The sequence below is a fragment of the Lynx rufus genome, unplaced genomic scaffold (assembly GCF_022079265.1).
Source record: "Lynx rufus isolate CCGP_SWC_20201006 ecotype Redwood Valley unplaced genomic scaffold, mLynRuf1.p SCAF_4, whole genome shotgun sequence".
Taxonomy (NCBI): Eukaryota; Metazoa; Chordata; class Mammalia; order Carnivora; family Felidae; genus Lynx; species Lynx rufus.
In genome coordinates this window covers 99,413,375-99,849,970 of record NW_025814856.1, presented here as the reverse complement: position 1 = coordinate 99,849,970, position 436,596 = coordinate 99,413,375, and the positions used below count along the sequence as shown (strand labels likewise).

Below are 436,596 nucleotides of genomic sequence, written 5' to 3'. Positions count from 1 at the left end.
TGACATTGGGTGTTATCTGGCCAACCCTATCATTTGGAGAATGAAGCTGGTCTTGAACAGAATCTAGGGCTTTCAGACTACTGAGTGACCTAAGAGCAGTCACTTTGAACTTTCTGAGACTCCCGAACTTCCCTCCATGAGTCAGTCTCAGTCTTTAGGTCAATAGGTTGAAATTAAAAGATATTATTCAAAATTGGGGAACATCAACACCATCCACAAGTCTGGTTTTTTATTCTAAATGAACAAAAGCTTTGTTCTCCTCACCAGAAACAGGACAAATACATATGTGGCTCCCCTCCCTACCACTCCCTCTGTCTACCCATCCTTCCCCCCAATCCCTACTCACTGTGACCAGTGATATTTATATTTTAATCTCAAAGACCAGGCACAGAACTCCAAATACGTCTTAGAAATGTGGGTGGTGTTGCGATACCAAATCAACTCGAGCTATATGGCATTCTGAATGCAGACAAAAGTCCCTGAGTGTAAGTAAATCTTGGCATTCCTTTTCCTGCACTTGCTGGAATTTTGTAGAAGATCACATTCTCACGGTATAAACGGTGACCCAAATCTCAGAAAAGGTGTACTGCGCTGCCCGCTTCTTTAAGAGCTGTTGCTCTATTTACCTGTGGCTGAGGGCGATTCTCTGCAGTAGAGGAGAAACCAGAGGAACCAGGAAGTCAAAGGAAGGAGATGGGGCCAGGGGACTGTGTTTCTTTAAAATCCTGGGCTTCTTCTGTCCAGGATAGGCAGTGACTGGAGACACTTTGAAGGAGGCCTCATTTCCATCTGAGTTCTGCTCAGTGGGTGGCGTGACTGTGACATCCTTGAATAGGCCTGCAATCACCATGTGGTGAAAACCACGTCAAATTTGTTCTGGGTTTTCCTTCTTCCTGAAGTGACAGCACAATGCATCGGCAGTGCTGCGGCTGCCGCTGCCTTTCGTGCAGCCGGTCGTTTCCCTCCTTAACGCTGAGGAACTGAGGAACTGAACGAACGATGTGTGACTCCCACACGCTGCCTGCCCACCCAAGGGGGCCAGCCTCCCCCTGCTGTGCCAGCCTCGGAGTCTTTCAGCTTGCCCTAGGCCTGCCTCCTGGTTGCTTTGGGGGTGGGGGAGAGGCCTGATTTTTGTAGCAGCTTTTTTTTTTTTTTTTCAAGGAGGGGAAAAAATGTGAAGCTGACCACAAAGTGAACACACTGATTCTTGGGTTCCAGTCGTGGCTGGGTTTCTTGAGGCTGGGTGGCATCCTGTCGCCAAGCTCATGCTGCACCTCATAACCCACAACCATTTGCTGAGCTCCCTGGGGTCGCCTTAATCCCAGCAGCCAGGGTTGCACAGGGGAAAATAAGAATTCTGGCACAGAAAGGAGTCATTTAAGTGCTTATTGCATTTCAAGCTTCAGTTTTTACTTAGCTAAAATATTTACCATTGCTGGAAAACAATGTTGAAAATTTTGTGCTTATATGTTATTTAATGGTGTGGCCTATGTAAACCTCAGGATGCTTACATTTTGACAGTCTTCTGGAAATGTTTAACAGCACATAACTCAGTGAGCAGGGAATAAAAACGGGAAGAAATTGTGCTTGAAACTGTTCGTAACCTCGTCCGGCTATATGTCTTCAGCAAGTCACAGTGGAATTCTTCAGGTAGAGGGAGCGAGGGTTCCCGTAATGGAATTTGAGGAGTCCGCTGCCTTGCAGGCCCTGTTTATCAGCCTTGTAGATAACCCTCTCTAAAAGTCATCCTGTGCCTTTTTTAACCGCAGAAGCCATTCTTTTGGGGATGCATTTGTATCTCTGCCACTGAGCAAAAGCCCACTTTAAATTCAGGGTAATCAAATGCTTTCAGGATGTGGATTTTTCCAAAGATGTTTAAAAGACACGTTCATTGGTAAGAGCAGTGAAATGTTCTTTCCCCAAATGGTCCTGCCCACAGAGGGGGTGTGCCTTTTGTTTCCCCTTTGGGGAATAACCCAACCCTCACCAGAGAGAGTTCTATTTTCAATGTTAGGGAGGCCGCAGGGGGTCCACTGCTTCATTTTAAAGGCCAAGGCAGCTAAAAAGCATTGCACCCCTGTCTTTTAAAACCATGCAGTCTTTACTTCAAAATCCAAGACTGGGCTTGAACAAGGGTGGAGACCGAGGCTTTTGTTCAGTTTCCACACTACCTGGAACTTAGTAGGCTCTTGGTTATTATTTTCAAGGATGGATGGATGGAGTTTTGGGACATATGTATTTTTTTTTTTTCCAATGAGTAATCTCTGTTACTTTCCTACTTTACAAGCCTTTTCCGCTGCTGGAGTTAAAACCATGACTGAAAACAATCACAGTCTTCTGTATTGATCACATCCTTTAGAAGTCATAAATAGGTCTTTTATTAAAGTTACAGCTATTTAAAATTGGTTTTAATTACTTATGTTGACTTAGGAACTGTCATACAAACGAGAAGATATTTAAATTTCCTGATCGTTGTTAAAAATAACAGCCTTTAAAAAATCATATCTTTTGAGATTAGTGTTACATTAGGGTTGAGATATGTCACTGTGTCGTATGTTTTCCTTATCGGTGAATATTAATTATTTACAACTCATTCTCTCTGTTTCTCTCACTGCCTGATGTTTGTGTCCGTAGGAGCACGGTGGCAAGCTTTCCTTTAGAAGCTGCTGGGACAACGGGAACTCTCTTTCAAAAGGGTTTGTTTTTAGCTAATGCATTAATTGACTCCAAAAAAGAGTCCAAATGGAACACTCCGCTTTCATCTGCTGGGGTAACCTAATAAAATAATGTTTGTTTTTAGATTCCCGGCTGTTAAGGGGGTTTTGCTCAAGGCAAAACCACAGTCCCCTCGAATAACTTCAGAAGGAAAGCTAAGAAGACACACTAATTGTGCCTGTCTGAGGCTTGCTTCTCCCTGGTCCCAGGCACACCCCTAACACACTGGGCTGGCCACCCGGGCCTCAGTGCCCACCACCACTTTGATTCCATTAGGCAGGGCTCCTGCCCCTTTGCAGGACGCTTGGTTTGGCAGTGGAGCTGTTCTAAGGTGATCTTAAAATAGACGCACGCTCTCAGAACAGACTTGTGCAAGCATACCATAGTCTGTCCTGTATGGCGGGGAAAGGGAAATTCGGGGCTTAAGGCAAAAAGACCGATTAAAACACCATTCCCTGTCTCTTATCACTCCCCTCCACCTTCTTTGCTACCTATCCCAGCTCTTGCTCTGGTCTTACTGGGCTGCTTTCAGATGAGAGAGGGACAAGTCATTCTGCCTCCACCCTGGAGTATTTTGGCCACTAAGAACTCACTCATTAAATATGAGGCTTGACATGCCAGTCATGATCTCATTCAGTCCTCTCCACAACCCTTAAAGTAGGTACTGTGCTTTTTCCTATGCTACAAATGAGGAAACCCAAGACTCACAGAGGTGTGAAGTGTCTTGTGCACGGTCTCTGCTAGCAATGAGGGGGCTGGAATTGGAATCTGGGTCTGATGGCAGCCCAAGCCCTGTCCTTTACCTACAAGGGTTGCTCAACAAAACTCAGCCCCTGTAATTCTTATGATGGTCTTTGCCCAGATTTCTTATTGGCCCCAGTTCTCAGAATCAGACGTATCACTCCTTAGCATAGAAGGGAAGGGTGATCACTGATTATTTACCATAGTAAGTACATTTGCTGATTCAGAGAATTGCAGAGCCTGAGGACCAGGTGAATCCTAACAAGCCTTTTGAGGTCCATCTTAAACTATTTTATGGCCTATTAAAGTCAGTAAAGAGAGCATTAAGGTAAACTCAAAGCATCTGCCCCATGGTAAACGTCTAAGATGGAAAGGTAATGTGGAAAAAGCAGAGATAAATTTACAGACTGTTACTGTGCAACGCGATATGATGTGAACTGAATTGGACCATCTTAAAAATCTCTACTATAATTAGAAAATGCCATTGTTCTACAGAAGTTGGAAATAATGGAAAACCAAGTTAAAAGTAAATATCTATGGGTACTTGGCCTCAAATTGTGTCTGGAGACAGTTTACAGAATGTGGGATTTGCTGGAATTACTTTGGGTTGTAAAATCTCCGTCACCACTAATGGTGGAAAAGTCTTACTGTATTCCCAACAAGTTCCCTGCACTCCCTTAAGCCAAAGGAGAGGACATGTCCCACTGCACTCTGCTGTCCCCTCCACCGTTCTTATGTAAACCAAAGCAGACTAGTGACTGACCCACACTAAAAATTAACTGAAAACATATATATATCTTACAGTGTGAATTTCTGTTTTGAGGCAAGATTTACCTACATAAGTTCTGAATATACAGGTGTGCTCTATCAATTTGAGAATTTAGATCTGACAGCCACTCGTGTAAGAAACTACTTTTTCTGATAACTTTGTCATTTGAATTAGCTCCAGAGTTATAAAAGGCTTACCCTCTTGTTAAAGTAAAATCAGAAAAATGAAAAGTTGGGGCTGAGAAAAATTGAAACGGGGTTCTTTTTTTTTCTCTTAAGACAGAGGTGAAGTGATTGCTGATGCCTGTTGAATTTTATTGCAGAAAGTAGAGATTTCTCCACATGTACGGTCTCAGCCTTTGTCCTGCCTCACTACGCAATGTATGCATTTCCTTCTTTCCAACTAAAGAAGCAGTTCATAGGCTAATATGCTGTAGTCTGAGGTAATAAATAGTAGGGCAAACAGTAGAATAACCAAAAACTTTAGAGGATCATCTGGGGCATGAGATATCCATGGGGCTTTGAATAGTTCTAGCGCATTCCTGAGCATCTGGAAGGACACACAAACATACTCAGAATAGTGCATATGCTCAGGAGAGACCCAAGAAGGCCCTAAGCTCTCAACTTCCTGCTAGCCTTGAGGCTCTCCAGAAAAAGGAAGTGAAGACTAATGCAGAGTTGTAAACGGCCTAGCTGAGTGTTAAAAGTGCACCTCAACACACACGAGCCCTTTGGCAAACACTGGAAGAGTCTTTTGGTTTTAGGCATTTACAGAAACCTCTGTCCACTTGTTGGCTAAATATCAAGTTAACAGAGATTTCTTTAACAAAGGGCCACACATGGCACAGAATACATATTGTATGGAATTCAGAGAATTTGCTAAACAGTGATTACAATAAGCAACAACAACAAATCCTGGGGAGGGGAGGAAATCTGATTTCCAGAGTTGTACATTATAAATATTCAAAACATCTAGTGTTCGACGAAAAAGTATAAGACATGTAAAGAAGCAGAGTATGGCATATACCCAAGAAAAAAAAAATCAAGAAGAACTCTGAGGAAGCCCAGATACTGGATTTTTCTTTCTAGACAAAGGTTTTAAACCAGCTATTTAAAGTCTACTCACTGAATGGAAACCAAGTCTAAAGAACTAATGGGAAGTATAGAATGTAGTAGGCAGAAGAAAGAAGAAGCAAATGCATGGAAGGAGCGTTTGAAATATGCAATCTAAAGAACAAAAAGGAGAAACAAGAAATTGAACACAGACCTGTGGGGCACCATCATGTATGCCGACGTTGCACATAAAGGGAGTTCCACAAGGAGACAGAGGAAGGGCAGAATTGTTGAAGAGAGAAAAGTTGAAAACTTCCCAAAGTTGATGAAAAACAATCTGTCATTCCAGAAGCTCCATGAAATCCAAGTAGGACAGACTCAGAGATCCAACATAAATACATCATAATCAAACTGTCAAAAGTCAAAACCTGGGAGGCCATCTTGAAGCTACAAGAAAGAAGCAACTCCTCATATACGAAGGAGCCTAAATAAGATTAGCAGCTGATATCTTATCTGAAGCCATAGAAGCCAGAAGGCAGTGGGGTGAAATATTCAACATGTTAAAAAAAATCTGTCAATGAAGATTTCTACTTCTGATAAAATTATTCCTCAAAGATGAGGGAGAAATAATATTCCCAGATAAGCAAAACCTGACAGTTTGTCACCAGCAGCCCTGCCTTATAGCAGGCTCCAAAGAGTTCAGGCTAAAATGAAAGGACACTAGAGGGAGATTTCAAAATAATAAAAGGGTCAGTTATCGAGAGGATATAATAAACGAAATATTTAAGTATCTAGTAACAGAGCTTCAAAGTGCATGAGTAAAAACAGAACTGAAGGGTAAATAGACAAATCACAACCATATTTGCATATTTTAACATTCCCTTCTCAGAAATTGATAGAACAGAAAATAATCAGTAAGATTACAGAAGATTGAAACCATACTCTCAGGCAATTTAATCTATTTGACATTTTTAGAACCACAGGCCCAGTATCTGAAGAATTCACATTCTTTTTAAGTGCACGTGGAACATTGACCGAGCTAGACCATATGCTGGCCCATAAAATAAATCTTAATAAATTTTGGAGGATTTGAAATATAGAGTATTTCTTACTCTGTATGTTTTCTTACCAAGCAGAATCAAACTAGAAATAAAAACAAAGATACCTGGAAAGCTTTCCAAATATTTTGAAGTTAAACACACTTCTATAAAGCCCATGGGTCAAATAATACATTACAACGGAAATTAGAAAATATTTTGAACAGAATGATAACAAAAACACAACACATCAAAATTGGTGGGATACATACTGTAAAGGCAGTACTTAGAGAGATTTTTATAACTTTAAAGGCCTAAATTAGAAGAAAACAAGTGTTTTACAACCAATGATCTAATTTCCACTTTAGGAAGTAAGAAAAAAGGGCAAATTAAATCCAAAGTAGAAAGAAGAAAAAAATGGACAAACTAAATAGAGAAAAATAGGCAATTCCAAAAGCCAATTCTTTAACAGATTAACAACATTGATAATTAACAAGACTTTTTTTAAAAAGACAAATTACCAATATATCAAGAATTAAAAAGAAGACATCACTATGATCATATATATATGTGTATAATGATGGAATAGAAGATGAATGTTAATGAATTTGACAAATGGACACTTCTTGAAGAAACACAACTTACCAAAATGGAACGAAAAAGAAATAGAAAATCTGAATAGCTCTATTTCTATTAAATAAATGAATTTGTTATGGAAAAACTTCCTTCTAAATAAAACTCCAGGGCCACATGTCTTCACCAGTTAATTCTATCAAAAATTTAAAGAAGAATTAATACCATTATTACACTCTTGCACAAAATAGAGGATGTGGGAACATTTCTCAGGTCTCATGTAAACATAATCATATAATTAAGACTGACAAAAACATTACAAGAATAGAAAATTAAAGACCAATATCCTTAAGGAAAAATTATGGGAAATTTCTTAAGTTTTCAGCAAATAGGGGACACCTGGGTGGCTCAGTCAGTTAAGCATCCGACTTTGGCTCGGTTCATGATCTTGTGGTTCATGAGTTCAAGCCCTATATTGGGCTCTGTGCTGACAACTCAGAGCCTGGAGCCTGCTTCGGATTCTGTGTCTTCCTTGCTCTCTGCCCCTCCATGACTCGTGCTCTGTCTCTCTCTCAAAAATAAACATTTTAAAAAAATTATTAGCAAATAGAATCTAGTAATGTATTTTGATCAAATGATATTTATGCCAGGATGGCAAGGTTGGATTAACATTCAAAAAAAACAATCACCCAGTGTAATTCATCACATAAATAGAGTAGATGGAAAAATTCTATGACTGTATCAGTAGATGAAGAACAGAAGTATAACCTATTCATAATAAAGCCTTTCAATAAGCTAAGAATAAAATGTAATTTCCTCATGATAAAAGTGAAACATTGCAACTCTTATAGTAAGATCAGGAAAAAGGTAAGGATGTCTTCCTTTACCTCTTCAGGACAACATTGAGCTAGAAGCGCTAGCTAGTGTTGTAAGGCAAGAAAAAAAAAGGCTGGAAAGGAAGAAATACAGTTTTCATTATTCTCAGTACAATTTTATATGTAATAATAGAATCTATGAAATCTAGAAATAATATACTTAGTAAATTTGCAAAATATAAGGTCAATATACAAAAAACATTTTATTTCTGAAAACTGGCAAAAACTATTTGAAAAATAAAATCTAAATTACAACACTTACAATAGAATAAAGAAATTAAGTACCTAGGAATAAATCCTAAAGATGTGCACAACCTACATACTAAAAACTGTTGTGAGGTAAAGAAGACTCAATGAATGGAAAAACATAACCTGTTAATGGGTTGGAAGATGCAAAATTGTTAGTATGTTCATTCTTCCAAAATAGCATATAGATTAAATGAAAGCCAACAACACGGTTTTCTTTTTTACATTTTTCAATGATTCTAAAATTACATAGAAACACAAAAGATCTAGCATAGCTAAAACAGTCTTTCAAAATGAATAACAAATTTGGAGAACTTACACTACCTGATTTCAAGACTTAGTAAAGGCTATAGCAATAAGACAATGTATTATATAAAAACAAATAATGAAATAGGATAGCAGTTCCATAAAAATACCTGTATGTAGGGGCACCTGAGTGGCTCAGTCGGTTAAGCGTCTTGATTTTGGCTCAGGTCCGGATTTCGTTGTTCATGGGAACAAGTGCAGAGCCTGCTTGGGATTCTATCTCTCCCTTGTGGCTGCCCCCCGACACCCCGCCATTCTCATGCACACACACATGCTCTCTCTCAAAAATAAACATTAAAAAAAATTACCTGTATGTAATCATCAATTGACTTTTTACCAAGGATGCTAATTCAATTTAATGATCAAAAAGAAAATGATTTGTTAGTATATATTGCCAGACTAGCTAAATATCCACAAACTTAAAAAAATAATCAGTTTCGACCACTGCCTCATTCCATACGCAAACATTAAGATTCATCATAGAGCTAAATGTAAAGCCTAAAATAGTAAAATGTTCAGAAAAAAACAAGATAGTATCTTTGTGATCTGAGGCAAGCAAAGAGTTGCTAGGAAGAACCATAAAATACTAATTGGAGAGGATAAAAATGGGCAAATTGGATTGCAACAAAACTTGACATTTTTGCATATCACAGTATTTTAAGGGAATGAAATTCTAAGTCACAGATTGGGAAAAATATTTGTAACACATATATCTGACAAAGGGGTTCTATAGGGATTATATAAAGAACTTCCTTTAATAATAAAATACAGTGTTTAAAAATGGCCAAAATATTTGAGGAGCTGTTTCACAGAAAAAGATGTAATACGACACGTAAGAATGGCCAATAAGCACATACAGAGGTGCTCAAAACCCCCAGTCATCACATATATGCAAACTAAAACCACAGCCTGATAGTGTTTCATACCCACCCAAATGGCCAAAATGAAAAGGACCAACAATACTAGATACTGGAGCAGTTTGGTACAGCTGGAACTCTGATGCTTTGTTGGTGGGAATGGGAAATGGTACAGCCACCTTGGAGAGCGCTTACCAAGTTTCCTGGAAAGTTAAACAAAGATCCACATATGACCTAGAAATTCCACTCCCAGTTTACCTAAGAAAACATGTTGCCTACAAAAAGAACTGTACTAGAATATTCATAGCAATGCTAGACAAAAAGTCTTCCAACTCGAAATACTAATGTTCAATAGCTGGTGAGCGAATAGATGAATTGCAGACTAGCTGTAAAATGGAATACCAGTCAGCAATTAAAAGGAACATATTACTCAAATATTCAGCACATGGACGAATTTCAAAGGAATTCTGTCAAGCAAAATAATCTAGTCATAAAAGTAAGACATGCTGTGTTATTTCACTTACATGAAGTTTAACAACGTAACAGGCAAAACTAATCTGTGTCGACAGAAATCAAAACAATGATTGCAAGAAAGGGCCATGAGAGAATTTCTGTCCTTATTAAAATGTTCTGTATCTTGTTTTGTCTGCTGGTTACGTGAATGTACACAGTTGTTAAAACTTGTTGACCCAAACACTCCACATCTGTGTATTTTATTGTATGTGAATTACACCTCAATAAAAATAGAAAAACACTTTTTCTCATTTTAATTTGACTTATAATTTTTAATTCTCCCTCTCTTTCAGTACTCTAATTGGGAGCATCAGACGCTTTTAAACTCATCTTCAGGTGTTTGTTGTTACTTTAAACTATGACTTCTTATTGATGTTGATGTTAAGCTGTTAGGGAACCTATTACTTTCACAGATAAACGGTTAGTTGAAAAATCAGAGGAATGACCTTAATTATATTAAAGGGTGAAATTTTGAAATATGTGCATGGAGGTTTGTAAACTCAGGGCTTTCAGCCTTCTGGACAGAAGAAACAATGAGTACAAAGGCCCTATGACTAGAAGTGCTTGATGTGTCAAAGAGTGAGGTCAGAGAAACGGGAGTGGTTTAGAAAAGATTAAGTAACAGGATGTAAGTAAGATCAGATAACAAGTAAGAGTCAAATCTTATGGGGGCCTGTGGGCCGCTATCAGGATTTTGACTTTTACTCCAAGTGATGTGAAAGCCATTTTTGTGTTTTGTTTTGGTTTGTTTTTTATTGAACTAGAGTTGACATCTCATGTTATATTGGTTTCAGGTGTTCAACATAGTGATTTGACATTTAATACATTACAAAATGCTTAGCACGGTAAGTGTAGTCACCATCTGTCACCATACAAGTTATTAAAATATCATTGACTATATTCCCTAAGCTGTTCTTTACATCCCTGTGATTTATGCCATTGGTATGCTTTGCCTGAGGAGTTAAGTGTTGTAACAGTATCATTCAAGTGACTATATTGAGAAGAGGCTGAAGAGGTCACAGGTGGAAGCCAGGAGGTCAGTTAGGAGATCACTTCAAGAATTCATGAGTGAGGTGATGGGGGCTTGGCCTAGGGCAGTGATGCGTGTATGTACTTACTTCTGGCCACTTGTCCTTCCACACAAAGTATGTGACTGTGTGTATAACTCACAGCTCCATCGATTGGAAAGTTTTTCCCTCTTTACTGTCTTCCAAGGTCACCCTTGAAAATGGTTATAATATAGCTGTCATCCATTCTTTTTTCCTTTTCTTTTCTTTCTTTCTTTCTTTTTCTTTCTTTTCTTTCTTTCTTTTTCTTTCTTTTCTTTCTTCCCTCCCTCCCTCCTGCCTTCCTTTCTTTTCCTTCCTCTCTCTCTCTCCCTCTCTCCCTCTCTTATTTTTGAGAGAGAGAGAGAGCCTGAGCAGGGGAAGGGCAGAGAGAAGGGGGTGCAGAGGATCTGAAGCAGGCTCCGCCCTGACTGCAGAGAGCCCACTACAGGGCTCAAACTCATGAACCATGAGATTATGATCTGAGCTGAAGTCAGATGCTCAAACAACTGAGCCACCCAGGTGCCCCAGCTGTCATCCATAGGTAAACCAGGCTCTGACCTTTCCTCTTTTTTCAGCCAGTCCTACCAAACCCATAATCCCCACATATGACCATGTACACAAGCATGGCCTTCCTTCTGTGTAGCATGGGAAAGAGGTGCTGGTGAAATCCTGTTGGGTGACATTGGACTTCTGGGTTCCTTGCTCATGCAGCGTCCTCATGCCCTCTTGTTCTGCTCAGATGTACATCCTGAATGCACAATTTCCTTCTTATGGAAGAGGTTTCAGGTGGATCTTCCTGACTTTATGACATGGTGAGGCTGACAGGAGTCGACTTATAATGGGCTGTTTGGATGTCTGGTATCTTCATATTCCATGGTGAAGAGCTCTACCTCTTCCATCACCCAGTCACATGCCAGGAGCTATTTCTCAAAAGTCACCTAATTCTTTGCTTCAGATAGCATGACTTTCCTTTGGAACCCATGGGCCACTGTTTTAATTTCCCTACTGGGGCCTGCCATAAGTTGCCATATTTTTTTCCCACCATTGACATTTCTAATACCATGGCATCAGCTGGTTGAATGGCTGAGTAGAGCTCCTTGCACTGCAGTTTAGATCTGCTGCAAGGTCATTTCTTATTCTGAGCCCTACCCAAAACCTTGGAAGCCACCTGGTATAACAACAGACCAGAGCAGTATTCTTAGACATGGAGTGTGTTGTCTTGAGAACCCACAGAAGCCTACCAGGTGCTGTGCCTCCCTCTTGTGTTGGGAGTTCTAAGGGATATCCCAGCATAGACCTATCCATTGGATTTCTAAAAACTCCCCTGAAGTAGCGAGTTCCCACATCTTCCTTGAAATTATCTCCCACCCTCTGGAGTATATATACCTTATTGGACTTCTGGTGCATTAGTCAACCCTTGTTTATCCTGCCCAATCAGCGTGATGCCATTGATGTGATGGATTAGTGTAATGTTCTCTGGGTGTTCAGTCAAGTCCAGACCTACATAGAATATGGTGTAGGATAAGAAGTGAACAGAGACAAAAGTGTAAATGAATATTGTTCTTATTCCCGCATAAGTATAAACTCTTTCTGATCTTATTATATAGTTGGAATAGAAAGTAATGCATTCATCAGTCAGCCACATACCATGTACCAGAGGCCTTATTAATCTGTTCCAAGAAAGATTTCACATATGACACAGCAGCTATGATCAGAGCTCCTACTTGGTTTAGCTTGCACTACTCCAGTTATTCTCCAAGATCCATCTAGTTTATGAAGGGGCCAGACTGGTGTATTAAATGAATAAATGTCAGGGACCACCACTCTGCATCTTCTAGGGCTTTAAAAACATCACTAATGTTTGCCATGCTCTCAGCCCTACCCTGAGATGTAATGTTTTTCATTTACTGTCTTGGCAGGAGGAGGCGGAGTGTGGCAGTTTCAGAGATCTCCACTTGGCCTTCCTTCTGTGTAGCTCTTACTCCAGAGGCCAGGGACCCAATGCCAAATATGTTAGTTCCAGTTGAACACGTAGGGATTGGGGAAATGGTCACTGTGTGGGTCACAGACCTAATAATCCCATTGTGACCTAGAAATGAGTGAGGACTTTATATACTGCCTAGTCACCATAAATTACCGGTCTAACTGGGGACTGTGACACAGATTTGGGTTTCAGTCTGAACTGAGACCCTGTATCCAATAGTTGTCGAGGTATCTGATTTTTCTTTCTGCGTTGTGCATTGCTCTGAATCAATGGCCATAGGTCCCTTCAGGGAAGGACTGAGGAAGTCGTCAGAATACATGTTTGCCATGATGTCCTTCCTGCTAGCAAGCTAGACACGTCTTCAGTCGGTGAGTTCTAGATCAAAAAAATTCGCTCAGGTCTGGGTAATGAGCAAAGGATTGTGATTTTCTATTGAGGTAACTGCCTTCAGCTTCTTGCTCCTCCATTCTTGCTTTTATGTTTTTGGTGATAGATGTTAAGCGCCATTTGAGCTGACCTGTCTTTCTCTTAGGATGCCTTGTTCTTTGGATGGGTAAAGCCTCCTTAGCTGTTCCTCTGATCTAGCTGGCCATTACAGTCATTGTGGCTTCCTGGCTTCTGGGGGTTGACTACCACCAGTTAACTAGCCACTGTTATTCTAGGGTCTTATCATCCCCATAGATACTAAGAAGTCCTGCTCTGTGACTGCCTCTCAGCCTTGGTGTACAGAGGAGGTCACCACTAAAATTCCTAGAGATGCTTATGCTTTTCTCACTGGCTCGTTGCTGATGGCGTTGGTGAAGAGTGTGTGCTCTGGGCCTCCCTATGGAATATAATTCTTGGATGTGTCTTCTAGCCTTACATAATATATCCATTCTAACCTATGTACTTCCTTCAACCTCTTTGTTCCTTTCTGTACTATCCGTCAGGGCAACTCAGACATTTTCACTTCATGAAGTGAAGGCTTTTCAAGACTTCTAAGAACTACTGTATCAACCATCCTCCTCTGGGGTCGTTGCCAGAGTATAAAATCACATATCCTGAAAAAGTATCTCAAAGTCAGTGGATTCTTGCCTATCCAGTCTTACATTCTGGTTCCCTTAAACTCCTCAAAATCCAATTTCAGTGCTACTCCCCTGGCCCCTAATGGTATATGTTAATTCTTGCAACTCTTTTGGCGAATAGTCAATCTCTTTACTCTCTTATCAGGCCCAGCATGTCGTCCCCACCTAGATCATGTTGGGCAAGCCATCAGACAGTGATATTGGTCTGACCCTGAGAGAGAGAAGATAGGAGGGAGGGAGAGGAGGAAAGAAGATTAGTTTTAGATTGCAGTACAGTTCTATAAAGTTTCAGTAGTGCTTACGGGGAGTCCCTGAGCAAGTTACCTCTCAGGGAAGTTTTACATCTCCTAGGAATAGGCCTGCCTCAGTATCCCTGCCATGCTCTAGTCAGATGAGAGAAACCTGTGGAAAGCATGACCTTCAGCAAACATGGGGGTGGATTTCAAAGCAAAGCATCTGGAGCTGTCAGTTACACTCTCTGCAGTAGGAGATCAGAGAGGCAAATTTTCATGGCCGCCACATCCCTTCCAGGACACAAGCCGGGATGACTTGAATAGTTGCGGGCTGGCTGGGAGTCTGTCTATCCTCATGGCCTCTACATGGTCACCTCAGGCCTGTGTGTGGCCCAGAGGTCTCAGGATAGTTGTGCTTCTTTTACAGATACTTGTACTTCTTGGCTTAGGGACCAAGAATGAGTATGCCCAGAGACCTAGAAGGAAGCTATAAGTCTTCTCACAACCGTGTCCTGGACCCCACACAGCATCACTTCCTCCATATTCCATCATTTATACCAGGTCAGCCCAGATTCCCCATGGAACAGCACTATGCAAGACTATTTTGGAGACTAGCTACCACAGTGGGATGCATATGTATATAAACTCATGTAATGTTTCACGTGCTTACTACAAGGGGTTCTGGCCTTTGTACTTTTCAGTCTTTACTCATGGAATCAGAGTTTGGTCTGTAATAGCTACATATGGGTTATTGCTTTATTCTTGGTCGTGTAGTATAAGCTTGAGAGACTTTTTTTTCCCCCTGATGCTTTTATTGGGTTGTTTTTAAACCTATTTAAGACGCTCATATTTTATTTTTAAAAATTTAATTCCTGCCTTCAAAGAATTTCAATATCTATATACCATATGGCACTTCAAGAAAAAGCATATCATTATTTTTAAAAGAAATCTCACAGTTCAAGGAGTCCCTACCACCAAAGCACCGTGGAGATTCTCTCCCTGAAAAACTGAAAGTCTGTCTTAAGATGTTTTAATTCTCTCTAGGCATGAAATGATTTTTGAGAAAATTTTCTGTTAAAATTGTTTACAGACATATTTCCAAGTCCAATAGCAAGAAACATAAATTTACGGTGTAAATTTTTTAAAAAGAAATATGTAGACCATTTGGTATATCTCCATCTTAACCTGTTTTTCTTATTTTAACATTTGAGACCGTCTTGGGGCAAGAGTGGCTCGGGTAAAGGAGATAAGGGAAAGCTTTCCAGAAAACCACACACATTCCCTCGTAAAAATAAAACCAGTGTCTTGGTTTAAGTCCAACCAGGCTGGTTGCCTATAAGTTCATTATCAATCTTTAACATGGCCCTAACGTATCTCCCCCACCCCCTTGTCATAGCAACATTCGAATCAGTCTTTCCCCAAGCACAGGATTTATCCACGCTGGTGCAGACCTGGTTTGGAACGTTTTATTGGCAATACTGGTGTCATATTCAGGAACCACAGACTCTTGTTGGACTGTGTTAGCTTGAATGACAAGTATCAATGGTCAACTATATTTGAAATATTGTCAAAGTACCTAGAAATAATAGGCATTAAAATTCATTCCGTTCATTGCAACGAACCTCTAAAGATTTCTTGTCCTCCGTGGAACTGGCATACTGTAATTGTTCTTTGGAACTTAATGTAACCTCAACAGCAGCAGAGAGACAATACAGTCCTCTCATTATGCACATGCTCTAGGATCGTTTATTTTAATGCTTTCAAATCAATATGTTCCATGCAGCACACCACAATAAATAAGGAGCAGCAATGTTCTTCTAGTAAATCCGTTCATAATGTGAGTCACCATGTAAAACACCACATCTCAAGTCTTTGGCCCTGTGCCATATCATGAAGCACGCCACATCTGCACCTGATCATATCTGGCTTCATATGGATTTAATAGGACTATGCCAGAAGTGCATGTAAGAACAAATTTAACCAGAGGTTTCCAGCTATTAAATACAGCTACTAAGTAGTTAAAAGGCAACAACTAAACCCGTAAAGCCTTCCCCTCCCCTCCCCCCCATTTTTGAGACAAATAGAAAGATAGAAATGATCTGGTGAATTTCAGGTCAGGGGAAAGCAGGGTGGGATACATTTGGAATACTTGGAGCAAAGCTGGCACAATATGACACCCAAAATGTCACACAACACTGTTACTGAATGGACACTGCATACAAGTGGAATCGATGACTGCAGAGCTGAGTTCTAGAAGGCGAAGGTGGGGCTAGGGTGGGGATGGTTGGTTTCCATTAGGCAGATAACTCAACGGTGCCTTCCTCCTCGCTATCAGCTCTGTTGGCACGAATCTCCACGAGGGTCCTGGCAAATCGGGTCCATTCATCATTGTGGGGAACTGCAAGCTGCAAAGCGATTAATGGAAAATGGTGAACAAGGGATCTTAAAGGACTGAAAGCTTGACGCCCACAGGACTGTTCCTCCTGAAGCAGCCATTTCCCTTGGAATATAAAGGAAACCAGATCTTCGTCTTCCTTGAATTGGCCCTGAAGTGTTGCTCTTAAACTGACAACTTAAGAGAATAAAGTGACTCATGGAATTTATGAAACTTAAAAAAAAAAAAAAAAAACTTTTGTAAACTATACAATTACAGTAGCCAGTTAAAGAACTTTCAGTAATGAAAATTCATCATAAGACCAGAGTTAAAGTGAACATAGCAGATAAAAATTGCATATAATTGTCTAGGATTTTGAAATAACTGTGGTGTTGCCTTTCTAAGTCAATGCTATTGATCCTTTCTTAAAAGTGTTGCTAATGTGCTAATATGCATGGCAAAAGTATAGCTTACATATACAAAGAAATCTTACTATGAAATAATGATACGGCTTTTTCAGCAAGATCTTACATGGTGATAAGTAGCTAACATTTGCCAAGAGTTCTGTTCTAAGTGCTTTACATGTATTAACCCATACCTCACAGCCCTAGGTAGGGTAATCTTGGTATTTCCTTTTTACAGAAGAAGAAATCGAGGCACAGAAAGATTAAATCATCTAAGGTTGTGTAGCTAGCAAATATCAATGCCAGTGCCATCTAACTCCAGTATCTGCATCTCTAGACAGTATCCTATACTGGTTTGCCAAAAAAGGGAGGTTTATAAGATTTCCCAAAGCATATCTTCTTCTATGCACAATTCAGTGAGGAGAAAATTAATCCCACCGGATACAAGCTACATGTATAAATTCTGTTAGCTGATTTAAAGGATAGTGATTTCTCTACACAGCATCCAGAAATGAACTGCTTAAAGATACATTGCGAATGTTTGGAATAGAATAGAGAAGTATTTGATGATGAGAAGCATGATCAAGTAGAAGTCTGAATGGTTTTTATATAGAATAAAATTGATGCAGAATGTAGAGTGATTTTCTTAGAGGATTGCCCTGTAAGAGGGTATAATCCATCTATAGGTACTAGGTTCTATAAACATTAATAACACATTCGTCTCAATATACATTTTTGAAAATAAAAAACAGGAAGCAAATAAAGCTAAGCTTTGAGATCATTTTTATAGCTGAAAAGTTACCCACTATATACAGCTAAATGATTAGAACTTAACATCAAAACCACACTCAGGTATCACCTCACGCCAGTCAGAGTGGCCAAAATGAACAAATCAGGAGACTATAGATGCTGGAGAGGATGTGGAGAAACGGGAACCCTCTTGCACTGTTGGTGGGAATGCAAATTGGTGCAGCCGCTCTGGAAAGCAGTGTGGAGGTTCCTCAGAAAATTAAAAATAGACCTACCCTATGACCCAGCAATAGCACTGCTAGGAATCTACCCAAGGGATACAGGAGTACTGATGCATAGGGGCACTTGTACCCCAATGTTCATAGCAGCACTCTCAACAATAGCCAAATTATGGAAAGAGCCTAAATGTCCATCAACTGATGAATGGATAAAGAAATTGTGGTTTATATACACAATGGAATACTACGTGGCAATGAGAAAAAATGAAATATGGCCTTTTGTAGCAACGTGGATGGAACTGGAGAGTGTGATGCTAAGTGAAATAAGCCATACAGAGAAAGACAGATACCATATGGTTTCACTCTTATGTGGATCCTGAGAAACTTAACAGGAACCCATGGGGGAGGGGAAGGAAAAAAAAAAAAAGAGAGGTTAGAGTGGGAGAGAGCCAAAGCATAAGAGACTGTTAAAAACTGAGAACAAACTGAGGGTTGATGGGGGGTGGGAGGGAGGGGCGGGTGGGTGATGGGTATTGAGGAGGGCACCTTTTGGGATGAGCACTGGGTGTTGTATGGAAACCAATTTGTCAATAAACTTCATATAAAAAAAAAAAAGAACTTAACATTTTTATTACAGGGGATGATAATGTCAGATGCTAAGACAACTTTTTGGGGGATGTCATCAGCAGTCTACAGAGTATATCTTGCAATTAGTGTTGTAGTACTGAGGTTTAAATGTTTCAGTAATATAATTCCGGAAATGATATACAGGTAGGGGAATAAGTTCTACTGATTTTGAGAAATGCAGTACCAATAAGAATTCTCATTTAGTCATATGAATGAGTTTTGAATGGTTACTTCCCTAGTTATTGAAATGAATTCAAATTTCTTCTTAGGCAATGACATAAGTTCACAATAGTATCGAATGACACTGTTACCCCCTTTGCTCAGTCCATTTTCCCTACTTTGAGCTCTTTTCCTAGGTTCCACCGATCTTCATTTTTCTCTTCAATTTTAGAAAATACCGTTCTGGGGAAATGAGGCCTTCAAACTTCAAATGCTACTACAAAAGAGCTAACAAAAAGCCTGAGCAGCAAAGGGTTGGTATCATATTTATATGAAAGAATAGGTTCACTACTTCCTTTCTCTCCTCCAACTCCTAACAAGTCCTCCCAAAAAGAACCACAAAACTAAAGCCTAGGAAGAGACAAAGCCAATCATGATAACATGATTATGACTTTTTCCAATACATAAGGGATAATGAAACTCTAGCTAAGGCACCTCATAATTTCATATAACTTTAAGTCCTGGAAAAAAGCAGTCCTCACTAATAATACATTATACAATATATAATAGAGTACATTGCTCTAGGAGTTTGGCTCCTTAACGTAACAGTATATTCTTGGTTGAAACGGTACAAGTTAACATATGATGCCATGCATAATGTTTTATTGATAGCAATATATAGAAACTATATGCTAAAATAAGAAAACAGGTAAATATGTTTCACATAGTTTCATTCAGTAGTAATGGCAAGGCCATTAAGAAACGATACTAATTAAGACTGTGAGCCATTAAGGTTTGAATATATGCCTAGATACAGTTTGAGACAGAACTGAGTATCATTTATGACGTTTAAGTTGCACATCTAACTGGTTGAAAGTGAATTTTATCTACAATGGAACTACATTTGAGCTTTTCCCCAGGGGTGGGAATAATAGTACTAGAATACCAACACCTGTCCTTAAAAGTACAGGTTTGCCCTCACAAAAGCGTTAATAGTATTCTAACATATCTTGTCCTCTCTTTGATCTGTGAAAGTTCCATTTAGGTTGGAAATATTAGAAGTTTAAAGAAAAAAATCCTGCCAAGTATTTTTCTGTCTAGAATACCATAAACTTCACAAAAATGTTAGTTTGCTTTGGTTCACAAAACACAAAACCACAACAAAAAACATTCCAGAGTCACACACAGTGCAAACACAACAGCTTCTAGAAACTTAAATTTACCTACCTCATCCTATTACACTTTCTCATTTAGTTGACTATAAAAATAAGCCACGATGACTGTAATGTTAGATTTAGAAGGTGAACTGCACACTGCCCCGTTTTTAGAATTAAGTATCACTGTCAGGAAGCACTTTAAGAATAATCTTAGCTTGAATGTGTGAACGTGCATTCACAGGCTGTTTCCACACCCAAAGTAACAATTTTTGGCATTTGAATTACTTGTAGGTAAGATCAAACAGTGGTCCTAACAAACAAGAAGACCAATCCTTTCATTTTACATCTGCGGCTGTAACCAGCATCCATTTGGACAGAACTGTCCCTCTTATCCTTGGCGGTTCCTGGCTTTTCTAACCTGGTTCTCTCTGATTAGAAATGGCTGGAAAGGGGGCACCTGGGTGGCTCAGTCGGTTAAGCGTCCAACTCTTGGTTTCAGCTCGAGTCATGATCTCATGGTTCGTGAGATCGAGACCTGTGTCAGGCTTTGTGCGGACAGTATGGAGCCTGCTTGGGATTCTCTCTCTCCCTCTCCCTCTCCAAATAAATAAATAAACTTAAACAAACAAACAAAAAACAAATAGCTGGAGGCTCAAGAGCAAAAATTCATTTCAGACTTTCTCTAGGATATCTTTAATCCAGTAATACCCTAATCATTAAGTAGGAAAATTCTTTGTTCATGTTTCTTAGTTAAAGAGTAAGACTGCTCTCATGTTCTTCTAACCAGAACACAAACGCATTCAATCAGCATGGACTGAAGACCAACTCTATGCCTGGCACTGTGCTAGGGATTAAAGATACAGCAGTGAATAATATTTTCTTAGGTCAAAATGTGTGAATACTGGCACAGGTGGGTTTTTTTTTGTTTTTTTTTTTTTGTTTTTTTAACTTCACTGACATTCAAAACATGCATAGCCTAAAATTTATTTTCTTACAGTGACAACCGTAACATGTCCCAGTGTGTGTTGTGTGTCAAGTAAGTAGCAGGAAAGCAAATGGCATGTTAATGACAAGGCTTCAGCATCTCTTTAAGTTTCCATCAAGGCATTAAAGGCTAAACCTAGAGCATCACTGTGGGTTTGTTTTCCACTTGAAAAAAACAGTATAGAATAATTTTTGAACAATCTCTATTTCATGATAGGAAAAATAGTCACAAGTTTTTCATCATGATGAATAATTTTAATTAAAAGAAAAAAAGCACTGTGAAGGAAATGGCCCATTGTTATATCAAGGGAATACCATAAAGAAGGATTTGTAAAAATTCTTCCAGTATTGTACTGAACCACAGTGGATCTGGAAACATTTTCTGCCTTCAGATTCATCTGCCAAAGTCCACATCCTAGGTCAGGGATGATTCAGATTTTCCCAGTGCTTCATGTACAAGGTGCACCCAACAAGCCCATTCACACCCCCTACTAGAAGACTTTTCTAATTTTTTTGTGAAATGTATAAAGCATTTTTATGCCACAAGCACTCATGGCTCTAATTCCAGAGATGATAAAATCTTCCCTCTAAGGGTGATGACCTTGTATAGATATGATATGAGCCTATTTTTACAACCGAGGGAACTAAGAACATAGATAGTTTCTGAGGTAGCAATTTGGCCATAAGGAGGAGGTAAAATGGAGCTCAGATTTGGACAGGAGACTTAAGTCCCGTTCTCATCTTGGTTACTGGCAATGGTCAGGCACTTAACCTCTCATTGCCTCAATTGTAAAATGGGGATGATAGTGTCTGACCCATTTATCAACAGAGATGTGAAGAGGATGAGGGAGGTAATCTAAGTGAAGAAAATACCATGAGTTCTTCATGGAATAGTCATGCATTCTTTCTCTTTAAACTGTCACTCAGATTGAACACGTTCTTCCAAATGATATATGTAAATGGCATGCATATCGATTCAATAGCATTTTTGTGGTTTTGTTTTTATTTTCTTAAAATAATTCTGATGTTTACTATGTGAGGACATTAAGGAACAAGGCATGGACCTCTTTTAACAGGTAGGAAATAGAAGACCGGGGAGCTAAATGATTTGCTAAGATCGCCTAACTTTCACACGGTAGAATGGGCCAATCAGGAGCCTCGCCCCTTTAGGAAATGCCAGCTTCCTGGCAGAATGGCAGGCAAGTAAGTGTTTTGAATCACCTGCTAAAAGAGTCTAAAGACTGTATTTAATCTTCTAAGATTCTTAGAAGATAAAAGGTCAAAAATAAAAAGCAAAAGTGTAAAAGCTGTGGAAATTTTATGGAAGTTGATCATTTTAGTCCCCTCGACTCCCTACTTCTGAAGCTGTTTCATGGATCTGCCCCTCCTGTCTGCCTGAACGGAAGAGAGGGCACCTCTGGATGCTGCCCCAGCCCGTCCCCCCAAAAACTAGGTGTCTGGCCTGGGTTTCTGGTGCACTTAAAGACAGGCAAAGATTGCAGAATAACTACATTTTGAGAATGGAGCCAAGGTTGACTTTTTCCACCTCCAGTATCAGCCAGATCAGTTTCTTTCCCTGCTTTGCCACTTACTTGCAGTGTGTCCGTATGAAGACTGTTTTAACGTCTCCGATCTTAACTTCCTCATTTGTGAGAAAGGAATTTTGAGACCCATCTCCTAGGAGTGTTGCGAATATTAAATAAGACACATGCACACCGCCTCCACTGCCAGATATAATGGGTTTAGCACAGTGCTTGGCACATTATGAAACTGGAGGAAATGATGTTTTTTTCCCTATTTTTCCTTCATGCTTATTCTCTTTTCCATTTGGGGGAGGTAATTTTTGCTCCTTTCCTTTTCTTTCTTCCATTTCCTTCTTCTCACCTGCATAGAGCTGCATTTCTTTTTAGAAATATACCTTATTTTTATTACATTTGATTTCTTGAAAACCCACACAAATACTTTCCTAAATAGTCATACTTTTAATAATACCTAAAGTTCATGAGCTGGATATGAGGAAAGGGTTCTTTCAGATCACAAGAAAAATTCTGTCAGAGTACTTTTTATTGCTCATTTAAAAAATCAAACTTAAAGTATAATTACTCCTTGTAAATATACACATCCACAGATATGTCTACATATACATGCATATTTTTAATTTCTCAGGTATGCCAATCCAGCTTCCCCTAGCTCTGTCCTTGTTATGGCACTTTCTACAGTGGGATTCTACATTTTTAGCTCAAGTTATAAAGCTTTGTAACCACTGAACACGCTGTTATAAAAATCAAATGGCTTTTTATGACCAGGGTTAAATATCATTCATGTGTCCCTTTTTATAAGCACATGGCTAACAATTTTGAACAGTCCACAGTCAAGCCTCCCTCATTTGTTAGTAATTTTAAGGGGTTTATAGTACCTGGCAGCTGATTTGAAAAAGCTGCATTATCTGCAGTAACTCCTACCAGCTCAATGCTGAATTTTTTATGGTAAAAATATGTCTCGAGCATTGCTTATATAAAAGTAGGTTAATTTTTAAAAATCTTGGACAATTAAGACAGAAAGCTATTTCATAATTTCAGTTTGGTTTCTCAGACACATTAAGCATGGCAAACAAATGAAAATGAGTAGGCCTCCAAGTTTGGGGACAAGTATTCCATCGATGTGTGGTTCATCAGCATCTTTGTAATCTTTTAATTAAATGGAGTCACTATAAAAAAGCCTGGGACGATTATGTTAGCCATCGATTCTGAACAGATAAATGACAACTTCTGTATGAACCCCAAAATTAAAGTTTTCTGTTAAAAAGATATCTTGCAAATTACCTTTCACTTTAATATGCATTGGTTTTTTGTTGTTTTTAATGCATTTACAGAGACCGTGGAAGCGAATGTGGGTTTCCACAGAGACTAAACCCCTCTAAGCTTTAAAAGGTTTTTTAAAAGTGCAATTATTAACGGCACCCCAATTCAGGAGATTGTGGATTTACTGGTAACACGTTTGTGTTCAGAGGAAGCCGATATTTCTTAGGACAATTCCCTTTGCCACACACACAGAGGGAAGCAAAGTGGGAGGTAATATGCAATGAAACAGCCGCTGGAAAGACCAAGCTTACTCGCTTCACATAAATACAAGCTCCACTGTATTTAACTCTTGGGGGAGTCTAGCATCACTGGTAACAACGGATGAAACCACGGACCAAAATTCCAAGCCAGAATGCAGTATACAGAAGGGGTAAATACACTGCAGTATTCCACCACAAAAAGATAGTCTGTGTGGTAACTTAGTATTTACAGCACTTTTAGGGAAGGCCAGAAAGTAGAAGTTACATTAGTCTCCATTCTGTAGCATCTGCTGTTCCCGGTCAGTAGGTTAAAATTTCTGTGAAATTTAGCAGCATGCAAACCTAGAGTAATCTGATGATTATTTGGCTATTTTTGGTGAAGAAAGAAAGAATTTATTTTATCATAAAATCCTATTCTAAGGGACCCCTCATCCACCCGTGAAGCTTGAGATCTCTCTGCCAAAGTTCTCTTCTCTAGTATCTTTAAATGGGTGGTTGATTTTTATAGCAGGTTAGAACACTACTTTAAAAAAAAATCCATTACCACCCAATTAAGGAAAGAAGGACAAGACATAAAATCAAAGGTAAATAGTAATAAATATGGGTCTTTATCAATTTCAATAAGTCAGCAACCATGGAAGGAAATTATTTTAAACACTATTCTTAAAAAATAAACACTTCTTCATGTTAAAATTTCACATTATAGGAAGCATGACAAAATTCTGGAGTTTTTACCTGCGGAGAGGGAAAAGAATCACACAGCTGAAGAAGAAAGAGTTAATTTACTAAGGTCTACGGACGACCTTGTTCACATTTGTATTAAAATCTCACCCTTTTTTCTTGAGAAATCTCTTAAGCATTATTTTTTTCTATTATTTGGAACAATCTATTCCTCTGTCCAAAAGATGGAAAAAGTGCTAAAAACATTGGCTGATGGGCAATAATGGAAAATCAACTTTTAAAACTTCAATTACCACTCTTTTTCTAGAACAGAAAAGATCAAGAAAATGACAGGGAAATGAAAAAAGCATGGGCTACTCAAGCTAGTCTGTCATATTAGCTGACTAAACATATATCCTTTCTCTTCCTGATATTATTAACTATAGGTTTTCTAGTAAATTCCTAGCAACCACTGCATCTAAGCAGTTTTGACAAAAAGAAAGCTTATTGCTAAACACCTTAGAAACATTTACCGAGGTAATAAAAGAAATGTCATTCCCTCCTACTGAATGTTTGGGCATAAAAGAGGTATTTTTATAATGTAGTTCATGATTTACCATATCTATAGTGTCCAAAAAAAGCACAATGAAAAGGAAGCGTTTTTCCAGTGGTTTGACAACTATTTGAATCAGCTGTTAGGCTTTCATTACACTAGTGGCCAATCGCTCACTTTTAAAAGCACAAGAGGGCGGGGGAGTGGGATAGAGACTGGGGAAGAAGGACAAGCCCTCTTTTTAAAATGTTTTCTATATATCCTTCTCAGTGCAAACATAGTTAAATGGATTATTTTTCCTGTCCATCAGTCGATAGCCAACTTGGAGGCTGCATTCTGAATGCTTCACACAATTAAGCTTTCCCTTAACCTTCAACTTTCACGTGTGAAACATTCACCCAAATATTTATAGAGTGCCTGTTATGTGCCAGGCACTGTGCAAGGCTGGGCTATCCCACTCAAATAGACAATTAATTGTTAAGTATCTACTTTGTGTATGTTTCTGTGGACATGCCACTCTAAACATTAGAAAAACCTTACTGAGGAATGTGATTAACCTAAGGAGGGCTGCCAAACTGAAAAAAAAAGAAAAATCTAAATCAAAAGGGTGGCTGGTTTTGAGGCTACTAGAACACGTTCACTTTTTTACCAAAGGTTCCTTAATGTTAAGATAAATAAAAATGAAATATTTCATCTACATATTGAGAAACTATTAGCTGGCCATGAGGGAGAAAGATCTTAGGGAATGGACCACTGATCAGTTTTATCTGCCACCCTAAAAAGGAAGGGTGCAAAATTTCTTCAACAATGTTAAGCTTTGATATTTCCTAAATGATAAATAATTCATGTTTTAAAATGGAGAAGATGTTCTGATAGCTGACATTCTCAGAAATCCATGCAAACCTTCTTTGAAATTAGAATAGAATGATTCACTCCCTCACTTTGCAAGTCCCACCTATATAACATATAAATATTTACACATAAACACGCATAGGCAGGTACTTGATTTCCTAACGTATCTTAGATGCACCAATAGTAACACCTGTACTCCTGTAAGAAACAAACAACTCTCCATTTCCATCCAGGCCAGTGTTAATCTAGCCTCACAGATGATTGGAGCCGCTTCATGCTCGGCTGGTCTAAGCTGTGATTTGAGGCTACTGTTCTAAGCAGTAATTTTTCAAGATAAAATTTAGCAGTTTTGAAATTCTAAAACTAAACAATTTTGTCAGCCATGAAAAAATTTAACACTATAATTAATGACTGCTTCAAGATCCAAACTGCTATTGAAGATGACAGTTTGAAATCACAGAAGAATCATAAAGATGATTAATTATACAAACTGGTACTTGTTGCAGAAGGTTTATATTCATAGGCCATTTATCACCAAAATGGGAATATATGAGTTTCATTGAATATTGCAAATTAGTATGCACACATTAATTTGGTTTTTATAAAGTTAGATATTAGGGTTTTCTTTTCATCAAATCAACTTCTCCATAATACATAAAAGTCATTAAGTGTTTTCTTATCAATCCAGAGAAAAAGTAGATTGAAAAGATATTAATCCTATAAATTCATTTTTATAAACTAATGTACCTGAATAAGCATACTATTTATATAATAATTAGTTTAATTACAGTCTTTTACATATATAATTATCAAAATGAAAACCATGACTACTACATTCACTATAAGATGAGTAATTATAACATTAATTGGAATTAATAGTGCTTTTTCTTTTTCCTTTTTCAATTAAGCACTTTTCCTAGAAGAAATCAAGTTAATATTAAAATTACAATCTTACATTTTAACCAAATTATTTTATTTCAAATACATGTAATTTATTATGACAAGAAAATGAATTAACATATTACTTCAAAGTAGCTTATTTTATGTAATTATATTTATTAGCACCCCAAATCTGCTCATACGGATATGCCTTGGTGTTTTTTGACTTAACTGCACAGCGTTGTGGCTATGGCAATTAAAAATTCAGGTAAAAACTGAAAAGTCCCATTGAAAATCCCAATGCTTTGTTTCTATGTCATCGAATATCTAGATATTGTCGACAGAACTAAGTATTTGGATTTTCAGTTTTTATCTGGAGGTTTGGCACCACAGAATAACTTACGCCAAAGTCCTTTCTTCTCCGTGGAGGGATATCAGAAGAAGTGTTTGGCATCAGCTAAAGAAAATAATATTGTTTATTCACTGAAGAATAAGCCAGGACTTGCAAAGACCTTCAAGAATCTAGCAACTTGTGGCCACACTCACGTAATGAGAAACACAAGTGTTTGGGGTGATTATAACTGGACCTTCGTAACCCGAGCCCAGCTCCCTCTCCCTTCTGGAGGCTCAGCCATGCTCTCAGCTTCGTCATCAGCGGGGGATAATAGCCTTCATAAAGCACCATCATTAAATGAACTGATTTCAAATCCAGTTCTTTTTCATTATGGGACTCTTATTTGAATTAACCCCGAAATCTCAGTTAAACTTCGTATTTCGTGTTCTGCACACCCCTTCCTCACGGAGCGGGGATTATTTATATTCAGGGCACACACTTCTTGTGGAAAATTGACCTAGGCCCTGTCCTACTGGCAAACACAAAGTAGTTCCACAAAGCAAACAATTATCGACTAAGTGTAATCCACTTACAAACCAGAAACGTATTGTATTTATTTTGCGTCACTCAAATTCTTTTGCACTCTCAGCACTTCCAGTTTCTCAGATGCCTCTATAACTGAACTGATATTTTAGGTGCAAGAGAGATGGCTGATCGAATCGCTTTCTTTTATCCCTGTGCTAGCGGGCTACGGAAACTGTTTGAGGCACTTTTTAATAGTCCCTGGACATTACACCTGGACTACCATTCTGAAGTGTATTTCACAGGCCATTTTTCCTGTCGGGATCCCAAATAAACTGTCATCCCAATTTTTCATTTGAGCTTTAAAATGCACTCAGATGAAGATTTAAATCGTGCAGGTACATTTAATCTCTCCTATTCACCTGCAGTTTTCCTTTCCAAGAATTTTGTAAGACCCTTGTAATATATTAACAAATGTCCAATTTACTGTATTTATTGAAATCTGTAATAAAATGACTGCTATTCTTTTAGCCCCCAAAGAGTCGTATGAAACAAGCGATTTGAAATGCCGTCAAAGTTCAGGGTTAAAATGCAAAGATGAATTCATGTTTCCTTAGGTAATTAGTGCGTGGGATACCAAACCAATAATAGCTAAGGGTGCACAGATTTATTCGTCTCCAAGTTTGTTTTTAAGTTGCCGTTTTATTTTTCAAGTTCTGCTGTAAGCTGAAAATGACTTTGGAATCTTATCATTTGGCTATTGTAGAAATATAATCAGGGATTTGAAACTTATGTGTGTTTACCACAACTGAAAACAAAATCTTCCCTGGAAGAGGTTAATGGAAAAAGAAATAACAGGAGGTGGAGAATAAACTGCTTTTTTTAAAACTGGAGCTGCAAACAGCATTCTAACTAATTCAGATAAGCAGCAAACATAGTTGTTAGGGGATATTTATGACAGCCCATCTATGTGACAGCACTGAAGCATTAACAATAGCAACGGGCTTTCTATAAAACACATCTGCAAGACAGACAGGTAGATAGGCTGACTATCAATCATCAGGACACGTGAATAATTCTATACTCACTGGCCCATGTACTATTAAAATCAGCTTCATATATATATGTATATATATATATATATATATATACACACACACACACACATACATACATAAAAGCTTGCTCTTCAGTAAAGGAGCCATGGTGGTGGGTAATTCTTATTTTTAATTCTTTAGAATATGTGTGTTCACACATCATTTAAAAAATCCAACAATGATTAACAGTCTTCTTTGGGTGTATTCTGAAGTGGCATACACACAGTGTTTTCAGGTTATATTTGGAGTTAACTTATGACTTGTTATCTTCTCCGCGTTTCAGTTAATTGAATGGGATCATACAGCTTCACAACAAACAGACTGCATCCCACAGTTTGAAGAGAAAGATCCTCAAAACTTATTCAAGAGCGAGGCTCATCTTTAACTTTACATTTTAGAAAATTTAAATGGTGCATGCAAGCACTGTCTATTTTAATACCTTTTAAGATGCACAAACAGAATAAAAATTATAGCCAAATAATAAAAGGGATCTTCTCTGTCTTTCACTGAATTCACATAACTTCCATTTATGCTAATGGGAGTTGAGCACCTGCTCCGCAAAGAAAATAGACCCCTGTCTGTGAAAATAAATGTGTGCAGTATATTTTCCAGCTACAATGCTAAAATCAAACAACCAAAAATGTGTGCTATATAAACAAAGCATCATGTGGCCTACCTGAAAACACTGCTGTTTTATACTTTACCTCATTAGTCATATATCCCAAGATATTACTCATACCTTAGCCATTTAAATGCAACAAAAAGGAAAAAAGGGGGTAGGGGGCAGATGGACATACTCAATCTGCTGATTTCAGTGAGCTCATACACAATCCTCTGTTTACCCCTTCAGAAGTTCATAATAAATTGCATCAGCAAATCTGGATTCGGGCCATTTCTCTCTGCCATCATCTTAAAAGTCATGGAAGATAATTGTACATAATAGAAGAGGGCATGATCATGTGCTGAGACTCCCGGTGGCAGCTGCAGCCTCAGCTGGGACAGGAGATGAGGCAGACGGTTGTTAACCACCGGTGGCACCCAAGTCCCTTTCTGCATGGCTCTTCTGGTTGGGCATCAGGTCTCAGAGGAAGCAGGTCTACCTAGACTTGAATGGGGACATCTCCACTGGTAGTCACAGAAGTCTCTTATCAGGCAGTACTTGATGATGGTGTGACAAGTGACAGAGAAAGGCTGTCCCTCTCCACTCCAAATCATAGTAGGCATCATAGAGATCTTTTCCCCAAACTCTATTATACTTTCGGTTAAAATTACGGTATGATCAAAACAAGGGTATGGGGAGTGAATGAGAATATCCATACGGTTTCAGCTCTGTTCTTCTGGGCCTCATGATGTTTATAATCTACAGCCTTTGCTATTCCATTCAACATTTTTATTTTTTTTTATTTTTTTTATTTTATTTATTTTTTTATATATATATGAAATTTATTGACAAATTGGTTTCCATACAACACCCAGTGCTCATCCCAAAAGACAGATACCATATGGTTTCACTCTTATGTGGATCCTGAGAAACCATTCAACATTTTTAAATAGTCTTAAGACATAAGTAATAATAAGATCATAGAACATGTGCTATAAATGACCACCTTTCTAAAGACTTCTCCTTTTTCCTGACAGTCTAGGTCAAGGCCATAATTTTTCATTTCTGATTTGCATCATGAGTAGAATTAAGAACAATACTCTTGTGGCAAGACTGGCTACATAATTTTGCAGGGGGGTGCAAACATGAAAATGTGGGGTGCCTTGTTGAAAAATTTCTGAACGGTTGCAAGACGGTGACAGCCAAGCATGAAGCCAAGCTGAAGGAACCTCTATGCACAGCACCTGTGAGACTGCACAGGTAACCCAAGCAGGAAGCAGGAAGCCAGCCTCACTCTCGGAATAGGACCTTGGTGAGAGGGAGCCTGCTGCCCCCTCCCCTCTCCTCAAATCAACCAGGGAGAAATGGACGTGAGGTGTCTTCCTGCAGACAGACACCTATTCAGTGTACTGAGGTCTCAAAGAAAATGGATCAACAAAGCATACTCTAGAAACTACCATTTACTTTCTTGTGCAGATTGTATTATAAGGCTTATTTAAAAGTGTTTCATCTTCTTTCTGAGAGGGTTCCATAAAGCAAGATTTTCCATCCAAAGGCCAGCATGACCCTGGTGAGGGGTTCAGTTTTAATGGGGACCAGAGGACCAATTCTGAATACAGATAATGGTAGCACAGTCTACTAGCAATTTGATCCTCAATGCCATATGTTTTCTTTCTCTCTATATTTTCCCCTTTTTAAATCACTTCCTGCTCAAACCCCTTCCCTCTTGTCACCCATGCACGAGCCTTAGATTTGACCTCAAATTCTAAATGGGCCAGTTTGCTGTGAAGACACTCTGTCTGGCTTTCTGCAGTTTAGGTGATTTGGAAGGCTGAGGACACACTGTTTAGAGGGTGCCCTTCTCTAGTAAGTACAGCTAAGCTCTGTCAGTTCTAGACTGGTGAACGAGACAGCGGTAATTACAATAATGGCGGCATTTGCCCATGAAGTGATCTACCGTCTCTCAGAAGTGGACTTCAGCTAAGGTCCGCTTCCCTTTCAGTACATGGAGACTCTGTATATAGAGTTGGACTTCAGAGATTTAGAATAGGCATTAGAGATGAGCAAAGAGAAAAGGACCTCTCCCCTTTATCTTTCCAAAGAAACAAATATGAGCTACATTTGTAAATACCTTTCAAAAATACTTAGGAAAAAAAACTACAGTGAAGACAAAATTATCTTAAGTCTGAGTTTTTCTGAGCTATAGATTGCTTTGTGTATTGACTAAACAATACAGAAAAAAAAAACTGTTCAAATGTATAAGCCTATCCTTATTTTTTTTGGTCATTCAGGGAAGGACTAGAAGATTATATAATATTACCTACTCTCAATAAAATAGTATATCCTTTTTTTTCCGGGTAGTGAATTTGTAGGGATAAACAACCCTACAAATTGTTTGGCCTATTATGTGTCACAGAGATTTTTCTATAGCCTGTCTAGACTCCAGACAATAGACGAGACTGGTCTATAGTTGCAGACATTTCTATAGTCTGTAATATCACTTAGGAAAGTAAGAGCAATAATACAAAAATGAAAACCAGGCTGACCTGCCACTACGATAGTAGAAATATGAGTATAACAACACTTTACAATTTCAAAATGATGATAGCAACCTAGAAGGAAGTTTTAGCAGCCACATATCAGCCAAGGCAACTTTTGCAAAATCATTTTTTGCTCCTAAAATATGAGTCATATTTGAGTAATTCTGTCCACAGGCTATAAAATCACTTTATTACAGAACATTCTGTATATATGTCATATTGTGTTTTCTTATTGCATGGGGATTGTGTGTATGTATATATGTATGTATGTGCATATACATTATACATATATGTTACATATAGATAACAACAAATACATATATGTGTGTGTATATATATATATATATATATATATAAAATATCTGTGGTCAACGTAAAGATTTTTCAAAAACTTTTCTTGAAACAGACCAGATTGTTAAACTATTCTACTTTCCATCCCTCTTGGACAAAACATTACTGTTGCATATGATCTTAAGAGGATTAAGTGACATTATGTATAACAAGCAAGGGAGGTAGAGAAAAGAGTTTAAATTTCATCTACTTTCTGCCATTTCATCTCTGAGCATGCCTCCACATCTATTTCTCTCCCCAATTACACTTGTTATAAACAAAAGAGAGAGAGAGAAAAAAAACCCTTGTTTTTTAATGTTCTTCTTTGCTAGCTTTTTAATTTTTTAATAAATGAACTAATGAAGAAGGTTTTTGTTGTTGCTTAGTTTTATTTTGATGAAGACAGTGCAAAAGATGCATTGAATATAAAGAATAATCATTGAAGAAAACATTGCTATAAAACCATTGGCAGTGTTTTTGATTCAGAAGGTATTCTCTTTCCCAAAGACTCCAAACTACGTCAATAGTCACCAGACCATTTGTATCTTCACCACTGGGGATGAATATTAACAGAGTCTTTGTTGCTGTTGGGATGACTCAGCTTGTGGCATCAGGAGTGGTTAAGGAGGTGTCTAATGAAATAGATAACATGCAGTAAAGCTGAGAGGTTTCTGAATGTTTTACTTAGCAGTGCACATCCCCAAATAGAAAATTCCCATCTCAAGAGTCCTTCAGTTTCTCTTTCTGGCTGAATTAAAAGCAGCAGCAGCAACAACGACAACAACACCTAGTTCGTTTCAACATAATCAACCCCACATACAGTAGTGTATAATAAATCGTTGCAGTGTAGGACAAACCATCCGGGACTCTGCCAAATGTACAGAATGCCGACTGATGAAACCATACGGAACCTTGTCAGTGTGATCAGCTAAACCCATCCACCAGGCAGGCACAGGGTACTTCCTAGATCCAGGGTGTTATACATACAAATGTGGTACATTTTCCCCCTGGAATGCAAATTCTAGATTCATATTACACCAGAATAGCATTACACAGCACTCTTGTTTTGTTTTGCTTGAAAGTTCAATATTTTCTTTGTCTTTAAGGAAAAAATTCTTTAACCTCATTGCAAATGAAAGCTTTTGTCAACACTTTCCCATTTAGTAAAAATAGATACGTTTAAGTACAATTGATTGATAATGTAATATTTAAATAAAGATAGCATAAAAATTTAAAGAGATTTATCTGAAATACAAGATATAGATTTTTGCTCTTTGATATGTGCCATGATGTTCAGGAATACTTCATATATAATGTAACATATTATGTATGTAATACAATGTAGCTATACCAGAGATATATATCTGGTAGAATAACTTTGAATATCATGAAAATAGTACAAATTCGGATTCACTTCAGCTTCTTTAATATATATACTGTGAAGGGAGCACAACCTCAGCCTCTTTAATTGGCTACATTTTAACTAAAGAGTAATAGTATACACTTTAAGTGAACAAAATGAAAGCTGGACTTTTTGTTTGTTTAACAAATTCCAAATTCATTGCTAGCATGATGCATTGGACAAACTTTCCATTCTCGTGAAATTGGTGGGAAGTGCCATGCTTTATCACAGGATGGGTGGGAATTCTGTAGCTCTCTGAAAGAGCCTGGATCATTAACTAAAGCGGCCCATGTGTGGAGACAGAAGACCAAATTAGGCCCTAAGGAAGTCTTACCAAACTCCCAGTGAAGTCAATGGAAATTTGCAAACGCACTTGAGAGGACTCTTGTCGCCCACAGGTCATGTCAATAATTTCACTAGATCTTTAGACACACAAGTCAAAAAAAAAAAAAAAAAAAAAAGAAAAGAAAAAAAAGAAAGAAAGAAAAAGGAAAAGAAAAGAAGGAAAAAGAAAAAAAAAAAAAAACCAAAACACCCAAACCTGTAAACCAAAAAATATGTACCTCTCCAACATCGTAGATCCAAATTCGGCCTTCTGAGTCTCCAACGGCAACTTCTTTCCCGGCTTGAGCCCAACGAACACGGTTTAGGGCAGAAGCCCCTTCAATGGCCACACTTGCTGTCGGGACCTGTCAAAGAGGTTACAACAGCAATAAAGAATCTCTGAATATGAATTTAGATACACAAATTTACCATGATACGTTTAACTGGGTGAGTCACCACTGCCTTCATGTGCATGAAGTAATATACGTCCCTGTGCAGGGGTAAAAGGATTCATTGTTCTTAAATCATATGCTCCACTGAATTAAGGGGTAGAGAGGAGACACTTTAACAAAAAAGGAAAAGAGGGAGAGTCTTTTTCCACAGTCAATGGGCAATGAGTGACAAATATTTCTCCGGATTATGCAGGGTGTACATCCAACATACAAACACAGCAGCTAAATGTGATACTTCACGATCAGGTCATGATTTATGGATCGATGGAGAGAGAGATTTCAGGATTTACCAAGATTAAGGATACTATAAAAGGCAGGAAGGGGGTTTATGGTGGAATAAAGGTCATATTAATGTGTGTCTTCAGGGAAAAAACCTCATCAGGGAAGGGATGATCAGAAGAAGACAAAAAGTGCAGGTGGAAAAGCTTCAAAACCTCAAATTCTCCTCTTTCTTTTTTTCTTTTCCTTTTTCCTATTTCCCCCCTTCCTGTCAGTACCAGGATGGACGAAGCACTCTATAAGTTTGGAGATGTCCCCAGGCTGATACCCTGATGGACTGCAGCCCCTGTTTGTAGAAGAGGCCTTCCATGTCCTTTAACAAACACTGAAACCTGCCAATGCTGATAATTACTATCATACTAATTATTGAAATACACTGAGGTGCTGAAATGGAACTGCAGCATTTATGACAAGAGCCGTAGTATTAGGAAGACGTTTTAGGGGGCCCACCCCTCTGTATCAACAGTTGTGTAAACTCTTGTCTTTAAGTTTGGAACTTTATACCTGATGTAAAGATCGCATCTCTGCTTCTTCTCCAAGAACGTGGAATGGGAAATGACAACAGGCCATTAAAAAGCAAAAGAGTAAATGTTGAAACAAAAAGAAAAAAATAGAGTGACAGGAGGGCCCTAGAGATCATCTCATGCCACTGTTTAAGACCTGTGTCTCCTAAACAGGTCGTTTTAGGATGGAAACTCGATGTACTGTGCCTCAGCTCTCCCGGCGTTCTGCTATTCAAGGAATTGAAACCATCTGTTTATGTGAGATTATTGACCCAATACCTATCTTTAAAATAGCAATAAAAACTCCATCATATGTAAGAATCTATGTTTAAACTTAATCTTGAAATCAATAAAAATTCTTTTACCTGCTTAAATCACTGTATGTCAATTGTGAGCAAAAATGTAAAACGAAAGTCCCCAACTCATTTATTTTTTTAAAAAATACACAATTTCTACAATAAAGGTGCCTGCTGTGCTGGCAGGAGGTTGAATTTTTAACCAAACCTTTCAAAGGCCAAAACAATGTGAATTTAGATGGGCCATAATTCTGTCAATATGCTTTATTATTAGTGCGCTGCTCAGAAAACAAATCTGAGATTCAGCCATACAGTTTTCAGAGTTAGTTTTTAACACCATAATTTAGGGAGATCGTACAGGATCATACTTTATAAACCTAACTCTGTTCAACATCAGATTTTATCAATGAACAATCTTGAAAATTGAATAAAAATGTTGAATCTCAATATGAATGTTAAAAATTAATCATTCAAAATAAACTGATTTCTGATACACTTTAAATTATGCCTAATACATTTGAAAGAATCGTATTTATTAGGAATTAAGTAATATAGCAAACTGGGACAAATACTATTTTAGCCATTTAAAAATACCTTCAGTTCAAATATTATAAATGGTTAAAAAAAGACTATCACAGCCTATTATATGTGCTAAAAAAGTATCAAATGCATGAAGGAAATGATAAAATATATTTTATTAGTTTTACTCATAATGACCCTTCAACAGCTGATCAATCTATAACAAAACTAATCCATATATTGAACTCTATCTCTCTTACTTCTGTACTTTGCTTTCACAGTTATATTCACACTTTTTAAGGCCCAATCATTTTAATTGCAAAGACAGGATATCTACTGCCTAAATTACTACATTGTGTGGAGTGATACTCAGGTAGGTGAATATGAACTATCCTTGCATAGGAGCAATTGGAATAACTTGGTCTAAAGGTACAGTAATTTCAACAACAGCAACAAAACCCACTGGGAATTCAGGTTCTCTCTCTTTTTTACACAAATTTACATCCTAATCCAACAAACACTTGAAAAATCTTGTTCAACTTGATAGGAGGTAAAAGTCATTCGAGAGTTTAAAAAAGTGTTCAGTTCATTACCGGATTTGAATCAGACTCGACATTTCTACTAGTATTCTGAAAGCAGAATTATGGTTACCACAAAACTAAGCAATTTGCATGGCCCATAATGATTTTTAAAAAATATTTATCTACAAAACTCTTATGTGGTTGTCCCTTGATACCTAGAGAAAGAGAAGGGAAAAATTATATTTGGCAATTAATTTCTTTTTTGACAATTTCATTGTGGACACGTTAAGTTCATTTTACCTAGAAAGCAGACTACAAACAAAACAAGAACAGCTACATAGGAAGTATTAAGGCATGTGTAGAACTCACTCCACTGCATCGTAGTTGGGCATCACCTAAGCATCATTTCTACTAAATCTGATTTCTGATATAAGGGGTCTCCTAAGCCAACCTGGAAAACGTGTGTCTTTTGGTTGATTTAAGTGAATGAGTTTATTCTAGCAGATAGAAGCAATATGATTTTAATCAACAGTGATGAAAGACTTTGGGAAACCATCACAATGTGGAATAACAGCATCTTTCTATGAAGAGCAATAATGTTATGAACATTTCAACATCCAAAAATGATGGGCATTGCACACATTTATGCCTTTTGCTTATTTTCAAAGATACTTCATCACATAACTCTTATCTTTGTCACACAGTTCTTGTAGCCAAAAGAAAATAAAAAAGACTCAAACTGCAATATTTGAAAATGTAACTATTTGGCAGTGGTCAGAGATGCATATAATTTTGCAAGTTACAGAGGCCCCATAATAACACCTGAGGGATATTTCCCTGCCCCCTCCCACAGAAAATACTAGGGGGCCTGCTCCTCCTCAGATCCTCCAGCTATAGGCTTCCTAATTAAAAAGGCTGAGCTGCTTCCTGCTCAAAACACTTCAAAAGACCTTTCTCTTGTTCTCCACTTGACATACAGTTTACATGCTTGTTCCCCTTACCTGTCCCTTCTTATTTACGGAGAGGTGCCCTGAATCAGAAGCCGGGAAGTGCTGAAGAGAACGTTTTATTTTTCTAAATCGATGCACATTTAATATTCATGTTAAAAAAGACACAAGCCTTCTCCCCAGTAGCTGAGTTAGCACCTCATTACTGTTGAGGGTGTGGGCAAAAGGAAAAATGCACATGGCAGAATTTTTTAAAACATAAATGTATATAGCATAATTTTTAAAAAGAATATTTCCTTATTATTAATTCCCCCCTTTTAAAAAAAAAGGGGGGGAGGCCATTTTTCACTTCTCTAAATGTGACATGTTGATATCCAGCTTTTTTTTCAAACACTAAGTTTAACATGTTCAGAGTTGCAAACTATTGTAAAAGTCTGCCTGTAAGTTCAGCATTTTAGATAAAGATGATTTTACCTTGTAAAAATCAAATGGAGGATGGATCTAAACATAAAGGGTCAACAGAATCATCTTTTATGAATTTAAAATAGAAAGTGTACCAATAGCAAACACTGACAAATAACCCTTTTTAAAAGCTCAATCTCGAGTCAGCGTCCACAAAAGCTTACTTTTCCAAGTGCTTGCCAATGGAGTTATTTCAACACTGCTCTGAAATATCGCTGTGTATCCTTTCCCGCAGGGAAAGGCGTGAACACACAGCGTTTTGCTTTTTGCAAAGAAGGGTCGTCCATTGTCCAGGATCGGCCACGGTTTGGGGATGACGTGAGATGAAATGATTTGGGGCCAGTGCATCTGCCAGTTCCCTTCAGAGCAGTCAAGAAAGGGGGTCGGCAGCCCAGCTGCAGTTGAAGGGTCAGTCCAAAAAAGGCCGTTGGGGAGAGAGAGGGGGAGACGGAGAGAGGCCGGCTGCGCCCTCCTCCCAGCCCTCCCCCCCCAACTCGGGCGCCTGCGCCGCCGCTCACCTCGGTGTCATTGTTGAGGTTCCAGAGGTCCAGGCGCCCCATCCCGTCCACGCAGGCAAAGAGCGCGGGATGCACGGGGGACCACATGACATCGTACACATAGTCTGCATTGTCTTCAAAGGAGTAGAGCGGCTTGTTGTGCTGTAAAGCAGAGAGACCGTGAAGACTTTGTGGCGCTGCCGCTGCCTCGGGCTGTCTAGCGAGCCTAATTAAAAACTTTGCACATTCACAAAGTGTCATAAAACTTCCCGAGATGAAAGTCCTCGAAAAGGTGAACCGCAGCTTTAATGTGACTAGAACTGTCCAGTGGCATAAATAAATACCGGGGGGCGAGGGGGTGGGTGGGAAGGGGGGACTCTTAGGGGACTGGGGGCTGGGACCGGCGGGGGAGGCGGTTTCAGACACAGGCGTACGAGACATTCCATGCAGGTGGACGGGGCTGCCCATTAGCTCGGAATTCTCGCCAGGCTACGCTCCGCGAGTCGCTCGGAGCCCAGACCCAACCGCGCTCGGCCTGCGGGGATCAGACCCGCGGGGATGCTCTGGAAGCCCCCGCTTGGCCCGGCGGCCCCGGACCTCTTGCATGGAAGGCAACGCCTGCCACCTCGTGGTCTTTTTCTGTAGCTGCATGTCTGCTTCCAGGCCAACTCCAGGCCAAATTCATACTTTAATGGTTCCTTTGCGGCGGGAATGGGAACACATATTTTGAAGGGATTTGTGTAGCTCTTTGGGGAGGTTAAAAATCTCGCGGTTCTAAGACCCTAGTTTCTCTGCCTCGTCAGGTGGACTGGCGTGGCTCAACGTAGAATCCCTGAACCTTCACAGAAGATGAACCGCATTTTCTAGATCACCCAGTATTTCCAACAGCCCTGAAATTGGTGTTTTGGGGGAAAGCATTAGCACACCCCCCACTGCATACAAATGCTTCTACTCCAGAGGGATACAATAAATTAAAATGGCACTCTTGATTTCCAGTGAATATTGTCACATCAAAATAGCACAGAAGTCAGAGGCAAGTTTGAAAGTACACCAGAAATAAAACGTAATTGGACTTCATGAATTATTCATTCCATCTGGCTTGTCTTATTCTAATTTCTGCATAATGGCTTTACTAATCCCTGATCAATTAATGTAAAATGAAATTTAAATGATAATGAAAGCCCTAGAGATAAAAGAAATTAAGTATTCTTATATCCTCTGACAGAAATCTAAACAATGGGAGTTTTTTTCCACAATGTCTTCTTCATCCAGTCAGCTGTCTGTATTCTCTTCCTGGGTTCGGCTAAATGCCTGTGCAGGCCAGAGGAATAAGATCAAAAAATATAACACACAATATGAACAATCAAATCCTTTATGCATACAATGTGCAAAGAACGTTTCTGTAGGTAACAGCTCCAAATGTTCGAGTGAACTCCCAATGTGTATGGTTAGCAAAGGTAAAATGCATAGAATGCACTTGCTGATGTGAAAGTGAGAAAAATCGGCGAGAGACAAAAACCTAGAGCAAAGATTTGTTAGGTTAGTAACTGTAAGTGATTTCTCTTTCCATGAATTATATCGCTTTGACATTGCTCAGAAATGAACACAATTCTAATACTATTGTAGCAACACAGAAGATTTTAGATGGGCCATTGTGCATGCAGGGGGTAGGGAGTAGATGTGTGAGATGTGCTGTATTTGCAAGAAGTGTCTAATGGGGGAGTGATTTGAAAAAGAACATATGATATTGAGACCTCAGAAAGAATTAAATGGACATCAGCCTTACATTTTTGTATTTTAATTTCTATAAGTCTTTTATGCCAGAATGTTTATCGTATACCATGCTTGCAGTGTGATTTTGAGGTAAAGTTAATTGTCAACTTGCTATTTACGAATAACTTCTTTCTTCCTCTCGAGCTTTGGACTAGGTGATTCAAACTTCCTTCTCCAGAGAATCTGAATATCCAGTGACACCTTAAAGTGGCATGATTGTATCATTTTTCCTTACTGAGATGGAGTAGCTGGTCCTTCACTGACCACTTGTAAACATTAAATTCTAACTCTTAGTAAAAAGACTATTCCCACCCCAAATTCTTGATTTTGTAGCTAGCCAGTCACTATTTGTTAAACAACATGAGTGACACAATTTTCTCAAAGTCAAAGCGTGGAAAAGACATACTGAAAAAAGTCGATTCTCAGTATCCTCTCTCAATAACCCAGCTGATAGCAGAACTGAGTATACAGAGGTCTAGATATAGACTTACACATACAGACAGACATTAAACACAGATCATATTTACGATCCTTGTTTTGATCAATTATAAAACCACCCAACCTTCAACAGCCATTTTCTGGAAAGCTGATATTATTTGATACATTAGTTCTCCCAATAAATTACCCCGTTAATCTCTACTTTACTTCTTTCCTTTTTTTCTTTTAGTTGCTGCTTCTGTGAGAAACCCAATCAAAATTGTAATACATCCTGGAGACTTCACTTTTTAAATATCTGGAAATAACAGCCATTGTTCATGCTACCAAAATCCAATTGTCTCATGTTTAATAGTATTGTATTGAAATGCTAGTACTGTCTAGGTTTTTCTCCAATTTCCTTACTACCCCAGCCTCTAAGACTGAAGCTTGAATCGCAAAAACCACTGCCACGTTATTCTAGGCTACAGTGTGTGCAAGTTTAGGGGAAGGAAGAAGGGCATATGTTTTCAAGGGCTTTGTTTTAACCTTGATAGATTCACAGGTTGGGAACGTCTTGGTCAAGATTGAACCCACTGTCAGGGGACCAAGTGGACTGACAGCTAGGAACCCCTAGCTCCTGAGTACGGCATTGTGTGAGCTGTAGGCATGAGCTAACACCCCTCTTACATCCTTAGGCAGTGCTATTTTGAATATTAGCTGTACTTTTTTTGATCAAGGAATTCTTCATTCTCTTTTCTTTGGGGCTCAAAAGGTAATCTGAAAACCTCATTAAAAGTTTGGTGATGAGTGCACTTGTCGTGTTGAGCACCTGGTGATGTATGGAAGTGTGAATCACTATATTGTACACCTGAAACTAATATAGCCCTGTATGTTAACTAACTGGGATTAGACTAGAAACTTAAATTTTTTTTGCCTCAAATGCTTACTGTAAAACATTTTAGAATAGATAAATAAATCATGAAATATCAACTTTTTCATCAAATGTATCAAAAGCATCAGGATCTAAAGATTCTGTTTTTAAAGTTTGAAACATAAATGTCTGCATCTACAAAACTGCTGTAGCTTTATCACCGGTATTAGAATACTACAAGTTTTGAAAAGGTGCAGAGTGTGGGGACAGATCTGACCAACGATTTTTGAGGAGGATCCAGTCATATCATTTGTGTATATTAAAGCTACAGAAGCTTGGGGATTTTAAATATTCACTCCGTAAAATACTCAAGGCCATCTAATAAGCTAAATATGGCTTCACAGCACATTACTGTAGAAAGTGTTTTTCAAAACCTTCAAATTTCACGAGACAAAAACCTCTTCACCCATGTATCTCCATTCCCAGTGCCGTGTTTAGTATCAGCACACTGTTAAAGAAGAGAGACAAGGACGCTGCACTGTTACCTGACGTATTGCATGTGTGACAGACACATGCCAGTGAAATAAAGCCACGACACCCTGTGCTTTAGACAACTTTCCGGGGCTGTGCCAAAAATCCAAAAATATCCAGACACAGATCAGCTTGACTTTAACATCCTGCCTCGCAGAGCAGAGAAGCAGGCGACCAGTCACCTCCCAGACAGACATGAAGGGCAGGGAAGGGTAAATTGTTGGGTGTTTGTTCTGCATGACTCTACACACACATTGTCTAATTTAATCCGCATAAAATCTCTGTAAGGTAGACGGTATTTACAGAAAAGAAAATTATAGTTCGGGAAAGTTAGTAGCTTTCTCAAGGCCACGAAGATTGTAAGCGGTGGAGGTGGATTTGGTTCTCTGGTTTTCCTAGCTGTTTAAGCACATCCTTTATTTGAGGGAACCGTGTGGTCCTCTGTAAGACATAGCAATGGTCTTCGGTCTTCAGAGCAAATACAGCAGCTCTGTTACCTGTCGTTCTAGTCAGTTCAACCAATATTTACTAACCACATGCTGTATAACTTGTAGAAAGGGTTAAAAAAAAAACCACCCTCACAGAATGTCGGTTGCATTTCCCGAGTTGATTATTAATAGTCGTGAAGATGTTACCCGTACAATTCCAAGCATCCTTAGCACCTTTTGACACCAGCAGAAATCTTTTTCTTCAAAAAACTGGGAATAGGATGGAATGGCCCTTTTGCCAGCAGGGATAAACAGGAGGCCACGCGATAGAGGGTCTAATAAAACGATGTCAGGAGGCAGAGCTCCGGGTTCCAGCTCACCAAATGTCTATATAGCTTCGAGTGAGGGGTTACAATTACACGATCTGAAAGCTGAGGATAACATGGGGAGAGTGGGCCGGAGAAGGTAGTAGGAGAAAGTGGACACAAACTACAGACCATGGAAAATTTCACTGAATAGCCTTGGACCTTAGTGTTTTCATCTATAAGATGGAAGGTGGGAGCTACTGACCTCGAGAGTTGCTGCTGGCTTTCTACGACTCTGTTCTGCACTAAGGATTGACTGGAATAAAGTTTGCAAAAGTTTTTTAGAAAGAGCTATTCAGAGATAAGTATTATAATCAAAGCCATCTTACTTGATGCTCTGTGAAATCCGTTTCAGTGATTTTTAGAAATTTTTTATTTCATAAAAATATACATATAAAAACGTACCAGTGTGGTTTTTGGTGAAACACCAGACATTATGAAAGTAATAATAGGTCTCTTATTTGACCAAGTAAAGAAGGCATAATGGATATTATGTTTACACGAGAGAAGGAAGCAAGGAGTGAACTCTGTTCCAGAGTGAAACTGTACAACATCCATGAACGTTTTACAATAAAGACTTGATCTCTAGATTTGAGCTTTGATTTTATAAGTATACTTCTGGAAATGACCGGAGCTGCATGTTTTTCCAATCAGTTAACTATAAAATCATTTCATGAAAGATTAATTTCTATTTCTGATGTCAGATATTTATATATACTGAAGTCACATTTAGAGAATATAATGTTTGTTTTATTTTCTCTGTGTTATTTATTTTCCTCTCATCAGAATCTCTAGGCATCCCAATAGGGTTTAGAATTTTGAAGGTTGGTGAATAGGAAGATTTGTGTTAAAATGCCTCCTAACGCCTCCAAACACTGTGGTTCTTGAGGTTGTATTTGCCTCTAAATGATTAGCTTTCAAAGCAGATTTAGTAGAAATGTTTACCCAAACCATGAAAATTTCTTTTGGAGTAGAGGGGAAGTGGGGTGGGTGGTGGGGGGTAATGCATGGGTCGGTGGGGAAGGGGCCAGAAAACTAAATGTAGAATTTCTGTATCTTTATTCTGAAATAAAAAGAAAACAAATGGAATCTTACCTTGAAACTGTATCCTGTTGGGAAAAAATGATGACCAAAATACTAAACAATGAGTAATAAGAAAATGTCCTTCAAAAATTGTCATGTGGGTTCCTGTGAAGTAATTAAAATAAATAGCCAGCCAGTTCTTCCAGGAAACATTAAAATGTGAGACCACAATATCACTTTAAAAAAACCACCAAAGGACCCCAAAACTTCAGGCTCACACAAAAATGGATGCCTCTACCATAAAAAGAAAGTGCTTAAACAAACAAACAAACCAAAACTCACAAACCAAACCAAACCCAAAAAAAACCAACTCTCTTGGCCAAAAAGAGGTGTTGTGAATTTGGTACTATCATTAGAAAACATTATTTGCAACTTAATTTGGAGTCCTTGTAAAGCATGAAGTATCCTGTATTTAATCGTAATTTCTATGGCTAAATATTAAAACAGTACAGACCATACCTAAATGGCATCTTTGCCTGTTTCTATCATGATCAGAAATTCGAAAGTAGCCATAAACACTTTGGGTGAGTTGAGCTTAACAGCATATGGATAGTGCGTCGGTTTGCCGTTTACATGTATTTACCAAAAATATATTAGGACTTTAATTTGAATTAGTAAATTTACAGTAATTGCAAAGAAATTTATAGAAATCCAGGAATGTAGCATTTGTCTCTCAACAAATGTAGAAGTTTTGCTAAATAAGTACTGAAGCCACATAAAAGGTGTTCTTTGTTGCACTGCCTTCCTCGACTGCTTATTTGCATGGAAGAATCCTCCTAATCCAGGAGGCGCCACCAATAAAGAGGATAATTATCCATATAAAAGAATGTATACATATTCACAGGTTTTGACTAGTATTTGAGTGTTTAAAGCCACGATAAAAACTACAAGCTTTGCCTAATTCATAACAGGAATATTTCCCGCACTGGCATGATTTTTATGAATATCAGGTCTACCTAATGGTTTTTTAAATGGGCATTTTCGGGGCACCTGGGCAGCTCAGTAGGTTAAGCGTCTGACCCTTGATTGCAGCCCAGGTCACGATCTCATGGTTCGTGAGACAGAGCCCTGCGTCGGGCTCTGTGCTGACAGTGCCACAGAGCCTTCTTGGCTCTCTCCCTCTCTCCCTCTCTCTGCCCGGCTCCTGCTCATGCTGTGTCTCTGTCTCTCAAAATAAATAAATACACTTAAAAAATAAAAAATAAAAAAATAATATGGGCATTTTCATAGCACGAATCTGTACAGAATCCATTCAAAAACACTAAAGAAACTGGGATGCTCTCTTAAATTGCTGTTTGTATCCATCTCAGCTGCTCTGGCTCTTTTGGTATGTTCTGCCTTCTTGCTTGAGTAGAGGGAGGGCAGAGAGGGACACTGTATTGCCAAAACCAGGGGCAGCAGAATTGCCTCCTGAGTGCCATGGAGGTGGCTGGTCTCTAGACTGATTCTCTCCGGACTGATAATTCTAAGGACCACTTGGCTGTAGGAGGCAAGGCATACAACAGAACCACTTTGGTTGCTGCTGCCCCAATTCTGTTTCTCCTATGGCTGAGCGGTTTCATATCCAACGTGGTATCAGAGAAAGAAGCATTCAGTATATGTACATAAAGATCAGGTTGTTTAGAGGCTGTATTACAGGTGGGAGGGAAGGATGTTGGTATTAAGGATGAGGGGGTGTAGAAGATGATAACGGATTGGACCTAGAAGCAACCAGAATTGTGGTTGCATTATTGTCTTGGAGACTTGAAAAGTTAGAAGAATGAATACATAAGGCAGCACAGTTTTGTTTAATCATTTATTATTTAATGTCAAATTGTTTAGCTGCATTTTACTAGTGGGTAGATAAAGTGGCAGAACATTTCGCTCTTTTTTTTTCAATGTTTATTTATTTTTGAGAGAGAGACAGAGCGCGAGTAGGAGAGCGGCAGAGAGCGAGAGGATGAGAGAGAATCCCAAGCAGGCTCTCACTTCAGCATGGAGTTGATGTGGGGCTCAAACCCATGAACTGTGAGATCATGACCTGAGCCAAAACCAAGAGTTGGACACTCAACTGACTGAACCACCCAGACGCTCCCAGATATGTATAATTCTTAAAGAAAGATTTAAAATATATAAAATTATAAACCTAGATACATGCATTATATCTTGATTCATATTTATTTCTAAAGTGCCAGGTAAACATTTGCTATTCTCCAGAGCTAATCTGACATTAGTGGTCTCACTACACTTAGTAAATATGACATTTAGACAAATTTCGTTTTTGCTCAAGAAGTCCCATAAACCAGATTTGTCTCATCAAATGGGTTTAAAATCTAATGGTAAAATTATTTAAATTAAAAAAAAATTTTTTTAAACATTTATTCATTTTTGAGAGATGGAGGGAGACAGAGCGTGAGTGGAGGAGGGGCAGAGAGAGAGGGAGACACAGAATCCGAAGCAGGCTCCAGGCTCCTAGCTGTCAGCACAGAGTCCGACGCGGGGCTCGAAGTCACGAACTGTGAGATCATGACCTGAGCTGAAGTCGGAGGCCTAACCTGACTGAGCTACCCAGACACCCCAAATTATTTAAATTTTTGATTCTACTTCCTGCATCAGCAATTGATTTTATATATATATATATATATATATATATATATATGTGTGTGTGTGTATGTGTGTGTAGGTTTGCACTCCTGTGTCTTCTGGTGTTAAATGTAATATATCTTTTATATTATATCTAGGGGTCCCTGGGTGGCTCAGTCGGTTGAGCGCCCGACTTCTGCTTGGGTCACGATCTCATGGTTTGTGAGTTCGAGCCCGCGTTGGGCTCTGTGCTGACAGTGCAGAGCCTGGAGCCTGTTTCAGATTCTGTGTCTCCCTCTCCCTCTCTGCCCTCCCTCCCTTGCTCGTGCTCTGTCTCTCTCTCTCTCTCTCAAAAATAAATAAACATTAAAAAAATCTATCTATCTATCTATCTATCTAATCTAATATTAGTATAGCTGATACTTGTATTTATTTCAATCATGGCATGGAAAAAACCAGTAAGGAGAATCCCACAAAGCAAAAGTTCAAAATATTCTGTTTAAGTGTTTATTTTTTTTTTATTTTTGAGAGAGAGAGAGAAAGAGTGTGCATGTGCACAAAAGTGGGCAGGTGGGGGTGTGCAGAAAGACAGGAGACCAGAGGATGTGAAGCCTGACATGAGGCTTGAACTCACGAACCATGAGATTATGACCTGAGCTGAAGTCAGATGCTCAACTGCCTGAGCCACCTAGGTGTCCCTAAAATATTCTGTTTATCTGTAGAACATATACTTCCTATTTTGCAACAGATTTTCTTACCTCATTCTGTTTCACCTAAGCCAAATTGAAATTAATTTCTTTAAAAAAATTTTTTTAATGTTTATTCATTTTTGAGAGACAGAGAGAGCACAAGAGGGGGTGGGGCAGAGAGACAGAGGGAAACACAGAATCTGAAGCAGGCTCCAGGCTCTGAGTTATCAGCACAGAGCCCCATGCAGGGCTCGAACTCACAAACCATGAGATCATGACCCGAGCCGAAGTCAGACACTTAACCAACTGAGCCACCCAGGTGCCCCTGAAATTAATTTCTATTCAAAAAGCAAACAGAAGCTAAATGTGACGTAAAGAGATTCAGGACATTGTAAATGGCCATGGGAAAATAAACTACATTAATTATGAGCCCTGAACAAACTGCAAGTTTAAGAGGTCACATGAGGCTGGCCAAGAGGGACCCACACTAGGGTTTGGTCCCAAAACAATTACTTCGGGTGGTAAAGATGAGTTTTAATTTATCTTCCAACATCAGACATACAATGTAGTTTAGATCAGGAGGTGGGGGTGGAGACATCTTAGAATCTCATAATCATGAAGATAGTGTGTCTGTTATTTGTTATTCTCATTCTCTCTTCAGTATTGTTGCTTGGAAGGAAAAGGGTAGGGAAGGCAACTCATGAAATAAAAAGGCAAATGTTTCCACTCAGGTTAAAAGAGCAAAAGAAAGGATTCACAGCCCTGCTTGCACATTGGGAAAGCCCAGTCAGTTGAGTGAATCTTAAGTCTCAAAAGTGTTTGTACTTATATGGATTATTCACACCTTCTGTATAAATAACAGCTACAGGTACGTGTTGGTGGGTGAATATGGGGGTGTGTGGGTAGGGGTAAAAGGACAGGAAGTATGAACACAGGCTAAGTCTGGCTATGACTTGATGATCACATTCTTGTGGTTTCTTTCAACGTTAAAGTCTTCTCCCCGAGTGAGCTTAATAAAGGAACCCCTCATCCCCCTCAACCCCCACTCCCTCCCCCTAAAAAAGAAAAGAATTTGATGACTGGCACATGTAGTTTTATCGAAAGCCAATTTTAATGTTTGCTATTTGGTGCTTGGAAGGGAGGGTAAGGGGGACTGAAAATAAGGATGAGGGGAGAAAAAAGTCAGACGCCACCTGAACGTCGTGTTTATCAGAAAGGCAGCCAGCAGGGCTTTGGGGTTGTGGGGGAAAAAATGCATTCTGTCATCCGGTAAGTGTTACTGGCAGTGAACTATTGATTTTGTTAATCTTCTTTCCTATTTTAAGTGTTATGCTTAGATACTGGAATAGCAAAAACTTTAACTTGTGATTTTTATTGTGTTCTGGTATTTTAAACATTTTACAAAATGTTAGCAGAAGGAAATACGCTCAAGGCCCTCTGTTAGAATTATGTAATTTTTAGATGTTTTCATCTCAGTTTAAAATAATCTAACCCATTTTAACAAAGTAGGTTGTTTTACTTAGGATACCCACATGTATTAATCCATCAACAGTGGATTATTAAGGACCTACCATATGCTTTCCACTTTGGGCAGTCAATAGAAGAAATATAAGATCTACCCCTGTTCTTAGGGACTCACAATCCAGGTAGGAAAATGAAAATTGTGAAATAAAAGGAGAAGGATATTATTTATTTGGAGGTCTATTTTCTCAGTTTGTTACAAAAGGATTTATGGTGTCTTACAAATTAAGTGTTCTATAAAGTTAAGAATAAACACACGACAGAGGCAGGTAGAATAGATAACTTTTACTAGGATTGTGAGATAAGCTGATCATTACAATCTGGTACTGAAACAGTCCTAAATGTCCTGATAACTAAGACAAAACACGTCGTAACACAAGAAGGTATGTAAATTTCACCATCTGAAGAAAGAAAGATTACAAATTCCTCCTCCCAGACACATTTTTTGGGAAAAACTCAAGGAGGAATTTACCATGTCTGTGAATCCCTGGAAAAGAGACTGGCTTTCTGTCTTGTTTATACCAAAGAAAGAGAACAAGGATGTAGCCAGGTGCTAAATTCTGTGGTACAGATGTTCGGTGCCAGAGGAATTCGGAGATTCGGGGTGGGTGGGGTGGGGGAGTGGGTGTTGGTGGTTACCACGGTCTGATGTGGTCAAGGAAGGGATTATCTAGGACAGGTGATGGAACCCGCCTTGAAAGATGCCTAGGCTTTGACAGATGGTAAGGAAGCCCGTCAAGGAGGGGAAAGCAAAACATGCAAAGACCTGGCTGTGTAAATCGGCACAGAATTCCCAGATGAATGGAAAGGTGAAAAGTGGGGACAGCCTGGTGGACTCTGAGAATTTGTCCTAAGGAATAACAGGAAATAATTTGGGTTTGTTTAGGGCGGGATTGGGGCCATGTTACGAATAGTCTTGAGTACAGCGTTCACACTTTTTGATGCAACGAGCTACTAAGCTATTAAACATGTATTGGTAAATGGGCAGAGCATTGTAGTTTGTGCTGAACAGATGCAGAGATGTCTATATTCAAGTGTTTTCAGCTTTTCCAGTGTGGGCAACTGAATGATGAATATCATTAATTGAGTAGAAAGAAGAACAAACCGAATAGAGGAGGAAGATCTAGTTTGTAATATTTTAAACATGGTGCATTTGAGTCTCTGGAGATGACACTCAGGTGAAGTTGGCAGTGGGAATGTAGGTCTGGGATTGAAAGAGAGGACAGGCTTGAAGTCCATGACAAGGAATCATTCACAAGAAATGCTGAGGGACAGGAGAGAGCAGGGAGGAAGGAGAAAAAGAAGACTGTGACAGAAATTTTGAAAAACTGGGCCAAGAAAGTGAAGAGGAAAGAACCAGTGGAGAGGTCTAAGGCAAATCAAGAGACATAACTAGGGCTGGAGAGGGCTACAGGAATGAGAGGTAGAGAATATGAGTACTAAAAAGAAGCCACTGCACTTAGCAGTTAGGGGCTCATCTTGGTCTCGGAGCAAGAAGTGTCTGAAGATTAATAAGGTTTGTTGAGGAGTGGTTGGGAAATGTGGCAGAGGTCAGTATGGATGCTCACTGACTCTTCAAGTGGTTTGGCAAGCTAAACCAAATTTTAGGACATGGTCGTGATATTTTAAGTTAACCCATCCATTAGATGTAATATCTTTGACATTTTAGACCATTTCTTATGAGGGTTTATATCTCTTTTTAAATCTTTTAAAAAATTTATTTATTTATTTATTTACTTATTTATTTATTTTAATATGAAATTTATTGTCAAATTGGTTTCCATACAACCCCCAGTGCTAATCCCAACAGGTGCCCTCCTCAATGCTCATCACCCACTTTCCCCACCCTCCCACCCCCCATCAACCCTCAGTTTATTCTCAATTAAAAAAAAATTTTTTTTAATGTTTTATTTTTGAGACAGAGAGAGCGTGAGGAGGGGAGGGGCAGAGAGAGAGTGAGACAAAGAATCCGAAGCAGGCTCCAGGCTCTGAGCTGTCAGCACAGAGCCTGACGCGGGGCTCGAACTCACAAACTGCGAGATCATGACCTGAGATGAAGTCGGATGCTTAACCGACTGAGCCACCCAGGTGCCCCTATTCTCAATTCTTAAGAGTCTCTTATGGTTTGCCTCCTTCCCTCTCTGTAACTTTTTTTCCCCTTCCCCTCCCCCACGGTCTTCTGTTAAGTTTCTCAGGATCCACATAAGAGTGAAAACATATGGTATCTGTCTTTCTCTGTAGGACTTATTTCACTTAGCATAACACTCTCCAGTTCCATCCGCGTTGCAACAAAAGTCCATATTTCATTCTTTCTCATTGCCAAGTGGTATTCCATTGTATATATAAACCACAACTTCTTTATCCATTCATCAGTTGATGGACATTTAGGCTCTTTTCATAATTTGGCTATTGTTGAAAGTGCTGCTATAAACATTGGGGTACAAGTGCTCCTATGCATCAGTACTCCTTGTACCCCTTGGGTAAATTCCTAGCAGTGCTATTGCTGGGTCATAGGGTAGGTCTATTTTTAATTTTTTGAGGAACCTCCACACTGTTTTCCAGAGCAGCTGCACCAGTTTGCATTCCCACCAATAGTGCAAGAGGGAGATTTATATCTTGAACACTTGGCATCAAGCCTTGCAAGTAGGAGACAGACAAGATGTATTGAAAGTGGGTGATGAAGCAGGAAGCATCTAGGTGCAGTCCCATTTCTGCCTGACACTCATGAGAAGAGCCTTGAACTTTCCTCTAACTCTTTGGACCTGCAATTCTTTCTTAGTCTCCTCAGGGTTAAAACTCTGCCTTCCCTGATTAAGTTTTGATTCAGCATCCTCCTTGGCCTACTTCTTGTTCTTCTGGTGTGCTACTTTGGTTTCAGAACCTTTCCCCTCACTCTGGTACCTTGAAACCTAATCTCTGATGAAGGTCATGGTTGTTGCTCAGTCATGGCCAAGATTTCAGCAGGCTTGTCCACTATAGGCAAGGAGCCAGGAGCAGGGTACTGTTTTGAAGAGGAAAAGTGATATGAAAAATAGTAATAGAAACTAGCCTACTAGAAACGTGGACAGCAGGAAATCTAGGCAGGAATTTCCTGTGTACTATAGGAAAATGTATGTCCTAAAAAACAAACAAAACTTATCCTTGGATTGAAAGCATCAGTATGTACCTGAGATGTTTTGTAAGATATACATGTCAATTGGTGTGTGAGTGTTTGTATGTGTGTGTGTGTGAGACAGACAGACAGACACACACACATACATACACACTTTTCCATGGAATATTCTTATTCTTATATACTTATTTGTCTGGAGAAGAGCAGTGATGTCCAGGAAGAGGAGAATGGTGGACTATGAAAAACCTGAATCCAAATAGCACCACACAGCAGCCTGATTACCCTGCACCAGTTAGTAAATGTATTCTGAACATGGTGACAACCGTGAAATGGGTCTTTGGATTCAGCGACCACAAAGTCACTTCTTACATTAACACCATTGCACCGACCATTCTTGCTACTGTCCCTCAACATCCACAGGTCCCTCAGGATTCTGCTGCCCCTGGGAGTCAGCCTTGGGTGGACTGGAGCTCTTCAGGCACTAGGAATGAGGTGTGTGTATGTGAAAGAAACTCATGGGGAATTTATTACTGTTAACTTTTTTGTCCCTAACCAAGGGTCAATTGTGATAATGAAATAATTCTTAGCTCTTGTTATGGGCTAAATTATGTCAGCCCCAAAATTCATATATTGAAGGTCTAGCCCCCCAGTACCTCCAAATGCAACTGTATTTGAAGACAGGATCTTTAAAGAGGTAATTACGGTTATGGCGGGCCCTAATCCACTCTGACTCGTGTCTTTCTAAGAAGAGGAGATTAAGACACAAACATGTACAGAAGGAAGAGCATGAGAAGACACAGGAAGACCCCCCACCTGCAGGCCAAGGAGAGATGCCTCAGAAGAAATCAACTCTGCCCATACCTTGATCTTGGACTTCTAACCTCCAGAACTATGAGGAGATAAATTTCTGTTGCTTTAGCCCCTCTTCTGTGGTACTTTGTCATGGAGGCCCTAGCAAACCAATACAGTTCTCAAATGAAAAGGAGCCTCTCTTTCTTCTTGGCCTCTAAGGCACACCCACACGGGCACATTCACCCTACAGTTCTGCACAGATGGAATTGCCCCAAGAGTGCAAGACACATACTGCTTCTGAGCAGCTATTTTCTCCTTCCTGAACGCGTCTCCTTGTGATCAGTGATGGCACTATCTTGCATTTTACTCCACCTTCCACTAAGGGGGCCTCTGGCGAATATAAAAATATCCCCCTTTTGGAGACGGCAGAGCCTCTTTTAAATTTCTCACTTAGCTTTAAATCATACCTGTAGTTCTGCAGTGTTGTTGAGACATTGGGGACAGGTGAGGACGGTGTGGGGGTGGGGGCGGTGAGAGGTGGGGTGGAAAACTGTGGAATTCAATGCGATCTCAATACAAATGGGCCAAACCATCGCAGGGATGGAACTAAACAGGAACCAGAAATTACAGTTCTGTTCAATTCAGTCACTTTAGCATGAAGACAGAACTATTTTTTTCCGTGCTTGAGATTCGAGTTTATTTTGATTTAATCTTGTCACCCTCTGCAGGCTCAGTCTTGGCTCCCGTTTCTTTTAGGAAAGGTAGTTGGAGGGTGAGATGGGGGATGGGGTCAGAGGGCAGGAAAAGGCAAGGCAAGCAGGCAGGGCAGACTGAGAATGACTAGGGTCCTAAAGCTGAACACTCTCATCCAGGGGTTGGGCTTAACCTTTAAACTCGAGCAGGCAGGCCCCTGCCCAGCTTTCCTTATCAGCCTCCTTAAAGGCTAATTACTGCTGAATGGGTTCGTGAGGTTGGAAAAATTTCAAAGAATTTTTGAATACATCTCTACAGTTCTCTTCTCTTTAACAATAGGATCTATCAAACAGCGAGGGGAAGGCTCTGTTTAAAAGCACCGACAGGGGATCAGAAGAATGTGTTTGATTGCTAAAGTGACTAATTTATTTTTACACAGTGTTAATGATGCTACAATAACCAATATCTATAGCCTGGTTTTGACAGTTTACTGCACGGGTTCTCATTGTTTAAAAAAAGAAGAAAAGGGGGAAAAAAAAAGAAAGTACGAAAGAAAGAGAGTGTTTTATTTTGCTACATTTCCATTTGTTAACAAAACTCCTCATAAGCAAAACCAGAGGTCATTAGCAAACAACCAAAACATGCCTGTCTCCAGAAGAATACAACTCCCTTCATCATTTAAAATAGAGCTCTGCCGAAAACCCAAATCATGACAAATCCTTAACATGAAAAATTCAGTGCAGACTTGAAACCACCTGACTTTACTTTGGGTTTGTGTTCCTTAAAATTACCTAGAAAATACCATAATCTTCTCTTCGTGGGGCTGGATGGGGGCCAGGGCCCTGGCTCCAGAGGCAAAGGGCAAAACTAAAAATCATGTCTGAACAGACAGCTCCACCCTCTCTCCCAAGTCCACTTGGCCCCGTGACAAAAAGCGAGGTCTAAAGCACATTCATCCACGGCCTGGGTTTTTGGCCAAAACTCAAGACTCTTATGGGACAAACAAAAATGAAATCCAAAATGTTATCACCCTCGCCTTTAGAAGTCAAATGGGCTTAAATGATCACACAGCATACGGTGAGTAGTTCACATCTGCAGGGTGATAGGGAACAACAGAGCCATATTAACATGTAGCTTTGTTTAGAAGGATCCTTAGCTGAGAGTTTAAATTCCAAATAAGTTTGATATTGTGTGTGTGTACATATGTGTGCATGCGTGTGTGTGTGTGAGAGAGAGAGAGAGAGAGATTTCCACACCAAACGAAACGCTCTGAGAGTGAAAGGTAGAAGGTGGGCACTGGGGACTCCACTGTGGGGGCCTGTTTGCTTGGCGCCCCCAGACCATGGCTAAGCCTCTCTATGCCCTTCATTCTCCTTCACCGAAAGCTTCAGTTCTGAAGAACTCCCTCTCCCCAGTGCCCACCCACTCTGCCAGCCTGACTCTCTCTCACGCTTCAGATGGGTGAGAGCCAAGAGAGACTGTCAAGTAATTTTTACCTCCTGCTGAGCTAGTGACAGACTCAGTACAAATAGCTACATTGAGAAAGCACCTCCACGCCACAGATCGCAGGGCCAGCTCTCTAACAAGGCAGTCCCGGACTATGATACCGCCATCTGGTCCCACTGGGGCAGATCAGTGCTGAAATGGTAAGGCCAGGCTTTCCAAATATGCTTTCCCCTCGTCCCCTAATCAAAACCCTGTGCTCTAGCCAGCCGTCTGCGTTCACAATCTCCTCTGCACTCTGAAAACCTTCTGGCCTTCAAGCCTTTGTTCGTGCTGCTTTCTACCCTTGGAGAATATACTACCCTCTCTCCTCACACATTGTCCAATCCTGTGGTCTCAATCAAGCCCTGCCTAACCCACATTTCCCCCTCAAATACCCACACAGGCACAGAGATGTCTCTGTCCCCCAGGCCCCAGACGTTGTTTTCTGACTTCTTTTTAGGCACTGCGTCTGGGGCTGCCTTGGAGTCTGTCTTACGCAGTTATATTTAAATATATTCTTACTTCATTCCTAAATTGTTGTTTAGTTTTCCATGTAGAGTAAGGTTTTTTTTTTTTCCTTAAGACTTCATTATTCAGAGCTGTTTTATATTCATAGCAAAATTCAGCAGAAAGTACAGAGGTTCATTTCCCACATATCCACACCCTTCACCACAGTGGTATATTTTTACAAGTGCCGAATCTATATTGATACATCATTATCACTCAAAGCCCATAGATTACATTAGGGCTCACTCTTGGTCAGATACATTGTATGGGTTGGGACAAAGGTGTAATGACATATATTTATCACTGTACAAGGCAGTTTCATGGCCCTAAAATGCCTCTGTTAGGGCAAGGTTTTTCAAACAATTCTGGAGGGCTGGGGGTTTAATTCTTGGGGGGAGGGAGATTCTAGGAGTTCTCTGGGAGAAATATTAATTTTATATTTTCCTTTAGGGAAGAGCCAAGAGATTAGGTTAACCTGCTTCAGATCAGCCAGATGCCGCTGCCTTGTAGATGTGCGTGTCAGGGTCAGGCCTGCGGGAGTGTTTCGGTTCAGTCATGGCAGCCTCGGGAGGGGAAACACTGAGGAACCGTGAATAGAAAATGACCCATTCGTCACTCTTGGAGTCATCTCACAGCAGTGAAGACACAGTCACTGTATCACCACTTCACTTTCAGAGGAACCTGATGTGTCACACAAAGTTAATGTAGTTCATGTAAGTGGTTATTTTGGGGGGTAAATTTAATTTGTAATTTTGGGGGAGCCGTAAAATTATTTAAAAGTTATAAGCTATGGCTGATATATATTTTAAAACACTGGGTGTCTTCTCATTTCTCTTTAGAATAGAATCCAAGCTCCTCCTTAGGCCGCAAGGCCATGTGTTACTTGACCTCTGATTGCCGTCTCAACCTCCTCTCCTGCCATTCTAGTTTTGCTGAAAACATGGAGGCCTTTGTCTCGCTCCTCATACAAAACAGGTCAAGCTTTCTCCTTGCTTCTCAGCCATTTACATTTGTTCCCTTCACCTACACTAGCCTCCTTCCCCTCACCTTCACAGAGCAAACTCTTTTTCATCACTCATGTCTCTCAGGTGTCCCCTCCTTGGAGAAGACTGCCTCAGTCATCCATCTAAAGTAGCTGTCCCTGGGGCACCTGTGTGGCTCAGTTGGTTAAGCAGACAACTCCTGATATTGGCTCAGGTCCCGATCTCACGGTCGTGAGATTGAGACCTGCATCAGGCTCTGTGCTGAGTGTGAAGCTGCTTGGGATTCTCTGTCTCCTCTCTCTCTTTGCCTGTTCCCCACTCGTACTCTCTCTCTCTCTCTGTCTCTCAAAATAAAGAAATAAGCATTTAAAATAGCTGTCCCTAATGTTCTGTCACTCTCTATCCCAACCCTGCTTCATCAGCTTCCTAACGCCTACCACTATCTGAAATTTATTACGTGTAGATAGTCCTTATTTATTCATGGATTCTGTATTTTTGGATTCGCCTACTCTCTAGGATTTATTTGTAAGCCCCAAATCAGTGTTTTGCAGTCATTCATGGACAAGAGCAGAGAGGAGAAAAATTTGAGTCACCTGACATGCACATTCTCAGCTAAGGCTGAATAAAACAATGCTCTGCCTTGTTTCAATTCCCATACCATAAACGAATGTCCTTTGTGTAGTTTATTTGGTGCCATGATTTTTTATTTTTGTAGTGTTGTTGTTGTTGTTGTTGATTTCACTGTTTAAAATGGCCCCCAAGCCGGTGCTAAGTATTGTCCAGTGCTCCTAAGCACAAGAAGATTGATGTGCCTTACTGACAAAATATGTATTAGATAAGTTTCCCTTAGACATGAGCCCTTGGCTAGAATTCATCGCTAACGAATCAACAATACATATTTCATAAGGTGTCTTTAAACAAAAATACACTTAAAACAAGATCATGTATTGATTGGCTGATGAAAATGTGGTGACCAGAGGCTCTCAGGAACCTAATCCTGTATTTCCCCTAGAAGCAATGGTTATGTGATTATCAATTCATTATGGCAACTTTACAGAACACAACTGCCGTGAATAACAATCGGTTATGTTTGTTTCTTTCAATGTGCACGTTTTTTCTTCCCATCCAGAATGAACATGCCTGTGAAGTCAAGCACTTTGTCTATCTTTGTTACTTTGTTATTTTGTTCATTGCCTGGGCCACAGTAAGTCCTCAGTAGTTATGTATTAAATGAATAAATACAAGGTGTGTATACCTTATTCTCTGTTTATATGCATTTGAATTGTTAGAAAAAAAATTTATATAATAATAATAAGGTAATGCTGGAAGTTTTTTCTTTAAAGAAATTCTATTCTTTACTCAAGTTCGAGTAACAAAATGTATACTATGCATCCATTCGTAGCAGGAAACATCTCTTTGCTACTCTTGTGGAAGTCCTTGGCAGGAGGTTGAACACACATTAAGTCCTTCTTGACTGTTGGTTTAATGAATGAATAATCAATCAAATATACTATTCTTTTGATTAGAAGGATAGAGAAGGCAAAATTTGCCTTTACTTAATGGCAGAATCTTAATTGTTATCATGGGAGTGAGAACACAAGCCACAGACTGAGAGAGGATATTTACAAAAGACACATTTGATAAAGGACGGTTATCCAAAATATACAAAGAACTCTCAAAACTCAACAATAAAAAACAACTTGATTTAAAAGTGGGTCAAGACTTAACAGACGCCTCACCAAAGAAGATACACAGATGACAAATAAGCATATGAAAAAATGTTCCATATCATGTCACCAGGGAAACACAAATAAAAATGTCAATGACATACCACTTACACACCTATCAGAAGGGCCCAAATCCAGAACACTGGCAACACTACATGCTGGTGTGGATATGGAGCAACAGGAACTCTCATTCACTGCTGGTAATAATGCAAAACACTACAGCCATTTGGGAAGACAGCTTGGCAGTTTCTTACGAAACTAAACATACTCTTACCGTAGAATCCAGCAATCCTACTCATCAATATTTACCCAAACAAGTTGAAAACTTATGTCCACACAAAATCCTGCACCCAGATATTTATAGCAGATTTATTCATAATTGTCAAAATTTGGAAGCAACTAAGGTGTCTTTCAGTAGTAAAAAAAAAAAATCCTATGGCATATGAAGACAATGGAATATTACTCAGCACTAAAAAGAAATGAGCTATCAAGCCATGGAAAGACACGGAAGAACCTTAAATGCATATCACTAAGTGAAAAAACCCAATTTAAAAAGGCTATCTACTCTAGAATTTCAATTATATAACATTCTGGAAAAGGCAAAACTTATAGAGACAGTAAAAAGGTCAGTGGTTGCCAAAGGGCAGGGATAAGGATGAATAGGCAGAGCACAGAGGATTTTTAGGGCAGTGAAAATATTCTGTGTGATAATATAAGGATGAATATATGTCAACCTACATTTGTCCAAACCCACAGAATCTACAACACTAAGAGCAAACCTTAATGTAAACTATGAACTGCAGGTGATTGTTAAAAAAAATTGCACTGTTATTATATTCTTACATGTTTTGCAGTGACAATGTGTAGATCGGTATGTATACATTTATGTGTTCATATGGCTGTACAGTTGGTTGGACAGAAGGGGGAAAAGATCAGTGGAGTAGAACGATACATGGAGAATGCAGTTTTCAGAAATATCAATAAAGAAGGAACAGTGGTGTCTTTGTAGGTCTGTAGGATGCAATTGTGTTTCAGTCACGGGGGAGCCTGAATGAGGATTGAAATAAATTTGCAATAAATATAAAACTTCAGAGTTTATTCTATTGTTAATCAGCAATATAACTGTTACTGGATTAATTTAATTTGTATGTAATTGGTTAAGGAGATAATCAGCCTAAATTAGATGTTAACCATTTCCTACTCTGACTGAAAGCAATGGAGAATACAGAATAGGTATGAAATATGGCCACCGACCTCCAGAAAGCTCATAGTTCAGTGGAAAGAGGGAAACAATTAACAAATAAATACAACAAAAGACATTTACATTGTATTTGAGTGCTCAGGTTTTTGGTGTTGATTAAAGTTATAATAAGAATAGTTTCATGACCATAGAGTGATGCATTATTAAACCAGATAAAATGGTTAAAGTTATTCAAGCATCTGAGTCCACTACTAAATGGCAAATAAAAATATTAAATGTTAAAACTGTTTTTTGTTTGTTTGTTTTTTAAAACACTGATTTCTGACTGACTTGATTATGATCCATATGAGACAGAAAGAGAATGGGACTAAAAGGATATCTGAATCACTCCTCTCAGGACATTAGTTTTCTTTTTGAGAAAATTTGGGAATTAAACAGGGGATCTGTAGACTTCTCGTCAGGTCTGATATCTATGACTTAAACCAGATTTTCTCATTGCCTTTCTTTCTGATTTCCACACATGGACTTTGATTCTATGAAGGACATAAAGTCTGTTTATTTTTTTAAAGTGGTGTATTTATTTAATCATGATTCCATGTGGTACTGGCATCGGACCTGACTTCACAGAAAGCTCTCTTTCCATGGCTTTCAGAGTCTCGTCACACACCTCCATCTCCAAATACTGTTTCTAAACACTTAATTCTTCCTATACTTCAGTCTCTCTCTATTTTCTCTCTAGATATATTCAAATTCATTAATCACTTCTGTCCTTACTAGATTTGTTTTTATTTTTGTTATTTTTTTGTGTTTTTTGCTTACTTGTTTGACATTATTACTGGAAACACAAATTGGAAAGATTGTATTTAGAACTTTTGAGACTAATGGTTAGATGTTTGTCCAAAAGGGTAGAAAACCATGAAATGCAGGTTGAGGTGTTTGAAATGATTAGGAAAGCAAGTAGGGCCATGTCAGTCAGAGTTTCCAGAGCTATGTTCCAAGGAATACTGTTCTCTCAGTATGCTTGGGCAAAAATGAGTCCCATATCCAGATAAATTTGGGGATCTCTGCATGCCATATATCCAGCCCATTTCTGAAGAATAAGTTAAAAAGACCTCCCTGCTAAAGATATTCGTTCACTTTAACTCTTTCAGTATCTTTTGAAATCAAGGAACTCTTTCTCCCACCATTAAAAAAAATTCCTGTTTATGTTCCACAAAATACAAACACTGTTTCATGTTGTACTAAAAGGAGATGGTAGAATGAAAGGTTATAGGAAGATTACCTAGGAGGATTATGTAGGAAGAATGAACATGGAGAGACACCAACCTCAGAGACATTGGTATTAATTTTGTCACAACCTTGACATGGTCATTCCCTGCTCTTAAGGAACTATTTTTCCAAACAGACAGACTTTTTGAAGGGATGGTGGGGGGCATTGTTAGAAAAGAGCATGGCTGTTCTAATTCATTACAGATGTAGATTAATACAAAATATGGTAGAAAGAAGAAACAAGATCATACACACACACATACTCAATAGATATTTCACATTTCATTTTGATGGTGCATTTTGATGGATTGCTATATTAAAGAAATTGTCTTAATAGCAAAAGAATTAAAATCTCAGTTCATTTACAGATCTTTGTTAAAGGAGGGCAATTAAAGGAGAGAAAAATCAAACCAATCAGGCATAAATTAAATTTCGTAAGTGGGTAGAAGCCAAGAGCCTCAAGCATAACCTTCCTGGATTGGTGACCCATTACACCTCTTAATGTAGCTGGGTCTGGCAGAGTTGTAAAGGGGAAATCTGGTTTAAAAGTTAAGTTTTTAATCATTAAGGAAGGTCCTAAGTGAGGAGGAAACTGACAACTTATAAGAGACTTCTTCTTACTTTTGACTTGGGCTTAGTTCAAGCCAATGAACCAGGGGACAGGAGAGAACACTATTTCACTCTACCGCCAATTCCACAACATTCCTCTCCAGAAACTTCCACAGAGCTGGTGAGTTTCCAGTAGTAAACACTGAGGTCTGTTTCCCCAGAATTTATGGGAGGGCCTTTTACTCTCCTTTGGAAGAGAAAATAAGAGTTTTCAAAGATTAAGTATATTTATTTTTCCTCTACAAAACTTTTATTTATTCTTTACAAAGTACTAGAAGAATGAGAACATTCTCCCAATTTTTATTGTCCTAAATTGATAAAGTAGTAATTTGTCCTAATGGTCCAATTCTACTCGTTCCATACTGAGTATAACCTTGGCAAACTAAAACATATCAGACACAGGATAGAGATGGACAAAGTAATATCCTCTCCAAAAAAAAAAAAAGTGTGCAAATTGTACTAAACAGTCAACAAAGTTAAAGAAATAAGTAGAAATTGTAAAAGTAATTGGCATTAGAATATGCTAAGAAAAAATCCTTACACGTACTTTCTTTAGACCTGGGACAAATGACAGTTTCTCCATCTTCTTGTCCTGCCATATTTAAATCCTCTTTGAGAAGTCAGGACATGATGGGGCAGGGACAGGTATGTAAAAACTAACGGGCTCCGGGTGAGAATTAGAAGCACCAGTGACACAAGTTTCTTGAAACTGGGAAAGATGAGGAAGAGAATATACCTTTGGCTCAAAAACATAAAAATAATTATAAGTTGATAAAAAGAAAAGCCCAATTGCAGATACACTGTAAGAATAAGTAGGGGCGCCTGGATGGCTCAGTCGGTTAAGCGCTGACTTGGGCTCAGGTCATGATCTCACAGTTTGTAGGTTCAAGTCCTGAATAGGACTCTGTGCTGACGGCTCAGAGCCTGGAGCCTGCTTCCTATCCTGTGTCTCCTCTTTCTGCCCCTCCCCCACTCACGCTCTGTCTGTCTCTCAAAAATAAAATAAACATTTAAAAAATTTTTTAAAAACAATGGAAGAACAAGTAAACATAAAGCTGGCAGAAAGTTCAGATGAGACAATTTTGCAGCAATCCATTCAAGATGGGGTCCCAGGGCAGCGTATTTACAAAAATACACCTAAAATTATGTGACAGCACTAGTACAATGCCAGTCATGTGGAAGTGTTCAGTTGAATGCAGCTTCTATTATTATGATTATTATCATCATTATAATCTTTATCATCATGATTGGGCTTCATCTGCATATTTACTTTATTTATTTATTTATTTACTTATTTATTTTTGAGAGAGAAAGAGCATGAGTGGGAGAGGGGCAGAGAGAGAGAGGGAGACAGAGCCTTCTGAAGCGGGCTCTGTGCTGACAGCAGACAGCCCGATATAAGGCTCGAACTCATGAACCGTGAGATCATGACCTGAGCCGAAGTTGGATGTTCAAGGAACTAAGCCACCCAGATGCCTATCATCTGCATATTTAAGTGTAGTGGTGAATTGGGAAGGAAGCCTCATGAAGGGTTGCAAAAGTAAACATTCTGGTCAATCAAGATGCTCCTATTGAATATGGTAGAATTGGAAGAGTGTTCATTAATGCTCCAATCAAGCACTGTTGGGATAGGAGGGGCTAATGGATGTGTGGAGGAGTTAAGGTGGAACCTACATATTGCTGGTAATCTGATGAAGCAGTCATCACATGTAGCACATTATGCTAATGTTGTGGGTCAGAGTCCTGAGGGGAAGGTGACATGTCTTCAGTGCTTAGTCTCATTCTACATGACATTATGCAACAGGCGATGAGGCCCCATTTACCATGAGTTATGGTTCTTATCATCTTCAGAGCAAAGTCTATACTCCAGCATGGCATCACAGACTGTCTTTCATCATCTGGTCCCTTTTTGTCCCCAGAGGCACCCTTTTATTATTCCCTTCTAGTCACCTTGCACCACTGCTCCAGCCCAACTAAACCAGTTTAATATCTAAATATCAACAAAAACTATATTTAGTAGTAATAACTATATTGCTACTTCTTTCATAGTACTTACTACTCTCTGCCTGGCATTGTTTTGAGAGCTTTATATAGACTTAACTCATTCAAGCTTCCCAAGTCCCCTATGAGACAGGCAGTATTGTAATTGCCATTGTATAGATGAATAAACAGCAGCACACAGAGGCAGAGTAACTTTCCTAAAGTCACACAAGTAGGGTGTCAATTATCCCATGCTTTGGTTTTTGGATATTCAATTCCTTTTACTTGAATGTCTTTCCCTGTTCTCCCTTGACCTAAATCCTTCAAACCTCAGTTTGGATATCACCTACTTTGAGAAGGTTCTTTAGCACATTTCCTTCTCTATCCTTTCCCCACCAGCTTCAGTTTGAGTTAGGAATTTTTCTTATAAGCCATGATTTAGAGAGAGTCGAGCCCCCTTTTTTCGGGGGAGGGGGAGTCATATTCCACAAAGGACAGACTTTCCCAGGGGTATCTTTAGAAAGCATTCCTGCATGCACCTGGGCACCTGCATGCACTAAAAGGGGATTGTCAGCCTGTTGAGGAACCTCTTCCCTTGCTCACTTGGGTAAATACCCTCTTGAGTGCAAGACATGGCTAAGGACACATATTCTGGTTGCCCAGCTCTTCAGATCATTCTCACAAATTAATTGGAATCCTACTCATCTACTTTGTAAGAAAAATATTTAAGAGGCCACTCTGCTCCTGGATGGTTGCCTTAGATTTTTTTCCCCCAAAATTATATTTCTTGAATATTTCCTAGTAGGATTTTTAAAGCGTAACCTCAGTTTTCTAATTATTATATTTCTAAATTATGACTATGAATTTTACTGCTCAAAACCACTGCTAACTAAATATTTGTTACAGTATGTCTTTAATATACATCTCTTAAAAACCCAGGGATTATTCATCCATGTATTAATCCAATGATTTATTAAGTGCTTACCAGGTGCCAAGCAGTATGCCAGGTACTGGGGATACAGACAAAATAATATGAGCCTACTGTCAGGGAGCTCATGGTCTTACAGGGAGAGGATAGAAATTCTCATACACCAAATGTGATTCAGTGACAAGACAAATCTATTTTTATTATTTCAATATGTGTAATAACATTTTGTGTATTTAACATTTATTATAATACATAATCATCTTTGGTGAATTCATTTTAAAGGGAAAAAACAATGTTTTTCTTTAAAAACAAAATTTTTCCAATTTCTTTTATTCATAAAAAATTGAAATTATCATTCCTTCCTAGTAGCTAAGATGGAAAAAAAAATCAGGTAAGATTGTCATCTTGTATTTAAACTCTGGCAGAGGATGTCATTGTGAAATAGGTAATATTTATTGATTTCACAGTAGTTGCTTGGCAATTGAAGATTATCTTTCTAATTTGTGCAAAGTCATCATCCTTCAGGCACTTGGAAAATCTGGTTCTTAGATACTCCGTTTCATTAAAAGATTAGAGAGAGGACTGAGATGTAGGTTAATTGTACAGTGTCAAGACACATTTGAGAGAAGTCCATGATTTCCATCAGTCAAATGTGTGACGTGAAAGGTTCTTGGATAACAGCATCCCAGGGTGCTGTCCAGAAGCCACATCCAATGCCAACACATGGGTTAAGTCAGACTGTATACCTGACCAGTCAACAGAAAAGAATTGAATTTTAGGCCCCAAAGTTTTAACACAGAAAGGATTCAGAAGCTATGATCCATACAAGCAGAAGAAATTCAAATTCTTTGAAGACTAAAGGAATAGACTGAGCTGGCCAATACACAAACAGTATCAAGAACCTAAATCCTTACGAAGCTGTACCAGCACCAAAATAAATATTAACTCAATATTTAATTGGAGCCCAATGAAACTTTCCAAACTGGATGCAATGATAAAAAGTCCAAAGACTCATAACTTGTCTAGCCACTAAGCTAAACTACAGTACAGGAAAAAAATTACCCAAAACCTCAGCAAACAGAAAAGCTGAGTGGAATAATGAATGTTTTAATCCAGCCAAGAGTTCATACTTCATTTCTAAGTATCAACTCCAGTATTTCTTGATGGATGGGAAATGTAATGGGCTAAGATATAGTAAAAGGTAAGAGTTGGTACTCAATTGAATTTATTCAGGCAATGCATTTCTTTTTATTATTTTTTAAAAGAATCATCAAAGATAGACTTTTAAGTATGCAGCTTTTTACTACTCTCTTAAAAACACCCTCACTGATATATTAAAGAAGGATGCTCCAAGGGACTATTCAACATTACTGAAACAGCAAAGTCATGAAAGGAAATGAAAATGGCAAAATGCCCACGGATCAGGCAAGAAGGAGGTCAGGGCAATTTTTGAAGGAGGAGGTTTAGTGGTGATTATGGAGATAAAGAGGTTGTAGGAGGTAAAACTGCAGTTTGGTGGGAAAAGGCAGAAGATAAACAGGATGGGAAAGAGGCAGCAAGGTCAAGAGTGGGTGTCTGTGCTTTGTTGTGTTTTCAAAAAGTTAGAGGGAAGGGCAAGTTGGGCATATGGGGAAGAGAGACAGATGATGCTTATTGTGGGACTTCACATGGGAAGATCTCCCACGAGAAACTTCCATGTGGACAGGTAGAGAATTCACACTCTCTAACTTCCATGCTCTACCTGCACACACCCAGGTAGGACACGTCTGATTGTTTGCTCCACCTATTGAGGTTCATTTGGACCCTCTCATATGCTGCCTCTATGATAACCAACCATAACAATACTATTTTTTTTAAGTTGATTTATTTATTTTGAGATAGAAAGAAAAAAATAGAGTGTAAATAGGGGAGGGACAGAGAAAGAAGGTGAGAGAGAATCCCAAGCAGGCTCTGCAATGACAGCGCAGAGCCCGTCTTGGGGCTCGATCCCAGGAGATCATGACCTGAGCCTAAATCAAGAGTTGGAAGCTTAACCGACTGAACCACTCAGGCATCCCAACAGCACTATTTTCTACACATGGTTATATTTTTACTCTTTATCCACTACGGCAAGGGTCATTCTTTCTTTCCCTTGCATGGAGTTAAAATACAGTATGTTGATAATCAAAGTGATGAACAAAGCTCTCTCACTATCAAAAATGGTTGTGCTACTATGCTTAAAAAAAAAAAAGTACACCATTAATTATTTTGCCTTAGTTTCTGACCAAAAAAAAAAAAAAAAGAAAAGAAAGAAAGAGCGAGCCTCTGTCACTACTTATTCTTTCTTACTAAGTTAACTCTGATAATGAAACCAGAAAGAATCGTGTTAAAATTTTAAGGTTCTGTAACACCGTTAGGTAGGTTAATTTTCCACCTACAGCCAATGCAGTTAGTTAGTGTTCACGGACTAAACCACTCTTTTGGGAACTGCTCAGAAGCCCAAATGCCCCCAAAATATACAGTATTATGTCTTTCCTTTAGCCTTTCTCAGTTCATAAATTCAACCTGTACGATCTTCATGGGAAATTTAAATGAAACCATATATAAAGTTCACAGTAATATTAATTTTTCAAATCACAAAGAGGATTGGCAATGACTAGCATTTTCTCCAAATAAGCTTTTCCATTAAACTACAGTATTTCTGAAATCCTATGTACAGAAATTTTATGTTTTGGTCTTGATCTTTGAAGTCATAGCTTCTCTCTGTCTAAAAATGTGTGAAGTGCTACTGTCTCTTTGGCAATCACATTACTTATGCAGAGTGAGTGGATATGGACTTTGCTGCAAGCCTCAAGATTGCATGCATTTTGCTCAGTGTGCTAATTGCAGTGTGACGTTCTCCCCTGGAATACAGATGTTCTGTCCTAATATTTTATATTTGTGTTAGAAATGTGAATTCTTGGTAGTAGAATATATGAAATGCATGTGTGGGGGTGCCTGGGTGGCTCAGTCGGTTAGGTGTCTGACTCTTGACTTTGGCTCAGGTCATGATTTTGCAGTTTTATGAGTTCAAGCCTCGTGTCAGGCTCTGCACCAGGAGCACAGAGCCTGCTTGGGATTCTCTCTCTCTCTCTCTCTCTCTCTCTCTCTCTCTCTCCCTCCCTCCCTCCCCAGCTCATTCTCTTTCTCTCTGTCAAATTAAATAAATAAACTTAAAAAAAGCTTTTTGGGGGGTTAACTTTGAGCTATGCTTATTTTTATACACAAAGTATTATATTGCAGATACTTTTAAAATTTCACTCCTGACTAGTTCAAAGTCTTATTTCTTAGCATCAACTCTTTCTACCATCTGAAGGATTCTTTTTTATGTTATTTAATTGGCAACTTGCTATGTTCTGAATGTTTGTGTTCTCTCCAAAATTCATATGTTGAAATCCTAATCTCCAATGTGATGGTATTAGAAGGTAGGGAACTTTGGGATATACTGAAGCCATAAGGGTGGTACCTCATGAGCAGGATTGGTGCCCTTATAAAAGAGACCCCACCGTGCTCCCTAGCCCCTCTGCCATTTGAGGATACACAAGGAAGTGCTGTCCATGAACCAGGAAGAGGGACTTCACTAGAACATGACCATGCTGGCATCTTGATCCGGGATTCCCAGCCTCCAGAACTGACTGAAATATATTCCTGTTGTTCAGAAACTGCCCAGCCTGGGTATTTGGTTATAGCTGTCCAAAAGGACTGGGACATAATTTTAAGTGTGAGGGGATCACTAACTTGATTATCAAGTGACCAAAACCTTCTTCACCTTTGTTTAAATGATCAAATGACTCCAAGTTGCACAATGAGTTTAAAATAAAGATTACCAAGTTAACCATTATTGTCAGAAGCATCCCAGAAATAATTACCCATCCGATTTTTGTCTCTGTTCTCCACCTATCTGAAAATTCTCATTGTCAATAAGAATGGAAAAAAAAAACCCTCAAAGCCTTGATATCCAGTATTTTCTTTCTTTTTTTTAATTTCCAGTATTTTCAGAACAGTGTTAATATTTTCACTTTGCCCTTTACATGAAGACTGAAAGTTTCAGTAAGTCTTGCAAAAGCGACTAGTAATTTTAGATGTTGCTACCATTTCCTTTAAATTTTACACATGTTTAGATTAAGAAGAGGAAAAGGACTCTAGCAGGTGTTGCCAAGAGTATAAAGTGTAACCATTGCTCCTAGGACATCATCACAAGAGGTTATGATTAATTTGGTGTTTCAAATATATTCATAGTACAAATCTCTGACCAGAACAAGTAGGGTGTTAATTGTACCAGGAAACCTGATTTGGGGAGTGGGACAATGATTTTCATTCTCCTCCCTGCCTCCTGAACTAGTGCCCCAGTTTCCTAACACAACCCTGAGGAGAAAGGACCCCTCAAAATAAATGAACTGTCCCACCAGCTCTGTAGGATGGGAATTTCAGACCGAAATTCACATTGGATTAGAGCATGGCTCTTCAAATTCTGGCAGCATGGGGATCGCTTGGAGGGTTATTAAAACACAGATTGCTGGCTCCTACTCTGCGTGTCTCTAGACATGCAGAATGTCTGGGGTGGGGGAGCATTAGACATCACCTATGAAATGCATCTTTGATATTTGGCCCCAGCTGGTCCTCAAATTGGTACCATTCAGACATCTTCTGGAGGCAGGGGGCTGTCCCTTCTCTTACATGACCTGCAGCTCCCCTCCTCTCCCTACCATATCCCACTTCCCATAGCCGTCAGTGGATGAGCATACCTCTGACCTCACCAGAGAACAGGGACCTTCTCTCTCTGCTCTGCCTTCCACTTGCATTCAGCTAAACCCATCCAATCTTTCTCCAGCCTTAGCAGTGTCCTGCCTCTACTCCCCTCCCCAACCCCACACTGGCACCTGATATCATCCTTCTCAATTTTCAGTCTACTCACTATCAATCTGCACTTTTCACTGGCTCCTCCATAAGATAAAAACAGAGAGGAAGACAACCATAAAAGACTGTTAATGATAGAGAACAAACTGAGGGTTGATGTGGGAGGGGGGAGGGGGCATGGGCTAGAGGGATGATGGGTATTAAGGAGGGCACTTGTTGGGATGAGCACTGGGTGATGAGTCACTAAATTCTACTCCTGAAATTGATACTACACTATATGTTAACTAACTTGAATTTAAATAAAATCTTGGGGGCACCTGGGTGGCTCAGTTGTTTAAGCATCTGACTTCGGCTCAAGTCATGATCTCAATTTGTGAGTTTGAGCCCCTCATCAGGCTCTCTGATGCTAGCATGGAGCCCCCTTCAGATCCTCTGTCCCCTCTCCCTCTGCGTGTCCCTTGCTAGTTCTCTCTCTCTCTCTCTCTCTGTCAGCATAAATAAATAAAATCTTGGGAGAAAAAAAAAGCATAATAACCAAGTCCTTCGTGGGCGTGGCTTTTCCTGCTAGCCACCACTCTGTCTCCTTCAGTTCTGGCCCCTAGTCTGAAAGAGTGATCTTTGTTTTCTTGTCTCCTGTCTGCTCTTCTTGTTCTGCAACCAACCTCAGTCTGTCTTGAGGTCAATGTCACCTTCTTCTTGTCTTTTCCATCCATGTATTCCTTCTCTTCCTGAAGCAGTTGTGGTTCCCACGTTGCACCCTCTCTTCTTCAATTGACATTTTCTTCTTAATTTTCTCTTGGAATCAATGACTGACTATAGGTTGATCACTGCCATATCTAGATTTTTTTAAAAACGTAAGCTCGGGGCGCCTGGGTGGCGCAGTCGGTTAAGCGTCCGACTTCAGCCAGGTCACGATCTCGCGCTCCGTGAGTTCGAGCCCCGCGTCGGGCTCTGGGCTGATGGCTCAGAGCCTGGAGCCTGTTTCCGGTTCTGTGTCTCCCTCTCTCTCTGCCCCTCCCCCGTTCATGCTCTGTCTCTCTCTGTCCCAAAAATAAATAAACGTTGAAAAAAAAAAATTAAAAAAAAAAAAAAACGTAAGCTCTATGCCTAATGTGGGTCTTGAACTCACAACCCTGAGATCAAAGCAGATTTTTACCTACACTCTTAACCCTGAGTTCCGGTATTTTCCATTATCTTTTAGGAATTTCCAGGTGCCTCAGCTGGAGCATGCCCCAGACTGCTAATTTTCTGCCCCCAGCGTAAGCCTGCTCTTCCTCTATTTTCTATCTCAGTCACTGGCACCATCAGTCTTTTACTCAGATGCCTAAGGCAGAAATATCAGAATCGTCATTGTCTCTGCTCTCAAATCCAGTCACTTGGTCACATCTGCTTGCTTCCTTCTCTTAGACTTGTGTTCTCCACAAACTCACCATTGCTGCCACTGCCAAAATTCTGACTTTCACCTGGATGGTCAAACTAGCCTTAAAACTGGATGTCCTGTCTCTGGGCTTAGCATGCTGGTGTGGAAAAGATCACAGCTTTGGGGGTCACACTCATTTGGGTTTGAATACCCCAGGCTCTCACTGAGCACACCAGGGATGTTATTTCAACTCTCTTATGTCTATTTCTTCTTCTACAAAATGGAGTAATGCAACTACTCATGAGTTTACTGTGAGGAATTAATGGACTATATATTGCATGTAGTATATTTAGCATAATGCCTGGCATACTGTATGACCTCAGTAAATGGTGGTCTTGCTCCACCACCCCCAGTCCCTGCAAATTCATCTTCCATAGAAAACTCCCTAGAATTAAGTTTTGATTAATTTGGTCCTAAAATGACTTGCCATAATTTATAAAATAAAAATAAATCTACACAACCAAGTATAGACCTATCTTTCCAGTTCATCGCATGTGTTTCCTGAGTGGATCCCTACCTTTTAACCATTCAGATGAAAATGGCTTCTTGTTGATTCAGCTGCTAGAATGCAGCCTTGTCCTCTGTTTGCCAGGTAAAGTGCCCCAACAAAGTTTCTGCTTCAATGTGAAGCCTCCCCTGACTGTGGTTTCATGATGAAATCCGGTGTGATGGGGAGGTGGAGGGTGGGCAATGCAATGTACTTTAATCCTTTCTTCTTGCTTTCTGTCCTCACTAGAATTTGCAAAAATTAGCATTCTGTTCAGAATTCCAGGCTCCTTTTTTTTTGTATCTCCCCTCCCTATTTTTGCTAAATTCTCATAGCATTGTCTAGAAATCTCTGTTAGTACTTGTTTTACCTGCACCAACCACTCAGTACTCTCCCCCTTTCTAGATGTTTCCACCATGCTCTCCATGTCTCCCATTCCATGATGAGCTCATTTGCCTCCATCTTCAGGCTTTTCATGGAAAGCTCCCTCTGCTTCCTGTCTCAGGGGAACCTCCCTCCCCTCTTCTCTCATAAGCTCACCACCGCCCCTGCTGTGTCCTCCAGGAGAAAGTGTTCATTACTAGATATTCTATTTCAGAAGAGGGAGAGGGTCAGCTTCTTATTTGCTCTCCAGGGTGTAGATGTCCTATAAAAAGTCCTGCTTCTTTTAAGCTCAGGCCATTCTCTGTATCATCCTTACCTTTTCTGATCTCTCTTCCTAATTCACTGGTGACTTTAGCATGGGGCTCGCTATGTACTTTTCTATCCCAGTCAGACCCCCTCAGCTCCAATGAACTTCACGTCTGCTTGACTTCAGTTACAATATGACCACACCCTGGAGCTATTGCTTTGTTTTGTTTTGTTTTTACCACTTGGAATTATTTCAGCCGTTCATTACTAAATCCAAACATCCCACTTTTTTTTTTTAAATTTTTTTTTTTCAACGTTTATTTATTTTTGGGACAGAGAGAGACAGAGCATGAACGGGGGAGGGGCAGAGAGAGGGAGACACAGAATTGGAAACAGGCTCCAGGCTCTGAGCCATCAGCCCAGAGCCCGACGCGGGGCTCGAACTCACGGACCGCGAGATCGTGACCTGGCTGAAGTCGGACGCTTAACCGACTGCGCCACCCAGGCGCCCCCAAACATCCCACTTTTTAACAATAATCTCTTATTTTACTAATTCTCTTACTCAATTCCTTCCTTCATACCTATTCTTTGATCTTCTAGGGGCTTCCGACCCCTTGCTCTTTTACCTTCTCCTGTTTTCATTTCCCTTCAGCTCCAGAGCATAGAATCCTTAGCCTCTAACATCACACATGCTCTTGTCCTTATTTCCAATCTCATGTTCTATTGTCTCGCCATCGCACTCTGGGAAAGCTTGGCTCTGGATCCATCTAAGTGTCCCCCTCATCCATATCCATATCTCTGCTGCTAATTTCTCTTGGAGGAAGTCGGCCCTGAAGATCGATGCCACTATAATTAGAATGACACCTCCCAGAGTCCATCTTTGCTTCCTTAATCAGCTCTTCCTCTTCTCTCCCATGGCCAGCTGCAACCTGCTCCCTTCAGCACCTTGGCTTCCCACTCAGCAGACTACCTCACATCCTGCTTCACTGAGAAAACCCAGGAGGGTTCCCTCTGCTTTCGTTCACCACACCTACCCACTTGCGTATTCATCCCCTTCCTTTCCTGTTCCTTTGTTACAACAGAAGACATGCCACTGCCCAAATATCAATATTACCCGTTGCCCATGCTATGCATCTCATTTACCCCAACACCTTCAGGGCCCTTTCTCTGTTTTACACTTGCAGATTTTCTACTCTTTTTCTTTGCTGGCTATTCTACAACAGCAACATCCTCAAGCGTCTCTGTGATCTTAAAAAAAAAAAAAGAATAGAAAAAAGGAAAACTCTCTCTCTACCTCCCATCTTCATCTCCTCATAGCCAAACTTCTCGAGTTTTCTTCAATGCTTCCTTCCTTCTCACTCACTCCTTAACTCCTTGTTATTCATGTACCATCCTCAACATGCCAGTGGAACTGTACTTGCCATGGGCACAGTGAGGCTGCCAAATACAATGGATGCATTTTAGTCTTGACGATACTTCCATGAAGTATTTGTTATTGTTGGTCATTCCCTTCTCTTTTATTTTATTATTTTTTTTTTACTATAGAAAATTTTAAATGCATTCAGAAATAGAAGAATATCAATATCCAGCTACAATACTTATCAATATAGCACAATTTTATTCATCTATATCCACATGCTCTCCCTTCCCAACTGATTATTTTGAAGCAAATTTCTTACACCATGTGATTTCTTTTGTAAGATTTCAGTGTGCATCTCTAAAAGGTAAAACCACTTAAGATGATCAAAATATAATTATCACATCTAAAAATAATAATCCATAAATATCATCAAATGTTATAGTCAATTTTCCCATTTTCCTGATAACCTTCCACTTTTTTCAAAGGGTTGCTTGTCTGGATCAAGATCTATGCAGGATTAGTATTTTAAGATTGGTTGAAATGTCTCAAGTATTGTTTGGTTCTATTTTGTTTTGATACATAGTTTCCACCTCCATTTCTTTTATTTTCTTTGAAAAAAAGGTTTTCAAAGAAAATGTTGCAGAAAGGAAATCAGCTGTGCCATAGATTTCTCCACAGCCTTGATTTGACTGATTCCATCTCTGTAGTATTATTTAGTATTTAGCTTATTTATCTCCAATTGCCTCTAAATTTAGAGATCTGGTGGATTGATAGGATTTGAATTTTATTTGGGGGACAAACCTACTTCAAAAGAAGTATTCTATACTTCCATAACTGTGAAAGTTGTTTCTATTTTTATAATGTTATCGGCAATAATCATTACCTAAATCATTAGAGGTTCCAGAGTGGTGATAAGCAAATCTTGTCTTCCTCTATTAGCTGGAATATTTCTAGAACATCCCTTTATCAATTATTTAGTAGCCCTGACATACAAATAATATAGAAAAGACAGAATAAATGTTTAAATCTTTCAGAATAAATAATTGATTCTTTAATTTCCAAAATATTGAATTTGTTTCCCTAAAATTCTCCAAATATGACTAATGAGGTTCTTTTCCCCTTTTTTCAGTATTATTATGAACTCATGAATCTATTACCCTTATTGATATTCTTTGGACAGCAGAAGCTTATTCAAATTGGCTGCTAAGACCTTTGACAAGAAACATGCAGTGTTTGGTAGCTTCCTTGATTTCTATTATGATGAAATATTCCAGCTTCATTTTATACATTTCCTGCTCCAGATCTAGAATCAGTAATTTCTTTTAGAATCTCTGGTTTCTTTTAGTGAAACTGGTATTTAGAGAGCACAATCTGGACACCAGGAGTCTCATTGCTATTGAATTGCTCATTGTTTCTGGACCTTTTTGGTAAATAGAGCTTTGAATATGTATTTTTTAGATTTAAAGGTTTTTTTTTTTTACCATTTATTTATTTTTGAGACAGAGAGAGAGCATGAACAGGGGAGGGTCAGAGAGAAAGAGGGAGACACAGAATCTGAAACAGGCTCCAGGCTCTGAGCTGTCAGCACAGAGCCTGACGCGGGGCTCGAACGCACAGACTGTGAGATCATGACCTGAGCTGAAGTCGGACGCTCAATCGACTGAGCCACCCAGGCGCCCCTGTATTTTTTAGATTTAAAGGTAACATACACCACAAGTTTTTACTGATGCATACAACCTGTATTCAGGATTACTACAGAGATTTTACTCAATTCATGCATTTGTATCTTCTTTCAACCCAGCTGATATCACTCTTCAATGACACAAATGCAGCCATTTCATTTATCTCATGATACAAATACAATGGTATGAGAGTAAAGTAACAATACAACCACCAGCAATGTGAGTATGAAAAGTAGTTAAAAATTTTCATCAAGTTCCTGTTATCTTTAAAATATATCCTTTTCGGGCTGTAGAGTCAAAATACAGGATTTTAAAGTCACTTCAAATCATTCCATACTATAAGGGTTTGCTTCCCATTTGAACCACAGTAAGGTTGATTCATTTCATGTTACTTCACATTTTTTAGGAACCACTTTTAAAATTTATTTCATTTGGTAATTATGGAAAATATTTACATCATTCCCAAACCAAAAGTACACAGTATTTAAAAAAAAAAAAGTATAGCTATTCTCTTTGTTTCTTTCGGCCTCCTGCCTCCCTGTAAGTAATAATTTTGTGTATATGTGTCTATCATTCCAACATCTTAAACATGAATAAATATTAAACAATGACAATGTACTACTATTTATACTTTTCTCCACCTTACTTTTCTCATTTAAAAATACATCCTAGGCACCACTCCATACTAGTGTGAAGAAACCTGCATTTCTTCCTCTCTTTGAATGGTTCTCTCTTGTGTGGATGTTCACTACTTTTGATTTGTCCTGAGCCCTACTGATGGACTCTTGGGTCCTTTCCAGTCTTTTGCTATTCAAAGTAGCCTTTCAATGAATCTCCTTCTGCAGATGTCTTTTCTTATTTTTGCTAGTATACCTTTGGCATAGATTCCTAGAAGCAGGAATTGCTCTAACAATGAGCAAATATGCATGGTGAATTATTTTTTATATATTACCAAATTCTTTTCTCCAGTGTTGTGCCATTTTCCATTTGCACCAGCAATGTATGAGAATGGCTGGTTCTTTCTGTCTTATCACAGATTATATTGCTTTTGAATTTTTGTCAGTATGATAGCTGAAAAGAAGTTTCTCAACTTGGTTTTAATTGAATTTCTCTTATAGGTGAGTTGTTTTTCTTACAGTTGAGGCCAATTATGTCCTCTTCTTCTCTATTCATACCCCCAAGTTATAATTTTTCCCCCTATTTCTTGGGTTGGTGCTCTTTTAAAAATTTTTCTTTTTTAACGTTCATTTATTTTTTGAGAGACAGAGCATGAGCAGGGGAGGGGCAGACAGAGAGGGAGTCACAGATTCGAAAGCAGGCTCCCGGCTCTGAGCTGTCAGCATAGAGCCCAGTGCGGGGCTCGAACTCATGAACTGCAAGATCATGACCTGAGGTGAAGTCAGATGTTTAACCGACTGAGCAACCCAGGTGCCCCAAGGGTTGGTGTTCTTTTAATCTTCTTTTCTAGTTCTTAAACAGTCCTGTTTTTCAGGATCTGCTCTTCACATTTATTTTTTTTAAGTTTATTTAAATGATTTACTTTGAGAGTAAAAGAGAGAGAGAGAGCATGAGCATGCAAGTGGGGGGAGAGGCGGAGACAGATAATCCCAAGAAGGCTCTGCACTGTCAGCATGGAGCCCTATGCTCCATGCCCTATGCAGGGCTCAAACCCACAAACCATGAGATCATGACCTGAGCCAAAGTCAAGAGTCAGATGCTTAACTGACTGAGTCACCCAGGCTCCCTGTTACTCTTAACATTTCTTTTAAAAAACACTCCTTGGGGGGCGCCTGGGTGGCTCAGTCGTTGGGCGGCCGACTTCGGCTCAGGTCATGGTCTCGCGGTCCGTGAGTTCGAGCCCCGCGTCCGGCTCTGTGCTGACAGCTCAGAGCCTGGAGCCTGTTTCAGATTCTGTGTCTCCCTCTCTCTGACCCTCCCCCGTTCATGCTCTGTCTCTCTCTGTCTCAAAAATAAATAAACGTTAAAAAAATTAAAAAAAAAACAAAAAACAAAAAAACACTCCTTGGACTATAATAATGATTGCTATTCTTTTTTTTTTTTAACGTTTATTTATTTTTGAAAGACAGAGAGTACACCTGCACAAGCAGAGGAGGGGCAGAGAGAGAGGGAGACAGAGGATCTGAAGTGGGCTCTCTGTCCCAATGCAGGGCTTGAACTCACAAACCCTGGAATCATGAACTGAGCCGGTCAGATGCCTAACTGATTGAGCCACCCAGGTGCTCTGTGATTGCTATTCTGACTGCTACTAAGTACGTACCCTCAGCCGAGAGGTCTCCCTCTGCTTCCGTCCCACATATCAAACCGTCTGATGGAGATCGTGAATCGTGCCACCCAGGCACCTTAAATTTAACCCGCACAATGCTCTTTGCTGACGCGCCCTTCCTCTAATGTCTCCATGCAGTGAATGCCTTGATAGATGAGCACAGATTGCTAGTTGCTCTAGCCATAACTTGCGTTTTTTCCTGATGACTCCCTCTCTCACCATCTTTGTATCAGATCAGTCACCAATTTCTGTTGCCTGTACCTTATAAACAGTTCTCGAATCCATCTGTTTCCTTCCACCCCAAACTACTGGTTTATGCTGCTTTCATTTATTCCCTGGACTACTGCGCCATTCTTTTAGATGGTCATTCCTTTCTTGGCTCTCAAACATGGTCAGAATTGCCTTTGAAAGCACAACTAATACAGTGCCATTTGCCAGCTTAAAAGCCACCAAGGGCTCAAAAAACAAACAAACAAAAAACCCAAACCCCCAAACCAAAACACCAAGTCTCAAGTCATATTTCCATAAGTACATATGCATGTAAGTCAGTGCTTACAGAATCCACACTAAACTGCTAAAAGAGGGTCACCTCTGGGGAGAGGGCTCAGATGGTAGCACGGGAGGGGATGTTGTGGGCAGGATTAGTGTTAGTAAAGAAGGACTTCCATTTTATTATTATTTGGACTGTTGGGATTTTTCCCATTTAGAATGCTTTCAAGTATTACTTATATATTTTAAAATAAATAAAACGGATGGAGAAACTGAGCTTTTAGCTCTGAGGCAGACTGCGCTCACCAGCAGGCTGTGAACAATAAAATTGTCCTCTTTGCCTATGTGTTACCTGAGATCTTAAATCAGGGTATTCTTACCTTTGTGGTCCACAGTTTGACGGTCCAGTCAAATGATGACGTGACAAACAGGTGTGAAAAGTCAATTGGGCCCACAGCCATGTGGCAGTTAATTCCAGTCACTGGCCCTTGGTGACCTTCAAAGACCTCACCAATACCTGCTTTGCTGCACGAAGACCACACATGAATAGAATTTCAGTGACCTCTGCAAAGCAGCGATTAGTTAAAAAAAAAACAACAAACCAAACTTGTCTCTGCATGATTACTTCTCTGTAATTTAGAAGAACAACCATAAACCACCAAAAATGAAACCACTTTCACAGTTATCTTGAGAGAAGTAAAATTCTAGACTACTTTTAATGATTAAAAAATAATATGGAGCAATATAATCTTTTTAACCTTCACAATTTAGTATCAAATTTTGGCATTTAAAATTCCTTTTTTAGAAGTTTCTCAAATCCTATCATCGTTGGTATAGCACATCAATGGAAAACATACATACTTTTTTATCTCAGAAGCTTTCATATTTATTTAATAAGACTCTTATGATGACATTGGGCACACATTCCATTTTAACTCCTTTGGGAACCCCATTGGCTACAAAACTCCACATATCCTTGTATACTTGCATTTATCCTTTCAAGGGAATTTCTGAAATAAAGTTGACTATCTGAAAAGGTGCTATTTTGTGGAACCCCTTGCCCACCACAATATGATATGCAGAACTTCAATGTGATACTTAGAAAATAATGTTTTTGCTAAAAGAAGTTTTCAAGTCTATGAAATATAACTTCTATAAGGGCTGGTGCCTGTTTTTTCTTGTTGCCAAGTGTTTGGCATATAGTATGTGCTCAATAAATATTTGTTGAAAGAAACCATAAAGGAAAATAGACAAACATAGGCCTTCCCTCCCCACCCACCAAAAAAAAAAAGAAGCACACTTGAGAAGTAGTGATACACATTTTGAAAGTTATCCGAGGACATATGTCGCTTATTTAACTAAGCTCGGATTATTTCCAGCCCTGTTATCACACAGTAGTCTGCACATAATCATACCCACTTAAAAAATATACCAGAAATTCTGGATTTTAAAAATCCATGTGCATGAGGTTATAAATATGACAAATACTTAGGGATTGTGGAATCTAAATATTATGTCAAGAAGAGCGAAATGAATTAAGTTATTAAAACATTTGCGTTTCTGGAGCACCAATAAATGTCAGTGTGCTCGGCAAAATCTGAAATCAGGAGAAAATGCTACAGTGCATGTTCCATGTAACAGGCACTCAAAAATTATTCCCAGTGAAACTGCTAACAGCAGTTCCACACGTGATCATTTAAACTGTTCTAAAGAACACGAGGAACTGATCTTTGAAGTGGCCCCTGGTGAGACTCCACTTGCTCTTAACAGCATCCTGAAAGAGTTTATAGGGTGCAAAATGAGGACCTTATTTAATTTATGGAAGTGGATTTTCACCTTCTCTATGTTAGTTGAAAAATAGAAATCTCCCACCACTCCCCCGTAGCCCTATGTGACCCATTTAAAATTACTAAGCCAAATTCTTGCTATGTTACAACTTTATTAAGATCTGTATTTTATATTTCAGATGGATGGACCAATGTAAGAAGCAAAATCAAGCTCGTTGTAAAAAGATTTGTGGTTTTTACCTTGGGTACCCTTCTTTGGAACCATAGTGCATATTCTGATTGTGCTTAAAAAGGACAATAGCCACAGAGCAAAAATGTTCATCATGTAAAACAGTATTCACATTAGAGAAACTAAAAAATAAAAAAAAAAAAACCCTGAAGGTTATCAATGAACATGTTCTGTAGCCTTCAGATAATTAAGGTCCTGAATTACGCCACCAGAACCTATATGCCTGTTGATTCTAATAAATGTGTAGATAGACCTGTGACTCCATAGTTGGTCCACAGCACTCTCTGTGCCTCTCTCATGCCACATATGACATTCTACCTGTATGGCAGATATTTGTGCATTTATCTTTCCCACTATCATCACTTTCTTGAAGGCAGAAACCAGGTTTAAATAATGTCTGCATGCCTGGAAGCATCGAGCGATGCGCTTTGTTCAAAGTAGGTGTGCTGCGAATGTTTGCATGAATGAACAATTTTATCAGATCTTTTTATGCTCTCATAAAACTTTAATGCATGGTTTTCGTCAGTTTTATGGGCATGGAACCATGAGGCATATCTTCCTACTCATCTTTAAATCATGTGAGCAGGGGAAATACTGCTTGTTGCTATGTGTAGAACAGTAGGAGCGCCACAGCTCATATTGTGTGAATGGAAGAATCACATCACTTATCGCTTCTACAAATCACAAAAACACAGGAGTATAAACTTGGAACAATTTCTGATTTCTCATTAAATCTAAATAGCCTGGGCTGAGTAGAAGAGATGAAAAATCAATTGAATTAGAACTCCTAAAGTGAAAGAAAATTAAGCACCAGGGCGAACACAGCGAACCTTTCAAGAGATGGTGAAGCCACTCATTAAGCCTTGCATGCAATTTTACAATAATTCTAATTATTGGATTCTACTTCATCCTGATGGTTTTCCAGGGGCATTTGCCGATCTCTCAACCAAGGCCGAATTCTTATCACTTACAAACTTCATGGTGACTTGTATCTCGTACCATTCCAGCCTCCCTGAAGGGGAGGAAGAGCCCCAAGGCATTTCTCTATATTATTTGGGGACTGTCATTTCTCTATGCTCCATATAGATTTTTAGCTCCTCACATACCATGTGTCAGGCCCCGGGCAGAAAATCAATGGTGAAATGGAAAGAGTTTAGTAAGAGAAAAATGGCAAATGAATGAATAGTTGAAATAAAATGCAATTAATGGATTGTAGAAGCAGGTATAAAAATATACAAAATAGCAAACCTATCTTACAGCCCTTGGTCCCATCTCATTTATTCTACTTAAATGTTCTCTATAGTATTATCATCTTAAGCCACATATTTCCTTGTGTATTAGTTTCTTGTCTTTCACCCTCAATCAGAATATGATCTCCACTTCTGTTTCTTTCCTTACCGCATCCTCATGATGTAAACGTGCTGGGCACATGGAAGGTTCTTAGTAAGAATTCCTTGAGGACATGAGTGAATGAAAGGAATGAAAATTCTGTGAAGCCGTAAAGGAGGAAGTGGTTTTGTCTGCTTAAGAGAGTCAGGAGAGGCTTCAGTGTGGAAGGACCTCTGCTCTGGCTCTTGAAGTCCAAGGAGTTAATCAGGCCAAAAAGAGAGAAGTGCCAGACCTGACGGAAGAAATGGAGTGTGGGGACATACGGAGGTGTGTGGGATAAGCAATATTTGGGGGCTGTCATCCCTGGTGTGTGCGTGGCTGGTGCCTGAAGGCTGAGGCTTGCAAGGGTCTTACATGATATGCTAAGAAGCTTGGACCTTTTTCCTCAAGGCCTGTGAACCATCCAAGGCTCACTGTGGTTAATGATCAGAGCAGATGGATGCCATAAGGTAATAGAAACTTGAGGTGTGCTTTGTATGCCTGCAGATATCGCCTTTCTCAACGCAAGGTGGTTATAATCCAGAATGCGATAACAGACTTTCGGAAATGAGAAACACGTCATCAGTAAGAAAACACAAAATCACCTTCCATGACGGCAGGCTGTGTAGACCGTACCCTCCTCACTGCCAACCACGAAGTTATTGACGTCTCCCGTCGGGAAAGCCATTCCGGTAACAGCCACAGGCTTGGACTTATTGTACACCAGCTCCATGCTCTCCTACCAAAACACGGCGTGGTTATATTCCTTCTGTCAACTCCTTGCCATGCCAAAGACAGCATGGAAAAATCATTTGGCTAAGTCGTCTGTTTGCTTTTCACACAGCGTTACAAAAGACCCTGGCTGTGCCAGAAACCACGCTTTACTGCCCCTGACATTCATGCTTCTGTGTATCTCTGGTTTCAGGCCGGCTGGATCTCATCAGCGTGTGCTGCTGCTTCTTAAGTCAGGCAGAGATGACAGGTGAGAATTTCAAAACTAATGGTGCAGAAACTAAAGATAATACTGTAATGGTTACACTTGTCAGCCCCAGGCTTTAATAAAACACACAATACCCTTGTATTTACAAACATTTTCAAAATCAATTGTTCGTGAGAATACACGTGTATTAATATCAGATGTACTAAGCATATTGTCAAAGCAGGAGTGTGTGTCCTCCATGGACTAAAACCAGAAAGTTGTCACTCAAGTCATAAAAAACAGATTTCAAAGGGGACACGATTTCATGAAGGGCAACCGTTGGGTGTATAGGCTATATGCCTACAGAGGACGGTATTTAAATAAGTCTTATTTATTTATTTATTATTTTATTTGTTATTTATTTATTTATTATTTATTTATTTATTTGTTATTTATTATTTATTATTATTATTTGTTATTTTATTTATTTAAAATAACAAAGGAAAGCCTTTATTTTATTTAAGATTATTTTCAAAATCAGGAATCCATGTATCTTAAGAGACATTCTGCTGAATGAAGTTTAATGATAGTGAAGAGTAATTAAGTGTAACCAACATCCCTAAATGTTTCTGGCTATTTACATCAAAACAGCCTACTTTGTGTACCTGAAGTAATTTTAAAAACTCATTCTAGGGGATCATGCCATTATAGTTGCTAAGGAGTTTAGTCTTTTTGTGCAAACGAATAAGCCAGGTCGTCTTAGCCAAGGAGTCCAGAAATTGGCTGCGTGTGCTAACAGTCTGGGTAGATGGTGTGGTCATGTGACATACTCGCAGTACATGAGATCCACACACATAGTGAGCACATCAGGGAGGGGGCATTATGACAATACAGAAAACGGAACCATCCAGTGGTCTGCTCCATTGCTAAAATTAGCAGCAGGAAAGGTACGGTCTCTCGGTCACCCACTTGGAACACAGAGGGACCCGGGTGACGACTGGATGCTGTCTGCTTGCCATCCATGGATATACCATGAAGCTTTCAATCTCTGTACCAGGACAGGAGTCTGTAGGCATGCTAAAATTAATAAGAACCATCTTGTATCCCCTGTACGACTGGTTTTAACTTAAACAAGTACACATTTAATCAGCCAAATGGGCAATTAAAAATTCCTAACTAGAGGGTTCACTCTTATATCTGTTTGTAATCTCCATGCTTTTAAAAGCAGAGAACATATTGCTGAGAATTTTAAGACAAAGCTATAAAATACCCACACACAACTCCCAACTTGTATAATGGTAATGCTTAGTCAGAATAGATGAACTTAAATAGTAAGGAGCCTATTAGCTCTCTCTCCCCCCACCCCAAATTATAAAAAGAATTTACTTAGTCTTAATATTCTCCACATCTGTATTTTTGGAGACTTATAGGAGGTTGTTTATGGTTTCCACATTTCCTTATGTGTCTTGAAACTCCAATGTCTTTGAAAATTGGGAGGCAGACATTCTAGGGTCATTATTCCAGGAAAGGGAATAGGAATGTTAAAATTTCGAATTATCTCCTAGATATGTTTATAATTTTCCTGATGTTTCCTCACATTTTTGTCAAAGTCTCTAACAGTAAACTCCTCTCTGTGTTTTTAGTTGGAGGACAATGAACTATGTTTTTTCCCATAAAGAAATGTGGACAGAGTGTGTCTATGCATGTGTGTATGTGTGCATGCATGCATCTTGAATACATAGATATATTCTGCAAGTTGCATTTCGATGGCTCCCTGCAGTGGTCTCTTACCCTTGTGCTTATTTGTTTGGTTTCCATTACTGTAATCAGTAGTGGTTTGGACATTTTGGAACATTTTCATTTTCAACTTCTCATTTGTTGAGCAAGGAATGGCAGGAGCCATCCTAACAAACATTCCAGAGGAGAAAACAGATGGTTGGACAAATTCTTCATACACACAGGCATCTGTCTAGGCTAAGGATGCAAGCAAGGGCTTGGGTTTCTGTTTTGTGGGGATACCTTTCCTTCAAGGCAAGTGCCCTTAAGGGATTGCTCTGTTGAGCTCCAACTTCGTTTGCGTTTGTTTAACAATGCTTTAGGGTAAGTACAATTCATACCACAGGCAACTTCTATAATTACTATGCTTTAAAATGGATTATTTCATTTTCACTTGAAACTGACCTAAGGATTAACGTATTACAATAATTACATGATTTGTGGTAAAGGAAATGGGTTTTGGCTTCGGGAGGAGACTGCTGAAAGCAGGCCCCACTCTTTCAAGTGCATCCATTGGTTTTAGCTCCCATAGGATGTGAGGGTTTGGCTTTTAGGAACTATGTTCCATTAGGCAAGTATCTCTTTTAGCCAGGATGCTCTTATGTGTAGGGGAAAACAAACCCACCTGTGGAGTTGAGAGCATGTCCAGGCTCCAGGAACACATTTTACCATCGGTAGAGACAGTGATGAGGTTATGAGCATTCTGGGTCCCAACAACATTTACACAGTACACGGGATGCTGCAAAAACATGAACATGGAGGATTAGATGCCAATCCAGGAGGAAATGCTTACGCTGAAGTGTCAAACACATTACTCTAAAACAAGGATTAAAGGGTGACATAAGCCTACAATAATACAAGCCTCAGGTCATTTGCCACTTTTGATTTGAACCTGATTTCGTTCTAAAAGCTCTGGCATCAACATGTAGTAGTGGAAATACTTACCAAGCTTCACCTTGCTCAGTCAGAGGCGGTCCAACAGAGCCGAAGGAAGCTGCAGCCAATGATGACTGATGGGGCAGAAGCAGCACATAGTTTGGCTTCTAAGCTCACCATGAGTGATGAAAACAGACAGCTTTCAAAAGAGTGGAACTATTGACTTTTGGAAGGAATATGTGTTACTAAATCTGGAGTTTAATGCATTCTAGTCACCGTGCCAAACATTTGTTAACATTCTTTATAAAAAGTGGTTAATATTCATCAGCCTCTTTAATTTGAGGGGGAGATATTGGTAGCGGGACTTACTGGCACAGTGCACCTCGTGATAAAATTAGGTTCTTTTATGTTACTGCAAAATCTAGGATAATGATAGATTTATTTTTCAAAATATCATCTGGGCTACTACGGAGGCTTCGATTTGGCCAGGGCCTTGATAAAAGTCACTTATACATCCCGGGAATCATAAGCAAGATGCTCTTACCTCCTGTCATAACTCTAGCAGGCAATCCCCACTCTGTAGAATCCTAAATGGTAAGCTAAAATCATTTGCAGCTGCACATTAAATACTAAATGGAAGGTTAGCATAAGCAGAACCTAGCAGTAATGTGGGTTAGATTTCAGGCAGTTTAGCCATCACGGGCCAAACCACAACTTAGTTGGTGCCTCTCTGTGCAAATAGCTGACAGCCTAAGTCTTACTCTTGATGAGTTACTGTCCATAATACCTAGCCACAATGACAATGAAACAATCTTTAATATTGGAAAGTTGATATTATATACAGGATGGTTCCCAAACTATTATTATCATATAAACTCCTGGTCAGAAGGAGTCATAATAATCATCGAGGACAGCTACTCATTTGTCTCCACCAAGAGGTGGATCCAAACTCTTCTGAAACACCTTTCTCAAGGGTAACCAGTTTTTTGCCCTGATTCCTGGGGAGTTCTTCTTTCCACCACTGGGGATAAAGAAAGCTCAAGGAGATACTTCAGTTCAGTGCCCTCTGGGATCCTACAGATCAAGTCCAAACAATATTTATAGACTGTTGTTTTCTCACCCCTCCCTTGCTAGTCTTATCTAACTCAGACTAATCATCGCCAATTCCTCCAATGGTTCTCGAGTACCTGGCTTTCAGGCTTTCAGTTCCCTCCTCATCCTGGTCACTCTCTTTTGAATATGTTATATTTTGTCTGAGCTCCTCTTACAGTGAAGTTATGAGAAAGAAACACAAATGTCGACCTATATTCTGGCCAAGAGAATATAGAAATCTAGGGAGTGTTGAATTGTCACCTCTCATATGATCAAAAGTACACCAGTGGTATTGTATGCTAAGATTACATTTGCTTTTTTGGCAACTGTGTCATCCTCTCTTTTACCCATGCTGATGGGCATCCAACTAAATAAACCCCTAGGTCTTATCCACACCATATTCCTGCAGAAATTTTCAATCAGCCTTGGTGGATGTGGACAGTGGTGAGTACAGCAGGGATCTGAAACTCAATGGTATCTTGATCAGGTCTCTAAATTTCAAGAGGACCGACTGGTTGTGGGACTGTGGACAAGGGTTTTTCCCAAGCCTCTGGTGTGTGCAAAACCTGCCGCGGTGAGCGTTCAAACTCAAAGCCCAAGTCACACAGCATTCAAATCAACTAGGAGAATGGAGGAAACAAATTCTTACCTAAAAACAGCAGACAGAAGAATGGAAGGGGAGGTCCAAACACTGTTATGAATCTGAAATCCACCTAGTGTTTTTCAGCAAGAGTCCAATGGGGTTTCTTTGTTAACCACCAAGCATCAACGCAAAGCACTAAAATCCTAGTGGACTGGGACTCCTAAGGGTGCGTATAGAAGGGAAAGGAAAGCATCTAGAAGAATGTATAGAGCCAACTGCCTGGAGTAAGAATGTGCATGGTAGCCCCTCCCTGGCTTTAATCAGTACTACTGGCCTGTGCTTTCATGAGTAATAAAACTTGGCTTAAAAGAAAAGAGAGAGATGTAAAGAAACCAGAAGTAGACACGTGGGTATGCCTACACACACACACACACACACACACACACACACAACTCTATTTAATGGAAAGAAAAAAACTCAATGCTACAGCTCATTTTTCCAGTATAGATGCCAGATTGTTTTTATTTATTTAAGGAATAAACTTACTGTGTGGCAGAAGGGTTTTGCTTTAATTAGGATTTCCTGTTGTTCCAAATGCATATGTGTGGTGGGTGTGAAAGGAAATTAGTAATCTGTGGCAGGCCTCTTTTTCCTTAACCACTTTTGATCCTGGTACCAATCAGCCAGGCATTAGTGGAAGTTGAAAGGCAGTCACAAAATTAACTGTGCCCTTTTAGCTACGGATTCAACAAGATGCAGCAAAAGAGAAAAAAAAGAGTTTTCTTTTCAAGCAGAAATATGTTACTGTTTGATAATAATAGTATTTAAATTTTTTTAAATGTTTACTTATTTTGGGGGAAAGAGAGAGAGAGCAAGAGAGAGAGCTCTCACAAGTGGGGAAGGGTCAGAGAAACAGGGAGAGAGAGAATCTCAAGGAGGCTCCGTGCTGTCAGCGCACAGCCCAATGCCAGGCTCCATCTCACGAACAGTGAGATCATGATCTGAGCTGAAACCAAGAGTCGGACGCTTAACCGATTGAGCCAACCAGGTGCCCGATAATAATCGTATTTTAGCTGTGATGATCATATCCTAAGTTACTTGAAAAAGAAAGCTTAACTCTTTGGAAGAGCTCCTGGATTTGGATTTTCCCCAAAAGCTTATTGCTCTAACATTTGGATTTATAATATTTGGAATTTCACAAGATAGGCTCATAAACACACCAGATATGCACATACAGCCCGGAAGAGGATTCATGCTACTTGAGCAAACACCTGCATCAAGCCGTCTTCTCCTGGGTCACAATTTTCTGTTATTAGTTTGGAGAAATGGGGTAGGCAAGAGCAATTTTCCAAGATTCCCAAGAACTAGTTTCACCTGCATGTGTCTCAGGCCCAAGTCAATCAGAATTAGGGCTGACTTGGTATTTGTCACTTCCCATTGTCAATCTTACAAGAATGGAAGAATTTTCCTCTCCACGGTCTTAGCTAAAGCAGCTCCAGTCCTTTTTTAAAGCTAGAATGGTTTTGAGACCAGCTGATGAAACAAATGAGGCGACCACATTAAGGAAATTGAAACAATAGTAGAGCTGTATTTTTGGGCATAATTTGGGCATTTCAGAGAAAGAACATCAGTTACTCTGAATGTCAAGGTAGCAAGGATTGATGGAGACATGCCTGTCTTCTCATTCCTCCTAACAACTGCTAAACACACCTGTCATTCTCTTAAAGGAAATGACAGAGTAGTTGTCTTATGAACACTATACTGAACCTCTTCTGCTAAATTGTGGGTAATGGTTTTGAGATGTTGACTTTTAACCCGAGGGATTATATTGTCACTGTAGACTTTACCGTTGAAACTTACAACCATGCATTCCAGAATTTAAAGTCATAGCACTCCCTCAAATCACAAATGGAAAAGGACTGTTGGCAAAAGTCCCGTATACCATCTCTCGACATGAAATGCTTACTCCTCAGGGCCCATTTGAAAATACAAGTTTCCATGTTATACTGTTAACGTGAAGGGTTACTTTACAGCAATTTCACCGATGCCTCTTCCAAAGTTTCTCCCTGTGTCTTTTTCAGTTTTAATCCATCCTCACCTCACCGATGGTCTTTGGATCCAAAGAGATCCTTTAGATGTGTGGAAACTTGTAGACCATTAAGAGATTTTTTTTTCCAAATTCAGTGCTTCCTTCGCCTACTTTTCACACTGCTTTATTGGTCAGTCAGGTTACGGTCACTATAAATTACATACATTCCGGCTTGGAGTTACTGACTGCATCCGTACTTCCATCAGTCATCCCCTTACAGGGCTTGGGTGGCTGACAGGGAAGTGACAAAAGCTGACTTACGGTGTGTGCAGCAGCTGACAAGGGTGTCCTCTGCACTGGTGTCCTTCGATGACTGCGATTATCCCACAGGACAATCTGGCCCGAGTAAGTCCCACCAACCACCAAGTTGGGATGGAAACGAGCGAAGCACACTGACATCACAGAGGACTGGGAGGAGAAAGGGGGAGAAACGTGTACTGTGAAATGGTTGGAGAAGGCTTGTTTCTTCCTGAAGAGAAAACAGTTCATCACATCAACTCAACACATCCTGGAAAACAAAAAGCAGTTGTTAAATGCAAAATTAGTAGACCGTTTTGTACCTAAATGCAGACTTTTTTCTTGAGAAGGTTGGTCAACGGTTACCCCTTGAAACTTGAAATTTGATGTCCTGGCCATGTCCTCAAATAGGCATAAAACCTATCTTATGTGCATCTTTGTTTTGTGGTATGTAAAGCTTGGTTTGTGGACACTTCCCATTTATCAATAAAATTGCATCAGAACAAATATTAATTCTCCACTAAAATCTTTACAAAGTAATTCTTTACTCTGAGGGCATGGCTACATGAAATTATACTATATACAGTGTTGGCAAAGCCTCAAGGACTTTGAGACGTGGTGCTTTTTTGGGATTTTTGTTTTTGGCTTAATGTAGACTTCGAGGAAGTATACTGACCTCAGACTGATCAACTGGTTCCTCCCTAAATTCCCTCACCTCCCATGGGCAGTCTCCTGACCTTAATCCTGCCCACTTCAGACAATTCTTAATGTTATTCTTTGCCCTATTTTAACAAAGTCAGGAGTGGATTTCAGTCCAACTCTACCAGGGCCTGTCATAGCATCACGAATGTGGTTTTTGAAATTCCACAAAAGACTACTGGACACTACATTATATAGGAAATTACTTAGGACCAGGATACACTTAAAATCAGGTTAAGTTGGCTGTTTCACATTTGTTAAAAAGTCCATTTTTATTCCCATAGAGCTTTCATGTTTGCATTTATTTATATGTGGAAGCAATTATTTTTAAGAAATGCATTTCATCCTTCCAATTAAGTTCAATGAATGACCTTGTGTATAAGAAAGGCACTGTACCAGGCATAATGGGAATACAAAGGTAGTCATTGCCCTCAATAAACTTGCGCTCTGATAAAGGAAACTAAAAAGCATGCATGCTGATGACCAAAACTGCATTTGCTGCTAGTTCATACGTGCTAGTCCAAGCCTTCATATGAAATAGAAAAGGGTGCCTCTTTGCATAGACATAGTCACGTGGGAGAGGTGCCTGCCATGGCTAGTGGAGAGTGAGGTGGATCTTTGTCCTCACTTGTCCCTTGGGTTTGATATCCTTGCACAATTTGCACACACAAGTGTGTGAACGTGATTCATGCCATGACTAAATCACAGCAGCATGCGTGTGTGTGCATGTATATCTTTGTGTGTGTGTGTGGGGGTGAGTGTGGAAGATTAGCTGGGAGAGGGGAGAAAAGAGGAGAGTGGAAAGAGTGGATGGTTCAAGAGACCTCATGAATGGGAATGAATCACCCCTTGAAGTACAGGTGGAATACTCAGCACGTGGAGAGGAAAAGAAGCAGGCACTCCTGGGAGATGAGATGATAGGGAGAAGATTACAGGCACCCAAACAGAGGCTGGTGAACAGCCCACAGTCTTGTTTGGCTGGGAAGAAGGTTACATGGTAGAGGCAGACGGTAGGGAATGTGGCTTAAAAGGCCACCCAGGCCAGACAAGAGAGGGCCTTGAATGGCAGGCACTGTTTGGAATTTTTCCCACGAGCAACAGTGAGAAATCACAGCATTCTGAAGAAAAATGGGAAAGGATCAAAGGTTGTAGCTGATAAGCCAGCAAAGTAGGAAAGTGAATGAAAAAACATTATGATCTTTTCCTGACTAGGAAGCTAGACATCCATTTCTAAAAAGATCAGATCGACTATCAACCTAACTCTTCCTTGTCTGAAGCAGCCTCAGCTACGCTGAGGTAGAATAAAGAATGCAGACTATTTTTCAGTGTCATGTTTTCCTAGTTTGAATGATTTTCAGTTCCAATTCCTTGAACACGATTAGATGGAGAACATGCTTGTGCCCCAATCTGGTTTTCATAAAGTTCAAGAATAACTCTCAATAATGATACTGAATTAAAGAAAAAGAAAATAATGCTGGTCAGCTTCTTGTTTTACACATCCCACAGAAACGATTCTTAGTTTTCAACTGATGAAATTCTTATGTTGTTTGAGCTATGTTGGAAACATTTTCTTTAAAGCTTCAGACTTAAAATTATCCAGGTGGTATCAGCAACTGAATTTACCAAAGCTCCAATCAATATGGATAAAGGAATACCATTAAATTAGGAAAATCTAGAACTCAACCACTTGATTGCTTTTGTGTTTGAGTTAATTCCCAGCAAACACTGTTCCAAACTTTGAACAGTTTGCTAAGAGACTAAACTAGAGAAAAGTAAGCAGTGGATGTTCTACGAAACTGAAACGCATAGTTGTCAATCACCTAGAATCCAACTCCAGGAAGTGAGAATGCTTTCTAATTCCTACTTTTTCATTCATTCACTTGTTTTTCATTCATTCATTCATTCATTCACTCATTCATTCATCAAACACAATGATGCCCACTGAGTACTAATGAAACCATTTCAAAAAATTTTAAATGTGATAAAAGCTCCCACTCTTGAAATCAGAATTCTATTTGCATTTGACAAAAAGTCAAATTCATGCTAAACAGAGTCACAATCCCTTAGAGCCCTGGAGTTCTGCTACCAGAGTCTACTTTGTTTTGCTGCAAATCAATCTTTACAACATCTCCATGAGGAAAAAGAGTAGACACATTTATTTTTATATTTGGAAGATTAGAAATGGAAGAGTAGTTATGTGATTGTCAATTTCACTTATATTTTAAGCTCCATACATTAATTATAATATGCATTCTACATATTATAGACTATAAAGGTTCAAAACAGATCTCCAGGGTATGCTACACTTGACATACTATCATTCATATGGAAACACTAAGGCAGTATGATCTCAATTATCTAGATGTAAAGTTTAAAATTTAGTCATTTCTTGAGATGTTTTTAAGTGCCCCAATGTTTGATGTAATGGTGACAAACATTTGGATGATTGACTGAATTTTTTTATTTTTCATCCAAATGTTTAGGTTCTGTCAGTCACATGGGAACAGTCCCCTAATTGCAGAGAAAGCTCTTCTTCTTATTTGGAAAGTCTGCATCAACCCCGAGGAATAAAGTCTTGGAAAAACCCCTGTGATCTCCTGCTCTTCGTACAGCTCCTGATCTACTTGTTGTTGCCAATTGTCTTGGAATTTATTGACTGTCAGCATAGACAGCAAAGGATGATATCATCCTGTCAGTTATACCAATTTGGTAAAGGGTAAAAACAGCATTCCAGAAGCATTGACTGACACTATTAAAATACGTGGGTTTTCTTGTTCTCATTTGCACACTACATTTTCTGAAGACATATTTTATGGAAAACATTATCAATAATATTAATGTTACTTTAAAAAATATCATCACTTTCCTAAGCATTTAAAATTTTGTAATTAATTCAGTTATTCAGGGTCATAATAAAGTGCTATTAAGTTGTGTGGTAAATACAATTTAGACAAGCAAAATTAATTGAAAACAAGAAGCTTCCCTACCTTGTTATTCTTAGTTTTATAAGAATATGTAACTATACAGATATTTTTGGAGTTTTAACTTACTACTTATTTTATTTTATTCTTTAACATATAAGAGGCTTAGATTTATTTTGAGAAACAACATATGCCTTTAAACATTCAAATCAAGTAGTTTACACGAGTGGAAAAATAGTGCTAAAGTTGATGAGAATTTCTGGATAATGTTAATGTCTAATCAGTATAAGTTTTCCTGACACCACAGTCGAACGTTTTTATAAGGCTAGTGATTTCATCAATATGGCTCAGAAATATGATTAACTAGTTACTAGCATGTTAAAAACTTGATGTAAAACTGGTGAGTGTGACCTGATATATTCCAACACAGGTGACACAGAGACAGTATCACACCAGGAACCACTGTATCCAAGGGGGCAAGCACCACATTTTGATTATTTCTGTATCATAGTTCCATCAAATCAGGACAAGCAAGGTTTTGAGACTATGTTTTAAGGATCAGGGCGTCTCTAGTGACAGGTTCTGGTTTCCTACGCAGACATGGCAGCCCAGATGGTCCTGGGGAAACTTTATTTTTCAATCTTGAGCAGACTGCATGGTTACTGGCCGTCCCCTCAAAGGCAGCCTCTTCCCCTATGCCTGTTGCCACACGTTCACTTGCACACGAGCTGACCCACTATAAAGGATTCCATACCCTCATCATCTATTTCGAGAAAAGGCAGTTTGTGTTTCCCCATTCACAGGGTGAATTCAGAGACGAGACGGGTGGAGACGCCACTTTCAACGTCTCCCTTCACTCCCGACACACACAGCATCAATTGCAGTCGGCCCCAACCCCTCCTTCAGCGGCTCTGGGGGCTGTTTTCTATTTTATAGAGCTAATCCTGGCCAGTTGAGGGTCGGTACTTCCCCTTAACCACAGACCCAGATGCCCAGGGCAAACAGCCTCTGGTCACTGTTGGTTGGGCAGCTTGCTCCTTATGTTCACATTTGATACGGTTGCCCGAGTCCTTTTGTGTATGGCACCCTGCCCACTCCCCAGCCACCGTGCCTGGGTTGGTGGGGAGAGGGGTCCTGCATTCAAAAGCATCTCCTATTTCAAGTACCATCTCTTCTGGGGAGAGGTTGGTCCCAAGAGGGAATGGCCATATTGTTGCCATATGCTCTTTAATGGTGGCTGACATTTTATTTGCCTAAAAGTAAATGCTTAACTGTCAGAGGGCTGTGAGGCAGACAGATCAGATGCTTCTGGCTACTAGTGAGCTAGAATATATTTCTGCTAAGTACCTAAGAAACCCACAAAGATATTTCTTTTGTTAATGAAAACACGCATAACTAGAGAAAACTGCTGTCGAAAACCCCTCTTATAGGCAATCATGTAGCACCAGGCATCTGACAACATGGAAGGTGCGAAGGTGGTAAAGCCAAGACATGAGTCATGAATTGGGCACTTAACTTTAATTGAAATGAAGGAACGGGTCTCTTTTCCTTTCAGAGCTCTCTTTTCTTTTGCCTAAGTCTCTATCCCAAGGTGCACAGTTCATTCATCTAAACTCTAAGAGTGACCATCTACTGAAAGTTCTCACCCCATTAGTAATGGAAGTGCCCAGGAGCAATGACTAAATGAGCTTGCTTGCTACCTCTTGACTCAGTTTATATGAAAAAAAAAAGCAGCTGATTTTAATATTTGATTTCCCAAAGATTAGGAACCTCTCATTATGATCATCTTTCCTATGATCCCTTGGGATTTTTGTACCTTTCAGTAGTGAGATGCTTCTGTGTACCAAGAGACAGACCTAGACTGTGTACTGAGAATACAAAGTTGGTGTACAAACCACAATGAGATGCCCACAAGGATGGCTATGATTTAAAAATGTTTGCATGTCAATTACACCTCAAAAAAGCTGGGGGTGGGGGGAACCAAAAAAGGGGGGAATACCAAACACTGGTGAGGATATGGAGAAATGGGAATACTCACACAATACCAATAGGAATGTAACATAAGGCAGCCATTCTAGACAACATGCTGGCAGTTCCTGAACAAGTTAAACACAGAGTTAACATATGATCCAACAATTCCACTCCTCGGTATACACCTAAGATAACTGAAAACATCTGACAATGCAGAAACTTGTACACGCATGTTCATAGCAGCATTATTCATTATAGCCAAACAGTGCAAATAACCCAAGCATCCATCAACTGAGGAGTAGATAAATAAAATGTGGTAAATCCATACCATGGAATATTAATCACAAATAAAAAGGGACACAGTACTGATACAGGCTATAACATAGATGAACGTTGAAAGCATCATGCTAAGTGAGACAAGTCACAAAAGGCCACATATTGTATGATTCTATTTATACGAAATGTCCAGAATAGACAGATTCATAGGGACAGAAAGCAGATCAGCGGTTGCTTAACATGGAGATTAGGGGGACAATGGGGAATGACTACTAATGGGCATAAGGTTTATTTTGGGGGTGATAAAAACTTTCTAGAATGATGTAGTGGTTATGGTGGCACAACTTGGGGAATACACTAAAAAAATCCCCCACTGAATTCTATACCTTAAAAGGGTGAATTTTATCTCACTTTTTAAAAGAGTTAGTGTGCAGACACCTTCTGATTTCATGGAGCTTACCAACCTTATTTCTTATCTTCGGGACAATTGTCTGGACTATTTTGATCATTCTTTCCTCAAACAAAGTTATTTGATTTTTTTTTACTTCCCCTTGAACATTTCCTTCAATTTCTACTCTTTGAGAGGCACTGAGGTGGAAAGGGAGGGTTGGCACACTTGAAGTCCCTAAAGCTGACCTCCTGCTCTGACGCCTGCTAGCTGTGTGAATCTTCCTAAGCCTTATTTTTTTTATTTTGTGCACATTTTCAAATTATTTATTTTAAAAAAACTATGGTGAAATACTCATAAAATTTATCATGCTAACCATTTAAAATTTTTTGTAATGTTTATTTATTTTTTAGAGAGAGAGAGAGAGACAGAAACTGAAGCAGGCTCCAGGCCCTGAGCTGTCAGCACAGAGCCTGACGCAGGGCTCGAACTCACGGACCGCGAGATCATGACCTGAGCCGAAGTCAGACGCTTAATGACTGAGCCACCCAGGTGCCCCTCATGTTACACCATTAACCATTGGTGTAAATGTTACACCATTTTTAAGTGTACAGCTCAGTGACATTAAGTACACCTGCACTGTTGTGCAACCATCACCGCCATCCATCTCAGAACATTTTCACCTCCCCCAACTGTAACTCCATGTCCGCTAAACACTAATTCCTCATTCCTCCTCTAAGCCCTTAGCAACCACCATTCTACTTTGTTTCTATGAGTCTGACTACTCTGGGAAACTCACATACATGGACTAGTGTAGTATTTGTCCTTTTGTGACTGGTTTATCTCACTCAACACAAAGTGCTAATGGTGTTAGTAAACCCATGTAATGCTCCAAGTGTTACTACATTCATGCTGTAGCAGGTCCCATAATTCCCTTACCTTTTAAGGCTGACTGATATTCCATTGTATGTTTATGCTCCCATTTTGTTTATCTGTTTACCTGTCAGTGGACATTAGGGATTGCTTCCACATTTTGGCTATTATGAATAATGTTACTATGAATATGGGTGTACGCACAAATATTTCTTTAGGATCCTGCTTTCAGTTATTTGGGGTATATACCTGTAGGTGGAATTGCTGGATCATACTCTATTTCTAATTTTTTAAAACTGTCATACTGTTCTCTATAGAGGTTACATTTTACATTCCTACCAGCCATGCACAAACGTTCTGATTCCTCCACATGCTTGACGGCCCTTGTCATTTTCTACTTTCATCCTGTTTTGTTTTTTATAGTAGCCATCCTAACGGGAGCCTGAATTCTCAATTCATAACAAGAGAATGATAGTTCTCACCCTGCCTACAAGCAGGTCATTTTCTTTGCCTCTGTTCCCTGGGGCTGTTGGAAGATTTGAATTTAGTAATGCAGTTTAAGACTGATAAACAATATGCCCCCATATAGTGCCACACATGACTACTTTGCGATTCGGAGAAACATTCCTGTGGAAAATGAAGGTCCAGAGGACTCCTCATTTTGCTTAATGAATCCTTCCTAAGCAATTCTCATAGTAATGCTTGCTCCTGCCTTGATGATCGAGGTTGACAAACTGTCTCCAGAAGTGTTACTGCACCTTTTGTTACATGGTTTAACTCTTTGGAGTCCTTATTTTTGACAAGCCCTGCTTCCTGTCTGGGACACTGACTCTATTTCCTGTTCCACCGACCTTCATGGCTGGTTATACTTCCTGTTGCGGGTGGCAATTCCAAGTCCTGATATTTAATAAGTTTGGATAATGAGGAAGAGAAGGAAGAGGGAAAATGGTGCAATGTTGGCACCAGAAATGACTGCAATAAAGACCAAGATTAGATTCATGTCACATTGTCGTTCATATGCATGTTCATAAGGCAAGCACTGCAATTTTGGGTGACATTAGTATCTAAATTGTAGTTGGTAGTACATTCAGTGTAAGTACTTCTGAATACCACAAAATTTCAGGGCAATGGGATAATCTGCACACTACTCCAAAAAAGTTTTCTGAAATCAGATTCTTTTTTTTTTTTTTTTTTTTTTTTTTTTTTTACCATATTTCACACCTTGAATCAGTGCTGGGAAACTACTTATATGTGATGTGACTTTGTATCTAATTATTACTTACTCATCATTCACCTGTATCATCCATATAGGTGTGTGGACCCCTTAGGCTGTGTTCTAAATCATTGTTACCCCAAATTTGCTTGTACCTTAGCATCATCTGAAGAGCTTAAAAAAAGATTCCTCATGCTCAAGGCACATCCCACACCAACTAAATCAATTTCTGGGGGTAGGACTCAGACATCAAAATTTTTAAAAGTTCCACAGGAAATTTCATGCGTAGTTAAGTGAAAAGTACGGTTTTAAATCAGTGGTTCTCAAACTTATCTGAACACAAGAAGCACTTAGAGAGTTTATTAAAAACAGATTCCTGGGTCCCAGCCTGGAACTACTGAATCAGGATTTCAAAGAGGCCTGGTGGTCCATGGATTTAACACATGCCCAGGATCTTGTTGAATTGTTGTTGAGAAGTTTGGAGAACCCAAGTCGAAAACAATGAATTCGTAGACTATGACCCAGTCACAGTGGGATGCGTTTCCTTTTGCATCAATATAGGCCATGCCTGGGATGTTTCCTTCATGGATCACGTGCTTTGGTCACAACCTGCCCAACAGAGACACATGTAGTATAATAATTGTTCATCTGCTACAATGCCTCACTTAATTCCCTTCAATTTTATTTGCTAGCTTTTACATTTCCTTCCCCTTTCTTCTTCCTCTCCCTTCCTAAAAGATTGAGCTCTTAGAATAGGATCAATAAAAAGGGCAGTGAAGGTTTGGTTCCCAACTTCCCTTCAGCATCACTCTTCATGCTGGCACCAAACATCTGAAAGTTCTTATTTATTAGTAAGAGGGATAACAAACATCATCATTGTCATACCATTTACATTGTTATGCGCTGCGGGGGTGTTCCAAAATTTTTGAGTACCTACTAAGTGCCAAACCTGGTATATATTGCTGTATCAGTCCTACTAGGTGAGTAATTTTTGCCTTCATTATTTCAGATTAGGAAACCCAGGCATGGACACATAAAGCCACTGACTTGGATCAAATGAATACCAGGTGGCAAAGCCCAGATTTGAACTACAGGCTGGCTGATTTAGAAGCCAGTGTGCCACGAAACATTGTATCAGTTGAAAACCAGGTGCATTTTCTCTTGGAGGTACACAAACTCCCGCTCCTAAGCGCCACACCTCTGACTTCACACTGCGGGACTGATAATCACTGACTAAGCCTCATTCATCCCCACATGGCAGACAGGGATTTGGGGAACCCTGGCTGCTACAGTGGCCATGAGTCTCCAACCCCTCTCCGGTTGGACTTATGTTGCCAGTATAGAGAATGATCACGTGACTCAGCTCTTAGCCTACCAGTTGTGACAGGTGACAACAGAGCTAATTAGTACCAATTGTGGTGATATTTACCATGAGGTGGGTACTTCCTGCTGCGAACTGATTGAGACCAATTAATCATTTCATAGGAGCCTACTGAACAGCTAGCAGCTGGAAACCGATTGCATCACTACTGACAAGCTCTGTATTTATTGTCACTGCTTTGGGAGAAAAATGTTGTGTTTTCATCTTGTCACTATGCAGCCAAACCAAAAATGCCGTTCCAATACAACAATTTCTTCGTAAATGAGTGTTTATCCCCCAAATAATTATGTGAATTGTTATTAATTATTGTAGAAGGGAAGAGTGCCCCTGAAAAAGCATTAACAAGACCAACCCAACAGCAAGGTGGAAAATCTTGGCAAAAAATCCTTTAAAATGCAAAGCCATTCTGGGATGTCTGGGGTGGCTCAGTTGTTTAAACAACCGACTTTTGATTTTGGCTCAGGTCATGAGCTCATGGTTGTGAGACTGAGCCCTGCACTGGGCTCTGCGCTGAGCCTGGGGCCTGCCTGGGATTCTCTCTCTCCCTCCCACTCTGCTCCTTCCCTCCTCTCAAAATAAATAAAGAAACATTTAAAAAATAAATAAAATGCAAAGTCATTCTTAGAAAGTAACTGCTTTAGACTATCACCTGCACAAAGCATTGGAAACATTCCTTGTGCCAGGTGTTGGCCTGGATAGGACCCACCTGGTGTTACACTGAACAACAACTGGGAAATTCCTATTTCTTTATAAAAGGAAAGTTTGTTTCCTTTACAAACTTGGTTTATAAAAGGAAAAGTGGCTCCTACCCCCCCCCTTTCTAATTAATATATATATTTTTAATTTTAGTTAACATAAAGTACAATATTGGTTTTAGGAGTAGAATTCATTTATCCATCACTTACATACAACACCCAGTGCTCATCACAACAAGTGCCCTCCTTAATGCCCATCACCCATCCAGCCAACCTCCCACCTCTCCCTCCGTCAACCCTTAGTTGTTTCTCCTTCATTAAGAGTCTCTTGTGCTTTGTTCCTCTCTCCCTTCTCCCCCTCCTTCCCATACGTTCATCCGGTTTGTTTCCTAAATTCCAACCCTATTTTAGTCATCACAACTAGTAAGAGTTCTATAGAGAAGTTGGCACAAATTTATATTTTATTTTTTCATAAATTTGTTATAATAGTTCCAGATTTTTAGAAAAGTAGTGAAGATAGAACAGTTTCCATACACCTCACACCCTTTTCCCTACTGTTAACACCTTCCCTGTTGTTACATTCATATAGCACATTTTTCACAAGGAATAAACCAATATCGATACACTGTTACTGAAATCCATGCTTTGTTCAGGTATTCTTAAATTGTACCCAATGCCCTTTTCCTGCTCCAGGATTCCATCCAGGAGACACATCACCTAGTCATCATGTCCCCTAAGGTGTCTCTAGACTGTGACAATTTCTCAGACTTCGCCTGTTTTTGATGATTTTAACTGTTTTGAAGAGCACTGGTGGTCAGGAATTTCCTAGAATGTCCCTCAACTTGGGTTTAATTTTTTTTCTTATCATTAGGCCTAGACAAAAGTCTTTTTAGGTCTTACAAACATTTGAACAAAAAGAAACCCGAGTTCCAGGTCAGTTAGTGAAAGGGGATTATAACACACACACACACACACACACACACACACACAGAGTCCATTTTTATAAATTTGTTCTAAAAACTTTACTATGGATAAAGCAAGGTGGGGCTGTACCCCCATATCTGGAAATAAGGCTCACTAAAACATGCTCAGGTCAAAGAAGCTTTCTCAGTACAGACTTCTAATCATTTATTCATCATTTAGTGTGTTTTTTTCAGGGAATAAGAAACCCAGTTGCTATGCCTGGGCTGGAATAGGATTGTGTTGCAAGCTGAAAGTGAACTTTTGCTTTATAAAAAGGACAAAAAAGCATAGGAAGAGATGAATATAGGGGTTGCTTTATATGTTAATGAGCACCAGCTTTCTTCAAATCAAATGTCTAAATCCTGCTTAATTAAAAAAAAAAAGGAAGTTGATATTTGGATATGTCATGTGTTGACATCCACCACTTTGACTTATGGGGGTATGAACTAAAAAGAACAGATTACTTTATTCAAGAGAGAAGGAAAAGACTTCCAATTTGACAGGAAAGAGTGTAGGCGGCATTAACTTCAGTACTTGTTAAAACATGAAGGATTAATAGCGAAAAAAGGGAGGGAAGAATTGTGAATGTCTCCAGTTCAGTATCTTCAAAAATGTTTGTGGTTTCTGAGAATGGCACACCCAACCACATGAAAGTGACGCTAAGGGACTCAGCCACACGACTTCTCTAAATCCAGAGCTGGGACTGCTCTCCTTTTACCATCAAACCATCTTACTTGAAGTGTAGCCACAAATTAAATTTATTTTTTATTGAAAAAGTACTAAGTCCTTACCAAGAGGGCAAACACAGCATTCAGAAACACTGGTCCCTCACCCCCTTCCCTGCCTCCTGCCTCCCCCACCCAACCTTGACAGAGTAAGCCATGTAAACCATGTAAAAAAGAGCCAGTTCGTAGTCTGAATTTTTCCTTGGCCATGTACAAAAGGCAGTGATGGCTTTCAGCTGAATCTAACAGAATCCGGTTATCAGCTATTCTTTTTTACAAACACAATAATAAACAGGCTGATCAGATTCAGACCTGTTGTATTGGCAAGAATGTCTAAAAACGATTGCACGATAGATCTGTCTTGCTTTGTGGACAATTTCTTTCTGAATTTGTAGGATTTGGGTTTTACGCTTGAGATGCAAAAAGGAGGAAGAAAATACAGCCTCCCTCTATCTGTCACTCAACAAGCCCCTGCTGATAAAATAAATCTACATTTGGAGCGTCCACCCAAAGAGTCATGGAATGTCCCACATTAGATTATTACCAAGCCACTTAGATCAGAAATTATAGGGGGACCATTAAAAAAAAAAAAACAACAACCTAAGGCATTCCACTATGCAAAGCTCTTCACATGGGTTTTTTGATTGACTGTAGTGGTTTTGCCAGCTGTGACAGTGGATGGAATCAGTTGGATCATTTTAAATTTAGCAAGAAAATAAAAGAATTTTGCAAAAATAGGTCCTTTCTCATATTAAAACTACATGGTGAATACAGACCTCGGGGGAAACAAATGGGAAGTGAGGTCCTCCAGCCAAGAAGTGATGTGGCACAAAGGCAGAAGCAGTCTTTGTCTCTTTTCATCTGCCTGGAATTACTTAGATACGCTGATGCCTGCAGCATGGAGATGGACCAGATGACCTGTTAGACTGTGTCTAGCTTGGTGGTTCTATTGATACATTACTACTTTGAAGTGCTGAGAAGGACCAGAAAAAAATGGTGTAAGTGCCTGCTAAAAGATGGATGCAAGAGACAAGGGTGAACTGACTTTTGTGATTGTCACCCAATCCCGAGGCCCACCCAGCCCCCAATTTCCACACCAATGTTTTTTCCACTGAAGATTCTTTGGTGTTTAACAAGAGACCCAAAGAACGAGAGACACTAGAGTGTGGAAAGGGTTAGAAATCTGTCCTGGTTGCTCATTTCTAAGCAGAAAGAAATCCCCTCTCAACATAACATGTAGGTGTACTTAGAAGACCAGAGGATAAATAGGTATCAAATTCCCCAGTGTTCAACCTGAGCTGGTTTTTATTTTTTATTTAAAAATTTTTTTAATGTTTATTTATTTTTGAGACACAGAGAGAGACACAGCATGAGCAGGGGAAGGGCAGAGAGAGGGAGACAAAGAATCCGAAGCAGGCTCTAGGCTCTGAGCTGTTAGCACAGAGCCCAATGTGAGGCTCGAACCCACAAACCACGAGATCATGACCTGAGCCAAAGTCGGATGCCTAACTGACTGAGCCACCCAGGTGCCCCAATCTGGAGCTGGTTTTTAAAAGAGTGACAAAATAGAGAAACAAATTCAGTGACAAACAAAAATGTATGAATAAAAAATCCTTTGGGATCAAATGGCTAAATTTATAGCACTTTTGAGATTTTTCTCTGTCCTTTTTTTTGTCTCCCAGGGGAAAACCCTACCTCACAAAACTCAGAATGTACAAATTAAAGGCCATTCACATGGAGTTTGAAGCTTCTAGTTTTGGGAAAAGAGTGTAGAGCCATATGAAAGGCTGTCTGTCAACAGAATCCTGTCTGAACCATGTCCTTCATTGGATGATATGGGTGATAGTGCTGGTCAGCTGGAAGAAAGAAATGTGATGGTAATTCCTAAACACATGTGTCAGAGTAAATCCAATATACATGCCAGTCAGTTATGATAATGGAGTGGAATATGTTACTTTGTGCATATCTAAATAAAAATACACACGGACAATATTTCTTTTCCTTTTCCCTAAAAAAAAATGATTTTATGTAAAGAATAGCAGCAGTTTTTCATAGTAATCTGAATTTTGTTTATAGACTTGTGATGATGAGCATTTTATTTTTGGAACTGGTTGCTACAGTTTGCTACGAGATTCACAAAGTGCCCAGCGTTATTTCTCAAGTGTTGAAAAAAGAAAGGTGTCCAGTGTTCCTGGGGAACCAGAAACAATATGAAACCAGATGATGAAGAGTTAAGAAAAACTTCTCAGCCTGCTAATGAACTCCATCCTGCCTTGGTGAGACCACCCTCCTTTTAAGTAAGAGGTAATTTAATATGCATCTAACTCAGTTGTGTTTGGGTTTCATCCAATCTAAGAGTATCAGTGTGATAAATTATAATGAATTGTCTGCAATACTTCACAAAGTGACTATAACAGAACTGAAAAACAAGATCTCTCAGCCTGATTTTCCAACTCCGTTTGAATACTTTTTGCCTTATTCCTGTCAGACCACTCCGAAACTTGCAAATGTTTCTTATAGCTCCCTCACACTGAAAAGTTATGTGCTTCGAGCTCCATTTGATTAGATCCACAATTGTTGGCTGTCTCTATTAAATCAAGCCCCACACTTGAAAATGACACCAACTGTGAGACCAGCCAAATAATATAGCAAGAGAACTAACATGGCTTCTTTAGTTTCCAAAAGGTTTCTTTACATGTTAATTTCCTTCTGTAATCCACACTGTGTGCTCGGAAGTAGGTTAGTGAAATGGCCTCCATTCCTACTTCAGATTTTGAAAAAGCCAGCTGGATCCAGACACTACAGTGTCTGTAGGAAAAATGGGCAGAGGCTGAAAAGGGGGTCAGGAAACTCAAATTCTAGCAGGGGCTTGTGGTACAGCTGTGTGACTTTGCTCACGTGATTTAACTCCTTTAGGATGTACTTTCTTCATTTAGGTTAAGAACCACTGTCCTAGGGAAAAGGCCTTTTCATTTAATGGCTTTAGGTAGCTCCAGCTCTTCAGAATGCAAAAGCAGGACTGTTATTCTACAGATGATCCATCCTAAGATTTATAGATGATCTATCATAAATAAAAACGAGGAGATTGGCATTAAGCTGTTTCCTGTGTTGGTTGGAAGACAGCAGTCTTTAGGGTGACACATGAAATTTGTGCGGGAGGACCAGGATGGGATTTTTTTACCCCTCCTATTCATAGACTACGGATGTGTAGAGATCCATGGGCTGGTGATCAAGACCAATTTTCTGTGTGAAAATCCTGTTAATTCTATCAGGCTTAACGTCCTCATGGGCAAAATACTGGGCATATTGGACTTGTAAGCCTCACAAGGGCAAGAGGTATGCTTTTCTTTTCTGTGTTGAGCTTTGTGCCTGAGACGGTTCCTGAGAACTAGTAGGTACTTGTATTCATTTCCTATTGCTGCTGTAACACTTCCACACACTGAGTGGCTTCAAACAATACAAGCTTATTACCCTATGCTTCTGGAGGCTAGGAGGACTAAAACTGAGGGGAGAGCAGGGCTGCATTCCTTGCTGGAAGCTCTAGGGGAGAATCAGTTTCCTTGCCTTCTTTCCAGAGTCTACAGGCCGGCCCCATTTCTTGGCTCACAGCCATCCTCCATCTTCAAAGCAGCAATGGCTGGTTGAGTCTTTCTTCTATCACATCATTTTGATTCTGCTTCCATCATCACACTTCCTTCTAAGCCTGGCTCTCCTGACTCCCTCTTTCACTTATAAGGACCCACCCTTAAAATTACATTGGGCCCACCCAGATAACCTGGAATGATCTTTTCTTAAGATCTTTAATTCAATCACATATACATAACTGCCACATGAGGGGACATATTCACAGGTTCCTGGTATTAGGAGGTAGACATCTTTGGGTGGCCATTATTCTTTCTGCCTACCACAGTGTTCAATAAGTATTTGATCAACTTGTAAATATTTTGCAAAAACGGTAGGGTAAATACTTTGAGTTATTTGTAAGGTTAGCCAATTCCCATCACCCATCACTAACCAAAGTCATGGTCACGTGTGCATGTACACTTCTGATCCCGCTCAAATCTACAACCTTCATACTCATTCAGGCTCATGCTCACCTGACCTTGTTTAGGCTTTAAAAATGCATGCTGGTTCTATTTTACTCTCTTTCATCTGGTAGACAGAATATAATCTGTTGTGACAGATTTTCCTGACCAAGTTGAGTGAATTGCTCACTGTCACATAGAGACAAAAACGGAGCCAGAATAGAGATGTAAAACCCCTTTCTACTTCCCTTGCATCCCATCTCATACTCAACTCTTTTCTCCAATTACCATTGCAAACAGATCAACCAACAAAGAAGAGAGGGGGGAATCTTCAGGCAGAAGTAAAGATGCATGCATCATATTGCAATCCTACCAGTGAAAACCCAAGCTTCGTTCTGTTATTAACCTCCAAGTCATGTACCTTCCCCTCCAAAATAAATGCTTCAAATCGAGGCCACAGTCCCTGAACTGCTCTCCCACTAGAGATGCTACTAACCACCATGTCGATCAAGACCCATACACCTTCTGTCAAAACTCTTTCAGGTTTTTCTCTTGGCATTAAAATATATATGACAGCAAACTACCTCCAACTGCCACCCAATCCTCCTCCCACCAACACAGGTAAAGTTTCAGGATGATTTTGGCAGGCAACCCATAGGAACCTTAGTGGTGGACAATTACCTATTTTCATTTTGAAATTTTCAATTATTTTGAAGCAACTGATATTTTATGCAGGTTAGTTTGTGTCAGTTAGGGCAAATTTCTACCACTTCTCAGTCAAAGCAATTACAGGAATCCTGTCTTATCTTTGACTTAACTGTAACATTCAGAAAGGGATGACAACCTACTGTATTTGTTTAATGCCAATTCTATCAAGGCAGCATATATAACTGGTATCAAAGAGTAATTGGGAATAATTGTAAATTAATTTAACACTGCACTTAAGATAACGACAATAAGGGATAAGTAATGAAAAGTTGATTGACACGCAACAACACTTCAGCATTCAATACCCCAGGCATTCCCTTCTTTTAAATCTGGCAACCAACCACACCACATTACATCAGTGACAAAGTCCACAGATTTACTTACTGGTTATCTTAAGTACAAATAATATATCTCTCTGTGGCCTAGAGGAAATAATTGTGCGAGACTGTGTAAATTCTCCAGAATAATTTTTCCTGCAGTTCTAGTAGATCACCAAATATTTAAAACCTACTGTTTGCACATATAAGCTTCCTGCGGTGGGTCTAACACAGCACATAGGCTTTCACTAAGGAATGTGAATTTCTATGGGAAAATCTAGTTCAAAGGTAAATAAACCTCTAATACATATTTTTTTCCTTATTTAATTCCATATTCTTGATCATGAGCCTTAAAATGTAAAGAAACTGATCTGGAATTAACATCAAGAGGCAGGGAAAATAAACACAAAATAAAGTTTAATTTCTAAATAACTACTCCTGGAGTCAGAAAATGCTGTAACTTGGTGGTGATAATGTCTTTCACATGGCAAATACGAGGTACTGTGGAAAGTTCCATCTATGTCTATATTGGCCAGCTCAAATGTAGAGGTGAAGAACTTTGTCAAAAGGCAAAACAAACCAAAAAACCCCCAAAACCCTTCAACTTTTTAAGGCAATGAGGCTAGGAAGGCAATGAGAGTTTCATTGTCCTGTATAATTTGAATAACAACCTGAGTTTTTCACCCCCCTTTCCAAACTGTAGACTAGGGTATAGCTAGCTACAAGCTGTCACACATCTGGAAGACTATTTTAAAACACATTCAAATGTTTTGACTACATGATGCCAAGCATCTGGCAATACAAACTTCTCTTAGGTATTTTTCTGCTATAGAATTCAGTCTGTGTAGACAGTCGTTGTGCCAGATTTTGAACTACATGTTTTATTTGCAGAATGACAAAAATATATATGCAAAGGTAAGGTTTTCCTTATGCTTTTGATTTAGGTAGACTTAACTTAATGATGTTAACAGAGTTGCCATTGATTCTTGCATTACTTGAACTACTGTCTAGTGGTGTTCTCCCCCTGTCCCCAAAAGCCCTTCAGTGGCCTCTACTGGTCAGTTCCTCCCCAGGAACATTCTCTCCCAAACGGACAGCATTCACTCACTTGTCTAAATAGTAACTGACTTTATTGGTTTCATTCCACAGCAAGGATGAGGGAAGGCGAGGTTTCTAGTTTTCCCTGTCTAATAGGAACCAGCCTTAGGCATACCTGTGGTTCACCACCCATCCCCAAACCATTTGCAGGATCTTGAGGTAGGAGGTAGGTATTCTTCATGTGAGGTCGCCCCCTCCTAATGCAAGCTAGCTCAGGCTTCCAAAGGCTGTTTCCACAAACTAACCTAACCATCCCTATCTCCACACCACTTTCACCTTTTCGCACTAAGTCTTAAGTCAGATGACACCCAGAGTGGGGGGTGTTCTGGGTAAAATATGCACTAATTATTTCAGTTTTATAGCTTGCAATCTACTGCAGATCGCTCATTCTTGTTTTTGACCTAAGAGAACAGGCATACATTCCTCACAGGCAGGGTACAGACCATATTCATCATTGTGGCCTTGGCACCTAAGCAGGGTGCTAGGCACAATAAAGGTCTGTTCAATTGTTCTGGATAAAATGCAGTCCATTCCGATGTTGAAGTAAAAATCACTACATTTCAACCCTGAAATTAACTTAGCCCGGGAGTCCAGTTTGGGCCTAAGCAGTGTTCGCAATTTGGATAATCATGAAGAGCAGACGCATGGGGTGGGCCTGTCAGAACTCTAATAGCATTAGGGTGCTACTGGTAAAATATAAAAACTGTATTTTTTTTGTATTATGTATTATGTATTATGTATTATGTACTTTGTATTATGAACTTTGGAGCCATGTATTATTAAGGCCTCCTTGACATAAAGACTACACACTTAGGGGAGAGAATCTCTGTCTCCCTGTTTGTGGACCACATCCTGACTGGCTTGTTCTGGAAGCTGCTGGGCTGTTCAGGGCTCTGGAACACGATCAGCAACAATAGCTCCGCAGCAATGAAAGCCAGCACGTGGCTGTGAAGCTCGCTCCGGAGGTGTGTGACGGCAAGCCCTTGGTGTCTGATGGGGTGGGAGCATCGGGGAAAGTGGTGGGGCTTGGATGCTGGAGGTCCAGCAAGCTGCCTTTAGCATCATAGGCCGTCCTTGAGACCTTATTCGTGAACATACTTGTGACTCCCGCTGGGAAGGCCCAGAAAACAAGAGGGAAGATTTGAAGAGCCCAGAGAGCTTAAGTTGCAGATGGGGTGAGAGCTATAGATGTATGGTTTATGCTGTTAACAAGACCTCATTAAATCAGTCTGGTGTGGCTTAGGAAAGCCAGGATTTGACAGATAGATGGACTAATACATAGAGGGAAAATGAATTCGGTGACATCAAGCAATATAATATTTTTCTATTTTATAATATATTTAATAGCATAAGATGTTGCTATTTCCCTTTTAAATATATTCCAAATCAAGTATTTGAAGCAGTTTTATAATCCTCTGAGCTGAAAATATAGCTAAGAAACTCGTAGAAAGTCTCCTAGAGGATTAACAGTTCCATGGTGGAGAATGTATTTTAATTCAGAATTCGTCAAGTAAAGCAGCCTCCTCTGTAGGTTTTACAAATAAAAGCAACTGGTGGCTAATATTTCTAATCTTCAATCAGTTTTCTGTGGATGAAAAATCAGAATCAGAGATTATTGCTTTTACAAAGAATGTTTAGACATCCCAGTGACATGATCACTATATAAAATATAATTCAAATGATCTCAGTTTAAACACTGACTTTGACAGTTAGTAAAATCATTTAATTTTCTACTATGGAAACTATTTTAATAATTTTAACCACTTTTAGATTATATCAATTCTTTGAGATGAAGGACGATGAAGAAACAAACTAATCTCTGTAAATTGAGCTCCACTGCAAAAATGATCTCCATTCTTCAGCAGGGATATTAATGGGTAACCTTTTGAGGGCCTCTTCCTTGTATTTCTCTTCTTCTGCCTCTTCTGTCTCACACGGCTCAAAGGAAACCTAGCTCACGAAAACAGACTTACTTAATGATCCCCTTCCCTCGGCTTTCTCCCATTCTCTTTCATTCACATTCCCAACTTTACATCTCTCTTCTCATTTTCCTTGTTTCTTTCCGGGGAATGACCACCTCAAAGGATTAATTCAGAACAGGCAGCAGAAAACGGTAACAAGAGTGGGCAAATCAGGATGTGGATTTAAAATCAAGAGGTATTTTAAAGGAGGAGAGTTTCTCAAATTAAACATATGTTAAGAATATGGGTTTGTTGTTCATGGCATACCTGCTGCCTGTGATCCCACCCTCATCGGATCAGCCTTCAAGGGCAGAGCATTCCCTAGTGGAATAATAAATACAGCGGCTTGAGTGAATATGGATCTGGGCAGCCCAGCGACCCTCCTTTCCTCTTGGTCTGACTTCACTGTTGGAACACAGGTGGTCACTGAATGGGCTGAAGTAGTGAAATGGATCGTGGCCCCTTGGGCTCAGAGCCAGAGATAGAGAGAAAATTCAGGTTCTAAGGAATCAGGCTTTGGGCACATAAAAATTCTAATGTTCAGTCCTGGCATTTATACTAAACTTTGCTTTAACTGATATTGCCTGTTTTCCAAGGCATCGTCTTTCTTACTTTGTTATATGTGAACTAGGCAACAAAAATCCATTAGACTTTCGAAAAATAGGTTGTACGGATGCTTAGAGTGCTTCTCTTTGCGCTGACCTTCCATCAACTTAACAGTATGGCAAACTGTATTCTGTAGGTAAAAATGAAAGACTTGCCTTATGTCAGCACTTTCATTCTTCCCGGTGTATCATATCAAGTAGTTCTCTGCTGTCCCAGAATTATGTGCCCAAATATTGTTGATAGGAACCAGTCATACTTATGCTCATTAAAAGGTTTCAGTAGGAACTATGCAGAATAGCGATATATTATGTATTTGTTCACATATATCCTTCCTTGCATTAGAGGAGTTTTGAGGTGGAGAGCAGTAATTAAGATACTTATGATTTGAATGCACTCTACTGATAGACAAGATTCAACAGTCTTGGATCTCTCAGGATAAGCATCCCTGATATGAACATAAGAAATCCATGTGGGTTTTCAGGGAAATATTTTTAGTGTGGTGTTGAAATAATATAGGTATGAGAAGCTCAAGACCCCTCTCTCCCATTTGTTTTGATATTATTCTTAGGAAACAAGAACTGCCTAACAAGCTGTGAAATTACCACAGAAGAATAAAGGATAACTGGCTTCCCTTTACACTGTCTGAAAAATAGTACTTTCTAACTAAATCAATAGTGTTGGGGAACAAATGATTTCTGAGTCCCTCAAGCATTTCATAAAAGTCCATTTACGAAGTATAGCATATAGACAACAAAACCTTCCTAACTCTTCATTAAAGCAGTCAGGCCTCTGACATTTGATTACTAGTTCAGGTTATCACACAGTCTTGGTGTGCATATATTTTCGTATTTCTGTAACAATGCCCCAAATCAGCAGAGAACCTGATATATGAAAATTCCTATATATACAAAAAATAGTTTAGAGGATGTGATTATTTGCTTTTCAAAAAAAAAATCATTTATTTATCAAGGTCTCCTTTAGTGAGCCATATCTGATTGAGAACTGGCCTTCTTTCTCCATGTTGTCTGAATCTGTGATGTTTTAAAGAACTTGGCTCAGATGTCCCCCTCACAAAGGGGAGAACATATTATAATGTTCTAAAGGCAGAAGGTTTGTGTTACGCCTGTCTCAGCAGCTTCAATATAGAGACAGGAAAATCCAACGAAACCCAGTTCCAAAATTTAGCAAGTCCTCATAATTTGAGCAAACACATTAAAGAAGATGCCATGAAGCAGGTAGACAGTATGATCAAAAGTGTGGCTTGGGAGGTCAGGGGAGGAGAGAAGGTAGAGCACAGGTAGAACTTTCCTTCCACTGGTCACCTTCCCCCAAAGTGAAGTCTCATCAATCTTAATGGCCATAGGTTGATACCACGTCGTTACACCTTCAATGAAGTGATGTCAAAGAAAGCCAGCTGAGGACAAAGATGGTGAGACACATGACGAAGGGGGTGGGAGGGAGAATACTGTATTTATGTGTTCATCCCCACTCTTGCAGAAACCCAAAGTCAGCTGCCTTGCTTGAGGGATTGTTCCCCTTGACATTCCAAGGTCATGTTGCCTCTGTCCGTGATCCATAATCCTTTAAGACAAAATGCCATTCTGCTGCAAGCACACTGGAAAACTCTGCAGCACTGGCCAGAGATGGGATGGTTTGCTCTGGGACAGGAGCATGAGCAATGCTCAAGCCAAGCAAGATGACGACTTGGCAGGGGAAGACAGAATCGAGAAGAATTAGAGAGAGTTCAGGCATCAAATAGGTGGTTGGCCCAGAAAATCACGAAGTTTCCTTCAAACTCTGAGATTCTACAATTCTGCATATTAATAGGTCTCATGGAAAGAGGGTTAACCCATATATGAGAAACAATGTACACACGAAAAGCAAAAGGGAAAGCAAAAAAATCCCTTCCTACACCCCTTAGATTGCAACATGGCTAAACTATTTAAAAATGGTAATTTGACTTAGCTAGGGATTTCCATTTAAAAATGATTAGAAGATGCAACAAAAATATAATCTCTGGTTACAAATATTAAATGGGTATGGATGCAGAACTATGGGTCAGTAGTTAACATTGGCCAATGCAATGTCTCTGCTGCTCAAACAGAATTCAATTAAATTTATGATGGAAATCTCCATAAATGCTCACGAAGTATGTGCACAGGGTCTGTCCTCTCTCGCCTACATTTCTGTGTGTGTTTGTGTGTGTGTGTGTGCGCGCGCGTGCACGCATGCACGTGCGTGCGTGCTTGTACTTTGCTGCTAACAGAGCACATTTGCTTTGACTGTGGAGCTCTTTCCAGACATTAAAAGCCACAATTCTAGTTTTTATACTTAGAAAACACTCAAAATGTGTTTCTTTCTAGGGGAAAAAATACTGTGCCACCTTTGAGAGTCAAGCCCTTTGAATCCCATCAACTGTTGTGGGAAAACTTCTGATTCTATTTTTGCAGAATCTTTGTCTCGTATTTTCTGAAAGGCTTTGAGCTCTTGCACGCACAATCTTCTAGCGGCAATTTTAGCACAGTTGAATGCTTTTATTTGTGTGGCAGGTAGGACACACGATAATACACATCACTAAATTAATACTGTTCCCATACAAAAATTATTTTCTAGGACCTGCTTGCTGGTTGCCTCACTGTGGGATCAGAAGGTGGGATACTTTGATTTTAAACACAAGGGAAGGGACAGTGGGAGCCAGGCTTTTAGTGATGGAGCCTTTAGGGCCCCAGGGTAACTGTTACACATCTCGTGTGGAAGAACACAGTGTGTGACATCAGTGTCTACAGACAGCCCCCACTGAGATTAAAAACCACATGTAAGGCAAAATAATTTACTAAAATGTTGACAAGAGCACTCTGTTTACGAAACATGTGCAGGGGGAAAAGCTGACTAAGCCAAAGGGAAAACTTGCGTGTAAGCTGCTTATCAACTATCCTTAGCAAGGTGAGGAGATCTTGGCAGCACTTTGGGGGACATTTTGACTTCTCTTTGCTTCATGCTCTGGAGTTATTTTTTCTATTTTTTTTTTCATGCTGTCTCTGTAACACAACCTCTTTACATAGTTTATCTCAGGAAATGACAATTGGCCGTCGAATCCCATACAAATTGATTGGATATGACAGCTCAAAGGAATAAATATTCTGCAGAGAAGAAAGTTTCTACTTATACTCTTGTATTTTCAATCCTTTTTTTTTTTACCCCTTCTTCCTTAATTTTATTATTTCAATTAGATCATTTAAAAATCAACACATCACATACCAACCTCCCCTAAGAGCAATCATAAGATTTGATGATTTTTCTGATACACAGGCTAGGGTTTCAAATTTGCATTATTTTATCTACTGAATTAACTATGAATTCTAAACCAAACTAATGCTGCCATGTGTTTTTAAACATCTCTAATCTAAACCATCTGGAGAGGCATGGTTTTGCAAAGGCATCCTTTTCAGGACACTCTGTGGATTTTGTCACTGCTTGAGGTTTTGGCAAACCATCAACATTACTATAATTCTCTTTTATGAAATATAGCTTTTGACTAGGATTTTAGAGTCTTGGGTGTGTGCGTGTGTATTTATATGAGTGTGGGCACTTGTGTGCAGTTTTTGCTTCTGTCCCTTTCTTTTTTCAGAAGACGATATTTACAATAAACTTATTTTACTTTTTTAAACTTATTTAAAGAAACAAAGGTTTTTATTGCATATAAGGAATAAATTTTATTTCATCTACTCAAGATAATGTCAGACCAAGTTATTAAGAAATGGAGAAGGACTAAGGAATCTACTCCTGAAATCATTGTTGCACTATATGCTAACTAATTTGGATGTAAATTAAAAAATAAATAAATAAAATAAAAAAAAAAAAGAAGTGGAGAAGGACTTTTAAATAACCCACCTTACTGGATGTAGGTGCTGGGAATACTTTCTAAACAACTCATTAGAAGAAAACATATCAGCTTTAGAAACCACAACAAAAAAAGTGTAGATATAAAATTATTATGGCAACAATGATTTGTGGGCATGTAAGATATGAACTCAACACATTTATAAGGCGATTACAACTGAAAATTGACTAAGCTAAATATTTTGCCTAAGAAAAGCAACACCTTATTTATTTCTTTGGCTAATAATGCCCATTTCCTTTAAAAATTAGAAATCAAATACAAGCATGGTAAGCAAAGTGTAGACTACTTATTACAACAAAGGTTAGAAAACTTCTCCCGGAAGTAAGGATGATGATTCTACTTCCACGGATTCTCTTCAATAATAATGCTTTCAGGTAATTTCAAGAATTAATCACAAAAAAAGGGAATGGATAGCCTTTTGTTGAGAGTCATTGTCTGAAATCAATTAAAATAATGTGACTAATGGGGAATATACATCTCTGTAAGTTATAATGACGTGGCATGTTCAAACAACCTCTTTCATCCAAAAATATTAGGCAACTTAAAGATACACATAAATCAAAAGGTTTTGGTCAAGTTTGTAGAGGGGAAAAAAAGGTCTATTTTTAAGAAATACAATGGCCTGGACTCCAGAAATGGATCTGTGCTTATGAGATAAAGATACCAAAGCAATGCACTAGCACTCCTCTCAGAGGTGGTAGCACCTAGAACACTCTCAGTGGGTGCTAATGTGGCCTGGGGCAATACTACAGCCCACCTTTCTGTTGTTCACTGTTTCCTTTCCCGAAATGACATCCTCCATAGCTACAACTTTGAGGGAGAGGGTTCCTTCTGAGACTCCTTTTTTTTTTTTTTAAGAATTCCTGATATTCTTTTTTTTTTTTTAACTTGTTTTATTTTTTTATTTTTTTTAATCTACATCCAAATTAGTTAGCATATAGTACAACAATGATTTCAGGAGTAGATTCCTTAGTGCCCCTTACCCTTTTAGCCCATCTCCCCTCCCACAACCCCTCCAGGAACCCTCAGTTTGTTCTCCATATTTATGAGTCTCTTCTGTTTTGTCCCCCTCCTTGTTTTTATATTATTTTTGTTTCCCTTCCCTTATGGTCATCTTTTTTTTGTCTCTTAAAGCCCTAATATGAGTGAAGTCATAGGATTTTTGTCTTTGACTGACTAATTTCACTTAGCATAATACCCTCTAGTTCCATCTACATAGTTGCAAATGGCAAGATTTCATCCTTTTTGATTTCCGAGTAATGCTCCATTGTGTGTGTGTGTGTGTGTGTGTGTGTGTGTGTGTGTGTGTGTATATATATATATATATATATACCACATCTTTTTTATCCATTCATCCATTGATGGACATTTGGGCTCTTTCCATACTTTAGTTATTGTTGATAGTGCTGCTATAAACATTGGGGTGCATAGGTCCCTTCGAAATAGCACACCTGTATCCTGTGGATAAATGCCTAGTAGGCAATTGCTGGGTTGTAGGGTAGTTCTATTTTTAGTTTTTTGAAGAACCTCAATATTGTTTTGCAGAGTGGCTGCACCAGCTTGCATTCCCATCCTGATATTCTTTCAAACCTGCTTCTGTCTATATTAAAATGCTGAAGGATAAAGGAAAAGCACAGTCTGATATTCCAGAGAATGAAAGCCCCATGTAGGGGCGCCCTGGGTCATATGTCTTTAGGAGGGACAGCTCTTAACAGGCATGCTAATTTGGTCTTGGAGGAAAGTAGAACATTTGTCAACCCCATCTTCCTTACTCTTGCTTCAGGGTCTCCAGAGTGGGTTCAGTATGGCAAATGGCCAGCTAGTCTACATAGACTTCAGTGAAGCCATATGAGCTATGTAGAGACCAGGGGGTTCCTTTATGAAGCCTGTGCCTGAGGCAGTCAGTATGAGTACTTAAGCCAAAGAAGCAAATACATCTGTACCTAGCACATGGTGGAAGCAGAGTAGCAGGGATGATATTGAAGCCGTGCACACCAGTACAGCATTACCTGTTATCAAAATTTCAAGATCATTTTGTGCTTGTTGGTAAGATGCCTTCCTCATGTTCTCCCAGTGCTCCCCTGCTTCCCAGTCACCCTGGTCCCTTCCTCCTGCACCTCTAAGTCACCATCTCCCCCATTCAACAACTACAGATGCAACACCTAATACAAAGCAGGGCCACATCTGTGCTATCTGGATGGTGCCATACAGATTACTACATATTTGGAATTTCATTCCTGCATGTTACATCACTGTAGCTGACACTGAGCAAGCACATACTCGGTGCCTGCCACTAAGTGCTTTATATATATTCATTTATTTTACTGTCGTGTATGACTTGCCCATGGTCACAGAGCTTCTAGGTGGTGGGACCCAAATTGCAATCCCAGGCTGTATGGCCTTATATAGTGTTTACCTGTCTCCTAGGACCCAGTAAGTATCTCATCATCATCATGTTATGAAACAAACATTTAAATGATTGAGATAAGAGAATTTTGGAATTGTCTCAGATTCCGTCTTCACCTGGCAGATCATACAAAAAGCACACACAGGGATCTGACCGGGGATATGACCAATGTGAGGGGAACTGGCCGAGTGATGGGAAATAGGGCATGGTGGGGACTGGGAAAAAGTGAATAGCTCTTGGGGAGGGAGGCGGCTTCTTCCCAGCTCCAGCAAACTGCTGTGAGGACCTGGTCATGGTGGGTACTCCATAAATATCTGTTGAATGAGTGAATAAGTGAATGAGTGAATGAATGAATCTAATTTAGGTGAAATTCTTTAGGAATATATTCAAGCAAGAAAAATAAGAATGCCAAGGTTTAAGCTTCTTCCCACGTGACCATCATGCAATGATACTGAGACAACCATATGTAAAGAAATGTTCACCTACTACTATAAACCAAATTGTATCCCCCACATTTTTTTTTACTTGTAGAAAGAATTACTATCAAACTCCACTCATTGGGCCAGAGAGCCTTGTGGTGTTAGCAAAAGACTTGCCCTTCATGTAACGCACTACCAACACTTGTGAGTTCTTCGGCCAGCCAGCAGCTTCAACTCCAAGCTCTCACAATGTCCATATTCCTTCACAAACATATGTTGAAGTCCTACCCCTCAATGTGTTTTTAATGGGAGATGGGGCTTTTGAGGTAATTGGCTTTAGATAAGGTCATGAGGATGAGTCCTCATGATGCTATCAGGCACCAGAAGAGCTTGCTTTCTTTCTCCCTCTCTCTGCCAAGTGAGGATATATCCAGAAGGCAAGTGTCTATAAACCAGGAAGAGAATCCTCACCAGACACCAAAATAGCTGGCACCTTGATCTTGGGCCTACCAGTCTCCAGAATGATGGGAAAATTATTTTCTGTTGTTTAAGCTACCCAGTCTATGGCATTTTTTATGGCAGCCCCAGCAGATTAATACCCCTATAGAATCTCTTTTATCCTGACAATAATCTTCAGAGGTAAATAGAATTCGTTCCCTGAGAACACCCGTTCCCCTTAGACCGAGGCTACCCTGACCTCAGTGAATGGCTGGGTGGCAGAGTGGTGAGGACAAAGGGAGGGACAGGCTAGAAAGCTTGCTCATATTGCCGTCTGGCTCTCATTGCACAGCATCAGTAATTCCTGGGGCAATTCTCTGATGAGGCACACCTGGAGAAAGCCCAGTTCAGACAGTATTAGTCCAGGGCATGGGAAAGGAAAGAAGGGCATTCAGGGACTGAATAATCTTCAGTGTTGGGGTTCTGTGCCTTCAGTAATATATGCACATGAATGGGGCAGAGCAGACACTAGTTAGTCTCAGGTTTCATCATAATATTACACTGCAGCGTGATCACTTGCAATATGAGATGGCAAGACAAAGAAAACACTTAAGAAATGATCTGTTCAAAGGTGTATTCTCATGGCATTCTCTGTATCAAATAGCTCACTTGGTCCCTCGTAAGGTGTACAGCCTCCTTCATTGCTATTTTCAGATAATGGATCGTCTACGATACAATCTGTTTGCTATAATCCTGCTGATAATTCTAATTTCCCTAGATGGATTCCAATGGTCAATTCTGCTTGTGCTATTTTTGGGGGAGAAGATTCCAGAAAGAGGGCAGATAAAGAGTGAAAGCTGGCAAGGCATTTTCCCTGCTTCCAGCTTCCTGGGCCAAAAGAGAAAAAGAAGCCCCTGCTGTTTGATTTAATAAGGATCAGTGTCTAGCTCAAGCCTCAATCATCAGACCAGTCATACTCAATTGGTATAAAAGAAGTATTTCCGAATGTCCGTGTTTCATTTCAGCACGTACATGTAAACTCCCTTAGGCTTTTTTCTGAAGGCACAAAACAGCCGCTGTGCTGATGTTCCTCTTGTCCCGTCTATATAACTTGTATCTTTTTTGTAAGAGCTTAATTTTACATTTACACCATATGCATTCTTCAATTTTCCATAACTGTGTACTTCAAAAAGTGTATCACGATCTACACAGCAATGGTTGAGGTGTCCTCTTCCGGGCTTCTCCAGCCTGCAGTACCTCCATCATCACAATGAAAACTGGGTTTTAATTACATTAGTTAGCATGTTCTTTGTCCACTTTGTTCTCTAATGACTAAGCACCTATTATATACTTTGATTTTGTCACCGGGGAACTCATTTTGAATACAGAGTCCTACTTGTCAGAGAACTTTCTTTTCCTTCATCCTGTTACCCTTAAAGGTAAAAACTGCCAGTTATTTTACCAGCAAAACATGGGTTTATTCAGGAAAAAACAGAATTGCAATCCAAGACAAACAAGGTGTAGCAAAGCCATAGGCAAGTGGGGGAACAAAGGAGAGGCATGTTTTTGAGGAGAAAAGGGGTAAGTTGGGAAGGCTGTTGTGAACTAAAATCCACTGGAGTAACCTGGGAGCTCAAAGTGTGGTGGCTTTTCATTGACTGTTGCCCGTGCGGGGGATGAGGAAAGTGCTTCCTCCCCTGGCTGGAGTAGTAGAGCAGCATCCTTGTGCAAGGTCAAGTCCGTCTCTTCCTCTTGGGTCTGCAATTGACTATGAGCCATAGGGCATGCATGAGACCTCCCCCTGTCAAAACCTCCTGACTATTTTAGTGAAGTTTCCTGTTATTAATTTTCATAATCCCCTCCTCTTTTTTACTTCTACTAAGTAACCTCTCCTTGCTATATTCCAGAGAAAAGCTTAGAAAATACCTTTTCTTTCCTTTTTTTTTTTTTTTTTTTTTTTTTTTTTTTTATCAGCCAGGCCATATGAAAGTTACCCTTCCTTTAAGTAAAATAAAAATCCCTGAGCGAGATTCTAACAATTCTCTGGTCATAATACTCCTTGGAAGATGCATTTAAATTAATTTATGTCTTTGTGTCTATAGCTGTTTTGTTGACTTGGATTATGGACCACAAGCTGGGCTGGGGAAGGGACAAAAACTGATGGGAGAAGAAATCAAGTTCATTGCAATAAACCTCATAATTCCATTGAGATGGCAGGAAGTCTCTTTTCCACAACGTGACAACATGGCCTCGACGACTCCCCCAGGTGACTCAGCAGTGTGGTCAGCTAGGGCCAGGGCTGCAAGTCCTGACTTTCCGTCCCCCTGCTGACCACCAGTCTACATTCCCTCCTGTGTTATCATCACTCTTCATGAGGGCAGCTCTCTTCACGGTCAGCGGGAACCTCACCCAGAACCAAACACTGGAAGGCCAAAAGCCATGAATTGCAATCTCATCTGTACCCTTTACAGAATCTTAAGGAGAAGCAAAGCCACACATAAGAAGAAAGTTAAGTGAGGATTTTAAACACTGGCACCAATGAAATGAGTTGGGATCACTCCACTTCCCGGCTCTGCTTTCCCTCTGAAATGAGGAGGGTTTCAGGTCATTGTCAGTTTCAGGCCATTGTCAAATAATCTTTAAAAAGAGAATGCTAAGAACAAAGAAACCAAATCAGGAAAAAATAAAAGTAAAAATAAAAACCTCTGACCAAGCCAAGCCTCTAAATATAGCTTTTCCACTTACCTCAATGCAGATAATTCTAAGATCTATATTCCTGATTCTATTCATTCCATTTAAAAGAGAAAGACCACACCAGGGTAAGCAATGCAGGGTGGTCAGAATGCATAATCTAATGACAGTGTGTGCAAGCCACTACAGAAGATGTCAGGAGCACTGCCAGACTGTGTGGTGGGCTGACTGGCTGATTTCTATGCACAGTCCACCAATGTTTTCCAAGTATGGACACAGCTCTTACAGAAATGAAAATAGAAAATGCAGGACCAGAGCCCACACTAAAAATTCAGTTTAGCAAAGACATGAAACTGCCCATGGAAGTAAAAGGTATTTGGCCTTGCTTTTCTTAACAGGGAGAAACGAATCTTCATACTGCAATCTTTTTATGATTAGGATAAAAGCCTGTCAGTCTTTGCAAAAGAACACTGAGCTGATGTCTGTGTTTTCTGCATTTGCTTTCTAGGGCCTGAAATAATGCTTTTCTGAGCTATTGGATTTGTTTGCAATTATAGTGTTCTGGAGAGTATGAAGAATCAACAAAGATCAGCAAGAAATGGATAACTAATGCAACATTTAAAAATGATAACAGTATAGTCATCAAAAGGCACCCATTGCTTCTTCCTATCTACACTCCTTCTTCCTACTAAGCAAACTCTCTAACTTTGAAATTACTGGAACATCACAGATGAATGAGGAAGCACATTCAGACTACCTGATTTCAGCGAGATAGTGTCTAGAAGGGACCAGTTGTAGTAAGTAAATTTTACCGAAGATCAGAAAGGATGTAGAAGAAAAGTGATAGGTCAGTGAGTTGGGGTTTTGGTTTTTATCCTATGTATTTTAATTCTGTGGGCTCTCCAAATCCTCCTTTATGTTGAGAAGATGGTAAGGAGAGCTATGGTAAGGGCCATGTCTAACTGATCTCTTATAAAATGGCAGGCTGCCGAAAATACATCTTGTATGAACTACACAGCCTTTGCTCTCAAGCCCCACCTGGCCCCATCACTGTGGAGCATGGCCTAGCTGATGGCATGATATAGCTGGTAGAATGGGCCTTGGTTCCAGTATTGGTTCTACTGCTCATGAGCTGCAGAACCCTTCAAGTACAACAAAGAAGTAACATCTTGGCTCCTTCCCTGTTGTAAGGATCAATGAGATGATAAAGGGAGAAGCACAAAAAACGTAAATTATTTGAGTTCAGTGCATGGTACCCAAACTGCCCTTATTATTCCCCATCCCCCACAATAGTCATCTGCTAACTCATCTCTGATTTCCCTGGTTGCCAAGTTACCCCTGGTTTGGTCTCCCACTAGCTCAGGCATACTCAATATTATAGCACTTAGGTTTTCTTTTGGTAGCTACTGGTATTACCTGGCTTTTATCCTACTTTCAAGGATATCCACTTAGCAAGGTGTCTCACTATCCCAAAATAAATGGTACTCTCCAATTCATATTCTCTCTATGTCATATTCAAGGGGGTCTTGAGCCCATTCCTGGAAAAACAACTCTGGGTCTTCTGATCATTCACCACAGAGGCAGATCCCAGCAATGAGTGAGTTGAGGAAAAGAGTGTGGGTCTCCGGGGCGAGGATGGGTAAGTGGGAAGGGGCAGGGGCAGGGGAATTGGTTAGGAAATTTCTCAGTTTGAGTCAAGTAGGAGATCAGTGTCAGAAAAATAAAGTCAAGACACAGAGCTCTAGTTTGGGTCAAAGAGGAAAAGGGACGTGTGGGGCAAGAAGAAAAGTCCCACACTTCCAAATAAAACAGCCAACTAGTTTTGCCACCTTATCATCCCCTTTCTTCATATCTCCTCTACATCCTGGTAGTCCCTGCATATTCATATTACTGCATATTCAAATGAGCTGGCAGCTTTTAAAAATGCCCAGGCTGGACCTCAAACTAATGAAATCAGAATCTCTGTTGGTGGAATGCAGACATCACTAGTTCTTAGAGGTCCAGGTGATTGCAGTATCAGATAAGAAGGTGAAAGCAGCTCTGATTCATTTCTTCTCTATTCACCCGTCCCCCATGACACATAGCTAGAGATGTTACCTGGCTGAATCCCCTACTAATGCGGCAGGAGGCAATACATGTGCTTTGTGGTAAAAAAGACCTGATTTCAAAATTGGCTTTGCTATTCACAGATACCTGCCCTAATTTCATGACTTCTCTGAGCTGCGGGTTCTCATCAGGAGAGTAACAGGGCTTTATGACAGTGAATGTAAAGATATAAAGAGTAGATTCTCAATATGTGTTAGTACCTTTTTTTTTTTCATAAATTCAATGTCATGGAGACATTCTCCATGTCCTCAAATTATTGCTTTTTCTCATGTCTTAGGAAAGCTCCCATTCACTTAAAGTCTAATAATTTCAAGGTTGATCTCTCTAGGTATATTTGCTTATTAGCCCAAAGTGATATGGAATTAGTAGGACTCCAGGAGTTATTAAAGACATTGATTTCCTGGATCGCTCTGAGGTGAAATTCAGGTATGATGGTTAATTTTATGTGTCAACTTGGGTAAGCTATGGCACCCAGGTTTTGGTCAAATACAAGTCTAAATGCGGGTATGAAGGTATTTTTAAATGTAATTTACATGTAAATCAATAGACTTTGAGCAAAGTAGATTATCCTCCATAATGTGGATGGGCCTCATCCAATCAGTTTAAGGCCTTAAGAGCAAAGACCAGTTTCCTGAAGAAGTACCAATTCTAAACCTCTGTCTCTGTCTTTATATCTATCTATCTATCTATCTATCTCCTATTGGTTCTATTTCTCTGGAGAAGTCTGACTAATAATACAGCAGGGATCCTCAGAAGGGCTTCATAATAATGTTTGCTATGCCCACTTCCTCCTTTTCCTCCACTTCAGAGAGGGATCAAAGCTCTTTCTCGTTCACCTTCCCAAAGTTGGTGATACATTCTACCCCCTACACTTAGGTCAATTTAAGAGAAATAATTTAGGATCAGAAACTAGGTACTGTGATGGTATTTAGCAATTAGGTTTCCTTAAGATTTTGTAAATGCGTCTTTCATGAATATGAAGGGCCATTTATATGAACTACTTGTTTATATCTGAGTAGCACAGTCATGATGTTCAATATCTTGAAATGTGTGTGGTTAAATTCTGTAGCTATCATTTGATACCTAGAATATCAGAATCCTCACGGTCTTTTGCACATGTCATTTAACCAACTCCAAAGTTTAAAAGTATTAGAATCCTCACTTTTCTCCCAGTGAGAAGGCTGGACAGAGTTTAGAACCTTCTGGTCACCAGAAGAAGTGAAGATAATAATAGGAATTTGGGGGATAATGGAGATATTTTAGTCAACATCTTTTGGTCAGATATGGAGAGTACCTCTTTTTTTTTTTTAATCAGGAGTTTATTTTCTTCTAAAATACATATATTGGATCATTTAAGGGAGAAACTAAAAATGAAATTAAATGTGCACTGGTGAAATCTTCAGTAAATGATCCCAAAGTTACCAGGACAGGAAACAGAGGATGCTCCTTTCAGTCAATACTGGTATAAACTATTGTGTGATAAAATAGTTAATTTTAAAATTCCAGGTAATTCCAAAGACCTAGGAAGTCTGCTTCTTCATTCAGCATTATTAGGTTCCTACTCACCCTTACTACGATGCAATGTTGTGAATAGTAAGCATATTATTAAGTGGTTATCGTCACAGGCTACCTATAGCCAGTTAATATAATAAATTTAAAATATGATAGACATGTACATTGAGCAAAACAATAAAATGTGTTACCTCATGTTTTTAAAAAATCAAGATAAGCCTTTAACAGAATGAAAGTAGCTTAAATGGCACTGTTTTACAAAAATGTGCTTCTGCTTATCCCATAATCCTTTCAGTATTTTCCTGGTAATTCAGCAAACTTCTTAAAACTGAACAAAATTAGGATTTTGTGCTTCTATGTTTACAGAAAGAGCATATCAAACTGACAAATTTGATAATCTTAAAAAAAAAGAAAGAAAAAACTGTTCTTATTTCAAAGGTCCAAAAAATAAGGGTTATTTACTATGCCGACCTAGACTTCTTGTTGTTTTTAAGATAGTAAATTAGAAAAACATGGCCAGAGTTAGAGGTTACTCAATCAGGTTGAAGCTGGGACTTTTATTCCAGCAGCTCCTGTTCCCCAAATTATATCTGATAATGTTCTAAGTCTAAACATATTTGAGTTCAAAATGATACTCAGCTCTTAGATATAAAATGTCACTAAGCTTCCAAATATCAACAGGTTTACCTACCCTCCTCAGCTGGTGTATTTGTATTCAGAGTAATCTGCCACTCAGTACCTCTGAATTGTAATATTTGAGGAACTGAAACTTTGAGCTGGTATGTTTGTTTTGTATTTTCCTATGCATAATCACAGGATAGGAACATTAATAAAGGGGTTGGTGTATTGGCCACTGCGGAGGCCTATGATTTAGGTAGAGTCATGGCAACAAAGCAAAGCTGAATGTGTGCAAGTGTAAAATAGACCTCAGCCTGTATTGTGTTGAATAGAAGAGAAGACAAATGTGTCAAAAGACACAAGGAGTAAAATATCCAAAACCGTTTGAAATGATCATTTCTCAAAATTCAAGAAAGGTTCATGATAAGTACTCCCCTACACCAACTACAAAAACATTATTATCTGGAAGCAAGATGGCACCTGTAAACTTAAAATTGGCCAAGTTCCTTTGAACTATATCTCAAAGAGAGGAAGAAGCTTGAAATGGTAGTGATCTGAGGATGTCCACGTGGGTTGGCAAGCATATGTTGCTGCTAAGCAGAGGAAGTGGTACACCAGGATTTCTTCATAAGCGTGAGCTCTTTATAAACTCATCCTCACGAGGGCTGTTTTAAATAGAAAGAAAATGACACACAGTCCCTGACTGGGCTTCCTAACTGTTTGGAAAGAGTTGCCACTTTCCCCAAACGTTAGGTTACTGTGGGGGAATTTTCCAAAACTGTCAACAATTCCATTTTTATACTGGGTTCTTCCTCTCCACATAAGACAGATGCAAGGCGGCATGAACTATATTTGGTCTTGTAGGAGACGTAAGTTATTTTTACTATGCTGACTCCTACCTGACAGTGAAAGACGTATTCTGGTGTGGTTTTCTTAAACTTCATGTTCCAGACCAAAGCCACTCCATCTGGTTCATGGGGAGCATCTTCATTGTTGTTGTAGGAAGCAACCATCAGCTCGGGGTACTGGATGGAAAAGGTCACAAGGATGAATTATGTCAAATTGCCAACATAAGGAAACTTCCTTATTCCTACAGACACATGCTATATTACATCATTTAAATGACACTGTTTTAAAAATGTAATTTATTGTCAAATTGGCTAACATACAGTGTGTACAGTGTGCTCTTGGTTTTGGGGTAGATTCCTATGATTCATCGCTTACAAACAACACCCGGTGCTCATCTCAACAAGTGCCCTCCTCAATGCCCATCACCCATTTTCCCCTCCCCCCCACCATCGACCCTCAGTTTGTTCTCTGTATTTAAGAGTCTCTTATGGTTTGCCTCCTTCCCTCTGTGTTTGTAACTATTTTTTTCCCCTTCCCTTCCCCCATGGTCTTCTGTTAAGTTTCCCAAGTTCCACATAGGAGTGAAAACATGATATCAGTCTTTCTCTGACTGACTTATTTCAGTTAGCATCCAGTTCCATCCACATTACTGCAAATGGCAGGATTTCATTCTTTCTCATTGCCAAGTAGTATTCCATTGTATATATAAACCGCATCTTCTTTATCCATTTATCAGTTGATGGACATCGAAGCTCTTTCCATAATTTGACTATTGTTGAAAGCACTGCTATAAACATTGGGGTACATGTGCCCCTGTGAATCAGCACTCCTGTATCCCTTAGATAAATTCCTAGTGGCGCTAGTGCTGGGTCGTAGGGTTGTTCTATTTTTAATTTTTTGAGGAACGTCCACACTGTTTTCCAGAGGGGCTGCACCAGTTTGCATTCCCACCAACAGTGCAAGAGGGTTCCCATTTCTCCACATCCTCTCCAGCATCTATAGTCTCCTGATTTGTTCATTTTGGCCACTCTGACTGGCGTGAGGTGGTATCTCAGTGTGGTTTTGACTTGTATTTCCCTGATGAGGAGTGACGTTGAGCATCTTTTCATGTGTCTGTTGGTAAATGGCACTTTTTTTTTATGTTGTGGCATACTTAATACCAACGACTACTTCAGCCTCTTACAATCTGCCGTCTGTTTCCAGTGTTCCAGGTGTGCTTACCACAGTCACCAATAACTACCAAACTGCACACATTACGGGATCTCTCTGCATTATCTGACATTTGGGCTGCTCCCTCCTTTCTCTTATATTGGTTTCCATACATCTTTCTCTCCTGATTCTTTTCCTCACCATTCTTTTTAGTCGCTATAGGTTCTCCTTCTAATACCTATATTCCAGTGGGGCGGTGGACTGTTTCCTACCCTTTTTACAAAACTCTGTCCATACATTCTCCCTGGGTGATCTCATCTACTCCAATGACTTTAATAAGCTTTAAAATGCTGACAATGTTCAAATCTATATCTCTAGCCTTGATTTCTCTCTCAGCTACAGGTCTTTTTCACACTGGAGATTTCTCTGAGCTACCCACAGACACATCAGATACAATGCATACAAAATGCACAAGGATGAGCTTATTGCCTTCTATAAAAACCTCTTACTCTTCTACTGTACTCTCTTTTTGGTGCCTTTTATCTAACATTCACCTAGCTGCCCAAGCCAGACACTCCATATTCATTTTTACCTCCCATTTACTGTGTTTTACTACTTCCTTAAAACCTTTCAAAGGCATATTTTCCTTCCACCCTTAAAGGGAGGATCTTCTAAACTAATTTCTTATCTGAATACAAGCTACAGCTGCCTAAATGGCTTCCTTCTTGCAGACTTTCCAGGCCCTACCCTCACCACTCCATTCTCCATCCTTTGTTAATATGACTTTACAAAACATACATTTGGCTAAGTCACTCCTCTGCTTAAAAAACTTTAATGGTTCATCATTACTCTCAAGAGAAAATCCAGGTCATATAGAGTCTTTCATGATCAGTCATTTTCCACCTTCTCTGCTTAATCTCTTACCACCTGCCCTCCCTCCTCAACCCCCACACCCTCATGGACTAGTTCTGGGGTTCATAGGTATAGCCTCTATGCCTAGGAGTTTAATACTCACTCTTACTAGAATACCTCTTATGTGTTGTTTCATTAACTCATTCTTTAAAAAAAAATTTTTTTTAACATTTATTTACTTTTGAGAGACAGAGAGTAAGCGGGGGTGGGGCGGATGGTCAGAGAGAGAGGGAGACACAGAATCAGAAGCAGGCTCCAGGCTCTGAGCTGTCAGCACAGAGCCCGACACGGGGCTTAAACCCATGAATCGTGAGACCATGACCTGAGCGAAGTCAGACACTCAATCGACGGAGCCACCCAGGTGCCTCTCTTTTTTTTTTTAAGCATTTATTTATTTTGAGAAAGGGAAAGTGCATGAGCAGGGGAGGAGCAGAGAGAGAGAGGGAGAGAGAGAGAATCCCAAGCAGGCTCCACACTGGCAGTGAGGAGCCTGATGTCGGACACAAAACCATGAACCGTGAGATCATGACTGGAACCAAAACCAAGAGTCAGATGCTTAACCGACTGAGCCATCTAAGCACTCCTGACATTAATTCATTCTTTAAAATTCAACACATGCATCAAGTCCTTCAAACAATCCTAACTTTCTACCACCCTTCCTCATCTCTCATAGGCTCCCTTAGCATTATTGTGTGTTCCCCCATTAGAGCACTTGTCAAACTGTACTATGGTGTTTTTCCACTTATGTCTCTTACTAGTTTGTAAGCTCTCTGACTGTAGGGACTTATTTTTATTACCTTTTAAATCTAGTATCTTGTAACCTCTAGCACATAATCAACTTGTGTCAAAATCTGTTGAAATACAGATGCTGTTTTTATTTTAGTGACTCTGTGCTCAGTAGAAAGACATATTTAATCCTTTGTTGTCAAATGATGTCGACAATTAAAAGCATAAGTGCAAGAACCACAATGAGTAAAATAATAAGGACTCTAAAGTGAACAGAAATACCTACTTACCCTGTGTGAATTCTGTGCTGTGTGTGTAATTAAACAAGCTGGGGATGAATCTTGTGGGGGGTGTTTATGAGTTAGAAACCATTTCATGAAAATGCCATTCCTACCTGGCATTCCCATAAGGCGGCACCATTAAAAATAGCATCAGGATTATAGCAGATTATATCACTCTTTGCTCACAGATAATTTTCCATCCTTTCTCACTATTTTATATATATATATATATGTATATACATACATATATTTATATACATACATATATATGTACACATACATACACATATACATATACCCACACATACATCTTCTATTAGAAGATGGTCCTTATAACTTTAAACATCAACTTTTTTTCTATCAATAACAATTAAACCTGAGCCTTCTAGGTGACTTTATTAATTTTGCAGCAACCTCAGCTTAAGAAAGCTGCAGGAAGTTACAATTGGTTGGTGCGGAGGAAGTATAATCCAGAAGACACATGTATGCAGCCACCAGGGGAAGTAATCATTCTTTATTAGAAAACGTTCTTCAGTGGCTGAATCGAAAGCCCATTAGGAAAGGCCTTTGATTCAAAGCCCATTCAAAGAAACTAATATCCAGATAAACACAGAAGTCTCCAGGTTGTCCATCTAAAGTTTAACTATGTCACATGTGAAAGGCAACTCTATAAACACCAACAGCCCTGCCGCAGTGACCAATGAGCAGCCAGATGTGTCTGCAATAATATCCCACAGCTTCACATCTGGGTCTCATAGTTGGCTCCCACTTGTAGTTTTTTTTTCTTTTTTCCATTAAAAATAGTTAAAATCATTTGGCTTTAAAGCTTATTTTGAAAATAGGGAGAGTTTTAGTAAAATACCAGTGAAATGCCTTTCGTGTAATTTCTATAACTGGCATCACAAATCCCAAAGATACTGATTTAACTCATATCTCATGCAAGCTTTTATGATTTCAAAGTCCCTTCTTATGTGCCTTTTCCTATCATTTGTTTGAACATGACTAGTCTTATTTTCTTACTCTCAAATGAAAAGCAAATATCTGAACAATTATTTAAAACCTGAATGTTAAAATTATGATGTTAAAGGGAATATGAACAACTAGGAAGTTTATAGTTACTCATCAGGCTGGATTATCCAATCTTTAACCTAGGAGAATTTTACCTGGAGATTACCAGATCTGTTCTCAAGCTCTTTGTTCTTACAGAGAATAAAATCAGACATTTATCAGAGAAGAAAGAACCAATATGTTTTCAGGCCCATTACGTGTCAGACGCTGAGCCGGGTGATACATTTACTCCTTGGCTCCTTGCCATCCTCAAGAGCAGAGGTGGTTTTACCAGCCTTACAGACGAAGAAGCCGAGGGTCTTAGAGTAAGTAACTCATTGTGAGTTATGTTGCTAATAAATGAAGATGTGAGAGCCTTACTTGAAGTCTGTTTGGCTTCAAAGGCCATGTCCCTTCTAGTCCACTGTGACGTGTCCAGTGCTTCCTACGTATATGTAATTCACTGCACCAGGTGAAATGTGCGACAAGAATGTCAACAATAACATGCTTAGCTCTATAGAAGCTCACCCTTACGTAGAGGGAGGAAAGGTAAGACACATGTATGAATAACTACAATGCAAACTTAAAGGCAGAGCATGATAATGTGCTATGGTGGAAGTGTAGAAAAGGTTCCTTGGAAGTACAGAAGAGGAAAGAACCACCTTAGTTGGGATAGGATGTGGCAGGGAAAGAAACTGGAAAAGACTTCTAAGAAGAAAGGATCCATGCTTTGGGCCTTATCAATGGTAGATTATTAGGAGAGAAGAGAAAAGGGAATGTGGGCAAGGGTACAAATATGAGTGCAGGAGATGTATCTTGGTCATCTGCCTGGTTCACAATAATTCTCTCATTTTTGGAGATTCCCTCAGTACATAGGTATCTAACTTCTCAGGGACAATTAGTTCATTGCAGGGTTGATACTTGACCCAGCACAGATCACATCCCCTGAACTGGCTATGGTAAATTTTGAACTGAGATACAGAGCCTATGTATCTGTATCTGGGCTGGCATATGAGTCAGGTTATGACAGCATCCTATTGGTGAGGTCCCTCAAGCAGCCTGGATCTTTACTCTTTCTGAATCCCAGTTCTTCTTTTCTGTGGATTTCCTAAGTGCATGGGTGCCTCTCTAGTAAATCACCCGTTTTGCTTACGCTAACCAGAGGTGAAATTTTCTTAACTAATGCAGCATGGAGCATATTCAGGAGGCTTCAGGTTGTTGCATTTGGCTTGGAGGTAGGTTATATGAAGATGTAAACAAGCAGAAAGAGCTGGAAATGCATCTGGGCATCCTCATAGATGTTGCCAAGTACAGGCTGATGATTTTAGACTTTACTTTGGGGACACTAGGAGTTATATTCAGCAACTACTACTACTACTGCCACTACTACTTTCACTGGCCACATTTATTGAGCACTTTTCATGTACCAGATGCTTTTTAAGTCCTACTGCTTTAAGTACATTAACTCATGTAATAGTCAGCATATGAGCGAGGTATTATTACCATCATCTTATGAATGAGGAAGCTAAAAGTAAAGAGAAGCCAGGCAACTTGCTCAAGGTGATACTGAGAGTTTATAAGTAATCTTTACAAATATTAATCTGGTCAAAGTGCTTATAATGGCTCAACAGTATACAGACTGGAGGTAGAAAGACCAGTTAGGAAGCCACTTCCTAAGATAAGCAATAAGTAGAGGGCATGGCATAAAGTCAGTGTCACATCCACCTGCTAGTGGACTTGAGCTGGTATCCATGGGAGTCTTCTTGCTACTATAAATTTGATTGGATGTGGAAACTAAATGAACTACCAAAGATTACTCAGGTTTGTACCCTGGATAGCTGCAAGGTTGGAGGATGCATTTTACATGGGAGAGGAGTATATATGGTAGGAGTAAGGTCATGGATGTGGTTTTGTACAAGCTGGAAAAGCTATCATGCGGTATGTGGACAGTATTATTGGCTCACACTGTTCAGCAATGGTCAATGAACGACAGGGCTGACAGCATTGCCCGAGTGCCACTGTTTCTTCCAGGGAATGATGTTTGGTGGATATTTACAAATGTTATAAAGTTAAAGTGTTCTTGCTCCAGAAGCCCAGAAGATCAAAGCAAAGCCGCGCGGAAACCTTACGGTTTCTTCCTTGTTCTCCCCTCTGTTCCACTCAGGTAAAACACCCTAGACACACAGGCCACTATTAGACTCTGAGACTGTGCCTCTTGCTCTTCTTTCTTAACATTACTGAATTGCATCCAGAATCATTTAGAAGAGTCTGCATCCCATAACCATATAAACCTGGTCCTTGGAACCCCATAAAAATCTTATGATGTAGGAGCCGAGGATTCCAATTCCTTTTTCTCATGCTCCACATAAAACATGCTTTTCAGAAATGCAAACCTCTCCTCTACAGTGTAGATGAGTAGGTTATACAAAAATGGTGAAAAGTACATGTGGTCTCTCCATGGTAGAGTTTCTGCTCTTTACAGTTTCAGTTCTTGCAAAAGACGATCACACAGACCCCCATGTGGAAATAAATCCTTCCACGGCCAATATGGCCATCACATGCTGCGGCCATGCAGGGCCCAGCCCCGCTGATGCTCTCTCCACCAACTCCTCAGGGAGCATTACCAACCGGCCCCGGGAACACGGTAGAAGTCACCTTTGAGGAATGTGTCAGATAAGGTTCCTGTGTAATTTCCAGACTCAGAACAAGTGAACAAGCCGAGCTAAGTGTTTCCTCAGGCTTGGATCTGATTTCTGTGCATACACCCGAGCGTGCTCACAGACCACCCACACGCTGGCGGGAAGTGGCTGGGCCAGCCCTGCTTATATTAGTCTCTGCACGATCATGCACTGTGTGCTCTGTTGTTTGCACGTAAAAGGAGGTTCAAGAGGAGAGAACACCGGCCCACTTGGTGGTTGATGACAGTCCAGTTGTGAGGGATTACACTCCTCTTCAGTTCTCCTGTTCTCCAGTAAGATTAAACGGGGCTCTTCACATCATCTGTTTCACAGCTCTGCCTAGAACACACTCTCCTCCCCTCCATTGGTCTAAATCCCAGTCTCCCAGAGAGATCCTTCACTTGCTATCTGCCCCATATCATTCAGCACTTATAACCTTTCTTGGTTCCAGATTCAAAAGTCCTTTGTAAAAGGCAGTGGTAAAGAGAATAGCCCTGAAGTGCAAAGGACTTGAGTTCAAATCCCCACACTACCACATCCTGACTGAGTGACTCTTAGCAAGTTACTTAGCTTCTCTGAGCCTCAATTTCTTCAGTTGCAAAATGGAAATAGCAATGACTGCCTCATCTGAGTTATGAGGCTGAAATAAGGTAATGCCTTCAGAGCAGCCGGCATAGTGTTTAGCACATAAGAAACACAAATTAAAAGTTAGCCATGATTTAAAAAAAAAAGCTAGCCATGATTATTATTCCCAATAAAAACATACCCTATAAGAAAACAGAACTGTGTTGCACATCCATGCCCAGAACTTATTCCTATTTTCCTCATTGCCATTATGTCATTGTCATTGCAGGAAGGAACATAGCGTGGTTGTTACAAACGTGGGCTCAGAGGTCAGACCACCTGGGTTCAAACTCTGGCCACCTCACAACTAGGCTGTGTGCACATTATTTAACTGCTCAGTGCTGGGTAACCTGTCAAGTAGTTGAGTTGGCTCTTCAGCAAAGTGACTTTTGATAAATTTGCCTACTTTCACTCTGAATACCACACTAAGGAGCATAGGATTTTCTCTTAGAGGCAACAGGGAGTTTTAATCCAGGGAGTGGCGTGATCAGATTTGCATTTTAGAAAGATTATTTGGCTAGGGGTCCAGAGGGAAAACCACAGATGAACAAGCACGGATGTAGAAAGACCACTTAGAAGGTTAGCATTATCACAGATGTAAGGTGATGCATATGAGTGGAGACAGTCTATCTTGGTGACAGACTGGGTCTGGAAGATTAAGGGGGGAAAGTTGCTAATGTTAATGATGAAAGTTCTGCTTTAGGGCCTTGGGTATATTGTGATGTCTTTAACTTAAAGAAAATGCAGTAAAGGGGCGCCTGGGTGGCGCAGTCGGTTAAGCGTCCGACTTCAGCCAGGTCACGATCTCGAGGTCTGTGAGTTCGAGCCCCGCGTCAGGCTCTGGGCTGATGGCTCGGAGCCTGGAGCCTGTTTCCGATTCTGTGTCTCCCTCTCTCTCTGCCCCTCCCCCATTCATGCTCTGTCTCTCTCTGTCCCAAAAATAAATAAACGTTGAAAAAAAAAATTAAAAAAAAAAAAAAGAAAAAAAAGAAAAAAAAAAAGAAAATGCAGTAGGAAAAAAATTCAGATATGTGAAAATAATGAATTAGTGATTACAGATTCTAGGAGACACCTGAGTGGATCTGTCTGGTGTGTAAAGTGGAATTTAGGAGGGGGACGGGTGGGAGATATCAATAGGCTACCATGTAGTGCTTGAATCCACAGAAGTGGAGGAGGTCTCCACCAGACAGCATATCGGGAGGAAAAGGAGAGGCTGGGGGCACGACCACGAGGACCACAGCAGTGTACGAGAAAAAGAAGTTTTGGGGAAGTCTGAGAACTAACAGAGAATAATGTTGTGGAACTCAATGGAAGGATATTGTTCTTAGAATACGAGGAAGTCAACTAAGCTGGCTGATAGAGAAGTCAGGGCAGATGAGGGCTTAAAATAGCCCACAGGATTTGATGGATAGGAAATCCCTGGTGACCTTAATGATAGCAGTTTTACAGACAAGATGGCCTGGCTCCTTGTCTGGTACCTAACACATAGTAAGAACTCAATGCATATGGATGACAGGGTGCAAAATTTAAACTGAAAGTTTAGTAAAATGGGAAGGAAAACCAAGAGGCATGAAGAAGATTGTAGGTTGGCGAACACATCTAAAGTAATGGAGAAAATCTCTCATTTTTAAAATACAAATGCCATGAGGACACAGCCCAGTTTGTCTTGTCCCAACAATAATTCTTACCTGCAGGGACCAGTCCATGCAAGTGACTACTCGGTGCTTGGACCAATGCTCATCGTAGAATTGACGATTGAAAGAAAGGTTGGCTCCAGCCTGGACATCCCTAGGAGGGTTTAAACATCAGAGACAAATGTGATGCTTCAGAAAGGGGCTTTATCTCTGCTGCTCATATGGAAAGAATGAAATGGCAAGAGCATGGCACTCGCTGAGGCCAAAGCATCAATTTACATAGCAAGCGCTGATCATAAATAAATGAACTAACAGTGGTGTCCTTTATGAAAAGTTTTCCCTAGCCTGGCCCAAGAAAGGTTTCCATGTGTTGTTTTAAACCTGGTATGAAATGTCAAATAATTATCTGGCTCTCACCTTGACCAGTCCCGAAAGCCTTCTCTTCCTCCTAACAAGTTCTATCTTGAAGCAGAGTTTACTAGAAATCTCCCAGCTATCAAGGGAGCAGAGCCCACTTGCAGATTCTTTGATATCAATACCACCTCATCTAGCCTTAGACCAGAGATGATACGCATGTTTCTATTTACCTGTAATATCTGAGTGGTTGTAGTGTTGCCTCCCTGCTCAATAGCAAGTGGTAAGTTTTATCATGAGACAGGCATAGTGGAGAGTGGGGGATTCACCAAAAGTAGTAGATACTTAACATAGACCAAAACATTATCTGGGCCCAGGAATACATTTTGGCCAGTGTTTGCTTGGCTGATACTCAACTGGCCACAAAACCTCCTTTGCAGAACCCTGCACTGGTCATGCATTTGCTCCATAAGACTGAGTGCAAATTGAGTAATGCTGCTTCTGTGCCAGTAGCTTTTGGACCTGCACAAAAAGCTACCTATATTTCTTTAGCATCAGTTCAAAAATTCCTCCACATTCACTTTCTTCTGTTCATTTGCTTCATCCCACTGCCTTGCACCCTGTATCACTTGTCTTATACAGCTCTTGTTCAGATGGTGACTTGGCTCCCGACTATTTACTTGGGCTCCAAATTGGCTGACTTAGGACTCTTTTTTCCTGCTAACCCTTCTTCAACTCCACCACTGCAAACTCAGGCAAGAGGTACGCACCCACAAGTAACTGCCAGGCACCCAAAAGGAAACAGGACACAGAAAATCAACTGAGCCACAGAATAATGGCTTTTTCAAAGAACAAAAGCATCTCATAATGTGTATACGCAAACTATTACTGTCTCTTTGGAGTAGTCTAATGATGCTGTCAACTGCTTAGAATATTTTCAGAACCTCCTTTTGAAACTGCTTTTGGAGCCTCTGTTACATTCCCTTAAGCATCCTCAATGATGATACACTGTTCTTTGAGAATGTATTTGAATTCTAGAAACAGCAAAAAGCCAAGTCTGATGACTAAGGCAGGTGATCTCAACTTTTCATATCGTTGTTGGCCAAAAGAAATCAGTGGCTAGATTTATTTCTTATAAATTCTTATAAAGTGGCTAATAAACCTGGCTAGATTTATTTCTTATAAAGCTCATAAAGTACCTTCCAGTATACCCACAGTGATGGTTGACGGCCGCTGCCTTCCACATTACATATGCTACGGTCTCAGAGAAAGTCATTTGGAGGATCATTTGCTTTTATTGATTAGTTTTTAGTTTATCTTTAAATATATCCCTGCACAGGTGTTGCCTATAAGACACATACACATATACTCATGGTATCAAAAAGAAGAAAAGGGTTGCAGTCTCTCTTAGCTGTTCCCCACATCAGTGAAGGGCTCCCATATCTCATGTTTATTTTGTTCAGCTTCCTGTTTGCTTAGACATCAAAAATAGATCTGCTGGATACAACACAAATCTCCTTTGCTGCTTATAAGAATGTTTTCTCAGAGGACAATGTACGTGACTCTGCCAGTCTCTATCACCTGGACTGTTCCCCAGATATCAAGTTCAAAAGCATTTCACGGAAGCACATGATAATTACAGGGAAACTCTAAGCCAGAAGTTATAACCAAAGCCCTTAGTCAAAGCTGTTCAGCAAGATCAACCCTGGAATTTCATCCTCCTCTGATTTGTTTGGTTTAAGATTTGCCTAGTCAATACATAAGTGAATTTAGAATCAACAATAATTTATCGCAGTATTTTTTTTTTAAAAGAACATGCACACAAGAAACTAACCCATCTTTTTCCTCTAACTCTCGACCGCTGTAGTCAAAGAAGATGTCAGAGTCTTCTGCTAGTGCTCTTTCAATTACCCGTATTGTCCGATCAAAAAAGATGAGAAATTCCTCTGAATGAAGGATCTGTTGTTTTTCTTCCTCTGTCAGCTCCCGTGGAGGGGCTTTTTAAGTAAAAGAGATTGTCAGGAAAGAAGAAAAGGACAATTAAAACATTTCAAGAGGAATCCAACTCTTGAAAGAGACTATTTACCAGAAAAGTGATCAGTGAAACAAACCATTGTTAATATTGATTCTAAATAACTCCTAAATTCACACCAAAGGTTTTTATAGATGTTTCTCCTGATAATTACAAAAAAGATTTCATATCTAGACTAATTACTACTTTGAAGAGTTGAAAAAGATTACAAATGAAAATAAATTGGTGTTTTTAGCAATCAATTCTGAACGTTACTTTCTTTAAAACAGAACTTGAAAAACAGCTCAAAGAGTACATACTAGAAAAATCTGTAAAACTAAACATATTGCATACTACTATAAAGCTGCACATGTGAAATCACTAAGAAGTATCTATAATATCATCTGGGTAGCATCTTTCCTCTTTCTACTAGATACATTCATTCTATTTTAGATGGTTAGTTGCTAAGGCCGGCTGACTGTTATATAGGTTCCATTCAAAAACTGGAACATGACCTTCCAAACCTGCTTTCACCTGAGATACCTTCTGCCTCTTTTAAAAAAAAATTTTTTTTTTAACATTTATTTATTATTGAGAGACAGAGTGAGTAGAGGAGGGGCAGAGAGAGAGGGAGACACAGAATCTGAAACAGGCTCCAGGCTCTGAGCTGTCAGCACAGAGCCCGACGCAGGGCTCGAACTCACAAACCGCGAGATCATGACCTGAGCCGAAGTCAGATGCTTAACCGACTGAGCGACCCAGGCTCCCCTGATACCTTCTGCTTCTAAACAAACGTGGAACAAATAAACACTTCTAGAAGACACCTCAAAATAATTTTTATGCCTTTCTTTTCTAGCATGATTAATCTTACTGAACTAAATTTGAAGACATAAAATGAGAAAAAAGAGATTAAATAATTAGCAGTATGTCACAGTGTCTGAAAGTCAGCTAACCTCAGAGTCATGATTAGGTAACACAGACTGTTCCCTCAGTGGCAAGGTTTACATAAAATGATAGAGAAAAGATTAGGAACTCCCCCAGACCGAAAAGCCCTCAGAGGTAGAAACTGTCAGCTGAACTTCTGTGGTTCTTCAGAAACCCCAGGTCAACAACCTTGCAGAAAGCACTCAATACATGTTTGATGGCTTACTTTCTGTAGGACCAGACGGTCCTGGAATTTAAGTGACAGGAGGAGGGTAGTGCAATGCAATCAGTGTCGAGTTCCTAGAGGAGTCTCTCACCCACAGTCTTGCCCAACACTTCCGTTACCATCCCCATAACCATTTCTACCTGGCCACTGGCTCAGAAAACCATGTAGGTGCAGTCAGTGGTAGCAGGTTTTATGCAACTTTTATTTGTTTCAATTACTAGCACCCCGAAGCCATTGTCCTGTGAAATCTGAACTGTCTGGAAGCCCTCCTGTAGACCCAAGGATCTCAAGCCTTTGATGTTCATAGTGTCTTCCCCCTTCCCACCTCCCCGTCCCTGACCCAGACCACAATGCAGGGCATCTGGCAGGTCTCCAGAATCTGTATATTTACAAGAAACTGGAATTATTATACTGCAGTTGGTTCACACCTTGAAAAATGCTCTCCGGACAATACTATAACGAAACATGATTCACCTACTAGAACAGACGATCATTTCACAAAACAGTTTACCCTGCAGTTTCTAGTAGCCCTGCATATAGTTAGATACATTTCTTTGCTGCTGAAGCCTCCAGGGCCCTTAATATGCCAATGTGCATTGGGACTCTCCAGGAACCTCCATCAATACCTGCTGAGCAGAGTTGCCCACACACTAGTTTGTGAAACGGTGAAACTGGCAATGCGTGGCTGTCAATAACAAGGACTCTACAAAACCAACCTGGAATCCAACATTGACTCTGCCCTTTGCTAACTTTGATTTTTTAATCAATTAAAGCTCTCGGAGTAGCAGTTTTATCTATAAAATGAGGTAATGATACCAAAACTTTAAGTCAAGCATTCAGTAACTGGTAATTGAGTAGTAATTTATTAGTCTACTTTCTAAAACTCCCATAAATGAGGCATTTGGATTTTTCACTCTTATGTAAGTTCAAGAAAATAGTAAAACTACTAAATGTAACCAGGCAAAAGGAAAAAAAAAAAAACCCAAAAACTTTAGGTTCATGTTGTTTCGATAGTACTGTCACATAAATAAATAAACTTCACTAAACAAGGATACTATAGGGTCAAGAAGAATGTCTTATTCTAAAAGCCCATGTTCATATCTTAGTTACTATTGATGTATGACTTGAGACCCATCTGAAATTAAGCAGAGAAATGGTCATTTGTTTCTCCTTATCCTTTTTAAAAATAATATTAAAATTATATAACCTACTCTCTGTTTATCTTTTTGAGTTACTTCTATTTCACCTGTATCTTTCCTTACAGGTCTATTACCTTGAATAAAAAGTAGTATCTGTGTAATTTTCTGTAATTTTTTCTTCCCTGTAGCTTATTGTCACTTTGATCTCAGCTTTCAAGACATACAACTTCTTCTCTAAGAGAAACATAAATGGCTGATCAAAGTGTATTTGCAGAGGCCAAGTTCAGGTAGGTGAAGCAGTAACCTCTCCAGATATTATGTTTGACAATACAATATTTGGCTTGAAATTAAATTGCTACTGAAGCAAAACAAAGGATATATTTTATATTAAGCTTTGATGTCTAACAGGGATCAAATGACATGACTTGTTAGCATAAAATAATAAGATGCATGTACAGACAAGTACTTTTTGAAAGTCATAAACAATATTCAACTTAGGAATTAAATAGGGCTATAGTTATTTTTGATAAAAAATCCCAAACCTCCCATATTTAAAAATCTTTAAATTGATAAGTGTTGTTGCAATGTAATGAAAACATAATGGAGTATCCAGGAACCGCAACCAAAAGCTGTATTCAGAGATAAACCTCTCCAGACATCATATTTCATGAAAGAAAATTGGTTGATTAATGGAATCCGCAAGGTTCAAACTACAAGCACAAACAATTAGAATCAGAATTGTATTACTCCAGGATAGACCCCAAATTCTCCCTGATATATCTGTTTCTGTAGCTTTTCCCTATCCCTGACCCCTAACGAATTATTTTCAACATGTTCACTGCATAAAAAGGTATTAATTAATGTAATAGCAAAAGACATATGAGAGCAAAATATATAATTTTTGGCATTGACAATCATTGGTTTTTCTTATTAAGTTAAGCAGAGCTATTATAGCAGGTTTGTTGTTTGTTTTTGCAACACAAAACGTAGAGTATTTCTGCCAAGAGTTAAAAATATTTTATGCATGTAAAGTGGCCTTTTTTTCCTTAAAAAAAGAGAGATTCTTTATGAAAAGTCAAACACATAGATAAAACTAACATATGATCCAAATGGAAAGACAGTTTTCATACTTGCCAAAATTTACCTGAACAGTTATATTTAGCTTGAATAACAGCTGTGAAGACAATGTACTGAATTCATGAAATCTGAAGTTTAGAAGATGGGCTAAGTCTATGACTTCGTGGTTGCAAGATTAAAATCTAGTATACGTTTTATTTTAGTGTCTTCTTTTTTTATAATAAAAATGTTAATTTCTCTTAGTTTTGTAGATGAAAATATTTGTATATGTGTCTTTATGATGATTCTATCCTATTTGGTATGTTTTCTTTAGTTTTTTTTTTATTGACGTTAATAGGTATTTTTCCATTTATTTCTTTAATTTACTCTATTTACTATATATCATATTTTTTGGTTTCAGGTTTGGGGGATTTTTTTCTCTGTAAATCTATAAAATTCATAATGAAATTCACAATTTATATTGAGTACTTTACAATCTTTCCTTGAGTTCAAGAGCTATTTTACAAAAATATTCATTTCAGAAATGTCTTGCTTTGTTTAAAAGATACAGCTTTGAGTTTCAGTATGAAAAATTAAATCTTTTAAATATTCTTCAAGAATATATGTAAAAGACAAAAAATAAAGAAGTAAATTCCCACATAGCTTAAATATTAAACCCAATTAAATAAGGACAGTGGCTCTTAAGGGATTTTACTGTGAGATCATTGCATAAATATGAGCAAGAAAACCAAACCAAGCTAATAAAGAAGGATATCCTCCTCTGAAGTTAATGTGAGGTTTATGAGTTAATGTGCATTTACAAGAGCTAGGTCTGATTCTGTTGTTTTAAATCTCTAAACATGAAGATCCCTGAACACTTACATATAGAAATTTCCTAAAATTTGATTAAAAGCTAACATGTACCTGCTGTTTTCTCTACTCCATTGTGGAAAAATGGAGTGAAAACAGTAAAATATCAAACCCTTATTTCTTTACTGCTTAGTGCATTTTGATATCATATGGGCAAAAATGTCAAAAGCTAGTGAGCACTGTTTTTTTTTTCCCATCTCGTGTTCACCGTTTTTTGTTTTTTTTTTAACTCCAAAAAAGGCTAGATTTCTCAAAAATGTGCTCCCTGGTTTGAAACCGTGGATGTCAAGTTTCAGCCCAGAGCAAATTTTTATGGCTGAGTAATAAATCCCTGAAACTCAAGGTTCGTAAGGGAAGTGCTGACACAGCCCTAACTACTATGCAGCCGTGTGAATGGCGCCACGATTATATCTGCTAGAGATTCTTTAAAAAGTTTGCAAAATACTGTCTTGCTTAAAAAAAAAAAAAAGCCAGAGAGAGTCTGATGCCAACATAAACATGCTTTTAACCCATTATGTGCTAATTTGCAGAAAAGCCATTAATAGAGAAAAAGGCACACAGAGCAGCAGTACAGGAAATGTACTTCAAACTCCTTTTTGACTTTTAACAGGACTTTAATCAATTCCATGAAGCATGAGTAACAGTTAAAACTGGAGGGTGTTTTTGCTCAGAACTTAAGAAGGGGGTTGCAGTGCTTTGCCAGAGAAGACAATTTGGGGATTGGGGTGGGGGTGGGAGGGAATCTGTGCCAAGACACACACAAGACACCTTGGCTCCTTATCACCCAGAATAGCTTAAGGATGTTTTGCAAGAGGAAAAACCTTTTATTTGTTTATTTTAATAAATCCTGACTTGGTTTGTCTCTTGCTATACCTGTGTTAAAAAAAAGTTCTTACAATTTGAGGTAAAATCTCTCCAATCAAATGCATTTAGACCCTCTCAGAAAAAATAACTCTCATACCTTCTGTGGATGCCACTGTTAAAGATGCTGAATCTATTCCCTGCCTTTAGTCGTAGCCCAGAACTTGACAGTAATCAAAATCATTCAATGCCTGAGCAGGCTGAAGTGAGTACATATGATCAATGTGTACCCATTCCTATAAAAGTCCCCAGCGACAACGGTGTGCCACATACTATGCTGGAGCCACAGGCATCTTTAATTTTTTTCTTTATTTCAGAGAGAGAGAAAGAGAGAGAGCGTGAGTGGGGAAGAGGGGCAAAGGGAGAGAGGTAGAGGACCTTAAGCAGGCTCTATGCTCAGCACAGAGCCTGGCGCAGGGCTGGACCCCACCACCTCTGGGATTATAACCTGAGTCGAAATCAAAAGTCAGATGTTCCACCGACTGAGCCACCCAGGTGCCCATCACAGGCATCTTTAAAATTTAAAAATCAAATGAACTTATTTTTTTTTTAATTTTTTAATGTTTATTTATTTTTTGAGAGAGAGAGAGAGTTTGAGCAGGGGAGGGGCAGAGAGAGAGAGGGAGACACAGAATCCGAAGCAGGCTCCAGTCTCCGAGCTGTCAGCACAGAGCCCGATGTGGGGCTCGAACTCACAAGCTGTGAGATCAAGCGCCAAAGTCAGACGCTTAACTGACTGAGCCACCCAGGCGCCCCTCAAATGAACTTCTAATGAAACTTCTGTTGGTCTATATTTGGGACTTAGCAGGGAATATGGAAGTATCTTTTAATTTTTTAATAATGTATATTTATTTTTGAAAGAGAGAGACAGACTGCAAGTGGGGCAGGGGGAGACACAGAATCTGAAACAGGGTCGAGGCTCCCAGCTGTCAGCATGGAGCCCAACATGGGGCTCAAACCCACAAATCACAAGATCATGACCAAAGTCTGATGCTTAACTGACTGAGCCACCCAGGCGCCCCTGGAAAAATCTTTTAAATCTGCACTCTGTGTTCAGACATACTTCGTTTGTCAGTAAGAATGACGATTTCAAAATTCTTTTATCTCCATGGGCTAAGAATTTCACAGGGATACAAAATTAGATTTTTAAGGATAGAGCACCCGGAGGATTGATTGCCTTCCCTTTTCTTTTTTCTTTCTTGCTTTTGACACCCAGTGCTATGTCAGGATGATACCATCATGATAAAAGGTATAGTCTTTGGTGTCAACGGCAAATCCTGCTCATGCACTTCTACAATGTGTGTCCTTGGGTAAGTTTTTAGACCTCTCTCTTCCTGGTTCTCCATCTATAAGGTAAGAATAATAATAGTATCTGCTTCAAAAGGATGTTCTGAGATGTAGATAATACCTGTAAAGGGCACAGGAGAAAGCTGAGTACACGGGAAGCCCTTAATAAATGCTCATCATTATTATCACTGAAACATGGAAAGTTTCACTCTTCATACAGGCAGAGCTATGGAAGCACACTTTGAACAGTAGAGTTAATAGTAATGATCATTGCTAATATTTCTGTGTAGATCACACGAATAAACTTCAGAATTTATTAACGAAATAATGATATCTGCTTCTTCCCTTTACTATTATCATTCAGAATATCCGATGCGGTGCACTAGGTAACATGACAATTGATAACAATTATCTTATGTTTTCACTCTTTAGTAATAATTTTACTGAATTGTGACTGGACTTATTGCTGGAATTGTGGCTAGCTTGCATTTTATTTACTTCTTTCTCTCGCACATGAGAAAGTGGCAGAGAAAGAGGGAAGGAGGGAGAGAGAGAGGGAGGGAGAGAGACAGAGAGAGAGAGAGAGAGAGAGAGAGGGAGAGAGAGAGAGAGAATCCTAAACAGGCTCCAGACTCAGCACAAAGCCTGATGCAGGGCTCAATCTCATGACCATGAGATCATGACCTGAGCTGAAATCAAGAGTCAGATGCTTAACCCACTGAATCACCCAGGCACCCCTCTATTTTATTTACTTCTATCAGTCAAAAAATAGATGACTCTTGCTTTGGGGATTACAGTTTATGGTGCTAAGTGTAATGTGCTGAAAACCTTCCACATAGGGAGTATGCCTTTAATTTTTACTTACCAGGATAGCCCCTAAGTTGGTAAAAAAAACAACAATAACAATAAATTGATGACTAATTTACCTCCCATACCATACCTTCTTTCACCTCCTGTTTTTGGTCTTGGTTTTCCAGTTCTGAATCATGGCCAACTTTAGGTTCCACCATTTCCTCATCTTCCTCATCCTCTAGAAGAAAGAAAGAGAAAAATGCATTATTTTCTTTCCTTCAAATCAAAGCCTTTGGTTGATGGTGGGAGGTAGGGCCAAAGGGTAAAGTTCCAATCATTTAGGGCAACTTCTAAGTAAATCAGTCCTCAATGAATGCCCAAGATATATGTTCATGAATATATGAATAAATTATCTCCAAAAGGGGCCTCTTTGAAAGTCCCCCAAGCTGCTGAGAAAACCACCCGAGTCGGCACCTGCTAACATCCATCTCCAGGCCCTCACCACATGGGATGTCTTGGAATTGCCTCCCTGACCTCTGAAGCTTCTTCAGAGATGACCCAGGAACAGATCTCAAAATGTTTCCACCTGGGGCACATTCTCCACAGGGAACACCTGCTGTACAGACGACTCATTTCCAATTTAATTCTCACCAAATTAATTTGTTTTTGACCTACAGGAAAGGGTTAAATACAGGTCTGACCCCAGGTCAAATGCCATTGGCAAGTAAACAACCAGGGGGTAGAGTCCCAAAAGTCACTGCCATTGGCCTGGGAGAAAGCAACCAACCTGAAATCGCATTTACACATTCAGAGCAGCTCATGCATTAATGTGAATTTAATGAGCACCAACAAATGGACCCAGTCTGCTACCACTGCCAGATGTTATAGTGCCCTTCCTGCCCTATGCAAATGTGTGCTCGTTCTGTCTGCTCTCAACCTGCCTTTCTTAGAGGCCCCTTTCATTATAGAGTGCTTGAAATCATCAGCCACAAAGTAGAAGATGTAGGGGGGAGTCAAGGTGTCACAAGAAAATCCAGTGTAGAGAAATAAAATAATACAAAAAATTAAAACTTGCTTTCACAGTTTAAAAAATATATTGTCTTCTCTCTTAAGTATAATATTCACTGTAGGTTATTTATTTCATTGGTTCAGATGGAATTTAAAAGAAATGACTTCACTTCCTCCCCTGCCCCTACATTCATTCATATATTCATTCATCCATCAAATATTTACAGACTTTCTGTAAGATCTCAAGCTCTATGGATAGTCTCATTTCCATCATAATAAATCCTGAGCTTTACATCAACTAAAAATTTCAGCCCCAACCACTTAGGGAATGCATTATAAATGCATACCTAAATGCCCAAATAAATATCTGTAGCCTGAAAAGCAACTCCAAAAGTCTGACTACATTAAGCAAGTGATCTGGGGAAGAAATATCAACTTTAAAAATTTGAACATATAAAGTGTAGCATTGCAATTTAGATATTAAAAAATTTTTAATGTAATTTTTCATTGAAATACAATACTCTAAGTGCATATGTATATACTGTGGAACCAACCTCATTACTTTATAACCACACTATAAACATATCAGAAAGAACGTAGAACACTTTTAAGGAAAATGGTCATTTATTAGTAACACATTTATTATCAGTACATTATTTCTAATACATACCTAAGAGGTAAAGAGTTGCACTTGGAATTTTGAAAAGAACACTGAGTTACTCTGATTTTTAGACAAATAAACCCTTAAAGTGTTAAGTTATAAGCAGCACATTTAAGTCCTTATCCATATATAAAGATATTACTGCTATCTACCCATTAACAACCTGCTTGAAAAGTCGTGAACCTGCACATCATGTATACTGATCCAAAGACCTGACACAAAACCTTAGGAGGTACTAGCCTCCTCTTCTGGTAAACCTGGGATGGAGAGGCAATCTTCAAAAGTCCACTAATCTGCTAGTAAGTGGCTCTATTTCTGAACCTTCTAGAGACATTTATTACTTTTTTTAAAGTTTTAAAAAATTTATTTAAATTCAAGTTAGTTAACATACAGTGTAGTCTTGGTTGCAGAAGTAGAACCCAGTGATTCATCACTTACATATAACACCCCGTGTCCATCCCAGCAAGTGTCCTCCTTAATGCCCATCACACATTTGTCTCATCCCCCCATCCTCATCCCCTCCAGCAACTCTTTTTGCTCTCTGTGTTGAAGAGTAGAGACATTTCTTTAAACTTACTGGATTTAGCAGTAATGCCCTGACACTTACAAAATGCAAGTAAATACAACAAAAACAAAACTGATAGGGGATGCATTATGAATTGAGTCCTGTTTTGCCCTGCCCCCAACCAAATATTTGTATGTTGAGGTTCTAACGCTTAGGATCTCAGAATGTGACTTTATTTGAAAATAGGATCATTGCAGATATATTTAGTTAAGATGAGATCAGACTGGAGTAGGTGGGCACCTAATCCAATATTATAAAAAGGAGAAATTTAGACATGGGCACACATAGGGAGAATGCCAGGGGAAGCTGAAAAAGACTGGGGTGATGTTTCTACAAGCTAAAGAATGCCAAAGATTGTTAGCACACAACCAGAAACTAGGGAAAAGGCACAGAACAGATTTTTCCTCACAGCCGTCAGAAGGAACCAACCATGTCAACATCTTGATCTCAGAATCACCTGGCCTCCAAAACTGAGACATTCCATTTCTATTGCTTAAACCACCCAGAATTGTAGTACTTTGTAATAGCAGCCTGAGCAAACTAATACAGCCAGTAGAGTGCCCTGCTTTCTATGACCCTATAATGTAGTGGAAGAGATACAGGACATATACCATAATAACACCTAAGGCAAGGATGTAAAATCTAATTTATTTACCAGAACTTGGTACCATCAGTCTAATAGATGAAGAGATAGATTAATCTCCCCCAAAGAAACTCACAACCACATCAAATTTTCAAGTTTTGTCTGGTTCTGCCTGTTTTCAGATCTACGATCTGTAGCCATCAGGCATACTGCCTCCTTCGTCAGAGCATGATGTGAAATAGAAAGGCCTTGTGGAAAGGCCTAAAGTAGAAGCTCAGTTGCAGTGTAAGGACAGGCTTGGAGAGGCTCTTCGAGGTGGATATGGCGTGGCCTCCATAAGAATCGCTCTTCTGCTTCTAAGAGGCAAGTACACACAAGGCTCGGCTGAGGAGAAGTTAGGTTTCACATTCTGGACAGCTATATATGATGGGCTGTCTTATTTATTAAGGATACATATGCTGCATCCACATTCTATTCACATTCTCATGTTGGAATCCACTGCCCTGAGACCAGACTGTCAATGCCTACCACAAAGCATTAGTTCCTCTGGCTGAACAGATTCACAAGTTGGGCAGGGATCAGCACATCAAAGGAAGTAATTGATCTGGGTCTGAGCCTGGAGTCAACATCTTGCCAGCCCCTTGATTTTACATAATTCATAGAGACTCTTGGAGGCCCTGTTTCTTCATCTGCTGAATTGGGATAATAATCCTTTCCTAAAATCCAGTGTTGTTGTAAGAATAACCAAATTAAATAATTGATCTGAACTTTCTTTTTAAACCAAGAGAGTTGGGGATACCTGTACACAGAAACCTCCAAACAAATGTTGCATTAGCTTGCATATCAACCAAACATTTATTGAGCACTTACTATGTACCAGGTGCTGGGAATATGAGAAGGCATAAGACAGACAAAAAAAATCCCTGTGCTCATGGAGCTTCATTTGAGGTAGGGGAGAAAAACAACAAACAAATAAACAAAATATATATTATATCTGATAAATGTTGTGGGGGAAATAGAAAGCCAGAAAGGGAGACTGGGCATGCTGGTAAGGGGAGGAAGAGTTGAAATTTAAAATAGAGTCATCAGAAAAGGCCACACTGAGGTGACATTTGAGCAAAAAGTTCAAGGAGTCAAGGGAGTGAGCCGTGTGAAGATCTTGGAGAAGACCAGTAACAACAGATTCTTCCATCTTATTCTGTGGACCCAGGGGTTTAATGGGTCACGGTTTAAATTAATTTATTATCAGTTCCGTTGACTATAGAAAATAGCTGCGCTTTCATTAGAGCCATCTGTTTGTACATTCCCATTTTCTAGGTCTTAAAATGAAGTTGGTTTCCCCAAATGACTCGGGTTAGTATCACATTGTATCAAATTCTTGGGGCACCTGAGTGGCTCAGTTCAGCAAAGAACTCTTGATTCCAGCTCTGCACTGACAGCATGGAGCCTGCTTGAGATTCTCTCTCTCTCTCTCTCTCTCTCTCTCTCTCTCTGTCTCTGCTCCTCCCCCATTCATATACTTTCTGTCTCTCAAAAATAAGTAAATAAACATTTAAAAAATAGTACCAAATTCTCATCTTTCACAGCTATAAAGGTCTTTATTTTCAACATTAGTTCCTGGAAGAGTCAAAATGCAACATTGTGACGGAAAGTGTTCTATAAGGGCTTGGCTCTAAAAAGGGCTAGGTTTGTGATAGCAATGTGTAGGTTTATACACAAAGTATGCAGGAAAATCACAGGTTATCTAATTATTTAAATAGAAAATTCTTCCCCAGAGAACGTTTTTGATGAATGTAAGAAAACCAAATACTTACAGTGTTTATAATACGTGCAAAGTCCTACAATGAAATACTGTGAATAATAGAAAAACAAATAAAAAAAATAATATCTGACCTTTTAAAGTGGTTAAAAACCAGTTGCAGGCATTAATTTTTTAGTGGCCACAGAATTCTTTGTCTTTCAGCCTTTTAAAGACACAAAGCAAGTGTTTCAGTGGATTTGTTAAGGAAATAAAACACAAGAGACTGGTTCGTTTCTCTGCATACTGATATGTTTGCCTTGCTCAGCAAAGAGAGTGTATTTTTCTTTAAGACTCTGGTTTCCTTTCTGGTGCAATTGGAATTACTTCTGTTGAAACCATTTTCAAAACAGTTAAATAACTTTAAAGAAAAGGATTTATGTAGACCCGCTACAGACCACTGATATATGAGTTGTGCCACTAGTTCATACCCGGTTACATTTCCTCTGAGATTGGAGGGGAAAAAAATTACCACCCATGTATGGTTTCCTGTACCAGGTCCACACAAGAAATTAAACTAGTGTAGGCAGAAGTTAATTACCTGTCAGCCCAAGGGGCTAATTTCAAACAATGGCACATTTTAGGCACTTTATTTTATTTAGCACCCAAATTCTGCTGTCCCCGGTCGCTGCATGCATTCCTTTAAAGTTGGGGAGATCTTTGGCAACCACTGTTCTTCTCCTGAAGATATCCTAAAGGTCTAAGAACGAACACTTGCATGTTCAGCGGCAACGACACATAACACACTTAGCACAAGGCCTGACCCTCTGTGTGAGCTCTGGAAGGGTTGTCTGCTCTACCCACCTGCGTTTCAGAGTGAAGTCAAGGTTGTCCATCTAAACGTGCTGCGGTCCTTTAATTGTTGATCTGCTCTGATGGCCTCAGAGTTGAGACTTTGGAAGGGGAGTGCCGGGGAATGTCTGTCACTGTTTGGCAATACAGTGTGAAAACTCCTTTCTGCCCGGGGGTATCCCTCTTGTAGTACTGGTATATTGGTAACATGTTGAGTCCCTGCTTTCTTCTCCTGAAGCCCAAGGGGAGACATCTTCCTGCTCCCCAGCTCCTACTGACCAGAACAGAGGCAGGATCCAAGCAATAGTCAGACTGGATGTTCCTAACTGGGCCTTTGTCTTTGCAGCCAGGAGGCAAAACCAAGGGAATAGTAAGGATTAATTTTTGGCAGCATGCCGTAGTAGCAGCAACACCCGACATCCTGGCCAGATTGTTCCAGAGGTCCACAGTCTGGGTTCCCTTGGTCTCTGCTCCTTTTTAAGCCTGTTCCTTCTGCCTCCTGTTGATCCTGTGAGCACCAGATTTCCTTCCAATAAATCTCACCAGGGGTGATGTCAACACCAGATTTCCTTCCAATAAATCCCACTGGACTTAGTGCCTGCTGCTTGCAACCAGAACCCTGAGCAACACAGGGCGGCCCTCTGTGAAGAGAAGGGCTTGTTTTTACAAGGTCAATGGGTTCTCACTTTCCTCTGCTCTCTCAGGGACTGCAAAACCCCAGGATAAGAGGGTCTGAGTGCCCAGCCCTCACCTTCCTGCCCAGCTTCTGGCTTTTCATGAGGGGGCTCTGGCCCCTCCATGTAAGACCGTTGAGTCTGGTCAGGTGGAGGAAGGCTGCAGGGAGCAGAATGGGTCATTTCACTCTACCTTCTCGATTCCAAAGGGCATCTTGCTGTTACCAAAGGGGAAGGCACAACGCAATATCACATGACTATGAATCCAACAGGCTAATGACTCTAGATGCACAATTACTTTATGTACCACTTAGAAAACAGATTACTGCTAATTAAGCTATAACACATCATGAATTCTAACATGAAAAATTGTGAATGCTGGAATTGATAAAATAATTTGTGGCTTAGAAATGAAGAGAAACTAGCTTCCCAAAGATAAAAGGGATGGCAAGGACACAGAGTCAAGTCCAAATCAAGCTTATTGGTATACGACTATCAGTGAACAGATTTGGAGATACAAGGCACATTTGTTTTAAAAGATATATTGCTTTCAACTTAAGAACAAATGCCCTAGCCACTTAATATATAATTCTATGTATAAATATTTCAGAGGATAACTGTTTTAAAAACATATTTAAAATTTTTCAATAGAAAAGCAGCCTGGAGCCTGCTTCGGATTCTGTGTCTCCCTCCCTCCCTCTCTCTCTCTCTCTCTCTCTCTTTCCCTCTCTCTCTCTCTCTCCCTGCCCCTTCCCCACTTGCACTCTGTCTCTCTCTCTCAAAAATAAACAAACATTAAAAATTAAAAAAAAGAAAAACAAAGAAAAATAGAAAAATTAGGATTTATTTTTCAATTTAAAGCATAATTCACTCTAAGGAAGGTATTCTTTGCAGGTCTGTGCTTTGCTTCATCTTTTCTCATATCAAGTTCACTCTGGATAATACTTACACCCATGTCTTCCATCATCACCCGCAAACTGAAACCTTTCCAGACTCCAGATTCTGTATTGCACATTCCAACATGAATGTACCACAGGCATTTCACATTTGACATGTTCAAATCAGAACTCCTGCCTTCTCCCGAGACCTGCTCCTTTGATTACATTCTCTTTCCTGCCCTGTGGTACCATCATTCACATGGTTTCACAGTTGGACACCAGAATATATATCACCCTTCAATTTCTCTTGGGCACCGGGACCTGTAAGAAGGGGTCTCTAAGTCCTGTCAATTCCCCACTACCAGTTTTGTTCTGTATTTCTACTAGTTTTATTTATTTTTTTATTATTTAAAAAACACATCTATGTATACTTTCTACACCAAAACAACAACAATGACAAAATTCCACCAAACCAAAAACAAACAACAAAACCAAAACTCTATAACTCCCTAAAAATGTTAAGGTAAAATCCCATAACTCCTTGTCTTTTCCACCTCATCTTCCATTCTGAACAATGCACAACCACCCGATGTCCCAGTAGGTTCATGCCTCAAAAGCACTGCATGTAATTTTTTTGTGTCTGTGTTGGTCTTCCCTTCAATATCCAGGAGTTAATTATAACTAGCCTTTGGTGATACAATTCCAGAGCTTTAACACTTCCTCCCAACAAGATTTGTTGACCCCTTTCATTGTTCCACCACCCCACCTTGTACCTTGTATATATCTCTATGACAACACATCTCAGACCACTTAAAATTAAGTTTATTCATCTATCTCCACAACCAGATGAAAAGTCCCCAAAGACCTACTCTTGTTAGTATCATCAATGTCAAGTACTGAGACTAACAAAATCAAGACAGGTGCTTGATCTGGAAAGATAGTTATGAATCACATCATATAGGACCTTGCATGACAGAGCAAGTTTGACTTCTTTCTAGAGATGAGTATCCCCCTTTTAATAAACACAAATCTCATGTAGTCCATATTATTTAAAATTTCAAAGGGAATTCAAGGCACTGGTAATGCCAAATATGGCTTTTGAAACCTCACTTATCTCCTTGCCAGTCAGCCCTTTACGCACATTCTAATATATTTAAGAGGTGGCTTGACTCTTGATGAAAACTATTCTTCCCAACCTTTCTTACAGAGAACCAGAGGCTTTTAAAAACACAAGAGAGAAAGTCTGATTTTGTTTAAGATTATGGAGGCAAGATGGAGGGTGGAGGAAATTGGGAAAGCCTGGAATAAGGGAGACAGTGAGAAGGTAAACTATAGCTGTAGTCCAAGCAACAGACGATGAGAACTTGACCTAAGATGGTTCAGTTACCAATGGGCATGATGAATTGGACTGAATTTAGACATATGTTTATACAACAGACAGTGAGGGCTCTCGTACAGAACTCATTCAAGTCACCCTATCCTTGGACCAACTTTGTGTACAGTTAGCCAACTTTGCCAGGAGTCCAAAGAGAGCCACCCTCCCGATATGTATTACGGCGGCCAAAATAAAGTATAACGTGCACCACTGAATGCTTACACAAACCAAGGTGAGCGCCTCTGTGCTTTAAAAATATGCAGGAAAGACATATTTTGTGGGATTTTCAGTAAGCACTTTGTTAAATATACTACATGGTAATATTTAAAAAACCTTCACTTTCTGGTCTAGAAAAATCTGGCCAGAGTAAAGAAAACATACATTTCTCATCATACAGAGCGCTCCTGTTAACACTCTAGGCCACATCAGTTCTCTCCTAAGGCTCTAACATGACAGTACTTGGAAAGTGTACTTCCTGGTGGAATGACACCCAAGGCATTGCAAATGGGAGGAAATGAAAGAATATGTTCAAAACGAGAAAGGAAGCCAGAGAATAGTACTTTTTAGCAGCTGTTTCTGAAACTTGTAACTGTGCTGATATATAATACGTGTGTGGTAAATATGTGTTGAATTAAGCTGACACAGGTTAGCCAGCTCTCATGGAAGGGTGGAGACCAGGAAGAGAACAATGCCCTTCTCAGAGATGTCCAGGCAGGAGTTCATGGATAACTTTAGCACTTGATGTTTGGGTATGGGAAGGCTTGATTGATCTGTATTTCCACAAATTTTCCTGCTTAAAAACCTTTAATGGCTCCCTATTGCTTAAATTAGCTCAGCATTTAAGGCTCATCCCCGTTTGACCCCAATTTAATTCTCCAATGTTGCTCAAAGCATAATAGTTCTTGACTCCATGTGTATGAAATAGGCCAAGTTTGTTGTCAGTAACCACCCTCCATCCTACCCCTCTTTAGTCTTGTATATATTTCAGGCCCCCTGTCTCTCAAGCTTTCTCAGGAAGTCATGGAGTCTGCAACCACAGAGGAGAGCAGTTGGATGAACTAATTCACACCAATGGATTAGAGAATGACAACCCAAATAAATTAATCTCCAGAGGCAAACTACAACTTTCACAGGACTTGGGAAGAAGAAAGATTTTGAAAGAGCAGAGCCAACCCTCAAATCAGTCCCCTATTTTACATTCTTGGAGGCAGAACCATCCATTGCACAACTACAGAAAGCAGCATTCCTATCGTGCTCTATGTGAATATGTGAATAGGGCTTCCTGGAGTTACATAGAGCATAGACTCTGTGTCTATCCTTAACAGTCTTATTTGTATAGATGTCTACACACACATACACACACACACACACTCACACACACACACACACACACACACACACACACACACACAATCTGGGCAATAATTCAAAACACTTTTAAATGTAGTTCTTGGCTGCTTGGAAAGGAAGAAGCTCTAGTTTCTCCTGTTCAGACTTAAGTCTCTTTTGCTGCCTACTTTTGAATTTGGATAATCCTATACCCTATTCCTTGTTTCCTCTACCATTTTTCCAAATGTGCAAATATGTACTTGCTCCTAGTGGGAGTGCTGTTTGTGAAATGAAAACTAGGCTCCTAGGGAAAGAGATGCCATCATATTTACTTTCAACAGCAAGTATAGATATGTCCCAGAGGAGGGTGAAGCTCAAGGTCTCCAGGTGCTCAAATGGTTATTGTGTTATGTTAACTGGTAAAAACAGAGGAAAATAAGTAGAAGCCTTTTAGAAACATTATGTTGCCTGTAAATAAATTGTTCATAACAAGAAAGTGCTACCTTCCATCTCTAAGAATTGTCAACTCTATTAATGTCAGAACAATCACATCAATCATGGCGCATGTAGATCATCCACTGCTGCATGTCCTCTGGTATTCTTTTTATTCATAGGATCAAATCTTGTTAGTTCTATCTCTTGGTATCTCTTACCTCTTATCTCTTTCTCCATGCCTAGCCGTGCTACAAACAGCATTGTCGGATTAACCCTATTAAACAGAACTCTGTTCATATAAATGTCCTTGTGAAAGCTGTGATGGGTCCCATCACATGCAGAACAAAAGCTGGATTCTTGGTCACATCTTCAAGTCTTCTGTGGCCTGGCCCCAGCATGTGCTTCCTGCCTGAATTTCCTCTACTGACACTATGGCTGCTACACAAACTTCCACATTCCATCTACCCTTTGGTTCATGCTTCTCCCTCAGCTAGACTCTCTCCTTCCCTTCCTTTTACAAAATATGAGCCTAATAATGTGTCAGGCACTATTCCAGGTGCTGGAGACACAGCAGTGAACAAAACTTCCTGCTTCCGTGGAGTGTGCATTCTAGGAGATAACGGAGAAGATAAGCAAGTCAAGTATGTGGTAGGTTGGGGAGTTTCAAGTGCTGAAGAGAAAAAGCAAAGCAGGGAAAGGAGGCAGAAGTGGTAGGCATCACAATCTTTACACAGGTAGCTTGAGAGGTCCTTGCCGAGAGATCCCATTTGAAAAAAAACCCAAGGAACTGAGGGATCAAGCCTTGTGGATACCTGGGGAAAGCATTCTAAGTAGAGGAAACAAAAGCTCAAGGGCAGGATTTTGCCTGGAGTGCTCAAGCCCTCAAATGCCTTCACATCTTGCCCACATGTAAAATCCAGCTGTACTTCAAGATCCGATTCAAATGACCCCCAGTTCCCAAATCTCTCCCATTCTCCCTCATTTGGAGGGATTTCTTCTTCATTTAAGGCTTCAAAGCACTTCATCTGGGTCTCTTTTAACTACTTTTTTTTTCATCTAAAGAATTATTATGTTTAAGATGACAGCATTTATCATTCTCCACTTTACGTATTTATTTTAAGTAGAATACCCCTGTACTTTCATGAGTTTACTTCTCCAACTGAGAGTCTCCATTTCTTGGGAGTAGGATGCATTAATTACTCATATTTATTTATCCCAGGATGATTGTTAAGTATTTTTTACTGTTTTAAATGTTAGTAATATCACTTCTCCAGTAGTTCCAGTAGTAGATTTTCTGAGGGGTTTCTCATTAATTTAGCTGGATCCCAAATCTCCTCATTCGATTTCAAATTCTAAGGTTCTTTTCCTTGATCATGAGGTCTTGTCATCACTGACAGCAACAAATGTCAAAACTTATTCAGAGACTGTACACTCCTTGCGAAGTTCATGGTCCTTGACTTTGTTTCTTGTCCTGGTCACTGTCATTAGATACTTACTCGTCACCTAACACACACTCAGATCTGTTCTAGGCCTCATGGAAAAATGATAGCTATTAATTTATCAGATCATATGCGTCAAGCTTTGTGGTAAATTTTTTATGTCCATTAGCCTGTTTAATCCTCATAAGGACTCACTGAGGCAGACACAGTGAGTTCTCTCTATATATGAGAAAATTGGGGCTAAGAACAGAAAGATGATCTGCCTCAGGTCACAGAGTTACAGGAAGCAAAAGAGCCAAGATTCAGACCCATGTTTCCCCAGCTCCCAAACTCTCTCAATTTACTGCTAAAGCCTACCAAACAGTATAAAGGTGGAAAAGGGAACTGTAAGGCACATTTGTGGCTTTGACCACCCAGAATCCACCATCCCACTTCTTGGAATAATAGTCCCTTTATTCCTCTTTGGTGCATCCATCTCTTCCCAATCCCAGCTAAATAAATCCTACTTAAGATTTAGGGGATAATTTTGCATCTGAGGCAACGACCAATGAGACTTAATCTCAGTATTTTACTTTGCACCACCAGTAGAATGACCATATCATCTAGTGTCCCATTTGGGATACTTCTGGAAGGAATTCAGAGCAATGAATATTTAAGCAGGGCTGGCAGATTTCGTGAAGGAGGACTGCCTGGGTAAACTGGGACATGTGGTCACTCCCTGCAAGAGGGGATACCTCTCTTATATTGGACTGCATAACTATTCTAGCTAAGCCAGGATACATGCTCACTCTAACCATCAGGAGGTGGATTCCTCTCCTCCACTGAACTGGTGTTACACTAATGTGGCACTGAAGCTGTCCTTCATCTGACATATGGAGCGTGAGCAAGAATCAGTAAATAAAACAGGGCCAAAAGACAGACAGTAGTAAGTAACAGTTTGACGCCTAAATTGAACAGTAGCTGAAGCCATCGTGTGCCTAGAATTTAGGGCCTAGATTTTTGTTCGTAAGAGCCAACAAAATTCCTTTGGGCTTAAGTGATTCTGTGTTGGTTTCTCTGTTCCTTATAACCAAAGAAAGTTCAAAAGGTCAATAATGAATAATTGTTGAGTACCCAATTTTGTATTCTGTATTTTCACTACATGATCTCCTAGAGCATGCAAACTATCCTGCAAGGTAGCACAGAGTTAAATACAAGAGTTCCATGCCATGCCACTCAGCTTCAACTCCTCCTACCATTTAGTAGCAACTTTTGGCTACTGACTCAACTCCTTGTGCCTCAGTTTCCTCAGCTGTTGAATACAGAATTGCCCTCCTTGGAAAATGACGATTTTTGAATTGCTTAATATATGTAAAGAACATTTTATATTATTGATGAGGAAACTGAGACTCAAAGAAGTTACATAAGGTGCTGAAACTCAATCGGCTACTAAATTATAGAGGCAGATTTTGAACCCAAGACTTTGAGGCTCCAAATTCCTTTTGTTTCAGCACTGTGTCCACAATGTCTCCTGGTTGCTTGAACTAGGCTCTGAAGGATGGAGATACCTCAATGGTTTCGGAGGAGAGAAGAAGCATGGCCAGTGGAGAGTAAAGTTCATGAAGTGGCAAAGCAGTTTAGGAGCATAGTTGAAAAACAAAGCTGCCCCCATGTTCTGTCCAACAGAGCCCAGCTTCCCTTTCCTTGTCTATTCCAGTTTCTGTGTGGCTTTAGCACTGCAAGTAGGCTGCATCACAATCCATGTGTAGGTTGAGAAGTGTTTCTATTTACTGCAGGGAGGTCTGCTCGGACAGTCTTGTTTTCTCCAGTACAAGACCATGCCTACGGGACATGCCCTCCTCCAGCTCAAACTGCATGGGTTACGTTCTTCCCTTGCTGACCTGCTTCAACCCAGCTAGCTTCCTAGGCTTTTCTTGATCCTGCCAGGAACTTCCACGTCTCCTGGCTTTTGCATTTGCTCTTCCCTCTGCCAGGAATACTCTTCATTCAAATATTCACGTGTCTTTCTCATGACATTTTTAGAGTCCCTGTTCAAATGTCACATCATCTGTGAGATCTTCCCTACGCGACCTATATAATATAGTGACATGCCTCCCCCCACTCTGCCCTGGCACACGGCACTTATTTTCCCCTTACTCTGATTTTTTTTTTCATTTCATAGCACTGGTTTTGTACGTTTATTTATATATGTATTTACTGTCTGTCTCCCACCACTGGAATGGGAATTCTACAATATCAATGACTGTGACTCTTTGCTGTATCCAAAGCACCCAGAAAACAGCTGGGTATGTGGTAGGTGTCAATAAATATTTGTTGGATGGTAAGATGATTGAACACACAAAGACCAGCAAGACAGTGCTGCATCTTGAAATAAGCATGTAATTCCTGAAGGCAGCAGGGTGATTGAAGTCCCTGTTATGGAAATCAGGACTCCTCCCACCCCACTACCACCTTGTCATGGATGTCCATGACCCTACAGATCTTGCTCCTTGAAATGGGAATTAACTATCCCTTCAGCATTCTTATTCTCTAGAAAATGGAAATGAGATCATGAGTACTTTTTACTGACTGTCATTTCAGCATTTTCTCATTCTGGTGTCCAGTCCCCAGCCCAGAGAGAACTGATACATTTTCCATCTGGAAATACATCAAAATTCATCACAGTCCAATTCTAAGGGAAGATCATTAGCACATTTGTTTGCTTTTATCCTGGCATTAACAACTCTATTTGGGGCTAAATTATTTCCCCTGGTTTCAATGTCAAGTTTTCCCATTGGCTCAAATATGAAGTCCCTTGTCTGTCAGTGCAATAATTTTCTATTAATTATAAAAGAAGAAAGCTGGCAGTTTGAGAGTCTTAAGGGAAGCATTTGTCTAATCCAAGAAACGGATTTTCCAGTTACTTGGACTAAGTACAACTCTCAGTTGTGGTCAGATTCACAGATTTCAAAGTGCCCCTTGTTTTTACTTTCTGGTCAGTCTAGACAGACATGGTTCTTTCCTTCATTTTTCAAGCTGTTGAAACACCACATTGGTCACAAGAATCTGAATCTCCAGAGAATCAATGGAGCAGTCCTTCACCAGAGACTCCACAACTTTCTATTGAACACCCCTCTGAGTAGAACAACTTTGGTGGTGCTAGGAGAGACTTCACTTCGAAGTCTCAATTTGAATGTAAAAATGATGCTGTGACAACACAAATAATGGTCACTACTGTCTTATCTGTAATGGAAACATAGTCAAGTGGTTAGAGCATGCAGTCTTTGCCTGTTCTCCGTTATTTCAGTTCCATGCAGAATGTCCTCACCCAAATGAAATTGCCCTTTTTAAAAAAAAATTTTTTTTAACATTTATTTATTTTGAGGCAGAGAGAGACAGAGCATGAACGGGGGAGAGGCAGAGAGAGACGGAGACGCAGAATTGGAAGCAGGCTCCAGGCTCTGAGCCATCAGCCCAGAGCCTGACACGGGGCTCGAACTCACGGACCGCGAGATCGTGACCTGAGCTGAAGTCGGACGCTCAACCGACTGAGCCACCCAGGCGCCCCTGAAATTGCCCTTTTAAACAGTAATTCTTCTATTCATTGTAATTGGACAATGTTCTTGAGAACCTGCTATATGCAAAGCCTTGACTACATCTCATGTGGGCCACCGAAATGAATCTAGAGAGATGCTTGAACTCAAAAAAGTTTGGCATTTGAGCAGAGGAATGACAACTGCATGAAAATATCTCCATCAGAGGAGAGAATGCCTGGAGAAGTGCTATGGGAATTCAATAGGGGTCAAGTTAACTTGTGGCAGGGAGAGTACAGACAGAGAGAGAAGAAAGGGAAACAGATTTTTTATGGACTTTAATTTTAGTCAGATCTTGAGGACTGGTGGCATCTAGATAGGGATGTAGAGATAGGAATGCAGAGTATCATTCCAAGAAGAGGAAAGAGCATTGCAAATGCATGACAATAGAAAGATGTATTAATATCAGGATAAATACCAGGGTAAGTAAATACACATTTGCTATTTGATCCACTCGGCTCTATTGAGAAACAGCACTTTAAATCCACATGGCTTCCACTAATGCCAAAGAGGGTTAAGGAATCCTAGGTACTTAGTAGTGCCATGACCCAGGAGGATGATTTTCCCATCAGACGTTTTGAGGTAGGTAAATTCTGTATACGTTTCTTCTCCAGAGATAGCATAGGGAGAACATGATCTTATTCATGATCGTTTGTTATATGATGAGTAAAAGATTGGTTTCTAGGCTCCTGTAAGATTTATTTTCTCATCCGTAAACCAGGGATGCTAATTAATATCTATGCTAATTACATAACAAAGCTCTTGTGTAAAACAATGAAATAATGGATATAGAGATGCTTTATCAGTGGTTAAAGGGCTACAAGGTGTTATTTATTAAGGTTGGGTAATTGTAATAATAATTATAGCTTCTTGATGTCCAATGGCCCACATAGCCACAAAAATGTGCACGGTTGGAAGAAGATTATGCAAGAGAAAAGAGGAGAAAGGCATTCCAGTTAGGACTCATCATAGAAACAAAAGGCTGGAAAGATCCACAGTGACAGCTATTATTGGGTTGTGGTAGGATTTGGGGATAAAGAGTGTAAAGTGCCTCACACATCAGAAACAAAATACAAAACAAAGATTCAAATGTGTGAGACAGAGTCTAAGTCCTGTCGAGACGAGAAAGAGTGTGTCAGCTGTGGCTCATTAGACAAACGTTCAGGTAGAGCTGGGGCTTCCTGCAGACATGAGCTTGGCTTCAGAGAACAGGTAAGAGTAAGATGGGCAGGGGGAAGGGAAGAGTGGTAGCATCTATATCATTTAGGTGAGATGTTCTGGGTTTCTATTCCACCCAATATTTCCCTCTTTAAAGGCACATAAACATTAAATTCAGAATTGGCTTTTCTCTGTACTCTTAGCTCCGAGCCCAGTGCTTGGGCCATAAAGGGACTCCTTACTTTTGTGCTGAATCATTCTGGGTATGTGATGAAGGAAGGTGTGAAGTCAGGAGAGAATGAGCACATATTCCAGGGGGAGGGAAGAAAGTTGTGTGATAAGGGAGCAAGGGACAAGAATGGTGGTAAGGCAGGAAGCTATGTGACAGCTTGAAAGCTAGGCTAAGGCTTTGGGTTTTGATGGAGCAGTGAGAGCAGGGAAATCACTAGATTTAAAATCACCATTACCTAGTAGCAGTATACTGAACAGGCTACCGCTTCAGCCCTAGCTGTAATGCAATCTTTAGGTGGGCCAACAAAGGAGAAAGAAATAAACATGACCACCATGATTTAATCATGGTGCTCTATTGAAATATATTTTTTTTCTACCACACATGCCAACCTTCATTCCTGCCCCTGGCTTCAGTTGAGGAAGCCTCAGGGCTTTGAAGTATCACCTCCTATTATACAGGGAGGCTTTGTCATCATTTTCTGCCATTCCATATTATTCCTATAGCTTTCACATAAATGCAGAATCATAAAAAAAACAAACAAACATACACTTGAAAAGATCCATAAAGAGCTAGGGAGGCACTGTTGGGAGATTTAAGGAGTAAGTGTATGAACCTCATAGTATGATGCTCTGAAAAGTAGAAAACTAGGTAAATGGAAATTACCATTCTTGTTTTCTCCTTCTTTTCCTCCTCTTTCCTTTCACCTTCCTCTTCCTCTTCCTCCTCCACTTCCTCTTCCTCCTCTTTCCTGATGAACCAGTCTTTTCACTTAGTGGATGAGCTATGGCCATCCATGGAGTTCAAGGCTCTGCCCAAGTTCCCATAGCTAGCTATTCAGAGCTTGGACTGCAACTCAAATCTGCCAACTCTGTCCCCACAGCTCTCCCCACCCCTCATTCTGTAGCAGCAAGATTATCACAGAGAGAAAGAAGAGCCCCAATTCCAATTAGATTTGAAGCAGAAATGCACCTCTGAAGCGGATTATCTGACACTCTCATCAAGCTTCACCTGTCAAGATGGCTACTATTGCATTTGCTTACCACCCCTCTCTAATCCAAATTTTTCTTTCTAAATGAAGACATTAAACCATACAAAGTCATTAAAACACCCTTGTGACTTCCAGCCAAACCACTGCAGGCCATCAAACCTTCACAGAGCCCATACTTGGAAGAGGGAAGTTTGCAAGCACAACTATGCACCATTAAAATTTGAAGATTCTCTTTTGGACAGGCTAATGAGAGCAGATCACTCAAACAGGTCTAGACGATGCAAGGTTTTGTACCTGGGTCGGAGCCTGCTGGAGTCCCACAGGCTTGGCTGCTCTCCGATCCATCTGCAAAGGCACTTTCTTCCCTGTTTTGTATAGTGTCAAATATTGGTCTTTTAAGGCAAAGTGAAACCTTCTGGATCCACATTATCCGCAGCTTCTGGGGGCCAACTAAGACAGAATATTTTGTGCTAACATACTCAGAACACCTCAAGTTTCCCTTACTGTTTACTTGCCCTTCACTTGGAAGCAAGCAAAGCAAGTTGGCAAACAGTTTTCTATACACTTAGGGGGACAAGAACAAGGGAAGCTGGTGGGCCTTTTCCTCCAACCACTTCGTGTGGTGTTAGTGCAGCCCTTCCACAATGTTGTTGATGTGATTATTCTAAAATGAAATTTGTGACTGTCATCTCCTTTCTTAAAATCCCAGATTTCTTCATTCTTCACATATGATAAAGGTCAAACTCCCTAACCTGGCATAGAAAATCTTCTGTGATTTACCGCTGGCCTAGTTGGTCATCCTTATGACAAACCACTCCCCTAGTCCAGGCTACATTCCAGTCATTTAGCCGACAAGCACTTGCTCACAGGAGGCAGTGTGTTAAAATGGTTCTGAGTACAAGCTCTGAAGTTGGGCTGCCTGGGCTCAGGGATGCTGCCTTGTGTAACGCCAGAGGGGAATTCTTCACATTATACCAAATATTTATTGAGCACTTAAGTGCTAGGCAGAATTCTTCCTAATGGTTATCTCACTTAATCCTTACAAAAACCTACCAAGTAGGTACCAGCCCCATTTAGCAAGTAAGGAAACCAAGGCTCACCTAACTTCTCTTGCCACATTAGTTCATGCAGTTGGTAGATGACAGAACTGGGAATATAAATGTAGGTCAAATTTAATTTCAGAACTCAGGGTTTTAACCACTCTGTCTTATTGTTCTTTCCCCCAAACTCATCTTCCTAGATTCTCTTATATTTGAGATTAAGAACCAGTCAATGAGCCAGCTGAGACAGAACTCTGGTATCCATTAGAAATGCCCCTTCTATGTCAAGTCCCTAGACTCCATCAATTGATAGATTGGATCTTAATTGCTAAAATTTGGTCTTCTCCTTCCTCTTTAACCTACTGCCTTGGACTTGTTTTATGTCCCTATCAATTTCCTCCTGAATTACTGCTGCTCCCTCCTTACTGGACTCTCTGTTTCTGGTCTGAGCCCTTCCATTTATCCCCTACACTGTTGCTGAAAGGAGCTGCCAAAAGGCCCTGTCTTGTACCTGTTAGAATTCTGCCGGTGCATTTCCATCACGGCTTCAGGCTCAGCACCCAAAGCCCTGCAAGATCCGGCTCTGACCCATCCACTTCATATTATACCCTGCCCTGAGGATCCCTTGGGGCATTTGGGATCTCTTGCAGTTCTCCATATTGTGCTACTTTATCCCTCTGAGCCTTCATACGCATTTCTCTTTCTCCCTGGAACATTCTTACCTGCTTCTCCTTTCAGTTAACTCCTATTCATCCTTCAAAACATAGGCTTATGGCTTCAGTTTCATCTCCTCTGGACCACTTTTCCTGATCCCCATTTGACTCAACTGCTTCTCCTCTGTGGGGAGCAGCCTAGTCATTTATCATTTGTAACTGATGATTGTCTGTCTGTCTCCCCTATGTTCTAAACAATTAAAGAGCAGTAATGTTTTATGTGTCTCTCATTGTCAAAACTTGGTCAAATGCCTGCCATGTAGTAGATGCTTAATAAATATTTCTGTGTATTAACAGACAAGTTATTTATGACACATCTTGGGACAGAGGCAATGTCAATTCTTACTGGTATAGTTTAAATATTATTTATCTTCAGATGCTGTACGTGGTAAGAATTGCCCTTTGATTGGCTCAGAAAATTCATGTCTAGAAAAAAGAGTTTTGATTGCTTTAATTAGAACTCAACTGAGTGTCTCAAACAAGTGGTGGTATACATATTTTTTGGTTACAGTATGAAGTATACATTCCTTAATCATTTTCAGAGACTCCTAAAATTAAAGTTATCAGATCTTTCTGAGAAATAACAGCACATCTGGAATCCTATGAGAGTCTCCATATGATAGTGGTTCTCAACCCGGGGTGATCTTGCACCCCCTGTCCCCCACCAGGGGACATTTGGTAATGTCTGGAGATGTTTTTGGTTGTCACATCTGGGGGTGGTTGCTACTGGAATCTAGTGGGTAGAGGGCAGTGATGCTGTTAAACATTCTAAAATGCACAGAAAAGCCCCCCACAAAGGACTTAAGCAGCCTCTAATGCTAAAAATGGTGAGGTAGAGAAATCCTTGTTTATGGTTTTTCAGATCCACATGCTCTCCAAAGATACACATCTGAAACTGTGATGACCCAGGGAACTCTCAGCCTATATTCTTCCTTTCAGTGGAAGCTCTCATGAGGGGTGGTATTTCCTGTGGGTGTGAATGTGGCTTTAAGACCAAGGCCAGAACGATGAGCTCTTTGTGCTTAAGGATGGAGACCTTCACTCCTTTCAGAGCCTCCTTCTGTCCATGTCTTCTCTTATAAATCCCATGGTCAGCAGAACATACTGTTGCTCCAAATGAGTTTCCTCCTCCTGAGTGCTGTCTCCAGATGATGGATTCAGGCTGTAGGAGTCATTTCCCCCATCTTGACACATCCAGTTCATGTGAGTTATTGGGGGAGATAAAACCTGCATGCTTGTAGGCCTCGGCGTCCTCCTTCCTCAGTTCAGTAGGCTCGAGTCAGGAATTCCCAGACAAGACCCAGAGAGTGGTTGCTTCTGGAGAATGAATAATTCAGAAATCTTGAGGTGATGAGTAAGCAGCAACAGAAGGTAAACAGCTTGAACAGTGCATTTATTTGGGAAGGAAAGTTGACTTTAGGGTCAGTTGTGTGATGCAAAGAAATGGAAATGGGGTGAGGGAAGCAGATTGCCCTGAGATCCACCTTCCAAGTACAAGGTTTTGGTTTTGAAATTCCAAACAACAACTCCCAACATCCTCTGACACTTGGAAGTTTTACAAAAAGTTCCAATGAATACTGGCTAATTTCTAGTGGTAATAACCATGTAATGAGTATTTTAGCCTCATTTCATAGTAAAATATTTATAATCATCTGTTCCTTATATTACCTCTAACACATAATATATTATTAAAATATTATTATTTTAAGCTAAGGAACAGCAGTAACTCAGAATAAGGGTTTTCTGGTTACACAAGTCATTGATCTAGCTGGACTTTAAACTCCATATATCCAGGACTGCAGAACAACCAGATGAAGCAAATATTGATGTAGTGATTTGGCACCATATTGAATGAACTGAATGACTAACTTGATTATTAAATGTGTTTACTTTAATAGCATCATGTAGTTCCAAAAACCGATCAAATGAGGAGCCTTACTGAGTTTCCACTGTGCAAGTTGAGGGAGATAAAGGGGGCTAAATACAGTTCCTTCCCTTGGAAAACTCAGAGTTCAGGAAAAGAAACTAGCATTTAAGCACTTAATACCATGTATTTACTCAGCAACTCAACATGTATATTCTAAGAAGATTCTTGTCTTTGTGCTGGGTGACCTGAGTGTCACAGAGTAACTTCTCCTTTGTGCTGAGATACAGTAACATATTTTTCAAGTCAAATACTGTAATACTTTTCAAATAGTAGCGACCTTTATTAGCTAAAGCATAAATCTTCCCAACTTGGCCAGACATACTAAGCAAGCACATGACTCTCGATATCAGGCACCACTTCCCCCTTCCTCCCCTCAAAGCTCCCAGAGATAAGGAATGTTACATACAAGTGGAGCTAGGTTTATAGAAAAGCGCACCTTCCATTAACATCCTTAATACGCATTCAAGACGGAATGAGAAAACTACTGTAGATTAAGTTCACATTCATGCCAAATAATGACACATTTAATATATTTTTTTACCCTGAATTGAGCTTTTATTCCTTTCATATAAGCTGATTCTATCTGAAATTTTTCTGTGAACTGAATCATGTGTTTCTGAAGGTGAGAATTTTCATACATCTTTGCTTCTTAAGCAAAGTGATGGACCAGTTTCTTTCTTTTTAAAAAATTTCTACTCTGTCACAGACTGACCTTTTTGTAAAATACAATCTACATGAATGACTGGAAGTCACTGTAATGCTGAATCCCTAAATGTCTAAATGCTTACTCTCGTTAGAGTGGGAGAGAGCCAAAGCATAAGAGACTCTTAAAAACTGAGAACAAACTGAGGGTTGATGGGGGGTGGGAGGGAGGGAGGGGAGGGTAGGTGATAGGCATTGAAGAGGGCATCTTTTGGGATGAGCACTGGGTGTTGAATGGAAACCAATTTGACAATAAATTTCATATATTAAAAATAAATAAATAAATAAATAAATAAATAAATAAATAAAAAGAAAAGAAAAAAATAAATGCTTACTCTCACTTTCTTTACCTACTTCATTATGAGTTAAACAGTCTGTGGACTGGACCCTCTGTGGAGCACATGTTACACATATGCATATTCATGTGACATATATGATATTCAAAGACATTTAAAAGCCAGAGTAAAGAAAGTAACCATCCATGTATCTTTAACAGGAAAACAACAGATACAAAGTCAGAATATCCAAAATGGAAAATGTTTAAAATTTTTTTAACGTTTATTTATTTTTGAGAGAGAGAGAGAGAGAGAATGGGGAAGGGGAGGGAGAGAGAGGGAGACATGGAATCGGAAGCAGGTTCCAGGCTCCGAGCTGTCAGCACAGAGCCGGACACAGGGCTTGAACCCACGAACCGTGAGATCATGACCTGAGCTGAAGTCGGACGCTTAACCGACTGAGCCACCCAGGTACCCCAAAAATGGAAGTATGTTTAAATTTTAGCATTCAGCCCTTAGCCTAGACATTTTAAATGCCTGGTCAACGTAAAGGTGTCGAGTGGCTAAAGAGCAAGAGATATTCTACAAACACTATTTATGCCGGCACTGTCCAATGGACCTTTCTGTGACGTTGGAATTTTCTATCTGTGCTGTCTGATATAGGAGTCCTGAGCCACGTGTGGTTATTGGGTACTTGAAATGAGGTTAGTACAAACTGAGGAACTGGATTCAAAATTTTATTAGATTTTAATTATTTCAAAATTTACATAGCCTCGTGTGGCTAGTGGCTCCTATACTGGACAGTGCAAGTCTGCCTAACAGTGATAGCGACAGAAATACTTTTAAATAACCAATTTTTTTAAAAGAGTTGGCATGGAAAACATTAAAGAGTGGAATTGCCTCTTTCTAGATTTGAACCCACAGACCCTATCTCTCTCTCCTTCCTTATCTGCTGCACCCTCCCCACCCCTCAATGTTCTGGCCTTATTACCACCTTGGAGTCCATGGTTTCTTTCAGCATCCACAGGGCTGTTGCCAGAGCAGTGGATGATGACAGAAAGTATGTGAACCCCTTTTCTGCATAACGGCTCCTGTTAATGAGGTCTCCCCTGTTCTCAAGACAGTCAAGGCTGCCTGGCCAACGTGTTGAACCAAGGTGTTTGTGCCTGCACAGAATTAAGTCACAAGGAAAGCACTTATTTCTGACAGCAGATTTATAATAGGAAAATCTCAGCAGGGACGAAGAGTTGGAGACCCCAGCCACAGGCTTTTCATAAACTTTGCCTTGATTTAGTGACTCATTCGACCAGCAAGGAAGGCAAACTGCAGAGGTAATCCTATCATCTTTTCTCCAACCAGCCCTGTTCCATCTTCTTGGCTTCCTCGCGCTGCTAACATGAATTCAAATCATCTGTGTTTAAAGTTAAACTCCGTGATTGACAGTTCTTTATAGTCTCAGTCCTATTGAAGATTGTTCTAGATATCTATCAGTTATTACTACAAGCGCAGTATGATATTCAATACCGACAGTGAAAATTGTTTTTAACAGTGTAATGTCTGATCTGTTTTGAAAGTGATTTTAAAATAAAGAACTAACCATAACCAGGTGGTGAAAACCCAAACATGTTTCTTTTTTCTTTTCCTTTCCTTTCCTTTCCCTTTCTTTTTCTTTCTTTCTTTCTTTTTTCTTTTTCCCCCAATAGAGCCAAGAGAATGGAGGAAGAGAAAGTAAAATATGTCCTGCAAAAGGCTGTCCTACTCATACGAAAAGAGACAAAGTATTTTGCTTTGATTTTGCAGCATCTGTTTCTTTAAAAGAAGAATGTATAATAGTGAACAAGGTATTTACAGTCATTAAAACTTTGGTGATCTTATTTTTTTTAAGTTTATTCATTTTTGAGAAAGAGAGAGAGAGCAGGGGAGGGCCAGAGAGAGAGGGGGACAGAGGATCTGAAGTGGGCTCTATGCTGACAGTAGACAGCCCGATGTGGGGCTCAAACTCACGAACTGCAAGATCATAACCTGAGCCAATGTCGGATGCTTAACCGACTGAGCCACCCAGGCACCCTTGGTGATTTTATTCTTAAAAGATGCTAGAGTTACTTGTAAAAAATGCTATTGCCTAAGAGATTATGAAAATATACTCTAATATGTGGGTGTGTATGGATGGATACTTGTCTGTTTTGTCCTCTGTAATATCCTCAGAACTAGAGCAGCTAGGCACATAGTAGGTGAATGAATATTTATTTGATGAATGAATGCATGAACTCATTAAGATACGGACCTAGCATTGTAATTCATTACTGTGCCTGATGAAGGCCATCAGCCTGTCTGAACAGTACAATACTGTTCCATGGAGACCAAGTAGTTTTTCAGTCTGGCCTTAAGCCAAACTCTGTTGGATAAGCAGACACTGAAGGTCTGATGTGATCAGTCATTTCCTGAGCTCCACTCTGAACTCAGCCACACACCTTAGCAAGTGTGTTGATAAAGGTCAACGTGATGAGTAAAAAAAGGACAGAGGAAGAACGAGAGTGAGGGAACAAGCTCATAAAGTGGAAATACATTGAAACATTTGGGGTTTTTTTTACGCTTATTATGTGGCACCTACAAATTTTATATCTCCATTTACACAAAGAGGTTTTTTTTTTTTTTTTTGCCTGATACAGAAATAACACAGCATTCACTTCAGAAGAGACTGCAAGGGGGAGGGGAGCATAAACGCACTGAGTGGGGCCATGCATACCCTTGGGTTTGCTGAGGTTTTCCGTTAGAACCTCCAGGTCAGGAAGTAGAAAGAGGTTGCTTTGGTTTTACTAGTAAAGTGGGGATAAAAGGAGTGGGGGGGTGGATCTGGGGCTCTGGGCTTGAATGCACGTCTTCATCTTGATGAAGCACCTCTTGTTGCTGACTTCCCAGTGGCATTTTCAGGATTCCTGTAATCACTAGTTGTCACTCTCTACCATTAGTGAAAGAAGGGAGTTGCAAAGGGGAGGAAAATACAAGCTAAAAAAAATCTACCACCTTATGTCAGAAGTGATAAATGCATTAACAGCGATTCAGAACAAATCTGAGAGTCGGAAGGACAAAAAGATGCCATCAAAAGGAAAAGAAGGTAAGCAGGCAATCTGGGGCCAAACTGGCCTTAAAAGAGCTAGAACGCAAAAAAAAGAGAGGAAAGAAGGATGAGAAGAAAATGAAAGGAGAGGAAAAAAAAAGTCAGGAAACAGTAAGAAAGATCATTTTGCTCTACCATCAGACTTATTCAGAGCCCGAGCACACATTTCAGAATCAAGCAGGCGACCAAATGCATATTAAATAAAAAGACCCTTCCTTGTTTGTCAATTTGCCTTTTTTTTTCTTTTTTTCCATCTGCAAATAATGAAACACAAATGGTTCCGAGGGAGACTGAAGGGAATACATTCCAGGAGGCTGTGGAGAACCACAGAGAAACATTTACAGAAAAGAAGCGTCAGGGCGGGGTCCTTCCTGACCTCCACTTGGCTGGGAATCTGGCTGAAGTCTCCCAGGCTAGAGGCCTGAGGGCGCTCACACACAAGTAACCCTTGAGAAGTGCAGCTCTTCGCTGCACAAACACCACAACACACAGAAAATCTGCTGTGTGGGCGTGCAGTCCTCCCACTTGAAAAGAGATGGTGATACGCCGTGTGGTGGAAAGATTTTCTTTCTCATTGTGTGAGCTGGAGGCATTTGCAAAGCGGGCAAGCACACGTTTAGAATTGTGCCATAAGAAGAGATACTTTAAACCTAACCTCAAATAAGAAGGTTGTATTGGATGTATTGTTTAAAACTGTAACAGACAAGCAGTGGTAAAGAAGGAAAGAAAAAAAGACCTCCTCAGGTGCTAAGCAAACTTTCAAAAGCCAAATCCGGAGAAGACTTATCCCAAATTGATCCTCAGTTGGACCACCCCTTGTTTTATCTCAACTGTGAAAACACAGCACCCCCAGAGCACACCCCATCCTTTGTAAATACAGCCCATGACTTTCAAGGCCTCACCAGTTTTGTGAAGAGCAAGGCCAAGGCTATATTAAGGACGAGATCGAGTGAAATCATGTTTTCTTCACCACAGATTTGGGGGCAGGCCTGGGGAGGAGAGCTGGAGCCTCAATGAAGAAATACCAAATATGCTGCCTAGTAAAAAATCAATTTCAATTATATCACAAAACTTCTGGAACTGGTGCTATCTACCGAGCAGAAAATAATGATAATAGTAAAGTGCTATTTATGAAAACTTTAAAAGGTATAATCACTGTTACCAAAATACACTGTTCTATTTTATTCAACCCTGTTCATTCTTAGTTCAACAGATCATTTTATTTTGAAGAGTTACAGGACTAGTCGCAGGGAGAGAAAGACTAAAGGAAACAGTGATGCTTTGCAAACAGGTACTGAACTTTTCACATACCCTGACATGGAGGTGATCTGAAACTTAAGTGGGTCATGATTATTCTACACTGGGTTAATTATTATGATCTTCACTGCTCGGTATTTTTATCAGTATGCTTTTGTTGGTGTTTCTCAACTGATCTTGGCCCTGACTGTCACTTCTGTTTTATAAGTAAGTATGGTTATAGTTCCACCTTTCCCAGCTGACCACGGTGTTGCTTCAACATCTGTGCCTTGTCTCTTGGACTGAATGTGACCTCTTGACTCTCTGGTCATAATCCTTAATTCAGTTTTGCCAAACTCTGCTGAGAGAGTGGCAGATGTCAGAACCGGACAACGAAAAAGGAAACTCATGGTTCACCATTCTTACTAGCAACACAAGCTACTTATTTATAAACATGTTAGACTTAATGGCATATACTGAACAGATATATCAATAAGCTTTTTCATTGATTATACCATACTAAAGTATATTTTTGGTCAAAAAAGCAAGGAGAAATAGATGTGGATGAGTCATGGCAAGTCCGTTAATGTTCATGGAAAAAGCAAGTGAACAACAAATAAAATCAACCAAACAAACAGCAATAACACAAAAACCCTAAGTGAACCAGAGCACAACTTTCAAAATGTGCCTTAAAAATGGTGAGGAGTGGGGCACCTGGGTGGCTCAGTCAGTTAAGTGTCCAACTTCAGCTCAGGTCATGATCTGACAGTTTTGTGGTTTCGAGCCCCACATCAGGCTCTGTGCACTGACTATGTGGAACCTGCTTGGGATCCTCTCTCTCCCCCACCCCCCCAACTCATACTGTCTCTGTTTCTCTCAAAGTAAATAAATAATAAAAAAAATTTTAATTGTGAGTAGTAACATTTTCATAGTCTAAAGATAGCAACTGTTGATCATGATATGTTCCTAATGCTCTGTAATAAGAGTCCTTTTAGAAATCTAAAAACCTCACACAGCCCTTACATTTTCTAACCAACCATTTCCCCTATTTCCTTTAAGGGATACATTTTTTTAAATGAAATATTTTAATTTTATTTTTTTTATCTTGTATAGATAAAGGAATTTTTTTTTTTTTAAATTACATCCAAGTTAGTTAGCATATAGTACAGCAATGATTTCAGGAGTAGATTTCTTAATGCCCTTACCCATTTAGCCCATCACCCCTCCCACAACCTCTCCAGTAACCGTTTGTTCTCCATATTTAAGAGTGTCTTATGTTTTGTCCCCCTCCTTGTTTTTATCTTATATTTATATTTATTATATTTATTTATAATGATTATATATTAATTAATTATAATATATAATTATAATATAATTATATTAATTAATATATTATTTACATTATTTTTTGCTTCCCTTTCCTTGTGTTCATCTGTTCTGTGTCTTAAAGTCCTTATATGAGTGAAGTCATATGATATTTGTCTTTCTCTGACTGACTAATTTCACTTAGCATAATACCCTTTAGTTCCATCCACATAGTTGCAAATGGCAAGATTTCATTCTTTTCCATTGCCATTGCCATTGCCATTCCAATACTCCATTGTGTGTGTGTGTATATATATATATATATATATATATATATAATATATATAAGATATATATATAAGATATATATCTTGTGTGTGTGTGTGTGTATATATATATGATATATATATATATATATATGTATATATATATATATATATATATATATATATCGTCTTTATCCTTTTGTCCATAGATGGACATTTGGGCTCTTTCCATACTTTCACTATTGTTGATATAGCCATGCTATAAACATGGGGTGCATGTGTCCCTTCGAAATAGCACACCCTAGGCTAAATGCCTAGTAGTGCAATTGCTGGTCGTAGGGTAGTTCTATTTTTAGTTTTTTGAGGATCCTCTATCCTGTTTTCCAGAGTGGCTTCACAGTTTGCATTCCCACCAGCAGTGCAAAAGAGATCCTCTCTGCATCCTTGCCAACATTTCTTGTTGCCTGAGTTGTTAATGTTAGCCATTCTGACAGGTGTGAGGTGATATCTCATGTTGGTTTTGATTTGTATTTCCCTGATGATGAGTGATGTTGAGCATTTTGTCATGTGTCAGTTGGCCATCTGGATGTCTTCTTTGGAGAAGTCTCTACTATTCATATCTTTTGCCCATTTCTTCACTTGATTATTTGTTTATTGGGTGTTGAGCTTGATAAGTTCTTTATAGATTTTGGATACTAACCCTTTATCTGATCTGTCATTTGCAAATATCTTCTCCCATTCTGTCGGTTGCCTTTTAGTTTTGCTGATTGTTTCCTTCACTGTGCAGAAGCTTTTTATATTGATGAGGTCCCAATACTTCATTTTTGCTTTTGTTTCCCTTGCCTCGAGAGACGTGTTGAGTAAGAAGTTGCTGCGGCCATGGTCAAAGAGGTTTTTGCCTGCTTCCTCCGTAAGGATTTTGGTGGCTTATTGTCTTACGTTTAGGTCTTTCATCCATTTTGAGTTTATTTTTGTGTATGGTGTAAGAAAGTGGTCCAAGTTCATTTTTCTGCATGCCACTGTCCAGTTTTCCCAGCACCACTTGCTGAAGAGACTGTCTTTTTTCCATTGGATATTCTTTTCTGCTTTGTCAAAGGTCAGTTGGCCATGTTTGTGGATCCATTTCTGGATTCTCTATTCTATTCCATTGATCTGAGTGTCTGTTTTTGTGCCAGTACCATACTGTCTTAATGATTACAGCTTTATAATACAGCTTGAAGTCCATAGGGATACATTTCTTTATTAAAAAAATATATATATCAAGCCTCCTAAGATTGTGATAAATATTTACCAACAGGAGAAAAAATTCAAAGCAAACCCATCTAAAAATCAAAGATTTCTAATATACCAGTTAAAGCATTTTGAAGATTAGATTATAGGAAAAAGAAAACCAGAACGATGAGAGATTAACGGCAAATTAGTTCAAGGCCCTTTATTTAAAAAAATTTTTTTAAACGTTTATTTATTTTTGAGACAGAGAGAGACAGAGCATGAACGGGGGAGGGTCAGAGAGAGAGGGAGACACAGAATCTGAAACAGGCTCCAGGCTCTGAGCAGTCAGCACAGAGCCCGACGCGGGGCTCGAACTCACGGACCGCGAGATCGTGACCTGAGCCGAAGTGGGACGCTTAACCGACTGAGTCACCCAGGGGCCCTGACAAGGCCCTTTATTTAAAACAATTTTTTTCTAGTTTTATTGAGGAACAATTGACATACATCACTATATAAGTTTTAGGTTTACAGCAGGATTTGATTGACATGTATTGTGAAATGATTACCACAATAGGTTCACCAACATCCATCTTCTCATATAAGTAGGATAAAATGAAAAGAAAGAAAAAAGAAAAATATTTTCTCCTATGATAAGAACTCTTAGGATTTATTCTCTTGACAACTTTCCTATATGTCACACAGCAGTGTTGGCTCTAGTCATCATGTTGTATGTTCCTTCCCTAGTGTTTATTTATCTTATAATTGGTCATCTGTGCATTTTTATCAACTTCCTTCAATTCTTCCTCTGCCCACCCTCTGCCTCTGGTAACAAGTTTGATCTCTTTTTCTATAAGTTTGTTTTTTTGTTTTTTTGTTTTTTTTTTTTAGATTCCACATATAAGTGAGATCATACAGTATTTGTCCTTGCCTTATTTTGCTTAGCATAATGCTATCAAGATCCATCCATGCTGCTGCAAATGGTAGAATTTCCTCATTTTTTATGGCTGAGTAATATTTTTCTATCCATTCATCCATCAATGGATGCTTGGGTTGCTTCTATGTCTTGGCTATTGTAAATAATGCAGCAATGAACATGGGGGTGCAGGTATCTTTTCAAGCTAGTTTTTTTTCCCATTCCCTTTGGATATATTCTCAGAAGTGGCATTGTTGAGTCATATGGTAGTTGTATTTATATTTTTTGATGAACCTCCATATTATCCTCTGTAGTGGCTGCGCCAATTTACAACAACACCAATGGTGCACAGGGGTCTCCTTTCCTCCACATCCACCCCAGAATTTGTTGTCTCTCGTCTTCTTGTGATGGCCATTCCAACAGACAAGGCCATTTATTAATCTTCAGGCCAAAGGGAAAACTAACAAGTGCACTGTTTTGTGGATTTATAGACTTCTACTATTGAGGTCCACTTTGGTTATAATGGGTGTGGGTTTTTTGTTAAAAGGACGGTGTTTAAATCAGCTGAAAAAAATACATCTCCATCTCGTGCATTTGCCTGCTAATTACAGTCCCTGGCAGTAGTAAAGAACAAGAACAAAATCCTCACAAATCCTCACTGGTGAGAGCTCCATGCTGAATGACTTTCATCTCAGCATTTAAAGGAAATCCAGCCAAGCTACTGCACGGGCCTCATCTACCAGTTCTGACAATCCTCCGGGGTTTATTTTTTCCTTTTCCAACAATCTGAAGAATTTTTCTTGCAGGAAAGCAAGTCCTCATTAAAAGCCATCTACTCTGGTTTGAGTTACTGGCCACTGAGAGCCAAACATTAAAATGTGCAATAAATTAGCTTTCTTCAAAGATGGGGTTTCCAGAAAGTGTATGCATCACACTCTCCCACCCCTCACTGGCCCTGCCCAGGGCAGTCACGGTTTTCTAAGGATCAGTGCACCTGCGTGAGTAAATGTATAAATCCCAAAGATTACTTATATGCACATTGTAAGACCAGACCTTGAGATGCATCTATTTCTGAAGTACCATTTTCTAAGTACCTATATTTTTCATATGAACACTTCTACCTTGACCACATTCTCCTTTTTGTTCATCTCTATTTGATCTTGGCTCAAACGCAAACCTTGTTTACTTCTTCACAAAGCCCATACATTTCCTGACTTTCATCATCATTGTCTTGCACTCTTGTATGCAATGGGCCACATACCTGCCCGTGTTGAGTGGGGTTGTCAAGACAGAAGGAGACCTAGCATGTAGGACATGACTCAGGAGACTTTACGATCTAAAAGGAAACACCAGACAGATGTAAATGAAATTACATCATCACCCTGTAAACCCCATGCAGACACTAGTATAAACATCTGTATAAGGCTGGCAGCCCATCCACTATTAAAGAGTTGCTGCATTGGTTGCTTCTTTGACGCCCACTTCTCACAAAGTTTACCCTCAGCACTCATTTATTCTACATGCTCCAGTTTCCCCAGTTTCCCCAAACCTGTACTTGGGTCAAATTATGCCTCCTTGTTTAGAAATAATAATCATAGTACTTACCTCAGGAAGTTGTAAGAACTAGACATTGTTAATTCACCTACAAGCCTGTGCAAGCCTTTCCTCATACTAGATCTGCAGTAAAGGTCATGGACAGCTCTGGATGCATTTAGCCCAAGGCAGCTACACCAAACCTACTTCCCTTCTGTTCTAACAAACCAAAGGTGTTGACTCCAGACAAATCTAGTGAACTGTTTTAGTTAACAAAGCCATTCCCATTTTGTCATTTCTGAATGCGGTCTTTGGACCTCCACAATGCAACTTGACAATATGCTGAATGGTAGTAGCACTGGTCCATTCAAGGACCTTGAGAAAGCAATGTCTTCCATTGTATCCATTCTCTGGCAGGTCCAAAGGTCCACTCAGATCTTCAGCTTCAGCCTGACTTTCCTGTCACCATCCCAAAGAGTTCAGAGTCTTTGCTTGGGATGCACTTGAAGCAAGTGTCATACACACATGCATGTCAGCTGAGGTTATCTTGTCCTGAAGATCAGTATACTAATGGCTTCAAATCCTCAATGCCCTTGGGAGACTCTTGAGAATATCTCTGCCATGGAGGGATGATCATCTGTGGCTCCTGCTTCCTGCCTCTGCAGAATTGTTATTCCCCCACTCTTGATCACACGGCTTTTCATTCTTTTTTTTTTTAAGTTTATTTATTTATTTTGAGAGAGAGAGAGAGACAGCATGAGTTGGGGAAGGGCAGAGAGAGAGGGAGAGAGACAGAATCCCAAGCAGGCACCACACTTTTAGTGCAGAGTCCGATGTGGGGCTCAAACCCATGAACCATGATACCATGACCTGAGCCGAAGTTGAATGCTTAACCGACTGAGCCACCCAGGTGCCTCTTTTCATTCATTTCTGCCCCGATGTTGACCCCCAAATGGAACTCACCTCTTTTCTATAACTGCCACCCAAAATAATCCATATGCAAAGGCCTGTTTTTGTAGGAGACTTTATGGAAGGTTTGAAGAAATGGAAAGAATTTACAATGCAGCAATGCAAACCACTTAGAAATGCTTCTTGGTCTTTTCTATTCTTAAAAGTTCCTTGGCCACTCTACCATGATGCTTGAAGAAGTATTTTCCTCCTCCCTTTTCTGTCTTCTCTCCCTCTCTGGTGCAAACCTCCACCCTGCTCCTAAATTTCTCCCACTGTCTTATGCAGAGGATTTCCACTGCCTTAGCTCCTGTACATGCCCAAGCTAGAAAAGAAGAAACTGGAGAGAGGTCAGGGTTCAGAGGAGTGCGGGATGGAGGACCTGCTCTGTCACCTTATGGGGACATGAGTTTCCTAGGGATTGAGGGAGCTGAGCATAACCCCCCCCCCCAAGCCTGCCATCTATAGTAGAGGCTCTGGGGTAGACCAATGGTGGTGGGGCCTAAGAAAGACAAGTAAAGCATGAAACAGTACTTCATGGATATCTTGAAACTGTATAAAACAGTTGGTTGTCTTATGTTTTCTGTAGCACAATTTGGTAATGATTTTGGTCCTAGTGTTGAAAAGACACAACACTCTCAAGGAAGAGAGACTATAACGATGTAGACAAGCACATACACCAACATGATCAGGGATTTACAGTAGAAATGCACCAGAGATTCACAGAGCATTCACTGTATGCTGGGCTTCTTGCACACTCTATGTCATTTAATCCTCATCAACCATCCTTCACTGTTACTTCCATTTTGAGCACAGAAGACACTGCAACTCAGGGAAGTTAGTTAACCTGGGCTGTCCCTCCAAGATACTAAGATTGTTATCTGCATCAGTTCTGCCTAGACTCATTCCCTTCAGTGATCCAAGGCTATCTTTGTTCCTTTCTTCATGCCTGTGTCTAACTTTAGCAGATGAGTGAGGTCTTGCTGTCTACTTTATACAAAAGAGCATCCCCCTTCCACCTGGCTCTCTGTGTCTCCTCTACTGTGCTCTTTTCTCCTCAGTAGCACAGACCACCATCTGACACACTCTGTGTCCACTTGTTCAATTTATTATTGTATGCCCCCCACCACCAAGATCAAAGTTACATGAGGTAGGGGCTATGCCTGCCATGTTCACTGTATTGTCCTTAGCACCGAGAAAAGGGCCTGGCTCAGGGTAGACACTTATTAAATATTTATCGAATGAATTAATTAATTGATGAATGAATTGTAATTGGCACAGCAGAGACTCTGCTCTACTCTATTTTCAAATGGTGCCCTCAGAGAATGAATGGGGTGTATATTCCTTACATGCTTGAATATGTAGTAGATTTTGAGTGACAAGAATCACATCTTCTGGGGTGCTGATGAAGATTTTGTGGAGTAGGTAGGATTTTACAAGCTTTGTTATATTTATCTACATGTTTATTTTAGCACCTCGTATCATCATGCTTATGTGCTTTCCCAAAACTCTAATTTAAGATGAAACAATCCAAAGAGGAATAGCTTTCTCCTTAAATATTATTCTATATCTTGATAAATTGGTGTTTTTTAAAAAAAAATCCACCCCACTAATTCTTCACTAAAGAAACAAAACAAACATTCCCCCTATTAATCCTCCATAATAAAAAGACAGGTTCATTTCTTTTGTATTAAGTGTCTCTTGGGTTACAAAACACTTGATGTTTAATGTTAAGAAAATGAATAATGCTAACTTAATGCTTCAGAAACTTGTCCTTTTCCCAGGAGTCTTTTTTAAAATAAAGAAAACAAAAACAAGGGTATTCTGAAGTGAATTTATTATAAGAGATAGCTAAATTACATATGGCTATTTCATATCAATTACTTTAAAAGGTGTACATTTTCTCCTTTATAATCCAGACTCAAGATGACAACAACTATGAATTAAATTGAAGGAATAGTTATGAAAAATTAGGAATCTTGAGTAGGTCAAAGAGACTACAAATTTAGTAGAAATACTTTATTTAGAAGACTTTATTATTAAACTGATATTGTAATTTACTACAAAATAAAGCCCTTTCCAGAAACAATAAAACATAGAATAAACATTAATTTTCACTATAAAATTTTGAGGGGCAAATAATACCTCTTTTTCCCCCTCTACTTCCAAATATAAACAAACTATTCTACAATGGTTCTTGGAGTGTCTGAAAAGACACTATCATAAATGCATCTGATTAAGATCAAACTTTTATCCACAAGAAACTTGTCTTTAAATATAAATATCTCAGTAGGGCTACCCATTACTAATATTTCTCCTACTATCATTCTTTTATGCTACACTGTTACTAATTCTTGCTACTGTAACTAATACTGTTATGACCCACATCCCACCCCACCATCACTAGCCCCTTATAGTTGACGGAAAGCTTTTAATAAACGATCTCATTATATCGTTGTAAGAGACCTATGAGATTTCCATACATAACTCACAATTCATATTGCACATGAAAACACTGGGCAGAGAGAATTGTAAGGTTAAAACCTTGGCCAAACTAAAAAAGTAGCAAAGTCATTATTTGGAGCTGGGTCTATTTGGTGCCAAAGGGCCTTTTACAAAATTAAGATGTTACAGTAAAAGTATTCTAATTTTTTAAATTTTTTGAGGAACCTCCACACTATTTTCTAGAGCGGCTGCACCAGTTTGGATTCCCACCAACAGTGCAATTGTGTTCCGGTATTATGGCTGGAGCTAGATTAATAATAGTAACAATAAAAACTTTAAGGACTAGCAATGTGATTTTTCCAATGTTTCTTCACTTCTAAAGTGAAAAATTTCTTCATTCCCTAAAGAAGAAAGTAATAAAACTGATGTTAAATATAGGGAGATCAAAATCTCTCTCATGAGGAATGCAAACTGGTATAGCCATTCTGGAAAACAGTGTGGAGGTTCCTCAAAAAATTAAAAATAGATCTACCCTATGACCCAGCAATAGCACTGCTAGGAATTTACCCAAGGGATACAGGAGTGCTGATGCATAGGGGCACTTGTACCCCAATGTTTATAGCAGCACTCTCAACAATAGCCAAATTATGGAAAGAGCCTAAATGTCCATCAACGGATGAATGGATAAAAAAATTGTGGTTTATATACATAATGGAGTACTACGTGGCAATGAGAAAGAATGAAATATGGCCTTTTGTAGCAACGTGGGTGGAACTGGAGAGTGTGATGCTAAGTGAAATAAGTCAGCAGAGAAAGACAGATATCATATGTTTTCACTCTTATGTGGATCCTGAGAAACTTAACAGAAGACTATGGGGGAGGAGAAGGGAAAAAAAAAAAGTTAGAGAGGGAGGGAGCCAAACCATAAGAGAGTCTTAAAAACTGAGAACAAACTGGGGGGTGGGAGGGAAGGGAAAGTGGGTGATGGGCATTGAGGAGGGCACCTGTTGGGAGGAGCACTGGGTGTTGTATGGAAACCAATTTGACAATAAATTTCATATTTAAAAAAAAAGTATTCTACATTTCAAAGCAATACATTTCCATATGTGATTATTCTGCATTTCCCCTAATATGTTAATCATCCTTTTTAGCCCCCAGTCTTTATCTTTTCAATATGAAAAACAATCCTTTATTGCATTAGCTAAACTGCAATGTAGCCACAAGCAATGAGCTTCTGTCTTTGGAGACTCAGAACTTTATCAAGTTCACTGCCACCGTGAATGTTATTATAACTTGAGAAATAGGTAGTTTATCAGATTAGCCTGCTAAATAAAGTATCAGTGAGCAAAGATACACAACCAATTTGTTATGTGTAAGATTTACCCACCTAGATAAAAATGTTCTTCGCCTTTCTCTGGGCTAAGGTAAATGAGAGAAAAATACCACTGACCAAATGGATGATAAGAAAACATAACAAACTGCTAAGGTCTCACCAAGAGGGAATTCAGGAGCATTTTAAGTTATGCACAGTAAAGGCAAGCCTCAGGCATAAGAAGGAAGAGATATACCTGAGTAATAACAAGTATAACTCCTTTTGCTGGAAGAGATGGGGACAATAAATTACAGTTCATGTGTACAGTAAATACTATGTTTAACCATTAAACTATTATATGATTAACATTTCTAATGTGAAAAGAAAAAATATACATTGTATGTGAGTATATACATATATTGTGTTATGCATGCACACATACATGTGATGATGTACTTATGTTATCAAAATATTCATACATAATATATATTATGACTACTATACACACACAGCATAAGGTGCTAGCACTGCTGGGTTAAGATGTATTTATGTCTGCTTGTAAACATTCCTTTTTTGTTGTTTGTCTTGCTGTATTTTCTATCTATTCAACATTGAAAATGGATTGCTTACAGAAATAAAAAGTAAAATGTAATAAAATTTTTGCATATTTTTTGTTTTAATATTGTGCTGAATGATTTGGAATGTTTCAGATATCATGACACTTCATTCTTAATTACTCAGCAAGGATTTCAGCAAACAAGCACATCCTCCTCCTAACCACAATCCCATTATCACACCAAGAAAATTAATGATGATATCCCAATATTGCTTAATATCTGATCTTTACGCACATAACTTTACCTGTCCTTCAAATGTCTTTGATAGCGGCTTACTTTTTGAACCAGAACCCAAATAAGGCTCACATACTGAATCTGGTTGTTATGCCTCTTCAGGATCTTTCAGCCTAACTGAGCACTATCCCTAATTTTTTTTTTAAGTTTTTTTTTTTTAAGTTTATTTTGAGAGACAGAGAGAGAAGAAGAGGCGCAGAGAGAGAGAGAGAGGAAGAGAGAGAGAATCCCAGGCAGGCTCCGTGCTGTCAGCGTGGAGCCCGATGCGGGGCTCGAACCCTTGAACCATGAGATCATGACCTGAGCTGGAACCAAGACTCTGATGCTTAACCAACTGAGCCACCTAGGCACGCCACACATATTTTTTTTTAAACGATACTTGCTTTCGGTAGATATTCACATTCTTGTAGACTATCTCATATTCTGACTATGTCTAATCATTTCCTCATGGAACTTTTACAGTTTTGATTTGTGAAACTCTTTGTTCCTGTGCTTTTTTCACAGCATCTTGTTCTTACTTTAGGAGTGTAAAATCATCTCTTATTACTCAAAATATATCAACTACAGCACTCTTTCCTGGGAGAGGGGAAATTTTCCTCTGTTCATTGAAATATCTTTTTCCTCCAGACTGCTTTTTGTTTGTTTTTATCTTTGTTTCATGTATATTTTACAAACACACTTGAAAACTAGCCACAGATGAAAATCACAGATGTGGTTGTCTCTAAATCTGGGCAATATCTTAATGTCTACTTCCCAGAGTTTAAACATTCGGAACTTATTTTTAAGAGCTGTTCAGCTTGTAGCTATTCTATCTGGGACTCTCATTGATCAAGTCCAGGGAGATAAATCATTGCTAACCACCTAGCAACCAACCTTGGCATTAGGTTTCCCAATTATTTTCTTTTCTTTCTTAGCATATCATCCGCGTATATACTTGAATCTTTTTTGGTTCCTTATTTTATATGGCAACACACATATTTTATTAATTTCTTAATAACTCTTTCCCTGTAATAACTATTCTTATTGTACATATATATCATTCTTGGCTTTAATATTTCTTTGCCTAGTTAGTAGCTGGAGGAGAGTATAGTAGCAAATTTAAGGCATATGTGGTCACATCTGATTAGCTCTGCTAATGGACAGGAGGGAATGGATTATCTGTGCTATCGGATACTTCAGCTAAAATTTAAAAATTAAACAAAAGCTTCAGTGTTTTTTTTAAGTTTGAGATGCTACATGTAGTTTTTAATATTTTAGTTTCATGTATATTTATCTCCTTTCCTTTTTCTTCTGCTAATAGTAAAACGGGTTGCAGGGCGCCTGGGTAGCTCAGTTGGTTAAGTGTTCGACTCGGTTTTGGGTCAGGTCATGATCTCACAATTTTGTGAGTTTGAGCCCCACGTCAGGCTCAATGCGGAGCCTGCTTGGGATTCTATCTACCCCACTGTCTCTGCTCCTCCCCCACTCGTGCTATCTCTGTCTCTCTCAAAATAAATAAATTTAAAAAAAAAGGTTTGCATTCTAAAGTGATGGTATAAGGTGGCAACTTTAAAAGTCAAGGAGAGATTAGAGCTCAGTTTTCATTTGCTTCTTCAGCCTTCATGCTGGACGGCCGGTATTTCTTTGTGCATGAACCTCTGCCTGAGAAATGGTCGCTTCCCCATAGTCTAGACACGTGTCAAAATTCAACTTACCGCTAAATGATTTGCCACACCGGATTTTTTGAGGCGAAGATGGCGGTGTAGGAGGACGCTGGGCTCACCGCGACCTTCTGATCACTTAGATTCCACCTACACCTGCCTAAATAACCCAGAAAACCTCCAGAAGACTAGCAGAATGGAATCTCTGGAGCCAAACGCAGATGAGAAGCCCACGGAAGAGGGTAGGAAGGGCGGAGAGGTGGTGCACACTACACGGACTGGCGGGAGGGAGCCAGGGCAGAGGGGCGGCCCGCCGGCCAAGCAGAGACCCCGAGTCTGGCTCGCAAAAGCGGAGGGGCCTGACAGAGTGTGTTCTGACAGCAAGCGGGACTTGCTTAGCATCTGGGAGGTCATAAGTTAACAGTTCTGCTCAGAAAGCGGGAAGGCTGGAGGACAACGGGAGGGAGGGTTGTTGAGCCCCGGACGACAGAGCTCAGCTTGGCGGGGAACAAAGGCGCTCGCCAGCGCCATCTCCCTCACCCATCCACCAGCCAAAATCCCAAAGGGAACCGGTTCCTGCCAGGGAACTTGCTTGCACCGCACAAACACCCAACGCTGTGCTTCTGCGGATCCATCCCTCTGGCGGGTCTGACCCCTTCCTGGTGTCACAGGGCCGCTCCCAAAGAGGATCTCCGAAGGAAAAGCCAGCTGAGCCTGCCCCTCCCGCCCCTGTGCACCTCCCCGATCCACCCCAGCTAATACTCCAGATCCCCAGCACCACAAGCCTGGCAGTGTGCAAGTAGCCCAGACGGGCCACGCCACCCCACAGTGAATCCCGCCCCTAGGAGAGGGGAAGAGAAGGCACACACTAGTCTGACTGTGGCCCCATCGGTGGGCTGGGGGCAGACATCAGGTCTGACTGCGGCCCCGCCCACCAACACAAGTTATTCAAGACAGCACAGGGGAAGAGCCCCTCAGTTCCGCACCACTCCAGGGACTATCCAAAATGATGAACAGAAGAACTCCCCTCTAAAAAACTTCCAGGAAATAACGACAGCTAACGAACTGATCAAAAACGATTTAAACAATATAACAGAAACTGAATTTAGAATAATAGTCATAAAATTAATCACTGGGCTTGAAAACAGTATAGAGGACAGCAGAGAATCTATTGCTACAGAGATCAAGGGACTAAGGAACAGTCAGGAGGAACTAAAAAAATGCCATAAACGAGCTGCAAAATAAAATGGAAATGACCACAGCTTGGATTGAAGAGACAGAGAATAGGTGAACTAGAAGATAAAATTATGGAAAAACAGGAAGCTGAGAAAGAGACATAAAAAAATCCAGGAGTATGAGGGAAAAATTAGAGAACTAAGTGATGCACTAAAGAGAAATAATCTATGCATAATTGGTATTCCAGAGGAGGAAGAGACAGGGAAAGGTGTTGAAGGTGTACTTGAAGAAACCATAGCTGAGAACTTCCCTGATCTGGGGAAGGAAAAAGGCATTGAAATCCAAGAGGCACAAAGAACTCCCTTCAGATGTCACTTGAATTGATCTTTTGCACGGCATATCATAGTGAAACTGGCAAAATACAAGGAAAAGGAGAAAATTCTGAAAGCAGCTAGGGATAAACGTGCTCTAACATATAAAGGGAGACCTATAAGACTCATGACCGATCTCTCTACTAAAACTTGGCAGGCCAGAAAGGAATGGTAGGAAATCTTCAATGTGATGAACAGAAAAAATGTGTAGCTGAGAATCCTTTATCCAGCAAGTCTGTCATTTAGAATACAAGAAGAGATAAAGGTCTTCCCAAACAAACAAAAACTGAAGGAATTCATCACCACTAAACCAGCCTTACAAGAGATCCTAAGGGGGATCCTGTGAGACAAAGTACCAGACACATCGCTACAAGCATGAAGCCTATGGACATCACAATGACTCTAGACCCATATCTTTCTATAATAACACTGACTGTAAATTGACTAAATGCGCCAACCAAAAGACATAGGGTATCAGAATGGATAAAAAAAAAAAAAGACCCATCTATTTGCTGTCTACAAGAGACTCATTTTAGACCTGAGGACACCTTCAGATTGAGAGTGAGGGGATGGAGAACTATTTATCATGCTACTGGAAGTCAAAAGAAAGCTGGAGTAGCCATACTTATATCAGACAAACTAGACTTTAAATTAAAGGCTGTAACAAGAGATGAAGAAGGGCATTATATACTCATTACAGGGTCTATCAGGAAGAGCTAACAATTATAAATGTCTATGCACTGAACAAGGGAGCCCCAAAATATATAAAACAATTACTCACAAACATAAGCAACCTTATTGATAAGAATGTGGTCATTGCAGGGGACTTTAACACTCCACTTATAGAAATGGATAGATCATCTAGACACACGGTCAATAAAGAAACAAGGGCCCTGAATGATACATTGGATCAGATGGACTTGACAGATATGTTTAGAACTCTGCATCCCAAAGCAACAGAATATACTTTCTTCTCGAGTGCACATGGAACATTCTCCAAGATAGATCACATACTGGGTCACAAAACAGCCCTTCATAAGTATAAAAGAATTGAGATCATACCATGCATACTTTCAGACCACAATGCTATGAAGCTTAAAATCAACCACAGGAAAGAGTCTGGAAAACCTCCAAAACCATGGAGGTTAAAGAACACCCTACTAAAGAATGAGTGGGTCAACCAGGCAATTAGAGAAGAAATTAAAAAATATATGGAAACAAACAAAAATGAAAATACAACAATCCAAAGACTTTGGGATGCAGCGAAGGCAATCCTGAGAGGAAAATACATTGCAATCCAGGCCTATCTCAAGAAACGAGAAATATCCCAAATACAAAATCTAACAGCACACCTAAAGGAAATAGAAGCAGAACAGCAAAAACAGTCTAAATCCAGCAGAAGAAGAGAAATAATAAAGATCAGAGCAGAAATAAACAATATAGAATCTAAAAAAACTGTAGAGCAGATCAACGAAACCAAGAGTTGGTTTTTTGAAAAAATAAACAAAATTGACAAATCTCTAGCCAGGCTTCTCCAAAAGAAAAGAGAGATGACCCAAATAGATAAAATCATGAATGAAAATGGAATTATTACAACCAATCCCTCAGAGATACAAGCAATTATCAGGGAATACTATGAAAAACTATATGCCAACAAACTAGAAAACCTGGAAGAAATGGACAAATTCCTAAACACCCACACACTTCCAAAACTCAATCAGGAGGAAATAGAAAGCTTGAACAGACCCATAACCAGCGACGAAATTGAATCGGTTATCAAAAATCTCCCAACAAATAAGAGTCCAGGACCAGATGGCTTCCCAGGGGAGTTCTACCAGACATTTAAAGCAGAGATAATACCTATCCTTCTCAAGCTATTCCAAGAAATAGAAAGGGAAGGAAAACTTCCAGACTCATTCTATGAAGCCAGTATTACTTTGATTCCTAAACCAGACAGAGACCCAGTAAAAAAAGAGAACTACAGGCCAATATCCCTGATGAATATGGATGCAAAAATTCTCAATAAGATACTAGCAAATCGAATTCAACAGTATATAAAAAGAATTATTCACCATGATCAAGTCGGATTCATTCCTGGGATGCAGGGCTGGTTCAACATTCGCAAATCAATCAACGTGATACATCACATTAATAAAAGAAAAGAACCATATGATCCTGTCAATTGATGCAGAAAAGGCCTTTGACAAAATTCAGCATCCTTTCTTAATAAAAACCCTCGAGAAAGTCGGGATAGAAGGAACATACTTAAAGATCATAAAAGCCATTTATGAAAAGCCCACAGCTCACATCATCCTCAATTGGGAAAAACTGAGAGCTTTTTCCCTGAGATCAGGAACACGACAGGGATGCCCACTCTCACTGCTGTTGTTTAACATAGTGTTGGAAGTGCTAGCATCAGCAATCAGACAACAAAAGGAAATCAAAGGCATCAAAATTGGCAAAGATGAAGTTAAGCTTTCACTTTTTGCAGATGACATGATAGTATACATGGAAAACCCGACAGACTCCACCAAAAGTCTGCTAGAACTGATACATGAATTCAGCAAAGTTGCAGGATACAAAATCAATGTACCGAAATCAGTTGCATTCTTATACACTAATAATGAAGCAACAGAAAGACAAATAAAGAAACTGATCCCAGGGGCGCCTGGGTGGCGCAGTCGGTTAAGCGTCCGACTTCAGCCAGGTCACGATCTCACGGTCCGTGAGTTCGAGCCCCGCGTCGGGCTCTGGGCTGATGGCTCAGAGCCTGGAGCCTGTTTCCGATTCTGTGTCTCCCTCTCTCTCTGCCCCTCCCCCGTTCATGCTCTGTCTCTGTCCCAAAAATAAATAAACGTGGAAAAAAAAAATTAAAAAAAAAAAAAAGAAACTGATCCCATTCACAATTGCACCAAGAAGCATAAAATACCTAGGAATAAATCTAACCCAAGATGTAAAAGATCTGTATGCTGAAAACTATAGAAAGCTTATGAAGGAAATTGAAGAAGGTATAAAGAAATGGAAAAACATTCCGTGCTCATGGATTGGAAGAATAAATATTGTCAAAATGTCAATACTACCCAAAGCTATCTGCACATTCAATGCAATCCCAATCAAAATTGCACCAGCATTCTTCTCGAAGCTAGAACAAGCAATCCTAAAATTTGTATGGAACCACAAAAGGCCCCGAATAGCCGTAGTAATTTTGAAGAAAAAGACCAAAGCAGGAGGCATCACAATCCCAGACTTTAGTCTCTACTACAAAGCTGTAATCCTCAAGACAGCATGGTATTGGCACAAAAACAGACACATAGACCAATGGAATAGAATAGAAACCCCAGAACTAGACCCACAAACGTATGGCCAACTAATCTTTGACAAAGCAGGAAAGAACATCCAATGGAAGAAAGACAGTCTCTTTAACAAATGGTGCTGGGAGAACTGGACAGCAACATGCAGAAGATTGAAACTAGACCACTTTCTGACACCATTCACAAAAATAAACTCAAAATGGATAAAGGACCTGAAAGTGAGACAGGAAACCATCAAAACCCTAGAAGAGAAAACAGGAAAAGACCTCTCTGACCTCAGTCGTAGCAATTTCTTACTCGACACATCCCCAAAGGCAAGGGAATTAAAAGCAAAAATGAACTACTGGGACCTTATGAAGATAAAAAGCTTCTGCACAGCAAAGGAAACAACCAACAAAACTAAAAGGCAACCAACAGAATGGGAAAAGATATTTGCAAATGACATATCGGACAAAGGGCTAGTATCCAAAATCTATAAAGAACTCACCAAACTCCACACCCAAAAAACAAATAACCCAGTGAAGAAATGGGCAGAAAACATGAATAGACACTTCTCTAAAGAAGACATCCAGATGGCCAACAGGCACATGAAAAGATGCTCAACGTCACTCCTCATCAGGGAAATACAAATCAAAACCACACTCAGATATCACCTAACACCAGTCAGAGTGGCCAAAATGAACAAATCAGGAGACTATAGATGCTGGAGAGGATGCGGAGAAACGGGAACCCTCTTGCACTGTTGGTGGGAATGCAAATTGGTGCAGCCGCTCTGGAAAGCAGTGTGGAGGTTCCTCAGAAAATTAAAAATAGACCTACCCTATGACCCAGCAATAGCACTGCTAGGAATTTATCCAAGGGATACAGGAGTACTGATGCATAGGGGCACTTGTACCCCAATGTTCATAGCAGCACTCTCAACAATAGCCAAATTATGGAAAGAGCCTAAATGTCCATCAACTGATGAATGGATAAAGAAATTGTGGTATATATACACAATGGAATACTATGTGACAATGAGAAAAAATGAAATATGGCCTTTTGTAGCAACATGGATGGAACTGGAGTGTGTTATGCTAAGTGAAATAAGCCATACAGAGAAAGACAGACACCATATGTTTTCACTCTTATGTGGATCCTGAGAAAGTTAACAGAAACCCATGGGGGAGGGGAAGGAAAAAAAAAAAGAGGTTAGAGTGGGAGAGAGCCACAGCGTAAGAGACTCTTAAAAACTGAGAACAAACTGAGAGTTGGTGGAGGGTGGGAGGGAGTGGAAGGTGGGTGATGGGTATTGAGGAGGGCACCTTTTGGGATGAGCACTGGGTGTTGTATGGAAACCAATTTGACAATACATTTCATATATTGAAAAAAAGAAAAATAAAAGTCAAGGAGAGGTAAGGGAAAGTCAATGTGGGGTTTCCAAAATTTACAAGTAAAATCCACCAAGGTGGATAATATTTTTGATGATATTGGCATTTGACTAGGTGACCTTAAAGTTCCATTCAGTTCTGGGGGTTCTTCATTCTATGACTTTGGTGTTGTATTCTATAACTTTGGTTTTAGTCTATGAATGGCTGCCTTCATTCCCTGTCTACATGAAGCCCAAACAACAACATAATTGTGTTTGTGAGAGCAAACTATTTATCAAACCATTTTATTTGTGGATATATAACTGATTGGTTTTCAATGAGCTGTTTCATTATTTTATATGTTTAGCCACAGCTTTAAATAATGGATGCCTTAAGAATCTTGCCCCTAGACCTACTAAGAAGAAATTCCTACTTGGATGTTGATTATGGTTTGTTTGCCTTGCCTTTCCTAGCAAGGGCTATAATTTGGGAAACAAAGCTCTTGTCTGTAATTTAATATGTGCCCCTAATACCTAATAATGTACCTTGCAGGAACTCAAGAAATACTTAGTGACCATCTATTAATCTGACAAAATGTCCAGTATTGTTTCACATCTTCCAGTCATTGAGACTAGTCATAGCTGGTTGTGCTCAGGCTGTTTTCTCTGCCTCCACATGGTTTCTAGGCTGAGAAATTAAACAGCAGAGTTTCTTCTAGTCAATTCCCTCTTTTCCTCTGTTCCAAGACCAACAGGAGATTATTGCTGGCACTTAAAGTAGCAAAATCTCTTCTATTCTATTGTAAGATATGGACTGTGATTGTTTTCTAGGCAAATCTTGCAGCCACACCAATGGTGACACAAACTGAACTAATGAATTAAAAAATAGGTGGTTCTGAGTATTGTGTTTCATTTCACGTTACTCCTTTTATTACTACGGCTCACAATAAACCTAGCTAAGAATAATGAAGGGGAAAAGACTGTGGGAGGCATAGAAAGAGGAAATTCAGGTGAGTGTCTCATCAACACTAAATATTTACCTGATTTTGTGTGAGGTTTAAAAACACACGTCACTCCCTTCAGTGCAGTTTCACATCACCTCCGCAAGAGTTTGGATTAAAATGGTATGTCTATCATAACCCAAACTATGAAATGTTTAAAAGGTATTTGCACGCAAATGTAGGTGTTTGCCAACCACTGTTGCCATTTCTAAAATGCCAAAAATGGTGATTCACAGGAGCATCAGTTGCTTTACTAGAAGCAAAAAGTTGCTAAGATGACTCCAGCTAAGGTTGTTTATTTGTAACCCAATGATACTGTGATGTACATGAACAAATGGCCTGACAGTGTCAGGAAGAAAAAACTTCCAAACTGCTTAGGTCATTGATCACTTTGGACAATTCTTTGTTGTGATTGCTGAGGCAACCTAACGTTTTACCAGAATAGAAACTATTCTATTATGAATTTTCATACTTAAATCATACATTTTTAAAGCCTACAAATAACAAATTTTCTTACAAACTATAAAACTTCTAAACCATGTGCTATTGTAAGTCATATTCCCCTTGAGTTATAAAAATGCCAGGCCAGTGGAACTGGAGTCAGTTGACAGGGTAAGTCATCATCAAAACCTACTACTGTGATCTTAAATAAACCACTTAAATTTTGTGAGGCTCAGTATCCTCATCTAGAAACTGAAGGGGCTCAACCTGATCACTGTGGAGGTTCCAGAAGCTTGACATTTTATGGTTTAATGTTTCTAACACATAGACTGTAATCTTGACATTTTCTCTGACTACAGTTCACATGAGGGCAAACTTACAAATACCTAACCTAAAGACACTTCTAATTCCCTCTTATGTCTTTTAGGTAAAACAACTTTCAGTTCTACTCAGACCTTTTCCCAGAGTAAGCACTGCCTGGAAATCAGAAGCATTAAATGCCTGTCCTGAGTAATGTGCAGTGCCATGTTTTAAGTCCCTGAATAAGTTAACTAACCCCTCTTTCTTCATATGAGCATGATCATTATGTAACTTCTCTGCTGTAAAAATGTGCTCCCGGGCGCCTGGTGACTCGGTCTGTTAACCACTGACTCCTGATTTCGGCTCGAGTCATGCTTTCACAGTTCATGAGATGAAGCCCCACGTTGGGCTCTGTGCTGACAGTGAGAAGCCTACTTGGAATTCTCTCTCCCTCTCTCTCTGTGACTCCCCCCCAACTCTTTCTCTCAAATAAATAAATAAACCTAAAAGGTTTTTAAATGTGCTATCATATTGCATATATTATTTTCCAATATTTACAGGGAAAAGTAGAGATTTTTCACTGGCTTTTAATGCTGCATTCTTTTTAACAGTAAAAACTGAAAATAAACTGCATGTTCACCAATAGAGAATGACAAAATAAATTTAACTTGATCCTACTATGAACAATATGCAACAGCTAAATAAACATAATGAAATAGAACAGCATGTCTTGATATGGATGACAGATCATAAAGGCATATTGTTAAATGAAAAACTGCATGGTATAGAACAATATGTACTACATAATACCATCTATATAAAAATAAATAAAATTATATATAACTTTATATATATACATATTAATATCACAAATAAAATTACATGTTACTTTAAATATATATAATTGCAAAGAAAAATATCTAGTACAGGGGTCAACAAACTTTTTCCGTAAAGGGCCAGTTGGTAAATATTTCAGGCTTGGAGGTCCACATGGTCTCTGTGTAGCTACATGATTCAGCTATTACAGTGTGAAAACAGCCTGAAACAATATGGGAACAAATGGGCATGTCTGTGTACTAATAAAACTTTACTTATAAAAACAGGTGGTGGGGAGCTGGATTGGAACTTGGGTCATAAATTGGCTGATCCCTGATATAAAATAATACATAGTAACCTGATTTAAGAGTTATCTATTAGGAGGAAGCCAGAACTGATGAGGAATAGTCAAGGGGATTTTTCTTTTTATCTTTATTGTTAGATTTTGCCTGTATATGGAGAATGTATTCATGGATAACTTGCACAATTAAAAACAAATTTAAAAGAATAATAATTACAATAATAATTAAAAGTGATTTCACTTGCCACTTAAAGCAGCAATACTCTCATTTGACAAACTTTTCTAAGATCTTCCCAATATGCATCCCATGAAGCAAACTTCCTGCCCTGAAAATACCAGGGTGTTGTTCTCCTCTCAGCTGTCCTGGGCACATCAAAGTATGACAGCCCAGAGCCTGCAGAGCTGAAGGACAAAGAACATCGTGGCAGAATCACACTCTGAAAAGCTCGTGGAGCAACCAACCTCTCCAGTAAATGAGGACAAGCTGCCCTGTGTTATGTTTCCTTTTTAAATATTTTTTTTACATCAAAAACACATTGCAGGGTAGTGAAGACTTCAACGGGCATCCTACAAAAACAGGCTGCATAATTCTGATATTGAGAGCCAGCCTAGTTTTAATTAACTGCCAGTACTCAGCCACATCCTCAAGCTTCAGATAGCCAATAACAATCTTGTAATTTCTAAATGTGAATGCCACTCAGGTGGAGACCAAATAGGGAGGGTTTCAGCTTACCTTTTAAAATGTAAACATGAAATTTCAGATATCCATAGCAACCAGACCTCCCTCCACTTTAGACACCTCCAAAGAAAGGGGGGCGTGGGGGGGGTGAGGAAAAAGCATTTCTGTGGTGGGTGGCATGTAGACAGTTGCCTATTAAAACGATAACATTGAAATAGAAACAGCCAAACCTTTCATCATTTATTGACAAACGACTTACAAGACTGCTAGTGAAATCCTTTAAAAACCTTTTCAGACATGTTGGAAATTAAGACATCGGTAGCAAGTGAAATTGACAAGTAATTACAATTAATGCCACCACAATCATTAGTAAAACACATTTGGCTATATATTTGTATGGCAATAGTTAACAAAACAGAATCCTAGGAACACCACCATGCCCAAAAGCTATCTGATTTTTACTAATTTAGTGACGAGCCAGGCTAAAACAAAATAAAGAAATCATGCGCTGGGATACTAAAGCGTCCTGATTCTGAAAAACCTTGCCGGCTCTGGATATTGGGAGCCCTGAGTCATTGCTCATTTCCAAGGTTGAGAAATCAGGGCTGTCTTTCCAGCATTCATGAATGTAACCTTTCTATCCAGTCACCATTTCCTTGGAAAGTGTTTGGTTTTTTTTTTTTTTTAATGTTTATTTATTTTGAGAGAGAGAAAGAGAGAGAGCGCAAATGGGGTGGGGTAGGGGGTACAGAAAGAGGGAAAGAGAGAATCCCAGGCAGGCTCCACGCTGTCAGCTCCCAACATGGAGCTCAGACTCATGAACTGTGAGATCATGACCTGAGCCAAAATCAGAGTTGGACACTTAACCAACTGAGCCACCAAGGCACCCCTGGAAAGTGTTTGTTAAAAGCCAGTTGTTAGAATCCAATTCAGTTCACAAATTAGATACTCTCCAGTGTAACATCAGCAGTAGAATGGAAAAATAAAGGGTACGTTAATGGGGCAGGGTAATGGGCAAAATGAGGAATGGCAGAAACAGGCTACCAGTTATGGAATGAGGAAGTCATGGGGATAAAAGGTACCACATAGGGAATACAGGCAATGTTACTATAAGAGTGTTACATGGTGATAGATGGTAGTTATACCTGTGGTGAGCACAGCATACTGTATACACTTGCTGAATCACTATGTTGTACACTAAAAGCATCATGTGTCAACTATACTTCAATAAAAAAATAAATGGTACATTTATACAGTGGAATACTATATAGCCACGAAAATAAATGAACTACAACTACACACAAGAATGAGTTTCTTTCTTTCTTTCTTTTTTAAGTAGGTTTCCTGCCCAGTGTGGAGCCTAATGTGGGGCCAGAACCCCCGGCCCTGAGATCCAGACCTGAGCTGAGATCAAGAGTCAGATGCCCAAGTGACTGAACCACCCAGGTGCCCCAAGAATGAAGGGATATCAAATATAATGTTAAAAGAAAGATACCAGACATGAAAGAATACATATTGTAAGATTAGATGTGTAGAAAGTTCAGTACCAGGCTAATGTTAGAAAGTGGGAGAGCAGTTACCCATGGTGGGAGCGAGGCTGAAGGTGGCCTTCCGTGATTTTCCCATAGACTCCTGATACTTCTAATAATCGATCTGCAGGCTGTTTGCATGGGTATGTTCACTTTGCAAAAAAATCAAACTGTGTACTCCTGATTTGAGTACTTTTCTGTATGCTTATTCTGCTTTCAAATAATTTATGGACAACAGCCAACAACCCCAATAGAACAATCATTGGGCAGCAGATGTGCCAAGCATATGCTGGATCGAGGATAAATATGATAATCTTTATCTTCCAGAAATTTAGAGAAAGAAAGAGTGGGGGACATGAATTTAAAAAGCAAAACTGCGTGATTTGAACATGGCACAGGCTATTGAAGAGTTAAGTAGAAGCTCTGCTGGAGCCTCATTGTGAGAGAAGTCGACAGAAGGGGACACCAAGCCACACCTTGAGCGATGAGTTCATAAGCACAGAGTAAAGGAAAGGGGGCATTCTAGGCATGAGCATCATGGGAGCTGAGGGCCTGGCAGAATGGAAGAGCAGGACGCACATAGTGTTAGGAAATGAAAATCACCCACCTGGGGGGTGGGCGTTGACAATCACAAAGTACTCATCTTGATGTATTTGTTGAGTACATAACTTTTTCAAAGAGCACTTTTTTCATATCCAAGTGCAAGGCTCTCATCTTCAAAGAAGTACCTCTAAACACAGTTGAATCAACTATGCAGCACCAATAAGTTTGGGGGGAGAAGAAGAGAGGGAGAAAAGAAAGAAGCCAAGCTGCTCACAAGAACATTCATGACCAGCTCAACACCAGCAGCAGCAATAACCACCATTTATGCTTCACACTTGATATGCATTTTATCCTCACACCAATTCTAAGAGCTTGGAACTACTATTATGTCCATTTGGTAGATGCCAAAACTCAGGCTTAGTGAAGCCTAAGGCCACATGGTTGGTAAACAGCAGAGTCACAGCCGGGACCCCAGGGATCTGATTCTGAGGCTGGCCTGCCCCAGTGGCCACATTGAGCTGCACATGGTCCTTGGGTGTTTGGCATCATCTCTCTCCTTGCAGCCTGTGGACCAGTCAAAACGCCCCTGGAAGGTGGGCTCAAGACAGTCACCAATCCACCCAAGTCAGGACTGCAGCTTCTCAGGCCTTACGACATCTGAGAGGTGACCAAGTGACCACTCTGGAGAGATCAGGACAAGCTAATGGAAAATATCCTTCCCACACTGTGTACTTCCACCCTCCCAGCCTAAAGGGGAAAGCCAACCTCAGTGTTGCTAATTCTGCTTCCTGGGTGGAACAGTAGGGAGACAGAAGACGTGACTATCCACCTCTGTTTCAGGCTAAGAGTGGCCTCTAGGATCTTCTCACCTCCCACTGTTCTCACTCTGAAAGGTCTGTAAATCTTGTAGCACCTGGAAAATGTGCTTCTTGAACAGAGGTGGCTTTAAAAGGTGAGATATGTGGACTAGTTCAGGTCTGAGCCATAGTGAGCAAATACCTGGGGAGAGGTTATTGGGAGACCAGAAATGAGGACTTGGCATCCTTTTGCTGAAGCGACAACTGGACACTGAGGACACTGCAGCGCCATCCATCTGAGAAATATCTTTAAAGAAATGTGTGCTATTCTGAGGGAGGAAGCAAGGCAGCATTCACATGGAAGGCAGAAAGCTTTGTTTTCTAAGTCAGACTCTCCTTTTTATTTGTCCTGGCTGTTTATCCCACAGTGAAGGGTCTGATAGCAAATGGCTCAAACCACGTTAAATGTGGCCGGCAGGGCACAGGCTTCCACCCCGCCCTACCACACAGCCCTCCTGCTATTTCAGGCCTTGGGTTCTGTAAAATAGATGCCACTGCCCTCCATCCTGGGTTGTGTGAAATTATGCAGTGGTTTGGTGAAGTCAACAAATAACAAGAATGAACCACATTTGGGGAAATAAAAAAGCAGCTGGCATCAGTTCTGGTCTTCAAAAGGCAGAAAATAAGGATAGCTATCCTCTGTTGCCTCTTATCTGAAAGTTGGATTTTTAAAAACTTTTTATTGGGAAATGATTTCAAATGAAGGGATAAGTTGCAAAAATAAAAACAGAACAAAGAACACCCAAATGCCCTTTGCTCAGACCCATCTATTATTAATATTTTACACCAGTGACTGTATCATTTGTGCTCTCTTTTTCCTCCATCCCCCCACCCCCTGCCCATACTTCTTTGTGTATTTCCTAATTCCTGGGATATACTCGTACATGACCACAGGACAGCTATCAACTTCAGTACATTGAACATTGATGTAACACTTTCAACTAATCTATAACGCGTATTTGATTTTGAAAGTTAGCCCAATAATGTCTTCCAGCCCAACACAAATGCTACCTCTGCCATGGTCCTATCCCTGACATTTTTCTCTCCCTTTGAGACACTTGTTTAGCACTTAGATATACTTCTCTTTTGACTATTATTATGTACTGCCTTGTATTGTATGGTCATTTACCTCCTCTACTAGACTGTAAGTTTCTTAAAGGCAGGGCAAATGTCTCTTGGATGAATTACCAGGTATGCATGTGTACATATATAATAATATTAATGGATATAGAGTTAAGTAACTTGTATTAGATGTTTTAAGACTTCCATTACATCATCTTAGGAAATGAATAGCTTTTCCTTCTTAGCCCAGGAAGATTCACATACTTTACCATAAGAACCTTGAAGTGGAACTATTAAACCCACAACAGTCTTTGCTCATGGGGTGAGATGACTTTGTTGAAATATGTTTATAAAAACTTCCTAGTGTTGTCATATATTTTGGGCACGTGAGAAGATGGGTTACGGTCTCAGGGCACCATCACAAATGAGAGACGTAGTTTGGACAACACAGTCCATATGTAGCCATGCACTGGGCATTAAATTAAAGACAGTATGGCAAGGTCTATCCATATTGAAAGTCTCAGGAGGTGAGGGGTGCCTCTTCATGATTATAAAAGACCAAGGGTCACCAAGGTAGCTACTAAGGTAACTATGAGACAGAAAAGTTGGTTTAAATCACAATGTAATTTCTTATATCCCTCACTTGCATTTTACCCTCACTACAATTTTGTGTACCTTTCATTCATCTAACCACATATAGAAGGGTAAGATAAATTAGAACATCCTCAAAAAGAGTGTCAGAAAACTGTCCATGAAGCCACACTGTTCTACCTTCTCAAACAGAAGTAATAAATAGGTTTCTTTTTAAAAACCCTCTCAATTCTATCATCCAGCAATAACTACCATTAATAATTTGGTATAATCATTTCAGTCTTCCCTATGCATATGTATAAAACAGATATTATTTTATCAGGCTCAGATCATATTCACATACATTTTTTTAAGCTGTTTATTCCAGAATATGTTTTATTTTATGTTTTCACTTAAAAGTATATCATAACCTGCCATTTTTAAATTTTTTTTTTAATGTTTATTTATTTTGGGGACAGAGAGAGACAGAGCATGAACGGGGGAGGGGCAGAGAGAGAGGGAGACAGAATCGGAAGCAGGCTCCAGGCTCTGAGCCATCAGCCCAGAGCCTGACGCGGGGCTCGAACTCACGGACCGCGAGATCGTGACCTGGCTGAAGTCGGACGCTTAACCGACTGCGCCACCCAGGCGCCCCATAACCTGCCATTTTTAATAGATATATAGTGTTTCATTGTATGGATGTATCATCTCGTATGTAACTAGTCCCTAGCAATAGATCTATCTATATGTTTTAATTTTGTGATCGCAATATAAAACAGGGAGCTATTTTAGTTTCAGTTCTAGTTTTCAGAAGGTAGTAAATAGGACAGGTATCTTCTGTTGCCTCTTATCTGAAAGGTGGATTTTTAAAAACCTTTATTGGGAAATGATTTCAAATTAACAGATAGGTTGCAAAAATAAAAACAGAACAAAGAATATCCATATGCCCTTTACCCAGATCCATCGATTGTGAATATTTTAAACAATGCTGCAATAAGAATTCTTGTAGTTTTAGTCATATCTCTTCTCTCATTCTTAATGACTTCCCTCAGGAATAATTCCTAGAAATGAAATCACTCAGTGTGTACAGTTTTAAAGCTTATGATGATAAGTATTGCCAAGCTGCCTTTCAGCAATATTGTGACAATTTTAACTCCTGTAGCAATGCCAGAGAGAGCCTCTTCACCGGTTACCTTTGCCAACACTGGGCATTATCTTTGACAATTAATTATACGCAACACAGCTCCTTGTTTAAATGTGGATTTCTTTGATTTAGACATCACGTGAAGCATTAAATAGCTGAATTGGAAATTTGCAGTCTCATTTTGGGAGTGTGGGGCCATAAATATTTAAAAAGATAAAAAGAAAAAGTAAAGAAGATAAAACAATATTTAAACATTATTTTAAATCCAACAAAACATAATCCCATTCTACATAATAAAACAGGCATAAGAAGAAACAAGGAAGGTTTGTTCCAAGTTTAAGCACAATGTCACTTGTGAACACAGCTCTTACTCCGCACCTATGAAGGATCAGATCATTTTCTAAAGTGCCTGTCAAATTTTGGCTATTTTCTATTTTCTAGAGAGCTGAATGTTAAAAATCAATAGAAATGTTACAGCATTCGTGCCGCCTTTACAAGGGTTAGACAGACTCATGCCCGCAACTTTCAAAGCCATTTCTGTTTAGAATCTTGGGAAGGAACCTATTCCAAACTTCCAGAATCACAGCTGGCAGGCTATAATTTAGAGTTGCATACAGGATAATGTGTATTAGTCCATTACCAAGCTGTAAGTTGACACCAACCTTTGGAATTGCTTTCTCAGAGGAAATGTTGAAGAGCCAATGCCTCAATCATTTCCAACAGGGCTGGGAAAAACATTCAGACAACCCATTAGATCCTTTCATCTCACATTTTGATGATTTTCATCAAAAGGGAGGTGGAAAGGGGGTGATTAGACACAAATTTTCACTCCGGTAAAAATCCAAACATGTATTTTTAAGCTCAAGACATTGATAACATATTGGCAAGTTCTTGTCCCCACTTGCGTGAGCCATACAGCCACCCAGAATATCCTAATGGTAATGAACATGTCCAGAAAGAGGGGATGCTGAGCAGATACTAAAGCAAATACTGCAATCCAAATTTGACCACCAAAGGGCATTTTTGTGAATACCAACAGAAACCTAAGTCACCAAGGATCAGGTTTGAGATTTTCGGTTGCCAAAGTCTCTGCTGAATTGCATTCTAGCTGTGAGATGAGAGGGTTGTTCTTTAGTGATCTATAAGAGTCTGTAGTGGTTATACAAGTTTGGCTAAGGCCGCATTACAGTCAAGGGAGGAACTCAGGGAGAGCCCACTCTAGGACAGGTCAGAAATGTAGGCTCCATTCCTGCCCACAGAGTCTAGGTTGCTTTTGCCACAATTCAGGAGAGGCCAGAGACTCTGGCTTCAGCCAATACAAGCTGACCACTGTGCTGTACCAGCTTTCCTCATCAACCAGATCCAAACTTTGTCTATGAACAAATAGAACCTGATCGAAATCTAAGCTTCCCATCAAAATAGGTGAAAAATTTCCTTCCATTCTTATCAAAAACAGAAAAACACTGTCTAGTATCTAGATCAGCCTGTCCAATGTAAATACAATGTGAGCCACATATGTAATTTATAATTGTCTTGCAGCCACTTTTAAAAAAAATAAAAAGAAAAGATGAAATTAATTTTAATGATATATTCTATTTGACCTAATATGTCCAACATATTATAATTTTAATATATAACCAACATAAAAAATTATTGAGATAGTTTCCATTTTTTCCCACTCTAAGTCTTCAAAACCCAGCATGTGTTTTATATTTACAAAGCATGTCAATTTGAACTAGCCACATTTCAAGTGCTCAATAGCCCCATGTGCCTAGTAGCTACTCTATCAGAAGGAACACAGGGATTAAAAGGTGGATCAGTACTACCAAAGCACTATAAGGACAATGCAAGGTGTAAAACACAGAACACTGTCTCCTGACCCTTATACTCCATAAACCCAGCAATGCAAAGAAACTTGGAGAGATGCTCTGTGAGTCATCCATTCAGTGACCATGCGTGCTTTCTAACAAGCTTGATGACACTGCATTCCAGTGAGGAAAACTGTTCTCAATAGTAGCTCCAAATGCAAAGCCAGAAGCCTCTCTTGCTTCCCCTTGACAAACAATGCAGCTGTAAAGAGGTGCCCAGTGTAAAGAACATACACAATTGTATCCATGCCATCATGGTGCCAATTCCTGAAAGCCATCATGCCAACATCAAGCTCCTGGAAGTGACTGTCATGCAGGGCCTGAATCTTAAAAATGTATTAGTAAGTACTACCTCATTATAATTTTCCCCTTCACTCAAATGCCATTTGTATGATGAAGTCATATAATTTCCATATGTGTGCATTTTGTTCAAAGGAATTAAAAAATGATGAGCAGGTATTATGAAGAAGTTTAAATTGCTTCCCCATAATGACATACTATTGTTTTAACTGTGTAGAGAACTCCTCAAAATAAGCTGTAAAATGTTGCTATCCCACAAAAATGATTCTTCAAGCACAGTCTTCCTCCATATAACACAACCTATAATTTAGCAATAATAATAACACTTTACAAGTGGATGGTCCTTTACTGTTTACAAAGCATGGTTTATACAGTCTCATTAAGCTTCACAAGAAACCTTGTGAGGCATGGATGGCAAAACACAAATTCTTTGCCACTGGCTTTCTTCCAACATTTTACTTCCTTTGGGCGCACTGACTATTTACCAGGTCAATGTAGGGGGTCTCTCTGTTTTTTTTTTTTTTAATACTATCAATGAATCTTTCAGGTTGTTTGACAAACCACGTCCTAATGGTCATTTGGTTTTCACACTGAATAAGTCAAAGTTCTTGTCCTACTCAATCCTGGTCAAATAAATTCTACTAGCCAAAGAAATTCCCTTATAATTCAGTTAATTCTCATTTTTAAAAATGGTAGGCTGAAGTTTTGACCCAAAGACTGATTTAGCCTTTAAGTCACTTTATGTGTAGTCCTGCCTGATGTGTAAACAGCCAAGCCTCTGAAGAAAAACTTCCTGTTGTCCAATCTCACCAAGAAAAAATGTGTGAAAATAAAAGGTCCCTGAAGAAATTAAAACTTGAAAGTCAAAAGACGGACTTCAGATTTTTCTGTTATGAGAATAGAGCCAGGAGAGAGGTTTGACAGGAAGAAATAAGAAACTAAAATAAGAGTCTTGCAAAATGAGTGTGCTCAAAACCAGATAACTCAATGCCCATTTTCAGGGAGGGGGGGAAATATATATATATACACATGTATATACGTATACACACACACACACACACATATGTATGTATGAAAACTAAGAAGGCTTTTGAAGTCATAAAATAATTAATTAAATAGCTCTACCTTTTTCAAAATCTTTAAACATTCTTCAAAACCTGGAGCCCTGGCTCAGCTGGGTGTTGCTTTTCCTTGGTATCTACACCTAAAACCCAAGGAAGAAGGTTGGAGGGAACATGTTTGTGCACGGAATGAACAACAGACCAGTTGGCTGACTGTGTATATGCTACCTACATCCCAGCTCACTGCCTGACACACAGCCCTGCTCCCCCAGCATGGAAACAGGAGGGAATGAGAAGAAGGACCTGACCTTCATGTGTGGCTTTCACTTTCTCTTATTTTAAATGCCACACATGGAGTACAGTAAGAATGCCAAACCGAGCAAAACAGGTTCTGGTTTCCTTAGTTAAACAGCTCTGTATAGCTGGAAGTCCCCTCACGCCAAAGCAAGTTAGCCAATCAGCCCTTCCCCAAAGAGTTTTGCCTTCTGTGTCTTACAGAAATGTAAAGTTACTCACTTTGGTGTAACCTTTGAAATACATTTCAAAACATACTGGAGCACATTTAAGGAGGTTTTTGAATGGCCAAAACCACCTTTCAGTATTAAAAATATTAAAAGAGAAAAGAAAAAATCCTGAAGAAAAATTTGATTTGCCATTTGATTTGAAGGAAGATTAAAATATAACATAGCAGCTGTTCAATTTTATGTCATTGAAATTCCAGTTTCATAGTTTTTAATTGCTACTATGAAAAATTCTTTGATTGCACTTGATGAAATTAAGTTTTGCCTTTTTAATGATTAAACATGGGAAAATTCAAGTGTGTTCTAGTTAAGAATTTAAATTATTGTGTGTGTTTAAGAGATGAAGTGAAATCTACTGAGACATTATTTTATCTCATGGCTAGATACAATATGCAGTAATTGCATACAGCACTTGCTGGCTCTCAGTTCTTTCAAAATGACTAAAATATTCCTTCAAAGAATAAGACAGCAAGGATTTACTGGGTTAAAGGAAAGGAAACCATAGGATCACACTGCTCATAACTATATTGTGACAACAGTTGTTTCAGAGAAGGAAAATGACATATTCATCATCACTTGTGTGATAGTCCCATGAGTCACTGGTCAGTCAACACACTCATAAATATGGTGCACATTCAGCTTCCAGGATTTCATTTTGGAAGACAACCAGGGTGTCTGCAGACAAGAGAACAGCTAGGGAACCCACTGGCTCCTCAAAGACCTCCAAATCACACAAAGATTTTTGATGATGAAGCCCAGACCATGTGTTACTTGCTGTAGACAGAAAAATCCATCCCAGACTATAGCCGAAGACTACAATGAAAAAAGTGAGCTACAAAGGAAATAATGGATGTGAAATGGGACTGTTGGGCTACACAAAAGGGCTCTCCCAGAAAATGTCTCTTTGTCCTACAAATGTATGGCATGTTTAGAGATTTATAATATTTTTCAACTGTTTGCAGTCATAATAGCATACTATATATAGTTATGAAATAATAAAGCTTCAAAAATGTTGGTAGCTCTATCAATACCCATGATAAATTTTACATCTCTTACGACCAGTCACATTTTTTGGATGAAAAATTCATTACTTCATCTCAAAGGGAAGATGTTTTACTTTCTTTTAAAAATACTGTACTTATTAACACAAAAAATACAATGCCATTTCAATAAAGACTATAACAAACTTGATTTTATGAAGTTAGCAATCATATTAGCAGGGATTGTGCATACAGATCGAGAGAGACCACTTGATTATTATTACTTCTAAGCAATCACTGAAAACTATATAATTCTTGACTGAATGCTAAGGTGGCCACTCACCACTAAGTAACTCAGTTTCCTTCTTGGTGGGTGGTCATGGTAATCCTAAATATGGGGAGCAAACTTTCTCATACCTTGCACTAATAAACACTTCCACAAAGTAGAATACTGGGTCTATTTATAAGCAAAGGTAATCATGATATTCATACTCCACAAATAGCACCTTTAACAATTATAACTATATAAAATAGTAAAGCTTGGAGAACACATGTTATCCAGTTTAAAGTCATCTCTCAAAAATCAACCACGCATTAGGACAATAATACCATTGAAATGTAGGGCTAATACAGGATATTAAGGATTGCCATTTTATTTTATTTATTTTATTTATTAGTTTTAGAGAGAGAGCGCAAGCAGGGGAGGGCCAGAAGGAGAAGGAGAGAGGGAATTTCGAGCAGGCTCCATGCCCAGTGCAGAGCCCAGCTGTGAGATCATGACCTGAACTGAAATCAAGAGTAGAACGCTTAACAGACTGAGCCACCTAGGTGCCCCAAGGATTGCTTTAAAAACAAAAAAACAAAAAGAAAAACAAAAAACAAAAAACCTTTAAATTTTAGAATAGTTTTAGTATTACGGAAAAGTTGCAAAGATAGTACAGAATCTTCTCATGTACCCCTCACCCAGTTTCCCCTATCATGAACATTTTATATCACTATATCATTTGTAACAATTAATGAACTAATCTGATATATTACTATTGTCTAAAGTCCATCCTTTATTCAGATTTCCTTAGTTTTTACTTGATGTCACTCGTCTGTCTGAGGGTCCCATCCAGGGTACCACGTTATATTTGGTCATCATGTCTCCTTACGCTCCACTAGACTAACAGTTTCTCAAACTTCTTTTGTTTTTGATAATGTTGAAAGTTTTGAGGATTACTGGTCTGGTATTCTGTACGATGCTCTGCTACTGGAATTTGTCTGATGTTATTCTCATGATTGCACTAGGTTACGGCTTTAAGGAGGGAAAACTACAGAAGTAAAATGTCATTCCCATCATATCATACTAAGGGCACATGTCATCAATATGATTTATCACTGTTGATGTTAACCTTGATCACCTGGTTAGTGTCTATCTAGTTTCTCTATCATAAAGTTACTCTCTCCACCCTCTTTCCATACTACAGTCCATGGAAGGGAGTTACGATGTGTAATCCACACTTAATGAGTAGGGAGTTATGCTCCACCCCCTTGAGGACGTAGTATCCACGTAAATTCTTTGGGATTATTTTGTATGGGAGGTTTGTCTATTCTCCCTGATTTATTTAGTTATTCTATTATTTATTTACATCATTATAGACTCATGGATATGTCTTTTACACTTTGAGTTATAATCCAATACTCAGTTTTGAATCATGAATCCGATCCAATTCAATGATTTGCTATTATTTTGTTGCTCCAACTGTTGCAGCTTTGGCCATTGGGAGCTCTTTTCATTCACTCCTAAATATTACTTTTTAAAAAGATAACTACATCTTTCCTGTTTTCACTTAATGTTTTCCCCCAAATTACATATGAGAAGAACATGCCAATTTTCATGTTGGTTTTTTACTCTTTTAAATGTCAAACCCAGATTCTTAACTTTTGTATGCAATGGCCCACATAAAGAGGTCATCAGGGTGAGTTCTTTCCTTATGCAGAGGACTATCAAATTCTTCCCTGGAGCCCAACTATTCCTCAGAATGAAGACAATGGGCCATTCTAGGTATTCTTGTAAACTGTTGTAATTTTTTCTCTTTTACTTTGTTTTACATATTTTCCTATAAAGTTTTGGCTGTGTAAAAAAGCTAATTTCTAAATGTTTACAGATACAAAATTGAACATCACATCTAATTAACCTTATGTTTTTGAAGCTAACCTATTTGTGAAAATAGAATGGCCATCACATGACATTCACAGCCAAAATTACCATGGCCTATTTCTAACTAGACAATCCAGAACTAGCTTTTTTCTCACTCTGAAAAAAACCCTATGCCAGTGGCATTGAGTCTGTAATCAAATTCCATGTCTGGATTTTATTTTATTTCTTTGGAATACTGTAACTTATAGAAAACATTATTTAGCTATTTAAGTAGAATTAATCGCTAATTTATAACAATGCATGGCCTTATATAAATATATAAAAATATATAGCAAAATTCTAAGTTTACCATTGAGAAAAAAAATCATCCTGGTGTAATTAAATTTTGGTTTCATGAATATCTGGGGGTTGCCTGCCCTGTGCAAAGGTAACAGCTTACTCAGTCTCTCCCGTCTTGTCTTTCAAGGCAAGAGTAAAAGGGGTTTCTGAAACTGTTGAGCAGTACTCTTTAAGATCTCGTAAGATTTAAGTTCTGATATACTGCCTATTAAAATGGAGAAGGCATGAATTTAGGGATATGAAAATGTTTTAAATATTTGTTTAAAGGAAAAAATGGGAGAATGGGGATATAATAAAGAAAAAAATGTGTCCCAACAATAGAGAATTTAAAATAAACAATACAAAGCAGCTTAGAGAAAAGTCAGCTCTGCATAAATGTCCCCCCAAGGCCTCAGCAAACTTCTGTTCACCTCTAGGAAGTTAGTTCTTTCTTTTTCCTGAGAAATTTCTTCAGCCTGACTGCTTAAAGGTGCCAACAGCAACAAACCAGGACAAAAAAGCCAACTGCTAGAAGACACACACACACACACACACACACACACACACACAAGCGCGCGCGCATGCGCCCTTGCTCTTCCTGCTTTTTTCCTTCCACACATTTCCATGATTTCCCTCAGGAACCAGAAGCTGTTTTGCCTCCACCAGGAAGAGTGGGGGCACCTCAGCCTGTCTTCCTTGGTTAGTAGGTAATAGAAGAGGATGCAGAGAAAGGAAATGGCCAAAAAGAAAACTTCGGCCACTACAAGCCCACGTTCCCAAAATAACACCAGGGAGTGATAACTAGTGGACACTTAAATCTTGGGACAGAGAGTTTATAATATGGTCTGTACAGTGTGGAGAGGCATAAAGAAAACCTGCCTGGGGAAGATTAAATTAGCTGGATCACTTCTCACTGGTAATCAAATTAAATGGATTCTCCTGTGAAGCAGAAACGTAAGGCTTTTTACCTTTTTTTTTTTCCTTTCAATGTGAAGAAAGGGAAACAAAGGCAGAAGGGTCAATGGACCTTCTGAAGGCCACCCAGAGAGCCTCTTGGGCTTCAGCTTCTCTTTAAAATAAAGGTTTACTTTAGATACTCGAATAGATATTTTTAAATGTTGTGCAAATCCAAAACCTCAACCACTGGTCCCATGTTTACAGTTCAGGATTATACAGATTTCCCTTGGTCCTTCGAGGCCTCACCTAAGAGGTTTGATTGATGATCTCCTGCAGCCCCAGGCCAAGGGACAGAATGCTTCACGGAGAACGTAGCCATTAGCTAATGGAAGACATTTTTCATCCCAAGGAAGGACAGACAACTGCAGCCAGCTACAGGGCCAGCCAAAAGTGGCACCTACCAGCTCTGAAGGACAGCGAGTGCCCAGTGCCCACATGGCGAAGAAAAACCGCATTAAACAGAGTTCAGATTCACCAAGAACTTTATCAGGGTGTTTTGGAGCTCCTTGACACCACCATAAAAATGAAATGCAGATGTGATTATCGTTGCATTTTGCACCACAATGTCTTAAATAACTTGGAAATGTTCCTGGTTGAGTAAAGGGTGGGGGAGATACCTGTATAAGTGGTGGAGGTTCTAGAATTTCTTTGTAGAAAGAGCTTAGGTATAGCATTTTCTTTGGAAGGATACTAGGGAGAGAGTTGGCTAGAAATTTTTGACTTGAAACTGTGTTTGCATAACAGTTTATAAAATACTGAGGGGCTGTCAGTAGTTCATCTCAAAGAATGGAGGTCCTGGTAGAGATATAAAGGTTGCTCCTCAGATTGGTTCTTAGCGTTACCACTACAAGAAGAGAAATGCCTGCACGAGAGGAGAGAATGCTTTTGAGTCTATAAATTCATTCCCACCTCCCACTGACTTCTGTCTACCAAGGCCTCCGACATCCCCTCCCCAGGCCACAACCTGGATGGCCAAAGTTGCACATATATTTTCTTGTCATTGTACCAGGTCAGGGGATAACTGGCAAGGCTAGCTGGAAAGGGAAAGTGTAAACAAGTTTTTATTTTCCCCTTCTTTTGGCTCTCCATGAATAGAACTTTCACATAAGAACCTCAAGCTGATGGAAAAATTAGATAATCACACCCGGTTGCCCTGAACTCATCCTTACGGTGGGTCAGCTAAGGGCTCTGCAGATGTGTGAAGCAAAACTAATTGCCCAGTTTTATTGATGCCTTTGGGGAGATGAGATGGCAAAAGACACAAAGAAATAATTTTGAAAAATTTAAGACAGTGTTCTCATTCTGATTGCTTTGACTGAACAAAAATAATTTCCTTGTATGTTTTTAAAAATGCTGAAATCAGGCAGTAAGTAGTTTTCTAAAAAGTAAACCAGCAGCGCCCTCTACTGGCTATTTTCTGTAGTTGTGTGAAATCTAAAATAGGGCAAAGTAGCAAAGCTGGGTTGAAGAGACACAGGAGAACGTCCAAGGGGAGACTGTATGTCATGGAAAATCATTGATATTCACATACTAAAGGTTAACTGTGAAATCTTAGTCATTTATAAATGTTCAGGTAAGTACTCTAAGACATATAAAAACCAGGCCTTTATAATAGAAAATACATAAAGAAAATGGAGAACAACGTATTTTTAATAGAATACAAATGTCTACTGATTATACTACTGTTTTTATAAATAAACATATTCAAATATTAAACAAAATTTTCCCCTTTAGAGGAAACTGTACAAATAAACACATAGTGATATTTCTGAAATTCACATAATTTAAGCCAGTTTTTCCACTCTTATCCAAGTTCTGCTTACATACTCCAGTTTCAAATTTAAGGCAAGGAAAAGCTCGCCAATCAAAGGCTTTTATTGGCAATGGAAAATAAAGTCCCAAAGCCCACAGCTAACTGACTTTATATGGGAAATATTTGATTTTGAGAAATGTTTTTATACTTGAGAAAGATAATTTTTAGTTAGAAACATTTCCATCTGTGGCTAGTTTCTTTTAAATAAATATTTTGAATACAGGGACCAGTATGACTTCTAACTGTTCTTTGTTAGGCAGTTCAGACACAATGTTCTAGTACTGAGCATATACTCCCATAGACAAATCAGTTCTCAAGGCTGTGTGAGCCCACAGATTCGTAGAGGAGGGATAACTGGTTATTTACCCGAAGGCAAATCAACCTCCTTTCATTTCGGTGAGTTCACCTCTGTTTTCTGTTGTCGGACGCATACTAATGAATAGACTACCAAACACAGCTCCAGTTTCTGTGCCTGTGAGCTGGAATGGGGGACACTTTTTGTTGACATGTCCCGACTTAAGCAGAAGAAATATTCTAACCTTTTTGTTGACATGTCCCGACTTAAGCAGAAGAAATATTCTAACCTAATTGAAAAGCAAACAAGTAAAATATTCTGTCTTTGTTCATGTATGGATTTACATTATATAAATGTATATATCCATTTAAAGTGAAAAGGAAAAACTTCTGATTTCATTTCATTGACAGAGGAATTCTCATCTCTAAATTTACGGATTTTATTTGACTGCAATTTGCCAGAGTCTGGTAGGCAGTAGGCACTCAGGAGAATTAACTGAGTATTTTGGAAGTTTCTCACACAGGTCAGCTTGTATAATTTTTACAGTCATAAGGGAATTAGAGGATCATTTGGTCCATTCCACTCCATCAGGATGTGGCTGCTCTTAGTAGGCAATAAATTATTTCAAAAATTAGCTTTTTCAGAAGTGTACAGAAATACAACATAAATACTCGTTAATGATTTGGGTTCATAAAATGCAAATTAAATAGAAAAATAGAAGCTTCAGAGATCTACCTAGGTTCAAATCCCAGCACTACATCTCTTTATAGCTGTGTGACTTTGTACACATCAATTAAACCTTCTGATCCTCTGGTGCCTTATCTGTTCATACTTTTCAGAGTTGTATTGGAGAAGATGTTTTAAGATTTCTGGCACATAAATGTTTAATGAATGATAGCTATTACTATATTTATTATTGTTATGTGTGTGTCCTCCTTGGCTGTCTTTGTGACTGTACAAAATCTTATGCTTTCTGAATTAGGAAGAGGTTAATTACCTCACATGGAAGGAAACGACAACACATGAAACAGCTCATTCACTTGTCTCATCCAAGCTGTAACTGAGTTCATTCATGTCAGGGTCAAACAGTGTATCTTGAAGAGTGTAGAGTAGAAAATAAAATGCTGGACGACTGAATCAAAAGAATCTCATTTTGATTAAAAAGCAAACATATGAGTCACTTTAAAAGAAGGGTACAGCTGGGGCACCTGGGTGGCTCAGTCGGTTAAGCATCCGACTTCGGCTCAGGTCATGCTCTCTCGGTTCATGAGGTCAAGCCCCATGTCGGGCTTTGTGCTAACAGCTCGGACCCTGGACCTGCTTTGGATTCTCTGTCTCCCTCTCTCTGCCCCTCTCCCACTCATGCTCCATCTCTTTCTCTCAAAAATAAAAATAAACATTAAAAAAATTTTAAAAAAAAGAAGTGTACAGCTGATTTTATTGGCTCACTTTAGGACACGATCACCAGACTCTGGTTGCTCAAGCAAGACCACCGTAGGTGAAGGCTGCAAGATCATGAGCCACAGGCGGGCACAGCTGGTACCCAGAGGAGAGAATACAGGGTAGACCTTATAAGAAATTTAAGGAAAACATGAATTAATGCAAATGCCAATTCCTCACAGGCAGATTTCTTTCTCAAATTGCATACCAGTGAAGCCACTAATAAATTATTAGGTATCTTCATATTGAAATGCTTGTCCAACATTAACTAATTTGACCATATGATATTTTCAAAGGGATAATTATCATTCTCATCTTGCAGATGGGGAAATAAAGCAGGATGATCATCACATTTAAAAAGGAACATTATTTCATATTATGACTAATATCATATTCGGTTGCCAATTTTATTAAAGGGTGAAAATATTCTGTCTGCATACAAAAATGACATGACTGACCCTGTATGGGCACGGCACGTGTTTTGAGTTTTCTTTTTTAATTATTTGCTCCCTCACTTAATCCACAACCCACAAAAAAGGATTTCAAGTGGCTTATAAAAAGAACCAAAATACAAAAGGATAAAATAAATAACCAAGGAAGTTCTGATGAAGAGAAATAATAAAGCCATGGACAAGAACAGCAGCCCCATCATATCCAGCCGCTGGAAGTGGCTCAAAGCTTCCTGGCGGATTAAGGAAATGAAAACATGACTCATGGCAGACATAAGACAAAATGTGCTTTGGTGTGTGTGTGTGTGTGTGTGTGTGTGTGTGTGTGTGTGTGTGTGTGTTTTCCAGGAGTGACAGGTCAGCTGCTTCTATTGCGCCTCCTTGCCTGGTGTTTCCTGTAACCTATCAACCCAATGCCTACCTGAACTAATGTATATTGTTTTGGCCATGAAATAGGTCAAAGCTAAAATGCTGGCAAGTGGATCAAATGTACAATTCTGCCCAAGCGCAGAGCTTCTTGACTCGTTACACTTACGGGCACTTCACTTATGAGTTAGAGTGTGTTGTGAGCTACCGATCTCCTCAACCTAGGTTGAGGATGAGAGTGTCTCCTCCATTTACCACAGTGGGCCACACAAATATTGTCATTTTGATGTCAGAAATATCAGGAAGTACATCTCTACACAACTAATGGACTAATAAACCATAGCTTTATTAGTGAATAGCCTCAAAATCAAGCTTATAACGCAAAAGATTGGCAAGGTACCATTTTCTTAATTCTCTGTGTCATCCATGCTTGGCATTCCCCGTGAAACTCTTTTCTTTACCTGAATTTCCTTCCTTTCAGTTCTCACATCATGAACCACCTTACCTGGAGGCAAAGGTCAGTTTCTGGAATAAGGGTCAAGGTTCAGACTCCTTTCAAGAGAACCCATATATAATATCCATCCATGAACCTGAAGATACAACTATATTAACATCTGTTTTTTCCACCCAGTGTAGAGCCATGAACTGGGCTCTGGCTCCTAAATAAAGACGCACATCATGAAAGGAACACTAGCTTGCCTTAAGTAAACAAACTAAAGGAAAAAGCCTACATAAAAATATTAACAGATTATCTTTGCCAATGGAGGTAGAGCGTGAATCAAGAGAATTTCATCATTTTTTTTCCCACCAACTTGCAAAAGTTGATTCTCATTTTGGGCATGGGGGAGTAGCTATTTCCAAGGATGCATAAAACCAACCGATTGCCACAATGCTAACACACAGGAAGTTCAACTTAGTCTGCACCCCACAGATCTCCTGCCCTTAGGACGATCCTCCCACTGTTTAGAAGTTGATCCAAAGGCAGAGGAAGGACAACAGCTGTGGGATGTTAGCCCTAATTAGGGTTAGTGCTAATGAAGGTCTAGACACAGTCACAGGCTGCACATTCTCCTCCTGCCTCACACTGGTCCAAAGAGAGGGGCAAGACTATATGCCTGGTTAGGACAGTTCCTTCTCCACTGCTAAGGAGCTGCTTGATGGAGATTCTTCCAGTGGGAGACTCTTCACATGATCAGACTCTTCAGTAACAGGACTGGTCTCATTATTAAGTATGCACCCTTTACAGCATTGCAAATCAAGGGGTGGGAAAGACGTGCTGTCTAACCTGAGCCACATTAGCTGTATGCCTTGAACAAGAAAGACTCAATGTCCTCTGTAGGAAAATGTCCTCATGCTGTGGAATACAGAACAAACCAAAGTAACCCCTTCACTCCCAAACTGTTTTTCCTTTTCTTTCTCAGCATCAGTGATCAGCACTAAATGATTAGCACTACATGAGAAGTCTTAAAAATAGATTGGGTTAGCTTACACGTTCATAGATTTGGATGCTTGGGATTCATCCTAGAGATGAGGAGTAACCTTTAGAAACTCTGAACTTTTCATACAGATCATTCGTAACTAATTGCAGAGGCCTTGAAATATTAGCCACATATGTGTGTGTGTTTGTATACTTTAGCCATAAATATATTTCTAATTTCACTGAATGACAGTATAGCCCCCTGTAGAGTGGTGGTTGTCAAGATAGAGTCCCCAGACCAGCAGCACCTGGGGACTTAGTACATATGTAGATTCTCAGGCCTCACCCAGACCTGCTGGGTAGGAAAGTGAAAAGGGGGATGGAGGTCTGCAATCTGGTTCTAGCAAAGGCGGTTCTGATGCTTGCTTAAATTTGAGAACCACTGCTTCCTAGTATTCTTTCCTATTTCCCTAGCTGGTTCAACCATTTTTCTGAAGTTAAGTTTGGACCTCTCTATCCTTCATGAGCCCTTTTGCAATGAGTCAGCCAGCTCTGGGGAGCAGTGCTTGGTTTTTTTCCTCCCATCCTTGCTTTCCCTCTTCTAACTTCCAATTGGCCATCCTTGACATGTGAAGGGATCATCCAAGTCCACACAAGCAGTGTCTCCATGTTGCCTCTCTGGAGACTCTGCACTGACCCCACTTCATCCATCTGCCTTATTTTCGGGCTCCGGATGCTTCCCTCTCCTCGACCTGATTTCTCTTTGCCAACATGACTTATCTCCTGGCTTCACAACACTTAGCTTTGGTCACTGACAAGTTCAAACCTCCAAACTTGTGAGTTTTCCCTAACTTCAAGATCCCGGCCCTATCCCAATATTTGGCAATTGTGGGATTGGCTAGTCTTGTTTATTTGCTTTTTGTCGTGTGCCTAGCACTCATAATTCTAGCTATTATCTGAGTTCTAGCTGCACCCACACTTGGGTGAGATCACCTGTCCAGAACTTTTCCAAGCCAACCTCCTGAGAGTCATGGCCCCAAAGCGTAGCTTTCATTGTGCTAGCCAGCCCTTCTCACATGCATTTTTAAAAGATTATAAATCTTTCATATTCACCCCTGTCCAAAGGAATAGTGATCACAAAACAGGGTGATGATGGTGAAGATGATGATGGCCATTATCATGACAGCCATTGTTTATTCCATGCCAGTCATGTGCAGCAGTGTGTTACATGCATTATTTTATTTCATTTTCAATACAATCTTGTGAGAAGGTGCTGTTATTAGCTTTATTTTACAGCAGAGAAATCTGGTGCCTTTCATGGGCATGTAACTAACCAATGATAGAGTTAGGACTTGTACCCAGTCTCTAACCTATAAATGGTCATAATACTAGTATTGATCCCTAAGCTTCCAAATGCCTTGACAAGGCATCCAAAGCCCAATACGTCCTGATTTCCCACTATTCTTTTATGAGGACACTCTACTCTATTTGCTCCAGCACGCCAGCTTCCAAATCCTTGCTAATATTGGACCCTCTCCCTGGGAAGCCCTTCTCTTCCCTTGAGCCTTTGTCTGTTTTCATCCATGCCTCAGAGACCAGCTCAAGTTTTACCACCTCTAGAGTGCTCCACAGATAAGTGCTCACCTTATGTGAATCATGCCTGTGTGGATGAAGGGCTGGAGTCATCAGATATTATAATAAGAAATACAAAATATATGGCACCTGGACCCAGAAGTCCTGAATGCCATTTCATCTGGGTGGGAATGGGAATAGATGGGGTAGTGGGAGAGTAGAAATCAAGTTAGGAAGTCATGTATTTCAGGTATGATGCTACAATGGCTAGAGTTAGAATTTTAGCTCTAGGAGTGAAAAGAAAGGGACAAGAACCAAAAAAGTATAAAGAAAGAATTCATAGGCCTTGGGATAGACTAAGTAAGGGATGGAAATGGAAGGAGGGACAATTCTGAAGTGAGTCTTCCTTCTTGATAGGTCAAAGTAAGGAATGAAGCTTTCAACCCTATAGCATTCCTACTAGGATGACAGGGTAGGGAAAAGCAAGAAAAAGAGACCAGGGAAAGTCTTGTAGGGACCCAGCAGCACAGGGTCAACCCTGCAACCCGTCTCCTGACCTGATTCCACTTCCAAAGTGCTCTTGACGCCACAAGTGCAAACTAAGTCTGCTCATTTGTTAAAGAGTCACTGGAACATTTGGATACCAATTTATTTAATGGGACAACTTCAATGAGATAATCTGTGATTTTATCTGTCATGGTTGTATTTTAACACTCATCTCCGTTCTCTGCCCATGTGTGCTTTCCATCCTCAATTAATCATTTAATTAATTAACATGCTGACACTTCCTCTATGACAATCAAAGAAGAATGCAGAATTGAGCATCTATTAAATGCAGAAGAGACTTTGGTTAACGAAGCGAAAGTATTCCAAGTGTAGACAGAATAACAGCACTCCAAAGATGTCCATGTTCTAATCCCTGAATATATGAATATGTTATGTCATATGACACAAGGGAAATGAAGTTGCAAATTGAATTAATGTTGCTAATTAGCTAATTTAAGATATAGAGAGTAGCCTGGATTACCAAGTAGGTCCAAAGGAGGGGTCTTTAAATGTGGAAGAGACAGTGTCAGAGTGAAGCAATAGGAGAAAGACTTGACTGGGCATTCCTGCCTTTGAAGATGGAAGAGAGCCACAAGCAAAGAAATGTGGTGGTCTCTAGAAGCTGCCCAACGCCGGAAGGTGGATTCTTTCCTAGAGGCAGCAGAAAGAATGCAATCCCTACTAACGCCTTGAGTTTAGTTTAATGAGGCTCATCCCAAGCTTTTGACCTCCAGAATGGTAAGATAACATGTTTTTGTTGTTTAAGCTACTAAATTTGTATCATAACAGCTCCTCATGAAACTAGTAATCTCTTGGGGAGGAGGCAGGGCACGGGGATAGGCAAGAAACTAGTAAATCTACAACAAAAACGTGATTAGAAACTGAGGCAAATGTCATGAGGGAACAGATCCAGGTGCTGTGAGAGAGACCTTTCCAACATCACCACGCCAGGGCACAGGTACTTTCTGGGTGAGGGGGGTCAGATAAAGTGCAGGTAACCAAGTGGAGACTTACGATTCAGACAAGTCAAAGGGCTGGAAAGCCAAGGAATCCAGCCAGGCAGAAGCAGTGCTCGGATTGTAGTCCTTGGTTAGTCAATGCAAAGCACATATCCAGAAGCCAAGAAGTGATGCAGTATAAAAGAGAGTAATCAGGGCTCTGGGGCCCTGGCAGGAAGGGGTCTGGATTCCGGAAGTCTGGGAGGAGCAAGAGGACAGTACCTGGAGTTCATCTCACAGACAGTGTCTTGTGCTTTTTGTGCCTATAGAGACTGATTGCTGTGTGTAGATATCCTGGGGCTGTGTTTGCACGGAGAATGAACTGCACTGGGGGGAGGAAAAGTCAGCTCTGTATTAGGTTGGGGGTATAAGAGAACACCCAGAGTTGCTTGTACGGTTATAAAATGCTTACTTAATTAACAAATTAGTATTCATATTTGATCTGGAAAATGAGCTACATTTTGGAATTAGGACAATGAAGTCAACAGAACTTGAGGGATATGGTAAGGCTAAGAGGGCATGAAAACACAAGTGGTAGTGGTTGCAATGTCTGAGGAAAAGGGTACTTATTGAAATACTGTCCAAGATTCAGCTGAGCCAATAGGCAGCTGCAGTGCTGGCTTCCTTACCCTTGGAAAGTGAGTGAGTAGTTGTGATCATGTATAGATTCAGTCGGGGTCTTCCTCTGCTAAGGATCATTCAGAGAGGCTCAGAGAGAGAGTGTGGCAGGCCTCCATTTTGTGAAATCACAATATGTTTTACTAGGAGGGGAGGAAAGCTAGGGCATCAGCAAACATTTCTTTATCCAACACTATTTATTGTGGCAGGTGGTAAGCAGTGTGCTGGGTACTGCGAGACAGACGCCCTGAGTTCATGCGGATTACGGGCGAATAACCCAATCAGGAATATAATTGTAGGTTACAATAAATGCTATACAAAAATAGGGTGATGTGTCTAAAGTAGGTGGTAGTGGGTAGAGAAGGAGTGGGGGCACTGTTGGGTCAGGAGGACATGACTGAGGAGGTTGCCTGTGGACTGAGAGGCCCCGGGACTGTCCTGAGAGCTGCAGAAAGTGTGGGAGAGGTTGCTGGAAACGGGGCAAAGGCTGTGAGTCAGGAAAGGACTCAATGCATCCAAAAGGAGCAGAGAAGAAACTAGTGATGAATAAGGATGGAGAACGAGTCTCAGACCAGGTAATGCTGGCCTTGAAAGATATGGTAAGAGTTTAGATTTGATTTCGAGGGCAACTAGAAGCCATGCAGGGGTTTTAGGTAAAAGAATGCTGTGATTTATTTATATTTTATAAAAATCTCTCCAGCATCATCCTGTCCTTCTTCTGCCAGTTCTTGGTCTTTCTCCTTCCTCTCATTCATGCTTCAGGATCCAAATTCCTTTACATTCTGGGAGAGTAGAGGGGTGTGATCAGGTCAGTGTTGTCCACCCTGTATCCTTGGCTCCAGCACAAGGAAGGCATGTGGAAGATGCTCAATAAACATGTGTTAAATGAATAAGTGAAAAATGAATCTGAACATGTCTTTGTCTTACATGTAATCTGCAATAACAAGGTTCGTGCAGCCAAGGATGTGGTTAGAAAAAACTCCTCATTTCTACTACAAAATACAACTTGGATATTTTTAGTGCTCAACTTTCCTCCCAGTTCCTCCAGAGTTTTCAGCTGGGCTCACTTTGCTGTTTCATTACTGGACTCCTCTTCTCCTCCCCATGAACTTTTGTCCTGCCATTCTTTCCCTTTCGTTCATATTTGCTTTCAACCCAAGTCTGTCTTCGCTATTTAATCATTCTTTACATCCTCCTTTTTCTTTCTGTTCCAGTAACAGCCCCAGCCCAGACACTGTCTGGAGAGCAATTCTCAGCTCTTTAATTTCCCCCCTTGCAGTCCCATAGACCTTCTCTCAAGCTCTATTCCCTGAAGTTTCTGTCTTGTCTTGAAGGTTGTCTTTTGTTTTTTGTTTTTCTGTGTGTTTTTGTTTTGTTTTTAGAGGTCGAGATCACAGTTAACAAGGTACATTTTACTACTGACTCTTGATAGAGCAGAACACTAGCTTTCCAGCACTTTCCACTGGGAGTGCCCTGTAGAAAGCCCCGCTCACTATGTATTTAAGCCTGGCAGACTCTTTCTAAGCCAGACACCAGGGAGAATCACATCCAGGAATCCCAGATTCCTGGGCTGCATATGAATCCTCAAGGGCTGTGGATGCCCTCCTGCATCTGAGGAATGGGAGAAGACCCTCCACACATACCCCTCCCCATGAAAAAGAGGCCAGACTACCAGACTAAATTCTACAGATCAGCTAGAAACTGCCAGGTTGAAGAGATGTTCAACTAGTAATATTTAACCACTTGGTGTATTACTTCCTTTTGAAGGAAAACCATGAGTCATTTTTTATTGTTTTCAGACACAAAACGCTGCATAGTTTCCCCAAAACTGTTAAAATTATCTCAGTAATGCCTACCAATAGTTTAAAAATATTAGATATTTAGGGTATAACATATAGATGCTAAATCTACTTATAGATTCAGGTGCCATTCAGGTGCTAAGTGCATGCTTTTAGACTGAAATGAAAAAATAACTTACTTGCTAAACTAGAGTTGTCCATGATATAGTTCCATAAACAAATACATTTATTGTTTCATTAAACCATATACAAAAGTGTATACATTTATACTAAACTTCAGATGTATGATCAGAAATACTATCTCCCTACATGTTTGCTTTAACAAAGTGAAAGAGAATATTTCATGATCTTCTTCCTTAGACAAGATACTCATAGACTGTTTGACTGAACTTGCCAACATCTAAACACCATTTTTTAAAAAGATTTTTATTTTTAAGTAATCACTACATCCAACATGGGGCTTGAATTCATGACCCTGAGATCAAGAGTCACACTCACTACTGACTGAGCCAGCCAGGTGCCCCTGTGTTTATTAAAATATAAATTATAGAAAGCAAACCATACTCATCAATTGTGTAAGCTTTTACATATTACATTTAGTTGATTTTTTACTTGCAGACTTTTCATTCCTTTTATTTCTTACCCCTCATATTTAGCATATTTTGTTTTTAAAAAAGTAAACTCAATTTGCCTATGATTTTCTAACTTTCCATCTGATAATTCCGTTAAACAATATTTACTGAGTGCTGAATACATAAAACACTTTCTGGAACATAAAATGTTGAATAAGACACATTTTCCCACATGGGGATTGCATTCTGGTTAAGAATTCACGGAATGACGACCAAACTGACTGACTGGTACAAAGTGCAAGTTGGAGAATGAAGACTCGTACTAGGGAGGGCTACAAAATTTTTGTGAGGAGATGGGTCTTGGGCTTTGACCCATGGAATAGGTAAGGTCGAAACAATTAAACAATAGAAGGAAAAGCATTTGAAGGGTAGGAAACAGTAAGACCAGAGGGACAGGGACAGGTATGTTGACTTTAGTGTAGAGATCATACTAGACCGAGCCAAGGGCTCACAAGGAGGAAGTAAGGAGAGGTTAGACAGGTAAACTGTAGAAGGTTTTATGTGCCAGCCTACTCTCCTGGAAGACAGAAGTCCTAATGTTTCTTCCCAAAATGCATGGAGTCACTCTGGGAATTATATGATGGCTTACAAAGTACTCATTTCATGACCTTAACTCATTTTCTGGTATTCACTTACTTAAACTTATGAGAATAATGCCCCTTAAAGCACTAAAACATGGGGCAAGAATATGTGCTTGTATCCAAATATTTTTCACTGTTTTTGCATTACCTGAGAAGAATGGGACAAGAAAAAGCAAGTAGCTCAGAGATCAACAGCCCTGTCTCTGAGCTGCAGATTTCAAAGGAGATGCTCTGCAAGCAGATCTCAGTAAGGAAGCTGGGAATTGCAGCTGCTTGGAGAGCTTAAGTGATTTAGTTTAATTCCTCTGTAAACTGTATTTTAAATGACTATGAAACCACATTTCTGTGACTGGTATTGTTTAAAGGGATGGAAGCCCAGCTAAAATGCTTTGGTTTTCTTTCATAAATACTCAGGTTTATTCCACTAAGGTTTATTCTCCCCCACCTCCTTAGTAGTCTCTGAGAGTCAGCTTCTTGCAAGTCATGAAATGACTTGGGCTGCCCACTGTACATCTTGGGGGCTCTGTGCTTGGCACATGTGCCTTATTTTCTTGGAGGTCTAGTGGACTGTGTTCTTTCAGGTTGTCTGATAGGGTTGCTTTCTATAAATAGAAAAGGCAAGAGCAAACTCACTTTACTCTGACTTCCACAAAGATAAATGTTACCCTGCCTCCCAAAATATAAGTATTAAACTTAAAGATCTGTTTCTTATAGCAATGCTAATTCTTGATTTCACACTGAAGAGAAAAGCCCATTCTAGGAATGAGTGGAAGTAGAAAATAAATCCTTCACCACAATCAGGGACTCATTGCGAGCACATGGTAGAAAACCTCTAAAGGCAGTGTTTTTAAAACCACTGGAAAATTTTGATTAAAAAAGAAGAGCCATATCTGTGTGAAAATAGGAATAGGCATCAGTGAAAACTGAGCTTCTCTGTGTCAAGTGATCAAGACCTTTTTACCTTTATCTCATTTAATTTCCATGGTTATCCTATACAGTTTTCCCATTTTCAAATGTAGGAACTATAACTCAGGAAAGGAGAGGAAGTAATGCGGTCAAGATCATAGTTATAAGTGATAAAACAAGAATGGAAAGCCCTGTGTCTCTGGCTCACAACAGCCCATGATATACCCATTACACCAGAGCAAGGAGGTTTCCAGAAATAGTAGAAACTGAAACATGTAACTGAAAAGGGCCATTGTCAGAACATGTCAGAAAAATTACAGTTATTTCTCCCCAAAAAAGTATGTCTCTGAGTAATAATCTTAAAGGCATCCTTAGTGGTAGGGCATGATAAGAAGGATCCCCCCCAGAAGCATGCAAGCCAGTTGGAGATTTTAGACACAAGCAGATTAAGACATAGGCAGATTAAACAACAATTTATAAAAAACAATTTATCATTAATATGGAAATGAATGGTACATGTTACAAGGTGATATAGTTGAGATGAAGGAGAGTTCTTTTTATGTTGGGGTGGTCAATGAAGGCGTCAAAGCAAAGATGAAATTTAGGGCTTGACCCTGGAAGATGGGCAAATTTTAATGTACTCGAAATGTTGGCAGGAAAATGAAATGTCATCTGTAAAAAAGAAAAAGCCTGGACACAATAGAAGGTTATCAGAAGCTCAGTCTCCATCTTTTCCCCAAGAGAGACAAAGCCCCCAGAGAATGATTCTGGCAATAAAGTAGAAGATAAATCATTCAGCATGATCAGGGACCTCATGTGAGGGAGAGAGGCACAAGGCAGACTAGAACAGTCAAAATTAGAATGAATCTTTGAATATAGTTGATAAGTTGGGGGGAAGAGTGGAAATAAAGTGGACTCTTAAAAAAAAAAAAAAAGGCCCAGAGATTATGGGTCTGCAGTTGACTAGGTCTACAACTCAAAGTACAGAATCCTGTCAACACACATATTTTTAATTCCTGGGAGCTATCCGAGGTACTGACCGATTCCATCCCAATTTCTGACCCAGTGGACCAAGGTCTGTCCCAGTGTTTCTGCACATGTAACACATTAACCTCTTTACTTTTACCACTCTGGAGATAACTGCTATTTATAACTTCAGTTGCTTTCCAAGACAACTTACACCTTGTCTATTTTCTGCTTCAGTTTATAATTCTAAGCCATCAACTTTACGCCCCAATTGGCATTCCACTAGGTAAAGAAAATAGTAGAGGCATTATAGGGAAAAATAACATTTTAAAGAAAGGTCAGAAACAATAAATTGACCCATGTGTTTAAACTAGTTACTGCTACAGGGAAATTGTAGAAATGAGCCTTGAAATGTAGGTTGAAATTAGCCTATAAAAAGTCTTCATCTCAATAATAAGGAGTTTTGACTTTATAAAATAAGCAATTTCAAACTTCTGAAACTTATTCAATGGGAAAGTGATGTGACAAAAAGAGTGTTGGGAATATCATGCCAATGGATTAGAAAGGAAATATTCAAGAGGTAAGGCAAATAGCTCCTTCTTTGGAGCTATATATCCATATCTATATATCTTTAACTAACAAAGTCTTTTCAGGGATTTAGGATTTCAGTAAAGGATTTTCCAAGAATTCAAGATCACATTCCATTCTTCTCTGTACAAAAAGTGTATTCCTAAATCCAAATCTAGTTATATTTAATCAACTTGTAAATTTAAAAAGAATGTTTTTCTGTTGTGTCCTGTGCCTGTCACTGACTGATAATGCATCTTTTCCTCTCCCAGTCTCCTGCCATTTTTGTTATTAATAATACGACCACTTTCTCAGTGCTAAATATCTGTCACTACTCTCATGCAAAATTTCCTCAGGTAAAATACATAACTTATAGCTCATTATTGTGTGTTCCTGAAACATAGCCTCCTACTCCATCCAACAGTCCACCCAGAAGTTGCTTTGAGATCCTGCTGCCTCTATCTTCCATAGATAGAGGGAAAGAGGAACTAGAATCAAGAACCTGAAGTCTGGCTACAGTCCAGGTCCTTGCTAGAAGGACTCTGAAAGTGATGTAGTGTGGATTATGTAATGCTGATGATCCTGTACCATAAGGCTGTTGCTATATTTGAGACAGTCTAGGTCTTATATATCCCTTAAAATAAAGGGATCACTAAGCCCAGTTGTAAGAATAGTATATATATCTCCAACACAGTAAAGCAAAACTGGATTTTTAATCTTCTATTTTAGCTGCAAAATGTTGCAAACTGTCAACACATTCTTAGGTCACTGTTTGCCTTTAGGCTCTCTTTGGTAGTTCTTTCTGCCCTAAGCCAAGTTCTTCCACAGGAACAGCCACTATTTCCTAGCATTCTGGCATTCAACTAACTGCATCTTGCCAATGATGCACATTCTCATTATTCAAAGTCAAACAAAGAAAGATTTAGATTCTTCCCCTACTAGTTATTGGTTGTGTCCTTAGACAAGCTGTGCAAACTCTCTAATCTTCAGGTTTCTTATCTGTCAAAGAGGAATGGTTGGCCTTGTGCCTCATAAAGTTATCTTAAAAGGAAGCACTTAGCAAAACTTGACAAAGGGAAGCATTCGATTAGGAATTGTGGTTGTAATGAGATGATGATGATATTCTATCATTTCTATTCTGACAGAATATTCATCTGAAAGCCAGTTTTCCATGGGTTGAAACACTTCAAACCTTAAGTCTTTCCTTGAGTCTGCCTCCTTATGTATGTTCACCTTTTATCACAGTGCCATATCTTTTCTTCATCTTTCCATTTTCTGGGTTCCAGTCGTTGGCATGAGTTACTACTGAGCTAGAACCAGGTATGATTAGCCTTGCCATGCTCTGCTGGAGGTAGACAAGAATGCATCAGAAAATACAAGGTGCCTCAGTCTTCAAAATAAACATTTTCCACACAATTTTCAAAGCATCAGGGTAAAATATGATGAAGCACTTTGGAGAGGTGGAGTTTGATCTAAGCTTGAAAAGTGGGAGAAGGTAGATATGTTCTTCTTTTCCACCTTCAATATATTTGCTACTAAGACACTAACTGTATTAAATTTGTCCCACACTTCAAGTTTCTACTTAGTGGGGGTAAAAGAAGCAAAGGTAGATATGGCTGTCGAGTACTTCAATACTGTGCACTACAAATGGCGTGCACCCCTAGGATACCTCATGCCCGTTGACAATTTTGCAGTGCTCAATGACATTTATGACTGTCCCTAAGTTAGCCTGGAAACAACCAGTACTTTTTTATTTTTATTTTTTTTAATATGAAATTTATTGTCAAATTGGTTTCTATACAACACCCAGTGCTCATCCCAACTGGTGCCCTCCTCAATACTCATCACCCACCCTCCTTCCCTCCCACCCCCATCAACCCTCAGTTTATTCTCAGTTTTTAAGAGTCTCTTATGTTTTGCCTCCCTCCCTCTCTAACTTTTTTTTTTCCCTTCCCCTCCCCATGGTCTTCTGTTAAGTTTCTCAGGATCCACATAAGAGTGAAAACATATGGTATCTGTCTTTCTCTGTATGACTTATTTCACTTAGCATAATGCCCTCCAGTTCCATCCACATTGCTACAAAAGGCCATATTTCATTCTTTCTCATTGCCACGTAGTATTCCATTGTGTATATAAACCACAATTTTTTTTATCCATTTATCAGTTGATGGACATTTAGACTCTTTCCATAATTTGTTGAAAGTGCTGCTATAAACATTGGGGTACAAGTGCCCCTATGCATCAGCACTCCTGTATCCCTTGGGTAAATTCCTAGCAGTGCTATTGCTGGGTCCTAGGGTAGATCTATTTTTAAGTTTTTGAGGAACCTCCACACTGTTTTCCAGAGCGGCTGCACCAGTTTGCATTCCCACCAACAGTTCAAGCCAGTACTTTTTTAAAAGCAAAAATTGAACTAAAAAGATAACTTTCATAGTATTCTCCATGATGGAAAGGGGGGGTTAGAGTTTTCAAATGTGGATTAAACCAAACTGAAATACGATGGCTGATTGTTTTAATAAACTGAAGGCATGCAGCTGGGTTTTTCCTTGGCAGTAATTCTAATAGCCTGAATAAAGAACATGTTGAACTCCCTACTATAAGGAGAAAGCGCTTGGAATATTTCGTTAGGAACAGGAGACAAGTGGATTTAAAACATATCATGTTTTCAGACGACTAAGTTTCCCTTGCAAGGAGGCATGGTATAAATATTACTTTAAAAATGCCATGTTTCTTGAAATTGTATGGTTTCCCCAATATATAACATGAATGTAAACAAGATGTCTGTCAAGCATAGCTATAACATATTGCTTAACACACCAAACTTATAATACTCACCTATTATTCTCGGTTCTCTTAATGAAAGAAACTAAGGACACTGCATAAATTCTTCAACACATGTTTCATTTCTCCAGCTGCCTTGTGCTGTAGAACATCATGCTAACAAGAAGTGATGCTAACAAGAAGCTAAAACCAGTAGAGCAAATGGGGCATTTAAATATATATAAACATACTGGCATTCACAAAGAAAGGAGTTATTTGGGGGGAACTAAATGGATCCCTAGACAGGCATAGTTTAGTTTAATATTCCATGTATTTTTCTACATGCTAACCGTTTTTGTCTTCTCAGTGGCAGAAAAAAATATTCTGTTAGAGAACAAGAAGTCAGCATGAAATTATCTCCTGGATTTGTATTCTAAACACAATTATTTTGGGGGAAAGTTAAAGGTAGACACCTGAACTTCACCATCTTTCCTTGGTCACTCGAGGACCGCTTTTAAATACCAGTATTCGCAGATAGCAGCAAAAGAAACAAAAGATTGCACTGTTTTTCTAAACAAACATCCTGGCAGCTCATGTGACTTCAGGGAACCTGGCCATTTTATGCACTGGTCCACCGGAGCTGGAGGATAAGTCTGAGGTCTCACATCTTACTCTCCTAAATGCTCACCAGGGAAATCAGTTCCCGTTGTTAACTGGGGCCAAATCTATATCGCAGTCATTTCTAGTATAAGTTCAGAATAAAGAAATGACTGGTCTTTTAGCCCAAATTAGACAGATACTTGGCCAACCCTTAAGCATAGGGAGACGCTCATCTAATCATTCAAGGCTTCGTTTGTCCATTCACATCCTCTGGACTCCACAGCCTCCATCAGTAAGTACTCTCAGTGAGCAACTTTGTAGCACAGAGTTGAACATCTTCAAAATGGCATCTTTTGTCAATTAAAGCCTGCTTCATATTAAAAGGGGGATTTAGGGTCCACATACACACAAAAAGCAACATATTGAAAATCAACTGTCTGCAGGGAAGGGATTGGGGGGCATCAGCTAGGAAAGAGCCAAACTATTCTTAGAATCAAAAGACCTGTTGACCTAATAGACTATTAGAAGTGGTGTTCAGCATACACTCTGCTTCAGCCTGAAGATTACAGTGTACTCTGGTTCATTCATTATTGTTCTTTAATATGGTAAGTTGTAGCAAACAGATGCAATGATACAGTCTATTAAACATTCAGAGAACCCTGTCCCTTGACCACAGCCTGTATAATGCCTCAGGTTCCAGGAAACCAGTCTCACAGACAGTCAAAGTTGGTCTGAACAGGTTCCAAAGAACTCTGCTCCAGCCCAACCAGGCATTGGTCAATTACTACAGAGCATCATTTAAACTGAAAGGGATAGTTATCTAGGCCTACAATCAGCTGGAAACAGAGCGGCTGCCATGTCAGCAGTCTGCCTTTCCCAGAGGCTCCAGCACACTTAGTTTGGTTCTTTTGTCACCAGTCATTTGCATCCAGGCTGACGTGGTTGCTTAAAAACAAAGGCTGCCAAGTTTGTTAGTCACACTTTATTTCCTTTTCTTCCTCCTCTATACCAAAGAAACAACCGAAAAGGAAATTAAAGATTCCTTTAATAGTTGACATTTGATTTTTATACCATTTCTAAATGGGATAATATTTCATTAATACACTCAGCTTCTTTGGAAGGGCACAGAGCAAAGTAAATTCTTTGTTATTCCTTTAACAATGTACAGCTCATTCCCTGTATGCTATTTACACTGAAAATCCCAGGGGAGACAGATGGTATAGATCTTCCCCAAAAAACTTTTCATTCAGTTTTTACTAGAGTTTCTTTTAGAAATGGAGGATGGATGGCAAAGATTAAATACCATGGAATCCTTTTCCCAAATGAACCCCAAGAAAAGCCCAAGAAAAGAAAAGCCCAAGTCTGTTTGGGGATCAAACCCTTGTATTTTCCTGTTCTGATATCATTCAAAACGAGTTTTAATGGTGAGTGGATAGTTTCCATGGGACAACCATTTTCCACACAAATTTCCATTCTGAATAGCCTTAGCAATGACCTCAACTTGACTCCAAATTTAACTGTACACATCTAACCTCAAGTGCAGCTTCTCCAGCAAACCCCAGGTTGTCCTTATTTTGCTTTCTAAAGCAATGTGTGTACTGTAACCAGTCCATGATGATGGTGATTATTATATTAATAAAGCTACTGTTCCTTGGAGATGCGGCTTTGTGGTTTCCAAACAGCCTTCTATCCTAGCCAAGAAGGAGGCAAAATTCTTGTACGGGTTGTTTTGCAATGGTTTGTGGCAAAGAACAGCAGAATGCCATAAGAAGGAAACAAGAATTAAAAGGGAAGGGAAATTTGAAGAAACACACAAACTAGGATTCCTTTCCAGTGGTATGCTAAGCATAGACTATAGAGCACTGCTGGAAATAAAGTAGGATGAGACTCCCAGCGCATGTAGCCTGAGGCGCCCTCTATAGACGAATTCTCCAAGTTTGTGGCCAGAGAAGGCAATGGAAATACGTAGGCAAACTCCTTGCAGTCATCATCAGGGCAAAATTATGTGCTTCATGGAACAGATGGTGTACGTAATACAGGTTAGCCCCTACCATGATAATAAGTATATTATTTACCTGCTATTTCTGCCAGCTACTCTAAAATCAGGAACTTGGGGGAATGAGAAGGTGAGAGAGATTTAGAGGTAGAATACAGATCAGATAACAACGAGGAGTCAGAAATATCTGAGAGATATTGATACAAAAAAAAAAGAACATTCTAAACTTGCTCTAAAATAAGAAATGTAGTGATGTAACTTTTCTTCTCTCTGCTCTGAATATCCTAATATGCTGGGGATCTTGAATAAAAGTGGTTCCACATGTAGGGTTATCCTTACCTGTGATTTTCAGGTGGTTAGTAGTTTCATCCCACAGTGTGCCCAAGGGAATGGTTTTGCTCTCCCACCAACTATTATTCCCATCTCCATTTTTCAAGTTTTGACTGAGAACCTCAAATTAACAAAGTAAGAATGTCCTGGATGACTTCTGGCTTAGTGGGACCAACAGAGCAGACCTGGCAGTCTGGAGTGGGTAAACCTGGAATCCAATCTCCAGGATACCCGGTTTGTGGAGAGGCTAACCATTGAACTTCACAACATTTCTACTAAAGAGTGACCAACACAAGATTCTGATTTAATAGCCCAGGGAAAGTTCCAGGCATCAGGTTTTGTTCTTGTTTTCTTGTTTTGTTTTGTTGTTGTTGTTGTTGTTGTTTGTTTTGTTCTTTTTTTAAAGCTCCCTTGGTGATTCTAATGTACAAGCAGAGTCGGGATCCCTTACACAGAGAAAGGTCTGTCGTTGAGGACTCCCACCTCTGGATGTAACAGGGTTCCCGCTCTGTTGCTTTGAAACTTTAGAAGCCCAAAGGAGTTTATTCATTTATTTAATTAATATCAATTGATTGTCTATAGTTTGTAAGGCACTGTCCTAGGTGATAGCGATATACAATGAACGAGACAAAGTCCCAGACTCATTCCTGAGTTTACATTCTTGGCAGGTAAAATATTTTTAAAGTACTTGGAGAATCTGAAATGTAAAAGCCTACCTTTGCCTGGGGAGACAAAACAAAACAAAACAAAAAACAAAACCACATACAAGTAGCCAGATTGTTATCAATAAGGAATAACTTTTTTAAAGAGATTCCCGTTCCCAAGAAGAAATCATAGGGCCTCATTGTCAGGATAAGCAAAAACAGTCCTCATTTTTTAGGGCATTGAATTTAATCGATCTATTCTTCCAGTCCATAAAAGTTTTCCTCTTTTACCTTGCACATGCTGAAAATAGTCATTTTAAAAAGAAGACAAACTCACAATTTAAAAGTACATAAATAATTCCTCTGCATAATCTCAGGTTGAGGGAAGGCATGCAGCTGAAAGGGACTCTTCCCTTTGTAAAAAGCAGTAATTTCGTGGATTTTTCTTTCAGATATAAAAACAAAACAACAACAACATAGAATGTGGATCCTTCCCTGTTTACTATTTTACCCACACCATGAACTTTTGTAGCTGTCTTAATCCACAAATCTAGGAACAAGTGCCTAGTAAGACATCATTTAGAATGACTCATCCTTTATACCCAGTCACCTCAGGATGTTATTTATGTAAATGGAGTACAAAGGAGAGAAAGGATGGAGAAATGGGGCTTAGGAAAAATCAACCTTTTAGTCATGTTATCTAAACCAGGGACAGATCAGAAATACAAGAGAGTCTTGGAACAGGAATCCAAATTCAGCAGTGAGACGATCGGGTAAAAAACTCTGTGGGACTTCCTAAATTAACAGAAAACCCAAAGCCCCCTGCAGGTGGCCAAGTTTGATATCCCAATCATTAATATTTTACATGTGGAGTTTTCATTAGGACAAGTTTACCATATGATGGACAATCTGTGTATATTTGCAGATGTGGTGTGCGTGGCCATCAACCCTGCGTGGAGAGGATAATTCCCAGCAATCTCCACCTGACTGTTGCTGAAGGCAATGTCCAATCAAAGTGCAGAGCTCAGCGAATAAATGAGTTGCTTTGACAGGAAATTCCAACAGCAATTTTAATTCTGATCAGGCTTCAGGAAATGGAAAGAATAAAAACACATCAATTATAGTGACAGGAAGTTTTAAATCACATGGCAAGCAGCTGCTGCCAAAAGATGTGTCTGCCAGCTTTGTTAAGGAGCCCGGTATTTTGGTGTGACCAAAATTTTACACCAAAATGTTATAGGCTGACATCACTCCCTAATTGCATGTTATCTCTCTACAAGGGTAAAGAAAATGACACGCTACTGAAAGCATATCATTATTACAAAAAAAAAATAATAACTCAACTGTAGGGGTTTGGAACACATTTTTAAAAATGAACACATACAAACATACTCCTCTACAGAGAAAGCAGATCTGCCTGCCAATTAAATTGTGACTGTCCACAGATCATTCAAACCTTGTTTAATCAACACTTGGGGATGAGTATTCATTCCATTTCATGATAAGGGGATATAGATCCTTCTTGAATAGTCTCTCTCCCTTTCTAGTGTATTTCTTAATACTTTTAATCTAGGTCCAAAAGAAAGGATGTCAAAAAGAAATCTTAAGCAACAGAGAACAAGTCAACACAGAATGGTCCATAGGGCTTGGTGGGGGTCGGGGCTGGAGGAGAGGTGGTTTTCTTCATAGTATATCGAGTAGGCTCTACTTTCAAAAGAATTTTAACTTAGAGTCACTCTAGACAAATTATAATATAAATTCATTTTCCTAAGATTTATAAAGTGCCTTTCTATAAAGTTCAAAGGGAGCTGAGAACTTTCTCTGGTTTGTTGCCTTTCCTGCTTCCTGCTTAGGAACCTGGGGATAGATGTTAATGACCATGTGCTCATAAACGGCCCATGGAAGAGGTTATAACTCAAATTCTACTTTTCCTCACCCAATTAAAGGCTTCCCCTTTTCCTAAAATTCCATGGACCCTGACATTTAACTGATAAAATCCCAGTTTATCAATCTCCATTGATAAACTAGAGACAAATTTTCCATGTTGGTCTTATAGGTTGGAGGCAATGACACCAAGCACGTATTTAAAAATCCAACTTCTAGGTAATATTTACTATTCTCAGTATGTTACAATAATATAATTAGTACGTCCAGCAATATTTACCAACATTTGACACACATCAGGTTTTAGAAATTTAAAAATATTCCCTTGGGTTGGATACAAACAAAGCAAATGTTATTTTTTAGCTTTTGTTTGAGACTAAATAGAACAGAAACAGAACTGATGAGAAAGATCATGGATTGACATTCTAAGCTTCTGGAGGGTAGAAGTAATAATTAAGAACCATTTGTAGTTCCCACAACACGTAGCAACACCATGAAATAATAAGCAACTTGCCTTCTGATTTTTCACCGGCCTTTCCTGTATTTGTTTTCGGGCTGCATGATTAGGTGGAAAGAGTATGAGATTCTGATTCAGACTGAGCTATGTTGAACCCAGTTCCTAGTGTTAAGCTGCTGTGTAACTTTAGGCAAATTTCTTATTCTCTCTTTGTCAGCTATCTCATTTGAAAGTAGGAATAATGATAGTATTTAATTCATAAGGTTGCTGAGAGGATTAAATAAAACATTGAATTTAAAGTACTTGGTGTAAGACTTGACATAGAGCAAGTATGTAATAGACATTAGATGATATAATAATACTCATTCTTATTAATGTTGATATTAATAATCCTCTCCAGTTTATCTCTTTGCCTCACATTTTGCCATGATGTTTATGACACTAAAGCTTGGTACATTTCTCCATGAAAATCTTTCTTTTAGCTTAGCGCTAAAAGAAAGGACACTAGCTTAGGGCTCAGGGTTCTTCACTGGATAAGCCTTAGCAGATGGTCTCCCTGTTCTAGTCCCATCTAAATCCCCTACATGCTGTGTCTAGATCTGCCTGAGAAAGTAGCTCTCTCCAGTAACCAAGCTATTGCCAACCCTAGTTTCTCTGCTGTGGCCAAGCTCTCTCTATAATTAACACAGCAGCCAAGACTTCATAGACTGTGGAGGCTTAGTGCCTTCTGCTGGCTCTTCTTGCAAATAACTGTCCTGGGAAGGGAAAAATGGAGAAGATGGTTTCCCTGGCCTCCTTTTCTAGCTTTCCCTGAACTCAGTCCTTCTCCAAGGCCAACCAGCTTTACTTTCATTATGAATCACTCAGATCATACCTGGCATAAGATGGGAGTCATATTATTATTACCTATAGGAATCCATGAAGAAGTGGTTACTACTTAGGTTTAGAAGCAGATGCACACTCATACACCCTACACTTGTACTGGTAACAACTTTGGATCTCCAAGGATGCTGGATCTGGATGGATGAGTGACAGGCAGGTAATTAACAGCATCACAGGATAGTAGTATAAGACTAACATATTAAATAGCTAGCAAATTTCTTCATATGCAACAGCAGAGGACAGAACTCAGGGCGTCATCAGATATTCTATATTGTTTGGGAAATGGTTATCCATTGAGAGACCACGTATATTTTCATTTCACTTCAAAATCTTTATTTCAGCCCTTCATGGGGTGGGTTCCAAACCCAATTCTCCCAAGTCCCAACCCAGTCAGCACACCACTGTTTCATTTAATATTTTTGTTTCCTGTTCTTGCCACTTGGCTTTGTTTGACATCTGTCTATATTAACTATATTTTTCATTGACATTACTAGCTTTGGCAGCTCAAAGAAACAAATCCTTTGAGTCTGGCTGTGCTATTCTTCGGTATTTCCTAGATCTCCAGGTTATGCACTGTCAGCAGTCTTTGTACCTAAACCTGCATGCTTGGTAGTTGACATTCATGGAGTGCCAGCAATGTGATGGACCTTGGATAGCAATGGGAGGAAGGTTCATGTTTTCAGCTCAGCAATTTATGAGAGTCTAAAGCCCACACAGCATTTCTTATTACATTCAACTTTAAGGGAATTATTGGCAGTGATATTTTACACTTGTCATTTGTAGAGTCTTAAAAAGGACTAGACACTTGCTAGCCAAACTGCATGAAATCCAAAAGGTCCTTTATAAAGTATTATTGATATTTCTGCTAAACAGACATTATATCCTTCCCTACCCTTCCCTTCTCTGATTATAAAAACCCAGGGAAAATCTCGAGAAATATATGAACAAGACTTTCTGAGTCACAGGTCCATATTGCAAGTGCTAATTGAAGCACTCTTTTATTTATATTTCTCAAATTATTTTTATATAATTGTTGAGTGTTTCCTCTGATTTCTCAACATCACAGCCTTCAGAATTAATAAAGACATCTTACTTTGGAAATGAGTCTTATTTGAAGTATTTTGAGAGAGTTCCAACACACGCTAGTGTTTAGTATCCAAAAACAAAAAGTTATTTTTTAACCCTCCCTTTTCAAAGTCCACTGTGCCAAAATATATAAAGAGTTAGTAAGAAACCAAGAAAAGAAAGGTAAGAACCTAACAAATTTAACTATATTTCTATTTGCTTCTCTTACTTATTACTGGTTTTGATTTTTTACCTAAACTAAAATGCAAAACAGTAAAATAAGCTTTCTAAATGGCTATTTCCTTTTGAAGACCATAATCTGTGTTAGTTTGCTAGGGCTGCCATATCAGAGCACCTAAGACTGGGGGTTTTAAATAACATAAATTTATTTCCTCACAGTTCTGGAGGCTAGAAATCCAAGATCAAGGTGACAGCAGGGTTGGTTTCTTCTGAAGTCTCTGTCCTTGACTTGTAGATGGCTGTCTTCTCTTGGTGTCTCCACATGATCTCCCTTTTGTGTGTGTCTGTGTCCAAATTTCCTCTTCTTTTAAGCATATAGGTCATATTGAATTAGGGTCATTCTAATGACCTCATTTTAATTTAGTTACCTCTTTAAAAGACACTATCTCCAAATACGGTCACATTTTGAGCTACTGGGGGTGGTTAGGACTTAAACATATGAATTTTGGAGTGACACAATTCAGCCCATAGTATCCACTAAAAATCCTTTTCAGGTATACCTTCTATTGCATCACAGATTTATTTCTTAGAGTTATGTTCGGGCTGAATTTTAGTAAACAAGCAGTTCTCAAACTGTGGTGCCTAGCAGCATCAAGTTCACTAGATAAATTGCTAAACATGCAAATTTAGGGGACACACTTCAAACTTTCTGACTCAGAATTTCTAAAGGGGTTAGAGGCTGAGCAGCCTGTGTTTTAACATACCTTCTACATGATTCTAATGGATGCTAAAGTTTGAGAACTACGTAAATTAACCACATGGCAATTTTAACATACTATAAGAGATATTTTGAATGGAACACTGTAGTAGATTCTTTTACAAAGCAAAGAGCCTTTGTGAAAATATGAATAATCACCTTTTAATTTTTGTATTTTGAAAATTCTGAATTTTAATGCTGGTGGTTTTTTTACAGGAAGGCACATCAGTATTTCATCTAATTAAGTCTGATGTTCATTCTTGGCAATTATTTTGAAGTATGCATATATGTGTGAATATATATATTGCTAACCCATAACTTTAGCTTATTAATTTTTACTAGGTTCACTAGTAACTGCCTCCTGTGTTCTGTTTCAGTTTATTCAGGTCAAACCCCAATTTCAGTTCCTTCCAACTACTTCTCCCAAGCATTTCTCATTCCTTGAAAGGAGATCTCCCATGCTGAACTAAGCACCGATCAAAATTCCTTACGTCACATTACTTCAGAATTACCAAAATTACAGATTTAAGTGGAGGTCCTTCCAGTTTTTTCCTCTTACATTCTAGAATTACAAATCAGTTCAATTGAGAAGACAGATGCTTTTCTGGCTATTTTGTGCTCAGGAATAGAAAAATTACCTCTAACAGTTACTAAGTCATGTTTTCATTGTTGTTGTTGTAGTCCTAAATATTTCAGCAGCAAATAATGAAACACACGAAACTCAGAGGTGGTTCACCAGAATGAATTTTATTCCTTTTGCAGACAACCAGATCTTTGGCAATTTTTGTCTAAGAAAAATTATATTTTGATAAACACTTGCATACACACACACACTTTCTCGCTCACTCATACACGCAGATGAGCACTTTACTCCTGTGGAGGCACTAGACAATGACCAGGTCACTACTCTTTTATCATCTAGTAAAAGTAGGAATTTTGACCTTTTCTAAGCCAGTTAAAAAAAAGCACCTTCAATCTAATTTTATTTTTCTAAATGTTTTTTTTTCAAATTTTTTAATGTTTATTTATTTGTGTGTGTGTGTGTGTGTGTGAGAGAGAGAGAGAGAGAGAGGGAGAGAGAGAAAGAGAGAGACAGCGTGTGAGCAGGGGAGGGGCAGAGAGAGAGGGAGACACAGAATCAGAAGCAGGCTCCAGGCTCTGAGCAGTCAGCACAGAGCCCGATGCGGGGCTCTAACTCACAACCGTGAGATCATGACCTGAGCCTAAGTCAGACGCTCAACTGACTGAGCCACCCAGGCGCCCCTAATTTTATTTTTCATTTAAACAATGTTTAATCATCTGAATGATATGCTATGCTTGATTAGTCTTTAGACTAATGATATTTTCGTGAATCCATTCAACCTAAATGGAAATGGGATGTTCTAATATTTTTTTAGGTTTATCTATTTATTTTGAGAGAGATGGGGGGGGGTGGGGAGGGGAAGGAAGAGAGGGACAGACAGAATCCCAAGAAGACTCAACACTGTCAGTGCAGAGCCCTATGTGGGGCTCAAACTCACGAACCATGAGATCATGACTTGAGCCGAAACGAAGAGTCAGACGCTTAACCTACTGAGCCACCAGATGCCCCAAGGTGGGGTGTTGTAAAGCTATGCTAGCCTGGCAGAAAGAGAAATAGAACATTAGTGGCCAGCAAACAGGGCCACTGTCATCAACACATGCTGAGTTAAGGAGATTTATTCTGTAGGACAGTAGCTCTTAACAACTCAATGGATCATAGAAACTTTGAGATTCTAATTAAAACTATGGAAACTTTCCTGAGAATAATGCACCCAGACCCATGCACCTTTCTAAATATAGTATCAGTAGGCTTGCAGGTACTAAAATAGGAACTCTCATTGTTATGAGATAGACCTTGAATCTAGTCTTGGACTCCACTCGAACACCATCAGAAATGGAGGATGGATATTGACTCTTTTCTCCAAAGATCTGTGTAAAGACTGTGTGCAGTTTGAAATATATATACTTAATTTTTTTTAGTCTTTAGTGTATAAAGAAATCAGTAAAACCTAGTCCCTACTTATGGGGAAGGGTGATAAGAGGTTATGACAGGAGATACAGATGCCATAATGGGGCATAAAGACATTTTGTAGAAGTTTAAATGACAGCGATATGGCATTCCATTAAGGGCGGGGGGGGGAGGGTAGAGCAAGAAAAGCTTCATTAGAGAAGAACATTTACAGGATGGGAAGAATTTTAAAGATGTAAGCAAGACAAGAGGTGGAAGAGAGAAGAGAGAAAAGGTATTTCAGGAGAAAAGAACTTCAGTAAAAAAGCACAGTCAGGAGACAGAAGTTATTTTCCAAATCTCCTTTGATTAGAAAAGTGATCCTTAATCCTGGCTGTGCATTCTCACTGCCTGGAGAGTTTTTAAGACCCTACCCCAGCCCCATTAAACCAGAATTTCTAGGGGTGAAGCCCAGACGTCTGTATAGTTTCATAGCTCCCACGTGTTTCTAACATGAAGCCAGAGTTAGGAACCACTGGATCAGAGCAGAGAGACTGAGCTGCAGATGGTGGGAGATGACATGAGACTTGCTAAGTAGATCAGTTTTGTGCACTGGAGGGCCTCCTATGCTCACATGGCATTTTGCACTTAGCTAGAGGTCACAGAACATTTTTTGGGAAAGGGTGACATGACGAGAGCTGTCCTTTTGAATTATTTTTGGTGGAAAGCTGCCCTGTCATATACATTAAACACATACAGATTGAGTAAATAGAAATGGGACATTGACTCTCTCTTCTATGTCTGGTCATCATGGCAACAAAATGCGATCACTTATAAAGGGCATTCTTCCAACATGTTCTTTGTGATTACTGCTGCTCTCTTCCGTATGTTCTTCAATGAAACTGAAGATCTTTTCACCTATTTTCTCTTGATTATCTGGAATTCTCTAAAAAAGTTTTTTTCCCACTTTTTGCCTCCTTGGCAAGGGTTTGTGCAGTCAGTTAAGCAGCACAGTTGGTCAATGTGCTGATGTCAAAATAAGATAACCCTAAAAATGCTTTGAAAAAAAATATGTATTTTCTTCTAAAGGAAAGAGGCTGTCTGGTTTGAGGCAGAGTGGTATCATGGGAAGAAGCTTAAAGTCAGGAAGTACAGAGTATGGCTCCTGGCTTGGCTATTTGTCAGCAAGTTAAGCTCCCTGAATCTTAGTTTCCTTATAAAATGTGAGGTGGTGCAATCTGTCTGGCATAGGAGTGAGGACTGTAGAGAAAATATGTGGATAGCAGGTCGCACAGGACAAGTAATAGGAGCTCGATATAGGGCAGCTGCTATTATTAATTAATGTCACAAATCTTAAAAATCTTAAGATTTTAAATCCTCCTTAAAAAGTAGGATTCATAATATGGTCTTTGATAGCTCAGCTTTTCTTCAAAGAAGTTATTTTCATCTTCCAAAATTAGGGGACAAAAAATGAAGTGCAAAGAACCTATTACTCAATGACATTTTTAAAGAGATATTGCTACCTAAAACAATTCCAGTTTTAAGAAGCTAAGACCAGCTGTATATCTCACAATAAAATTTCTAAAATAGCATGCCTTTCAAATCTGGAAAAAGAAAGGGTTTCTGGAAGTGAGAAGATATTTGGTGATTTTGAATCCATACATGGAATCTTTTATGGAAACATTAAGACATCTAGTTAGAATGTGTGCAAATAGTAATTTTTAAGCAAAGATTTACGAATACTGATCACAAGCATTGTGTTAAGCATTTTACATGGAATTTTATTTTTACATGTACTACATTTGATTTTCACTACAACCCTATGAGGTTTCTTCACTTGAAGAAACTAAGGCTGAGAGAAGTGACAGAGGACACTGCTATGTGTGCAGCCTGTAAGCTATTTTGTCTCTGTTATTTCTTTAAACTCTCTTCATTGTCATGCTTGGTGTCTGTTTCATTGACTTCTCAGAAAATCACAGTCCCAGATTCCCATGATCATTGAAACACTTCCTCTCTGCAATCTTACAGAGTCTCCTGACCGTGGCCCTGCTGGGTTCTACAAAATCATTTGACATTTTGTTATGTTCTTAATATGGATAATACCAAAGATTGCATTCCTTGGTAGCGTTTCACCATTTTCAAAGACTAAATATGGGGTGAAAAGGGTCAAAATGAGTTACTTTGGTGCTGTTCTCCTATCATTACCATCAAAGACTAATTTCTAGAACCAGAATTTGAGTCCATTCAATCAGAGGACTTCACTGATACCTTCTACAGAGTATATTAAATAATTAATTCTTTTAAAATATTAAGAAAATGAAGATGTCTTTATTTTTTAAAAAAACGTTAAGTTCTATCATTGATATCTTCCAAAACAATGTTTAAAATGGATGCTGAGAGCCATCTGTATTATAATTCTTGTTTGTTAGGGAAGAATTGTTAAAACTAGCTGGCCAAATGAACTAAATTTTAAGAGGAAATTTCATAATGGCCTATTTTTTTTAATACTTCAAAGAATAATACATATCACAGATCTTCCAAAGTGTTGCCAGATTGGAATTTCTTAAAAATCTTTCACTGCCAACATATTGCTGGTGTTGAAATACAATCCATGTCTCTCCCAGCTTCGACAAACATATTTAACACATTTATGCATACATTAGTTAGTGTAAACATGACTCACTTAAGTAGAGAGGGTTTTTTTTTAATTTTAATATTTCATCACCATGTCATTCCATGGAAACTACCTAGAGGCTACTATGAGGGAGTTTCAAACATCTCTCATATAAAACATCATTATACATTAGCAGAAACTCCATTCAGTCAAGAAGAATGGCATATTGGCTGGAGGCAACTCTATAAACCACATGCAGTTTTAATTAAATTCATTAAAAATGCTGTGTCTCTCAGTAGATTTGAGGGCAGATAGAACCACTTAACAATAGCCAAGACCTAATCCAGTTTGTCAGAACTAATAATAATACAAATGCAACTTCTCACACAGGGACACATCCAAAAAAGTTCACAAATGAGCAATTGTGGTGATATTTTTTAAAGTAATATTTATAAATTATTGCAAGATGTTACCAGTCTCAGACCATGGTTGCAATGTCTAATTCCAATGAGTTGATAAAAGGTGCTATTAATAAAAAGGCACATCTTGGGCAGCTGACATAACTAATTGATCAAGTAATTTGAGTAAAAATACAAGATTTACTAGGAAACCCGGACAGGGATGAAATCACTCAATTTTCCAAAAGCCAGAAGGCCTTGAAAAAAAAGGAGACCACAGAACACTTTTATGTCTAACCGAAACCAAATAAAATGATCCCAGCGTACAAATAGGCTTCAGATGATATAATGTGACGAGAGATTTCAACTATGTAGGCAAACCTTTCATTTTCTTACCCAAATATGCCAAGCCAAGGATTACCAAAATAGAGAGGGAGGGGAAAAGTCCTATTTCCTCAGTATTTTGTCTCTAAGGGTGGCAAGGAACATTTTTTCTCTCCTCTTTAAATTTCACCATACCTCACTAAACTAATGCTCAACATAACATTTGGACCTCATGATCTGGGTTAAATTAAAACAAAATAAGATAAAATGGACCCAGATGAACATGAATTTACCTAGACTGACACTTCTAGAAATGGTTATCGGAAGATGCATCACCACCAGCCCACCCATGAATCCCTTCAGCAGCTCAAATCACTGCCTCTCTGGAGCACCTGAAGACAATTGGGACATTATTTAGTTTTGCCAGATGACTCTGCTGAGGTTTCCACTGTGTGTGAACTAAAGAGAGAAGGAAACAACTGGTCAAATCCAGGTACTTTAAGAAATATGGCATATCTCTCTGTCCTCTTGGGGAAACAGGCACATTCCCCCAAAACATGCTGTAACTAAGAAAAGCCCAGTTTTGGCAAGAGCACTGTCCTGATCCATCTCATGAAGGGAAAATTGGTAATACATATGTATTTCCTCAGTCCTCCAGCATTGAAATCAATCTCTACCATTGAGATAATAGTTTAAGGAAAGGCATCTTCCAATCACTTTCTCACTGAATCTTCATAATATCTTCTTAAGGAAAGGGTTGAAAAGAGATGTGAATTTTATGATGTCTAGACATATCAAGAATGGTTGTTCAGGAGAAGAATGACTCTTTTGTAAGTAGAAGCTGTAGTGGAAAAAACAGGAAAGGAAGGGAATTTTAAATGGTACCCAAAGATAGGAAAACACATATGAATGTGGGTGTCTTCAGCCAGAGAATTATGGAACCAAGGGAATTAAGAGATTAGTGATGCACAAAGCACATCCCACCCTCTGTGAACAGTTAATAAATTACAAACTCATACACATTCACCATATTCTTACATGTTTTGTATTTTCTTCCTGCCTTGGAACTCATATTACCCAGCCTTCCATTCCATGCATGTCCACATGTCTGACCCCAATTGCTTACTTAATCAAGAATGTGAATGGATTTCCATTCGCCAAATGACACTAGAGAATAATCAGAGCAACTTAGTTTATTCCCACTTTCCTTGAGCCATCTGCTAAGTCTTACTTCCCAATACCAGAAAAACATCATGGCAACAGCCAAAGCCTTCAGTATGCCACACTTCTAGAGAAAATGGCCACTTGCTTTATTGACCACAAGGTATCAAATTTCACAGTACAACTTTTGGGCTGTTAAGTGAAATCAACTATTCTCCCATAGCCCAAAAACTTCCTGATTTTATGAAAAGGAAAGCTTCTCAGTTCAATTTGTTTTCCTGCAACAAAATCATCCAGATTGTTATCAAAGTTAGAATCCCGAACTGATAATTTCATAGGAAATCTTATTCCACATTAGGGCTCTATGATAATAACCAGGGGCTGATTTGTTTGTTTCCTTTTTCACAAGTCATCAAGTGTAACAGCTTTCATGGATCTTAGCCCTCACAAACACTTCCTAACTTGCACAGTCTCCCACAGACAGGTCCGACATTATACACATTCATAGACAAGTAAAAGAAGTTCAGAGCTCAACATCAAGTTGTCTTTATTACTGCTTCCACTCTGACCTTGAGATCCACTTCTATAAATGAGCTCTTTCCTTGTTGCTAGAATGTAAACCTCTCCCCTGAACACTGGTTACTTTCTTTTCATCTAATTACCTAGGGTCATTAATGTTATTCTCAGTACTTTCATCCCTCCAGAACTGATATCTTGCCATGATTTTCCTAATACTTGTTGAGATTCTTAGAGGACCAAATAAATAGCACCCGAATGAGAAATAAGACAAAGATAGAAGTGCAATTTGACCAAAATAACATTTTCATTACGGATAAAGTCTGAGTAAGAATGTAGTTTACTGAGAAAGCCAAATAGACTTGCTAATTATTTTCCTGAATTAGGCAGATTTACCCACTCATTCACAGCTAAGGTCAGGCTGGATAGACCTCCCCATTTGAGTGTAAGAAGGACTAATGGCACAAGGGAGCAGAACATAACTTGTACGCTTGCAGGTATCCTCACTCCAGCAACAAAAGACAGAGACTGCCCAGCTTATATTTCTAAACCTACTGATCAGATAAGTCACCATATCTCCTCTGAGGGTGGAGGCTGGGGGTAGAGGAGAGTGAATAAGGGGTTGGCAAGAAGCCAGGGATATTACACTAACTGAGCTTAATACTGAAGGAAACAACAGATGTGGTCAGAAAGAGCATTCAGTTGTTTCAATTCTCTCGTACCATGTGAGAGGCTTGGGTTAGATTTACAGGCTATGCACCAAGATGGCAGGGTTTGAAGGGCCAAATTAATAACACTATTCTTTCCTGTCCAAGTTCTGAATTAATTGAGAAGTAAGGATGAAAACAAAGACCAAACTATCATCATTACTACAGATAAGGGAGAGGCTGGCAATTGTAACTTACTGTGAAAGCAAAACTGGACTTGCTGTACCTCTCCCCCAGATTTGGGACCCTGGAAAGGCTCACATGTGGCAGAGCAAGCACTCTTACTGATGTCGCTACCTCTACCTGGTCTGGAAATGACAGCAGTATAAAGAGACCAAATTTCCCATGCCTGGGAACACTGATAGATTAGTTACAATCAAGAAATGCTGGCCATTAATTATTGTCCACCAATCTTCACACAATTCTACTCTATTCGGAGAAGAAAGGCACAGGAGTCAAGGGTTTTGAGGAAATTTTGCTCTTGCTGGAAATCAGAAGAAAAGAAATGTAGGCATTTCCTTCATACTGTGCTGCCCCCCACCCCCCCCCCCCCCGCCACACACAATGAAGCCTAGGTCATATAGTTGAATGTCCATTGCCTTCAATTGGATATCCCAAATTTGAACCCTTTGCTTGTGTAAACCATATGGAGATGGTGTGGAGCTCTACTGCCCCCATTTCTATGTTCTTAGCTAGTTATTTGTTTACAACTTTTTCTGCATGCTTTATGACACAAGAGCTGAGCATGTTTCTCTTTCTACTTCTTGGTTGCCATCACTTACTCTACTTTGACAGTTTCTCTTCTTTGAAATTACTTGTTCTTTACTTCCTTGCTATTGCTCAAATAGAGTTCCTTTTCACTTAAGAGTTTTAATGCTAGCTACTATACACTATAGAAAATCAGCAAAGAAAAATACTGGATATTGGAACATTTCTTTAAATAACAAAATACTCAAAAGAGTTATTATTCCATAGTTATAATATAATAAAATATAACTGATAACAACTTTCAGATTTTCATTGTCTCAGTCATGACTCTCCTAAGAGATGGTTTCAACCAATGTTTGCTAACAAAAGTCATGCTTGCTTCCCCTAGATGCCCGTGGAAGACATCTTTAATTGACACAAGGATGGAGAATCAGACTCCTTCTCAATATAGCAATACAGATGGTCACTACCAGTGTCTTGACCTTCAAGATGTATTTCTATTTTGGATAATTTTATACTGTCATTTTTAAAAAATGTATCACCTACCATCAGAAGTTTTCGATACTATGTTATCTTCACATGCCAAATTTTCAGCCACCTCAGTATTTTCTCAAAAAAAGTTTTTTACAACCTTCCTCACACCTTTTTCACTGCAAACTACTATTCTCATGGTACCATATTTCACTCTTGGACATCTCTTTGTAGGCCAATGCATGATCTCTTTTGGTTATAATTTGCTTGCCTATACTGCTACCATATTCTCCTATCACACACACTTGCCCACTATTTGTATCGACCCTGTGGAACCCTTTCTGGCAGTTCTGATGTCATCAGGGTTCCCACTGTCATTCCTGTGCCATCACTCACTAATATTCTAGAATGAGATTTATACCTGCCATTTTATTTTTGTTTTCTGTATATCTCATGTCTAGTTTTCCTTTTATTATTCTTTTGCTGCTTTCTTTTACATTAAGCAAATCTTTTCTGATAGAACATCTTAATTTTAAATAATTTTTTCACTATTTTTATTTCTTGCTTCAGATTTATGTTAACTTAATTCCAATGAAATGTAGAAATGTTACACCTATATTGCTCTATTCCCCTTCCCCATTTTATGCTATGTTATTGTTATGCATAATATATCTATACATGTTATAGAGCCAACAACACATTGCTATAACTATTACTTTATATAATTTTATGTATCTTAAAGAAGCTAAGAGAAGAAAGAAGCAATTACGTACTTATAGCTTTTTTTAATTTAGCCTTTGTACTTGGTTCTCCTCATTTTTTCTTATGCATTCAAATTATCATGTGGAGTCATTTCTGTAGGCAAAATGCAGCTTTGTGCCCACCCCCTTCCTTTGTGTGTGGCTACCAGCAATAAATTTCTACATATTATAGTTCCAGCAATATAATTCTATGCATAGGGTTTTATATAACTGTTATTTAAATTAGTTAAGAGAAGAAAGAAAAAGAAATATGCACTTATATTGTCTTCTGTAGTTACATAATAAATTGCCTTTACTTGCCTTCTTTGCTTTCTCCTGTGGATGTGAATTTGGGGTCACTTGCTCCTAGCCTGAAGTACTTCCTTTAGTGTTTCTTTTTTTTCTTTCCTAAGTTTTTTTATTTTTATTTTTGAGAGACAGAGAAAGACAGAGCATGGAGTGAGAAAGGGCAGAAGGAGAAGGAGACACAGAATCTGAAGCAGGCTCCAGGCTCTGAGCTGTCAGCACAGAGCCTGACACAGGGCTCGAACTCATGAACTGCGAGATCATGACCTGAGCTGAAGTTGAATGCTTAACCAACTAAGCCACTCAGGAGCCCCTAATGATTCTTATAATGTGGTTCTACTAGTAGCAAATCCTCTCAGTGCTTGTTGATCAGGAAATGTCTTTATTTCACCTTTATTTTTAAAAGAAAGTTTTGTCAGGTTCCCATTTATCGTTGCCAGTTTTGACTTTGAGCACTTTGAATACGTTATCCCATTGTCTTCTGGCTGCCATTATTTCTGATGAGAAGTCAGGTGTTAATCCTATTGGGCTCCCTTGAAAGTGAAAATTAATTTTTGTCTTTCTGCTTTCAATATTTATACTAAGATGTGTCTTTTGTGAAACTCTTTGAATTTATCCTACTTGGAATTTGTTGACACTTTTGGGTTTGTAGATTAAAGTTTTCATCAAGTTTTAGAAGTTTTCAACCATTATTTCTTCAAATATTTTTTCCTGTTCCTTTCTCTCTCACCTTTGTCTGGCACTCCCAACACATAAATGCTGGTTCACCTAATGGTATCCACATTTCTCTGAGGATCTCATTTTTCTTCATTCTCATTGTTCTCTGATGATTAGATTGAATACTTTCTATCAATCTATCTTTGAGTTTGCTACTTCTGCCAGTTTAATTTACTGCTGTACTTTCTGATTTTTTTTTTCAGTTTTTATACCTTTCAAATCCAGAACACATTTCGTTCTTTTTTTTATAACTTATATGTCTTTGCTGATATTCTCTATTTGATGAAATAATACAAGCACACCTTTACTTACATACATAAATATATGTGTCTATATATATGTATATATATATGTATATATATATACATATATATATATATATATATATATTTGTGTGTGTGTGTGTGTGTATAGAAAGAGAGAGAGAAACTAGTACTATTTTGAAGTTTTTATCTGTTGTATCAAACATCTGCTCACTTTCATAGGCAGTGTATTTTGTTTTGGTTTGGTTTTTTGCCTGCTTTTTTCCTGTCAGACTTTCCATTTTCTTTGTATGCCTCACATTTTTTGTAGTTGTTGTTGGAAACTGGTTACTTTAGTTATTATATAGTAGAAATTCTGGGCTCTGGTTGATTCCCTCCACCCCCCCCCCAGGAGTTGGTTATTATTATTTGCTGCTTTATCTGTTTAGTGACTAGAATTATTTTGGTATAATCTGTTCTCCCCCCTCCCCATATAGCGTGAAGCCTCTGACATTGCTCCTTGGAGGATGTAGCCTCAGACATGTGCAAAGTCATTCCAGAATGACAATATTTTTCAGTCCCTTAAACTATCCCTTTTCTTGACTATACTCCATCCTTAAGTTCCACTAATTGTTGGCAGATTATGCTATGTCATGGAGCACAAATTTCTCCATGGATTGATCCAATTAAATTCAGAGTCCTTTACAAAAATAGTTTTTGAGATCAATTTTTGATACTATCTGATCCTAGGAAGGCTCTTCTTAGCTGTCTATTTCTGTGGTTCTATCTGGTAAACTAGCTAGCCTATGGTTTCGCTTCTATCTCAAATGCATCTACCAGTTGCTTCTTAATTGCTTTACACCATAACCTCCACTGTTTTGAGAATGTCCTTTGGCCTGAACATCCCCACACTCTGTTACAAATGAAGTCAGCTTCTTTGGGAAGAAGCTCTATGTTTTATGGACTGCCTTTTCCCCTGAACAAAATCTCTGAACCAAGGCTGTGGAACTGAGGGAGGGAACAGTGGCATACCTCTCTCTGAGTGACACCCTGCTTTCAGAGCTGGATGCTTGGCAGAGTGGGGTCCTGCTGTAGCCTCTGGTCTATTTGGTTTGCCTCCCCTAAGTGGAACCTCTGCTCTGCCTATGAATTAGGGTGAGGGGTGACTGAGGCCACAGAATTTTTAGAATGCTGAATCTAAGGTAAAGTCTCCATCCCTCAAGTCTGGGCTAGGCTGAAGAAGAGAATACCCACCTCTCAGTTGCATTTGCTTGAAACTTAGGGTCTATAACATCTAGTGGCAGATATGGAAATGCTAATGTCCTGCCCCTCCCAGAAAGATAATGTAGCAGCCTTCCAACTGGGAGCTGGTGGGAGAGGCAGGTCTGTGTTCTTTGCTGCACTCATTTTGCTACAAGCTAAACCAGGAAGAGACAGGAGGGAGTTCAAATACCACAGACTCTTCCTGTGCTTACCAAGTTTTAGTAAGTTTTCTTGAATAAATGTTTTTTTCATTTTCTGTATGCCCTTGGGATCATTTCCAGAGACTTAAATAGGTGTTGTTTTTGTTTTTTGTTCTCTGTGTGTGTGTGTGTGTGTGTGTGTGTGTTTTAATAATGCTCACTAGTTTTACTGGGAAGCAAATCCACAAAGCTCCCCATGTTGCCATGCTGGAAGTGAAACCTTTATATACTTCTTGAGTTAGTCAATATAGCAATTGTTATTCTGCCGGAAATAAAAAGGTTTATTATACCCTGTTATTTTCTTTAATCCTGGTATTTCTTGAATCTATTATTGATGAAGAGCAATGAACAGAAACATCCTCTTCATTTTGGCATGCAGTGGGACTTATATTTGAAGAGTATTAATGTGCTTTTCTATTTGTCTTTCTGAACATAATGATCTTCACTCTAGTCTACCTAGGGCACTCATTTGCTAGAAGAGAGATGAGAATTTGATACAAGAGAATGGAAATAAAGCAGCTCAGGCAAGATTCAGTTCCCTTCTCAAAACAGAGTTAGGTTTAATTGAAGGAGAAAGAATATTCCAAATTCCTTTTCCTTACCAGTTAGAATATCAGAAACTGTAAAGATCATTCCTTCCATGCACACCTTCCCCCAATCTATGGGGGAAGTTAAACACAGGAGTTTATTTCTAGGTAAGTGGCAAGGGAAGGAGCATGAAGAAGAAGAAGAAGAAGAAGAAGAAGAAGAAGAAGAGAGACATTTTTAGACATATCTGGACTTCCACCTTCCACTTTCTGGAGAGAAGCATCGGGAAGGGTGTGATGTTAAATAAACTGAAAAGAGAGAAGCACAGGGACCCTTGTCCTGTTTGGGAATCTAGGAGGAGACCATTATGCAGCAGGTCTCATTTGCCACAAGGCACCCCAGCATTACGGGTGGTCGGCAAGATAAAACAGAAGAACTGATGAGTGCTGCTGAGCCTCCATCAGATCCTCTGAGGTATGGACACTGAATCGAGGACCACTCTGCCATGAGGGTCTCCTGTTGTAAATAAAGAGACTATGTGGCTTGGGCTGGGGATTGACTTCTAGACCAGGGGCTGGATAGAGGACAGGGCATTGACTCAAGGTCTGGAGACAGTGAAAGCTGAGAGAAAATCGAATTATCAAGAAGGAACTCCTAGGAACATTGCCAAGGCAGAGGGACAGAAGCTAGTCCACCAGCCACATGCTGTAGCACTGGCTGCCGGTGCCCAGGTGGTCAAAGAACATCATATCAAAGAACAGCAGATGTAAGCCAGCTTACTGTCAAGGACTGGCAAGAGGCCAGAGTCCCTGTCATCCCTCCCACTCCACCAAGACCATGAGATCATGTAAACCTCACCTCTATCTCCTCTACACTTGCCACTTTCTTAGGAAGAAAGTGGGAGTGACATTTGAGCGTTTCCACCCAGTTTTAACAGCACATGCCAATGACGCTGTTTAAAAAATAAGAGACTGCACTAACGTTCATTTCATACATTTTCTCCATTTTCCTTTGACAGCCAGTAGTATTATAGATAGCTGCAGACGAAATGAAGGGGCTCCATTCTCTTTGCACTTCTGATTTATAAGATGGGTAAATTCTATAGCAACACTGCAAGTATATGAACTTGCTGGGCACATAATAAATATAATTTTTTATCCTCCCCTTTTTTCTTTTCAGATCAGAGTAGGCATTTTTTAAATATATATTTTTGGCTGCCCAGCATCCAAACATTTTTTGGAAGGGAGTATACCAAAACAGATCAAATTAGAGTCAGAGCTTCCCTTAGCATTATGGAAGTGGGGCTAGGGGAGTTATTCCTCTGCCTGGCCCCTCATAGTAATGCAGGGCATGTAACCGAGGTCTAGCTAAGTGGACTTCCATACTGCTCTTTAAACCTCAAGGGACTATTGTCAAGGTTCATAGAGAAGTACAGGTTTTCAATGCAACAGTGACTACAGAGATTAAATTCTGAACGTAACTGTGAGTGTCCAATAACAGGAAGTCCAGGATGCTCAGGTCTTACCAGCCTGAACGGACATCAGTGGCATGACCTTGAGAGCTGCTGTCTCCATCAGTGTGGGCTGCCATCACAAAATACCATAGACTGAGTGGCTGAAACAACAGAAATTTATTTTCTCACAGTTCTGGAGGCTGGGAAGTCTAAGATCAAGTTACTAGCCGATTCAGTTTGTCAGAGCTCCCTTCCTGGCTTGCAGACGCCTCCTCACTGTGTCCTCACATGGCCTTTCCTCTGTGTGTGCACATGGAAACAGAAAGAGACAGATCTCTTTGTTCCTCCTCTTCTAACGCCATCAATCCTATTGGATTAGGAATCTATCCTGATGACCTCATTTAGCCTTAATTACATCCTAAAAGTCTTATTTCAAATACAGTAACATTAGAGGTTAGGGCTGCCTTGCTTCTTTCCATTCCTGACCTAATTCTAATTCACCAATTCTATCAAGTATCTCCTATCTTTCCAACAAATCCTTGTTCTGTTTAGGTTAACCAGAGCTAATTTTTATTATTGGCAACCATGAACCCAGACTGGAACAGATATTAGTATCAGAAGAGAATCACTCAGGGAATTGGTGTTGGTTATTTGCCCTAATAGGGGCTAAAGAAAATGAAAACTCAGAGTTTGGGAATGAGAACCTGTCAGCCATAACAAATAGCTGGATAATTTTTCTCCTGTGGTGATCTTTAATGAAGTGTCCATTGAAAAGAAGGATTTAAGGGATCAAAGTGTCACTGCCACTGAACAGTGTGAATGGCAGGAATAATTTAAAGACATCAGGTTGAGGTGGATGCTTCTAATGAAACTGGACAGCTTAAAAAAGAGATGACAAACTCAAATCTCTATATTTTAGCTCAAGGCATAGACCCAGGGAATTTCTCTGGTTGTGATAAACATCTGCATAAATGTCTGCCAAAAATCAAAAGCAAGTTTTAAATTTTGTGGGCTCCTGAATAAAGCCCTTTGAGTTGCCAGACTCACCAAGTTGCTCATGTGAACGTGACAGGGGTGATTAGTAAATAATGGAAAACTGAACTTGGGGAAAAGTACCGAGGCTTGGGAATAGCCCCAAACCACATCCTACACTAAGCCTTGCTTGACAACCGGAGGAGACCCACCTCATTTCTTTTTGCATCTTCGCCATCCTATATCAGGGCTGAGCCAGCTCTCTGGCTGTATCGATGGACCTTGATCATCCCACCTGCCACACAGAGCATCATCCCAGCAGGATCTGGAAAGTAAGCTTTCACTGAAAAAATAACTAGTACCAAGCTTCTCTTGGTTTCTGCCTGTCCTCTGAGCCTACTTTTTCAATCCTCATGTTTATTCTGTCAGTTACAGAATATCCTGCCATTCAAGCTCTTTCTTACTCAAATTAACCATAGTTTCTAGCGGTTGAAACTGAAGTCTGGAGCATTTCCCTCACCTCTTACCTTTTGACCTATTTTTCTTTTATCTCTTCCATTGTCTGGTTCATAAGGCAGACAGTTGTGATTAATCTTTGAGCAAAGTGAGGTCATCCATCCATTCCCATACCAAATATTAAGCACTGTGGTAGGCTCTAGTGGTACACAGAATTAATGTGTCTGTGACCAGGGATAAGGACCTATGAGAAGGAATGCCCTGAAGGGTCAAGGGGACTCTGTTTGTAAATGGACCTGGGAGAAGCAGTTAGTGATCTAAGATTACATATTTACTTGATATCTGGTCTATAATTTGGTACTAGTTATTTTTTTCAGTGAAATTTACTTAGATCATCCACCTACAATGTGTAAGACTTGGAGTCAGATTAGAAAAAAAAATCTTAGAACTGCTTTTGTGTACTTAACATGAGCTTCCAGTCCTGTAGCCTTAGTTGAGCCTCATTATTCATCTTCCTGCTATGAAGAGGCCCTTTAGGATACCTTAAGGTTGTAAGAAATACTAACGGGGTGGATCCATCATAGTAGCTTTAGAAGAATAATGTTTTTATTTCATGCAAAATCTTTTACTTCTGAACTCCATCAGCACATTAGCCCTTGACCTAGAGAGTATATTATGTTAGTTAATTAATTAAGTTAGTTAGCTAACTGATGGTTAAACAGAAAGTTACTAGACCATCTGCCTAAGATATAACAGTTTATTTTCCAGTATGGTATTGTAACCACGACAAAATCTCATTTTGAGCTTAAAGTTTACATGATGCTCTAGAGCCATTTTTCTCAATTCCCATCCCCTTGTATAGAACTACAGATAACAGAAGTATAGGAAATAAGGCAGTGTGCACCGGCACCAAGGCTTGCTCTGCATTTTGTTTTTTTTTATTGCATTCTGGTTTCCTTAGTTAAAAACGCTTCTGTTTTTAATTGGAAAGAATATTTTGGATAAATTAATTTATTTGACTGTACCATCTATCACTAGGTGCGTAAAATAGTAAGTTAACTTTGACCGTGAAGCTTCTCCTTTGGGATATCAAGACTGGCTAGCATCTAAGCCAGTATTTATTTTAATGTGCAATCTAAATCAAGAACCAAGCCATCAAAGCTCTCCTGACCAACAGCTAAAAAGGTGTTTCAGAGACAGGGAAAACAACTATCTTTTTTTTTTTTTAACCAGAAAATTTGTCTATTCAATGTAAATAATATCTAAAAAATAATGTCTAGGGGCGCCTGGGTGGCGCAGTCGGTTAAGCGTCCGACTTCAGCCAGGTCATGATCTCGCGGTCCGTGAGTTCGAGCCCCGCGTCAGGCTCTGGGCTGATGGCTCAGAGCCTGGAGCCTGTTTCCGATTCTGTGTCTCCCTCTCTCTCTGCCCCTCTCCCGTTCATGCTCTGTCTCTCTCTGTCCCAAAAATAAATAAACGTTGAAAAAAAAATTTAAAAAAAAATAAAAAATAATGTCTAAAATGTCTATGTTCCTAAAGTAGCCCATCTTTTTGTGTTTGTTTGTTTGTTTGTTTGTTTGTTTTGGTTTGGTTTTGTCTTTCAAGAGACTTGCCAAGATGATACGAGGTTAACACTACTAAAGAAAACTAATATGCTAGGAGAGGATCCCTCAGCCACTGACTTTGTTAACAATGGGCCTGAAGCCTCTACAGTTAGCTCTGAAAGAAGATTAAAACTTTAAAAGATGTTCAGCGTCGCTCCTTATCAGGGAAATACAAATCAAAACCACACTCAGGTATCACCTCACGCCAGTCAGAGTGGCCAAAATGAACAAATCAGGAGACTATAGATGCTGGAGAGGATGTGGAGAAACGGGAACCCTCTTGCACTGTTGGTGGGAATGCAAATTGGTGCAGCCGCTCTGGAAAACAGTGTGGAGGTTCCTCAGAAAATTAAAAATAGACCTACCCTATGACCCAGCAATAGCACTGCTAGGAATCTACCCAAGGGATACAGGAGTACTGATGCATAGGGGCACTTGTACCCCAATGTTCATAGCAGCACTCTCAACAATAGCCAAATTATGGAAAGAGCCTAAATGTCCATCAACTGATGAATGGATAAAGAAATTGTGGTTTATATACACAATGGAATACTACGTGGCAATGAGAAAGAATGAAATATGGCCTTTTGTAGCAACGTGGATGGAACTGGAGAGTGTGATGCTAAGTGAAATAAGCCATACAGAGAAAGACAGATACCATATGGTTTCACTCTTATGTGGATCCTGAGAAACTCAACAGGAACCCATGGGGGAGGGGAAGGGAGAAAAAAAAAAAGACGTTAGAGTGGGAGAGAGCCAAAGCATAAGAGACTGTTAAAAACTGAGAACAAACTGAGGGTTGATGGGGGGTGGGAGGGAGGGGCGGGTGGGTGATGGGTACTGAGGAGGGCACCTTTTGGGATGAGCACTGGGTGTTGTATGGAAACCAATTTGTCAATAAACTTCATAAAAAAAAAAAAAAAAAAAAAAGAAAAAAAAAAAAAAAAAAAAAAAACTTTAATTAAGTGTCAAAGGAGAAATAGCAGGCATATTTCAAGAAAGCAAAACATGGCAGATGTCAATATTCTTCTGGAAGAGTACCAATTCTTATCTATGGAACTGAAACTAAATATGAAATTAATGTGTGTCATCTTCACTAGGGAGTTTTAATTTGCATCCAGATGCCAACATGGGTTACCTCCAAATACCTGGCTGTTCTTTGAATAGTATGTTTAGAGAATGTGATCACCAGATGAAGAACTTGAGCTAAGGCTATAACCCCAAAGCCTGTGGTCTCCCATGTTATCTTCAGAGGTTTTAGGATTTGCTTCCACTAAGAAATTATAACCCTAAGAACTGCCTGGTTTCATATTTAAGGCTCCAAATAAATATTTCCACTTTGATTCCCTGGAATATGACTTTATTTGGCAATTTTGTAACAAAGAGTTACGCTCTTGGGGCCACTAAGGTGTAGGGAGATTTAAATTTTTTTTAAGTTTACTTATTTTGAGAGACAGAGGGAGAGTGCAAGTACACAAGTAGGGGAGAGGCAGAAAGAGAGAGAGACAGAATCCCAAGCAGGCTCCACATTGTCAGCACAGAGCCTGATGCAGGACTCAAACTCATGAATGATATCATGACCTGAGCTGAAATCAAGGGTCAGATGCTTAACTGACTGAGCCACCCAGGTGCCCACACTAGTCATTTTTAAATATACCCAGTGGAAGCCATTACCAAAGTGATATGATATCCACCAGCATCCATTTGAAATTACTACAACAAAGTCTTCTTTAAGAGTCATTTTACATTGTTATTTTTCTCACCTCCCCCACAGAATTTTGACCCAATGAAATATGTATATTTTTGAGAGTTTTTTAAAATCGATTATCCTGTTGTATTTCTATGCTACCAAAACATGTTTATAAGTGGGAATTGTTTTCTTTGTAATTTTGTAAAGCTCTGTGGGTTAAAATGTTTTTCTCTATTATTATAACATTTTCATTAACTAATAATTTACAAAACCAAAGGAAACATACTAAATTTTTGGCACATCAGTATTGCAAAAACATAAAACCTCACTTCTTTAACAATACTTTTTTTTAATGTTTATTTGTTTTTGAGAGAGAGAGAGAGAGAGAGCACAAGTGGGGGAAGGGCAGAGAGAGAGAAGGAGACACAGAATCTGAAGCAGGCTCCACATTGTCCACACAGAGCCTGATGCGGGACTCGAACTCATGAATGATATCAAGACCTGAGCTGAAATCAAGGGTCAGATGCTTAACTGACTGAGTCACCCAGATACCCCAGGTGTAGGAAGATCTAGAACTCAACTTTAAGCAGTTTAGAATTCAAATCTTGATCACTGTCTCCAATCACTTCACACAGAAAGAGAGGGGAGCAGGAGGAGGGAAAAGGGCATTAAGTGTAGAGACCTAACAAGGAGGTCATACACGGTCTTTAGCAGTCCTTTGTATAGCATGAAGACACAGCAGAAACAATGAAAACCCCATTGTTTATGGGAGGTCTATGAAGGGAGAACCCAGAGGAGAGCCCACAATTGTCTCTATCATGGCAGAATGAAGCTTATTTGTGGACTTGCCCTCCTGGGCATACAACTTTGCTCCTGTCCAATCATCTGACACCTGCTTCGACATAGCTGATCTCATAAAAAGGAAGAGAATTTATGACATCATCATGCCCCTGGGGGAGCTCTCTATAAGTCAGGGAGGTCTCCTCACCCAAGTGTCTCTGTCCATCCATGATGAAGTGAACACCAGGCTGGCTTTGAAGGTCTCAGCTTCTGACTCTGTGAAATGCTGGTCTGTGGTAGACTTGAGCTTTCCAATAAAGGAGCTATTAACCCCGGGTGGCTACTGAGTACTTGAGATGTGGCTAATGCAACAGAAGAACTGCATTTTTACTTTTATTTAACTTCAAACACTGGTATTTGATTCTATTACTGAAAAGCTTTTAAATATGTTTGGGGAAACTGTGGCATATGAATCTGCTGTTTCAACTGTAAATTTTAAGAAATCTAATTACTATTCAAGTATTTCCAATGAAAATTAAGTGTCTGAATTGGGATATGTCCTAAGTGTAAAATACAAGCCAGATTTTGAAGACTTAATACAGAAAAAGAATCTACAATATCTCATTGATAATTTTTATACTGACTACATATTAAAATGATAATATTTTTAACATGTTGGATTAAATAAAACATTATTAAAATTAATGGCTCATTATGTTTCTATTGGACAATGATAGACTAGACTACTCTAGACAACCCTCATACTTATAGCTTCTGTATTAAGTGTATGCTGAAGAGGATGGGAAGCCGAAGTGGAAATGCTCTTCAACCAGTTAAGAAAAAAAATGTTTGTAAAGTACAAATGTGAAAAAAGAACCTTCCGTAGCCACTTTTCTGCACACCTCTTCCAAGATCAAAGTATTTAAATAGTGTCTCTGCTCTCTGCACAGTAAAAACTTGGTGACTGCTTTGCTCTATCCTGGTCATCCCATGATTTTCTCCTTCAATTCTCAGAACTGTGCCATGTTCATCGGCAGTTAATGCTTGCACCAGCCCCAGGATTGAAATTAGTGGCCTGGCAGAAATGGCAACACTGAACTCCCCTTACCACACAATCTCACTCTCATGACTTTTCCTTTAAAAATCCATAAACCAATGTAGCCGTAATGCATAGATCATCCTCCTTCCTCCCTGAAAGATAGTGAACACCTTCTCTTCCTTCTTTCTTATTCCTCCAGTATCATGTCATTCTCCATTTCTTCCATTGATGTCCATTGAGCCCTTTCCTTGTGCCAGGCACTGTGTGCAGCATGGAAGTGAAGGACACACAGACTGCTTCAGACAGACATTTAGATAACTGTTAAATGCAGCACGATAAAGGAGAAATGCACTGTGCCCACAGTAGGAGGGATGCCTACCGGAAGTGTAATTACCAAGGAGCTGACCTTTGACCGTCCCTTCTTCCTTTGACTTCCCAAAGGAAGGCAAATAGGAGAGATGGCATTCCGGGCAGGGAGGCAGTAGGTGCGAGTGTATGGAGGCTGAGGCTGTGTGGCACCTTGGAAAATGAAAGCAGGTTGGCCTTTCTTGGGTATAAGAAATAAGGCATGGGAAGGAAGTAAAAGGAAGGTGAGTAGCCAACATGAAGCCATTAAGTTCCCACTTATAAGATATCATGAAGAGGAGAGGAAGATCAGAGAATACCTCAAAACTATCAACAGGTTGTGTAAGTTTCTTCCTCCTCCTTCCAGAGCAGCTTACACATTACCAGCAAGCTAAGAAATCCTCATTCTCCCAGAGGTCATTATAGAACTTAGGAGTTTCCAATATGTCTGTGGCATCATCACCTCTGTCATTCAACAGCATTTATTGGGTACCTCGCATGAGCCAGTCACTTACCTACTATAATAAGGATGCAGAAGACCGGCTTCCTAACTAATTTCAGGAAGTCACAGTCGGTCCAGAGAGTATTAATAACAGGCAACGCACGGGTAGTTTGGCAGGGATGCATAATTTTTTTCCTTTCTTACTACTTGGGAATAAAAGGCATGTGTTTAAAATGTTTTGGGAGTAGAAATAACCTGCTCCCCAAATCAGTGTTTCCTATTCTCAGCCTTTTTCTCTGCAACTAATGACCTAAATTTGAATTGGAAAAAAAAAAATAGTATTCACATGGACTTCATTCCCCAATCTTCCTGGTTTAAATCACTCTCTGGAGTGTTTCTCAGAACAGGCCATTATGATCACAAGTTAAGAGAATGTTGGTGGAGAAAAGAAGCTTAAGCTTAGGCAAAGTACCTTCCCCTTCATTTTAGAGTGGTAACATGTAAAAAACTGAATGCACTTGAACTCCAGTGGATATAGAATGTATCAATGCTCTGATTTCACTTGTTTGAATATTGTTGAGTTTCCCATAGTTACAAAATGACTTTAAAAATAGTATTCTTTCCTACACTATGGGTAAAAATATGCTATGGGTCTTAGATACACCACAGTTTTAAATATTATCCATGCAAGAGCTTCAGTGTGTCATAAAATTCAGTAGTTCATTGTTTCCTACCTCCGAATGGCTGCAGTTGTCATGAAAACATTGCCATGGCTCAAGCCCCAAATCAGAAGCCAACCCAAACCTGCCATGTGGTCGATTCTCCCTGCAACTGCCTGCTGCTTTCCCCAAGCTCCCCCTCTGCCAGCTCCCTTCACCCAGCAGGTAAAAGGCAAGCAGTGGGCACCTTTGTCAGCCAGGCAGCTGGGCGACTGCAGGCAGCCAAAGGTCAAAGAATCATCTGTGGTAAGAGGACAATTTGCTGAACCCAAATCTAAAGTTCTTCCAGTCTAAACCCATCGGGCAGTGCTTAATGTCTAGAGCTACAGTAGCTAGCTTTGAGTTCAAATCTGTATTGTGGAATTTGAACCATTGAAACACCCATCACCACAAAAAACCTCTATGAATCTTGTTAACAAAACAGGAAGACCTTCTGCCAATAGCTGAGAAATAAATTCCTTCTTTCCTGCTGCTTGGACCACGGCATAATGAGGGCTCCCAAGCTCTCTTTGCAGTAATAAAACAAATGCCCAGGCTTTTCCTTTTGATGTGTTCCAGTTTAAAAGTTTAGAGTTGATGCCTTTTCATCCTTAATTTATCTTCCCTTGTAAATATTTCTGTACCCTTTCCAATATCTGAAGTCTACACATTTTCAAAGTATAATTCACTCCTTCTCCGATTTCAGTTGTATAACTTTATGTTATGGGTCAAATTTTGGGCTAAATAAACATACCTCAGGCTACAGCCCTGCAAATACCTCTGGCAGCAAATTAACTCAAACAAATGTTTTGGTTGGGTGGTGAGGTTGTTTTTTAATAATCTTTCTGATCTGCCTGGAGGTCCAAGGATAGCCTAGGTGAACTCCAAAAAGCTTTTCTAACTTTGTATTTTCTGCCACATTAATAGAAGGTTCTTGAAGTTGTTTAAGTGGTTGGTTTAAAATTCCACCACCAGAGGGTGCTACTTGTTTGCTTCTAAAATTCATTTCACTCTCAGATTTGAAAGATGGAGGCCCTGTCACCAAAGACTTGTCCCTGCAGCACCCAGTATTACCCAGGAAAGGTTTCCAGAAGACCTGTAGGCAATGCTCTACTTCAAGGAATCAGACTTCACTTCGCTTTGGACATTACATGTTTGGAACCAAAATTGAAAATCTCTGTAGCTTGCACAAACCCAACTGCACTAATTTATATATTCGCTGTAAAGCAAGCAAGACATTCAAATCATTTTCCATCCTCATGACTTGTGTTCAGTATTTACTACATGATGACAATGAAACCCAAACTCTAACATTCTCTTCACCACACCAAAAAGTAAAATAACATAAAGTAAAAAGAGAATTTGCCTAGCTATGCCAATCATGCTGTTTTCCAACAATGTAAACAACTCTTACACACATATATCTCTTCTGCTTGAGTGTAATGTCTCATTTCTAGGGAGCATTTTATAAGCTTCAATTTCTCTTACTGTATTTTTTTTAATGACTGGGATTTGCATCTGACTTTTCCACGTGACGTTTTCTGGTATGCATGAAGAAAGCATGGAATTCACTTCCCATTCACCTATGTGGAGTGTGCATGGAAAACTTTTTTAAATTTTAGATTTTAAGTTTTAAATGGTAAGGCACTCTAGTGTGTTGTCATCTGAATGGCAAAGCCAATCAGGGGTCAGCGAAGTTTTTCTACAAAGTTCCACACTGTAGTAAAGATTTCTGGCTATATGAGATGTAAGTTCTGTGTCACAGCTACTCAATCCTACCATAACAGCAAGAAAGTAGCCACAAAGACTATAGACACCAATGACTGGTTGTGATTGTAGTTCAGAATACTTTATTTTGAGGAACAGGTGGTGTTCTGCTACTTGCTGACTCCTGAAAATGATGAATCTTAATGTACACATTGTTTTTACTGATAAAATTCAGAAAAGTTTCTATAATGTCATCCTGTGATGATTTTGTCCTTCCTCATACAGTTGTGACAAAGCGTGACCTAAGTGATCCATTTTAAAGCTCATGGGTCCTTTGGAGGAGTACCACTAGGTTCCCTGTCCAGAACTGTCAAAATCTGAGCCAAAGGAGATCTGGACTTTCAGTGCGTCATCATGTTTATGTCTTATGAAGATCGGTTGTGGTAAAGATAAAAAACCAAGAAGGATGTGACACCCTGGCAATTTCTCCTAGAGATAATATGGAAAGCAAACAAAAGACATAGCTTATTTACCTTCAGACTGATGTGTAGCCAGAGGAGTCTGGGTCTCCTTGGAGTACGACACAACTTCCCTGGGCAGAAAATCCACCTGGGTAACCTTCGACACACCCAGCCTGTGCAGTCTTCGTCTGTAAGTAACAAAGGACAAACACTTAAAAGAGGGAAGGTGTTCTTTGCAGAAAAGCTATCAGTAATAACGCACAGGACCAACACAAACCCCAACCTGCAGTTTCTCAGTGCAAGGGGCTTGGGCTGGATGCTGGGACACTTGGCTTCTTGGCCCACGTTGGCCCTAATTTTCTGGTGATGTCAGATAGGTCCCTCATGCTGACCCTCAGTTTTTCTATCTGTAAAACAAGGTCTTGGTCTGGCTCAGAGGAGACGCTTCCATTCTGAGCACCTTTGATTTTGCTTGTTTTAAATCAATAAAGGGAATTTTCATTGGTAATACAAGATCCTAGCCTCTTACATGAGATAGACAAAGGAAAAGCAGTGATTCTCAAGTCAGAAGAAAAGAAAGATGATTTCTTAATGGGGTAACATGTTTGCTATGATAGCATCGAGAGGAGCACATTCCAAGAGGGAGTGTAACACTTCTCAGTTCTCCAGAAGAGGAAATAACACAGATCAGCATGTGAATCTGTGTAAAGGCACATTGCTAAAGCATAGGTGGGTCAAGAGGGCACTGGGCTAAGAGTGATAGGATTTTAGCTTGGAATTCCCCAACTGTGACCATGTGCAAAACAATTTCTAAATATTTATGTCACGCTTCAAGTGTTTTCAGATGTTTCTAACATCTATCCCGTCATCTGTTCTCACAACACCTCTAGGAGGCATATGGGAAGATGTTATCACCATCTCCATTTTATAGATGAGGAAAATGAAATGCAGTGTAAGAGACATGTCCAGGTATATAGAACTCATACATGGTTAAAGTACTGTTGGCCTGAATCCTGGTCCAGTGCCTTTTCCACCAAGCCAACTCCTACCTAGGGCTCTTAATGGTGGTTTCTGAGTTACTGCAGAAATCTCAAGTGCCTTCTGAGTCCCCCAGGAACATCCAAATCATGGCGGCAGCAGAGTCTGGTGGTTAAGCGCATAGACTCTAGCCCCCCCCCCCTTACCAGCTGTGTGTGTGATCTTAAACAAAGTACCTAACCTCTCTGCACCTCAGTTTTGTCATCTATAAAATGGAGATATTACTAGTACTTGCTATTAGGATTGTTATGGGAACGTATATATACTACACACATATGATGCATATACTACATATGTATTATGTGCACATATGTACATAATTTCCACACTTATATCTTAAAACAGTTTCTGGAACATTATTTTTAACAAATAGACTTAATATTAGGATGGGACATATTCTACTGTGTTTCTTAAAAATTTCCAGGCATAGAGTATGTATGCTTCTCTCTGACAGGTAATGAAAACTGAAATAAATGCATAGCTCAATAGCACATACAGGGAATCCTAGTTACACTCCCTAGTTCTCTATGGCCAGTAGAAGCACATTTTATTCATATTATTGTTTTTAATTATTACTAGCAGATGGCACAGACTCATTGTATTTTTAGTACTTCTAGCAATAATAAAATTTAAAAAATGCATGTCACAGCTGGAAATTTCCTTGTACAATCTCCCAAGCATTCTAGGAAAAAAGTCTTTCTTCTTTTCTAGGAGTTACTCAAACAACTGAGGTGATACTAAAGATGTGCACAGAGTAGATGTGCACAAAGTTCTCTAAACGCCGGTTAGAAAACAAGCCTGTTTGGCCATCTCTGAAGTGCCCATAACCAGGACCATAGTCGTAGCTGCACACAGGCCTGGGCCTCACAAGCCTCACTCACTCACAAGTCTGCACCGCAGAGTGTCAGGCTGGGTTCCCAGAACTCGGTGCAGCCTCCTCACACAGAGTTAGTGGAAAACACACAAAATAGACTAGAAACAAAGTTGCCAAACAAGGTAAAAGGCTCAAAGTTTCAAAGTAAGAAACTCAGGTATTAGTTTAACATCTTAAGTCAGAGAAGAATGTTTTCTTTCCTGAAATAGGTCTTTCTCCAAGCACTTGAAAAAACAAGCATGAATAGACACCCCAGGACTGCTTGGGGTAATGCCCCTCCTGCTGTTTCATAGCCCAGGGCATCTTTCTGAGGTCGAGAGAGGTCAGGCTGCATCACACGAGCAAAGATATGGAAAGAAATGTATGCTGGTATGACAGCCCCACCTTTTCAAATGAAGCCACCCCTGGCATGAAGGGATCGCCCTGGATCCTAGACTTCTACGGGCATCTATGTGAGGCCCAGAGATCTCCATACTCCCACTGAAAGGTACCTACAGCTTCAGGCAGGGATTCTAGGGTTTCTTGCTGATGGGATATAAGCCATAGGCCTATCTTGATGGGTAACCATCAGCAGGCACTGGAAATAGGAGGCTGACATGTAATTTGATAATCCACCATGGCAAATCAAAACCAACTGATAAGACAGTATGGCATAATGGTCAAGTCATTGACTCATTCAGAAACAAATACGGCTTCGAATTCTATGCTTGGTCACTTATCAACCGAATGGTAGGTGAAAGCTTTGAACAAGTGACAAACCCTACTAAGCCTCAAGTTTCTTATCTGTAAAGTGGGTACACATCACTGAGTGGTTGTGAAAACAGAATGAAGCTAATACTTGCAAAGCACTTACTTCTGTGCCTGGCACATAGCAAGCAGCTCCTGGCTTAAGCATCTCTATTTTTAATTTATTTATTTTTGACTGGTAATGCTTGTATTTGTTTTAAAAAACCAGAGAGGACAGATTTATGAATGCTCTATATTAAAGATTCTTTAAGACAGCAGATTTGAAGATGATCTCTTTCAATGAAGCATGAGAATCACCCACCAATGTCTTTATATGGGCACATGTATCCTTTTGGCTGCTTGGGAGACCCTATTTGCTTTTCCTTTAACTGAAAGCATTATCACCATGACACTTCTCAGCTGTCAAAATTTAGTCTGCATGAGTGACCTTATCTCACTAAACAAAATGTTTCCTTTTCTCAATAACTATCAAAAAGTTTCCACCAGTCCCTCTCTGATGCTGTATTTGCAAACCCAGGGTCCCAACTCAACCCATGCCAACAAGAATAAATAAAAGCTAAGTTGTGATGAAGTGATTCTCCGCATGTGCTGATTGATTGATACATCAATGAACTTGTCCTTTTCCCTTGAGGGTGATTTTGTCTCAAATGATTTATAATTTTAAAGCAACGGCTTATAATGCTTCTTATGGGGTAATGGATACATTACTGTGTCTTTCCCTGCAGTCTCCACATTGATTCAGCTGCATTTATAGCAAATGCTTTTATACTTTGTGGCTATTCTGCTGTTGCTTTAGTAACTGTGTAATTATAATGAAGATAAACACTGCATTATCTTATTATATCCTCATTACAATTTTACATCTTATTCCAATTTTACACTTTAAAAAATTAAGGTTCAGCGATAGTAAGTCGTTTGCTCAAAATCACAAAGGTAGTAAGTGACAGACCCAGGCCTTTGGCTCTGTCAAACAGCAAGTTAAGGGCCATGTTCTTAGAAACTGTTCTCTGTAGACCCTGTCCTCTGATTTTTTTTCCTAATGCTTTATGAGCATCGCCTCACTGAGGCACACTCTTACAACCTAATAAGTAGAGGGTCAAGCACATGTGATCATTTTATAAGTATGAGAAAGGATTCCTGAGACACAGAGAGGCCTATATTATTGGCACATAATCCAAGGATCCTGTTTGCAAGGTGAGCACCATACAATGGTTCCCAGTCCTAGCTGGTTCAGACAGGCTGGCCAGTAGGTGGCACCCTTCCACAGCAAAGACCTTCCTCTTAGGTGTGTTCTCTGAGTCCTCCATTCTGAGTATTTCCTAGACCAGTCCTGGGGCCTGCATGTCAGTAGATCCAGAATCCATCCATTTATACAACTCTGTGATCGAGGCCTTCTTCAACTTCCCTTTTTGTAGAAAAACATTTCTACAATTTTATCAGCTGAAAAAATTATAAAATGTTTAAGACATGAAGTACACAGTAGTTATTTCCTTTAAGTACGAACTTTGAGCATCATATATTTTTTATTTTTATTCAAGCCTTATCAATTCATATTTCTCTTATACAAGGATACAAATTAAACTGCTTAGCAAGAGAGGGGGAAAAAAAAACAATGTAGCACTAATGTTACTATAATTCCTTTTCCTTCTAATCAGGCTATAAATTCTATATTGGCTCTTCAGTTCTGGCTCTGGGATCACTTAGCTGCCATCCCACTCCCCCTCCTGCAAAGCTCATGCTTTCACCTACGTACAAGCAGATACTTCTGCTATCACCCCTCGTACAGGCCACTGTATTCACCTCTTTTCATGTCTGATATGACTGCAAGCTTGCTTATTTATCCCTTACTGATTCATCTCTGTAGCTTGGGCCTCAGTTCAGTGTCAGGTACAGAGGAGGCACTAAATCAATGGTTGAGGAAGGAAAGGTGGGAAGAAGAGAAGACTAGAAAAGGGGAAAGGCAGAAGGCATCCTACAGAAGTGTAAACTGAGATTTTAATTGTCAAATACCAGGTGGACATGGCATTATTATTAAATTATACTGTGTATTTTCACCTTGGTAGTTTATTCTAAAATAAGAGGCTTTAATAGAATTTTAAATACACCGAATTAAATGTGTATCATGTTCTAAATAATCATAAGAGAGCGAGTCAGTGTCACTTAAGAAGTACAATAAGGCTTCATATATTTGGATTCACTGTGACCACATTTAATAAATATAGAGGGAACCCAAACAGAAGTCCTAGAGCAGGGGCTCCCAAAGTGTGGTCCTTGACCAGCAGCCGCAGTACCGTTTGGGAACAGGTAAGAATGCAAATTCACAGGCCCCACCTGAAAACTACTGAACCAGAAACACTGCGGGCAGAGTCCAGTGATTCCAATGCCCATTAAAGCCTGAGTACCAATGAGTTAGAAATACTGGACAGAGACTTCACCATTTAACCATATTCACCTGGGGATCCCCGACTGTAGCCAATTCCTAGAGGATGAGGCCTTAGTCCCACTGAAAAGGGAGGAGAGGATGTCCCTGGACCAAGTTTATAAAGCTCTATGAGACGGGCCAGATGCAAAGATGAACAAAGATGAAGAAGAGGTAAGAGGCAGGCAAAGAGACCAGTGCAAGTCTTTCCTATATCTAAAAACTAAAGAGTCAAGCAGAGGATGCCAGAGACACTGGGCAATGAACCCCGATCCCTCACAAGCTAACTTGGCATGGTCCTAGAATGACAGAGGGCCCATATCTCCCCAGGGCTGGGGTGGGACTCCCACTAAAAGTCCTGGAAGCCTCCTTGTCAACTAATCCTGTCAATTTGGCTTAACAAGCTGGCTGAGGAAAGTTGCAATGTTTCTTTGACAAGGAATAAAAAAGTGAAGCTATCTGAAGTCTGAGAAGGTCACTGGCTGGTGCTCAGGATGTAAACGTTTCCAGTTCACCACAGCATAGTCCAATCTACCCAGGTTCTGTCCATTTGTCCTTGGTTGGACATTCTGAATCACAAGAAGAAAACTACTCCCTTGAATGAGTGGAGACAGACCCCCATTATTTTTTCTGTTTTGAGTTCAACTGATATCTATCCAACCACAGTAAGGTTAGCATGACTTTGCTAAGCTGCTTACAAATTTCGTTATTCAAGAAAGAGGAAAACCCCAAGTGTGACCTAAGCATTGTCTATGATGTCTACCAAAGTTGACGAAAGTAATGGTTATATCCCAAATAGAAGGATTCTGTCCTATCATTAACAGCATGAGAAACATGCGCATTGCCATTGGAATTCGAATAAATATATACTATGTGGCTCCCGTTTCAAAAGTGGATGACAGTTGAAGAAAAACTTCACTGATATTTTTTAAGTGTTTAATACTTTAAACATTCTTTAATACTAAAGAGAGAAAATACTTGCAAAGCAAAGCATTATCTACCAAAATGGGATACCCTGGTCTTGTGCCTATGTTCTGAAAAGGTCTCCATTCTTTTCAAAGCCACGAGCATCAGAACTTCAGCTTCTAAAGCCAGTGCACCTGCAACCTGAAAATATGGAGACAGCCATTGTTTTGGGCCTACATGTGGAGTGCTAAAGAACACCCACTAGTTGTCAAAGAAACTACTATCTATTGCCTTTAAAAATAAAGGTGGGGTGCCTCCAAGAGACTTGGAACTCATGCAGATAAAACCCAGAACAGATATTCTCAGAGACAAGGAGTTATTCAGCCAGATGCCAAAGTAGGTCAAGGCTAAGGAATAAAAGAATGTCTTCACTGGACCCAGACTCAATCCTGCTGGGTTTTATTCCTGCATATTTGCATGTGAATATTTCATCCCATGAAACATTAATGGTGCCGCCAAAGAATGTTTCTAGTGCTGCTTCTAAAATTCCTTGAGGCTTCTCAAAGAAGATTTCCTAAGACAGCAAGAATGGGAATGGTTCCATTTTCCTTCTTGTCCAAACGTCTTATGTGGGTATGCACAGTGTCTTTGACAACTGGCAAAGGAACCACTTCAGCCAACATCATTATCAGCAACCACAATTTTTGAAACATGACACTCTCCCAGATCCTAACATTATGAGCAGAATAAAGAGATCAAACATATACATCAAAAGGCAAATAAGAATGAAAAGTAGCAAATAATAAAAGCCAACATAAGTGATCCACACAGTAAGTGGGACAGGAGAGTATAATGGGCAGATTACCATGTGCTTCAATAAATAAAGTTTCACTGAGACTGAAGGCCTGATGTGAGTCTTGAAGGATAAGATAGGTGAGTCTACTCAGGTAGAAAGGAATGACGAGGGTAACCTAGGGAGGCAGTCTTGTGCAAAAAGATCTGGAGACCAAATTCACATTTCATACCTGACAGATCAAGTTTTCAGGAAAAAAAAAAGTTTTAAGCTGAAGAGCAATGGAAGATTAAGTTTTGAGAGGTACACTGTGAACAGATTATTCTTAGAGGGCTTAAAATCTTGGGCTAAAGAACTTGAACTTCATGCTGTAGATAATGAGAAATTACTGAAAGTTACTGAGTAAGAAATTGACCACTGCAAAGAAACATTTCAAACTTGTTAGCATAGCAACCATGTAAAGAATGGTATCAAATCTCTTTTTGACAAGTGAGCAACCAGAGGCTGTGTGTGGGACCTTACAACCTGAGTGTGGGGGAACCGCAAAAGGATCTACAAGCAGAGGGTGGGTGGGTTCAGTAACCAAAGAGAAAATCCAGGCAAAGCATTAATTCAAAGGAGGCAGCCAGAGACATGGTTATTGGATTTGTGACCGGCAGTCTAAGAAATGTGGAGACTTGGTCCAAGGTGATAAGAAAGCACTCAGTAGTTATGGCACAGGGAACAGAAAGGATATGCCATACTTTGGTGACTCTAGAAAAGAAATGAAGGTAGACCTTAGCAGTTTACTTGGTATGGAGGGTGAAGGAAAAGGAGCAGACTGGTGATTATTTCAAGGCCTCATGCCTTATGGGAAGAAAAGTGAATGGTGTAACTGGAAGACAGAGGAATCCACAGAAAGATATGCCTTGGGGTAAAAAATGAGTACCTCAGTGGATGAGTTTCTGGTGAAGGGTTATCCCATTGTACGAGATATAAGACCAAAGCTCAGAAAAGAAGACAAAACAGAAATTATGGCCCTGGAAGCCACCAAATGAGAGTCAGATGAGAAAATGCTGCATCCATAGAAAGAAAGAAAATAGGCAGCCAAGGGCACAGAAACTCACGTAATATGAAATGACAAAGGGTAATTTGTTTTCCAAACACTGTACCATAGTATAATTAGTTGTGTCAAGGTGTGACATCTCAAGAACCGATTCCCTGCATTGGGAATGGGACACCACGTGGAGGAAAGGTGACAACAGGGCGCCACACAATGGAAGTGAACCTGGCAGGCAGCCCCTTACCACACTCCCTTTATCACCTATGTTCCAAGTGGGTGTTTTCCTCCAAGAACTGGAAAGCAACTTGATGGCTGACCTTTTCTGATTACCTCAAAAGAGATGAGTTTCCATTTTCTATGTTCACATTTTAAAAATCACTTGAGAGGTATTTATTTCATTTCCATGATATTTACTTCTTACTGTGCAGAGATATTAGTTTGGCAGCTAAAGTATTTTTGCTGAACAGAAGCAAATGTCAAGTCTGGCTCAGTCAACAGGCACAGCCAAAGGGTTTGCCTTGAATTTCATAACACAAGTAAATCTTGCAAATTTCCAGGATAAGAGAAAAGTCAAAATAGTCACGGTTACAATACAGCTTGGCAATATGAGTGGGGGTTCTGCTGTCACGTGTCCACCTTACAAAGGAAAACTGAAAGTTCAGAATTACAAGAACAGGCAGTACAGAAGTGTGTTCTCTCCAATATTACATAAAAAACAATAATAATATAAAAATTTGGTTGAAATGGCCTTTTACTGACTTAATATTCATGAACAACCTTCTGTAGAAGTTGCAACATAAAGCTATACATTTAAACAATTCTTTAAGTCACTTAGGACCAAAGTATAAGCAGACATCCTTGCCAACTGGTCATACTCATTTTTCTGAAATGGAATAAAAAAAAGAATAAAGTTTTATGAAAATCCTGCTGCTAGTGTGGAACAGAAAATATCCTCTACCTGCTTACTCAAGGTTCTTGAGAACAGAAAACAAAGACTGGCAGATAGCAAGTAGCTTCTCAAGAAATGTTTGAGGACTGGATAAATGAGTACCTTAAGAGGTAAGTAAAGTGTTTTCTCTCTCTCTTGTGACTTTTAATTGAATCTGTTAAAACCAGTTTATTAAAGTTTTTCATGGGTCAAATTTTACTATATACTTACAGACTCTGAAATGCATTTTACCATTACCTTTTGATACACACAGGTTATAAGCTGCTGTTCCATATTTCAGTTTCACAGAGTGTGTGATTAGGTGTTATTAAAAAGGCAGAGATTGACAGTTCTTGAGTTCCAGCCCCGCATCGGGCTCACTGCTGTCAGCTTGGAGCCTGCTTCAGATCCTCTGTCCCCTTCTTTCTCTGCCTTTCCCCCACTCATGCTCTCTCTCTCAAAAATAAATAAAACATTTTTTAAAAAGGCAGATATTGTGGTGCCTGGGTGGCTCAGTTGGTTAAGCGTCTAACTCTTGGTTTCGGCTCAGTTCATGATCTCACAGTTTGTGGGTTCGAGCCCCACATTGGGCTCTGCACTGACAGTGTGGAGCCTGCTCAGGAATCTCTCTCTCCCTCTCCCTCTACCCTTCCCTTGCTCACATGCTCTCTGTCAAAATAGATAAATAAACTTAAAAAAAAAAAAGGCAGAGACCATCCATATGCTCAAGAAGAATACAACCCACATTTTTCTCAAGAAAATACTAGACCTTGTTACATAGGAAACCTTAAAAATTAATTCAAACCAGGGATTTAAACATAATAAACAACATTTGGTAAAACTTGAAGAACAAGCAAAAAGAGGGTTACTTCATCAAACACTAATGAGGTTATTACTGTTCTGTTAGTCAAATTGAAACAATTTTAAATGTGAAAAGTCCTCTAAAACTGCCTGTCTAGATTTTCTCAAACACCTACCAGCCTCTTGAAAATACATGTTTTTCTAGTGCCTTCATAGAGCTACTTTAATTTCTATTCTTGACAGAGTGATCTCTCTATTTCTCCACAGCAGTATGGGATGGTGCCTCGTGGATTCAGGAGTTAACACTCGCCCTCTCTCTCAGCTGAGAATAAAGGAAAGGTTGAGAGGTAGGAGAGGTCACCACCTTCTACCAATGTCTCCCAAGGATAGAAGGCATCCCTGAGTGCCTCCTTCAGGAAGGAGCAGCCACATCCCTCACAGCAGGTTTCTTCTCATTCTCACTTTGTTCCAAATATTTTTAAAAACCTACCAAGAGTTTAATATACAATGACACAGAGGACATACAGTTGTGAGGCTCCAATATAATCAGAAGGTACTAAATATTCCTATATGAAATTGGGTTTAACAATTTTGAATGATGGGGCGCAAAAGACCCTTATTGCTTATTGATATCTACTTGTCGTTGAGAATCTTTGCTTCCCTCTCCCCTTGTGCTGACTCAGCACATCTCCCTAAATACTGACAATCTCATGGTGGCATCTGTACTTATGTTTCCTACATAAAAGAACAAAAAATATTTAAAATATAATCCCTCTCTCAAACTTCCCCATCGCAACCCCAAATTTCACTTCCCAGTTTACGTAGATTTGTTTCTATACTGTGATCTTTTAATTGACTCTTTTTATCCTATTATTTCACTTTCTACTTCTATCATCTTCAATTCACTTAATTTATTGTAATAGCATAAGAAAGCAAAGCATTTTTGGTACTTTCATAAGTATTTGGTTAAAAAACAAATGGGTCAAATTTATTTTCTCATTTTATTTGGAATTTTCTTAAAGCTTTCTTTTTCCTAAATGTCATATTATCTCCCTTATTTGTCCACGATGCCATTTTCTTTACTGATCACATAGATAACATACAAATCAGAATCAAGTGACACAATATTTGTGCTGCTAGCCAGGGTGGAGTGATAGAAAACAGATTTATTCTAAAAAAAAAAAGAAGACAGCAGTTTGAATGAAACAATGGTTTGTAAGATACTGGGGGTCAAGCAATGATGGACACTAATATATGAAAGAGGGAAACAAAAGATGAGTCCAATAACTGCCCCAGCTTACTGCATTCAGAGAGTTCTCAGGCCATGGTGCAGGGAAGTAATCCAGGTGAAATCTAGCAGACTCCCTAAGTTAAGGAGACAACTGAGAGTCTAGGGATACCAAGGCAGTTAGAATTCACAGGACAGAATAATAGAAAGGAATACTACAAAAAGAGAAAACTCAAAAGATCTTCAAAGGGTTTCCCTTGAGGATTCAGCTTAGTGCTAATATAGTGCAAGTATGTGAGGAAATCATCTGAGGCCAAGGAAAGAACTACCTGAAAAAATTAAAGGTAACAGTTCTGGGCACTCACACAGTTAGTGCCTGTTCCCACCGACTAGGCTAGAAAACCTCAAGATTTATGGGTCATTGTGTACAGTACAGGAATTAATTAGCCCCAGGCTGAGCACTGCATCAATCCCAACTAAGAAATCTTAAAAATAGGACTTGAAAGGATCAAACTGTTTCCAAGTGAATTAACTGTATCTTAGAACAAATCTCAAGAAGATTTCTATAAATTCAGATATAGACAATACCTAACAAACTAATATTCACAATGTCTGACATAACCAAAAATCAGCAGATCTACAAAGAAACAGGAAAAAAGGACTATAATGAAAAGATATGTCAATCAATTGCAACTGACCCAGAACTAAGACAGATTAACACTGTACTTCAAGTGTTCAAAAAGTTAAGTAGAAACATGTAAGATTTCTCCTTTTAAATTTATTTATTTATTTTGAGAGAGACAACCAGCACAGAGTTCAATCCAGGGCTCAAACCCACGAACCATGAGATCATGACCTGAGCTGAAGTCAAGAGTGGGAGGCTTAACCGACTGAGATACCCAGGGGCCGCACGCATATAAGATTTCTTTAAAAGACCCAAACTGAACTTCTAGAAGGAAAATTACAATGTATGAAATTAAAAAGTCATTGAGTACTTTTTTTTTTGAAATACTAGAAACCACAAAATAAAAGATTAGTGAACATACACACACATACAAACAATGGAAATTATCCTAAATAAAACACAGATCCCCTTTCTCTCTCCTCCAGCTATCCAAGATGCCAAAAGGAAAGAAGGCCAAGGGGAAGAAGGTGGCCCCGACCCCTGCTATTGTGAAGAAGCAGGAGGCCTAGAAGGTAGTCAATCCCTTGTTTGAGAAAAAGCCCGAGAATTTTGTCATTGGACAGGACATCCAGCCCAAAAGAGACCTCATGCAGTTTGTCAAATGGCCCTACTACATCCAGCTGCAGCGGCAAGAGGTTATTCTCTGTACGTCTGAAAGGGCTTCCTGTGATTAACCAGTTCACCCAGACCTTGGACCACCAAACAGCTATTCAACTGCTAAAGCTGGCCCACAAATACAGACCGGAGACCAAGCAAGGAAAGAAGCAGAGATTGCTGGCCCAGACTTACAAGCTGCCGGCAAAGGGAATGTCCCCATTAAAAGGCCACCTGTCCTTCGAGCTGGGGTTAATTCTGTCACCACCTTGGTGGAAAACAAGAAGGCTCAGCTGGTAGTGATTGCACATGATGTGGATCCTATTGAGCTGGTTGTCTTTCTGCCTGCCCTGTGTCATAAGATGGAGGTTCCCTAATGTATCATCAAGCAGAAGGCCAGCCTGGGGCACCTGGTCCACAGGATGACCTGCACCACTGTCACCTTCACACAGGTTAACTCAGAAGACAGAGGAGCTCTGGCTAAGCTGGGGAAGCCATCAGGTCCAATTATAATGACAGACACGATGAGATCCGCCGCCACTGGGGAGGCAATGTCCTGGGTCCAAAGTCGGCGGCTCGCATTGCCAAGTTGGAAAAGGCAAAGGCTAAAGAACTGACCGCCAAACTGAGCTAAGTGAACGCTGTTGAATTTTCTGTACATCAAAGTAATAAAAGGCTCTCTCTCAGCCCGTGTCAATTGGCAAACACCAAACCAAACCAAACCAAACAACAACAGACACAGATAGAAAAGAAAAATAAGTAAATAAAGCAATTTAACCATGGAAAATTTTCAAGTAAACTAATATACATGTGATTTGAGTTCCCAGAGGAGCAGAAGGAACAGAAGAAAATATATGCAAAAATAATGGTCAAGTTTTTCCAAATTTGTTGAAAACTCTAAACCCAATGATCCAAAGACTCTCAGTGAACCCAAGCACATAAAACATGGAGAAAACTTTACCAAGGTACATCGTAATCAAATTGCTCAAAATTAGTGAATTTCTGCCTTAACAGAAGACATTTCCTTTAAGAAATGTTAAAGGATATCCACCAGGCAGAAGTAAAATTATACCAGGTGGAAATATGGATCTATACAAAGGAATGATAAACATCAGAAAAGTATTTACTACATGAGTAAATACATAAGATATTTTTTCTTAACATTTTATTTTCAGTGATAATTGGCTACTTACACAAAAATAAAAATAAGGCAGTGTATGCTTTATAACAGAATGAAAAACAAAATGTATGACAACACCACGAAAATCAAGAAGTTAAATATAAATGTAAACATATTAAGAAGTTCTTGTACTATACAGGAAGTGGAACAATATCATTTGAAGGTAGATCGTGATAGATTAAAGATATACATTATAAATACTAAAGCAACCACTAAAATAATAAAGCAAAGAGATACAGCTAATAAGTCAAGAAAAAGTTAAAATAGAATAATAAAAAATTCAATAATACAAAAGGAAGCACCAAAAATAATAATAAAAAGAAAGAAGAATACATAGGACAAATAGAGGACAAATATCAGTATTACAGATTCAAGCCCAACCATATCAATAATTACATTAAATGCAAATAGTGCAAATATCCCAATTAAAAGACAGAAACTATTAGAACAGATAAAAATATAACACCCAATTACATGTTGCCTATAAGAAATGTACTTTTAATGTAAAGAAACAAATAAAAGTAAAAGTTAAAGAGTGAAAAAAGATATACCATGCTAACACTAATCAAAAGAAAGCTAGAGTGGCTAATATTAATGTCACACAAAGGAGATTTGGAGCAAAATATATTACCAAGGACAAAGAAGTTCATTTCATAATGATAAAGACATCAATTTATCGAGAGACATAAGAATCTTAAACATTTCTGCACCTAGTACAATATTTCAAAATACATGAAGCACAATCTGACAGAATTGCAAGAAATAGGAAAACTCAAAACTGTAGTTAGAAATTTCACCCCTCTAGCAATAATTGACAGAGCCAACAAACAGAACATTAGCAAAAGATACTGAAGATTGAAACAACATAATCAACCAATTTGACCTAACTGACATTTATAGAACATTTATGGAACAACAGCACAACACATCCTTTTTAAGGGCACATAGGACATTTACTAAAACAGATCATACTATGGACCATAAACTAAGTCTGAACAAATTAAAAGGACATAAATAGTACAAAATATGTTCTGTAACCAAAAAATAATTTAATTAGAAATCAATAACATAAAGATCTCTGGAAAAACCCCAAATATGTGGAAACTAAATAACACACTTCCAAATAGCTCATCACTTAAAGATGAAGTAAAAGGGGGAAACTGGAAAGTATTTTGAATTCAATGAAAATGATTGAAATATATCAAAATTTGCAAGATGCAGTAAGTAAGGGGAATTTTATAGCACTACATACCTATATTAGAAACGAAGAAAAGTCTCGGGGTGCCTGGGGTGGCTCAATTGGTTAAGCATCTGACTCCTGATTTCAGTTCAGGTCATGATCTCACAGTTTTGAGATTGAGCCTGCACCAGGGGTTGGGATTCTCTCTCTCTCCCTCTCCTGACCCTCCCCCATTTGCACTTTCTCTCTCTCAAAATAAATAAACGTTAAAAAAAAAAAAATGAAGAATGATCTCAAGTCAGTGACCTCTGCTTCTACTTTAAGAAACTAGAAGAGGAAAAGCATATTAAACATAAAGTAAGCAAAAGAAATATCAGAGTAGAAATTGGTGAAATAGAAAATAGAAAAATAAAGAAAATCAATGAATCCAAATGCTGGTTCTTTGAGAAGATCAATAAAATTGATAAACCTCTAGCCATACTTACCAGAAGACAAAGATATAAGACAAAATTTGCCAATATCAAGAATGAGACAGGTGACTATATCTACAGATTCTGTAGCTATAAAGAGATAATAAGAGAATAAGAGAATACATATACAAAATAAGATAATAACAGAATACATACACAATTTTAGGCCAATAAAGTTGCCAATGGAAATGAAATGGACATATTACTTCAAAGATACAAACTGCCAAAGCTCATTCAGAAAAATACAGATTTCCTCAATAGCTCCACCACTATTAAAATTATTGAATTTGTTTTTTAAATAGTCCCCACAATAAAATCCCAAACTCAAACCATTTCATAGACGATTGTATTCTACCACCTATTTAAGGAATCCTTGATATTAAAATTATGTCACCAAAAGCATGATCCATAAAAGATCAAATTTGTAAATTGGAATTTGTCAAAATTAAACAAGTTTGTTTTCTTAAAGACACTGTTAAGAGAATAAAAAAGAGAAGTCACAAGTGGGGAGAAAATATTTACGAACTACACATCGAATGAAGGATTGTATCCCAAATATATAAAGAACTCTCAAAACTCCATGATAAGAAAACAACCCAATTCATAAACAATAAGGGCAAATGATTCAAGCAGACATTTCATCAAAGAAGATATTCATGTGGCAAATAAACACATAAAGAGATATCCAACACGATTGTCACTAGGGAAATGCAAATTAAAACCACAGTGAGATACCACTGCACTCCTCTAATAGTGTTTAAAAAAATTAATATTTTTAAAAATCCAAGTCAAGTGTTGTCAAGAATCGGGAGGGATTGAGGGCTTCATGCACTGCTGGTGAGAATGTATCCTGATAAAACCGCTTTGAAAATACCTTGACAGTCTCTTAAGTTAAATGTACATGCACTATATGATCCAGCCATTCAATTTGGTGACATTTACCCAAAAGAAATGAAAATATATGTCTATAAAATGATCTGTACATGAATGCTCATCGTTTTATTTGTAATGGGCAAAAAAAAACCCTGGAAACAACTCAAATGTACATCAAAGTGACTGGATAAACAAACTGGCATATCCAGACGAGGACTACTCAGCAATAGCAACGAATGAACTACTGATACACATCTCACTTGAATCAATGTCAAAATAGTTATTCTGCATGAAAGAAGTCAGTCAAAAGAGTGCCTATCGCATGGTTTCATTCATATGATATTCTAGGAAATATAAACGAACGTATAGTGACAGAAAGAAAACCAGTTGTTTGTTTTGAAGGTTGGGAGGAAGCAGGATGAGGGTTAAAAGGGCTGTGAGGAAACTTTTGGGGATGATGAATCTGTTTACCATCTTTGTTGTGGTGATGGTTTCATAAAATGTGTACACCTGTTAAAACTTGCCAATCTGAATAAATGTGTGCAGGGTTGTTTTTTTTTTTTTTTTTTTTTGTCAATTATACTTCAATAAAGCTGTTTAAAAAAAATCAAGTGAATGTCAACTATCCTTCGATTAAAAAAAACATAGGGACAGGGCAAGCCATGGACTATGGTCAACCCCATGCCAAGCATCAAGAAGAGGAAATAAAATCTCCAGAAAAATCTTGTTGCCAGAAGTATATTCCATAAAACTATGTATGAGAGAAAGACTGCCCTACACCGACTGTCAGAAAAGGGAAATTTTCACTAATCAGTATTTGAAATTGTAACTTGGCTAAAATCATCTCTTCTTTCAAATAGTCTGAATGCTCCTTACAAACTCTCTACGACCAACCACTCAGCGAACAGAAAATCTCATTTCTCATCTTTCTCTGACTCACTGGGCCTGCTCTGAAGTAAAATGTGACAGGCAAGGTGGGAGCCACAGATACGCCACCTCCCCAGAGTAAGTCACAAGTTTTAATCTGCATAGTCAACTGAGTTTTAGCTTAGAAAACACATATAAATGGGAAAATTCCCAACTGTTCCACATCAGCAAGTGTAATTTAGCAATGCCACAATCTGTCTAAAAATCTGTTAATTTAAGCGCATCGGGTAGAGTCTGTGCCAGTTCCATCCTCTATTTTTTTTTTTAAACACAATGAAATATTGAAGGATTGCACTCTGAAATTCCCCTGAATTGTAACATGCTATATCTTCATGTTTCTGTGCTTGATTTAAGCCACATTTCTTGGTCATTCAAATAATAAAAATTGAAATATGACATACAATACACTACAAAACTAAATAGCCAAGAATTTAGTAATGTTGAAAAAGTGTTTTCGGTTAGTTACCTGAAGTGTTGGGATATTTCTTTGGTTTAGCAGGCTTGTGGGTTTTCTGAGAATTCTTGCATACAAAGGGACACGGGCAGATGGCATTTAATCTAACACCCAGCCAGCCCTTCAACCTCCCGGGACACCTACAGCAGGCACTGACATTGATAGAAACCCACAGATACATGCCCAGGAATCTCAGGAATTCAAAATAAATAATAAATAAACAAACAAGTAAATAAATGGCCGCTTTGAGATTTATGGGGTTAAATTTAGAAAACAATGATAATTTTATAAAATACTGTAATAAAGTGTGCTATTCACATATGGAGGGACTGAGTGGCATATTTGGTAAATGTTTGTTAACTGGCTTGAGGGAAAGGGAGCAAGCCCTGGTTTGTAGCATTTGCCAATTTTTATAGTGTAAATACTTCCACCATGGCTGATTTCACTGAATGCAAAGTTGGGAAGAGAAACACACAGGCTGGCTGTCCTGAGCTTGAGCAAGAGCTGGTATAAGCACCCGTCTGGAAATACCTCATGCATCACTATGGCTAACTCCAGTCCCACAAGAGAAATAAATTCAGTTTCTAGGATATGCTTGTGTGTTTTTTTCTTTGGGGATGAGTTTTCCATTCTGAAGCTATCTGTTAACCTGTGACAGTACAGTTCCATCTGGAAAAAAAAAAAAAAAAGATCTTTCCAATGTAGGAGATATTATCCATCAATATTTGAGATTTCTTAATATTGAGAAATTGAACAAATTTGTTTTTTCTTTAACAGGAATCTTTATATGTTCAAACTTAATTCGAAATAAATGCTTCCTGTGAGTCCCCAAAAAAGTGAAAAGGAAAGGAAACACACAAGACAGGACATTTTCATATCAATTTGAGACAAAAATTAACCCTAAGGCAATTTGTTAGTAGAAGCAAAGGATGGTAAGGGTATACTCAAATGTATCTCCTCCCACAGAATACTTGTGCCCCACCTTGAAGCAGAGGGGTGGGTGTATGTTTATATTTTTGTTTTAGAAGAGTGTTGTTTTGCAGTGATAGGAATTAAGGAGAAATCAAAAGCCACCTTTTTGTGGTGTTTTCCACAAAGAGGGACTTTCTTCAGAGCTTAACTTTATAAGGAAAACTAACAGAAGGAAATAAACTTCTCCAACTGGAAGTTCAACAAAAGGGGAAAAAAAACATGAGCAAACAACAGCTCCAGCATTTCAACACAACTATAGCAAAGAAATCATAAAAGGAGTAACAAAAGAGCAGACATATACCCAAGTTCTGAGTCTGACTGCAGCTGGAGCACTGAGGGGTCTGTGTCCCACTGCAGGGTCCTAATCGTGCAGCACAAAGGAAAAAGAACACAGAGAATTAACAAAAGGGGAGGGAAACAAACCAAACCAAACCATGTCATTCATCAAGGCAATGGCATCTACAGCACATACACAGAACATCTCCCCGCTTCTCCACCCCGCTCCGGCCCCAGGTTCAAGGGAGACCCCATGAATATCAAGTGACCAGAGAAAGTGAGGAGCAGTCCTTTCCTTTGAACATCTGTTTGATACTGGAAGTTATGCTTGTTTTCATGAAAGGAAGCCTTGAGCTAAATACTGTCACTCTACCCACATCCCCACCCCTTTTTAGTTGGTTCTGCTTTTTACTCAAGCCTGACTGATTTGATCATGGAAACTGGTTCATGTTTCTCTGAAACCCTGGAGCCCATCTACACCTGGGAACACGGAGCATCTCCCTTGTGGAGAAGAGACCAAAGGCAAGGCTGCAGGGGGGCCAGAGCAGGAGCGTCTGGGGAGGTCAGACCAGATGGAGGCTGACTTCCAGGCCTGCTGAACTGCTGGCTTCCTCAAGTCAGTTACTGCAAGTATAATGCATTGGATTTAGAGGCTCAAGAGTGTTTGGTGTTCCACTGAGATGATCACCAGCAATAACACTTGTCTCTATGATACCGGCAATATCATATCTTTTAAATATTTCACAAGAGACAGCACAAATTATCAACAGTTACCAAGGCATTCAGTTTTTCTTATTATTTCTCCTTCAAAATGAAAAGGGATGGGGAACCTGGGTGGCTCAGTCAGTTAAGAATCTGACTCTTTTTCACATTTCCGCTCAGGTCATGAACTCAGGGTTCCTGAGATCCAGCTGGACGTCAGGCTCTGCACTGACTGTGTGCAGAACCTACTTGGGATCCTCTCTCTCCCTTTCTCTCTGCCCTTCCCCCGCTCATGCTTCTCTTTCTCTCTCCCAAAATAAATAAACATTTTAAAAAATATATAAAAAAAATAAAAGGGGATAGATAGTTCTTCTATAAACTGAGTGCACACAAGAACCTTTCTCAAACCCCATTACCTTTTGCTTAATCTAAGTGTGGCCCACAGACCAGGATCGGCAGCATCTCTGGGAGCTTGTTGGAAATGCAGACTCACGTCTCACCCCAGACTCACTGACTGCACACTACCGTTTAATAAGGTCCCAAGCCATTTGCAGGCCCCTTAAAGTTTGAGAAACCCTGCTCAGTTTCCTGGTCTCTAAAGACTTACCATGGCCTATGAGACAATGTAGTTTTAAGCTGACCTGGCCTACGGGAATCTTCCAAACATGTTTAACCACTGTCTCCCACTCACTGTGTCCTCTTTTATATTCTTCCCCTTAAGAGCTGTATGTCTTCCCTCAAATGCCACCTGCTCAGAGAGGATTTCCTTCTCTCACTACCTTGTAGCACTTCCTTGTCAGTCTTCATCCCTGTCCCTTACACCATTTTCCTTTCTTCATAACATCCATGGCTTTATTATGCATCAGTGTATTTATTACTGTTGGCTATTTCATCTAGATGTGAGCCTTATAATAGGTGGGGGTGGCTGGGTGGGTGGGCTATATCCCTAGATTATAGAGATATGCCTAGAAAAGTGCCTGGCATACATACTTACATAATACAATATTAGTTGAATGCATGAATGAGTGGATGGATGATCTCCCTCTGGTTTTCTACAGGGATTACATGCAATTATACCTATAATATACCTATAAAGCTCAAAGTAACTATTTGGTAAACAGTAGTTATTCTTATTACTACCACATTCACTATATCTACTACGGATATTTCTTTGAGTCAATATCCTACCTATAGGCTCCTCCTGCAAAGGTAACAGATGCAGAGTCACAGCTTTCCTTACCAGCTCTGGCTGTGCTCTTGTCCTCTTACCTGGACGTTCTGAAACATCACAACTAAAATCCAGTGAGAATACTAATCAGCCACTGTTTCTTAGACCAGTGCTTCTCAACTTTCAGTGCACATACACATACCTGAGAGTACTGTTGAAATGCAGATTCTGATTTAGTAGGTCTGTGACATTTCTAACAGGCTCCAGGGGACATAGATGTTACCAGTCTGTAAGACCACACTTTGAGTAGCAAAGTCTTGATTTAGATCAGTGGGTTTTCAAACTCTGACAAGGATCAGAATGATATGGAGGGCTTACAAAACTACAGAATGCTGATCTCCAACCCCAGAAATTCTGATTCAGTAGGTCTGGGGTGGGGCCTGAGAAGTTGTACTCTAACAAATTCCCAGGTAATGCTTATAGCTGACCCTGGAACCACCTTTAGAGAATGACGGGGCTAGACTACTGCTTTCACTCGTCAGCAGACAGAAAGCATCGTAGATCCTCAAATATGTCAGCCTCTAAACCTGTGATTAACTCAAACCTGGCCTAAGGCCCAGGCCACTTTCAGACCAATTAAATCAGAATGTGCAGGGTGAGATCCAAGCATCTGTATTTCTGAAAACTCTCCAGGTGATTCTAATGTGCAGCCAGGGGTGAGAACCCCTGGTCTGGACTCTTTCTCTGCTCGAGAAATGCAGCCTTTTCAGGTTCTGGACACTGATTCCTTCACCTGTTTCAAATGGTGGAAGTAACAGAATCTGTTACAGTGATTCATATTTGCTAATCATGTATCCCTGGAAATCAAACCGCTTATCTTTAAGGGCATTTCTTTGCCTATAGACAGAACAGCAGCCTCTGGCTCTGGCTGACTGTGAGAAGCATTTCCCTATAAGGGGTGGGGTCAGCTACTTGGCCCTCAATTTGCCTTGAGGTTCCTTACAGGACAACCTTTTTTGATCTTTTCACTTGTCCCAGGCAGGTGAAGAATGCAGCTGCTCCCAGGTGGTCTGGCTGTCCTGTTACTTATCTGACAGCTCATCTGTACTCACTGTATCCTTAAGAGGTAAAAATGATGATTCCATCAGAACCACTCAAAAAAGTCTACAGGTCAGCAGTCTGGAGTTTGCCTTTACTCAGGCAGAACAACAAGGGCTGGTCTATGTAACAAACCCACAGCGGTCCTGCCCCACAGTCACACATATATTATTTAGTAAAAGAAACCATAGTCATCGTCAGTAATGAGCAGTGGGATAGGGAGTCAAGCCAAGGATGCTACCAGGTGTGCCTCTTTTATTTTCTTCTCATTTTCCCATTATTATCTGTGGGGTGGTCAGACTTGCACAGAATGCACTCTTTCTTTGAAAAAGAACTTAAAGCCAATACATTAAATGGGCAAAGGTTGTCTCTGTCTCCACGAGTAGCCTAGACATGGGTATGAAATGTGGGCTGAATTCCTTCTGTGCAAGCTTGCAGAACTTCTCCATAGATGGCAGGACCTTGGAGAGGGCCACGCCTGGTTCTCTGGGTGAGAGATTTGTGTTTGGGATGTGACTGTACCGTGCATCCTGACGGAGCTCTCTGTCCTCAGCAAAATGAAGATGCTGGCCTAGAGACCATTTAAAGGTTTTTTGTTCTGTTTTGTTTCTGCCTAATCTTTTAAATCATTGGATGATTATTAAACTGCCTTTCAGTTCTCTCTTCTCCAATTGGTACCGTTTTTATAACCAATTGACACAGACCTTACTTCCCGATCATCTTCATATCAAGTTAGTGTATCACTGAAAATAAAATGATGGTTTCCCCACAGCTTCTTGGGTAGTGTGAAACCTTGCCAGGTAGCTTATTTTTTTAAATGAGGAAGTAGTGAAATTGTAAGTAAACAAACATTTGTGAACCTCATGTACTACCCCAAAATATTGTTATATAGAAATCACCCTGCTTAGTAGAGTAATTGGTTCTAGTCAGTCATTTTTGGGATGGACCAATCAATGCATGCAGGGAGAGGATATTTTTGACAAGAGCATTCATTTTCTTATTCAATAAATATCTATTAAAGGCCTAACGTATAAAATACTATGAAAGAGGATGAAAAGAATTCTCAAGAAAACTACAACTCTTATAGAGAGATAAAACATGTATAAATAGTTTGGTAGAACTAGGCAGAAAGTAAAACATGCCATATAAGCCACAGATATGGTGTGGGACACGCATGGGACTTGCACTTAAGAATCTTACATTTTAGTGAAGGAATGAGACGTATGAATGTTTGTACTTAATGATATAATGATAACATAGACACAAAAAAGAAAGTAGTTGTCATTACTTGCCCAGGCCTGGCACAGTTTAAAGTTTCAATAAATGTTAGCTGAAAAAATAAATAAATGCCACAAGAAAGATGAATAATAATGACAGCTATCATTTCCTTTCAGTGAGTGTTTACTCTGTGCCAGCCTACCAGGCATTGGACTCTACTCACTATCCTTTGGAAGCCAGAGAAGAGGAACACTCTCCCTCTAAAAAGATCAAAGATTCCATTTGACCTGGGTTTGGAAGGATGGGGTTAGGATTTGGATGTAACAGACTCATTTTCATCAGTGCCTAGTTTATTGGGTTTAAGCAGTTGACACGGTTTACTAGGTCTAATAAGAGCCTGTTGTATTTTAGGTGTCAATTTACCAATTTATCATGAGAACAATAACTGCCAGGCAGAGCAATTACACACACTGGATGAAGTCTTCTCTCCTTGAAGGCCAGCATCCTGAGAAGCCAGATGACCAGTAGTGTGTTTGGGATTAGAGAAAGTGAAGCTGAATGTTTTACTACTACAGCTTTTCCCTGCCCTACCCACACCCCCACCCCCTGCCCCACATCATGTCTGCTTCTTTCCACAAAACAAGACATACTCCCACTCAGTGCTCTCAGAGTCTCCCTTTTCCCCCAGTTATGGGATGCCCAAGTAAACCCTTTCTGATTGATGAAATCTTTCTTTAACTATGTCTGTTAGATTTTGTCTTCTGTTCCTATATGGAAAACCATCCTGGCATTATTTGTTTGTTCATTTTTAAGAGCTGCATTTGTCTGCATTCATTAGGTTTAGGTTATTTCTTAGATTAACTCTCTGAGGATCTAAGAGAAGATTTCTGATCTTTCATGGAGAACCTGATGTTTGCACAGATTCAGAATAACCCAATAATTCTCTGCCTACTCTGGACTAAGGGGCACTGTCATGGTTTTATGGTCCCACAGTTAGATTGGCAGTTTGAGACCTTTCCCAACTTTGTTTCAAACTACTACGTACAGAAGCTTCCTACCTCATGGAAAGTAATCATTCGCTTCTCGACCCTATACGTGCCAGACAATGTAGCCTCTGGCATCTCATCTCAAAAAGCCTACCATGTAACATTTAGTTTACAATTTGGGAGACAAGGTGTTTTTCAATACATTTTTTTAAAAAAAATAGACAAAATGTCAAAATTCTTCAAATTAGCAGTGACCTATTCAGAGACTAACAGAACTTTATATTTTAAACTTTCTACCAATTCATCAGTAACTTCTTATAAAATTCTCCCTCCATTGGTCCAATTTTATTTGCTCAGTTTTGGTTTAGTAGATAGAAGTAAAAGTTAAAAAACAAAACAAAACGACAATCATCCCTGGCCATTTGTTCAAAGTATAATTTAGGAGTGGAACACATGAAGTCTGTATTGCATATACCTTGCTCTCTGATGAGTGTGTAACTTCTCCCTGTTCAGCTTTTACCAACAGCAAGTTGCTGGTTTCCATTCTTCTTCCCATCTTTATTAAACCTCTGAGTACAAAGCCTTGAAATTCTTCCCTAAAGAGTGTCTTTGCTTTGGCCTTTTCTTTGGTTGTAAGAAACTAATGACTGATAAATATTTGGAAGCCAGTAGTTAAGAATTCTGTCATTTGTCATGCTAACATTCAACTTGCATACACTTCTGGTGGCATTTAAAATCAGTTGAGGGGCGCCTGGGTGGCGCAGTCGGTTAAGCGTCCGACTTCAGCCAGGTCACGATCTCGCGGTCCGCGAGTTCGAGCCCCGCGTCAGGCTCTGGGCTGATGGCTCGGAGCCTGGAGCCTGTTTCGGGTTCTGTGTCTCCCTCTCTCTCTGCCCCTCCCCCGTTCATGCTCTGTCTCTCTCTGTCCCAAAAATAAATAAAAACGTTGAAAAAAAAAATTTAAAATCAGTTGAGTTCTTTTGAATAGCAGCATGCCAGTGTGTAGCAATAACAATTAACACAGAATTATTCTGGACTTGTTTTACTTCCAGAAACTCAACCTATGGAAACGAAACATGATAAGCAATAATAAAAACAAAAATGATGCTGATGGTGATGGGATGGTGGTGATGGTGATGATGATGACAACCTCCAAATCATCAAATCCCATGGCCAATTTTGGCATCCCTACAAAGCCAAGCATTCCCCAATCAGGGGTACTCCCTCCCTCACCTCTGTACCCTAACCCTAGGTCATCCCATCCATGTCTATTGACCTTCTGCAAAAAATAACCACAAAGTCCTCATCACCGTTGAGCTCCAAGTCCACTTTTTCACATGCCTTTTGGAGATACTCATATGCACACCAGAGCCATTTCACCCTTCGCGTCTCATCTGTCTTTTGTTTCCTTTTCCACTCCACAACCCTTGTTTAGGTCTTCAAGGCTTTATATCAGACCAATACTTCCCCACCAATCCTCAGAGTTGAAGGCTTTATAAAATTACAGTGTCCCAGGCCTCACCTAGACCTGCGGTTCAGGTACCTGTGTTTGTAACAACTTCCCAAGTGAATTCAATAAACAGCCACCAGGAATGGGAGGCAGGGACTGCAACTATCACAAAGGTCATCCTTTTTTTCCAGACTCAGCTCCTTAACATGCATTCTACTTCCCATACTCCCCAGCCCTTTTCCTTTGTGTACGCATTTCCACCATCTGGAATGCTCTTTCTCCCAACTCGACTTGTCCAAAGCATATGCATTCTGTAAGGCTCAGCTCAAATGCCACGCTCTCTAAATATATTTGTCCTCAATAACCTCATAACCTCATTCAGAAATAACTTGTCTCTCTGGGACAGAAATAGAGAAACACTTGGGCTTCTTATTTTGCAGTTCTCTTTGATAATCTACAGACCAAAACCTGGATTGAAGACCACATCTGAGGATGACTTACAGGAAATAATGAGCACTGTTACAAAGCCCAAAGGTATCAGCATCAAGCCAAACACACTGATAGTCCCCACTCTGACTTTTTGCCCTGACTCCAGTGGCTGGATTTCTGCCTTGCTTCTGTGACAAAGTCCCCACCTTATACCTCAATCCTATAACCACTGCCAGTAGTTCTCCTTCAGCAAAGTCCACCTTCAAGCAACTTGTCCAGCGACCTTGAGCTATCCTGCTGTTACCTCTGTCTTCATCACTCTTCTTGTCCTGCACCCATCCCGCCCAATATTTTGCAAGCTGAGCCTGTGCATAAGTATGTGCACATAGACACACACACACACACACACACACACACACACACACACATACACACAAGTCAGTAAATATTTACCAAGTACCTAGTATGTGTCAAGACTCTACGTAGGGTAGTAATGAAGTAAAATCACTTGTCCCAAATGAATATGCTACAAATTAATTATAGATGATTTAGGAATAATGGTTTATGACATCACTGCTCATCTCTATGAGTACAAATATTCGAGAGCTGTAATTACATAGCAATATATTCTTAGATGGCTTCAAATTAAACCTGTCAATTTACTGGAAACAGCCTCCTTACAAGTGAGAAGATTCCTTCTCTTTATCTTCCTTGCAGGTCTAACATTTACTGTGTATCTTTCACACAATAAATTCTTAACTATTTAGTGAATGAGTAGATCTGTTCTTGCCTTTTCTGTCAATGGGTGGGAGGAGTGAGGGCAAGTTGATTCCCAAAGAAATAGTTTTTACTTTCTTTACCAGAAAAGGAAAGAATAAAACAGGGCATGTCTGGCCTAACACCGTTGATGTTTCCCAAGCTGAGAGCTGTGCTGAGAATACAAAGAAGGCCAGCTATCTTCTCTGCCAAATGAACTCAGCAAACTTTATTTAGTCCCTGAAGCCACTGCACTGGACCTCAACTTCTCACACACATTCTTCCTTTTCTAAGGTGGAGCGACAGCTCGAGGGCAGGATACCGAACTCCCCTGAATCCCAGAGTCTCTGAACTCCTGTTCCACATGTCATCTCTGTCAAACAAATCACTAGTCACTAATCAGATAAAGAAAACAGTTTGGGCCAGTGTGAGCATAATGCCAAATAGAAAGTCTCCAGTCAGTGTCACCCCCAAACACCTATTTTTCTAAGTGCCATTTCCAAAGGTAATGCACTGAATAATAAGAACGTTTAAAAACCTGGAATATCACTCAATCTGTCACTGTCCTTAACATGATGTCAATTAATTAAGGATGGCATTTAAATAATGTGTTTACGTTTTACTTTCCAACTCCAACTATTTCCTTATGTGGGATTGGCAATGATGATGATAAAGATCTTCTATCAGAAAGAAGACTGAGACAGTGAGATACATACTTATATTGGGTCCTTTAAAAACTATTTTTCTTAGTTTACTGTGTGAGAATCTTTCCTCTGTTGGCTACCAAACACTGAGCTCTGCTACAGGCCACACCAAAGCCATGCAGGAAGCCCATCAGGTTTCAAGAAGAAACTTAAGACTTCTCATCACAGAGCTAGGACATGTCTTTCCACATCTTTCATGGAGGTTCTGCTGTCAAGCAAGCAGTTTTTCTACGAGAAAGCTTAGCAACCCCTTGCTTGCTGTTGTTACTGGGATCATAATGTGTATGCTTTGATAGTACATTCTCCTGAAGACAAAATAGTAAGATATCACAAATGTTTCATCCATTCACGTGCTACATAAAAAGAAAATCATAAGGTGTGCCTTTTATTTTAATTTCCAAAGAGACTGAATTCTAACCAGCCTTGAATCAGTGATATTGGTCTCCCTGAAGTGCAACTAACTGGTGGCATTCTATCAACTTTTCCTTACATAATGGTAATTTAAAAAATTCTGTGTATACAAAATGTTAATAGGCTTATTATTAAATTTCCTCCAAGGCTTATTAAATAACTACATTATTTTATTGTACTTTTTCACTTTACCAAAACCTTAATATCTTCCCTTTAGCCTCTGATTCATCAGAGCCCCTTAGAAGAGGGTGATGGTTTCACCAAAAAAGGATCAAAAGTCCTTTGAGGCTTATCTAGTGCTAGAGAATCCTATGAAATTCAATTGTGGATAAAAACGAAAGTCCTAAGATTTTCTGTTGGGCATTAACCCCATGTTGCCTCTTAGCACATTTTCCTCTCCTGAAATCACTGAGAGAAGAAAGTGATAAGTAGGTGCAGCCCACACAACTTGACCACAAACAAATTATTCTACTTTCCTTATTTGAGAGTTCATTGGGCAGTAGATCAGGGAAAGACAGAGTTTATCAAATATCTAAATTTTACCGAAGGATTCTGTCAACATGAAACTTAATATATACTACATAGAAGCCTAGTGTTTAAATCAAACAGCACAGGGTGTGCAGACATCTGCTCCTTTGTCCCAAATTCTAATCTGGAGTGCACAAAAAGCTGAAAGTCTGAATGACCTCTAATCCATTCCCCGTTATACCTTTGTTCTCCTGTTCAGTGCTTCAGAAGACATTTCTTCTGCTGCTGCATTTAGGACCCCTTGGGAGGGACCTTACCTCCCTAGAGAAAATCTATGGATATAAGAGTTCTGGTTAATAGATGCTGAGAGCTGGGAGGACGGATCAATTTTAAATACAATAGGATTATGTTGGGGCAATTGGGGAAATCTGAAAAAAGTGTAGATATTAGATAAGATGAAAATGTATTGAAATGGAAAAAGAGAGACACTCAATTAGAAAAGCAAATTCAACAGCTTGTATAATGATATCATTTAACATATATATGTTTCGGACATATATATTTTGTGAAAGAACATACACTAAGATGTTAAGAATATACACTAAGAATATAATTTCCAGTGGTCAGAATATGAATTTTCTCTAATTTTTGGTTGTCCATATCTTCTAATTACACAAAATGCACTGATGTTTTTTCCATAATAATAAGAGGATGTTAAAAATAAAATGTGGGGGAACTCAAATGTCTTAATCATTTGGAAAATAGAACTAATGATGGTGTTAAGACCATACACGGTTGAAAAAGAAGACAGAAATTAATTCTTTTACTACCATCATCCCCATGCCACTTCTCACCAAAGGCAAACATCAGTAACCTCTCCTTCTGACTATTTTGCTAAACATGCTATGGGATAGGTGTTATTATTATAATAGATTGTATAATATTAACATATTAACACATACTTTATTTTTCAAATCATTTTGAAAGTTTTCTTCCTTGAATCAGGTTTGGGACATGGTATTGCTTACACCCTGGTAGTCAGGTGAACTTTATGAGATCAATACACCTGCCTGGGTTTAGGCAGGCTAGTACAGCCTCCAATTTAGGTTTATCCCTGAGAAGCCAAAGGTATCTTGACTAACCAAGAGAAGGACCCTGTTGCAAAGTCCCCTGTGATCCATCCATGTGAATGAGAAGAATAAAGGTGGGTGAATGATTACCACTTAGATTCATTTCTGGTTGAATCTATGAAAGTTAGGGATTAAGAGTTGGACAACCCAGAAAGTGGTGTCCAGGGACATGGACCACAATCCATCCTTGGCCTTGTCACGTTCAACTTTTTTACATGATTACTTAGATGAAGATACAGCATCATCAAACTTGAAAATGACACCAACAAATTTTATGAGAGAATCTAAAGAGATCTCTTCCCATTGGAAACAGGTGGAAAAAAAAAAAAAAACCCACAATAGCTAAAACTCACATATGCCAGACTCCTTTCTAAGTGCTTTACAGATACTAATTTATTTAATACTAATAATAACCTTTTGGGTTAAGTCACCTATCACCCTATGGGTGATATAGGGATATATCACCTATATCAACTGTTGTCAGAGATCATGTAGGGTAGTGGTATAGATTGTGAAAATTTCTGACAATCTGTCTAAGTTAAAACCTAGCACTGTAGCTATGTTCTGTGTGAACTTGAGACAATTGTTTATTCTGTCTATGCCTCAGTGTCCTCATCTGTAAAAATTAGGATAATAGTTGATTCATTCAACCAACATTTATCAAATATCACTCACTCCCTGACCTCAAGGAACTTGCCATTTCCTGAGGAAGGGAGACATGTATTATTCAACTAAATATAAATCATTCTTCTTTGAGGGCTATAAAGTACTAGATGCATCACTCTTGTGTATAAAAGATATAGGCTGTTGGTTTGAGATTAATACTTAACATTTTGAGAAAAAATATTTTTATTCTTCATTTACAAAAAGTTTTAAAATATGGATATAGGTGTTTAAATTTCTCAAGTAGCATTTAACTAAATACTACTAAATGATCACTCTTCCTTCTGTGATCTTTTGATATGCTGAATTATGGTAACACATTTTCTACACTAAAATATCCTTGAAATTTTTAACCAATCCTAATTAATCATACCATAGTACCTTCTTAATACTGTGTTGGATTTCAGTTGCATATAGTATATGCAGGATTTTTAAATCTAAGCAAAACTAGTCTTCCAAATGTTTTATTAATAAAATAGATTTTTTAATATCTAAGAGCTTGTTCTTTGCCCAGTATGATTAACTGAGCAATGATTGCTTCCACCAAAATTAAGAGAAAGAAAAATGCCACAAATGTAAATTGCAAATGAGAAGCAGGCAATGCCGACAGAAGCAGAAATTGCAAAACGAATTGTGACCCTTTAAGTTAAAATTAAATCACACTAGTATAATTGAAAAATGATTACATATTTCTACATTCTATTCACTGGTTTTAAAACCTTTACTCAACTGCTTTTAAAAATCAGTAAAAGTAATTTTTGTTATACTTGACTTTTTTAAAGCCCTACTTTAAACTTTTCTGTAAGGTATATTAAATGTGCCACTTTGCAAATTAACCACTCACAGAGGTTACATAAGAAATGTTTGCCAGTTTAGGCTCTGTAAAGAAAATTTCAGTTTTGCTTTTAGATTCTGACAAATGGATCAGAGAATGTATGTGCACCGTTAGGTAGGACCAGATGTGTTAATTTGATTTCTGAGTTATTTTCTGAAAGATTTTCCACTTTTCAAAGAGCCCAAATTCCACACACATCAGCAAATTTGTGACTACAGAGCTATATTCTCAAGATTTACCAAGTCTTTTTCCCAGTCATGTTTTATGACGTGTTAAAGTTAATAGTAATTGTTTTCAAAGAGGTTTCTTCTATAGAAAAAGATATTCCAAATGGAATTTTAAAAACTGAAGTTTTAAGGTTCTCTTGAAATTAATTCATATCTATTCATAGAAGCAAAGACATAAATTTGCATGGGATTTTCCTTAGTCCAAAATAAGGGCAAAATATCCTAAGATATTCCTAATATTCCTATTCCTCAAGCAAATCTTGTGCTCAGTTTTTCTGAAAATCATCATTTCCTCAGTGTCAATTTTCTTGCATTCCTATGAAACCTGCATCCAGGAAGGAATCTGCTCATTGACTTCTAGTTGCCCACCCTTGCCAGAACGGTCCTATCAAGAATGGAAGCTAGCTGGAATTTAATCAGGGTGGGAGTAGACAGTACCTCTTCCAAAGTGATTCATTAAGTTACAAAAACATCATATAAGTGGGGGGAAAATGAAGAGTGATGTTCTCTGAGAAGAAATATTTGCTGCTGTCCCCAGAGCAGTAACAGCATAGGTCAGCTTTCTCTACAGTTTTCAAAAGGGTTCATAAACTGTGAAGTCAGTAATAGAATTTAATGCTGCCAAATGCACCCCTTGAAGCTGAGCATTAATGACACAACACCATCATTGTATAGAAACAGGCAAATATATTAACTTAATGATAGGCCAATGGACCCCCTAAGGAATGTAATTATATTGTGCCAGCTCTTGAACAAATGTTAGATCTTACAGAACTGTGTTATTGTTACTTTTTTCCCTCCTCTCAAAGACCTTTTGAAGTGTTCAAAGCAAAAGATGAGAGAAGACGTGTGCTGCCCCCAAATCACAAAGGCGATTTGCTAAAATAAACCAGCCTGGTGCCCACAGAATCCCTACTTCCATTTTTCTCAAACTGAAAGTAGTGTCCACTGGTTTCAAAATTCCCTGTATAAGACAAAATACTCAATTCTGAAACACACCAACAGGCAGACATGGGCGAGACAATTCCAGTCTTACTTACATATTGGTTTCAGAAAGAAAAAAGGAAACATACACACACAAAACGCAAAAACGCTACAGCTCAGGCTAATACTAGACTATTCTGATTTCCATATTTTTCTCTACCAAAATTGCCTCGGCCTCGAAATAATGTCCTTTCAAAAGAAAATGCTTATGATAATGTGTTAAATGGAAAAAGAAAAATGCAAAATTGTCTACCTGTCACGCAGTAACACACATGGTAACAAGAAATATACACAGGTAGACAAGGATAGAAAGATACATAGACAAGGCAAAGGTTGATTTGTTAGAACACTAGTGTGGTGGATGATTTTTTTTTATTTGAAGTTTTAGTAAAGCATTTTATTTTATTATTTTATTTTATTTTATTTTATTTTATTTTATTTTATTTTATTTTATTTTATTTTATTATTTTATTTTATTTTATTTTAATTACGAGTCAAAGACAGAGGTCACAAATTGCCAGCCCAGAGACAAAAGCCGTCCCACAACTACTTTTAACAAAGTCATTAACGTTTAACATTAAGGAGATTTTTGCATGAAGCCCTTAATTTTTGGCTTCTAATGAAAAATGGAAAGATGTGGAAAAATCGGGTCCGTATTTCCACATGAGCTCAACCAGCCTGAGCTGTGAGGAGACCATCTGGCCTAGCCATGGTGCTTCCCAGCCAGTTGCCGCAGGCCCCCACGCCCAGCTCATTAACATCACCTGCCTGTGGCACCTGCATACGGGAATCCTAGCAAAGGCAACTGGCTTAAGAAAGTTACCACGACTCCATGCGTGTTAATGAGACTTCTCTTTTCTCTCTTCGCATCTTTGCCTTCTGGATATCCCTTTAGTGGTCAAATTAGAAAATGTCTATATATTCACTTTCAGAAGTTACCTAATCTTCTGAGTATATATAGTGTAATAAAAATCTGGCAATTGACTCAGAAGACAGAGCAGTCAACTCTGATGATCATAATAATTAGTAATAATAATAAAAACACTTTGGGGACTGAGTTATCAAATTAGTCAATACTATTAAGTCAATAAGCACCACGCTTAAAAAATTAAATTAAGGGTTAGAACATGTTAGTGTTTTATTAACAAAAATTCCCATGGAAACCAAACCAGAGTAGAATAATAAGAAGCTGGATATATATTCCACTTGCCTTTGATCCTTCTCTTTCTTTTAGGCCTAAGCTAATGGATGTGGTTGTGTTTGTCAAACAAGACACATGGTGCTAAATTAGCCCACTCAAGGAAAAATAAGGTACAAGTTTATCATTTCTAGTGCTCAAAATCATTTCTATGCCACTAAAACAGCAAGCCACCATAAATCTAAATATAAACTGACTGAGTATAAATGCAGATGCATGGACATTTAATAGCACACAACAGAGTGGCATGGTGTTTTTTGGCCTCTGTTTTCTTATAATATTGACATCCCCCCTGGCCTTTGTTAGAGGGACAGTTCTTACCTTGTTAATGGTCCCAGGTCTCCTGAGTCTTGGCTTCCAGCTTCACTGGGAGTGCTCACTGATTTCGAGGAGGGAGACATAGGGGTTGGGACTAAATAATGAAAATAACAGGTATCCCATGTTAAAAAATGCAGCGACTGCACTGGAGAAGAGCAGTGTCAGACAAATCAAAACAAATGGGCCCAAATTAAAGTGGTTGTATGGCCAGGAGAGATTAAGATGGGATAAGGAAAAAAAAAAAAAAAAAGGAAAGAAAAGGAAGAAAGTCAAGTGAATTTTTCATATTTTGGAAATTAAAATTTGAAATGAATTTAGACAGAATTAACTTAGGGATTCTAAGGCCATGTCCACCTTAACAAAGTGAAATGGAGAATCAAAATAGCTATCCAGATATTTCAACTCAAATATCTCTCTAGGGTGACCTATCCAGATAATTTCAATTCTCCACTTTATTTTGTTAGTATAGATGTGACCTATTAAAAAAGTGGGTGTCTATAAAACTTTGAAACATTATGGAATAAGTAATTCTGAATAATTTTAAATCGTCAAAGAGAGAGAGGAAAGTCTGTTGTATGTCTACATTGGAGGGAAATCAATTCTCTGTGGAATATAAACTGCATTTACTATGCGAGACTAAATGACAGATAGAGAAAGGGTAAATGTTGAACCTGGTAATTTAAAAATCTTTTTCAAAACAAAGGAAAATGCCAGGCGGCTTTATTTTTACATTTAATGAATAGTTTCATCCCATTGTATTGTTTACTGTGTTCGGAACTTGCTTCCCTTCGCCTGTGGCAGCGTTAGAAGGCACTGCCATGGGCACAAAAGTAAACAGCCATTCTAAAGACCGGAGAAATAAGTTCGAAGATTGAGGTCAGTGCAAGCTGAAGATCTGACACAAGGATAAGAAAAGAAAAAAGGTACAGGAAATGTAAATGTATATATATATATTTTTTCTGTCCTTCAGGTACAAGCCAAACGTCCTTCAGATAGAAGCTGCACCAAATAGCCAAGATGGCTCCAGGCCAGACAAATTCAGGGGGTTCTCAATATCACACATGCCAGAGAAGCCATATGGGCAGAAAGAAACTTCAATACATAAGTGTAGATTCCCATTTGGTTTCAATCATGTGCAATTTCCTTTTATTTATTTAATGGAGTAAAGGGTTTAACTATTTTGTCCAAATCCTATAACACAATGGCAGATCTGTCATGAAACTAGGAATTTCGTGAGCTCCCATAATTAATTCACTGATGACCCTCTGTAGTAAGTCAGAGGGTAAGTTGGAGAGATGGATGAAAACTGAAAATGGGCACCACTCTCACCAAGTCCCCTGACGGGAATGCAGGGATAGCTCAGAATTTGGCCATAGTGGTCATGGTTTAGAGATACTTAACTGTTTTGTTCTTAAAGTTTAATTGCCGGCTTTATTTAGAATAGAGGAAAATAAGACATACGACTATGGGGCTTAACCAGTGTTCACACTGCAACAGAATCTCAAAGGCTATTTTGAGGCAAAAAACATAATGGATTACTGCAAAGTGTCTACATTATGTCACAAGTTAACTAAGTATTAAGAAGTTTGTCAGCTCCTCAAAGAAGGTCCATCAGCCAAATATCCCAAAGGTTACATCTTCCATACCATAAAGAAGTTAAACGAAGTAACCAACATCTTGTAGGGGCTCCTTCTATAATTGTTAGACATATGATTTTACCTAATGCAAACTGAGGGTCAGTATAAAATACTTTTTTATGGTGTTTTAATTGTGTGTGTATATATTAAATTATATCCAGTAACAATAATTCATTAGCTTATTACATATTGCTTTTTCTTATATTAATAAAATACTTGTCATTTTGTTGTACATGGGACAATTTTTATTCTTAGTTTAAGTAACTATGGAAATAAATAAAAATTTATTTTAATATAAAAGCCAATGGTGGGATTTAAAAAAACAAACCATTTTGAAATGAAGACTTGATATTGTATCTACTTATATGCATTATTTTTAAAGTCTTTTTTTTTTTTTTACTATATTGGCTATCATGTAGTTTCACAGACACCCCAGGATTATCCTGAAATGTATGGAAAGCAAATGGATAAAGAGAAATAAAATAAATGATCACATGAGAGATACACAATGAAGTGACAGAATAAACACATCATGTAGAAGTTTACCTTCAACACAAATAAACCAAATAATTCAATATCCAAACCCTAGTCACAAAATGAGATTGTGGACAATTAACTACAAATGAATGAGTTGGAGGAGGGGTGTTGCAATAAAAATGCCAATTAGCAGTGAAACCAAGATCTACAATAGACTTGAATAAATTTAAACTTGTTAAGTAGCTGTTAATTTGTCACTATTTTAAGTTTTCCTTCACATTTCCCACTGAGCTTTCTATTTTCATCATGGAATAATTCTATGCCTGTAGTGGTTATGAAATTCATAACCAGATTCACAGTATTTAGGTTGGCAGAGAAAGGCTGGGATTCAGTGATGGAAATGAAGAACAATTTAAGAAAAAAATTCCAAGATTTCTTGTGTTTACCATGTGGCAACTCGTTTAACAAGTATAAAATAATCTACTAGTACACAGTAGAGAAGGTTGACCATATAATCAGTCAATAAGCAGCAATCTGTCTTTCCATCTCCTTCCAGCCCCCTCAATTCCAAAAATAAATACAGCTGAACCATAAGCCACAGAATTTCTTCAAAAATAAAAATAAAAGAGACATAAAAGAATAGTAAACGCTGGACATGGTAAATCCCATGCAAGCCAAATTTAAGAAAACAGTAACACCGTTTAGGTACCTAGAGGGGGCTCCGGTGATATACCAATGCTTTGCAAAAGAGCCTCTGTCTCTCTGCGTTTGCGATCCAGATCAGAGTCGTCCTGAACAGGTTCTTTCTTTTGCTGCATATCAGCCTAAAAAGAGTAGATGCCAGTAAGAAAAGTTAATAACAGAACTAAGTATATGCTTTTCCTGGCTTAAACTGAAAGTGGTAAATGAGTGGCAGTGAAGACCAAGCAAAAGCCATAAATAGATATAATCATGTGTATAAAGGATGAAAAAACACTGCAACTGCTCCACTTAATAATTACTAACCCCGTGCTTTCTCTTTTGTTTGAAGGTTTTTTTTCCCCTGCTTTTATCGCATGGTATGAAAGTTTCTCTCACTCAGTTTTGAAAGAAACCATCAGAGTTAAATATTTCTGACTGGGATAATATGGATTATTATTTTTTTAATTGTTTGCCTTTTTCAACCCCATTGTCCCTTCTGGGAAGACATACTATCTATCAATTCTTGATGAGTGCGTGTTTATAATATTCACGCCCCATGTTGGAATTATGAAAACAAAGAATTACTGGGATCTGGCTAAAAAATAAAACTAGCTCTGAAATCTGTAACTGTAAAATACACTCTGTATCAGCAATCTAATTTTACCATGGTTTAAAATAAACCATGCTACAATATTTATTGAGGCATGTGAGCAATATTGATATCTAAGTGTTGTTACTTAATTCTGATTTTCACAGGCTTCCATTAAATATATTAACTCAAGGGAGAAAATTATCTTGTAGAAAAATATAGAATAAAAAAATCATTCAGAAGAAGTTTCCCAAATTCTGTCAAACAAACACAGGGCTTCATATAGACAGATCCTATGTCTAGTTCGTGTTTTCTATAGGATAGGAACAACAAAATACAGGTTAAAGAAGGTCATCGGTGGGATTCTGGGCTAATTAAACATTCAGGTCTTTTCTTTTTCCTAACACAGTTAATTACTTAAGACAAGGCATTTATCCCACATCTGAAACATTGTAACATCCTGCTTCATGATAAAGCTTTGAGAGTTTACAAAAGTGAAGCTATCTTCAGGTTGTCAAAAACCAATTATCCAGTTACCAAACACACCCTTCTCCCCAGGGGCAAGTTGGGTACCCTAACAGGTATATTATCTGCTTCAAGGGTAGCCGGGTACATTTCAAAGCACCAAAGCATAATTTACATCGTGGCATCTGAAGCGGAAAAAGTCCATGAAACTTTTACTTCCAGATGATAACCTACACACTGATTATAAGCAAAATGCATCTCTGCACATAATGTTGGGCTCGACACTTTTGTTATTATTCATCTCAGGCTTAAAATGCTCTCATATTTGAAGTCTATCTGTCATTTGAGGAAAAACTGTCATTGTGGGGGTTGATGAAGGCTAATGAGAGCACTAGAGGCTTTCTGGCACTCTCACCTAGCCCAAAATTCTGAAATGACAGCTTAATCTCTATCCGTGAAGATAGCAAAGTTCACATTCTTTTCCAATTTTAACATTTAAACTTATTGAAGAAAGTTCCAAAGTGTATGCGCACAACAGAGGCAAAGATAGAACTAAAATAGGAAGAAGGGCCTTGCAGAGTGAGGATCTATATCAACATTCACATATCAGAAAGTTAAAAAAAGGAAGGAGGAAATCAAACAAAAGGGAATTACCATAGAAGTTACTGAAATACAAATGGAAAAACTAAGATAAGCAAAATCCATCTTAGGAAGCCAGTATGAAACAATATGATTTTACAGTGGAGAGTTTAGCCATCACTGGACTTTCAGCTTTACTGAGAGCAGATATGTGTTTATTTTGTTCACCACTATATCCTCACAGTAAAGCTGAGAGGTTAAGTGTCTGACTTGAGCTCCAGTCATTAGCTCTCAGTTCAAGAGTTTGAGCCTCATGTCAGGCTCTGTGCTGACAGCTCAGAGCCTGGAGCCTGCTTCGGATTCTGTGTCTCCCTCACTGCCCCTACCCCACTCGTGTTCTGTCTGTCTCTCTCTCTCAAAATTTAACATTAAAATTTTTTTAATGTATTGAATAAATGAACAATTACCTCCCTTTGGTAATTGTTATTCTATAACTATAGAATCTCAGAATTCTACATCCTTCTGCCAACTGCACTCTGTTCAGCAAGTGCCTTTACAACAGCACTGTTAGGAGTCCTCTAAACTTTCAGTGACCCAGTGTTCATAACAGAGTCATTGCTATATCCTAGCAACAAAAAGAGTCATTAACCTTTCCTCATTCTTTTAACAAAAACGTAGTGAAGGACAACAGAGTGTCAACGGTAATGAGACAAAGAGGTTCTAATGGAGCTTAAATAGAGCGAACCGAAGAAGATCTGCCTAATCCTTTCCTTTCCAATTAACTTAGAGTATATTATCTAAAACTTTCTGTCATGTATGTCCTATGCAGAAAGGCACAGAATTTTTTTTAATTTATTCTTTAAGCATTAAACATTTAAGAAACACACTAGAGGGCATGTCACACATCAGCATGCATAACCATACACTGTGCAAAAACAGCACACCTGAACTCCTCCTCCAAAATTTCATTCCTTTTCATACAGGTGCCTCTACAATTCATTCTCTAACTTCCACCTTCTTTAATTCTTAAGGAAGAAGGCAATATAATGACATATATTAGTAAGGACAAATGTCCATCTAGATGTAACAAAAGCTTAAGAAAGCTATCAGCACTCAAAGGTGACAAGGAAAATGCAAACTTAGGTAACTGGGGCTTATTAGAAATAAAGGCAATTCCTATCTGTTACCAATTAGCACCTTAAACTAAACAGAGCGATACTACATCCAAGGCAGTTAGTTATACCAAGTGCTCTAGTCACGAAACTTTTGATTTTCTCCATGTAATTACTGTAGAATCCTAATATATTTTAATGACTCAATAGGAGTGATTTCACAGTGCTAGCAATTAAAAAATGTGCTAGGTGTCTTTCCCAGAAAACGCTATTTCTGTTTGCAAAGAGTAATCACAGCTGAGACCCAGGGAGGAAAATCAAAGAAAGCAAATTTGTCAGCTGAGAACTGTCAGTCACTTTTTCAAAGACAGCTCCATAGTTATTAGAGGAACAAGTGAGGACAGGCCAGAAAACCTCTGTCCGTCCTACCTTACAGCAATCCAGCAGAAGGCCAAGGACAGGACGAAACTTCAGGGTGGCCCCATTAAGGACACCTCATTGCATTAAAGCCAATTTTTCATGAAGTTGGGACTGAATCTGAAATGGTGGCCACTATATTTATTTTGAAATCAGATTTCATCCATAATACCACAACCAAGAAAACAGTTGACATCCAAAGAAGCACAGAGTGGTAATTTTATACATGTATAGCTTTCTGGGTTCTGTGGAGATAATCAACCTAGGTGGTCCTAACTCACACCAGTTTTCAGTCCTGGTAAAAAAATAGTCACTCAGATTGGCATTAAGAAGCATTTTGTTTCCTTTTTATTCTAAATTTGTATCATTTAAAATATAAGCTTAAATAAAGTTAAAAATCAAGCCTATAAGTTAAGGCTATTGCTAACACTCTACAAACACCACAAAAATTGGAAAATCTTAAAACTCAGGAGTCAGTGACAGTTGACTGGGGCATCCCATAGACTCAAGATCAGAATTTCCAAGGATATTTGCAGGAAAGAATTCCAGATGTTTGGAAAAGGTGTCTATGACCAGCATCTCAGACTAGTGCTAACTAGTTGCTGTGTTCACTCATGCACTCAATCATTCTTTGTTTAACCCTTTATTGAAGTCCTGGTAGGTGGCAGGATCTGTGCTAGACATTCACTTGAAAAACACCAGCCCTGTCCTCAAAAGCCTGCTCTCTCTTAGGAGAGAAACAAGAGTGAAGATGCAAACATACTGCTTTGTGCTAACTGGTTTGATGAGGTCAAGGATAGGGGCTAGACTAACTAGTCATGGCGGGAGAAAGGTATAAGAGAAGGTTTTCTGGAGGAAGTGACGTTTGAGGTGAGAACTGAAAGACAGGTAGTTAATAGTCAGGAGAAGGACAATAGAGAGAAGTAGGAGAATGGTACAAGCAGTAAGTAAATATTCACAAACTCCCTGTCAAGAGAGAGTGTGGCCCATATGGGATATGTAAGTAGCTGAGACTGGCCAGAATGTGGATTTAAGGAGAAAGAAGATGGGGGAGAAAAGAAAGTGCTGTCTTGTCCATCCAGGATCTGATGACCACTATAAGTTGGAGAAGGGGTAGTAAAAGAATGACCCCAGGTTTCTGTTTAGGGCCACGGGCTGAAAGAGGGGATCCTTCCTGAGACTGGAGATAAGGGCGGCTACCCTTAAGGCTTTGACTTCTGGGGCCCAGTATCCTCATTTGAAAATTCCAGGTTTCTTGCAGCTACAAAATGTTATAATTCCAGGAAACTGGAAGACTTGAATTATAAGATCCGTCCAATAACCGTATTTTTGGAAAACGGCCTCATCAGCAGGATCCTGACAAATGTATGTAGCCAACCGTACGGGGTTGCATTCTCCTATTCTGGTTGCCAATCTCAGGAGCAGAATAACCACTGCTTCTTACTGACCAGTTCCTCTGTGCCTTATGTTCTCCTTACATCCTCACAGAACTCTGTCAGGTAGGCACCAATATTTTTCCCATTTTACACAAGGGAGAACAAGGTCAGAAGGGTCTCATACTCACTCAAGGCCATTCTGTGAAGGGCAGAGCCAGGTTTCCCAGCCACATCACCTCAAAAGCCTCGGGGCAAAATCACTGAATTTTCCCGCCTCTGTCTTATGGCAAAGTCTGCTCAGACAAACCAACTCATCACAGTCTACAAAAGTTACTCTGACCCAATTAAGGAAAGATCTTTTGCAGGGGGAAATGGGTTGCTGAAGAACAAGACAAGCTTTAAGGATGGTGTCGTCCAATGAATCGCAAAGTCTGGCCCTGGTCGGACCTTTCGAATCAAAACCTTTGAGATGGAGAGTGAGGGCTCTGTACTGCCATGGGAGCCCGTGGAGCAAGGTCAGGATATGACAGGCTTAACCCTGTGGAAACAAGGAAACTAAGACCGTTGCTTTAATTCCAAGCCCAGAAAATACAGAGCCCAGGTGTACCACACTCCCCACCACCTGCCACTGGCAACCTCCTAGGGCTCCATCTGCTGTGTAACAGGCCAAATCTCCATTGGGCAAAGCTGCCGGGTACAGAAACAGAAAGGGTGGCCTGTTTCGATCAGCCTTGTTTGCCTGCAATTCCCTGCGCCACCCCCCCCCCCCCCCCGCCATGGGTGAAGTGACAAAGACGAGGCAGACAGCATAATTTGGAACCGGATTTCCCATACCACATCACATTTTGTAGTAATTCTATGAAATTCAAGTTGGATGTTAGAACGTCAGTTTAAAAGGAAACTGGTTATTAGTAAAGGATAACAGGTGCTATAAAACTATAGTAAGTGTTGACATTTGAAGGAAAGGAAGCATAATAACCTAATGCCTTTTTTGGCTTTGCCTGGAAATGAATAGCCATTCCTTGTCAATTCTCACCTCTACTTCACTCAAAGACTGCATACATAATAGCAAAGATCACCAGGAGAAAAACATTATGTGCACTGTCAAGGACAAATAAGACCGTGGCATCAATCAAAGTGTAATGGAACGGGAGAGATGTGAGATGGCAGGAGGCTAAAACACAATTGCAATTATGTTTTACTTTGTTGGGAAATAATTGTTACAAATATGTTACCTTGGTCTCCCACCCCTATAGTATGAAACAGAGCCTATCTAGATTGTAAGGCATCAGAAGACATTTTCTTTTTCCTTACAGAAAGACTCCAAGTATGGGACAGCTCTGGTTTCCAAACACACGAGTATATCACACATAAAGTTTCCTTCTCAGAAAACTATTCCAAACCACCTTTGGCGTCTGGTTTCTGTACAAGATGTGGGCTATTTCTACATGACCGCAACAAATTGGAGAATTAAAAATAAATTATTTGTTGGATTGAGCTAGGAGAAGAAAACATGACATGACAGCAACGCACTGAACTGGGAATCCAGAGCCCTGGATTCTGGGTGTGGCAGACAGAAAGTGATTATTTCATCTCTGGGTTTCTGCTGCTTTGTGGGCATAACGAGGGGTGTCAGTAGAAAGCCTCTAAAATCTCTTCTAGTTTCAAAATGTCATAATTCTGTGTCCATGGAGCAGAGTCTACTACCATACTACCTACCCTCTCTCCAAGAGGGGGACATACTGCTTTCCCTCTATCAGACCTAGGATCCTTGTTTATGCTGAAAAACACACATCCCTTAGGAAACCATGGAGATCCATTGGCATCATTTTTCTATTGTTCTCCTAAAATGTTCTGGCTAGTAGTTTGTGTGTGTGTGTGTGTGTGTGTGTGTGTGTGTTTTAATGTTTGTTTATTTTTGAGAGCAAGAGCTTGCAAGCAGGGGAGGGGCAGAGAGAGAGGGACAAAGAGGATCCAAAGCAGGCTCCGCACTGTCAGCACAGAGCCTAATGCGAGGCTTGAACTCACGAACTGTGTGATCATGACCAGAGCAGAAGTCAGACATTCAACCAACTGAGCCAGCCAGGCACCCCAGGCTAGTAGTTTTGAAAAATTTTTTTCTTAAAACTAACACATATTGGGGCTCTTGGGTTGTTCAGTCGGTTGAGTGTCTGACCCTTGATTTTGGCTCAATTCATGATCCCACGGCCTGTGGGATCAAGACCCTCATCAGGCTCCATGCTGAGCATGGAGCCTGCTTAAGATTCTTTCTCTTGGGGTGCCTGGGTGTCTCAGTGAGTTGGGCATCCGACGTTGGCTCCGGTCATGATCTCTCAGTTCATGAGTTTGAGCCCTGCATCGGGCTCTGTGCTGACAGCTCAGAGCCTGGAGCCTGTTTTGGGTCTGAATCTCCCTTTTTCTCTCTGCCCTTCCCCCACTCATGCACGACCATCCTCTCTCGCTCTCTTTCTCCCTCAACACTAGACTTAAAAAAAAAAAGATTCCCTCTAAAATATAAATAAATAAATAAATAAATAAATAAATAAATAAATACTTTTTAAGAGCCCTAACACATATTAAACACTTACCAGAGCCTGGGTACTACCAAGTGCTTTACAAGATTAACTCTTTTAATTCGCACAACCCCACAAAAAATATATATTAGTATTCTTATTTTAAGGATAGGAAACCAAGATACAGAAAGGTTAAGAAATTTCTAACAATAGAGATTTCACGGACCACTTTCAGGGTGCTATTCAAGTCTAAGGTGAACCTGGGGCTTGGAGACCTCTGGACCATAGGTGGTGCTTGGCCAGGACACAGCAGGTGACAATGATCTCGTTACTCTGCATATGCAGATACCCACTCATTTTATTCAGAGATCCAGAAGGATTCTTCTAGAGCATCCTCTTAATCATTTGACCAGTCCCTTAGAATCAAGTGATTTTCCTTTTTCCCTGCAACACCCCAATACCCAGTATTTACCTCTTTCTTTTTCCTCTCTTCTTCCTTCCGTTTCTTCTCTTCTCTTATCTGTGCTAAGCGCTGTTTTTTGCGCTCTAGCTCAGCTTTTAAGTCACTTTTGTCAGACATGTTGGTTTCCTTGGAGGAAAAGAAAAAAATGTGAATATATAAAAATAACCTTTCTGTATTATCATTGCAAAAATCATTCAAAAGCTTGAAAATGTGACTTTTTGACCAGAACAGGTTGTATTACGTAGCCTATGTCAAAGAATCAAAGAAACAAATGAAGTTAGATCTGGTCTCATGCTATGTAAATACCTTCCTTTTTATGTATTCATAAATATTTGAAGAAATACAAAGGTATAATCTGTTCTGGTCTGAAGAATAATAGCAACTTCAGAATAAGCAAGACACTTTCTGTGCAAGTTTCTTAACAAATAAACAATAAATAAATAAATAAATAAATAAATAAATAAATAAATAAGAGAATCAAAAAAGAACTTTCACCATGACTTCCAATTTAGACGATAATGCACCAATTTATCCCCACACTGAGAAAAGAACATAGGCTGTCATAAACCCTTAGAGATGTGCCCTGCTCAAATTTCTATGGACTCAGTAAACATTCCTCCACTGAGCCTGGGCACATAGATTTCATTTTGCCTAGCATTATATGCATCAAGGAAGACAGCCACTAAAGACCTAACATGTTAATCTTCTTTTTCTGTAAAACTCCTCCCAAACTGTCACAATTAATTTTGTCTCCAGTACAATCCTATCTCTATAAAACGTTCATCTGCATACTGAACGCAATAGTGCTTATCCTGGCACTTTCCCTTTCCAAAGCAAAAGATGTCTATGAACACATGAAATAGTAGGTAACACCATGGCAAGTTCTTGGGAAAATTTATCTGAATGAAATTTAATTTCTACGTTAGTGGGGATGGTGATGCCAATGGTGATGATGCCAGAAATATTTGCAAATACAATGAGTTCAGAGAATACTGTCACCAGTTACCAATGATTAAATTTGCCTGTTTCATGCTTTCAATTGGAAACTAAGAAAATGGAAACACTGAGAAATGAAGAACCCCCCTCTGACCCAAATTCCAAAAATAAAGCAAAAAAACAAAAAAAATCCAAAATGTCATGAATATTAACTTACATATTATTTATATGCAGCTATGATGAATATATAATGAATCCCTAAGTAGATGACAGAGGAATGAAAGGCAAAAAAGAAGCAAAGAATACAAAAGAATGAAATATCCTCAAACTTCCTGTCACTGCCTTTAGAAGGTAATCAAGAAGCTACAGTTACCCTAAGACACACTTCCCCAAAAATACTCATAGTTGGAAAATGCACTTTACTGTACATATTCCTTCTGGTTCATGGTGTAATGGCAAAGAATTGTGAAATAATAGCAATAATAATCACAATAATTAATCTTTGTAATCAATTCATGAACACACCCTATCTTCATTTCTCAACAAATATCATCGAATAATTAATCTTTGCCAGGCATGGTCTAAGGCATCAGAGTACAAAGATGAGGAAAATCAGATTCTCCCCTTCAAAGAGTGCATAACTGCACTTTGTAGGCATGTGGGATGGCTGGAGATGTTCTCTGAGATACTGGCCTGTGGGTTTCTGAGTGCCAAACATTTATTTGTTATCACATTTAATCATAACAATCCAAGGAGACCAGTGTTGTTATTAATACCTTGCTTGCATTTCAGATAATGGAGGCTCAGCAAGACCTAAGAACGCATAGTCAGTACATGGCAGCAGCTAAATTCAAGTGTGCCCATGCTCTGAACTACTCCACTCTGCTGATTCCAACGTACAAGTTAGGCAGAATGCAGAGCAAAAGAATAATTAAGATCTACTAAAATGAGCAAGCATATGCTTTGAGGAGGAGAGGAAATGTAAGGTGGCTATCAAATAAGGTCAGAAACTAGCAAAGAAGGGAAGATACCGATATGCAAAGACCTATAGAATGGGAACCAGCAGGCTAAGAGATGTGGATGAATCCAAGCCAAGAAATATAAACTTTAGTTGGTAAGAATGTATTTGTGGCGGCAACAGGTAAAGCCTTTGGAAAACAGAAGAGTTCCATTTGGTATAATGAGAGATGGGAAATCACAGCAGCTTTTTGAAGGGGAAAGTGACCAAGTAAAAATGGAATCTGCTTAAGCCTACTCTTGTCCCTGCCTGGAAAACAGATAGGAGCAGAAACTAGAAATCAAGCAAGCTGCCTAGAGGTTGGTGATCTATCTGGATCGATTGCACCTGCATGAGGATGGTGGGTGGATGTAGAGACCAAATGTAAGGAATGTGGGCAGATGAAAGCATGCTAAGAAGGAAGAAGTAACTCTTTTTTTTTAATTTTTTTTCAACGTTTTTTATTTATTTTTGGGACAGAGAGAGACAGAGCATGAACGGGGGAGGGGCAGAGAGAGAGGGAGACACAGAATCGGAAACAGGCTCCAGGCTCCGAGCCATCAGCCCAGAGCCTGACGCAGGGCTCGAACTCACGGACCGCGAGATCGTGACCTGGCTGAAGTCGGACGCTTAACCGACTGCGCCACCCAGGCGCCCCGGAAGAAGTAACTCTTGATAGCCTTTAGATATGGAAGCAAAAGAGAAAGACTCAGACACAATTCAACTTTGAGAAAGCAAGGAGGATAGCAGCGAAGCTGGAAAGAGAAGGCAGGAAAGAAATAATGAAAAAACTTGTAGTATGTTGTGATTTGGGTGTCAATGGGATTTCTGGGCAGAAAGAATGCATAGATACTATAGATGGGATGAGAAGCTGGATGGGGACCGGAGCTGTGGAACAGAATTCTGAGTCATCCACCTACGAAGTTTAAAGCTGAATCACAAATTCAAAGTCCTACAGGAGCCAGGCAGATAACATGAGGACACAAAGCAGTGATTAAGACCAGGCAGAGAGGAAATAACCTGCCTGAAGAAGAAAGCTCTATCCAGCTCCATGGTTGACATGGAAAAATATGAATCAAAGCAGTTAGATCTTCTGATTTCTTTTTAAGAGAAACCATGGAACTGACAAAAATCAGGTTTATCACTAAAATATCATTTGCCAATAATTTTCAACACCAGTGGGCAAAATTCCTGGCAGGAGAAAATACGACCCTAATTCCAGAAGCCATCTGTGAAATTACATATACTCTTCCTTCTCCCATGGGGACCAATCAGATTTATGTTTTTGACATTTTTTTGGCCGTCAGAAATGAAATGTCCGATCAAAAAGATCACTATTAAAGCAATAATTGTGTCATTCTGAACACAGCCGGTGGAAACTACTTAGAATTTTCTCCCACACATTTCCCCAGTTGCAATTGGACTTCTTCTAGTCCACCGAAAGGGCCTGCCACAAATTCAGCTATATACTATGGTCATTAAGGAGCAAACTATGTAATAAGAACATCCTATATTTGTTGTGATTTTCTGGTTGACCTTCATTCATGAGCAGGAAGTAAAGTGTATATTTAGTACGTTTCTGCAAAAAGCAAAGTTCTTCTTACAACTGATAAACATGTCTGACCATGCTGGTAATTTAAGTTGGTGTTACCAGCCACACAGCCAGTATTTTTTAAATAAACAACAAAAACGCCAACGGAACTTTTAAAAAGTATTAGGTAGTGATGTTTCAAGTAACACACTTTTTAAAGGTCGTAGAGACACAATGGCAAAAGATAGCTATAGAGTATCTTCCACTTACTGACTTTTTGGATCTACTCCAAAATAGACATTTTGCACCAACACCAAGTAGAATAAGAGAACACCTCATAAAGGGTTTGGGAAGTACACATTAGAGTAAATGAATGGCCCTTTACACACAGTAAAAAGGCTGCAATCATGGCACTAAATGCAGTGTCAGCACTAAACTCCCCAGGCTTTCCCGGGGGGCTTGCCACTCCGACTCACTAAATCTCCCTGCACATCAAGCAAAGCAAATTGAGGCGCAAAGCATGGGGGACATGAGTTATAGAGCTTCCTGTGGCTAATGTAGGTCATTGCAAAGGCAATTCTGATGCTCTCAGTTTAAGAAAATAAGAGTCAGAGCTACCTGCTGCTAATTATTGCTCACCTACTTCACACACACACACACACACACACACACACACACACACACACAAGCTGGTCTCTTTCATTTAAAAATTAAAAAAGGGGTCAGGAGAAAAATCACACCCACCTCTGGGTGTAAGTCTGTTCATCAACCTACTCTGCCACCAACCAGCCAACTACAGTTTACCTCTCCCCTGTCTTAGGAACAATTACAGCTCAGCCTCACCCACTCCATCCATTCCGGGGTCAGATGATGTACTTTTATGATGCCTGCTCAGCTCTCCTCAGAGCAGAGTCCCATATTCCAAATTTGTTTTCTGTTGGTGACATTCCTCTTACCCACACTCTCTTACAACCTACCTTCACTTACCCAACTCTCACTTTTTACCTCCTCCCACCCCTGCATCTTAGCTCACGCTCTCCTACAAATTCTCTAGATTTACTACTGCTGAATACAACCCCACTTCATCTCTTTTCTTTCTTTTCTTGTCCCCCAAGTTACCCACCCCTCAACAAGAGATATCCAAAAGTTCAAATCAGCTACTCCATGTCCTCTGGGCTCCATACACTAATCCCCAACACTTATTATTATTATTTTTTCAAATTTCAATTCTCTACTTCTGATTCCCCCCCTTTTTTTTAAAGCAGAACATTATTATATTTCAACACACAACTTCTGTACAACCAAAATTAAAACATCACAGTAAGATGTTGGAGGCAAAACACGGCATTTCATTTACAATGCATGGCGAATGGTTAACTTCCTTAGTCATAAATAATCTCTTACAAACCAGTAACAAAGATACTAATATTCCAAGGGAAATGAAAAAAAAAACACAGAGGAAAATGAAATAACAAATGACTATTAAGGTTTAAGGACATATGAAGATAATTGAACTGAACAATAACAGAATAAAAGCAACTTCTTTGTAGTATCACATTGACCAAGATTAAAACATTTACATCTAAAGTTTGCACAGTTTTAGAAAACAAAACAAAAAAAAAAACACTGGGAGACAAGATTGATGAGGACAGTCTATACAATTGGGGGGAAATCTCTACTTTTGACTCAAAATATAAATTTTGGATATGATTAATTCCAATGAAGTGGATATACTAGGACTATTTCAACAAATTATTTGGAGAAATTCAAAATAATTTACATATAAGCATGTTCACTGCACAGAAAATTTGTAGCTAATGGATTTCTCTTTTTATCCCTGGTTCAACCTTTATTCCCTTGCTTCACTATAACTCATCTCCACCCATCCTCCCAAATGTCTCAGTTCTCATAACTTTTGCTTCAGTCCATCTCTGAGCCCAGTAAAAGGCCATTTGATCTCAGTTAAATGAATCAATATAAGAAAAGAACTTAGAATCATGCCTAACAAATATTAAACACCCAAGAAAATTGTTTTTCCTCTTCCTTCTCTACTTCTTCCTTTCCTTCTCTTCCCCTTTTTATATTATTATTATTATAATCATCATCATTATTATTATCATTACTATTACTATTACTGTTTTCTACCATGCCAACCCTTTCCCCCATCACTAAGTCCACCTTAATTCAATAACCAAAGTCATCATTCAAAGTTCACTGCAATCATTTAAAAAATATTACAGTGAGAAATACATTAAAGGTATATAGCATGTTACTGATTTAGTAGCAATATAATCAGAGTAAGAAAACCCAATCTGTGATCCAAGAGAGTCTAAGGCACTTCAGAGCAAATAGAAGGAGCTTCTCAATCTAATGGATTATAAAATGGAAGTTATGTGGTTAAAGAGATGTTACTCAAATAAAAATATTGTAAAAAATTAAATGCAGTCATTTAATTTAGTAATAGTAAAATTCTTCTCAATTTTTCAGTTGAACACAGGAATTACATATCAAGCTGTCCCAAGTAGACATCCTCCCGTATCTCACCCACTTCTGCCCAGAGGATGGAGAGGCACATGGAGAAATGGTTTCTTCTCTAACGAAGAAGTTAGTTGCAGGGAGGGTTAATCCTGCCATTCCATTATAGAAATGGCTCATGATCCTAAGTCTCAATGGAGGAAAAATGGGGAGAGAAAAGAAGGAGGAAAATATATGAGAGAAAAACATGGACACTGAGGAAGGAAGAAACAACTCAAGTCATTTTCACACTGGCCCTTGTCTTTCCAGTTAACCTTGCATTTCCTTCACACTTCTTAAGTCCACACACATCCATAAAGAAAAGAAAGTTTTCAGTGTTTCTTGAATGCAATGAGACCTATAGCCTACATTTTCATTTCTGCATGTACCATCATGGGATGGTCGGGTCCTGTTTAGAACCAAGTATCTAACAGAGGAGAAGCAAAGGGTTTAGCTCTGTTTACACAGCTGCCAAGTAATAGACTCTCCCAAGGCTTAGCGTTTGAACAATATAGACTTCTATTTCCTTTTGGTTGTCTACGTTGGCAGCAGTTTGAGATTCCATTTCTAATGCTGGCATATGCAAATGTATTTTTAAGCTTAAAGTCAGAATCCTAGGAGGTTTAAACCATTGCCCAGCTGTGGCCAGACTCATTGAAAAAAATATCCAGAAACAAGTTCTCTTTTTCTGCCTGAAAACAATTGCTCTTGTCAGCTCTTTACTATGAGCTATTGAACTTTTCATCTGCCACTAGGTATGCATAAGAAATTTGATCTTTCCCAACCTTGTTTCACCTGTCTGGCTTTTCATAAAATGCAGCTGACTTCTCCCAACTGGATAGGTGGACAAGGGATGATACAGACCACAACCATTTGTCCATTTATACAGTGATATCTTGCCTTCTATAAAAGGAGGGTTATAGAAGTCTCAAGAGGGATTTGGCTGGTGAAAGACATGAGAGGGTTATTTGCTAAATTTTTACAGCCAACAGGACACTGTGAAAACAAAATTTTTTTTTCCAGTTAATATTCTTTTTATTATGTAATGTGAGCTTGGTCGCAACAAGGTACACCTCTTCATCAGGAGTTAAGTCTAGAATATTTGCTGAGACTTGTTCCCTCATCCAGGTTGGGTTTTTTTTTTGTTTTTGTTTTTTTTTGGGTTTTTTTTTTGGAATTTATTGTCAAATTGGTTTCCATACAACACTCAGTGCTCATCCCAAAAGGTGCCCTCCTCAATACCCATTACCCACCCTCCCCTCCCTCCCACCCCCCATCAACCCTCAGTTTGTTCTCAGACAAAACTTTTAATAAAATCTATCTCTTAGTCGGAAGTTGCCCGGGTCTGGTCTACTCATACTGTTAGATGAGCAGTTTTTAAACGTTTTGCTTTCAGCATCCCTTGATACTCTTAGTTCTCAGTGATGCCAAAGAGCCTTTGTTTATGTGGGTCACATCTATCAACATTAACCATGTTAAAAATTAAAACCGATAAAACTTTAAATATCTAATAATTCATTTTAAAATAACTATAAACTTGTTACTTACTAATATAAAATTTTTATGGAAAAAATAGCCATACTTCCCAAGGCAAAAAAACAAATAGTAAGAAGACATTTTACATTTTCACTTATTTCTTTAATATCTAGCTTAATAGAAGTCAACTGGATTCTTACAGCTGCGTCTGCTTCCAGTCTGTTGTGATATGCTATTTTAATTGTGAAGAAAATCTGGTCTCACATAAATATGTATTCCAAAAAGGAAGAGTATTTAAATAGCCTCTTAAGGTAATTGTGGACATTCTTCAATATTACACCAAAATTCAACAGATGTCAGTTTCCTAATGTTCTGTTGGAATGTAATTATGAAATGACATCAATTGATGAGCTTTTTGCACTCTTTTTGCACATTAAAATCTATTGGTCTATCTTAAACTTTGAATGAACCTTTGACCTATGTATGATTTTATAACATTATGCACTGGTTATCTAGAAAATTATTTAGAAAAGTATGCAGACTTCTCAAATGTTGATGCATGTCACTCTCCAATATCCAAAAATCAAACTTGGTAATATCACTACCAAACTCTTAGGAAAACTCTTTAGGTATGGTAAAGCTGATATAAATTTTCCAAAATTCTGATTTTTGCTGCAAATCTTAAATTTTGTCATTAGCAGCAAATATTGTCAATTCTGACAAGATCATGCCACTCTCATTGATTTTTGAGAAAATTTCTGCCAAAAACCCAACTCTGAATAATCCTAGTTTGTCTGTGAATTGTACTTTCAAGTAAAAAACAAAAACAAAAACAGTGTTTCATGAAAAAAGGCAGGTAGTTTGGCTCACAACTCAAACTACTGCACAAATCCTATCTCGAGACAACCACCGAACTTTGGTAGGCAGCAAGAGTGCCTTATGTGTTCCCATTTGTCACACAGTAAAGACATGTGCTCAAGGGTAGAGATTTAACATAACATTTTTTTTTTCTGCTTCATGAAGGACATTCTTAAGTGAAACAGGGTTGGTTGGTTGGTTTAAACTGCAAGCGTGTGGCAGTGAAGGTTGATGCCAGTACTGGTCTAGTTTGGTGCCACTGTCTCAATTCCTGCTAAGTATCAGCAGTGTCACCCACCATTGCTTTCACACCATCACTGCAAATGTCAATCTGGTGAAAAAGAAAATAAAAATAACATTTTGTGAAAATTGTCTTGACCTTACAGGTTTCTGAAAACATCTTAGGATCCCAGGGATCCTCAGACCACACTTTGCCTTACCTGCTTCTTATAAGGTGGAGTTGATTCTAAAGCCTATAGAGACTGAACGAAATTTTGCTGTTGATATAAATAACCTAAACAGAAGGGTTTGAGTTCTTTCTTCTGCAGAAAAGAAAAAGTGAAAGACACAATAGTAGAATCACTGAGAAGAGAATATTTCAGATTAGAGTCAAGCAACTATAATGATTTGGAAATACCTGGAAGATCTAAGACCTGTGGATATAGCATAGGGAAAAATGGAATTACAGAAAGAGTAAGGTCTTGAAGGAAAGATTCCATAAAACTATATGTGAAAGACTTGCTTAAACCAGAAAATAGGTAAAGAAGAAACACTGAGATGACTTCTCTCACTGCTCATTCTCCTTCTCCCCTCACTACACACAAAAAAAAATTAATGGAGCTCACTCAGCCTCGCTATGAAGTAAACTAAACTAGTGGCTAATAAAATGCAGACTTCTATGTTGTGAAAAAAGTGTTTAATTCTTTTGTTCTTTTAATTTTGCCATTTTAATAATTACAATTATACATGTTTGTTTCAAGACAAGAACATTAAAGATTATACAATCCAGTACCAATATTTTACTCATAAATAGGGAAAGCGAGATGCAGAAATCTAAGCTCACCACCATTAAGTGGACAGGTCAGAACTGGAAACACCAGATCTCCTTATTCTTGAATACTTTCGCCAAATAATGCTTCCTTTTCAGTGTTTACTTAAGATTTTACTCATTTGAATCAAAAGGAAGATCTTAAACAAAAGGCTTTTATGGTGGATCTTGATCTGTTTATATCCAGTCCAATCTTGTGGTTGCTCTCTACCACCACCTGGTGGCAGAAAGTGTAAATTGCATGGGAGAGCTGACAACAAGAGAAAAGGCTTCACCGTTGAAATTGCCAAACACACCACCGCAGCCAATACTGGGTAGTTCAAGACTCCAAGAGTTTCATCCACAGACGAAAGATCTATTTATGTCAGTAGAGAACTACTGTTTTTGAGGAGGGGAAAAATTTTAGTCTATGAGTCTATGGACTCATCTATGTTGATTTTTCTGGGGTCCTCTTAATTTTACTCACACTGGGTTAATTCTTGACTAGGAAATCAAGCGATACTGCTAAATTAAGCCTTTCGTATCTCTCTTGCTGGATTTGTGAGCTATATTTAAGATTGTTGTGTCTGCATATCATCTCTAGTCCCGCTTGCACTGTTTCATGATTCTGAGCTACCCAAGTCGTACTGCTAAAGCTGTAAATCAAGCATTGGCAATTGCAGCACATTAAACAGAAGAGACTCTCAAGCACTCAGCACAGAAGCCCATTATGCTAGAGAGAAAAATCAATCCATAGGGTATCTGCCCTCTCATCTAGTTAACAGAGTAGAGATGAGAGCCCTTAGAAAGTAAAGGCCTCAAAAGCCGTTGTCATCTTTGCCAGAAAGTTCTGGAAAATTTTGAGTTATTTCTGACCCCAACAGTGCATCCCACGAATTTAGAGACTCAACAAGCTTCTCTTTGTTAAAAGAATTGTTCCTCAATTAAGGGAATCAGTCATTCATATCTTAGAGTATCTTAGAGGAACTATCAGACAATATCAAGAGTCCTTAGGAAATGAGCATCTCAAGTAGCATCCTTGAAAGAGTATAAAACTGAAGATGGAACAGTTTGGACAATGAGAGGGCAGTATTTTGGCTCTGTGGCCCTAAGAATTAGGACAGAAAAGGAACCAGAAAATAGAAGAAAGGAGACAAGAGCCCTCTGGGGAATAATACCACAAGGGAAACTAGAACAAATTAAGAAGTGAGACCTTGAACAAAGAATCCTATAGAAGTACCTAACCTCAGGTCAAAATAGATGGGAACAACGCACCACCTGCCCAGGCCACATATCAGGTAAAGAAGCCAAGTAAATAAGGGTCCCATCACTATATATAATATGAGATCACGTATCTGGGCTCCTGGAAGTTCAAAAGCACTTCAGAGCAAACAGAAAGGAGCTTCTCTACCTAAACAGGCACTCTTGAGGAGTACGTGAAAAAGGGCGACTACTCCACAGACCATGATGCACAGTGGCTCCTCAGCCTTATATTGCACACATAATGGACATCCAATAAATACCTGCTGTCATATAAATGGTTAAAGATGGCCCCTATGTTATTCATTTATTGACATTATGCTAGGACCATCAGTTCAAAGCCCTCTGGCACCAAACACAAATTCTTACACATTCAGTTGCTTTAAATACAACTCAGATAAGCTTATATTAGCCATTTAGACCCCACTTGCTTTACATATCCCACAAAACTACACCCAATACTTGCTAGCTATGGATAAAACAACCCCCGGAGACTCCCACCTGGCTATGGAACAGCATCACCTAGTGGGTGGTGGTGCCAACCTGCAGTGTCCGGGTCTCCTGCTGTGCAGGATGTCCCTTCTCATGCAATACTATCCAAGTACCACCCACTAAAATGCATTGTGCAATGCTGCCACCTCATGGTCCTGTCTTCCCCTTGATCAGCCCTGAAATCCTCAAACTCACCACAAACCCACAGACAATTTTCACCGTGCCTTCCAAATTCGTCACCTAATATTTCCAAGCCTGCCCTTGCCTACCCATGTCCATTCATGCTGCCCAATACCAGTCTTCACCTGGCTCATCTGACAACCACGATGCTCTTCTAACTGATCTGCCTGTCTCCGTGCTAACCTTACTCCCTGATGACTTCCACATCCTCCACACTGCACTAGGGTGATCTTCCTGTCACTCAAGTCCAATGAGCTCACTCCCTTACCTAAAACACTTCCACGACTTCCTTCTAGATGCAAAACATGTCCCAACTCCTTACCATGTGCAGAAAATGCCCTTTTTGCCCATCCCTCTCTCCATACATCCCTCTACTTCCTAGTTCACACTTTCCTGTAGTGAGCTGTTTCCTTCCTTTGTACCTTTGCAAATTCCAGAAATGCTCTTCCCATTGTTCATTACCTGGTGATTCCTATTCATCTTTCTCAGCTCAATCACATTCCCTCTAGAAAGGCCTCCTAGGGCTTTAAGGCTGGGCCAACCATTCTGCCATGAGCACCCAGTACATGGTCTGCTGGAGCATGTGCCTCCCTGCCTATGTCCTGTTTGTGTGATTCTCTCCTCCTGTTACATTGAAAGCTCCACGAAGGGAAGGGCCATGTCTCGTCTATCTCCATACTTCTGGTGCCTGGCAATGAGTGCTCCTGAACTGCTAAATAACCATTAGACAGGAATGAGAAATCTGTAATTTCACTATCAGGAATTTCCTGATTGTCAATAAATTGTGTCAGTGCATTAAGCTTTTAAATCACCGAACTCAGAAGTTCTTCCTTATAATGCAACCAAATTCTATTCCCATGGAAAGGGGGTGGGAATTGATTTTTCACCCACTAGTACAAATGTGCAACCAACACATGATCCTAATGTTGCCTAATCCACTGAACTATCTTTTCCTAAATCACTACCATTATATGCCCATTGATGTAAGTTTTTCCTGTCTGGTTTACAATTTGAATCTCAGGTGTCTGACTCTAGAAGGATTATTTAGCAAAATCCATTCTATTTATAATTGGCAGCCTCTATTGTTTATCTTAACCAACAAATTCAAAAAATCTGGAATCTATTGCTTAGAATACCTTGAGGATAAATAGTCATACTGACAGTTGAGCATTCTTTTTTAAAGTGATGTAAAAATATCAGTGCTCTAGAACAGAGCCATATATTGTACTAGAAGCTGTTTCTCTGAGTTGCAAAGATGGTCAGTGAGCATGTCTAAAAATAAACAACTCTCAAGTAACCTGTGAGGCTGATCTTTAAAATAATTGACAACAAGCAAATCTTCAGACATGATCAGCTTTGGCTTTGACTCTGCTGTCCCCATAAAAGGGCCAGATTTTCCACGCAGCAAAGTTAAATCAGCGCTGGCCAGTCAGCCTGACTAAAATGGGCACTCTAGCCTGATAGAAAACACTGGTAAGTTCAAGCCACCCAGATGTTCTTGCACCTTACAAATAAGGGCAAATTTAAACTATCATACCAAAAGAAATACAATCAGGATATATTAATAAAAATAAGGGGAAGAAGAGTTTTAATGCTTGAATCATGAAGTCAGAGTAGATTTTCTCAAAGTCACTCAACAATATAAACGTTCGGAAAGTCAATCTGTTTTAATCTTCTAAAAATACAAACTATTAAGGTATCTCGACCTCTTAAAACCAATTAATTCAATACCCTCCCAAATTAACTATGAAATACTGGTGAATTTGTAATTAAGCCTGCCTAATTTTAAAAACCATTGATCCCTGCTGATGTTATGTCGAGCAGAGGAACACTCCTCAGAAGAGGGACTCAAATCAATACCTCTGACATGTGCAAAGCCAGGATACCCTAGTGTCTGGAGCATGTGCTCTTAACTGCTTCATATGCCTGTGCTTTTAGGTTTTCCTCATCCTCCCTTGCTCCACTCTACTGGCCCTAGCATCTCTACTGGTTCATTCTTTCTCCTTTGTGTTCTTTCCTTGCTGAAGCCACCCACTTTATGTCAGCAGATTTTCTCCTCATGTTTGTTCTACAGGCGATAAAGAGTAAGAAAGCTGAGAAAAACACAAAGCTACTAAAGATCCCACAAATCCGTGTAGTCAGTGGTACTACTATGCTCACAGGACGCGGGGAGAAGTTTCCTCGGAGAGGGTGACATAACAAAGTGTCACAGAGGAAGATGAGACCTGAGGACAGCAGAAGAGCAGTGTCTCCCAGGCAGAGGGAAGCAGAGACAAAGAAGGAGAGGTAGAAACAAGAATGGCCAGTCTGTGGGACAAGTAATTTGATATGGATGGAACACTGAATACAAAAGGTAGAGGAAATTGAGGGCGGAAATGCAGCCAGATAGCAGATCCCAAAGGTTGAGTGACCAGCCACCCCAGTTTGCGAGGAAGTGAAGGGGTTCTCTGAATGCAAGACCTGCAGTGCTAAAACCAGGAACTCCCAGGCAAACCTGGACAAGTTGGTCACCCTACAGCCAAAGGGCTGCTATGCCATCCTTTCGGGAGGTCTGAACTTCTCTGAGGCAGCAGGGAAACATGGAAGGATTTGAACAAGTACAAGACCAGGTATTTTATTCCTAGCTTGCAATACACACACTACAAGAGCCTTTTTAGACATGGGTTGCAACTCACTGGTGAGTTACAAAATCAAGTCAGCTGGCAGGTGCAGGGAGCAGTTCTACATGGTAAGGGAAACTACTGTTTCTTCGAACTTTTTTGACATATATATACTCACTTTTAGGTCTGAATATTATTTATTATTGTTAGTTGCAGTTAAAGGCATTTGAGATACATTGAACTATTTTAAATTTTAAAAATGGCAGATTTTAAATTATAAAGTAGTCTCTACCTTTGTCCATTCTCAGCCAACATTTAGCATGACAGGACACCCATAGATCATGATGATATTTGTACAGGACACTCGAGTATGCAGAGAAAGCTGTTCACCTCACAAGAGACTGACTCGGGCTCTGCCTATCCTGAGAGCCAAGAGATTAATATCCAAGTACACATGGAACCTGTAGTCCATTTGCAGAGCACGGGTGGGAAAGCCTACCATAGAATGACCAAAGCAAGCTCAGCTCTATTTGTTTAAATCTACCAGAGAAAGAAAGTGGGAAAAAAAAAATCTATCCCTGGATACTTCAAGGCACAAGCACATCAAGACAAATATACTTAGAAAGATTAACTCACTTTTCCAGTTACCCATGAATGTCCATAAGAGTGTGGAAAATCAATACTGCCAGAAATGCAGGACCATGACATATTTCCTGCAGACATGTCAGCATAAATGCCGAATGACCCTAGGATTTGGGAGTTTGCTATTTGTCCCATCAGCACAACTTTTATATTCCTTTTAGAAAGCAAATACCCATCCAAAATACCCATTTGCAGCTAGGCTAGAAAGCTTAGCTGCAAAATCCCAAGCCTGGCCCTGCACACAGCATTCTGTATGTGAAGACAGAACCTGGTGGTATGAGGCAGTCAATGTTCACAACAGATTTCTCAACCAGTCCTAAAAGGCTTAAACCTTTCTGATATTCATGTGTATTTTTTACTTCAAGACTTAAAAAAAAATTTTTAGCTAGAGTCACTTTCAACCATCTGTCTCTTTGAGTGAAAATAGGATGCAGGCTTGTATGTATTGGCTTTTGAAGAAAACCAATTTGGCAGAAAGAATTAAAGAGAAAGAAGAATTATATCTCAATTTTCAAGACCACATTAAGGAGTAACAAAATATCCAATGTAAGTAGTAACTTACAGGGACACACCTATCTCCTTTTCTACCCATTAAGCTGTCCCCAATCCTGACCATTCTTGATTGAACATCACTCAGATTAGATCTGTGTCACCCGGTCATAGCCTTGGGAAGTGGCAGAGTTGAGACATATGAGTGACTGTCCCAATTTGAGTAGCATTACATGTGATGGGAGATGATGATAGCAGGTACACTCCAAGAATTTGGAAATAATGGAAATATGGCATGATCACTGTCTGAGAGTTCAACTAGAGTTTATCTTAAAACACAGGACATCACCCAAGTTAGAACTATAATGACAGTACCAAAACATCACAGCTAGGGATGGCAAAATGTAATGGAGAACCACCACATAATTAGTAGTGAACAACAATAAAAACTGTTATAATTAAAGGAAAATGTATTTGAAATGATAGGAAAATAGGTGTGATTTTTTTTTTCAGGTTTTCCGTAGTACGTCCAGGGAAAAGGACATGCTTTTCCGGTCGGTTGACATAATTGCTTCTGTGCATCTATCAGGAGGCTCAGTACAGTTGCATCAGGACACCATCTTGAAACATCAGCTATGACAACTGCTCCCCATGCTCTGGTTCCATGTACATCCAACCTTCAGTCTTCCACACTTCAGTTCAGTGCAACTCCTCAGTCAGCCTTCAGTTAACTCAGGCCAAACACCTTGGAGCCATCCTTCATATCTCTGTCAAATCCCATATCCGAACCATCAGCAAATGATTCAAGCTCTACTTTCCAAACCCTTCCAGAATCAGCCTGATTTCACCACCTCCCCTGCCATCACCCTGTCCAAAGCACCAACATCTCTCATCCCTATTATTGAAAAAGCCTCTGAAATGGTCTCCTACCTCCTACCCTTGCTCCCTCTGCCTTGCAGTCTATTCTCAGCTACAACAGTAATTCTTCAAAACACAAGCCAAATCATGTCACTTCCTTGAATAAAGCTTGCCAATGGCTCCCATGTCAGCGTAAAAGCCAAGTCTTACAACACTCTCCATAGCCCGACACAAACCAGCCTCATTACCTTTCAGATCTCATTTCCAGAGAGGTTGTTGCTATTCCTCAAATACATCAGGTACACTCCCACCTCAGGTACTTCACATTTGCTAGTTCCTCTGCCTGATACTAAAGTCTCTGAACAACTGGCTTCTTCAAAATATAAGTCAAATTTCACCTTCTTGAGGCCTTACTTGATGACCCTCTTCAAAAGAGTAAACTATTCCCCTCATTGCACCTGAAATCTCAAGTCTTTTCTACTGTATTATTTTTCTTCACTATGTGTATTACCACCTAACATATTCTATACCACAGTTAATTAAGTATCCTTCATTGTTTGTGCCTTCCCCCAGACTTTAAGTTCCAATGAAGGCAGAGATTTTGTCTGTATTGTTCACTGATGTATTGCCAATACTTAGAATAGTGACAGGTAGAGAGTTCATAATAAATATTTGTTGAATGAAGGAACAAAATTGGCTTTGAAAATGTGTCTGCTTGAGCTCCTTCCTCTCCTCCCAGCCTCATTCTCTGTAAAGTGTCAAAGCTCCATTGGCTTTGAGATTCTCCTAGGTTTGCTCAGCACCCTCCTTCTCAACCCTTTTGCCGTGATCCGGTGACTTTAACTGCCATATGATTGCCACACCTAGAGTCTGCCTCCCTTCCCAGTTCTTTTGAATGTATTACATGATTGGGTCTCTGGACCAAGCATCCAGGATTACCCTTGATACTCTTTGGCTAGTACTGACCCAACCATGCCCAGCTGAGATCTCTGGTACCAAGGACCTAAGAACCTGAGTTCTCAGATTTCAGATCACTGACCTATAAGCGAGGGCACTGTGATCCTAACATGGGAAGTTAGGTTTCTCTTGCCAGTCATTAAGTGGACAATTTATATTTGTTGCCTGATATATAGTCTATACTTGCACTGGGTTGTGTGAATTCGTCACTAGACTGCTCAAGAATTTTGGCTACATAAGAACGCTCTAATATCTAGACCCTCAGAACTAAAATTCACGACCTGAATCCTGCCTGTGTGTATAGCTGACTGCTGACTGGCCCTGATGGTGGCTCCATCTCTGCAGCTGCAGTGCGACAGCTAACTTGCAGGTAAGAGTGTTGATGCCCAAGAGTGTCGCCTGCTCGTCGTGTTCTTAGCACAGGAGCATGAACCTACATGCATATGCACATACAGCCACCTGACCCCAAAACCCTTGGCAAATCAGAGCACGTTTTCTCCCCACCTGTCTGGTCCCTGCACAGTGACCCTCTATAGGAAAAAGCGGAGGGTGGAGGGGAAGAATGGGATGGTTTACCTGATGGAAGGAGATGTGAGAATACTTTGGTTATCTGGGCAAGGTTCCCCAGAGACAGAAGCACACTAATCAACAAAATGTTCTAATTTACTGGGGCACCTAGGTGGCTCAGTCAGTTAGGCGTCCAATTTTGGCTCAGGTCCTGATCTCGCAGTTTGAGTTCGAGCCCCGCATCTGGCTCTGTGCTGACAGCTCAGAGCCTACAGCCTGCTTCAGATTCTGTGACTCCCTCTCTCTGCCCCTCTCCTGCTCTCTCTCTCTCTCTCTCTCAAAAATAAACATTAAAAAAAAATTTTTTTTAATGTTCTAATTTACTAAGAGCAAAGAAGTCCAAGTAGCTGGCTCCTGGATGCTAAATGTATCTTTATGTTAATGCAATTTAATGAATACTCACTGAGCCCCAGTGAAGCAAAGCACCATCCTGGATGCTGTCAGGCTTACACAAATGATTGACTTACATTTATCGCAAAAAGCTTATTACATGTGAAGGGGAACAGAACATCTCACCCCAAAATATGCCTTTTTGGCATAAGGATTATATGAAGCGCGTTACTTTTAAAGAGGAGCAGATACAGAAGAAGCTCTAAAAACCTAGTCGAAATTATCCTTTTGTAAGAGACACTTCAATTTATAAGGAAAGTTTGCATTTGTGAGGGTTCTCCCTCTCTGCAGGAAGAAGAGGATGATTCAGTCTCTAGGAACTATTATCAGTGAAGAAAGCATGGACTTAAATCTGTAAAACACCCTTATTCTTGGTGACCTCCCATACCTGACTCCCCACCCTCAACATCTTTTGCCTTTAACTGGAAATGGTACTTAAGGTGGTGGCTTAATCCATTTTGGAGAGTTACTCAGTTTTCCAGGGTCTCTCCCATATATACAGGAGGTATACAAGTTATTACAATTGTTTTGTTTTCCTCCTGTTAATCTGTCTTTTATTAGCGGCAGAGGAGGGAAGGAGTGGGGGGAAGGTTCTCAGCCAAGAAGAACCTAGAAGGGTAGAAAGAAAATTATGTTTCTTTCCCCACATATAGTAGGATCTGAAAAGGGCAGTTCCACTGCTAGGGACAGTGGGCTAAGTGCGTGATAAAGGTTTAAAGCACAAGGAAGGCATGTAGGAAGTAGAGCAGAGTGAGCGAAGGAGGGGCCATGAGAACCAGACAGGGAAACATGGGTAGGATGCCAACTGGGGAAGCATTTCCAGAGGAAGGAGATGAGCATGAGAAAAATGACAGCCACAGGAGGTAGCAGTCTGTGCTTCGGGGAATGGCAAACAGGTTCATTCGACTATAGGCTAAGGTCAAATGGGTTCAAGGTGGCAGGGGTGCAATGAGGGACAAGCAGGAAAGGTTTGTGCTGGGTGTTACATTCTCAGGTGATAACTGAGATCAATTCTTTTTGCTCTTTGGTCCTGCCTCCCTTCAGAATCAAGTTATCTATTTTAAAACCTGCAAGGGTCTTGGAAAAAAATCAAACATTTCCATGTGAAGCCAATCCAATCTATTCAAATGTGTTAAGCAATGCAAACAACTAGAATTAACACTTCCCTTCCATATCACACCTTTACTGTATATGATGAAAAAGTGAGAAATCAAGTGCTCAAAATAGATACTTTAGCATTTGTGATAAGCTCTTTGCATAAGATAAGCATTAGGGTGGGGACTCTACCCCGCCCCCAACCCCAGTAGGCTCCTAGTTTGCTTTTCTTCTTGCTGTAAAAAGAAAATGGTAGTTGGGGATTTCTGTCATATGCCTTTGAAATGATATATTTTCTAGCCTCTGCTGCTAGCAGGATAGAGCCAATCCTGCATATTATCAGGGCACATTAAGAGATTACTCAATGAACAAATACATGAACAAATGAAAGAGTGAGCCCTCAACTGCAAGATCATGTGGCCAGTTTGGAATGAAGCTAGATGCAAACATTTTGTGTTTGTTTTTAATGGTTGTCATAAGCTGTTAAATTTCCTTCCACCCGCCCTGACACTGCTATGGCATTCCCAGTGTCTGGCAGGAGTTTAAGGAATGTTTAACTGAATGAAAGAATGAATGATTGAATGTTACAACTTGAACAATTCCATGGGGAAGAAAGTAGACACGGATTGTCACATTTATTTTTCCAGTTTGGCATCTGCCCTCTTATTTATGCTGCCCCAAGTGAATGGCAAAACCTGGCCAGAGATAAGAGTGATGCAAAGCTCTCTCTAGTACATAAAATCACAGGTTCTTAAATCCGGAGAAAAAATAACATGGAGATTACTAAATCCAGGTCTGGCCTCTCATTGGTAGAATAATCCCTTCACAGAAAATCCTCACTTCCTGGTGACATGCTTGAACTCTCACTACCATAAAGGTAGCCCAGTCTTTTTTTCTTTTCTTTTCTTTTTTTTTTTTTTTAACTTGAGTCACTCAAAGGTTCTGCATTATATTGATATGAACTTTCCTTTTCCCTGGAAGTTTGGGCTAGAGAGGTGTCCCTCATACTTACTTGCCAAAAATAGAGTCCTCGTGCCCACACTTTCACCTGCTTACAACCCACAGGCTTTCTGCAGCATCCAGTCAAGTTCATTCACACTGTACTCAAGGAGTGGTGGGGGAAGGGAAGATAAAAAAAAAAACCCACAGAGGAGAGAAAAGGTGTACATCTGCCAAGATGAGCCACACAGCCTCCTCTCCATCATAACCAGCCTCTAGCTCTTTAAACCTTTACCTGTGGTATGAGTCTTGAGCTCCTGCACCTTTTAATTTTCTGGACACACAGAATGCTTGCATGATTTAGCCACAATGGATTTGTATCACAGTAGATTTTAATTTCACATTGCTTTGAAATGCTGGGGATAGAAGGAGGGGGGCTAGGAAATGTGTCCTCAGCAGACCTGAATTCCAAGATAAGAATGGAAGCCAACTTGATACTCTAAACAACAGTCTCTAGACTAAGGTTGCCTCACAAGCCAGGGAAAATGCAGGCTGACCCTTATGTTGTACTCACCCAGAGCCCAGCACTGCTCTGTTGGGCATAGACAAAAATGTTCAATAGGATCCTGATTCAGAAGGCAAGGCTTCCAGAATCCTAAGTATTACCAAGCCCACATTCATTTGGGGCCCAGAGACCCAACGGATGACACATTCAGGAAGTCAAATGTTTGTACTGAACACATCAAAATGATCCAGGGGAAGAAAATTTAAATCATATAAGAAATGGAAAATTAAGTAGGATTTATTCTTTCAGACTCACCACAATATTAGGAAGTGGCTCTATTATTATCACTCCTGTTTAATAGATGGAGAAGATGAGATACAGGGAAGCCAAATAACTTGTCAAGGTCACACAGATAGTAATGGGCAATGCGGAGATTTGAACTCCAGCTGCAGAGGCCAGGATCTCATACTGCCTCTTGACCACTGTTGTGATTTGTTTTGGGATCAGATCAGATCAGACCCAAGAACAAAAAATAAAGATGAAGATAAAATATTAATGATTTTGCCTAGTTGACATTGGTGTCTGGTGAGCTTGAAAATTCAAAGAAGTGATGATTCAAAGAAGTGATTAGTTGGGGCGCCCGGGTGGCGCAGTCGGTTAAGCATCCGACTTCAGCCAGGTCACGATCTCGCGGTCTGTGAGTTCGAGCCCCGCGTCGGGCTCTGGGCTGATGGCTCAGAGCCTGGAGCCTGTTTCCGATTCTGTGTCTCCCTCTCTCTCTGCCCCTCGCCCGTTCATGCTCTGTCTCTCTCTGTCCCAAAAATAAATAAACGTTGAAAAAAAAAAAGTGATTAGTTATTAATCACTTCCTTTCTTTGAACTTTGTTATTCCTCTATTAGGTATTTACCATGTGAGGTATGTGGTAACACACAGCCACATGTTATATATATTAAAATTTTCTATTTTTCCCTGATTAGACATCAGTCCCATAGTCCCTAAGGTCTATACCTTGTTCATTTTCATGCACCCACAAAGCATTCAGTCGTACTCATTATTCATTATTAGTAAAATCTAGATTTGGAAGCTCACTAATTCCAGGATGCTGTTATTACTCATGAGGCTAAAATCATTCTAATGAATTTCATACTCTATAAGAGCATTCTTTCAGGTACAACTAAAGTTGAATACTGAAACCACCACATGTGGGTTGCATGTCAGTGAGCTTCCTAGGGATGCCTTTTAGAAACTGTGGTTAGCAGCAGGAATAGGCAGAACCCAGGGAAGTTCACCCCTTTAATATTCATTTAGGTTAATCACAAAAATTCCTGTTCCCCCACTCTGAAACTCTACCTAACAACTCCTTGGTAGCCAGGCAGGGCCATCTGATTTGCTTCAGTCAGTGACCATGTATGAGATTGGGGCAATATATACCAAGATGAAGCGTCTCTCAGCATGGGTCTCTGAGTGGGTCTGGTGAACGGGGCCCCTTGTTGGCTCACACCTGACATGTAACATGAGCAAGAAAAATCTTCTGTTGGGTTACTCTGCTGATGCTTGGTGGTTGTTTGTTACTGCATTGTGATGCAACCTAACCCGATAAATACACTCCTGTGGCCCAAATCCACTCCAATGATCCAGCATTCTCATTGCTCTCCACCTTTGGATTTAGTGTTGGTAACTGCAAGTACCCCCTTTTTATCATCCCCACCTGCACTTCGCTATGGAATGCCCACTGAGAGGGTGTGCCAAGGATTCTCTCCTTGACCAAATGATAGTCAGTCTCCTCCAAGCTCTTTTTTAACTTGGCCTCAATCCCTTGGCATGCTTTCAAGAGTCCCATTTTAGCAAAAGTCCTGCTAAGTCAGTTTAGCCAGAATCCTCCACCCTCAATATCTGATCACCAGTATCAAACTGATATCTGATGAAGTTCCTCATCCCCTACCATCTTCCAAGTGGTGTCTGATCACCTCGCCTGCCTTCAGCAAGAATCCTGTTAGGTTGGCTTATCCTGATTCCACTCCCCTTACCCTGGATGTTTCCTTTTAGTAATTTTCCATCTACTGACCCCCACCCTGACTCCTTGGCTATAAATCCCACTTTTCCTTAGTGTATTCAGAGTTGATCCCAATCTCTCTCCCCTACTGCAAACCTCCAGTGCAGGGGTCTAGACATCTATCAGAATAGTCCCCTTGAAAAAAAGCCTGCCTTACCATTTCTTTAACAAGTGTATGAATAACTTTTTCTTTAACAGGCATAGAGACTAAGAAAGCACTAATTGTCATTATTAACCACACAGTCACCAGAACATGTATCCTGGTTAAAGCAACTTTCATTCTGAATCTTCCCCCAAAGAGTTTAGAAAATACTCTTTCCGTGTGCTGCCCAGATGTACCTGTCCAGGGTTGGGGAAGGCAGAGGTGGTATTGGCAATGTTAAGAGGTGATCCTTCCAATTCCCTGGCTTATCCCCAAAGCAAAGTTCTGCCCATTTTACTCAGGTAAATGGCTCTGCCTGGGCAGAATGTACTAGGGAAAGGGAACATTTGAAGAAAGTATTTTCCTTTTCCCTTACAACTGTTTTGCAACCTGACTTTTCCATCTATTTTAAACTAAAACCTACAACTTGTTGGTCTTTCAATTTCAGCTATTCATACTTTTTAATTTTTAAAACAAGGAGTTCTCAAAGAAAATGGGTATGATTCTCCCCTTCAAAATCTACAGGGATATGGGATTTCATCCTTGTTTGATATGCCAATTACTTTTCAGCAGCATTTGAAAATATTAAAAAGCTTAAAAGAGGAAGCAAGAAAATCTGTATTGGAAACCCCAAACCATGTCCCTGGGTGGTCCGTATTTGCATTGGGAGATTTAGTTTGGCATTTTAACTTATGTAAATAGATTCTCACTTTCCTCTGAGTCTGAAAGCATTCAAAGAGGGAAGATCACCTTTCCAAATCAGCGGTAACCTATACCCTCTGAGAGTGAACAAAGTCACACTTTTCAAGGAAACAGGCAGAGAAGTTTTTTGTTATTCTTTCTTCCACAAAATACACACCAATTCCCACAACCCCTTGCTATTTTGATACTGGTGGGGCAGACGGTGAAACGGGAGACGTGCCATCATTTTAAAAGGGGACACTGTCAAAACACACATCCCCCCACAGGGCCTGCTAACTAACTTTCCAGCCACCCAAACCACCAACTACTGAAATTCCACAAGCTGATTCCGAGACACAATCCCATGGTCATCCTCCAAGCATGGGCTCACTGTAACACTCAACAACTAGATAAACTTGTAAAGGCCTCCATATGTGCCTCACAGGATCTAAATTGCTTTTAAAAGGAGTGGACTTCATTCCATTTCAATTACTAAAATCTTCTGCTTGTTAAACAAAGAAATGGGTACTATTTCAGGTCAGAGTAGACCATCTAGCTTGCATTCTAAAAGGGAAATTGATGGTAGGCAAAGTCTATACAGTACTGTGTCACCATTTACTCATTGGGGCTATTTAAAATATACACATTACTCTTGGCTTCACTCTAGACATTAGCATAAAATAGAAATCTGACAAATGAGTCAAAATCTCCCTTTCTCCCACTGGAAGGAAACCAAAGACACCAAACCAAAGATCAAAAAATTAGCCCAAGGGGCTCATAAAAGAAACAGAAGACTCAAACCATCCTGCCTGCCATTTCTAGAATGAAAAGTTGTCCCTTTCAAGATCCCTTTCTCACAGCAGAAATGTTCCACATGATCCTAATTCAGGAAGGCAAGGATTCCAGAATTCTAGGCATTACCAAGTCTACATTCAAATTGGGCCCAGACGTGCAATGGAAACTACATTTCAGGAAGTGACTGTTTTTACTAAACACATTAAAGTGATCCAAGGGGAAAGAATTAAATCTTATAATAAAAAGAAAATTAAGTGGGATTTATTCTGGCTAGTATTTCAGATCAACAAAGCTTGTTGAGCCTCCACCATGTGTAAGACCCTCAACTGAAAGATACAAGGGTATCTCAGGGAGCCTGGAGTGTAGTGAGGGAAAGAGGCATGCATATAAGTAGTACAATTCAATATAAAAAAAATTTTTTTTAAAGCATACCTTTGGTTCAAAGGAAGGCAAGATCACACATATCCCTGAGAAGAGAAGGCTAGAGAATGATATAATTGCTGCTGTATAATAAGAAGCATCTTCCACACACTGAGTGTATAACATGTATTGAACCCTGTTTTCTCATTATCTGTAATCCTTATAATAACTTTGCAAGCCAGGTATCATTATCCCCATTTCACAGATGAAGAAACTGAGGCTCACATAGCTTAAGTGAGATATCTGGCTTCTTCTTTCTTTTGTCTTATGCTGTCTTTTAGATGTTGTACTCTTATGTTGTAAAAGACCAAACAAGGAAATGGACTTAAATTACAACAGGAAATATTCAATAGAAAAACAGAGTGTCTATTGACATTTTGAGCAGGATAATACTTTGTCACAGGAGTTGTCCTGTGCATTGTAGGATATTCAGCGGCAGCCCTGACCACCACCTATTAGATGCCTGTAGCCACTCTCCCCAGTTTTGATAACCAGAATTGCCTCTAGACATTGCCAAATGTCCCTAGGGTGGACAATCACCCCTGACTGAGAAACACTGATCTAAAACACACTAGAATAAGTCAATTTCTTCTGTAAATCACTACATAGGGGAAAGACAGCCGCAGGGCAGGAGATGGGACCCTTGACTTTGCAGGTCCTTCCAGCCCTGCCCATTTTGAGTCTGAGCCACACAGACAGAAGGCCAAGGACCTAACTCCCGGCCACTGCCTACAATGACCTATAACATACAACACCTGTGCTAAATAAATGCATGCTCTGATAATTGGCATTGTGTGCCCCTGGTGCCCATCAAGGGTTTCTAAGGACTGTGCAAGCATGAGAAGAACTAATGACATTTTAGTTCCCAGATCTGAAGCTTCTGTCTTTAATCTTTCCAGAAACTGACCTATCAGAGAACATGCCTGTGATTTAGAATCATTCAGGGCTTCCTTTCCCACCTCCATTTTTGCAAAAGCCTTTCTTCCCCATTACCAGAGGGGGAAAAAAAAACTGAGACACTTGAAGCCCCAAATCCGACTGTGATGCTTGACCACAAGGTATAAAAATACCCTTTTGTTGAGGAGCTTCTTCAGGTATTTTTTTATAGAGAGATTGAGATAGTATTTAGATTGTAATTGAATTCAAAGAATTACATCATTTTTTTTTTAAGTATCCAAGTTTACAATATTCTGGAAATCACATTCGTTGTGATTCTTCAAGTTTACAATGAAAACAGTTAGATGCCAACTTAAAATGTGTAGCATAAGAGAGCCGCAGAATTTTTTAAAATTCTTTAGAGGTTATAGAAGAAAAAAAAATTGAAGCATAATAAAGCACACTGGTATTGGTTCCCAGGCAGATCTGTTGATCAAGTGCAATCATCCTGTGTAGTGCCAGAGACTCATTACTTTATTATAAAGAATGCCCTTGACTCCAACATAAATTTCTGCTTTGTGTGTTTGCCACACTGATGGCATTAGCTGGTTTGTGCCCCAAAAATGAAAACAATGGGTCATTCTTTAAGAGTATAGTAAAAATATGGGTGAGGATAGAAATGTTAGGGATTCAGTAATATTTTGGAAATAAAACTGCTGCTTGTGAGGATCTCAGGATTGATAAGAACCAAAAACTAAAGGGTATGTAGGTTGTCTGGTAAGCAGAGGTGCTCCCAAGATTTAGTACCAAGTTAATGTTCCGGATCATGACACAGTTACTATATCAGCTAAGCCCCAGAACACTGAGAAGCTTCGAATTCAGCTTTGAAATAAATTAATCTTTGCAATGAACACAGTCTTGGTTTATATCCACTCCTGCAAAGTCAACTTTCTGGACTGTCCTCGTTGTAAACCGCTATGCATTTTGTGTTCAGCCTGATACCTAGTGACACTTGAGAATTAAATGTAGGGGCTTTTGCACACCTCAAGGGAAAGCAGGACTTGCTTATTCTCCAGTACACTGAGAGACGTCTAATTTTCTTGTTCTCTTTTGATAATACATTTAGGCTTTTCCCATCAGCACGTGGGGGACTCTCTGTCTTGAAGGACTCTCTGTCTTGCCACAATGAAAAGCTACACTAAACGGTATTTTTTGGCATCCCACATAGAAAAACAATGACATACGATGGGAACAGAATAAACAAACTTTGGAATCTGGCCAACCTGCATTTGAAATCCAGCTTTCCCACAAACTGGTTTCAGGTGGCCTTGACAAAGTGGCTTCATGTTTCCAAGCATCAGATTCTTTGTTTGTCAAATGAAGATAAGAATGTCAGCCTTACAGTGCTGTTAGAATGATTTGATGAACCTAAACATGAACAGGGTAAGTACCTAATGGATGGCAAGCAACGCTAAGGCTTCCTGCCATTCTTGAAGATCTCACTTGGTTGCATCGTGCATTAGTGTAAGTTGGTACCACCCCACCCCCCACCCCCTGCCTTCAAAATGCCTTGGTAGCAAAATGCCAACAATGCTCTGGTAGCTACAAACATTTTTTTCTTGGTTGGTGCTCATAGGATAGTTTTGCCTTGTTTTCTACACATTTCAGCAGAGTGGCCTCAGCTCCTAGCCCCTCTTCTAAACTGTGCCTGTGAACCAGTGGTTCTTAATCTCTTTTTGGTCACAAATCCCACACCCCGCCCCTTGCCACCAGAAAGTTGCATTTCTATACATATGCATTAAATTTTGCATCAGTATTATCGGGTTCGGTGACCACCAGAACACCATCATGTGCCTGCTCTCCACAATGCCTAGGACTCCTATTTAAGAAGCCTCCTCTGAACAAAGAATCAGGAGATGCTTTATGAACATGTGGGCTCCTCAGGGTTTGCACCTGGACAGTAGTGTCTATGTTCCAATGCAAGCTTCACTCTGACATTCTGGTGCCAGGCTTTCTGTAGAGAGGAAGCAAAGAAAATCAGCCGAGGATATCTATGAAAAGTTCTTAATCAAGAGGAATATTTTTTACATGGATCTGGGCAAAAGTTTATAAATTTCAAAGAAATAAAATGAGAGTCAGATTAACTTAATTCTCAAAAGAAGTGAACCCTAAAAGTTCATTGCCCTAGCAAAGTTCCCCAAAGAACACATTTTCTCACATTTTATAGGGGGTGTAGAAGTCACAACATTTTCTAGTAAAAGGGATCCCTGATCAAGGAAATGACTATTTACATGGCATTTGGGATCCACAAAGTATCATGGGTAATTACCTAATTTCATTAAGGAGAGAGAACCAAATTGGTACTCGATTTCAGAAGAGCTATAGTGCTACATTGAGTTTGCCATATCATCCATAGTTATCAATCTGCTGACAAAAAGTATGGCCACCATTGAGGCTTAAAGGACATGACAATGGTCCATAGGGATGTTAGGTAGCAAACCTGAAAGAGACAGACAAGTTCAGCTTTTTCTTGTTTCTGATAGGGGATGCTAGCAAAACTGGGTGAGCTCTGGTTTGGGAGTCAAACAGACCTGATTTGAACCCTGCATCTGCTATTGATTATCTATAACCCTGAATATGCCACTGAACTCAGTCACATCATCTATAAAATATGGTCAATAACATCTATTTCATAGGATTCATATAAGGATTAAAACGAAATAACATGAGAAAAGAGCTTGGTATTCAGTATATGAAAATTAACCAATATAATTGTTCTGTAGTATGAAAGAGTAGATTCAGACTGCCTAGGGTTCAAATCCTGCCTCTATAATTTATCAGTTGAGCAATTTTCAAAAAAGTTAGTTGGCATCTTTGTATCTTTGTTTCCTCATCTGTAAAATAGGATTACAAATAATACATAACTCATAAGATATTTGTGGATTAAATAAATTAATACATGGAGAAGTAACGTAAAATCCAATGCCCGGGCCAAGTGCTCAATGCATTTTAGCAAATGTTTCGGTAAGGTAATACATTTAGGAAACTGCTCAGTGTATTATTAACCTTTGCTTTACTTGGCAGAGCAAAATGTAAGGCAAACAAAATGATGAAGGATATACTTAACTTTGCAAAAGACCTTTCCATCTGAGGCTAGGTTAAGTTATAGAAAGAAACAGGTGATGGAAAGAATCAGTAGCCCATTTAGGTAAATCACTTTGGATGAAGCCTATGCACAGTCTGTGTTGAGAGACATGGTTTGAAGACTTGGTATGTATTTTACAAGACCAGACAGAAAAGTACCCAAGATGAACCCCCAAAAATTACCTGACTTAGTGCTGGAGTCAAGGAAAAGGCTTATTGGGGCACCAGTCCATTGAGTGTCCAGCTCTTTTCAAAAAAAATTTTTTTTTAATGTTTTTATTTATTTTTGAAGGAGAGAGAGACCGAGCGTGAGCAGGGGAGGAGCAGAGAGAGAGGGAGACATAGAATTTGAAGCAGGCTCCAGGCTCCGAGCTGTCAGCCCGGAGCCCGACGCAGGGCTCGAACTCACGAACTGGGAGATCATGACCTGAGCCGAAGTCAGACGCTTAGCCGACTGAGCCACCCAGGTGCCCCTTCAAAATTTTTTTTAAACATTTATTCATTTTTAGGCAACAGAGAGTCACAGAGCATAAGTGGGGGAGGGGCAGAGAGAGAGGCAGATGCAGAATCTGAAGCAGGCTCCAAGCTCTGAGCCATCAGCACAGACCCCAATGCGAGGCTTGAACCCACGAACCTCAAGATCATGACCTGAGCCAAAGTCGGACACTTAACAGACTGAGCCACCCAGGCACCCCGAGTGTCCAACTCTTGATTTCGGTGCAGGTCATGATCCCAGGGTAGTGGGACTGAGCCCCTCATGGGGCTTGTGCTGAGTGTGGAACCTGCTTAAGATTCTCTCTCTTTCTCTCTCTCTCTCTCTCTGCTCCTCCCCCATGTGCGCTCACACCTTCTCACTCTCTCTAAACTAAAATTAAAAAAAAAAAAAAGGAAAGGTTTATTTATTAAATGTAGACTTGGGAAGAAATGTCTGGGGAAGTAGAAGGGCTGGTAAGAAAGTTGACAGAGCCCTCTCAGACATAAAGCATGATGACACAAATGCTGGTTGACTTCCTCTTAAATTTTGTTTATTTTTGTGAGAGAGAGAAAGAGACAGAGAAAGAGAAAGAGAGTGCGTGCACGCACACACACACACATGCACACACACAAGTGGGGGAGGGTCAGAGAGAGAGGGAGACAGAGGATCCAAAGTGGGCTATGTGCTGACAGCAGACAGCCCAATGTGGAGCTTGAACTCACAAACCATGAAATCATGAACTGAGCCTAAGTCCAGAGGGTAAGGAACTGAGCCACCCAGGTGCCCCTGACTTCTTCTTATAATCTCAGAAGTTTGTCAGAAACTAGGCACCAGGGACCACCACTGTAAGAATTGCCCCACTTTCTTGTGGGTTAAATTTTTTCTCTGTCCATATCCCTAATAGTGATTAAACCCGATGATGTAGATCTCAAACACCAAAGAGCTTCAGGACATGTTTCAGTAGAAGAGGAAAGGCTGGGGGTGTGGAGGGGCTGAGCCATCCCTCTGCAGTTGGGCACTGTGTGCCTGCATCCTTCAGGTCCAAGTGGAGAGGAAGCAGGTGCATCACTGCCTGAGGCCCAAGACAAGGACAAAAAAGAGAGACATAGGGGATGTGCTGGGCCAAAAACTGGGGCCAGACTGGACAGGCTGTACAAAGCCTCTACTGGGTGCCAAAATATATTGTCCTAATGTCCTAATGATGATGCTGCAAGATCTTACAGAAAAATGGCTCTTGGAGCACTGAATCCTCAGAACTTAAAAAACATTGGCAGGTTGGTTCCCGTGAAGAGAACATTTTGATGACTGAGTATATTTTTATTGAGAAACATGGTCAAAAGAGCAGAGTTTAAGGCCTTTGTTTCTCACACAAAGAACTTCTGGACAAAATTTGGCATTTTAAATCATCAGAGGAAGTATTAATCACATTCCCACCGGCACCCTCAGGATGCAACTTGCACTGAAGTCTCCATTCCGAATTTCCTAACGCTGTCTCTCACTATAATTTTCACAGTGAAAATATGTTCATAGACCGTCACCCATAGCTGTGCTAATATTAGCCATACGCTGTCTTCCGCAGTTACCCATGCCTTACTGTCAGCTATGCTTTCTGCTAATCTGGAATATTTGGGAGCAATTTTTCACAACCCTGAACTAGAATAAGTCTACAGTGCACACTTGAAAGGCATTCCAGGCGAGAAAATGGCTGGCCATTTGTTCTTGCCCCTTACCTAGATGAGGTAGAGGCCAGAATAGACTATATTCCATCTTCTGCATTTTTGCTGAGTCTCCGATTTCCAAAGTAATTTCCTGTCCTGATCCTGGGTTTCCACTTAACCTTATTAACCAAGACACAAGTCATGAGACTCTCGCACACTCAGTTCCCATCAGCGCTGCTAGGATCACTGCCCTAATGATGACGACGCACAGATTTATAAGGCCACAGCGATTCCAGAGTGGGGGTAGGAGAGCCACGCGGCTAGGAAGGTGTTTACGAAAACACATCCCCCAACCACACTTTTTTGCAGCAGTGAGAGAAACTGGCATCTTCTTGCGTGAGTGTTTAATTAATGCCCTGCTGGAAGTACATTCGCTCCCTCCGACTTGGCGGGTAGCAACAGCATCTAAGAGCTCTGCAGACAGCTGAAAATGTAATCAAACAGCATCCTTTCCCTTCCCTCTGCAGCTTCCCCTCCCCCAGGGGCCGTCAGCTGGTGGCCCACAGGGGTGCGGATCTCACCGCCGCTAGCCTTCTGCCGCCCAGGACCGGACCGAGGCGGGGCACACTGGGACGCCCCTCCCAGCCCGCGAGGTGGGCGACAAGGTGATGACACCACGACCCCTCCTCCTCTGCCCCCGCCTCTGGGCTCTACCGGGGGAAACTGCAGCAGGGGGGTGTCGCTGGGGGGGGCTCTGGCCGCCTTAGGGCGCCGCGTGAGCACGCAGGAGCCTGGGGAGGGGGCCGAGGCAGGGGTCCGGCTGCGGCTGCGGCGGCCCAACTACTGCCCGGCTACCCGCGCAGACGACCCTGGGGCTGGGAGGGTCGAGGGGCGACGCGGAGGCGGCGGCCGGGAGAGCGCGACACCCCCCTCCTGTTTACCTGGACGCGCTCGGCGGCGGCGGCGGCGGCACTGGGCTCCCCGAGCGAGCGCGGCAGCGGCCCCCGGGGGGCGGCGGGGTCGAGGCTCGAGCGGCTCCAGAGGGCGGCGGGCCCGGCGCGCGCAGGATGTGCTGTCTCACGCTGCGCCGGCCGCTCGGCTCGCGCTCCTCGGGGACCCAGCACTTCCTCTCTCTCCGCGAGCCTGACACTGACAGCTCCCTCGGAGCACCCAGTCTGCGGGGCTCGCCCCGCCCCCGCCCACGCCCTCCACGCCCCGCGCCCCTCCCGCGGGAGGGCCCTCCGCTCGCAGCCTTCGCACCGGTCTCGCAAGGGAGGGGTGGCGCCGGCCCAGCAGCGGGTGGCAAACCGGGGGCCTGGGGAGGTCAACCCGTCTATCTGTACAATCGGCAGGACTCACCTAAGTTGCTGCAAACAGAGGAGCTTCGGTGTTTTGGGAGCTGTTGCTGACATGCCAACATTGAGCAACTTTCACTCCCAGACAACTACTTTAAGGTCATTTAAGTAGAAATAGAGAAAGCTCAGCTCCATCTGCTACACACAAAGACATAGGTCTGATTTATCCCTATTTTTTTCCCAGAAGAAAAAAAATGTATATATAGCTCGCCTCCACAACGTTGCTTCTTGGATTCCTAGCTGTTAAAAATCTGGGTAACCATTCTTGAACTCCCTCAAAGCTTACTTAACAGCTAAGTGGTAAACCCAGAAATGGAGTTTGGGCTTCTAATCAGTGCAGATTTGGCACCATTTTATAGCTAAGTTTTTCGTTGTGCTTCTTGAATATCTGTGAGGTCACTGTCCACATTAACATGGAAGTTACTGAAGGACAAAGACTGTGTCTTCTGCGCTGTTGTATTCCCAATACCTACAACAGTGTTTGATGCATAATAAATGCTGAGTAACTGTTTATGAATTTATTTAATCAAGTGCTACAGTAATTTCAAAATAAATAAATATAGAGGTAAATATGATATTATACCTACTTATGAAATGGCCATCCTTTTTTCCAATTTTGCCTTATTGTGACCGTAAGTCTGGCTAAAAAATAGACAAGTGGAATGTCTTTTGAAAGAAGGAATTCAAGATATTGCAGAGAAAAAAACTTATGAAACAAACACTTGCCATTGCCATGTATTGGATACTTAATAGAAATCAAACTCTACGTACATTTTTCTTTTAAGTTTTTTATTAGCACTGTGCAGTAGATAAAATGCCATCCTCATAGTTAAAGGACTGAATCTCAAAGAAGTTAACTACTTTGCCCAAGTTCCCCAGCTATAGAGTGATGTAGCTGAGATTGGAACCCCTGTTCACCTGACTTCACTGCTTGTACATTACCAACTGGTATTACTGTCTCTCCAATATGGGGGTTATTGTATTCCCACTACCTGCCAAAGCTAGGAACTTCAGGTGGTCCAAAAATGAGGAGAATATAAGCCCTTTTTACAAAGAAGTTAAAATCCAGTTGAAGGTAGAAGGAAGGGTAAACATATAACTAAAGGCAAACAGGGGCATCTGGGTGGCTCAGTTGGTTGAGCGACCGCATCTTGGTTTTGGCTCAAGTCATGATCTCATGGCTTGTGAGACTGAGTTCTGTGGTGGGCTCTGTGCTGACAGCAGGGAGCCTGCTTGGGATTTTGTCTCCCTCTCTCTCTGCCCCTACCCTCCTCATGTGCTCACACTCTCTCTCTTTCAACATAAACTTTTTTTACAGGCGAACAATAAGGAAATGGCCAAAGCAATACAATATGTTAAAAGAACTCCAACCAGAGCTCATCTGGTTGGAGTGGGGAAGGTCATAGGAGAAAATTAGAATTGTGAATATGGATAATATCTGAAACAGATAGATAGGGGTTTAAGAGTAGGAATGAAGAGGGAAGAACATTTCCAGGCATAAACAAAGCTCTAGAAAAGAGAAACCACATGTACCCAGCAAATGCTGAGTGGTCCAGCTTTTTGAAGTATGGCAGACTCATGGGGGAGCAGATTGAGACTTAGGGAAGGCTAAAAAGAAGATAGTGGAATACCACCATAACAGATATTTGAGCAGGAAATGACATTTGGAAAGGGTCATCCAGGAGCTTCTATGTATAAAGGACTGAAACAAGTAAAGACTAATTCAAAGTTCATTTTAAGAACCTAGGTCAGGATTAGGAAGGCCTGAATTTGTCAAGTTGTGTTTATCATAATGGCTTATGTCCCCAGCACAAATTTTTAAAAAGTGCTTATAATTATTTTCATTATCATGTGTACAGGCATAGTATAGATATTGGGTGTAGGACTAGAAATAAATAAGAAATGAATGATCTCTATATTCCAGAGACTCAAAATCTAATGAAAAGACGCAATCGGCTTTAATACCAAACAGACTAATAAAAGTAGAATAAAAAAGGTAGAAAGACATTTGCCATGAGAGATCAGGAAGGGGAAAATGCCTTACAGTAGGGCATCCTCATGATCTGGAGGCATTTGTTGAAGAGGTTCTGGGTGTATGTATACAGTTGGATACGAATCTTGACAGATGGCAATGTGCATTTGAGAACGGGGTTAGATAGCATGCATAGACTTTACCTTAGTTTTATTGATAGATCTTATTTTTTTAGAGTATTCTAAGTTTACAAAAAATTTACGCAGTAGTACAGTGTTCCCCCTATACCCCCTACAAGTCATAAACTGCTCATTGCAAATATACCCGTTTCACCTCTTAATCTATTTAATGCTCCAAAGTTTGAAAGAAGAGCCCCAAGAATTAGTTAAATGGTTACTATAAAAAACACACCGGGCGAATTTCTAACTTACTAGCCTTTAAGAAGTTGCTAAAGAGTCTTGCAGAGAGACAGTGGTGTGGCTAAATTCTCCTACTCTGGAATCAGACTTTCTGAGTGTGAGCTTAAGTCGACTGCTTACTGGTTTTGTATATTTGCACACGTTAGTAGACTCTTCTGAGACTCAACTCTCCTAGAAGTCAAAAGGGGGTAATAATGACACTTGTCACCTGTGATATTTCAATGAATTAATCCATGCGAAGCACTTCGCACAGCCCCTAGCATATAATTAGAAACATTCAATAAATGTTAGCTCTAGTTTGCTATTATTAGTTCAGTCAGCGTGAAAAGTCCCAGAGCTTTGTACTCTCTAAACTCAGTGTCCAATCTGTGATATTACCAGACTTCAGGGACTACTGAGACCTTGGAGTCCATACCAGCCTTCAAGAAAGAGAGTCTTCTGTCCTCATGCACCTCATACATCAGTGCCAGATACAGGTGTGGCCCGCAGCTGGCTCCCTTGTCTAACTCACTTGCCTAGAACCCCATTTCACCCAGGTTCCAGCAACATTCTTATGTACCAGATTTCTTCCTATCTGCCCGAGAGTCTCCTCTGAAAGTTTTTCTTCAGTCCATTATATCTTGGTTGGAAGAAATAAAACTGAAGATTAACCCCAGTGATCCAAAGGCTCTAACACCACAGAAAAGAAATGTGAGCCATCTGAGTTGGCTTTTAAAATTGAAAGATAACCAAGAGGAAAAAAAATGCTTGAAAATATTCTCCAGTTAAGACAACATATGTTCTACATAGTGCTCAGAATAAAAACCTGTAAGGAAACTAATTTAAAACCACTGATGAATGTCATATATAGTTTTGTGTAGGATATATATCAAGTGAGACATGTTTTATGTATTTTTTGATTATATGACTAAAGATGGTCAGTTTGTGCCAAACCAAAACAATAATAGATGTTCAGAAAAGAAGGTGCATTATTAGTATTTTAAGATTTACTAGAAATCGAAGAGTGACTTAGGATGAAATCAATGATTGCAATGTATAAAGCAACTCTTGCTTTTTGTCTTCTGGACACTTCATTACAGCATGTTGTCTATGTTTTTATAGATGCAAAGAACCTACAATAAATAAATACACTCACATAAAATTTGCTATCAGTTTTGGAAGAATGAATTCAGAGATATCTGTTATATAGTTTTAGATTTTTTAAATGCTTTTTGAATAACTTCCAAAGACAACTCCACTTATACTATAATTACCTATATTTGGCATATAATTGTGTTATAATCACCAACCCCCTTCACTTTTGCCTCCTTGTATCTGTCCCTCCCCTTCCCCCTTACATTTCCTTCCATCAGCTTTTCTTTCAAAGATGATGCTAAGCCAAAATGCATATGTTTTAACAATCCATAATAAAATGCAACCATGAAAATATCTACACGTCAAAAATACAAATCTTCAGATCTTAAAAAATCATTTTAAGCACTTAAATGTATAAGTACAACTCCATTGATTATAAGACATAAATTATTTTTCTTTAAATTCACTTCCGTCAGTGTCTGAATATAAATCTTTATTTTTCCCCAGCTGTGAAACCGGTGTCTATTTCTTTGTGTTCTTCCCCGTTACTTGTTATTTCAAACGTTCATTTCTAGGAATCAAATAAACCTACCTTGGGAAAAGAAAATAACAACACTTTTGGTAAATTATTTCTCTAGATTCTTTCCTAGAAACAGTATTTTATTGTTCTTATAACCACTCCTCAGAAAGATTGTTCCTAAATCCTGATAGCTCTATCTTCCAGAGCTCTCCCAACACTTTAAAAAACCTATCTGTATTTATTTAGAAGTAAGTAAATATATATTCATTGGGACTGTTTGTGTGCCTTTAACCAGAAAGTCTGAATATTTTTCTTTATGGTGCTTCATTAGTTATTTCTCATGTGCTAACTCTTAATATTATTTGACTATTTGAAAAGTGAAATGTAAATAATTTGTATATCTTAGAAAGAAAATTTTATATATTACATGTTTCTCACTTCTTTTCCTTCTTATGCTTACTTCATTATAGAGTAATACTTTAAGAAGAATTATAAAACAATCTGTATAAAATAACACAATTTTTAGTACTAAAGGAATGTATAAATCAGAGATATTAAATTGAGGTCAAGAACCCAGGCCCTGAGTCAAGAATACCTGGGTTAACTAGCTCCTGTGATTCACTAGCTATGTGGTTCTGCACAAATTGCTTAACCCTGTTAAGCCTCAATATATCTTCATCTGTAAAATGGTCATCATACTGCCCATCTCTTAAGATTGTAATAAGAATTGGGGCACATGGGTGGCTCAGTCGGTTAAGAGTCCAACTTCAGCTCAGGTCATGATCTCACAGTTTGTGAGTTCCAGCCCCACATCGGGCTCTGTGCTGATGGCTCAGGGAACCTGCTTCAGATTCTGTGTCTCCCTCTCTCTCTGTTCTTTCCCCTACCTCACTCTATCTCTCTCTCACTCAAAAATAACTAAACATTAAAAAAAATTTTTTTAAAGATTGTAATAAGAATTAAATGAGATAATTCTTATAAAAAATTGATACAGTGATTGGCAACAAGTAAATTTTAAATGAATGTTAAATATTGTTATTTCGTGGATATGCACAGCAAAAGGAATGAAAGGTAACAGAAAAATATTACCAAAATGCTGGCTATTTTGGGTGATTCCACTACGGATTTTTTTTTACATGTTCCAACAAGCCTGTTAGATATGAGGAATATTTCACTAACAGCATTAAGTCACTTGAAAACAATAGAGGTTTATACCATAAGCTTCTTTCTTTTATTTATTTATTTTTTTACATTTATTTCTTTTTGAGAGATGGAGACAGAGTACAAAGCAGGGGGGAGGGGGGGCAGAGAGAGAATGAGACACAGAATCCCAAGCAGGTTCCAGGCTCCAAGCTATCAGCACAGAGCCCGATGCAGGACTCGAACCCACCCACAAACTGTGAAGTTATGACCTGAGCCGAAGTCAGATGCCCAACCGACTGAGCCACCCAGGCGCCCCTAAACTTGTTCCTTTTAAAACTCCCTAAACGTACACTAAATCTTATTTGGCAACAGTTACAATATACGTTGTAGACATCAGAAACAAGAAGCTAAAGATGGATGAAGCCTTTCACCTCCTTGCTAACAGAGGAGTCAGGATAAGGATGGAGTCAGGATCAAAGAAGATGATTGTGCCCTCTCACTTCTTGGATATATACCAAGTATCATGTTCTTTTCTCCCTGCACACCACTTCCAACACATACCACTTAGGTAGTTATTGTGCTACTCTGGTTCCATTGAGGTGCAATGAGCCATGAAGGAATCCTTCCCCAGGGAGCTTATAATGATATGCTACAGTATTCTCTGGAACTAGAAATATACACTGCCCCTGTCTATCCTCCAGGGAGGTGCCGTTCACGCTAGTGATGAATGGATAGAGCTATGTGGCCAGCGGTGCCCTTGTGACCTCCAGGTTCTTGCTCTCCTGCATTTGCTAAGTATTCAGGTGAAATCCTTTATTTAGGATATGAGTTCATCGAGAGGACATGACCACCTGTTGACCAGCAAACTGGACCCAGCAATCAGAGACTCCTCACCCCCTCCCTCCCCGTCCTTGAAATGTACTTCTGCCCTCTTTTCTCACAGTGAAAGCCGTTTTCAAGGACAGCCTTGAGAGAGCAATGTTATTGAGAGAGAGAGAAAAAGAGAGCATGAGCAGGGAAGGGGCAGAGAAAGAGGGAGACACAAAATTCCAAGCAGGCTCCAGGCACTGAGCCGTCAGTACAGAGCCCTGTGCGAGGCTGGAACTCACAAACTGTGAGATCATGACCTGAGCTGAAGTCTGACGACGCTTAACTGACTGAGCCACCCAGGCACCCCATAAACTTTTAAGATTCTGGCAGGTGGGCATGGAAAGCTACTCCTCTTGTGGCCGCTCCAGACAAGCCTCTAATGTAAGTTCGCTTGTGTATAAAAATCGCCACCTATGAATCTTTTTTCTGTCTCTGTCTTCTGTCAGTCCTTGCCTTTCATGTATGGGGGCCAATTTGCAAACCAACAGGGTAACATAATTCACATTTTTTGACCAGATGATTTCTGAAAATACGGCCTATCGAATATAAGTTTAACTCATTTATGGGAAGATAGTGAAAGAAAGAGATTATGGTTCCATTTAAGTTTTTAGCAAGAAAACCAATTAGCACATGAGAAAGCCTTCAATGTTTTAATGCTCCCCTATAAGAACAAGATCTTAAGGCTTACCCAGACCATTTCTTTGCCTCTTGCGTTTGCCTACCATATTTTGAAAGATTTCCAAATCGATACTTTAGATTGAATTTTTTATTATTGCAAGTGTATGTGTGTGTATTCAAATTTTGAATACTGGTCTGAAGTGAATAAAGGATGATTCATAAATATTTTAAAGAGTTAGCTGTATGTCCATTTGTCATGGAGCCTTCGGGTAATTCTTTGCTTTGCTTTTCTCAGTTTGCAAGAAGTTATCTAATAACAGTAGTGAATAAACTTTTTTTCAATGTACTTTAAAGTTCAATTTAATTTTTCATCTTCTGTTAGTGAACTATACTTAATAGTCTCTTTTTCACCTACCTTTTTTATTACGGTTTTCTTACCATATGGGTTAAAAGCAATAGAAGATAAAATATCATCAGCTGCCTAGAGGTACTGTACATCCTTCATTACTTTGACATCCTTCATATTACATAATCATTTGTAACTCAAGCTTTTTCTCTCACTAAAGGCTCATGTCGAGGAGATAAATTGCCGAATTGCTGAACTGTTCAAGTAGTTTCTTAATGTTCCAACTTGTAAAATATAAATAAGGTCATATAAAATCAGGTTGAATTAGATGATTAACTACCATTAAGAGTCTGATAACGTTTTTTTTTTCTTTATAGTAAAAGAGTTAAAAATACAAATAGATATGTGTATTTTGAGAAAATGCTTTGAAACATTTCAGGGTAACCAATTAATAAAAATCCATGCTTTGTTCAACAGAGCCAACAAATAAAAATATATTTCATGTTTCATTTCTGTGGTGGAGTGGAGGAAAAGAAAGAGAAAGACAGACAGAAAGTTCCAGAGAAGCAGAAATAAAGAAGAAGAAGAAGAAGAAGAAGAAGAAGAAGAAGAAGAAGGAGGAGGAGAAAAATCAGAGACAGAGAGTCCATAACCTTTGAGATTAGACCTCATTATAAGGTAAAGTAGTCCTGTCATTATTTCAAACAATTTTGTACACTGGATCAATTTTAATTGGTTTAAAAAATGGTTTAAAATTGTTTAAAAATGTTTAACAAATGGTTTAAAAATGTTTCCATCTCTTCTTGGAAGGATATGGCTTAATTTTTTCTTTCCCCCCAAAATATTTGGGTTTTTTTTTCAATTTTATTTAAGCCCAAGTTAGTTAACATATAGTATAATAATGGTTTCAGGAGTAGAATTTAGTTATTCATCACTTACATGTAATACCCAGGGCACATCCCAACAAGTGCCCTCCTTAATGCTCATCGCCCCTTTAGCCCCATCCTCCCACCTAACACCCCACCAGCAACCCTCAGTTTGTTCCCTGTATTTAAGAGTCTCTTATGTTTTGCCTCCCTCTCTCATTTTATCTAATTTTTTTCCTTCCCTTCCCCTATGGTCATCTGTTTTGTTTCTTAAATTCCACCTATGAGTGAAATCAATATGATACTTATCTTTCTCTGACTTATTTCACTTAGCATAATACATTCTAGTTCCATCCACATTGTTGCAAATGGCAAGACTTCATTCTGTTTGATCACAAGTAATGTTCTATTGTCTCTCTCCCTCCCTCCCTCTCTCTCTCTCTCTCTCTCTCTATATATATATATATATATACATATACATATACACTACATCTTCTTTATCCATTCATCAGTCAATGGACATTTGGGCTCTTTCCATAATATGGCTATTGTTGACAGCACTGCTATAAACACTGGGATACATACACCCCATCGAATCAGCATTTGTGTGTCCTTGGGTAAATACCTAGTAGTAAAATTGCTGGGTCGTAGGGTAGCTCTATTTTTAATTTTTTGAGGAACTTCCATGCTGTTTTCCAGAGGGGCTGTACCAGTTTGCATTCTCACCAGCAGTGCAAAAGTGTTCCCCTTTCTCCCAATCCTTGCCAACATCCGTTTTTTCCTGCGTTGTTCATTTTAGTCATGCTGACTGGTGTGAGGTGGTGTGTCAGTGTGGTTTAATTTGTATTTCCCTTATTATGAGTGATGTTGAGCATCTTTTCTTAAAAAAAAATTAACGTTTATTTATTTTTGAGAGAGAGACAGAGTGTGAGTGGGGGAGGAGCAGAGAGAGAGGGAGACACAGAATCTGAAGCAGGTTCCAGGCTCTGAGCTGTCAGCACAGAGCCCAATGTGGGGCTCGAACCCACGAACCATGAGATCATGACCTGAGCGAACTCGGACCCTCAACCAACTGAGCCCCCCAGGGGCCCCTATTGAACATTCTTTGATGTGTATGTTGGCCATCTGGATGACTTCTTCAGAAAAGCGTTTATTCATGTCTTTTGCATATTTCTTCACTGGATTATTTACTTTTTGGATGTTGAGTTTGATAAGTTCTTTATAGATTTTGGGTACTAACCCTTTATCTGATATGTCATTTGAAAATATCTTGTCCCATTCCATCGATTGTCTTTTAGTTTTGTTGGTTGTTGGCTTACTTTTATTTTCAACCATTAAGGTTTATTGTTAGAGATTTATTTTCCAATGGAATTTTTAGAATTTTATGCATGCATGAGGAGATAATTTAAGGGTTGACACATTCACTCAACTCTTAAATGTGTTCTATTCATGAATTTACTAGATACATAGCCTGAGTGGCCCTTTGAATTTCGCAGCTCTTTAGATTGCCTTTTGCATATGTGTGAAATTGCTACCTCATTCCACAGTGCCCACAGTCAGAATCAGAATATACTTTTGAGCCATTTTCTCCAAATCAGATATAAAGTTTGGTTACATAAGTATTCTATCAGGTCTAATTTATGGATGGACATCGTTTAAGGCAGGAAAAAAATAGGGGCAATCAGTATTTTAACCACCATTCAAAGATGACCAACTATTCTTGAAATCTTCAGATATCCTGTAAATGAGAATGACAGGGTGACAGGAGAAGAGAGCAAGGGTGGCCTTTTTTATTGGTTATAACATCATTGTCAAAGCAATATCGGTGTACTTTATGCTTTATGGATATGAGTCATCCATAGGATATACCTCAAGTGTTGGAGAAATGAGAGGGTTTTGAAACAATAGAAAAGTGGGGCACCTGGGTGGCTCCATTGGTTAGGGATCTGATTCTTGATCTCAGCTCAGGTCTTGGTCTCAGGGTTGTGAGTTCTAGTCCAGCACTGGGCTCCATGCTGGGTGTGGAGCCTACTTAAGGAAAGAAAGAAAGAAAGAAAGAAAGAAAGAAAGAAAGAAAGAAAGAAAGAAAGAAAGAAGAGAGAGGGAGAGAGAAAGAAAGGGAGGGAGAGAGAGAAAGAGAAAGGGAGGAAGGAAGGAAGGAAGGAAGGCAGAAGGAAAGAAAAGCATAGGGTTTGGCTCTCATGAATGACAAATTGCTACTCTTGTCAGTGTATGCTCCTCTTTTTTTTTTTTTTTTACATTTACTTATTTATTTTTGAGAGAGAGGCACAAGCGGGGGAAGGGCAGAGGGAGGGAGACAAAGAATCGAAGCAGGTTCCAGGCTGTGAACTGTCAGCTCAGAGACCGACACGGGGCTCGAACTCACAAACCGTGAGCTCACAAACCTGAGCTGAAGTAGGATGCTGAACCAACTGAGCTACTTGCGCACCCCAGTGTATGCTTTTCTATTATAACAACTAACATCCAGTAAATAATTTTCCAGCACCTGCTATGTGCTGAGCACCAAGAATGCAGCTTCCTACTATGTGATAGGCTCTTCCCCATACATTATCATTATCATCATGCTGATGGTTGATGCACAGCAAAGCTGAGACTCAGGGAGGTTAAGTAACTTACTCAAGCTCTTACAGTTTATCAAGAGTAAAAGCCAGGCCCCTAAATCAGGATGTTTGCTTCCAGAACCCAAGAGCTTCACTTACTGTATAAACACTGTGTATCTTCTGGGGTTTCATTCAGTTGCTATAACCAATCTTGCATAGATGTCTCAGAACTGGAATTTAGGCCAGGATATCTAGGTCAGAAAACATTTACTTGACCTTGGACAAGTTATGTAATTTCTCTGACTTGGGTTCTTCATTTGTAAAATGAGAATAACACCTACCTGTTGGAGGAGGTCAATGAGATGACATGACTGTCAGTTGACCCTCAAACTGGACCCAGGCAATAGGACAATAGGAGGCCCCTATCCCTCTCCCCTGAGCTTGGAATGTACATTCTGTCTCCTGTTCTCAGAGCCAGAGCTGTTTCAGGGGCATAACCTGGGACAACAACGTGTTGTTGAGCCCATCTGCGTGGTATACATGACCCACCCCGTTAAGGCCTATATATAAACTTTTAAGATTCTGGCAGGTGAGCTTGGAGATCTATTTGTTTTTGTGGCTGGTCACGATGAGTTTTGTATCGAAGCTCCCTTGCTTTTTCAGCCTGCCACCTACCAACCTGGAGTGGCCTGTCTCTTTCTTCCATCTTTCCCTGCCCTCCGTGTATGAGTTTCAGATTTCACCCAGGAAGCTGCCAAGTTCGGGAAGCAACACCGCCTCACTGGACTGCCCTGAGCATTAAATGAATTAGCATGAGTGAAGCATTAGAACAGTGTCACATACACAGAGAGGATCATTGTTAAATCTTGTGAACTATTTGTTATTTAGCACTGTGTTCTTACAGATTTTCAGTTTCCGGGGGTATTTGGTTTTTGTTTTGTTTTGTTTTTAATTCTCTACTTTTGAAGTTGAAAGATGGTAAGACAAAAATGGTAGCAGCTGTTCAGCTGTTAGTGCTAAAGGAAGAAAGCTGCACAAAAAGGCAATGGAAAAAACATAATTACTTCAAGAGACACTGAAAGGAAGAAAAAAAAAAAGAAGAATATCCCATGTTAGAAGAAGGGTTTCTAAAAGCTACCCTACAGTAACACACACACATGCATGCACATCCTGATAATCATCTCTATAGAAATCAAAACCTGGGGATTTGATAGTGCAAACTAGCACATTACATCCAAGACAATAAGTACGACGACAGGGTAAAATAAACAGGATATAATAATACAATCAGATATTCAGAAACCTCCCCACACTCACTCCCAGGCATTTTCTCCCTGCCACCTGCTCCTGTTCCTGAGGCAGCCGTGTTCAGGGCCGTGCTTACCTTGGGTCTGTGGCCTCCCTCCACCATGTCTATGTGCCTTGTATAGTCGGCCTTCTGCAGCTTGTGCTACACTCTGGCTTTTAAAAAGCTTTAATCAACAATGGTGTTCAAAGTCACGGGAAGTCCTCTGAATCCTAAACACAGTCAGCCCTACGGACAATTTTTTCCGACCCTTTTGTAGCAATGGGTGGTAAGGAAGAAAAACATCAATTCTAGCAGCAAATTGCATGAGGCTGGTTATTACTAATTAACCATTACAAAGCCAGTGGAGAATGTGCTCAGAGTCTCTAGAGTCAGTGCAAACTAATGCCGCTAAAATGACCTCTTAGGATATGGCTCCATTAACTTCAAGTCTATGTTTCTTTTTCTGTTCTTATTCTTTCAATTTATATAATAAGCTTTGACCTTTTATAGAAAGTTTTGACCTTTCTCTTTACAATTCCTAAATAAGGGGCTTTTCTTCGTGTGTGTGCATGTATGTGTGTACCTGTACATATGTGTGCTTGGTAGGGGCAGGTAGGTAGGAAGATAATGACACTCTAGTATGTGTTTTTGAGCAAATGTTTAAGACCTTGACCAGGTCACTTTCTCACTGATGGCAGTACATTTCTTTCTTTCTTTCTTTCTTTCTTTCTTTCTTTCTTTCTTTCTTTCTTTTTCTTTAATGTTTACTTATTTCTGAGAGAGAGAGACAGAGTACAAGCTGGGGAAGGGCAGAGAGAGAGGGAGATACGGAATCCCAAGCCGGCTTCAGGCTCTGAGCTGTCTGTACAGAGCCTTAAGACGGGCTCAAACTCACAAATTGTGAGATCATGACCTGAGCCAAAGTCAGAGGCTTAGCCAACTAAGCCACCCAGGTGCCCCAGTACATTTTTTTTTATCAATTCCAACAGCAAAGTTTTACAATTTGATGGTTCTGTGACTTGGTAACTGATCTCGTGGTTCACAGACATGCTTAGCACCTCTACTTGGTTTCTAACTATGAAGAAACCATGATGCCTTTGTTAAGTGGGAAGAAAGTAAAGTTAACCATTTAAGTGATTAATTTACAAAATGAAAAATCAAAGAAGACAAAAACTTCCACTTGCCAAGTCACTCAACATTTTACTAAACTCTGCTTTATAAGTTTGGTCTAAAGTTGAGGCAGTATAACTAAACAATTCCAAAATACAGTGATTTAAAGACAATGGAAGCCATGCTCACTCAGAGACTCAGGTTCCTTCCACCTTGTTGCTTTGTTAGAGCCAGACCTTCGCCTGCACAGTGGAAGCCGGTCCCAGGTAAGGGGCGTATGGGTTGTGTGAAGTGGGAAAGAAGGCAAGCAAGCCCACGCCTTATGGCCCAGATGCTGAAGCACACAGGTCACCTCTCCATACACTTAACCAGGAGGAATTCAGTCATGGGAGCACACTTAGCTAAAAGGGTCTGGGAGCTATGTCTCTACTGGTACCTCCGGGAGCCCAGCCACAGGTCTTATACATAAAAGAGACATCAAAGTTTGGTGGATAACCAGCTCTTTCTGCCACATCACCTGAGTTCCTAAATTAGACTTGGTAAAGTTCTAGATATTACTGATCATGTTTTCAAATATCCAGAAATAAGATCAATAATTTGTTTTGGAAAAAAAATAATACTGAGTATAGGATGTAAGATGGCAAGAAGTAGATAAATAGAAAATCTCATATACTTTCAAAGAGATGTCTGGTCATTATTTTTCTGGGGGATATTTGGTAATTAGCCCAATACAACATCCTCAGTAGTGGAAGTTGAGGTGGTACAGTCAATTATTAAATGGCCTTGCCATCTGGTTGTCAAGCATACACATAGAAACCCACGGAGTGTAAAGAAATGTTCTGTATTTCAGAAAAGAGCCATATTTTCCAATACAAAATGAATCCAGAATGGTTCAGGGGTTTGAAAGTAGCTTATTTACTCTCTTCAACTTTTTCTCACATCTACTTTGTATATTTATGCCCTTTTGCCCAGGCTGACAGTGCTTTCCCATAAGCCCAGATCTTAGTAATCCTTGGGGAAAATCTTTCTCCTCCTATCCTCCCCCAATCAGCAGTTTGTAATTTTTACCTTTTTGACTCCTTTTCCCCAAAATCTGGTTCCTTTAGCAAAGCACACTGTTAATCATTTGGGTTTATCCAGATCTAGTCTGGGTGATGTGAATCTGGTAAAGTACCACAATGGAGTGTACGTGGAAAATCAGCCCCTTCATACTGCCATATTGATCTCATCTTAGGATAACTCTTGTTCATGGTTTTGCTGTTTTTTGTTTTTTTTTTTTAATTCTCCTTCTCTAAGTCCTACTCAAGGTTTAAAAATAGTGAGGGAAGGTGGGGGGGAGTGATCTCCAGCTTTTCATAGGTCAGATAAGGCCTTGTCTAGGTTTCCTTCTACCCCTGTAGGGAGCTGTCCTTTATCCTCTGCTTTGAATCATGAACCACCCACTCATCTTCAACAGTGCTCCACGTTTTTCTTGGTGCTTCTCCTAAACACACTGATTAGGCCCAACAAGCCTACATTTTACCAGCTCAAAAATTTTTTTTTTTTTAATTTTTTTTTCAACGTGTATTTATTTTTGGGACAGAGAGAGACAGAGCATGAACGGGGGAGGGGCAGAGAGAGAGGGAGACACAGAATCGGAAACAGGCTCCAGGCTCTGAGCCATCAGCCCAGAGCCCGACGCGGGGCTCGAACTCCCGGACCGCGAGATCGTGACCTGGCTGAAGTTGGACGCTTAACCAACTGCGCCACCCAGGCGCCCCCAGCTCAAAATTTAAATCCTTGCAGGAGACCTGGCCTCCTCCCTTTGGTGGGGTGAGAGCTATATTGTCCCTATCCACATTTCAGGATTCTTGGCCCACATATCACTCTCGTCTTGCTGCTTTTATCCATTCATCTTCTAACTTCTCTCACAAAACCTAGAGGATTTCTTCCTGGGCCTCTCTGGGAGCATGTTAGTTCTGTCAAGGATGCTGCTGTCCCCTGCTCTGTATCAGCTTCCTCAGGAGTAGGAAGCTTGTGCCTAACAGACCATGCTTCAGTCTTTACTTGGTGACATGGATCCTAATTTGTTTACTATCAGGGCTCACTCCTAGCAGTCAGGTATCCTACCTGAGACCATGGCACCGTTCTTGGGTGACTAGGTGGTTGTTTTCAGCGTCATTTGTCGTATAGCAGCAGGCAGCCTCTAAGCCTCTCAGAATTTTCTTTTACTTTGTTACCTATGGGAGTGAAATTATTATTTTATTCCCGTGTCATAACCAGACTTTGAAGGAAAGCTGGCACCACTGTCAGGACCTGGAGATAAATAAGTAATAAGTAAAATAAACAGCTTCTTAGTGGTATTGTTTTCAGGAACTAGGAAATGTATTATGAGATTTGTTTTGTTTTGTCCTGTTTTTCTGGAGAGACTGAATTTGATTCTTTTTTTGAATAATGGAAGTTCAACCTTAGATTTTTGGTAATCCATAAATTAAAGGATAGCTCTAAACTATTTTATTCCTTTTCAATGTATTGAGATTTGTTTCATGGCCCAGCATGTGGTCTAGCTTTGTAACTTCCACCTGCACTTGAAAATAATGCATGTTTTGCTACCATTGGTTACAGTGTAGTATAAACTGTCAGTTAGGTTAAGTTGGTTGTTCAGGTGGTTCAAGCTTTCTAGATGCTTTTTTCTTGCTGTAAGGATAAGAGGATAGCTTCCAAGTGCTTTACATGTCACAGCTGAAACCAGAAGTTTCAAGAAATTTAGGTAAAACCTATAAGGTAAACCCAAAGAAGCCCAAGGAAGGAAATTATAAAAATAAGGACAGAAATCAATGAAGTAGAAAGCAAGCCTCTGATAGCAAAAGTCAACAAAAGAGGAAGTTGATTTGTTTAGAATTGATAAATATCTAACAAGACTAACCAAGAAAAGAGAGAATGGACAAATGTAAATATATCAGAGCTGGGAAGGGTGGATCTCACCAGAGATCTTCTAGGGAATAAAAGTAAATAAAAGTATATTAAGATATTATAAACAATTTTGTGCCAATAAATATGAAAACATAGATTATATGGATATATTACCAGAAAATACTGCTTATATTACCAGAAGAGGAGCACCTGGGTGGCTCAGTTGGTTGAGCATCCGACTTCAGCTCAGGTCATGATCTCGCAGTCCGTGGGTTCGAGCCCTGCAACTGGGCTTTGTGCTGACAGCTCAGAGCCTGGAACCTCCTTTGGATTCTGTGTCTCCCACTCTCTCTGCCCCTCCCCTGCTCGCATTCTGTCTCTCTCTCCTTCAAAAATAAATAAACACTTAAATTTTTTTTAAAAGTCTACAGAAGAAATAGATATCAAAATAGACTGATAATAGTCAAATATTTGCAATTTCTATAGTGTAGATTAACAGTAAAGATACTAATCGTTAACAAAAACCTTCCTGTAAAGAGAACTCCAGGCTCTGATAGATACACAAACAAGTTTTATTTTTTAAAAAAGCAAGAAATAACTCTAAACTTTTCCAGCAAAGTACAATTAGGGGAGAAAGAATGCATATGGGGTATTGAGCAGCCAATGAACAGCTGATATTTGCCAGTGATCTTTGCCCAGCAAATAAATCCCATTTATATTGTGAAACAAAACAAAATAAAACCTGAAACAACCCCCCTGCCAAACCTCACCGTATATGAGTTCCTGTAAGAGGCAGAGATTTTATCTCACTATGTTAACTAAAGAATACTAAATGTTTCCTTACTTACCTGGGATTTTGAATGTGGAAGAAGAAACACAAAGACACAGAGAAAGTTAGAGATAATTCATGGTGATAGAGTCAATATGGTGCCCAGCCACCACAGTGATCCTCATAGACTATTCCTATGGCACAACCATGGAGATGCTATCTGCTTCCCAGTCTAGTGGGAATCCTGCCTGTGATTTGAGCCAAAGTCTTTCACTTTCTTGTCAGATCTGTGAGCTACATAATAGCATTGTAATAAATTGTTTTTCTGTTTAGTTTCACCCAAGTTCAGAGGAACACATATATGCATTTACTTAGTTCCATGAGGGGATATTGCTGAGAAATTACTAGCTCCTTCCACAGCCCATTTATGTAGTATTGCAGTCCTTTCCAGAAACTTTCATTAATTACTATTAGTTTATGCTATTCCCAGTGTAGGGCTCTGGCCTTTAGAGAAGACTAATCCTTTCCCCCACTTGAAGACTCCATTATTTTCTGTCACTTTAAATCTTTCCACTGAGCTCTTTCCAGACTTCCACTCTCATTTGGGATTCCTGTGAAAGTTTTAAGTTACTTAATTTATGGCTGCTGATAGATAGCATAGTCTTCAGGATGTAAGTCCTTTCCATCCCATACAGCAATAAAATAGTATCAGAGATTTAGCATAGTAATGTAACAGAGCGCCTATACTTTTTATTTCTTAGCCTTGACCAGCCATAGAAGTAGAAAGTACAGTTTGTGGAGTTTCTATCTATTGCTACCTATTGCTACCTCTTCAGGCTCAATTTAGCACTGGTAAGGACATTAGCAGTAGTTTGATATAAGTCTATACTATATAAGATATTGTAACTCATATAAATCGTAAAATTTAACTACCATATCCTTCCTTATCTCTAAGAATTTAATTTATGAGTGATGTAGCAGATCTGATTATCAGACTGAATCAACCTAGCTAATTCTATGGGTTTCTTTCCTTGAAGGTACTCCTGATGCAATATCACTTTCAAGCCTTCCAACTTGGCATTTATGTGAAATAGTATTAGGGTTGAGAAAATTCAGTACACCACTTAAATGTTCAGCATGGCTGCTCCTAGATTTTTTCTCACCTCTCTCACTGAAGGATCCAGAGGTCCTCAATACTTTAAATTCAATACTATTCCCTGGCTCTGGGTTCATCTCCTGTTGAGAAACAATGTGTTCATCATATGTCACAAAGTTGCCACAGTGCCAAACCTTATCAAGGTCAGTTCCAACCCTGCCTCCTTCAGTAGTCTATGTACTCAGGCTCCTTCCAAAGTCCCTCTGAGGACATCAGAACTTTCATGTATTTCATATTTCTTTCTGCTGTTGAAATGTGGCTGGGCTTTAAAAATACCCTGAGTCATTCTTTTAAAACTGGAAAAATTCTACCAGACATGGTATCTCCCTTCTTATTCTCTGCATTTATGAGTATCTGACAATAAACCCTTATAAGACCACAGATCCTAGCCCAACAGTCTATGATATTCTGAATTCAAAGTACAGTTTATTGGTCAAATCATTGTTTAGTTCACAATTCCTACCAAATCCCAATTTTTTCCAGAGTTTCCTGCATACCATGATAATTAGCTATACCTCAGGATTCTAAGACATGAATTTTCTGTCTTTAATTAAGAACTCTTAAATATGATCTCTTAAATCATTTATCTCAGGATGATTTTTCTTTTAAAATTTTTTTATGTTTATTTTTTTTAATTTGTGAGAGAGAGAGAGACAGAGCATGAGTTGGGGAGGGACAGAAAGAGAGAAGGAGACACAGAATTTGAAGCAGGCTCCAGGCTCTGAGCTGTCAGAACAGAACCTGCTGCGGGGCTTGAACCCACAGACTGCGAGATCATGACTTGAGCTGAAGTTGGATGCTTAGCCAACTGACCCACCCAGGTGCCCCTCTCAGGATGATTTTTTTCTAAAACATATTCCCTATTGTGTTATCCCATTCTGTAAATTCATGTACCTTCTTTCCTACATTATAGGTTTACCTTTAATAATTCCCTGTATTCTTTGTGCCCTAAAAAGTCACCAAGAACAAAGCCATCCAAACTAATATCTGAAAGTCCTCCCACAGTTCCCCTGCTTCTAGCTACCTTCTATATAGCTGCCAGCACTCGTACACAGAACATGTTCTGAGATTATGGCTAATAACCAGAAAAGGCCAACTAAATAACACCTGTCTTAGCCTGGGTTTACCAGAAAGCAGAGCCTGAGTAAAAGGTTTATGTCACAATACCTAATTGGGGAGTGTGACCGGGGGGCAAAAATGAGAGAAAATGGTAGAGAAATAGGAAAAAAGAAAAAGAAAAAAATGCATTATTGGTTTGGTTACCCCTTTGTGTGACTTATTGCTCAATCCCATGGGATTGCCTGATAGTAAATATTAAATTTATTTTAATATAATATAATTTACTTTAAAACTGGAATGTTAAGTTGTTAGAGAATATGTTCCTTGACCATGATGGTATTAAATTAAAAATAAATAGCAAAAACTGGAAACAACCCAGTTACCCTTCAATGGGTGAATGGTTAAACAAACAAACTATGGTCCATTCATTCCATGGAGTATAGTTAGCAATGAAAAAAACAAACTATTGACTTAGATGAATCTCTGGAAAATTATGCTAAGTGAAAAAACAATCCCAAATTTTTACATACTGAAGTGATTCCATTTATGTAACACTCCTGGGATGACAAAATTATAGAAGTGGAGAACAGATTAGTGGTTGCCAGGAGATAAGGAGCCTGAGAGAGTGGGAGGAAAAGGAATGTGGCTGTAATGGGCAACAGGAGAGATCCTGGTGGTGATGGAAATATTCTGTAACTTGATTGTATCAGTGTCAATATTTTGGCTGTTTTTCAAGATATTGCCATTGAGGGGTAAAGTGTACATGGGGTCACTCTTATTTCTTACAACTATCATGTGAACCTACAATGATCTCAAAAAGCTCAATTTAAAGAAATGAAAAAAAAAATAAAAATAACCCCTCTCCACAATTCACGCGATTATCATTATTTCACTGTCATTCAAGTGCTAAAACCAAAATACAACCCCAAAATCTTACTTTCCACTTGTGTCTCATTCCATTAAACTATAGATGAGAACCTTAGTAATTAAAATGCTACTGCATGCCAGAAGTTATCGCCAACCATGTGACTCCAGGAATTGGATCCTTACCGCCTTCCAACTTGTGAGTGAACCAGTTTTGGAATCCCAACCTGAGGGTCTGCTTTCAAGGGCCACTGGTAATACTGTAGACTGGTTCCCCAAGATGCAAACTCTTAGACAAATCTTAAATGCCAATACTTTACAGAAGAGGGTGATCCAGGAAGCAGAGAGACAGTGAGATCAAATCACATAAGAATCAAGAGCTAATACCAAGATGGATTCTCAAGATGGCCACTCCTATGGATGACTGGTTATGTGCTAGTCAGAATTCTAGAGATAGTCCCCAAGATACTCACCTTCTGGCTATTCGACCAAACACTATTCTAGGTACTACAGTGAAAGGACTTTGTAGATGGAATTAAGGTTACTAATCAGTTGATCTTAAAATAGGAAGATTATTTTGGATTATCCAGGCAGGTATAATCTAATCACATGCATCTTCTTAGAAGCAGACAACTTTTCCTGGCTGGAGACTGAGAGAAGTTAAAGATATGGAAAAAGGGGAGATCAGAGAGATTTCAAATGTGAGGAGGGTTCAACATGCTATACTGTCTCTGAGATGTAAGGACTTGAGAAGGGACCTAGGAGCTAAGGGCATCCTCCAGGTAACAGCCAGCAAGAAAACAAGAACCTTGGTCCTGCAATCACGATGAACTGGATGCTTCTAACCACATGAAAGAGTTTGCATTCAGCTTCTCCCCAGATCATCTGGAGAAGAGTCTCTAAACCAGCAGACACTTTGATTTTGGTCTTGTGAAACCAAGAGCAGGGAAGCCCACCAAGCCAACTTGGACCTGTAACCTGTAGAGTTTGAGACAACAAATTGGTATTGTTTTAAGTCACTAAAGTTTGTGGCAGTTTGGTATGGCAGCAACAGAAAATGAGTACAGTTTGCTGACTAAAATCTAACTCCTGACTGAGTGCCTAAGAAAGAACCATTTATCCATTGAGTCTCATCTCATATTAGTGAAGGTGACTCCACAGGGTGATAACTGCCCTCCACTTTTGAGTTACACATGCATGAAAGTCCAGCAGTTTCCTACCATCTTCTCACAACATAGCATCAATTAAAAAGCTCTGGGGCAGGAAATGATTAGGGCAGGCCTGAGGGAAGATGCTGTCATGATACACATGTAAGAAGTGGCCAGAGTCAAATTTGTTTTCATGTTTACGCCATAAAAGTGAAGACTGAGAGAGAGAAAAGAGCAACTATCTTTTTCAGGATCCCAGATCTATAATGCATCCAGCTGTGACACCTCTTACTTTGCACAATGTCACCATATGTGCTAGCAGCAGTCCCACTGAGGTGGCATAAGGGAGAACATTGAGGCCAAGGAGGCAAGAGCTCAAGGTGCTTGAAGGATCATTGTTATGAACTGAATGTCATGTCTTTCCAAAATTCATATGTTGAAACCTTAACCTTCAATGTGATGCTATTAGAAAGTGAGACTTTTGGGAAGAAGTTAGGTCATGAGGGTAAAGCCCTCAACAAGTGGAATTAGTGCCCTTTAGAAGAACCCTCAGAGAGCTCTTTCATTCCTTCCACCATGAGAGGACATGGCAAGAAGAAGGCAGACTGTGAACGAGAAAACTGGTTCTCACCGGACACCAAAGTTGCCAGCATCTTGTCCTTGGGCTTCCCAGCCTCTAGAACTGTGACAAATAGATCTTTATCATTCAGCCACCAAGTCTAAGGTATGTTTGTTACAGGAGCCTAAACAGACAAAGATTGTCATAGAAATAAATACCAGAGTAACCTGAGCCACTTATTGGCAACATTTGGGCCCTGGTGGGGAGTAGAAGATAGGGATAATGGTAGGGAGGTGGTGTCCCTCCGGCTAAGTGACTGCTGGGGCCCAGCATGAATTTCTCCACCAGGAGCCATACCTTTTTATGGATGAGTTGTGAGGCTGGGCAGATGTTCCTGGGTCCTCTGAGGCATTGTGGTCCTTGTTTTTCTACTTTGAATTCCAAAAGAGAGGTTCCGACTTGCTGCTCCTCCTTGACACAACCAAATGTGTCTACGTCCAGGCTATGGGCTGGGTCCTGAGAGCTGGCAATCCCCAGCCTACACGAACGTCATCTCTGGAAGTAGGTCGTCCTCTCCTGTGTGGTGATAAGAGTTACTCCACAGCTTCTCTTTCCCGTCTCTCCCCTTGTCCGGAGACTCCCTGGGCTCCAACCACCAAGCATTTCAGACCGCCTTTGTCTTCTCCGATTTATTATTCTACATCTACCACTTGCCAGCTACCCAAGCTTGGGCCAATCATTTCAACTTTGGTTGCTTCTGTTTCTTCATCTGTAAGATGGTGACAAACAAAAAAAGGCAACACACATACTGTATAGGGCTATGGTTTGGCTCAAATGGGTTAATATAAGTTAAATGTTGAAAACAGCGTCAGAGTGAGGGCTTGCTAGTGGTAGTTAGTCGTCATCGTTGTCGTGGTATCAATATTATTATTAAATAGCAAAATACCCATATCAACCTAAATATAGAGACTTAAATAAATTATAAACAGCCATGAAATGGAACCCATACAGTTGTTTACAAATGAAGAAGACTTCACAAGACTTATTAATCTGGGTAAACTGCACAACAGCTTATCTAATATTTGTGTAAAACAATATGGCAAAGGAATATATACTTATATTTGCTTGCATATGCATAAAATTGCTCCAGAAAGATAACACAAGAAGCTAATAATAGTAGTTTTTCTATTGGGAGCATAAAAACTTGGCAGATGGGTGACAGTGATGAAAGAGATTTTTTTCACTGCTCATTTTCATACTTTTCAATTTAAGAGCCATGTAAATATATTATCAATTCAAAAATACAGGGGCGCCTGGGTGGCTCAGTCAGCTGAGCATCCGACTTCGGCTCAGGTCATGATCTCACAGTTCGTGAGTTCGAGCCTGGTGTCAGGCTCTGTGCTGACAGCTCAGAGCCTGGAGCCTGCTTCGGATTCTGTGTCTCCCTCTCTCTCTGCCCCTGCCCTGCTCACACGCTGTCTCTCTGTCTCTCAAAGATGAAGAAACATTAAAGAAAAAAATTTTTTAACTACAGAAAATACCTCAAAAGTGAAAACATAAAAGAAGGATTCTAACTTAATTCACTGGAGCTGGGGAACCCTGAGAGTCATACTGAAATCTAGGCTGTATAAAGGGCATGACTGTTTTTTTTTCCTTTGAGAATTTCTGATAAATTACAATACTGAGAGATGAGAGCTCACAAGACTTATCTCATGGCAAGGGTGGCATCTGCAGGACAAACTGAGAATTTATCGATTTATTTATCTTTGCTGAGCAGAAGCGCACTGCAGTGGAGCATGGCTTTAGGTGGGAGATCTTGGGTTTCCCACTGGAACTGATAGACAAAAAAGTTTGCATAAGCATTGATGCAAAGACAGCAACAAAGGCATGTTTCATAGAGGGCGTCCAGGAAAAGCACTTCTCATTCACTGTGTCTTTCAGCAAAGGCATTTAATAGCCTCCAAGGCATGGCTCCTTCAGGAATAAAATATGGAGAATGAAGCCCGTTTTTCAGAGTTGTATGGATTTGAAAAAAAGTGTATGAAGTTCATTGTTTAGCTCCTGGCTGAACATTCTAGGAATTCAGTAACTAGTACCTATTAATATTGTTAATAGCCATGGTCCACTTGCTGCGAATCAGCCCATTTGCCACCTTCCAAAAAATATTCAGTCACACCAAGCATGACCTAATTTTTGAGATTATACTGAAGAGTCACAAAGCTGTCACCTGAGCAGTGATCAAGTGCCATCCAGGACCCTTCTCCCTTGTAGCATATGGCTTCTGGGACCCCTGAGTCCTTGCTCCAGAATTTCCCCTGATCCAGCAACTCCCTACCTGTGCCTCCTTCCCTCCTTCTCTCACTTCTTACTTGTGCAGAACAACTATCCTTCCACTTCACATTTCTGTCAAATAAAATTTTAAGAAATTGGACTGAGGCACCTGGGTGGCTCAGTTGGTTAAGCATGCGACTTTGGCTCAGGTCATGATCTCTCAGTTCATGAGTTTGAGCCTTGCATCTGGCTCTCTGCTGTCAGTGTGAGCCCACTTTAGATCTTCTGTCCTTCTCTCTCTCTTTCTCTCTCTCTCAAAAATAAATAAACATTAAAAAATATTTTTAAAAAACTGGACTTAAGTGAGTAGAGACTATGCAAAATACTATTCCAGGGGTGCCTGGATGGCTCAGTCAGTTAAGACTCTCAGTGGCTAAAATTAACAACTCAGGAAACAACACATACTGGCGAGGATGTGGACAAACGGAAACCCTCTTGCACTGTTGGGAATGCAAACTGGTGCGGCCACCCTGGAAAACTTTTGTGGAGTTCCTCAAAAAATTAAAGATAGAACTACCTTATGACCCAGCAATAGCACTGCTAGGAATTTACCCAAGGGGTACAGGAGTGCTGATGCATAGGGGCACTTGTACCCCAATGTTTATAGCAGCACTTTCAACAATAGCCAAATCATGGAAAGAGCCCAAATGTCCATCAACTGATGAATGGATAAAGAAGATGTGGTTTATATATACAATGGAATACTACTCGGCAACAAGAAAGGATGAAATCTGCCATTTTCAGCAATGTGGATGGAACTGGAAGGGAATTATACCAACTGAAATAAGTCAGTCAGAGAAAGATGTCATATGTTTTCAGTCACATGTGGAACTTGAGAAACCTAACAGAAGGCCATGGGGGAAGCGAAGGAGAAAAAAAAAAAAGTTTCAAACAGAGAGGGAGGCAAACCCATAAGAGACTCTTAAATACAGAGAACAAACTGAGGGTTGATGGGGAGGACAGGCAGGGTGGGGGGAGTGGGTGATGGGCATTGAGGAGTCACTTGTTGGAATGAGCCCCGGGTGTTGTACTTAAGTGATGAATCACGGGAATCTACCACTGAAACCAAGGTCACACCGTATACAACATATGTTAGCTAACTTGACAATAAATTATATTTAAAAAAAAAAAGACTGACTCTTGATTTGGGCTCAGGTCATGATCTCACCATTGTGAGAGGGAGCCCTGTGTCAGGCTCTGCTCTCTCTCTCTCTCAAAAAGAAAAAAAAAAAAAGACTATTTCAATAGGAAGAGGGAGACTTTCTATTGGGGAGGGAAAAGCTCCTCAAAGATCTAAAGCCTGTCAATGGTCAGGCAGAAAGGACTTTTGTTTTATGAGAAGACAAGGCTAGAAAAACTGTAAGTGGGGGTGGGATGTGCAGGTGGTGTAATCAGACAGTAGAACAGGAAATATTGTTAAGGAGGAATTGCTCCAATGCTCGCTTAACCTCAGGGGCCAGAGTTTAGCGCTCTGGCAGAAAGAGAGAAGCCTGATTAAAGTTTGGACAAGGTATGGAAGTGGGCATTTTTTTCAAACTAGCCAGTAGGGACAAACAATTCAGCTTCTCTTTGGTGACAAATGATGGGAATTTGGAGAATCTGTGTCTGGCTTTGTCTTAAGCAAACAAGGGTCTTATCTCTGAGTCTTATTTAAGTTGTGTGGGAAGGGTGGTTCTTTGCAGTAAACCTTTTCTCAGAACACAAGAAAATGGGGGGATCTCTTAACCAGTGCAGTTTTCCAGGAGCACAAGGCTCAGGTCAAGTGCAACATTGTCACTTCCAAACTAGCACATCACACCTCACCTCCACTGCTGGATGTTTGGGGCCATTTAGTCACCATTCTCTGCCTCTATTTCCTCACCTTTCTATATTTTCCAGCAGAAAGAATTACTGAATTATAAATTACAATATATATAGTAATATACAATATGGTACATTATTACATATTATAATATGTTATATTAATTATATGTTATTTGTTTTGTATTATAAAATATAATTATTATCTATAAAATATATGTAAAATATAGTATATATTTTATATGTATTATTATATATAATGATTACAATTCATATTACTGACAAGAAAATTGGATCCCTACAATTATATTAAGTTGCACACATCATATGTCACCCTAAATACTTCAAGATGCCTTTCCTAAGGACATTCTTCCATGTAACCACAAGAACAATATCTCACCAAAAAATCAACCTCATTGGTATAACATCTTCTAATATGCAGTCCATATTCTCATTTTCCTAATCGCCCTCCAAGTGACTTTTATTGCTCCCTTCATCCCCGAAACAATATACAGTCTAGGTTCACACACAGCATTGGATTTTAGGTCATTTTAGTTTCCTTGAGCTTTGCCACTCACAGTGTGATCCATAAATCAGTGTGATCAACATCACCTCAAAATGCAGAATATTGGAATGCAGACTATCAGGCCCTGCCCAGACCTGCTGAATCCGAAGCAAGTTTTGAACCAGATCCCCAGGTGATCTGAATGCACCTTAAGGTTTGAGAAGCATGCTGTAGCACGGCACTTCCACTCCCCGCCCCGTGATACTGAGTTTTTGAAAAGTCTAGAACAGTTGTCTTTTTTTTCACTACTACCTTTATAGTCACTTATCTGAATATAAAAGTCACAAGCATTCTAGAATGTTTAGGAAATGGGTTTTTTTCCTTCTCCTTTGCACTTTTGCATCTGAGTATGCTTTGATATGTTAAAAGCATCCTTTTCCTTTTTCCTCCTTTCTTTTGATAATGTAAATAACATATGAAGACACTATTGTAAAACTTTACATAATTTAGACCTCTACAATGAAAAGTTTGCATTATCCTTTATATTTTCTATCACTTGTATTCTCCTCGTCAGATGTTAGCTACTGTCAACTGATTCGTATTTATTTGTATCATTCAGGGTTTAGGCAGGGAAGCAGAACCATGATGAAAATTATGGAAAAAAAGACATTTACTATAGGAATCAAACCTTACAAAAATGCTGGAAGTGAGGAAATGAAAGTCTGGAAGGGGAGTCAGAGCATAGGGTGTGGGAAGCAATAGCATGGGGAAGCCCAGTCCTGGAGCTTGTAGGAAAGCTGAGAAGCCAAGGGGGTCTGACCGGTAGTGTGGGCTCTGGAGTAGGAGCTCGTGGAGAGGACTATGGGAAGCTATTCCTTCTGCATAACTTCCTCTCTGTGGATCCATAACCAAGCATCTTCTAATCAGCTCATGGCTGCTATTAGACATCTGGGCCAGTGATCAGAAACACCACACAGACAGGGAGCTTTGCCTCACCTTCCATCACCATATCTGATCACGGTAGCTTCCTGAGAGTAATGGCTGCTGTTTTGCTTCCATCTTCCAAATGTTATATAAATTCCCTTACGGCCAACTGTGGCTTGAATAGGAAAAGAAAGCACAATCCAGCACAGCGTCCTAGTCAACCCCTTTAAATAAATCAGTACATATGTATACTCACATTCTTTGTAGAATTGGAATCACAATGTGCATTTTGTTTGCCACTTTCACATATCGCTTCACAAAGTCTTTTGAGGTCCTACAGTACGTGTTGCACACGAGACCAAAGTACTTCTTTTTTAGTTTTTGCATCCCCTTAAGGCAGTGTTTTTTCAAACCTTTGTGGTTCGTGGAACTAACTAGTGTGTCAAAAGCCCTATTAAAAAGAATAGGATAGAATAGAATAGAAAATAAAAAAAGTGTGTCTCCCTCTGTAAGGATAATTATTGCTTTGTGAAACATTTGTTTCAGTTAAATACATGTGTGTGCTGTGGAAACAGCCTGAAATACATAGCTTGCTGTGAGTAACAGTGATTAAGAAAAACACTGCCTTGAGATTTTCTTTTTTTTCTTTCTTCTATTACCTCCCTCCATTTTTTCGTTACACTGTTTATTTTGACAGATAACCCGAGTTTGGGAAGGAATAGGTGATTTTGGGGGCCATTGGTTTTTGAAATAGAGAGAGAAACAGTTAAATTCACCTTTAAAACATAATATGGCTATAGATAGTATCTTATCTATTCTCAGTCCAAAGTTGCTAATGAGCATTAGAAGAAGGTTCTTCAGTAACCTGTGTAAGGAAAGATTTGTGTGACCAGAAAATCAAGTGAAGTGGCCTCAAAAGTGCAAAGAAATCTCTTTGGAGACTACTGAAAGAGATTACTAGATACAGTTTCTAAACTTCCAAAATCAACAGAACATATGCTGGTTTGTTTGGTAACAGAGACCTCTAGAGAGCTCATGTTAGAATTGCAACAAGATTTCCCCCCCTCCCCCTTTTTCTTCAAATAATTTTTTTTTTTAATTTTTTTTTTCAACGTTTATTTATTTTTGGGACAGAGAGACAGAGCATGAACGGGGGAGGGGCAGAGAGAGAGGGAGACACAGAATCGGAAACAGGCTCCAGGCTCTGAGCCATCAGCCCAGAGCCCGACGCGGGGCTCGAACTCACGGACCGCGAGATCGTGACCTGGCTGAAGTCGGACGCTTAACCGACTGCACCACCCAGGCGCCCCTCTTCAAATAATTTTAAAAGCTAACAACTTTGGTTGCCAACATAGATTTTTTGGAGCTCTAAAAAAACAGAGATCATTTAATTCTGTGTGTGTGGGTCCTCCTATGATTTATTACTCACTTTTGATATGGCAAACAATTTTATAAACAATATCTAATGTGATTTCCACAACAATTCTATGATGTAAATATTATCACTTTCTTCTTGGTTTTTAAAATTCATTTTAAAATGTATTTTTTATTTAATTTTTCTTTTTTCCAGCTTTATTGAAGTATTAATTACAGATAAAAACTATGTATATTTAGGTTGTACATGGTGATTTTTTAGGGTATTTAGCATGATTTATTATGCATATACATTGTGAAATGATTATCACAATCAGGCTAATTAACAAATCTGTCACATAGTTACCTTTTATGTGAGAACAATTAAGATCTACTCTTAGCAAATTTCAAGTATACAATACAGTACTAAAATCACTGTGATGTGCATTAGATCCCCAGAACTATTCATCTCATAACAAAAGTTTGTGCCTTTTGATCAACATCTTCCATTCTTTCACCTCCTGGCAACAACTATTCTACTCTCTGATTCTATGAGTTCAACTATTTTGATTTTATATTTAAGTGCCATCATATAGTATTTGTCTTCCTGTGTCTGATTTATTTCACTTAGCATAATATTCTCCAGGTTTATTCATATTGTCATAAATGGCTATTCTCCAAAGAACAAGAAATAATAAGTGTTGGTGAGGATGTGGAGAAAAGGGAGCCCTTGTACACTCTTGGTGGGAATGAAATTGGTATGCCATGGTAGAAAACAGTATGGGGGTGCCTGGGATGTTCAGTGGGTTAAGCGACAGACTCTTGATTTTGGCTCAGGTCATGATTGCACTGTTCATGAGTTTGAGCCCGCCATCAGGCTCTGCATACACAGCACGGAGCCTGCTTGGGATTCTCCCTCTCTCCCTCTCTCTCTGCCACTCCCTGCTTGCGCACTCTCTTCTCTCTCGAGATAAATAAATAAACCTAAAAAAAAAAACCAAACAGTATGGAACAACCATATAATCCAGCTATCCAACTTTTGGATATATATCCAAAGGAAGTAAAATTGGTATCTGGAAGAGATATATAAACCCCATGTTTGTTACAGAATTATTCACAATAGCCAGGATACGGAAACAACCTAAGTGTCCATCGATAGATGAATGGATAAAGAAAACGTGACATATATATGCAATGGCATATTATTCACTTTTATTTTGTAGAAGAAATGAAGTCTCAGGAAGTAGAGCAATGTATGTAAAAGCAGAAAGCTAGAAAATAACAGAGCCAAATCTAAAATTCAGGACTCCAGAATACCCAGGTCAACAGTTGTTGGACTATACTACAATATCAACATCATTCACTTTTTTAAGTGAAAAGGACTTAAAGATCATTTAACTCATTTTCTGTTTTCCTAAATAGGAAGACAGACGCACGGAAAGGAAATAGTCTGGGGTCACACCGCGAGTAAAGAGCAGGGCCAAGGATAGCATTATTGACTCCTGGTTTTCAACCCCCAGCTATTCCAACTTTGACAAATGCCTACACTCATGTAACTACCATCTTACTCAAGATGTAGAACAGTTCTATTGCCCCCAAAATCTCCCTGTGTCACTTCATAGTCACACTTCCTTCCTGTCCCCATAGCCTACAGCCACTGATTTTTCTGTCCCCACCATTTGCCTTTACAAGAATGTCATGTAAATGGGATGGTAGAATATTCTAGGGTTTTTTTTTTTTGAGTTAGCTTCTTTCATTTAGCATAATTCCTTTGAGATACATTCACATTATTGTATTAGGAATTTGTACCTCTTTATTGCTGCATCATATCCCATTGTATGGATGTAATATGGTTTGATTATCCAGTCACAAAATTGAAGGATATTTGGGTTGTTTCCAGTTTTTGGTGACTAAATAAATTTGTTATAAACATTCATGATTAAATTTTATGTGAGCAGAGGAGTAGGATTATTGGGTTGTACGATAAAGATAAACCAAACTTAAACTTTGTGAGAAACTACTAAAACGTCCAAAATGACTATGCCGTTTTGTATTCTCACCAATTACAGGTGTTCAAGTTGCTCTGTCTCCCTCTTAGCACTTAGTATTATTGTTTTTCAAATTTTAGCTATTCTGATATGTGTGCAGTGGTATCTCATTGTACTTTTAATCTGTACATCCCTAGTGACTAATGATGTTGCACATGTTTTCATGCACTTTTTTCCCTATCTGTATATCTTCTTTGGTAAAGTATATGTTCAAATCTTTTAATCATTTTTTATTAAGGAGTTTTTAATCACTATTGAGTTTTGAAAATTGTGATTATATATTCCTTTTTAATTCAACTTTTTATTTTGACATGATTGTAGATTCACATGCAGTTATAAAAAATGATGAACATCCTACCCATTCTTTCCTCAATTTCTTCCAGTTATAATGTCTTGCAAAACCGTAGTACAATATAGTAACCAGGATATTGGCACTGATAGAGGCAAAATACAGAACATTTCCATCAACAGAAGGAACCTATATATTGCCCCTTCATATCCACACCTACTTTCCATCTGCCTACATCCCTTCCTTAACCCTGGTTGACAACTAATCTGTTTTTTTTTTTTATTTCTAAAATAAAACTCTTAAATTTATTTCAATAATGTTATGTAAGTGGAATATTACATTATGTAAACTTTTGAGATTGGCTTTTACCATTCAGTATAATTCTCAGGAGATTCATCCAAGTTGTTTTGTGCATCAATGGTTGTTACTTTTGTTTCATTTCTCTATTTTTTTAATTTTACCAATTTCTGCTCTTTATTATTTCCTTTCTTCTTCTTGTTTAGATTTATTTTTCTCCTTTTCTTTCTAGGTTATTTTTTTTTAAGTTTATTTATGTATTTTGAGAGAGAGAGAGAGAGAGAGAGAGAGCAGGGTAGGGGCAGAGAGAGAATCCCAAGCAGGCTCTGTGCTATCAGCACAAAGCCTCAATCGAGGCTTGATCTCATGAACCCTGAGATCATGGCCTGAGCCGAAATCAAGAGTCTGAAGCTTAAATGACTGAGCCATCCAGGCACTCCATCTTTCTAGGTTCTTAAGATGGGACTTTAGATTATCAAAGTAAGATTTTTTTCTATCTTCTAATGTATGTACTTAGTTCTATAAATGAGGATTGTTTGATGATATGGTCTATCTTGATAAATGTTCCATGGGCATTTGAAAAGTATGTGTATTCTGCTTTTGCTGTAAAGAGAACTCCTTGAATGTCCATTAGATCCTGTTAGTTGATGGTATTATTGAGTTCCATATCCTGTTGACTCTCTGCCTAATTGTTCTATCAATTGTTGACAGAAGTGTTACAGTCTCCAACAATAATTATAGATTTGTCTATTTCTCCTTTGAGTTCTGTAAGTTTTGTCTCACATACTTTTCAGCTCTGTTGTTTGGTCCATACTCATTCAAGATTACTCTCTTCTTAAATGGGCTGAAACTTTATTGCTATATAATGGTCCCCTCTCTCTTTCTGGTAATGCTTTTTTATCTGAAGTCTACTTTATGTGGAATTATAGAGCCATTCCTATTCCTATTTTATTTTAATTAATGTTTACACAATATATCTTCTCCCATATTTTTGCTTTCAACCAATAAGTATTATATTTGAAGTGAGATTTTTTTGTAAACAGACTATATAGTAGGTCATGTTTTATGATCCACTCTGCCAACTTCTGTCTTTTAATTGATATATTTATACTATTTACATTTAACAAAATTATTGATATGTTAAGGTTAAAGTGTGAAGTTTATTTTTTATTTTACTTTTATTCTTTTGTTTTTATTTCTCTATTTTTCTCTGCCTTACTATAGATACATTGAATAGTTTTTAGAATTCTAATTTCATTTATTTATCGTTTTTTGAGTGCATCTTTTTTTGTATACTTTTTAAAATGGTTGTTCTAGCTATTACATTATGTATATGTAAACCATCATGGTCTACTAGTGTTATTATTTTACCAGCTCATGTGAAGCATAGAAATCTTTCTTTCTTTTGTGTTCCTTTCTCCTCTCCCATTTATAATTGAATTTTAAAAATATTTTCTGTAAATAAGGAGTGTTCTCCTCTGCATATCAGACGGTGTTATAATTTTTGCTTCAACTATCAAACATAATTTAGAAAACTCAAGTGGAGAAGGAAAGCCTATTGTATTTACCCATACATTTGCTTACCATGTGTTTCCCCCTTTTTCCTGATGTTTGAATGTTCTTTTATCTTTTTCTTTCTGGTTAGAGAGATTCATTTAACCATTCTTTTCTTTTCATTCAGCCTTTGCTGGTGGCAAATCTTCTCAGTTTTCCTTTATCTGAGAATGTCTTGAATCCCTCTGCATTTAACAAATATTTTCACCTGGTATAAAATTCTGGGTTGGCAATTCTTTTCTTTCAGCACTTAAATATAGTGCTACTTTCTTCTGGCCTCTGTGATTTCTAATGAAAAATGTGCTATCATTTGAACTTTTTCCTCCTACAGGTATAGTGTCATTCCTTTTGGGCTGCTTTCAAGATTTTTTTGTCTTGAGCTTTTATAAGTTTATTTATAAAGTATTGGTGTATTGGTGTATTGGTGTGCATTTCTTTAGGTTTATCCTGTTTGGGATTCACTGAACTTTTTGAGTCTATAGATTTATGTTTCTTGCCAAAATTTGGGATTTTTTTCAGCCATTATATCTTTAAAGTAATTTTTCAACACTGTCTTCTTTATCTTCTCTACATGGGACCCTTGACACAAATGTTAGCTCTTTTCTTATAGTCTAACATGTCTCTTTGTCTTTGTTAATTTTTTTTCAATTATTTTTCTCTTGTTCACTTGGGGTAATTTCAATTGTTCTATCTTCAAGTCACAGATTCTTTCCTCTTTCCCTTCCCTTCTAGTGTTGAGTATATCAATTGAACTTTTTATTTCAGTTATTTTATTTTTCAGTTCTAATATTTTAATTTGATTATTCTGAGCATTATTTATTTCTTTGCTGAGACTTTCCATTTCCCTCCTGAAGCTTTCTACTTTCAAAAATTTATTTTAAGTAAGCTCATGAGTATTTGTTGAAGCATTTTATCATGACTTCTTTAAAATCTTTTTTCAGACAATTCTAACATTGCTGTCATATTTGTGTTGGCAGCTATCATTGTCTTATTTTCTTTCAGTTTGAGATCTACCTGATTCTTGGATGACAAGAGATTTTCTATTTAAACCTAAGCACTTTCATACTAAGTTATGAGATCCTGGATCTTATTTCAACCTTCTGTGTTAACTGCTTTTTGTGTCATTACTCCACCACGGGAAGGCAGTGCATTGCCTCATTCTTGTGGAGTAGAAGTATAGTCACTCAAATCACTCATGAGCGTTTATAGTTTGTGCTGAGTAGGCATGGATGTTCCAGTACCCCCTGTGATCTCTACTAACACTGTGGTGGAGTTGGCTTTGTTACCACTGGGCAATATGAAAGTCCTGACTATCCACTAGGCCTCCTCTGACACCACCCAAATGAGGAAGAGAAGGGTGCCTTTTTACTGCCAGGTGGGATAGGAAGTCCACTGACACCGTGGTGGAAGGGGGCTTTGTTACAGAGCTGTAGGAATGAAAGTGCCAGCTCTCTGCATGGCCTTTGTTGATATCATTCTGGTGGGTGTGTTATGGGTCTTGTTATAGCCTCCCAAGGTGGAAGTCTACGCCTCAACTCAACCCTTGCTGGCATGAGTGGGAGTGGAGTTAGAGTGTTTTCCTGTGGCGTTTGGCTGCAGTAGAGTAGTTATTGTCTAAAATGTCTTGTCTTTCTAGGTTGCTTCCTTTCTAGTTCTTAGCTAGAGATAGCGGGCTTTTGTTGTTGCTATTTTTACCTGTTCCCATGGGAATTTCTGGCTGGCTACTTCTTTATTACCAAGTCTGGGATATAGAAGACAAAAAGAAAACCTACTACTGTGTTGTTCTTCAAGTACCAAGGTCCCTAGTTTATCTGCATTCTTTTTACCACCTTACAGAGTTTTCTTGTTTTTTCACACATAATGTCCAGGGTATTTAGTTATAGTTATTGGAGGGATATACGAGAGTATATGTACTCTATCTCTCTGGAAGTCAAAGTGATTGTATAAATTTTGAAAATATTTTCTCCCAATCTATGATGTGCTTTCATATACTTAGGAATGTCTTTGGGAGAGCTGAATTTTTAAACAATTTTCTTGAGGCATAATGACATGCAGTAAACTGCATATATTTAAATTTACAATTTGGTAAGTTTTGATGCATATATACACTTATATGCATCACTACAATCAAGAAAATCACATATTCCTCATCCTCAAAATTGCCTCATTTCCCCTTTTAAATCTTCCTTCCCACTTGTAACTGCTTCCCCATCTCTGAGCAATTATTGCTGTTATAGATTACACTGTCTGCTATAGATTGCACTGCAATATACATACACTATATATTACTATGTATAATCACTGTATATTACTCTGCATTTTCTAGAATTTTATATAAATGGAATCATATACTGCATACTCCTTTTTCTGCTTTCTTTCATCAAGCATCATCATTTTGACATGTATCAGTAAATCATTCTGTCGTATTACTGAGTAGTGTTTCATTGTATGGATATTTATTTATTTATTTATAAAATTACAATTTACTTATATATTTACCCGTTGATAGGCTTGGTTTGGTTTCTGGTTGAGTTATTTCAAATAAAGCTCTGTGAACATTTGTATATGAGTCTTTTTAAAAATATATATTTCTTTTCCCTTGGGTAAGTAACTAATTGTGGAGTGGCTGGATTACATGGGAAATGAATGTTTAGGGGTTTTTTTTAAGTATATTTATTTTTGAGAGAGAGACAGACAGAGTTTCAGCGAGGGAGGGCAGAGAGAGCAGGAGACACAGAATCTGAAGCAGGCTCCAGGCTATGCGTTTGTCAGCACAGAGCCTGACGTGGGGCTCGAACCCATGAACCGTTAGATCATGACCTGAGCCAAAGTCAGACGTTTAACCAACCAAGCCACCCAGGTGCCGCTGAATGTTGAAGTTTTTTAGATACCACCAAACTCGCAAAATTCCCACCAGCATTGTGTGGGAGCTTCAGTTGTTCATCATAACTGACAACATCTGGTTTTGGATAGTCTTCCTAATTTGAATCATTCTACTAGGTGTGTAGTGGTGGGTATCGCACTGTGGCTTTAGTTTGTATTTCCCCGATGGCTAATGATAGTGAGCATCCATTTATGTGCTTAATTCCATGTATCATCTTTGGTGAAGTTTCTGTTAAAATATTTTGTCAATTTCTATTAGGTTAATTTTTTTCCTTATTATTGTTGAGTTTTGAGAATTATTTATGTATTCTGGGTACAAGTCCTTCATCACATATATGTTTTGCAAATATTTTCTCCTCCTCTGAGGATTGTCTATTCATTGTCTTAACTGTGTTTTAGGGGCTTTTTGTTTATTTGTTTGTGTGTTTGTTTGTTTATTTTGAGAGAGAGACAGGGAGACAGCAAGCAAGTGAGCAGCAGAAGGGCAGAGAAAGAGGGACAAAGAATCCCAAGCAGGTTTCATGCTGTCAGCGTAGAGCCTGATTCAGTCTCCAGAATGGTGTGATCATGACCTTAGCCGAGATCAAGAGATGGGCACTTAACCGACTGAGCCACCCAGGTGCCCCAGAAATCTTTTATTTTGAGGGAATCCAATTTATTACTGTGTTCTTTAGTGGATTGTGTTTTTGATGTCTTATCTAAGAAACTTTTGTCTAATCCAAAGTCACAAAGATTTTCTCCTACTTTTTTTTTTTGGTAGTTTTACCATTTTTAGTTTTACCTTTCAGTCTAAGATCTCTTTTGAGTTAATTTTTGTATAAGACTGTGGTATGGATTCAAGTTCATGATTTTGCATAAGGATAGGCAACTGTTTCAGCACTATGGTTAAAAAAGCTATCTTTTCTTCACTGCATTGCCTTTGTGATTTTAGAAAACACACACACACACACACACACACACACACACACACACCAAAAAACAAAACAAACAATGAAACCACAACCAAAAAACAAAAACTCAGTGATCCATGTATATGTAGGCCTTATCTCTGGAATCTTTCTTACCAGGGGTTGGCAAACTATAGCCTGTGGATCTAATATGAATAGCTACCTGTATTTTTTTTTAATGTTTATTTATTTAAAAAAAATTTTTTTAACGTTTATTTATTTATTTATTTATTTTCAATTTTTTTTTTTCAACATTTATTTATTTTTGGGACAGAGAGAGACAGAGCATGAACGGGGGAGGGGCAGAGAGAGAGGGAGACACAGAATCGGAAACAGGCTCCAGGCTCCGAGCCATCAGCCCAGAGCCTGACGCGGGGCTCGAACTCACGGACCGCAAGATCGTGACCTGAGCTGAAGTTGGACGCTTAACCGACTGCGCCACCCAGGCGCCCCTAACGTTTATTTATTTTTGAGACAGACAGAGCATGAACAGGGGAGGGGCAGAGAGAGAGGGAGACACAGAATCTGAAACGAGCTCCAGGCTCTGAGCTGTTAGCACAGAGCCCGATGCAGGGCTCGAACTCACGGACTGTGAGATCATGACCCGAGCCGAAGTCGGACGCTCAACCGACTGAGCCACCCAGGCACCCCAATGTTTATTTATTTTTAACAGAAAGAGAGAGATAGACACAGAGTGCGAGGAGGGGAGGGGCACAGAGAGAGGGAGACACAGAATCTGAAGCAGGCTCCAGGCTCTGAGCTGTCCATACAGAGCCCAACATGAGGCTTGAACTCACAAACTGTGAGATCATGACCTGAGCTGAAGTCGACACTTAACCAACTGAGCCACCCAAGTGCCCCGCTACCTGTATTTTTAATGTCTATAAACTAAGAAAACCTTCTACATTTTTAAATGGCTTCATTTCAAATACATAAGAGCTTCGATTTTGCTTCTTAGCCACTAAGCCTAAAATATTTAACATATGTGGCCTTTTTGCAAACTCTTGCTTTAGACTGTCCCATTGATCTGTCTACTTTTACACAAGAACCATGCTACGCTAATTGTTATAGCTTTATAATAATTCTTGAAATCAAATAATATCAACCTCTTTAGACAGCAGAAGTTTTACATTTAAAAAAAATGTTTTTAATGTTTATTTATTTTTTAGAGAGAGACAGAATGTAAGTGGGAAGAGCAGAGAGAGAGAGGGAGACACAGAATCTGAAGCAGGGTCCAGGCTCTGAGCTGTCGGCACAGAGCCTGAAGCAGGGATCGAACCCACGAACCGTGAGATCATGACCTGAGCCGAAGTCGGATGCTCAACTGACTGAGCCTCCCAGATGCCCCACAAGTTATACAATTTTTACTACGGATTGTGCTTTTGATGAAGTATGTAAAAATTCTTTGCCTAACCCAAGATACAAAGGATTTAGCTAATCTTTTTTTATACACGTTTTGTAGCTTTAGATTTTACATTTAAGTCTACAGTCCACTTTGAGTTAATTTTTATATATAGTGCAGGTCTGAGTCGAAGTCTCTTTTTTGTCCCTCTCTATGCATGATGTCCCATTGTTCCACCATGATTTACTGAAAAAAAAACTATGCTTTCCCCATTTAATTGTCTTAGAATCGTGGTTTTTTTTTGAGAAATTGAATTTTGTCCTTACAGTTAATCTTTTAACTGCAAATCAACTGGAATTGTGTATTTAGCCATGAAGTCAACAAAAGTTACATAAAGCACATTACCTCCAAAGCTTTTGCAGCTGTAAGTTTGAGTGTTTTGAGTATTAAGATTTTTCTTGTGAAATACAAAATTTCAAGTTATGTTTACTGTAACACTTTCTACTCATATAGTCATGGTTTTTATGCTCAAATTTAATTATCATTTGGAAAACTAATGTTGTATTGAAGTAGCTATTTATAATCACTAAGACTTATAGTGCTTTCTAAAGCCCTTAAATACTTACTGTGATTCAAAATCAAGTTGTTATTTATTCTTTTTAATTTTACATAAGTTATTTAAATTAAAAACAAAACAAAACAGTTCACCCATTTCTCCCACACCCCCATCCCTGTCTCTTGCAACTACGAATCTATTCTCTACATCATGAGCTACTTTTTCTTTGTCTTATGTTATTTATATATTTATCTTTCTCTGTCTGACTCATTTCACTTAACACTCTTGAGGTCCACTCATGTTGAATGAAAAAAAATGAAAAAGACCAAAATAACAAGATTTCGTTCTTTTTAATGGCTGAATAATATTCCATTCACCTTAATCCATTTATGCACTGATGGACACTTAGGTTGTTCCATATCCTGGTTATTGTAAATAATGCTGCAATGAACATGAGGATGCAAAATCTTTTTGAATTAGTGTTTTCATTTTCTTTGGATCAATACCTAGAAGTGGAATTACTGAATCATATTTCTGTCTTTTGGGGGAACCTCCATACCGTTTTCCATAGTGGTTGCAGCAATTTACATTCTCAGAAACAGTGCACAAAAATTCCCTTTCCTCCATATTCCCTTGTCTTCTTGATGCTAGCCATTCTAACAAGTATGAGGTGATATCTCATCGTGGTTTCTTTGCATTTTCTTAATGATTAATGATATAGAGCATCTTTTCATGTGTCCAGCTCTTAGTTTTGTTGATCTTTTCTATTGTTTTTCTAATATCTATTTCATTTACCTATGCTCTGATCTTTGTTATTTTCTTCTTTCTACTAATTTGGACTCTGTTCTTTTTCTTTGAGAGGTAAAGTTAGGTTGTCTATTTGAAACCTTTCTGTTTTTCTCAGTGTAGGCATTTATAACCATAAACTTCTCTCAAATTACTGCTTTTGCTATATCCCATAAGTTTCGGTATTTTGTGTTTCCATTTCATTTGTTTTAAGATGTTTTTTTATTTCTCTTGATTTTTTCTTTGGTCTATTGGTCATTTTGTATATGTCTATCTGTTCAAAAAATAACTCAAATTTAGTATTTCCTCATTTTTTTCTGTCTGGATGATCTATACATTGTTTAAATTTGGGTATTGACGTCCCTAGCTATTATTATATTGTTTATTTTCCCCCTCAGATCTGTTAGTATTTGCTGAATATATTTAGGTGCTCTAATCTTGAGTACATATATATTTACAATAGTTGTATCTTCTCGATGAGTTGACCCCTTTATCATTATTTAATGCCCTACTTTGCTCTTCTCATTATTTTTGGCTTAAAGTCTCTTTTGTTTAATATAAATATAGCTACCCTCACTCTCTTTTGGTTTCTACTTGCATGGAATATCTTTGTTCATCCCTTCACTTTGAGCCTGAAAATGTCCTTAAAGCTGAAGTAAGTCTCTGGATGATAGCATATAGTTGAGTCTTGTTTTTTTTTTGTTGTTTTTTTTTTTTTAATCTTTTTAAAAAAATTTTTTTTAATGTTTATTTATTTTTGAGACAGAGAGAGACAGAGCATGAACAGGGGAGGGTCAGAGAGAGGGAGACACAGAACCGGAAATAGGCTCCAGGCTCTGAGCTGTCAGCACAGAGCCCAACGCGGGGCTCGAACTCACGGACCGCGAGATCACGACCTGAGCCAAAGTCGGACGCTTAACCGACTGAGCCACCCCGGTGCCCCTGAGTCTTGTTTTTTAATCCATCCAGCCACTCTGTACCTTTTGATTAGATAATTCAATCCATTTACATTTATAGTATTTATATGTATGGACTTTCCTAAGGCCATGTTATCAATTGCTTTCTGGCTGTTTTATAGTTTTATAATTCCTTTTTTTCCTTTCCTGCAGCCTATCTTTGTGAGTTGGTGATTTTCCATGCTGGTATGCTCTGATTCCCTCCTCTTTGTCTTTTGTGAACCTACTATATGTTTATGTGGTTATCATGATGCTTGCACAAAACATCTTATAAACAGTCCATATTATTCTTATAGCAACTTAACTTTGATTATATGCAAAACTACCCTTTTATTCCCTCCTTTTTAATCTTTTTAATGTTACAACTTATCTCTTTTTATATTATATTTATATAATATTTATATTTATATAATTTAGATATTAATTTATATAATATTTTTATCTTATACTAGCTATATTCTTAATATTTTTCCTTTAACCTTTATATTATAGTTAAGTGGTTAACACACCATCATCTTACAGAATTAGAGCTAAATCTGGCTGCCGGCATATTTAAGAAAAGAAGAACAAATTATATTCAAAATAAGCAGAAAAAAAAAGAAATAATTAAAATTAGGGCAGAAATCAATGAAATTGAAAATGTGAAATCAGTAGAAAAAAATAAGTTAAACAAATAGCTGGCTCTTTGAAAAGTTTTATAAAACTGACAAGCCTCTGGCCAGCTTCACCAAGAAAAAAAGAAGGATGCAAATTACTAATATTAGAAAAGAAAGAGAAAACACCACTACATATTGCCCTGACATTAAAAAGGTAAAAATTCTATGGACAACTTTAGGCCCACAAATTTGATAACCTCGATGAAATTTACAAATTCTTTGAAAGCTACAATCTGCCAAACACAAACAAAGAAACAAAAATAGACAATCTGAATAGGCCTATTTCTATTAAAAAATTGAATCAATAATTGATCACCTTCAAAAAAAAGAAAGTGTCAAGACCAGATGGGTTCACTAGTGAATTCTATCAAATATTTAAGGAAGAAATTACACCAATACAATCCCTTTCAGAAGATAGAAACAGAGGGCATACTTCCAAACTAATTTTATGAGGTCAACGTTTCCTAAAATTAAAATCAGAGACATTACAAGAAGGGAAATTATAGAGCAACATCTCTTGTGAACATAGATGCAAATATCTGTAAATTTGAAGGTAGATCATTAAGAATTACAATATCTGAACAACAGTCAAAAAGGCAATTGAAAAAAAATGAATAGAACCTTAAGAACCTATGGAATAATAATATAAGATATAATATTTGTGTCATCAGAGTCCCAGAAGAAGAGAGGAAAATGTGTGGGGCTGAGAAATTTTTGAACAAAAAATATTGAAAAACTTCCTAAATCTGACAAAAGACATAAACTATAGATTCAAGAAGCTGAGTAAAGCACAAACAAGATGAATCCAAAGAAGACCATTCCCAGACATATCATAATCAAACTTCTGTAAACTAAGGACAAAGAAAAAAAGTCCTAAAAGATCCAGAAAGAAAAACAAAAACAAAACCAAAAACCAACCACATTTCAAATAACACAATTCAAGTAACAGTGAAATTCTTATCAGAAATGATAGGAGTCAAAAGGAAGTAGCAAAATATATTCAATTGCTGAAAGAAAATAACTATAAACCCAGAATTCTATATCCACCAAAAACAAAAACTTTTTCAAATGAAGACAACTTAAAAAAAAAAATTGTTGGGGCGCCTGGGTGGCGCAGTTGGTTGAGCGTCCGACTTCAGCCAGGTCACGATCTCGCGGTCCGTGAGTTCGAGCCCCGCGTCAGGCTCTGGGCTGATGGCTCGGAGCCTGGAGCCTGTTTCCGATTCTGTGTCTCCCTCTCTCTCTGCCCCTCCCCCGTTCATGCTCTGTTTCTCTCTGTCCCAAAAATAAATAAAAACGTTGAAAAAAAAATTTAAAAAAAAAAAATTGTTGTCAGTAGACCTGACCTAAAAAAATTTCTGAAAGAAGCTACTCCAACAGAAAGAAAATAATAATAGAAAGAAACCTAGAACATCAAGAATAAAGAGAGAGCCATAGAATGGGTAAATATATGGGTAAATAAAATAAAATATCATTCTCCTTATGAGTTTTGAAAAATTATTATTATGACAGTCAAGTGGAAGTAAAATTATAAAATTTTCTAATGTGTATCTACATAATTAAATAACATACTAACAGAGTGAATAAACACCATGACCAAACTATAAGCTATTAGCAAGAAATTAATTTTATTTATTTGTTTGTTTGTTTATTTATACTGAAGTACAGTTGACACATACGGTTACATTAGATTCAGGTGTACAGCCTACTGATTCACTAAGTCCATATGTGATGCTGTGCTCACCACAAGTGTAGCTACCATCTGTCACCATACAACACCATTACAGTATGATTGACTCTCCTCCTTATGCTGTAACTTTTATCCCTGTGACTTATTCCTTCCCTAACTAGAAGCCTGTATTCCACTCCTTTTCAGCCATTTTGCCCATCTCCTCACCCACCTCCTCTCTAGCAACCATCAGTTTGTTTTCTGTATTTATGGATCTGTTTCTGCTTTTTCTTTGTTCATTAGTTGTATTTTTTAGATTCCATATATAAGTTATATTTTTTAGATTCCATATATAAGTGAAATCATATAGTATTTCTTTCTCTCAGTCTGATTTCACTTAGCGTAATACCCTCTAGGTCCATCCATGTTGTCACAAATGGCAAGATCTCACACACACACACACACACACACACACACACACACATCTATATACATGTATGTAGATATATACATGTATGTATGTATATATATGTGAATGTGTGTATGTACCTACACACACCACATCATCTTTATCCATTCGTCTATTGATGAACACTTAAGTTACTTCTATACCTTAGCTGTTGTAAATAATGCTGCAATAAACACAGGGGTGCATATATGTTTTTGAATAGTGTTTTTATTTTATTAGGGTAACCAGTAATGGGATTACTGGATCATATGGTATTTCTATTTTTAACTATTTGAGGAACCTCCACACTTTTTTCCACAGGGGCTATACCAATTTACATTCTTATTAATCTACCTGTATGAAGGTTCCTTTTTCTCCACATTCTTGCCAATACTTGTTATTTCTTATCTTTTTTATTCTAGCCATTCTGACAGTGTAAGTGATATCCCACTGTGGTTTTGACCTGCAATTCTCTGATATTAGTGATGTTGGGCATCTTTTCAGGAAATTCATTTTAAATATAATGATGTAGTTAAGTTAAAAGTAAAAAGGTGAGGAGTGCCTGGGTGGCTCAGTCGGTTGTGTCTCCAACTCTGGCTCAGGCCATGATCTCACAGTTTGTGGGTTCGAGCCCTGCATCAGCCTCTATGCTGACAGCTCAGAGCCTGGAGACTAATTCGGATTCTGTGTGTCCCTTTCTCTCTGCCCCTCCCTTGCTCGCGCTTTGTCTCTGTCTCTTTTTCTCTCTCAAAATAATAAATAAAACATTAAAAAAAATTTTTAGTTAAAAAATAATAGAAGTAAAAAGATGGGAAAACTATACCATTCAAATACTAATTAAATAAAGTGAGAGTGGCTATATTAATATTAGGTAAAGTAGACTTGAGAGCAAAGAAGATGCAGCACATTACATAATAACAAGGATCATCCATCAAAAAAGACAACACAATTCTCAATGTGTGTATACCAAACAACCAATCTTTATTAATTTTTTTTTTCAACGTTTATTTATTTTTGGGACAGAGAGAGACAGAGCATGAACGGGGGAGGGGCAGAGAGAGAGGGAGACACAGAATCGGAAACAGGCTCCAGGCTCCGAGCCATCAGCCCAGAGCCTGACGCGGGGCTCGAACTCACGGACCGCGAGATCGTGACCTGGCTGAAGTCGGACGCTTAACCGACTGCGCCACCCAGGCGCCCCTAACCAATCTTTAAAATACATAAAGCAAGGGATGTCTGGGTGGCTCAGTCGGTTGAGCGTCTGGTTTTGGCTCAGGTCATGATCCCACGGCTTGTGAGTTCGAGCCCCGCATCGGGCTCCGTGCTGACAGCTCAGAACCTGGAGCCTGCTTCGGATTCTGTGTCCCTCTCTCCCTCTGTCCCTCCTTAGCCCATTCCCTCTCTCTCTCTCTCTCTTTCTTTCAAGAATAAATAAAACATTAAAAAATTAAAAAAAAAACAAAATACATAAAGCAAGAACTAAGAGAAGTGAAAAAGAGAAGATCAGCAAGGATATAGCAGAACTGAAAAATACTATCAATCAATGTGATCTGACTGATATTTATAGAACATTCCACCCAGCAACAGTAGAATACAAATTCTTTTCTATTGCACACAGAATATTCACCAAGACCATATCTTTGGTTTTAAGACAAGCCTCAGCAAATGTAAAAGAATTGAAATCATACAAAAAGTTGAAAACAGAAAAACAATAGAGAAAATCAATCAAATCAAAAGCTGGTTGCTTAAAAATATCAATGGAATTGATAAACTCATAACAAGATTGATAGAGAAAACAAGAGAAAAGATGCAAATTACCAATGTTAGGCATGAAAAAGGGAATACCACTACAAACCCTGCACATATCAAATGAATAATAAAGGAACACTATCACTGACTGTACATACATACATTTGATCACTTCGGTAAAATGAATGAATTCCTGGAAAACCACACGTATTGAAACTCACCAAAAATGAAACCCATAATCTGAATAGTCTGATAACTACCAAATACATTAATTTAGAAATTAAATAGCTCCAGAAAAAGAAATCTGCAAGCCAAGGTGGTATCAATGAACATTTCTCCAAACCAGAATCAACACCTTCTATGTAATCTGTTTTGGAAAATAAAAGAGGAGGCATGTCCAACTCATTTTATGAAGCTAGTATCACACTCATACCAAAATTACAGATATTAAAAAATAAGAAAACTATAAACATAAAAGTTCTCAGTAAGATATTAGCAAATTATATTCAGTAATATACAAGTATTCTGTATCTTATATATATATATGTATACATAAGATATGTGTGGCTTATAGTATAAGAATTATGTATCACAACTAAGCAAGATTCGTTCCAGAAATAAAAGTCAAGTTCAATATTTGAAAATCAATGTAATCTGACATATTAATAGATAAAAGAAGAAAACCCACATAATTATATAAACAGGCACAGAAAAAGCATTTAAAAAATATTCAATGTAAATTCTCAGAAAACTAGGTATAAAGGGGCATTTCTTCAACCTCATAAAGAGCATCTATAAAATCTACAGCTAACATCATAGTTAATGGTGAATAAACAAATGCTTTTTCTCTAAAGTTAAAAGGCAGGAAAGAATGCTCACTCTTATCACTCTTAGTCAACATAATGCTGGAAGTCCTAAGCAGTGCATAAGCCAAAAAAAGAATATCAGGCATACAGATAGGAAAGGAGTAAATGAAATTGATCCTATTTGCATATGACATAATTGTCTACATAGGATATCAGCAACCTTTTTCTGAAAGGGGGTAGGTAGTAAATTATGTTCAGTTTTGCAGGCAATATGGTCTCTGTCACAACTATTCAACTTTGCTATTATAGCATGAAGCAGCCATAGGCAAAACATAAACAAATTAGCAAGTTCTTATGAAAGTTTATTTATAAGAACAATGGGCTGAATTTGTCACCATCCATCCCTCAAGAACAAAACAAACCAAAAAAGCCGTAGAACTAATATGTGAGTTTGGTAGGATCAACGGATACAAGAGCAAAACGCAAAAACTCAGTCATATTTCTATATACTGTTCATAAACAAATGGAAACCAAAATTTAAGAGATAAAATTAATTAAAATATTTTTAAAAAATGAAATATCAGGCATAAGTCTAACAAAAGGTTTATAGGACTGTATGCTGCAAAGTATAAAATGCCGATAAAATAAATACCAATAGAATAAAGCAGCAATAAAATAAAGAGAAACACTATGTTCATAGATTGAAAACCTCAACATAGTAAAAATGTCAATTCTTCTTAAATTTATCTAGAGATGTGATGCAATTCGTATCAAAATTAATATCAAAATGTATTATTAAAAATATAATATTTCTGTAGATATAGTCCATCTTAATATAAAATTCATATGGAATGGCAAATAAACTAGAATAGGCGAAAATATTTTTGAAAAAGAAGAATAAAGTTGGAGAAATCGGAGTACCTTATTTTAAGTCTTATTGCGTGGCTGCAGTAATCAAGATAGGTTTATAGAGGTATATACACATGGCTCAATGGAACAGAAAAGAGAGATTAAAAATAGACCTACACAAGTATGGCCAACAAAGTTTTTAAGAAATGTTTATTTATTTATTTTGAGGGGGATATGTGCAAAGAGAGAGTGGGAAAGAGAATCCCAAGCAGGTTCCATGCTGTCAGCATGGAGCCCAACATGGACTCAGTCCCATGAATGTGAGATCATGACCTGAGCTGAAATCAAGAGTTGGGCACTTATTGAACTGGGCTACCCAAGCATCCCCATAGGTAACACATTTTTGACACAGATACGAAAAAAATTCAATGAAGAAAGAATAGCATTATCAACACGTGGTGCTAGAACAGGTGGACATTCACAGTAAGAAAGATGAATTGTGGGGCCCCTGGGTGGCACAGGCAGTTAAGTATCTGACTTCAGCTCAGGTTATGACATTACAGTTCATGAGTTGCAACCCCACATGGGGCTCTGTGCTGATAGCTCAGAGTCTGGAGCCTGCTTCAGATTCTGTATCTCCCTTTCTCCCTGTGCCTCCCCTGTTTGCTCTCTCCCTCTCACTCTCTCTCAAAATAAACATTTAAAAAATGAAAAAAAAAGAAAGATGAATTGTGATGTAAACCTGCCAGCTTGCACAAAAATTAACTCAAAATGGGGGGCGCCTGGGTGGCGCAGTCGGTTGAGCGTCCGACTTCAGCCAGGTCACGATCTCGCGGTCCGTGAGTTCGAGCCCCGCGTCAGGCTCTGGGCTGAGGGCTCGGAGCCTGGAGCCTGTTTCTGATTCTGTGTCTCCCTCTCTCTCTGCCCCTCCCCCGTTCATGCTGTGTCTCTCTCTGTCCCAAAAATAAATAAACGTTGAAAAAAAAAATTAAAAAAAAAATTAACTCAAAATGGAACATAAGAGAACATGTAAAACTATAATACTTTCAGATGAAATCGTTTAGAAAAAATCTTCATGACCTAGGGCTAAGCAAAGAATTCTTAGATATGACTGAAACACTGAAATGGGCACTTAACCAAAGAGGGAATATGGGTTGCAAATAAGCATAGAAAGAACTGTTCATAACATTCATCATTCTGAGTGAGGAAAAGCCAGTATTTAAGGTTTGCATACAATATGATCCCATTCCTATAATTTTGAAAGGACAGAATTATAGAGATGGAGAAGAGATCAGTGCTTGTCAGGGATTAAGCAGGTTGGTGGCAAGAGGGTATGATTATAGAAGTGTGGCACAGGCAAGGGCCTTTGAGATGAGGGAACAGTTCCTTATCTTGATTATGATGGCAGCCATGTGAATCTATACAAGTGGTTAGATTTCTTAGAACTACAAAATGTAGCACAAAATGTAGCCTGGTGGAATCCAAGAAAGGTCTGGGTCAAGTCAATAGAACTGAGCCAATATCAACTCCCTAGTTTTCATATTGTAGAATGTTACTATTAGGAGAAGTTGGGTGAGGGGTATACAGGAACTTTTTGTACTATTTTTGCAACTTCTTGCAAGTCTATGATTGTTTCAAAAAATTATCACAAAGGAACCCCTGAGCTGCCAATGCTACTGACCCTGCAACAACAATTTCATGCCAGTGACTTTGAAAACCTAGATTAAATGGGCACACTTCTAGAAAAATATTACTTACAAACCTGACTCAAGAAGAAAAAGAAGGTGTGCCTGGGTGGCTCAGTCAGTTGAGCGTCTGACTTGGGCTCAGGTCATAATCTCGCGGTTTGTGAGTTCGAACCCCGTGTCAGGCTCTGTGCTGACAGCTTGGAGACTGGAGCCTGCTTCGGATTCTGTGTCTCCCTCTCTCTCGCTGCCTCTCCTCCACTAGTGCTCTGCCTCATTCTCTCTCTCTCTCTCTCTCAAAAATAAATAAACATTAAAAAAAAAAGAAAATTTAAATACTTCATGTATACACATTTGTAAAAGTTGTAATACATTTCACACAGTAAAGACACCAAATATATTGAATCAAAATTACAATACATTTTCCCACAGTAAAAACACCAAATAAATTCTATATAACTTTTAAGAATAAACCTTATTCAAGGATATAAAGACGTGACACTCCATAAGCCAATGTGAGTAATGTCGCTGATACCAACTTTGCCTCTCCAATAGAATATGTACTGCTAAATTGATTTTGTTTTCTCCATTATCTTATAATTTTAAAAATTATGTCTGTTCCAATGTTTCATTCAGAGTTTGATATTAAAGATACTTCATAAATCTGGTAATTCCTATCATCCAGGTTGTTGAAATCTCCATTATAGTGTCATCTGATCAGCCCAGAACCCCCAGGGTCATTATCTCCATCACAATATTTATGATATGCAGCACCATCTGCTTGGAAACACAGGGTTCTTTCTTCCCTTGTTTTTTTCCCCTAATTCTGTCTAGATCCTGCACTACTTTGAATCATAATCACCATATCCTTTTACTGCCTAGTTTTCTCTTCTTTAGTTAGTCTAAACATCATAGGAGCACAGAATCAACCCTCCTTCTATTTTAGGCATAAAAACATAACTCTATACTTATTTTCTTTAAATAATCATACTTGCCTAGTTAGTTACCCTAGCAAATATTCCTTTCACTGAGTTACAAAACCTTTCACATTTATTCATGGTTTAAAATTACTAATGAATTTCTTTCAGCTCATGACCTCAAACTATTTTGCTTGAGTTTTTCACGCATACAGGAGCATATCACTCTAAAAATGTGATACTGTGCATATTTACATAAGGCTAACAGAGACTCAGAAGAACCTGTATGTTCTGAAGGTGAGGAAAGGTCAGGCTCAAGTTTAATTACAATCCCAGAGGAGAAAATGTCATGTCATTATGTGGATAAATACATGCTGGTGTCAGTTAGGTCACAAAAACTGTATCAACATAATTCGTGATATTTTTCTTGCAAAATGAAACAGACACACAAGAGTTTTCAAAACCGGTCCCAAATATTGAGAGCAGTGAGGAGTGGGAAGATGGGTGGTGCTGGTTTGATATTAAGAGATTCATGACAGCTAAATTGTTCTTGGTGTGATGAGCTTGCTCATGGGAAGTTGAGAAAAGCTAAATAAGCCTCCAAGTGGGGGCTGGGCTGAAACAGGACGAACCTTGTAGGGCGGCTGGCCTTGTGAGCATAAGGCTACTGAAGGATACTAAAGTACAAGAATATGCTGGCTACTGGCTACTGAAAACTGACCATGTGCCTGGCCCCAGATTTAGCACACTATATGTACTCTTTCCAATATTATACAGCTCTTCAAATGGGGCATGTTTGTGCATGTGAAGATACTAATGCTCCCAGAACCCGCAGATTATTTACCTACATGATACAGCAAAAATGTGCAGCCTCAGCAATCTTAAGTTTATCTCACCACTCTGCACTTCCTACCCGGTGTGACCTGGGTAAGCATGTCTTTGGTGCAGTCTCATCTGTCATTAATAAAGCTTTTCTGCTTAGCTATTCCACCGGGGACTCAGCATTCACCCTTGCCAATGCACGTCTCTCACAAAAACCTGATATCAACACACAAAAATTCTCAGTTTGTCCTGCAGGTGCCACCGTGACCATAGACTATCTCTTTCTTGGTCTTCAGCTCTGACATCTCAAGACTGCCGTAGACCAGAAATTCTAGAAGATGGAAGAAACCACTTTATGTGGCTGACGTTCATATTCATAAACCCACACATGTGTTCCGAATTCTACAACTCCAAGATACGTAGTAGGGTCGTATTTTCCCTTTTTTAAAAAATCATTTCTAATGTTTTGAATAGAGAATATTTATATGATACAAAGTTCAGAAAGCGTGGAAAGGTATTTAATAATCTCCCTCTCATCTGGCCCCCATCTACCTAGTTCTTATTCAGAATGCCTCAAAACAGGTAACCACAGTAATTAGTCTCCTGTATCATTCCAGAGAATTTTAATGCATATGTACATACAAATATAAATACATTATTCTGCCTCCTTTTATTACATATGACAACATATGATACAGACTGTTCTGTACTTTTTTCCTACATAAACCTATATATGAGTTTTCTATAGTAATGCATAAAGAACCTCCTTATATTTTTTAAACAACTACATACTATTGCATTGTATGAATGTACGATTATTTATTTATGGGTATTTAAGCTGATTCCAATTTTATTGTCTATAATTATGTAATACTAATAAAAATAGCAATCGATTTTTTTTTCTATTGTTGCTGTAACGCATTACCACAAACTTAGTGGCTTAAACAACCCCATTTGTTACCTTATGTTCTATAGATCAGAAGTACAGAGGAGTTTGACTGGGCTCTCTGCTCAGGGACCAACCAGGAGAAAGTTAAGTTGTTGGCTCAGCTGGGCTCTTACCTGGAGGCTCCACTTCCAGGTTCATTTTGGGTGTCAGCAAATTTCCGTTCTGGGGGTTGTGGGACTGAGGTTCCTGCCTCTTAGCTGGCTGGCAGCCAGGAGCCCCTCCCTGATCCCCAGGGAGACTCATTCCCCTCCCACAGCCCCTTCATTCCTAATTAGTATGGACACACGGCACCAAGTTCTTCTCACAGCTTGGAGTCTTTCTGACTTCCCTTTCTGCCACCAGAAGGAGGAAGCTCTCTGCTTTTAAGGAGTCATGTGATTAGGGGCACGTGGGTGGCTCATTTGGTGGTTAAGCATGGAACTTTGGCTTGGGTCATGATCTCACAGTTGGCTCAGGTCATGATCTCATAGTTCATGAGTTCGAGCCCCAGGTCGGCTCTGTGCCAACAGTTCAGAGCTTGGAGCCTGCTTCAGATTCGGTGTGTCCCGTCTCTCCCTGCCCCTCCCCCGTTCACACACTGTCTCTGCTCTCAAAAATGAATAAACATTAAAAAAAAAGTCTTCTAAAAAAAGGGGGGAGTCATGTGATTCTATCAGACCCACTCAGATGATCTCCCTATCTTTTAGAAATTCTACTTACCACACTATCACTCATCTTGCACGTACAGCCTTTTTCCACATGCATAATTTATATTACATACTCTTTCTACAACCCATTGCATTCGGATGCTATTTTCATTTTACAGATTAATAATCTGAGAAAAAGAGAAGATGTGTAACTTGCCTATGGTCACAAAACTGTGAGTGGTGGAGCCAAATGCAGTCATTCTGTCCCCAAACCTGTGCTCTGGTGTATGTCTGCTTGCTGCCTGTTGCACGTGGAGCTGTAGTGGCTAATTCTTTAATGTTAGTCATTGCACCACCTAGAGTCCTGCAGGAACCAGGATATGTTCAAAGGAGTTTAACTGGAGAGAGTATAATGAAGTGATCATCTACAGAAGGATGGGCAAGATTAAGGGAATCCTCAAAGGATGGTGAAAACTAGAGATGAAGCAAAATCCACAGGTGGTTTAGCATATCTGGGCTTGAAGTGAAAGGAAAGAAAACTGTGTTACCTGGGGCTGGCAAGAGCTGGGAATGTGGAAGACAGAAGCTATGACCATAGAGGAACACAGGAATTGGCAGAATCACAACGAGGCGGGGGGGGGGGGGGGGTAGTGAGGATAAGTCTCTGTCTGGCCTTTCCCTCCTCCTGACTTCCAGTCTCCTTGCATTGCTCAATCCCAACTAGAAGCCGGAGAGGAAAAATCCCAGGTGGTGCACTCTCTAAAGTTTAAGTGCTGGGGTTCAGAATAGGGTACAGAAGAATAGAGAATGGCAATGAGTGAGTTTGGATCACATGGTGGCTTGCTGTCCAGGGGTCAGAAATGCAGTTTCAGCTACAGCCCCATTGCAAGCCAAATGAACAATATGTATTGACCGAAGAGGCTTTAATTCAAAACCCTCTCTGTATATTATCTATACTGGAATTAAAATTAAAAACTTGGGGGCGCCTGGGTGGCGCAGTCGGTTAAGCGTCCGACTTCAGCCAGGTCACGATCTCGCGGTCCGTGAGTTCGAGCCCCGCGTCAGGCTCTGGGCTGATGGCTCGGAGCCTGGAGCCTGTTTCCGATTCTGTGTCTCCCTCTCTCTCTGCCCCTCCCCCGTTCATGCTCTGTCTCTCTCCGTCCCAAAAATAAAAAAAAATAAACGTTGAAAAAAAAAATTTAAAAAAAAAATTTAAAACTTGGTAATAAAAAAAAACCCTCAAGATCTTCCCTGTGATGTTGGGCCTTGCAGAACATTCGTATAGCATCCCTATCTGCCATTGTCAAGTAAAGGCAGGACTTCTGGATCATATAAGTCCCAAGAGCAGGCCAGTTGCACCTTAGTCTCGATCCATGGTATCCTGGACCTACCTCATACTGTCTGGTAAGAACCAACTATTAAATTTTCAGAAATTTTGTGAGTTAGTTGATGTCACATTGGTAGCTTGGGATTAGCCATGATGGGAGTATTGACACCATAAAAGGTAGCAAATGCTACAAATTAGGGTTTTGTTTTGTTTTGTTTTTTTGTTTTTTGCTTTTTCTGGGGAGCTATTGTTTTTATTTTATTTTACTTTATTTTATTTTATTTTATTTTATTTTATTTTATTTTATTTTATTTTACATCCATGTGAGTTAGCAGATAGTGCAACAATGATTTCAGGGGTAGATTTCTTAATGCCCCTTATCCATTTAGCCCATCCCCTCTCCTACAACCCCTCCAGGAACCCTCTGTTTGTTCTCCATATTTAAGAGCTTCTTGGGGCGCCTGGGTGGCTTGGTAGGTTAAGCGTCCGACTTCGGCTCAGGTCATGATCTCACGGTCGGTGAATTTGAGCCACGTGTCGGGCTCTGTGCTGACAGCTCAGAGCCTGGAGCCTGTTTCAGATTCTGTGTCTCCCTCTCTCCCTGCCCCTCCCCTGTTCATGCTCTGTCTCTCTCTGTCTCAAAAATAAATAAACGTTAAAAAAAAATTTTTAAAAAAAAGAGCTTCTTATGTTTTGTCCCTCTCCTTGTTTTATATTATTTTTGCTTCCCTTCCCTGGTGTTCACCTGTTTTGTCTCTTAAGGTCCTCATATGAGTGAAGTCATATGATATCTGTCTTTCTCTGGAGACCTGTTATTAAACATTTATCAGTATACCACTGGCCTGACTATCTTTTGCTCAAGGCCCCAACAAAATTGGTTATCTCATGGGTTAACAAATAAAGGGGCTGCAGCGATGGAGCCAAATATGGAATATCTTGGCTTTAAATTCCAAAGAAGCTCACTATACGTTGTCTGTATTTATTTGCAGTGATATTGTTGGGTGTAGCAACTAGTCTCTCACACAGATGCCCAGACCACTGACCCCTAGAGACTTCACTGATAGAACAGGTTTCTGTGCTTTCACAAGGTTTGTCTCCTCCTGTGTGGCATGCATGTGTCTTTCTAAGGTGCTTGCTACTTCCTGTTTACCAGCTCCAATTAGCACTGTGTAAATTTAATGGGTCTATGAGTCAAAATACTCTGATTACCATATGCACCCTGTGACTTGTTAAAATAATCATTCCCGTTTTATCTCTGATGGTCAAGCAAAGCCACTTTGATAACTACCAATCCAGATACATCTACCATTTCCACTGAAATCAGGCTCATTTCTATGGAGGCGTCTCCCATCACATGCCTACCAAATCTAGCTTTTCAAAATAGTGCTTTTTAAGGATGCTGCTGTTCCTTTCACCAAGGCATTCCTTAAAGTCTTGGTAAGTGTCTTCTGGTCCTCTTGCTGGTTATAATTGGGATGGGAGGTGGTTATGCAACCTATGTATAAATAGATCCACTTCTACATTCCCATCAACTTAAGCCTTTGAAGTATGTCTTCTACAGTTTGCTCAGAAAGTTCCACCATCACGGCCTCACTAGCTGTAAGCCCATCACCTAGGTTTCAAGTAACTGCAGCTAGTTGCTTGAGCCAACACATTAAACCACACACCCTTTGTGGGATTCATAATAATATATCTGGCCTGATACAGCCTTATGTTTCATCTAACACACTTAGAATCAATGCCAGTGTTTTTTACCAATAGTCCTGCTAATACAAATGAATATACTTTATCTCCTCCCAGAGAAGACCTTGCAATTCTCCCTTTGGACTCTCCAGTGTTTAAGTATCATTAGGGGTCTAGAGGTAAATTAGGGTTGGTGAGTCTGGGTGGAGGAAGATTTGGCTCCCCTTATGAGGTGACTGCCGTAAGTTTAAGTCAACAAGGGAAATATATGAAAAGAAAGTCAAGATCCCTGGGGAAAGAGAAGGAAAGGATGGGCTGTTTACTCAGGGCGGAAAGATTTAAGGAGATTTCAGTATTCAAAATTCTCAGCCTCATGTATAGTTACCCAAATGCTCTTATTTCAAGTCTCTGAATCCCACCCTCATTAACTAGTGTCTTCATTGGCATATGACACCTAGAGAGGTTGAACATTCAGCTAGTGCTGTTTCTCTACAACACATACAGTTGGTCTTTGGGCCTGATTTTCAGTCATTCGTGCCCTCTAAATAGGAATTATTTAAGGACACCACTGAGACTTCTTGATTCTCTTGATTCTCTTCTTGTTCTTTGAGTTGAAAGTTGAAGTCTTTAGGCTAATTCCCACCCCCTCCCTCTTTTTGTAAGCTCTCCAAGGCAGTCAGGAGAAGCCAGGATAAAAATTGTAATCCCCATTGTTACCAGAGCAGTCAAGACCCATAGTCATTTGATCATGCCTTGCCATCCACTTGTACTACATCTTATACCAGTAACTCGAGTTAATTATGACATTGCTACATACCATGAATTACTAGTACACTACTTCCTCTGGCAGAGGATATCTGTGAGATTATCAAGGATATGGGCAACAGAATCCATTTTGAGAGTATGTTCCTTTGGACCATTCTTGATACTGGTTAATGCATCAGTCAAGGCCCCCACAGGACAAAAATGACATATTCAAGGAATTTAACTGAAGAGAATTTAGTGAAGGAAATATTTTAAGATAGATGGTACAATAGTTAGGGTTCTCCAGAGAAACAGAACCAACAGTATAGATATAGAAAGAGATTTATTATAAGGAATTGGCTCACAAGATTATGGAGGCTGACAAATCCAGAATCTGCAGATCCAGTGTCCCAATCTGAGTCTGAGGGTCAGAAGCTTCTGTAACGCCAGGAAGAGATGATCTTCCAGTCTGAACACTTTCAACAGGAGAATTCTCCCTTATCAGTGGCAGAGTATTGGACTTTTGTTCTACTAAGGCCTTCAGCTGGTTGGATGAGCTTCACCCACGTTATAGAGGACAATCTATCATTTAGTCTACTGATTTAATGTTGATTTCATTGAAAAACAAAACTATTACAGATAAGTAGGGTTAAGGGAACTGAAAAAAAATGATGAATTACCAGGGATTAGCTGTAGAATATACTTGTCACCAACATTTTGCCTTCAGGGACAATGGGGCAGAATTGGAGTCATTAGAGTCTGGTGATGGCTATAGTTATGGAAGGGGCCAATTGACATTAGCTATAGTGATAGAGAAACAAAATCTCTTCCAGAATCACTCTTGTCAAGGCAGGAGTCTGTGGAATAAATATCTTGACCTCTATCTGCCTCTCCCTCTCAATCTCCTGCTGATGTTCCATCCCTCCATTAACATTAATCCCATCTGAAAAGTAGTCAGAGGTTGAGGAGTTTGTATGATGCACTCAGTAGAGATCAGTCTCCTGGACCAAAAAGCATGGCAGAAAAGGACTAAAAATGGAAATGGAGTGGAGAAGCAAATAAAGAATAATCAGAACATCGGTCTTTCTCTTGTACATGTATATACTAAATTCATAGAGGTAGTCTCTTTGGGTCAAAGGGCAAATGCATTTGTAATTTTTACAGACTTTCCAAATTTCTCCACTTAACGATTGTAGCAATTTATATATGATCCAGTCCTCTATGTGAATGCCTTTGACTCACCACTTATCCAACCACATGTTATCGAGTGTTTGGATTTTTGTCAATCCAGTAGGTGAAAAATGTTATCTCTATGAAGTTTTCTTATGCATTTTTTTTCTGAAGGGGCATAACATATTCATATAAGTTAATAAGAACCAATTCAGTTACAAAGTAGCAGGAAACTCAGCTTAATCTGGTTTAAGCAACAGAGAAGAAAACAGATTCACATTAAAGAAGTCAGTGGTTGTATTGAGAGACATGCCTTGACCCAATGACTCAAAGGATGTTATCAAGCCTGGATTTTCTCCCTATCTCTCTGTGTTCCCATCTCTGTTTTACTATCTCTCTCTTTCTGTGTCTCTCTCCCCTTCCCTCTGTTTGGCTCTATTCCCAGATGGTCTCCCTCTTGTAGTGGCCCCAGACAGCACCAGGCTTTTGTCCCCACAGTTCCAACTTCAGCACAAAGACCTAGACCTGATTCTTGTTGACTTCGCTTGTATCACATGTCTGTCCTTGAACCATCACCAGGGCTGGGAGACGTGCTGCTCCATGCGTCCAGGCCTGAGTCACAGGATCACACACCTTCCTACCTAGGCCTACATCTTCAAAGATGGCCATGTCAATATAATGCAGCTACACTATTTACAATAAAAGTTGTGTTCATCCACATCCCAGAAGGAGATGGGATAAACAGCCCTAAGCTCATAAATAAAGCAGTTATTGCCCCAGTCCAGAATCTACAGGTGACAAGTATTCTTAGCTGGGTCCTAATGTGGCTTCTCATAGTCCAGCAAACAATGATTAAATGAAAACCATCACTCACATTATACATTTACAGGGAGAGATAATGACAATTGAAATAAAAACCTTCCACTTGGAAGAGAGAAAAATGGGGAACAGCCCACAGTGGCCTCTGACCTTGAACACTTACCAAGACCGCTGACTCTGAGGTGAAATGAGCTCATTAGTCATACAATGTGACCACTCTGGAAGGCTCTCCCTTCTCTTTATCTTCCATGGGCCCAGGTGAGGTGGGGACCTTTGGTGAAGATGCTTCTTTATGGTTGCATCTGTTTAGCATCTTATTTCCTGAAGGAGTAGTTTTGCAGGCCTGGAATAGCCTCAGAGATTGTACAATTGCAGGCTACTCTTTGTTAGGTTAAGTTTTCTGTGGCTGTGAATCTCCCTTAAGATGTCAGGAGGCAACAGCCCTGCAAGGTATTATTATCCTCATTTCATACATGTAGATTCTACAGCTCAGAAAGAAATGTGAAGTGGCTTTGCCTAAAGCCATTCATCTGGGGAATGATACAGCCAATATTTGCGAAGAGGAGTCCGCCTTTTCCCCTCTGTTCCACAGTGCTTCCCTGTGTACCTTATAAAAAAGTTTTTCTGCAATATCTCTATTATTATTAGCAAAAATTTCATATCCAGCAACTCTAGTGGGAAATTCATGTTCACTGCCTCTCCTCCATGCCCTACTAAATTTCTCTGTCAATCAAAGTAAAATAATGAAAGAAAAAAAAAACACAGAAAAATTCTCACTTTGTCCTGTAGGTGCCACCCTTGTCATAGGACATCTATTTCTAGCTTTACAGCATAGATCTCTCAGGGCTGCAATAGACCAGAAATTCTAGAAGAAGCAACAAACTGACTGCAATTTATGTAGTTCAGTGGCAGCATCCATAACCTGTTTTTATTGTTCTGTAGTTCCTGGGTACTAGTTAGGACTTGTTCAATGTTTAATTCATTTACTTTTTGAATAGGTAATATATTTATGTGACTCAAAAACAAATGAAAAGTACAAAAAGAATATAGTGAAAAACTTTTCCATTTCGCCAAGTCCACACCAAGACTACCAATGTTATTAGTTTCTTGTGTACTTTCCAGAGGATGTTTTATTCGTATACAAGAAAAGATTTTTTTTAAAAGCCACCTTCTTTTATTTTGTGTGTTAGTATATACACTATAACATTTTCACCCATCTTCATTATTATATACAATGCTGTAGCTTGGAAACAGGTTTATTAGTATGCAAACATTTTTTCTCTCCCCCCTTTTTTTATAGCTTCAAAGTATTCCCATTGTATGGATGCACCTAAACTTATGGACTCAGTTCTCCCCTGATCAATATGTAAGTTGATTTCTTTGCTATAAAAAACAATGCTAAAATAAGTAGCCTTATGTATAGTTCATTTTGCTTGTGTGTGAAATATCTGATGACATTTGAGAATGCATGTATTTGCAATATTTATAGGCATTTCCAAATTGCCCTTCACAAGGCTTGATCCAGATTATTCTCCTGCCAGGGATATATGAAGTTGTTTATTGCCCCACAGCTTGGCCAACACAGTGTGTTTGGGGATTTTTGTTAATCAATCTGAGAGTGAAAAAAAGGTATCTCAGTTTTGTTTTTTATTTTTCTTATTGTAAACGAGTTTGAACATTCTTGCTTAAGAGCCATTTGAATGAATTAGAATCCCTTTGACTGCAAGTGATAGAAAGCCCAATTCCATGGCATAAGCAAGAAGATATTTGTTTTCTCCTGACTAAAAAGTTTGGAAGTAGATGTAGAACTTTCAATGGGCCTTAATTGAAAGATTGAAATGTCACCAGGGCCTGTGATTTCTCTTGTTAGTTAGCTCATTCGTGTTCTCTCGCTCTCTCTCATTCTTTTTGCTGGCTTCCCCTCTCACTCTTTTGCTTCAGATTCATTCTGTCTATACCCTATCTTCAAACACTTTCTGCCCTAATTCGTACTGACTTGCATTGAACTGGGCGTTCAGTGCTTTGATTTTCCAGGCTCGAGTCACATGATGGAATCAAAATCCCACCAACTAGGTGGAGTGAGTGAGGGATGGGCATTCTGGATGTTCAGTGGAAGATCAAAGAGGTGTTACACGGAGCAGGATGAGTAAGAACTGGCTGATGAACAACACAGATTTGTGCTGTATGTAATCTACTCCCTTAACACCATAACATCTACACAGGTACCCTTTTATTCACATGTATCCCTTGAAAAACACACATGCCAAAATTGTAATGCAGCCATAGTGCATGCTGTAAAACTGTACTCATCCCCTTCCCAGAAGGAGACATAGTGACTTATCTAGTTATTGGTCCAAGTCCAAGATTTCTCTGTGATGGGCAGTCTCCTTGTCAGGTCCTGATGTGACTCCTCTCAGCCCAGCAAACTATGGTTCCAATATAACCATAATACACACATGAAGGGTCAGAATAAGAACAGAATAAATACAACAAAACATCCACTGGACAAGGAGGAGAGTGGGAAATGGCATAAAGTGGTCTCTGGTCCATGGCATTTCACATGACATACAGGAGAGGAAGAACATATCCCTGACCAGGAGGTAATGTGACCTGGGTATTCTAGTCAGTCCTCTGGAAGGACCTCCTTTGTCCTGTATCTGCCATGGTCCCTACGGAGCTGGTTACTATGGAGGAGGAGGTTCCTTCTGTGGGCTACATCTCTTTAGCAGCTCTCTTCATGTTGGAATGGACCTGGGAGGGGGGGCGTGGGGGGTTAGGATTACCTTAAGCGTTGAATAATTGCCGCATGTTGTTTGCCAGACTTGGCATTTCTCTAGCAAGATAAGTCTCTTAAAACACTGTGAGACATTAACCTGCAATATAGACAGCATAGTTCACATTTTACAAGAGTATGCACCATGGCTCAGAAATATTAAGTTCCTTTACCTAAAGCCACACAGCTGGGGAGTAATAAAGAGTGAATGACAAAGCCGCTATTTGCAACCAACGTTGTTTAGCTCTAAGGCCTACGCTTCCAAAATGTTTATGTGAAAATTATATTCACAATAACTAGCAATTCTAATGGGAAAAATCACCGCTTCTCCTACCTATGCTCTGCTAAACTCCTCTCCTATTCTTCCCCATTCCCTGGACCCAAAGGACAAACAAATTGAGGTATTCTGTTTGTCCTGTAGGTGCCGCTATAACCACACGATGTTTCTCTAGTTCTGCAGTCTGATCTCAAGACTGAAAAGGATCAGAAATTCTAGAAGATGGAGTCCAGTCTACATAAAATTCAGTCTAAGACCCCCCCTCCCACTCATGGATTTAATTTCCCTGGCTTCAACATATAAGTTAGGACTCTTTTCCCCTGAAATTTTATGTCTTTCATTTTTGAATAGGTTATATAGGCATAGGTTTCAAAAAATTAAAATGTACCAAAAAGTCTTCTTTGAAAAAAGATCTCCCTCCATTCCCCTCCCTTAGCTACCAATTTTCTCCTCATAGCCTTTACCATGGTAATTCTACCAATTTCCTCCTCATAACCTTTACCATGGTAATTCATTTTTTGTCTATGGTCCCAGAGATTGTAATGCATATGCAGCTAAATATTAACACAGATTCCTTTCCCCCATTCCTTTTTAATCCCATTTCCAGCCTGCTATTCACATTCCTCTGTTCCTTTTTTTCTACACAACTATATATTTGAGAGATTTCCATGATACGTTCTTAAAGAAACTTAGTTCTTCTAATGGGTTTAGAATTCTCCACTACGTGAGGGAAACTAGTTCTCCATGAATGATGAACATTTAGGTTGATTCTTGAGTGTTTGCACTTCCGAACACTGCTCCACTGAATAACCTTGTGCACGTCTCATCTTGCACATGTGGATTTATACACCTGCAGGACAAATAACACAAAAGCATAATTATGAGGTCAAAGGATACATATATTTGCAATTAAACAAATAATGTCTAATTTGCCATCTTTAGTGATTGTTAAATTCACGCTCTTCCCAGTGAAATAAAATATTTCCCCACAACTTGGCCAATATAGAGGGTGATCAATTTTAGTTTTATTTTTTTGCCACCAGGTGGAAAATACTATCTCATTTTTAATGCATTATCTTTATTATGAGTAAGGTTGAGAAGCTTTTAATATGCCACATTAGAAATGATTAGGGGTCGAGGCGTCTGGGTGGGTCAGTCAGCTGAGTGTCTGACTTAGGCTCAGGTCATGATCTCAGGGTTCATGAGTTCAAGCCCCACATTGGGCTCGCTGATGTCATCCTGTCAGCGTAGAGCTGGCTTAGATCCTCTGTCCCCCTCTCTCTGGCCCTCTCCTGCTTGCGCTCTCCCAAAAAATAAATAAATAAATTTTAAAAAATAAGAAATGCGGGGCGCCTGGGTGGCGCAGTCGGTTAAGAGTCCGACTTCAGCCAGGTCACGATCTCGCAGTCCGGGAGTTCGAGCCCCGCGTCAGGCTCTGGGCTGATGGCTCAGAGCCTGGAGCCTGTTTCCGATTCTGTGTCTCCCTCTCTCTCTGCCCCTCCCCCGTTCATGCTCTGTCTCTCTCTGTCCCAAAAATAAATAAACGTTGAAAAAAAAAATAAAATAAAAAATAAGAAATGATTAAGGGTCTTTTAACTACAAGCAACACCCCCCCCCCACCCTGACCCCACAAAAAACAAAAAAACAAAAGCATAACCTCACTCTGGCTTTAGAAAAGGGGATTTATTGACTTTACAACGGAAAGGTCAAGGGTAAATGCAGAGCGTCCAGCATGTCTGGATCCAAGGGTTCAAACAGTGTCCTGAAGCCCTGCTTGCTTTCTCTTTCTGTCTCCTACTCTACCCCCCTCTCTCTATATGCCTCTTCCCAGTCTCCCTCACTTGTTGGTCAGGCAAGATCCAGGACCATATCCTTGAGACCTTTCTGTGGGCTGTGTTTGTTTAGCATCTCACTTCCTATTGAAGTGGTTTCAGAGAAGGCCTGGGGATACCAGAGGCATGGAGCACTCACAGGCCACTGGTGGGGGCAGGGTTGGTACTACCTCAGTGACTCAATTCACTTCTAATATTAATAGGCACCAATATGATCAGGTAGTTTTATCCACATTGTACAAGTAAAAAAACTATGGATTTTAAAAGATATCAGTGCCTTTGCCTAAAGCTACACAGACAGTCAGTGATAGGGACAGTATTTGTATCCAGGTGGATATGACAGTAAATCTACAGACATTAGCCAAGTACTTTTGTTCAGGAACTCCAGTGGAAAACCAATCACCACCCCCATCATGCCTTACAGCCAGCTCTTAGAAAAAAATAAAAAGAAAAAAAGAACCAAACAGAAGATTCTCAGTGTGCCCTGTAGATGCCACCATTGCTACAGGATATCCTTTTTTCAGCTGCGCAACAGATCTTCAAAGCTAGATTCTAGAAGATGGAAGAAAGCCTGCTCCTTCTATTCATGCGGCTGATATTTCAGCGCAAGCATTCTACATAGAACTTAGAATTCCAGAACCCCACTCTGCTGTGACTGTATCTTGCTTTAAAAAAAATATCTGTTGAAAATACTTGTGAAGAGTTTATACAATTCCAAAAATTTTTAAATACAGTGAAATAAAAGGTATACATTGAAAAATCTCCCTCTGAATCTTAGCCTCTAAATATTATATTCCACTGTCCCACCCGATGGATAGCTACTCCTCTGTTTCTCTTCTGTCTTTCCTGAAAGATTCATACACATGTAAGCAATGATGAAAAGATGTTTCTTTCCTCCCTCTCTTTTTTAAACAAATATTTTACATGAATATATGCACTTACACATTTTTCTCTTAGTATAAATTAAAGATATGTCCATATTGGCACAAAAAGAAATTCCTCATTCTTTTTTACTGCTCATATATTCCTCTGTATGAATGTACCTAATTTTTTCATTTATCCAGACCCTTATTAATGGATGTTTAGACTGAATATTTAGTGTTACAAACAGTGCTGTAATGAATAAATGTCTTTTTATTTTACATGCTGTAGAAGTGAAATTGTGGAACTAAAAGGTAAATGCATTTGTAATTGTGATAAACATTTCCCAATTACCTCCCTTATGATTGCACCACCTTCATACTTTCACCAGTAAAATATGACAACTACTATTCCTCCAAAGTTGGTCAGTATCATGAGTTATCAAGATATCAGTTATTTGCAAATATGATAGTTGAAAACTGGTATGTCAGTGCGGTTTTATTTTTATTTTCCATATTATAAGTGAGGTTAGGCATTTTTTCATTTATTGAAGACCCATTGGATTTAGTTGAGATTTTTTTCACTTGCAAATTTAGAAAACCCAACTCCTCGTGACTAAAATGCAAAGAAGAAATTTATTATTCACATAACTAGACATGAACATTCTTGGAGATGGAGATCTCTCTCTGTCTCTGTTTCTCTCTCCCCCCAGCTTCACTCTATCTTAGATAGGCTTCTTTCATGTGGTGACCCCTGGAGTTTGTCTTAAAACTTCACAGCTCAAGGGCACCTAGGTAGTTAAGTCAACTGACTTAGCATCCTACTCTTGACTTCAGCTCAGGTCATGATCTTAACGGTCATGGGCTCAAGCCCTGAGTTGGGCTGGCACTGAGCAAAATTGCTTGGGATTCTCTCTCTCCTTCTCTCTCTGCCCCTCCCCTGCTTGTGCTCTCTCTCTCTCTCAGAAATAAATAAATAAACTTAAAAAAAAAAAAAAAACCCAACTTCACAGCTCCAAGGTTAGCAAAAACTTCTGAACCAGATCCTCTTATTATTGACTCAAATTGAATTTTATGTTTGTATTATTATGTCTAAAGATTATAGTGTTCTGATTGTCTTGGTCTGAGTCAAATCTCTCTTCTTGTGCCAGAGATGGGGTCAACTTTACTCACACTAATGTGGATTAAGGGTTGGAGTTAAGATTCAGGGATTAGGATTAGGATTTCCTTGAGGAAAATTAGAATTGTGTAACATAAAGAAAAATGAATGAATACTGAAATAGGTACCTAGCCTCCACACTTATCCTTCTTGTGTACATATGTCTTAAGAAATGCTCATATCTACAGAAAACATTAAAAATAATTTACCCCTTTCTAGAAGGGTGCAACCTATTCTTTATTGCTTCAAATCTGGGATATATAGGTGATACCCAATCTTGGTCAGATCTAGGCTTGAATCCTCACAATTACAGGAATTTTTAGTAAGTGTTATATTTACTGTAAATAAAATATTAGAGCAATTTCTACTAGATCATAATATTAGTCACTCAATCGATACACAAACTATTCACTGATAAAAAAATACTGTAATGATAATAAGAACTATATGGGAAATGTAGAAAATGGGGAACACAACAGTGATTACCAGAATATCACCCATATTGTGCCTTAGAGTTCCTTAGTGATACAATCTAGTCATTCTGTTTTTTTCTCTAGGCCATTTTTCTTTGTTTGAAGTAGTCTTATTGGGCTGTGATCTTTAATAGCTCACTTCCTGTTGGAGTGAGTTTGGGGGGCCTGGGATTGCCATAGGGATTGAATATCATGGACCCGTTGTAGCTGAGTTTTAAAAAGAAAACTTTAGTGAGCACCACATTTACAAGGGTGGTGATAGTATCTGCATTTTACAAATGGGTAAACTAAGGCTTGGAGAGGTTAGGGGGTCTTTGCCTAGTTACAGAGGTATGAATGACAGGGAGAGCATCAGAATCTTTCTTTGACACACTGCCATCCCAAACTGCTGCCTATGAAATAGCTTTGTTTGCAGAGTTTACATTATTAATTATGAAAACTTTCATTTCTAGCCACAGCAAAGGGAAACCCAGGATCACAGTCCCTCACCATGTGTCTTAAACTCTTCTGCCTTTAAAGGGGGAACAAAGTAACAAAAAATTCTCAATTTGTCCTGTAGGGGCCGCCTTAATCACAGAATATCTCTTTTGAGACTGCAGTCCTGAGCTTTCAGGACTGCAATAGACCAGAAATTCTAGAATGTAGAAGAAGCCCAATAGGTCAATATACATCAACAGTTCAGTGCCAGCATCCCTACACACATGATTAGTTCTAATGAATAAGTCAGGACTCTGTTATTTTCTTTTAAATACATGTACTGAAGTTTTGAATAAGTAAAATACTTATATGATTCCAAAATAAAAAGAATAAAGGGATATTCACTAAAAAAAATCTCCTTTTTAAACTTGCTCCCTATCTAAGTTCCAAAGCCTGCTTCCCAAATATTTAATAACTCATTAATATCCTACATACCCTTCCAGAAAGTTACATATATATATATATATACAAATTTATATACAAAGTTACAGTTATATATACAAATATATATTCTGTCTCATTCTCTTTTGATACAAGTGATAGCATAAAAATAATTGGTTCACAGAAGAACATATTTTAAAAATACTATACATCAGAATAAAAATTCCTGAATGTTTTTTTAACATCTTTATAGTATGCCACCATATGGATGTATCATACTTCATTTAATCTCTTGAGAAGCATTTAGTTTGATTCTTATCTCTAATCGTTACAAACAGTACTGTAATGACTAACCTCATATATATGTTGTTTTTCACATGTGTAAGTACATTTGTAGAACAAATTTCTAGAAATGGGTCTTCTGGGGCAAAAGTCCATATATGTTTAATTTTATTAAATAGTCCCACATTACCCTTCAAAAACATTATAACCAACTTATATTTCATCAGAAACGTTTGAGGATGCTTATTTTTTCACAGCTTATCTATCATGGTTATGTTACCAAAAGTTTGGATCTTTTGATCTAATTGATGAAAAATGGCATCTCTTTCATTTTACATTTTTTTGATAAGATTGAAGAATTTTTCAAAAGTTTAAAACATTTTCAATTCTCAACTGATAGATTCAGAAAATCAAACACTATTAGGCTAACGGGAAACAGTGGTGATTAATTTTTTTGTAAGGCATGTAGGTACTTCATTTTAGCTTCCAGATTTCTGGTGACTTGGCCCTGTGTAAAGTAAACCTCTGAGAAGCATCTAGGTTTCATCTTCCCCTCAGTTCCTGTGCTACAGAACAATGATGGTGTCTTGGTCTTGTGTAATGCCCGAAGTTCCGAAACCTCCCACAAAAGTCCACCAGAGTCGTAAGTCAAAGCCAAGTGGCAAGGGTCGTTTATTGCAGGTTCGAACCTGGTCCTCTGCGCACTCGTCGCCGGTGACGCAAGAGGCCACGATCAGGGTTGGTACAGTGTTTTTATAGACAGAGACAAATAGCACAGGGGAGGTTTCAAATTATGAGGGGCCTGATTAGTTGATTTTAAAGTAAGGACATTTGTTGTTCTCTGATTGGGCGTCCTTTGTCTGTCCTTTGGCGGGAAGGCTTTGTCCGTTACTTGTGGCGGGAGAAAAAAGGGAGAAGGGGGAAGGGGGTAGGGTAGGTGAGGAATGTGCTAAGCAAGCAGGTTTACAGAAGGGAGAAATGCCGGTTAGTTTATGTACGATCACTCATTCCATTACATATCAGACTACATTTAGGAAGGTTTACAACCCATTCTACTACACAGCGGGTTACATTCAGGAAAGGCCTCACAATGCTCGTAGCAAACAGCAAGCAAAACAGACTTCTCAGCAATTGTATTTCTTATCAAAGATCCATAATAAGCAGAAAAGAGAACTTTAGCTTTAAACTAAGGCAGGGCTGTCATTTGGATTTAAAGCTGTTCTTTTCACCTGGGGCTGTTGTTCTCCTCCCAGATGTTAACCAGTCACCACCAAATGTGGGACTCTGGGTGAACAGCTTGCATGGAGGTATGGCAATGAGCTACTTACATTAATGAGGTTTTTGAGGGGGGACAGTGGGGTGCATGGGGTCCAAAGCTGATGACCAAGAAAGAATTCTTGAAGACATCTTTGATGCAAAAAGGTGATTTTATTAAAGCACGGGGACTGGACCTTGGGCAGGAAGAGCTGCCCCCGGGGAAGGTGAGGAGAGACTGGTTATAGACTATGTAGTTGGGGGAGGTAAAGTCCAGGAGAAGTTTCCAATGAGATTTTCCTATGCTAAAGAAAACTCCCAGGATACTGGAGGCCTAGCTATTGTCAGCTAGGGTTTCTCCACCCTTCTCTCCTCACCCCAGCAAAGCACTAGCATTAAGACAGTAGGGAGTTCCTGGAGAAATGTTTTATTTGTCTGCCTCAAGTATTTGTCAATGGGTTGCAGGTTATAAGGAAATTTAGTTCTATCTGCCATTTCCTTCTGCCTTTGTTTCCCACATCACTATGGAGGGGTGATGTTGGGACTCCAGGAAATAGAGTCTATAGTTTTCTGGAGATTAGGCTCTTGATTGCCTTTTTAGTAAGATATTTGTAAATAGATGGAGACTCAGGTCCTGCAAGACTATGATCTTTATCAGTTAACCATTTGTATTTCCCCTTTCCTTTGTTCTTGGGCAGCCAGGAGTGCCCAAGGAATATCACACATATCTCACCTGGGGGTGGGGGAAGGTTGTTTGCGGCCTGTCAGCTTGCCTTATGCTCCCTCATCAACAAGACTCATTCCACCTAGGAGTGGATTTTTCTACCTATTTCTTTGCCTCTCCTCAACATGTAGATCAAACTCCTTATAGAATTAATTTACTCAGTCTCAGGCTCCAGTTCAAGATGGTTGCCATAGTCACTTGGTCACACCAAAAGGGTTTTATCTTTTGAACCCAGCAAAAGCAAAATCACTCGATTCTTTTACCACCCCAGTTCTCTTCCCCAGAATGTGGTCCATATTTCTTCCTTTTTGGTCAGCCATTTCCACAATCATCTCTTCCCACCACTTCCATAGTCCTGTATGTCTTTTCAAAATTACCACAACATACATTTATCATCATGTGTATGCAATTGTATTTATTATACAACACTCATCCCCACTCATTTGCTTTACTTACCTGGCTCCTATAGTTAACCTGTCTTTGGACCTATAATTAATCTTTTGTATAATTTGAGGAAGCAAAGCACTATAAAGGTCACTTTCAAATTCCAAGTCCAAATAGAAAGAGGAAAAAACATTCTGGAGTGTAAGACTATGCCTACATTGATACAAAACCAATTACTTAGAAAAAAAAAAACAACTGTTGTCCCTCCAGGAAATTCAATTATTTATTTCTTTTTTACCAAATTGGTTTAATTGACCAACTGTTTTGCTTTTAGATGAACACAACTTCAGACTGCTGTTTTATAAGCTAGTTAGAAGTCACAGACTAATTAGAAAAGCCAGGAAGTCCATGATAAACTAGAAAATATTTCAAAGGATTAGATGAGCCTCTTCACAAAGAGTCTTTGTGTAGAAGTTGTACATGTACATTTGGGAAGAACATGAGTTTGGAGCCAGCAAGCCTACATCAACTATAATCTTAGTCATATTTTTTGCTGGGGTGCTTGAACAATTATTAAACCTCTCTGAGCCCACATTTAAGATCATTAAGAATCTACTTTCATTTACTAAATATTAATTGAGTCCACTATGATGTAAGCTCCATGACATTTGGAACATAGTAAGTAGCCAGTAATATTTGTTGTAGTGTTGATTATAACCTAGACTATGTGCTATATCCCCTGTGTACAAAGGGTGATCAAGATATAGCTCCCTACACTCAGGGAAATTTAGGAACTGTATGACCAGCCAAATAAGAAAGCAGGACATTTCAGTACCTATAGGGGTTAGTGCAGGGAAGAACATATGTATTTGGGAAACTACCGTCAATGCCCTGTCCCTATACAGTAGCATAGAGGCAGAAAGGAATGGTGAGCCATGAGTTTGAAGAGAGAAAATAGGGATATATCATGAAGGGTCTGGTGGGTCTAACAAAGGCATTTGTCTTCCATCTCAAAGCAAAAGGGAAGAGTCCCTTTTGCAAAAGGAAAGAGTCCCTTGAAGAGTCCAAGCAAATAAGTGTCATGATTGGACGTGTGTTTTCAAATGTTCCCTTTAGCTGCTATGTGGAGAAAGGACTGAGAAGGAGCAAGATTCTGTAGAGAAACCAGTATATGCAAGAAAGAGTCGTAGCCTCAACCAGGAAAGAGCAGTAGAGATAGAGAAAAGGGAATTAAAATGTAGAAACTAAGTGTAATGATTGCTTAGTTGGGGACACCAGCGGAATAGGAGGAAGCTGAAATTTCTAGCTCTTATAACCATGTGGATAACAGTGCTATTCAGATAGATAATAAGCACAGGAAGAGGAACAAGAACTTTTGGGGGAGGCAGTGGGCAGAAATAATGAAAAAACATTACATGTGATAATCATGTGATATTAATGGTATATCCGTTGGAGCTGTTCAGTTGGCTGTTGCAGATATGGATCTAAAACTCAAGAGAGACATCCATGAGATATCAGTTTGAAAGTCATTAGTATGTAGATGCTAACTGAAACTAGGAGCAGATGATATTGGTCAGGGTGAATGCACAGAGCAGAAAATAAGAGCCTAGAGTCTACAGTGGCCTTAGGCCCAGCAATACTTAAGGCAGTGGCTGTGAAAAATGGCTACATGCTGAAATCACCAGGGAACTCATAAAGAACAGTGATGCTAGAACCCTACCCCAGACCAATTAAATCAGAATCTCTGGAGCTGGGGTCCCAGCACAAACATTTGTTGAAAGCTTCCCAGGTGATTGTAATATACAACTACGGCTGAGAACTCTGACTTAACGGGTATGTTGAAGCAGGGGAGAGTTTGGGTAAAAATCCAGATAATATGGTCTCGTAGAAGTTCAAAGGACAGAATCTTTAGAAGAAAAGGAGTGGCCAACAGTGTCACATGCCTTGAATAGTAGCAAAAATTATCACTGATGGTTTGAATAGTATCAGGAGCAAAAAATTATTGTCAGATTGCTATAGATTATTAGTTAGGATTCTGATGCTAAAAGCCCCTAATAGCATTGGCTTAAATAAGACAGAAGTATGTTTCTTATTCAAGTCCAAGATATCTGAGGATTGTCCGTTCAGTCTGGAATGGTATTCCATTGTTTCAATTCCCAAGAGCCTTCCACCTTGTTCCCGTGTCATGTGTGGTTCCCATGTTCCCAAGTTCTTTTCATGACCCTAGTCAGCTGCCAGTGTTTGAGTTATTTCATCCACATTCTACCAGTAGGAAGGAGATAAAAAACAAGAAGTGCATACTCTCTCATTTTAGGATAATTTCTCCAAAGACACACATACTACTCCCTATCCAATCAGTCAGAATCTAGAGACATGGACACACAGCACAGCAAGGGAAGCTGGGAAATAGAGTCTTTATCTAGATAGTCCAGTGCCCAGCTAAATATTGGGGTGCTATTTCTATGGAAAATGGGGAGACTGGACTGTGGGGACAGCTAATATTATCTTTTAAAACAGGGTTGATAAATGAATGGGAGCAAAATAAAAACAATGTAAGAAAGTCTTTGAAGATTTTTAGCTTTGAAGAGGAAAAGAGCATAAGGCATTCACCATCTGGGGACAAGAGGACACAGTGCAGTTCTAAACAATGGTTTGAATGTTTGTTGATTTAGAATGGAAGAGACTAAAACATGTTAAAAGGTTAGTAAGAGCACTCAAAAGAAAGAGAGGGTTTGCAGTCAGAGAAGACACAGGGAAGCTTGATAAAGCCAAGTACCTGAAGAGGCAGGGAAGGGCGGGCTTCCTTTTTTGAGCTGAGCTTCTAAAACTTTTTTCATTCTTTACCACAGCTATTACAAACTTCCTTCATTCTCTTCAAGTCTCCCGCTACACTACCTCGGTCCTAACTCTTAGTAGATAAACTCAAGTCCTACACTGAGAGAAGGACCCATAAACTTCTTTCTGCCCTCCTCCAGAATAACTGTATCTGTACCCAGTCTCCTACCCATTCTCTCATCTAGAGTTCATCCTGCCAACCTGAGCTCTAGGACAACAGCATCAGTATTCCTGAAAGCATGCTAGAAATGCAGACACTTAGACCCTACCCAGACCTGCTGAGTCATAATTTGCATTTTAACATGATAATGGGAGATGACTAGAGAAATACAGAGTGGTCAGATGATGTTGAGGGCTTAAATGAGGGTGCAGACCACACACTAGTGGTGAAACAGATCTGCGTGGTTGTATCGCTTTCTCTAACAGTACTCAGCAGCCCAGGTGTAGAAGCATAAAAAATGGATTAACTGTTTTGAGAAAGAAAAGTGATTCCATTCGGAGAATACCTAGTGCTATGTCTGGCACCTAGTAGACCCACCAAAATGTTAACACCCACATCTTAAATGCAAACCATATAAGGTATGAAATAATATTAATAATTGTTGAGGGGTGTCACCAGCTGCCTTTTTCCTTACATCCTTTCTTCATTTATGTCAGTGAATATGCCTATTACCTACGCATGCTCCCTTATCTCTGGAGTTAGGAAGCTCTGCATGCTTATAAATAATCTGCGGTGCTTTTTAAAGACAGATTTCACCTGCTTCCAAAGATTCCAGTTCAATAGATTTGGAGGTGAAGGAGCATATCTGCAATTTTAAAGCATTCTTGATGATTCTGATGCACCTGGGCCATAGACAACAGTGAGAAATACTGTCCTCAATCAGGTATCTTTGCAATTACCATCCTGTTGCCTTTGTCATTCTGTCTGGTACACCAGAAATTCCTCTTTTCACCTTTTGCTGACGTGAAATCTCAGTTTAATACTAGTGTCTTCCAAGAATCCTTAGCTATCCTTAGCAATTTTACCCCATAATTAAGGTACTTCTGCAGCATTCTGATAGAGATGCCTACATGATATATGCATGGAGGTACCCTGTGCTTGCTCATTATGTCCTGTGACATTACATTCCCCAGTCTTCCACGGCCACTTTGGACTGCATTCTCTCTAAGTGTAGGTAGGGGTCTTATCTCTGACTAGAGCACAGTTTGACACTGGAAGGAGCCCAGTAACTGTATGCCAGATGAGTAGATAGGTGAACAAATATCACAATGTATGAGAATCAAGAAACAGAAAAATTGACGGCGATACCAAAAGCAAGCAATGTATTGGAAAATGAAGATGTGAGAAACAGAATAAAGTAAAGAAAAAAAAAATGGGTTTAGCAGGAAGAGAATCATTAGAGCTTGGAAGACAATGTGGGTGATTTAATCACAAATAGTTTTAAGAAACATGAGAAAAGGAGTCTGCAGGCAACTTGAAATAGACTCTTAAGTACCTGACAAACCTGAGAAAAATAGGTAGCGAGAAAATCAATGCATTGAAACCCAACAAAGCTTCAATGTACCATCCCTTTTCAATCACTTGGAAGGAAAATGATGTTTAGTACATCCTCCTTCTTCATGTTTGGACCTTTAAATAGGGTATTTGGATTCACAGACTGTAGCCAGCTCAGATGGTCTCTCCTTCCAGCACACTGCCGTACTTTTTAAATGACACCAGGCTTCCAAGCAAGATTGATTGTAAACTTGAAAAGGTTATATGTGATGTAATGAATAACACATGCTACTCCCTCAAGCGCATCTCTGAAACGGCACACACTCAGGATCCTGTATGTTATCATAGTTTAGAATAAAGATTGGGAAGAGATCTTGCAGGCAAGCCAAAAGAAAACTTCCCATTATACTTGCTTAACACACTGCTCTATCTTGAATTCATTCACTCATTGAATGCACAGTAATTAAAAACTGACTATTTTTGGCTTTCTGTAAATGTTTGTGAATGAACGGGTGGATGAAAGGATATTACGTGCCAGTCACAATGCAAGGTGCTATGAGGATAATAAGATAAACATAGGACCTAATCTTAATAGAGATTGCAGTCTAGTAAGGGAAATCAGACATAAGCAACACTTTTCTAAATCACATGTGATGGGCCATCACAGCGTTACACATTTTACTATGAGAATATAGACTACAGGGAAAATGGGATTATTTCTAATTACAGTGCTGGAGAACTTTTATAAGAAATAGTATTAAACTGAAACTTGAAGAATCTGGATGTGCAGATCTGTGGGGGTGGGGTGTTCAAAAAAGAACGTAAGATAGACTGTGTTGGAAATATGTGGACGTTGGAGAAGGGATTAATTTGAATAAGATCTGGAGTTTATGAGGATGACATTGGGTAATCATATTGGAAAAGTACACTGAGAGCTTCCATAAAGGTTTTTTAAAGTTTTTGATCCATTAACTTAGCACAGGATCAGGAACTGCTAAGATTTTTGGAATGTTTATTATGGAACAGACACAACGTAATTCCATAAATTATCCCACTTAAGGTTTCACAATAACCTCATATGTAGGTTCATAAGGTCCTCCTTATCAACACATAATTGGTGCTGGAAAAGCCCAGTTAAAAGATGCTTCTTTAGATGGAAAACATCATTTCATGGTAAATTGTTGGGGAAAAGTGTTTGATCATTATCTTTAAAAATTAACAATGCACCATATATTTATTTTACCTTTTTTTTTTAAGTTGATTTATTTTTCACAGAGAGAGAGAGAGAGAGAGAGACAGAGCATGGGTGGGGAAGGGGCAGAGACGGGGAGACACAGAATCCCAAGCAGGCTCCAGGCTCCGAGCTGTCAGGAGATTGCAATCTAGTAAGGGATATTGGACGCAGGGCTGGAACTCACGGACCGCGAGATCATGACCTGAGCCGAAGTCAGATATTCAACCGACTGAGCCACCCAGGCGCCCCTATTTATTTTACCTTTAATCAACAACACATATATAGTATAATTTCAACTTTGTGCTAATTCTTAAAACTAACAAAGAATAGTTCAAATGGGGTTTTTTTCGAGGATGAGTGTACTTTTTCCTAGAAAATGACATGATTGCATAATGCAATATTCTTTTTTTTACATTTATATTTTCAACATGATCATAAAGAATCCTGACTTTGTAAAATCATTTGAATTCGTCATGAATTTCCTCAGAAATATGACGTAAAAATTATTCTCCTTTGAAGCGCCTATCATGTCATTGTTCTGGTAAATTTCTTTTCATGGAGTGTTAACGTGCTTAATTCTGTCAAATATTTACCAATGGCTTTGTGTGTAAGTCAAATAGTTTTTCACTTTTGCTGACCTCATGACATCCTGCGTCATTTGCACTGTTTACATTCTCATTTTACAGTCAGTTGCACTATATTCCTAATGGTCGTTACCATTATCTGAAAATGCAGACAGTTTGGGACACTTCAGTGGGAGTCTGACAGTCTTTGACAAGCAAAGCCAAGGCACTTGAGTGGGGAGGGGTCAGTTAAAGAGGTCAATTCATTAATCAATATGTTCATATTATGGCATGGTTTATTTTTCTACAACAGCTTGAATCATAAATATTGAGATAGTGAGAACTCCCTGTATGTTAAGATTCTTATTACACAGATGTCTGAGACCCACAGATGTCAAACAATGTGCCTATGGGCCATATAGCTGATAAGTGATAGAACCAGTATTTAAAGGCAGCCTAACTGGGTGTTTAACCAGTAAGCAGTGAACAGGTGGGTCAAGTGTTTTTAGCTGTTGATTGGGGGGTAAGTCACCACCACAAGTTTACAAAACATGGAAAGCTCATCCTGCTTACTTGTAAGTGATCTTTCCCCTAAGTTTTAAAATTACAAAGATTCTTAATTTTCAGTCTTTTTTTTTTTTAATTTTTTTTTTTTAACGTTTATTTATTTTTGGGACAGAGAGAGACAGAGCATGAACGGGGGAGGGGCAGAGAGAGAGGGAGACACAGAATCGGAAACAGGCTCCAGGCTCTGAGCCATCAGCCCAGAGCCTGACGCGGGGCTCGAACTCACGCACCGCAAGATCGTGACCTGGCTGAAGTCGGACGCTTAACCGACTGCGCCACCCAGGCGCCCCAATTTTCAGTCTTTTATACCTAACATATGTAGTCAATGTGTTTAAAGATTTTTAGCTCGACCCACAAGTTTTGATATAATAATCTCTTCATTGACCCATAAATTATTTACAATTATGTTTTTAAGTTCCTAAACAGAGAAGGAGGACACTCTTTTGGCTATTCATTTTTCATTTTATTGCATTGAGATTTGAGAATATTATCTACATGATGTAGAATCTAAGTTGAGCACTGTTTGTTAAGAATTGTTTTGGAAGCTTATGGAGTCAGGTTTTGTAAATGACATACATGTGTTTAAAAAGAATGTGTGGGGCACCTGGGTGGTTGAGTGTCCCACTCTTGATTTGGGCTTAGGTCATGATCTCATAGTTTGTGAGTTCGAGCCCCATGTCAGGCTCTGTGCTGACAGTGAGGAGCCTGTTTGGAATTCTCTCTGTCTCTCTCTCTCTCTCTCTCAAAATACATAAAAACAAAAAACAAAAAAACTTAAAAAAAAAGGATGTGTGTTTTTTAACTGTTAGGTATAGGATTCTACATAAGTATAGTAGATCAAACTTGTTAATTTTCCCGAAACATAGTCTAAATCTTTATAATTTTTTTTTTTTAAATTTTAATACATACTTATTTTTGAGAGACAGAGAGAGACAGAGCATGAGCAGGGGAGGGCCAGAGAGAGAAAGAGACACAGAATCTGAAGCAGGCTCCAGGCTCTGAGATGTCAGCACAGAGCCTTATGCGGGGCTCAAACCCACAAACTGCAAGAACATGACCTGAGCCAAAGCCCGATGCTCAACTGACTGAGCCATCCAGGTGCCCCATCTTTACAATTTTTTTATTTGCTTAATCCATGAATTACAGAAAGAACTGTATTAAAGTCTTATAATGTGATTATGGACTTGTCAAGTTTTCACTGTAATTTTGCCAATTGTTTTTATTATTTTAGGTTTATTACTTTGAAGTTTACAACTTTGTATCTTCTTGGTGATTTTGTTCCTTTTCACTACATAGTGTGTTTTTTCCCTAATATATATACTTTAAAATTTGCTTAAAGGCTATTTTGTCAGATATGTTATAGCTCTATCAGTTTTCTTTCTTTTTTTCTTTTTTAGGCTTATTTATTTATTTTAAGAGAGAGAGAGAGAGAGAGAGAGAGAGGCAGAGAGAGGGATAGAGAGAATCCCAAGCAGGCTCCACACTCAGCACATGACCCTGCAGAGGATTTGATCTCACAATGCAAGATAACACTCAACCAAGTGAACCACGCAGGCATCCCTCAGCTTTCTTTTTATTAGTGTTTTCCTGGAATAATTTATCCATGTTCTTAGTTTCAGCTTTTCTGTGTCATGTTTTAAGTGTATCTGTTATAAGCAATGAATGGAATTGATTTTTTAAAAATTCATTCTAATCCTGTCTATCTCTTAACTGGAAATTTAGTTTACTTATATTTATTATGATTATGGATATATATGGGTTAATTTTTGTCACCTAAAGCATTCTATTTAACACACTTTTTTTGTTTCTTCTACTTATTGTCAGGATTCTACCTAATTGATAGTTTTCTTTATCCTTCACTGTCCCTCATTTAAAGGTTATGCATTCTATTTTTCTTCCTTTAGTGATATCATTAAACTTTTAACATGAATTCTTGACATCACAACATCGAAACTCAATCAATATTTTACTCTCTTAGAATGCTTTAACTCCAAACTTGAATTTTTGACATTCTATTGTGTGCTAGTATTTTTGTTTTGTTTCTGTATCTTCAAATATGTCACTCTTGTCATTGCAAATGCTTAGATATACCCACATCTTTATGAATGTGATTGCTCATCACTGTTTCTTTTGTCTATTCCTTCTTCACAAATTCAATTTCCTTCTTTATGAAGTATATCACTTGTAGTTCTTTTTAGCAAGGATCTCTGAATGATAAAACTTTCTAGCTCTAGTGCAAAAGAGATTCTCAAATAGCAATTTAGCTGAGACTACAAATCTAGGTTGATAGTTACTTTCTCTTAGCACTTTGAATATCTCTTCCCACTGTTTTAATTAACAAATTTTCTGTTTAATAGCTGTGGCTTGTTGATTAAACATATTTTGTTTTTTGTTGTTTTTAAGATTTTAGTTTCTACATCTTCACTGTGATGTGTTTAGGTGTAGATTTCTTTTTATTTATCATCCTTGGACACAATGCAGTTCTTGATTCTATAAATTCACGTATTGCATCATTTCTACGAAACTCTCACAGCCTCTCACAAATACTTCTTCCCCATTTTTTCTATTCTATCCTTCTAGAAGTCCTTCCTATGAAGGGAATGGGGACCTTCTAATTCTATCTTCCATGTTTTGTAAATCTTGCTTGGCTTTCTTTTCTATCTCATAATTTTCCGATGCTACATTCTATCTAATATCCTCAGACTGAGTGTCTAGTTCAGCAATTATTCAACTGTCTAATCTATGATTCACTTATCAGTTTAAAAGATGATCTGTATTTCTCTTTCTTATTCTTAATTTAGAATGTGATTATTTGGGGCTTATATTTTTTTGATCCGTCTTGGGGTTTCAATTCTTTCCCATCTTTATGATTTTAAACATACTTAATTTATATTCTGTTTCAGATTGTCATTCTCTTATCTCTGGTCTGGGTGGTAATTCTGCTATTTTTGCTCACTCTCACTCATCATGAATGCCTTCTTTATGTACTTTGTAATTTTTTATCATAAGTTCTGTTTTTTAGCATGACTATTTTTTTTTACTGTGAAAATCCCATTATCGATTGCCTTGTTGAGTGTCCCTCCAAAGTACTAGGTTTTTGGCATTAAGTTGGGCTATTTTTGCCCTAGAGACAATTTTTGTATTAATTCCTCAATCTGGGGTTGAGGGTTTAACCTAATTGGGCAGGTAAAGTTCAAACCTTAGCGCTATTTGAGGCACAGATTTACAGTATTAAATCATCAGAGATAACGTCTGGTTTGATTTTTCTATGTAGAACCCAGGCAGAAAAACATATAAATGTATCTGTTATCTCTCTTTTCTAGGAAACAAATTTATTTCTTTGTCCACCTTGTACTGAAGGTACAGTCTTTTTAGAGTATCAGATTTATGTGGGAAGCAGTTCCAACTTTCTTCCTCATTTGCACCCTCTCTTAGTCTGCATGGGCTGCCATAACAAAATGCCCTAGACTGGGTGGCACAAACAACAGAAATTTATTTTCTCACACTTGGGAAGGCTGGAAATCTGAGATGAGGGTGCCAGCAGGGTAGGGTTCTGGTGATAACTCTCCTCCTGGCTTGCAGCTAGCCTTCTCAAGGTGTCTTCCCATGGCAGAGACACAGAGAAAGCTCTCTGGTGTCTCTTCTCGAAAGGGCATTAATCCCATCAGACCGAGGCCCCACCCTCATGACCTCATCTGACCATAAATACCTCCAAAGGTCCCTACTCCAAATGCCATCACAAAGAGGGTTAAGACTTCAGCATATGAATGGGGGAGTGGGAGTGATACAAACATTCAGTCCATAACAAGCTTTGTCTACCTTTCATCATGGACATTCAAACCAGCCTTCTAGTTTATCAAGAGCAAGGCCCTGATTCTCACCCACACTCCATTGCAGCACCTACCCTTAGTCCTCTGGTCTACCATCTTCACTACATTTCTGGAAACTAGGGACTTCTTTTGCTTTCTTCGAATCAACTATCTAGAATGTTTAGCTTTTCAAGGCTTCTAATGTTACCTTGTTGCCAGCACCAGAAGTCTCTCACATCTGGTCTTTATCTCTCATTTGTGTGACCTAAACAAGTCTTCTGAATTTCCATTCCTTTCCTATTAAAGAAGGATGATGCACACAAGTATAATTTTCATTCATCTCACACAGTAATTCTGAGAAAGAGCAATTAGAGATAGCAATATGTTGCAAATTAAAAATGTTAAATATAGCAAAAGCAAATAGAGATTCTCTAATAATGCATTTTAATTATAATGCATTGATATAACACATTTTATCTGAGGATATTAAAGTGTATTATAACTACATTATAATTCCTTGAAGAGACTATGAATGTTTCCACCCCAGCAACCATAGAACAATAAAAGATCATTTGAGATTCGATTGTAAATTAAGTATTATTGACTCCCTTTTTAAAGATTATAAGTACAATTTCTAGAATGTTATACTATTGGTGCAGAGAAGGGCATTTTTCTCAGGATGTGAGTTGAATAACTATAGTGGTTTATTTCAAAGATGCACCCTACAGGGTAAGTAGTCCTGAGAAAAGTGAGAAGGAATTAAACAAACAAACAATCTGTTGGAGGCAGTAAAAACATTGGGAATTGGGGGCCCTGGAGGCCCTTTAGTGTCTTGCTATATCCCAGTGGCTCTGGGACAGATCACATTCTCCCAGTGCCTTTCTTTTTCTCTCTAAAAATGGAGAAAAACAAAGTATGTTGAAAATGTTATTTACTATTAACCATGAGGTCAAACCCAGCAGGGTTACTATCTGGAGAAGAAGGTAAATGGAGAAACTGAGCTGGCCTTCTTCATAGTTTACAAAAGGCAGATTTTGGAATTTAGATCCATATAGTAAGATTAATCCTTCAAAGAACAGGGCTAAAATTCATGAAATTAAAATGATTTCCCTGGGATCCTCCAGAACAGAAATTAGATCAAACTCAAGCCAAACCTGCCTTTAGAAACAGGTAAGACTTGGTCTTAAAGATTAATTTACAAAACAATCAGGAAAAGGGGATGGTACCAAAGGTTAAGTCCTTCTTATTAAAGCCCTCAGTCATTCTCCCTGCTTGTATTTATGGAATGTGTCTTCACTGTAAATACCTAGAGGTGATATTTAGGTAACTACAAGGCTATACCAGTTGCTAAAATATAGAAAGACTTTAATACCAGTTGAAAAAAAGCAGCAGTCCTAAGTGTCCAAAGTGCTCTGGCCACTCAGCCTGTTTCTAATTTCCCTGTACCTTCCGAACAAAATCTCTTCAAAATAAAGATTAACTCCTGGCAGTGCACTCCAGAGTATGTTCTGAGGAGATATTGGGATACCATTGATTAAGTGTTTTGCATGTTGTCTTAGTCTAAGTCTGCAGGTCTAATTCAAATCAGAGTCTCCAATGTTTAGATTCCAATGTTCAGATTCCAATGTTTAGTCTTCCAACACACGTAGCTTAATAATCTGATTTTGGGGGAGCCCCATACTTTGGCTTAAAAAGCCTGTTTTGACTTTTTATCTTCCTGATCATCATTGCTGCAGTATGTAAATACTAGTGGACCCTAGAGTTTTAGATCTTACAGGTGAAATAAATAAATTTTAAAATATTTTTCAAACCATCTTCTGCCACTGTTATGCCACTAAAAAAGAATAGAAGGGCACAAATTCAGAATGAAACCCCCAAAGAACTCATGAAAGACTCGCCATATTGTCTCTCTTTCTCAATTCACCAAGGACTAGTAAGAAATTAACCATAGACTGGTAGTGATCCGTGGTATTCGCAAACCTGTACTGTATTCCAAATACTAATCAGTTTCCAAGCTTAGGCCAAAAGAAGCTCGCCCGATTCAATTGTTTCATTTGCTCATAGTTTGGTATTATAGACCCTGAACTGCACCCTACCTCTGAAGTATAAAATAAAGACAATGTTAAGTGTTGGTAACGTCCTATCACTTCCTCCCACGCTACTGGAGATGAATAGGAGCCATACAATTCTAACATTTACACCTGGTTCCCTGTCCTGAGGCCAGGCTGAGTCCAGTATTTTGTAGCCCATCCTTTTCTCCTTTCTATGCAACATATTGGCATTGTACACTTATTTATGTGTGTATTATCCAATAATAACGTAGCTTTCTGGTAATGCAAATTGCTGTACTAGCAATTTGAAAATAGATAGTTAACCTGATATCAGGAAAACTAGTCAAAGCCATCCCTATGGAAAATATTTCACTGGCTTTGAATACAAAGTACCTGTAAGGAAGGACCTTTCATCTCTATACCCAACTGCATTAAAGAATGAGTGCTTCTAAGGCATGTTATATAACTACAGAAAAAGAAGTTTATCTGACACTTGATAATTTTACCAAACTATATGGGGAGGAAAGAAAAAGCTTTAGTAGCAAAACAGAAAGACATAATTGATTACACTATTAAGAAGCTGTTACAACATGAAACAAACATCATAAGATCGTAAGAAGACTCAGCTAATAATGTATTTCTGACATCAATAAAATTAGTTGTTTTTCATCTGGGTTGTGAAATTTCTGATTTGTTTTAGCCTCACGTATTATTCTATTATGGCGTGATGATTCTCATTATGCTTCCCTAAGCCCTATCAACAGATAGAGTCTAGACTCTAATTATCTCTATATTTAGTCAAAATAGTCAGGCTTCATCTGTTTCCAGAACAGTTAATGTATTTGGCTCATTACTCTGAAAACACTGAGTACAATTTAGCTCACTAAAAATGCGTCCAGCATTAGCTTATGTAAGGAGCAGAAAGGTCCACTGTGTGATGAGTTTATTCTTTTCCTATGGCAGTAAGGAAATAATAGCTATTATACTTGATCACTTACCATGTACAGACACCATGTACACTTTTATATGCATTATTCACTTAGTTCTCACAACAACAAATTATTATTCCCATGGAATATTTAGAAGCTTACCTAGAGTCGTGCACCCAGGCAGATGCGGGACCATCTGATTCCAAAGCCTGAAGTTTTAACCACTATGCTATAGAAGAAGTACTTGATTCCAAAGACTCAGACTTTCTTCCTGATGTTCATACAGACCACATACAGTTATGTCCTTCAAGAGATGAAATCTGGTACTTCGACTCTGACATGACATTACTTTGAACATGAGGATGGCATTTATTTTATTTTATTTTTCCGGGAAGAGTTAGTCCCCTGTTCAAAATCCTTGAATGAATTTCCATTGCTCTTTGATATGAATTTCAAAATGTATGTGTTCCCGGACACTTGGACTGTCCTCTGTTCCAGTCTCCTTTACTTTTTCTGGTTTAACCATGCCAGCTTTCCACAGTTCCTCCAACACTCCAGGGGACATTCTCCCGTCTTCTTCCCTCCAACTCAGACATTCCCTTTTCTCCTACTCATAAGTCAGTCTTGGTTAAATGTCATTTAAGAGGAGTTCCTTGACTCTGTAACCTAAATCAGGTCCCCCCTATACTGTTTTTCCATAGGATCCTTTGTAGCCATTATCATAGTTTATAAATATACACTTAAAATATATACTTAATGTCTCCTCTTACTAAAATGTCAAGATTCAGCAATATCAGGAACTGTGTTGGTCTTGCTCACCACTCAATACTCCTAAATCGCCCCCCTTCCACCATACTTGTCACTAGGGATTACTGAATGAATGAATGAATGAATGAATAGTGATAATTTATTCAGGTCCTTTGTCTTTTCAAGCAGAAGCTAAGGCTAGTCTGTATCCATGAAACTGAGCAAAGCTGTATGATCACATGGGCTTGAATCTATGCTTTTGGCTCTGGCAGTAGACCGAATGTTTTGGTTTTTCCTGAACCATATCCCTGAAACTGCTATTCAAGAAAATAAAAATAAGCATAGGACTAACTATTCTCCAGAAGTTACTGTAATCTTAGAGCATGATGGAAGAAGAAGGGAGACTGCCTTATATTTTTGGACTTGTTAATACTGACCATAATGGTTAAAGACAGTACATAAAGAAATCTGTCTTGAAGATGGTGCTGATAGGGGCGTCTGGATGGCTCAGTCTGTTAAAGTGTCTGACTTTGGCTCAGGTCATGATCCCCCAGGTCATGGGTTTGAGCCTATGTCAGGCTCTATGCTGACAGCTCGGAGCCTGGAGCCTGCCTCGGATTCTGTGTCTCCCTCTCTCTCTGCCCCTCCCCTGCTCATGCTCTCTCTCACTCTCACTCTCAAAAATAAATAAACATAAAAAAAATTTTTTTAAAGATGGTGGTGATAAAGATATATTAGTTTAAATTTTAGACTCATTTCCTTATCATTGCAAATAGTCAAAATAAAGTATGTATAAGTAGGATTAAATAAGTATGTATAGGATTATAGAATTAACAATATTTTTAGAGAACCTGATAAAAAGAAAAAGGCCTTGGTGACTTTGAGGTCATTCATTCTTAATACTGAGGTCTACAAGCTTTGTACCTTTTCTATACCTATTACACATTAACTGTTATTTTATGGGAGTAAGTGGGTTGAAAGGAGGCCCAAAAGGAGAAATGTCCTGTTGAAAATCTATTTCATATTGAATACTCTTCCATGAGAAATTAGCTTTTTTCATTATAAAGATAATTCAAGTTCATTATACAAATTTTGGAAACAATGAAAAATATAAACAGATCATTCAAATCCCAGCAATTTCAAGAAAAGCTTAGGTAACATATGGTGTATTTCTGTTCAGTCTTTTTGCTGGGTAACTTTTTAACATAGTTGCAATAAATTTATACCATACAAGATTGATCATAGTTTTTGAAGTTTGTCGTTTATGATTTATAAAAGGAAATATGCACTCAATTACAAAATATTTTGGGAAAATAGATAAAATACAGGAAAAAAGTGAGTATTACCCCATATGCCACTACCCACAGATAACTACTAATCCTGTTTTGACATATGTCTTTGCAATCTTTTTTAAGGATATTTTCTTAACTTGGTATATCATATCATATACATTGATTTTATAGCAGTCAACACAGAGATATTCACAGATTCTAGAGTGTTGCAGAAAAATTTCTGAGGGCTAATATTTGCTGCCTATTGCATTTCTCTTTAGTCTCCCCACATGGTTCAATAGAATGAAGCATTCTATAGCACCATGTATTTTATTTCAAAACTTCCTTTGTTGATTTCATGAGTGGGCTAATACACAAGATTGGACTGTCAAATCAGACACATCTGAAGTGTACCCACACCGTAACAAGATCTATTAATAATTTCAGGACATGAGAAATCAAGAGGCAAGGACAAAGCAGGCAGTGGTCTGGGACGTCAGTGGTGGCTCCATGGGTCCTTTCTTCCCACATCAGACATGTACTCTCTGACCCAGAATGATAGATTAGGCTTCTGATAAGGTTTTGTGGTTTACCTCACAGGGCAGGAAGAGTGCTTAAGTTATGAAATATCTCCATTTTATACTCCAGAGACTTAAGTAACTTATGTGAGCTTCTTTAGGGAACCATGCATCATAGATCTATAGATTCTGGGTTTATTTACTAAGTAATCCTTAACAAGGACATCCTGCTAAAGCATTCTATGGGTAAGAACCCCCCAAATAATATCTTTTGGTAAGTATTATTAGTCTACTTACCTGGAATTCTAGTTGACAAGGAGATTAGACTGGATTAATCTGCCTATTTCCTTCTCCCTGGCCTAGTTTGTCCCAACACCCTAAATGAAAGTGAATGGATCTCAGACAAGCTTTTTAAACTCTTCCATTCTAAATAAGGAACAGGAATAGAGAAAAAAGTTCATACCATTTCTGCATTCTCCTACTGCTAATTCCTGCACAGAAGTAATTTACAGTGAATACATAGTCAGTGGTTCTATTCCTCTGGTACCCTTTCCCCCCGCCTTCATTTTGGAAAAATTCTTAGCCATTTTCTCTCCAAGCATTGCCTCTAATCTGTTCTCTTTTTCCTATCCCAATTGAACAACAAAAAGTGTGTTAGAAACTCCTAGAAGATTACAAAGGAGCAAACCTAAGTGACCTTGGGTATGGCCATGACTTTTTAGATATAATACCAAAGGCACAATCTATGATAAAAGAATTAATAAGTTGGACTTCATTAAAATTACAAATTTGTGCTCTATGAAAGACACTGTCCAGACAATGAAAAGACAAGCCACAGATTTGGAGGAAATATTTGCAAAAAACATATCTTATAAATGACTGTCATTTAAAACATATAAAGAGGTGTGCCTGGGTGGCTCAGTCAGTTGAGCGTCCGACTTCAGCTCAGGTCATTATCTCACAGTTCGTGGGTTCGAGCTGACCGCTTGCTCAGAGACTGGAGCCTGCTTTAGATTCTGTGTCTCCTTCTCTCTCTGCCCCTCCCCTGCTCACACTTTGTCTCACTCTGTTTCTCAAAAATAAATAAATGTAAAAAAAATACATATATATACATATATATATATATATATATATATATATATAAAGAACTCTTAAAACTCAACAATAACAAAACAATCCACTTTAAAAATGAGCAAAGGACCTGGGGTGCCTGGGTGGCTCAGTCAGTTAAGCGTTCAAGTTCAAATCGGGTCATGATTTCATGATTGGTGAGTTCAAGCCCCTCATCGGGCTCTGTGCTGACAGCTCAGAGCCTGGAGCCTGCTCTGGATTCTGTGTCTCCCTCTCTCTGGCCCTCCCCCACTCGCACTCTGTCTCTGTCTCTCTCAGAAATAAACATTAAGAAATTTAAAAAATAAATAAATAAATTAATTAATTAATTGATTAATTGAAAAAAATAGGCAAAAGACCTGAACAGACACCTCACCAAAGAAGATACACAGATGGCAAATAAGCATATGGGAAGATGCTCCACCTCATGTATCACAAAAGAATTACAAATTAAAACAACAGTGCCACACCACTACAGATTTATTAGAACGGCCAAGCTCCAAAACACTAAAAACACAAAATACTGGCCAGGATGTGGAGCAACAGAACTCTCATTCATTGCTAGTGGGAATGCAAATGGTACAGATGCTTTGGTAGAGTTTATGGTTTCTTACAAAAGCAAACATACTCTTACCATACATTCCAGCAGTTGTGCTCCTTGGTTTGTACCAAGATTTGAAAGCTTATATCCACACAAAAATCTGCACACAAACATTTATGTGGTAGCTTTATTCATAATCGCCTCAGCTTGGAAGCAACCAAGATGTCCTTTGGTAAGTGAATGAACAGTGGGATATTATTCAGCCTTAAAAAGAAATAAGCTATTATGCCATGAAAAAGGCATGGAAGAATCTTAAATGCATATTACTAAGTCAAAGAGACCAATCTGACAAAGCTACATACTGTATGATACCAACTGTATGACATTCTGAAAAAGGCAAAAACTATGGAGACAGTAAAGGGCAGTGGTTACTAGGGGTTAGGGGGAAGGGAAAATAAATAGGCATAGCACAGGGGATTTTTAAGTCAGGGAAACTACTCTGTATGATATTATAGTGGTGGATACATGTCAGTATACATCTGACAAAACCCACAAAATGTACAACACCAAAAGTGATCCCTCATGTAAACTAAGGGCTTTGGGTAATAATGATATGTCAACGTAGGTTCATCAGTCCTAACAAATGTACCAGTATGGTGTGGGAATTTGACAGTGGAGGTGGCTGTGCATAGAAAGTGGGTAGAAATATGTGGGAAATCTCTATACCTTCCATTGATTTTGCTATAGGCCAAAAACTGCTCAACAAAGAAGGTCTATTTTTGAAAAAGTGTGCTACATTTTCTCACTCTAACTTTGGTGACAATTCACTTCTTTTTTATATTTTATGCCTTTATTCCTTTCTCTGCTCAATTCTGGAGATTTCTCCTAACCTATATTCCAGGTTATTAATTTTCTTTTCAGCTGTGCCTAATCTACATTTCAATCTGGGTAGTTAAAAACATTTTTTTAAGTAAGTAGAATCTAGTTTTTAGAGAACCTTTAGGTTTACAGAAAAATTGAGTGGAGGACAGAGTTTTCATACACCCCTTTCTCCCCCATTATTAACATTTTGCATTAGTGTACTGGCACATCCGTTACAGTTGAGGAACCAATACTTATACATTGTCATTAACTATAGAACATAGCTCGTATCAGTATTCACTCTTCGTGTCTTGCAGTTCTATGAGTTTTGACAAGCGCATAAAGTGGCGTATCCACCATTACAGTAGCATACCTACTAGTTCTACTGCCCTGAAAATCCCCTCTGCTCCACCTATTCACCCCTCTTCCCCTTCCTTCCATCCCTGGGCCCCTGGCAGTCACTGATCTTTTTACATATCTATAGTTTTGCCTTTTCCAAAATATCATATTTCAGACTTGCTTCCTTTACTTTGGAATATACAAGGAACATTCCTTCATGTGTTTTTGTGGCTTGATAGCTCATTTCTTTCCTACTGTTTTTTGGGTTTTTTTTTGCTTTCATTATTATTATTTTTTTAATGTTTATCTTTTGAGAGAGAGACAGAGCATGAGCAGGGGAGGAGCAGGGAAAGAGGGAGACACAGAATCCGAAGTAGGCTCCAGCTGTCAGTGCAGAGCCTGACACGGGGCTCAAACTCACCAACCTTGAGATCATGACCTGAGCTGAAGTCGGATGCTTAACCGACTGAGCCACCGAGGAACCCCTCTCTCTTTTTTTTTTTTAATGTTTATTTATGTATTTTGAGAGAGAGAGAGAGGGAGAGAGAGCACTAGCAGAAGAGGGGCACAGAGAGAGGGCGAGAGAGAATCTCAAGCAAGCTCTGTGCTGTCTGTGCACAGCCTGATGCAAGGCTTGATCTCACGAACTGCAAGATCATGACCTGAGCTGAAATCAAGAGTCAGTAGCTTAACCAACTTAGCCACCCAAGCGCCCCTCATTTCTTTTTACGACTGACTAATATTCCATCATACAGAAACACCAGTTCATCTGTTCACCTACTCAGGGATATCTTGGTTGCTTCCAAGTTTTGGCAATTATAAATAAAGTTGCTATGAACATTTGCGTGCAGGTTTTGTGAGGACCTATGTTTCCAACTCATGTAGGTATATACTTAGGAGTGCATGGACTGTATGGTAAGAGTGTGTGTGGTTTTATAAGAAACGTCCAACCATCTTCCCAAGTGGCTGTACCATTCCCCACTCTCACCAGTAATCACTGAGATCTCCTACTGCTCCACATACTGGCCAGCCAGTACTTAGCATTAATGTTTCAGATCTGGGCCTAGAATTCTAATAGACGCATAGTGGTATCTCATTGTTTTTTTTAGTCTGTAATTCCCTAATAACGCAGGGTGTCGAGCAGCTTTCCATATGTTTGATTACCATCTGCATGTCTTCTCTGGGAAGTTTCTGTTAAGATCTTTTGCCCACTTTTTAATTATCCTGTTGTTTTCTCAGTGTTAGGTTTTTTTTTTTTTTTAATTTTTTCAACGTTTTTATTTATTTTTGGGACAGAGAGAGACAGAGCATGAACGGGGGAGGGGCAGAGAGAGAGGGAGACACAGAATCGGAAACAGGCTCCAGGCTCCGAGCCATCAGCCCAGAGCCTGACGCGGGGCTCGAACTCACGGACCGCGAGACCGTGACCTGGCTGAAGTCGGACGCTTAACCGACTGCGCCACCCAGGCGCCCCTCAGTGTTAGGTTTTAAGAGTCTGTCCACTTAATTGTTAATGTTGTTATTATAATTTCTATTTCTAAAAGTTATATTTGATCCTTTTAAAAATCTGCTTGCTAATTTATTATAGTTTCCTATTCCCTGAAGGTATTTGTAAGCTTTTCCTTTATTTATTTAAACTTACCAAGTTATTGTAAAATATTTGCTTACACTTCTCATCCCTTGTCTTAGGGCTCTGTTTCTGCTATTTTTTTTTTTACTTTTTCATACACACTTATCTCCTTTGCTTGTGTGCCTTGTGATTTTAGACTGTGGGCTGTATATTGTCCTTGAAATGTTATTTGTGGAGAATCTTTGAGGCCTTGGTCTAAGACCTATTTTGATTAATATTAAACTAAATTCACGGTTTGATGTTTTTTGAACTTCTTGGATGAAGTGAAAGCAGACTGCAGATCTTCACAAGGGCCGGTAGGTAAACACAGCTTCCAAGGGCAAGAGACAACAGCAAAAGCCCAGCTCTGTTGTCATGTAAATTTTTCATGATCCTCCTCCAGGTTTTCTTTTCAGGTTCCCCTTCAGGCATCAAACCCATCAAACCGACTCGACAACTTGTGAATCTCGGGACACACTGTATTTTTCTACTTCTCTACTCTTCTGCATTCTGTTTATGTTCTGGAATAGTCTGTTAACTCTATCTCTCTTGAAGTCTAATTCGTGGTGGGCCAAATTCTAAATGTCACTGCCTCCAAATCAACTTTCCTCTTCATCCTAGATTTTTTTCTTGCTAATACTCAACAACCTCTCTTATATACCAAACTGAAGACATGAGATTGAAGCTTTTATAGGCCAAAAGCAGTTGTATGTTGTCAATTTCATAGAAGTCAACCTAAAACCTAGTGCAACACTTTGCAAACAATCAGCATGTGCCTGATAAATATTCACCTAAGGGGCGCCTGGGTGGCTTAGTTGGTTAAGTGTCCTACTTCAGCTCAGGTCATAATCTTGCAGTTCCTGAGTTCAAGCCCCACATCTTGCTCCGTGCTTACAGCTCAGAGCCTGGAGCCTGCTTCTGATTCTGTGTCTCCCTCTCTCTCCGCCTCTCCCCTGCTCATGCTCTGTCTCCCTCTCTCTCTCTGAAAAATAAATAAACATTAAAAAAATAAATAAATATTCACTTAAATGAGTGAATGAACAGTTTTATAAAAATAAATGCAATATGGTCCATCAGTGGAAGAAGAAAAGTCTAACTTAATACTTTTGGAGTAAGGAATATAAAATTTATCCTTCTAGATGTATGAAGAAATATGTGTATATGTACACAATCTTCATATATATATGAAATTGCTCAAGGAAATCAGAAATCACTATGGCTAGGATTCAAAGAAGAATAAGGACAGTGAAAGTATCAAGAGTTACCAATGCTTGCAGCTCAAATTCACTTTATAAAGCTGGATGGAAACTGATAGCCTACATATACTCAAATGTACTTTGAACTAATTGAATACAAGGGACTCCTTAAGAACAAAGTGTTATTATGGCAAAAGACTATTGAAACATCATATGGTAATTGGAAAATAAAGTCAGGGATTGCAGTTTAACTTAAAAATTAAAGGAAATTCATTTAAGAGCTCTCTTGGCATTTCACTTCTTGTTACTAAAAATCTCCTTTTAAAAGCCGGATTAACCAGATTGTCCATTAACATTGATCACATTACCTAGATAATTGCCAAATCTCCATCGTACTTAGGCTGTGTGAATGCAGCATAATGTAAAAGGAAGAACAACGAATCTTGATGCGTAACATACCCTTTCCACACAAACTTTTTACTATTTTTAAAGCAATCCTTTCTGCCATGTCCCTACTGTTCCTTAGAACTGCCTAATATTACATAAGCGTGGAACAGAGCCATTAGCAAGGATTTCTCTGATGCCATAAAAGCAGTGCCCCTGCTTTGCCCTCTTATGTAACGAAGGACGGTGTTCAAAGATAAATATGAATGGGACTCTTCTAAGATTGTTTTAGTAGTATCTGCAATAAAGACTCTGAACTGGAAGGCAAAAATCCTCCTCCCTTTGTGATTTGGCTACTTCACTTGACAGAGCTGTCCTTATGGCTGAAGCTTTTTATCTCCAGGGAAACAAAGAATGTACTCTGAGCTCAGTGCAAGTCTCCCACAACCCTCCCTCTTAAAATAAAATGAGTACATTTCGTACACCTGCAGAACGGGAATACTTTAACAATAACTGAAAAAGATGATTACAACTTTGATACTTGACTCAATGAACTGAGACATATCCACCTGGAAAATTAGGAGTCTTGCCTTTTGACAGAATTACTTAAAAAAAAAATTGTGGTGATGTTTTCTGTGCGGGTGTGTGAGATTGTGGTTACTTTCCTCTTAATTTGCTCAGGTTTGTGTGTGTGTTGTACCGCTGGTGGACAAACTCTAACATCTCTACTATTATAAACCAGAAGAACTCTCAGATGTATATTTAATGGCCATTTGGGGTGTTTACAGTGTCGCATAAGCTAGAACATGTTTGTTGGGGAAAAAGAAAAACAAACTGAATCAGACTGTTTGATTTACAATTACTACTAATGAGGTGTATAATCTTTGGCAGGCTCTTGAACCTATTTTTTAACCTTATCTTCCTTTCTATAAAGTTAAAATGAGACTATGCCCCTTTTACTTTATTAATATGCAGTGGGGATTAAAACATATTTCATAAAAGCTCTTTATAAGGTGCAATATAGCATGCATACATAAGGTATTACTGTTGTTAATTTCTGTCACAGAAAGATAAAAACGTAATGAGAACAAAGAATACTTTGAGAACTATCGGTGTTATGCATCACTTAATAACAGGTTGGTTTTATTTCCCAAATTACTTTCTTTTGCTGTTCTCCTACAATATTATTCAGACCGTTAAGGGAAGATGGTGCATCGTGTGAACAGAATTATGTATGGCCTATTCTGTAATGCAAGTGGGAGCTCTGTTCTCTGATTGTGGCATTATAATCTCCCATTATAGCATGCACTGTAAATCATCCTGCAGACAGAAGACAGGGCTGAATCCTCACATAACCTGCGAACAGTGACACTCTTTATAACAAGGTTACACTACTCTGTCCTCAGCATGATGGCGATCGTCTCCAGCATACGTGGCACTACATTTCCATTAGACAGTTAGATATAACGATCAATAAAAGAAGATCTATTTCTATTCCATGGAGCAGCTTCTAAAAGGGGCACAATGAGGAAAAAAACACATCAAATGAAACAACAGACTGAGAAGTTCAGAGCACACCAATCAAACCAATAATAAAATAATAATACCTTATACTTGCAGGACACTTTTTTGGTGAAAAAAATAACTCTTCTCATGATAATTTTATTTGATCTTCACAACCTCATGGATTAGGAAGGCAAGATGTGCTTCTTGCCATTTTTAGAGATATTTAGGGGGGTTAAATGACACAGACATTTTCCAATTCCTACTATTATTCTCTTTCTAATATTTCTTTTTATGCAAAAGGCAGACAAAAACATTGCAATATTTTTAATTATATTTTTATATTATATTTTCGTGTCTTACCTTCTCCAATGGAGTTTGTGACTAGGTGAGTGTAATGTAAAATGAAAGGAGAGACAAGGAGAAAACACTAAAATCGTGTTCTTCAAACTGTGTAAAATTGTAATGTTTTATCTTCGCATATTTGACTTTGGAATGGCCATCTGAGACTAGTGTGTGGCGTCCAACAGATAATTTTTCTGTAGTTCAAATTAATTTGATTTTGATCATTTTACTGCAGTCTTTGTGTGAGCACCTTCAAATGCATTGAAATGAGAACTATCTATTGTTTGTTTTTAATGATTTCCCAGTGATTTTCCGCATTGCCATACATCCCTCCATATGTCACACACTCATGCTACTTTCTACCTCGCTCTTACCCAGTAAATAAGTAACAAATACATGCATGCATACGTTAAGGATTGGTCAGATAATCTTCTAGTTTCTGTCACAAAAATGATCTCTTCCATGCCTTGAGGAAATTTTGGGTTTTTCAACAGAGAAGGATCTCTTTAATTAGGGCCTGAACATTTTGGGAACAGTGCTTTGAAAGTGTACGGGGCGCCTGGGTGTTATTCTTATCACTGTTAACAATGTTGAAATGCAACTAATGATATTTACGATCTCTTGAAATTATTCCTTTAGCCAAGTTTTATGGGATTTCTAGCATTTCACTCCTTTGGTAAGAAAGTTTTTGGGACTCCTGGGTGACTCAGTCAGTTAAGTCCGACTTTGGCTCAGGTTATGATTTCACAGTACGTGGGTTTGAGCCCCAGGTCGGGCTCTGTGCTGACAGTTCAGAGCCTGGAACCTGCTTCATATTCTGTGTCTCCCCCTCTCTCTGCCCCTCCCATGCTCATGCTCTGTCTCTCTCTGTCTCTCAGTAATAAATAAATGTTTTAAAAAGTTTAAAAAAAAAAAAAAGAAAGTTTTAAAAGAATAATCTTCAGAGGCGCCCGGGTGGATCAGTCAGTTAAACATCCGACTTGACTTCGGCTCAGATCATGATCTCCTGGTTTGCGGTTTGAGCCCAGCTTCGGGCTCTGTGCTGAGAGCTCAGAGCCTAGAGCCTGCTTTGGATTCTGTGTTTCCCTCTCTCCCTACCCGTCCTCTGCTCACATTCTGTCTGTCTCTCAAAAATAAAATAAAAATTTAAAAAAATAATAAAAAATAAAAGGATAATCTTCATTCAGAACACAAACTGAATTATAAATTACATATATTCCTCCCTAAAAAGGACAAGATTTACATATATTTAATATGATAATTTCCCCATTTCAAATTCTGTGCTCCATATTCTGGCCCATATGAAAAATGGCAGATTCTGGAAAAATACCATGTAATAACACTTCTGCAATTTAAAATATGAGATTTTTTTTAAAATATGGTTTTCTATTCCTACAATTTTCTCTGCTGTTAAAGGTTTTAAATTTTAAAGTCAGAATTTGATTTTTTTCTACCTTCATTCCAAAATTTCTTATGAAGGGAGACATACATATCACTCTAGACAAGAGACAGTTCATGGAAGAAATGGAAGAAAAAGCTGAGGAACTCATATTGATAAACAGATTCAATGCAATCTATCACAATTATACTTGGTTTCTTTGCAGAAATTGACAAGCTCATATTAAAAAAATTCAAGAGACCCAGAATAAAATAACATAACATAGCATAAAACAAAATAAAATAAAATAAAATAAAATAAAATATAAAATGAAGTGAAATGAAATAAAATAAAATAAAATAAAATAAAATAAAATAAAAAATAAAATAAAATAAAATAAAATAAAATAAAACAAAACAAAAATCTTGGGGCAGGGGGAACAAAACTGGAGGGCTTAAAACTCCCAATTTTAAAACGTACTCCAAAGTATCAACAATCAAGACAGTGTGGCACTGACATAAGTGCAGACATAGAGATCAATAGAAATAAAATATAGAGTCACAGAATTAACCCATTTATTTCTGGTCAATTGATTTTCAACAAGGATGCCAACACCATTCAATGGGGAAAGAATTGCCTTTTCAACAGGTGGTGTAAAGACATCTGAATAGCCACATGCAGAAGAATGAAGTTCAGCTCTTACCTTATATCATATTAAAAAATTCACTCAAAATGGAACAAAAACATAAACATAAGAACCCAAACAACAAAACTCTTAGAAGAAATCCTAAATGTTAAGTGTAAATCTTCCTTACCTTGGGTTTGGCAATGGATTCTTCAATATGACACCAAAAGCACAAAGCAAAAGGAAATGAGCTAGTTGAACGTCATCAAATTAAAAACTTCTGTACCTCAGAGGACCTCCTCAAGAAAGGGAGAAGACAATCACAGAATGGGAGGGAATGTTTGAAAATCATATAGATGATGAGGGAGTTATATTTAAAACGTGTAAATGGGCACCTGGGTGGCTCAGTTGGTTGAGTGTCTGACTTCGGCTCAGGTCACGATCTTGCGGTCTGTGAGTTCGAGCCCCACGTCAGGCTCTGTGCTGACAGCTCAGAGCCTGGAGCCTGCTTCGGATTCTGTGTCTCCCTCTCTCTGCCCCTTTCCCACTCATGCTCTGTCTCACTCTCTCTCAAAAATAAATAAACATTGAACAAATTTTTAAATATGTAAAGAAATTTTACAACACAATAATATAAAAAGGCAACCCAACTAAAAAATGGACCTGGGTTTGGAGGACTAAAAACAGAACAACTGTTAAAAGATAATATAAGAAACAATTAGACCTACAGATGAACTTCCAAAAACTGAACTCACTTGCCCCCAACCTCAGCAGAAGACTGGGCACTTATACTTCGGTGAGAAGGACCAGAAGGCTGTGGAGATACAGGTATAACTGAAGGTATGAATAAGGCTCTGAAACTTAAAACAGATGTTTTCAGGGAAAGCTTGTTGGACTCCCAGAATACTGGCAATCACACTTATACCCCCAAGCAGGATATTAGATTTCTCCTTGGAAAAACTAACCAGCCCAAGGGGAAAAAAAAAAAAAATTGTTTTTTAAATTCCAGTGTACGTAACATATAGTGTTATATTAGTTTCAGGTGTATAATATAGTGATTCAACAATTCTGTACATCACCCGTTTCTCATCAGCAGTGCACTCTTTAATCCCCATCACCTATTTCACCCCCCCCCCCAACTACCTCCCGTCTGGTAACCATCAGTTTATTCCCTATAGTTAAAAGTCTGTTTTTTGGTTTGCCTCTCTCTCTTTCCAAGAAAAAAATTGAGGTACTTTCTCAAAATACAGTGCAGTCTTTGCTTAATCACTCTACTTCAGGGGTCAACTCTGGTCATATTAGCAAGGGTAAGGGTGGAGGGGTTGGGTATAACAAGCAAAGCAGCAGAAACCACTCATGTGAGCAGAGGGTGAAAGGAACTGCAAAAAGGCAGGGTATAGGCTAGCCAGAAAACCTAACTGTCCGTGGCATGTTTTCAGGATAGATATGTTTTGGGCAAAAGAGATATGAGAAAAGAATTCCATGCAGAGGAAACAACTGAAGCGAAGCAAAAAAGTGCAGGTCCTCTCTGAATACCAATATATGGTTCTGGTTAGCTAATGGGGAAGACAAGGGAGTGCAGAACAAAATAATGTTGGAAACATAGATTCTATGACCTTCAGACCTAATCTACCCTTCATCTTTGCCCACTGGTTGCAGCAGCCAGCGTTCCATTTGTCCTCTTCTGGTGGTTGCTGTGTTTTGTATTGGTAGATTGCTGAGAGGATTTGAACACCAACCAGTTCAGACATGTTTGCAAAAGCTCATGGATGTCAAGCGGTGCGAGGTTTGTATAAGCACCCAATCCGTCTCCTACTTAAGACTGTACGGGGTACATTTAATATCCTAAATCCTCGGTTAAACTGGTTTCATAATTATTTTTCCAAGTGGAGTTCAAACCAAATTCATACTTAAGAAGCATTTAACATACTGTGAGAGAAAAAGTGATTTTTCAAGCATCCAGTATAATATCCAATCCTGAATGCCATTGCTTGAGAGAGAAAATAGTTTTGTAAGAATGGAAAACTTACCTGGAAAAATGCCGAGATAAAAAATATATCACGGTTCTTTGACAGAACACAAAAAATGGACAAATATCTCTGAAGATGCATTTTTGAAAAGGTAAAAAGACACTAATAAACAACATTAGGAATAAAAAATCAACAATGCTTTCAAGATTAAAAAGATAATAAGTAGATATTATGAACAACCTGATATAATGCATTTGGAAACTCAGATGACATGAATAAACCTCTAGAAAAAAAATACGACTTACCCAAATTTACTAAGGAAGAAACGAGAAATGTGAACAGTCATATCACCATAAAAGAAATTGAATCAGAAATTTAAAACCTTCCTATGGAAAAACCAGGCCCAGTCAGTGTTGCCAGGAGTTTCCAGAAAATAGATAAAAAAAGAAATGTCTTCAAACATTCAAGGAAAAATAATTTCTACCTCATACAAGCTATCTCAGTGTATAGAAAAATGGGATTATCCCTAGCTTACTTTATTAAGCCACTTAAAATTTGATACAAAACACAGTGAAGCATGAAAACAAAATTATAGATCAATCTTGCTCATGAACATAGATACAAAAATTACAATATTAGATACAAATATTAGACTATTATTATGGATTAGCAAACACAATCCATAAGTGTGGGTGTGTGGGTGTGTATGTACACTTTAAGATAATGCATCATTTGGATAATCCCAGGGTTGCACGTTTGATTTTACATAAGAAATCAATTACTATATAATCATTTTATTAGTGAAAGGAAAAATCATATAATCATCTCAATAGAAAAAGCAATTGATAAAATTCCACATCCTTTCTTAAACTAAAAGAAAATAAGTTAGAAATAAAAGAGAAGTTCCTTAAACTGTTAAAGGGTAACTACAGAAAACCTATAGGTGGCATCATATTTAATGGTGAAATATTTAAAGCTTTCCCTTGGAGCTTAAGAACAAGACAAGGGCATCTTTTAGCACCATATGTATAATATCATATAGAGGGCATAGCCAGTAATCAGGCAAAAAAAAAGTAATAAAGGGTGTGCCAGTTGGAAAGAGAGAAAGAGAACTCTCATTACTTGTGGATATAATCTGTGAATTAGAAAACTAAAAAAAGCTACAGATAAATTAAAGTTAATAAAATGATTTAGCACAGTTGCAAGATATAAAACTCAATATACAAAAATAAATGTCAACAAACATAATTTTTTTAGGAGATATATACAATAACAACAAAATTATAGAATACCTAGGAATAAATATAACAAAATTATCCAAGAACATTATGAAGAAAATTATAAAGCTTTATTGAAAGACAAAGAAAACCTAAATAAACATAGGTATGTACACCGTATACATACATGAGAAGAGTTGATACCACATAAAACACCAATTCTTCCCAAAAGGGTTGGTAATTTCAATGGTATTCCCATCAAAATCCCAAAGACACTTTATGGTACTTGGCAAACTGATTTAAAAATTTATATGGAAGAGAAAAGGGCCAAGATGAAGAAGAAAAAGGGGCACTCACTTTATCACATACTTAGAATTATTATAAAGCCATAATAATTACAATGGAGGGTATTGTCACAGGATCATCAAATGAAACAGAATACAAAGCCCCAAACAGATCTACTTATATGTGGATCTTTGATATTAACTGGTCGTGGGAGAAAGAATGTTCTTTTCAATGAATTATCTTGGTACACCTGGGTATCCACAAGTAAGTAAAATAAAATTATATCCCTATCACGTACTGTATTTAAAAATCAGTTCCACTAAATTAAAGTCTTAGATGAGAAAGGCAAAACTAACAACATTGGAGAATATTGTTATGGCTTCTGTATAGAAGAGGGTTTCTTAAAATACACAAACCATAAAGGAAAAGTTAAATTCTACCATTTAATTCAAAAAGATATAAAAATGATTACAGGAAAAATGCACAAAAGAGAAAAAGGAAAAGAGATTTTTTTGACACATAAATCTGACAAAAGATTACCATCCAAAATATGTTGAAAAATAAAAAACAAACCAAAAACACTCCTAAAAATCAATTAAAAACAAAACAATTAAAAAACGAAGGACACAATTTTGAGCATGAACTCTACAGATGAATAATCATAAATGGAAACAAACATGGGAAAACATGCTTGACTTTATTATAAATGATGAAGTGTAAATTCAAACTACAATGAGTTAAAATATCATACCCACAATGGAAATTAGAGTCTGGCAACATTGCATACTGGTGAGAATGTGCGAAAAGCAAGGATTTTATACTGCTGATAGTAGTATCTATAGTTGCTACCACCAAATGCAATTTGTCATTTTCTAATAATATTGAAAATGTGCATATCCCATGACCCAAGAATTCCACTCCTGGAAATCCTCACACATATGCACCAAGACAAATACCCAAAATTGTACATAGTAGCACTGTTTACTATTTCGACAAATTCTGAACAATCCAAATACCTATCAACAATGGAGCACATAAATAAGCTGTGTGAAACTATAATGGATTACTATGTGCTAGTGACATTTAATAAATTTCAGCTACATAAAACAACATGAAGTTAAAAAGAACAATTTGATAAAAAATATATATGGCATGATTATATTCACAGAAAGCCAATATGTTGTTTAGGGAGCCAAGGAAAAGGTAATGCTATCATGAAAAAGAAAGCAATTATAAACACAAAACATGTATAATTTAACTGCTGGCTCATAATTATTTGAGAAAAGAAATGGGACACACAAGAAGCTTCAACATTCTTGGTGATATTCTGTTTCCTCCCCAGAAAGTAGATAAGTGGATGTTCACTGCATTCATTCTTTACACCTTACACATATTCCATAAATATTTTCATTTTGACTGCACATCTCAGTTCTAAAAAGTTTCATGTTGTTTAGATATATCACGCCCAGTGACAACTTTTCGACACCCTACACGAGCACCATCTGAGAGTCTGTGTCCCAGCCCAAGGATTTAACCAGCTGAAGCCTGTGGCAGCAAAATCCCAAATGCAGAAATGAATGCATCAGACCATTGTAACCTGTCACACTCAGTCACCTCACCTAATTTCTCTTGTTCCAATTCATCTCCCAATTATAAATTTAACATCCCACGTAGATTTGCCCACAGGGAGAGAGGGTACCGATCAACAAACATGAGTCACCGGAGAGCCTGATAGCTCCATTTCTCACTGTAATTTAAAGCTGGCATTCTGGCTGATATTTTAAGTTCTGTAAGCATCCTCAGGGACAATCTATGCCTACTGAAGAGAAGATGGAAAGATGAATCATTCCAAGGACAAGTGGAGGGGGAAGCTGAGAAGGAGGCAGAAAAGCAGAAGGGAAGAAGTTGTCCAAAGCCACAATTCAGATGCAATAACAAAAGACTTTATTTATTTATTTATTTATTTATTTATTTAACAAAAGACTTTATGATAGAGGCACTTAAACTGGTTGCAGGCTGAACTCTGAATGTTTATGAAGCAAGTACGCAACTTATAAAAAAGTGAGTGCCATCGTGGAAGACAGCAGCCTGTAGTGGTAACAGCAAAGTTTTCAGAGTCAGATTTGACTCGTATATTGCCTTTCTCACTCATGAGGTCCCTGAGTCTCTGTATACTCACCTGTAAATGAAGATAACAGTACTGGTGGTGATTAAAGGTAAAATACTACGGCTCTTCTCAAAGGGGGCCAGTTTAGTAAAATGGAGGAGCTTGGCTTTGATGGCAGACCCAGCCTGATTCCAGCTTGGCCACCTTCTGGTTATATGGTCTCCAAGACTCATTTTTCTCATTTACAAAATGGGATGAGGAGACGTTACCTGAAGATGTTATGAAACTTAGAGATGATAAGCCTAATGTTGGCAATTAAGAAGTGTTCTATAAAGCTTGCATAATGTTATTGTTACTGGATGTTGAGGCACTATTAAAAAAGCAAAATCAAAAATGGCTAAGACAAGGAGCCAGAAAGACTCTGGGGACAAGGAGAAGCCATGGTTATAGTCCATTGGCATGAATTGAGGCAAGTGGGCACAGAGGAGTAGCAACCTTGCTACGAGGGTGCTGGCTATGGTGAAATAAGGAAAATGTGCCAGGCAGGAAGGAAACTAGCCTTGGATTGGTCTGTTCGTGGGCATCAGCCACTCAGACATGGGGACTTGTACCTAAAGACAGATCTCTATTCACTGGAAAGTAGGGTAGGAAGAAGCAGAACTGCCAGTCAGTCCCAGAGAAACTTGGGCAGAAGAGTAATCAAGATGAGGACTCCAAACCAGATGTAGCCGTGAGGCAGATAAGATGTGGGTCTTAGATGGTGGAACTGTGGCACAAGTCTAAGCATTAATCACATCTTCAGAGCGAGAGGCCACAAGATCATGGCAAGGCTGACAGATGGCAGAGCCGACTTTGGCTTTTTCAGTGTTCTAACCAGACTGAAGTAATCACGCTCTCCTCTGAGACAAGAATGTTCAGGACCTCCAAGCTGACCTAAGGTACAATGTCTGGGGAACTCACGCTGGCAAGAAGATGGAGCATTGCTTAACCTGGAGATAGAGTGCACAGAGCAGAGGGAAAATTTCTGTGAGGCAGCATGCTGGGCAAAAGCTAGATGCTGGCCAGTTGCACCATCCAGAACAGGGCCAGGCAGAATCCTAGGCATTAGGATGGAAAGCAGGTGTGAAACCTGGAGTGCTATCTGTGCCAGCAAAGGTTTCCACAGATTGCAATTTATATGACGTGTGATGTCTTGAGAAACAACATGTAGATGGGAACAATCAAAGCCACAGAATTTACTTAATACCACTGTGCAAGGACTCTGCTGCAAAAAGGAGGGGATTTTATCTCCAAGGAGCCGAGCACAACTCATTTTCAGAATGGCAGAGTTGGCTATGGAGCCCACAGAGAGGTTGGTGCCCATGGCATGCCCAATTACAAACCCACACTCCTTAGTCTGAGCTGCTTCACTACTGATTCTTAGGAATGATAGAGCAAAATGCTTTTCACAAAGATGTCTGCCCCCGAGTTCCTGGCTATGCTGAATGCAAGTTTGGTGTTTGAGGAATAAAAATCAATTTTCTAAAAGAGTGCTGTGCAGAAGAGTGTGTCATTTCAAAGTATTATGAAGAGTTCTAGAAGTATTGTTGACTTGGAAAATCACTTTGAAGGGAATACAGTTGTATTTCTTGAAACTAATCTAATTTCTGAATCACTCTTTCAAGACCATTTTTCTTCCTAGTTTACCTCTCACTGAGGACATTGGAAATGTTCTAATAGAGTCAATATTTGCTTGCAGCCCATTTAGGTTTCCTCTATAGCTTTAATTAATTTCAGCACATGCATTATGGTTTGGGATGCAGTCTTTCACTTGGCCTAAACACGATTCATTACTCAGGGCCCCAAAGAGTGCTGTGATTTTACATTTGGTAACACAGGTAGCTTTCTCTGTCACTCGTAATCTCTTTTATTCATCAGCAGCAATGCCAAATAAAACACCTGGTCCTTTGAGCATTAATAAGAAAGGTCTGCTTTTTCCATATTCCCTCCAACTTGAGAAGAAGTAAATCCTCTCAAATTCTACCTCCCACATCAGGGGTTTATTTCATTTCAAGTTGGAATGGGGAGCAAACTCTTGGGGGAAATAACTGGACTTTCTAATCCCAGTGTAAAAGGTTTAAGGTCTTAGTTCACAACGCAAGACTTTAATTAATACTGTTCCGTGTTTCTTCTATTCACCCTTTATTTTACCTGGTTAAATACTCAATGTATTTTAAAATGTCTTTGCTTTATTGCACATGACATCCCTAAGCCATTAAATCTGTCAATAAAGTCATCATAATTATAATTTCCCACACTTCGTTCTCTCCAGTATTCTGGGCAGCAGTGGGAAGGTCCTCATGTCCCTCCTCTGTTCTGGTTTGGAGATAAGTTTAAATATTCTTCCATTAAAAAATCTTTTTCCACCAGCCTCACCCTCTGTGGCTTTCCAAAATTCTGACATTTCTCTGCAATATTCCTTAAGGTTCAAACTTAAACTAGGTGCAGGCTTATTTGGGAGAATTGCACTTTTGTTTATATACAAGGAAAATAAAATTGCCTTAAAAATTGTTTTTAAGTGAGAACACTAGAGGTGTTTTGAACTGAGCAGCAGGATTTATCACTTTTCTTTGGGAAGATTTGTTTCAGAATCTTATTGTCATTCTGTTGAAGAACTGCCTGTGGGCTAGTCTGAAAGAATGATATTGAGAAAAGGCAGGAGCTAGATTGTGTTGCATGATAAAATTACAGGGATTCTCAACTTGTCCCGTGGCAGCTAGAAGGAAAGAAAGTATTGGGGGCCCCACAAAATGTAGGAAGTGGGAAGATGGGAATTTGCAGACCCCAGCAACCTGAGGCATTTGTGGCCTCAGAGAAAGATGTCAGCTAATAGATTTCCCTGTAGAGAAACTGGCCACGTTCTTTAGGAATAATGAAGTCAGTCATCCAGGTACCTTCTTCATCTCTCTGTTATCCCCAAATCTTTTTAAAAATCCTGTGACAATACAGCTTTGTGATAGAGCTGCTATGGGGAACGAAAGAGAGGGTGGCTTGTGCCTGAAGGAAGGAGACAGAAGTCAGCAAGCAAGAGTGTTAACAAAACATACATGGGTGGCAGAGGTAAAGCGAGGGAAGGCATTCTGGGGGACATACAACAAAAAGCAATCTGAAGGATGTATACTTCTCCCATCCAAGGAACCTCACAAGCAGTAGAGAAGGAGCCGACCTTCCCAACACTATATGGCATGGGGATGTAGCTCAAATAAGACATGTGCCCAGAATGCTAGAAGACTCAGAAATCTATGAATTATGCATACCCCACATTTTTTTTCTTTTTTCTTCTCTAAAAAGTCAATATCATGTCACCTTCTGATGATACTTATGCGGAAATCACTCATTGCCATGCTTCTTACAGTTTATTCTCTTTAATCCAAAGGAAATGAATCCAAAGGAATTGGTTCTTCTCTGCCAATCCAACTCATGAAAGATTTGTTTTGTTAGACACTGACAAAAGAATTTTGTTCTGTGTTACATCTTATAGTGGTATCTAAACATTCCTATGAGGAAGAGCATCTTAAAACTAAGTCGTGTTGGTTTCTGGCTGCTCCATTAGCTACACTCCTCCTTAACTTCATTCCTTTCAAAGATGGAAGCAAGAAGACAAAGTGCTGACTCTGTATATCCAGATGACATAAAATGAAGATAAACTTGAGAAATGCCGTATCTCCTACCTCACAGACATTGAGTTCTTTGCTTATGGCTTCTTCTCAATATCAGACTCCCAGCAGCCACTACAAGTCAGTTAGGACTAGCATGTGAGATGTAGTGGACTCTTCCCCTGGGTTCACCTTTTACTGCAGACATTGCTGCAGCCAGTACATCTGCTCACAGGTACATCCTGATAGTACCTCACATTGGTTCCACCACTTATCTCTTGCTTTCTGACCTACGGTTTTTCTGCCACCACCTTGAAGGACCCTTTGGGAATCTGTCATACACTCTCACATGTACAGCCAGGAAACACAAGGGAGTTAATACTCACAGGGCAACTCTTGACCAATGAGGGATACAGGCTAGTGGGAAAAGGCCCCATGTCCCCTTTTTCCATCTCCTGGGTAATCCACTCTGAGGCCCAGTCTACACTGCTTGTCAGAGAGTCCCAGATGTCAACAGCAGTGACCAAACCAAGAAAACACCCTTGTGCTGGCTCCTCCTCCTTCTGTCCTTTACTATCCACTGCCCTCTGCTGCTTTCTTTTCTTTTTTTTTAAAAATTGTTTATTTATTTTTGAGTGGGCAGGAAGAGCAGAGAGAGAGGGAGACAGAATATCCAAAGCCAGTTCTGCACTGACAGCAGACAGCCTGACGCCAGGCTCAAACTAATGAGACAACTATGAGATCATGACCTGAGCTGAAGTTGGATGCTTAACTAACTGAGCCATCCAGGCTCTGCTGCTGTTTCTTGAGACCACTTCCCAAAATAAACTACGTGCACACAAACCCTTGCTTTTTGAGGGGAAAGCAAGGCTAAGCAAACAATACCTTAAGTAGTGAAACAACAGTTTTACACATAAAATAGTTTGGTTTTTATTTTGTTATGCTTCTTTTATAACCCCTCCCTCAAGAAACCTACAAGGGATCTAAGCATATGGCATGACAAATTGTCCTTTACACCTCTTCATTGCCTGACATAAAATATTGTCATGTAGATGAATCTCTAATTAATTTGCTTCATATTTTCATTTTTAAAAATAATGTATAGATGTTAAAAATATCTGTAGTTGGTTTTGTTGTTGATAATTTAAAGTAAACAGAAATTTCCACTTACCTTTGAATTTTACTTTAAATCTGGCTTTTCATTTATTCTAATTTAGTATGTTGACTTATTTTTATGCTTGGCACTTGTTTTTTATGGATTATATGAGATGGTTCTGATAGAATCTAATGTCAAGTTTACCAGAGTTGTCCCTTCTCTCTAGGAAATTCTGACTGTTAATGCATGCTTTAAAACAAAACAGGAGGAATCTGAGATGTCTGAGGACAGTCAAGCCTTGGAGTATGTCCTCTGCTGTTGCTGCCTGGTTTCTGGGAATCCATGGAAATAGGAATTGTGGGTCAAAGGTTAAAGGTAAGTAGTTAGGATGTACCTCAGTAGCCAATCGTGATGAGGGCAGTGTAACCAATATGTAAGTAATCAATATAATCAATAGCTAGAACAGTCCAATTCCAAGTCTTAATGTTAGAATAGTGCCCTTCCCATCTGGCCAGTGACTGCAAGTTTCTTTCTACCTGTGTTGTCACTCTACCTTTGTTCACTTTCACAGTCATCTTTTAGCAGCCATCTCCATTCTGGTTCCATTCCTGCAGGTGGTGCTGGATATCTCCTGCCCATAAAGCTGGCTATCACAATCTTTTGCTTAGTTAGGAGTGTCTGAGGGTGTGCACAGGGTGTGAAGTGGTGGTTTATTTCCCAGGGCCACAGAAAAATCACCTTTCATCATCTTTAACTATGTGTTTTATCTTTGATGCAATGTCTAAGTGATTGGAGAGGAGTTTTTAGTAGCAAGAATAAAGGATGAAGGTCCTTGTTTGTTTGTTCTGGCTAACAACCTACTCACATTTTAATACTCTTAAGAGGGTCAAGGCTAGTGCTTTGTAATTTGTCGTGTTATTCTTTTGTAATGTAAAAGAACTTTTACATTATTTCAAAGGCAAAGGGAGAAGCTTCTTTAAGAAGTTAGCCTGTGATAAGTTAACTCTAGATTTTGTGTGAGTTAGGAGTGCACAGGAATCAAGTAGATCTTACCTGGTTGCATTGCAAGGAACGGTCATGATTGAATCAATGAAAACTAAGCCAAGGTGACCTCTACAATGAAATAATGAGCATTTAATGGTCTTAGAAAACAGAAATTTTGATAAGATTACTCCTTCTTTAGGTGTGAAGAAGAGTTGGGGCCAATCCTGGATCTCAGGTGTCAAAGTTTTCAAGAAGCACAGAAAAACAATAGTGTTTCCTTAGAAAGGAAAGTATATATATATATATATGCACTCTCTCTATATATATACTCTCTCTATATATATAGAGTATATATATATTATATATAAATATATATGTGCTTCTTCAATATCATATAAAAATCTATATAAATTAAAAGATACTTGCACTATTATTTAGAATAGTGAAAAGTTAGAAACCATCTAAACACATTATATGTTTATTGGTTAAACATATCAATCAATAGAATATTTTGCAGCCATAAAAGTA

General features: G+C 39.1%; 1 protein-coding gene, 1 non-coding gene and 1 pseudogene across 5 annotated transcripts; 1 reads left to right on the top strand and 2 right to left on the bottom strand.

Moving 5' to 3' along the window:
• Positions 1-16,308: 16,308 nt before the first annotated feature.
• On the bottom strand, positions 16,309-299,468 carry DYNC1I1 (dynein cytoplasmic 1 intermediate chain 1). 4 transcript variants are annotated; one of them, XM_047096199.1, is made up of 16 exons: positions 299,361-299,468; positions 291,866-291,980; positions 289,046-289,187; positions 274,323-274,382; positions 255,983-256,098; positions 142,508-142,597; positions 135,028-135,190; positions 132,894-132,993; positions 123,839-123,964; positions 88,052-88,198; positions 83,776-83,889; positions 81,061-81,194; positions 77,452-77,596; positions 38,340-38,480; positions 34,082-34,207; positions 16,309-16,419 (listed from the first exon to the last, which is right to left on the bottom strand). In XM_047096199.1, the coding sequence occupies exons 1-16, from the start codon at positions 299,466-299,468 to the stop codon at positions 16,309-16,311; spliced, it is 1,938 nt and encodes a 645-aa protein (XP_046952155.1). The 4 variants fall into 4 exon arrangements, with proteins under 4 accessions (XP_046952155.1, XP_046952156.1, XP_046952157.1 ...); XM_047096200.1 differs by having other exon boundaries at positions 289,046-289,136; XM_047096201.1 differs by lacking the exon at positions 274,323-274,382.
• Positions 115,679-115,832, bottom strand: LOC124525240 (small nucleolar RNA SNORA62/SNORA6 family). The gene has a single exon (XR_006965448.1). It is a non-coding gene; the product is annotated as a small nucleolar RNA SNORA62/SNORA6 family (small nucleolar RNA).
• Positions 267,800-268,599, top strand: LOC124525035 (60S ribosomal protein L7a-like; annotated as a pseudogene).
• Positions 299,469-436,596: the final 137,128 nt, after the last annotated feature.

Excerpts from the sequence above, each read along its gene's own strand:
- DYNC1I1 (XM_047096199.1), bottom strand. The coding sequence starts at position 299,468 with ATGTCTGACAAAAGTGACTTAAAAGCTGAGCTAGAGCGCAAAAAACAG. Across the intron at positions 274,383-289,045 it reads GACCTGGGACCATTAACAAG|GACCCTGCAGTGGGACACAG; the intron begins GTAAGAACTGTC and ends CTGCACGATTAG. Across the intron at positions 88,199-123,838 it reads AATACGTCTTTCACTGTCAG|TCCTCTGTGATGTCAGTGTG; the intron begins GTAGGAGTCAGC and ends TTCTCCTCCCAG.